A 535,405-nucleotide genomic window follows, 5' to 3' on the forward strand; every position below is an offset into this window, starting at 1 on the left:
GGAAATCGAACAGGCAGCCTTCGGAGTTAGGAGCGTGGCGCTCTAACCCCCTGAGCCACCGGCCGGCCCGATTTCCATATTTTTTAGGGATCAGGATCCTGAGAGAGCGGGTCAAGTCTAGAGAATTTGGTAAAGTTCTCAGTGTTGTTATCACTGAAATCCCTCTACTACTCAGTCTTCTCAGGGGACAGGAAAAGATCTCAGTTGTGTTACTTACATCTTTATTCCCAGCACTGAGTTTGGCACATAGTAGGTGGTTTACATTCCATGAATTAATTATGCAATAGTGTAAATTAATAAATGAGTATTCAGGGGAATAAGGGTGTCCACCATCACTGCTTCTACTTAACACTGAACTAAAGATACCAGCCAATGCAATAAGAAACAAGAGGTACAAAAACTGAAAAGAAAAAAAAAACTGTCATTTGCAATCAATGTGATTGTCTACCTAGAGAATCCAAGAGACTCAACAGACTAGTATTGGATACCTACTGTGTGGTAGCCCCTTTCTAGATACGTAATCTAAGATGAAGAGGCTGTCCTTGTTCTCAGTGAGCTCCCATTTTAGTTGGGGAGGTGAGACCAACAATCCTTAGGGAAGAGTCACCTGCAAAAGAAAGAATCCAAGAGGTCCATAAACTTGGATGAGAAAAAAATTAATTACATCTTTATTTTCATTAACGTCTCACTGAAATTTAACATTTCCTTCAGTTATGAATGTAGGCAACAAACCACAGTTTGTATCAGCAGTACTCATGACTTTGTCATCAATCAAAATCACAGATGTTTTCAAGTCACAATATAGCATTTGTAAATATCTCCAAATATAACTTATACTCACCACTACTTCAACATTACAGTGGTTATTAAACCCGCTCTTAGTCCTTACAGTTTAATATGTTAACAAAGAATTTCATATATTACTTTATCACAATTTAAAAAACAATAAATGCATTTCAAGATAACCGGTGTCCTTTGTGATATGATACATGTAATTTTATGCATTTAAAACATTACCCCGAGACGAGGACCCAAGATACAAGAAAGATTAGGAACTCCTGCTTTAGAGGAAGGACTTGTTCTCTGGTTTGGGCAATGCCAACACAGTTCTCTTGCACAAGGGAGTCTCCCCCTTTCCCGCCCCCATCCTTCACATTTCTTACCAAGGAGTCATGTTTAAGTATGTGTCAGTCATTGTCTCTGGAGCTTTCTGGAGGACCCTCCTTTGGATGTCACAGAGCATTCTGAGGAAACTCAAAGCATGGCCCTTCAATCTGGGCATGCTTGTGCCCCAGCACAGCAAGCACTGGGCCTGGGCAGTGGCCAGTTCTGGCTTTGTCCAGTGGGAAGAGAAAGGGCTGCCTCTGCTGGTTTTGGTTTCTCCATGGCAGTGTTTTCAGCTGCTGCAATTGACCACTTCCCTTCCTAGGTCAAAAGGCAGGTCCTGGCTCTAGGAGAACATGGGAAGACAGAAAGAAGGAGAGAGAAGTACATGAGGTCTCAGCCAGGGTGGGGGCAGGGGCTCTGTTTGGATTTCCCAGAGTTACATCTGCCGTCTGGGTCCCGAGGCTCCTTTCCCAGCAGATATGAGTCATGTACAGCAGTGACAGCCATATGAGGATATCTGACAAGGCTTGTGTACCTATGTATGATAATGTAGCTACATTAAAAGGTCATGGCTAACGCTGACCCCCTCCTCTGACACTCGGCTCGAACTTCTCTGTAATTTAGAATCACATGAAAGAGGAGAAAGATCATAGGAGTTGGCATCAAAGAGACTTGGGTTTAAATCCTGCTTCCATCCCTTCCATTGCTAGCTCGTTGATCTTTCATTAATTTAGCAAATAGTCTCTGGGTGCCAACCATGTGCTAAGCACTGAGAATACAGAGGTGAACAAAACAAGTCCCACCTCCTCTCATCACACTTTCTATAGGGAGGCATACGAAGACCAAATTATGGTATCATGAAAGAAATGACCAGGACGTTATGGCTGAGAATAATGGTGAGGATAGAGATGAGGCCCCACCAAGGAAGGATGGTCGAGGAAGGTCTCTGTGCGACATGTGACTTAAAACTGAAAGCTGATGTAGAGCAGACCATGAAGAGGAGAAAACCTTGTAAGCAGAGGGAACAGTACATGCAAAGGGCCTGAGGTAGGAAAAGGCTTGGTCTGGTGAGAAACCAAAAGGAGGCCAGAAGTACCAAAACATGATAGAAGGGGAAGAGTGTGGTGAGAATTAAGGTCAGAGAGGTGGGCAGAGGCCAACAGGAGGGGCTGGAGTTCATGTGAAGGTGCAAGAACACTTGGGAATTTTAAATATGCAGAGGGTCCCAGTTTGATTTTTTTTATTGTGGTAAAATACACATAACTTCACCATCGTAACCATTATAATGTTGTGCAAGCTTTACCACTATTCAGTTTAGGAACTTTTTCATCACCTCAAGAGGACACCACGTAACCCATTAAGTAGTTACTCCCCATTCTTGCCTACCTCTAGCCCTCCGCACTCACTGATCTGCTTTCTATCTCTATGGATTCGCCTGTTCTGGGTATTTTATATAAATGGAATCATGCAACATGTGGCTTGTTTCCCTCAGCATGTTTTTGAGTAAAGTTCACCCCTGGGGCAACTATCAGAACCTCACCCATTCCTTTTATGGCTGAACGGTCCATTGTGTGGATGTTTATCCTTTCATCCATTGACACAGTTTGATTTTACAAAGATAAACTCTGGGTGGGGGTGGGATTACAGGGATGGCAAAAACGGAAGTGCAGGTGGGAGGCAGTGAAGGCACGGACTAGTCATGTGGTGGGGGTAGGGAAGGACAAAAGGGCACGGGCTTGGGCTCCATTTGGGAGACAGAACATGCAAAGGAAACTAGATGGACTGGACATGGAGGGTGACAAAGCGGCCGGAGCGCCTGGGTGCCACCACCGAGACGGAGAAGCCCGGGAGGGGAACAGGTGGAGGGACACCCTAGTTGTTTTTGAAGTTTGGTTTGAATTGTTGAAGTGGTGGTGTCATGCGGGCAGTGGGATTTGAGTGTAGGACGCGGCAGAGGGTTTTGTGGTATGAGTTTGTGAAGGAAGAAATATTTTGGCCTTCGTCCCTGGCTTCTGGCCAGAGTTCCTAAAACCCTTGTAATTTCCTAAGTGATAAGAGCTGAGGAGCATCTTTTCTTCTACTATTTGGTCTTTGATCCAGGTTCCTGATACAGAGCTCCTAAGTCCTTTGGAATTTCCTGGAGAGTCTTTTTTGTCCCTAATGAGGTTATTCTTGGTGGGCTCCTGGTTGGGGGCTGGTCTCCAGAAAGGCCGAGCCATGATTAGAATCTTGGACTTTTCAGCCGCGACCCCCATTCTCCAGAATAATGAAGCCGCCATCAAAGAGCTTCTGGGTCGGTGACCATGTCGAGGTGCTGGGAGGGTGGCATGGCTGGCGAGGGCGTGGAGCTGCGTTCTCCTTCCCCCACACCTGGCCCTGTGCATCTCCTCCATCTGGCTGTTCCTGAGTTGTGTCCTTTCATCATTAACCCTTAATTGTAAGTAAACCATTTTCCTGAGTTCTGTGAGCCATTTTAGCAAATTATCAAACCCGAGGAGTGGGTCATGGGAACCTCTGATTTATAGCTGGTCAGTCAGAAGCACAGGTGACACCTGGGAATTATGACTGGCGTCTGAAATGAGGGGCGCAGTCTTGTGGGACTGCACCCTTCACCTGTGGGTCTGTGCTAATGTCAGGCAGTTAGTGTCAGAATTGCTTGGTGTGGAAAACCCATATATTTGTTGACACAAAAGGATTGAGTGTAAAGAAAAACAAGTTTTTCTTTTAGGGGACTTCAGTGCACAGCTGCTGTTGAAGACCCGGGGCCAGGCTGAGATCCCCCTCCTGGAGTGTAGACAAAGGGCCCAGGACCTAGCTGGAAGTCGAGCAGGTGAGGGAGGAGGCTGCAGAGGAAACAGAAGTTGTAACTGGACGTAGAAGGAAACACCAAGGGCGTGTGGGGTCCTGCGGACCCAGAGGAAGGCAGAGGAGTCAATAGTGTCAAACGCTGACAGGAGTGGTTTGAAGAGGCAGAGAGGGACGGAGGTGGAGAAAGGACACAGAAACCACTCAGGGAAGGACAACTGCTCATGAAGGGAAGCAGAGAAAGGGGACAATAGTGGGAGGGCTGGTGGGTCCATGCTAGAGTCCCCCCGGCCTAGCAGGGTACCTGGAATGTAGGAACTCCCATTTATTTGGCTCTTACTGTATGCCAAGTGCTTTGCTAAGCATCGTGTCCCCATTTCACAGAGAAGGCTGACACTCGGGAAGCTCATGACAAGGCCGCACAGCTGCCGAGAGGCAGAGCTGGAGCATGAACCTGGCTCCAAATACAGGATTCGCAATGGACTCCTTCCCTACCTTGACGGGAACAATGGGTGCTAATGTCTGTGGGTCAAGTTCTCCAGGTCTCTGGAATCTTTCCTGCCCAGTGAAGTGGGTGAAACAACATTGGGAAGAGGAGGGCAGAAGACATTGAAGGTATTTTCAGACTCTCATTTTGCTGAGCAGAGCCTCAGCTTGCTGGGCCTAGCAGCGTCCTTGTCCTACCTGCTGGTCACTTATGGAAACTGCTCTCTGCAGCGTGGGTCAGCCCTCCCGGCCAACTGGAGAAGCTTCCACCAGATGGGTCCCACATTGCTCCAAAAGAAGACTGGGACTAACTCCCCAGCTTCTCTCCACCCAGGAGATCAGTCTAACGGATCTCAGAGATTCCATCCTACCCTGTCATTATGTTTTAAGAAAGGGCCTGTGACCCGAAGCTCTGGCCAGTGAGACTTGGGGAGAGTCTGCAGGGGTCTCTGGGAAGTTCCCTCTTCCCAGGACAATTGCAGGCAGAGACGGCTTCTCCTTCCTCCCGTCCAGGACTGGCCATAACACCAAATCTGTGCCCCTACTCTGGGCCTGAGGGCAGAGCGAGGGGTGGAAAGCACCTGGGCCCCCGAAGATGAAGCTTAGTCACTGATTCACTCAGCCTAGCTGCCACGTGCACACTTCCTTTTTTTGAGAGACGACATGTTTCACTATGGTTTGGGTTAGGATTTCTGTTAATCACTGCCAGGAATATCCAGCCCCCGTCCACACCTGGACATTTGCTGGGCATTGGCTGCTGCTCAGCACCCACTTCGTTTCCTCTTGGTAACATCCACCTCCTGTTTGGGGAACTAACTCACCCGTGTTGGGTCCGGTCCATTGGAAGTATTCATCAAGGTGTCCCCTTACCCAGCTGGGAGGATGGCACACGAGGCAAACGGAGACAGCCCATGGTCGATACCCGCTCACGTTGGGGTGGGGTCTGCCGGGGAGGAGCTGTGGGCTGTCGGTGTATGTCCTGTTTGCTTCCATCAGCCTGAGCTGGTTTCTCTCATTGGCAGTGAAGGAAGCCAGGCCATGAGCTAAGGGAGAGAGAGAAGATGAAGTCCCTGCTGGTAAGGAACACACCCTTCGTGCAGGGGGCAGAATGTGAGGCAGGACAAAACAGACAGTGGTAATAATAACTGGGAGAAAATAACAGCCACCCTGAGTGAGTGAGTGCCCTCCACCCATCAGGCACATTGCTCACATCTCATTTTTCATCTCCATGACAACCCATAAGGCAGGAACTCTGATGAGTTAGGGCTGGAAAGTCCAAAATGTCAGTGGCTTAAACAAGCCAGAAGTTATTTCTCATGCCGGAGGCTGGAGGTGCAAAGTTCAGGGTTGGCAAAGCGCCCCCTGTTCCACAAAGAACCTTCCAGTGCTCTGCCCAGCCATTCCTAGGGCCTTATTCCTCGTGGTCAAAGATGGTAGCATCTGCGTTTCAGGTAGGAGGACTGAGGAGGAGATGAAGAAGGAAAGGACAACAGACTTGTGCCAGCCTTCTCGTCAGAGAGGCCTCACGGTACTGCTGCTCCTGTCCCAAGGGCAGCCCTCAGTCCCAGGACACCTCGCTGCAGTGGAACATGGGAAATATGCCCAGCTCGAAAGTCTATGATTGTTGAAAAAGTTCAGGAGAAGTTCCCATGTTTGGGCAACTGCCAGTTATTATACCGATGAGAAAAACAAGACTCAGAGAAGTCACTTGATCATGAAGTGGCAGGACAGGACTCGAACCCACTGTCTATGGGAGCTGTGGTTACAGTCACACAGAGGAAAGCAAAGCACAGTTGGGGGGAGGAGGCTTCTCAGGGGAAGTGGTATGTAAGGTGGGTCTCCTGGGTTATGAAAAGGGGAAAGAAGGACATCCCAAGACGCGAGGTCTAGAGGAATGAGAATCATTTGGAAGAAAGCTTTTCTCGGAGTACCGTCTTACAAAGTACTCCCTGGACAAAGCTTGACGACTATGTCCTGTAATGGGGAGCTCACTACCTGTGAGCCAGCTTGTTGTATTTGGGGGATATTTCTAATCAGCATTCTCCCTTAGAGAGTGTTGTGGCCCTCTTTTGGGTTCCCCTGCTTGGCATCTGTCCCCCTTCTGGTAACGTCAGCTGTCCCCTAATTTCAATCCAGGTGGTTTCAGAGAAGCTGACCCAACCAGGCCAGGGGGTTCAGCTTCATTTTGGGGGAACTCTGATTCATTTTGAGGAGTCCTCTGCTGGGATTGTCATTTGCAAGAATGGGTGAGCCTGGACCTGTGGGGCATCACGAGGAGAAGGCCTGCCCAGGAGTTAGGCCAACACAGAGGAGAGCAGAGGCGCCTGATGGGAAAACGGAGGCCACATCCTCACCATCTCACCTGAGGCCCTGCAGAGCTACCCTGGACACGCCAGTTTCATAGGCCAATAAATTCCCTTTTTGCTACAGCCAGTTTGTTTGGTGTTCCTGTCACTGCCACCTGCAGAGTGCCAACGAAGAGGTAAAGATGTCAGGCTTCTTTTTAACACCATCTTGGGGAGGGAGGCGGTCGCGGAGTCTCTTCATGTTTTATAAAAGTAGTAGAGCCTACAGCAGGGTTTCTGCAAGTGTGGTCCATGAAACCCCAGTGTCTGCATCACTCTGATGTTGAACTTGATGAAAATGCACATTCCTGGGCCCCGATTGCCAAATCAGAATCTCTGGAGGTGAGGCCCAGACTCTGCATTTTTGTCAAGCACTCAGGGGATTTTCATGGCACCCAGTGGGAGAACCAGTGGCTAAAGTAAGTGACCTGGGATCCACCCCAGGTCCTGCCACCAGCTTGGATGTAAAAACAAGTCTCTCTAGATTTTTAATAACAACAAACGGAGCCCTTCTGTGGACGGGTGGTTTCACAAGTGCAGAGCACGGTGCTAACGAAATGCTTTGTGTGTGTGCACTTGTTTAATCCTCACAACCACTAAATAGCTTCACTTGAAGGCAAGAAATGGAGGCTCAGAGGGGCTAAATGACTCGCCTAATGCCACCCTGCTGGTGAATCGGAAACCAGTGCTGTCTGTCCCACTTGGTAAGCACTTGCTCTACTGCCTGTCCTGTCTTTAGGTTGCAAATAGAACTTTTTGCTTGTTAGACACGTAGACTTTCATGCTAGGAGTCTTGAGTCCTCCTTACCCCCCACACGATGACTCCCAATTCTCCCTCCCGAGGTCACTGGAGTCCACCCCTTTCTCGTCTTCACTGCAACCATCCTGGGCCATGTCTCCACCGCCTCACAAGCAAATGTCTCTCCACTTCTACTGCGTGATTTTTACAAGATATTTTACAAGATATTTCTTTATTAAGAAATATCACAGACAGTCAAAAAATTATATGGAATACTATAAAAATACCCATGTCCTCAAGACCAGGTTATGGAATAAAACACTTTTTCTTGAGTCACAAACCTCAGGAACTTTCACTGGCTTCCCCTGGCTCCTGGGATTAAAATGCTAACGACTGGGGCCAAGGAGGCCCTGCCTGGTCTGCGCCCTGCTCCTGAGCCTCCCTGTACCCCTCTTTACTCACCTGTCATGCTGGCCTGGATTTCCTCTCACGCCCCGGCCTCCTCGCTCAGGGCTGGCACCCTGACGACTGTTCCTCCTGCACAGAGGCTGTGCCCACCAGCCGAGTCCAGCTGGTACACTCTCATGCTCAAGTCTTCGTTGCAATTCCTCAGAAAGGCCTCCCACCTCCCCAGACCAGGCTGCTCCCAGGTTGGCTTCTTGCTCACACCTTTCCACACTGTTTAGCTCTTGGTTCCGTGCCTGTCTCTCCCACCAGACTGTGAGCTCCACGAGGGCAGGAGCCCTGCCTTTGAACGGCCTGGGGAAGAGTAGCTGCTATAAATGGTCCCTGAATGACTTCTCGTAAATACAAATAAATCACCTGGAAAAACACAGAAGAAACATCAGATTGATAAAGACTTGGCATCGAAATGGCCCTGGTTTCTGGAGGGCCACATGGCCGTCCTTCTCCTCCCTTGTCTGAGCCATGGTCCAAGAGGCCTGAGTGGACCTCCTGAGAACATGGTTACCAATCAGGGGCCCAGGCAGCCACGCGTCTGTGACACAGGGACACTGACTGAGTGCCAATGCCTTGCAAGAGCGCATGTCAAACCAACCGCCCTCCTTTCAAGCAATGGTGGTGGGAGGCAGGTGGGCAAGTTACTATAGCAAACTAAACAAATACATACACATTCACCCTCTGACCCAACAGGCCCCTCCTGGGAACCTACCCCAAAGATACCAGGCCAGAGCCATGGAAAGACTGCAGGTTACCTACCGCAGCACCACTGTGAGCACCAGCTCGGAAGTGCCCCAGTGTCCACTGGTAGAGAACGAGTTGAATAAATTATGGTACATCCCCACCCTAGGGGACCATGAACTGGAGAGGGGCAAGAGGAACTCAAATACTGCTGTGGAATAGTCTCCAGGATAAATGGTTAAGGATAAATGCAGGGTGCGAGCCACGTGTGTCTGATACCGTGTTTCCCCAAAAATAAGACCTAGCCAGACAATCAGCTCCCATGAGTCTTTTGGAGCAAAAATTAATATAAGACCTGGTCTTATTTTACTATACTATACTATACTATACTATACTATACTATACTATACTATACTATACTATAATACCGGGTCTTATATTAAGTTTTGCTCCAAAGGACGCATTAGAGCTGATTGTCTGGCTAGGTCTTATTTTCGGGGAAATGGTGTGCTTCCAATCTCCAAGAAAGGGGGGTTCTGGGAACATAGAGATGTATTTACTTACATCAACACACACACACTTAGGAGGATAGAAAAACAGGGAGAAAAGCTAGACTTCTCTGAATATACCTTGCTTTGTATATTTGACTTTGGGACCATGCAAATATTTTATACTTAAGTACAAAAGCAAAATTAAATAAATAGAAATTTAAAATGCAAGATGAAACCAATGAGCCTCTTTATCTTGGCATAATCCCAGTGAGAGGAATTGTCTCATGTGACTTTAAAACACAGTGATTTGTGCATCCCAGCAGCACTAAAAAGGACTCTAAGGACGAAAAGAACTGCCGAAAATATTTAGTCGTCATATTGTTAATAATATTCATATTATTATTCTGCAACTATTATACATAATAGTATGAAGCAAGTAATTATGTTACTATTGCTAGGAACTCAGATTTTCACCAGAAGAGAAAAGAGAATACAAATGTAAAATTTAAAGAAGTAAAAATTGTGTAATCTTAAATTTGAACTGGAAATATCAGCATGAACTAACGATTTATTTTCTCTTCAACATATGCGTTTCCTCGCTTTGTTCAGTGAAAAGGCCTGGAAACTAGTAACTCAGTGAGCACCCCCCCCCCCCCCGCACCACCCAGACTAACAGCTGTTTCCCACGGAAGGGAATCAGGGCGCCCTGGAGACAAGTTCAAAATGAACCTAGAACCTCTTGTCAGAGCAGAAGGCAAAGAAACTGACTAGCTGAGTTATGTCAAAAGGACACAGGCAACAAAAGGACTGGGGCAGCTTGAAGAGGCTCTGACTGGCTCAGGTGGCAAAGTGTGAACATCAACGAGAACATGAATTGCAACAGATCAAAACTTTTTAAATGTAGTAAAACCCATGAGTTCCCAATGATACTACAACAAAATCCTACATCGCTGGTCACCTTTGAGAGGATACTGGGGGACACATTTACAGTAGTACCTCGGTTTTCGAACGTCTCCGTTGACGAACATTTCGGTTTACGAATGCCGTAAATTTTATGGATCTATGGTATCATTAGATAGTAAAATTCACGCTAAATTTGCAGTTTTAGGGGTTGATTTTAAAGGTTTGCAATGGCTTAATCCATTTTGCATTAATTTCTATGGGGAAACTGTGCCTCGGTTTTCAAATGTTTCAGAACTCGAATGGTCTTCCTTATGTTCGAAAACGGAGGTACAACTGTATTTTGAAAACTAGTAAATAAAGGAAAAGAGCCAAACATGTTCTGTACATATTATAACTCAGGGCAATCAAATAGCAGACGAAGGGAAGTTTCTCTGCAGAGATATAGTCCAGCTGACAAATGAAGAAGGAATGATTGAATCAGTGTGGACATTAGGTAATCCCTCATGTTTGAGTATCATTATGAACTCATGGATTTCAGTGTATTTGAACACTGGCTGGATATCAGGTGTGATAATGGTATTCTAGTTATGGTCTTAAAACTCACCTTTTAGAGGTACAAGCTGAGATATTTATAGATACAACAACATGATCTTATTGGGGGACAGAAGCAGAGAGGATAGAGCTCAGCTCCAACTCGATGACCCTGGGTGACAACCTCATGGGGGGTGGGTACTCTTCTGTGTATATATTTGAAATTGTTTTCAGAATGAAAGTTAAAAACAAAACAAAACTGACCTCCCCCTTTAACAATTTGACTTCTAAGAATGATCTCTAAGATTTATGATTGAGTATAGGTTAACAAATATACCTAAATCAAGACGTAGACGTGTGTAAAAAAGTGTGTAACGAAAGGATCGATGTATGTAGCCTTATAATGCACAGAATTAGGGCTTCATTCTCTTTGGGAAGGAAACTGAGGCTTAGGAGAACCTTCACTATCCTTTCCTACCTTCAGAAAAATAAGTTTGAACCTCATCTGCTACACAGAAAACAACTCAAAAGCCCAAACAAGCCCCCCCAGGTCACACGGACACAGGGCGGTGGTACAGGACCGTTGCTGAGTGAGCGGTTGTGCCTCGCAGGCCGCCCAGGCCCCTTAGGGCCTATGCCAGCCCTTGCTGGATCTGGGGGTTGCGGCCCCTGCTGCTTCCTTCTGGCACAATCACCGAGTTGTACTGGGGCCCGCTGAGCTCATTTCCCTCTTTTGGCACGGATCGGTGGCCACAACTCAACCTGCGCTTGAGGAACTAGGGCTGGGAAGGTGGCTGGTTACCAAGAACAAATGTTTGCAGGTAAATACTGTCAGCTCTGCTGGCATCAAGTAGGTCCCTGTGTGAGATCGTGAGAGGGTCTTCTCCCCCCTCCCCTTTTCTATTGTACTCCTGATTTCATACTTCTCTATTTTTCAACAAAGGGAGGAAGAATGTTCTTTTAACAAGCTTTCTGAATGACTTCTAAGAAAGCCTCTAAGCTTTCTGAAGAATTAGAATTAGGTGTTGAGCTGAAAGGAATGGGGTAGCTCTACAGTATATTAATATGGGAGATTCATCTGTAGAGTAAGTAATGAAAACAATGTTTCCACACCATTTGTGTTAAAAAAAAAAAAAAAGTAGCACAAGCTCTATACTCCTATATGCTGATGTATGTACCGTATACCCCTGAAAGGTGCACAAAAAAATGGGAACAGCTTCATCTGGGGGGTCAGGGGCCAAGGGACAATTTACTTTAACACTTTAGAGTGGAATTTTGGAAAATGATTTACATGTATTACACCTATTTAAAAATTGTATTTAAAAGGTTAATACTAAAAAAAAGTTAATTTGTAACTGGTTTGTTGGGACTGTGTGCAAAATTACTTTGTAGAACAGAATTCCGTAACAGTGCCTTTTGCAGACTAACTCTATTTTTGGTTATCAACTACATGATGGTAAGGGGAATGGAGTTATTGTGTGTTTTTCACTTTAACTGTTTTACCCCTTTTGTTTAATGCTGGATTTGGTGGCAGGAAAATAGTCAAGCAACAGTAGTAACAATGCCTCATATTTACTGCACAGCTATTATGGGTTTGGGTCTCAGTTCTTTCCATGTATTTACTTATTTAATCTCACGGCAACCACTGAGACAGATGTTGCCATTCCCATTTTATGCAAGGGAAACACCAAGGCACAGAGGTTAAACGACTTGCTGAAGGCCACAAGAGAAGTGGCAGAAGGATGTTCACTCAGGCCCTAGGCTGCAGAGCCCACGTTCTGACCACTGCCTAGCACAGCCGTCAGGAGAGTAAGAGCTGCAAGCTGCTGCCCACATGGCCCACGTGGGCTTCTGCTGACTCCCGAGCTAGTGTAATGAGCTCAAGGCCACATGTGCCCACAAACTGATTATAGAAATGGGTACCTCTGCTTGTGTAAGAATGAACTTGAGCAGCATTGATTGCAGAACACCTTATAATTTTCACTTAGTTTTCCTACTTCTTTGTAACAAATGACTTCTGAAGGAATGAAAAGCTTAAATTGAATCTCACCCATCCATATTGTTGAGAAACTATTAACAACTAAGGAAGTTCCCTTATGGCCGGAAGATGTGTAATTCTACTGTTTATGCATCAAAACGAACACAGATATGCACGAGTCATTACCAGTGGGTCTCTGTTACTCTTGGCAAAAAAACCCTGCAGTGAGATAATTACTAACAAGAGTGCATAAATACCACAGAATAAAAGAGAGAGAGAATGCAATTCTAGGCCTGAGAATTTATCTTTGTATTTCAGAAACCCTCTCTAGAATTAAAGTAGTAATTGTGAGAATGGCCACCGTCAAGCCAAATGAAGTTTGAGGTGGGACCCAGGCCCACTCACTCATTTTAAACCACCACTTACCCCCCTAATTATGCAAACGTGATGCTCTAAGTCATTTCCTAAGAAAGCTTCACATATGCACCCCCAGGTAATACACTGCATAGAATTTTAGGGAGCTCACGGACCTGATCAACGACCCCAGAGGCTGAATGGGGGCGTTATGGAGAGAGGGGAGCCTCTGCTGGCTGGTGTTGCTGCTTAATTTTTTTGGCCATGTGCGACCTAATAGTCTTTCCACTACAGCAGCTCCACTTCCTGGTGTGGAATCCGAGTGGTGTGATCAATTCTTACACCGTGAAACTGCATAGCAAATCAACAGGGCTCTTTAAAATAGTAGTAATACACCTACCCAGTAAACTAGTCCCTACATCACTCTGTTCTTAAAAAGGACTGGCAGGCGGTAACTTCAAACAATTTAAAGTACAAAATAATTCCCATTTGAATTGGGATCCAGGATCAAAGGATGAAACTATTAAAGAGAAATCTGATAGGCACCTGAATTCTAAAGTGTCTGGGTTTAAATGGTGGCATGTTTGAATTCATAAAACAACAATGAAAACAATGCCAAGGATTCAACTTAATTAGATCAACCATTGACACAGAAATGAGTTAAGAGACATGGAGAGACCAAAGTATGAAGAAAGACCCTGAAAGACCCCGATTAAAACTAAACAAAATATAAAACCTATGTTTTTAAAAAATAAACCGCAGCAGGCTGATCCCTAAACAAAGTGGAAATAGAACCTTGAACTTTGGGAGGCAGGTGAGCGCCAAGATGGCTTTTGCCTTAAAGAGTTCTACAAAACCCTAGAGATCTTCCACCTCAATTTTACAACTCTGGGGGTGCTGGGGAAGGGGATAAAGCTAGACCTACTCAAGGTGAGGAAAAAAAGAGGAAAACCAGCAAGGAGGAGAATGCTCCACTGTACCCCTGCCCCCCGAAACCATAAAATGGTACCTGAGCATGTCAACAAGGACAAATCTCTAAAACATCAATGTTGAAAGAAACCATTCACAGAAAAATGCACAGTATAATTTTTACATAAAGTTCAAAAATTGGCAAAATTTAACAATATATTGTTTAGGAATACACAAAGCAAGGAAATGATTAATCTCAAATTCAAGATGGTGGTTAACTCTGAAGAGAGTATGCAACTAGGGGGGTACACACAAGGGGCTCCTAACATATTAATATTCTATTTCTTACCCCAGGCGTGGGTATGTGGGTGTTTTAAATATATTTTTGAATTAAGATTCTTCACCCCCCAAATACTCTAAAAACATACAGCACATAAAATGGTAACATACCTTGATATACATACACATTGAAGTATTTTTAATTACTTAACACACACACACACACACCAAGAAACAAAAAGGTGGCCCTGGAACCCCCTCAATGAACCCATCTCCTAAAGAATGTTTTGTTCAGATCTGCAGAATGCTTCTCGATCTACCATATCCCATAATGTAATGCCAAGAAAGGAAGCCAGCTGAATAACCCTGAAAGTGGTTACTCGTTTGACTTTCTAACCAGAGGGTACTTGGATTGAATTTCTTAGCCAGTTAGATCTTAGACAAGGCAATGCGAAGTTTGAGAAGGCTGTACTGACATCTTACCGAAGCTGGTCTACAAACAGGCCTGGAAGTAGCAGCCAGTATTTCTCTTAGAGCAGTGGTTTCAATCCTTGGGGGCTGACGCTGGTGGGCGGAAAGCAGCCCCCAGCCTCTGCTTCTAAAAGAGCTCTACTGATTTTATTCATTTTACATATGATGCCGCCTCTCATGATTTTGTTTGAAGGCTTCTACCTGTCAAAAAAATTCAAACAGCATTGTCTTAGAGGCATCCTAGCTTTCTGGAGTTGGGGACAATACAGATGAACTTTCTCAATTCTTTGATTATATAAATTGTTCAGGTGAATACCAGTTCATTCAGAGGCTGAAGTTCTGAATGAACTGGTATTCACCTGAACAAGATCATAGATTTAAAAAAGAATCTTATAAAGATGCACCATTCGTGGTGACCAAAACATGCACCCAATATTAAATTTGTACTACGGCAAATCCTCAGATTGTTGGCTTTCTTTCCTCTTGCTGGGTATGGCCCTAGAACGAAAGAAACATGGGAGCAGTCCTGAAACTAATCGAAGCCAAGCTGGTGAGCAGAATCCAGCCAACCCCGATCCACACTGGATCCGGGCATTTTATCATTTACACTGAACAGCCTCCCAACCGGGGGATTATTTGCGTGTACAATCCGTTACAATCAATTCCAGCTATCACTTAATTGGAAGGGTTAGAACTAAACACAAGAAGGAAGATATTGGTGTTCGTGGTGGGTCATCAAAACTTGGAAAAAAGTGATTTTGATAACAGGTATGGGATTTGACTCCTCTAAAGGCTCGTGGAGCTGGTGAACGAGCAAATCTCCAGCAGATGGCATGAGAGCTTCTGCCAATCTCAGTAAGAACGTCCTTTATCCCAGCCGCTTGCCTGCCACACCTACCTAATTTGTCAGGGTTTTGCTGGAAAGGTCAAGCAGCCAGTCTGTTCAAGAACATGACTGGTTACTTCTGCTCACTAGCCCTGAACAACTGGTGTGTGGGCTGGTCCTCTCGGGAAGACATGGTATTTGATACTGTGCTAATTGGGTGGCTAGAAGAAAAAAGGAATATGCATTTTCAAATGGCTCCTCAGAATTCTCTTCTACACTCGCACAAAATATACATCTTGGCTGAACGATGATTACTATTCAGTATTTAGTCACAACTACTATCACTGTTAGAAAACTGGTTGTTTGGGACACAAGGATGAATCTGAAATCTATCCCAAACATCTAAGTCTTACAATTTATTACAATAATCAGAATTTTCCCAAGTTGGGTAGGAACCATACTCTTTTAGCACCATCGGCTGCTTTCTTTTTCCTGTGGTATCTGCACACTTGTAAAATGAAGCAGATGCTTTTACCTGAGGCTAGTGGAGGATCAGGCTGTCATTGTGGCTCTACCACCAAATTGAGTGTTGCATCTTAACAGTAAAATAATGACTCGTCTTTCTCAATTCCTTGACTTAAAACAATTGGGTTGATGACAATGATTACATTTAACACAATCCTTCCATCTTAAGCTTTGTGCAGTGCTCCCAAGGTGCTTTCTCAATGTTTTTTGGAGGCACTTAAGACTGTTACCACACTAATTTCCAGTATTTTGCATGCTTTGCATTTCTGTTGACTAGAAGATTCTTCCTGAACTTATCTAGTAACCATCTATTTCCCTATTGTTCAGTTTTAACTATATGATTACAAGTTTTCATATTTAACTGAAGTGCTTTATTTAACCCTGTATTTCCAATAACCAACAAAGCATGACATAATTCTAAAAATGCCTACCTGTATTTGTATTTAGGTATTTGCAATAAATCCAAATGCCACGGCTGTTTCAGCTCCTGAAGCTTTTGTGATCAGATGGTAGTAGTGATCTCTGTGCTCACGTAACCATCATTCAGGCACTAATTCAGGGATTTGAAGTATTCGTTCTATTTCATTCTTGGGCTGAGGCTGAAGACACTGATAGGGCATCTTCGTTTTTTTTTCATCTGAAGCTCGCATACATAACCCAGCAAGGATGAACTGACTTTTGCCTGGGCCTAGACCAAGTTTTCCTAATGTAACTTTAAGTTCCTCTGTTGCCATTGACGTAAATCTTAGAAATATTCTTTGGTATCTTAAAGGCGTTTTCTGAATGCTTAGTATCTGTAAGGCAAGTTGTAGGCACCGGTGAGTATCCTAGTTCTCTGTAGGTGAGCAAACCAAAGCCTGGGGCAGAGGGGATATTCTTCTGGTCTGGGCTTATGTGTACATCTGATTTGCAGAACTGAACAAAAGTGAAGAACTGTCCATGCAGATTCAAGCTAGCCAGTCTGCAACGCTGAATAAACTTTGGGTCTGTCTTTTCCAAGAGGCAGGAAATGGGTATACAGAACTCAGAAACCTCTTTTAACTTACTTTGCAGCTCTTTTAATGTCTACTTTATACCCAAACATGTGCAAACATTACTTCTTTGCCCTCATGCAGATCCCGAGCTCTACCCCCATTCATGTTATACTTGAATGAGACCCTTGCCTTGGTGGGTCCATTTCAAGTCACATGCTTAGTCTGAAAACTACCAAAATAAACCGAACATTTTTCATGCACTTCCTGGCAATGGCTTTCTTGCTCTTCCTGCATAGCATGATGCCCACCTTGCCTTAGTTTACCAGTTATCTTCATTTAGCAAACGGAGTTTCTTTTCAACCTCCCATCATGGTTCCACATTGGAAAACTGGTTATTTCTCCTCCATCAGTCTAAATCCTGTGCCTTCTTCATGGCTCAGCACGCAATTGTTCGTAGTCTCCATGTCTCATATCCCATTTATGTGTATGATACTTAAGTCTCTAGTCTTAAATCAAGGTGCTTCAAGAACAAGGATGCTATGTCACATTTGTGCTGTTCACTGCAGCTGGATATGGGCAGGTCTAGTCTAGTACATACCAGTCATTTCAATGGATGGGTTTGAACTATATTATATAGACTACCTACCTACAGCGACATTTAAGGTTGGCTATCACCTGTCTTCCTGTATGGCTTTGTAATGGTGCCGTCATCTTGAAAGCTAAAATACTTTACAATCACTTAAAAAACTAGAATTTAAAATATTACACGAATGGCAATAACTTCATGTTTCCTAGTTATTTCTTTTGTATCTGCTGAAAATTATAGGTATTCTGCAGTCAGTGCCCAGAAATGCTTAGTTACCCAAAATCAGTATCAAGTCAAACAGGGATACAACAAAAGGCAGGTGCTACTTAGAACTCAGCAAACTGAGACAGTCAAACACAAGAAACAATTGGGATTAATTATAAGGTAGTGAGTAGTAAATCTTTACTGAATACTATTCTGAATCAAGCATTCTTCTGAGCATATCACATTACTTCATTCAGTGATTCACAATGAGGCCGGTACTGTCCGTTTTATAGCTAGGGACATTGTGGCTTAGCATTTAAGTCACTCAAATCACACAGCTAGGAGAGAGACCAGGACTCGGACCAAGTGTAACCATTAGCTTATAAAGGCAGATATGACCTAACTTACACATGGAGACAAATGACAAATGAGAAAGTAAGGTTAGTATAGACTGGGATTTACAAGGCAAGGTGTCAAGTTGTTGTCACATGCTAGTTTCAAATTATTTGAATCTCTTAAGACCTCATGTGCTATAAAACCAAAGATTGATTTTGTTCTCTTCTTAACCAATGCTGTGCCTTTTCTTTTTTTTTAGTCTATCATTACTGGATTTATCTTCTGAAAGTCTGCATGCCAACACTGTGCTTCTGGGCTTTAGTAGAAACTCAGCATGTTTGTCTTATGAATTAATACAGGATATTCCAGAACATTATTTTGATTCTTATTAAATTCTTTTTTAACATTCCATAACTATTTTTTTATTAGTTTCAGGTGTACAAGACAAGGTAATATTTAGACATTCACCATTTATATCCCTTGCACTGTGGACTCCCCTCCCCCTATCCACTATCCCTCTGACCTCGCACGGAGCCATCACATTATATATATAAAACTATAGTTGGCATTCATTATTGTTTAGCTTCTGGTGTACAATGCCACGATCAGGCATCTACAGCATCCCTGAGGTGGTCTCCCAAATGGGACGCGTGTCCATCGGATACCCTACAAAATCTTTGATTACGTTCCCCAAATTAATTTTCAAAAACCCTGAGGCCCTCTTGTGGTTACCAACTGTTTCCTAATCCCTTCACCTTCCCCCTTATCCCCACCCCCCATCCCCTGCCCATCTAACAACTGTTTTTCCTTTGTCCCCAAAACTGTTTCTGATTAGTTCATTCACTTATTCTTTTCTTTAGATTCCACATATAAGTGAGATCATATGGTACTTGTCTTTCTCTTTCTGACTTACTTTACTTAACATAATGTTCTCTAGATCCATCCATGTTGTTGCAAATGGTAAGATTTCTTTCTTCTTTATGGCTGCGTGTGCCTTTTCTTTTTGAAAGAATTTTAAGCTAGATACTCCACTCCATAACCCAAGTAGACTGGCTTGATTTTACAACTTTATAGGTTTTTGAGATCCTAAAAGTGACAATTGATAATGTCCAGGGCACAAAGACATATGATACTGGCTTTTGACACAATTATTGCTCATCATCTTCCTGTAGTCAAACAGACCTGAAAAAACCATAGAAAAGTAAAATAACACAGCTCTGGGTTTGTCACAGAATGTGGAGCAGAAAGGCGGGAGGTCACGAGATCCAACCTCCCTCGCTGACAGGAGCACCCTGGGGGTCAGATGCTCGCCGATGCCCCTGGTCAAAGCTTGCTGGTACAGGAGGGAGGCAGCCTAGCACTCCTGGATGCTTCCCTCCACGTGCCCATCAATTCAAACAGCTCTGCACTAGCAGGTCCTCTTCAAACTCCCCAAGGGAAACCAGTTTTGGATAGAAGTAAATGCTTTTCAGATGATACATGCTTGATCCACTTTAAATGTACTCTGAGAAATTAATTAACATGCATCCAACACATTTATGTCTATTAACAGGAAACAACACTATTCTGTATGAATCAGGGAAGGGAGAGGAGAGCAAAGAACTGTCTGAAAACACTGGTAGTTGAGTCAGAATAAAGTAGTTCCTGAATTTTACCGTCAAGTTCAACCAAATCCAGACACAAGGAACATGAATACAACTGATGTCACAGCTTACCAAGTCCCACAACTCCCCAAACAGTATGGGACGACAGTTCAATTTCATTACCCCACTTTAGAAACTTAGTTACATCCAGGTTAGAACTCAAAGAATATGAAGATTCACATTATAATCCATCTCTGGAAAAGAGACTATTTGAAGGAAGACAAATTCAAATTGAAATTGTGTGGTTTCCAGAGCCATTTATTCATTAAAATCTATTCAAAATGCCATCAACAATTCTCCTGTGTGTATTGTGCTGATAAATAGACACTGAGAGGATTTAACAAGTTCATCATTTAATAAGTCAGAATTCACTTTCACCACATGGTATTGTACACGGTCATCTGTTGAAACAGATTTTAACAGATCTTAATTTAAAAAAGTCAGATACTGTGAGTTCTGTATAAACTGGTGGATAGTAAGTTAATTCCTTTGTTTTGACTTATAAGCCTCAATTTCACCGCAGAATAAAGAATGTAGGTCAAAGAAAGCATAATCGGTCACTCGTATAGAACAGTATTGTTTCTATAATTTGAAGCTTTCTGAATTGACGGGTTCAGGCCTGGTGCAACTGTAAAAAGATTACTTAATGAATAGACAATATGGCAATTGTACAAAATGTTATTAACTTTAATCATTAATAGCTTAAACTGCATTAGGTTACTAATTGCTATTTAAACTCAAAACCAGTTTTTGAATCCCCAAGAAGGTGGCATCAGTACCTAACCATGCCACCTTGCACTTAGGGGTGTGTCAATACATATTTCAACAGAAACTTTGGCTTTAGGAAAGAGTCACAAACATTGAAAATAATGGCTTTAATTGTCATTTTAAGTATACGACACGGAAAAGTGTGCTTTAATTAAATACACATTACACTAGTGATGCTGGCAAGGTGGAAAGTTACTGCTAATGTTGATAACTATAAAAACCAGTTTGTACATGACAAGACAATGAGAGAAATAAGCAATCCCTTTGAAACAAAATCTGAAAATGAAAAAAAAATGTTCACAGTGGTTTGTATCAACAGTATGAGTTTTATGACAATAACATGTACAGATTGAGCACCCTAGGGCTCTCTTTACATCCTAAAGAAAACGAGCATTTCCATTATTTATGGGTTGTACTAAATTAAAAAAAAGGTCAACCGTACATTTCTTAGACAGCACAAACTGTCTTAAGGTGTACAGCTTTAACACCATCATTAAAGTTGTTTGCAAAAGGAATGGAGAATTAAAAAAACGAGACATTTTTTTTCTTGGGAGTGGAGTCTTTCATTTGCTGTTATAACCAGCAAATGCCATTCATTAAGTCAAAAATGGAAGGGAGGGCCCCACAAACACACTATTTGAGCAAGCTGACCAATACACATTACAGTTTTAAAAATGAAGGTTATATACTATATGTTACAAGTCCCAACTAGGCAGTGTCAAAATGACATCTATTTCTTTGCTTGCTTTGTGATCATACCCCTTGGAGGTGTTACGGGTCTTGTGGCATTCGGCTTCTTTTTCTCTGCAGGCTTTAAAATCTGCAAAGATTTAAAAGATTGCAGTTTAGGAAATAAACTCAACCCCAAATTTTCTTAAGATTCCTTAAATCTCACTCAAATCTTTTTGTTCAGAAAGATTTTGACTTTCAAACTGTCCCAGTAACTTTGAAAGTCCCAATATTACCACAAACCATCCTGACAAATACATTTGGGTAATAAATGCTACAGTGAACAGATAAAAGATATTATCTGGACAAATTATTTTGCCTCTGGCAAAAACCACAACTTTATGAAGTCACACCTTGTAGTATTTAGGCTATTCCCTTCTGACATAAGGGGAGAAAGTGGTTTAGGACCGTGTTTCTCAAAGCCCTAGAGGATCTTCTCACAATCTCTGGGAACTACAAGTTCTACCTGATAATTGGTACAAAACAAAAGGTTTTAATCCATTTAACTGATGACTGCTGTGTGACTTCAGTGGCTCTATGTACGTCTGTGATTGGGCTAGCTTGAGGTCATACAGGTTTCATCGTAAGTTAATGAGAGAAAGACTGAGATGCAAACTATGCATAAACGATGCTTTTGTGCCAAGTGAATGCCAAATGATGTCATGGTGAATCGAGAGAGGTTCTGTAGAAATTACACTAGAGAAGAGTGGTGGGAGAACGAAGTAATCACAACACATCTGGCACATGACAGTACTATTTTCACATGCAAGTGATTTAATTTTAGCTAAACATTACGCTAACATTGTAGTTTCAGATTTATAGTAAAGGAACCATAAGCATAAAGAGCTAATACATTGGTTTTCACCTATTAAATAATGCAAAAAAAAGGTTAAATTCAACATGGGAATTTTTATGATAATTCTTTCCTTTGAAAGGGGTCCACTCGTTACCGAACTAGGACAAACACTACTTAAGGGACAATAAAATTTTAGTCTATAGTGACATAAATGAATAGTAGGCAGATAGTAGCAATTGTTTTTCTTAATCAGTAAAATCTAGACACAATAAAAGGAAACAATGTTGAAAATGTCCTCTACCTGAAAAGAACACATTAGTGTTTCATCCACACTCATCATGGCACCTGCATTGTCAAACTCTCCACAATAATTGGGTGCAGAAAACAGAGTGACCAACTGCCTCTTTGCAAAAAATTCATATCCATCTTCAACCACCTTAAAGAGAAAATGTTTGCAGCGTAAGTAGGTGCAAATGTGAGGTGAGTAAAACCACTCTTCAGTATCCCATTGAGCCTGATGCCCTACACGTCAACTTCCAAAGACATTTTGTGTAAATAATCAATACCTACCCACCAAAATCAACAAGGAGAATCTGTGCTCACACACATGCTCTTAAGTGTACATGTAAAATTCAAAATCAATACCTGATGGGCTCTACATATAAGATCCAAATCATGCTTATGGAGAAATTTTGCAACCACTTCTGCACCAAATGTGAAGGACACTCCTCTGTCATTTTCACCCCAGCCTAAGACATCTTTATCGGGGTCAGACCACAAAAGATCACAAAGAAGACCTTGATCTGGTACATCAGTTGGTCGCATAATTCGCCGAATCTGCTCCATAGATTGAAGATCTGGTGATAAACCTATTAAATGAAAAAAGAAATGGAAGAAAAGAGGACTTTTAAAGGATGTTGGCACGTGAACCACTCCATTTGTCTACAGAGACTCAATGACTCTAACACGAAGGCTTGAACTAAGTCTATGGGTATGTTTTCTTATTTAGCTTTGGTTTAAAAACCCGAATAAGCATTGGAATTTGTTATATGCACTAATGTGTGGGGCACAGTATATTTAAACAGTATCTGAGAGGTTACCTCCACCTACAGAGCCCTATGAAACTGAAATCCAGTGTCTTAAGAACTGGGCCTCCACTCCCCTGTGAAATCTTCCCGTTGATGAGAATAACGAGCCATGTATATTATAGGTTTTATTACTATCTGTAATGATTGGGCGTAGAGGCTGTCGATGCTCAGGTGTGATGTAGTTTTCTAGGAAACCTGTGCCGTCCAAGGATCATCGTATCTATCAGACCCGCTCAGACGTAGCCGACTCTCATGTGAGTTTAAAATCACATGCACAGCTCTACCAAACCAGTTTAAGTATAGGAGGGCAGGAATAATAGCTTTATTAAAATATATTGTGTTGGTTGGCTCTAATTTCTAGCTACAGATGAAAAGAAATCCTCTTTGCAATCACTACTTTAATTATATTATACAAGGCACAACCACTGAGCAAAGCAAAATAACTTTTAAAATCCAAGTCAGAAAAACTTCTGAAAGGAGATGATCAAAAACAGACCAAAGGGAAAGTCTATTCACATTTTCAATATTCTAGAGGATTCTAGAGGTTGGTACAGCATCTTAATTGTTCATTTTAAATTTAAAAATACTTCCTGCTCTATTTTCAATCTAACTGTTACAGAGCCTAAAATTCCCTGTAACATGAACTGCTTACTTCAGACGTCTATCCAAATGACCCAGAAAGTGCCAAAGTGGACCCAGCACATAAATACAGGAGTTACCTGACAGCAGTCATCCCAAAGGTAACTCATAAATTTCAAACAAAGTTATTCTTTAGAAGCATCAACAACCCTTTAGCTCCATTTGGAACTAAAATCAGCCTACATACCTCCATGACAGCAAAATATTTTCTCATCCACGATGGCTGCTATCGGCAAACAGTTAAAGCAGTCTGTGAAAGTTTTCCATAGTTTAATATTATATCTTCTTTTACCTGTGAAAATTTTAGGATGGTTAAAAAAGAGATTGGTGTTCTGTAGGTTCATTCTTTCAGGACAATTTCCCCCAAAGCAAGGCTTTATTACCCTTTAAGTAAACAAAAACTATGCTTGTATTAAAAAACCCCCTAGAAGGGGTTTAGGAGAATTAGAGATATATATTTGGAGATGTCTGATCTATAAGCAACAATTTATATTTTCACATGAAATATTTAAAAATTCCGTAGAAGTTTAAAGTCAGAATTCCAGATATAATGGTCAAGGACTACCATTAAACCTCAACCATTATTTGGTAGCATCAACTCTGAAATCTAGTGTTCTGGCCACCCTCAACACACAGGTGGCCCTACTTCTAAAGGCAATTATGAACAACTCCCACACGTGCCACTGCCATCTTCCGTCTGAGGGAGGCTCTGAGAGTTCACACCCATGGCACCCTCAATAACCTACTGGAACCAGATTAATTCCCACCCTAAGACTCCAGCAGGAGGCACGACGACGTAAGGAACAGACCACTCACTGCAGGCGCTGCAGGATCCCTGCTCCTAACACTGCACAGATGCTCAGCACGCTCCCCATGGTGGTCTAGGCAGGTCACACTCGCCTCACCAGCCCGTGGACTCTATGCATGTGGGAGCCAGAGTGTGATTCAGACAGAAGCATGCCTTTCAGGCGCTGTTTCGACAGGAAAATTATGCCCCAAGTTAAAAACCTACTTACAACCCTTGGAAGTACAAGTCTCTCTGAACTGGTTGAGGATGGCCCTATTGTTGGGGTGCCTTTGTCTCCCGTACCTCCTCCATATGAAGAAAACTGAGGGCCAAAGCACAATCTTTATTCCTACACCAAGAGTTTGTCCTTAGTCTTTTCTCCTTCATTATCCTGGGGACATCTAAAGGTTTAAAACTTTATCTTTTCTTGGAGTTACAGACTGGCCCAAGCAGCAGGCTTCCTGACCCACACCTTCCCCTCTACTGCCAATCAAGTCAGATGGGGACTTCAGCTCAGGATTTGTAATGTAATGCAAATTCAACAAACATTTGACTTCTTTCTCCCTTTACTAAGGACTGTTGTCTTTACTCCTGGTAGTTTGTTTCTATATGACTGAGTATTAACTCTTACCCGGTTTTGTATTTCTTTGGAGGCCACTAGTTCCCTTCTTCCTTTGGGGACCTGTGCATAACCACCACCTCCACTTTCCAATAGTGATGACAATAACGCAAGAACAGGGCTGAGCTGTCTTAATCCCATTTATAAAGTGATCTGGTTCTGTCTCCATGTTCTACTGAAGCCCGTCTCTGAACAACCATCCTGGACCCCTCTGGGTTTCTCCCTTGCCAGTACAGACAATCCTTATCCTTCTTGAAGTCCACTTTGCTCCGTGATTCCTTAGTCACGCAAGACGCTCCAGCTTCTCTTACAAACGCCTGTGCTATCTTTGTTGGCTTCGCTATCAAAAATTAGAGGATTCTTCCTCCTGTTGTCTCTGAGTAGTGTAACGAAGTCCTGGATCCCTGCTTTTTCTTCTCTCTCCATTTCCTCCCTGAGGCAATGGAGAGAGAAGGCCACTTCAGACCACTAGGAACTTCTGGCTCCACAAAGGTTTAGCCTGGACAATAGCCAAGGTCTCTGTAGGCTTCCAAATCCTGGGATTCTGAGCCAGAACCCTGAATGCAGTTTCCTATTACTACAGATCAGACAGCTCTGGTATCAGAAAAGGATAACACACATTCACATTTTATCCAACAACAGATATTTCAGCCTTTCCAAGACTGAAGTCATAAGATTGGGGAAAAAAGAAATAATAGTACAGAGAGTGCTTGTTATATTTGGGAAATAAGGCTATTACTTAAAGCAGTGGTTTTTAAATTGTTCCATGCAAGCCTACATTTAATAAAACTTCACTGTAATAAAATTTACACAAAAATAAAACTTTAATGAAATCAACGTTTTCTTAAACAAGTCTGAAAACTATCAAACCTATGCCAAGAACACTTTTATGTCCACAAAACTGGGTGGCAAATCCTACCTGCCGGATGGGAGAGGGGGCAGCCTGAGTACAAGCTCAGTAGATGAGTCTTGATAACCAAATAAGAGTCAAAATCGATACCAACCAATGCTGACCTACATCATTTTTAAAGGTTTCTGCAATTAAATATAAACTGAAAATGATGTAGCTAGTACCCTCACACTAGGATTATGTCACAGAAAAGAGATCACCTGGATTTGAACTCCTTCAATGAAAACATCAAAGTACTTGCTAACAACTGTGTAAAAAGAACCCTTTCTTAACCTGTTTGGAAAAGCAGCACTGGTAACAAATATCCAAAGAGCAATGTTATACAACTCCCTGCCTCTCCTTTCACTTCCTAAGGAATAGTAACTGCCTCACTAGGACTTCTCTGGGACAATGTCAGTGTCAAGTACTTTGACAGACTCATTGTCAGTATGACAATGAGTCTTGCCACAGACTCAGTTGTCCCAGTAAGTTCAGAATCCAGAGGATTTTTCTCCTTGGGGATCCCTCCCACTTCATCTGGGTCTCAAGGCCAAGGACCAAGCAAACAAATGAGCTAGCTGAACACATCTCTGTGAAACTGAAATGGAAAAACACCATATCCTGAGAGACGAGGTCATAGCTACAGTCGACTCTCAAATAACATGAGGGTTAGGGGCACCAACACCCCACACAGTCAAAAAACTGCATGTAACTTGAGTTAATCCTTCACAAACACAGATCAAAAAAAATTTATTTTTAAACCGGGTATAAGCGGATCTGCGCAGTTCAAACCTGTGTTGTTCAAGTGTCAACTGTATCATCTAGAGGCGGCTGACAGTGACAGTGATTTACTAGGCCTGTTATAATGGCAAATGTTAGTAACTCAAATTCCTTAACATTTCTCTCCTCCCAGCCTGAACCCTCTCCTGCAGAGACAATGAGCACAAAAGGAGGGTAGAGGTAAGGATTCAGAACTTTTTTTTAACGTTTTACTGAAACAGCAACAACAAAAAAATCCTCCACCAAAATCAGTTTTTTCAAAACTTTAAGAATCTTGTTTCTGTTAATTATCAATTCAACATGTACTTTCAAGTAATCGATCCAAAAAGAGTCATAAAAATGTATAAAATATTATACAAATAATTTAAAAAACAATTTTGCTTTCTTCTTTCAGCACATTTTAGGGTAGTAACTGACATTTTTCCTGGGAGCAGGTGTGCCAGAAGAAAAAAACTACAACATAGCAAGTTTCAAAAAGCAGTTTTTTGTAATTGCAAGATTCCATTTATATGAAGTTGTCTAGAAGAAAGAAAGTAGATGAGTGCTTGCCTGGGGCTATGGTGATAGTTGCCCAACTCTATTAAATTTACTAAAAATCACTGAATCATATACTTAGAGGAATTTTACACAGTGAAATTCTATCTCAATAAAGTTAAAAACAAAACTGTTTGGACAGGTTCCCAGAATTATAGTACAGATTAAGTTATCTGTGAATATTCACAACCATCACTCCCTAATCTAATTATCCCATCAAAAGAAGTGTCCAGTGAATTATTATACTGCACTAGCTGGATTATTTTTCAACCCCCCAAAAGAAAAAACAAGTCAATGAAATGTAAAACCTGAGAGATTTTAACAGTGGATCTAAACTCTCACAAATCCTAACAAAAGTAGGTGATAGTTCAGATTATGACCAAGTATCTCAATGTAAGTAACTCTTCCTTCAACACAGCAAGTACTTACATTCATCATAAAATCCATAAATTCTATTGATGCTGGCACATTCGTGGTTTCCTCTGAGAAGAAAGAAATTCTCGGGGTATTTGATTTTGTACGCCAGTAAGAGGCAGATAGTCTCCAATGACTGCTTGCCCCTGTCCACATAGTCCCCAAGAAACAGGTAGTTGCTTTCGGGTGGGAAACCACCGTACTCAAAAAGTCGAAGCAAATCATAGTACTGCCCATGGATATCACCTAGAAGCAAGAATTTTGTTACACAGTATCTTTATACTTGTAGTTCATGACAGCTTTGGAAACACATTCTTTAAACATTCATTGAGCAATGGCATTTAACTCTAATGTCAGTTAAATCTGACAGCTAACACTAATTTCCAATCTTCTATCTTATTTACTAGTTCAACTGAGCTTAGTAAAATTTTTAAGTGTATGTGTATGTCCAGAATCTCACACGAAACTCAACTAGTTAGGATTTTCTTCTGTGGAAAGGATTATTAATGCCCGGGCAGGCCTTCTTGCCAAGTAACACGGCTTTCCTTTCAGGTCGACTGATCAGTATCAGATCTGCAACAGCTTAGTCCGGGTACTGTGTCAGCAGAACGGCCGCACTTCTAGCGAGCACTGGTCCCAAAGACGTATGCACAGTACACCCATCAAGGCACTCAACTTTCTTTCTTTTTTTTTTTTAATTAATTAAATATATTGGGGTGACAATTGTTAGTAAATTTACATAGATTTCAGGTGTACAATTCTGTATTATATCATCTATAAATCCCACTGTGTGTACACGTGTACTCCAATGTTCATTGCAGCTTTGTTTACGGTGGCCAAGACATGGAAACAACCAAAATGTCCTTCGATAGATGAATGGATAAAGAAGTTGTGGTACCTATACACAATGGAATACTATTCGGCATTAAGAAAAGATGATATAGGAGCATTTGTGACAACATGGATGGATCTTGAGAGTATAATGCTAAGTGAAATGAGTCAGACAGAAAAAGCAATCAACTTTCAATTGCTCCCTGCCAGAGAATGCCAAAGAGCATTTTACTTCAAAAAAAAACACATACACGGGGTTTCATATGTAACAGAGCAGCTCCCTTGCTGCCATCTATTGAATTTCAGCCTTCGACACAGGGTTTGTAAAAAAGGACAAGAGGAAAACAAAACCCACATACAAGCTTTAGCAATGTAGTCATATATGCTAGACGACAGCATTGCTCAGATCAAGTTTAGTTTTTATACAGGTTATCTGCACCATGTAGATAAAATGGTATCAAGGAAGGTCTATTTTTTGGCATTACCAGTTTTGCTTTAGGCTTAAATGTAATTCCTATATATTCATATAGTTCACACCTTTTCTTAGCTCTCCATTCTGTTTCATTTCTTTCTCTCTGCAACGTTTGTATTCCTTTAAGCAAAATGGTTTTTAGAAACTTTGAAGCACATCTAAGTAAACCAAGTCCATTAGAGGTATTTATTCTAAACCTACAATTATCTTAAGTACTTCCAAGTTATTCACAAATAGTAAATGATTCTGTTGGTTAATATAAGGTCATCTATGCATTCTTGACTCCATCACGTAACCAAAGATTCCTGCTGGTGTGCCAAAACTTACCACATATTTTGAGTGGTGCTTCAAGTTCTAGTAGGATAGGCTGACTGAGAAAGATCTCGCGGGACTTTAAGCACAGGCCTCTGATTTCGTTCTCCTGCAGCTGGACATTCTTACCGGGCTTGGATCCTCTCACTGCAGGGGAGAAAAACTCCAATTAGCCAAAAGAAGTCAAAATACAATTTAACGTAAAAATTAAAAATGTTTGAAAAAATAAAAACTTTAGGCAACGAGGAAGCAAAAACATAGGTTAGCTTTTTGGGTGGCTTTATTTACAAGACACTTATAAAGAAAGAATATGGCTTTAATGTCAAATCAGAATCTTAAAACCTTAGAATTTCAGAGGTTATTCAGTTGCATCTTCTATAGCAAGACTTCTTTAGTTTCCTGAAGGAGTCATCCTCTCTGCATGAATACTGTTAGAAAGGCCTCAGAAAGGCCTCCCTGTTACTAGCCGCTGAAATCAGCCTCCCAGAGGCACAGCTCCAGCAAGCGAGCGAGGCCTCCATTCTGCATCCGAGCCACACAACCTGCTGTGTTCACCTACAGAGCTTTTTGCCTCCTGCCTGGTCTTCTCTCTGCAGCCTCAGAAATGAATTAGTATTTGAACAGCAGGAGATTTTAGAGATTGTCTCATTACTGAGTTGGTTCTAAGAATTCCTTTTGTTTTAAAAGGTCCGACTGGAAATGCTCAGACTGCCACGGCCTACCCCATTAGGGTTTTTCAGAGGACTGGGGGTATCCCAAGGGCCCCAGATTTATCTATGAAAAAATTTAAGTGTTGTTTTCATTTCATTAGAACATATTGTAGGCTCATCATACATATTTGGCTGTGCATTTCTGGACCTGTATTTTTAAATACAATCATATGTACAGGACAAAGGATGGCAGCGGTGTGCTGTAAGAAAGGTTTCCTAGTAATTTGAACAGCTAGAAAGTGAGAAGGAAATCACAGCATAGCATGGGGCATCCTGAAGTCAAAGGTGCCGGTATCGCACTGAGTTCTACTCTCTATCAAAGTTAAGCACAAGATTTCCGGCCTTCTGACAGTTTATGATCAGCCAGCAGAAGTAGGTAGGAAATGAAATTTTCTGTTTGGATTCCAGTTGCAACAGATTAAATAGCACTGAACTGTTAAATTTACCTTAATTTTACAGTTAAGAAATGACCTGCTTGCTGGCAGGGCCTGGTTAAATATGGGGGTTGATTATCTTCAACTTGGAATCAAAGTCTTAATACCTGTACAAAACATTTATGAAAGCAGGCATTCTCTGAATTAGAAATAAAGCAAAACACAGGACCAGACTAAACGTAGAATCTGTATCTTTCCACCATTAAACCCAATAAAAAGTGACTGAGTTTTAGCAAAACCACAAAATCCATCAAATCAATGTTGCTAACTTAAATTTTACTGGTTTTGGAGGCTTAGTTTGTATTCAAATTATAAAATCATTTGGCCCAATAGCTAGGTAAGAGCAATAGGTTTAAGTGGTTTGTATCTAGCTCTGTTCTGTAAGTATCTAAATAACATTACAGAATAAAAATCACAAGTAAAAAACCTGATGTTTGTTGAGAATTTTTTTCCATTAGAAAGGGCTGTGTCCAAGTTTGAGAAATACTGTCCTAGGTGAAGCCGTCCTTCAGCCTACATAGTCACTTAAACCCTGAACTTTCTGACGAAACAAGTTTTGAGCAGAAATGAAACACTGTGTCCTTCAGCCTAAATAGTCACTTAAACCCTGAACTTTCTGACGAAACAAGTTTTGAGCAGAAATGAAACACTGTGTAGAGGGATATTTTTTTCAATGAAAAATAATATAAACAAGAAAGGAGGACAACAGGGAAGGATCAAACTCCCGAAACACACAGAAAGAAAATGTTCAGAGAAAGTGCTGGGTTGGGAGCCAGGAGCCCACAGCCTCAGGCAAATCACTACTTTAAACCCCAAATATATAACTGAACTAAAATGACTAGCCAGTCTCTGATCAAACAGGAAGCAATTAAAGGGAAAGCACAGTAATGAAAACCTTTGAGAGAAGATAGGAAACACACACAATGCAATAAAAAAATGATTTTTCAACAGTAAGTTTTTCTCTCTCTAAACACACACATAATAGAGAACTCAAGAAACACTCCCGGTGGAAAAACAGTGTTATCCTTGATTTACTGGCCAGAAAACCCCAATCGTTAGTGATTTTATCACAAGTCAGTCAGAAACTGCCTATCTAGCAGGAAATTTTATTTTTGGCTGGAGGGGACTCCTAAGAAGCTTCTGGTTTCAACCTGAATCGTTTTCAGCACAGCCCCACATTTGTGAATGAACAGTCCACTCTAAGTCTTTCAGGAGAAAGAATATGCAATAATTGACTTACATCTATATAGAACTCAGGCTGTATTTTTTATAGAATGCTATCATGTTAAACCAATGTCATGATATTAAATCAATGTTGCTAATATGAATTTTACTGGTTTGGGAGGCTTCCCGCTACCACCTTTAGACACAGTTTATGGTAGTGTTGCTTCTCTTATTCTGTTTGTCCTCTGAGTAGGAGTGTACAGACTAGTAAAAAGAAATACTACTAACAATTGAAAATTATTCCTAACGCGGAGTTTTCCCAGAACAAATCAGGGTTATTTTATATTTGAAGAACAGTGCTCATTAAAAACATGGTCCCAAAGCTTTTTAAATTTCCTACAATTAGCTCAAGGAATAAAATTATAAAAACAGAAACTGCCAAAACCACATTCTACCAATTGGCAAATACCTGCTGTTCCTTCGAGACTGCGTAGACCTCACCTCATGGGGGAGCGGGCTGGTCTCTCCCCTCATGAACCTGCTCTATGCCATCTGCAGTGGTCCCCAGCCAGGCCCTTTGCATTGTAATTGAAGCTTCGCTTCCACCTAGGCATCTGGACCCCTTAGTAGGGTGCAAACTCCAAGAACACACCACTGGCTTTGCCGTGTGTGTGTGTGTGTGTGTGTGTGTGTGTGTACACACCCACTGCCAGTACATGGCAGGCTCTCAAAATCTGTTGTGTGAAGGAAATCTGGATAAATCTGTAAGTACTGTTGACTTGACTCGTGGCATTACAATTAAACATGCGTTCCAGACTACATATCTAAAAAAAAAACCAAAACACTTTCCAGACTATATACTTTGAATTAATCAAAAAAACTTCCTGTGCTTTAAAATTACAAAGCAACAGCGTCATTTTTCTATCAGGCTTTACTAGAGTATGTTCCCAGTGGTAAAAATTTAGGATACTCTTAAATTTCAAGTTGAAGATAGTATGTCTTAACAGAAGATAAAGATTTCAAAATAGGTTTGGCAGTCCAAGTAAACACTAGACATTTCTTAAAAATGGCCACAGCCAATAGCATAAACATCTACTTGCCTCCTTTCAATACCCATCACAGACGTATTTATGAGCTGTAGCTAACATTTACCGTGCACTCCCCACGTGCCCGACGCTGGGCTAAGGGGCTTCGCGTGGCCAGTGAATCCTCAACAACCCTATGAGGTTAGGCCCTGTCACTTCTCCACTTCACAGGCTGGGAGAGGGTCAGTGACTTGGCCCAAGGTCACACAGCTGGTAAGGAAGACTTCAGGCCCAGACTGACTCTGGGTCCAGTGGTGCTTCTACCACACCACCCTCCCAAGTAAGAATCTGTTTTTCACCCAACTTTCAAACCAAAGGAGTTTTTAATGAGGACAAACTACTGAAACCCCAATACAGTCATTGCTCCCTAAGAAAAATTTAATATAGGATATAAAATCATAATACATCCTTACAAATGGGAGGCACTAAATCATGCAATCATGTTAAGACTTGTTGACCATGCTTCAAACATTCAACAGAACAGTTGCCGGGCACCTCCTATGTGCCTGGTGCTGTGCTGGATGCCAGGGACACACTGGCAACAGGCTAGACAAGAAGCGCGTCCTTTTTCTTGAGAAGCTTCCATTCCAGTGGAGGACACAGAAAATAAGACAAAATGGGTAATGGGAGATTATTATAAATGTTGTAACTAGAATTCTTCCTCCATAAAGATTATAAAACAAAGTTTACCTTAAGGACAACATCTTCAGTATCATTACAAAGACAAAGGCTCCAATATCTATTTTATCGCTGCTATAATAGCGACAAAGAAAAATACCAACAGTACAGCTCTGCTCAATAAACGTCTCCCATGTGTTCTTGTGCACATAGGAGAAAGCTTCACAATTAGGAGACCCAAGGTGGGAAATTCAAGGGTTTTCACCTCAGGATACCTTCCTAAGTAGCAGTTCAGACAGCACATCTCAAATTATCTCAACAATTGTCAATGGAATCCAAAATATTCCGATGAATAAAAATTCCTTTCTCAGATGGAACGTTCCTCATAAATCCAGGTGTAGGCACTGACTGCATGGAAATAAAATCAGCAGGTATTGTGAACATATGTAGGCTCGTGATCAGTACATTAAAACATTCTCACTTTAGACCTCTCACATATGACCTCTGAGGAAGAGCTAGAAAGGTTGATTCAAAAAAAATGCATCATGGCTGTTATCAGCAAAGGCTACTCTGTACCAACTTATCCATTTATCTGGCAAATCACTGAGTACATGATAAAAAAACTTCGACGCGATTTTATTGAAAACAAACTGATAAAACCTTGAAATGATAAAGAATGGTACTGGAGATTATCTGCAAAGCCAGCTTTCTCTAACAAGCAACATTAACTTTTCTGACAGAATGGCAACAAGCAACAATGAAAAAACTATGAAAGGAAATTTAAGACTGCTTTGGGATTATTTATGAGGAATGAAAAAGTATTCTTCTTGCCCCCAATTAAAGGCCTCTTAACTGGATATAGCTGCAAAACACTGTCCACTGTTCTCAATAAAGTATCTTGAGTAATCTACACCTAGAGTGAAGCCAACTTATTGAAAAATGTTTAACTTTCCAGTCTAACAACCCATTTTGATAAAATGCCACTGATTAAACGTGACATGTTACCCTACATTTTATAAGTGGTTTTCATTTTCATAAGCCTTATTATCAGTGACACTCAATCCCCTCTAGATGAGGGATACCAGTAAACCCTAGAGTAGTGGAGAAATTGGAGATTTCAGGTAAATCATCAAGACCCCTAAGGGAATCATCAGACCTCTAAGGGGCCTTATCCTAAAACAAAAAATTTCGTCCCAGAATTCTATAAACCCCAAAGAGATGTTCCTTATTCCTCTTGAACAAGACTTTCCTCATTACAAAGCAAGTCACATCAGAATATTATCTCCTTCACATTTCAGTCTCTGGGTCTATTTAATAGCCTCGGTTGTAAATTAAGTGAAATGATCAAGTCCGTGTAGCATCAATCCTTTCCCTGCTTCAAGATTAGTAATCCTCACCTATTCAAATGGACTGACTGGCACTGGCACAGGCTTTTGCAAAACAAGTCACAGGTCATTACAGGACTGCAGTTTCAAAGACAAAAACAATCTCACCAACCTCTACTGCAGGATGAGCTACTAATTCGAGGCCAGCTTGGCCTCCATTTCTCCAGCTAGGAGGAAAGCCTGGCCTCCTGCCTCCTGCTGACAGGCAGACGGGCATAAGGCTTTCCCTGCTGTGGTTCAGGAGCGGTGCAAGCGCAGACTGCGTCTCCAATGGAGATTTCCTGTCTTACCTCACAGGACAGGATTCAGCATACAACTAACAACGTGGTCACAGCACAGACTTGTTGTAAGTCAGGGAATCAGTCAAACACAACTTTAGTATCACTGTCTGTATGAACAAAACGCCCTGTAACTGATCCCCGGCCGCTAATTGCTGAACTTATCTGACAGGTAAAGAAAAAAACTGTACAGGGCTCATTGGGAAAGACTACTTTTGTTTTCTTTGGTCAGCATTTTAAGAACTTTTTTTGCCATTATGTTTGTCCTTTATCTTCAGGACCAGGGACTGCTGTTGTCTTTTAAATTAGAATGTAAACATGTTTCTTATTACACCAAAAAGCTAAATACACTGGTTATTTAAAGACACTGGTTATTTAAAGAGTTTCAGAATATCTGAACACTTACCATCTTCAGATGAACTCTTACACACCAGAGAATTAAATTAGTACACGCTTTCCAAGGGCCAGGGCATAGGTCATATTCAAATCAGTAATGCAAGCCAAGCAATTATGCAGAGCCTGGCAGTCTTGCAGTTTAACAAGAACCATCTTCAAAAGGAAGATGCCTCTTGCAAACCAGAATGTGCAAGTTACAAACTACCAGCCATGCAAGAAAAGAAAGGGTTAGCTCCCTGAACCAGACTGCTTACAAAGTAAAACCAAATCTCTTTTCTCCAACACTGTAGGGATATCAGACCAAATCAGCAGCTAGCTTATTTTCTCTCTTAAGTCCAAGTTTTACCACGTAATTTAAATAATTAAACATTTGTTATAAAAAAAGTAATAACCTTAAAGTTTTATCATCAGCAAGGCAAAACTTGGATAAGAGCTTCTAAGGTGGGTTGCACAAGTGATACTTAGCTTAAGGAAAAACTACTGAAAGTGCAAAAAAAAGAACTGCAAAGCTGGTGACTAAGATCTAACTCAACATGTTTTTCTTAAAGACTTCACTTTTGATTTGCCTTTTCAGTACTATCAGCGAGCTACTTTTCAACTAGCTTAAAAGATGAGGCAATTCTGAACATGTAAAAATTCTAACAAGGTCCCCCAAAATCACACTGCCTCCATTTTCAGATATACTTAAATCTTAATTAAAATTTTTGGGGAAAAGGGTGTTTGGAAAATTACAAAAATCACAAAATGTATTATAAACATCTTCTAACTTGAATCTATACATACCGTGTTTCCCCAAAAACAAGACCTAGCCGGACAATCAGCTATAATGTGTCATTTGGAGCAAAAATTAATATAAGACACCGGTATATTATATCTTATCATATTATAGACCCGGTAAGACCGGATCTTATATTAATTTTTGTTTCAAAAGACACATAAGAGCTGACTGTCTGGCTAGGTCTTATTTTCAGGAAAACACAGTATACATGTGTGTATATGTATATTCAATAGATCATCACCATTTCTCTGCCAACTTAACATTGATGAGAAAGAAAAAAAGGAATATAAGTATACTGTGCAGCTGGCCTTTTCCCAAGGCACTAAAACACACTACTTTATTAATTTTAACGGAAAAAAATTTTAAATCTGGTTTTTAAGTACAATATAACAACATAGAAACTATTAAGAAACAATGACTGATCTCATTTTAAATGATCCAGGTTTACCAAAGCAAATTTCTTAGCACAATTTAAAAAAGACTAAAATTTACAAAATCTGTTATGTGAATAGAATTATGGGCAAACCAAAACTTAAGTTAACGAGACTTAACTGATCTTAAATTTTGTTTCTAATCCATAGATTTCAAATTTTCCTGTTTCCTCAGTGAAATAAAGCCCCCCCAAATCTAGCCATACATCCCTGCAGAGAAGTGCAGAACTTCAAAATTTTAAATGAAAATTTTAATAAAAAGTTCCTTTCTTTTTGCAAACTGGTTCAATCGTTTCCGAACCACTGCTGCATCATATAAATCAAAGAACGGTATTAACTAGTATGAAAAGCATGGTTCTTATAATAAATGCCAGGTACTGAATGAATGACAAGGATGACAAGGTCTTCACCCACAAATGGGAATGGCATTTCAAGAGCTTTTCAGGGGTCCATTCAGTAGGTTTTTTCCTTTTCTTTTAATAACATATAAAAGGAAAATACCCAGCACAGATTAAGAAAACGTATTTTCAGGAATTTCATTTTAATGACTTAATTCAAAAGATCTGAAAATTCTAACTCCATGTTCATCAAGCTCTTAACTCCATCTCACAGTATTTATAGTCCAACAATATTTTAGGAGGATAATGTAAAGACATTAAAGAAATTAAAACTCAGTCAAATCTACACTATCCCGTGCCCAAATAAAGGGATCTGAATTTTCCCAAAGTAGACGGGCTCTGGAAACCGGAGACGGAGGTGGGAGTTCACTCCAGCGTGCCTCTTTAAGATCCTAACTTCTTCCGTCTCTCACATCAATATGAATCAATTGCAATGCATCTCACGAGTCTTCGGTCAGCCAAAGCCAAAGCTTTATTTTAACCTCCGCTTTAACCACTGGACACTTCCTTCACACATAGGGTCCTAGCTCCCTGGATTTGAAATCTGTCACTAACTGTGTAACCTTGGTCAAGTGACTTCACTTCTGTGTCTCAGTTTCTTCTGAAAAACCGGAAAAAATACTAGGACCTACCTCACAAAAACTGGTGGGAGAATAAATGAATGTGTAAAGTGCTCAAAAACAAACAAAAAAAATCCAGACACATAGCAAGCACTTTAGAAGCGCTGGCTATTCATCATTGTAATTTATTAGACGAACGCAAAGCGCTTTCCAGAGCCTCGCACAGAGGAAAGATCACAACGAAACTGTCAGCATCCTTGGTTTCACGTTCAGAAAAGAGCGCGGAGACCTCGTCAGGATGAAAGACGACTTGAAAAGAGTATTTGGGAGCGCAGGAGAAGATGGGTTCCAACATTCCCTTAAGAGGTGAACGGTGGTCACTAAGTAACAAGAAATGAGCCCCCGGACCCTAGCTCCGCGGAACATAAAAATGAGCAAGACAGGAAAGAAGCCCTTCAAGCCGGTGGCACCCACATCCCATCAAATCGCTTTCTCGGAGAGGACGAGTACCAGAAACTACGGAACACGCCGTCCTGCAGGGTGGACTGCGGTCCCCAACCTTCTCTCCTCCAAAGATTGGTCCGGTTTATGGGGTGCAAGGGGGTACGACCGGAAACGTGGGGGTGGGGAGCAGAGTTTTCAAATGTCCACGGCCAGGAAGAAGGCTGCACTCGAGTGCAATGAATGAGTGGAGCCGGGAGAGTCCGCGGGTTGGGCCGAGTGCGGACCCAGGGCGGCCTTCCTCCGGCAGAAGCCCCCAGCCCGCGGGCCAACTCGCGGGCTCATTCCCCTCCGCTCTGCAAGCCCAACCGGCCTCCTAACTCCCCCACCGCGAGCCGAGGCCACCCACCTCCCCTCAGCCCCCCCGCCGCCCCGTTCACCTTCCAGCAGCCGTTGGATGATGCTGTCGATGTTGAGTTTATCTATATCCGCCATCGCCTTCCCACCGCCGACCTTCCCGCAGCGGCGCCGCCGGCGGCTCGCGCCCGGGACTCACACCTCCTTTCCCACGCCACGAGCACAGCGGCAGTGGTGGCGGCGGTGGCAGCAGCCGCTGCGGGTCCCCCCCCAACCGCCCCGCTCCCTGCTTCCTCCTTCTCTCCCCACTGGAACCACGAGAAGAACAAAATGGCCGCCGACTCCTTAGGCAGCCTCGGGCGGCGCACGGATGCGCGCGGGGGAGTGCAGCGGCCCGGCCGGGACTTCTTTATGGGCCATAGGGCGCACGGGAGGGGGCGGGGACGGGGCGCTAGAAGGGGCGGGGCCAGAGCGCGGGAATGGGGGAGGAGACGGTTTAGCGTAACTGCGACCGCGCGTGGGATCCTTCCGCCAAACGGGCCGAGCAAATAGGCCCCCTGGCGGGAGCGTGAATTGCAAAGTTACACGCGGTAGTTGGGGATGGGGGGAAAGATGTTGTGCGCCCTAGAACTAAGGCCTCCGAGGGATGCTGTTCACTGGGGCCAGATGTTTGCTGACCTGCTATGTGGAAGCCCAGCGAAGGAATTCGGGGGTCCTGGAATTTACTCCTTAAGATAAACCTAGGCTGCTGGAGGTGGAGAAGGAGAATAATAGAAGTAGATTAACTTATTTTGGATTCAAATTTGCTGAGACTTGGCGGAGAAGAGAAAGATTTATTTGGTGACTAATCATAATAAAAAAGAATCTTCTCCCAGATAAATCAAAATGTTAAGTTATTCATTCTGAGGGGTGGGAATATGGTTATTTGTATATATGTTTTGTGTGCGCTCTATAACTTTTACATTTGGCGAAAAAAATTTTTAAATCTATCCTCAATGTTTTTCATCGTCCTTATGTTTGGACGTCCTTATCTTTCTTGAACTCGGTAAATTACATAATCGTCTGAAAGGTTACCCTGATTCTAGCCAGAACGAAGGAAAACGAGCGTTTGTAGTAATTAAGGGTAGAATTTGCAGATTTCGCGCGTTGGAGCTGGAGGCCGGTAAAGAAGAGCGAGTTTGCAGGGGCAGGAATTGTTGGCAGGTCCTGGGCTCTGCAGACACCCGAGGAAACTTTGGCCCATTTTCCTCGGCCTCCTAGCCTCCCCAAGTCCATCTCTCCACAGGAAGCCCCCAAAGACCTCTGGGGGTTGCGCGTCCCCTTTATCTGGGTTTGGATGTACAGCCCACACTCAGAAAACACATCTGCTCTCTTGGATCCTGACCTTTTAATTTCTGTTTATTCCTGCAGCGATTAACAGTTTGCAAAGCCCTTTCCCTCCCCTGAGAAATTCCTTTTGTTTTTCAAGGCACGCAGGGTGCACGAATTCCCATCCCCAAATGCCATCGAGGTGATTGCACCATCCGGGCATCCATCCTAAGAAGACTAGACGTGTGTGTGTGTGTGTGTGTGTGTGTGTGTGTGTGTGTGTGCGCGCGCGCGCGCGCGCGCGTATGTGTGTGGCGGGTGGGGGTGGTAAGCACAGCGGGGCGCCAGTCCTTGCACGTGGACCAGCTCCTGTCTCCAGAGCACTGAGGTTCAGGGCATCCCCGGCTCTGCTCAGCGACTTGTTTCACTTTACCCAGTCACCAACTGCACTCTCCAGAGCTGTGGCTCTGTTCACTAGAAAACACACACAAGTGTTTGTCAGCCCAGGGCCCAGAGCCCTGTTGGTGACTTTCGGAGTGGATGCCTAGCGCTGTTGTGAATAGCTGGCTGTGGAGGGCAGGGTGGCTCTCCCTGGATGAGTTGAGACTCTGGGCTCCTCCAGAACAGGGGCATCATGGCAATGACAATTAGAGGAGGAATATGAAAGCGATTCATTCAGCAGACATATTTATGGAGCACCTACTCTGTGCCAGGCATTGTTCTAGGAGTGGAAGCAGGAGTGAACAAGACAGACAAGATGACTCTCATGGAGAGTCATCTAGTGAGCCAGACAGGCAATAAACAAAGATGCAAATAAAAATACCAGCTTGTAATAAGTGCGATGGAGAAAGAAAACAAACACTGCACTCATTTTCTTAGTATGTGCCCAAAACTATCTCACTGAATCCCCAAGGCAATCCTAGAAATTATGTGCTATTCCTACCACACCCATGTTATAGGTGAAAAAAAATGAGACAGAGAGGCTAGGTTGTTTGCTAAAGGTCACACAGGTAGTAAGTTACAGAGCCAGGGCTGGAACTCAAGACAGCCAGAAACTAAAGCCCTTATATTCAAAAAATCCCCACTGAATCCCCAGCACCCAGCACAACCCTGGCACACACTAGGCACATAACAAATGTGGAACCCAATGGACTGATCTAAGTGTGTCTCTACCCACAGTGAGAGTGCCATAATTTTACATACACAAAATAGCAGGTGTGTTAACATCTGCTGACATCGGGGCTGGAGAAGGACTTCAGACTGGACTGGGACATGGGGAGGGCCTCTTTATCCACATGCCATTCTTTGCTGGGCTACTCCCCTCCAGAGTCCAGTTTTGCTGGCATATGTGTAAAAGAAGTAGCTGGCTCTGAGCCTGAGACTGGCATAAGCTCACAGAGTAGGCCTGAACGGCTCCCAGAACATAGCCAACAGCTCTGGGACGAAAAACCTCATCCCCTACTGGCCTTTTTCTGACCTCCCCAAGGACCAGCCGACAAGCATTTGCCAGAAAAGCTACTGTCTAAATAGACGGCGTGTCCCTTCCCCTCTCTAGTTTGTCTATTTGTAAAATGAGGAGAGTAGATAAAAATGTACTTTTCGAACTGTCTTCCTTGGATCCACAGAGCTTTTTAGGGGCTTGTTGAAGATGATGGGGAGCTAATAGGGTTCTGGTCCCCAACTCCTGGAGTCAACCAAAGTAAGAACCATGGCACACAGTAAGCACTCTATCAAAATTAACTATTATTACTATTATCTGTTTTAGACATTGAGCTTTCACAAAAGATATGAAGCGGGGGGTGTAGCTAAAATATTTGAACCAATAGTATTTCTAAGGATACTGTAAGTTTTGAGTACCCAGTGCCTAAATGGGCCAGGCTGGTAACATGAAAGATTAAACCACAGGTGGGTAGGAACTGTGTGTGATGAATTGGAGAGCCACCTAAGGTGTGGCCACTTCCCAACTCTGCGCCATTGGGGCCATGTGGGACACGGTGTGGCCAGATCCTCTGCGTTTTCAAGAGAACTTGAATTTTGGGCATATGGATTTTTATGTGAAATGTTTCAATTTTTAAGTTGGTCATGAATTCAAATTTGTCTAAAACACTGTGTGAGGCTGACAAAATACATCTGTGGGCTACTTTTGGTCCTAGGCCAACAATTTGTAACTCTATTCTAGAATTTTGGGGGTGAACTCTTCCCCTTCCAATTTAATGAGCGTTATTATTGTTAAATGATTCAAAGAAATGTTGTTGATGAGGTTTGCCAGAAAATCTGGATCTACTTGGATTTCTGAAGGTTTTGTACAAAGTAGGAAACCATAGGAAAAAATACGGGTAAAAGCCCTTTGACAGAGTCCCCAGCTTTATTTCAATGTCCTGTGGTATTACCAGCAGACACCCGTATTGTTTTTTGCAAATGTTTCTTGAGGCCTTCCTCTGTGTGAGAAGCTGGGGACATAGCAATGAACAAATCAGCATAGTTCTCATAGAACTCCCAGTCTAGTGGAGGAGACAGACAGGAACAGAGAAAACAGTCAAAGAAGATAATTCCAGAAAGTCATGAGTTTTGTGAGAGAATTAGAAGGGATCATGTGACCACATAGTAAAGAAACTCTGAGGATTTGACATTTGAGTCAAGATCAAAAGATGGAGAAAGAGTCATGGAAGAGTAGTCCCAACAAGGAAACAGCAAGTGCAAAGGACCTGAGGTAGGAACAATCTTCCAGCACTGGGGGAATGGAAAAAAGGCTAGAGTGGCTGGAGTATAGTGTGGGGGGGAGAGTGTTAGGAGAGGAGGATGAACTAGGCGAAGGCCAGATCACTCCGGGCCCTGTAGGCCCCAGGAAGACAGATTTTATTCTAAGCCTAATGGAAAACAACTAGAGGGTGTTAGGCAGAGGAGTAACGTGATCTGATTTGGTTTTTAAATAAGCTTATTTTTTGAAATAATTTTAGGTTTACTGAGAAGTTGCAAAGATAATACAAAGAGTTTCCATATACCGTTCACTCAGTTTCCCCTTAATGTTAACGTCTTACATAAGCATGGCATTGCTGTTAATTTTTCAAAAGACCTAAATCATAAAGAAATGTTGGATCATATAATATCATATAACCTCATTAGCCAGAGAGCATCTTCTCCTAAAGATCTGATTTCATTTTTAAAAGATCACTTTGGTGTCTGTAAGGAGAATGGACTATCAGGTCTGCAGGAGTGGGAACTGTGAGATCAGGGAGAGGGCTGACGAAAAAAATGTAACATCCATGCTCTGAGCCTCAGTTTCCTCATCTGCAAACTGGGGATATCACTCATCTCAGAAGGTTGTGAGAATGAACTTCCCAATGTACTTGGAGAGATAATAGTAATGAGAACAACAATGATGGTGACAATAGCTAACATTTATTGAGGGCTTACTGTGTGCCAGTCTATGTGCTCATGGCCATTCCGCATGATCAGAGACAGCAGATTCTTTGGGATGTTCCCAGAAGCCTTCTCCGCAGAGCGGGGTTTAGATGGGCCTTTCCAAATCTCTTGAACCATCCCTGGCCCTCATGGAGTCCATGTTGATGTTGGGTGTGTCTCCCTGAGAAGGCCCTAAATATACTTCCATCTGGACTTACCCAACAGAGAAATAAGGATGATTACCGCCTTGCTAAATGTTCTGTAGCTTCACAAAATGACTCACTCCGTGGTCGGGAAAGCAGCAAGCTGTCCTGGTGTCTGGAGGATGGATTGCACTGCCATTTGGAACTAAGTCTGGCAAATGGAGGCTCACTTTAGAGCAGGGTCTCTCAAGAGGGGTACTACTGACATTTTGGGCCAGATCTTTCTCTGTTGTGGGGGGCTGTCCCGAGCATTATAGGGTGGTTAGCAGTATCTGTGACCTCCGCCCACTAGAAGCCAGAAGCACACCCTCTTTTCCTCAATCATGACATTCAAAAATGTCTCCAGGCACCACCACATGGTCCCTGGGGGGGTTAGAATCACCCTCCCCACCCCTGGTTGAGCATCACAGCTTTGGAGCATTTGGGGCCTGTGGCAAAATGGCTTTGACATTGTTTTGTTCCCTGTTAACCCTATGTGTTAAGTGCTTTGCCAGAGTAGCTTCTTTGACTACTAATACTAATAGCCAGTATTTATTCAGAATTTACTATGTGCCAGGCATTGACATAACTCTTGCTTTACATATATCTTCCGGCTTTATTTCCACTTAATACATAAGGTAAGTCATTATTCCCATTTTATAGATGGAGAAACCAAGGTTCAGTGAGGTTAGGTGATTTGCCCAAAGTCACACAGCTGAAAAATGACTGAGCCCGATTTGAAACCAGATTAGTCCGACTCCAGAGACCGTGTTCTCTAAGCACTCTGCCTTGCTGAGCCTCTGAAGGCAGGGCTGTTAGAAAATCACACGGGGAAAAATATTTTATAAACAATAAAGAGCCATTCTAGTATCAAGTAGGAGAAGCAGCATGGAGAGAACGTGTTCTGGATTCACTGACTGGAAAAGCCAAATTGTAGTGCAGAATCCCCATGACTCACTGTGTGGCTTTAGGCAAGTCACTAGCTTGTAGGTGAGACACGCTCAATAAGCCGCAGGCCACCTTCCTCCACGAGGACAAGGTGGTGCTTTGAGCTATAATGTTGCCTCCCAGCCAGGCTCGGTGCTGGGAGCTTTGCATGTGTGTTCTTGTTGAATTTCATCCTCAATAATTCCAAGAGGCACAAGCCTTCCCCCCCTTTTAAAATGGAGATGAAGTTCACATAACATAAAACTAACCATTGTAAAGTGTACAATTCGGTGGCTTTTAGTACTTTCACAGTGTTGTGTAAACATCACTCCGTCTAGTTCCAAAACATGCTCATCAGCCCCAAGAGAAACTCCACACCTATTAGCAGTCACTCCTCATCCCTCATTCCTCCCAGCTACAGGCCACCACAGAAGAAACAAAACTGTGTGGTAGTTGAGACTCTCTTTGAACCCCTTCACCAGTCTACTCATTTCCCTCCCCTCCCCAGAGATAGCTCATCTAAGATTGTTGTGTAGGTGATTATGTGACCACTTTACAACGTATAAACCAACAAACAATCAACAAGGAAGAAAAACAACTTAACATCCAGGGGCAAACGGAATGCATTTTTATAAAACCAGATTTATTCAATTTAAAAGACTGTCTTTGATTCTGAGAGTAGGGCTTTCTGATTTTATTTGTATTAAAATGTCCTTCCTAACATGAAAGGATGGAGATAGTGACAGATAGCTTTTTTTTTTTAAAGTTTCATTTGGCAAAAGAAAAATCCAATCATGGGTGGATGGAAAAATAACTTGAAGCATGTTTGTGCAGTGATGGAAATAAATGAAACCAAGTTACATATATTAATATAGATACCTGTGGAAGCTAATATCAAGTGAACAAAAGCCAGCGGGGGAAAGGATTAGGATACTATTTACAGAAAAGCTTAAAATGACAAAACAATATATATTTAGGGAAATTTTTTCCAAACTTTTGGGGGGCCACAATGTGCTATAAGAAATATACCTACCTTATGTCCTGACCCAGTACACATATACACAGATGTAAAACTTGAACAAAAGTTTCACAATACTTATACCTTACTACATGTAATACACTCTAATTATTTTTTTATCCTACCTAACCTAATATTTATACATCCTATCCTGTCCTTATTTTTTAAATGCTGGTTGTGAGCCTTCAAATTGATTTTAATACACACTAAAGGTTGCAACCAGCAGTTTGAAAAATACTACTTTAGGAATATATAACATGTCGTAAAAGTATAACAAATGAGACAGAAACATCACATTCACATGTTTCCATGTAGTAACAATATAAAGACACATTTAGGAAAGGAGAAAGAAAGAGATTGGTGAGGGGTACACAGAGGGTTTGATTTTCTTTCTAATGTTTTGTTTCCTAAATTGAAAAATGGTTCTGCGGGCATTTTGTTACACTTATTGCTGTTTTTAAAATCAGCTTTATTGACGTACAACTCACATGCAAAAAAATGTGCCTATTTTAAGTGTACAGTTCAATGAATTTTAACCAATGAATACACCTATGTAACCATCACCCCAGTAAGATATAGAACATTTCCATCACCCCCCAAATTTCTTTCAGGCCCTTTTCCCATCACCCCAAAAAGTTCCCCAATGACCTTTTGTAGTCAATCTTCCCTTCCCCCCCAAACTCCAATCCCAGGCAATGACTGATTTGCTTCCTACCATTACAGATTAATCTCTTCTAGAGTTTGAGATAAATGAAATCATAGAGAGTGGGCTGTCTTTGTGTCTGGGTTCTTTCACTCAACATAAAGTTTTTAAGATTTATACATGTTGTGTATGTCAGTAGTCCATTCCTTTTCTCTTTTAATTTTTATTTTTCAATTACAGTTGACACTCAATATTATATTAGTTTCAAGTGTACAGCATAGTGGTTAGACATTTATATGATTTATGAAGTGATCCCCAGGATAAGTCTAGTACCACCTGGCATTATACATAGTTATTACAATGTTATTGACTATATTCTCTGTGCTGTATTTTACATCCCTGTGACTATATTGTAACTACCAATTTGTACTTCTTAATCCCTTCACCCATCTTCCCAACCCCTCCTTCCATCTGGCAACCATCAGTTTGTTCTCTGTATCTATGAGACTATGTGTGTTTTGTTTGTTTATTTTGTTCTTTAGATTCCACATATAAGTGAGATCATATGGTATTTGTCTTTCTCTGTCTGAGTAGCCCATTCCTTATTATTTAGTAGTATCCATAGCCTAGATAGATAAGAACATGTTTATCCAATTCACCTGTTGGGAGGCATTTGGGTTGTCCAGTTTGGGGACTATCTATCATTTTTATGTCTGAGATGGTTTATTAAACATAAATATCCAGTCTGAGATAGTTTCAAACAGATAAAAAGAGAAGCAAAACACAAAAAAGAACGAATAATAACTATACTATGAGACATCCCCTTGTCCCTCCCCCCACATTATTCTGGTAAGTTTTCTTGGGGGTCTGGTAAGACCCCCAAGTCAATGCTTCCTCATCAGTACGCTGGAAAACTACTGGACGCTGCCTATAGCGGGAGTTGATCACTCGGCAAAGAAACTCGTGGTCCCCAGAGGCCATCTTGGTTTCTGCACTGACCAGGCCTTTTCTCTTAGGAAATATCGAGGGGCTACTGGCTCAGCTTAGAAAGTGTGTGGATCCCGGATTTGTGTGGCCTGGAACGCCCAGCCCTCTGGCTCCCTCGCTGCAGAGCCGCGCTGATAGTTTCTGGAAGAAGTGTTTCCCACCAGTTGTGGTAAAGCATCTTATTATTTAACAATAATTTTGAACAGCAGGGGTCTGAGTCCCAGAGCAGTTAAGTGACTGGCCCAAGATCACACAGTAAGTGGCAGATAAGGGACTTAAACCCTCATCTGCCTGACTCAAAAGGCCCTTTTCTTAACTATTCGGTGAATTTTGCTTGTTTGATTCTTGAAAAATGAGGTCAGAATACGTGCATGGTAACATCCATTATAATATCATCAGAGCTAATGCTTATGGGCAGCTTATTTTGTGCCCAACTCTGTTCTAAACAATTTATGTGAATCATCCCATATAATCCTCATAAATGGACCTATGAAGTATTATAATTATCCCAGTTTACAGATGTGGAAGCTTAGTCACAGGAAGTTAAGTAAGCAGGCCTTGAGTGGCTGAGCTAGGATTCAAAGCCAGGCAACCTGGCTGCAGAGCCTGCAGCAGACGCTGTCAGCGCCTCCCGCCTATCCTTTCAGCAATCAGCTTTCTGTGCAAGCCGATCTGATGGGTCAAACCTTTCACCCTGCATTTGCACAACCCTGAGAGTGAGCACCTCCTTCAATTCCACAGTCCAAGCACCTCACTTACCTCTCTCTAGTCTTGGACCTGCTAACTGCCAGCGGCTGGACTTGGCTCTGTCCACCAGGGCTTGGTGGGCAAGTGTGGGGGCAAATCAGAAGTGCCAGAGAGTTAATGTTCCCTGGGAGCATCCGTCAACCAATGACTGACAGGAGTTGGAAGATAAGTACCCAGCTCCCGGCCCCTAAGATGGTAACTGAGCATGTTTTCCACGGTCCCCAGTGACCAGCGGCAGAACTGAGCCCCTGCTGCCCACGTGGTAATTGCCTTGGTAAAATAGACCCTTTTTAAACTTCCTTTTTTTTCTTGTCTCTCTTCTCTACCTCCTTCCTGATATTTCCTGGAATCATGTCTCAAATAGACAATTTGCAGTGGAATCTTCGCCTCTGAGTCTCCTTCGTGGGACCGCAAACTAAACAGAACCTAAACTCCTAACGTCTATACAGACTGCTGATATATCTCAACTGTGCTTCTAGGTGCAAACAAAACTAGCAACTTAGAAAGAACCTAGAAGGCACCTAAACAAGGAACTGGCTAAATCAATCTTTGCGTGCAGGTGTATGTGTGGTTGTATATGCATGTGTGTGTTTGCATAGGTGTGAATTTCCGTGTGCACAGACTTCTCACATGGGCGACTTCCACACCATAAAAACGTGTTTGAAATTTCAAGGTCATCAGGTCCAGCCAAGAGCAGGCAAACTCTGAAGAACAGACAGAGTTCTCTTTCCAGACAGCTAACAGGAAGGGCATCTATTGATAAGATCAGCACAAACGAACTTGCCATTTGTTGTGAATTTTCAGAGTTCAAGCCAGAGCACATCAAGCTGTGGGTTTTCTGTTTTTGTGGGTGTTTTTCCGTGGGGGAGGGTTTCTTTCAGAGGCCTGAGGCTGGGAAGAGGAGTGTTGAGGAAGGAAGCTGATACAGCCTAAACTTGAGGCTGTTGTGGGCTTCTTGTCAACCTAAAATATACACATATTTTTATCAGTATATTTAGCAGTACTGTGCCAGAATGTGACTCAGAGAAGTTACAATCCCAGTCTGAGGCCCAGGATCAGGCCTGGCGTCTGAAATGTCAGCTGACCTGTCCTCCCACTAAGAAAAAAGACCGTGCCTCAGAATTTTCTCTCCTTAACGGAGCCCTTTCTCAACACCAAGCCCTTTATGTACATGATCTCTGTGAATCCTTACCTTAATTCTACGATATATAAGCACTATTTTTGCCTCCATTGCACAGATGAGGAAAATGGGGCTCCAAGAGGCGAAGTGACTTACTCAAGGTCACTCAGCATTGCATATTTGGCATAGCTGGGACTTGAACCAGCTGCCTCCAAAGCCCTCAGCCCTTTCCAGCAGCAAAGTCAACTTTGCTACATAACAAACAACCCTAAAATCTCAGGGGCTGATAACAACAAACATGCGTTTCTTGTTCTTTTTAATGTCAGAAGCTACAGCTGTGATTCTGCTATGCTCTGATCCACCTGTCTTCTCATTCTGAGTCCCGTGGGCCAGGCCTATTCTTGTGGCAAAAGAGAAGTGAAAGAAAACAGGAGAAAATTCTAGTGATGCCTCTGAAAGTCCTCAATTGGATGTGATGTGCGTCATCCCCACTCACATCTGATTGGCCAAAGCATGTCATTTGGTCAAGTCAATGGAGGCAGCGATGTCTAACCCTTTTATAGGGAAAAGAAGGAGTAAAAAATGGAGAACAGTAATACAATTTACCATGTCTGTCCTCTTGGTCACAAATATATGCTTCTCTTGCAACTTAAAATATAGCCCCCTAAAAGGAAGACACCTCAATAAGTCGCACCCAACCATGACAGAAGGAGTGGACTCCATGACCTTGTGATGGTCTCTGCTTCATTTGCTAAGACATTATTGCCTTGAAAAGCCTCTTCTGCTGTACCTCGACTGTCTGGGAGGAATAGAATGGGCTGTTTCAGCCTCCATGGGGCAACCTGGGGAAAGACATTTTTCAGTAGGAGGAGAGCTAGAAGACCAGATAGACCAGACATAGCAAGAGATAATGTTAATAATAATAATAGTTAACATATATTGTGCATGTCTCATGGGCCAGGCAGCATGTTAAAAACTGTGTTTCATTTTATCCTCACAACACCTTTTTACCATTTAATCCCATTTATTAGCACTGTCAACCCATTTTACAGATCTGGAGACTGAAGCTTAAAGAGATTGTCCCTAACCTCAACTCACAGACTTTCTTGCTTAGCTACTGAAATAACTCCTTGTTGCTTATCCTCCATGATGGTTTATGGTCCTGAGATCATAACCCTTTGATCTCCACAGCTGCCAACCCTCTTCTAATGCCTTCAGTGCCATCTGAAGTAATCCAATGCCACCACCATACTCTACCACAAGTCCCACTGATCTTTCCTTTGTCACTCAACCTACAATTTATCACTTTGAGCAATGGTTCTGTATTAGTTTTAATACAAGTTTAGTTGTTTTAATAGACACCAACTAGGAGGGACTGAAATAAGGTATAAACTTATTTCTCATTCATATAAAGGTACAAATAAGCAGCCTGGGGCTAGATGGCAACTCTACAATCATCAGGTACCCAGGCTCTTTCCATTTTGTTTTTCTTCTATCCTCAACATATACCTGCCCTCTCAGGATACAAGATGGCTGCTATAGCACCTGCCATCATGTCTGCCTTTCAACCGTGGAGAACTTTTAAAGGGAAAATGTAGGGCATGTTCTGTATTTTAAAGTACACTTCCTGGAACTTATACATACCAAGTATGCTTACATCCCATTGTCTGGAAGGTAATCATATGGTCATATCCTGTAGCGATGGAGCTGCAATGAAGTGTAGTCTCTATTCTGGATGAACATGTGTGATTTTATTGATAACCGAAAAAGGGAGCACAGATATTGGGCAACAACTTTGTTTCTAGGGAGGGCTTCACTAAGTCTATTGTACCCCAGATTGTTAATAAATCAAACCACTACTCTTCACATGTGTGCTCTGTATTAGTTTAGAGCAGCGGCTGGACCTTGCAAGGGCAGAGCAAGGGGTGTGAGAGCAGTCTGGTTGGTTTCTCCTCTGGCCCCCAAATTAACTAAACAAAACCCCTCCTTAGAAGGCTATATATGAGATGGGCTTGGCTTCTGCTCTTCACCTGAAGCCAACAAACTTTTCAAAGGCTTCCTGCAGATCACACTCATCTCTGAGGTGAGTCCCCATGAATGGCTTTTTTGTTCTGTCACTGCAATTTGTTCAGATTGCTGCTCTGCTGCTTCCTGGCTGTGTGACCTTGGGCAAATGACTTCACCTCTCTGAGCTTCAGTTTCTTCTTCTGTGAAATGGTGGTAAGAATAGTGCTTACGGCTATTGTGAGGGGATGGATAAGATGACAGATGGAAGTGTTTAATGTGGCCCATGAGCACCTGATACAATTGAACTATTATTGTTGTTTTCAGTGAATTTTTAAAAACAGAGTGTCTCTTTGGACAACTGTTTGGAATAGTACTATCCATTAGAAATGGAATGTGAGCCACATGTGGAATTTAAATTTTTTCCAGAAGCCACATTAATAAGTGAAAAGAACAGGTGAAATTAATTTTAATAACATATTTTCTTTAACCTAATATATCTAAAATATTATCATTCCAACATGTAATCAGTATAAAGAAAATATTCACAAAATATTTTATCCTCTTTTTTAAGGCATCAAGGATTCAAAATCTGGTGCAATTTTATGCTGACAGCACACCTCAGCTTGGAATAGCCATATTTCAAGGGCTCCGAACCACACGTGGGGAGTGGCTGTCATGTGAACAGCATTAGAAATAATCCTTCCTTCTCTGACTTTGTCTTTGTGGATAGCCAAAGAGACATTCATATGCATACAGACCTCTGGCTCCTTTGGCCTCTACCTGCCCAAAGTTTCAGGATATTTACAGGTAATTGATCTTTAGAAAACAGAAAGTGAGACCCTCTCCAACCCCATCACCTTCCTTCAGTCTCAGGTTTGCTGCCTCAACTAGTGTTTTCCAGAAGCCCAATGGAAAGGGTCTGAAAAAGAGCAGTAAGTGTGTATGTAAATAAGTAGGAAAAAATCTGGGAGGATTTTCACCAAATTGTTAACAATGGAAATTAGGGGGAACATCAAGGCAGATGTTAGGGTTATCAGTAATGCCCCCTAATTTTTTCCACTGAAAATGTATTCATTTGTTACTTATGTAAGTAAATGGGAGGGGCGGAGAGAGAGAGAGAGAGAGAGAGAGAGAGAGAGAGAGAGAGAGAGAGAGAGAGAGAGAGGGAGAGGGAGAGAATTGGAGACCTAAAGAAAAACAACCATGATTTGGGGTAAATCCCCAAGAATGTGAACAGAAAACAGGGCAAGTGTGGAGATTACAAGGTGGACTTTGGCGCTGGATACCTGCATTGCCCCCTAACACTGCCATCTAAGCGCTGTGTGACCGTGAGCAAGTTTCTTATGCACTCTGGGCCTCAGTTTCTTCATTTATAAAATGAGGATGAAATAGGACTTCTGTCGTTGGGTTGTTTTGAGGTTTAAATGAGTGTATATGGTGTGCAAGGTGTTGTGATCGTATCTGGCATATAGAAAGTGCTCAAAAATGTTTTTGTGATTTTTGGTGGGGAGAAGGTAGCAGGAAACTCTTGGTGAAAATACACTGGAATGAGGGTGGGAGACCTGGATTCTAAGTCTGGATCTGCCAGTAACTAGTTTCTGTGAACTTGGGCCTCAGTTTCATACTAATGTTAAAATTAATATCAACAATAGCACATTTTTTGAGTACTTACTATCATCCAGGAACTTTACATGTTTTATTTCATTGGATCTTCACCACATCCCTCTGAGGTAGATGCTATTATTTCCCTCCTACAGAAGAGGCTCAGAGAGCTGAAGCAGCTTGCCCAAAGACACACAGCTTCTAAATTTCGGTTGAGGGATTTGAACTCAGGACTGTCTACCTGATACAAGAGCCTGAGGCAATGCCAACTGCACCACCGTGCCCTGTTTGACAGGTCTTTTCCCGCTTTGTGGTTTCTGATGCTGGGAGCTGAGTTGCATGCTGGGAGCTAAGAGTTCTGGGTTAGGGTATTAGTACTGTTGAGATTTTGGGTGCCAGAGTTTGCCTATCAGTTTTTTTCATCTGTAAAAAGGGGCCAAGAATAACACAGGTTCCTGTATTTGAGGGTGTTCTTTCCAGTTGTCTCCAGGGTTTCCTTTATACCCTCCTTCCTCATTTTATTTTATCTTTCCAAACACCTCACTCACGAGATCACGATGAAGATCACAGGATGCAGGTGGAAGGTCCTTGAGATTCTTAAACAGCACCAGGTTTCTAAGCCAGTCTACACAGGAGGATACACATGGGGGCTTGGCGAGAATGGTGATTTTTGTGCAGGGTCTCACGAGGGAACACATGGGTAACATACATGTGTGTGTCCTCAAATAGACACTCTGTCTGAGACGCCCAGGCGGCCGATGTTCCGGGGAAAACAAAGAGGTTGTTAAGTAATCCAGCTGTTCTGTCTAAATATGTTGCACATCTGGCAGTTTGGAAACCTCTGGGTGACTTTTCACTTTATATTTACTGTCTTGCTGTCTGGACTCAACCTCAGGGATCTAAAAGAGGAAAATGAAGAGGAAAAAATATAAATGGGCATAGATGGAGGGGGAAGGGAAAGAGCAAAAACAGAGAGATTGAAAGACAAAGAACAGAAAGAGAGAGAGAGAGAAAGAGAAGACTCTAGAGATGGAGAGAGAGAAACACACACACACACACACACACACACACAGAGGTAGAGAAAGAGAGAAATGCAGAGACAGAGACACAAACGTGAAAAGAGCAAGACAGATGAGATAGACTTACGTACAGAAAGTCAGATACAAACATACAGAATAAGAGAGAAACTGACAAAGATTGAAAGCAAGACCCACATATAGAGATGGAGACTAACACACACACACACACACACACACACACACACACACACACTCACACACAGAAATATTCCAAGAAATAGATTCAGATAAAGAGATGGGCTGCTGTTCCAGCTGCCATTCCACCGAGGAAGAGAGGGACAAAGAGATTGAGACTGAGAGAGACAAATATATATGGAGCAGAAAATGAAAAAAGGCAGAGAATGAGAGAAACAGAAAGAAACAGCCAAATAAACAGAGGTTTACGCAGAGAGGAAAACAAACCCTTCAAACAAAAAGAGCCATCAGGAGTTTCTGTTCTGCCAAAAAACCCTGGGAGTCACAATGTGTTGTTAGGCCTTCATACAAAACATTAATCTCTTCAGCGGAAATTGTGGGCTTTAAAAAATGTTTTTGATATAAGTAATTGCTTCCTAAATGGGGAATTATTTTATTCATTTTTTTCTTTTCTCCTTATAACATCAGAATTTCTGACGAGCTCCAAAGACAGCATTCAAATGTTTATCTACTTTCCACAAACATCCAGCATCAGCGATTTCTCTTCAACAGAAGAAAAAAAGTTTCCAGACAAGAATGAGGCCTCTTGACGAATGCTGTGCGACGCAGAGCAGACTGCCATAGAAAGTGCTAGAATAGGGAAAGGAAATCCCCTTGCACCTCCCATGCTGATGGGTGATTAGTAGTGGCTTCCCAGAGTGCTGTGTGAAAATGAGTTGGGGCTACATCTCAGGGAGAAGGAATATTGTGATCCATTATTGATGTCTGCCACGGCATGGGAGGGGGCAGTCATGGTGGTGTTTGCCATTCCTGTACCAGAATCTAGAACTTGTCTGAAACATTGGCATGGTCTGGGTTAAGAGTACAGATGGAGGCCCACATACCATATGTCTAAAGACACAAAAGTCAGAAATCAAGTTGCACTGATGGCCTGGCCTATGTTCTCGCTCACGGCCCTGGCAGCCCATAGGGTGAAGGAGCAGAGTGCTTCCCTGGCCAGCCTTGCCATATGCAATCTAGAATGGGAGCCGGATTCAGGCCAGGGCAGGGTGATTCCCAGATGCTGACTGTAGAAACCTGGGTTGGGGACTTACTCAGGCAATCTGACTCGAAATTTCCAGGCAGTTCTAAGTACCCCCAAAATTATACTTCCCACGTAGAGGAGAAGGAGTGGCATAGCTATTTGGGGAACATGGTCCAAGACACCGATTGTGGGTGATTTGAGGAGGTCAGCTTTAAATCGAAGCAGCCACTTTGCCCTCAGTGCCCAGCTCAATGTCTGATAGTAGGTGTTCAGGAAATATTTATTGGGAAAAAAAAGAATGAATTCTTTAGATATACTTCTTTGTACACAAGCTCATTGAGTCAATGTCAGGCGCCCAACTCAGTGACCCCCTCCCAAAGATGAGGAGGAGCTAGGCAGTAATGGGAGGGTAGAGGGCTGTTTCTGTTTTATAATAGTGGTCAGAAAAGGATTCACTGCGAAGTGAAATTTGAGCCAAGACAGAGAAGTGAGGGGGCGAGCCTTGAGGATATCTGGGGATAACGTTCCAGGCAGTGGGAACAGCCAATGCAAAGGCCCTGAGACAAGACTGAGCCTGGTGTGTTTGAAGAATAGTGAGGAGGCTGGTGTGGTGGGAAAGAAGTGAAAGCCACAGCAGTGGGTGACGTGGTCAGAGGTGCCTGAGGCTAATTTCCAGAGGGCCTCATGGCCATGCGAAGGACTTTGGCTGTGACTCTGAGTGAGATGGAGGGTCACTGGAGGGTTCAGAGCCCAGAACTGACTTACATTTTAAGAGAATCCCTCTGGCTGCTGGGCTGAGAATAGACCAGGCACCAGTGAGGAAGTCATGTTCTTGTCCAGGTGAAGGCAATGGTGGCTGGACCAGTAGCACGGAGATTGGGAGAAGTGGTCAGATTCTGAACCTATGTTGGAAGCAAGAGATAACAGAATTTATTAACAAATTGGGTGTGGGATTTGAGTCAAGGATGATCCAAAGTTTTGGCCTGAGCAACTGGAAGGATGGAGCTGCCACCATTCCCTGAGTCCAGGAAAGTCTTTGGGAGGGGCTGGTTCAGAGCAGCAGGTCAGAAGTTCAATGTCAGGAACGGATTCTGGGGCCAGATCATGGAATCCAATCTCTGGCAGTGCATCATCAGGTTGCCCTTTCTTTTCTGCTCCGTCTGGGGCCTCTTGTCTATATTTTGATTCTCCCTCTTCTCTCTGCCAATGGGTTTTCTCTGATTATTTTTCCAAGTGTTTTCATGCCTCAGCCTGAAAACACTCAGCCCTTCCCTGATTCCACCACTGTTTGACCAGCTATTTCCTCTGTCCTTAGTTTATGCTTTATAGAAGCAATTTTCAAATTGTATACCAAGGTGGCCTGGGGCTCCGCAACAAACTCACAGGGGAACCACAGAGTCCTTCACATCTTCAAGGCAAGTACAGTGATAGTTGACATCTCTCAGGTGCCTTGTGTCTGCTCTTCAAGGTAGTTTCAGCATTAGATTGCGTGATGTTCCTTTCCACGATGTCTTATCTTTGCAAGCTACCCTGTTTTCCTGAAAATAATACCTAGCTGGACAATCAGCTCTAATGCGTCTTTTGGAGCAAAAATTAATACAAAACACGGTCTTATATAATATAATCAATATATAATATAATAATATAATACAATACAATACAATACAATATGTAATATAATACCGGTCTTATATTTGCTCCAAAAGACGCATTAGAGCTGATTGTCCGGCTAGGTTTTATTTTCAGGGAAACAGGGTAGGTTTTCTGTGGTTGCTGTAATAAAAAAAGCAATTCCTATTTGAAAATCAACGTGGAACAGGAAATAAGGTGTTGTCCAATTTGCTTCCAAGGTTTGAGAACTTGTGCAGTCCCAACAGGCACATACATCCCATTAAGTAGCAATTGTGGTTAAGAATGAATTGAAATACTTTTCTTTCAATTTATCCTTTCAAAGTCTGCGAAGTGGTTAAGCCGTAAAGATTGAAGTCGTTTGGACCTAACCACATAATAAATGGAACTGTTAGGTATTTCTTTTGGCCTAAAGCTGCCGTGAAAAACACACTGAGTCACTAAGTTCACCACGACCTGAGGAAGTTTGGGGACCTCTGTGGGGGAGAAGCTCTAATTGGTTCCTGGCCAGCCAATAGGTTGCCGAATTTTGAATCAGGTGACCAGGGCTGGTCCAATCAGGGACCCAGCTGGTCTAGAGGCCATTTAGAGGAGGGAGGGTGGACTGACGGGTGAGCAAGTCAAGGTTTCTTTTTGTTAAATATGACTGCTTCTCTTCACCATAACCCCAACAGCAACTAGAATGTCAACTGCACAGACCTCTCTGTAAGTCTTAACCTGAGCCTTGTTGGTGAGGGGAGTTCTAGAATTCTAGAACTTGGCTACATTTGAGATCCTTTCAGGTCCATTTTGGTGTTTGCCCTTAGTCTCTGACGCGCCCGGCAAACGTTGTGGGTGTCCCATTGTAAAGCTGCACAGCATTTGTGTCCCCATCCTGAATTTGGGACTCCCCCAGATTATGGCTTCATGGGGCAGGCAGCGTTCACCCCAAAGAAGCAGAAGTTGCCAGAAACTCGCTTTCTCCGCATCCCTTGCAGCGAGCTTGACCAATCAGATGCACCTACTGAGGATTTTAACCCTGCAGTTGGTGAAGTAGCAAGAACAAGGAGAAATTTGGGGGCTGGGAGTCGTGTAGAAGTGACTGCACAGTCTAGGTTCCAGGGACTGTGGCAGCGGTGAGGGCAGTGGGAGCGTACACTGGCCCAGGCTGGCCGAGTGGGCTGCACCAGTCGCCCCGGGGGAAGGCCTCAGCAGGAGGAGCCAGGTGTCCTCAATAGCCTGGGCTGGGGAGGTTTCTGGCCGAGCTGCCCTGTGTGTGCCTGCTTTCCGACTTCATTCTCCAGCCTGGGTGGCAGTTGTGTGACCTCACCGCTCTCCCTGTAATAAATCCCTTTTCTGCTGAATTTAGCCAGAATCTGCATCTGCTAAAAACTGAACAAATTCTGGAACTGACCTTATTCATTTATTGGTTGAAGCAGTGATTATGAAATACATCACACATACAAAATGTCTTTGTCTAGTCTCAAAAGCACTAACAAAACAGATACCCTGGTCCACACCAACCCGGTAGTGAAATAGAAACTTATTAGATCTCAGAAGTAGGGTGATCCTATGTTCTGGTTTGTCTGGGACAGTTTTGGCTTGTACCTGTTTTCTGCCATAATTATTACCAGCACCTTGCTTTTCATGCCCCAAAGTGTGCCAGTGAGACAATAAAATGTAACCTACCCCGAAGACCCCTGTGTGCAGTCCCCTTCGTTTGTAGACCCGCCTTTCCCTCAAGTAACCACTATCTGAAAGTTTGCTTTAATCATCTCCCCCCTTTTCTTTGTAGTTTAAATACCAGTACAATGTATTGTATAGTTTTACCTGTTTTGAACTTTATGTAAATGGAATCATACTGGTTTTTTGGTGTTTTGTTTTTTTTGTTTTTTTTTTGACTTGCTTCTTACACTGAATGTTAGGAATGTGAGATTTATGCTTGTAAATAGCTGTAGTTTGGTCATTTTTCCTGCTGTACAATAGTCCATTATGTGACTATACTACAGTTTATCCATTCTCTTGTGGATGAAATGTGACTATATGTTGTTTCCAGGTTTTGTCATTATGAACAGTATTGCAAGGAATGTTCTAGTACATGTTTTCTGGTGGACATGGGCAAGCGTTTCTTCAGGCCTTATCACAAGGAAAATTGCTGGCTCATTGTTATGCACATAAACAACTTCATAATATGGTTTTGCCAAACTGTTTTCCAGAAAGGAGGTACCAATTGTGTTAGTTTCCTAGGGCCGCTGTAACAAAGTACTACAAACTTGGTGGCTTAAAACAGAAATTTATTCTCTCACTCTTCTGGAAGCAGAAGTCTGAAATAAGCATCACCAGGCTGAATTCAAGGGATAGTGGGGTTGTACTCCCTCCAGAAGCTCTAGGGGAGGGACTCTTCCTTGCCTCTTTGAGCTTCTTGTGGCTCTAGACATTCTGTGGCTTGTGACCACATCACTCTAGTTGCTCTCTCAAGCAGGTCATGGTGGAATGGGTAAGATGGACAAGTGAGTCAAGTGCTGTGATAGAGTCTGAGGTATTTCTGGAGTATCTGACCCTGCCTAGAGAGACCAAGGGAGGCTTCCTGGAGGAGGTGACACTTCAGTTGAGGCTTAAATGACAGATGAAGTTAGGTGGGTGGGAGGAGTCAAGGAAGTGGAGAGGGTGTCTCAGGAAGAGAGAGCAGCAAAGGTAAAGGCCTAGAGGTAAGAAACAGCATGACACATTGGAAGAATATAAGCAGTTTGATGTGGTTGGAATGAAGGATATAGGCAGTTGAAGCAGTGGAAGGCTTTGTGTGCTAAGTTAAGCTAAGGAGTCTGAAAACGTGAATTAAAAAATATATACCATGTTTCCCCGAAAATAAGACCGGGTCTTATATTAATTTTTACTCCAAAAGACGCATTAGGGCTTATGTTCAGGGATGTCATCCTGAAAAATCATGCTAGGGCTTATTTTGGGGTTAGGTCTTATTTTTGGGGAAACACGGTATATATTTCAAAATAATTCATACTTGTGTGCTTGTAAAATACTCAGATATACATTGGAAATCAAAACTCCCCATAGTCCCAACTGTCCCAGGAAATAATATCTAACAATATTTTGGGGTTTGTGTATATATTCCTTTTAAAATATTGAGAGATAACTATAGGAAAGTGTCCAATTTCTAAGTACAGATTGATGAATTTTTACCCATGTTTACATCTGTGTAATAATCACTAAGATCAAGATATAGAATCAGCCAGTTTGGGGTCTTTCTAGAATTTTTTTCTATTTATAGACCAATAATTTATAGGTATAGATACACTAATATATGGATATATACATGGATATACTAAAATGCAGTATAATTTTATGTAATTATTTTATTTTTCAAAAATAGGATCATTCTTGACTAAATATTCTGTGACTTTTTTTTTGTTGAACACATTTTTTTATGTCAATACATAGAGATCAAGAAACAACATGTGATCTGGTTCATTCATGCATTTATTCACTTACTCATTCAATAAATACTTTTTTGAGCTTATACAGTATGCTCCACTATGTGTCAGTGAAGGGATTTAGAGAGGAGTGATATAAAGAAAACTAATAGAACCACCTTTACTTTTTTAGATAGATCATTCTGGAAGAAATATGCTGTCCCTCACTCCCTTTAGTGGAAGAGGAGGGACAAAGCAGTTCCCTAAGGTGGGTGGCAGCTGCATTTTCCTTTTCAAATTTCAAGTGTTTATTTTTGAACAGGTATTACATTCAAGGAATTCAACATTCAAAAGGACTGAAGGACATTTTAGCCCAAAGTCTTTCTTCCATCCCATCCTTTAACCACTCATTTATGCTCCAGGGAGACAACTGTAAGAAGTCACTAAACGTCTTACACATTCTTCCAGAGATAGTGGCAGTATCTGTGAGCAAACACACATACATGGTATTTTTATTTAATCCTTTTAAAACTCATCATTTCTTATTCAACAGCATCTCTTAGAGACCACTCATATCAGTGCTTAAAAAGCATCCTCATTCTTTTTTAGTGGCTGCAGTTTTCTATTGAAGGGAAAGAGAACTATTTTCGAACCTTGCCCAGAAGCCTGGTGTTTTTCAATCCCTGCTTGACTTCTGTCTGTTCCCGTTCGGTGGATACCTAAGTAGGTGGGCTGTGTGGTAGGCAGGACTCCAAGATCTGGAACTACTCCTTGGTCTGACTGCTGGTTACGGAGGCTGGAGCTGAGTAAGCCCCAGGCTGGTCTTACTCTCTCTGATTTTAAGAAGCAGCCCTGGTTTGTTTATGGTCCTTTCGCCCTTGCTTCTGTGACCAAGTGAGTCACCAGTTGTCCTTAGGGCCCTCCTGCCCACATCTGTTCTTGATCTCCCTCCCACGTGGGCATCCAGCTGTTCCACAGCTGTCTCTGAGCTCCCAAGCTTGTGCCCACAGTTTCTGGCAGACAGATCACCCTTGGTCATGGGATGAAAGTACTCATTTAATGAGTACCGACTATGTGCCAGGCTGTCTGGTAGCCTTTTACAAGTTAATTTTCATAACCATTGTGCCAGATAGGTGTTGTTCCCATTTTATGGATAAGGAAACAGACGATCAGATGGGAAAGTCAGAGCTGCGTAATGAACCCACTGACATCAGACATCTTGGTTGCTTTGTACCCTAGGGCCCCCTGAGTCATTAAGCAGTAAGCATTCAATAAATATGTGCTGACTGAATGAATGAGTGAATTTGAGAGATATTTCCTGAGTAGGTCCTGTATGTTAGGCACTGGTCTAGGGGTTAGGGATCACGCAGTGAACCAAACAGCCTTCTGGGAGCTGAAATTCTAGTGGGGAAGACAATCTAAACAACTAAGCATGCAAACAAACAAAAGTAAGATAATTCGTAATAGGAGCTGTGGAGGAAATGTTAGATGAGGTACTAGGCAGTGATTGTCGGGGAGAGACGGTGGGTGAGCCCACTTTAGATAGGCCCACCTGTAAGGAGGTGACCTTTGGACTGAGATCTGAATGGTAAGAAGGAGCCAGCTACACAAAGAGGCGATAGGGAGGAAAGGATTCCAGGCAGAGGAGACAGCATATGTAAAGGCCCTGCGGTTGGATCAAGTTTGGTGGGTTTAGGAAACAGAATGCCACTGTGGCTAGAGCAGACTATAAACAAGGTCAGAGTGGCTGGAGTTGAACTTCAAGATGCTGGCCAGAACCAAATCATGCAGAGACTTTCCAGCCACGTACATAATTGGAGGGTTTAAGTAGGGGAATATTTTCTCAGGTTGCTGTGTGGAGAATAGACTGTGGGCTGGCAAGAAAAGAGGCAGGAAGCACAGTGAGAAGCCTACTACAGTCACCTGGCCTGAGATGGTGGTGACCTGGACCAAGGTGGGAGCCATGGAGACAAAATAAAACAGATTGAAGGATACACTTTGAAAGGAGAGCCAAGAAGTTTGCTGATGAATTCTAGCTGGGTGATGAGAGAAAGTGAAGGGTCAAGGATAACTCCTTGGCTTCCGGCTCAAGCAACCGCGTGGGTGGTGATGGAAGTGTTTATTGAGATGGGGAAGATGGGCGAAAAGTAGGTTTTGTCTTCTTTTTTTCTAAATTTTACTGGGGAATATTGGGGACAGTGTGTTTCTCCAGGGCCCATCAGCTCCAAGTCGTTGTCCTTCAATCCAGTTGTGGAGGGCGCGGCTCAGCTCCAAGGCCAGGTGCCTTTTTGGATCTTTAGTTGCAGGGGGCGCAGCCCACCATCCCATGTGGGAATCGAACTGGCAACCTTGTTTTTCAGAGCCCACTCTCTAACCAACTGAGCCATCCGGCCACCCAAGAAGTAGGTTTTTATATGGGCTGTTGGGGAGTGAGGAGGATGAAATGAAGTCCCATTTTGGACACAGGAAGTTGCTATAGCCATTAGGCATCTCCGTGCACACATCCGTTAACAACTGGATAATGAGTGTGGGATTCAGGGAAGAAGGCAGGCAGGAGACTGATGAGTCATCCTGTGAGTGGTATTTAAAACCATGAGACTGGATGAAATTGTGTTGGGAGTGAATGAAGACAGACCCCTCCTCAAGAGACAGGAGGGCGATGAGGACGCGTGTCACTCAGAGTAGGGGACTGGCTTGCAGAATAGTGACCAGGACGTCCAGCAGCTCAGCCACAAGCCCAGAGTGGTCCTGAGGCTCACTGCAGGCTGGGCTCACTGCAGTGTTTTAGAAACTGGATCTTAGATGCTGTTCACGGAGCTTCTGACCTTCTGCTCCCATGCCCTCGTTCAGAAGGCCCTCTGATGGCATTACTGGATTTGTTGTTTACCTAACTCTTTCCTCCAAGAACTTCAGAAACCTGGCTGGGGTCCCCAGGGAACCGCCATGCTTCCCTTAGGGCCTTTGCCAGAATGCCAGTCAGGAAACTGGGACAGCAAATACCTCGTTCAAAGTCACAAGGGCTCAGGTAGAGCTGCCTCAGAACCAACGAGGCAGGTCTCCTCATCCACCCACATCCATGATGGTTTGGTTCATCGTGAGGCTTTTGTTTTGTCAAGTGGGATATAAAAACAAAAACGAACTTCCCACAATCATAAAGATGTTTTAGCAGGGGAGGAGTGGAAGAGACACCCCGAATTATAGAGCTTGAGGAGAGAGAAGTTTTAATATAGAAGTTGCGAACATTTGGCTTGTAATATGGGATATAATATCGTTGTTGGTTTCCACTTGGAAACTTCAGCAAAATCTGCTGTACATCAAGGCTTTGGGGGTTAGGTTTGTGGTTTGGGGTGGAACAGTGTGCTGGAACTGGCCTCTGGAAGGTCCTGGGGTCTGAACCACATATGGGTTATGTTGGGAGTAGTTTTAAGGAGGCTGTGGAATCCCACGGAATGCTTTCTGCTCCCGACTGGAGCTCCTGGAGGTCAGGGAACACACATGACTCACTTCTGTGTCCCTGTTGACCAGCATTGGACGCGAACAGAGTAGGCGATCAGGAATTGTTTGTGAAATGAATGAACCAAGAGAGGAGTAGGTGCGTGAATGAGTGACGTGTAGAGAAGGCTGTGCAGAGGAAAGAAGGGCAAGAGAAGTGGACTGACACTAACAAGAAAGGCAAAAATTAAAATTCTGACAGTATCACGTTCGGTAGCCAGTCTCCAAGATGGCCTCCAATAATTCTTGCCTCCTGAAATTCACACTAGTGCTAGTGTTCTGCTTTGTAACAAATTACCACAGTTTCTGTAGGTCAGAAGTTCTCTTTTCAGGGTTTCACACAGCTGAAACAAAGGCATCAGAGAAGCTGTGATCTCATCTGAGGCATGGGGCCGTTTTCCAAGCTCGTGGGTTGTTGGTAGAATTCATTTTCTGGACGTATTATGGGAGTCCCGTTTTCTTGCTTGCTGTCAACAGGGCAACATTCTCAGCTCCTAGAGGCTGTTCTCAGATTGTTGCCACGTGGCTCCCTCCATAGACAGTTCACGAGTAATTTGCTTCTTCAAGGCCAGCAGGAGAAAATTGCTTTGAATATCTCTGATCTCTTTTAAGGACTCACTTGATTAGGTCAGGCCACCCAGGGTGTTTTCCAAAGTCAACAGATTAAATCTCTTCTGCCATATAAGGTAATATAAGCATGAGAGTGACATCCCATTGTATTCATAAGTCCCACTCACACACAAGGGGAGGAGATTCTACAGGACGTGCACCCCAGGGGGTGGGAGTCTTGGGGGGCTGTTTTAGAATTCTGCCTACCACCATTCTGTTGTGTAGGACCCTCCCACATTGAATAGGACTGGCCTGTGTAACCAGGCGATATTACAGAAGTGATGATGTGTGAATTCCAAGACTCGGTCATGAAAGACCTTGTGGCCTTTTCCACTTCTCTCCTTCTCTCCTTCTCCCCCTCCCCCTCCATTCCTCTTCCTCTGCTCCTCCCTCTCCCTCTCCCTCTTCTTCTCTCATTCTCTTTCTGTGGGAATACAGCTGCCATGATGTGAGGATGCTCAAGCAGCCCTGACTATCACACACACACACACACACACACACACACACACACACAGAAAGGATTTATTAAAAAACACACGTGAGCCTCTGGCGCTTGGAGTCCAGTACCCAGGGCGTCACAGTGCGCCCTACGACCTTAAATAAACATTCACTCTCCTCATTAACATCATTCAGGCCCCAGGAAAAAGCATCTCCACATCTCTTAGATTGTGACCTCTAAATGACATTTGTGTCTACATGCGGTGAAGCTTTGTGGGTTGTGCTGCTGCCAAATCAGAGATGGACATGCTTCCAGGGCAGGCACAGTTTGAGCGTTGAAAGTACTTAGATAAAAGCAAAGACGAATGAACTGATAGCATAAATGCATAAGGAACACTCAGGCTTCTCCTTGTGTTCCAATTTGTGGTTCTGGAGGTCCTCACACGTTAGTGTAATCATTGCAACAACTGCACCTGGCAGCTGTGGGGGACAGCCTCTCAAATGCCCCCCCAATGATCTTTGCCTTCTGGCATTCACACTCCTGTGTAATCCTCTTTCCTTGAATGTGAGTGGGACTTGTACTTTGTTTTTAGCCAGATAGAATACAGCAAAGGTGATAGGGTTTCACATCGTGAATACCTCGCATAAGATTGTAACTACTCTCTTGCTTACAAACTTTTCTTATTGACCCTCCTCCTTGCTGGCTTTGAGCCATATGGAGAGGCTCGCGTGGCATGAAACAGGGTGGGCTTCAGCCAACAGCCAGCAAAGACCTGAGGCTCTCAGTCTGCCAGCCCCTGGGGAATTGAGTCCTGAACCTCCGCACGAGCTTAGAGGCAGGTCCTTCCCCAGTTGAGTCTCTAATGGGACCCCCGTCCTGGTTGCCTGCAGCCTTCTAAAACAAGACTGAAGCAGAGAGTTCAGCTAAGCCATGCCTGGATTATTGACCATAGAAACTGTGAGATGGTAAATCTGTCTTGTTTTAAACTGCTAACTTTATGGTTATTTGTTACATAGCAATATATAACTAACACAGCAACACATTTGAAATAGTAAATGATTCTTGTTACCCTTAAATTTGAATATATATAGATCCAGATGTTGAAATGCATGAAATGTGATATATTCCTTTGCTTTGCCTACTTGACATTGAACTCTAGGTTAGTGAGCAATTTTATTTTTGAGTAGTTATTCGAATTTAATTAAATTTTAAAATGAACATTTGTAGCTTTATTTAAATAATTTATTTTTAAATGTTATTTTAATTGTATATTTGTTTTGCCTTTTGACTTTAAAAGACAATTTTAATTTAATAGATAATTTAATTTTCACAGAAAAAATATTTTAGGAGAAAAATAACTTAAAAACAAAATATTTTAAATTGTTATATTTCTGCATTTACTTTAACGTACATTTCTGATCAAAATATAGTGAAACTGTATATTTTGATATAATTTCACTTTATTTTTTATTCCTTTAGTTCATCACTGTTAATAGCACACAAATTATGTAAAAGTCATGATTATAGTAATATGAGGAACAATTTTGCTAAAATGAGGGCAAGAAAAATAAGTTTCATGGAATAAATATATAGTAATTTATTGATTACATATGTCTTTTTAAAATTATTGATTTAGACATCTCTGACACATCAATACAATATCAATACAACATGCACAATGACAATTTAATTCAGTCACCTTTCATATTTTGCCAGTTTTCAGACATAAAAACTTTATACATATTTTTGTATACATATTTTATACATATTTTTATACGTATTTTTGACTTTCTTGAAATTAAGGTATAGTTGTTAAAATAGGAAGTTAGAACATATTTTATCTGACAGTTTGTAAGCTTGGTTTTTACCAAGAAGACTTTTAGACACATGGCCTGTGGGCCTCCATCTGTACTCTTGTCCTGGCCCTGCAGAGATCATAGCAGGTCGGCCCAAGGTCACTCAGGTGGCAGATGGAGCCGAGATCCAAACTCCCATCTTCCCAGACTGCAAGGTCTGGGCTGTGTGAGATGTGACCGGCCCTGAGTCTGCTCATGGTTCAGTGGAAGAACTGCCACCTCAGGAATCCCATAAAAGCTGGAATAGTCAGTGGTCCGGGCAGGAAAGGCTACAAAATTGTGAGGTCCCATGCAAAATGAAACTACCTTATAATTAATAAATTATTAAAATTTATTAAATGTATTAAAATTATTATAATTACTAAAACTGTAATTCATAAAGTAAGAAGAATTTCCTAATGCTGACAGTAGAGCACTAAAGGAAGCAGGAGGCCTTTCTAAGTGCATGGCCCTTTGCCACTATATGGGTCGCCTACCATTGGTCAGAGGGCTTCCTGGAGGTGGTGGCTCTCAGCCTCCTTCTCATGCTTGTAATGGGTAGGATTGGATGTGGCTGAAAGAAGGGACAAGAGTAACTGGGAAGGAGGAGGTCCATCTATGTATAGCACTTTATTTTAAAAACAAATTTATTGGGCCAGTTCGGTGGCTCAGGCGGTTGGAGCTCGGTGCTGCTAACTCCGAAGGCTGCCGGTTCGATTCCCACATGGGCCAGTGGGCTCTCAAACACAAGGTTGCCAGTTCAACTCCTTGAGTCCTGCAGGGGATGGTAGGCTCTGTCCCCTGCAACTACGATTCCACACGGCACCTTGAGCTGAGCTGCTGCTGAGCTCCCGGATGGCTCAGTTGGTTGGAGCGTGTCCTCTCAACCACAAGGTTGCCTGTTCGACTCCTGCAAGGGGTGGTGGGCTGCGCCCCCTGCAACTAGCAATGGCAACTGGACCTGGAGCTGAGCAGCGCCCTCCACAACTAAGACTGAAAGGACAACAACTTGAGTTGGAAAAAAGTCCTGGAAGTACACACTGTTCCCCAATACAGTCCTGTTCCCCTTCCCCAATAAAATCTTCAAAAAAATTTTTTGTTTAAATATAAAATGTGAGTCAGTTCAAGGAAAAAATTAAGGAAACAAAAGCATATGGGATATGCAGATGTGGAAAAAATTATGATGAATCATCGGAATGACTGGAGTTTGGGAAATTGCTCTCTGGGTGTGTGTGTCTACAACCATGTAATTGTGAGTGTGTGCACGTGAATTTGTATATGAATCTTTGTGTCAGTGAAAATGAGTGTGAGTCTCTGTGAGTGTGAATGTGTGTCTTTATAGGAGCATGTCTGAGCATGTGTGTACTATTGTATGAATGTGAGTAGGGGAGTCTGCAAACCTTTCTTCTGAACTTCTGCGAGAGAATGTAAACTGTGGACTTGCCTACACTGGACGTATTTCCAATATCTGTGTATATGAGTATGTCAGCTATGGCGGCCATAATGCTATGTAACAAACAGGGAAGTGGGGAAAGACTGCTAACACAATGGACATGTGGTTTCCTTTTGAGGTGATGAAAGTGTTTTAAAGCGGATTGTAGTGATGGTTGCACAACGGTGAATATGCTAAAAAAACAAACCATTGACTTGTACTATTTAAATGGGTGAATCTTATGGTATGTGAATTATGTCTCAATTCAGCTATGACACAACAACAAAACTTATTTTTTTGCTCATTAGTTTCCCGGTGAACTGTGGCTCTTCTGGAATCACCTGGGCTTGGCTCCGGGCTGCAGTTGAGTTTAGGTATGTTCTACATGTTTCTTCTACAGGTCTTTCATACTCTTTGGATCAACAATTGCTCAGGTATATTCCTTTCATGGTGACTAGCAGAAGTGCAAGGAGGTGAGCAGACACATGTAAAGTTTCTTAATGCCTTGGCTCAGAACTAGCATATCACTTCTGCCCACAGTCCATTGGCTGAAAACAATTGCATGGCCAGGTCCAAGTCCAGCATCAACAGGACAGGGTAATACACTTGCTTCACTCTCATGGGTTTCCCTGTCTCAGGGCTCACATGAGCCTGTGTGAGTTATCTTGCTTCCAGTCTGAGTAAAACCCAGATGTGAAGCCCAGCCTCGTCCCTATTTTTGAGATGAAATCCAGTCACACTCAGTATTTAGTACATTTAGCAACTTTGCTGAAGATTTCAAGGCTTATGGAGAAGGATCGCATGGCATATTGTACAACCTTCCACTGTATTTATGGCTCCATCGCTCTCCCATCTCTGCTTCGGGACTTCAGGGAAGACTTCTAGGAGGAGGTGACATTTGACCAGATCTTGAAGGCTGAGAAGGATTTGGGCACAAGACTATGACAGAAAAGAACATTCCAGGGAGAGGGAATAGCATGGATAAAGTGAGGAAATGTCTGGTATAGTTGAGGAAAAACAAGTATTTGGCACGGCTGGAGTGGAAGGTATGAGCTGGGGAGTGGTGGAGGTGAGGCTAGTGGTCCACAGGCCCATGAAGTGGCTTGTACTGTGTCCATTTAGGCAAGAACTTTTCCAGAATTACCTGCCCTGTATGGTCCTGGCTAAGGAGAAATTTGTGTGAGATTTGGAAGGTAGAAGTGAAACTGAAGCCATGCTTTTTATGCTCTGAAGGTTAAGGCAGGGCTCCAGGCAGTGTGGACACAAGTTCCAATTGTCCTTGTGGATCCAAGTCCATATTCCCAGGTTCCAATTTGTCCTTGTTCTCATTCATGCCTAGCTTTTCTCCTTGACAGCTGCTCTAAGTGATGCAGAGACAAGATCATTGAATAGATTCCTGTGCCAGCTCCCACAATAGTACACAGTCTAACCTTTGTAATCAATCCTTTCTTCTGTGGTGCTCATAGTGGTTCTCTGGTCTGAACCATGACTGATATAGCTGGAATCATAAAGGCCTCTCTGTGCCACACTGAGGCATTTGGGCTTCATCTTTTAGAATGTTTTTTCTCAAATTTCTGTCATTTGAGGGGCAATTTGACAGAGGAAATGCTAAATGTTCACCAAAACTCCTTCTTCCTGAACTTATGGCTACATCTCCAGCCTCCCTTGCAGCTAGATGGGACCATGTAATGAAGTTCTAGCTAATGAATGTGGGCTGGAGTGAAGTATGCATGTCTAGGCGTAGTCCCAAATCCTCCCATGTGACACTGTAGACTTGCTTTCACTTCTCCAGTCTGCCAGCTGAATGCAGAAGGTACAATGGTGGAGCCCAAGGCCTGGAGGTTTCCAGAGCTACTAGCTGTGAGGAACCTCGGTCCCTAAATGACTCTGTGGAGCAGAGCCCCCACCCCTGTGCCATGCATTGGGCTGTAATATAAAAAACAAAACTTTATTACCTGAAGCCAGTGAGATTTGGAATTGTTTGTTAGAGCAGGTAGTCGATCTTAATGAAAACAACCATCTTCACAGTTTTAGCATAACATTTTACTATCTGTATTGTTGATTTAATCACTTAAAAAGTTTCTGTTTACAACCTTAATTTATTTAAAAAGAAAACTTCTTGTCACTATCCATAAAGAGAAAGGCAGCATCACTCATGCTAGAGAAAAGGTAATAATAAGAAATAAATGCCGTGACAATCAAGCAATGATATGAAATGCTTGCCATATCCTTTTCCTTCCAAGAGCTCTGGAGCCTGAGACCTACTCTCATTTTGCTATAAAGAGAGATTAATGAGTGTTTGATAGGTGTTAAAGACAGGTGAGTGCCAAATTAAGACTTACTCTGTAATGTTCTTGAGCTATCAGTGATAATCACACAACACTCTATGAAATTACCTGAGCGAAAGAAAGCTGAACAATCTTAAAACATTTCTTTTGTGGAAAATTTCAAACATGTACACATAATGTAATGAGAATAGTAATATAAGCCCTCACGTGTGCATTACCCAGCTTCAGCAGCTATCAACTTTTTTGTCATTCTAGTACATCTACTGTCCGTCCCCCCCATTTCCTTTTTTGATAAATCCCAGACATCACATAATTCCATCCACAAATACTTCTAACAATAAGGGCATTTGAAAAAATTCACAATACCATTATTGTATTAAAAATCACAATTCTTTATTATCATTTAATACTCAGTCGGTATTCAGTTTTCCCTAATGACCACAAAAATGAGGTCTTAGAGTTGTTTTGTTTAAATCCAGATCTGAACAAGAGCACACATCGCATTTGGTTGATATATACTTGATCTCTTTTAAACATGTGGTGGATTGATTGCAATAAATGGCCTCTGTGTCCACTGCCTCAGCTATGTGACTTTGCAGCTTCTTCTGTTGAGAGGTAGAGTCTGTGTCCCCATCTTGGAATCTAGACTTGATCCTGTCACTTGCTTTGGCCAATAGGATGCAGCAGAAGTGATGATTTCTGGGTCTGGGCCTTGAGATGTCTTGCATGATTCCACTGAGCCTGCCCTAGACCAAGAACTGCCCATCTGACCACAGATTCATGAGAAATAATTAATTGTTGTTTTAAATTACTATGTTCTAGTGTGGCTTATTACATAGCACTATTGTGGCAAACTGATACAAATCGACAAAATTTCCCCTCCTTTTTAAAATGTCATTTACTTGCTAATGACACTAAGTCTTTGGTTTTTTACTGTCTGACATTTTAGATTTTTGCTAATTACATCCCATGTGTCATTTAATGTTAGTCCCATATTTCTTGTAAACTGGTAGTAGGCACACAATGTCTGGTTATCCTACTTTGAGTATTGTTAAGATTGATCAGTGGGTTCAGCAAATAATTTTAGATGAGGTTATACCAGGGAGACTTCCTGGAGGAATCAGGCTTGAGTTGGGTCTCTTTGAAGGACAAATGGGATTTAGATAGGCCCAGAGAAGGAGGAAATATTCTAAGTGAGGAGAGAAGGTTGGAGAGTGTTGAGTCAGAGAGTGTTCTGAAAATACAGAGCAAAACATTGGTTAATCATCCTCATATCTACTTCCGTTGTTATCCTCTGGTCTAGAGGATAGGGCAGGAACCAGATTGCATCTCAGATTCTAATTCTAATAGGTTGGTAATGGGTGCATGAAGTACTTTGTTGGAATACATTGTGAAATCACATTCTTGCTCAGTGGGAAAGAGTTCTGTGATCTACTAGTGATGTCTGTCATGGGTCTGGGGTGCTGAGTAGTGGTATGACTGCTGTGAATCTGCCTAAAACCAGTGACTCTGCCCCACCTCAGGACCTTTGACATTAGACCCTAGAAGGAAATAAGAGCTGAATGGGATACCTAACATGGACTGTGGCAGACCTTGTTGGCTGCTTACCAGCCCTCATTCACGTTTTTGTCTTTGTTCATGGAACTTTAGATGATAGAGATTGATTTAGACATGAACAGTGACCCAGTTCTTGCCAATGAGAAATCAGGGAAGTCTGCTCCTGGGGCTTTTGCAGAATTTTTTCTTCCTGAATTAAAAGGAATGTGTGAAGAGATGCTTCCCACCCCAACTTCCTGTGGAGATGGTTGTGTGAGGACATGATGCCTGGAGCAGTGGCAGCCATTTTGTACCTGTGAGGAGACATGGCCAACATGTCAAGGATGGTGGAGAAGTAGGAAAAGAACCTGGGTTTTTGAAGTTGTTGAGTCATGAACAAACTCTGGAACCACCAGTTTCTACATCAGTTGTTATGTAAAAAGTAAACCTCTGTTATTTCATCTATGTTTAGCCAGGCATTCTTTTACTTATAGCCAAAGACAACCCAAAGTACATACAGACCATCTTCTGTGCTTCATGGACATAGTTCAAGCTAGTATTTTCAATCCATGGCTGAGTCACGAAAATAATTTACTGGGTCATGACCAACATAAAAAATAGCATAGATAATAATGAGAATGCACACACATAAAAAGAATAAATGTTGTTGCAGCACTATTGTTTTAATTATGTGTGTCCCAGGTTAGGTTCTCCAAGGAAGCAGAGCCTGAGACAGAGGTTAGTGTTTGGGAATGTCCTTGAGATCAACTCCTGTGGAAGGAAGGGACAGGAAGCAGGAGTGGGCAGGGGTGAGGTCAAGCTAGTATGGGGGCTCAGCAATACCTTGATTAACCCCCCAGGGAATCCAGGACCCAGGAGTTAAAATGGGTCTTCAGAATTGTCCTGTGTTGGGCCAGGATAACCAGGTCTTTATCCTTCCCTTAATTAGTCACTGGACATGAGCCACCCCAGGAAAGGGTTGTGACCTTGGGCAAGGTGGTTCCCGGAAGGTGAGGCAGGGACTCAGCCCAAAGGGCTGACAGCTGGAGGCTCTCTGCAGGTAGCACTCCCAGAAGCTGGGGCAACAAAGCCTTCCTTGGAGGAGGGTGGAACATTTCAAGCCCATCATTTTGTGTGTGTGTGTGTGTGTGTGTGTGAGAGAGAGAGAGAGAGAGAGAGAGAGAGAGAGAGAGAGAGAGAGAGAGAGAGAAAGAGAGAGAGAGAGAGAGAGAACCAGATTGTGATGCAAATGTATTTCTTTTTGTGGCATCAGGTTAAAGCAGTTTGCAAGCCTCTGGCTAGGCTGTCGCATTTCCACCTGAGTTGTTTTCCTTCTGATTGCCTTTTGGGGTGTAGTCACTTTTTCCAAGGCTCCGCTTTGCTTGCAAGAGGCAGCCCTGTCTTGGCGAGACAGCCCCCTGGCATATTTAAACACCAATGGGAGCTGAGCTGTTTGTGCCTCCCATACATTAAGAAATGACAGCAGCTGCCAATGTCCCAAATGAAAATGACTAAGGAGGATTAAAGTCGGGTGGTGTCATCGTCATCCCTGAGTCCTCTCATCCTCCTAGTGCCCCTTTAGCCTGTCTTGGCGGGCTCCTCTTTACCCCAGTTCATTTCTATTTCCCTTCCCCAGCATATTGTCTTTAGCAATTGTATTTTAAGTCATGTAATTATAAGGGGGTTAGAGGCTCGGAACAAGCTCTGCTCTTGGGAAAAATCTGGAGGAACCTGTTACGCTGTTGGTTTGCAACACCCTCCATTAGTGGCTTCTTGATTGTTGCCTAGAATAGCGGGGAAAGGAGGGTGAAAACCAGAGGGGCTGTGACTCTGCCCTATGAATGGGAAAGAAGGGCCCCGGCTTCTGCAGAGCTAGAATTACAGTCAGGCTTCCCTTGCCAGAGTCCCCGTAGCTTGCTAAAATGCAGATTCCTGGACGCTTCCAAAGATCCAATGAATTGGGCTCTCTAGGGGATGGGACTCAGGAATCTGCCTTTAAAAAATCTTTTCTCTTTGAAATAATTCCACTCTTGCTGAAACATTGCAAAGGACTCATGTATATTCTTTATCCTGATTTTTGCCACATTTGCACCATCATTTCTCTCTTTCCATATATAAATATGCATATTGTTTTTCTTTCTGAATCATTTGAGAAGTTGCAAATGTGATGCCTCTTAAGAACAAGGAAATTCTCTTACGTAACTACACCATAATTATCAAATTCAGGATACTTAGTATGATGCCACTATTATCGAAGCCACATTCCATAGCAAATTTCCCTAATTGTCCTCCACCTGCCTTTGTTAATAATCCAGAATCACACAGTGCTTTTAGTGGTCATTTCTTTTTTGTCCTTTTTGATCTGAAACAGTTCCTCCGACTTTTGTTTGTTTGTTTTTTGGTCGTTCATGACCTTGACATCTAGACCACTTGTTGGGGAGAATATCTGGGGACCCTGTATTTTTAACATCTCCCTTGACCCTGAGCCCTTTGAGAGGGTTAGGCAGCCCTAAGATACAAATACTCAAAACTCTTACCTCTCAGTAATGCCCAAAGGACATTTAAAAAAAATAGCTTTGTAGGGCACCAGATTTAGCTCCTCACAGGGTTTAGAGTTTGGAATTTTTTTTTTAACGTCTGATTTACTCGGGACTCGAATCCCAGAGATTTCTTAAATTGCCTGGGTTGCTAAGCACTGGAGTCTGAAGGGATTCCACTGGGCCTTTAATTTCTCCAACTTTGATCCTCCGGAAGGTGGGAGGGTTCTGGCAAGGTCAGCAAGCAGGTTGCTAGTTTGGGGTGGGAGGTGGTCTGGGGGGACGCAGAAGGGGACAGAGGAGGCAAGACTGGTGGGAAGAAACACAGCAACCATTTCCTCCATGGGCGCGACATGCAGGGAGCTTGGAGCTTGGGGTGATTTCCTCACCCAGTCATCACAACTGTTCCCGGGTAAAACATCATCAGCTCCATTTTGCAGATGGGGTAACTGAGGCTCAGAAAAATGATGTCACTTATCCCTCTTCATTTATTTAGCAAGTAGCTGAGCTGGGATTTGAACCTAAGTCTGTCTGATCATGAGGGCACCCCTCTCACCAGGGAACAATGCATGAAGGCAAAATTTGTGGTCCCAATGGGAATTCAAGAAAGAGGAGGGCAGGCGTAGGTCACCCCAATCCTGGTCTTGGGACGAGAAGCCGTTGGTAGCACTTTGACTTCCGGGGCGGCAGGATGATCGCGAGATGTTTTGCTCTGACACGATGCCCAGGATCACCTGCTCCAGTCCTTGCTCAGCCACTTCTGAGCCTTGTCACCTTGGCAAGTTGCCTAACCTCTGCCGTGACTTTCCCTTCTGGAAAGTGGGGATAACCACATTACCTACTTCATAGGATTAAGTGAGTAAAAGTAGTAAAATGCTCTGAACAACACCTGGTAAATAGTGTTTGTTACGTTGACGTTCGCTGTCATCATCATCTCACTATCTGTTGCAAACCCATGGGAGTGTGTGGGGCTGAGAAAATGAGCACCTTTGGTGAATCCACGCCTCCCCCTGCTGCCTGTGTCCGAGCTGGTCTCTGCTGTCATTTTACTTCTTTGTCTTCATCTACCAAATGGAGACCTTACCCCAGGCCTTGTCTGGCCCCCAGACCCTCTTAGAAGGGGGTTAACCCTGTTTGGCCTTGAGAGTGCCAAGTCCTTATATCTCAGGATGGCCCTGGGAGCCCTGGTTAAACACCAGCATCTTCCGGAGGCAGGTGGTATCCAGCTCACCGCCATAGCTGTCCTAACACCCCAAGTCCTCATTCACTCACACACACACTCAGCACCTTTGAGTACCTACTGTGTGCCAGTTACTGTGCAGGGTGCAAGGAAAATAGAAGACAAGGTCCCCACTGTCATGAAGCTCACAGAGGGGTGACAGACAGCAGAGAAGTAAACAGCAAATGAATACATAATAGCAGAGAAAAACAATGGCAATGAAAGTAAAAACAAGGCAAAGCAAGGAAAGGGGTGAGAGAGTGACAGGGAGGGGGGCAACGGGTGGTGTATAAATAGGCTCAAGGAAGTGCCTTTTCGTGGGACACTCAGGGATATTCTGGAATACCTGGCTATTCCTAGGTAAATACCTCTCGGAATTTGTTGCTGACAATGCCATCCATTGTCACCCAACCCCTAGTTACCATCCTCAGACCCTGCCCCGTTTCAAGGGAGGCCGGGCCCCGCTTCACCCAAGCTCCTGAGGACAGGTTGGAGACAGAAATGAATTGTGCCAGTTATTACAAGGGCCACCTTTGGCCTCTTAGAAGCACAGGTTGTTCCTAAGGACTTTGGCTCGCTTCCTGGAGGCAAAGAGAGGTACTCCTTTATCTCTGACTGCTCTCTGGGCGTTAGAGCAGGTTCTGGTGTTCTCTCTGGGCAGCTCCCTGTCATTTACCCAATCAACGTACCTGACTGAACCTGGGCACATGCCCTACTTGGCACAGAAAACACTGCTTTTTTTCCTCCTTATTTGCTACCAGGATGTTTTACTAATCTTCATAATAACCACTAGCATTTATTGCCAATTTGCTCTTTATACCCATCAACTTAGTTAATCTCACAAGGACCTTAGGAGGCAGAACTAGTGTGACCCCCAATTCACAGAATAGGAATTTGAAGCTGTGGCAAAGGCTGCTCTGTATCCCCTAATGTCCATTCTAAAGTCTCCCTCTTTGAAAGTAAAAGAAATCCAATTTTTAGCAGGAAACATGTGAATATACTAATAGCATTGAATTGTACCCTTTAAATGAACAAATTGTGTGATATGGAAATAATGTGCCAATAAAGCTGTTTAAAAACAGTCAGTAGTGCCGAGGTTGAGAAAGCCTGAACTAGTAGGTAACTAGTTTGACAGAAGAAAATTGGGGGATCAGATCAGGGGACCATGCAGAGCAGGTTGCGGAGTTTGAATTTTATTACCCCTGATTAGTGGATTCATCCCTGGATATACCTCTGTATTGCAAGATTCTTTGAGCACCTGCTTTGTGCTGGGCGTTGTCATGTACGTCATCCATGTAATCCCCATGATGGATCTGTGGTTAGGCCTGCATCCCATTGTGCAGATGAGTAAGCTGAGGCTCAGAGAGATTCATTGACTTGCTCAAGGCAGCACAGCTGGTAAATTGCACAGCTTGAGTCTGAATGCACTTGGATTTGTCCTTGACCCCAGGGTTTTCCATTGCTGTATACTGACCGTCCGTGAGCCATCTTCCCTGGCTGTCCCCTGCCATAGCCCTGGTTGTAGCCTGTAGTCCTGGGGACATCCCAGGAGGCCCTCCCCAGAGTGCTGATGCTCATCCCAGGTTGCAGTTGGCATCTGGATGGGGCTTGGTTGCTTAGCAACGTGGATGCAGATTCTGCCCTGAGCCAAGGGAACCATCTCTTCAGAGTTTTGGCTGCAGGATTTTCAAGAACAGCCCCAGGAGGGCCTGAGGGAGCTGGAGGCTGGAATGAGTGGGGAGGGTAGAACAGCTATGCTCCTGTGGGGGTTTCTGGAGATGGGGGCCCTCCTTAAGGGAAGACTCAGCTTTAGGGGACAGTGACAGAGAATAAGGAGACATGGGTCAGTCATAATGATGTTATTATTATTATAACTACAAATATGTCGCTTGAGCATCTCTGTGTGCCAGGTACTGTGCTTAGCGTTTTATACTCCATAACCCTCCTCAGACCCCATGCAATAAATTACTATTATTATTTCCCCTTTGCAAACAAGGTACTGGGGCTCCTGGAGGTTAATTGACTTGTCATGCCGCGGAAAATGGGGAAGCTGGGATTTGACCCCAGGCCTCTCTGACATCCCAGCTTAGCCCCCATTACAGCCCTGGCTGGGCACTTGGTGGAGAAAATCCACCATGTGGCTCCCAAGGCCTTATGTGTCCTGTCTCGCGCTTCCTGTCACTCTGCTTGCTCCAGACATACCATCCTTGCTTCATTTCCTTAAACAGTCCAACCTCTTTCCAGCCACAGGGCCTTTGCACTTGGTGTTCCTTCTGCCTGGGATACTCTTCCATCCACTCTCTTCACTAGGTTTACTCCTACTCATCCTTCTCGTCTCCAGTGGAATATCATTCATTCATCATCCAAACATTGAGTGCCTCCCAATGCCAGGTAAACATTAGTAAATAAAATAGAGATGATCCCAGTCTTCTTGCAGCTTACAAGCTAATGAAAGAGACAATAAACGAATAGACAAGCCAATAAAGACAATTACAAACTCCTACTTCCCCTGGGAAATATTCCCTGACTCCCTTGCTCTTTGGCAAGAATAGCTCAGGAACCTTCTTTAGATGGTCTTTCATAGTGTTTAGCCCCCTGATAATTAATCAATTAATTGTATATTTATTTATTAAAAGCTGGTCTCCTTTCGTAGACTATAGGTTCTGTGAGGCCAGGGACTGGGAGCCTGGACTGGGAGGGTTGGTACTGTTATTATCAGAGGAAACTGAGGCCCAGAGAGTTTAAGCAAATTGCCCACGGCCATACAGCTGGTAACAGGTAGAGCTGGGATTCGAACCCATGTTTTCAATCAGTAGGTTATGAGTAGGAGAGACAGAGAGAGAGAGAGAGAGAGAGAGAGAGAGAGAGAGAGAGAGAGAGAGAGTCAAGAAGAAGAGGAGGAGGAAGAGGAGGAGGAGGGGAAAGAAGAAAGAAGAAGAAGGGAGGGAAGGAGGGAAGGAAGCGAGGAAGGAAGGAAGGAAGGAAGGAAGGAAGGAAGGAAGGAAGGAAGGAAGGAAGGAAGGAAGGAAGGAAGGAAAGAAGAAAGAAAGGAAGGAAGGAAAAAGGAAGGAAGGAATAAGATCCATGCTAGGATAGCCCATCCGTGTTCATGCCTTCATGGCCAGGTCCGACTGGAAGTTGTCCTCTGTTTCAGAGTCAGGCCCAGCCTCCTGGGTCCCCTGTCCTGCAGCTGTGTGGCAGCCCAGAGTTGCACAAGCTGGGAAATTCCTTATATAACATGCCACCCACCAGTTTGCTTTGGGCCACAAGGGAGGGAGCAGGAGAAGGCAGTTTTGAATGTCAGAGGGGCCTTTTGAGATCAGCATTTCAACCTCTGCTTCTTAGCTGAGCAAACTGAGGTCTCAAGTGTGTGATCTCACAGCATCTGGATCCAGCCCAGGGAAAGTTCTCGGTTACCTGCTTCAGTGTTCCAGAGGGTGCATTCTCAAGAGACTGTGAGCCAATAACCTGGGCTTTCTGGGACCTTCTGTGTTCTCATATCAAGGAAGGATATTGGCCAGAGAGCCCCAGAGGACAGTTTTATGCAAGGCTGGGGCCAGGAAACAGAAGTCTGGCATGCCATGCCAACCGTATGCTAAGAGTTTTCCATGAATTCACACCTCTATTAGCATACAGTGGAGGAGATCTTATTGTCTCTGTTTGATATCATTTTGTTCCCTTTCTTACCAGTCGTGTGACCCTGGGCATGTCCCTACATGCTCCTGAGCTTCCATTTCCGTTTGACATGAGAAGTATGAAGGGACTTACCCAAACGCATACTAGTAAGAAGGAAAGCCAAATTTGTTCATCCACAAATTTCCCGAGTCCTTAATATACGACAACTTACTACTATTTTGGGGCAGGAGTGGGCAGAGCTGATTAAGAACTCTACTTCTGCTCTCAAGGACATTACAGTCTTGAGAAGGAATAGCAAATGTGGTTTTTTTCTTGACAGACGGCCTGAATCATTTGGTAATGGCTGCCTGCCTTGAGTGCTGCATCCTGGATCTGTGGGGAAAGAGTGCCAGGATTGATTAATAATGTCTGCCGCAAGATCAGACAGGAGAACTGAGGATTAGCCGTGTTGGAGTTGGAGACACCAGAGGTAGAGTTTAGAATGGCCTTTGAGGCGGCGGGACAGACTGCCAAGGTCATTGGGATGATTGCTGAGTGCTTACTCTTGCCATAATGAACTCTGACAACAATGGCCCAGGGAGGTGCTGGGGCATTGTCAGCCTCACTCGTTTTAGGACTCCAGGGGTAGCATTCACTCAGCAGTTTGTATAAATGGTGCCCTCTGGTGCACATGAATGATGTCTCCTGGAGTTGTGAGACATGGCAGCCTGAATGAAGCAACAGAGGCCCAGAGAGGTTAAGTCACTTGCCAAAATCACACAGCTAGCACATGGCAGAAGTGGGATTTATGCTGAGGTCTCTCTGACTCCACAGCCCAAGCCTATAACCACCATGCCCTCCTGCCCACCAACGATTTGCCAAATCTGGAAAATGGTTCATCCCTGACTGAACTTTGGGAGATGGCTTAAGCTGTGTGCCTTCCCCACGTGGGATTCCCTGTAGGGGTTCATGCCTGTGCAATCCTGAGCACAGGGCCTGGTGCACAGTGAAAGTAACTCAGAGTGGTGAGGGAGAGGGTGGCTGGGAAATTGAACCCCAGTCTGAAGCTAAGTGTGAGAAGGGCAACCCTAAAAGAGAGAGGGTGACAGCAAGCAGCATTTGCAGTGAATAGGAAGCAGGTGAGTCCTTGGGCTCAGAGCAAAAAGGTAAAGGGGGCCGAAAAACAGATTTGGGGGTGAAACAGGTACCCAGCCCTCGAAGGGGCTGCTGGTGTGTCCATCTCCAGGTGTATCAATCAGTTAGGGTCCCGCAAAAGACACAGGGGTGTCTGATGAAGGCACTTGTAACAGAGCTGTGGGCAGGGGAGAGGGAACCAGCAGGGGCTGGTGACACTCCTGGGACTGGCAGAGCAGGGAGCCCCTGTCCTGAGGGAGCAGAGGTGAGGGGCTGTTCTGGAATCTGGCAAGAACTGTGGCCTTGAAACAGGAATGCAGCTCGCATGGGCCAGGCCACCTGCATCCACACAGTGTGGGGGCAGCCCCCCAAACCTCACGGACTAAGGGTAGATGAGGGAAACTGGGGTGCTCTCTGCAAGGAGGCAGGAAAACTGGACAGACGTTCATCACACAGCCCTGACCAAGACGATTTCAGAACATTCTGGCCACTCAAATTCTTTAATAACCATTGACTTGATCAGCTTTTATTTTCTGGGACATTAAATAGTGTGGAATATGGTGGAACTTTCAAATGATGCAAATTCAGGGCAGGGTAGGAAGCTGGGGGAATGGGGACGAGGAGGGAAGAGATACATGTTCAACTACAGCCCTACGTCAGGCTGCCGCCGTGTTCAACTCAGAGATATCCCCAGAGGGTGCAAAACACAGCATCCCTAAGCTCCCTGCTGTTATTAATCAGCAAAAGTCTCAGGAGCAGGTGTGCATGAGTGAATTTTGGGGTCACGGCAGGTAATCCGGTCTGGCCAGACTCTCCGCTGATCCTGAGCCATTGGATTAATCTAAATCTCTCAGAGGAGAGGACGATTTTCGAGAAAACCTGGAACCAAAGAAATGAAAGTTGGACTTGGTGACCTCAGGCTTGCTCACTGGGCTCATTTAGGAAAGCTACCAATGTGTTTGAGACCCCCTGGGATGTGGGGGTGGAAAACATCCAAAACATCAAAGGTCCTGGGAGGAATGGAAATAGAAACTCAGGTGGCGGGCTGGGGTGAACTGGGGAATTCATGCCCTTCTCAAGGGGGCAGTTACGACCCAGTGTTAGCTGGTTGTCACCAAATGAGCCAGCTGCGCTGGATTTGGCTCCTGACTCTGCCTCTTACTATGTGACACTGGGTAAGTTACTTCCTTTCCCTGTGCTTCAGTTTCCTCATCTGTAAAATTGGACAATAATAGAACCCATCTCATGGAGATGTTCTGAATGAATGAATGTCTGCAAATGTCTAGAACAGTGCCTGGCATGTAGCAAAAAGCACTATATATGAATGTTTGCTAAATAAATAGGTAAGAATGTAGGTCCTTATTTGCTGGATCTTCCAATCTTTCAAGGAAAGTAAATCTGGAAATCCAAGTTTTAACAATCATATTAATGGCAAACACTCAGGCAGTTTAGAAACACCTCAAACATTGACAGAACATTTTGAGGTAGATACTGTTATCAACCCAATTTTACAGATGGGGAAACTGAGATACAGAGAGGTCACATAACTTGCCCTAAAGTTACACACTAGTGAGTGGTGGAACTGGAATATAGGGTGACCAACGGTCCTGGTTTCAGCGCTGGAAGTCCTGTGTCCCAGGAAACTTTCATTCCAGGAAAACCAGCACTGTTGATCACCCTAGATACAGACCTGATCATTCTGGCTCCAGCACTCTGTTCTTAACCACTGTATTCTTTATTTTCTCTTGCGTGAATATTCCTGATTTTTAAATGTTTTCACTGTGGGCCAACTTGCAATTACTGCAAGAATATGATGTTTCATAGCATCAGATTTACTGCCTGTTATAGAGATGTGCCTCAGTTTTCCCATCTATAAAATGGGAAAGAATAATACAGACTTCCTAAGATTATTGTGAGGATTAAATGAAGTCACATATGTAAAGTACTTAGGATTGTGCCTGGCATAAAGAAAGTGCTATGTAAATATTTGCATGTATTGTTGTTGTTAGACATACACACTCTCAAGACCCCCTCAGACTTTCTACATTTGAATCACCTGGATTGAGATCTGGGCATCTGTTATTATTTTTGTTGTGTTTAATACCAGGTTCCCCCATGCAATGAGGTTTGGGAGTCAGGAATCCTGGGGGAAGTATGAGTTCTGCAAGTAATGCACTGTGTGACCTTGAACAAGTTTCTTTGCCTCTCTGTGCCACACTTTCTTCCTCTTGCAAAGTACCAATATTTAGGGGTTTAGAGGCTTCTAGAACCTCTTAGAAAAGGAAAGCATTTGATATAAGGCAGGCGAAGAGGCAAAGAGGTAAGAAGGGAAACCCCACATTATACTTGGAGAGGACTGAGGATTTAGGCTTGGGGACTAGACTAGTGGATAGTTAGGACAGACTAGGCTATGCTGAGTAACAAATAGCCCCATACCTCAGTGGTTTATAGAAGGGGTTTCTCACTCTCACTCCATGTGCCAGTTACTGAGCTGCTGTCACTCAGCTCCAAAGCTGCCCTTCTATACTTAGCTGGGACTGGGTCCTCACAAGCCACACTCCTGCTTTGTCAGCTGCTCCTGGTAGGCTGTTCCAATAGGGGACATGTGCTAGAGACTGCAAGCTGGAAGAAAGACAAGGGACTTGCTACTTCCTGTTCTTGTCTGTTCTGGTCAGTGTCACCTAAGAAACACTTCTGCATCCTGGTAGTGGACATTGGTTCCAGTCTGTGTTTTTATACACACACTCTGGAACCAAACTTATTGTGTCCCCACAAAAATATCAATTGCCAAACACCCCCCACTCAGAGGTCTGAGTCCCAGTTCTGAGGGGCCTCTCCTCCGAGCCTCTGGGTGGTGACATTCTAACCTGCAGCCTTTTTCAGTTCTCCAATATCCATTCTAATTCTCTGTGAAAATGATGGCTGTAGTTTCTGTTTTCCTGTTGGCTGCTGTGACTGACACATTCTATGCCCACTAGGAGCAAAGTGGTCCTGCTCGCTCAGAGACCCAACCTGAGGGAGCAGCTGCTACCTGGAAATTGCCAAGCATTGTGACAGAGGGGAGAGAGCCTGGCAGACCACATGCTAGCTCTTCAAGCTTCTGTTCATAAGTAACGTGTCACTTCTGTCCATATTCATTGACCATGTCTAGTTCAACAGGGGATGGGCAGTGAATATTTATGACCACTAGTACAATCTACTGGTGTGTCCTTGGGAAGACCCAGAAACTATACTCTGCTCTCCTTCCTGACAGTCGATGCTAATCAAGTCCCTAATTAGATTTTCCTGAATAATAATCAGCAAGTTATTGTACATTTACTATGTGCTAGCCTAAGCACTGATTTTTGGAGAGTCCATGTGTTGGGAAAAATTCCCAAGGTGTACTGGAACCACCCTCCAAAAGAGGACAGGGCTGAAGGATGGAAAAAAGGCCGACAACTCCAGAATTAAACAAGAACTTACAGATAGAAGCAGAGTCTTGGGTGGAAGCAAGACGGTGGATTTCCCCACTGGAAATGGGATGGGGCTTGACAAATATGTATATGTAGGATATGTATATGTAGGACATATATGCTCGGATATGTACGGTATATATGTAGGATACATATATATGTAGGATATATATGTAGGATATGTAATGTAGGATATGTATATGTAGGATATATATGTAGGATATATATGTAGGATATCTATATGTAGGATATATATGTAGGATATATATGTGTAAGATATATATGTAGGATATATATATGTAGGATATGTATATGTAGGATATGTATATGTGGGATATATATGTGTAAGATATATATGTAGGATATACATATGTAGGATATGTATATGTAGGATATGTATATGTGGGATATATATGTGTAAGATATATATGTAGGATATGTATATGTAGGATATGTATATGTAGGATATATATGTGTAAGATATATATGTAGGATATATATATGTAGGATATGTATATGTAGGATATGTATATGTAGGATATATATGTGTAAGATATATATGTAGGATATATATATGTAGGATATGTATATGTAGGATATATTTATGTAGGATATATATATATACACATATATATATATGAACTGGCAGGAACACAGGTGGCCGGTAGCCAAGTGGCACGTGCTTGTTAAGAGCTGTATGCTCCAAAGCAGTAAGAACCGTAACTGGCATACTCATCTACGTAAGAACATTCTTGGCAGGTGATACAGCCTGCTCCTCCCAGGGTGAAGCAGGGATCACTGGGAGCAACTTGTTTCTTCAGATTGCGCCAGTCATGTCAAGCACTAGAAACCATTTTGCCTAAGGCCGTGAGATAGGTATCTGTTACCCCTGTTTTTCAGAAGAGAAACTGAGGCTCAGAGAGGGGACATGACTTGCCTCAGGCCACAGAGCTGTAAGAAGCAAAGCCGAGATTTGCACCCCAGTCTGTCAGACTGAAGCCCAAATTCATCATCTCTGTACTCTGTGGAGTGTCCCTTCTAGCTCTTGTTCCAGAAACCTGAGAGTGGAGGAACAAGGAAAACCAGGGATTTAATGGACTCAGACCCTTTAACTGGGAAATGCTGCTTCCCACTCAAGTTGCACGTTCTCTATAAGGGCAGCCCAGTTCTGGAGCTCAGCAATCCAAGATTCTGCCCCGTGAACCCACTCCTCTGGCCATGCCAACTACTGGCCTTGGTTCTCGGTTCTCTCCTAGCGGCCTCTGCCCTGCACCACGCTCAGCCCAGCCTGTCTCAGAATTCTGCCCCTGGAACATTCCCAGGAGGGGATAGAAGGCCCAGGTATCCCATGAGTCTGAGCTCTCCCAGGGCTGCGGTGCCTCTTAATGTACAGAGGACATTGGGTTGTGCTTGGGACAATAGCCATTTGTCCCAGCAAACATTGATTTTTACCAATTAGAATATAAGCCCTCAAAGAGATGAACGGTGTCTTTTGTATCTTTCACATCATATTAATGGCAGCTGAGGCGCTCATGCGCCCTGGCATCAGGTACCATGCTAGGTGCCTATTTTAAGGGACCTGGGATGTGTTTTATTCAGGTGAGGTAAGACAAACAGACAGGGGCATGCCTGTCATGGAGGAAGAGGTTTATACTCTCAGATCCCGAGAAAGAGGCACCACACATGGGGAGCATTTAGGACAAACTCACTTCTCCTGTGTTTCTCCTTTAGTCTCACACGACTACCACACTCAACACTTCTGACAGCAGGTGTGTGGGTTTTTCCGACCCCCACAATTCTCTGAGATACCAGCTGGGTGTCCTATAATTTAACTCAATACTGACACTACCTACCTGGAGATAGTATCAGATACCACCGGTTAAGGACTCAGTCCCATGAGACTGTCCCCCAATTCAGATGGCAATCCCAAGTAGCAGGTCCCCAGATTATGCACAACTTCTGTCTGACTGGCTACAATTCGAGGTTCCCAGGACCTCCTCCCATTGGGATTCAATTATTTGCTAGAACAGCTCATAGAACTCATAAGAACTGACTTATGTTTGCCAGTTTATTATATAATAAAGGCTATATCTCAGGAACAGCGAGATGGAAGGGACGCACAGGGCAAAGTACAGGGGAGGGGTGAGGAGCTTCCATGTCCTCTCCAAGCGTGTCACTCTCCCAGCACCTCCACGTGGTCACCACCCAGAAGCTCTTTGAACCCCATACTTTGGGGATTTTAATGGAGGCTTCATCAGCTGGGCATGACCCATCATTAACTCCGTTTCCAGCCTCTTTTCCCTCTCTGGAAAATTCCAAGCTTCTAATCATGGCTTGGGCTGTCTGGTGACCAGCTCCCATCTAGGAGCCCACCAAGAGTCACCTCGTTAGGACAAAAGATCCTACTATCACCCAGGAAATTCCAAAGAACTTGGGAGCTCTGTGTCAGGGACTGGATCAAAGACCAAATAGTAGAACAAAGGATCCTTCTCTGCTCTTATCACTTAGAAAAGTACAAGGGTTTTAGGAGTATCCAAAATCTTCTCTTTCCCTCTTCCTCCCTAGCTCATTGTGCTAGCCTCACCTGTGGGGGTGGGACCATGACAGGGAGAGGAAGATAGCATATATGGGACACAGGGAGGGCCCAGTTATTTAGTTTTTTAAAATGATGGACACATTTGGCCCCACTTCTGGTGCCAAATTGAAATTAATGCTGGCTTCACTCCCAGGCTGGTTCCCCACCCCACCAGAGGGCAGAGTGTCTGCAGCACTGAATCCAGGAAAGTAACTTGCCTGTCTCGGGGGAAGGTAGGGAAGGGCTGTGACAGTCGGGGCCCCAGAAGAAAACTGAATCCAGCTCAGATGGGTCCCAGGACTTTACAGAAGGGACTTCTCTGAGTGTGGGCAGGGTTATGGGATCAGAAGGGAGGATGAGGCACCGAGAGATTAGCAACAGAGGGACGCCTTTCCCACAGGATAGGTAGGAAGAGGCAGGGGAAGGCAGGAACAAGTGTGACTTTAGTTCAGTGAGGCAGGAGCTGGGGAGAAGCCCAGCTGGACAGGAGCTGTAGAGGACAAGGTTCACAGCTACCACCAGAGACGTCATGCCAAAGCAAGGGGGACGTTGGAAAGAAATGCCCCACCTCTGTCTCTCCTGCCTCCTGATCCCCTGATGGTCCCATTGGGACCCATTGGCTAGACCCAACCGGAATCCAGAAGGCAAGGGAGCCCAGGGCTGATGGGGACCATAATCCATTTCTGGGCACACAAGGCAAGCAGAGAAGGGTGGAGAAAGAATTGGGGTGGTGTAGGCAGAACAATACAGGTGTACTATGCTCCACAGAGGTGGTTATTTTTATAGCTATTTTGCAATACTCCAGAATGTCTCAGTAATAGACATGCCATAGTTTACTTTAAAAATCCTTCTCTGGGCCGGCCTGGTGGCTCAGGCGTTTGGAGCTCCATGCTCCTAACTCCGAAGGCTGCCGGTTTGATTCCCACATGGGCCAGTGGGCTCTCAACCACAAGGCTGCTGTTTCAATTCCTCGAGTCCCGCGAGGGATGGTGGGCTCCGCCCCCTGCAACTAGAAAATGGCAACTGGACCTGGAGCTGAGCTGCAGCCTCCACAACTAAGACTGAAAGGACAACTTGACTTGGAAAAAAGTCCTGGAAGTACACACTGTTCCCCAATAAAGTCCTGTTCCCCTTCTCCAACAAAATCTTTTAAAAAAAATCCTTCTCTGGTTCATCTTTGTACTGTTTTGTTGAAGTACCATATACATACATAAAGGTAACATATCAGAAGTGCAGTGTGATGAATTTTCACAGGTGAGCTTATCTACGTAACAAGGTCAAGACCTGGAACATGCTCTGCCCTCAGAAGCCCCCTGACTCCCCTTCGAGTTCCCTGTGCTCCAGCTCCCCTCCCTCAGGTCACCTGTACTCTGACTGCTAATAGCACAGGTTTACTCTCCACATCTTTCTAGTTTTCATAAACAACTTCCTTCAGTAAAAGCGATTTGGGGTCTGGCTTCTTTCACTCCACATGTTTATTTTGTTGATCTTGACTTATTTCCACTTGCCCTGCAGAAATAAGGTTGCAGTGGGCATCTTTGTGTCTATGGATTTTTTTTTTTTTTGACTTATTTTCTTAGGATGGTTCTCCAGATTTAGGTTTCCCGGGCTGAAGGATGTAAACATTTTTCTTGCTGTTGCTATTTGAGGCCACATTACCTTCTGATGGATGTGTAGATTCCTTATCACTCCTTATCTCAGAAGTCTGCCACTGCGCTGACTCTGGCTTCAGTGGAAGGGAAGCGGAGAGGGGAGCAGGTCTGAATCCCACTGGGGAGGAGTCTGAAACTCTAAATGCTGATAACTCCTGCTATCTTGATATATGATGGCTGTAAATGACAGAATCCTCTCGAACTGATGTAGGCAGACATGGAGTTTATTAAAGGCCGGTAGGCAGCCCACGGCTTCTCTGGTGGGTTTGTGCTTCTGCGGCAGGAACAGAATTCCAATCCCCCGCCCCTGGGCCCAAGCACTTCAGCTCATGGGCTCTGTTCTGTGCACTGGATGTTCAGCCAGCACCTCTGTCCCCAGATTCCCCAGGGAACTTCCCCCACATCTCATCGGCCACACCAAGATCTCAGGTGGGTGCAGTTTCTATACGATTCAGTGTTTTCTACCCAATTCTGGAACACAGATCAGGATTTTCTTAACAAGGAAGATGTGAGGGAAGGGCTTTGTGTGTGGCCAACCTTTGAGCAGTGTATATACTGGGGGAAAATGGCCGCCCCAGCCCTGGAGTCTCTTGGCTCCAGCACCAATACCTGTTAATCAATCTTCTGTTTCTCAGGGAATTTTGTGTCCAAATTCCATTTCCTGGGAAAGAAGCTCTGATTAGTCTAAGCTGGGTGAGGTGTTCTCTTCTTGTCCAATGAGCCATTGCAGAAGGGAGGATTGGGTGACATGACATGCCACCAACATGGAGATTAGGCCACTCTATAGGACTAAAGATGGAGTGGGGCTTGCACATGGGTGGCCTCCTTTGCTGAAAGACTAACTAAGTTAGTACCAAGGACACCAGTGAAGTAGGGACACCCAAGAGATTTTTATTTTTTTCAAAAAATAATTTGTTTCATTTTTAAAAGCCATCCTGGCAGAAATTAGAATCCTGTCAGACTGCCTGACCCTTATATATGGATTGGTACTGTTCTTATCTTGAATGCCATAGGTGGGGTGAAATATTTTACGATCTTTTCAGGCTTTAAAATTCTTAATTTGGCCCTGACAGTCTGAAGAAATGAAGGCTCAGAGAGGTCAACTGATTTTTCTAAGAGCACACAGCAAACCAGTGGCAGAGCGTGGTTTGGACTAGAACCTGCATCTCTTAACACCTTGTCCAATGTTCTTTTCATGATACCACTGTGCCCTCCCCACCTGTGACCCGCTTTTTGAGAATTATTTTCAGAGTCTCTGAAGAGGGGCTGTTGTGCTAACTGATCATGGCCCCCTTGTCCATGTGATTGGGCCAACAGTGGACATCAAATCTAGACTGGGGAGTTGGATTCTTTCCTGGGAAGTTGAAATTAGGACACTGAATTTTTAAAACCGGGCTCCAAAATGGGAACTTGTGAGAAGCAAAATGATTGGAAGAGGTGAGAGCAAAGAAAATAGTCTTTAAAAATAAGAGGCCAGGTTGAGAAACCAGGTGGTTCCAGAGAGAGAGAACGGTGGAGAGAGGAGCTGCCTTGGTTTCTGACAGCTTTCTAGGTCTTGGTGCTTGGGATCTGTCTCCAACTTACACACAACAACTCTATATTCATATAATTTAGCAAGCTTTGGGCTGCATGTAATAGAAATTGCAATCCAGATTAGCTTAAACAATAAGAAAACTGTTTATTCCTTTAATAAGAAGTGCAAAGTCAAGGTAGATTTCAGGCATGGTGTGATCAGAGCTCCAGCTACATCGTTCTGTAATTCTCTCTAGACTCTTCCATAATGTGTTGGCCTTGATCTCACACTGGCTTCCCTCATGGTTACAGAAGGGCTGCTAGCAACAACAGGGGCAACATACTTCCTTGTTCCCATCCACAGAGCTAGAAAAAGCATCTCCCTGAAACCCTGGACTATACGTCCCTCCTTTCTGTCTGATTAGCCCACCGTCAGTTATGTGTCTATTCCTAGACCAGTTGCCATTTCCAGGAGAATGCTATGCACAGATTGGCTTAAACTTAGGTCCTGGGTCCAATCATTGGCAAGGAAGATGGGATGGCTGTGATTGGCTAAGAGTAATCGAGATCCATCCATTCGTGCGTGTGAAAATCAACTTCTCCTGGTCACATAGGCTAAATGGCAGAGGGATGCTTACCTGAATAAATTGGGATCTGCTAGGAAGTGAGGAAGGGGGAACAGATGCTGGAGAGGCAAAAAAAAAATAAAATCATTTTGTGTTATTTCAAGTGAGTTCCTGATCCTTTTAGTTACAGAGTCACTTAAATAATCAACTTCCTGGTCTGTGGCCAAATGCCTTTGCCCAGGCCCTCTGCAGCTTGATTCTAATTTCCTCCTCCATTCTGTAGATTCTGCTACTGCCAACATTTCTCACCACTGGCTCATCATTTTGGCAAGCTGGCGTCTTACTCTGCTCCAAGCCCCGCTGATGGAGGTAAAGATCCCTTCAACAGAATTGATTCTGGCATGTTCTAATTTTAAAAGCCCTGCACTTCTCTGCATGGGGCATGCTGCGATCTGTGCCCATAAAGGCAGAGAGAGTAAATTCTTCTGAGGAAAACCTATTTTTAACAAGTCCCGAAACTAATTGAACTTAGTCATTTTTCAGTTGTTGACACTTGAAATGTGTGAGTCAGTGGGCTGTGTATGGAGCTGAGGGCCCAAGTAGCCCTTTAAATATCAAAGAGATGGCAGATAACAGATTATGGAAGAACTGCTCAGGTTTGGCGCTGTGGTTTCACTCAGGGTTGTGGTAAAGCAGCGGGCTCTAGAGACAGACAGCCCTGGCTTCAAATCTTGGCTCCATCACTTACTACAGAAGTCACTCTGTAAAATGAAAATGGTTACACTTGTGCCAAAACACTTTGTGAACCTTGAGAAGGAATATATCTGTCAAGAAGGACTCCTGTGGTTACTGGGCACAAATTCATAACCAGAGTCTAGCAGCCATTGCTGACAGAGGCCTCCCATCCACTCTGCATTTCAGGGAAAAGCCATAGACTGAGCTCTCACCCTCCTCCTGCACTAGTATGTTCCTGTTGGCTGAGTCAATCCTTGTAATGGAACTCCTGGCATCATCTTTCGACCAATAGGCTGAGACCTGCCCTATTCAATCTATAGACTTATTTGCATCTACGCTGACCAATCAGAGCTGCTCCATAATGACCAATCAGAATGCACATTTCTGGCCAGTCAGGACAGTGCTATTTGGACCAAACAGACTATGCAAATTTGGATCCCTCATCTGTATAAAAATGGACAAATTGGGAAACAGGGCAGGAACTTTCTCTATAAAAGACAGGCTCCTCCTTGTCTCAGGAGAGCATATTTCTGGCTTCCACTGGAGGTTGTATTTCCCTGGGTTTGCAAATTGTTCACCTGAATTAACCTGAACTTTTATTGGCAACTTTGTGAGTCATCAAGGTCTGACATGAGGTTGCTCATAATTTTTATGTATTCTATTATACTTGGCATTAATATTTACATGTTTCTTTGCAGAAATGTTAATGTGTTTGATTTTGACATGTTGCCCAAACCCCACAGGTAATAAATATACTGTCCCACTAACTTCCTTCATGGTGACAACATGGCTGCCATCAGCATTGGGGCCAACATTCTTCCTCGTGTACCATATTACCTTCCTGAAACCAAAAATGTGGTACTTACCCTAAAATATATCGTATCCCAAGAGTTTAGGGATAAGAGAATGGAGATCTTACTATGACTGGGCTATACTACAGTTCACTCAAGGGGCAAGCAAATAGGTAGAAATCACATAAAATTAAAATTACCCTAGAAAACCAGTACCCCCAATCATTTCCTTCAGCAGTGTCGCTGCTTCTTGAGTTTAGCCCCAGAGGAAGTGGTCAGCTTGTATTTCAGGGCCATTTGTATTTAAAAATGTACATCTTTGAGCTAGGAGGCTCTTAGGCTAGTGAAAAATGTTTGCCAGGAGTCACAGGTGACCTAGGTCAGACTGGGGTTCCCCCTTGTTATGCTCACAGAGGGCGCTGGTGAGTGCCCCTTAAGAAAACTCATGGGCAAATTCCCCTGCACTGACAAAGTTGTCTCTTCTATTATTATTATTATTATTATTATTATTATTATTATTATTATTTCAGAACAAGAAGAATCGGGTTCCTTTGTGTTACTGCTTGTAAAGCTCATACTCAGCAGGTAAATACTTGTGAGTGTGAGAGCGGGAGAAGGGGTCAGGGTAAGATGATGAGTGGAGATGGGAATGAATGAGAGAGGAGACGGAATGGCAATGAATGGAGGTGTGAGTGGCTGAGTCAGGGAAGGAGAGCATTGAGTCAAGAGTCACTCATGAGGGTCCTGCTAGTCTAGTACCGGGTCGCTGAGGAGTTTCTCTCCCTTCATCCCCCCACCCCAAGCTTCTCTTTCACCAGCTGCTCCGACCCCTACCTAAGGGCCCTGCGCCCTCCCAGCGCGTTCCAGGAGAGAACACCCCGGTCTGTGCGGGTCACAAAGCCGCCTGTTCTAGGAATCTGAGAGCACCCTGATGTGGAACTCGGGGTTGGCACAGCGTAACCGTGCAGCCAGCAGTCCTCCCGGCGCTGTCGGAGGCACACCGCAGGTGCCTTGGGATACTCGGTTGCAGCGCTCCCGCAGGCGGCCCCTGGTAAGTTTTCCCGCTGTGTGGCTGCACCTGCTGCTCCTTCAGCGTTCCCTACTGGGGAAAAGCAAAGTCGTGGCAAATCCAAACTCTGGGCTGCCCTAAACCTGGAAAACATCATGGCCCTCCTCAATTAAGCATAAATAAATTACAGTGTGTAAAATAACTCCAAGAAAGTCTAACAAACTTCCATTTCACTTCATAATGAGCCCCCAGTTTTTAAAAAAATTTTGTGGGTGTTACTGCATCCCTGCTTGGCTAGTGTCCCAAACTTATGTTTAACATTCCACCGGGTTATGTGTCCCCAGCTCTGTTTTTACAGCTCTCCTCTCTCAGAGCTGGCATTTATAATATGCATAGTAATCTCTCCTAGGGGCCCTGTAGGATCCTTCATGGGTCAGGCTTTTTTCCTTTTTTTTAAAGGCAGTTTGTTAAAATTCAACAGCAGAAGAGGAGCTGTTCTCCCCTACCCCAACTCATTAAATATTAAACAGTAAAGATGATATCTTCCTGGCAGCAGATTTAATTCATTCAAACAGTATTTGCTACCAGCTTATCATGTGCCCCAAACTGCAGATACTGTAGTGGATAGACTGAGGCCCAGGGAGTGGGAGGCACTTGCGTGATGCCCCTGAACTGGACTGCTGGATTTCTCAGCACTTAATGTTGCACACATTGGACCTCAGAAGTGGGCAACTTGGAGATTCTTCCCAAGAACTGCAAACTCAAATTCCTGCTGGCTCCAGGCAGTTACAGGAAATGTGGGAATTGGGGGGAGGAGGATTAGGCCGTAGGGAGGAGTGTCGCCTGCAGCCAGGAGAGAGAGAGAGTGTGCATGACCCATGTTCACATTTTAAAACACTGCCTGCTAAGTAGAACTGAAGGAAGGTTGAATTTGCTCTGTGGGCCTTGAGTTTGAGCCCCCTGAATGAGAGAGTGGTGTGCCTGAGGCCATTATACCTGTGGGGCTGTCTGAAGGCCCAGCTGTGAGAATGGGGGTAGATCTATTCTCAGGGAACAGAGAGGGCCCAGCCCAGAGGGCACAGAAAGGGAAAGGCCTGTGTGGGCATCTGGAAGCTGGAAAGAAGCCGGTGTCCTGGGGTAGCCTGGTTGTGTGTGTGTATGTTAATTCCAGGTCCTGGGAAAAAACACACACCACAACAAATTAACTCAAGGGCAAGATAAATGGATACTTGAAAATCCTGATTCCCAAACAATCTATATTCATTAAACACTCATTATGTGCTAGGCACTGCTTTAAGAGCTTTGTACACATTATTTTCTGCTGAAGGTGGGTGTGGGTATCCCCATTCTACGGATGAGGAAACTGAGGCTCAGAGACGTAGAATTACACTGTCGATGAATGTCAGGTATACATGAGTCATGCTTTTAGAAAGGTGCATTACAGATTCACTTAGAACCAAAAACACTCTTGAATATAGAAAAGTCCCTGAATGGGATGAAATTGGAAATGCATAAAGTTCCAGAGTTGAAAGAGGTCCCAAAGTGAGTATCCTTTGCCCAGACCTTATCAGTCAGGTAAAAATCCCATTACAGCCTCTACCTCCACCTTGAAGGCTCTTCCAGAAATAATCAAGCTGTAGAACCTGCCTGTGGGAATTTTCCAACGTTAGATATTTTCCTTCAAATACAATTTCCAAAAATTCAGTTGGTTCCCAAAACCTCTAGAAACCATCTAGAACATATCGGGGAAAAGCTAGAGGTTCCTATACTGTCAGCCACTATTGTCCTATCAGCCAGCAGCGTGAGACTCATTATCAAGGTAGGGGATCGTGTAAGATAGGAATGCTCTCAGCTGCAGTGAACAAAATGCTTGATAAGAAAGCCTTAAACAATAATGACACCTGATTTCATTTAACAAGAAGGTAGGCAGTTCCAAGGGTGGGGCAGTGGCAAACTGTCAATAAGGACCTAAATTTCCCCCCATCTTTCTTCTTTGTTCTCCTCAGTGTGACAGTGATAGTTCTCCTCATGGTCACAGGATGACTGCTGCAGTACCAGCCGTCATGCCTTCACAATAATTCCAAAAGTGAAAGAAAGAAGAACATGGACAAGTTCTTTTTGTCACAAAAGAATAGGAATAGACTTCTCCTTTTGTCTCATTGGCCAGATCTGGGTCACATGCCCATCCTTAGCCCAATCACTGACAAAGGGAGGTGTATGGTTAGTTGGAACCAACCACAATTCATCCTCTGTGACTGGGCACATTGAGGAGGGACAAAGTCAGAATCCTGTTAGAAAGGAAGAAGTTAGCATATTCTTAGAGTCAAGCTAGCTGCTGTAACAAATATATCCCCACATTTCATCGGCTTAATACAACAGAAATTAATTTATTTTTGTAAGGGTCCAGTGAGGATGTTCCTAGTTGGTAGGTGACTTCTTCTACCAGTTGACTTGGGACATGTGTCTTGTGGCTCCACCCATCTATGGCTCCTTCTCCTGTATGGGGGAACAGAAGATGAAAACGTCACATCCACTTCTTAAAAGTCATGGTCTGAAAGTGACACAGTTCCCCTCTGTTCACATCCTATTGGTGGGAATTCATCACATGGCCTCACCTGGGTTTAGGAGGAGCTGGGAAATGTAACCCCTGTCCACATAAGCTACTTCACGGGGCAACTCCACATCAAGGGGAAGTGGCTGTTGGGGAGGCAATTAACTGATCTCTTACAGAGTTGATCTTATTACATCATTGCTTTTAAAGAACATCCAGGCCTTTCCAGATCTTTTTGCCAGTCACTTCTCAGTGGGTGCTGCCATCTACACTAGTCCACATTGCACTCTCTGAACACTCCTTTTATTCACTTGCTTGCCTCTCAATCTTTGCCCATGTTTTACACTTTACCCAGAATTCCTTCTCCACTTTTCTTCTCTGCTTGGTGAACTTCCTATTCATGTTTCAAAGCCCAAATTAAAAGTTGCCTCCTTTGTGGAGCCTTTTCCACTGTTGTATCCTGGGTAGCATTTATAGCACCTGGCAGGCTGACTTATCACTGAATTCCTTGCAATGCTTAGCACACAGTAGGGGCTTAGTTTGTGTGCTCAAAGCACCTCAGTAGTTTAGGCATGAGAACTCATTTGGTAGCAAGTGACAGAAGACTCATCTCAAATTGCCTTAAGAGAATATATTGATTTATGTATTGGACATGACCTAGAGGTATCTTCAGGCTTGGCTGTATCCAGGGGCTCAGCTGATCTCCCCAAGGTTCAATCTCTCTTTATTTTGTCTTTTCCATGTTAACTTTATATCTCAGGTTCCTTGCAGAGTCAGGATAGCTGCCAGCCACTCCCAACGTGATTTACCTACGTTCAAGTGCAGCGGGAAACAGTCTCTTTCACTGAGTGTGCAATCTTAAATTCCACTATTCACTCTGCTTGGACTAGCCAGGGTCATGTGCCTATATCCCTGATCTGATTCCTTAGGCTAGATGGCTGGGATTATGTAGATTGGCCCATCCAGAATCCTATGTTCCAATCCTGAAGGTGATGGGGTGGGGTCAGTCCCAGAGGGACTAAAAATGATGGGGGGGCATGGCTTCCCACAGGAAATCCCAGGTATTGTTACCAGGAGATAGAGGAACACTGATGCCCCTCAAACCCTCATAAACACTCATTGCACTGGACCTTCACCACAGGAAACAACCCAAATCATACCAGCCGCTGTTTACTGAGCACTTACTATGTGCCAGGCTCAGTGTCTAACATGTTCAACAACCTGTTGAAGTGGCTTCTAGAATTTCTATTTTCCAGAGAAGGAAACTTGAGGCCTACTGAACAAAGTGACTTGCCCAAGGTGAATAAGTGGCTGAGAAGTAATTTTTGCTGAGACCTGATGAGTGACACAACCAATGCTTTCAACCACTGTACTGCAGGACCTCAGTGGGTGGCAAAGCTAGAAGTTTCGGCCTTAGAAATCTAGTCCATGAGGTCTGGGAGTTGGGGTGTAGTGGGTCTCACAGCCCGGTATGGCTTATAGGGCTAACATTGTCCCCTTCTCTGAATACCTGTGGGCCACATGAGGTTCAGGTTGTGACATGATAAAGATACCTCTCGGTACCACTGGCTCCTGCTTTAAAAGGCAAGGGGTGCGCATGTGCCCCACAGCTGAGGCTCAGTGGGTCTCGCTTTAACCCCATCATGGGACACACTGCCCCGATGCCATTTGTCCCCTCTCCTTTCAGGACTCAGGGAGCAGAAGGGTAACCGACACACCGGAACCATCTTCCTGGCTCCTAACAATAAATCGTAAGAGGAACAGGTTTCAAGCAAACATTGCTTTAAAAAACAAGAAACCTCTTCTCATCCCCGGGCAGCCATCTGCCGTGTCTTCCTCATGTGCCAAGCGGTGGGAAGAGGAAGGGACTGGGGGTGGAGGGTGGGGAATGGCGGCAGGGAGAGGGTACTGCAGGGTCCTGCACTGCCAGAAGGGGAGGCTCACAAGTTCTCTTCCTTTTCTCATTGTGGACAGGGCACTGCAGAGAGAGAAAGGAGCACCTGTTTGTTGGCTTTGACCTCCCTGGTTCCGGTGTCTGATCAGAGGGAAAGCAGGATTCCTTCAAGATGCCAATGGTAAGTAATAAGAGCGTCTGTGTACAGGGAGCTAACTGTGAGTCATGCATTGTGTTGTCCACTGTGTACATATCAGCTCATCTAATCCTGACAACAAATCTATAGGTGCCCATTTTGTAGATGAGAGACCGGAGGCTCAGAGACATTAAGTGACTCACCCAAGGTCACACAGCAAGGCTACCTCTGCATTACGCAATAATGAGCACTAGTCTTCTCTCCATTCTGGCAACCCAGGGGTGTGGGTTTCCATGTAACAGATAAGCAGTTGACATCATCCAAGGGTAGTCTTCCACCTCCAGCCTTGCCCCAGGCACCCCCTGCTGCTCTCTGCCCTTGAGCTGAAATGTGGGCTTCTCTAGTCACCTAATCTGTTGTTCATGCCCACCCCTGTCTCACCCAGTCGAAGAAGCACAGGAGAAAAGACTCTGACGATCCCCAGGAACCTTCAGAGAAGGTCAAAGAGCAGCTGGCTGAAGTGGAACTTCGGAAGCTGAGGCAGCAGTTCCAGAAGATGGTGGCAAGTCGGAAGTCCTTTAACTTTCACTCCCAGCAGAAGATCATGAACCAGCAGTAAGTGATGGTTGGAGTTTGTACTGAGTGAAGTGGGAGAAAATTTTGGGTTTAATTTCATGGGGCTTGCCTTTGCATGTGACCTTGGAGCAGGGACCTACTTCTGAATCCCATCTGGGGACCACTTGGGAAACCTTTAGCTGGTATAGAATCCGGGATAGAATCCGGGTGTCTCAGGGACTCCAAGGGGAGCAGGGCACCTGTGTCCCAGGTAAGGACCCAGATGAGAAACCATTTCTGGGTCCTGTTTCTTTCTACACATGGATTTTGTTCTTCTCTCTCTGAATCTCAGCTCTGGCTGGTGGGAGATGGCCACCCCCAACTCTTAACCTACCAAGAGACTCACAGAGAAACTGCTGTAAATCAATTCTAATACCCAGTTCTCAGGAGAGGGAGAATCTGACTGGCTCACTTTGGGTCAGGTGTCTACTCCTGGTCCTATCAGATGTGGCTGGAGGCTGGGGCATAGACACAAAATGGCGATGGGTGTCATTCCTATGGTTCTAGCACTGCAGGCGGGAAGTGTCCAGAGAAGGGGAAATCAGTCTGTGGACACCCCAAAGGACGTTTCCTGCATGCATGTCCTTATGGGATCTGCATTAGAGAGTGCTGGAAATTGGGTTGCCCTAGAATTATGGTGTGTGTAGTTTCTTTGGGCAATAGGAAAGTGTTCGTGGGGGTGGAATAAACATTAAACAGGCGTCTTTAGATTCCCTCCAAGGGAATGTAATTCCTTATCTGTGTCCATAATGTTTGTACAGGCAGAAACTGTCCGTTATTAGATAGAAAATCTTACTGTTAGATGATACGTGAGGTTTAGAGGATAGGGAAAAGGGATTCTATAGATTTTCCATGGATTTGACTCACTCAGAGCCACTGCTAGTCCATATGGGATCTTCCTGTGAGTTAGAAAAAGGGACCCTTTCTCAAGGTACTTTACTGCCATCTGTTGGAAACATTGTCATTGTGTAGGGATTTGGTTAGAACAAGACAAAGTGCCTCACAGAAAAGTGTAATAAATCAACAAGTCGATGATATTTTTTCAAGCAGATGCTGCTGCTTTGGGCTGTGCAGTCTGCAGCCTGCCCATCTGTCCCTGCAGCCCTGGTTCACAGTCTGCCCCCGGTGGGCATCGGGAGGGCCTCCTTCCTGGCGCGTCTTTGACAGTTTGTCTTGCATCACCCTTCTGCACTGCGCTGTCCCTTGCCCCAACCCATTTGATCTGGCTTCAGTGTGATGGAACTGAAAGGGAAGGGAGTGGAGATTTCCAGTGCTTCCGAGTGAAACACCTGAACCCTATATAGGGCCCGAGCTTGGGTGAGGTGCCTAGGGTGCCATATGAGTATTTAAGGAGATGCTTTTACTCAGTGCCAACCCTGCACCTGCTCCACCCTGAAAGTGAAGACCTCCTCATACTTTGGGGGCACCTCATTCCCCTCACCGCAGTCGCAGCCCTGCCTACAAGACAGACAGACCTTCCTTTGGCTTTGACCCCTCTGAAAGCCTAATTCTGATGGACTCTTGTGCTCTGCCTCTCTTTTCTCTCCACCTTAACAAAGATCCCCCCCCCTTCCAAGAGGGGCTTAAATGGAGGCGAAAAGTCCCAGCTGCCAGGTTTAGAAGACTAGATGCACTAGAACTGGGTCCACTCGCTGGTCCCTAGCCACACATGGCTGTTTACATTTGCAATTAGTTAAATATAATTTAAAAATTCAGCTCTTCAGTTGTACGAGCCACATTTCATGTGCTCAGGAGCCATTTGTGCCTGGCGGATGCTATTGGACAGCGCAGCTAGAGACCATTTCCATCCCTGCAGAATGTTCCGTGATGGTGCTGAATGGACGGTGCTGCTTTAGGACAATGGTCGGCAAAGGACAGCCCGTGGGCTGAGCCTGGCTGGCTGGCTGTTTTTGTAAAAAAAAAGTTTTGTTGGAACACAGGCACAACCATTCGTTTGTGCGTTGTCTGTGGTTACTTAGTCGATTAGTTGCAACAGAGACGTCTGGCCCACAAAGCCTAAAATAGTTACTCTTTGGCCATTTTTGCAGACCCAGGCCCTAGAACATTCTTTGCTGTTCTAGTGTGGTGCTTCAAAAACTCTAATGGGCATCTGAGACACTTGAGGATCTTGTTACAAAGCAGATTCTGATTCAGTAGTTCCCAATTGGGGCCTGAGCTTTTGCATTTCTTTAAGTTTCTGAAAGACATTGAGGCAGCTGGTCTGCAAACCGCACTGAGCAGCGGGTGGAGGGTCCCCAGAGTTTGTCAGAAACTCAACCTCTGTACCACTTCCTGTTGTTCAGTCACTTGAGCCTTCTTTTCTCTTTTCAAAATCCCCATTTGCCCATACCCCATACCCCCTCCCCTCTGCAGAGTAGACAGAGGGAGAGAAGGGAGGAGACTCATGTCAGCCAATTTAACAAATCATTAGCACCCTGAGCAGAGAAACTGGTGGAGGTTAGAGGTTACTGTGTCTCCCTGTGTTGGGCAAAACTGAAAAATTCTGTCTCATTTTCCATGAGACATTCCATGAGGGTTTGCCTCTCATCGGAGATAATTGGCTATAAGGTCTGGAAAGGAAGTCTGCAAAATCAGACAGATGCCAGTGAGCTGGGGACAAAAGAGAAAGTGGGACCTCTCACCACTGTCTGGTTAATGGATTTTGACAGGAACAGCAGAACATGTTTCCTTAGGGGGAAAATGCCCCTGAGAAAGACGGAGCAGTAGAAGTTACAGTGAACTGGGCCGCAGGCGATCTGAGTTCTAGACCTGGACCCCAGACTTGGGCAAGTCCCTTCCACTGCTCAGGTGGGATGTACCTCTCTTGAGTCTCCTTTCACAGTAAAGGAGTCTGGAGTGTCTGATCAAAGTAAACTCTGGGGTTTAGGGTTCATCGTGTGCTGCTCTCCCCACAGCAAGGAAATCAAGAGCCTGCAAGAGGAGCAAGATGAGATCACCCTGCTTTTGAGTCTCATCAAGTCTTCCAAGAACTTGAATCTGGATGAGAAAAACTACCTGGAGCTGCGTTTCCTGCTGCAAACCAAGGAGGACTATGAGGCCTTGATTACATCGATGAAAATGCTCTTGGCTGAACTGGATGAGAAGGTATGGTCTTTCTCTTAAAGGGTAAACCAGAACCCAGAGAAAGGGGAAGTGGTGGGGGAAATACCCATGATGCCTTAGGCCAGATTTGACACCCCGCCCCCTCTTCCCCATCCACCTAAACTTTTATATATGTGACTGTGGCCACTACCTCTACCACCTGTAACCTCTGATCTCCCAGTTCTAGCGACCTATTTCTCCACTGTGATCTCCAGTGCCTCCCCACTAGACTTAGAATCCATTCCCAAATCCTTACTGTATCTGTATCAATCAGGAGTTGTTAGGTTATGTTGTGGTAACAAACATCCCCGCCCTCCACTCAGTGGTTTAAAATATAGGTTGCTGCAAAAGTAATTGCGGTTTAAAAGGTTAAAAATAATTGCAAAAACCACAATTACTTTCGCTCCAACATAATAATAAAGGTTTCTTCCTCATTCATCCTTCATGTCTATCGGGGATTCGCTAGAGGCTCCTGTGTCTTCTTATCCTGGGACCAGGCTGATAGGATCGTGACCAACTTGAACATTACCAGGTGTTGTGGTGGAGAAAAAGAGAGCTCTGGAGAGTCTCCCACTGGCAATTGAATGCTTCGGTGATGTGTCACTTATGCACCTGACTCATTGGCTCAAAATAGTCTACCAAACCCATAAATACCCCACATACCTGTATCCAAAGTAGTCAGCTCTACTCATCCTCAGAAGGGGCCAGGAAGTGTAGCCCTCCCACGGCTCTGACATTTGCTGCATGTCCCTTACTATGGCTTGAAAGGCCTTCATGATCCTGCCCCTCTGGCCTTATCCCACACCATTCCCTCCTTAACTCATCTCACCCCAGTTGTAAAAGACTTATGTTCAAATATGCTCAGTCTTTTTTCACCTCAGGACCTTTGCACATGCCCCCGACCCCCGGCTGCTTATCCTTTAGGTCTTAACTTAAATGTGACTTTCTCAGGGAGGCCTTTTCTGGCCCTCTCTCTTTTATTAGTCGGGTCCCTGACCAGGAACAAGTAACATGCTCAGTAGGGCACTTTGAGAAGAGTTTTATGAAGGGGCGATTTACAAAGGTGTGAGCACGGAGTAGGTACGCTGCAGCCCTGTAGGGTGGAGACACGGAGGGGTCAGGGGGATAAATACCCCAGCCTCTCTCTCCTAACCCTCAATCCCCAGTGCAAAGGAGCCACTGTGGACTCCTTCCAGGTCAGCTTCCTCGGGGACAGAGCAAGGTGTGTGGAGCAGGGTGGACAGTGGATCTCAGGGCGCAAACAGAAGATCCCAGCACACCCCCTTTCCCTCTTTCACGGCACATCCTTCATAGCACTTCTCACAATGGTACTTATGCCTCAATACGGGTGTCGTCTAATGTCTCCCTCACCTGCACCTCCATGAGGGCAAGGACCATGTTGGTTTGTTCCCCATCATACCCCCTGTGCCTGTTCCATGCCCAGTACATACTAGGTTCTCAGTAAATATTTACTGACTGGATGAATCTGGAAATCTCATTCTATCTTTCCTCTGCTTCAAACTTCAGTAATTTCTGTTGTTCTTGCGATCAAGTCCGACTCCTGGTAAGGTTTGCCAGCTGTGCAGCATTGCGCCCTCCTGCCTTTTCCACCCTCTCTCCTGCCCCCTCCTCCTCCGTGTTTCATCCACACCTGTCTCTCGCTTCCAGCCCTTGGCACATGTTGTTCCCTCTTCCTTGGAGGGCCCTACCTGGTCCCCTCCGCTTGGAGAACTCCTATTCATCCTTCAGGTCTCAGCTGAAATGCTATTCCTGCAGGATAGTCATCCTTTCATCTTTCCCTGTGAGGTGTCCCTATTGTGCGTGTCCACAGGACCTCATAGCCCTCTCTCCTAGAGCTCATCATGCTTCATGGCTTGTTTCCAGTCCTGGACTGTAACTTCCCTGCGGGCAGGGACCTCTCTGTCTGGATTTCCATTGGACCTCTGTTGTCTGGCACAGAGGAAGTCTTTAATAAACATTGATGAATGAATGCATGCGTGCATGAGAAAGGAGGCAGTAAAAGTCAAGAAAAAGGAAAACTGAAGAAAAAATGGGACACGGGTCCTCAGAAACATCAGGAAACGGCAACCTAGTTTGGGATCCTCAAAAGAACATGGTGCTCACTGCCCAATGCAAACACCTTTTTTGCCCAATTGGATCCCAGGGTGGGCAGGTCCCAGAATCCCCTCCTGCTGTGCCCACCTCGCAACCTAGTTTGGGATCCTCAAAAGAACATGGTGCTCACTGCCCAATGCAAACACCTTTTTTGCCCAATTGGATCCCAGGGTGGGCAGGTCCCAGAATCCCCTCCTGCTGTGCCCACCACACAATGCCCAAAGCTCGGTCTTTGCAAAGGGTTGCTGGAGGCAGGGGTCCTGGCTGGCCTCACAAAACCGTTAATGCGCCTTCATCTGGGGAAGAGCGTCTTTGTAGGCAATCCGTTTCCGTCTGTGCAGCCTTGGATAATGTCTCCTATTGGGCCAAGGCCAAATTACTCACAGCATCACAAAAAGCAGCATCTGACATAAAGGCGCCAAAGGGAATGGGATGCTGAATTTCATCACAAGCGCCACCAGGAAATGCTGACTCCCCAGCTTCCTTTGACAAGGAGCTGGAGCCCGAGGACTCAGGTCACTTGGGCAGGGGCAGGCATTCCTTTAGAGCTGGCAGGGCCGCAGTCTGCAGACGCTACCCTCCCATATGTTAAAACGAGTCCTTTGTTTTATTTCATAGGTGAGCTGGGGGGAGGGGGTTTGTGTTAGGATACTGCCTGTGCATAGAACAGGTGAGGAGAACAAAGTAGAACAGGGAACCGGACTTGACATGAAGCTCTCTGCTCTTGCTCTGAGGGAATTTGGCAGGGAATGTGTGTGTCTCCAAAATCTGGCTAATGTCAGTCATAAACACCATTCATTTGCGTCACCAGTGTGAGACCCAATGGTTCTCTTGATGTCTGGTCATCTAAGCCCCCGTCTTGCTATTGATATACCTGTGAGAGTGTGTGGGCTGCAGTAATAGACTTCTTGACTGGAAGCAGTTGGGAGAACAGAGGTTTGTTTTTTTCACATAATAAGATGTTTGTCTAGAAATAGGCCATACAAGGATGGTTTTATAGCTCTTCAGTGATGGGTAACTCTTTTTCTATCTCCTCTTCTTGGTTGGCCCTCCCCTCATGGTCAGAAGGTGGCTGCCAAAGCTTAGCTGGTACACAGCTTCTCATATAATCACATTGAAAGGTGTGAAGAAGGGATGGGAAGTGTTCTTACATGGTAGTCTCTTCTTATTAGGGAGAGAATATTGCACAAAATTTCACATAAGGATTTTGCTGGAAAATCCTTCCAGCAAATTTCCCTTCATCAGCCAGGGCTGGGGTATATGCCCATTTCTAGGCCAATCACTGCAAAGGGAAATGGAATTTCCATAATTGGTTCCGGGTAGACCAGGGGTCACAAACTACAGTCCATGCCACCTGCCTGGCCATAGTACGCAACCTCTAGGATAGATTTTTCTCTCACTGTCCCATGTGATGGCTGAGATTGTATTGTATAAACTTTCCTGAAGGCTTGGGGATCCCTGAAGGGGATTAAAACTCAGGGACACTAATAGGATTCCAGATGCAACCGCTCCCAGAATTCATCAACCCAAGCTCTGCACTCCCAGGCAGTACTGGGGTTCCTTACTCCCAGCCAGAGGCCAGACTCCATGGACCTACAACTTTAACTTTTACTGAGGACATTTACTTTTTACTGAGCAAGTAGGACATAGGTGGCCTCAGCTTTGCTTCACCTACTTTAAAAGGTTACAGCCGCCACACCTTCCCCGGTACCTTGACCCTGAAACCTCCATCTCAACCCATCTGCCTGTGGGCCTCAGAGGAAGGGGTGCCTGTTGCCCTTCTGCAAGGCCAGACCCCTCCTTCCACGAAGACCTGGCTTCATCAGTGACCGTCCTCATTTTTCTCTTCACTCCCTCTTTCCTTGTCTCTTTTATCTAAAATAAACAAACAAACCCTAAAAACCAAGCACAAAAAACAAAATAAAATGCAACATTCCTAGAATTCCAAATTAGTGTCAGCTTTTCCCCTTTCTAGAAATGTCTAGAAGTTGTCCACATTCAGTTTGCCTTTATAGGGTAGGCATTGTCCCCAGTACCACTCCCAGTGGTGAAAGCAATGTCCCCTGTGCTAAAACTGCTGTCTCTGGGGTCACCAAGGACCTTGGCCTCCAAACCCAATACCTTTGTCTCAGTTTCCAGCCAGAGGCTTTGGATCTGTGAATACCACACTCTCCAGTAGGATGGGACCCGCCAAATACACAGCCTGTTTGTGGATCCCTTTAGGACAGTTGGTTCTTAAATCTATCATTCCTAGCACCCATTTCTTTTCCTTCCTCCTTAGGGAAACTTCCTTTCTTTTCCCTCCCTCCCCGAATTATTAATTATACAGTCAAGTGCACACATCTTAAGGGTACAGCTTGATGAATTTTTATATATTTATACACCTGTGTAACCATCACCAAGATCAAGATATAGAACATTCTAGCACCCAGAAGGTTCCCTTGGGCCCCTTCCACTAACCCCCCACCAAGGAACCCCTATTGTGACCCCTAGAATCACAGATTCCTTTTGCCTGCATATAAATGGCCTCTTCTGGGACGTGTTCTTCGTGTCTGACTTATTCCACTCAGCGTTATGTCTGCCAACACCCCTTTGTGACAGCAAATATTTTGCGACACCTCCTTCCTAATCCTGAACTGAAATTCATAGATGATATAATCCTTCACCCTTACTTACTCTTTTAAATCCATATGATGTGCTAATGTTAATATAAAGGAAAAATGAAAGAAAGTTATTTATACTGAAATTTTTCATTTGAATAAATGTAAAATTATGTATTTTGATATGTGAATATCAATTCTGGCCTGACTTGTCTAAAACAGGGCCAGCAAACTGTGCAGAGCGATCACTAGTAAATATTTTGTGGGCCACAATGCAGCTACTCCACTCGGGAAGACAGCCATAGACAATAAAGAATGGGCGTGACTGTGTGCTAATAATGCAGCTGACATTTGTAGGTCTGTAGGCCGGATTTCTGGGTATGTCGCTTCAAAGTAATGTAGTTTGCAGACCCCTGGTCTGAAAGATGCAGACAGAGGCGTGTTACTGATATGCAGAATCACTGAGGGTTCCACCCTGTAGGCAAATTTGGCCTCAAAGAACATGATCCAGGTTGTGCTGGTGACACGATTTCCAAAACGACCAACTCTTGGTGAAGTTCCAAACAAATTAAAGAGCATTCTCTTGATTTATACAGTGACTACGTTCCTGGATGATTCAGTAGCTTTCAGAACTGAATGAAAAATAATGTGTGTTTCTATATAGAAGACAGTTTGATTCTAGGTACAGAAAATCATAGAGAGGTTTTCCACCTGCTTAACATCCAGAGGGGCACTGGACAGTCACAACGGATGGGGGACAATTTTTGGACGTTTGGTGCTGTCTCACATGTCGCAGGACGTGTGACATCTCATGACCCACCCATTAAATGCCACTAGTGTCCCATCATTGCAAGAGCCAAAACACACTCCACAAGGTTACAAAAGGCTCTTTATGGGCGACAATACCACTTCTGCTGGAAACCATGTCTTTAGGGTAAGATGGAATTTACTCCCACGAGTGAGTGAAATTTATTTGCACGGATGAGAGTAAAAACTCTAAACTGCCTCATTTTACCCCAAACTGCCTAAGACCAAGTTGAACTGAGCATGCACCCGAGGGAGAAATAAAAATTCCATTTATAGGAAAAGAAAGAACATTACAGTTTTTGTTTTAGCACACTTGAGTTAGTGAACTGTTGAATTTGTACCCATACAGATGTTAACACAGCTGGGTTTTCCGTCTGTCTCTTTTTTCAGATTGTTCAGATGGAGAAAAAAATTATAGACCAAAAACAGATCTTCACAAAAATACAGGAGGCCAATAACCTCCAGAAACTGCAAAAACAGATCCACGTGTTGGAAACCCGTTTAAATCTCGTACGTAAAGTGTTCTCTGCAGCTCTGCTTCCCTTTGCTCCAATAAAGAGTGATGTCTGTGGAGCCACTAGCAGAATGTACGCATTTAGTGGTTGACTCAGGAGGTGGTGAACTAGTGCCAGGCAACCTGTTAGGATTTACCATCCACCCACGGTGTTCTTCCCACTCGGCATCCTCTCTTATTGGCCCGTTGTTACCCAAGGTGCCCTTGCTCTCAGCATCTTAGCATGTTTTGTTGTTCCCCCACTCTGTACCCCAAGCGCCAACTCCTTCTGGGATGCCTACTCTTAGTTCCCTGCTTCAAAATCTCCTGCTTGTTTTCAAGAAGCAGCTGAAATATTACCCTTCACCAGGCAGAATTAGTTAGCCCTTCTTCCCCCGTGCCACTCTGTTCATGCCTCTATTTGGGCTAGAGCCTTCTGGGGTCTCTAAGAAATATTAGGCATACACATGCATAACTTGATAAAGGGAAAAGTGGTGTTTCCTGATCACCTTCAATCTACGGTGACTTTGCCACTAAGCAGGATTCTCTAAATCGCAAATTGGGTGAAGCATAAAAGGTAATGTATTGGTCATAGAACTGAAAAATTCAGGGGGAGAAATGGTACCTTTAGGCATAGGTGGACCCAAATCTATCTTTAGGACACTTGTCTGTCCATCTCTCCTCTGGGTGGACTTCATACTTGGGTGGCCCCCAATGTGAAGAACACCAGCAGAAAGGGAGCATAGAGTTCAACCACAAGTCCCAGGGTTCCCATCGGGGCAGCTTGGGTCACGTGCCCATCTCTGAGCCAATCACTGTGATCCAAAGAATGGAATACATGGACTTGAGTCACGTGACTACCCTTGGACTGTCCCACCCCCAAGTTGGGGAGGGCAGCCCTAACTATGTGGTCTGAGAGTCAGGGAGAAGTGATTCCCCTAGAAGAGCCAAAAGAAAGGGAGAAGGAATGCTGGGGAGATTCAAACACATTCCAGTCTGGCTTGTGAAATTGCAGCGCCCAGGATGTGAGCCAGCTGAGAAGGAAAGTGAATTGAATTGGAGGGAAGCCTATCACTACACAAAAGCGCTTAGCTTTGCCAAAACTCTGACCACCAGGCTTTAACCAGGCGTGGCTGAAACGAATTTGATCTGACGTCTGTCTGCCTCCTCCAGGTGCCTGGAAGCTGCCTGAGGGCAGGGCAGTGTCTGTGTAATATCCCGGGATAGTGATTTGCAGCCATGCCTCAGAATGGCTAGGGTGCGTGTTCCTGGGTCTCCTCCACCCTCATTGAATCAGAGCCTCTCAGGCTTGGACAGGCATCTGCACTATTATTAACAACCCCAGTAAGGCTGAAGATCCCCTCGGTTAAGAATCGTTAATGCTTGGCACAGTGGGAAGCTCAGACTAGGTGCTCGGGGAGCCTCTGTTGATTAAATGAAGGAATTCATACATGCATGCATGATTTAATCATGACGTGCCTATAGAGGTTGGCCTTTTTGTTAGAGGTCTATTCAGATTTTCTATTTCTTCCTGAGTCAATTCAGCAGTTCCTTGCTTCTTTAAGCTCTACAAAGTACAGGACAGTCCCCATCGCAGGGAATCATCCACCCCAAAATGTCAGCAGTGCTGGGTTTGAGAAGCCCTGCTCTAAAACAGACCCATCCCAACTTTTTTCATGTTGTCAACTTGTTGAAGAGGCCAGGTCAGTTGTCCTGTAGAAAGTTCTCCTTTGTGGATTTGGCTGATTCTTCCTCATAGTGTCATTTAGCTTATTCCCTCTCCCCTGTAGTTAATGAAAACTAAAAGTTAGGTATAAAAGTACTGAGAAATTTGAAATCCAGGAAAAGTAAGTTGCCAAAGGCCACGGCGCCAGTTGGTAGCCAACTCAAACCTCTCACCCAGCACTCAAAACCCCTGTTCTGTGGGCCTGGGGTGGGGTGGCCGCCTTCTGGAAGCTTATCTCATGCCCCAGGAATGAGACCTGTCTTGAAGCACAGCTCTCCCCACAGGTCACCGTACAGTTTCACAAGTTGCTAACCACTAATGCTAAACTCCGGAAGGAGATTGAGGACCTCCGGTACGAGAAGGCTGCTTATGACAACGTCTCCCAGCAGCTCCATCGACGCCTGTCAGTGCAGAAGAAAACCATGAATGTGGCCATTGAACAGTTTTCTCAGGCCTATGAGCAGAGGTGGGCTGAGGGAGAGACCCTGGGGCAAAAGTGTCCCCTAACCCCCTGCTGAGCACCTAACTTCCTGGTCTGGGCCACCACTGCTTCCTGTGCTTATGTGTTGAGGAACCTTAAATCATCACCATAATAACCCTGAGCACCAAGTGTGTACCAAGCACGATGCTAGATGCTCTGGGTAGTGTTTCAACCCTTACAACTGCCCGAGGAGTTATATCCCCATTTTATAGACCAGGAAGTGGAGGCTTGGAGATGCCAACATACTTACCTGAGATCCAGGTAAATGGAGCTGAGATTCAAGTCTCTATGCTGTACCGTCTCCTCCAGGGGCCCCTGCCTGGAGTCCTAGGGGTTCTCTCAGTCTGGCCTATCCCCCAGCTTCACCCAGGGACAAGAGGCATACAGTTTAGCTGTGAAGGGCACAGGTTTTGGAGTCAGCGAGATCTCGGTTTAAACCCCGGCTCTATCACTACCACATTATTGTGGGACCTCTTTGGGTGGTAGTGAGGATTAAATAATATATGTGTATAAGGGGGTGACTGGGACATAGTGATCGACAGACAAGTGGCAATGATGGTGATGGTGATGATGATGATAGAAAAATAATTTCCTAGGGGTGGTCTAGAGCTGGTAGCTCCTGTCATTCAGGTAAGGAGGGTTGTTCCTCCATACCCAGAAACCTCCATGATTAAAAGAAGTAATGGTCATTGGCATAAAGTCCCTGTGGACTGGTAAAGGAGAGGAGAGGAGAAGGGAGGATCCTCAGGACACTCAGGGTCTCTGTCCCCTTCACCCAGACTGGAAGCCATGGCTCGAATGGCTGCCATGAAGGATCGCCAGAAGAAGGATATCTCCCAGTACAATATGGAGATCAGAGAGCTGGAGTATGTCTACGCCCACGCCCACGAGACCAAGCTCAAATCCTTCCTGCTCATCAAGCTGAATGATCGTCAGAAGTTCGAGGAGCAGGCTAGGAAGGAAGAAGGTACACACTCCCGAGGGTAGAGGGGACCATGCTGACAAGCTTTAGCTTCATCCTGAGGACACTGATGAGCCACACATGTGAAGGGGTCGTGTGGCCAGATGTACCCAGAAAGATCCTTCTGATTGCCATGTGGGGGCCAAATGAGAGAGAGAAGACTGAGTTTAGGAGAGTTGGGGCTATTGCAGCTATCCAGGCTGGAGACAATGAGGCTTGGAGAACTTTCTTGGTTCTAATTCCACGAATTTGTCAAGTTCGGAGCCTGTCTAAGGCCCTCTGTCCCCATAGTTTCCTTGACCTGTATCCTGCTCAAATGTCACCACCTTCGAGAGGACTTTCCTGGCCACCTAGCTCCCCCATCACAGCATCCGATGGGTCTCCTTCAAGGCCAAGGCCACAATGATAATTATTGGATTTCTTTTTCTGTTTACTTGGATATCTCTTTTTCTTTTTGCTTTTTGTCTTATTCCTCCACTAAAATCTCCATGGGGTAGAGATTTTGTATCCACAGAGCCCAGCACAGTGTCTGGCACATAGTAGGTGCTCAATTAGATATTTGTGAAGCAACTAAGGAGTGAAGCTCTGGCCCTATCTCCTGGGAATGTCTAGCCTTCTCCCCAAAGCGTGATAATAAAAACCCAGAGCACATCTCTCTAACTAGCACTGCTCTGAGCGGCTTCCTTTTCAGACTTGCTGGTTTTCCTTTCTAGCTCTCAAGGCAAAGAAGCCCAAGGCGAAGAGCAACGGGGAGAGTTTTGAGAGCTACGAGGTGGCCCACCTCCGGCTGCTGAAGCTGACAGAGAACGGGGACCTGAATCAGCTCATTGAGGACTTTCTGGCCAAGGAGGAGAAGAACTTTGCTCGGTTCACCTACGTCACGGAGCTCAGCAATGCCATAGAGATGATACACAAGAAGACCCAGGAAATCCAGGTCAGGGCCCGCGACCCTCCCCTCCCACAGCAGCTCCCCCGAACGGGCTCCTGGGAACACTCCTCTGCAGCAGAAAATGGTCTCAAGATCAAGTCAGTTTGGGAAACACTATATTGCCCACACTGTGCCCCCCTACAGTTTAACCTTTCTGAAATTGGTATTTGTCTTTCAATTGATACACACACTTAATGTGGTCATGTCCCCTCACCCTTAGTGACACGTATAATCTATGGCATGTTTTATAATCCAGGGTTCAGTAAACTACATATGGCTAAATGTGGCCTGTGTTTGTACAGCCCATGGGTGAAGAATGGTTTTTTATATTTTTAAAGGGTTGTAAGAAAAATAAAACAGAGGACTATGCCAGGCAGACCATATGTGGCCTGCAAAACCTACATTCTTGGGCCCTCTTGCTGACCTGTTAATCAACAGCTTCACAGAACTGAGAAGAGATGAAGTCAATTCATCTTGGAGGGACCTGATGTACATGGGCACAGTAAAGGCTCTGACAAGTCCTGTGGTACAGAAACCTGTTTGCCTTTGTTGAACCCATAGTTTCCCAAACTTAATTGGCAACCTGGGCTACTTACTCCCCAGAGTATACATAAACAGCCTTTGGAACTGTCTGCACAGGATAGAGTCTAAACTCCTTACTGTGACACTCCAGTGTCTTTAAAATTTGGCTTCCGCCTGTCTCTGCAGACTCAGCTGCCATCATGACCCCCAAGGCAGCTTCTGCAGCTGAAAGGACCAGCCATCCCCTGCATTTCCCTCTTCTGCCGCTTTCCTCGTGCTGTTTCCTCCCCTCTGTTTTCACCCCTCTGCTTTTGTTCTGATGAAATGCTACTCATTAGCCTTGTCCTTGCCCAAATGTCACCTCCTTGGGGAATTAATTATTCCTCCCTCAGAGGTCCCTGTGCTCTGCATATATGACACGAGGAGGCACTTCCTTTTGCAATGTCACTGTTTCCTGAACATGGAGCAGGTATGCTGGCTGTGTGCAAGTAGAAAGCAGCTAGATTTGGTGAAAACATTTTAATTTACCAGTGATGAATTAATTTTGATGAGAATTAGGAAAAATGTAGCTTGCAGAACAAACTTGTGACTGATATTATTACTTGGTGTGACAAGTAATATAAACAGTAAATAATGAATGATAAACATAATAAAATTTGGTTGGTTTAAAGAAGACTATTACTAGATAATAATAGATAGTGATAGATAATAATAGTACAAGTGGCATGTGAAAATGGCAGAAATAGAGGCCGTTGTATCAATTAAGGTTGTCACAGGAAACAGATGGCATGCCCAAGATTGGTAAATTACGGTGAGTTTTTTAAAAGGGACTATTTACAAAGTTTAAGGAAATTAAGAAGGGAGAGTGAAGGACCAGCCAGGGAGAGGGCTACAGGATTGGTGAGGGAAGGGAGCAGTTTCTGGAATCAGGAGAGAGGTATGTGGAGAAGGCTGTCTGTGTCCTTCCTGGAGGGATGTGGCCAAACGAGTGATCTGCCAAGGGGTGGGCAAGTACCCCTCGACCTTACTCTCCTTCTACCCTCAAGCTGGTGTTTCTCCTCGGCTGGGCCCAACCCGAGCCAGAAGGCAAGGAAACCCCTAGCCTGGGGCAGAGCGGGGGCAGGGAGGAGGGAGGTGGATAGGTTCTGGGAGAACATCCAGTTCACTGTGAGTGGTAGGGGTGGGGGTGGGGGAGATGAGCTTGAATTGCCCTCCATCTCGCTTCCAGAAGGTGATATTCCAGAGGTCCGTCAAACAGTGTGTTCCCTCGGTATTCCTGATGCCCAGGAAGGCCGTGCACACAACGGGAGGCACCAGGAAATGGGTCCCAGACAGTAATTGACCTTGACCTTCCCATTCACCTTGAGGGTACTCTCCCTCTTTGAGGCAAACAGACATTAGGACACATCTGGCATTAGGACAAGTGTGTCTGATGAAAGATGGCCAAATTCCTGCCTTTTCTGGGCTTCAGTCTCCCTGTCTGTAGAGTGACATACTTAGACTAGAGCAGTAGTTTCCAAACTTTTATTTAAAAAATCTATAGAACATTTTTGTTTAAATCCAGGTTAGGAGGAAACACCAGTATATAAAACAGATAAAATGCAGTAGTCCTGGACGAAAGGGGTGGAGGTGGCATAGGGGATTGAAGGGGGTGCTTGGGACCTTACCATTTTGCCTTCTTGTGGCACCTCTGCTCAAACTAGGGTTCAGATTTTTTTTAAAGTTAAAAAAAGTTAGGATTCTAACATCTGACTTCACCCCTACTTGGAGGGCTGGCGCCAGAGGTCATAAATTGGATGAATGCAGCTTTCGTTTTTCTTTTGCTTGGTCGCCATGACCACCAATTTTAAATTTATTAGTTGCCAACATTTAAAAATCAGGATATTCAACATGAAAATCTGGATTTCTGGTTCCTCTTGGAAAATCAGAAAATCACATTTCCCTGGGAATCTGAGTGCCTCTTCAAACCGGTCTAGTTGGCTGGCCCTCCTTCACCCAGAGGAGCTGGGTTTGTTTGCAACCTCCGGTTTAGGCGCTTCGCCACTGCCCTCTGGTGGCCATCTGTAGTATTGCAGGGAAGATCTTTGAAGGCAGAGAGCTCTGAAGGAAGAAAGAAAAGATGGTCTCGGAGTTGGCCGGACCCTGAATCATTTTCCAGGAGGAGCACCTTACTAGTTCCAGTGGGGTGACAGAGACAGTCCATAGAGAGGGATGTGAGGACTCCCGTAGGAAACCGACCTATGCAGGAAATGTTTCCCTAACAGGATTGACCTAGATCTTTCCCATTTACCATGATGGTTCCTTCTCTCTTAGCTACAGACATTAGCTACATCCTGTCTCTGGTGTTAGGAAGGGTGTGTCTGATGAAGGAGGGGGAAGTCCCTGCCCTCTCTTGGCTTCAGTTTCTCACCTGTAGAATGATGTTTGGACGACAAGAGCTTCTGAGCTCCTTTTGAAGTTACAGGAGTGTGCCTTTTGGGGGCTTAAATAAAGCTGTAAATGCCTGTTGAATAAGTCCTGGAAATACTTATTTCCAGTGTAAAGGTTAATATTTTTAAAATCGTAAAAGAGAAAGATACATTTTTTATAGAAATTTTGGAAACTACCTAAGGATAAAAAGAATTTTAAAAATCACCCATTATCCCATTGCCTAGAGAAAAATCGTTGATGTTTTGATCTATTACCTTCTGACTGTTTTTGGGGATGGGTGGGTGATGCTTTTAAAGCTTAGCATAGTGATTATCATGTAGTACATATAAGGTTATATATTCTAATGGAAAATTCTAATGGTTATTTGTTCTCCCAGTTAGTATTTATTGAGCACTTACTATGTGCCAGACACTGGTCTGGACACTGGTAATGTGGTAGTGAACAAAATGACAAAAAGCCCTGCCTTCATAGAGCTTCTATTCTGGCAGGCAGAAACAAGCAATAAACAGCAAGCCCAATACATACATAAGTGGTAGAGTATATTAGAAAGTGAGAAGTGGCATGGATAAAAAGATGAAATAGAGCAGGTTAAGAGGGGTTCTGAAGCCAGGTGAGGACATGGGCAGTTGAGATAGTAAGATTTGATCAGACTTGTAGGTGAGAGAATAAGCTGTGCAGATCTTTGGGGGATGAATATTCCAGGCAGATGAAATAGCCTTGCAAAGGTCCTGAGGTAGGAAAGTGCAAGCAGGCTCGGGTGCCTGCAAGTGGGGGAGGGGGAGAGAGAGAGAGAGAAGAGAGAGAGAGAGATGAAGGGAGGGGAGTAGATGAAGTCCGAGAGGGGAGGGACGTCGTGGAGTTGGGGGGAGCACATTTCCAGAGGAGTTTTTGGTAGTTACTCTGAGTGACAGGAGCCATGAGAGAGTTCGGGACAGAGAAGGAACACCTCTCATTCAACTTATCAACCAACCCCATATGGAACAAAGCTAAAAGAGTATAAATAGAAATCCCAAATCAAGAAGAATCCCATCACCTGGGCATAACATTGATTCATCATTTTGGTAGAGTTCCTTCTGGGATTGTTTTTCCTTTAAAGATTGGAAGGCCTCAGTTCTTTTAAATATTTTTTCCAAAATGAAATAATTATTTTTCTGATTGGAAAGGTAATATATATAGGTCTGTGCAAAAATGTAATTCAGAAAAATACAAAGAAAAAATACAAATCACCAAAACACCACTCAGGGTTAATGTCCATTAATATTTTGGTGACATTGCTTAATGAAAGCAGCGTGCCCTTAAGCCTGTACCTGCACACACACACACACACACACACACACCCCTCATGGACATACATAGATACACATACACACATGTACACACCTGTGCAGACACACGGACACACACATGCACCCATGCAGAACCCCACAGATATAACAGACATAGACACACACACACACTTATAGTGCTGGGATCATACCGGACAGTTCCGGCTGTTTTGTAAACTTTTTCCCCCAGCAATTCATCATAGGTACCTCCCAACATCATCTGTGTTCTTTTTAATGGCTTCTGGGGACCCTGGATGCTCTGTAGTAGAATCATAGATTGCTTCTTAAAAATGCAGATTCCTCGGGCCCTACCCCATACCTACAAACCTAGATTATCTTTGAACGGGCCAGGAATCTGCATTTTAACGATCTTTGTATTTGAGACCATTTCCCCCCATGATATGAATGTACCATCATTGATTGAACCGACCCCCTATCAGTAGACGTTTAGGTTGTCCCTAACAGAGGCTATTACAAATAATAACATGATGGGCAGCCTTGAGCTGCCACTTTTACCCACTTCCTGTTATTTCCATGGGACAGTTTCCTGGAGATAGACTTGCTCAGTCAAAAAGTGCATGCCTTTTATATCTGGACACATTGGCTAGCCCCGGAGTTCTCAAATCTGGTCACTGGACCAGCAGCAGCAGCAGCAGCAGCATCTCCTGGGAACTTTCTAGAAATGCATAATCTCAGGCTCCACCCAGACCTATTGTATCAGAACCTCTTAGAGTGGAGCCCAGCACTCTGTGTTGTCACAAGCTTCCAGATGATTCTAATTCACGCTAGAGTATGAGAACCCCTGTTCTGGGGCTGCCTGTTCATTGCAGTAGCTGCTAGCCACCTGTGGTGATTTAAGTTGAAATTAATTTAAACTATATAAACATTTTAAACTAGCTCCTCAGTGGTACTGGTCACATTTCCATTCCCATGTGGCTAGTGGCTGTGGTGCTGGACGAATGTTGCTATCATCGCAGAAAATTCTATGGACCACACTATTCTGGATATTTCTCCAGAAGAAATAAATCGTCCACCCTTCCCGTGCCCTCACTGTTCTTTTACTTAGGAAACATCAGACAAAACCTCCAGGGGCATAAGAGGAGCTCCAGGGTGCTGGGGCTCCTTGGATCAGATCATTTTAAATCCTCAGCAGCTCCCTGAAGCACAGGCTGGTTTTCAGGTGTGGCCCGAGTGGAGCGTTCAGTTTTCCTCACTGTCTCGTTCTCCCCTGAGCAGAATGAGATCATCCACTTGCGATCCCAGCAGAAATTGTCCCACGATGATAACAGCTCTGTCCTGAGACTGCTGGAGGTAAGACCAGGCTGGGGAGGGAAGGTGGGAGGGCCGCGGGAGTTTCCGCTGTCTGTCTGTCTGTCAGGCAGCCTGTCAGCGGGTTCTCAGGAGGAGTAAGATATCTGCCCCATGACACTACAGCCTGAGTCACATCTTGACAGGTCCTGACCCTTTGGCACAGGCAACCTCTGCTGCAGGTATCGCTGCAGAAGTTTGTCCCTATGGCCCTTTAGTCCATTTTAAAGACTCCCCCACTTCAGGGAGTCTAGCTCAAGCCCTTGCGCCTATACATTCATCCCAGACTGGCAAATTCCAGACAGATCTCTGCCCCATTCTTTTCTTCTTTCTGTCACTTGTCCTGCCTGTGGCCTGTTCCCAATCAATAACAGTCACGACAAACCTTTCTTGAGCAATTAGCGTATACTAGGCACTAGGCTAAATGCTCTGCTTGTTCTAGCTCATTCAATCCTCCCAACAGGTAGGTGCTGTGATCTTTCCAGTTTGCAGATAAGGAAACTGAGGTTCAGAGAGGGAAAGCCACTTGACCAACATCATGGAGCTGGGATACTGTATGAGCTTTGCCTTGTATTTAACTGCTAAGAACAGGGACCCCAAATAACAGTGGCCTAAGCAAGATAGAAGTTTATTTACTTTGTAAAGAAATAAGTCTGGAGATAGGCACTTCGGGGTTGGTCATGATGTCATCAGAGACCCAGGCGCCTCCTTTCTGTTTTGCCATCCTTAGTATGTGGCTTACGTTCCCAAGGATGCCTCATTGTTGTAGTATGGCTGCCAGTGGTCCAGCCAGGTAGGAAGAAAGTGGGACAGGAAAAAAGGCCTTGCTACCTGAGTCAGCAGCTTAAAAGTTCTTTCCCTGAAGTCTCAGCCAATGACTTCTGTGTTTATATCTCATTGGCCATCCCTGTTGCAAGGGGGGTTGGAAATATAACTGTTAGCTGGGGATATTGCCACCCCAAATACAGTCGAGGGCTTGTTATTCAGGTATAAAGGGAGATTGAATAGCACACGTCTGGCAAAGATATGAACTCAGAGAGTTGATTGCAAAGTCCCGTTTTAATCCAGTAATTCCTGCCCCAGGAACGGTGCTCCTGGGTCATTTACTTTCCCTTCTCTGTGGCTTGTTTCTGTTCTGGGTATGCACTTGGTGAACTATGGTGTGCCATTCTCCGCTGGGCCACTGGGGGGCAGCAAAGCACATGCTGCCCACTGAGCCTCTGCAGCTCAGAGAGGCCTCCCTGGAATTAGACGTTCCAGGCAGGGCCAATTCCAAGGAAACCCTCCGCACCTGGGCACATTCCTGGGGTCCTACATCCTCGGCATAGGGCCACCCAGCGTCCAGATACTTCCTTGGGCTTGGGACTGGTACTGCTCTGCATCTTGGGGTTTTGAAAGCCTAAAAGGAGGCAGTTTGTGGAAGCTGACCAGGCAACCCCCAAGCATCTTCCCACCTCTGCCCGAGGTCCTTTTGTCAGCTTTTTACTCCTTGGGCTTTAACACGACTTCTGGAGGCTTCTTTCCAAATGCAAATACTCGAAGCAGGAGAACTTGTCTTAATAGCAGTGGGCTCACAGGGTACTTTCTTAGCTGCTGCTGAAGATCTCTTCCATCTGCTCTATTCTTGGGACCTTTCACACACCTTCCATTTCATCACCTTCTGTCCCTCTGGGACAAGTGGTGGGACCAGTCCCTTAACGGGAAGGTTTGACATGGGAGTTACACAACCAGGCCCTGGGAACAAATGCTTGGGTATGACTCTCAGAAAAGCCACCTCCTAGCTGTGTGACTTTGAGAAAGTGATTAAACCTCCCTGAGCCTCAGTTTTCTCACCTGTCAAATTGGGATAATAGTCGTTCTCATGTCATAGCGCTGTTACTTCCACCTTGTTACTAATAATAGCCCAAGTAAACGGATGGGGTGGGAATTGGGCTGTGCCACCAGGAGAAACTAAAGAAGACCACAGAGGAGGCAGACATGTATGAGAACAGCTACAAGGAGGTGAACAGCACCTTACAGCAGCTCAAGAGCTCGGTGGAGAATCTGTTGCAGAAGATAAATTGTGACACCACCAAGATCCTGGTGCAGTTAGGGGAGACAGGGAAAATCACCGAGGCCAACCTCCCACAATACTTTGGTGAGTCCAACTGGGGCCCATTGGAACCATTTCCAGAGTTTTCTGTGATCAGGCAAGAGGGCTTGTTGTTTTGGTGGTAGTGAAGCCTTATGAGGAAGCATGTGGGTACTAATGACAGCCTGCCTGGGTTCAAATCCTGGTTCTATGCTTACTAGTTGTGTGACTTTGGGCAGCTTTCTGAACCTCTCTGTGCTTTAGTTTTTTTCATCTAAAAAAAAAAAAAGATGTAAACCCAATATCTATCTTATGAAGTTCTTAGAGGAAAACTATATGATCATCTCAATAGATGCAGACGCATTTGACAAAATTCAACATTCACGATCATGATAAAAACTCTCAACAATCTAGAATGACACTTTCTTAACCTGTTAAAGGGCATCTACAAAAACACCTACAACGAATCTCATACTTAATGGTGCAAAACTAAATGTTTTTCTTCTAAGATCAGGAATAAGGCAGGCGTGTCTGCTCTTGTTCAATATGTATTCGTTGTCCTAACCAATGCAACAAGGCAAGAAAAAGAAATGAAAGGCATACAGATTGGAAAGGAAGAAATCCAAGTGCTCAGAGTGGCACCTGGCATGTAGCTAATGCCTGTTAATTAGAACACACATTTCTGGTCAGAGGCCCTGAGCTCAGACTAGAGAGGGAGAGATACACCTGCACAAATCATGACAATTCAGAATGAATGGCTTTCACTGCTCTTAGAATAAAACCTCAGGTTTCATTGTATTTAATATCGTCTGTGTTTGGGAGTTTCCCAAGACAGCCCACCCACCACGTTCAGTGGGCCACACAGGATGTGCTTCCTTCCCCCAGCAATGAGTTGTGACAACACGTGTGAAATGTTGTCAACCAGGGGAGCTCATCAGAGTCTTCATGCCCAGGGTTTTGATTGGGGGCTGATTACTCAGGCAGCTGCAGCCGGGTACATACCCACATGCAGACTCCCAGGAAGGATGGCAGGTATGTAGCATAAACCACATTTTTTTGTACACAGTTTAGGCACAGTGAGTCACTCTTATCGGTTAATGGAGGTAGGAGCTTTCCTGAAATCCAAGTTCCCTGCTGCTGGTCTAGGGCTCAGCTGGTAAACAGGCCTGTCGTAGGATAAGAGTCAGGCCTGCTGCATTAACTTTTTCCTGCCCGCAGCCCGTCGGCTTCTGCAGAGCCTGGCCCCTGCTTATACTTCTCACATCCTCTCAATCTGTTCTCCCTCCTTGCTCACTACCTCCAGTCACTCTGTTCTCCTCTTTATACTTCCAACCCTCCCCTCAACTCACTCTCACCTCAGGGCCTTTGCACAAGCTGTTCCTAGAATACTCGTCCTATGCTCAGAGGCTGCTCATTCTCAGATCTCAGTTTAAATGTCCCCTCTCCATCCCGCCACTGCCCCCTCTGAAGCTGGTTCCTTGCCCCACTATTATTCCCTCTCATGGCACTTCTCGTATTTAACATTCACCTAATTTGTCTCTGTGTGCAGGAAGTGATCACGATCTGAATCTGTGAGGTTCTTGAGATCTGAGAGCAAGTTCCAGATGCAAATATTTTTGGTCTCTGATTTACGGAGAGACTAGCAACAGTACGGGGAGTGTAAGGTTTATTTACTTTTTAAATTATCCAAATCTAGTAGTTGCTGAATTCAGATAATGAGCATCTGGACTGTGAGGGGTACATGTATTCATTAGCTGAATTTGTCTTTCTCTCCATCTCCCCATATACACTGAAGTTGCATCCTTGTTATTGTTTTATTTTTCTTCCATGTACCCGTAGCCTCTAGCACAATGCCGGGCATGGTGGGCATCCAATAATCATTTGCTGAATGAATGAATGAATGAATGACTTCAGTGACTGCATGGGGCTATGACACAGAACGAAGGGCTGCTCCCCCAAACTTGGCAGGTCAAGGAAACATTCCTGCAGGCGGGAAAGGCATGACTAGAGTCTTAAAACACCTCTGGGGGTTATTCAAGGAAGGGTGTAGGGAAAGGCATTTTAGTCAGAAGGAACAGTATGAGCAAAGCTCTGGAAGCCTGAGACAGAGAGAGCGCACTGAGGAAAAATCCATAGTTTAAGGCAGGGCTGCCCATGCCTCTCAATTTTTAGTGTTTCTTAACCTTCTTTTCATTATCACCTCCTACAGAGCCTTTTTAGACAGTCTTTTCTCAATTGCCCTCTCCTCGTGAAATTTTAATACAGTTGATATACTGTATAGCTGTTTATGTCCTGTATGTATGTCTGTGCTTTATACCTTATAGAGTCAGTTTTTCTTGCCTCTCAAGAATCAAATTTTGCCCTCTTGGGCATGATACTGTCCCCTCAGGAATGTATGATGTAACCCAGGAGATAGCCTTGTCCTTACAGTAGCTCATGATCCCCACTTCCTGTCACTTCCCTTCCTCTCCAGCGGGGGGCACCACCCTGAGACACCACCGCGCCCCCTCCCGCCCAAACACACCACCAGGTCTCTTAGCAGCCATTTTGGTTCTGCTTGTTTTTTTCCAGCCATCATTGAAAAGAAGACCAACGACCTACTGCTGTTAGAGTGCTACAAGCAGATCCTGGACATGGAAGGGGCAGAGACCGAGACCCTACCACCCTTCATCAACCCTTTCTGGGGTGGCTCTTTCCTCCTCAAGAGTGCAGAACCCATCAAGGTCAATGCCCCAGTGTTTGGGGCTGAATTCTTCAGTGAAAAGTTGGATGAAGGTTAGTTCTCTTTCTCCCAGATCTGTGTGGGTCTGTGGGTTGGGGTTCCTAAACCTGTGCCCATGAGGGCCTGCAGAATTGAGCCTCAGTTTCCCTCTCTTTATGAGCCTCATGGGTATGATCTTGGCTGTGGCCACTTGACATGGTTCGCTCAGGGATGCTTCTCCCTATAGGCACAATGGCCCAGCCACAGATCCTGAAATTTAGTTATCCTGGATAATTTTTTGTAAATCACAATTACTTTGTGACCATTTAAAATGAATCTTAAAATATCCAAAATGTCTAAATTGGCAAGTTATGGGCTCACAAGATTCTCTGATCCCATCTCTTACCCTCACTGAATGCTCTTGAGTCCCACCCCACCCGTGACCTCCCTGGCCCCACCCCATCCATGTTCTCCCAATCCCGTGATTGAAGCACCTGAGGCATAGTTGGTGCCAGAAACCTTAACTGTGGCCCTTTTGGCACTGGCCCGTTGATCTTCCCAACTGGGAGGCAGAAGCTCGAGACACTCCCCCTCACAGCGGGAACCAGCCCTGCTCCCTGAAGGTGGGGATAAAATCGGCCCCAGCGGGGTTTTGGGAGGGCAGTTTGAACACCTATGGAAAGCCTGAGAAGTGGACACTCGTTAAACCTGTAAGTTTGCCTGTGGAAATTGGTCCTTCAAGAAAAACTTATTCAAGGGTCTAAGATGAAGGTAGGAGGATGGTCACTGCAGCACGAAACTGGAAACAGCTGAAATGCCCACCCATTAAGAGTTAAATAAGTTATGGTTCCCCCATCCATACAATGGAATACAATGCAGCCACTCAAAAGAATGCAATGGTATATAATATATATGACCGTGTGTGTGTGTGTGTGTGTGTGTGTGTGAAATACATGTTCATATATATGAATATATATGAATGGTGAATATATATGAGTGGTTCGCAACCAGAAGTGATTTACCCCTCAGGGGACTTTTAGCAATGTCTGGAGATCTTTTTGGTTGTCACAATTGGAAGGAGGGGCTGCTCCTGGCATCTAGTGGCTGGAGATGCTGCTAAAATCGTACAATGTACAGAACAGGCCTTCACAACACTGACATATAATAGGGAGAGAGAGAGAGAGAGAAGGAAAGAGGAGGAAGAGGAGGAAGGGAGGAGGAGGGGAGGAGGAGGAAGAGAAGGAGGGAAGTTGAGAAGCAGGGGGGTATCTTAGAGGATGTATGGGTTGACTTAAGTGGATATTCCTGGGTGTTTTGTAGAAAACTATGAGTTTTTAAGTTAAACGATTCTGTGTTGTTTATATTTTTTCTTTTATAATGACCTTGCATCACTTTAGTAAATAGAGATTTTTTAAAAAGCTGCCCCACTTCTTGGAGCAGGTTTCAGATGGGCAGGTGTGCCCAGGGTGGAGGGAGGGGATGCCAGCATGTGCGCACGTCTTCTGCTTGATTTCGCTGAGGCCACTGAAACCTAGCCGGAGTGAAAGCTAGGTCTGCTGTCAGCCGGCTTCGCTCGGCTTCCCTTGGCCTTTCGAGTTCCTAAAAGAGGAGGGTGGTGGGGCACAGTTGCTGGTAACACTGTCCTCACAAGGTCGGGAACATACAGATGATGTCGTCCCTTCTGTTCCGGGGAATGTTGATAAACACTGGGTTCTCTTGGCCCACTAGCCTCCTGACTCCGTATGTGTAAATGAGAAGAGGCACCCCCTCTGGACAGGCTAGTTAGGAAAAGGTGCCCCTTCTTGGTAGACATGGCTTGGCAATCAGGTGGGAGCTAGATTTCAGCCCATCCGCTCTTCTGTCCCATAGGGTATCTCTGTGTCATCTGCATCCTGAACAACTGTATGTGGTGGCCCTGTCTCCTTTAGATTAAACCAAACTCACCTGGGAGGAAAAACAGTTATTGTCTGGCACCCCTGCAGTACATCTCTGCCTGTTTTCCCCCTCCCTGAACCTCGAGAATGTTCATACTTCAACCGCTGGCATTATGGGGGAACCCCACACAGGCGTGGGCATCCTTGCCTTGGGCACCCATGAACGGGGCAGGGTCGCTGGCCCGGGGAAGGAAGTGTGCTGGATCTGATTTCGGCTCCTCACTACATCCTGTCTCTGGCGTAGTGGACCGGCCCCTGGACCACAGCAGCCTTCGGCAGATGATACTCACCCACTACACCAACAGGGAGTCTCGCTTCAGGGCCTCACACTTGGACAGCACCTCTGAAAAGGGGGACGATCTGAGGTCCAGGAAGAAGGTAGCAATCTGAAGTGATTGGGGCCACATTTGTACCATAAGCAGAGAGAATAAATGTTTTGTTCCATAACCCTGGTGCCTCTTCACTACTGTGAAATTAGGGCGCTGGGAGCCACCCCGGCACAGGTTAGAGAAGCAGAAGGGGTTGAGTTCCAAAACTGGCTCAGGAGGCAAAAGTTGTCTGAGGTCACATGGCCCTCAAGAACCTCAGATGGTGAGCAGCATGGGTCAGCTCTCACTGTGGTCCAGCAGAGGATGCAGGGGCGAGCGAAGCCTAGGGGCCAGGCGGAAGCAGAGTTCCATGGGGAGCAGCAGCTGCTCCCAGGCCGGAAGTGGGAGCCCCGGAGCCCGTGTGTGTGTGTGTGTGTGTGTGTGTGTGTGTGTGTGTGTGTGCGTGTGTCTGTATCTGTGTGTGTGTATCTCATGGATGAGCGTGTCACTGCAGAGCTGCGGCCAAGGCGCCTTGCCCTAAACCGCACGCTGCACTTGAATGAACTGAGTGGGGCCGCCCCAGGCCCTGGCCACAGCTCTGCAGGAGCCCCAGGGAGCAGGTTCTGGGCATGGCGGACATAGATCATTGCAGTGTGTGGAACATGGGGGTTCATCATGGTGTGGGGCACCCCTGGGTCCCTGGCTGCCCAGCTCACTCGCTGTTGGCTTTGAAAGGCATCCCGTTTCCCCGCAGCCGGGGGTGATGTCAACTGCTGATGGAACTGACCCTGAGCTCTTTCTGCAGGGCTCTGTTGTTACTCGAGCTCTGAAGACGCGCTCCAATTCTGGCTCCTCCAACTGCCTGGACCCATCATCCCTCCTAGGTGACCCCAGCTGTCACTGCCACCCCCACTTTCGGCTCTTTGCTCTCATCCATCATTCACTTTGGCTGAGTCCTGAGTTCTTGGGATTCTTTTGAAAACTTAGAGTACGTGATATCCACTCCCCCTTCTTCCTGGAAGGCACCTGGCTTTTCCTTTGGGCAACTGCCATGTAGTTCAGGAAGGGGCTGATCTCAGCCTCAGGATGAGGGTTAAATACGTGACCCTGCCAGTCAGAGCCCTGCACCTGCTTTAGGGTTGGTTAGGTTACCCCATAGTACATGTTCTGCGACTTGACTGGAGCTGGGAGAAGGATATCTGCCCTCTTTCCAGTAGGATCACTGAGGAGACAGATGGGAGCCCTTTTGCCACCACAGAGCAGAGCAGCATGAAAGAAAGCAGAGCTAGGGAGAGGCCTTCTCGTGTTCTTACAGCACCAGGTGAGCTCCTGGATGCTGCTATGCCTGAAGCCCTTGGACTTCTTAGTTAGGTGAACCTGTTTGTTTCCTACATTGGGATTCTTGCAGCCAAAATAGACCTGAATGCTTTAACAATGACTTTGGTCACTCAAAATTGAGAGTTAGTTCATGCCCCAGTTCCTGGACCTCAGACAAGGTCAGAAATCAGTACTCCTTCCATAATTTGCCAGGAGACAAGTCCAGACAAGTTTTACTTTATCTAAAATGAGAAATTAACCTCTTACAATTAATGGATGTGATTTTTCTTTTTCCAAATGAACCATATTCTTAGCATGCAGGTGAGGTCTCTTCCTCTTACATGATGCTGGGGCCTAAGCACATCTGTGGGGGGAACATTCCAGTGGCAATCTAAAGGAAAGGACGTCATGGAAGCTAGGCACTACGAATGCTGGAGCTCTTTAGAAGAAAGGGCTGTGGTCCTCTAGTTAACATTCCGGTGAAATGTGGCCCTTCACAGAAATAGTCCTGAGTGTCTGCAAAGGTCTACTTTAAATAAAGAGTTGCTAAGATTCAATAATAATCACAGCAGGGCCATCACTAGCTCATACCCTGCCTTCACGGGAACTAGCAAAGGGCCTTCCCACCTCAGAGCACTTCTGTCAGAGAAACACTATGAACAAAGACATCACCTCCTATTTATTTGAACATGCCCTCTGGAGGGATTTCCACGTGCAGGATGTGTGGCCACATGGTATTTATAAGCCACCCAGGCTGCAAAGAAGATGGAAGTAGATAAATGAGGCAGCCACCCAGCTAACAGGTCAGGGGCAGGGAGGGTGTTACTGGGCGAAGTGAGAGGAGAGCAGGACCGCCCTCCCCCACACAGCCGAGCCCAGGTCGGGCAGTGAGCCCTCTTTAGTCCTTTTCTTCTCCGTGGGTGATGATGTGCACCAGGTTCTTATAGTCCAAGTTGCCAGTGACATCCGGGGGGAAGGCGGCAAACATCTGGTCAATCTGCAGAGAAGCAGCAGAGAGACACGCGCTGAGGACGCTGGGAAGGGAGTGGGAAGCAGGGGAGGTGGGAGGCAGGGGAGGTGGGAGGCAGGGGAAGTGGGAGGGAGGGCTGTGTTAGGGGCAGGCCTGGGTGGAGAGGCAGTGGGGATTAGGGGGTCAGGAGGTCGTATCGGGCTGTGGGGGGTAATAGATGTGGAGACACATCACTTAGATCCCTTCCAGAAAGGACGTGTCATCCAGCTGCCGCAGAGAGTGGCAGGATCCAAGGTCACACCCATTCCTGGGGCAGCTCGCTGCCCACTGACCCGTGTGGGGCCCCACTTGGGACCTCTCGGAAGGGCTTTTCTAGCCCCAGGAGCCTTGGCCAAGACACTCTGGGGTTAAATCCCGGTCAACATCTCCCTCCTTGCCTTCCTGCTTCCTTGTCCTTCCTTCCATGGCTGCTGAGCCCAAGGGCCACCCTGCAGGGATGTTTCTGGGAAACCAGCCTGCCGTGGGTAAAGCAGGGATGACAAACGCAAGTGTGCAAAGGGGCTAGGCAGGTTATGTAAGGGAGCCTGGTGGGCACGTGGCTAAATGGAGACACACAGCCCATCTGCAGAGGTGGCAGCTGCTCAGGGCCAGCTGGATGTGGCCACGTGGGCAAGGAGGTCAGTCTCTGAGGGAATCTGATTTTTTGGGGGGGGAAACTAGAAATCTAGATTTTTTTTTAAAAACATGCTATTTCCACATTTTAAAAGTATTGGCTAGTTATTAAAAAAAACCACTGGCTATTAAAGCTAGCACTTATAGAGCTTTTGTTAGCATTTTACATGTATGAATTCATTTAATCCTCACCATATACTATAAGGTAGGTTCTAGTATTGTCCCCACTTTACAGATGAGGAGATTGAGGCACAGTGAGGTTAGAGCTTGTCCAAAGTCACAAAGCTGGTGGGAGGTGAAGGCAGGCTCTTTTAACTGCTTGAATTTTGGAGGAAAAAAATCTAAATAAAAATTTTAATAAAATGTAGAACTTGATAGGCTCAAGCCTGGGAAGGGGATATTTTAAATAGACTTATTAAAGTTCATTAATAATATTGACAGAACTGTTGCTTGTTCATATGGGACCTTTGGTTAATTAGTGTATGGGCCCCTTCCTTCAGGCACATTACTGCCACCTGCCAGAAAGTCATATATGTATTCTGATTTTTAAAAAATTGTAACAAGACACTTTACTGCCATCTGCTGAAAAACTATTGCAACAAATACATACTCTAGGATTGATATTGTGAGAATGGCATCCAGGAGAATGGTGCAGTGCACAACCTATGCCACAGTACATGGTACCCTGCACACCACCGTTACACCATCAGGAAATTGATGCTCTAACCAGGGTTCCATGCATTGTGAGGAAGATAGACCTGGAATCAGACTGACCTGGGTTTGAATCCAGGCCCTGGCATTGACCATTAGTGTTGTCCTTTTAGGCAGATGACTTCACTGGACCTCGGTCTCCCCATCTATAAAGTGACAATAATACTCTACCTCATAGAGTGATTGAGAGAATGAAATGAGTTAAGGGCTCAGTAAATAAGAGCAGGTTCTCAGTGTGGGGTCAGCGGTGTTTTGAAAAAAGAGGGAGATGGAGTCTCTGGAAGGGTGATGACAAAACTGGAGGAAAGAGAATGTCCAAAGGGTCTTGTTACCTCTTCCTGGGAAAACCTCTCCGCCTGCGTGGTCAGCATCTCCTTAATGCTGCAGAGAGAAAAGCAGCTCTGTATGTGTGTATGTGGAGGGCAGGGAGCCCCGCCCCTCCCCCACAGACCCCACTCACTAATCAGCTTTGAGCACTCCTTTGCCTTCGGGGTCAAACACTTTGAACGCATTGAGAATGGTCTCCTCGGGATCTGCCCCTGAAACAGAAAATGGGGTGTGGCTGGGATCCTGTGGTACCCCAGGAGGCAGGACCCAGCCCTCCCCAAGCTGGGGGTGAGGCCAGAGCAAGGCCAGTTGGCTTGGAGGAAAGACCCTGCTTTTTTTCTAGCACTGAGCCTTGATATTTTGAAAGAGTGCTGAGAATCCAGTTATTTCTGAGCAAACCCGAGGTCAAACATGGATCTAGATTTAGGAAGACTGGGATTTGAATCTGACTCCAGCACTTGTTAGCTGTGTGGCCACGGGCGAATGGCCTCTGTCTCTGAGCCTCAGTTCCCCATCTGTAGACTGGGGATAAGAATAGAACCCACCTCTTAGATGCTGTTAAATGAGGAAGGCATATAAAATGCTTAGCATGAAATATGGCTCCAGATATACCTCGGAGCAATGTTAGCTGCTGTTTCTATCCCCCCCGCCATGTTACTCTGCCTCCGTGTTCTGCAAATCCCTGTCTGTTCTCCTAGTGCTTTAATTCATACTCAAAGATGAAGACACATAAAGACAGACAGACACACAGACAGAGGCACATGAGCTTACCCTTAAGTTTCTCCCCAAACATCGTTAGGAACACCGTAAAGTTAATGGGACCTGGGGCTTCCTTGATCATGTCATCTATTTCCTCATTTTTTACATTCACACGCCCTAGAGAAGGAAACACACACTCAGGGCCTCCAAGCTGGGGCAGAAACAGCTATGAGGACACGGGCATTTGCCCTTGTAATTCCACTTCAGGGAATCTAGTCTAGGAATAATCAGAGACGGAGTGGATGGGCCAAAGATTCACGTGAGAAGATGTTCTTGACAGTGTTATTTATAATAGCCAGACAACTGGAAACAACCCAAATATCCGATGTGGGAGGGGTTATTTTTAAAATAGTGTCTTCAGAACCTGGTACATTTTATACAGGTAATTAAATATTTTACTCAAATGGTAAATGCTCATATTAGAAATTAGCCCTTCTTAGCTGGAGCTGGGAGAGACAGATCAGAATCATCAGAGGGAGCTTGTTCAAATTATACCTGTTATAATCCTTGGAGATTCTGATATACCTGCTCCAGCCCCTGCCACAAGCCCATACAGTACCTTTTTGAAAATTAGAAAAAGACACCCCTTCTTAAGATAATTTATGTTTTAAGTATAAAAATCTACAGTGGCAGCAAACATCAATAGTACTCTGTAGAATTGTGCAGTGCACAACCTGAACTACTGTTCATGGTGGCCCTGAGTTTTGGGGGGAGGAGGAGAGAGGGGGTGACTGGTGGCAGGTTGGACATGTATATTTTGAAAAAGCTCTATGCATTCATGCTCATACTATTGAAAGGTTAAATTTTAAAAAGCTGAATCCAAAAAAGAATGATTTCCAATTATTTAAAAAAACAACCAAAAACACAACCCCAGCCCCCAGATATACCTAGAAAAGACTTAGAGGCTAAAATGTTAATAGTGGGATGTGATCTAATGGGCAATGTTGTTTTCCCTTTTATACCTTTCTAAATTTTCCAAGTTTTCTGTTGTGAACTGGCACTGCATTCAAAAATCACACCCAAAAAAGTAATTTTTAAAGAAAAATGAAAGATATGTGAAGACAGTCAAAGATTAAACCCTTCTTTCCTATCTTCTGAAATGTGTCTTAAAGACCAATCATGGTTGAGCTGTTTCTTTGGAAAACAAGCTCTTCACCTTTTCAGTGTCCCCACCTGCCGCCCATCATGGGCATGGGATAAGGAGACCCTCCTGTAGGCCTAGAAGGGGTGACGTACCAAGGGCAGCAAAGGTGTCCCTCAGATCGTTCTTGTCGATGAAACCATCCCTGTTCTGGTCCATGATGGTGAAGGCCTGTGAAAGGGAAGTGATTGGCTAGTCAGCCGGGAGAAATTGGGGAGAGGAGCCGAAGAGGCTGGGCCTGGGCTGGGGGAGGTGGGATTCTGGGATTTTCAAGGAGCATCAAAGGATATTACATCCAGAGTCAAAGATGTAAAGCAGTCTGGCAGTTCCTCAAAATGTGAGGCATAGAGTTACCATGTGATCCAGCAACTCCCCTGCTAGGTATCTCATCCAGAGAATTAAAACATCTGTCCACACAAAAACCTGAACATGAATGTCTGTTGCAGCATGATTCATTATATCTCCAAACTGAAAACAGCCCACATGTCCATCAGCAGACGGATGGATCAACAAAATGTGGCCTATCCATACGGTGGAATACTATTCAGCCATAAAAAGGAAGGAAATAATGACACACGCGACACCATAGGTGAGCCCTGAAATATGGTTCTAAGGGAAGAAGCCAGACACAAAAGGCCACATATTGTATGATTCTATGTTCAGAATAGGCAGATCCATAGAGATGAAGACAGATCAGTGGGTGCCGGAGGCTTGGGGGAAGAAGGAAGTGGGGAGTGACGGTTGACGGGTATGAGGTTTCTTTTGGGGATGATGGAAATGTTCTGAAATTAGATAGGAATGGTGGCTGCAAAATTCTGTGACTAGACTAAATAACCACCGAATTGCACACTTAGTTAACAAGGTGAGTTTACGGTATGTGAATTATATCTCTATCAAGCTGTTATTGAAAAAAAGTTAAAAACTGGGGTCTCACCTGCCCTTCTGACTTGATAGCCCACGCTATCTGTAAAATGGGGCAGGTAATCTTGTCCATCTAGCTCGCGGGGAGACTCCAAGAGCTTGTAAACGCCCAGGTAGTTTACAAATGATGTGTCATCTCCACATTTTTTGAGTTCTTTGTTGCAGGTGGTTCCTGAAAGTATATGCACCCCTGCCCACACCCTCAGCAGTTGATCTCATTCCAGAGGTGGGGACAAGGCGAGGGAGGAGGGGTGGTGTAGTTTTCTCCCCGGAAGGTGATTATTTCAAGTTCAGATATGATATGTCATCTCAGGAATTCCTCTTTCCCTGGTGGCCTGTGGGACATGGCATTCATGTGATCTGAATGTTAGTGGGGACAAAAAGTGCAAGTGTTTACATCCTATTTGGAAGCCCCAGTGATTTCCCCTTTGATAGAAAACACACTGGCCTCTTGAGCATAGCTTTAGCATATTTTCCCCTGAAGGGCCAGGGGGAAGTGTGGGTAACTCAGTGAGAGCCATCACCACCGCTACATAAAGAATTCAGTCTGTCCTTCTCAGCCTTCGGGCAGTGGCTTAATTGCGCCTAATTGGAACTTAGGTTTGCTTAACAAGGCTCATAGAATGTGTTAGGGTTTCAGACCCAGCTGGTATTCCACCATTGAGAACTGTAAAATTAAAACTCCAAGGCATACTGCTTTCTACTTCTCAGATCGGCAGAAATACTATTTTAGACTGTTAATGCCTATTGTTGATGGATGTGGGGATAAAGGCATCTAACCAAGAGGACCCTGCAGGGGACACGGAATGAGGGGAATCTCCATCCAGGCTGATGATTCAACAGCTGCACCCACCTCCTTAAATTCCTGGATCTGGGTCTGTTCAAACATGGAGAACACATTGGAATTGGCACCCTCTGCTCTCTTTTTGGCTTTCTTGGGTGACTGGTGGAGGAAAAAAAGGACATCGATTAAGAGTCAGAAGCTAGAAATTAGGAAATAGGTCAAGCCCTATCTCTGGGTGAGCCTCAGCTGCTCCTCTGTGAAATGGGGGTACAGTGGCCACACTCGTCTCAGAACGGTGATGCTGGAGGGATAAAACGACACAACATGACATTTCTCAAAGGCCTCCTGGGTCTGGTGGATCATAAGAGACTGTGGGTCTTGCAGCAACAACTTTTAGAAACTAGGAGAGGTGGAGGTGCGTCTCTGGGGATGGAGGCCATACTTTCAGTTCAGCCCCTGGCAGATCCAGCCGCTTTTGTTCTGATGCATTTCACTAAAAGTTCAGTAACACAGAGAAGGAGAATTGATTGGAGCGGGGGAAAAAGTCAGGCTCACTAAACCATGAGGAATGCCGAAATGAAATGACACTTTTTCAGGGTGTTAAAACTCAACCGCTCCCCCACCCCCACACACAATTTCCCCTTTATCCAAATGGCAGTGAAATCTCTCCTCTAAATGGTCTGGCCTTGCACTATGCAAACAGCGCCGAGAAGAGCGAGTTAACAGTTAACGTGCCACCCCCTTCTCTGACTTTAAATAGTTACAGCAGACACTGTACCTACATTATTTCATTGAATCCTCATAACTGCTCTGTCAAGTGGATGCTAGTATTACTGTCACCATTTTACTGGGGAGACAACTGCAGCGCACAGAGGTGGGGTCACTTGCCCAAGGTCACACAGTCACAAAAAAGCAGAGCTGGAATTGAACTTGGGCAGTCTGACTCCAGAGGCTGCGCCTTAACCACTCTCCTACGCTGACCCTAATTTGGGGGCTTCCTGCTTAGGGAGTGGGGGCACCTAACCAAACAACACATAGAGAAAGGTTTTAATTTTGCAAGTTCAAAAGGTGAAAACAAAAAGATCTTTTCCCCAGCTGCCTGAACAAGAGAAAAGAATTACAATTTGATCCTTAAAAGCATTCAATCCCATTTTGCAAGCCCTGGGAGTTATTGATTCCTTGAGAGGTCAGTAGACAAGCCATAAAAAAGCCAACTCTCTTATTTTGTTTTTCCAAGTCCCCGGGAGCTGCTGTTATTTGTGGCTTATCAGGGCATTGATTGGGGTTCCTCTGTGCGCACACAGCAAGCAGTGCTTTTTCCACCTGGGCCTGGGGTCCTCGAAAGCCGCCTTTCTGCCCCTTCCCTTTGGTCCTTTGCTTGTAGGTGGCGTCCCCCTTCTCGCCCACTCAGAATCACTCACCTTGCGGAGCCCTCGATACTCACCATGGTGGAAAGGACGCAGCACTGGTTCCCTAGAAGAATCCCACAGGCTGTCCACTGTTCTCTGCTGGAACAATAAATACTTCCTCCCCATGTTTAAAAATAACCCCATGACCACTTTTGGCAGTAATAGGTGAGGCGGATACCACCTAAGGCCCCCCCACCCTCACCCCCATCCCATGCCGTTCTTCTGAAGTAAGGGCAGCTCACTCGCCACCTGGTGACACTTGAGACCCAAAAAGGCATTCAAGGTTAAAGAGCCGGGTGGCTGGGTCACAGGGAGAGATGCCGCACACTTTCTGCAGTGCTTGTGCAGGCAACACTTGTGCTTGTCAATTTTGAGAGAAAATGGTGGGGATAGGAGACTTAAAATTCTCTAACATTATCAGCCCCAGCTCTGACCTCAGGGCCTTGGCACCTGCAGTTCCCTCTACCTGGAATGTTTTTCCCTCAGAAATTTGCAAGGCTCTCTCTCCTTCACCCCTTCAGATCTTTGCTCCAATGTCACCTCAGTGAGACCTCCCCACCACCCTATTTAAAATAGTCATTCACAGGCCAGCCGGATAGCTCAGGTGGTTGGCGCAAGTGCTCCTAACGCTGAGATCGCTGGTTCGATTCCCACAGGGTCCAGTAAGCTGCACCCTCTCCCTGGAGCTGGGCTGCCGTGGGCTACTGTGCTGTGCTATGGGCGGTGACAGACCGCCTTAGCCCCAGATTGCTCAAGGCTCATGATACCAGCATGGGCCAGGGAGCTGTGTCCTACACAACTAGACTGAGAAACAACGGTTTGAACCGTAGTGGGGAGGAGTCAGAGGAAGGGGAAAATATAGTCATTCACGCTCCAGACCCCCTTCTCGGTTTTCCTTCACAGCATTTATCACTCTATAATGTGCTATGGAATTCACTTACCTTTTTGTGAGGGCAGTGTATTCTTTAGTTTTCCTCATCACTGTCTCTCCAGCTCGTAGCTTGTAACTGGCACAAAGCAGTTGCTCAGCACAGACTTGTTGGTTGACTGAAGAAATAATTCACTGAGCGCTTGCTATGTGCCAGGTATCATGTACAAACATTTCATGCTCATATTGAATTTTTTATCCACCCTGTGGGGTAGGGACCACCTTATCCTCTACATTCTCATTTCACAGATGAGGAAACAGGCTGAGAGACAAAGTGAGCCGCTCTGGGTCACACAGTGATGGAGCTGGGAGTGGATCTGAGGACCATTTGCTTCCAGAGTCCACGTTCTAAAGGGTCTTGGAAACGGCAGCTTGCCCTCTGGATGTGAGACTTTGTAGTTATTACTCACTCCTGGGATGGCTTTCCTCCTGTGCAGAGAGTGTGGCAGTGATGGGTTGGAGCCTCCTCACATGGGCTTCGGGGGGGCCTCTCTGAGCAGAGCTGGGGGACCCCTCAGTAGTGGGGTCAAAGGAAGGTGACTTGGGAGTCTGAGGAGCAGAAAGAGCTAAGTGAGTGAGGAGGTTGGGGGCACAAGGTGAGGCCAGCAAGGTGGGCAGGGCAGGTCATGTGGTACAACCTTGGGATTTCATTCCAGAAGCAAGGGGTTGGGGGCATAGGGAGTTCCAAGCAGGATCCTTTGTCTAACCCGTCCCAGGGCTGCCGGTGCCCAGGGACATCCTGAATTGGGAGCAAGGAGAGTAGGCACCACTCCAAAGGAGATCCAATCCACCAAATCAACCCACGAATATGTTCTCAGTTGCTCTGAGGTACTGGGACCTTCCATGGATGTTGTTAGAGAAAATTGGCAAGATCCTTGGTCCCCAAGAATGAACAAGCTAGTTAATAAACAGCGCAGACTTCACTCTCCTTGCCCAAGATCTGAGTGGGAATTGTCAGAACATTTCCATTGGATCTTCAGCAGTGTGAAGCAGTGGAGTGAAGCGATTTAGCCCTCAGGCTGGGAAGTCAGACAAAATTGCATCTGAACCCAGGCTCTGTGTGACCTTGAGCAAATACCTTCACCTCTCTGAACATATGAAATGGGAACAATAAAATATCTTCCTTATGAAGTTTTCTGCAGGGTGAAAGGAGATGAGGCCCAGGCAGGTCCTCAGTAAATGGCAGCCATCACTCACTTCCCTTCGTGGGTGAAAAAAAAATTCAATTTTGGGGGCATAAACCCAAGAACCATTTATTACCATGACAAAAAAAATTTTTTTTGCTCTCTCCAGTCACACATGGTTTAGAATTATTTAGCAGCACCTTCTAACAGAGTCTTTAATAACAAAAGACGTGTTTTCTTTGTGCACAGGCCCGTGTGTGTGTGTTTCTTTGTACACATGTACGCCAGTGGACACATGCACCACACTCATATACATGCACATGCACACACGGATAAAACACACCCATGCACCCAGGCACTCATGCACATACAGAGAGGCACATAACACACACATCCATGCACACATTGGCACACACACCCCTGCACACACATACACACATGTACGAGCACACAGGTCAAGAAGAGCTTTTCTGTCCAAGATTCTCTGATAACACCAGAATGAGTGTTTCCCTACCTAACAGGCACACCACAGCTTTTCATTAAAATGTCGTTTGAGCAGTCGGTAGCTATAAATGGCCAAGTGAAAAGGTTGTTGCAGCCACAGTGGATGTGAAGAATGTATGGCGGGGATGGGGAGCCGCTGGTTCAGAGGTTAGGATGGGCTCAGGCCCCCCAGAGTCAGGTGGGGTGTATAAGTATGTCCCTGAAGGGTCCCCATACAGCTAGGCCCTCAGAGGACGTACTTTATTCAGCTGGGCCTTTGGAAGAGTATGCTGGGAGGAGAATTCATTCAATAGGGAGAGGTGGGGGAGGTCTTGAACAGGGCACTAAACCTCTCAGGGCCTCAGTTTCCTCATCTGAGAAATGGAGACCACAATAGTACATACCTCCCATAAAGCTGCTGGGAGGATTAAGTGAGATTATGTGTGTGGGGGATTCTGGGAACATGGTGGCCTGAGTAGAGCCTGGAGCCACATGGTAGCCAGGACTTGGGGCCCACAGGATGTGGGTTAGGCCTTGGGCTCCGTTGAGAGAACTGGAGACTCAGAGGCTCCCGCTTGCCAATAGGTTAGATCACCACTGGTGACCCCCCTGTAGAGCTCTGAGTATGAAGAATCTGGGAAGACTTGGGGTTTGGGTCTATGTAGACTTTCAGGGGAACATTTCAGCATCAACCTCAAGAGCACGTCAGCGGGAAGGAAAGAATGTACGGCGACCACTCTGTCCTCGAGGCTGGGGTGGCTAAGACATCTTACCTATGAACCATAGGCCCACATGGCCTGAGACCCTGTACCTTTCCAATGCCTGTGGGATTCCTACAGCTAAGAAGTACCCGGCAACCAGACCTGAGTTCCATGGAGCCAACGAGAAGGATAGCTGCCCGCTGAGGTGCTCAGAAGCCAGAGAGAACAATGCTGGGCAGAGCAATCAGAACAACAACTTCGAAAACAATCAGAAGCCAAACTGCGTGTTAGGTATATTAAGTTTCCTATTCCTGCTATAAAAAATATCACCATAAATTTGGTGGCTTAAAACAGCACCAATTTATTATCTCACAGTTCTGGAGGTCAGAAATTAAAAATGTGCTGGCAGGGCTGTATTCCTTTGGGAGGCTCCAGTGGAGAAGCCATTCCTTACTTTTTCTAGCTTCTAGAGCCTGCCCACATTTCTTGGCTCGTGCTTGGATCCCTCCAGTCTTTAACTCCAACCTCTCTGACCCTCCTGCCTCCCTTCCATCTTCTATGTGATTACATTGGGTCCAGCTGGATAATCCAGGATATGCTCCCCATTTCCAGATCCTAATCACACCTGTGAAGTCCCTTTTGCCATGTTAGGTAACATTCACAGGTTCCGAGGATTAGGACACGGACATCTTTGGGGAGCTTTTATGCTGCCTACCACATCTAGAGAAGTAGAATGGCTAGAGGAAACAGGTCAAAAGCTGAGTAATATTCATGAGAACAATAATTAAGTGTGTTAAAATTCATGGAGTTGTACACCAATAAAGGGTCAATTTTACTGAATGGTAATTAAAATAAAAACCCATTGACAATTTTAAAAGAAGAGGTCAGGGGAAGGAAAATATATATGTAGTGCTTACAGATGTTCACTACTTTTAAGCAAGAACGGTTTTGACCCCAAATTCAAAGGACATTGATTGTTTAAATATTTATTGGAGCCCTGCTGTGTGCAGGGAGGGCCCTGTTCTAAAGGCCTGATGTATACCTCAGTTGAAGCTTCTTTCAAGGAGAGACACACACAATAAGCTTCAATTCAAGAAAAGTAGGAATTTATATTCACCTGTAGTATGGCACAATAATCTATTTGAAAATGTAGCCGTGCATTAATTTGACTATTATTTTTTAAAGCCCAAGAATTGGTTTACTACATAAAACAAAACAAAAACAAATAAAACTTAGGGAAATGCACATGAAACTCAAAAAATGACTTCCTTGACTTGAAGACTGGATTTCTGAACTAAAAAAATTAGGTAGATGAATTGCCAAAAAGAACAGTCCCTGTTGCAATCCAAATAGTGGCCCAAGAGATGATGTGCAGGGAACACCTCAGAACAAAATAATGACGAGATGCAAATAACAAACATTCTAGAAGGAGAGGATGAAAGAAAGTACAGTTGACCCTTGAACAAAGTGGGGGGTGGGATTAAGGGGCGCTGACCGCCCCCCATCCATGCATAACTCCTGATTCTACAGCCTGCCCTCCGTGTCTGCAGATTCAACACACTGCAGTTTATAAACAATATTTTCAATCCCCCCGGTCGGAATCCTCCGTTGCGAATCTGCAGCTGCAAATGAGAAAATACTGTTCTCAAGCCTTGGTTGGTTGATACCCTGGCTGCAGAAACCCGTGGGCAGATAAGAAGGGCCCGCCCGACTGCATGTTTTGAGGGAAAAACACGTATAAGTGGCCCAGTGCAGTTCAAACCCTTGTTGCTCAAGGGTCAATTGTTAGACAAGAACATTTTCTTAAGCTGAGGAGAGAACAAAATCTGTAGGTTGAAAGGACGCTCACACTGGATGGATGAGGAAAACACACACACCACCGTATATCCTGGTAAAATTCATGCACTCCCAGGATTAAGAGAAAACCTGCCATACTTCCAGGGAGAAAAAACATACCTCCAGGGGAAAACTCTAAGCTGCATCAGACTTTCCCTTGACAACCCTGGAAGCAAGGAGGCAGAGAACAGTGCGGCCACAGACCGTAAGTCCCACAAGGTATGGGTCATCCGCCAAACAGGACAGGAGGAATATTTGCTTTTGGTTCTCCTCAAAATGGCCCTAGTGTGACTGTTGCTCAGGGATTCGAATCCAGGCCAGCTGTGTGACCTTATGCAGGTTTCTTCCTCTCTCTGAGTCTCAGTGTTCTCATCTATAAAATGGGCGTGATAATTGCGATGAGGGTTATCAGGAGGATGACATTGGATAACATCTTGTGAGCAAGTGATAAATGCCAGCCACTGTGTTTATTTGGAGGTGCTTGACTGTTAGACTTAGGAACCCCCACTTGGGACCAGGAAGTTTCTAACCTTTTGCCAGGCCTGGAAAATGTGGTCTAACCAGGTGGAGGGGAATTCTTGAGTGGGAACAATAGTCTTTCCACCGACCATTTGAGGCCTGCCATGGAGCGTTTTAGGTCACTACCTCCGTTTGAACTTGGATCCGTGGCCATTGCCTGAGTCGACTGTTTTCAGTGGATAGAAGGCGCGCTTGGAATGAGAAGAGACAGGTGAGAAGAGTTTGCATTTCTATAAGCCTTTGATTCCTGCTTTTTGCAGATCACTGCTCCTGATATTTTTCTAAAGTAAACAGTAACATTTTAAATCTCACAACTAAATGTGGATGGACCTGCAAAAAGAATGTGTGCTGTTAAGACAATGGGAGGAGTAGCTGGGAGGGGCCATTAAAGGGTGGGGTTGCCAGGTTTAGCAAAATATATATACTGTATATAGAATGCCAGTTAAATCAGAATTTGAGATAATGAGTAATTGGTCTTTCGGAGTGCTGGGAATCTTCTGTGTCTTGATCTGGTGCTGGTTTCATAGATGTGTTTTGTTTGGGAAGATTCATCGAACTGTACTTTTAAGACCTGTGTCCTCTCTGAGCGCTCGCTACATGTCCATAAAATGTTAAATTAATACAATGTGAATGAATACATTCTTACTATAAAACGGTTTGAAATATTTTATCTAAAAAGCTTCCTTTCTATCACTGTGGCCAAATCCTTTCCAGAGGGAACCAGCGCTTGTGGTTTGGTGTGAAGTCTTTCAGACTAGATTTTAAAAAATTCTTTGTGCTTTTTTTTTTTTTTAACTGAGCTACCCCTGTAGTAAAGTGTCCACTCGTAAGTGCCCAGCGCGATGAGTTTTTACACATGTACACACCGTTTCACCACCCCCCGAACATTCCAGCTCTCAGAGCTTTCCCAAGTGCCCTGACTCTGTCAACAACCCCCCAAAGAAACCCTTTTTTGACCTCTAGCACTGTAGATTAGACAATTCTGGAACTTCATAAAATTCCTTGTAGACTTTTCAAAAAATAAAATATTAATTTTAGAATTTACAGAAAAGTTGCAGAGTCCCCATATACCCTTCAGCCAGTTTCCGCCAATGTTAACATCTTACTGTGGGACACTGGTCATAACTAAGCAATGGACCGTGCCCGGTACATAATTATTGGTGGAATTCCAGCCCTGTTCTGGATTCACTGGTTCTTCCACTGTTGTCCTTGTTTCCGTTCCAGGATCTAATCCAGGATCCCACCTCGCATTTCCTGATTCCTCTCCCACCCTCTCACATGCACACACAAATACACGTTAATGGCATCACAACACACACACCCTGGCCAGCTCGGCCTTTCTACTCTACAATGTGCTTTGTAGATCTTTCGAGAATTCCCCGGCCTTCACCTCACTGATGAGGATGGCTGTGTGTCCTCCCATCTGTGGCCAAGCAAGAGGCTGGTGGCAGAGCCAGGTCACACAGTGGGCACCCTTAATACATGCTTAGAGCATCAGTTGAGCAGGGGTGCCAAGAACAAAACAAAAACCCAACAAACTTTTTTCGGAAAGGATTAGATATATTTTTAAAAAGGATTAAAATAGTCACCATGGGGAAATCAGGACATTGTGGGATGTTCTTACACTAGTTTGGTCTTTTCGAACTGTTTGTTTCTTTCATTTCATATGAGGAGGTGGGAGGCCGCATCTTTTCAGTTTTGGGGTCTTTTTGAGGTTTTAATCCAGCCCCAGCTGGGGGCATTTAAAGAATTCATTTCCTTGGCAGGCGCTGTTTCCTCTTTAGCTCCCTGAATTCAATTCTAAGCCATTATATCCTACCTTGTAAGGTTGTTTTACAAAACTCTTCAGCAGATCAAGTGAGTTCATGTATTAATATCAGTAAATTAAAAGTTAATCTAGCCACATACTCATATTTAGGACAGAGTCTGGCCCAGGAAAGTGCTGTAGAAGCGCTCATTATGAAACCATTGGAAGCGACTGGCTTAGCAGGTCAGCTTGCCTTGGGGCGTCATACCTCTTTAAGGGGGTGGTGAAGTCAGCCATCTCCAGATAGAACAAAGGCATACCAGGCCCTGCCAGCTCAAAGTGGGGTGGCTGATAGACTCTGTCATCAAGTGATAGCGCCTGTCTCCCTGTGTCAGGGCCCTCAAGCGTCAGCGAGAGCTGCCAAGTGGGGAAGGCGGCTTTTCCAGGAAGGCAGATCTTGGTGGACCAGGCCTTGGGTCCAGTGGACATGGGTCAGCCACATTGATGGGGCACCCACTGTGTATCGAGTGCAACTTGGGCAAGAGACATCAGCAAAACGTGCCTTAGTTTCCTTGTCGGTGAAATGGGGACAACAGTGGTCATTCCTTCGCTGCGTTCTTCTGTGGTTTGAATGAGTCAACTGATACTTGTAAAGCGCTAGGACGCTGCTGGGCACACAGGGAGAGTTCAGTAAATGTCAGCTCTTATTCCAGAATGCTGGCTGTTACTCGTGTCCAGGAGATGGGGGTGAAAGAAATAACATGTTCAAATCCGAATTCTTTTTCTCTCCTGTTCCTCTCCCAAACCCTTTTTCTGTTAATGACTTTACTGCTCTCTTAGGCGCCCAGACCAAAATCCTCAGCCCCACTGGTGACAGAGTATCTATTTTGCTTCTAAAATGTCTTGCAAGTCCATTCCCCCCACACCTCCACCCCCCACCACCCCTCAGTCCCGTCCCAGATCTGGCCCATGCTAGTAGTAGCTCTCAGTTGGTTTGGGGTTTCTCCTCTCTTGCCTTTCCACTCTTGCCTTTTGTGTACTCTCACTCCAAACACTTTCCCCCAAGCCCAGTTCTGATGATGACCCACACATGCTCCAGAACTCTAAGTGGCTCCCCGCTACCTCAGAAAAATCTCCCCTCCTAGGCTCAAGAATTAAGATCTTTTGCCACTTGACCCTGAACTACCAGAATGATGCAATAAAGGCTGGATTCCAGGTCAGCTCTTCCACTGCCTTGACTGGGGGCCCTGGACAAGTGACTTCACCACCCTAAACCTCCAATTCTTTACTTGATAAATGGGAAAAACAATAGTGCTGATCTTAGGAGAGTGTTTTTAAAGTAAAACTAGATAATTGTGATACTAATGACAGCAGCTAACATTTATTGTGTACTTACTCTGCCAGGCACTATGCCAAGTGTCCTCCACGTGGTAACTCATGCGATGCGTTTAATTGGCTTTGCACAGTGCTGGGCACAGAGCTCATGCACCGTGTGTGTGTGTGTGTGTGTGTGTGTGTGTGTGTGTGTGGTTATCAGTTACCTTTCCAGCCTTATTTCCTACTCTAGACCCACCTCACACTCCAGGTCCCTTATGCAAAGCTTTTGCCGGAAGATGCTCAGTGACATTTGCTGGATACCCTTCACTTATGGAGCTGTTCCTGCTTTCAGTGATAGCTTCATGGTGGAGGAAGGACACGCATAAGCTGGCTGAGTATGAGCAGGCATGTGCTGGGTCCCAAAGGGGATAGTCAGGCTTGTGCTGGATCCTTGAGGGTAGGTAATACGGATGGGGGAGAGCAGGGCTGCCCTCCATAGCCACCACCCAGCCATTGCACTGTGAGCTTGCCAAACTGAGATCCCTGAAGAAATCAGAATCATCACTATCCCACTTACCTAGAGCTTGCTGTGTGACAGACACCGCGTTAAGTGCTTTACCTATCATCTTATTTCATCCTCACAACTATACTGTGAGAAAGGTGCTAATATTAGACCCATTTTCCAGATGAGGAAACTGAGCAGTCACTCTGCAGGGCCCCACTGCCAGCCCCTCAGATGTGAGCCCAGAGTGTTAGACTGCAGCACTGCGCTTTTCCTCGCTCTGGTATTATGGCTTGGGGATCCGGACTCCAGCTCTCAGCACTCCCAGGGAACCCCGAGGTCTGATCCAGCTTTCTGCAGCCAAACAAGACTTTGATGACTTTTTCTCTCCTGATATTTTTAGCCCTTGGTCATCTGCTTTGTGGGGGGGAGGGGACAGAGGCACCCAGACAATTCCATTTATACTGGTGCCCTTCAGATGCCCGCCTGCCCACCCCCACCCGCCCCTGCAGTCTCAGCTGTCTTGGTGGCATGCCTGGCATTCTGGGGACATTGTTCCTCTTTGTGAGGCCCAAATTCTAGCAACAGCTGCTGCCCTGACACTCCCCCCACCAACTTTTCCACACTCTTCCGTGCCCGCTTGTCAGAACCCCTTTTTTTGAGACTGTGGCACCGTGACAGCCGAACTTGTCATCAGTGCCCTGCTCTGGAGCTGTCTAAAGGCCGCGCACCCAGCTCATTAGTCATCCGACCCGAGGTTCTCAGGTGAAGGACCTTTTAGCATGTCTTCAGCTAACACACCGCGTTGCAGGGCCAGGCCCCCTGCTTCTTCCTGGCACAGACACGGGTGTTCATGGGGCTGTGATTCTGGAGCAGGAGTCACAGCCTTAGATCTATTGACATTTGGGGCCAGATCATTCTTTGTGATGGGGCAAAGGGTTGTCCTGAGCCTTGTAGAACTTTGAGCAGCCGCCCTGGCTTCCACCCAGTAGATGCCAGTAGCAACTCCCCTCCCTAAAGATGTCTCCAGATATTGCCCACTGTTCCCTTGGGGGAGAAATTATCCCTGATTGAGAACCACAGACCTAGAGAATTGTTACTATGATGGGAAAGATGGGTTCCCTGCTAGTAGAGTTGGAGGATGGTTTAGGGATGCTGAAGTCCACTGATCACCCTTTGCCTTTCCTGCTGGTGCCTCCTGGCCTGGCCATGGGGGACGAGGGGAATTTGGAATCAGGTCTGGGATAGAATGACACCTCTGCCACTTGCTAGCTGGAGGATGGAGGGCAAGTGGCTCTTTTTTGTTGAGTCTCCCTTTTCTCATCTGTGAAATGGGTTGGGTGAGAATACCAACTGTATGGGGGTGCTGTGAGGCTGGATGGAGATAATGTTGAACAAAATGCAACTCTGCTGTTCCCTTCCACTGTCTTCATAAATCCTATTTCCTGGGGTAATCTATGCCCACCCTTGGATGAAAGGCGAAGACTTTCTGCTCTTGGTTTTTCTGTTCAATCTTAAGTAAAAGACAGCCCTGTGATCATTTAGTCCCAACTTTAGCCTTACTTCAGTATCTAGAATGTCCAGCCCCAAACGGTAACCAAAATTCAAAACTTCTCCCTGGAATTCACATCGCATCTTCCGTCCTTCCTCAGCGCAGGCCTGCTGTGAGCATTCAGCTCTCCTGATCATATATCCCTATGACCACTCACTGGGGGACTCCAACAGCCTCCCCAGGTCTCCCTGCTTCCAGTCCTTGGCCCTATACAGACCATTGGCACATGGCAGCTAGAGAGAGCTTTTCAAAGACAGTTGTTACCACCCACAGTTTTAAATGGCTGTCCACTGTCTTAGAATAAAGACTCTTCCCCCTGTCTTTATCTAGGTCAGGATTTCTCAATGTCACTACGGATGGTCCTAGAACTTTCTTTCTCTCTCAGGTCTCGGAGGACTTCTACAAAGGAGGAATAGCAAATACATGGCACCTGGCATGCATACACCACCACCTAATCCAACACCAGTGGCAGACATTGATAATCAATCACAGTACTCTCTCTTATTGAGCCAGGAGGCCATGCTCAGTTGGACTTGGTAGGACAGATGAGCTGACATCCTTGACCTCTCCGTCATGGTTGGGGGTGGGGTCTGAAGAGTGAGGTCATCAGCCTATTGAGATTTGGGACCTGATCATTCTTTTTTCTGGATTGGAGGATGTTGAGTAGCATCCCTAGCTTCTTCCCTCTAGATGCCACCCAATGGTGACAATCAAAGATGTCTCCAGGCATTGTCATAGGTCCCTTGGGGGTGTAAAATCAATCACCCCCACTAGAGAACCACTGGTCTAGTTAACTTTCATTCATTGCTCCCCCACTCCTTAGACGAAGGTCTGCAGCACTAGCTCCTCTCTCTCACTTACCATAGCTGCATTTCACATTTATCTGATGATTTGGTGAGCATCTGACTCCCACCTGGGTGTAGCCCCACAGGGCAGAGACTGTGCCTATCTCACTGTCTTCCCCAGCACCCAGCACAGTGCATGGTACATAGTCGGCACTCAGTAGCTATTTGTTGAATGACTGAATGATGCCTTCCTTATTGCAGCATTCGCTGCATTCTGCCTTATTGTCTTATTAGTCTTTCTCTTCTTCTAGAACCTTCCAGGACAGAGGCCAGGATTCATTCATCCTTCTAGGGCCATCAGTCCAGGCACTTAGTCGGTGATCGCTATAGACTTGTTTCATGGAACTGAATTCAAAAGGGACTGAGGATGGTCCCAGAGTGAGTCCAGAACACACATGGTTAAGGCCTGGGAAGACCAAGCAGTGGCTCTGGGGGCTGAAGCCACTGCTCCTCACACACACCCCTACCCGCCCAAGGCTTCAGGCTGGGCCTCTTCTGGCCGACTAAGAGAGCATCAGGGTGAGAGGCCTCAGAGGAATCTGCTTGAGTTGAGTGTGGATGACACTCTTTATCCCCTGCCCCAACCATGCTGCAGAGTCAAGGATGTCTGCTCATCTCCCCTGCCAACTCCAACTGAGCCTGGCCATCCTGGCTCAGTAAGAGTGCTGTGATCGATTAGCAATGTCTGCCATGGGCACAGGATTAGGAAGTGGTGCATGCGGATTGTGTGTCCTGTGTTTGCTGTTCCTCCTTTGTAGCTGTCCTCTGAGACAAAAAGAAAGTTCTAGGGCTATGTGTGGTGAGGAGAATAGGATAGAATTTGGGGGTTGGGACACACAATGGAGTAGTTCCATTTCCCCAGGAAAAGCCAGACAGAAAAAGCTAAGTTTGCCCGGCTCTCCTGGGTGACTTTAGACAAGGGAACAGGAGCCTGAGGGATTAAGGGGTGTGTATGTACTGATACCTTGTATCCTGGCCAGCGGCCATGGCATTTTACAAAGAACAAAAATAGACTGGTGAAATGAGAAAGACAAAGGGGCATAGATCGTGGAATCTGCTCTGGAATGAAGGTGTGAGGCCAACGAAGGCTTCCGAGGTGAGTCATGGTTTTACAAAGGAACAGGCTCCAGGGAAGGGAATGGTTCTGCCTGATACAGTGCCCAGAGACACTCTGTTCGGGTGAGTGAGGTGAACGAGTGAGTATTAATACAAGTGGAGAAAGGCAGGCCGGTCTGAATTCTGAACAGAGAGCTGGGACCCCTAGATCAGTGAGGAATGCTTTGGGCTGCAGGTGACAGAAAACCATTAGTAGCTGCTTAACTACTTGATAGGATAACTTGATAGGAGATTATTTTTCACTAATAACAAGGAGTTTGAGAATAACAGTTCCAGGGTTGTTCAGCAGCTGGACACAATCAGGGGTCCTGGTGGTGGTTCTGTGATTCTGTTGACTTTCCCATCAAGATGGCGTTCACATCTCCTCATTCAGAGCAGGAGGCGAGGTGGTGGTGGTGGGTCAGGGGTAGTGTTTCTTTACATGCATATCTACTTCTTTTTTAAAAAATTGTTTTTCAATTACAGTTGACATACAATATTATATTAGCTTCAGGTGTACAACATAGTGATTAGACATCTATATACCTTATGAAGTACTCACCCCAATAAGTCTAGTACACATCTGGCATCATGTATAGTTATTACAATATTATTGACTATATTCCCTATGATGTACTTTACATCCCTGTGACTATTTCTACAACTGGCAATTTGTACTTCTTAATTACTTTCACCTTTTTCACCCATCCCCCCCCCAACCCTCCCATTTGGCAACCATCAATTTTTTTCTCTGTATCTACCATGTTTCCCCGAAAATAAGACCTAGCCGGACAATCAGCTCTAATGTGTCTTTTGGAGCAAAAATTAATATAAGAACTGGTTTTATTTTACCATAATATAAGACCAGATCTTATATAATATAATATATAATACAGGGTCTTATATTAATTTTTGCTCCAAACGGGGAAACATGGTATGAGTTTGTTTCTGTTTTGCTTGTTCAATTATTTTTTTTAGATTCCATATATAAGTGAAATCATATGGTGTTTGTCTTTCTGTGTCTGACTTATTTCACTTAGCATAATACCTTTCCTAGTCCATCCATGTTGTTGCAAGTGGTAAGATTTTATTCTTTTTTGTGGCTGAGTAATATTCCATTGTATATATGTACCACATCTTCTTTGTCTGTTTGTCTATCGATAGACAGTTGTTTCCATATCTTGGCTATTGTACTCGTAAGTAATGCTGCAATGAATATAGGGGTACGTGTATCTTTTTGAGTTAGTGTTTTGGATGTTTTCAGATAAATACCCAGAAGTGGAATTGCTGGGTCATATGGTAGTTTTATTTTTTAATTCTTTGGGAGCATATCTACTTCTTATCATGGAGAAAAATATCTTTCCCAGAGGCCCCCAGGAAACTCTCCATACATTTCATTGGCCAGAACAAAGTAAGGTGCCCATGTCTACACCAAGCCTGGCCTACCTTCTTTGAGATCAAAGCCTCTTTGGCCAAATCCTGAACATAATCAGAGTTCTGTTAGCAAGAAAAAAAAGATGGCAAATGGATTTAGGGTAGGCACTGAATAGTGTGTACTCGTCCCCGCTACCAATATAGCTGAAGTAATATTTCTCAAAAACATATAGTGGAATACAAAATGCTCTGCAATAAAAACTTTCTATAGCCAAAGAGTGAGTCTGGTTAAATAAGGTCTTAGATTCAGAGGTTCTCAGAGTGTTTCACAATAACAATTAGCATTTATTAAGCACTGGCTACTTGCCAGGCACTGTATCAGTTGCTTTATTCTTATTACCTCATAAGTCCTTGTAATTGTGGGACAAGGAAATGGAAACTAAAGAAGAGGGGAGAGCGAGAATTTGAACCCAGGACTCTGATTCTAGACCACTATGCTATACCATACCCCACAGAGCAGACATTCACTAAAATGGACAAATTACTCCTCTCTGGAGAGATATTTTGCCAAGGTTGAAAGCCTGGAAATTTCCTTCCTCCCCCACAGACTGCCCTGGTTACTGGGAGAAAAATTAAAATTTAAACACCATGTCCTCACGTGGACTTTGCAAAATTGAAGTCTCTTTTTCCTGTGACTCTTTTTCACAATACCCTGTTCTTCTCCTCCAGAGCACTTACCACAGTTTTAAATTAGATATCTGAATTTATTCATACGTTAAGCATCTGTCTCCCCACTAGAATATCAGCTCTATGACGGCTGAGATTTTTCTTTTTCTTTTTTGTATCCCCAGCACCTAGAACCATGCCCGACAAGCAGTAACTGCTCAATAAAAATGCTGAGTCAGTGAACAAACTCGACTTGGCCACTCCATTTCCACCTTCTATAACTCAATTTGCACATTCATTTAAAAGTCTAGGTAAAAAGTAGGTTTGACATTCTCGTTTTGTGGGATGAGTTGGATAAAAGAATACGTGGTAAATAGAAAACCCAAGAAAAACGCTGGATTTGAACTGCCCCACGGGAAGCCAGAAGTTCCAAGAAAGACCCCCTGGAGAGTTGACTTTGAATTGCAGCTGATTTCCATCAAGGTTAGTTTTGGCCTAATTTCCCAACAGGAAAAATTCATCCACTGTGAGAGATGAACTGACTCACTCAGGACCCCACATCTGTGAGAGTGGGCCCCATTTCCTTTACAGCCCTTCTTCCAGCAGAAAAGGCCTCCACAGACCCATTTGGTTGCTCAAGAAAAACATGGGGGCCTCACTCCTAAAAACCTTTCCACCTGGTTCCTTTCCAAATTCCCGGTTTAATCATTTGAAACATACCTGGGGCAACTGAATACTGCAGTTCTTCAAATTTCCCAGCAGGGGGCGGTGCTACTTTAAGACTCAGCACAGCTCTCTTCTGGCGGGCAAATGAAGGGAGCAGATCCGGAAAGGGAGAGGGACATTTTTTCTACCACCTGCCCCTCACCACGCCTGTGAGATCCATCTCGTCCACACCACTAAGAAAATCAGAAGGGCGAGTACAGAAGGGTGAGTACGAAAGTCTTCCTAAAGTAAAACCATTTGCTTGTTTATATTTCATTCATTCATTCCTCAAAATTTTATTGAGCTCCTACTGTGCTCCAAGTCCAGTTCTCAGCCCTGGGAATCAACAGGGAAGAAAACAGACAAAAATTCTTGCCCTGTTGGTGCTGAGCTTCTGGCTGGGGTTGGGGGTGGAAATCAGAGGTGAGAAACATAATAAATAAGCCAATTACGTATTAGGTAAGAAGTTGATAAGTTCTTCTATGGAATAAAAGAGGGAAATACAGCTTGGGAAGAGGGAAGAGGGAGAGGAGTGTGTGTGTGTGTGGGGGGGGCAATTTGAAATAGAGTACTGAGGGAAGGTTTCTGGAGAAAATGACATTTGAGCAAAAGTCTTGATATCTGAGGGAGAATGGTCCAGGCAGAGGGAACTGCCAGGGCAAAGGTCCTGAGGTAGGATTGGGCTGGCATGTTATTTAGTTTTTAGTTTTAAACTGTACAAAGTAATATCCATTTAGTGTGAGAAAATTAGATACTGAAAAAGAAAAATATGACGTGTCATTCCTGCGTAGAAATAACAACTGTTAACATGTCGGTGTATATTTTTGTGGTCTATTTTTAAGCACACACATGTAAAATACATAAATATATACTATCTACATGTTACCAAATGAGGTCATTCCATACATACAGTTTCATAACCACTTATTTGCTTACCAATATAACCAAAAGATCATTTGTGTCGGTAGATATCGATCCACATTATTATTAGAACAGCTATGGAATGTCCCATTGTATGGATGTCCCATATTTTATTCAACTGTCTCCCCCTTTAATGGGCATTTAGGCTGTTTTCCATTTTTCTCAATTATATATGGTGATGCAGCCACCATTCTTGTAACATTTTTCAATGTCCAAATATCCAGTTCTTCCCTTAGGGTGTGCTTCTACTGGTGGAAATGCTGGGCCAAACGTTATACACACTTTGAAAGTTTTTATAGATGACACCTGTGTGTTTCTTGAGAGAAACTTTGGGGGGCTGCAGGGAGACCCTACAGTGGACAGAGATGTAGTTCTTGGTACGAAATTGCCTTTTCTGAAGAGAAGCAAATACCCTACTGGAGGCTTCTCTGTAGGGGCTGGCCATATGGGTAATTTTTATTTCAGTTTTCTTCTTTATGCATTTCTATATTAAAAAATTTATTTTGGGGCATGCATTGCTTTTTATATTAATTGTTCTCACAAAAGAAATATATGCTTTTTATAAAAACCAAACAAGAGAGAAGTATGTAAAGTAGAAAGGGAAGGTCCACATCTCCCCAGAAGTTGTGACACCCTACTTTATATGTTCAGTTTGCAGATATGTCCAGCCCCTGTCCACATGTTTGATTTTACTGACACACCTCTTCCCTGACACTCACTCTGCTCCAGCCACATTGGCCTTTGTGCTGTTCCGGAAACACGTTAAGCTCATTTGGCCTCAGGCCCTTTGTACCAGCTATCCTCACAGCCTGGCGCCCTTCTCCCAGATCTTCACACAGCTGGCTTTCAGCTGTCACTCCTGTCTCAACCAGATGTTCCCTCCTGAGAGAGAGGCCACCCAGAGTAAAGAACTCCTCTGACTCTACCACATCACCTCGCTTTACTTTCTTCTTAGCATTTACCATAATCTGAGTAGATTTGGTAATGTTTTATTTATTTGCTTCCTTCATTTCTCTCTCCCCTATTAGACGAGAGGCTCCTTATAGGCAAGTATTTTTGTCTGTTTTGTCTGCCACTGTATGGTGGCTAGTACATAGTAGGTGCTCAGTAAACATTTATGAATGCTGTTGAGTGAATAGACACAAATAAACATGCATATACTTAAAAACCAAAAGGAGAACTCTTACGACTCAACAACAAAATGACAACCCAATTTAAAACTGGGCAAAAGACCTACACAGACATTTGTCCAAAGAAGATGTACAAATGGCCAACAAGCACATCAATCTCATCAGTCATTTGGGAAATGCAAATCAAAACTATAGTGAAATGCTGCTTCATACTCATTAGGATGGCTGCAATAATAATAATATAAAGAAACAAAATAATAAGTATTGGCAAGGATGCGGAGAAATTGCAAACTTTGTACATTGTTAGTGGGAATATAAAATGATACAGTCACTGTGGAAAACAGTTTGGCACTTCCTCAAAAAGTTAAACATAGAATTACTATATGCCACAGCAATTCCACTCCTAGATGTAAGCCCAAAAGAACTGAAAACAGGGACTCAAACAAAATCTTGTACACAGACATTCATAGCACTATTCACTGTAGCCAAAAGGTGGAAATAACTCACATGTCCATCAACTGGTAAATGGGCAAACAAAATCCACTATACCCAGACAACGGAATATTATGCAGCTATAAAAAGGAGTGGAGTTCCTATACCTGCTACAACATGAATAAACCTTGAAAACATTGTGCTAAGTGGAAGAAGCCAGACACAAAACGTCACATATTGTACGATTCCTTTTATATGAAATGTCCAGAATAAGTTAATTCATAGAGACAGGAAGCAGATTGGCGGTTGCTGGGAGTTGGAGGAGGGGGAATGGGGAGTGACTGTTTAATGGGAATGGGGGTTTCCTTTTGGGGTGATAAAAATGTTTTAGAGCTAGATGGAAGTGATGGTTGCACAACATCATGATGTACTAAATGCTACTGAGTTTTCACTTTAAAATGCTTAATTTTATGTTTTGTGAATTTTACCTCACTAAAAAGGAAGAATACTGTCATAACAATAATCAGTCAATCAATCAAATTAAAAGCATGTTACACATTTTAAAATAATCAAATGGACTCATTTAAAACATGTCTTCTGTTCTTCCTTTCCTCACTTAACAATCTCTTAGTTTTTGTTCTCTAAGGAACTTTGTTCTTCGCAACGGCTGCAGAGATTGCCATTGTGCAGAAGTCACATGTGTCATTATTCGATCCCCTCTGGATGGACAGCCAGTTGTTTTGCCATTAAAATCAATGATGCCAGAACATCTCTGAGCTCTAGTCTGTGGCCTCCTCCAAGGTAGGATCCGATTGAGCAGGGCTGGGAGGGCACACACTTCAACAGGCCCCCACTCTGTGTTCTCTGAGTGCCTAGCACAGTGCTTCACTTTAGGGCTTGTTCAGGAGTGGGGACAAAAGGGAAAAACAAACCAGAGGAAGGCTGGGAGTGGGAGGAAGGGCAGAGCAGAGCTGTGGCCCCGGTATGGGCTTGAGCCCAGTCTGTCCGACCTCCTAGCTGCCAGGCTACGGGAGCTCACCCATCACTGTGGGAGCCTCTCAGAGCCTCGGATTCCTCATGTCAAAAGGGTACAATTACAGTGGCCGCCTCATGGCCGTGTGAAGATTAAGTGACTAATGTCTGCAAGTGTATGGCACAGGGCTCGTCACACAATAGGTTCTCAGGAAGAAGTGGGTGAAAGAATTCCTGTGGGTGTTATCTCTATCAGTGTTGCTGTTTTACCTCTATGAGTAGCTAGAGAGGTCCAGTGTACCCATTTTACAGGTCAAGAAGTTGAAGGAAAAGACCACCAGCCAGTTTACATAATCTATAATCCACACATGGCAAATAAGAGCTCTTTCAAGGGTGCACCAGCTCCCCAATGTCATTCTTAGCTTCTCCCGAGGCATTCATCCTTTTCTGGAGGAGATACCCCTGGTGTTCACGATGGAAACTCCCAGGGAACCAGCATTCCAGTTTCCAAAGAACAGAGTCAGACTCTGCCCATTGAAGGTTGGCATCTGGAGGCACGATTTGACCATGTCTGCTCAGGGCAGTCACGTGCCACCAGCTGGAGGCAAAGAAGCCCAGAAAGCAGTGAAGCAGATGCCCCAGCAGGAGCCTGGTGCCATAGAAAGGCAGGGGAAGAGGTGGTGGCTGAGCTCCTGGATCCTCAGAAGCTTTATCGCCCCGCTCGCACCAGATGGATGATGGGGGACTTGAGAAGTGTCTGTGAGTGGACAGCACAGGGATCCAGACCCTCCTCCAAGGAGACCCCCAGGCATGGTAACTTTGACCACGACATCTTTGGGGTCTGCCAAGACCTCAGCTGATGTTTCATGATGTGTTTTGAGAGCCTCAGATGAGAACGGCAGTGAGATTCTTAGCAGCATCTTCAGTTTCCAGCCACATCTGTGCTTCATTGTAGTTGCGAAAAAAGATCTTTCTGCAGTTTCCTGATAGAAGTAATATATGCTCATAGGAAAAAAAAAAAAGGTTAGAAAACGCAGACAAGGTAAAGAGGAAAGAAATTATCTGGAGTTCCCCCACCCGGAGTGAATATGGTTAACATTTCTTCTAGACTTCTAATGTATTCAGACACATGCACTCCCCACCCCTGTACGGTACATATTGCTTCTTATTTTGCATTTTTTTACACTTAAAATATGTCATGAACACCTCTGCATGTCAATAAATATAGCAGAATGTCATCCTTTTTAAAGATTGTACAGTAGTCCATGGACGTACCAGCATTTATTTACAAACCCCCTCTTAATGGACCTCTAGGTTGATTCCAATTTTGGTCTGATTTTAAGACATTCTCTATTGCTATCCTCGTATTTATCTGACTACTTCTTTAGAATTAATTCCTAGTAGTGCATTTGTAGGATAATGGCACTTTTTAAAAGAGATCTGATGCGTAGAACCAGACTGCCTTCCAGAAAGACGCTAATTTACACACTCACCAGCTGTATATATTATCCCACACCCTCACTAAAACTGCTTACTCGAGAGATTGAATAGATTTCCAAAGTGCTGTTTAGCCATTTTTATTTCTCCTCCTTCTCTTCATCCTCACTCTTATGTTGCATTTCATGTTTCATTTTCCCGTGTAAGAAAAACCTGGCAATATATTACAGTTATTTTTGCAACTATATTGCAAATATTTTTCCAGTTTTCTATTAGTCTTTAATTTATTTTACTTCATTTTTTATTGTGGCAAAATATACATAATATAAAATTCACCATTGTAACCATTTTAAGTGTACAGTTCAGTGACATTAGGTATGTTCACATTATTGTGTAACCATCACCACCATCCATCTCCAGAATTTTTTCATCATCCCAAACTGAAACTTTGTGCCTATTAAACACTAATTCCCCACCTCTCCCTTCCTCCATCCCCTGGCAACCTCTGTTCTTCTTTCTGTCTCTGTGAGTTTGACTGCTCTAGGATCCTCATATAAGTGGAATAATATAATATTTGTCCTTTTGTGACTGGATTGTCTCACTTAGCATAATGTTTTCCTGGTTCATCCATGTTGTAACCTGTGTCAGAATTTTTTCCTTTTGAAGGCTGGATAATATTCCACTGTATGGATAGACTACATTTTGTTTATCCATTCATTCATCAAACAACTTGAATTGTTTCCACCTTTTGGCTGTTGTGAATAATTTTGTTATGAACCAGGATGTACAAATAACTGGTTTGAGTCCCTGCTTTCACTTCTTTTGTGTATTTGCTCAGAAGTGAAAGTCCTAACTTTTAGCTTTGCCTTTTAACTTTGTTTATGACTCTTTTTCACAAGCAGAAGTTTTACAATTTGAAGTATTTATCAGTCTTATTGGCTTTGGCCCTGGGGTCATTTCTATCCTATTTTAAAATACCTCTAGGTAAGGGGTCTGTTTATTCATTCCTGTGTAACAAACGACCCATAACTTAGTGGCTTGGAAAAATAACAATTATTTACTTTGCTGATGAATCAGCAGTTTGGACAGGAACAGAGTGGGCTTGTCTCTGTTCCACGTGGCTTCAGCTGAGGCAGCTCAGCTGGGGGTGGGGAGATCACTTCTAAGACTGATATGGCTGGAGTCTTAGTGCTACCATGTTTCCCCGAAAATAAGACCTAGCCGGACAATCAGCTGTAATGCGTCTTTTGGAGCAAAAATTAATATAGAACCTGGTCTTACATTACATTATTATATTATGTTATATTATATTGTATTATACCCAGTCTTATAGTAAAATAAAACTGGGTCTTATGTTAATTTTTGCTCCAGAAGACGCATTAGAGCTGATTGTCCGGCTGGGTCTTATTTTAGGGGAAACATGGTATTATTCACGTACAGATGAGGCTTCTCAGATACAGTGCCTTGGATATGGCTCCTTGAGTACCTTTCTTCTTGGCCTGAAGACCTGTGAACAAAAGAGCAAGTTGTCTGTCTCTCACACCCAACATACAATAGGGGGACAGGCACAGGGCACTTGATATACCCACTCCCCTTCAAGGAGGGAGGAAATGGGAGGTCGGCAGCAATCACTGGTCCCTGGCAACTCTGGATCCAGCTGAACAAATAAATGTTTGTGTTTCCAATTTCTTGGTTAGGACCCCGGATTGCTCCCTGGACATGATTTTGAGCCATCCTTCTTTTCCCCATGAAATATAGCCTGTTTGCAGCTGAGTGGTTTTCTCAGCTTGCTTCCTACCCATAGAAGTTTGGGGACTCAGAGGCCTCATTTCATTTTGTACCATCTCTCCGCCTTTTAATCCCTGCCAGCACTGCTCCCGCCAGAACAATTCAGTTAAAAACTTGGTGAGTTTTCTATGAATCTTATTGAAGTGTACACCCTTAAAGAAAAGTCAAAGAATCAATCTAGTCACGAGATTAACCCTTCTCCATCTTGGACTCCTATTTAGGCTACAGTGAACGATGCCTTTAAGATTGTTGGAAGACTTACTGTATAATGGAAAGCATCTGTGAGGCGTGGCCATTCGATCCTTGAGGGGCTTTTGTCTCATTGGAAGGTTCTGTAAGGTAGTGTCTTAGATCCTTTTGGTGTCTCAACAAAGGAACTTACAGTCCCACCTGAATTTGATATTTGATCTGAGGTTCTTTTCTTAATTATTTCTTTCTTTCTGTTCTTCTCCTTCATCCCTTCCTTCCTCCTTCTTTCCACCCTTCCTTCCTTTATGCTACATCTCTCACTTCTTCTTTTACTATGTCAAATTTATTGAAGTGCAATTTAAATGTAGTAAAATTCACCCTTTTTAGGGGTACAGTTCTGTAAGTTCTAGCAAATGCATACAATGGTGTAACTATCACTACCATTGACGCGTAGAACATTTCTATCACCCCCCAAAAGTTCTCTTATACCCGTTTGTAGTCATTTCCATTACCCACCCCAGCCCCTGAAATCCTTCTTTTGTTTTCTGACCCTCTAGTTGTGCCTTTTCCAAAATGCCATATGAGGGGAATCAAACAGCATGTGTGGTGAGGAGGATTCCACCGCATGGATAGTCCATAACCTGTTTATTTGTCTACCTGTTGATAGATAGTTGGCTATATGACAAATAAAGGTGCTATGGGCATTGGTGTACCAGTCTTTGAAGGGATGCGTAGTTCATATTAGTTTCCTATAGTTGCTGTAACAAATTACCACCCATGTAGCGGCTTAAAACAACACAGATTTATGATGTTCTAGTTCTGGGGATCAGAAGTCCAAAATGGGTCTCACTGGGCTAACATCAAGATTCCTTTTGGAAGCTCAAGGCGAGAATCTATTCCCGTGCCTGTTCCAGTTTCTAGAAGCCACCTGAAGTTTCTTGGCTCCTTCCTCCATCTTTCTAGGCAGCAATGGCCAGTCAAGTCTTCTCATACGGTATCACGCTGACACTCTTCTGCTTCTCTCTTTCACTTACAGTGACCCTTATGATTACATTAGGCCCCCCAGATAATCCAGGGCAATCTCCCCATCTCAGGATCCTTAACTTCATCACATGTGCAGAGTCCCTTTCGTCCTGTCATGTAACGTGTTTACAGGTTCTGGGGATCAGGGCCTGGACATCTTTTGGTGGGGCGCCATGATCCTGCCTTTCCCACAGCTTTCTCTTGGATAAATACCTAGGAGAAGAATTACATGGCGGAATTACATGGCAGTTGTATGTTTAAGTTTTTAAGAAACTGTCAACTGTTTTCCAGTGCGGTGGGACTATTTTGCGTTACCAGCAGCACCTATGAGAGTTCCAGTTCCTCCCATCCTCGCCAACATTTGGAATGGTCCATATGTTAGATTTCAAGGGCTGCAGTAACAAACTGCCACAAACTGGGTGGCTTAAAACAGAAAAATGTATACTCTCACCGTTCTGGAGGGCAGAATTCCCAAATCAAGGTGTCCGCAGGGTTGGTTCCTTCTGGAGGCTCCCAGGGAAGATGCTTCCTTGCCTTTTCCAGTTTGCGGTGGCCTCAGACATTCCTTGGCTTGTGGAGGCATCATTCCAAACTCTGTCTGTCTTCCCATGGTATTTGCCTCTGTGTGACTCTGTCTTTACACAGCCTTCTGACGGACACCAGTCATTGGATCTAGGGTCTACCCCAATCCGGTATGACCTTGCTTTAACTAATTAACATCCGCAACCTTATTTCCAAATAAGGTCACATCCTGAGGTTTCAAGAATGTTTGAGGGACCCTATTTGGCCCAGTACAGTTAGTATTTTTAATTTACTTGTTTTAATAGTTATGTGGTGGTGTCTCACTGTGGTTTTAATCTGCATTTCCCTAAAACCTAGTGATGCAGAACATCTGTTCACATGTTTATTTTCCATCTTCTTTGGTGAAATGCCTGTTCAAATCTCTCGCCCATTTTACAAATTGAGTTGGTTATTATTTTCTTATTATAAAATTTTGAGAGTTCTTTATATATTGTGGATACAAGTTCTTTATCAGATATGTGACTCGCAAATACTTTTTTGCCAGTCTGTGGTTTGTGTTTTTATTCTCTTAACAGTGTTATTCAAAGATGGATGTTTTCCATTTTGACAAAGTCCAATTTGCCAATTGTTTTATGGCTCATGCTTTTGATGTTATATCTAAGTAATCTTGGCTTAAAACAAAATTATCTCTTTCTTCTGGAAGTGTTATAGTTTTATATCTTTGCACGTAGGTCTATAAACCATTTTGAGTTACTTCTAGAATATGGGACAAAGTATATAGGATGTCTGTTCTCATCAGTGTCTGTTCAACATTGTACTGGAGATTATGACCACTTTGATGAGGCAAGGAAAATAAATAAGAGATGTTAAGATTGGACAAGAAGCAAAATTTGCAGATGATTGTCATCTATGTAGAAAAATCTGATGGCATCAAGAAAATGCTACTAGAATTAGTGAGTTTCGCAAGGTTGCGGAATACAAGATGATTATACAAAAATCAGTTGCTTCTATATACAGGCAATGAACAATTGGACATTGGAATTTAAAAAAAAAATACTATTTACAAAAACAATACCATTTACAAAAATAAGGTTCATTTAGGGACAAATCTGACAAAAGACGTACAAGACGTATAGACTGGAAATGACAATATACTGCTGAGGGAAATTAAAGAAGACCTAAATACAATGATGTATTATTAGAATCGTATACTTGAAACCGTATACTTGTAATATTACTACCCAATGTCACCTCAATCAATTTAATTTAAAAAGAAGATTTAAATAAGTGGAGAGGTACCTTGTTCATGGGTTGGAAGACTCAGGGTTATTGAGATGTCAGTTCTTCTCAAATTGAACTATAGATTCAATGCAATCCTTGTGAAACTCCCAGCAGGGTTTTTTTCTAGAAATTGAAAAGCTGATTCTGAAATTCATATGGAAATGCAAAGGACCTAGAATAGTGAAAACAATGTTGAAAAATAACAATAAATTTGGAGAACTAACGCTACCTGATTTCAAGATTTATTATAAAACTACAGTATTTAAGACAGTGTGGTGTTGGTGTAAAGAGAGATCAATGAAACAGAACAGAGCCCAGAAATAGATCCAAACATAAATGGACAACTGATATTCAACTAAGGCGCGAAAGCACTTCAGTGGAGAACAGATAGTCTTTGCCCATTCTAAATTGGGTTGTTTGTTTTATGATAAAATTGAATTTCTTTTTAAAATTGAGTTTTGAGAGTTTTTATCTACTTATCCTAGATACAAATCCTTCATAAGATACGTGTTTTGCAAATATTTTTTTCCCAGTACATAGCGTCTTGGCTTTACATTTTCCTAACAGTGTCTTTGAAAGAGCAGAAGTTTTAAATGTTGATGAAGTCTACCTTCTCAGTGTTTTTCTTTACAGTTTGTGTTTTTATGTCCTGAATAAGAAATCTTTGCTTAACTCCAGTGGCAAAGATGTTCTCCAAAGTCATCTAGAAGTTTTATAGTTTTAGGTTGTACATTTAGGTCTCTGGTTCATTTCCAGCTAATTTTTGTATAGAGAGTTACGTATGGGTTGAGGTGGGGTTTTGTTTTTTTTTTTGGTTTGTTTGTTTTGTGTACAGATGTCCAATTGTTCTGGCACTATTGGTTGAAAAAGACTATCCTTTCTCTGTTGAATTGCCTTTGTACCTTGGTTGAAAATCAATTGACCGCATATGAGTGGGTCTCTATTCCATTCCATTGATCTTTGTGTCTGTCTTTCCACAAACACCACGCCATCTCGATTACTGTAGCTTCATAGTGAGTCTTAAAATCAGGTAAGAAAAGCCTGAGGTCTTTTCTCAGTTGGAAAATTTTTTGCCATCTGGAAAGGCTGGGAATGAGAAAACAGTTTTGTTTGTGAGCCAGGCAGGTCCTGACTCCTTTATATTTAATAGTTTGTTCTTTAGTCATCTTTCTCCTCTTGCATTTTATCACAGGCAGCAAGAAAAAGCCAGATGACACTCTTCAACGTTGTGCTCTGTCATTGAGCTCATTACATACATTTCTTCTTTTCCACGTTAACGCAGGTGACAAACTTTCCGCTAGCACACAACAAGGTTTCCCTTTCTTCCAGTTTCCAACAACATTTTTCTTAAATGACATCCTCCTCAAAGCTCCATAGGCTTTTAGTGACTCCACAGCCCCGGGAAGGTCTCAGATGTGAGGTTTGCTCTGTCTCTTGTGCAGTTGCACTCATGTGGAGCTGGAACTAGACCAGCAGGGGGCAGTTGGGTGCTGACACTGCTTTGTCATCCTCGAGTTCCCTCAGGGTCTCTCCTCTCTGCATGGGCTACCTCTTGATAGGGGCGTGGCAAGGTTCTAGAAGACCATTTGGCAATAGGAGATACTTTATGGCCATCTTTGAAAAAATACAGTTTAACATAGTAAGGAAACCATTTATGAAAAAATTCTTTGTGCTAACAAAAAACTCCCATGTCCAATAACTGTTTAATGCATTTCCTCATTTTGTCCTTCTAGAAACGTCCTCTGGGAATTTAGGTGTTAAAATCAGTGGAATTCTGGCAGTAGCTCACATTGCTTATGAAAGCTGATTGTAAAATGTTCAGGAATTTTGCATGCTAGTTGGTAAACATAGCAATTCTTTTAAATTACAGTATATAATCTCACACTTGAATCGATTAAATTAAAATCAGGCCATAAATACACAATACTCATCAATTCCTAATTGCTTTATGCGTTTTGCTATTATCTATGCTCTTTTGTGGTTCCATAGCCTATTGTATCTGCATGGTGGAACTTCTACATAAATGGTGTGACCCTGCCTCTCTTCCCAACTCCACGTTCAGTGACTTTGCATTGGTAGCTTGAATTTGGCCATTTACACCCAGGAAATTGGCAGTTGCTACAAATCAGGGTTTTGTGTGGTGGATTGTTTAGCCCTAAGACAGAGATGGAGGAAATGTTGATAATGCAGATTAAACTTTGCAGTGTGTTGGGTTGTACCCATTTCATTGTAAATAGCCCTAAATATCAGGGGATATATTCTCCCAGTATTCGAGAACTATTATTCAGTTTAGCAAAGAAGTTGCTCATATCACTGATTGACGAGTGAAGTTCTCACATACGTCTTCATTGTTTCACTTTCACTTCACGCATTAATGTAAATGAAAAATCATCCAACATTCATCTCAGAGCTACACTCACGGTCACTTGTGGTGCAACTCCACATGTCAGATCATGGTTGACTTGCAATCACAGTTGGATGATGGATACAGAGTTTGGCAAAAATCAAGAAAATTTATTATTTATTGTAAAATTTAGAATTTATTACAAATATTATTGTAAACTTTGTGCCGTATGCATCCTTTATGTTAGTAAAATTCATCATTAAAAAGCTTATGTACATACATACATTTTTGGGCAGAGAGCTGATTGTTGCCATCCACCACTGAGCAAATCCCACCATTGAAAGAGCGATAGTTTTCATTTACTGAGGACTCAGTGAATGTCAGAAAATAATAGCTACCATTCCTTGCTAGCTCTGTGCCAGGTGCTGTTGTATATCCTTTACATGTCTTACCTTATTTAATCCCTACAACAGCCCTGTGAGGTGGGTACTATTATTTTCAAGATCAAACAACTAACGCACAGAGAGGTAGAGTGACTTGCCCAAGGTCACACAGCTTAAAAATGACAGAGCCAGGATTTAAAGCCACAGATCCAGAGCCTGCGTTCTTATAATAGCTCCTACTCTTCACGGCTTCTCCAAGGACAGTGGGAGAAGTCTCTACGTGCCCTGGAGAGTCATAAAATAATTGGAATGATTTCAATGACAATAACAATAATACTTTTTACCAGGCTCTGTGCTAAGTGATGTCTAGGCCTTGTCATGTAAGTCCCAAACATTCAGTTTCTGCTATTGTCCCCATTTTGTAGGAACGGTAACTGAGACACAGAGATTAAAGTCACTTGGCCAGAAGTTGGTGGGCTGATACTGGAACCCAGGTCTGTCTGAATTTAGGGCCTCAGCCCTTTCCCACACACCTTTAGTCCAGAATCAGGCTGTTCATCAATGACATGCTCTGAAAAAGGAAGCTGGAGAGAATGTGACCTTAGTAGAGCTCAGAACCCCACCTTTGATCTTGACCTGGTTCTGGGACTGCAAGTCTCTTTGGAACTTGTGCTTGTTGGGGTTTATCTGGAGGAGAGGCCAAGCTTGGCATGAGGACTTCACAAACCTGGGCGTTAGTGAGACTGAGCCCTCATTTTAAAGGCTGCACAAATCCAGCCGGGCTGCCTGTCCTCGGTCTCTCTCACCAGCTTCCTCCATGTGAGGCGGAGCGACTGCAGAGGCAGAGAGAATGCAGGAGGGCTGGGCCGCAGGGAGTAAAGACGGGATCTCAGTGGGCATGGGGAGGTAGGGAAGCAGTGAGGCAGAGAGAGGCGTGGGGCTCTATTAATTAATTAAGGGAGGGTTGTAAAATAGGGCGGAATCCACAGAGGAAGCCAGCACTCCGTCTCAAGTTTATGGGTCATTTTTCGGGTGGCGGTTCAGTTGCCCCAAAGAGGATAGTACCTTGGTCCATTACCTCCTGACAAGCAAAGGCAGCCCCCAGGGCAAACTGGGATGTGCCCCCTCCTGGCTTATAATACAAAAAACTCCCTCCCTAGATTCCAGGGACTGGCATTGGCCCTGTAGAGTGGTCATGGTGGGCTGCTCTGGAGCCACGTTGCTGGTTTGAATCTTGACTCCACTGTCCACCAGCTGTGTGACTTCGAGTGAGTGAGTTGACCTTTCTGTGCCTCAATAACCTCCCCTGTGAAATGGTAATAATATACCTTTCTCTTAGGGTTAGAATAAGGATTAAATGTTTGAAACGATGCCAGACACATAGTAAGCATTCAATGACTGATATAGTTGTCCCTCCATATCTACAGGTTCCACACCAGTGGATTCAACCAACCGCTGATGGGAAATGTTCTAAAAAAAATGTTATGTTGTTGATGATGTGTACTATGTAGTTAGACCTATGATTATTGCATGTTTATTGAATATGTATGATACAGACTCTTTCTTGTCCTTATTCCCTCAACGATACAGTATAATAACGATTTATGTAGCATTTACATTGCATTAAGTATTATAAGTAATCTAGAGATGATTTAAAGCATACGAGAGGATTGCCTAGGTTATATATTAATACTGGTATGCCATTTTATATAAGAGACTTAAGCAACTATGGGTTTTGGTATCCGTAGGGGTGCTGGAATCAATCCCTTTTCTCTATTATATACTCGTCAAGGATGGAGTTCTTAGTCCTGGGAAGGAAGGTGCTTCAGTTTATCAAGGATTCTACATTTGACCCAAATACCAGCAAGGAGTGGAGCAGTAAGGGGAGGTGGTTGGTGGTCAGGTGTCCCTGATGAGAGAAATGTAGTGGGAGGGAAAGTGATGGCAGATACTGCAGTTGTCCACTGACAACACATCCCTCTCTTCCCTGCAAGGGGCAACATCTGGGGGAGTCGAGGAAAGTTTTTCTTTCCTAATAAAAGGAAAGCACGTTATAGGAGGATCTCTCTGCTCCAAGGCTTTGGTTATTTCCTCCTCTAAATGCAGTTGTGTGAAGATGTGATGCCTGGAGCTGTGGCAGCCATTTTGTGACCATGAGGGAAAGGCCAAGTGAATAAGAAACACGAGCCCAGTGCCCTGAGTATTTCTCAGTAATCACACCAATGCTGGAGCCTCCTCCTCCAGATTTCTTGTTATATGAGAAAAATCAACCCCTGTTGTTTAGGCCAGGGTTTGGCAAATGTTTTCTATAAAGAACCATATTTTAACTTTGCAGGCCATATGGTCTCTGTCGTGATGACTCAGCTCTGCTGTTTTATCAGGAAATCAGTCATAGACAATATGTTAACAAGTAGGTATAATTGTTCCAATAAAATTTTATTTTCAAAAATTCACATAGGGCCAAATTGGTCCTGTGGGCTCTAGTTTGCCAATTCTTATTTTTGGCCATGTTAATTGAATTTACTGTTACTTGAACCCAAAGCATTTCTAATAGAGCGTGTACGGACTGTCTTGGAGGGTAGTCTCGCACCCCAAACACAGCTGTGCTCACAGGCCCTCATGCCACTGGCTGGCAGCATCGGTTTATTTTCTTCTGCCTACCAATATTCATTCATTTATTCATTCATTCATTCATTCAGCAAACATCGACTGAGTACCTGCTGTGTGTCAGGAACTATTTAAATGCTGGGGTACAATAAGGAATGTTGGATCCTGCCCTTAGGGAGTGCTCATTATATAACAGTGTGAATCCAGGAAGGCTTCCTGGAATAGGTGCTAAGTTAACTCCAAAGCGTGAGTAGGAGTTGGGAGGGAGGAGGGCAAAGCATATGAAGATAGGTAGGTAGGAGAACATTCCAGGCAAAAGACTTAGGGTAGGAGGGGACCTGTCACATATGTGGCTGGAAAGGGGAGAGTGAGAGAAAAAGTAGAACAGAGTAAGGCTAGTGAGGTTATGTGGGACCAGATCACCTGGGGCTTGGTAGGCCACTAGCTTTCACGCTGAATGAGATGGAGCTATTGGAGGGTTTTGAGCAGCGGAAGTCATCAGCTTATTGATGGCAGCTTGGACCAGGGTGACAGCAGGGAAAGGAGATGGTCTTGAGAGATTTTGAAGAGGTAAGCTAGATGGAACTAGAAGATAGAGTGGAAGTGGGAGGGGTCAAAGATGATGTGCAGGGTTCTGATTCTTGACTATTTGGTTTCACCTCTATTTAAAGAAACAGAGATAGGGCAGAGAGGAATTCAGAAAAATATTTTTGAGACTTTTATGCAGTGGCTTTATCAGAAGGAAAGAAGCGAGCTACACAGAGGGGCTCAGACTTCTGCCCCATTGTCAAGCTTTGGCTTGTGTTTGTCCTGGAAAGTTAACAGAATCAATTGGACCTCAGCACAATTACCTTAATTTACTGCATTAGGCAAAATCTGTAAATGTCAAGGTATAAAGTACAGGAATGTAATGGGGGTTGTCAAAGAGGTTGCTGTATCTGCAGTATTGTCCCCTAACTGCCAAAGAGGTGTTTGGCTGAAGACTCCGGGAGGACTTGGCCCAGGGGTTATAGGGGAAACTAGGGATTTGACCAAAAATGACGGGAACCCTGTGTGTGCCAGGCAATCCCTGTGGCCAGTTCCAAACACTCTGTTTACCTATTTTTAAATTTATTTTAATGTTTATCAAAGTATTCCAGAATATTTTGAAAATATTGAAGAAAAAGTCAAAGAAAAAAGGACACAGATATCCGCCCTGGCTTGCACATGATTGCAATTAACAGAAAACCCAAATGCTGGTAGCATAAACTATAAAAGTTGATTTTAACATTTTAGTTGTTGTTTACAACCAGAGGTCCAGAGGTGAGCAATTGGTTAAGTACCTCAACAGCATTAGGTCAGATGTTTGTTTCATTTATTGGCCTTTCCCTCATGATCACAAAATGGCTGCGGCAGCTCTTCAAGTCGTCAATCACATCTGTGTTCTAGGCAGGAGGAAGGTAGCAAAGTCTCTCCCAGAAATCCCCATCAGGTTTCTGATTATGTCATTGGCCAGAACTGTGTCTTGTGACCAGTCCTAGCTGCAAAGGAGTCAGGGAAGGTGAGAGGTTTTTGTGGCTTTTTGTGTTTTTTGTTTGTTTGCTTGCTTTTTAAAGTTTTTCAGCCTCTATAATAGAAAGGCAAGGAAAAGGAGGTTGAGGTGGGTGTTGAGTGGGTCAACCCACAGTACTATGGTCCCTGCCCCAACACTTCTTACCCTGACTCTCACTTTCCCGAAGCAATCACTTTCAACTCTTTTAATGGTCTCTCTTTCCCCTATGTATTATCTCTATTTTCCTAAATAAAATATTCTGTTATTTTGTGATTTTTTCCCCCCATATCTATTGTCTCTCTACTATGGAAGGTAAAGATTTATCTTTTCTCAGCCCTACCCTCACCTACTCCATATACCACACACACAAACAGACTTCCTCACTTCATCTTCTAAGAATAGTTTTGGGGGCCAGCCCGGTGGCTCAGGTGGTTCGAGCCCCGTGCTCCTAACTGCGCTGAGGTCGCTGGTTGGATTCTCGCATGGGCCAGTGAGCTGCACCCTCTACAGCTAAGATTGTGAACAACGGCTCTCCCTGGAGATGGGCTGCCATGAGCAGCCGGAGGTCGGGGTGAGCTGCTGTGTGCTGCCATGAGCGGCTGGTGGCCAGCATGAGTGGCCAGCAGCCGGCAAGAGCTGCCGTGAGCTGCTGTGAGTGGCCAACCAACAACCGGCGACCGACTGCCTGAGCTGGGGGAGTGCAAGGCTCATAATACCAGCATGGGCCAGGGAGCTGTGTCCTACACAACTACACTGAGAAACAACTGCCGAAGAAAGGGGGGGGGGGGAGAATAGTTTTGGAACTACTTAATTTTTGAACCATATTTTATTTTTACTTTATATTTAACATTTTAAAAATATTGAACCAACAAAATTACCTTAGGTGAGCAAGGTCAATGTCAACAGTGATAAATCATGTTGATAATACATACCCTTGATACAATGTGATGAAAATGGCACTTTACCTCTATGGTCTTCCTCCCAAACACCTATAACTCAATCTAATCATGAGGGAAACATCAGGCAAACCCCAACTGAGGGATAGTCTACAAAATACTTGACCAGTACCACTCTAAACTATTCATCAAAAACAAGGAGAGTTTGAAAAATTCTCATAGTGTAGAGGAGCCTAAGGAGACATGACAATCGAATATGTGGACTTCCTAGACCAGAAAAAGACATTAGATAAAACTAAGGAAATCTGAATAAACTATAGACTTTACTTCATGATCATGTATCAATATTGGTCTATTAATTGTAATAAATTTACCATATTAATGTAAGATGTTTGATGGGGAAACTGGATATAGGGTACATGGGAACTCTCTAAACTATACTCTCAATTTTGCTGTAAATAAAAGAGTTTTCTAAAAAGCAGTCCATTAAAATATTGAATTAACATTCAATGTTTATGTTATAATGATTATTGTTCAGAAATTAGGCCTTGTGTACTAAGACTACAACATTTTGTTTTTCCCAGAGTTAGCAATTGCCTCTCTTTTTCTTTTCTTTTTTTTCCAGTCTTTTCTTGTGTTCTTAATAACTCATCCCAGACTTTCTTTTATTCACATAAATGTCTCAGTATAATCAAGCACTTTGAGTAGTTCATCAGTTTAATTTCTTTTTCAGCTCCACGCACTACTCCATTGTCTTCTTACACCTCCCTCAGTCAGAAGGTAGCAGGGTTTTTCATTTTTTAACCTCTGTGTTGCTGCTGGAGAATGACTCATAGAATTCATTAGCGAAGGGAAAGAAACCAGACTCACCTCTAACCACTGCACAGTTCTTTTTTCCAACACCTGGCTCTTCTCCCCAGGTTCTTTTCTGGGCAAGAGTCAGGAAATCGACAGGGCATTCAGTTTTTTGGGGACTTGGCAGTCTTTTGTTCAGGACTCTAGGAAACAACAGGAATCACAGCTACCATTTCTTGAGCACCGTCTGTGTGCCAGTCACTTGCCAATCACTTACATACAGCAGCTCAGTAAATTTATCGCCTTGCTTGGGGCATATGTCCGCTCCGATGAGACACTAGTCAGTCCCAGGATACCTGTTTCACATCTGCCAACTTTATTCATTTACTTCCTTCTCTGGCTCCATAAAAGCCATGTAAGTTTGGGACCCCTTCGACTCCCCTCTCTAGGGAGGACGATGTCTGCAAGTTCCAGAGGGATGATGACCTGGCCACACTCAGCCCGTCACCTCCTGCAGCGGCTAAACGCACTCATCCTGCACGGCTCTGTCCTGAGCTCCCTTCCTCCTGCAGGCTGGGTGTGATGACAGCTGTCAAGGGGGGTCAGGCAGTCTAGGTGGGAAGCTTTCCAGACCCAAAGAGGGGGTTAGAATTCGCTGCTGCAGGTGCCAGGGCTTGACTTCTCTCAGAATCATTTGCTCTGAGATTCATGCTTCCCCTTAAGGACCGTTTGAGTCACCTGGTGTGTGTCTGGCCCTTTATCAGGCATCAGAGCATCTACCCCACAAGGTTACATACCTCTGGCCTGTTACCTCTCGTGTTTCCATCTAGTCATGGCCCAGCTGCCTGCAGCCAGGGTCAAATGCCATTCTATTTCAAGCTATATACTTTTAGTGAGCACCTACTACGGGCCAGGCATGGGGCATTATCTCAGGCATCAGGCATTATCTCAGCAAACTACAGTCATTTGAGTTTCCCTTCACAGTTTTTGGAAGCTCCACCTGTACTCTTTTTTCACTTAATGTTTTCTTTAAATTGGCCCCCTTCTTTATTTCAATAAATATTGTTTGAAAAGGAACTGCCAACGATAGAAAACAAGTATCACTTGCCAAAAGCAGACAGTAACCTTAAAAATAAAGGCATAACTATTAAAATAAACACTGTTAATCTCTGTCCAACCTATAATCAGCTGTAGTGCCCGGCAGTGAGGTATTTAGCCAGGATGATCGTCCTTTATCTCCTTTATACCTCACCATGCCCCCAGAAGGTGAGTTCCATCATCATCTTCCCTATTCTACAGGTGTGAGAACTGAGGCTTGGAGAGGTGAAGGGACGTGCCCAGGAAACAGGGCTGGGACGTGGTGGGACCAAGATTCAAATACTGGTCTGTCTCAACTGCAAGGCTTGAGGCCCCTGAGGCCCAGGCCTGGGTCTTGAGGTGTCTACATGGGTCTTTTTCTGTCTTTTTGGTTGTTGCTATCATGGGAACTGAGATTGCTCAGGGCCACGAGGACCTGTTTGTATACCGTTTAGGGCATTTATCCACACATGTAAGAGGCTGGGGTACCCTGAGAGAGCTTCCCGATGATGTCGGAGAGCCTTCCAGGTTCAGTCTCACATCATGTGACCCAGCCTGGTTCTCTGCCCATCGCCCCAACCACCATCTTCACGAGTCTCTCCAGAGAACCCTCTGTCCTCTGCTTATTTATTCCAAAGGCCTCGCCTTCTTCATTAGCTTCAAGGAGGTGGTGATGGTTCATTGTGTACAGGATGTTTCATCACTCGTGACTCCTTCGGTTGCAAGTGACAGAACCCTAACACGCAGTGGCTTACATAAATAAGGGGATTTTTGACTCACGTAACCGAGAAGTCCCAACGGGAAGGACTTCAGGCATGGCTGGATTCAGGCTTTGCACTATGTCATCTGGACTGAATCCATCTCTCTCCTGTGACTGTCATGCAGGCCCTCTCCACCTGCTTCCCATCTTGCCTTTTGTGTTGGTTGGTTCTCCTCTTACGGTGGCAAACGTCCTATCGGCAGCTCCAGGCTAACAGTTTACCGGCTCAGCATCTCCTGTTGAAAGAGAGCACTTCTTTCCTAAGAGTTCCAGCAGAGGCCCAGGCTGACTCTCCCTGGTCCAGGGTAGAGCAGGGCTCCCTCTGTGAAACCATTACTAAACCAGCTAAACTACATGGACCGAGAATAGGAGGGGAACGACCGTTCCCCCAAAGGAAAATCAGGGTGCTGTTACTAGAGGAGGGAAAAGAGATGTCCTGAAGGCCAAACAACAGACATCCCTTTATGGACATAAAGTTGGTATTTGCAAAACAGTGCAAGACCCAGATGTTCCTGTTACTGGAACGCCTTCTGTTCCCTGGATACCGTGGTGTCTAAGAGGGAAGGTTAGCAGAGCCCACGAAGGTGTTTCTTCTTCAGCCAGCCTTCCTGGTGCCCTGGAAATGTTGGCCTCTACGCTCTCCATCCCAACTGGGAGACAAGGTTCTGTCCAGGCACACTGGCTTTTGGCTGATTGACCCAGAGGTCTCTGTGAACAGGTTCCTTCTCTCTCATCACAAACCTTCAGCCAAGAAACAGCTCTCAGGCAAGAAGAATTTAGACACAGGGTGAGAAGGTAGCTCAGGAAGAGAGAGACTAAGAACAAGGGATTGGCAAAGAGATGGTGATATATTCATTTATTCAGCCATTTTCTCTCTCTCTCTCTCTCTCTCTCTCTCTCTCTCTCTCTCTCTCTCTTTCTCTCTCTCTTCCCCTCTCCCTCTCTCCATCTCTCCCCCTCCCCCCCCCTCTCTCTCCCTCTTTCCCTTCCTCCCTATCCCTTCCCTCCCTCCCTCCTCCCGCCTCTTTCTCCCACCCTCCGTTTCTGCAGCCAAGATTCTCTCCTTCCCCATCCACATGGCCCAACAAGGCTTCCCCATTGCCCCTTAATTTCCTGTCTTTAAGGTGCCAGCACAGCCTGTGTAGTACCCCTGAATCCCATTCGTGGACAAGAGAATCTGATTGGCCCAGCTGCAGCCAGGGAGCCCCATCCTGAGCCAATCAGCTCTAGCCAGGGTGGGGGGGGGTCACATGATCTCAGGCCCCTCCCAAGGGGATGAGCCCCTGTGTCCTGAAGGAAAGGGTGGGAACCAGGACCCTATCCCAACAGAATCCATTAATATCCACCAGCATACGACTTAAATCTGGTGACTTTCAAATTTTTTTATTTTAAAATCAGCCTCTCTTAGGGCATGCATGAGGTGGAGCGTGTGAGGCTTGCCAGACTAGTGATAGAGAAGAGATGAACTGTTAAAATTTCAAAACACTATCCAGTGCAGGCAACTGCCCTTCTGGGAAGACGCGGCTAAGGGAGGCGCCGCGCTCCCCTGCTCAGCACGCCTGGGCCTGAGATAACATTTATTTGGGCACTTGCATCACGCATGTGCTACATGACGGATTGCTGGACGTTGACAGCATGGCTCCGATACTAAAAACATATGACTCCATATGGATCGCCGTGGTGTTGGGTGGAAATCCTGGACGGCTCGAGGCTGCAGATGGCCATGTATAATTCACGGGATTTGTAAGACTCTGCATCTGCTCCGTTGCTCATTCTTCAGTTGTCAGACAGACATAATCCCGAGCCTCTTATTTTATAACACAGATCTGCCAACGGGAGTGGGGCGGGGAGGCGGGGGAGGCCGGGCCGCTGCCAGGAGAACTCAGAAATAATTTGGGGAGAACATTCGGAGTGTCAGCGAGGACAGAAGCGCGCACCGCAGGAAACCCAGGCGAAGTTGGAAACCGGCTGCAGGTTCCTGGGCCCTCAGGCGAGGCCAGGTTCCTGAGGAGATGGCTGCAAGGGGGTGTGTTTTGATTTTACCTCCACCCTGGGCCTCACCATGGGATTCTGGTTCAACCGGGATCAGCCTTGTGGATGAGCCAGGAGGTCAAATGTCAACAGATTGAGGCATTTTATTACATGAAGTCAGCCTTTCTTACAGACTGACTCCTGTTGCCACACTGCTGCTTTATGTGGCAAAAAGAGATGGGATTTTGCATCATGTCCTCCGGAAGCCTTTCCTGAGCCCCTCTTCGCTGCAGTAGGTAGGTACCTGTCCCAGTCATGGCTGGTGTGCATATCTCCCTGGCCCAGGATGGGATCACCTACACATAGTTTTGGTACAAGCCGTGGCTTTCTTCCATCTGCCTGTCTGGGGGCTTTGCTCTAGATGCCCTTGCATGGCATAGGCTAGAGTGCCAGAGAGTTGATGCCCCCAGAGCTACTCTCAACCAACTAGAGAGGTGAGGGAGTGAATAGATCCCCCAGCTTCTTACTCAGGAAAGCAACTCTGAGCTGTGTTCTGTGGTTCTCCAGGGGACCCTGGGGGTTGAGCCCAGGTGCTTATTACCACGCCCTTTATTAGCACATATTCTCTTCTCTAATTTCCTCAGTCCCTTGTTTGTACTTCCTGGGATCACCGCCCCCAGATCTATTTGCTTTCAAGTCCTTGCCCCAGGGCCTGCTTTTGGGGTAACCAAAATTAAGACAGACCCTCTTTCATGATTCCTCAGACCCCTACATTTCCCCTCTCATAGCATTGTTCATATGTGGTTGCTGTCACTTGTTTAATTGTCTCTTCTCTCTATTACTTATAGAGCAGGGACTCTGTTTATCTATCTTGTTCTCCGCTGTATATATAGCGCCTGGCGCCTAGTAGGTGCCTGTTAAACATTTGTGGAGTTTATCCCCACTCACCAGCTGTAAGATCTTCAGCAAGTCACCCAGTATCTCTCAACCCCATCCATTCCCTCAGTTGTCACAAGTGGACAATAATGTTGGTTTCAACTACTGCATGGAATTGTAGTGAAGAGTAAAACAAAAAGACAGGGGAGGAAAATCTGATTAAATTCTGAAATGCTCAACCAAGGTAAGGACCTACTACTGCAGGTCAGAATTCCTAGAAGTGTCAGATTTTCCTGGTTTATATGGGTCAATTTCAGATGGTATCCAGAAGCAATTTTATTTGAATAACTGTATATTTACTTGAATTAAACTAGAAAAAAAAATAAGCAGTCCATCAAACTCAGATGTATTAGTTGGGAGTGCACTTGGCTTCAAATAACTGAAAATTCAACTAACAGTGGCTTAAACAATTAAGAGGTTAATTTTTTTTCAATTAACAAGATTTTCAGACGTCAACTGTCCAAGGCTGGTGCAGCTCTCCAGGGATGTTGTCAGAGATCCAGCGTCCTTCTGACTTCCTGGTTTCCTCCTTGGCACGAGGCTTTTATCCTGGCAATCTTTGACGTTTCTTGTGGAAGCATCACCTCCAACCCGCCTTCATCTTTGCATGGCATTCTCCCTGCATGCATGTTTGTCTTTGTGTTTCAATTTTCCCCTTTTTATAAGTCATATTGGCTTAGGACCCACGCTCCTGATCTCATTCTAACTTGATTAGATCTGTAAAGACCCTCTTTCTAAATCAGGCCGCATTCTGAGGTCCTGGGGTTATGACTCCACCATATCTATTTTTTGAAGGGAGGGGGATACAGTTCAACCCATAACAGGCACATTTACAGCCTGAACTCACTATGAGAACCCACTAAGAGAGTAATAGTGTACTTGGCAAAAACTTACTCTCAACTATCTCCTGCCTGAGCAATTCCTATTTTGCTGTTTTAGAGAAGGGTGACAGTTGCCATTGGGTCCGTTACTGAGACCCTTCTCTGTGCCTGGCACAGCGCTAGTCACTTTACATGCAGAGAACCAGGCAGGCTTCTCAGCTTCGAGCAGTAGACACCCATTTGGGATGATTTAAGCAGCTGAGGAATGGATGGAAGGATGTGAAGTAGCCACAGAATTACCAGGAAAAAGGAAAGCGATACCAGGAAGGGGGAAGAGACAAGGGGAGATTGTACTCGCAGAAGCACAACCAAAATCACAGCCCAGAACTAGGGTGTAAGGGCCCCTTGCTCTAACCATTGACACAGGCAGCTGGTCGCGTGGGCCCTGGCATTGCTGGCCACTCCCCCACCACTGCCTGTGGGAGGTGGAAGTGGCTGCCATTGCCAGGTGCCTAGAAAAGATTCTTCTCCATCTTTGTTCCTCCTTTCCTAGTTCAAAGTCTGGGAGCAGAGCACCTGATTGGCTGAGCCTGGGTCACATGGCCTATGACATATGACACCCTACCCCTAAAGGGGAGCAGGAGAGCAAATATCTGCCTTCCAACTTCAAAAGAGGGCACAGGCTTTTCCTTACCACCCTCCAAGCCTGATCCAGCAAGGAATTCCCAAAATATAGAAAGGGACTTCAGATGCCAAGTGACAAAAGGAGTGACACATGCTTTCAACATAAATTCTTACAGTAATTCAGTGAAGTAGGCATTATCATCAGCCCCATCTTATAGCTGAGAAAACAAGCTAGTCACAGGTAAATCACTTGTCCCTGGGTCACAGAGCTCAACAGTTCTAACAAGGATTGCAACCCAGAGGCAGTGTGACAACAGCCCGTGTATTTTCCATGACGCTACTCAGAGCCTCAAGCCTGGGGCTCCTCTCACTTTGAATGCCAGAGTGGTACAACTTGGCAACCCCAATCCATCTCCCAGCCCCAGAAACCTGACAGTTTCTGTCCTTCCCCTTGCCATTATGGATCAAAACACCTTAAAATTCATGCAGGACGTGTGTGTCATTTGAAGAAATGTATGACAAACCCAGTCGCCTTATTACAGTTTTCCCTGGTCTAGCCTCTCTGGATGGCGTCCAGTGCCTATTGATAAGCAAAAGAACCCATATGCATCATTTCTCCATTGTTCCAGGTGTCTCTCACTATGTGAGAAACTATCCCAAAACTTAGTGGCTGAATACAGCAGCCATTATACTGTATTGTATTCAATTGCATGATTCTGTGGGTCTTCTGTTCCACGTAGTGCTGACTGAGATCACTCAGGAGCATTCAGCGAGCGGGTCTGTAGGCCCAGAGGGTCCACTCCCATGTCTGGTGCTTCCCTCTGGATGCCTGGAAGGCGGGGCTCTTCTGAGGTCCCCCAACTGAAGCTCCAACATGTGGCCTCTCCAGCATGGTGACCTCAGGCTGGTCAGACTCCTTACATGGTAGTTGTGGCCTCCAAGCGTGCGAGTTCCAGCAAATATGATGAAAACTGATGCCTTTTATGACCCAGCCTCAGAAGTCACAGATCATCACTTCCTCCAGACTCCATTGGGCAGAGAAGCAGTCACAACCCATCCAGATTTAAGCAGAGGAGACAGACAGGACCCCTCCCCATCTCAGCGAGAGAGCTAAGAACTTGCAGTCATGTTTTAAACTACTGTGCACCCATCTAGAGAGACCTTATCTGCCACCTAGTCTGTCTATCTAAGCAAGAAGCAGAAAGAAGTGTTTCATCTCTTTGTTGACAGAGAGAAAAAGGGAGTTGGGTCCTTACTCAGAGAACACATTGCTCTGTGACCTGCTCTCACCCCAGGCAGTGAGGGCTTTGTTTGGCACAGCAGAGCTGGGACAGCCCACAGACACCAGGTCATCGCACTGGACATGGGTGCAACTGACTCTCCCTGTCCTGACCCATCTCAGTCCCTGACCTTCTGACTTGGAGTCACCCTCCCTTCCACACGTCTTCCCACTCTGCTCAGCCCAAACCTCCCACCCTCAGTCTCTGGACTGAACAAACTCTCTCACTCAGGGACAATGGAAGCCTTTATCTTCTTTTCCTTCCTTGGGGTGGCCACTGTCTGCGTGAGAATCCAGATTACCCTTGCAGGCTGTGCTGGTGATTGCCTCTGAGAATCTCCTTACGGCAACCTCTCCTGGCAGGCAGGCTGGGGTAGATGGGCACAAAGGGAAAAACGTTATCACGGAAAACCAGGCCGGGCCAGACTTGGCTCCATTGCAGAAAATGCACTTCACTCATGCAGAACACGCCAAAGTGAAAAGATCGTGGGTTAATCAAATCCTTTTCTCCTCTGTTTTTATCAAACTCAAGAGGGGCTGGCCTATTAATTAGAAATGCTTTTTCATGTAAAACATGGGCTCTTTGGAGATAAGGAGGGAAGACCCTTGATTCACCAATCACAACTATGTTTCACTTATCTCATTACAAAGCGCCATGTTCACCACTGGCCCCACGGACACAACGTAGACCTCCCATTGCTCTCATGGCAAAGCTCCCTGAGACAGAAAGTCGCCCCCTGCCAGCAGACAGGGCAAGAGAGTTTCTTTTCCTGCAGTCAGGATGCAGTGAAGACCTCATGTTTCTATACAGTGATAACAGAGGAATTGAGCAGTGTGCTATCCAATTACACTAGCCGTTAGCCTCATGTGGCCACTTAAATTAAAATTAGTTAAAATTTAAAATTTGGTTTTTCAGTCCCACTAGACACATTTCAAATGTTCAGTATCAACATTGTGGCTAAAGGCCCCCATACTAGACAACACAGAGAGCAAATACTCCCATCATTCCAGAAAGTTCTAATTGGACAGCACCGCCACTTTCAGTAAGCTCACAAACCCTCCTATGTGTCATTTGGAGAAATAAGAAGGTCAGGATGGCTCAATATGATCTATCGCCTCAATAAAACCCTACTATGTTTCTGTAGTGACACTTGGTGTTTCCTGCACCCATTCCCCTTCTTTTGGCAAAAGTATCATAATTTTCCTTCTGGGGGTCACCCCTCTCCTACACACTACTCATCTGCTGTCCTGCGGTTCAGGTGGGGCTGACCCCACTGCCCAGCCTCAGGCCCAGGACCCAAGCCTGACCAATCAGAATATTCCTTTTCCTTAGCCATGTGATCGGTTCAGTCCTGTCAGACCAATAGGAGTAAACTCTTGGGCTTTGGCGGGAATTGGTGGGAATTGGTGCCTTATTCCTGTTGGAATTGAGAAGGTGGGAGGGTATAGGTCAGGAGCTGCTGGAGGCCATCATTCCTTACCCTGGAGAGAGTCAGCCTGCAAATGACTTCATTGCAGAAGTGAGGAGGGAGAGAGAGAGAGAGAGAGAGAGAGAGAGAGAGAGAGAGAGAGAGAGAGAGAGAAAGTCCTGGTGACACTGTAGACACCTTGGATCCATCTGTGTTTGATGACAAATCAACCCCTGAACATTCCAGTCACATGAAGCTATTGCTATTAACACGTTGGTGCTAATGTTCTTTCAAACACTCTGCTTAGGCCTGTTTGAACGGGGTTTCTGTCACTTAAAAATCACAAGAATTCTGATTAATTTATTTTCTGAGAATGGCGATCCATTTACAAAGGAAAAGAATGCTATAATTTCTCTACCCACACATTTCTATTATCAAACGCTGTTAAGATTCACTTCATGTGATAGGAGGTTATCAGTTCCGGATGGCCCTCCCTGCTCCTACCTGGCTCCAGGTAGGCCCTACCCGGCTCATGAAACTCCCCAACCAAGGGGGAGACAGTTTCATATGTTGAGGCTCCACCAACTAGATTCCCTGTTTCTTGAGAATTTGGATAAAGTTGAAACAAAGACCGATTGAGTTGCTGATGGAATCACGTCAGTGGGAGCACTAGAATGAAAAGCCATGTACTTCGGCTACTGGGAACCCTGAAGTTGCTCTGATCACATCCTGCCGGAAGCCGGTGTCCTTTGAATAAACCACCTTGAACTTGAACTAGTTCAAGTAGGTATCGGTTCTGGACAACCAAATATGCCTGGTTAAGAGAATACCAAAAACCTGCAAGATGTTACATTTGGACCAAGCAATTCTATTTCTAGAAATTTATTTCTAGAAAATAATAAAAGAATATAAACAAAAATTTACAAGATTTTTTTTTGCTTGTTTTCTTCATTTTCTTTTTGGTTTTTGGTAATGAACATTGTTCTTACCATAAGACAGGACCAGCCTTCTCCTCTCTCATATAAAATAGTTAAATAGTGATGTTTATATCAAGACAGTATTAAAACTTCAAATGAATTTAAGTTCTGGAACTACCAAGCAAGGATTTCCCTTACTCTTGATAATTATTAGATGAACAGCACTCTTGGAAAGAGGATCTTATCCACCTCCCTTCAATAACACCCCCCCCACCCTAACTACCACACCATGTGATTTGGGAGGAAGGCTGCTTGTAGCAGAGACTCTGGAGTTCACATCCCTGCTCCACACTTACTAGGTGTGTAATTTGGAGCAAGTTGCAGGACCTATTGAGGCATAAGTTTCCCCACCTAGAAAATGGGGTAATAAATGCATGCCCAGCCGGAAGGGGCCGGAGGCTCTGGTGAATTGATGCAGGTAAAGCTGCCAGCACAGTGCTGACACATAGCTGGGCTTCACAAACAGTAGTATTGTCACTTGAAAACAGAGGGATGGGAAAGGAAAAAGAATTCCCAAATGATCCAGCAATTCTACTCCTATATATATATACCCCAAAATAATTAAAAACAGGGACTCAGATACTTGTGTGACAGTGTTCATTATGACATTATTCACAATAGCCAAAAGGTGGAAACAACCCAAATGTTCATCAACTGATGCTTGATAAACAAAATGTCGGCCATCCATACAGTGAAATATTATTCAGCCCTGAAAAGGAATGAGTACTGATTCACGCTATCATGTGGATGAATCTTGAAAACATGCTTAAGTGAAAGAAGTCAGGCACACAGATGGGCATTAGACTTATTGGGGAGACTCACTTTGTAAGTTATATGAATGTCTAATCACAATGTTGTACACCTGAAACTGACATATGGTATGTCAACTGTAATTGAGAAGTAAAAATTATTTTTAAAAAAATCCAGGAGAAAATTTGTGGTTTCACAGACTCGGATGAGAGTGTGATGTACATTGAGATAAATGAATAGATTCTAGAGACATGTAAGAGGTCAGAGGAATAGAGTGAGACAATTAAAAGGGGGACTGAGTAAGAGTAAGAGCGAGAAGGGTAGGAGTGCTACTGTATTTCTGGCTTGAAAGAATAGTTATTAGCATTAGATAAGGACCAGAATTGCGGGTGGAGGGGACGGGGGTGTACATGAAACTGTGGATTAGGTTTTGGCCAGATTGAATCAGAGTTGCCTTATGAGAATGTAGGGGTAGAGTTGTCAAAAAGGCAATCAGATATATTGACCAGAAAAGTGATCTGTAGTCGAGAAAAAAAGGAAAACAAGTTGAATTTATGAGACTATAGATGACAATTGAAATCAGGGCCATGTAGGAGGTTATTTAATCTTTATAAATAAACAAATCTATTTTTTGTGTGTGAAAAAAGAAGCTAGACACTAAAGGCCACATATCGTTTGATTTCATGTATATGAAATATATAGAATAGGCAAATTCAGAGACAAAAAGTAGATTAGATGTAAACAGGGGCTTGGGAGAAGGAGTGGGGAGAATTATTGCTTCATGGATACAGAGTTTCTATTTAGGGTGATGAAAAAGTTTTAGAAATAGATAGTGGTGATGATTTTATAACATTGTGAATGTACTTAGTGCCACCGATATGAATACTTAAAAATGATTAAAATGGCAGTTTTTATGTTACATATATTTTATTGCAGTAAGACATTTTTAAAATAGGGGTATGGGTTCTGAGAGCTGAATGCCCGCTTTAAGCAACTCACACCTTCTCTTTGAACTTAACAGCCCATTAGGTGACCACATCAACACTGAGTGCTAAGTGCAATCAGCCACATCAATTTACCCCCAAATCAGGCACTGGGACCCGGTGCAGGGTTGGAATGGGGTAGAAATGTGTATTTCAGTTTTACCAGTCAGTGAAATGTTTACTACCATGTTTCCCCAAAAATAAGACCTAACCGGAAAATAAGCCCTAGCATGATTTTTCAGGATGACATCCCCTGAGCATAAGCCCTAGTATGTGTCTTTTGGAGCAAAAATTAATATAAGACCCAGTCTTATTTTCGGAGAAACACGGTATGTACTGAGCTAGTGGTTGGAAATGCAGTAACACATATCATCTCTGCCCTCCCAGAACTTATGCTCTAGGTGAAAATTCCTGAACGATCACCATGGCTCCAGAGAAAGTATCGGGGCTCTGGTAACCTACAGGCAAGCTGCTAACCTTGCTGAGGGAAGGTGTAGTCACAGGAGGTTTCCTGGGGGTTTCATTTACTCTAAAACCTGAAGAATAAAGAAAAGTGCCCTACACATGAACTGAATCTTTTCACAATGGTCAGAAGAATGTTCCACACATGGAACAGCAAGTACAAAGGCTCAGAAGCAGAGAGTGGGCGTGGCTTGTAATAGGAATTTTCAGTTCTTGAGCAGGTGGGATCACAGCTTGGGAGGGGAGAGTGGCCAGGTATGAAGCTAGAAGGGTAAGCAGGCCCCGATTATGAAGGGCCTTGTAGGTCAGTTACAGAGTTTCAACTTGATCTTCAAGGCCATGGGAAGTCATCAAAAGAGTTTAAGCTGGGAAATGACATTATATGGTATTTTTAAAAAGACCTTTTTCTAGAGTTAACAAAATGAGATATTATTAGTCATAGTGGCTAGGGAAATTGCTTGTAAAAAAAAAAAAACAACAACACCCTGCAGGCATAATTTTTAACTTGACAGTGTTTCGCAGAGATTCTGGAGCTTTTTTTTTTTTAATTCATTATGCTGACACTATCAAACCCCATTCCCTTGAGCTCAGCTGTGTTGTAGCTGAAAACTTGCTCAGTATGTTTACTCTACACAGCACCCAATTTTCCAAATCTTTGCAAATTTGCCCTTAACAGTAAAATACTGGGTACACAGTATCTTCCCACTCCACCCAAATTATCCCCTGTGGTGTGTGCTAACAGTCTGGTGCTATGGTTGTTGTTAGGATGGAAAGACTGCCGCCATGTCTTATTTGTAAGCCTTTCTGGAGGAACCTGTGGGAGTTTTTTTCTTTAACCTTGTTGATACCACAGAGTAGGATCATTGGACAATGCATTTGCCCTCTGCAACAGTCAGGAGAGACTGGATTATGCTGCAGTAATAAACATCTCCCAAATCCCCATGGCTTACAACACAGGTTTATTTCTCACTTGTGTTACATGTCAGTCGTGGACAGGTGATGGCTCTGTCCCATGTCACCCTTTTGTGGGGATCCAGCCCAGTAGAATGGCTTCTATCTGGGACATCACTGGTCTCATGATAGAAGGAAAAGAAAACATGGCAAAGCACATGTTAGCTCTTAGCTTCTGCTGAAAAGAAAACTGAACTCATCATCTTCCCATCCCTTCACTCTCCCTCTGTTGGCTGTCTTTTAGGCATTTCAAATCTTATCCTGAATAATTACGATAATAATAATTATACTAAGTCTCATTTATTGAAGACCTGCTGAGTCCCAGACATTATGATAATGTCTTATGGGCCTCATCTCATTTAATCCTATGCAACAGGTGAACATTCTTATCACCAATTCAAAGACGACGGTGTAAATGCAAGCGTGATCCAGGGTCCTGGAATGAGATGTTTCCTTCACCGGAGCCCCTGGCAGCTCACATGGCATTGGTGGGGGAAGGAAACCTTAGCCTGTAACTATGATCAGGGATGCGCTCTGGGCAAAGATGAACAAGTTTGCAAAGCTGTTGCTGACCCTGCCTCTTCCGAGGTTGCTTATTGCAGGCCCATCAAAAGGCCATGTCACTGCTCCTGCTCACCAGCTCTTTCCTAAGTGTAAATGACAGTATTTCAGAGTTAAAATTGTTGAGGAGAGACAAAGTTCAAAGACCAGATTAGTTTCCCAGCTAATTTTGTGTGATTGTGTCTGGAGGCTAATTATTATTAGCTTTGTAGAAACTCGTTCTATTTCTTTACTGTAAAGCCACATTTCTGCAGATCTGGAAGCTACAATCGGAGATAGGTCATTCGGCATTCAGATCAGTGAATTGTGTCCCCCTCAGGGGCTGGCCTGATGATGTGCACATAGTAGGTGCTCACTAATATCTTGTTGAGAGGAAGAGAGAGGGAGAAATAGACAGTGGGAGGAGGGACGCAGGTGGGAAGAGAGAAAATGGAGGAACAGACACAAGGAAGGAGTGAGGCAGAGAAGAGGTGGGTGGGACGGGGGTCCCTCCTGGCCCTGGGGAGTAGCTGCAGATGGAAGAGGCCTGTGCTCCCATCTCCACTCCTTTCCTGCTTCCTGAGAGGCCTGGCAATCCTGTCAGTTTCTTCTGCGGAAGTGTCCAAAATGAAGAAGCTGTCCTGATCCAAATTACTTTGAGACTTGGGCCAGGTCACTCCCTTCTCTGAGCCTTTGTTTCCTCATCTGTGAAGTGGACATCAAGGGGTCAGCTTCCCCAGTTCTCTTCAACTCCCTGTCTTACACTTGACCCACTTTGTGCACTGACAATTCCTGCTGGCCCCTGAAGGCATTGGGGCCCGGGACGTCTGTTCTAGAGGCTTCATAGTGTTGTTGTTCTCTACGGATTGTCAAGGTGTCATTTCTGAGCTCCACAGAAATGTGCACCTGATTCCTGACAGTACACACGGTATCTTGGGACACACAAGAGTAGTACAGGCAGTAGACGTGTCTGTGAAGGGTCTTTGGTACCTCTCATTGTCCATTGCAGTACTGGCCAGTTGCACACCACTGTATAATCTACACCTGGAGGGGGGGGTGGTTTGTACAGCAACTAGAGCAAGTACCATGTTTTCCTGAAAATAAGACCTAGCCGGACAAACAGCTGTAATGCGTCTTTTGGAGCAAACATTAGTATAAGAGCTGGTCTTATTTTCCTATAATATAAGACTGGGTCTTTAATATAATATAACATAATTAACATAACATACCATAACATACCATACCATAATATAATATATAATTAATATAAATAATATAAGTAATATAAATAATGTAATATAAAATATAATATAATACTGGGTCTTAGGTTAATTTTTGCTCCAAAAGACGCATTACAGCTGATAGTCCGGCTAGGTCTTATTTTCGGGGAAACACGGTATCAACCAGGTATTTGTCTGTTACACTGTTGAATTGAAAGGGGAACTATGGGAGAGAATTAAAAACTACAATCCCCAGCATGCACCCCGTCTCTGTTCCTCCCTCACCTGTAGTACTTCTGTATCGAAGGATACAAAATGCTTTTGATATTCTTCCCTCTCCTTCATCCCCTCTGACCTATTATTCCTTTCTGGAAACTCTGAATAGTAGAAGTATGGGCCAGCAAGTACGAAAAATGCTTTGCCTACAGAATTGCCCGCAGTACAGTGGAGAATACTTTCTCCCTTCCTGCCACTCCAATTTTCTGGTTGGCACAGATTCTGGGTCTCAGTACGGTCTTGGTTTGCAAATAGGTAAGGAGTTGAATATTCTCCTACCTCCTTTTGCCCTGGAAGGGTGCCCTGTTTCAGGAGATAAAATTTGAATAGGCTCCTAATTGTTTATCTCAACCCAGCTCCATCTGCCTTGTATTTATGGAAATTCCTCCCAGATTCTGGCAAGAGGTGCCTGTCAGTCTTAGGTGTCAGCACCACGAGCTTTCAATTCTCGCTGCCTTCCTCAGTATTTTAGTGGAAAGCTGGGAAAATATATCTCAGGGGCTGCTACTCCGGTGCCAATTTAAATCAACCACATCCAACTTCTTCCTTGTACAGTTTCACCTACTTTTTCACTCATTCATGAATTCAATCAACAAACATTTACGAGCATCTAAAACGTGCTGGGTGCTACATACAATGGACCAAGAATAAAAAGGTGAATTGAAGTCTCACCCTGCTCACGAAAGGGACTATCTTTTGGAGGAAGCAGATTCATAATTATAGTGTTAGTGCAAGAGTGGTATATGATAGTAAGAGCTGTGTAAACCATCAGCAGGTGGCTGGTGACACAGAGGGTGATGCCTTCCTGTGGTGGCATGCCAGGGAGGGAGACCTGCCGTCCGGACACAAAGAGATGGCCAGGGGGTGGCGTTAGAGGGAAAAGAAAATTGCACAAGAATTTGGATGGCACAAACTTATTCTTGTGAATAGAAAAGAAATACACATGTGCGTGAATGTAAATATAGCTATATTCACACAGAACAGTCTAAAAGAACGCCAATATTTTTCCAATTTATTGAATTGTAGTAAAGTACATATTACATGAAATTGGCCATCTTAACCACTTTAAGTCTACAGTTCAGTGGTATTAAATATATTCATAATGTTGTGCTACCATCACCAACACCCATCTCCAGAGCTCTTCCATCTTGTAAAACTAAAACTTCGTACCCATGAAACACTAACTCCCCATCCCCCTCCTTCCCCAGCCCCTGACAACCGCCATTCAATTTAACTTCTGTCTCTATTTAACTACTCTAAGTATTTGTGACTGGCTTATTTGACTTAACACAATGTCCTCAAGTTGTAGTCATGTTGTAGCATGTGTCAGATTTTCCTTCCTTTTTAAGGCTGAATCATATGCCACTGTATGTATGCTTTGTATGTATGTATGTATTGTTTAATCCACTCATCCATTGATGGGGATACCTGGGTAGCTCCCACATTTGTGGGAGCTATTGTAAATAATGCAGCTAGGAGCAGGGGAAGAACATAAAATTTTTAGTAAAACCAATCTCTGGGTAAAAGGGTGGAATTATGGGGAAATTTGACTACCTTTCCCTCACTGCAGACAGTTATTTTAATTAAAAAATGTACAAAAATGTATTAAATCTAGCGAGAGCCCTGACCCCTGGTATCTTACAGCAGTGTAACTACAGTTTGAAGTATATTCTTTCACAGTTTTTCTTTACACATATGAACATACAATAATGCTCACAAGTCTTTTTTTTTTTAAAGATTTTATTGGGGAAGGGGAACAGGACTTTATTGGGGAACAGAGTGTACTTCCAGGCCTTTTTTCCAAGTCAACTTGTTGTCCTTTCAATCTTAATTGTGAAGGGTGCCGTTCAGCTTCAAGTTGTTGTCCTTTCAGTCTTAGTTGTGGAGGGCGCTGCTCAGCTCCAGGTCCACCTGCCATTTCTAGTTGCAGGGAGCACAGCCCACGCATCCCTTGCGGGAGTTGAACCGAACCGGCAACCTTGTGGTTGAGAGGACACGCTCCAACCAACTGAGCCATCCAGGAGCTCAGCGGCAGCTCAGCTCAAGGTACAGTGTTCAATCTTAGTTGCAGGGCGCGCAGCCCACCATCCCTTGGGGGACTCGAGAAATTGAACCGGCAACCTTGTGGTTAAGAGGATGCGCTCCAACCAACTGAGACATCCGGGAGGTAGCTCAGCTCAAGGTGCCGTGTTCAATCTTAGTTGCAGGGAGCAGAGCCCACCATCCCTTGCGGGACTCGAGGAATTGAACTGGCAACCTTGTGTTTGAGAGCCCACTGGCCCATGTGGGAATCGAACCGGCAGCCTTCGGAGTTAGGAGCATGGAGCTCCAACCGCCTGAGCCACCGGGCCGGCCCCACAAATCCGTTTTGAAAGTGAAAACTGAATTGCAGGATTACACATCGTGCTCTGACCACGGAGTGCTGTGTCATAGGCCTCTTTTCACGTCAGTTCCTGTGCATCTACTCCATTCTTTGTTTCCTAATATTCCACTGCCAAGAGTATCAGCCAGTCCTCCATTGTGGACACTTAGTGGTTAAGTTGTTTGTAATTTTTTGCTATTATGAACCATTGTGGTGAATCTCCTTGAACAGTTATCTTTGCATAGGTGAGTGTAACTAGTTGTAAGATGAATTCCTGGAAGCGGAATTGCTGCCCCTAAGCGAATACAGGTTTAAAACGTGGATGGGTATTGACAAGTTGCCTTCCAAAAAAGTTGTTCTGATTTACCCCATCTTCACTGTGCGTGGGAATATCTTTTCACACGTTCTCAACCAACACCAGATAATCTCCCACTTTTTAATGTGATAAAGGTGAAGCTTATTATGGTTTCAATCTGCCACCTTCAGTTCCAAGTACAGTAGAATTCTTTCCACGTTTAGTGGCCAGTTGTTTTTCTTCTGTGGATATTTACATACTTGTCCCACTTTTTGCTTCAGTGAGACCCTTTCTGTTTCTTTAAGGCTTTCGCTTTCTATATTATGTAATTTGACTCTTTTATTACAACTAGCAAGTTCAAGTCTGCAATCCTTTATCTAAAGTCTTGGGGAAGATGTGTTTCAGAATTCAGAATCTGTTTAGTCCTTCGAAAGGCATCGATGACCATGTGCCTTATCTAACACTCCCAGTGAGGTCTGGGGGAGCCCCCTATAATCAAACACATTAATATCTCTGCAGTGAAAGGTATAAACATGCCCACAAAGTGGGATGAGTGAGTAATATAAATAGCCTGATATCCGTTCAAATCAGGTTTTGCCATGAAATGTGTTAGCAGTAAAAACTCCGGTTTTCAGAGCTTTCTAGACTTTAGAAGTTTTGGCTGATGAATTGTGGACCTGTATGACTTTTGTTCACAATTTTAAAGATGACTTTAAAATTTAATACATGAGGCTCATGCAGGGGAATGAGTGATTAAGTGAGAAGACCAGGATTCCTTGCTCCTTCTCCACCCCATCCATGGGCAGGATGAGGTGCAGACGTTTACACTTACCCCCGCACCAACCCCGCCGTCACTGTCACTGTCAACTTCAGCGAGAGATTGGTGCAGCTCTCTCCCTTGCACAGTTTTTCCTTTTCCAGCCCAGCAGGCCTAACCCCACCCATATTCCAAAGTTTGCCTCCTGTGCCCAGCCCAGCCAAGACCACCCTCCCAGCAGCTCCTTCTCTCTGAACTTCCGGTGTGCAGTTTTCCTTTGCTCCAGCCTGAGTGCAGATGAAATTAATTCATTCCCATGGAGCACCCCAGCATGAGGTCCTCTCACCTCCAAGACGCAAGTCAGTGATTTCCACAAGGAGGCCCTAATGCTAATTCTTCCCCCAATATATAAAAACCAGGTGCTTCCAGGAACTGTAAATATGAATCTACTTTAGGCTTTTAGAGCTACTGTGGAATTGAATAATCATAAAAGATACTTCTTTCATGGAGATTTATGCCCTCCATGCACCCCCACCCCCAGTTCTCAACCAATAAAAAAACCATATTTTACCAAAATATATCTCCCATCAGCAGTCATGGAACACCTCACTAACTGACTATATTTATTGGGAAATGATTCACATTAATTTCAGGCATCATCCTAATATTATATTTATGACAGACTGTGTGAGCACCGGCAAGGGCCCTCGCCTCATTCCTGGCATACATTCTCTGTTTCTGCAAATACATATTGTAAACACTGCCTGGAGAGATAGAATCATAAAACTAAAATAGGTTATCTTTGGAGAATCTGTTAATCCTAATCAAAGAAGACAACCGCTCGCCTGATTTGAGAAGCCGAGAGGTTTTGCTCAAAGTCTGTGGTAGTAGTTCTCTTGGAAATTTCTATTCTAAATCCAGCCCCCCACTCTTAAGATGTGATGTGACTTTTTCATGCTGGGGAGACCCTCAGACTAAAAGAACCTTGACTGACAAATCCTGCCAGGTCAAAATAGTTGCTCAATGTACAGAAGGAGAAACTAAAGGGAGAGAGACCAGGGGAAGGATAAGATGGAGGCAAGTTTGTTCAGTGAATCCATTTTGTGCAGCCCGATGCAGCAAGCATGGGTATAAACCCAGATAGAGAAAATGCAAGATGCCTGCCCTCAGGGTACTACTACTTTGGACAAGCCAAAGGAAGAGAGAAGAAGGGCCATTCTCTGATGCTGGGAGGGAAAGGCTTGAGGGTTTATCAGAATAGAGATATCTAATATTTAATTGTGTGTGTAGTGTGATGTAGCCCCCCCACCCCACATGCACACCATTGCAGCCTTGCAGCTGTCACATCCAGTAAAGGCCACCATCCAGGACAACTTTGCATGGGAGATGTTATGGGGGAAAAGTGAAGAGGGCTTTGTTCCACTTTGGGTTGTTGTAGTCTGAGGCAGCTGTTTCCGCCTGCCCTCCATTCATTCCTGCATCTTCGAACAGCACCGCTCACCCATCCCTCACCACAGTCCAAGCACTTGGGTGAAGTCTACGCCAACCCTTGGCTCAGAGGATGGGCACCTGACTTAGACCTGGCCAAGCAGAGCATTTTATTCCCCTAGACGCAATGATTGGTTCCCGATAGCCATGTGACTCAGACCTGGCCAATCACAGCGTTCTATTTACCTACAGTGATTGGTGTCAGGCCTTGGCCTGACAAAAGTCACTCCAGGATTTCTGCTGGAACTTTGGGGAAGGAAAAAGCTAAGCTCTCTTTAGACTGGAATTTTTGAGGGATGGGATGTAAGCTTGAGTGCTTGGCAGTCATTTTGCCACCATGAGGAAGAACCTGCCTGAGAATAGAGTGAAGAGATAGGAAAGCTAGATTCCTGATAATAATAAAGATGGTGACAATAATTCTAATACTAATAATAGCTAACTCTTACATTGTGTTCACCATTTTCAAACTCTACTCTAGAAGCCGCAGCCCTCCTAACAACCCTAGGAGCTTGATACTTTTATTACTTTCATTTCACAGGGGAGGAAATGGAGGCAGAGAGGTCACTCAGTAGTAGAGCCATAATTTGAACCCCAGTAATCTGGCTCCAGAGTCCTTGTTCATAACTACCGTGTGTCACTCAGCATTTATTGAGCATCTACTCTGTGCCAGATTGTGTGGGGATATGGAGATGATCCAGCCGTGACCCCTGGTCTCAGGAGCTCAGGGTCCCGGAGGGGGTCAGGAAAGCAGGCACCTTGGCCTGTTGGGTGTGATCAGTGTGAATGTGATAGCCGCCCTCAGCCTCTGCTGCTGTGTACCTCCTGCTTCGATTTGCAGAGAAACTCATTCCCTTCAGGAGAGAACTCCCACCCTAACAGGCCTTCAAAAATGTCAGGGATATTTTTAGCCCAGAGAATTGGTGCATTGGGTGGCAGACTAGAGAAGTGAGACTGTACTCTGTGGAGATGAAATGTGAAGCCACAAGAAAGTCTATTTCAGGAGAGGGGCTGGGCTCAGGGCAGGCCTGGGGGCTTCAGGGCAACACAAGGAGAGAAGCCAGGCTGCTAGGCATCTGGAACTGGGGAAGGGGGTTCACACTCAGAAGGCTGGGCCTGGAACCTTCCCTGGTCCACTCATAGGAGGGTATGATGGTCCTCAGCAGTTGTACAGGGGAGTAGCACTCACAGTGAGATGACCAAGTGAGCACAGGACATAGGGCAGGGTCCTTTAGTCATTCAACAAACCCACAGCCTATTGCGCTGGAGCCTGATACACCATCAGGGCTCAAAACATTTTGTTGAACAAATGAGTACCCATTCTCTGAGCAAGCATCCACACTGGTTCAGGACCATACCAGGAACCAGGAATGTACAGAAGAAAGCACAGCCCTTCCCCTTATTTAGATGGAAGTGGGGCAACTGTAGAAAGCTGTGGTCAGGACTAGGGCAGATTGGTAGCCCTTGAGGCTGTGGAAACTCAGCAGAGGGCCACTTAGCCCATCTTGCAAGATCCAGGAAGGCTTCCTGGAGGAGGTGACTCTTGAATTGAAGGTTTGAAAGAGAATCTGAAGCAAGCCAGGCAAAGAAGGCAGTCAAGTGTAAAGGCATAGAGGTGTATTGAGAAGAAAAATAAGTCTAAGTAACAAATGAAAATAACAGCTCCCTTTTATTGAACCTTCCCTGAGGGCCAGGTATTGTGCTAAGTGTGCAAAGGCCAGAGCTCATTTAATCCTCACAACAACCATAGGAGGAAAGTGCTATTATCACCTCCAATTTATGAAGAGGAAACCGGGTCCCAGATGTTAAGAGCATGGACTCTGGAGCCACGTGGCCCAGATTCGAATCCTGACTTTTAAACTTACCAACTGTGTCACTTGGGCAGCAACTTGCTCTCCCTGGGCCTGAGGTCCCCCATTTGTAAAATGGGGACATTTGTAAAATGGAGATAATAACAGCACCTACCTCATTTAAGGTTGTTGTGGAAGTCACCTGAATTGCTACAAGCGAAGTGCTGAAAACACTGCTTGGCATCTTGTCGTCGTTCGAGAATTGTTGACTGACTGACTGAATGAATGAATGAATGAAATTAGGGCTTGAAGAAGTATAACAATTTTCTAAGGCTACACAGAAAGTAAAGTCAAGGTCAGAATTTGGACCCAGGTCTGACTCTGGATTCTGAACCTGTGTTCCTTTTTGCCAACTCAGGGTTTAGTAAAATCACGCAGTGAGGAAAGTCACAATCCCTGAGGCTCATATGGCTGGATGGTGTGATTATCACATCCTGAGAACTGGACTGAGCATTTTCCCGTGCATCATCTCTCTCAGCCCTCACAACCACCCCATGAGGTAGACCCTAATACTTTTCTGATTTTACAGGTGAAGAAACTGAGGGTCAGAGTGGCCAAACTGGGATTTGAACCCAGCTCTGTATGACCAATTTATGATCCCGTTACACACAAGCCATAAAGAAATCGATAGATGATTGTACTAGAGTGTATGGAGGACTCACTTGCACTCCTCATTCAGTTCTCACCACAGCCTTATGAAGTAAGAGGTGGGTTGTCAGTCTCATTTTAAAGATGAGGAAACTGAGGCTCAGAGAAGACAGTTAACTTGTCTAAGGCCACACAGCAGGTTGGCAGCAGTGCCCTCAGTCCAGTAAGCCTCTGAGGGGTAGAAGGGCTGTTGTAGTTCATCAGACAAGCAGCCCCCTGACCTGAAGAAGCCACGGGCCCTGGTCTCCATTTTGGCAAATAGCTTTGCTGGACCCAGCTAGGTCTATAGGCTGTCCCTCCCTTCCTCTCACCTGTCTGGTACTGGGGACCCCAGCACCCATCTGCTGTCTGTACTCTGTCCCCGAATGCAGCTTTGTCCCTGCAGCCACCATAAATCAATTTATTGGTGCCCACCTCGTCTGTGTCCGATTGTCAGTAAATTCGAAGCTGATTCCTAGGTGCGTGGCCCCCCAGTGAGTAGAGCTCCATGCAGAGTGCAGAGCTGCTGCAGCTGTCACAGCCTCTGGGCTTGAGTCACTTTCAGGGCTCCACATCTGGCCGGCACAGCTGGCAAGACTTGGGAAGAAAGATCCTCGAGTTGTCTCCCCTCTTCTTCCAAAACATGTCCCTGTCCATGCCCTGCTTTCCGTCTTGCTGACACTGTCATAGTCCAGGCCAGCGTGGTCCCTCTCACCTGGATGGCTGCAGCAGCCACCTCGCAGGTGTCCTTCTGTGCCACCCCTCCCCCACCCCATACGCAGAGTCCATTCTCCCTCCCTCTCCCCCGCAGCCCCTGGGAACCCTGCTTGACATCCACCACAGTGCCACACAGACCCAAGACACTTGAAAAACAGGGACTCAGGTATTTGCACACGCATGTTCATAGCAGCACTGCACGATAGCCAAAAGGTGGGAACAGCCCAAATGTCCATCAACAGATAAGTGGATGAACCAGCTGTAGTCTGTCTGTACAGTGGACTATTATTCAGCCATAAGAAGGAATGATAGATGACACCATGGATGAACCTTGAAAACGTTACGTTGAGTGATTGAAGCTGGACACAAAAGGCCACATATTATATGATTCCATGAATGTGAGATATCCAGAATAGTAAATCCATAGAGCCAGAAGGCAGATTGGTGGTTGCCAGGGGCTGTGGTGAAGAGGAAATGAGGAGTGACTGATAATAGGTATAGGCTTTCATTTGACGTAATGAAAATGTTCTGGAACTAGCTAGAGGTAAGTCACAAAATTGTGAGTGTACTGAATGACACTGGTGTTCATTTTTAAATGGTTAATTATGTGTGTGTGTGCGCGTGCGTGCATGCAAAACTCTCAATTGTTTTAAAATTTTTACTTTGGTAATACATAACATAAAATTTAACAATTTTTAACCATTTTCTTCACCCCCAAAAGAAACTCCGTACCCATTAAGCAGTCAGTCACCATTTCCCCTTCCCAGCAGGCTCTGGCAACCACTAATTTACTTTCTGTCTCTATAGATTTGCCTGTTTTGGACATTTCCTATAAATAGAATCTCTCTGTGTGACCGTGTGTGTCTGACTTCTTTTATTAGCACAGTATTTTCAAGGTAGACCCATGTTGCAGCAGGTGTCAGTACTTCTTTATGGCTCAGTGACATTCCATCATATGGATGTACCACATTCTGCTTATCAAGCCGTCCATTGATGGACCTTTGGGGAGTTACTACCTTTTGGGTATTGTGACCAGTGCTGCTATAAACATGTGCGTATACATGTATTTGTTTGGATCTGTTTTCTAGTTCTTTCGGGTAGATAACTTGAGAATGACGCTGCTGAGTCATATGGTAACTTTATGTTTAACTTTTGGAGAAACTGCCAAACTCTTCCACAGTGGCTATCCCCTTTTTCATGCCCACCAGGGCCTCGGCTGGTTCTGAGATTTAGATGAAATAATACATGCGGAGGGTTTAGGCAGGGCCTGAAACATAGTAAATACCCCCAAAAGATGAGCAATTAGTCATTACTATGTACCTCATGTAGGCCAGGCCTTGGTGTAGGCTCTGGGGGTACAAAGACGAATGCAAAATTATTCCCACTTTTAAGGAGCTCCTGTTCACCAGAATGACTTCTCTTCAGGCTGTTCCGAGTAACTAGTTTGATTAACAGCAACAACAATAATAGCTACAAATGTAATGACTGCTTATGACATGCCTGGCATTGTGCCAAGTTCTTTATTCATTTCCTTCATGTGGTCCTCCCAACAACCCAGGGAGTAGACAATCTTATTCTCCCCTTCTACAGATGAGAAGACTGAGCCCCTGAAGGGGTGAGTGTGCCTGAGCCTCATGACTGGCATCGAGCTGGAGTTTGAAGGCAAAGTGTGCCTTACCCACTGCCCTCTCTGGAATCAAAGCATGGATCTCTTTACTCTTGATTTTGCTCAAATCCTGGAATTAACCCAATTTGGGGCTTTGTACAGACCCACCTGGATTCCACCTATGGATTCCAGTGTGATGGGGGGTCCAGTGGGAATTTCTGGGTACAGGTATCAAGCTGTAGTCAGGGCCAGGCCCTGAAAGGGGCCTGTTGGTTGGGTTCAAGGAGCCACTTTGGAGGTCTGATTCAGGAAGCATCTGGGCCTCCTCCTTGGTGGATGTGTCTTCGTGCATTCATCCTTCTTTGCAAGACTCCACCATCTGACTGGTGTGCAGAAGAGCAACGCCCAGTCCACCTTCCATGGTGCCCATGGCTCCAATTCTGGGAGGGATTGGAGGGGCTCCTTCCGCAGAGCCACAGTCTGCATGGAGTGCTGGGTGAGTTTCCATGAACCAGGATTCATGCTGAATCCCCAGGGCCTCCCACACTAGCTGGTGGCTCCCCTGGCAGTGCCATTTGGGGGTCTGAAGTGACCATCCTCAAGGCCAGCTCCCCATGCCTGCAGGGCCAGACAGACAGAGGCTGGAAGCAGGTTGTACAGGCCTAGGGAATGCTGGACACCATAGAAGATATTGAAGATCCCAGGAATGCCCCCTCCCCATCCCTGCAGCTTAGCTCCGTCTTCTTACAATAGCTCTTTCGACACTTGGTAGAACTTACTTTTTGCTGTGTCCCTAAAACAGCTATTTGAGTACCACACTTTATAGTATTTTGCCATAACCATAAACCACCACTCCTGTGACCTATTTTATTCTTTTCTTCAAATTGACTCTTTTTTTTTTTTTTTTACTTTAAATATGTGTTTTGGAGAAGGAAACTTTATGTTGCTAATGTAAATGAAACACCAAGTTTCCTTTACAGAAACAGAAAATAACATAAAAATAAATATTACATTTTAAAATGTTTAATGTTCAACTTGGCACAGTCTTATCTAGAGTAGCTCCCCCACAGATTTCTTACTAATTACAAAGGGAAAAAATTATAACGGGGAAACCTGGCAGACACCACCTGTGTAAGAGGTCAGAATTTGCGGCACCAAAAATGGGACAAACTGACATCACATGCCTCCTGATATGATGCACGGAGGACACAGCATCGCTTCAGTGCTGTTCTTATCGAAAGTGTGTAACGTGAATCTAATCACAAGGAAACATCAGACAAACCCAAACTGAGGGGTGTCCTCCGAAACGGACTCTTCAAAAATGTCGATTGGGAAAGACAAAGAAAGGCTGAGGCAGCTAAAGAGACATGACAACTAATTTTAGTTTAGATCCTGGACTGGAAAAATAATTGCTATCTAGTTCAATTTTAGGACAATTGGTGAATTTTGAACATGGAATCTAAAATTCAGATTCCAGAACCGTATTAATGTTAAATGTCCTGAATGTGATCATTGCACAGTAATTACATGAGAGAATGTAATTGTTCTTAGAAAACACACACTGAACTTTGTGTGTAAAGGATTGTGGAAGTGACTGCATTCACCCACAAATGTTTTCGAGGGGGGAAATACACACACACACACACACACACACACACACACACTCACATACACGGTGTCAAAAAAATGTATACACATTTTAAGAAAGGAAAAAACTATTAAAATTGTAATACTCAATATATACTGATAACAAAAGATGAATACAAGTCACGTTTGACTTCTGCAATTACAAGAGGTGCTCAGAGTGGTTCCCATCAGCGTCCAGACACTTCTGATTACGTCGAACTACTGCTTGAACAACGTTGACCGAAGTGTCCACTTGAGTACATTTTTTTGGCACCCCCGATTTTATATATGTGTGTGTATATATATATATATATATATATATATATATATATATATATATATATGTATATATCATACACATACATAAGTACATGTAGAACAGAGAGAGAAATAAAGCAAATGTGGTAAAATGTCAACATTTGGCAAATCAGGAGAAGTTCAGGGAGTTAGTTGCACTCTCCTTGCAACTCTTCTGTTATGTATATTTTTTCCAAGTAGAAAGTTTTGAAAAATGTCCATCTGTGGAGAGTAAATGCAACTCACATGCCATCAAAGGAAGGGTCCACACTTTGGGAAACACTACTGGATTGATGCAATTTCTCCATCTCTAAGTTTTTCTTTTTCCTAGTTCTTACCCTCACAGCTCAGCCTCCTCCTCAGTAGGCTCTGCCTACTCATTCCCCTCTTAGAGATTCAGGACTCACATTAGCATATTAAAGGCTCTGAAAAGTCCTGTAGCCACAAAATGAGTTGAATGCTTTTTGTTGGGGTGAGAGGCTACTGTTTATTGAGCCCTGGTGTGCTGAGAGTCCTAGGAGATGAATGCTATTATTATACCCATTTCACAGATGAAGGAACTGAGGCTCAAAGAGGCCACATCGGTTATCCAAAAGTTTCTAGGAAGCCAAAGAACAGGGATTAGACCTCTATTAATTACCATGATATGCCTGCTTGAGGAGCTGCAACACAATTACTGGAGACAATCTAATGGCTGAGAGCAGAGATTCTGGGTTCAAATCCCAGCTCTGCCACTAGCTAGCTGTGTGATCTGGAATACACCACTTACCTGTACCATGGAGTTGTGGGTAGGCTGAAACGAATCAGTACACGGAAAGCACTTAGAGCAGTGTCTGACACAATGCCTGGGAGAAACAGAGCCTCAGAGAGGTTAAGTGACTTGGCCAAGGACACATAGTAAGTAGCAGGTTTGGGGTTTGAACTCAGGCCTGGTAGACCTCAGAGACCCAGCTATGACTCTGTGTTTTGCTGAGCCTGAGCACTGGGTCTAGCTCCCCTTCTGGTTCCGGTCCCCATTTGCCCCCATATCCCAGCTCCCTCCAGCTCCCCTGCCCTAGTCAAGTCCTACCACCGGTTTCCTATTCTGGGGTGGCTCCAATCAGTCCTCCTGAGGACAGGAGATACTGCTTCTGGGCTCTTTGCTTGGATTTCCAGCTCATATCCCACACCCAGCCTCTGGGGAGCAGTTGAGGGCACCTTACTTGCCACCAACAGAGTCTTAAGTGCTGCTGAAGTCAGCTCGTCCACTCTCAAACCCCTGGGTTATCAGAATGTTCCTTAGACTCACCCACCTGCCAGTTAAACTGGGCCACACTAAAGCCAGCACAAGAGAGAGTTATTCAGCAAAGAAAATAAAACAACAACAACAACGACAATAACAGGGTCGGAATCCATTTCAGCCTAACCGATATTTTACACAATTGGATACGTTTGACTAAACTAATACATATGTATGGGGACTGGTGCATTTCCATTCAAACCAATGTAAATTACCTTTGACCAATATATTTTCCTGGAAATCAATGCATTTTAACATGAGATAATATTTATGAAATTGAATTTTTTATTGAAGCTAATGCAATTCTATTCTATTTTATGCATTTTTATTAAACTAATGCATTTTAAATTAATCCATTGTATATTAAGTACAACAGACATTGGTACTTACAGTAAAATAATATATGCCTGCTGAAATCAATACAGTTTTAAAACCGGGTGTTTTCCATTTAACTGAAGGATGTCAAGAATACGCAGCCGTGAGTTCAGGGCACTGTGAATGCCCTTTTTAAATTTTTTTCCTTTTTTTATATTTTTTCCCCCAAAATCATTATCCCGTAAAAGATATTGTGCCTCAGGTTATGGCCAGAGGCCTGAGGATTTAGAATTAATTCACTGTTGTAACAACCAACTTAATCAAACATCCTACTTGACTGACTTTTTTGACCAAGTGGACCTGGTGATTCTTAATCATGAGGTGTGACACAAGTCACTTGCCACTACTAATAAAATGCTTAAGTTTGCAAATAAGTTACTTTGAAATAAAAGCCAATGGTTTGAATTAGTCACGGTCCTAGCAGGAAAAGACGACACACTCAAACGGGTATTTTGAGAAGAGTTTAATAAAGAAAGTATTTATTAAGGTGAGGGCAGGTGTAGAGAAAGCAATGGAGCAGCCATCGGAGCTAGTAAGGGGGGGGGGCTTGTAACCACGTGGGCAATCTGGGAACTGGAGGGAGCAGCTGGCAGAGAGAAGCTGTAGCAGTTTGTAGAGAAAGGCAGTCCCCCTTGGCAAGTCCACAGAGAAGGAGCTACAGAAATGAATACCTGACTTTTCTCCTCCCTCCTGATCTCCTGCAGGTATTGTCCAGAGGTCAAATCACCCAGAAGCCAGAGGACAGGGAGACCATTGTTGTAGCCCTGGGGCAGCACAGGACAAGCTGGAGAAAGGTGAAGAAGGGTGAATCTGGACAAACGGAAGATACCAGCACACCTGCTGGCTGCTTATTCTACACTAGGTGCTTTCTCATTTAATTCTCACAACCCCCTATGAGAAAGGTACTACGATCGATTGTTCCCATTTCCAGCATGGGGATATTGAGGCTCAGGTTAAGTGGAAGGGCTGGGGCTTGAACCGAGATCCATCCAACTTTGTGGAGGAAAGGGAGAGTTTCTGGGAAAGATGTTTCTCTTTAGTAAAAGAAGACAAGGTTCTCTTTAGCCCCATCAAATCCCCTTCCTTGCTGCTTGACACTGTGACATGCGACCTGATGTCTGGACTGTGGCAGCCTTCTTGTGTCCATGACAGAGACAACACTGAGTAGAGCAGGGCAGAACGAGCAAAGGAGCCTGGGTTCTTGTTGATATTGTTGCTCCCTAAACCAAGCCCAGAACCTCCTACTTTCAGGCTTCCTGATAATTAACAGTAAGCTCTCTTGTCTTTTAAACCAATATTGGTTGAGTTTACTGTTACTTGTAGCTAAAGTATTCCTAACTGATACACTATTATATATACATTGCTTTCATTTTTAATAATGAATATGTATTATCTTTGTGAAAAACACAAAAGCAAATAAATGTTTAAGTACTCCCCTTATCCAACGCCACTAAACTGGTCAATGGGATTTTTAATTTTTTTTCCCCTCAGGACAAAACCCAGAGGCACATGATTTTTTAAAGCTGAATTCACCGACCTGTTTTATTACATTTTTATACAAGTTTTTTTCATTATGCACATTTAGATGGCAGAACAGCTCAAGCATGCATCTCTGTATTCCCTCGTGCTGAGAACCCCATTTGCAGCTCTCACAGGGCACAATGGCGCTATTGTTGCATTTCCTGTGAGAATCCCTTAAAAGCCTGCTCTCTCCCACCTCCATCAGCTCTGAGTGTGTTCAGGGAAACTTCCAGGGTTCCCAGATCCGCCACAAAACTCCAGAAGCCTGGGGGTAGCTCATGGCTTTTCCCGGGTACTCTCGGTTGACAATCAGCCTCTTTCTTTTATGAGAGGAGAATTTGATTCTAAATTTTCATCTTGCTCCTTTCTCTTTGAATGTAGACTCAGAAGATTCTGGGACCTCAAAAATTGGGGGAATTTCTTTTCTCAAAGGTTTATAGAGATTCTTTGATTTCACTCACACAGCCATTGCCTTACCTCTGCTGAGCCTGTTTTCTTACCTGGAAAATGGGAGTGATGCTAGGACTATAGGGCTATGAGGGGAAAAGAATTAAAAGATGTGGAGGGATAACCGGACAGAGTAGCGGCTCAATAACTCTAGGCTCTCATGAATAGTAAAAATAATGTCATTATTATCTCTTTGAGAGTCTGTAAAGGTTCTTATGCGTCCATCCACTCCACAGCCAGCTTCCTCAGTAGTGGCTGTCCTTATAGAGAAATCTAGGTCAGCATAATGTCTCACTTTTGGATGAGTATGTATTTTATTAATTCATCCATAGCACTGATTAGCCAAGAAGAGTCGATAGGAGTTAAGAGCTTGGACATTAAAATCAAGAGAAACCTGGGTTCAAATCCCACTTCCACTTCCCAGCTGTGTGATCTTGAGCAAGTCACTCTGCCTCTCAGAGCCTCTCAGCTTCCTCATTTGGAAAATGGGACTAATAAGGGCTGCTTTACAGACTGGCTTGAGGAATTAATGAGGTTATACATGGAAAGCTCTGAACACAGGGCACTTAAGAGCATCTGCCGTCTCTCTTTATAGCTGTCATTTCTTTTTTTCTCTTGGTGTGCACGGAAATAAGTATGGAGAGATGGATGTAAAGTGCTGTGGTCTATGTTCTATTCTGTCTCCAGAAACAGATGGAGAGAGGAGGAAAGTGCAAGGAGGTTATTGGTTGAGTTGGAATTTTCTTTTCTTAAATAAAAGTGATCTCACAGTTTACAGAAAAGATATAAGAGTTTCATCATTAATATTTTACTATTGCTTCTAGATTCCAAACTCTTTGTGGGCTGAGACCCAGCTTATGAACCTTACTGTCCTGCACAGGGCCTGGCACACAGCAAGTGCCCAATCAGTGCTTGTTGCTCTAAATTTGTCCTTGTATTATTATGCTCAGGCTACCATAAAAAAATGCCATCGACTGGGTGGCTTAAACAACAGACATTTTCTTTGTTCACGGTTCTGGAGGCTGGAAGGCCAAGATCAGGTGCTATCATAGTCAGGATCTGTTGGGGGCTTTCTTTCTAGTTTGGGGAGACAGAGAGAGGAGGGAGGGGAGAAAGAGAGAGAAGATAGGGAGATCTGGTGTCTCTTCTTATAAAAGCATTAATCCCATCCTGGGGTCCCATCCTTGGACCTCATCTAAACCTAATTATCTCCCAAAGGCACCATTCCAAATGCCATCACATTAGGAATTAGGGCTTCAACGTATAAATTGGGGGTGGGGGATGCAATTCAGTCCATAGCAATCCCCTAAAATTTTGTGTTTCAGCTGCAAAATAGACCAAACCTCAAGGTGAGAAGAGTGCATGAAAATCCTTGGAGGAGAACGGGGAGTGAAAAGGAGTTCAGAGTGGGCATTACATAGGGAACCACAGGCCCACCCACCCTTTTGGCTCGCATTATCAAGTGGCGTAATGGGGAAGACTTCAGGAGCGGGAGTTCATAACTTGGATCCACTGCTGTGACACCTTGGGCAAGTGTCTTACCTTCTCGGGGTATAAATTTCTCTATCAGTAAAATTAAGACTGTAGGAAGCAGTGCTGCGTTTGCCTGCATACCATTCCCCCTTCTTGTGAAAGCAGCCTCTTGATTTTCCTTTGACTAGCTCATGTCCTGTGGCTTTACCCCCTCATCACCACCCTGCCCCAGCTGTAGAATTGGGCATGCGAGCTGGGCCTGGGCTAGCAGAGTCAGGAGGATTGATTGGCTCAGGCATTGGCATATGATGTGACCTGGACCAATGAAAGTCTTTCTCGGGATTTCTGATGGAACCTTGGGGAGGAGGCAGTCTCTTTTTGCTGAGGATGTTAAGCTGGAAGGATGGAAGTCTGACCTGCTTGGCAGCAGTCTTTGTTCCCGAGAGGAGAGAAGCCTGGCTGAGAATGAAGCCAACACAAGAAATCAGAATTCAGAGAAGGAGAATGAAAGACTAACACTCAACCTCAGAGGCTCCAGCTGTGCCTGAAGCCCATAACAGCATTAAACTTTCCAGTTAAATAAAGCTAATTATTTTTGACGTAAGCCAGTTTGAATTATATTTCTAATCGTTGCAATCAGAAGCATGTAACTAATTCAAACGTGTTGTAGAGAACTGTTGACTTTGAACAAATAGATAGCCAGATATTTCTCCAGCAAAACAGGTTTATTTGGGAATAAGAAAAACTTGCGTTAAACATGCGGGCTAGTGGCAAAGCAGGTGAGCAAGTCCAGAGAAAGGAGAGGACCACTCTTTTTGGACTTGGGAGGAGCTTTTGTAAGCGAAGAGTTTACTGGAGGAAACTGAATGTTGGAAGTATAGTGACTTTTCATTGGCTGAGTTATGGCGGTCTCCCATTGGCTGAGCTGTTACTGGGCAGGAAGAAATCTTTCCTTCCTTCCCCTGAGGTAGTAGTGTCACTTCCTGTGGGAGATGCAAAGTACTCTGTTCCTGTTGGGGTCAATAATGTGCACTGAGTGACCCCTGCATGACAGTTCTCTCTAGCTTCCCGACTCCATTTTGAAGGTCTCTGCTTATTCATTTTCTCAGAACTACCTCAGAACTCACCTGCGCGGATGCCCCCCGACTCTCAGGTTTGGGAAGCGCTGCACCACACTTCTCCTGTCGTGTTGAAGAGCATTAGGACACGTCTGAATCTCCACCAATGACGAATTAAGGACTCATACCTCTCTTGACCCTCACCACAACCCCGTGAGGTGGCCAAGCTGCTCTCATTATCGTCTGGAGGCTACACCATGGCCCTGGCCTCGCATCCTTTCCCTGCTCCAGTTTTCCTCAGGTTCCAGTACCATCCCCAGCAAGCCAGTTGCCTCAGGGGAAGCTGAGCCCACTCCCCAGTCAAGGTGACCCTCCTCCCCCCTCAGCTAATGGGCATGTGACCCAATTCTGGCCAATGAGCTGTGAGGAGCAATCTGCTGGGTGGGGCTTCTGGGAGAAATCTGAGCCCTGGGAGAACACTTCCGGTGAACTGTGTGCTGGTGGAAACGCACCGCCATCTTGCTTTGCCCAAAGGAGGAAGCCCTGAGGCCCAAGCCTTGATGGAGATGGAAAGTGCCTGCACCGGATTTGAAGCGCCAGTCACCCATCTTGAGACCTACTACCCCTCAGGACGGCCCGGTATGTGAGGTAATATTGTCTCTTTATTTCAACCAATTTTGAGTCAAGATTCACACTCAAAACCATCTTGAGCAATACACTCCCATTTTATAGATGGAAGAAACCGTTTCGGAGTAGGACTTTATCTGATATGTTGTTAGGATAATTTTGGTTGCAGTTTCAGAAACTTAAACAGCTTAAGGGAAAAAAACAGAATTTACAGACTCAGGGAAATTCCGGGTATGGGAGTAGATGAATATCCCTCCACTGGTGAATGGATAAACTGAGGTACATTCGGTACAATGTATTATTATTATTAGCAATAAAAAGGAACAAATTACTGATACACCAACCATGTGGATGAACCTCACATGCATTATGCTAAGTGAAAGAAGTCAGACTCAAAAGTTCACATACTGGGTGATTTCATTTCTGTAACATCTGGAAAAAACACAATGTTACAAACAGAAAACATCTGTGGTTGCCAGGGGTTGAGGGATGGGGTGGGGGGTAGGGTGAGCAAGGGAGCAGACTACAGAGGAGAATGAGGGGTTTGGGGGCTGAGGGTGGAACTGTTCTGGATCTTGGTTGTGGTGCTGGTTACGTGACTGTGTGTGTGTGGGAACTCACAGAACCACATAGTAAAAAGGGTGAATTTTCCTGTATGTGTATTATACTTAATAAAATTAATGGGTACCGTTTCCGTTTAGGTTGATGACAATTTTTGGCAGTAGCAATCGTGATGGCAAAGCATTGTGAATGTAACTAATGCCACTGAATTGTACGTTTAGAAATGGCCTAAATGGTGTTTTATGTTAAGTATACTTTACTGTAACTTTTTTTAAGTGAAAAAAAAAGTGTCTAGGAGTAGATTTCAGGCATGGCTGGATTCAAGATTCTCTTCATCTCTCAGGCTTTCTTTCCCTCCACCTTGGATTTATTCCCAGCAGGCTCTCCCCAAGTGGTGACAAAGATGGCCTTGGACAGTTCCAGCTATACCACCTCCCAGCTTAGCAACATGAACAGGAGGGAAGTGCTGCTTTCCCAGTAGTGCCTAAAGTCCCATGGTTGAGTCTCATTGGCTTGCCTTGGGACGTGAGCCTGTCCCTCAATCAGTCACTGGAATCAAGGGATTGAAGTGATCTGACTGACCCGGCCTGGGTCATTTGCCCACTCCCAGAGCTGGCAAATGACTCTCTACCTAACTCTCTGTGTGGCCTTTACCCTCACCCAGTCTCCATGGGGGGGCCTAGGGAGGGATGCATCTCAAAGAAAACCAAGGAGCTTTGTCAGCAGCTCCTACAACCAAGTTAAATGTTGAATGGCCCAGCCCCAATTCTCTGCCTGACATTTATGCAGGCTGTGCCATTTTGTCCTTACATTTTCTCCAGCAAAGCCCACATAGGTACAACACACACTCATCATTCTATCCCTGGGTTTGCATAAAAACCCACGTCCACGAAGTAGCAACTGCAATGTTTTTCAATCACACAGCAAAGATATTTAAAAATATCACCCATATGTGTTTTAAATACAGGCAAATAGCTGGCAAGGCAGCCAGCTTCACACCCGCGTGCCATTCTGAGTTATAATCTTCTCGCTTCCAATTCTCAGAATCACATGTTGAAGGCCAGACAAGCCCAGAACACTGCTAATGCTGTGTGCGTCTACCCAAAATCTTCTCGACCCACACAGCCCAGCTTTCTGTTCTGTGATCCTGGTAAGGAATGTAAGGGCTCCTGGGCTTGAGTTCAATCATTTGTCCTCTGCTGAGAATACAAAATTGAAACGAAGAAGTTTTTAGTGAAGTCTGAGGATATTTTCCAACCTCTTTCATGATATTATCCTTACCAATCCAGCCCACGCCAGCTCTCCCACTGCCCCCCACCTGCCTGCCCGTAGTGTCATCGATCTGGTATTCAAGTCTTTAAAATCCATCCTTGCTTATACGTGATCTTATAACTTGAGGCACCCCACTTTTTCTCAATTTCTAGATTTATATGTTCCTTTAATATTCAAAATAAGTAACAGATATGAATATATTTGTTACTTCTGCTATGAGTAACAGATGATTCCAACTCAAAGTGGCTAAAATTCTAGTAGATTTTCTTTATCTTATACAAGAAGTGCAGAGGTAGGCGAGCCAGAGTTTGGTGTGATCGGTGGCAATGTGACATCCACTCTCTACCCAACTCTCTGTGTGGCCTTTGCCCTCAGCCTGCTTCCTCTAATGGCCCCAAATGGTTGCCCTCACACCAGGTATCACATCTAGCCACTGAAAAGTCCACAGGCGCATTTCAGCAGATCTTCCCTCACATCTCATTGGCTAGAACTTAGTCACGTGTCCATTCTTAGGCCAAACACCAGCCAGGGTGATGGGAGAACACCAAGAAGAGTAGGAAGAAAAAGGAGGAAAAGGAGGAAGAAGAGAAGGAGATAGAAAGGAGGGGGCAGAGTCACAGGGAGAAGATTCTGAGAAGTCTTGGGGAACTTTTATAACATCCTCTTTAGAATTTCATTGGGTTTGATGCATTTTTCGTTCTTGCTCTCTCTAAACCCTCCCTCCATGATGCTTCATGGGCTTGACTAAGGTGCTTCAAATCTCACTAGTCTTGTTCCAAAAACTATGGAATACAAAAGTTTTTATTTTAAAGTTTGTGGCAAACTCATTTGGCTACAAAATCTGCCCAGGACTGGTGCAATGTATAGACTTAAAAAAACACACACACACAAAAAACCAAAATCACTTAATGTGAACAGTAATACATTTCGCTGCAGAAACATCAGCATGCTGGTCATGTGGTGCTGCCCAGACCTTACACATAATATCAGGTATATGGTATTTTAAAAACCTGAGAAATTCTGAATTCCCAAATACACGTGGTCAAGGGTTTTGGATAAGTGGGTTATGAAGTTTGATGGTCATAATTATCATCTCCATTTCACAGATGGGGAAACTGAGACTCAGGTAAATTCAGTACTTTGCCCAAGTTTACATAGCAAGTGTGGCCTGGATTTAAACTTGGGACATCTAATATCAAAGCCAAGGCTATCACCCAACATATCCCTTTAATCCTTCCCATCCACATGAACAATTTTTGCCATAGCTATGTACCATATATTATTATTTACTTAATATTTTTCTCTAACCTGGCTCACTTTTTACTTAAATACGTGTCTTTGTAAAAGGAAATGTCCTATCACCACTCCAAATGGAAAACTGGTACCAGTTGCACTCCTACCAGTAGTGTTTGAGGGTTCCAGGCGCTCCACATTCTTGCTAGCACTTGGTATTATCAGGCTTTAAAATTTTGGTCCGTCTGATGAGTGTGAAATAGTATCACATTTTGGTTTTAATTTGAATTTTTCCTAACTACTAGTGAGACTGATCAGCTTTTCAGGTCTTTGTTGGCTGGCATTTGAGTGTCCTCTTCTGTGCAGTGCTTGTCCGGGCTTGTCACAGGAGCTCTAGAAAAGGACCTTTCTGTCAGGGCCACTCTTGAGATATTTAAGTCTGTGTTTCTTTTGAAGCACTAGCTTGTCCAAGAAGTTGATATTCAAGGCTTAACAAGGAGGAGGAACAGGATGAGGGTTAGAGGGAGACTAAGACAAAGGAAGTGGAGTCGTCTCTGCTTCTCTCAGTGATGCCCCTTAAAGCAAGCACTGAATGATGGACCTCATGACAGCTCCTGTTTCTGGAGGACTGATAATTTTCAGAGTTTGGATCTTCATGCTACCAGATATGAAAAGTAAGGCCTCGAGGGTTCTAGGTGACTCACTGTGTCACGGTGTCATGACTGCCTGGTGGGGGTGTAAGCCCTGCCGAGACCCCAGACCCAGTGGTGCAGGCCACAAGGAAAACTGTTTGGAGACCAAAGAACCTCGCTCATGAGCCAACATGGGTCCCATCAGGGCAGTTGGATGGCTTAAGGGTGTCTCAGAGGGGACCAAGGTCCGATTCCAGGGAACTCACAGTCTTAGGTCAGGGGTCACACGGGCTGAGAGCAAAAAGCCCTATGGCGTCCAGGTTGGGTGACTGGGGGTGGAAATCAGGGCTGGTGAAGCCACAGGACAGGCTCAGGAAGGGGTGCAGGGTCTAGCCTGCCAGAGGGACAGCACTAGATCCACTTGTGGTAACAAATCGGCCCGTAGTGCACAGTGGCTCCATGTGAGAGATGTGCGTTTCGTAGCCATGGGACAATCCTCAGCAAGTGTTCCTGGGTGATGGAGGCTGTCCTCCATGTGTGATCCACGAAGCCGGGCTCCTCCCCAGCCTGTATCTTGCATCCTCCTGGGACCAGTGGGCTAGCCCGGTGTTCTCCCTGTGGCGAAGGCCATAGTGCAAGAGGCAAGTGGAAACACACAACGTATCTTGAGATGTAGGATCGGAACTGGCCGCCAGCACTTCCACCTCATTCTGGCCAAAGCAGGTCATGCAGCCAAACCCAAGGTTCAATGTCAGGAACGTGTCCCCTGCTCACGGTGGGAAGGTCACTGCAAAGTGACATGGCACTGGGTGTAATAGAGGGAAGGGTGAAGAATTAGGCCCAATGACGCCACTGACCACAGGTGGATACTATTCTTCCCATTTTCTAGAGGAGGGTGCTGGTGTCCAGAGGGGATAAGCGCCTGGGTCTACGCCACACAGCCAGGCAGCTGCAGATTCAGGGTTCAGACCCAGTAGCTGCGGAACCCCAAGCCCAGGCTCCTGAGATACATGGCAATTAATTTTGTGCTTCTTCCAAATAGCTGTTTGACAATTTTACCCCCTTTTTATAGCTGAGCATTCTGAGGCTTGGAAGAGAAGCCAGCAAGTGACAGAGCCAGTGCTCTTTTTTTTTTTTTTTTTTTTTGGCTGGGTACAGTGAACTTTATTGACGGTGCATGACAAGGCTGGGCTCCCTTAGCCCCTACCCTTTAGGGCGTCTGGGATGGAGACGAGGTCAGGAGATTCTCAGTGTGTTGGGGGATCAATTTGGGAAAAGGTCTGTACAGTAGTCAAGGGCCTCTCTTCCTCTTGCTGGGGCTGGGGGTCCAGGGGGCTCTTACTCCTTGGAGGCCATGTAGGCCATGAGGTCCACCACCCTGTTGCTGTAGCCAAATTCATTGTCATACCAGGAAATGAGCTTGACAAAGTGGTCGTTGAGGGCAATGCCAGCCCCAGCATCAAAGGTGGAAGAGTGGGTATCACTGTTAAAGTCGCAGGAAACAACCTGGTCCTCAGTGTAGCCCAGGATGCCCTTGAGGGGGCCGTCCGATGCCTGCTTCACCACTTTCTTGATGTCATCGTATTTGGCAGCTTTCTCCAGGCGGCAGGTCAGATCCACAACCGACACATTGGGGGTAGGGACGCGGAAGGCCATGCCAGTGAGCTTCCCATTCAGCTCAGGGATGACCTTGCCCACAGCCTTAGCAGCGCCAGTAGAAGCAGGGATAATGTTCTGGGAAGCCCCTCGGCCATCACGCCACAGCTTCCCAGAGGGACCATCCACTGTCTTCTGGGTGGCAGTGATGGCATGGACTGTGGTCATGAGTCCCTCCACGATGCCGAAGTTATCATGGATGACCTTGGCCAGGGGGGCCAAACAGTTGGTGGTACGGGACGCATTGCTGACAATCTTGAGGGACTTGTCATACTTCTCATGGTTCACACCCATCACAAACATGGGGGCATCCGCAGAAGGGGCAGAGATGATGACCCTCTTGGCTCCACCCTTCAAGTGGGCCCCTGCCTTCTCCAAGGTAGTGAAGACCCCAGTGGACTCCACAACATACTCAGCACCAGCATCACCCCATTTGATGTTGGCGGGATCTCGCTCCTGGAAGATGGTAATGGACTTTCCATTGATGACAAGCTTCCCATTCTCAGCCTTGACTGTGCCTTTGAACTTGCCATGGGTGGAATCATACTGGAACATGTAGACCATGTAGTTGAGGTCAATGAAGGGGTCATTGATGGCAACAATATCTACTTTGCCAGAGTTAAAAGCAGCCCTGGTGACCAGGCGCCCAATACGGCCAAATCCGTTCACTCCGACCTTCACCATCGTGTCTCGGGGTCGTGCTGGTACTGCGCAGGAAGACGCGGCTGTCTGTCGAACGGGAGGAGCAGAGAGCCGAGCCAGTGCTCTTTTGCCCACCTTTGGCCAAGGAAATTGATGCCCGGGGAAGGGAATAGGAGGAGAGAAGGGGCAGGTGGTGCCCCAGAGTCCAGTTTTGGGCACCAGCCAGCCTGAGGGCTGCCCAGAGCCCGAACTCTAGTCCCAGGGACGCTCAGGCTTGGAGGTAGGGTTGGCATATACACCAAGTGTCCACCAGGTGGGGCTTTCGCCAAAGGCCAGGCTCCTGGAGATTCCAGGAGAGGCCTCGCTGCCCCACCCTGGGAAGGGAAAACTGTATGTGTGCACAGTATGCTCACCCATGTGCACACATAGGCTGTACAAACCTGTGTGTGAGTACACGGCTGTGTCCCAGACAATCTGTTTCTAGTTTGTGTGCAAATATGCATGAATAGATGTCTGCACTGGCATGCAGGCGTGTGTACATGTGCAGATGTGTACACATGTGAGCGTGTGCAGAGGAGTATAAGCACACAATGTGAGTGCAGGTGTGTGTGCATGTGTGTGCACATATGTGCACACATGTATGTGTGTGTGAGTGTGGACACGGGTGGTAGGTTAGGCCTGACCGCTGTCCTGAGGATCGTTTTAGCCTTTTTCCTGGGCTGTTAGGAGTCAGGGGACTGGGACAGTTGACCTCTCAAGGTCCCCGATGCCTGGCACATTTGCCAAAGACCCTGATGGATGCCAAGGATTTCGAGCAAGAAGGGACATGGCAGAAGGGCTAGATTTCCTTCCTGGGTTAGGGGGTGCTTGAATGGAGGTGGGGGGGGTCTTTGCTCCCCAGACACTGAGTTCTTTAGAGATTTCTGTGGTTGGAGGAATAGGGCCCCAACTGTCAAAGGACAGCATCTAGAACCTTCATCTGGGACCCCTGAGCTCTGGAGAGTGTGGCTGGAGACTGTAGGCATAGGGAGTGCTGGCTCCGGGATCCATTCTGACTCAGCCCCTCAGCAGCTGGCAAGTGAGTTCAGAGCCCCATGGGGAGTTAGAGGCAGCTGAGAAAGGGAAGGGAGTGGCGTTCAGGGTTAAGAACTTGAGCCCAGGCATCAAACAGAGCAGGACTTGACCTCCAGCTCTGTTGCTTACAGGCGAGGTGACCTTGGGCAAGTCACTTACCCTCTCCGAGCCCCCATTTCCTCAGCTATTAAAGGGAGGAAATGGCAGTGCTTACCTCCAAGTGCTGTGAGGAGGAGGAAATTAGATAATGGGCAGAGGGAGCCCAGCTTGTGAAAAGCAGGCCATAAACGGCAGCATTATCATTATTTTTCTATCCTGTGGGGCCAACTGGATCATCTTTTGGTTCTTGCAAACAAAGAGCTGCAGAATCAGAAGCTCCAAGAATGCTGAGAGAGTGGTAACCCGGGGACTGGCTGCCAGGGTGGCAGACACAGCCCCCTATGGCTCCGATTTGTCTGAATGGCATTTCCCTCCCTCCTTTTGCAATAGGACCATCAAACAGTGCACATGTTTTTCCCCGTGCTCAGCCATTGTCCTGTGAACTTGGGTGAGCTATTCCATCTCTCGGAGCCTCAGTTTGCTTGTCTATGAAGTGGACAGAGCCATGACAGATGTGAGATTTGAGAAGAATGTTGGTGAGGTCCCTGGTACGTAGTAGATATCATTCTGACAAGGACAATGGTAACGTGCTGACGGGATAGGAACAAAAAGAAAAGTGTAAGCAGTCACATCTCCCCGTCTTACCAAAGGAGGAAAACAATCTTTTTTTTTTTTTTTTGGTTTGGGTACCGAGTGGTATTTTGCTGACTAGATGAAATGTGAGAATCTCAGATTTGAAAGAGAATAAATGGGGGAGGGGCACAGAAATGGAGGAAAAGGGAGAAAACACTGGGGAAAGACAGAAACTGAGAATGAGAAATGAGTGAGAGAAGATGGATGAGCAGTTTGAGAGAAATTAAAAATGGAGACTGCCGTTGTTTTCATGAAGGGAACTTCGGAGAAAGAAAGGTTTTTAGAAAGGATTTTAAGGTGTTAAGCTCTCCAAGCCCTGCCCCTTAAGAAAACCTGCAGTCAGAGTCTGCACGTGTCATTGAGGCTTTAGGGAGTCCAGTTTGTGGAGTTGTGTGGGGTGGGTGGGGTGCTGGAGGGCTCGGGTGTTCTTAGAGTACAGGGGTGACCTGTGGCTGTCCGCGGGGCTCACAGTCCTGGGAGCCGATGGAGGAATGGGTGCCATCGGGCATGAAGCCAGATGGGGCCAGTCAGGCCAGATGTGTGGGATCTGGGAGAGACAGAGAGCCAAATGGGTGCTCTGAATTCCATGGTGGTGATTTTGGGGGATTTAGGTCATTGTCTGGTTGGCACACACAGCTGCAAAAATAGGGATGCAGAACGAAAAGACAGGGCCTTGTCGTGGGGCCAGTTGCTCAGGGGCTCAGGGGCTCCGCAAAGCTGTGCACCCGAAGAAGAGTCTGCCAGTGCAGAGAAGAGGCCCAGAAACTCTAATCAGCTCGTATTTCTACATCTCCTGGAAGCTGTCCAGTGCCAAGTGCTGTTTCGTTCCGCGGATGCTCAAAGAAACTTCAGTTCTGGTTATCGATCTAGCTCTGAGAGGGGACCCTGGGCAATTACATCACCAGAGCTCGAAGGATGCTCTTTTAATAAACAGACACGTGAAGTCTGCTTAATGATGCAATTTTCAGCTCAGATGTTTTGTGTTGTTGGGATAGAAAGGAACGTGTTGAGTTTCTTTCTTTAACTCCGTGTTCCGCAGGCCCCTTCACCTGGACTTGATCACTGCGGATGGTGTGAGGGTAGGGATCTAACCGTGTTTTTTCCCATATGAGTAGCTAGTTGGCCCTGCACCAGATTGAAAAGGAAGTCTATCCTTTCTCCCCTCGTTTATAGCGCCAGCTGTGCCATCTATTTGTGTGAGTCCATTCTATATTTGTGTGAATCTGTTTCTAGGCTTTTAATTTTGTCCCCTGGTTCTATTTGTCTGTCATTCGGTCTCACTGTCTTTATTAGTATTTATAACTTTGTATAATTTTATAATTCTTCAAACTTGTCCTGGCTATTTTGAGCCCTTGTGTCATCATAAGAATTTTGAGATGGGCTTTCAAATTCTGTGAAAACCCTGACCAGGATTTTGATTGGAATGGTCTTAAATTTATAGGTTAATTTGGAAAGAAAGGACATCTTCACTATACTATCTCCATTAGCCTGTGAACATGGACTATCTCGCTAGTTAGTTAGATCTTTTATTGACATCTTCAACGTACGTGCTGTTCTGTGGTATGTGTATCAGTCAGGGGCCCAGGAGAAATGAAGATTCCTGGTGATAAAAGTAATTTGTGCTCATAAAAGAAATTAAGATGATGTGCAAATTCTAAGAGGCCTCTAAGCCCATTAACCATTTGATATCTAGTTTTCCTTAACTTTTTCCCTAAGCACCACATTTTAAAGCAAAGATGGCATTATTTCGTAATGCTGTTCTAGAACCTGCTTGTGTTCACTTCACCATATATCCCAGGCCTCTCTTCACCACATAGAAATAGCCCTCATCTTTTTAAATAATGGAATAGTATTCTGTGGTGGGGGTGTTGGTCAGGGTCCCAGCAGGTACACTCAGGTGGGATTTTTAAATGATACTATTTACAGAGGTGTGTGCAAGAAAATGTTGAGGCACCCAGATGCTAGCAAGAGGAGGAAACTGTTTTCGTCTTACATGGGAAGGGGGTAGGTGGAGCAGTTACTGGGGCCCAGTGAGAGCAGGAGAAAGACAGCTTCATGGGGGCTGTGGCTGGAGAAGGACCCAACCGTAGCCGGAACTGCAGTGAAGTAGAGAGGGAGCTAGGGAATAAATGCTTTCTCTCCTCCTGCCTTCTTATCTCCTACCAGGACTACCCATTGGCCAAACCCAACAGCAAGCCAGAGAGCAAGGGAGCCTGGGAAATGTATTCCAGGGACACTGACCAGAGCGGGCAGTGAATGGAGAAGAGGAGCAAAAGGAGGATAGTCTACACAGTATGAATACACTATTATTTTTTTAATTAGTCTCTGACGTTGGAAGGGAATCAGGCCAAGGGACCCTGTCCTCCTGTGTTGTTCCTCTTCAGTGAGATTGGCTGCAGTGTGGGCTTATGGGTAAGGCTGCAGCCCTCGTTTTCTGGGCATCTGTTTCCCACCCATTCTTCTTTCCCATTAGAGGGAGAGCAGGCTCGAGAGCAGAGAGCCTCATGCTTGATGTGAGCGAACCCAGGTATTAGTCCTGATTCTGCTCCTTCACAACCATGTGACCGTGAATCTGCCACTTCCTCTCTTAGGGCCTCAGTCTTTCCATCTGTAATACGGTAATGCAGATCCCTGTCCTGTCCATTGTGAAGCCAATAACATGTTTCCTCAAAAATAAGATGCAGCCTTACCATCAGCTCTAATGCATCTTTTGGAGCAAAAATTAATATAAGACCCGGTATTATATTATTATATTATATTATATTATATTATATTATATTATATCCGGTCTTATATTAAAATAAGACTGGGTCTTATATTAATTTTTGCTCCAAAAGTCTCATTGGAGCTGATGGTCTGGCTAGGTCTTATTTTCAGGGAAACACGGTAATGATGATGGCTACTAGATGCAGCACATTCACGTAGTGCTGTACATAGATTAACTTATCTAATCTTTGTTACTTTGTGCAAGTATTATTACCATCATACATGCAAGGAAAATAAGGCATAGAGAGGTAAAATAACTTGTGCAAGGTCACAGAGTTTTTAAGTCGCGCAGCCAGCATTCATTTCTAAACTGTCTGATTCCAAAGTCATGCTCCTAACCAGTTAAGCTAATGATTTATTTATAAAGCATCCAACAGCCAGTAGGTGCTTCATAATGGGAGTGGTTGAGAGTATTGTGTCAGGTGTTTTGCACAGAAGGAACTGGTGGCTTGGTCCTTGTAGCCAGTCACTCCAGCCTGTCAATCCGGGACCTAACCATGGGCCAGCCTCTGGGAGCACACCCCCGCAGGTGTCAGCCACACGCCCCCATATCCCTTACTCCCCTCGGAGGGCTGTTTAATACTTCCTGATGAATTTTGAGTCCCTAGTTGCCTCTCTCCCTTTCTGGCAGCTGCGGTGGGCAATGCACAGCTACCGAAGGACATTTTCTTTTGTTTCAGCTTTGATGCTGGGGATTTCGCATATCATTATGTTCGTGGCTAAGGACCTGCCATTATCTACCCTGGGATTCTTGTACAGTTTATGAATTTCCTAAAGGATCTGGCTCTCTGTCTGCTTCTGCTGTCAGGATAAGCTGCCCCAAGCCGTGCTCTGCTTCCTCCTAGGGCGGTGGAGACGCTGTATTCCTTTTCACTGTAATTTTTTAATACTCATCTTGATACATGGGTCTTTAAGATTCTAGCATCAACCAGAAACCTGCTTAAGTTTTTGCATATCTACGTACATGTGTGTATTTTGTGGGAGGGAGAGAATGCTAAGAACATGAAAAACAGCTTTTCACAAAAATCTTTTAATATTTTAGTACTTTAGTTCCCACATCCAAGGCTGCTTGTTTGCTGAAAAAGTCTGAATTTCCTGGCTTACCATCTTTCATTAAGGACCACCCATAATAATATCATTTCCCCAGCTAACTCTGTTTAGGGGGTAAACACTTAACTGCTTAATTCATTATTGCTGAGACTGAGACGGTAACAGATGCCTTTGGAATATAAGCCCCCACGTCTAATAAGGCACAGGCTCATGTTGCTCTTGGAATATGGTAAGGAGAGACGGCTGAAATTTATTTTGTGAATAAAGCAATAAGCCACTAAGCAAAGCTAATATGTTTCAGCTTAGACAGAAAGACACGATCATTCTGTATTTATGTAGCAACCCATTCCTCAGTGGGACTGCAAGTTCTACCATTAAAATTGTCAGAATTCTTCAGAGACCCACTGCATTAAGTCATTTAAAAATATCGCAGACTTAAAACAATCTGAATTATTGGATTTTCTCGCTGCTCCTGGGTAAGCATGTTTGCTGTGGCAATTTCCTGGTCGGTCAAAGGTACAGCCTATGTCAGTCAGGAAAGTAGAAAAGTTCCATGCGGAATTTTTATTCAGAAGCCCACTAGTCCCTAACAGCTGAAAGAAAGTCGGCCATAAATTTCATTTATTTTTTTTCTTTTATTTTTTTTCTTTTGACATAATTTGATATTCCCAGAACTATTGCAAGGAAAGTACAAAGAATTTCTATGTAAGCTTCATTTAGAGTCCTTAAATGTTAACATTTTGCAACATTTGCTGTATCATTCTCTCTATATAAAGATAAAATGTATATTATTTTTGTCTGAACTGTTTGAGAGTTAGTTGTAGACAGGATGCCTATCTCTTTGCCCCTCAATACTTGACTGTGTTCTCTAAGAACAAGGATATTTTGTTATATAACCACAACACAATAATCAAAACCAGGAAGTTAACATTGATACAGTACCATTATCAAATCTATTGACTTTATTCTAAGTGTGCTGTGGCTCCAATTAATGCACTTTATAGTAAAAGAAAATCACTTTATAAGGAAAAGAAACTCATATTTTAATCACTCGTCAAGTCTCTTTTGCTTCCTTTAATCTGGAATAGTTCCTCAGTCTTTCTCTGTGTTTCATGTAACATTGACATTTTTAAAGGGAGCAGGCTGTTTATTTTATAGAATTTCCTTTCCATTTGGGTTTGTCTGGTGTTTCTTCACAATTAGATTCAGATTATGCACTTTTGGCAGGAATACCACAGAAGTGATGTTATGTCCTTCTCGGCGCATCGTATCAGGAGGTACACGATGTCAATTTGTTCCATGATTCAAAGTCAGACATAAATTTAATCTTTCATCAGAACCTTAGTTTGTTAAAAATTGCTTTGAAGGGTTTCACACTCACTCCAGATTTCCTATTGCAGGTCTTTAAAAAACAGACTCAATGAGGAGGAAGCTGCCAGCTTTACAGATGCTCAGGAGAAAATGTAGCCATTAAAAAAATTGCCATGCGATAGTTATGAAATTTCCCTAAATTCATTTTGCAGAATGAGAGCTGTAATTTAAACGTGAAGTTATAGAGAGCTGAGATAAACCACACATCATGTACAATTTAATCTGGCAAGGAAACAGGCCACTCGGAATTGCTAACTAGGCCTAATTCATGACATGTTGGAGCATGCTGTACTTTTGGTCTTATGAGTCTTTCAGCTTTGTGCATTAATATATTTACCCACGCTTCATGGAAAATGTATGGGGATGGTAACAGAAATACTGTATCCTTGTTTAAATCACATTACATTTTTTAAAAAACAGCTCCAGTGATTGCTCAGAAAGATCACACCTTCTTCTGAAGTATTTATGAAACAATTACTTACATTACATTAAAAACTTTAATTGCCTTGAAGCACGTGTTCCAAGATACAGTATTGGAAAATCATCAAAAATATCCATCACGATTCTCTCTCCTTTACAACTCTTCTAAACTTTATCTTTTTTATAACCCTCTGTATTGATCTATTGTCCCAGACCAAGAGTGATGTCAGAAGTCCAAGCTGGGTCATAAAAAGAGAATATAATTTCCATTTGCTGTCTATAAAAGCAAATACTTTGACTAGAGAAAAAGAAGGAAAAATGCCCCCTTTTGGGGGGGTGAGGATGTGAGGGAGGTGTGATTTGGCAGGGGAACATGCCAGAGAGAGAGTGGGGGGGGGCGGAGAGGGATAAGTGGGTGGGTGATGGAGGAGGTTGAGAGTCTGGGTTTCTTCTGGGGCGGTGGGGGTGTTGGGAGGGGACAGGGGACCTCTGGTTTGCACACAGGGGCAAAAAGAGAGGGAAACTGTAAAAGAAGAAATTGTGTCACCTCTATTGCCCAGCGTCTGAGAAACTGCAAAAGATAGGAACCTCCCTACATCTGGGCTAAAAACCGGCTCCCAAAAGGCAATCGTAATAAGGTTCTCCATACTGCAAAGGACCTGAGGTCCTCGGCTAGGCTAAGGGCCCGGGAATAATGATAACAGTAGCAGAAACCTCAGTAATTGTTAAGGACCCAGAGCCCCCCGGCGAGTTTAGGGCCCCCTCCATAACAATAAAATCATAACAGTAAAAACCAATCCACTTGGGGAAAAGCGCTCCAGAGGTTTGTCTAAGAACCTCCTCCATTAGTTATCATAACAATAGAAGGGCCTCCCTTTCTAAAGTTGTGAGGAGCCCTTATAATTAGGCTAAATACTCCCACAAATGATAACGGTAACAGGAATCCCCGTTGCAAAGAACCCTGAGCTCTGGCTAAGGCGCCGCCCCCCCAATAATATACTTGTACGGAAACTATAAGCGGTAGTGGTGACATTTCCCACGACTCAGTGGCGCCCCCGGGCGGCTCCCACCCGCCCGCTGCTCGGCTCCCACCAGCCCGCCGGCCGGAGAGTCTACGCAGTCCGAGCTTCGGGCTGCTACCTTCGGATCCGTAGCTCAGCTGGCAGAGGAGCGGCGGCAGCCCGAGGCACGTGTTGTGTGTGCTCCGATTGCAAAAGAAAAAAATGCATTGCAAACTATTAACTTTTTTTTTTTTTGAGTATGCAGTGCAGGGGGTGGGGGACAGACAGGTGCGGGGAGGAGGGTAGGCGCCCCGCGCGCTGGCCTCCCGCAGCGCCCCCCCCAAACTTCCCTCTGCATTGATCAGCACGTTACGTCAGTATTGATAAGTTTGCAAAAAGCCAAAGTCAAGTGCAATCGCGCGGCACACCGACCCCGGACTTGGGGGGGAGATGCAGCGAGCGCTCCGCGGGCCCGGGAGCCGGCTGCAAGCAGGGCAGCTGCGGCGCCGGCGCCTCTCGGAGAGGCTGCCTCCCCCCCACCCCTCCCTCCCACCCCATCCCCGTCCGCCTCCCCCGGGCGGGCGCCGAGCTCCCCGCCCGGCGCGCTCCGCCCGCGCCCTCCGGGGGTCGGGGGGGCGCACGGCTCCCGGGCCCAGCGGCGGTGGCGGCGGCGCGGCGGCGCCGAGGGGCAGCGGGTGGCAGGAGGCCGGGGGCGCCCGAGGGGCCCCGGGCGGTGGCACGCAGAGCCCGGGCGGCCGGCGGCGGCCCGGGGGCTGGGGGGAGTCCAGCCCGGATATTGAGTGCAGCCATTGAGAAAAGCCAAACTCTTGTGTGTGTGCGTCTCGAATAGCCCCCAAGATGGCCGCCAATGTGGGATCGATGTTTCAATATTGGAAGCGATTTGATCTACGGCGACTCCAGGTTAGTGCGGGGAGCGCCGGCCGCGCGGCCGTGGGGAGCACTCGGGCGCGCCCTGGGCGCAGTGGGGAGGTCCCCGGGAGGGCCGGCGGGCGCCCCGGGGCGGCGGGCGGCGGCTGCTGGGGCTCGCCTGGGCTCGCCTGCCCGCTGCCCATCGATAGGTATTAGGAATTGATCTCGCCGCTGCTCTTTGTTCGGTTCAATCATCGATTAGCTGCCGCGACCATGGAGAAGCGCTAGTGAGCCCTCGGCCCGGGGAGCGAGCCGGCTGGCTAGCGGCCGAGCGAGGCGTGGGGAAGGCAGAGGCTGCGGTCCTGGGCAGGGGGCTGCCGGCGGGACCCCCGGCAGCCCCCCTCGCGACGCACTTTGCGCGCCTCCCAACTTCGCGGCGCTGGAGGAGGCCGCGGAGCGCGCCGCGTGCCTGTCCGCGCCCGGCTGGGGCTGGGGCGAGGGAGGGCGGGGGGAGGAGGAGAGGAGGCGGCGGCCAGGGTTGGGGAGGAGACGGCTCGGTGCCCCGCCGCCCGCCGGCACCTCCGCCGCGGCCACCAGCCTAGCTGCGCAGCCCGGACGCGCCGCCTCCCGGGGCTGCTGCTGTCCCAGCCGCCGTGGCCACCGTCGCCGGACTGGCTGCCTGCACCGGCAGATCTCTCCTCGGGCCGGGTTCTCCGGGTTCGTCTTTGATTCTTCTCTTTCCCCCCTTTCTAAGTCTAAATGGGGACGGGCGGTGGAGATGGGCCCGGGGTGCGCGCAAGTTTGCGCTCCTGCCTTGGGGGCCGTGGAGAGCAGGGAGCGCTGCAGAGCAGGTGACTCCTGGCTCTCGGGCCCTAGGGAACTTTTAAATGGCAGATTCCCTCGCTGTCTTCTGCCTCCTGTTTTTCCTCCCCGCCACTCCCCGCTTTTCTCCTCTTTCCAGTCTCCCTTTCTCTCTTTTTCCTTTTTCCTTCTCTTTCTCTAGGGCGACTCCCTTGCAAAGCCCAGCACTTAATCCCCATTCCACCTTTCTCTAGGAGTCTCCCCCAGATTTGGGGGTGTTCTCTGTTGACCCCTTAGGAAGCGGGCCTGGGGGTGGAATCTCAGAGAACTGCTCGCTGGAAGCACAGCTCTAGCCTCTGTTCCTTCCCGGGTGCTCCAGGAGGCTCCTGACAAGCCTCCTAAACCCTGGAGTCTTGCAAAGTCTGGACAGGCACAGTGGGAACAAGGCAGGGAAGTGGCGCTGGTAACCGGGCTGTTAGAGCATCCTGCTGTGGCCTTGACATTCTTGGAAGAAGCCAGAGCATCAGCCTGGAGATAAAAAGGGACCCACTTAAAAAAATCCTCATGCAAATCTCCTTAAGTTTCTTCTGATAAGTGGTTCCAGTACTCCCCTCCTCCTGGCCACTTCCCAGCCCCCCTCCTTCCTAACCCCCCCACTCCCCACTCCCCTCTCCTCCAAAGCCACTGAGCTGGAGAGAAAACCGGGGCACTCAGGCATGCCGTTAATAACCGAGTGCCTTGCAATTGCAGGTCCTCACTCGAGTTGGGGCTACAGTTTGGTGGCAGCTGAGCTGCACAGGGCTGTGCTTGCTGGTTTAAATGATGCTAAAGTGGCCTTTCTGAAAGAGTGGTGTGTGTGTGTCTGTGTATGTGAGAGAGAGACAGAGAGAGAGAGAGAGAGAGAGAGAGAGAGAGAGAGAGAGAGAGAGAGAGAGAGTTGGGCAGCCACATTGAGCTTGGCACGAAGGCCAATGGTAATCGTATTCCCTGCTAATGTTTGTAAATGAGACCCGGGCATGGCTGGGGGACAGCGTCTTTATTTATGATTGATGTTCTGTAACATAAGGAATGACAAGAACGTGGCAGACAAGAGGAGAGGAACCAGAAGGGCTGGTGAAAGCCCTTTGCAAGGTCCTATTGTTATTCTGGGCTGGAGAAAATTTCTGCGGCGAGATTTACAGCGCTGGTATTTGCTCCCGGTTGGCCGGAATGTCAGTTAACACAATTTTCATTAGATAACTCGTTTTCAATCCGGGGAGCTTGGCCTGAAGCAGGGAGGGTGGGGCGGGCTGGGTGGGCTGGGGCTGGGTGCTGAGGGGTGGGAGCGGCTCCCAGGGCCTGATTTCTGAGCTGGGGGGAGGGGTGTTGAACCTCACTCTCTTCCTTCTCCAGCTCAGGGGTCTTTTGTAGAGCTGTTGAGGCCACCCAAATCTTGATTCCAGTTGGACTCTCATTGATCTGGGAACCTTTGTTAGGGTTTTAGAAGATTCTGAGGTGGGAAAGCAAATTTGAACCGGAAAGGATGAAGGTGGCTGGGTTGAGTCTTGTTCAGGTGATGGGGACCTGGAGCCAAGATTTCTTCCCCCACAGGGTGTATACTTGGGGGGTGCTGTGTGTTCATTAAGACAATGGCTGGTGTGTCTGACACAAAAGGAGAAGGCTCTAGGGAAAGAGGGTAAGCTCATTTACATGGCTATTAAGTGGGGAGGGGGCCCTGTGGGAGTTTGAATGGCTGTACACTTCTAGACAGCAGAGAAATAAACGTGGCAGCCGTGGCTGCGTGCAAACATTTAGGCCCTCACATCTGCCACGGTCCCCGCCCTCATCCTGTAACGTTCAGTTGTTCCCCTGCCCAACAGGCCTGCTGCAGCTTCTCCTCATATTCTCACTGATGGCATTTCTCTGGGAAACGGATTATGAGCCTAAGCGCTTTCGCCCAGGATCATCTCTTGTGCATAATGCTAATGACGACTATGCCACACTTTTGTTTTCATTTTTTGCCCCTGCCCACTTTCCTCTTATAGGAGAGATAACCAGAAAAGAATACTTCTGCCGGCTCATTCTGAGATCTGGGTAGGAGAAAACGGGCTCCCACCCCACGCCCTGTACAGGCGGAAAGCTTTGGGCCCACTTGTCACGCGGCCCATCTGCCTGTGAGTGTGAGGAAGTGTGTGGCTTCAGTTCTTGATTGTTCAAGTTGAGTGGTTTCACGCAGCCTGTTTGCTGAATGTTAAAGTGGCCAAGGCAGTGAAGGGAGCCCATGTCCCCGGGCCAGACCATGCTGCTGACGCCACCGGATCCTGGCAAGAAAGGTGACCTTGTACCAGCCCAGTGTACAGCTCTCCGGAAGTATATATTTTTCAAATATGGAAGCAGTCCAGTTATTATTCCTTCCAGTGCCGTCTCCGAACACACAGGGCTGTTTTCCTAGGGTGGAAATCAGTCAACAGTCTCAATGGCTTGTGGGCTGATGGTAAAGAGACTCTGACATGTGGTACCCTATTCCAGGACCCCTGAAACGGCTCCCCCCTTTACTTTTTTTTACTCTGCTGCTAGCAGTCCAGGAAACGAGAAGAAATAAAATTCCATCCCAAAGATAATGCTGAACATATTTCATTTGGTTATAAGATTGCTTTATGGTGAACATTACTAATGCAGTATTTTTTTATGGCTTTTCTGAGTATAATCATCGTAACTGGATTCATACCTTTATGATTTTCTTTTTCTGCTTTACTTTGCCACCTTTTTTACGATGCTCCGAGTCCAGTCTTTTTCCTTTCCCTCGAAGAGGGTTACTCATGCTAACAAGGGTTGAGGGCACCCAGTCGAAATGAGGGCGCCCAGTCCAAATGCATGTATGTGCTTCTTGGGAGGAAAGAGGTTGGCTGGACGGACCACGTAGTGTGAGTTTTGGAGGAAGAGGCAAATTCTGCTTGAGGTGTGACCATGTAGGGAGGGAGATTGACAGTGTGAGCTGGAGAGGCTGGACTTTTGTAAGAAGTTTGGAGAAACTTCTGGGAAGGCTTGGTTTCTTGGCGCACGGGAGATAGGGCTTGATGGAATGTTTTTCCCTGCTCAAAGTTTAGAAAAGAGCGTGGATGTGATTAAAATATTATAACCTTATGATATTCTGAAGTGCATAAATTTTACATATCAGCCACAGAGAGTTTAGACATCCATTAGAGCCTCTGACAGCTTGACTTATCTAAATGTGCTATCATTTAACAATGTGTCAAAATTCCTCTTTCTATAGATGACAGCAGTAAATAAGCTATCAGCCCTGTTGGCGGAATCCTAACTTTGAAAACTTTGCCATAATAGAATCACTGCTGGGCTGGGGAGCATGAGCAGACCGGGTTTGGCGTAGCCCATGCCCATGAGACGGGTTGGCATTAGGCAGGGGCTCTGGGAGGGTCAGAGGGGGAGGACAAAGAGATGTGGGGGACACCGCATGAGGGAACATTTCTAGCAGCAGCTAAGCATTGGCCAGTCCTTTAGACTCTTACATATCCAACCGGTAGGTGACCCCACTCCATCTGCCTCTCTATCAGAACCCATGCCCGGTGGGCCTTTTCTGCAGAAGGAGATAGAAACAGGTGTTGAGAATTTATTTAAAGAACCTAGCAGTCTTTTCTGGGCATCCCAAAATTCTGGTTTCTCAACTTAGCTGAAATTGCTTCCCAAAGATGGGCTCTCTCTTTCAGTGCTAAAAGAAAAGCGAGCAGTGTCTCCTCCCTGACCGCCTTTACTGTTGGAGGTCTTGAAGTTTGTTTTATTAATACCTAAATTCACTGTAGAAAATCGAGGAACCATGGACGAGACGAAAGAAGCAGATGAGCGTCTTGGTGGGTTATTTCAGATGCTATTTTGACCAGAGGGAACAGCTTTTCTGATGGTGGTGGTGATTTTCCTTTTTTTCTTCCTTTTCTTTCTTCCTTTCTTTCTCCTCGTCTTCTTTTAAACTCTCTGTTACAAAAAGGATTCTATCTTCGAACTTGACATTCTGTTGTGGTAACCTTTCTTCCAGCAGATGGGATTTCAAATGTGAGCACCTTGGCTAGTGCTAAATTTGGTAGACGTGGCTGTCCAGAAAGTGGTTTTCTCTGCTGCTTTCTGAAAGGGCTGAATTTCCGGCAGCTTCTTGGTTATCTAATTCAGAGGCCGAGCCTGGCAGAGGTTGGGACGGTAACTGGGGTGGTGGCCTGCCTTTGTCCCTAGCTTTGGAATTCAGGGTCCAATTTCTGTTTGATTTTTCTCTCCAGGGGGGTGCTCTTTATTTATGACAGTGGCTCATATCACAGGTGTCAGGGAAGGTGTAGGTAGTTGGGAGAGGGACAGGGCCCTAAGACCTCTAGTCTGGGTGCCTCTAGCACTCCTGGGGGAATCACCCAACTTCCTAAGTCTCCAGTTTCTTAATTCATCACAGGCCGACTGTACCCGTCTGGTCTGCTGAACTGGGTTGTTGTAAAGGTGCTGACATAGTTTGTGTGCTAGTTACATGTATGGCCTTCTAATGACCTTGGGGCCCGTGGTGATAGTGGTGGTGGGGTGCTGTTGACCTTTTAAGCAAATTTTCGAGACAAGAAATTATGTCTAGGATGGAGTTATTTGGTTTATAAGCCTTGATAAGCCGTTGCCCAAAATGGTTTTAGTGTTTTATAAGATATAGACAGTATATTCCTGTCGTGCTGAGATAAAATCTGAAGTCCTTTTCCCTGATTGCAAGGGTCCATGTGACCTGCCCCCATCATCTCTCTGGCTTCATCTCCAGCCTCTCCTCTACTCCCTCTGGTTTGGTCACAGTGACCTTTTTGTTTCGCAAACAGAGAGCACATTTCAACCTCAGGGCCTTTGCACTTGCAGTTCCCTCTCTCTCTGGGACTCTTTTCCTCCAGAATTTCCCATCCTGGCTCCTTCATTTCATTCAATCTCAGCATAAATATCAAGACTACTCAGCCTAAAGAAGCATCCACAACCCTTTTGCCCCTTTAATATGCAAATATGCTTCCTTAGCACTAAGGACAGTGTTTTCCACAGGGTGTTGACCTCATAACCTCAGCATGTGGCATCTCTCTAGACACTCTAGAAAACCGTCTCTATCGACCAGCACGGGTAGCAAACTGTTTCTGTGAAGAGTCACAATAGGTTGGTGCAAAAGTAATTGCGGTTTTTGCAATTATTTGTAACCTTTTAAATAGCAATTACTTTTGCGCCAACTTAATACTTTAGGCTTTGGGGGCTATCTGGTCCTCTGTTGGAAGTAGTCCATTCTGCCACTATAGCATGAAAATAACCATGGACAGTAAGAATGAGCAGGTACAGCTGTATTCCAGTAAAACTTTATTTTGAAAATAGACAGAAGGCCAGATTCGGCCTGAGGGCCATGTTTTGTTGACCCTGGTCTACTGGTCTATGGGATGGTTGTCATATATGCTGTGGCATGGCTGGTTTTTCACTTTTTAGTTACAAGTGTTAAGGTGGATCAAACTTAATTCCAGAAACTTGTTCTTTACTCTTCCCTTAAGAGGGAAGTACCAGGAGCCCGCTTCCAATCCTGGCTGTCACTTATTAGCTGTGTGACTTTGGATGGTTCACAACCTCTCTGAGCCTCACTTTTTTTCTTGTCTTTAAATGGACTAATAATAGTCTCCACCTTTTAGGTTCTTGAAGATTAAAGCACTCTGAACATAAAAGTGCTTACTTAGCACAGTGCCAGGCACACAGTTACTGTTCTGTAAGTTCCTTACTTCTTATTGTTGTGGTTGGTATTTTTAGGGAGAGAGACAACACCAAGTAAACAGCAGCCCCTCCTCTGTTAACTCCATTGAGGGCTTACTACTGTAATACATTACTAATAGTGTATGTAATGCCTTATATTTTGGGAACTCTGATCACATAGGGTACAGACTGGAAGCTATGTCTGGCCCACAGATGTGTCAGTCTGCATTAGTTGAGGGTCCACAGTGGGCCAGGCCAGCTGTAGGGGGTCACAAGCCAGGTCCCGAGGAGGGTAGCTGTCAAGGCCACTGGCTGCCTTCCTCCAAGTGCAGAGGGTCAGAAGAGGCTGCATTGCCAGAGAAGAAGGCCTTTGGCCAGCTCCATGAAGACATGAATTAGGCGGCAAGAGCCTACCCTCTCTGCCTCTCGTCAGTGGCTCGGTCACCCCCAGAGGGGGCCTGTGACTGCCCCCTCTTTTTTTCCCAATCTCTTCACTGCCTCTTTCTACGGCCAGCCTCTGCCATCCTTCAGTTCAGCCAAATGAAACAGCAATTCCAGGATGCGCATTTGTCATTAAAAAGAAAGAAAGAAGGAAAGAAAAAAATCAATCCTTTGGCCTCTTTGGCTGGAGCTGGTCGTCTGCCCGAGACGCCCGGAGCCGAGCAGTGCTTAAGACTCTCCGAACCGCCGTCGCTCAAACTGGACGGGGTAAATGGCTCCCCGGGAACCATTACGGTCGATTGACTTGTGCAGCCGGCTGTTTGGAGCGTGGGTGCTGCAGACTGGAAGACCACAGGGGTCATGAGGGCAGCCGGTTGGGGGCAGCTTTCCCTGACCAGAGCAGTCACTCAGAGGCCACTCTGCTGGGGATACCTATTTGGGGTGCCTGTCGTCCGTTATGTGTGCTGGTGAGTATAGGTATCTGATGGGGTGTGGTGTGGGCCACAGAATCAAGTCCACAGAATCAAGCCCTGCACCCTCCTACTCACGAGGAAATTTAGTGTAGACTCTGGAGCAAGGTGGCCTGGGTTCAAGTCCCAGCTCTGCTACTTACCAGCTGCGTGACTTTGGGCAAGTCACTTAACCTCTCTGAGCCTTGGTTTTCTCATATGTAAAATGGGGATAATAGTAATATCACCTCCTTAAGGATTGTTGTGAGGATTAAGTGAGTTAATGCATGTGAAAGGCTGAGGACTGTGCCCAGGACATAGAAATGCTGCATAATGTAAATAATGATAATTGCTATTGCCCTTCACTCTGGAAATGTACATTCACCATTCACAGTATAATATTTATAACTAATAAGTTTGTATTATTTAAAAAAGAATATTTATAACTAATGGTTATATAAATAATAATGAATAATACATAGCATAAGTTTTATAACTAATAATCATATTTTAGAGATATGGAGAATGAGGAAGCAAAGTGCCAGTGCTCACGGAGCCCACAGACAATGGGGGAAGTGGATGCCCACAGACAATGGGAGAGACAGGTGTGTACTCATAAGCTGGGATTAGATTCTTTGATTCTGCCTGGAAGAAGTGACCCTTCAGCTGAGATCTCAAGGACAAGGTCAGGAAAAAGCATCCCAGCAGAGGGAATAGCATGTGCTAAGGCCCTAAGGTGGGTGAAAGAACAGTACGTGCAAGGAACTGAGGGAAGGCAGATTCTGAGCGGGCTGTTGGACCTGCCCCATCTTCCCTCTTATCATCTCTCAACTTGGAGTAAGAATGGAGCAGAGCATAAAATAAGGTTGTTTAGCATGTGTATGGTTTGGAGTGAATGCTCTCTCAGTGGACAGTTTGTAAACCATCAAACACAGTAAAAGCCTTCGGTATCACTTTTATTTTTCAACAGGATATTCCGCCCTACTCTTGATCTGTTGCCTTCTGCCCATTTCTTGTTTCTATCTCTTGATCATGTACAGGACAGCCAGGGTTCAAATCCCAGTTCTGCTCCTTCCTGGCTGTATGTCCTTGGACACGTAATTTCCCGTTTCTGAGACTTGATTTTCTCATCTGTAAGGTGGGTATAGCAATGGTACCTCCCAACGGTGGCCATTAGAACGTGCCTTGCAGATCTCTGACTACAGGGAGTATGATTGGCCAGTGGCCCCAGATGCTGCTCTCAGAGATCCAGTCCCAGCAAGGGACTGAGTGTAGGTCTAAAGCACACCTGTTGTTCCTGGGATACACGGGACTCCTCTGCTGGCTCTGGACTCCTCAGCAACCTAGGACGCTTCCACCAACCTACCTACCGACCTTCCTTTCTTCCTTCCCTCTCTGCTTACTCTGGCTCCCTGCCACAGGCGTAGGTATTAACTCCAGTGTCTTTTTGCCTTTTAATCCCGCTTTTGTGTCTGCTTATCAGAGGACCACACTCTCCTGTAGGAAAGATGAATTTGGACTTGGACATCTCCCTAAGGCACCCAGTGCATAGGAAGCGCTCAGTGTAGGTACCTGCTGTCTTATTAGGAGGCTGAGGAGCTGTCATTCTCAGCATTGCCTCTTCCTGGTTGCCTGTTCTTACTTGGCCCATAAGCCGGGGTGATCAGGACCCCCCTTCCCTTTATCATTCTCCCCATTATTTCTTGCTTTTATCTGCTGTCACTCTCCCCTTCTTTGTTCAAGCCAGTCTGGCCTCTTCACTGTTCCTTGAACACGCTAAGCATGTTTGAACCTCAGGACCTTTGCACTTGCTGTTTCCTCTACCTGGGAAACTCTTTCCCAGATATCTCCATAGTTTTCTTATTCAGTCCTTTGCCTAAATATCTCTTCAGAGAGTCCTCCTTAACCTCTCTTTCCAAAATAGTCTGCCCGTATCTCCTTACCCTGCTTTACCTGGTGGGATAATGCATATTTACTTGTTCATTTGTTTACTATCTACCTCTGTCTTTGGGGAAGGCAAGGACTTAATAAGTTCTCAAAAAAAGCATTTGAATGATGGAGTAGATGAATGCTGCAGGAAGGGTGAGGTGAGGACAGCTGCCTTTACTCCACCTTGTGGGAGTGGCCCTGGGGGGCTCAGCTCCGCCCACACCCCCAGCTGCTTCAATCATCACTGGCTCTTGAAAGCCCCTTACTCTTGAAAGCTGGAATTGGGTTCCAGCTTCAGGCCCATGGCAGATGAGGGTTTATCTTTAGCTCTGTCAGTCTCGCTTTAGAAATTGGTGACCCCAATTCCAGCCTGGGAGGTGGCTCCCATCCTAATTAATAAATCCATTAATTAATTGCCGGCAGGCTGTGGGCCATTAGTGATGGTTTAGTGGCCTCAGTTACAGAGACTCAAAGCAGGTCCCTGCAGCCTGTGGAACCACTGTTGTGGGGAACACAAGACAACCAGTTAAGGGTTTTGGACTCAGATGACATTCTTCTCCTGATGCCTGGTTCATGGGCCCCCTGGGTCAGCCGAACAGGCTGTAAAGGGATGGAAGTCTCTGGACAGTGACCTCAGAGTTGAGGGGCTTTCCTTCTCAGCGTCCCCTGGGAACACTAGTTTGTAGTAGGGCGGAACAGCAGAATTGCAGTGTCCCCTTTCCTTGTGGCAGAAGGACCATGTCCAGGCCTCAGTTTTTCTGTCTCAAATGGGGTCCCTGGTTATCGAAACAGGTCACTCATTCGTTCATTAAATGACCATTATTCCGCACCTGCTATGTGCCAGGTGCTGCGTGAGGTGTTGGTGCAGCAGTGAGCAAAACAGAGAAGTCCCTGCCTTTATAAAGCCTCTATTTTATAATCGTTCGGAGATCAAAGGACTTCTCTTCAAGGGTATGAGAAGAGTGACAGCCCAATGTAGACACAGCCTAAGGCTGGGCACATTATACTCCTTCTCTTAAATGGCGACTGTTATTATCAACAGTAATAACATCTTTATATGTCAATAATAACTTTATTATTATTATTATTAACATGTGAAGGTATTTCCTGTTGAATTTTAGTTGCCCTGGGAGCAGCACCTGAAATGATTTTGAGTATGGACTTGGGGCAATTAGACCTTACTTTGGACTGTGGTCGTGCTGCTGCCTAACTGGGAGGCCTTGGGCAACTCACTAGACTTTTCAAAGTTTCAGTTTGCTCATCTGTAAAATGGGTATTAAATGTAGTCTTTACCTCATAGGGAGATTGTAAGGGTTTGCTGAGGTGAAGCATGGAAAGCCCTTAGCACAGGGCCTAGAACCAGTTGTTCCCAGTAAACAGGAGCGGCTGTTACTACTTTTATTATCATTGCCATCATCAGCATTGTTGTTTGTCATTCACCTCCTGGGCTTCACCTGTCATCTCAGAAATGCTCAAATCTGGGTGGAGCCTAGAGATTTGTTAGTAGCACTGGCTGCTCAAGTACCAGATAAGAGAAGCTCTGCTGAACTCCAGCCAGGTGCGGGTACCTCTGTTGCACCCCACAAACACGGGAATCTAAACATGGGTCTTCCTTAGCAAGTGCCAGAGTCCCACCCAGAGCCAGGGGCCAGCGGCCAGGTGGACCAGCTCTTTGCCGAGAATCGTGGAACAGGAGTCCAGACCTCTCCGGATGCCACTTGGCTGGCCTTAGCAAGGCCAGGCCTGGCCTTTGCAGGCTTTGGAGGGTAAGAGGGAAGCTCTTGGCATAGTGAGGCCTGGCAGCTCTTTAACAAATGGCTATGGAACCTTTATTGCACACCAGAGAGTGTTCAGAGCCCTTAACAAATACTGTCTCGTTGAATTTTCACAACCCGCAGGTTGGGAACACCACTACTATCCCATTTTACTGCTGAGCAGAGTAAGGCACAGAAAGTTAAGTCTAAGGCCACACTGCCGGCAAGCAGCAGAGCCCGGACTAAAACCTAGGACCCAGGTCTCTTGGCCACCCACTTTCCTGCTCTTGACCCACTAGCGGCCAGAGGTGTCTCTCCCAGAGGTGCCTCTTCCTCCAGTTCCTACCCCACAAGGGTTCCTCAATAAGTAGTCACTCTGCATGTATTTTTACCCCTTTAATATGTTTTGTAAATCTCTTAAAACACCTTGCCACTGTCAACTCATGGAAATGAGTCCAGGCCCACAAGCCTGAGAGGCATAGAGAGTGTGTTAATTAATAACACAGAAAGATTCCCATCTCCTGGTCTGGAAAATGAGCGCCACCCAGCCATCCATCCATCCCAGCCCACCCGCTGGAGTCTGGAGCCACGTGGCGCTCCCTGTCGTCGGGCCTTCGTTCCACAAGATGGAATTCTCGGTCTGGGTTGATAATAAGCAGGTATTGATTGCTGCCTTGGTCATTATCAAGATTTATTTAGTCAATATGGCCTCCCCGGTCAATAAATCGTGTCGTTGATAAAGAAGGAAGGAGATAGACTTGTAGGGTTTATTAAAAAAGTTTTTCAGATTTTTTTAAAACAGCTGAGTCCAGCCCCCCTTTCCCTGGCCTTATCAACCCCACTCTGCGTTTCACATTTGGCTCCGTAAGCTCTTTCCTTTCACGGAGCAACTTTCCCTTATTCTGCTTTCTAGAAGCAAAGACTTGGGGCCAAAGCTGGGTGTGGAATGGACCCTGGGACTTGGATGTCTCCTCACTTTTCTGTCCTCCCACTCAGTGTGGGGCTGGAAGGCTACTCCCAGGCTTGTCCATCCCAGTCTGGCGAGAGTCTTTGCTCTGAACCTGACATGGATTCAGCAGATACTTATTGAGCGTGTGCTATGGGCTGAGCATAGGGCCAGCTGCTGGGTCTGAGGAGCAAGGTAAACAAAGGAGTCACTACAGAAATAGAAAGAATGGAGGAAAGAAATGACCAGATGCTAACATGGAGATGAAGCAGGTACTGTTTATTCAGGCTGGTTACAGAGGTACACACTGAGTAGGTGACATTCAGGGTGACCCTGAATAGCAAGGAGCCAGTCAGGCAAAGTTCAGGCGGAAGAGACTTCATAGCTGCAGAAACAGCCCATACAAAGGCCCTGAGGTGGAAATCAGCTTGGCCCATCTAGGAAGTGAAGTAATAATGCCATTGTGGCTAGTACAGGGTGGGCAAGGAGGGGACGGGAGGCAGGGAAGGGGATGAGGTGGGAGCAGGCGGTAGGGCCAGTCACACAGGCTCAGGTAGACCACGGTGGCGGGTAGCAGTGGAAGATCTAGGTGATTGCCCATGTGCCATCCATCAGCACACTTTTGTCTGTTCATTCATAAGTCTGCTCGCTCATCCGTCTGCATCTGTGCAGTCAACTATTCATCCAACTGTCTACATTCCCATTCCTACTGATTTCATCCATCCATCCATGCACCCACCCACCCACCTATCCATTCATCCACTTAGCCACCCAGCAACCTTCTCATCTGCCCATCCACATATCCACGTACCCAGCAATCCCTCCTCCATGCATGTCTCCATTCAACAAATATTGGGCTAGCATCAGGAATGCAAAGATGGGGATGGAAGTTTCTGTTCTTTGGGGTTTTATAGGCTGGTGGGAAAGTCAGCTGTATATAAATAACGCCAGCAGTCACTGAATGCGGTATACGACTGTGCGGGCTGAGTGAGAGACCACCACTGGCCGCACAGTGGTGAGGTTGGCGGAAGGCTGCTGGACAGAGCCATGCATTGGGTTCATGAGTCCCTCCCCCCGGCCTGTGGATTCAGTGACATTCTCTAGCCTAGGCAGTGGGGGGCGAGGGGGTCTCAGTGATATTCTCTAGCCTAGGCAGTGGGGGGAGAGGGGGTCTCAGTGATATTCTCTAGCCTAGGCAGTGGGGGGAGAGGGGGTCTCAGTGATATTCTCTAGCCTAGGCAGTGGGGGGGTGTCTCAGTGATATTCTCTAGCCTAGGCAGTGGGGGGCGAGGGGGTCTCAGTGATATTCTCTAGCCTAGGCAGTGGGGGGGGGCTCTGATATTCTCTAGCCTAGGCAGTGGGGGGCGAGGGGGTCTCAGTGATATTCTCTAGCCTAGGCAGTGGGGGGCGAGGGGGTCTCAGTGATATTCTCTAGCCTAGGCAGTTGGGGGGGGCTCAGTGATATTCTCTAGCCTAGGCAGTGGGGGGGGCTCTGATATTCTCTAGCCTAGGCAGTGGGGGGTGAGGGGGTCTCAGTGATATTCTCTAGCCTAGGCAGTGGGGGGGTGTCTCAGTGATATTCTCTAGCCTAGGCAGTGGGGGGGGCTCAGTGATATTCTCTAGCCTAGGCAGTGGGGAGGGCTCAGTGATATTCTCTAGCCTAGGCAGTGGGGAGGGCTCAGTGATATTCTCTAGCCTAGGCAGTGGGGGGGGGGCTCTGATATTCTCTAGCCTAGGCAGTGGGGAGGGGGGTCTCAGTGATATTCTCTAGCCTAGGCAGTGGGGGGGGCTCTGATATTCTCTAGCCTAGGCAGTGGGGGGGGGGCTCTGATATTCTCTAGCCTAGGCAGTAGGGGGCGAGGGGGTCTCAGTGATATTCTCTAGCCTAGGCAGTGGGGGGGGGTGTCTCAGTGATATTCTCTAGCCTAGGCAGTGGGGGGGGCTCAGTGATATTCTCTAGCCTAGGCAGTGGGGGGGGGCTCAGTGATATTCTCTAGCCTAGGCAGTGGGGGGGTGTCTCAGTGATATTCTCTAGCCTAGGCAGTGGGGAGGGCTCAGTGATATTCTCTAGCCTAGGCAGTGGGGGGGGGGCTCTGATATTCTCTAGCCTAGGCAGTGGGGAGGGGGGTCTCAGTGATATTCTCTAGCCTAGGCAGTGGGGGGGTGTCTCAGTGATATTCTTTAGTTGGGGGGGGGGTCTCAGAGTGTAGCCTGCCAATAAGACTCCACAGGAATTATGGTCACCAAGCACCTTGACAGGCCAGGGAAGGAGCAAGCTCGGTCCCGTAGTAGTTTGAAGCCCAGCAAGGTCCTTGTGAGAGCCGTTTGGGTCAGGGGAGCTGGTTTGTGACCGAGGGCATGGACAGGGCCGGTCTCCAGGCCTGTGACTAGGCCAGGGCTCTTTGGTGCTCAGAGCCTGTCCAAGGTGGTCTCACCTCCTATTCTACAGAAGAGGAAGCTGAGGTGCAGGGTGCAGGAAGTAGGTGAGCCCCGCGTTGCATTCCCTTTCCTTAGAAAGCTGGGCAGAGGAACCCTGTACTCTACACCCTCCTCCCCTGTGCAGCCATATTTCTAGAACCTCTGGCTCGCATTCGGTCTACATTTCTACATCTCCTGCCCACACTTTAGCCAACTCCACCCCCACCCCCAAAGGAGCTTCCCCTATTGGCCTCCCCTTGGCTCCCCTGATGCTACATTCTTGTCATTTTCCTCCTACTTTTGGCCACCATTCCTCTACTGCTTTCCAGGCTCCTCTGCTGGTCTCTCAATATGTTGGCCCCTCTAAAGTTCGTGTCTTCTTTCTACCCTACCCTGTGTGACCTCATCTGTGTTTATAGCACCACTGCCTCTCAGCTCTCCAGTCTCCACCTCAGGGCTCCAGACCTGTCAAAGCAGCAGCCTTCATGACATTTCTTGAATGTTTGTCTCAAAGATGTGTCCTATTCACAATGTCCAAAACCTAACTCTCCTCACACCTGGTCTTCATCTCAGGGATGGCTCCACCCAGGTCTATAGGACAGTAACCTGGGAGCTGCCCTGCCCACCTCCCTCTCCCGTGTGCTGATGGGGATTGTACCTCCTAGATTCCTCACACAGCCCCTCCCCCACCTCCATCTCTACCATTGGCTCATGGGCCCATGCCCCTAGCACTTCTCCCAGGAATTTGGTCTCCCAACGTGCTTCCCTGTACTGACTGTGCCCCGCCCCCACTCTTTTTGACACGTGGCAGCTAGTGAGATTATTAAAAACCTGTTAAGAACTATTTCTTATGGCTCCCCATTGCCTTTGGGGCATGGGGTGACCTTCCCGGCTCAGAGTGGGCTGGCCCCTGCCCTCCGCTCTTGGTTTATATGCAGTGTTGTAAGTCTTCTACTGTTGACCTTCTGTCTAGTTCTACCCACCACTGAAAGTAGGATACTGAAGTCTCCAACTATTATTGTCAAATTATCTATTTCTTCCTTAATTTCTGTTAGTTTTGATTCATGTGTTTTGGTGCTCTGTTATTAGGTGCATATATGTTTTTAATTGTTATAGTTTCCTAATGGATTGACCCTTTTGTTATTATAAAATGTCCCTCTTTATTTCTAGTAACATTTTTTTCTTTTAAAGTCTGTTTTGTCTGCTATCTATATAGCCACTTCCACTTTCTTATGGTTACTGTTTGTATGATATATCTTTTTCCTTCCTTTAATACTTTCAATCTGTTTGTGTCTTTGAATTTAAAGCATCTCCTATAGACAGGGTATAATTGGATTTTGTTTTTTTCAATGCAGTCTGGAAGTCTCTGCCTCTTGATTAGATATTTTAACCCATTCACATTTAATGTTATTATTGATATAGTTGGATTTACATTTGCCATTTTGCTTTCTATATATGTCATGTTATTTTTATTTATTTATATTTTTTTGCTCCCCTATTCCTCCTTTAATGCTTTCTTTTGTATTGGGTGAATATTTTCTAATATAGCCCTTTAATTTTATTGATTTTTTTTAAACTACATTTTTGAGGTGTTTTTTTTTTTTTTAGTAGTTACTCAGGGTTTACCATATATGCATACATCTTAACTTAGCAGAATCAGCTTCAGATTTATATTAGCTTCATTCTAGTATGTCTTCTGTTCTTGACCTTGATCTTGAGCCGCCTTCCCTCGTGACCTTCATGTTCCAGACACACGTCTTCTTTTTCCTCTGCACCATACCCCTCTGTGTGTGACCTGCTCCCCCTTGCTGGGAACACTGTTCCCACGTGTTCTCCTGTCAACTCTTCCTGAACCCTGGGGGTTTTTCAGTGTCATTTCCTTGGGGCAACTTCCCTGCTTCTCCCTAAGGTGTTGAACCCCATTTGTGTTGCACTCACCGTGGCAGGTATCAGACATAATTCTGTGGATTGTTGATTAATGCATGCCTCCTTCTGTGAACTCTGAGGGCCCAGCAGCAGAGAGCTGGGTACATAGTAGGCCCACAGAAAGCCTCAGTCAAATGAACAGATGGGTAGATGTGAATGTTGTGTGGCTATATTTATGTGTTTATAACTGCATCTTAGTGTGTGTGTAGCTTTGAGTATGTTTGTGAGTCTTTGCACATTTATGTGTGTGTCTTTGTCCTTGTGTTTGTATCTTAGTGTATTTCTGTGCGTATGATTGTCTGAGTGTGTCTTTGTGTCCTGTGTCTTCGAATGTGTGCCTGTGTGTCTGCATCCTCATGTCACTGTGCGTGAGTGTGTCATGCCTGTGTCAGTGTGTGTGCATGCGTGCCCCTTAGTGTGTATGTGTGTACGTTTGTGTGCCGATATTCCCAGACAGCTCTTTCTAACGTCTCCTTGCCATGGTTATTTTTGACTAGTTTGGCGTAGCATTTAATAATTTCCCCAAAGCTAAACACGGCCCCCCAAGTATTGATCTCACTGCAGTCGAGGTGACATGGGGTAATGCGGGGACTGCTGGCAGGCACTGCCTCCTGAGAATTGGCCGCTGCAGCTGCCGCTCTCTCCCAGCCCCAAATTGATCCTTTAGAGGGAAAACCCCAAGTTGGTAGCTTGGTGCAGGGACAGAATGGGGCTCCTGGCCCCCCTCTCACCTCTGTGTGATGTAGCTGGGGACTGTCTTTTTGGGTGCCTCAGTTTCCTCATCTGTGAAATGGGGTACCAACTGTAGTTAACTCATGGGGTCATAGTGTGGAGGGAATGAGGTAATCTGTGTGAAGGGCCCAGCCCAGAGCCTGGCACACACCAGGTGCTCCATAAATGTTACTGTGTCACCTGCCCTCAGGCTTGCTCCCTGTTACCTCTCGCCTCGGTAGTGGGAGAGGTGATTTCAGGCCATGGCATGGGAGCAAATTACTAAGGAACTCTCTTCCTTCATGGGGGCTCTCTACAAATGGCTTCTCTGGGGCCACCCAAGGGATGCACGCCTGCTCCAGTGGGGGCAACATGGTCACCCACAGGTGTCCAGGGAAGTTCAGAGGCTTCGCATAGACACAGCATTTTCCCAGTAGAGTTGGGAGTTTGTGGCTTGTAAAACTCTACAGCTGCTTCCATAGTCTCCATCCTCAGGCCTGTGTCTATTCCCCAAAACCCTACATTCTCCCTGTCCCCAAAGTGCCACACTCCTCACACTTTCCAGCCTTTGCATTTGCTGTTCCCTTTGTCTGGAACACTGTTCCCCTTGTTCTTTACTGGCCCCAGGCCTCCTTCTTTGACTGTGCCATCCTCACAGGTTGGGTGCCATCCTCTAACTCCCGCTTGCATATCCCTGACCTGGGCTGCTTTCCAGGCCACCGGGTGATTCCCTGGTTCTTTGTTGATCTTCCCATCAGACGGTGAGCTCATTACTTTACATCACAGCTATAGTAACTAGTGTGGTGAATGCTAAAGGCCTGGTGGCCTGATCAGAGGTCGCATTTAAAATCTCAGATTCCTGGCTTCCGTTCAGCAGAAGAGCTGGCATCCCTGGGCTTGCATTTCGTGCAAGGCAGCAGTTAGCTGAGCTGGGTAATGGGGGTGGGAGTGGACGGTGGGTTTCCCATTTCGTACAGCCTCCACTGAGCCCAGTTATCCCATTGATGCTCCCTGTGCGGCCCCCCCATAGCCATGTGAGTTAGCAGCCTCGCTCTAGGGACCGGCTGTGCTGGTCCCTTTGACTGGTGTGGAGGTGATGCTGCCTTCTCTGGCCTCAGTGTAGCCATTCCAGAAAATGGGCATAATTGACATGACCATTCAAGGATGAGAGGAGCTCTAAAATTTTGTTTTGTTTTTGAATTTTTATTTTGTTTTTCAGTTAACAAGCACTTATCAAGGGTGGCTATGTTCCAGACACAACTCTAAGTGCTTCCTAGATACCATCATTTAAATGATTTGATTACTATAACAACTCTATGATGCAGACACTATTGATATCCTCACTTTGCAGAGGAGGAAGCTGAAGCACAGAGAGGTTAAGTGACTTGCCCAAGGTCACTCAGCAGAGCCAGGCAGTCTGACTCCAGAGCGTTCGTAGGGCTCCTGCCTTTTGTTATTTCTGTGAATACCCAAAGCACAGACTGTGTATCGTTGGGAGGGGGTTACTGTATGTGCAGGTTTGCCTTGTAAAGGTTTTATGCAATAGTGTTTGGCCCTCAGTGGTCAGTGCTGGCTGGCAGAAGGTGGTGCCTGGGCCAAGATTCCTGGAGTGGGCACTGATGAGCAGCTGAGACATCAGAGTCCCAGGGGCCAAGATTGGAGCTGGTGACCAGACAGAGACTCTGGGAGGAGCCAGGCCTATTTCCTTCCCTTCATATCCTGGTGTAGCTGGACCCTGGGCCCTTGGGCCAGCAGTCTGGAAGCTTCTCTGGGCCAGCGCCATTCCTTGGAGGGCATCCTCTTCAGCCTCTGCAAGCAAGGGGGTTGGTCCCATGGCCCATGGCCTACTTTGTGAAATTCATCTCTGGAAAAAAAAATTACTTTCTGAGCAGAGCAGAGCGTCTTGGCATCTCGGGGTAGGTGAGGCCGTCTGAGACCTTCTGCCTCCCCTGAGTGGGGAGGAGAAAAACCCTGGCCCAGCTCCTGCTCCCACATGGCTGCCAAGGTTGGGGCACTCCAGGGAAGGCAGCTTCCCCAGCCCATGCCCCTGGCCCCCTGGCCCCATGGCCCCCAGAGCTGGCCCAGCTGCCTCAGCTGCCCTATCAGCGCCTGCTCCGGTGCACCTTGTGCAGGCTGCCCCTCCAGTGGGTTGGGCCTGGCCTGGTCGCCAGTAGGTGAGTGGGCTTGGGTCAGAGCGTAATTTGCTTCTCGGAGATGCATCGATGAGCTGCCCTAATTAAGCACCTTGCTAATGAGAATCAAACCACTTCACTGGGAGTCGGGTGGATCTGAGCCTGGCTCTGCCAAGAACCAGCCGTGGGTCCTGGGCAGACCACTCAGCTGCGTGGGGGTCCCAGTTTTGTCTTATATGCTGTGGGGCTTCCTGTGTTCTCTCCCCTCCATTCTAGGCCCCAGGATGATTTGCTGTGCCCTTCCTGCTCCTGCACCCAGCAGCACTTAGAAAACTCAGGGCTGTTGAGAGCTGACAAAAGAGGCCTAAGACGGAAGCTGCTGATGGCTTTCTTTGGGGGTTCTTGTCACTGGTGGTCAGATCCGTCGACCTCTTTCTCATGCTGGGCCTCTTTGATGCGTCTGTGAGGGGTGGGAGGTATTGGGGATAGGACATTCCTTAAAATGTGCGACTGTATATGTCTGTTAAAGGAGCAGTCATTTATTGCTGTGTGATAAACCACCCCAAAACTTAGTGAGGTACAACTGTTTATACTCAGAATCTGTGAGACAAGAATTAGGACAGAACCCAGCTGAATAAGTTTGTCTCTACTCTGTGATATCGGGGGCTTCAGCTGGGAAGATCAAAGTTTGGGGTAACTCAACAACTCACACCTCTAGCAGTTGATGCTGGCTGTTGCCTGGGACCTTGGCTACCAGCCAGAACCCCAACATGTGGCCTCTCCATGTGGCCTTTCTGTGTGGGCTGTTTTGGGCTTCCGCAGCGTGGCGGCTGCGTTCCAGGGTGAGCATCCCGAGAGCACAGTGGAAGGGAGGGCGTTTTCACGATCTTGCCTTGGAAGTAGCAGAGGTGCTTCCGGCTGCTCCTCTGGTCAAGGCAGTTGCAAAGGACTAGCCAAGTCCAAAGGAAGGGGCCCCTGGGAGGGTCCACTCCATGGGAGGAGTGTCGGGGTCACAGCGCAAGGAGAGCATGCATGATGAGAGATGTGGTGGGGGCCATGTTTGGAAAAAACAGTCTGCTCTAGTAACCGGACGGTGGTGGTGGTGATTCAGGAGCCAGTGTGCAAGCCGGAAGAGAGTGGGCGTGACAGGAAGTAGCTGAGGAGGGGAATAGGTGTGACAGGAGATTGTGTGAGGAGAGTAGGTGTGGCAGAAATGGTGTGAGGGGTGTGGGTGTGACAGGAAGTGGCCAAACAGATCTGGGTTTGCCAGAGTCCGCCATGATGGAAGTAAGCCTGGCCGTGATGGTGGCAGCACCATCTTTCCTCACTTACCAAGCTGCCCTATTGAAGGCCTCCAGGGTACTTGGCTAGTTCCAACATGGGGACCCAGGACCGGCCATCTCCCTGCTTAACCGGCCCTGTCTTGCTCCCTGCCGCAACCTCCGCCATCTTTCTCTTTTCCTGGGGGCCCCCAGGTTCCCCACTCCCACCAGCAGCTTTCCCTTCTTCCAGAAAGAGCGGCTCTCACTACAACAACCTGGATGCACTCCAAGTACCATACTTTTCTTCGAATAAAAGCAGCTAATTAACATTATTCTTTAATTATTGCCTTTATCAACAAGGGGTCTGATTTGTACCAGCAGGATAGTTGCTTTCCCTTAAACTACCCAAGTGAATGCTTCAGTTCCTGGTGCTTTTGAAATGAATTTGATGTCATCTGCCCAGAGTCACTTAATGGGAGCGCCTGGGTAATGACTGAACGCGCTAACTCCGTTAGCAGCCCTGGAAGCATGTAATTTGGCCCCTCAGGCAACAGCACTTTTGAAATCTCTGGATAGTTTTGAACTCTCTGTTCTTAATTAAATATGCAATTTTTCACGGTAACCAGGTTAATTCTTTTGTGTTGTGTTGTAATACTGTTAGGAATTTTCATAGTTCTTATTAAACATTATTCAGGCATTGTGAATTCCATAATTAAAAAAAATGAAAAGAACAAAGCTTGATTCACTCCTTTCTTTTCCCTGGCTAATTTATCAAATGAATTTTGCAAATTTTTCTTTCTGTCCCCAGACAGTGTGGCAAGTGTTTTAAAGGGGAAGGATTTAATTGCCCTGTAGGGATTGGCTGGTTATGAAGGATTTGGCTGTTTGATTAGTAAACCCATTTGGGAATGGTCTAATGCTCCATGATCTTAAAAATTGTCTGATTGTACCCTCTCCAAGGAGGCCTCTCTTTTCGTTATGTAGAGCATCAACTTCACACAAGTGTAGTTATTAGGTAGTGAGGAAGGGGAGAGAAAAAGATCTGACTTTATTTTAAATTGGGGGTCTTGGGAGATCCCCCTGCACCCCATTTCCCTGGCTGGGGAGGAAGGGAGAATACAGGAGAGAAACAGAGAGTGAGAGACAGAGACAAAGCCATTCTCAAATCTCTGCTACAAGAGAAGATGGGGGCCACTGAGAGGATGAGGCTCGTGGGAATGGCTTCCTGCATCCTTGCAGATAATGGCACCTGCTACGCTGGCCAGATGAAGAGGCAGCTTATAAGCGGAGGAGGTCCCTCTTTGCAAGGCTTCTGGGGCAGGAGGGTTACTTTTCCATTTCTGGAATTGAGCCTGGTCTCTGAAAAAATGTGCAGACCCCCACTGAACTTGGTGGGTGGTGGGTAGAGAAGACCATGTGCCCCAGATGTCCTTATTAGACCAGGGACACCCTGTCAAGGGGTGCTAGGCAGAGATAGCCGAGCCTTCCTAGTGAGGAGAGGAGGGCCATTGCCTAATACCTGGACCGTTTAGTTTCCAGTAAGGACCCAGTTATGTCTCAGTTTTCCCCATCTGCAAAATGGGACAAGGTACTTCTCACTTCTTACTTTCCTGGGTACCCCCAGACTTAGTTTTCTGTATCCTAGAGGTAGGAAGTGGGAGTTAGGAGCCTCTTAGATATTGGAGGAAGGGAGAGATATTACCAAAGAGAAGGTGGTTATGGGGGGCCTGGGCCTGGTTGGGGACAAGCAGGCGGAGGTCTTTGTGCCAGAGTGTGGGCTCGGCCATGCAGCCCCTGTCTGCCCCACCTGCTCCTTACCCAGATTTAGCATTTTCAACCCTGAGCTCTGGAAAACTCACCATCTTGGGGTCACCCTCAGCTGATCTGACAGAGCTGGGGGTAGGAAACGTAGCTCACTCCTTCAGGGGTGCCCGAGGGGCAGCATAACAGTGGGTTTAAGCAGGTGGTTCAGGTTTTCAAGATAAGCCATAAACCAGGGTTTTATGAACATTCTTCAAAGATGAGAATGTAGGGAAGAAATGGAAAAGAATGAAATGCTGAGCACACAGATCAAACCTGTGCACAAATGCCAAGTTGGACTTGTGACCCTTGGATCTCCATGTCTATCCTGGTGCTTAAGGGGGCTCTGAACTGGTCAAAAGAATCATCTCAGGAACAATTATTTACTGAGTGCTTTCCCAGCACCAAGCACTGTGCTGAGCCATTGACAGGGATGAACTCATTTAATTCTCACAAGTTTAGGAGGCGTGTGGAGTCTTATACCCATTTCTCAGATGGGCAAGATTGAGGGTCAGGGAGGTGACACCTGGGATATGAACTCCTGGTCTTGATTCCGACTCACATGGTCTTTTTGGCTGGTCATAGGACTCCATGTGGAAGACATCCCTGGGGAATCAGGGTAGGGAGGTGGCAGTACTTACGTTAGATCACCTGGCAATGCCCTTGCTTGATTTTGAGGTTAAAACCAAGACTCGAGGGCTCTGGGCTCTGCCTTGAGTGCTCTTTATTTAAAAAATGAAATCAGGTCATCATACCCTTTCCTCCATTTAAAAACTTTCAATAGTTCCCTATTGCTTATGGGATGAAGTCCAAACTGACCTTGGCTCTACAAGGCCTGTAGTGATCACCCCCTCCACCCTCATCTGCCTCTACAGTCTTACCTATTACTAGACTTCCTTGTCCCCAACTCCCCCAGCCAGGCTCAAACTATCATCTGGTCCACAAATGTCTTATGCTTGCTTACATCCAGACCTTTGCATATGCTGTTCCCCACTGCCTGGAACTCTCTTTGCATCACCTTCCCTGACAAACTCTCTCATCTGTCACATTTCTAATCTGGGAGGCGTCCCTTAACGCCCTCGCTGGATTAGGGGGCTCCTCCCATACATAATAAATCACATTTCATTGAGATTCCTTGTCTTGTCTTTTTTTATTTTAAGACCTATGAGGGCAGCGTTTGTATTTGCCTCGTTGACTGTCACAAGCACAGAGCTTGGCACATATTAGGTGCTCAGTAAATATCTGCTGATGGCACCACACGTCTGCTGCTCCCAGGAAGTATGGAGTCTCACTCCTAAACTGCCTGGACTCCAGCAGGAAGCAAGGGTTAAATATGGTCTGAAGATGCTGAGAGGAACAAATTATACTTCCCCCAGGCACAGCCCAGCCCACAGCTCTGGAAGGTTCTGTTGCAGCCAATGGCCCCCATGAAATGCAGACAGGACAAGGCTGCTTCTCCAAGGGCCAGGGAAAGAGGCTTCCATGCTGATTTCAGAAGAGAGGGAAGACTTGACACCTTCTCTCCCTTCCTCCCTATTATCAGTTTAATCCTCTGGATGGCTAGGTGCCAGTGATAAAGATGAAGGCAAATGACACTGTTATCTTTCCTCCAAGGAGAGCTCGAGGCCTTAGAAAGAAAGCGAGCTGTCACACCTGCCACTGCTGGGCCTCCGGCCTCTGGCCTGCTCTGCTGCCCTCTTCCCCGGGTGGTTTCAGGAAGTTCCTGGCAGCCGGCTGGAGGCCAGGCTGTGTTTGGTGGGCTGCAGGCCTGCTGTGTCCTCAGCTGTACACTCACACGTTCCCGTGCTTGCACACACACGCACACACCCGAGGAAGAGCAGCACATCTGTCGTCCCAGCCCTGCATCCCTGCACACAAGGGCTCCACCGCTTCCTCTGCTCGCCTTCTCTTCCTGTCTGTTTTCATTTCTGTTGAAGTTGTTAGGGGACCAAGAGTTGCCAAGGAAAGCTTTTTGGGTTGTGGGTGGGGAGGGAAGCACAGGCCACAGAAGGATTATCGGAGAATCCTATAACTGAAAGGAAACGAAGGGATTTAAAAATTAATTTTGTCTTATGAAAGCCATGTTGCCACGTTATTGGAGGGTTTTGAAAAGAGAGAAACAAGGGGGCAAGAAGATGCCAATAACACTACCCCTGTCATCGCTCCAGTGTGATTCCATCTCCTTTTTTTCTGGTTTGCCATCAGAAGTACATCCGGGTCTGTTTCGTGGTCTTTTCACTTAACACCAGCGTTAGCCTTTTCCACATCATTTTGCTGGCGTTAGAACAAGCATTTTACCAACCTAATATTCCATGAAGCAAATGGATCACTCTCCCCTCAGCCAGACCTTGTCCCTGGGCATCTTCAGGATTTTTTGCTTTTAAAACACTGAAGTGATGAAAAAAAAAGGTGTATTTTTGGTTTTATGTATTGGCTGTATGTATTCTCGGCAGTGAAGGATGGAGTGCCTCATGGCCAAGAATATGGCTGCAAAGTCAGGGAGACCTGGGTTCAAATTTCTGCCCCTGACAATAAGACTTTAGGCCAGTGCTTTCCCCTCTGTGCCTCAGCTTCCTCATCTGTGAAATGAGTGTCCTCACAGATTCTCACAAGGAGTATTGTGGGGATTAGATGAGTGAATTTACGTGAAGCATTTAACGGGTCTACCACATAGTAAGTATCCAGTTAAGTGTTAGCACCTCCTATGGAGCCGCCAGTGGGTCTGTCTTATTCATTGTTCTTCCCCAAGCACTTGTGACTGTAGTGGGTTCTCCCTTCATCTTGCTGAATGAAAGTTCTGGGCACATTCACATATACGAGTGGGTGCTTTTCTGCTTGTGCTGGTATGTATGTTTCTGTCGGGAACTCTGGTGTGGAAATACAGATGTGTGCACATACACACACTTACATACTCAGCTAAACCAAGCGAGGGCACCAGGCCATTCTGGTTGAGGGTCTTTGAGCATTTCATGGTGATTAAATATTTAACTGGTGCGTATAATGTGAACATGGCACTTTGCAGTAGCTAAAACAGGACCATGTAGCAAAGGCCTAAAAAGCTACATGGTCCAACTGAGCAAAGAGGCAACTGATTGAGGAAGCAGAGTGGGGCTGGGTCAAGGGGATTCATTCCTTCAGTCAGTCAATCAGTCATCTGTTCAAGGAGTATTTATCCAGCACCTACTATTTACCACGTCCCAGACCAGACCATGTGCTGGGGATGCCCGGGTGATCAACACGGACATACCCTCTGCCCTCATGGCACTATTGGTCTCCATGGCATTTAGAAATAAAATCCCTTAAGAGAGCGTCATTAATCAAATAATCACACATATTTGAAATTGCAAGCCCTGCTAAAGGCTGCAGAGGAAATGAGCTAGAACAGACTTAATCTGTAACAGACTTAATCTGGAAGTCAAGGAAGGACTCCTGAGTTAGCAAAGTGAAGTGGGACTGTGGTAGTCCAGGCAGAGGAAGGGAGCAGCATGTGCAAAGGTCCTGGGGTAGGAGGACACACCTCTGGTTCCAGGAAGTTAAAAAGCCAGTGTTGCTAGAGCACGGGGAGAGGGGTGGAGAAGTGGGCATGGCTGGGTAGGGTAGACAGGGCTGGCTCAAAAGGGGGCAGCTATAAGCCCTGAGGTCTGTATCCTGAACAGAGGGGAACCGTGCTGCTGGGGGAGCTCTGGAGGGATCAAAGCAGAGGAGAACTGGAAAGGTTGGAGGGCCTAGAGCCTATGGTGGAAGAAGTGTCTAGACATGCAGGCTCACCTACTCCCACCACAGTGCTCTGGCCGGAGACTGCATGCCTGGCCTCATCCAGAAACGGCACCAGTCTGCAGATCGGACAGGCCAAGGTCGGACCCCGAATAGAGCTATTTCCCTGGCGGGGGTGTGGGAGGCCTCACCACGTTCGGACTTGTTATTGTATTTCCAGGGGCTTGTGAAAAGGGAAAGATACCCCTAAAAGAGGGAAAACCCCACCAAATCCAACATTGCTCCAGGCATGCAGCCTGAGGAAACAAGTATTTTTTCTATAATACAATATTTAGGTATATGTGAGTGTCTGAAATGCTGTGCTAAAACTCTAGGCCCTGCCAGCATAGGGGCCTCTGGGATCTTCGGAGCTGTCAGGAGAGGGGCACCGTCGCCCTCCACATCCCACTGAGGGCTGGCATCACAGGGCCTGCCCTCTGCAGAGTGGTGGGCTGCTGTTTCTCCTCTGCTTTATGTTCCATATAAAGTTCCAATAACTCAAGTGTGGCTTGCCTTCGGGGCTGGTTTCAGGAATAGCGGAATTCCCAAATGGGAGGTTGGGAGGCACAGGGAGTCCAGGGTATTGGGCGGCTGCCTCTGCATGGTGATATTCTGCGCCTCACACATTCTTATTAGCATCGTAATCGCTCCAAAATACTGATTCATTATCGTGCTCCGAGCTGCAGACTGAGGCAATGGGGTTTAATAGTTCCATATGAGCCATTCTGGGCTGTTGAGTAAATATTGCTCATTCTGAAAAATTGGGTAAATGTGTTTTACGCTGGCAATGAACAAGGCACCAGCCAAGCCGGTAGTTGGTGTCTGGGCCGCCAACCGGCATGTTGGCTGGGGACATCCTTGGGGACAGGGGGATGCTCGCACTGAGAAATGTCCGATTCGAGTCTGGCTGGCCTTGGAAATATTCTTCTGGTCGTGGAGCTTGGAATTAGGAAAGGGGTTTGGCCCTGAAGTGAGGGTAAAAGGACCCTCATGTTTCTTGTGCATGTAGAAATGGCTCTGGGGTGGGCAGGAAAGACCCCGGCCCTCGAAGCTTGTATAGACCAGGGATTAGATTCAGAACTGGAGGGCTGGTTACCACAAGCAGCAGGAGGCAGTATGGCAGGACTTACGTGTGTAGGTGAATGGGTTCCACTGTCGGGTCCCTGTTCTGCCGCTTGATACTTGTGGGACCCCAGGCAAGTTACTTGACCCTCCTACAGCCTGTTTTCTAAAATAGGCATGATAAAAGTCCTTTCTCACAAGGTTGTTGTGGGATTTAAGCAAGCATAGGAGGTCGGACAAGTTCATGAACTCGTTGCAACGGTGTTGCTAACCTTTTTTGATATCAGAGGGATTATTCATTATGAATTTGTACCAACTGGACAGTTAACCAAGTTTACAATTTGGTGCTGAAAAGGCTGCATGAAAAAGTTAGACGACCTGAACTTTTCGCCAACAATTCATGGCTCTTGCATCATGACAATGTACCAGCTCACACAGCACTGTCTGTGAGGGAGTTTTAGCCAGTAAACAAATAACTGTATTGGAACACCCTCCCTACTCACCTGATTTGGCCCCCAGTGGCTTCTTTCTTTACCTGAAGATAAAGGAAAGATTGAAAGAAAGACATTTTGATGAGATTCAGGACATCGAGGGTAATACAACAGCTCTGATGGCCATTCCAGAAAAAGAGTTCCAAAATTGCTTTGAAGTGTGGACTAGGCGCTGGTGTTGGTGCATAGCTTCCCAAGGGAAGGACTTTGAAGGTGACCGTAATGATATCCAGTAATGAGGTATGTAGCACTTTTTCTAGGATGAGTTCGCGAACTTAATTGTTTGACCTCGTATACTTACAAAGTCCAAAGGTGCCTGGCATCGTGCCTAAGAAATGTTAATTATTAACATGATTCTGGTGTGGCGTGGAGAAGAGGTTTGCATTTGGATCTATCTCAGGGGTTCTCTGACTTTGAGAGTCTGATGAAACTATGGATCCTCTCTTTAGAAACATGGCAAGGACACCTAACATTTTGTGTATAGTTTCAGGAGGTTGTTGGGTCCTCCAAATCTAGTCATGTACTCTCAGGTTAGAGCTCCTGATCTCTATTGTGGATCACCTTGTTGTAGAGTAGAATAGGCTCTGGAACCTTCTAGAACTGCGTTTCAGCCAAGGGCTGGCTCGGCTTCATATTTGCTGTGTAAAGTTAGATAAGTGGAGAGACATCTCTGAATCATACCTTGTGGAGTTCTTCACATAAAAAGGATTTGGGCCATATAAAGCATTTGGCCCAATGCCTGGCATACAGTAGTTGGCCCCCAGTAAATATCATCACCATCATTCCCCTTGATTGAAGTCCTAAGAGTTGCTAAGTGTGGAATCTGCCCCTCTGTCACCTTTATATCTGAAATTCTTGGGTCTGATCCTACTAGTTGTTTTGTCTGTTGATTCTTGTACATTGTACTGTTTCCGCATGTGTTTTGTGATTTTGGATTGAGAGTTTATCTTTGGTCAGATTGTATCTCTTGGAAGTTTGTGTGGCCTGGGTTACGCCTAGAGTAGAAGTCAGCAAACTTTTTTTGTGAAAGGCCAGATAATATTCTTGGCTGTGCAGGCTGCAGCCTCTGATGCAACTACTCAACTCTGCTGTTGTGCAACAAAAGCCGCCATAAATACATAAACTAATGGATGGGGCTGGATTTGACCTGCAGGTCATAGTTTGCTCACCCTTGCTCTAGAGAGATTTTTGTATTTTCATTTGCTTGATGTCCAGGGGTATTACGAGAGGAGAATGATATTTCTATGTTAATTTTTTGGCTGAGAGCAGTAGTTCTCGAAGGGTGGTCCCTGGACCAACAGCATCTGGGAACTTGTTAGACATGCAGATTCTTGGACCCCATTCCATATCTTCTGAATCAGGAATTCTGGGTGTGGAGCCCAGCAATCTGTGTGTTAACAAGCCATCCAGGTGATTCTGACGTACCTACGCAAGCCTGCAAACTTCAAGTATAAAATTCAACTCCAGACCCACGTGAGGGCAGACCCATGGTTACGAATTCTCAGGGGAAGCTACATTTTGGTTTTCTTATCTAGAGGCTAGGCGGAGACAGATCAAATACATCCTCTTCTTCCTGTGTTAGTGGGTAGAGGTGTCTGACACACATTCATTGAGGGTGAAGGCCTCTGGATCGCCAAGATGGGCACCGTCTTACCCCTTCAGGGCCAAGAGCACTGAAGTACCAGTTCACTTGTTTTGAGCAGTCAGATTTTGAGTTTCCTCTTCAGTTTTGGCCCTTGGGAATTTCTCTTTATTTCTTACCGAACTGACCTATAAATTTAAAGAGATGTTGATGTATTCTACCCAGCATCTCTGGGTGTTTTGCAGTGGGAATGTTTTCAGGTTATCTTGTGTCCCGTGTTACTAGACACAGAAGTCCTTTCAACGTAATGAGAGATTGAGCTTCTCCTTTAGAATTCTTCTCTAGAATGTCAGGCAGTCCCTTGCTTCTCAGGTGGTCTGACACTTGTCAGTTGCCCAGGGGTCCAGGCCCACTTTGTCACTCATAGGGACCAGAGGCCAAACATCTCCTGAGGGTCTCTCCACCTTACTTTTGCCCAGGGCTTGAATCCAGATCAGCCAACATTTACTTAACAGCCACTGGTGCCAGGCCCTGGGCATGGGATGAAGGGGCTCAGCTCCGTACAAGTGACAAGTATCTGTGCTAGAGGCTGCGTGCCATGGTTGTTGCATCCAGAGACATTCCTCTAGCCCAGCACGTAAGTCCCCTGCCACTCTAGGGGGACTTGACTAGTTTAAGTGTTTTCTCTAGGGTCAGAATGAGGTCGAGATGAAGAGCACTGGCTTTGAAGTCCACTAGAATCAGGTTCAGCTCCCAGCTCTGCCTCTTACAAGCTGTGTGACCTTGCGTGAGTCCCTGCACTTCTCTGAGCATCAGCTTCTCTGACTGTAAGATGGGACAGCAGAGCGTTGCTGTAAGAAGCCAATAAGATCACTTATGGAAGGCTCCTGGCAGAGCGCCTGGTACCTGGTGAGTGCTCAGTGGATATCTGTTTGTGACCGAAATGGCCATTGTGAGTTTGCCTCTCATGACAATAGACTTGGGGAAATCAGGCTAGGGAGGTGGCAAGGCCCTCAGGGGCTCACAGAATGGCAAAATCAAGCAGCAGGCCAGACACTGTTGTTCACAGCATGCAGCAGGTACACCTTAGGGTGTCTGCGCAGCTCTGCACTGTTCCTGTAGGGGCCTTCTTGCTTCCTACCTGCTCCCTTGAATCATATGACTCAACCAAGGGAGGAAGAGGAGCTGCCAATCATAGTACTCTATCCCTCTGATTACAGTGATTGGTACAAGGGAAAGTCACATGTCCCCAGCTGGGCCAATGAGATAGCTTCCTTGGGGTTTTTCAGTTTGGGCAGAGGAGTGTCTCTCTCTCTCTCTCTCTCTCTCTCTCTCTCTCTCTCTCATATGCTGGAAGGAAGGAACCTGGGGAGGGTCTGGGCAGTGACTCAGCCTCAGTCATGTCAGTAAACCACCCAGAGAAATAAGGTCCCAAATGGAGTATCAGTAGATGTGGGACGTTCCTATCCTCTGGGTCTCAGATTCTCTTCAGAGAAGTGTGTGGGGACCCCCGAACAGGGTCACCTACCCTTCTCCTGAGTCACACTCAAGCCCAGCCAGTCTGGCTCCTTGAGAATGGGTTTTGCCCACTTTTTGAACATGGCCCACAGACCCCCACAAAGTCCCACGCGTCTCACTGAGCCAGGAGCCCACAGCACCTGCTGATATTCAGCACAATTCTTCCCGTTCATCTTTGATCTCAGAAAAGACCATCTTGAAAGATTGTTTTGTGTGCAGTTTACCCAAACACCATTTTTTCTCATTTTGCTAGAGTTGCTCTTTCCCCCCCTTCCTTTTATTTCTTTCTTGGATTCACTCTGGGGTTGGCTTCCTTGAACCAAAATAACTCTCACAATGCACGAGGAAAGCGTTTCCTGTGGGTGAGTGACATCTGTATGAAAAGCCGTGATTTCTGTCCTTTGAAGACGCTTGTCAGCCAGTGCCGGGTGGAGTGTCAGACGTCACCTGGGGTGACTGCTGAGACACAGGCAACAGTGAGCTTTTTTCCAGAAAGCCTTCAGCCCAAACTTTGGGCTCTCCAGGGACCCAGGAACAGCATCCATTTTCTGAGGAGATTAAAGTCAATGCTGCTTGGAACAGCTGGCATTTTCTTCTGTGCTCCCACAGGGCGTGCGGAGGTGCTTTGTAGCTCACCTGTCTGCTGTTCCCAGCTCAACTCTGTTCCCTTCTTTGCTGACTTGTGTGCCTCCTGGGGTCTGGTAGCTTCAGGCAGACCCCTGAGAAGAGAGGAAAAGAGAGGAAGAAGGGGGTTGGCAGTGCCACCATGGCTCTCCTGTGGGAGAGAAATCTCATGGTAAGAATGTGGCTCTGGAGTCAGGCTTGGTCTAGGTTCAAATCCGAGCTCCACCATTCTCACCGAGCCAATCCTGTCACTTCTGTGAACCTCAGTTTTCCCATCTGAGGAATGGGGTCATTGGTTTCAGTGAAGATAATACAGGTAAAGCACTTCCTTAGCCTGGTACCTGGCACATACTAAGTGCTCAGTACATTTTAGCTGCTGCTCACCTCTCCGCATGCACCCTGGCTGGCCCTCTGTCGCGGCCCATGCACCAGCTGTATTGAAGTTAGTGAAGCTTCCAGGGACACTATTATTGGCCCTACATGCCGGTCCCTTGTCCACAGTTTTCCACACCCGGTCTGTCCGGTGGACTCCTATTCATCTGTTAGCACCCAGCGTGGGCATCACCTCTCTTTAAGTGTTCATGGTCAGCAACCCCTCCACCCCAAGGCCGACCTCAAGTCAGGCCCCGCTCTGCTTGCATGGCGGTATTTTGTCCACGTGTGTTCGTGTTCCTGTCAAGAGCTATGCCCCCAGCCCCTGGGCCGCCTCCTCCCCATACAGTTTTGCTTCCTGTTTTGATAACCCTTTGTCCATCTCTCTCTCAGAGTACAGTGCTGCTTGCAGTATCTAATTCAGGGAGTGGCCAACTTCCATGAGCACAGGGACAGGCTGGGAACATTAATGATGGATTCAGCCCTGGGAAGGGAGAAGGAAGTTTGGTGGGAGAGCGAGGGTGCCGGGCCGCTGGGAAGACCTGGCGCTGCCCCAGGGAAATCAAACTGATTAAAACGCTGGGCTGCACAGATAAAATACCCGACTGCTGACTGGCTGTGGCCCACACTCAGGTTATAGTTATGTTCTCCTCCCACCCCCACCCAGACTGTGAGCTCCTTAAGAACTGGGGTGCCCATGCCCTGCCCCCCCCAGTGCCCTATGCTGGCATGCTGGGCACGATACATCACAAGGGTCAGTAGATTTTTGATGAATGAATATAAATGCATTTGCTGTTGCCTACTCAGTCATTAAAAACGTAAGCATGTTCAGCGTGGCAATTACAGAAAGAACAAATAAGCAAAAAGAAGAAAATAAAAACTACCTGCTTCTGAGATAAACCTTTATCATGGTTTCTTTAGACATTTTGTCCAAGTGTAACAAAACTATACAGAAAAGGACAAAGATCATATGGGCTCATCTCGACGAATTGTCACGCACTGAACACGCCGCGGAACCGTCACTCAGGCTAAGAAACAGAACATCCCTTCTCCGGACCCCGAATCCCCATCGTGCCCCCTCCAGTCACTGCCACGCCCGCCTCTCCCCGTGTGACCCACCCTCACTTCTAACCGCATGAATTGGTTTTGCCTGTTTCTGAACTTCATGTAAAGGGAATCTCCCAGCATGTACTCTTGTGCGTCTGGCTTCTTCCGGTTCTCGAGATTCATCCATGTTGTGCGCAGTTGCAGTTCATTCATTCATGGTGCCATTTAGCATTCTGTTGTGTGAGTAGCTTGCAGTTTATTCATCCCGTCTCCTGTTAGGGGCATTTGAGGGGCTTCAAGGCGGGGCTCCTACGAACAGCGCTGCTAGGAATGTTGGTGCTTGTCCCAGGTGCACACATTTTTCTTGGGTACGAGTCGGGTTTCTAGGTCTGACACTGTTGGCCTTTGGGGCCGTGTAGTTCACTGCGGGGGGGCTGTCCTGTGCGTTGTGGGGTGTTTAGCAGCATCCCTGGCCTCTGCCCGCTAGATACTGCTGGCAACCCCCCCAAGTTATGACAATCAAGAGTGTCCAGCGATTGCCCAGTATCCCCTATGGGGTGGGCAAAGCACCTCTGGTTGAGACCGCCAGGTGTATTAGGGTGAGGAATTGCTGGCTTACAGCATGGCACGTGCTGCATTTAGTGCAGCGTATACCAAGTGAGTTTCCAAAGTGGTTGTACCAGTTTACACTTTTGCCAACTGTGTGTGACCTTCTAACCATTTCTAATGCCTTCATATGTAATTTATATGTGCATTTTATGAAATGAAATCATCTTGTATTATTCCACCTCATGCTGGAACATATGGTCTAGTCTTTTATGTTTTTTATTATTTATTCTTCCATTAGAGAGCAGTAAAGTGATTAAGTCTGTACTTAACTCTGGAATCTGACTTCCTTTAGTTTAATATCTGGCTCTGCCACTTTCTAGCTGTGTGGCTTTGGCCAAGTGACTTTACCTCTCTGTGCCTCAGTTTCTTCTTCTGTCAAATAGGGACAGTAATGGCTGCCTCTGTTACTGGGAGGATTACATGGGTTCATTGATATATACGAGGCCTGTGAGACAGGCCCTGGCACGTGGCAGGTGCTGCGTTGACTGTTAGTATCCATTTCAGTGGCTGCACTCACTCCCTCATGTAGATAAGCGACAGTTTAGGTCAGTCATTCTTTGGTGTGGGATGGTAAATGGTTTTCAGTTTGGGCTGCCGGATTTTGCAAAAAATAATGTAGGATGCCTGGTTAAGTGTGAATTACAGATAAACAACAAATAATTTTTAATATCAGTATATCCTGTGCAATATTTGGGACATGCTTATACCAAAAACTATGCATTGTTTCTCTGAATTCAAATTTATCCGAGTACAGTTTTAGCTGGCTTAATTCCAGTTCTTTTCTGAGTGATTAGTATCCTAGAAGGGGCATCTTGGCCCACAAACTGTTTCTCGAACTTGACTTCTCAGTTGAGTCACAAGGGCGCTTGTTAAGGTGCAGAATCCTGGTCCCACCTCAGACCTCTTGAAACCAAGTCCCCAAGCCTGAGTTGAGAGTCTGAATTTTTAACCAAGGCCCCAGGTAACTCGGAACCAAGACTTTAGGAGTTTAGGGTAAACTCCTACCTGCCCATGTTTGTGATGTGCTAAGTGGAAGGTGAGGCAAAAAAGACTCGCTGCTCCCGGCCTGGTCAGCTCTCTCCCCACTGGGTGAAAATAAAGGGCCTGCTCTTGCCTGGCTTTCCTGGGACCCCTTAGCCCAGGGCCTCCAGCCTGGGCAGAGGGCTGAAGGGGTACCCCCACCTCGGGCTGCCCCTCAGCTCAGCTCAGAGTCTGCACCAGCTTTACAGGAAACAGTGCTGAACTTTGGCAGCAGGAGGAAAGGTGGCTGGTGTGGGCACCAGAGCCAGCTGCATTGATTTCTGTCTGCAGTTTCTTGGAAGGCCTGTCATGAGGAAAACAGGCAGCGGGTAAACAGTAGGTGGCGGCCCCAGCAGCAGGCAGGGCCTGGCTGGCCTGGAAGCCTGTGTCAGCTCAGGGTGCCCACTAGGCTCTGACCATTGCTGTGGGGGCCATGGTGCCCCTTGGGCCCAGGCCTGAGGTCTCCTGAGACTCCATCATCGGGCCAGGTAAGGTCCAGCTTGGCCAAGGGGTGGGGCCTGGTCTCCCAGAACTGCCCCTTTCACCCCCATCCTTGCCTTGCTAAAGCCTCATGTCCACGCATTCAGTCCTCAGAGGCCAGACCTGAGGGCAGCAGTGGACAGAGGAGATGCCCACTGCCCACCCCTGTCCCCGCCCTGAGCCCTGCCCACAGGAGTAGCTGCTGTCCCCACTGTGGAGGACAGATCGGATTTCTTTTTCATCGCAGCTGCTGCCAGGTACCCCTGGAAGTGTCAGGCTGCAGCCAGCTGCGCAGGCGTCCCGTCTGCTCAACTCAAAACCATGAAGTGACAGCTTAGATGGGATCATATCATCAGGTCCAGGGGCCTTCAGAGCATGACACTGCTTTGAGGAGAGGTCAGAGGGTCCTGAGACTTACAATAAGTGATTATTTAAGAGAGGGTTCCTGCTGGTCTGCAGGAGTTTGTGTTAGCCTCCCCTGAATGCTCTCTGGGGCGGAGCCAACATGACCGGGTGGTTTAGGCCAGTGGGACACTTCCCCAGAAGTGAGGGGACCCTTGGGGTTTGGGTCTGGGAAGGAGACGTTCACCCTCCTTCTGTGTCCACATGCTGCTGCTGATAGCTTGTGCTCGGCACAGATGTTTTCTGAGGAAAGAACTCATCAAATATGTTGAATTGTAGTGCTTCCTTTCTCTGTACTTTATTTAAATGCTATTATAAACCAGGCATTGTTCTAGACTGAGGGAACAGTGTTGTGACTAAGCTAAATCGGGGACCTGGCCTTTGGGGTTGATAATAAGTTGTTATTATCTACCCTTATTGGAGAGGAACCCAGGAATCTGAGAAGAATGACTTGCCCAGTGTCACTCAGCAGGAGGCCCCTGCCAGGCTCAACTCTCATAGTAAATGAACAAAATAAGCTCCACTCGTTCAAGTGGGAAACTGAATAATGATACGCTGCTAATCACCTGCATTAATTGAGGGCTTACGACGTGCCAGGCACTGCGCTTAGTGAGTTCCATGAGGTTCGTATTATTATCATTTCCTTTTTTTTTAAGTTGTGAAAACTGAGGCTCGGAGAACTGAATGCACTTTCCCCTGATCACATGGCTAGCAAGTGGCAGAGCTGGAATTTGAATTCAGGACTTTGGCTTTCAAGCTCCAACACACATTGCCTTGGTACTTTCTGGGATTCTACCTGAAGCCTCGTGCACTGGAGAGGAAGGTTGGAATCATCATATTTATGAGGGTCAAGCCTTCAGGCTGGGGGTGCGCACTTGAGGATGCTGATTCACTGCCAACTTTATCAAACACTCCTCTAAGGAGTGCAAAACACCTGCACTCCTTATGACAGCAATAATATTAACAAGAGATGCCATTTGTTCAGCACTTGAATGATTCCCATGTGCCTCCCACAGAGAGATTACCTTAAAATACATAGCTGAACTTAAAATGCACAGCTGCTTTATTATTCCCATTTGACAGATGGGAAAACCAAGGCAGAGAGAGGTTGAATCACATGTCTAAGCTTATACAGCCAGGAAGTGGCAGAGTTGGGATTGGAACTCTGTTTGCCTGCACAGCTCACAGAGCCTTTTCCCATCAACTGCTCCGAGGAGCCCATGGTGACAACTAAACTTCTCTGGAGTCTCCCAGAAGCTCAGAACAAGGAAGTGGCTCGCCTCAGTCCCTTTTGTCATTCAGCAGACAGTCCAGCTTCCTTCTCCCAGTTTCTCGTCTCCTTTCAACTCTGCCTGAGACTCCTACATTTTTCCCTTCTAAATTCTTCTTTCTAATCAGGTCAGCCCTGGAATATGGGCCCCAAAATAATATTGCCAAGTGAATGCAACCTTTGCTGCCAATGGATTTCCTGCTTGCTTAGCAGGATGGAAACTTTGGCGTGGATATATGTGTGTCCTTTTTAAAAACACTGTATTTACTCTGCTCTTGTTTTTATAAGATATGAGGCTTTAATTCAAGGTCAAAGAGTCTAGAAGTTGGTGAAAAAGCCCATCGCCCCTCTGGGTCCTGCCAGGCACGTAAACAGCCAATGGCTGGCTTTTTTCATCTCTTTTAAACAGTCCCATTACAACAGAGCTCTTCCTTGCAGGAGGAGGTAAAATATTTGAACTCACTATATTACCTGTCCCTAACTGTTTGCAAAATGCAGCCAAAACCCCCTTCTCATCTTTGTTTGTTTTTTTTCCTTTTCTGTAGTTCAAGGAAAATAATTTATTAACTTGGGAATTAGAGATAATATGGTTCCCCAGGCTCGCAGCCCCCTGAGGCCTGGGCCAGCCTGCCTGCCCTGCTCGGGGAGTTGGGAGAGCTTTTTCCATCAAAGGCACAGCCTGGCAAGGCCCAGGTGGATGGGGCTAATGTATTCGCAGTCATGTTACGAAGACCCCAAGTGTCTGTAGCCCCAGCCTCCGGGGACAGCGGGGCCATGCCATCGACCTGAAACCCCTGGACTGTGCCCCGTCTAAATCCATCAGGCTTGCCAGCCCTGGTCTTGGACCACTGAATAATTTACGGTCCCACGGAGCGGCGAGCAGCGGGTCACTGGAGTTCATGGGTTAATAACAGGTTTGGTTTTCGATGTCAGCAGCTCTCTTGATAACGTATGAAAGAATCCTATTCTGTTGATTAGATTTTGAAATGGATCAATTTTTAATCAGCCAAACACCTGACTCACTCAATAAGAGTTGCATTGTGGAGACAGGATGGAGGCCGGCTTTATTTACAAGAGTGTTTGTTTTTGGGGGGCCATACGCAAATTCCCAGCCAGATCCCTCCTCCTGGAAGGAATTGACTGGATTATCTGCCATGTCAAACGCCAGCGTTTGATTCGCCTTCTGATGAGCTGGGAAATCCATGGGTCTGTTTAAGAGATAAGAACAGCAGCTGAGGGTTTGATTTAGTCATCTGTGGTTATTGATGGAAAAAGCATTTATTTGCCAATGAGAAATTTTGCTTAATGGAACAGCAAGGAAAAGGGGGAGGAAACAAAGGGGGTCCCGGTGGTAGCCTGGGGTGGCAAAGGCAGTTTAGCTCTGGGGGTAGCTGGGGTTTCCCACCTTGTCCTCTGAGATTTTCAAAACAATGGTGTGGAAGTGGGCCAACGAGCAAATTGAATTCATAGAAGGTTCATTGTGGAGGGGTGTTGCTTCTGGTCATTTTATTTATTCATTCAACAAACAGTTGCGCCCACACTGTGTGCCAGGCACTGTGGTGGGCTTCAGACATGAAGCCGTTGTTAGGAGAGACAGGTTCCTGCCCTCATAGAGTATACATTCCGGTGTGCGTGTGGGGGGGAGGCAGTAAAGAAAAAACAAGGTGCGTGATTGCAAAACGTGAAGTGTTGTTGATGAAGCTCTGATTGAAAATAAGCAGGACACCTGATTTTGACTGTGGTCAGGAAAGTTCTGAGTGAAGAGAAATGGACAGAGAGCACTAAGCAGGAAGGATTAGAGGCGGGCGTGCTGAGGGAGCCCGGTGAGGCGATGGCCGGGGGAGATGGGAGGCGAGGCTGGAAGGTAGAGAGGGGCTGAGGTAGGCAGAGGAAGGACTGGGTTTTTTCCGTAGAGCCATGGAGAGCCCTGGAAAGGCTTTGAGCAAGGGTGTGGCTTTTCAAGTTTTGCCTGAGAGAAGGTCGCTCTGAGAAAAGGGGATTGTAGGGCTGAGAGCCATCCTGGGCGCCGTGATGGGGCCACAGCATAGAGTGGGAAGAAGGGAACGGATTCGGCAGTTCCGGGTGGAGGCCAGGTGCTGGGCCAGCTGGGGCCTGTAGCCCCACGCCTGCAGTGGCCAGTCCGTGTGAGTGGGAGGATGCTTTGTGCAGAACATCTGTCTCTGGACTGGGCCTCCAGACTTTTCCTCACATTGGAAAAGCTGGGAACACAGCGGCACAGTGGCTGGGGACTTGGGCTCTGAAGTCAGACAGACTTGGCGCTTCTCAGCACTGCCTTTTACAAGCTGGTGACCTCAGGCAAATTGCTCTTTGCATGTACAAACAAGCGAGAGTAAGTCTTGGTATAGAACTTTCCAGGACTCGTAAGAAACTGCCAACAGTGGTTGCCCCTGGCAAGGAGGACATGGGGTGGGTAGGAGATGGACCTTCTCTCACAATTATAGCCTCTGAATTTATGCCCCAGGCATGTGTTATTTAGTCAAAATTGGCCACCCCATTTGTGAGGCGCTGTGACATTCACCTGCAGGGGCATTCAGAGCAGGGGCTGGTCAGCAGCCCTGTTACAGGTAAGGCTCAGAGAGGGGCTGTCATGCAGGGTCTCTGGTCCCGCCCCCCACATAAGAACGCAGGACATAGTGAGGCCAGAAAGGAACACCCCCGGAGCCATAGATAGGGGAGTCATACCACTATAGTCTCACTGGCGGCTGGGTTGGAGACACAGGAAGCATGAGCCACACTATCCTCAACCTGCCGTCCACTTGTCTCTGCCAACCAACCTCACTTGCTAGCTGCAATCCGCCGTGTTAACTGCAATCCGCTCTTGCTAGCTCAGCCCCCATCTTCTTGCTAGCCCCCATTTGCTGCTAGCGTAACCACAGCAATTATATTAGTGGCCAATGGGTCACTGGTTACAGCTGACGGCCAACTAGCCACAGCTCATGGCCATCCAATCACCGTTGATGGCCATTTACTACCTGAGCCAACACCTTTCCATATGAGGCCGGGAGCCTGGAAACTGCACTCCTGGCTCTGTCCCCACAGGGGCACTGGCTTTACCTGGTGGGCTCCAGCCCCTTCTCAGGCCCTGACCCCTCTCTCTTCCTTTCTCAGCTGGTCTTCCTTGTTGCTGTTGCTTGAAGTCATGGATTTGGTGGGGCTTGGGGGAACTGGGTTTTCCCGACACAAGTAGTGATTTCTTGTTCCCCAGTGCGCTGCTCCAAGAACCATTGATTGGGCAGCTTTATTTATTAGCTTAATCTTTGCTCATCCCTCAGCGATGCTGTTCTGCCACCTGCTTTGCCAGGGGGCAGAGGGCTTGCACGCTCACCTGTGTGCGTGTCCACAAGCTTGGGAGTGTCCATGTGGCTTTGAGGCTGTGTAGGAGGACGCCTCACTTCTCAGCTCTCCTTGGTGACAAGCAGGCTGTTGCAGTCACCTTAATCCAGGATGGCGTGCAGTCATGGCTCACTGAGAGAGCTCAGCGGGACCACCTGACCTAGTGTCCAAAGTCCTGGCTTCTAGTCCTGGGGCCTTGCTTGCTTTGCAACCTTGACCAAGACACTTCTGTGCTCTGGTCCTCAGTTCCTCATCTGTAAAGTGGGAATGATGATATCTGGCTTTCTCCTTGCTGCTTTGCAGGAGGGTGGGGGCACTCATTCCCACCTCAGGGCCTTTGCACTTGCTGTTCCCTTTTTTCTCACATGTTGGCATAGCTTTTACTTTGTCTGGTTGTTACTCAACAGTTACCTTCTCAGGGAAGCCTTCTCTGGCCACCTTACCTAAAATTTCACAGCACGGGCATATACCTGCTGTATATCTTTTTTCTTCGTTGGTACTTAACATGATTGATCATAGTATATCTTTTAACTATCGATCTTGTTTACTGATTTCTCCCATTAAAACGTCGGCCGCAACAGGGCAGAGATTCTTGTCTGTTTTGCTTACTGCTGTCTTCCTAGCACCTACACTGGGGCTTGGCACCGAGAAGGTGCTCAGTAATTATCTGTTGAAGAAATGAATGAAATAAATCAACGTAAGGCATTTAGAGCAGTCCCTGGTACGTAGTACACTCTCAACAAACGAGAGTTATTTTTACTACTACTGGTACTGCTACTAAGCTTTTCTGAGCCTCGGTTTGCTCACCTATAAATGAAGATGCTGTTGATAAAAACCATCATAGAATCGTCGTGAAGATACAATGTTGAGTTCTTGGTACAGCTCCTGCCACAGAATTCTTCAGTAAATAGCAGCTCTTATGTCATAAGTACAAAATGAATAATAAAGCCCCAGTTACGGGGCATTTCGGGGAAGCAGACTTAGTGTCTGGACCTGGGGACCAGCCCTCACCTCCCCATCACTGGTCCTGATTAGCTGTTGTACAGGTGGGGGCGTGTCCAGTGGTTTGCCTTCAACTGTCATCTCTTTGCCCAGTATCCAGCCAAGGTTTGCAAACTCGGGCATTCCAGCTTTCTCAAGGCTTGCCTCCAGTTCCTCCAAACAAAGTTCATTTGGTTTTGTTTTCTTTTTCCTTAAGTATGGGAAGTTTTTCATTTTTTAGAAGGGAAAAATTAACTGATATTTATTGCCTCAGGGAAGCATTCTCAGCACATTGCTGTGTGTATAAAAGCCAGTGCTGAGCAGCACATAGTGTGTAATTTCTGTAAATCACAAAAGCAGAGCCCCTCCCAGCCAGGAGAATGAGATTTCGTTCACCAGCCCAGGCAGGCTTCCTGAGCTCCACCTCCATGAGGTGGAGGAACCCCTCCCAGGACCCTGAATGGCAAGCAACAGAAACCGATTCAGCCTTCACCCAGACTCACGGAAGGTGAGGCTTCTCCACCCACAAGGAGATTCTCATGCTGGCTGGCCAAGACAGCGTGGCAGATGGTCCCGACAGTTGGGAGAGATGGGACAGGGGAGGTTGCTAGATACAGTGGGAGTTGGTGCTGGGGCAGCAGTCATCCACGGTATAGCCTGAGGCAGAGGCAAAAGCAGATTAGCAGATGCTGTCATCATTCCCTTGGGACTTTCAGTGGTGTTGGGCAGGCTTCCACCTGCTGAGGACGTGTCTGTGTCCGGGGGGCTTTAGTCCAAAACCGCAAGACCGCTTTTCCTGACTCGGGGACAGGGCAGACATGCTGGCACAGAGTCTTCGGAGCAGGCCTCTGTCTCGGGAGTTGATGGGTAAATACATGCCCGAGCTCCCCCACCTGGAGTGGAATGATTCTGAGGTCTCTTTTGTATTTTCCTCGGGTGGTAGAGATTGTAGGCGATTTCTGTGTTTGGCTTTCTTAAGGAGGGTGTAGGGTTTCAGCATTGAGAATATTTTATTTTGTCATTTGAAACGAACCTGCTGGAAGAGAACAGGAATGTCCCCAGGAAGGTTGGGGGTGTCTGTGTGCGGACAGCAGGCAGCTTAGTGGCATCTGTGTCTCTGTTCACATTGCAGACAGAGCAGTTCGGACTTTTGTGTTGAGTTGAGATGAAGGGAAGGGTGGACATCACAATGCATTGTGAGGCGAACCTAAGAGGATCGGTCGGAATCAGCCCAGACAGAAGACTGACAGCCTACATTGCTTTGCATTTTGAGGGGTTTGGGAGGTGTTGAAATTAATTTGACGTCTCTTGAACACCTACTGTGTGCCAGGTACTGTGCAGGACACTTTAAGGGGGAAAGGAACGATGTCAAGTTTCCCAAAGAACCTTGGGAGATGCACAGACAGCAGGGACCAGAGTGGACGGGAGGCAAGTGGCCTGGGGGAGGTGCACCCCGAGACGTGGGAGCAGAAGAGAGACAGCGATTAGATTAGATCAGCTGTAGATCAGCTGTGGAGCCTGGGAGAGAGGACGGGGCGTTTGAAACAAGCCTTGAAAGCTGGAAGACTTGAAGGCCGACAGACAGAAGAGAGTATATCCTGGGCAGGGCCAGAGGTGGGAAGGCCAAGGCCACGCCTGGGAAGCGCCGAGCAGGCGGCTTGTGTCACGTGACGTGGGAATTAGGCTGGGAGCATGTGGGATCCTGAATGTCGCAAAGAAGCGTTGCCGAATGGCTTGGTGGCCATAGCGGGGCACAGAAGGCGTTTGAGCAGGAGTGAGATGTTTGGAACGATGCTTACAAAATGCTTTTATCACAAGGTGTCTCAGCCTCCACACTGTTAACATTTTGGGAAGGGGAGACGGGAGGTCGTGTGTGGGGAGGAGAGGCCTGGCCCCTGGCCACCAGCTGCTGTTGGCAGGGAAGCTGTGTTTGACCCAGAGAACTGCTTGTTCAAGGTTATTTGGGTGATGGCAGGGTGACAAGCCACCCATTGGCACAGGAGAGCAGTGAGAGCGTACCAGACAACGGGGATTTCCTCGAGTACTTGGGTGGAGGTAATCAGGGAAGGCTTCTTTGAGGAGTGGACGTTTGTGCTGATAGTGGAAGGCTTAGTAGAAGTTCGCAGGGGAAGTGTGAGGGAATAGCATATACAAAGGCATCGTGGCCGGGCTTGACAGAGACCAGGATTTGTGGGGCAGAGAGAGCCTGGACTCATCTCCTTTTAAATAAACACGATTTTCATCCTGGCCTCCAACACTGAAAACCTTGACTGGTGTAGTGGGTGGTTGGTGGCATCTGCTGTGGTCATTCTCAGAACCCTTAGGCATAAAGGTTTTCTTTCCTTCCTTTCCTGCCCAGTCTCTGTTTCCAGGGGAGTAGGTGGAGGGGCCCATAGATGCCCCCTGCCCACCCTACCCCCACGCCTTAGCAGTTGGCAACCTGTGGATATTCTGAAGGATGATTTTTAGTTCCTTCAGTGCACTGCTGGAGAGAGCAAACTTAACTTTTTCCTTTTTTTTTTACTTAAGGCCAATTTTTAAAAAATTTGTTTTTCTCACAGAACAGGCCACCGGCTATTACAGAAATAGTAAACAGGAGTCAGCATCAGGGCATAAGTGGTTGGTTTTAATTAGAACATTAAAGTATTTTAACGCTTACACTTTATATTTTTGCGAACTTGATTATATAGCATTTTAAATACCTGTGAACGTTTTAAGGACTCTCAACGATGAATTATTTGCAGTTTCACAGGAAACTTCTATTTTAAAAGCCAAACGGTATGAGAGTGGCTGTGAAGGCCTGGCAGAGCGACTACACTGTATAATGAGGGTGGGTGGGTTGGCAGACAGCCTGCTGGGCCCTCTGTCACCCTGGCTACCCGATGACCCTCTTCTGGAGAGGACTTGACAAACCTAGAGAGGCAGTGGGACCAGTGGGGGTTTCTATACCCCCCCACGATCCCCCGCAAAGCCCGAGGATTCTTTCCCTGAAATTCTGCTCAGGGGTGTCTCTCGGTCTCTTTGTCTCTACCACTTGGGGCAACCGTAGAAGCAATTTCAGGGGGCTCATCACTTCAGCTTTTGCTTCCTTAGTCTGCTCCCTGCCAGTATCCAGAGTGGGTGTCTTAACACACAAATTCGTCTTGTAGCTCAGTTGTCTAGAGCTTTCTAGAAGAAAGTGAAGGCCCACGTCAGAGTCTACAGGCCATGGGGCATCGGCCCTGCTGACCCCGCCCACCTTCACCTGCTCTGCCTCCTGCCACCACAGCCCAGTCACGTGGGCCTTCTCATCATCCTTTCATTCTCTTACTGTGTATTGAGCATCTGCTGTGTGCCACGTGTTGTTCTGGACACTAATGATTTGGCAGTGAACCGGCCAGCAAAATGTCCCGTCTTCATAGAGCTGTCTTCTAGTCCAGCAAGAGAGGTGGTAAAGAAACAAATGAAAACCAGGTGTGAGAGGATGGGGAAGAAAAGTAAAACAGGGCAGAGGAAGGGATGGGGTGCTGTTTTCATTGGGGGGCGATTAGGACAGGTTTATCCGATTAGGTGACACGTAGATGCCTGAATGAATGAAATGAGGGAGCAAGTCAGTGGTGCTGGAGTTGGCTTGTGTAGGCTCATGAGAGCCAATTGTGCTCATCTCTTCCCAGCTCCTTCGGTGACGTCAGGCTGGTAGCTTGACATCAGCCATGGTGGGAGTATTTACAGCATGGAAATTGGCAAATGCCACGAAGTAGGGTTTTCTTCCCAGAGAGCTGGTTGTTAAGCATTTATTAGCACACATCTGGAGCAGGTCATGCAGAAAACTGTGGGAGGGTGTTCCAGGCATTCCCTGAAGGGGGAATGTGTTTGGAAGGTTTGAGAAACATCATTGAAGACAGTGTGGATGGAATTCCTTAAATGCTTATTTGTGCCCCAGGACCTTTGCACATGCTATTTCCTCTGCCCAGGATGTTCTTTTTTCTGGCTGTTTTTTCTAGTTCCCATGTCCCCCCAGAGAGGCCTTCACTGGCCATTTTTACTAAAGCATATTTTCCCTTTATTCTTATGTCAGCACCCTTTGGTTCTTTTTTCTAGCGTTTGTCTTAATCTGTAATGGGGCATTGGGTTTTTTATTGCATTGGGGTCTGTCTGCCCCATTGACGTATAGGCTCTGCACCTTCCAGCAAGGGGTCTGCACAGAACAGATGCTCAGTGCATTACCGTGAAATGAGTGAATGTAGATGGAAAGCCCTCTCTGTGCCCGGCATCGTTTGGGAGATGTCTTAGTGGCGTGAAATGAGAAATCAGGAGTAGGAGCAGCCAGCAGCATCCGGAGGTTCCCGCCTCCTGCCCAGCATAATTCCTGGGTGTGCTTCTACTCGCCCTGGCTGCAGCGCAGCGGCACGTTGAGACCCCTGTGATCCTGGGCACAGTAATTATCCACTGGCTGCCAAACCCTGTTGATGAAAAAGAACAAGCTCTGTGCTCCTGCTGAAGACGTTGGTGACACCGGAGGTTAAATATTACTATTATATCATGGCTGGCATTTTAATTGTCATGAGAGCAATGGATGTCAGGAGTTCAGGACTTACGATGAAGTGTATTTCGTGATGGAGAGAGTGCTTAGCCCACTGGCATCTGGGACCGTGTGGCCAAAGGAGGGCACTGAGGAGGGAAGCATTTTGATCACAGGGAACAGGTTTGGCTGGCCTGATTATTTCTTTTTATAATGATGACAGCTTAGGACGTATTGATTGAGGTGATCAGCTTTTAGGTCTTTCATAGTTAATGAGGAGCTGTCCAATTTATACTGGAAAAGGTCGCTGCCCACAGGCTTTAATGAGCTGCCCTTCACCCAGGAGAGGAAGACAGTTAACATCGCGGAAGTGGGGGCCTTTCTTAGGCCATCAGATCACCTGTCTCTGTCCTTGAGGGTTCAAATCCTGCTTCTGCCCTTCCCAGCCCTATACGCTTTGGCAACTTGCTTAACCTCTTGTAACCTTAGTCTCCTCTTCTGTAAAATGGGCTAATAGTGCAGTTACCTTTAAGAGTAGTTTATGGTTTTTGAGGATTAAAAGTGGTGCTGTGATGCCAAAGAAACATTCAAGAAATGTTACTCTTATCTGAGCTGTCAGGTGATGGTGTTGGTGCTTCCTAACGCCTATGACATGGGAATATTGTCGTCTCATTCCCATGTAACACGGAGCTGCCCAAGGAAACCGCCCTGCATGAAACGTCGGCCCAGAGTATTCTGGCCTTTTGAGCTATCGCTTTATCTTGAAGTGATGCAGGTCTAACCAGAAGGTGATGCTTTTCCCCTGAGAAAATGCACTCAAGTGCTTAGCACTTGACCTAGCTTGTGGGAGCAGCTACTAATTTTATCATTAATCCGCGGACTCTATCCATTTCTGCGTGTATTGCTGTAGAGTGGACTTTGCTATAATTATCTGCTCAATGAGTCAGTTTTGTATTACCTGAGAGGGCAGGGGTCATTGTCTCCCTTGTTTGCTGCTTTGTCCTGGGTGCCTAGAACAGCGCCTGCACATAGTAGGTGCTCAGTAAATATTTGTTGATACTATGTGCCTGTATCCCAGAGAAATGGAAACTTAAGTTCACACAAAAACCTAAACATTAATGTTCACAGCAGTGTTATTCATGATAGCCCCAAAGTGGAAACAACGCAGATGTGTTTCAGCAGGTCCGTGGTTAGACAGCTGTGGCACACCCATGGGACACTACTCAGCAATAAAAAGGAATGAACTGTTGATACACGAACAACTTGCATACATCTGGAAGGAATTATGCGGAGTAAAAAAGGCCAGTCCCAAAAAGGATGACATGTTGTATGATTCCATTTATATAGCATTCTTGAAAAGACAGAGAGAAATGGAGAAGAGATTCATGGTTAGAGAAACAGAGAACAGATATGGAGTCAGGGAGGGATGTAGGTGTGGTTCAAACGGACAACGTCCAGAGCCGTGTGGGGATGGGGACCAGTGTCAACATCCTGGTCGTGATTTCATGGCTCGGTTTTGGAAGTGGTCACTACCCGGGGAAAGTGGGGGAAAGGTATAAGAGACTTCTCTGCATTCTTTGTTACCACTGCATGGGAATTACAATTATCCCACAATGAAAAGTTCGATGTCAAAAGAGTAAAGGACTGAAAGCACTTCGTTAAATATTAGAGACACGATCGCCTGAATTCCTCCTTTGCAATATATTGACTCAGGTCTTCATAGTAGTCGCACGAAGTAGATAGATGTGATGTCCCCATTTTACATGGAAGGAAACAGGCTCCGAGAGATTAAAGGACGTGTCTGAAGACACACGGCTGGCAGGTGGCAGAGGTAGCAATGTCTGGCCCCAAACCCTGAGCTCTTCTAGACGTGCAGCTCATACACAGTCCCAGTGCTTTGGATGCTGAGCAGAGCCGCAGGCGTCACCTCGCTCATGCATGGTCATGTGATGTGTGGCCACATAGCTGAGCTTCGTGGGTGACCTCTTCTCAAAGGACTGTCAACTCTGTAGGGAAGAGGGGTGGCCAGGCGATGCCCTGGGCTTCCTACCTGGCGACCGCTGACCTCATCCCCTCAACCACCCCAGCCTTATGCAAGGACAGTGGCTGTGCAGGATTAGTGTTGTTATACCCATTTTACAGTGAGGAGACAGAACTCGGCCAGGGGCCTGATGAGGGGGCATCTTGGGTGAACTGGGTTTCTGAGCTGAGTTCTGCGCTGGGCAACTTGAGGGAGGCCCCTTGGACTCAGTGTTCCAGTCTCATCTGTAACATGGGGGTTATTTCCGCCTCACCCATGTCTTGGTGTCTGTGGTCTCAGTGAGGGGCGAGTGAAATGCCCCCTGAGCCAGTGCCTTACGGTGAACAGCAAGAACCCCAAACCCCACACAGAGCCTGTGACTGTTCCCAGGGAGACAAGGCCCCTCGTGTTAAAGACACAACTCCTTTATTTTGTCCAGTGATTTTCCAAAGGTTCCACCCACACCCTGAGCAGCTTAACACAGATACCAACTGTTGGTTTTATTTCCTTTTTTTTTTTTTTTTTTAATTATAAAGACTGGTTTGGGGCTCTTCTGCCTTTTGCTGCTTGTCTCAGAACAGGTACGAGAAACAGTGGCATCACTAAACGGCAGATTCCGAAGCAAGTGCCAGCATTCATGGATCTCCCACTGTGTGCTGAGGCCCTCCAGTGTGTTACCTCCTTCTTTATCCTCTAGGTTAAGGGCACTGGGGAGGGAGTCCAACAGGCTGGGGTTTGTGTCTGGCTGTGCCACATCCTAACTAACTGCAGCCACTCCCAGACTCAGTTTGCACATCTGTGTAAGGGTCTGTTTTTAGACTCACCCCAAAAGATGGCCGAAGGAGTCAGCGAGCCCACTCCAGCCAGGGGCCGGGTGAGCAGGCATAGTGCGTGGTACAGAGAACGGCTGTGATAACTAACCCTGCGAGCTCGGCCTCGGTGTTACTGTTTAGGGGAAGAGGGGAGATTTCCAGCTCCAATGCTGCCAAGGTACATTTCCTAATTCAGCCATGCCCTTCCTGTGAAGCCTGGAGAAGCCCCACATTGGGTCACTGTTGGCTGGCGTCAAGTGGGACCAGACTCCTGTGCTTGTCCCTTTAGCCCCCCGAGTACACAGAGAAACTCGATGGGGCCGTGAGGGGTGCAGAATTGGGCCACCTCATCCTGGTTACCAACTGATGGGGCCCGTTTTCATTTTTCACCTCTGCCAGCCTGGAATCTTCCAAAAGCCCAGGTAATTATCGCCCATGGCTCTATGTACCTTTTATAGAATAGCATGGTATTAGTTTCGTCAGGCTGCCATGACAAATTGCCACCAACTGGGGGGCTTAAAACAACAGAAATGTGTTCTATCACAGTTCTGGAGGCCGGAAGTCTGAAACCAAGGTGTCAGCAGGGCCACACTCCCTCTGAAGGCTCCGGGGAGGGCCCTTCCTGCCTCTTCCAGCCTCTAGGGTTGGCCGGCAGTCCTTGGTATGCTAAGCTTAGCTTTTAGCTGGATCGCTCCGTTCTCAGCCTCTAGTCACCCAGCTGTCTTCTCTCCCTGTCTCTGTGTGTCCTCTCCTCTTAGAAGGACAACAGTCTTTGGCTTTAGGGCTCACCCGAATCATCTTTACTGATTACTTCCAGAAAGAGCCTATTTCCCTTAAGGTTGTAGTCTGAGGTTCCAGGTGGACGTGCTATTGGGGTGAAGCGCTGTTCAACCCCATACAAAACCTCTTTAGAAAATGTTGAGAGCGAGAGTGTCCTTGTCACACCAAGCTTTGTTTGGAGTTCTGTGGGGAAGTGGGGAAGGGTATGGGGCTGACTCCCTCACCATAGGCAGGAAGAAGGGCTCCAGGTGTTAGTCCTAAATGTAACACTGACGGAAAAACTGAGACTTGGAGTCTTGACTGCGGTCAGGAGGAGGAGCAGAGGCTTCTGAGCAGGCCTGAGCTGATGTCTGGGGCTGTTTCTGTTTCCTTGGCCTTTGACAACTCGCTTTTCCTTGAGCCTCAATTTTCCTCTCTGTAAATTGGGGTAATAGCAGTACCTTCCTGTCTTGTGGGGCGGTCTATGGGGTCTCAGCTCCCGCTCCCCACATAAGAACGCAGGATGTGGTTAGGCCAAAAAGGAACACCCACGGAGCCATACAGGGGGGAGTCATACCACTATATTCTCGCTGGTGGCACTATAGTCTCACTGGAGGCTGGATCCACACTGTCCGCAACCCGCCATCCTAACTGCAATCCGCTATTGCTAGCTCAGCTACCATCTTCTTGCCAGCCCTCCTTTTTCTGCTGGCGTAGTAGCCACAGCAGTTATATTAGTGGCTAATGGCTCACTGGTTACAGCTGACGGCCAACTAGCCACAGATAACGGCCATCCAATCACAGTTGATGGCCATTTACTACCTGAGCCAGCACCTTTCCACGTGGGGCCAAGAGCCTAGAAACTGCTTTCTGGGGCTCTGTCCCCACACTTCCCTATGAGGTAGTTGCGAAGACATCACATGTGGATTTTAATGCTAGAGACTGATGAGTCCAAGATCTCATTATTTGAACAGACAACCTGGGACAGAGAGAGTGGCTGTGACTTGAAGTGACAGGCCCAGAATGAGGGCTGGATGTGCTTCTCCAGGGACAGGGCTCCCTCCTCTCACATCGAGCCCTGTTCCTGCCATGATTGGCCAGGAGGGTCTGAGCCCTTGAATAGTAAAACTAACAAGTATGAATTTAGGAGCTAATCTTCACAGTGACCCTGTGACGCAGAGACTGCCACAGTCCCTGTTTTACAGATAAGGAAACTGAGGCTCTGGCAGGTTTAGTTACCTGCCCAAGGCTACTCAGCTGGAAGGTAGTGGAGCTGAGATTTGAACGCAGGTACATCAAAGTTCACTTCCTTCCTTAGGTTCCTCCATGCCTCAGTTTCCCCATCTGCAAAATAGCGTCTCCTCCAGGTTCCCAGCTCCAGGGCAATTGTGCTGAGTACGAGGCCCAGAGTGTTACGTAAACCCTGGTTTGCCCAGGAGGGTGTCTCAGCTTGCCCATCTCCTATCTCTCACACCAGAGACTTGAGATTTTTACACAGACGGGAACTGTGGGGGGGGGGGGTGAGTGAGCAAGTGTATGTGTATGTGTGTGTGTGTGTGTTTGCAGCAAATATTTTATAATAGACAAACCTCGTCTGCCACTTCTAAAAGTAGTAGGGGAAAAAACCCACTTTGAGAAAGTAAAAATAACCCAAAGCCTGAGTCACTGAACTCAGCCAGCCACCCTCTGCTCGGAGCTGTGGCTGCTGCAGCTCGCCCAGAGGCGGTGGGTCAGAGCCAGAATCCCAGGGGTGGACACCTGGGCTTTTAGGGGAAAAGTCCCAGTGGTTAGTTTGCAGGTGAAATGACTGTATGACTGTCCATCCCCCTTTTCTTTCTTTTTTTGCTGCAGGAGGAAATGTCTCCCAGAAATGCTCTTGTCTCTCTTTTAAAAGTGACTTGACAATTGATAATTTTGCCCTAGCGACGGGCACCTTAGAGCTTTTATTTCGTGGAGGCCAAACATTGATGTTGTGTGAAATGGGAGCTTGGCGGAGCCTTTGTGCGGGTCTCGAGCTTCCTGAAAAATTTATTTACTGTGACTGTGATCTGCAGCAGCGAATTGATGTTTATCTGTAGTCGTTGGAGCCAGCAAGGAGGGGGAAAATGCATAACTGCACTTTCCTTGGAAGCCTTTCGAGGCTGTTTAAATAAGTATCTAAGAGTGAACTTTCAATAGCAGACAGGCAGCTTGATGGACAGGGTGCAGTGTATTATTAACCATAAGCAGGCTTAATCTTTCCCCCATGTTTTAGAAGAAGCTTTATAACCTCCTGGCCGAAGAATTCATGAGAACCAGGTATTTGAAGCTAAGCAAAATTATCCTGGCCGTTCCAGTGGCAGAATCGATAATTCTGAGAGTTGTGCGAAGGAGGGGAGGCAGGGGCCGCTGCCGGGTCCCGTATGAGCAGCCCCTGCCACCTCTTTGTGGCCAGAAGGTCAGGAGAAGTTTTACAGGGGCCTGGAACTGGCAGGGAGAGGCAAAGGTCATGCCAGGCCTGGCTTTCCTGCCCGTTATGTAACTTCTGCTGTTGCCTTCAGCTTGGAGGGTCTGTGGGGAGGGTATTATAACAAGGAAATGGGTCTTTCTGTTGGACCTGGGTTACAACAGCACCTGGCCCTTTGGTAGCACCCACGAATTGAAGCAACAGAAAGGATTTAAACGATTGTTTAATGAGTGTCTGTCTTGCCCTGTTGTGCAGCCTGGAAAGCATCTTGTTTAACCAGTGGAGCTCTCTTGATCTCTGGGAGAAGACAGACTCTGTTATGGAGTCCTCCCCTCGTCTCCTCCCTGGCGCCCCTCACCCTTGGGAGCAATGGAGCCTTCAGTATCGGTCTTTCCCCCATTAGCTGCTCAGCCGCAAGAGCAGGCAGGCACGTCACGTTCACCACAGTCTCTCCGGCCCCGAGCGCTCCCTGGAGTTTCTTATGGGCTTGGCCACTGGTTGTTGAATGACTGGCATGGGTTTTGCTGGGGAGAATCTGCTCTCTTACCTGCTTGTGTGTCCTCAGGCACACAAGCCCTCCCTGGGCCTTTGTTTCCTGATCTGTAAAATGGGATAATGGGGGAAGCGACTTTACTATTTTAAATCACAGCTTCCTCATTTGTAAAAGAAGTAACCAGGCTACCTACCTTCCCGAAAGGCGGTGCTGAGGAGTGAATGAGAGAATGCTGGGGGCGGACCCCGCGTGAGGTCCGGCGTAAAGCCGCTACTCAGTACATCATAGCAGTTGTTATTATAAGGTTTCCCTGATATTACGATTATTATTATCTTCATCCCTACTTTCGCTCTTCATGACCCAAGAGAACTCACAACTTCTGTCTGTTTTGTCTGCTTTGAACACTCATGCTCCCGTTCAAGGTCTCTTAAGCCATAACGGGGACACACAGACCTGTGCAGGCAGGCAATGCTGGCCTAACGCTTAGCTCTGGAGCTGCCCAGAGCTCGCTCCCCCCAACTTGACAGCTCTCGGGATCTGCTCAGGGCCGGAGCTGTGAGCTGCCCCCACAGCTTAGGCCCTCAGCCCCACTCCTACCCTTGACTCCAGCAAGGGCTCGGGGGCCAGGAAGTTTCATGTCCCCCAGAACCAAACAGAGCAGGAGGCAATACCAGGGCCTGGGCCCACCTGACGAGAGCGGCTCGTGGATGAGTGACAGCACCTGGCAGTGAGGAGAGCCGAGAGCTGCCCAGCTCTAAGCGCGTTATCCTCACTGGAGCCCAGGGACGTTTCTGCAGTTCCCTGGAGGGTCTCCAGTGAAGCCTCTCTGAGTGGGTGTGGAGCGGGGTGGCAGGGCTGGAACCATGGTCTTAAGTTCCCTGCTGTTCAGGCCAAGGCTCCTTGTCCGCTCTGGGTTACTCTCTTCCCCTCCGTTCTTCCATCCTTTCCAGAAGCCAGCTGAGTTTGCCCAAATCATTATCATAATGTCCCCCATGAATGGAGAAGAGTGGGAGGCCAGGCTCCAGGCTGCCTGCTCCCTCTGTGGGATCTCAGGAGCGTTTATTACCATACCCATTTTCCAGATGAGGTATTTGAGGCGCAGAGAGGTGAAGGCACTTGCCAGAGGCCACACAGCATTCCTTTTGCCTGCCCCACTTCTCTGATGTTTTAAGTCTCCCGCCTCCCAGCCTAGCTGAGTCTCCAGTCTCCTCTTTTCATCCGGAACACCAGGCCAGCTCAGCCAGGGGCGGGTTTGCGTGTGGAGATGGAATTGCCCAGGAGACCTTCCCAGAGGAAGTTGGGCAGCAAAGATATTGGCCTCAGAGGGTGAGTCTCTTTCTTCAAGATAAGTGTTAAATCCTAAAAGTAAGGTCTTGCCAACCCATGGGCAGAATGCAGCACCCCTGAGACCCGACACTGGGAGTCTTTCCCGTCCCTTTCACACAGCCTGCCTCGTGTTAACCCCATCCTGACTGCTGGCGGGAGCTCCAGGAAGGGGTTTGGGGGCCTCAGATCAGTGTGCGTCCTGAGACCCACAGGGTGGCCTTGGAATGAAGATCTGTGTTGTTCTGGTCTGAGCCCGAGGGTCTCACGTACTCCGCTGCCTGTCTTGGGGTGGTGAGCCTGTCATCTCCCCCCTCCTTTCTGTGTCACTTCTGAGGAAGCTCCCCCTGCCCCACCGCTCACACACTGATCCCCAAGCCCTCTACCTCCTGAATGGAGCATGGGGAGTTGGGGAAGAAGCAGAAGCATCTGGATCTTTCATTTTGTCTTGATTTATTAGAAACAAACTACTACGAGAATTTAGAACAAGGCACCAGGAGCAGAGGGAGCTTAAAAATTATATTCATCCCAGCAGTAATCACTAATATGTATTAATGTGTCTACTCTGGGCCAGACCCGGGGAGCCCCTCGATAGATAAGACTCCTGCTCTCCCGGGGGTCCTGGGGAGAGAAGGCCACCCATGACAGCACAAGATGGTTGTTTCCTACGGCACTGGGTCCATGCTGTGCAGGCGCTCAGAGCCAGGAGCTGGGGAGGCGCCGCAAAGGGTCTGTTTGCAGCAGGTCTGGAAGGATGAATTTGCCAGGCAGGAGTTAAAGGTGGTCATTCTACACCAAGGAACAGCATTGGACCCAGGGAGCCGCATGGGTGCTGGCACAGAGGATGAGAACCAAAGGTATTGGGAACTGAAAGTCATTTCATTGGAGATCGAGGGAAGCTTGGAGCAGGTGGTGGGTGTCACATGAGGCAGGGCCTCCTGGGCCACGGGTAGAGATTGGACTTTCCCTGGCAGCTCAGGGTGAGGATTTGGGGGGTTAAGTCTAGGAGCGGCAGGTAGCCACGGAGGGTTTGAGCTTAGCATGGCAGTGACTTGTTACCACTTACTTTTTGCAAGGAGCCCACGGGCCGCTGTGGAGAGGAGGGTTTGTGAGGGTAAGATCAAAGTTGGGAGAAGGGGAGGACCTACTGCCATCGCCCAGGCCTGTGACAGGGGGGCCACGGGCCGTGCTGTGGTGGCCTGGGGCTGCCCAGGAGAGGACTCATGTAGGAGTGTTTCAAAGGGAGATTCAAGAGGCCCCGATAGGCTGCTGAGCTGCTGTGAGCCATCTGTTGACATTTCTTTTCCACCCAATATTTATACACTTGGCGCCTGCAGAGCTTCAGCTGGACCCAGTGATGTGTGCACAGTTGGAAAGGCCCCGAGGGGACGCAGCCGCAGCCCCGGGGCAGAGCAGGGAAGAGCAGACAGGTCCTCTCTCTCTAGCGAGGACTTACTTGGGTCTCCCTCTCCTGGTTTCTCTGAAAATCCTGAGGAGGAAGACCGGGAGCTGTGCCTCCTCCCACGTGAGCTGTTTGTTCATTTATTCACTTGGCAGCCACCTGTTGGGTTTACACTGTGCCGGGGGGTATCGGGTGCAGGGAGACCATGGCAGACGGCTCCCTGCCCTCAGGGAGCCCCTCGTCATAGCCACTGGAGACAGGCCAGGGACAGGCAGGTACAAGCAGCCTGGGAAGAGCTGTCCCCTAAGTGGGGAGCCCAGGAGGCCATGGAGCTGGGAAGAGGTGCTCCACAGTCTGGGAGGCTGAGGAAGCTTCCAGAAGGAGGCTGCCTACATTATGGCTCAATGAAGGCAGCAACTGGGCTGCCCCACTCAACGTGGGATCCCTAGACTCCCAACAATATGGGATAAAGTGACTCAGATGACCAGGTACAGCTCTGGCAAAGAGACAGGAAAGTAGGTTTTAGGAGGAGAGAACAGCGTGGGCAAAGCCTTGGAAGTTGGCTTTGCAGACGTCACCTGATCAGAGTGTCTGTGACCTCAGGTGTGAGCAAGGTGGAGCGAGAGCGTAGGCTGGAGGCCACCTTTTGGGGTCTAGGCTTCTGAGCTCATAAAAATAGCTCACTTTGCTTTCTAAGACTGAAGTGTGGTTTCCCTTCTCCCCTAAGTCCTTGCCCGAAGGGTCACTGCTGAGAGGCGTGAGATGAGACTCAAGTTTCAGGCAGGGTGAGTGTCGAGGTGGGGGTGGAGAACAGGGCCCCAGTTCACACGGAGCCCCCCGTTTGTTGGGGGGCTGACGCAGCATTTGAAAGCCGCTTTCCTTGTGTATGGTGCTCATATTGGAGGGGAGGATTGGATTCGCAGGGATCCTGGCTGGGGTGAGACAGAATTCTCCCAGGAAAGCTTGGAGCTATCTCTGCTTTATCGGGTGTTAAAACTGGGGTCTGCGAGGATAATGGAAAATCAGACCCAGGTGGCCAGCAGGTGTTTAGGTCTGTACGCATTGTGAAGGGTGACTTGCAGGTTTGGGGCTCGAGGCCCGAGACCTTGTGTCCCCTTGCTGCCCAGTGAAACCGGTGGGCAGCCCAGCAGGCGAGGCACCGTCTGGCTGAATTGAGAGCCAAAGAGGCAATGCTAATGTCTTTTAAAATTAGAATGAAAATGTTTATTGCAGAGAGCAGAACCTGCGTCAGCGCAGAGTCCTGTGGGAAGGGGACTGCTTTATCGCTGCCTTTCGGTTTTATTTTTGCACATTGGTTTTTTATTTGCTGGTGGTGCTGCTGCCGGGCCTTCAGAGCGGGCTCAGGCTGCTGGGCTGGTGCCGGAAGGACGGTGCCACCTGGCTTTGGACAGCCCGCCCAGGGTGAGTGCCAGGACCTACCTTCCGCTGGGAGGCCTGGGGAGGTGGGAGCAGCAGGCTGTGACTGTGTGTGTGCGTGTCCCCGTGTCTGTGTGTGCGTCCAGCCCAGTGTGTGGGGCTCTCTGTGTGTCTTTGTGTGCGTCATGGTTTTGGGAATTGTCCACATTCGAGACGGGATGTGGATCTTTTTCTGTGTATGTGTCTTCTTGAGTTGTGTGTGTCTTTCTGTGTCTGTCCATGTATGTCTTCGCGAGGTGGCCATGGGTGTGGCTGGCTGTGTTTCTCAGAGGCCCTGCGTGTCTTTTTCTATCTGTGCCTGGGTGTGTGCGCATTTTGGGGAGGCACATGAGTATATGAGTGTGAGTCTGTGGGTCTGTACGCCGACTTGTGTGCATGTGAGAGTGTGCACACATGTGAGTGTGTATGTGCATTGGAACATGTGAGCGCATGTGGGGGAGTGTGTCACGTGAGGAGGCATGTTGTGTGAGCATGCACTGCACGTGAGCGTGGAGCCATACTGTGTGTGAGAGAATCTGTGAGAGCACATGTTGAGTGTGAGATTGTGACATGAGCACGTTGCATGTGAGAGAGTGTGTGGCACTCTCTCCTCTCACAGAGGAGTCATCTTTGGGTGACTCTGGGTTTGAGAACACAGCATGGCAGGCTATCTTAGATGGCATCCAGGGTCCCATCGGCCCCGGCTCTAGTCAGAGATTCAGGAAACCTCCAGATGCTTCTGAGGGTTGTGCCCTCGTTAACCCACCCTATTCCAGCTGAGGAGGTTCTGTCTGTTGCTCTTTATGTCTGTAGCTTGGGCCATATAAGCAATGGGTGTTTTGTTTCTGGAGGGGGTGCTGCTTTCCAAATAAATATGAAATTATTTTATGATACAGAATGTGCTTTTTCAAGGCGTGCCTGCCCCTGGTGATGGGAGCCCCTCGTTGACAGTTTCTGATCTGGCCCACGGGGAGACCAGGTCCCCGGCTTAGTTCTCCCAGCTGGGTGGTAGGGGCTCTGGCCACAGCACCAGAGATAGTTAAGGATACCCCAGATGGACTTGCCACAGCGACCCTGAATCCTGCCACCCACAGGGCACTGAGCTGCCACACTTGCTTCTCTTGCGCCATAAACCCACACCCTGTAGGGAACCTGGTGGCCGCTGGGATTCTCCACCTAGCCAGAAGCATCTGGTTTTAATTCTTGTCCCCAACCAGATCACCTCCCTGTCACCAGGATTTGTCTTTTTTTTCTTTTTTTTTTTTTTAAACCTTCTGCAGGAAGGGGTAGCTGCAGTGGAGTAGTCAAAATTTACAGAGTAGAAACCAGGTGCTGTGCAAAATTCAGTACGATCAGGAACCAGTGCTGATTGCAGATCTCAGCTTTTCTGAACGCCACTCAGATTCTTTGAGCCTCAGTCTTCTCATCTGTAAAATGGGAATTGTGACGCCGCCAGCCTCAGAGCTGCCCCTCACTTGTTACCTCAGGGCCTTTCTTGATCACAGCAGATTTGCATGGGCTGGAGAGCCTGGGTTCAGGGTGTCCTGCCTGTTTGTGATCTTGGGCAAATCATTTTGTCTGTTTCAGTTTTCTTGTCTGTAAAGCTAGGCTATTCATAGTACCTACTGCAGGGATATTGTGAGGGTTACAGTTCTTATTTTACGTAAAAGGTTAGATGGAGTATGCTATAGAGCGTGAGCCATTATTGTTATTTCTGGAATATTCCTGAACCCAGATTAAAACAGCCCATCAGCACACAATATCATCTTAAAAAAAAAGCACCCAACTTGTTGTAGCCCACTCTCTGCAGCCTTGCCCCCCTGTGCTGTCAGACAGCTGCCGGGCATTTAGCCGGGAGTGCCCGGGCATTGTGGCACGGGTGATGGGCTGGGAGTTCTGCATGGGTGGGCTGGGCCAAATGCTGTGCTTGTCTTTCCTCCAACAATTTGGCAAGGCAGCTACAGACGTGGGTTAAGTCACTCTGGGCAGCAGCCAGGGGCGGGAGCCAGCCGACAAGAGAGCCACCTGGCAGTTCTCCCCTCCGGGGCGGGTCCAGCCAGCTTGGGCTTGTGGCGGCTGTGGGCACACAAAACTGTTTCGTGCACTTGTCAGTAGGGCACCAGCGGCAGACAGCAAGGCTGCGTCCAGACGGGTATTTCCCTTGAGCCTGAGCCCACCCGCCTTAAACCCTGTCAGGGGCACGTTGATGAAACCCTCAGTCTAGCTGGGTGAAGCCCTTCCCGTAGGCAAGGCCTTGTGCAGTAACACTTTGCATACATTATCTCATCTAGTCTACTTATTTCCATCTTACAAAGGAGAATGCTGAAGCTTGGAGTTTTGAAATCTTGCAGGGTCGAAATCGTGGTTCCTCCAGTTCTGGGTGACTTTGGACCAATAACTTAACCTCTCTGAGCCTCCTATTCCCCACTTCTTAGAGTTGTAGCAAGGATTCAATGGGACAGTGTAGCTAAAACATTTAGCCTGGCATCTGGCACGGTAAATGATTTCTTAAAACTTTGTTGTTACTGCTGTTTTATTTTTTGCAAGGGACCATTCCTTGCCTGTTTAATGGAGATATTGACAAGATTCAAATTTGATGCCTTGATGTCTACAGGGAGGGATTTTTTAAACGAAACCATTTTATTATTATTGGCAACAGGTAAGTTTGCAAGTTTCCCGCCTAGCCGGGACGCTACTCTTATTTTGAGGGTCTTATCAGCTTGTGGGGGCAGAGTCTCTTCTCTTTCATGGAAAAGAAACTCCCCTGGGTTTTTGCCCCTGTGCTCAGTTCTGTAAAACTAGACTCATTTAGATGCTTTGAGCAAAAGGTCTGCTATGTAGTAGTTGCCCAACAAATGCTTGTTGGGTGGGTGATGGATTGTGCCCCCAAGCTTACTGCAGCGAAGGAGGTGATTGGATTCAGGAGCAACCTGGCAGCTTCCCGCAGAACAGGGAGCCTTATCTGGCCATCCTCGTTCCAGCACTGAACTCTTGGAAGCGCTGCGGGGGGGCGGGGAGGGGGGTTCCAGGAGTTAATCACTTAACTGTGATTATCATGGCCAGAGGAGGAGGAGCTGGCAAAAAGTGGAGAGGCTATCCACAACTCAAAGACCAGGCAATGGGTTTGAGGCAGTGAATATGACCTCCCCAGACAGGTGTGTACTGACATGAAGGGAGCTTCATTCATTCATTCATGCATGCAAGCATTCATTCATGCAATTCATGCATTCAATGAATATTTCTGTGCTCAGTGCCAGGATGCAGGGAGACACTCTGTGGGACCAAGTGAAGGAGAACTGTCTGATGTATGAATCTCAAATAGACTTTTCAGGGACTGTGTCACAGCTAGGGAGAATGTGGGAAAACTCTCTAATGGTCAGGATGTTGTGTGTGAGAAAAATTCACCTGGAACCAGTTTAAACAAGAAAAGATTTTTCTTGGTTCACGTGACCTGAAAGTTCCAGGTTACTGGATTCAGGCATGGCTGTATCCAGCCGCTCAAATGATGTTATCTCATGCTGCTCTTTTCTCTGTGTGGGTGGGCTTCATTCTCAGCCAGGATTCTTCCCTGGCAGCTCTCTTTCACCAGCTGGGCAATCCTGGGGAAAGAAAGCACCTCTTTCCCAAAAGCTCTTGCAAAAGTCCCAGGATTCACTCTGTTTGGACCAACTTGGGTCCATGCACTTGTCCCGAGCTGTTCTGACCACCTGGAGTGTCCGCCTTCTCTCCTGTACTGACCCCAAACCTACCTGCCCTTCAAGTCCTGCTTGAGCTCCATAGTTGCCACCAACAGCCTCCTTCTCTTTTTGTCTTATTGTCTTATGCCTTTTTTCTCTCTTGGGGCACCAATCATCTTTTCTTTTTTCTTTTTCTTTTTCTTTTTTTTTGCTTTGTCTCTAATTCACTTGTGTCCTGGCTGCACTGCGTTCACATCAGGTAGGCCAGAGTCCCTGGCAGGCCAGAATTTCATTTCTTGCCTTTCTCTCCCCCTTCTCCATACATAACATAAAAAATACGATAGGTGCCTAATAAGTGCTTGTCGATGGATTTGGGGTGTTAAGAAAGATTTAATTTAGAAGCCAAATCCCAGGATGGCTCATGGGTAGTCATGGATCAACAGGGTTCAAAGGGAACCCCAGGAATAGTCTTTCTGAACTCGGTTGTTTATAGTTGGGTCCCAAAAGCTTGGACGGTCTCACACAGACTGGAGGGAAGGTGGGAAGGTGGAAAGGGGGCCCAAGTTGGTAGCCAGGCCTTTCCAGGTTCAAGTCTCAGTTCTGTGCCCTTGCAGGTGTGTGGCGTGGGACCGTAGCTTCACCTCTCTGTGCCACCGGTTCCTCGCCTGGGAAATGAGATAATTCACACAACGCATTTAAGGAACGGGCCTGGCACACAGAGAACGCTCATTGAGGGTTCAGCACTATCGTTATTGCTGTGCTGTTTTCAGAGTTCCATGTAGAGACGGGATTAGCAACTCCATTCCTACTTAATAGAGGAACTAGCAGGCCAGTGAGCTTCAGAGACACCCGAAGATCACAGAGACTAGTGTCAGGGTGGCCCCCACTGCGCTCACCTCAACCCTACTTCAGCCCTTGCTCTTCACTTGGACTGTCCTTTTTGGGATGACCTGGGTTTGCAGCCTGCTGTGGCCCACAGCGAATGTTGACGCTTCTTTAGAAGGAAGGGGTGTGACAGGGTGGTGCCGTGTGGCTCTCACAGTGGATAAACAGGACCTCAGCTTTGGTGACTTTGCCCCAAACGCCGTGTTTCTCTGGTTGGGTTTCTGCTGCTGTGTCTTGTGATCTGTCTCCTCTAAGAAGCTGCCCTCGGCTGATCTGCCTGGTGAGTAAGGCTCATCACTGCCCCCCAGGTAGACCTGGGAGCCACGCTGAGCTCTCCGCAGGGCTCAGGCCCTGTGCTGGGAATGCCTGCTGCCCCTGCCCACTGCACCCGGCCCTTCCACGCAAGGATGCACTGTCTGCCCTTCTCCCCCGGCGCTCTCATTTCTGTCCGCCTCCTCGGAAATATTTGGGAGTGATTAAAAGGAAGTGTTCTATTAACTGTAATGAAATGGGTTTGGGGGGTTTGGAATGATCAGCCATGGCCGTGGGGGCTGATACCAGTTGATTTGATAACTGAATTGATAGGCAACAAATATTGATTCCCCGCCCCCGCACCCACGGAAGGTGACTCAGCAAAGGGGAAATGTTTGGACATTTAGGAGAGGGCTACTGTGGGAAGCGGGAAAGGGATATGTGTGTATGTGTGTGTGTGAAGCTGTGTGTGTGTGTGAGTGTGTGTGAGTGTGTGCACATCGAACAGGGACTGCTCGCCTCTCCCTTCAGGGCCTTTAACTGACAACCCCCAGGAATTGGGGGTGTGCGTTTCACCTCTTCAGCTGCCTTTCTTGGCACTCCTCAGAAGAGTAAGGATTTTAGAGCCATACAGACCCGAGTGCAAAGCCTTCTTCTGTTACCTCCTGGCTAGGTGGACTTGTTCAAGTGGCTTCACCTCTCTGTGACTCAGTTTCCTTGTCTGTAAAGTGGGGGAAACAGTACTATGTGCTGCGTGGGGTTCTTCAGAGGATTAATTGAGAATTTCTCTTGATGGTAATTAGTGGCAGCTCTAATTGCAGTGATGATATTACTAACTAATAATTCGTATTCCTTGATGGTAGACATAGGAATGAAGTGCCAGGGAGGGGGCATGGATTTTGACGTAGTTAATCCTGGAAACCTTCCAAGAGGCGGGCTTTGAATGACAACACTTCTGACGTGTGACAGCAAGCGGATGGCATGGGAAACACTTTTCTGTTTCAGGAATTCCTAGACTGAAAGGCAGTGAGGTGTGGAAGCTTCTGGTGAGATGAGGGAGCAGCTGCTGTCCAGTATGGCTGGGGAAGGGACAGGTGGGGTAGGTATGGCTGGGAGAGGGGTTGTTCTGGCGACTCAGGGGAAATGCATGGGTGATGGAGCTCTGTGCGTCAGGGCCATTTGTTTCGTCTGAAATGCAGGTGCAATGGCAGCACAGCAGCACAACCGTTGGGTGAGCACTAGTTACGTGCCAGCCCTGGGCTTAGAGTTGACTTAACCCATCTCAATGACTCTGCATCTTATCCCCATTTTACAAGTGAGGAAACTGAGGCTCTTTGTAACATACATTGGTGCACCCCGATGTCTAGTTTCCTGTGGCAGTCGCCCATCCCTGTATCAAGGCCTGGTGAGACCAGCTGTCTTCCTGCTCTGTGGCCAAGCCCATGGACCCTTGCCACAGCCCACCCACATGAAGTGAGTTGGACAGGCCCTTGGGCCACTTAAGTTTCTCTGTTGTGGAAACTTTTTTGATACTTGACTGGGGCTCATACATCCTTCCTCAAGATTTGTTGCCTAATTCCACCAGGTGAAGGTGTTGGGGAGACGTCACTTACAATTCTTTTTCCATGTTCCCGGCTAAGTTCTTCTGTTGCCTCAGGGAGCTCCTTGGAGCTGCAGGCTTCACCTGGACAGGGCCTGATGTTTCAGCTGGCCCCCAATTGCCTACATCCTCCCTAGCTCGGGAGGGAGGGTTGGGGCGCCTTCCCAGACAGGCAGAATGCCCATAATCGCCGGGGGCCAGAGGGTGCCGGGAGAGGTCTGGTGGGGGGGGACCTGGAAGCTGCCACTAGAAAACGCACGCCTGAAATTAAAAACACATAAGGACAAAAAGCAAATAAATCATATTATATACAAAATCCTTTGGGCGAGGCACTTCCCCAGGCAGGGACAATGCAGGGACGCCCTGCCCTGTGGGAGCTCCCCTGGGCAGGCAGCCGGCATGGAGGCCTCCCACCTCAAAGCTAAATTCAACCCCAGGAATCTTCGTCAGCATCCTCCAGGTGCATGCAGGGTAGTGGAGAAGCCAGTGATTCTAGAAGGTCCCAGAAGGTGAGAGATGAGGCGGAATTCAGGCGTGAGTAGCATCCACTATGAGACATTTGCTCTCTGAGCTGGATGCTCTCCAGCCACATTCCCTAGTGAGCCACACAGCATTGACCCATCTCACATATGGGGACACTGAGGCAGGGAGTGGTTAGGTACTTGCCCATGGTCTCTGAAGAAGTGGCTAAGCTGGGATCTGAACCCAGGGCTCTCTAAATTCAAATCACCCTCCTTCATTTAAAAATGGGGAAACTGAAGCCCAGAGAGGGTCAGGATTTCCTTGTCTTTCAGAAGTGGACCTTCCCCATACTTGTAACTATTGGCTTGGTGGGGAAGAGGCTTAAGTTGACTGTAAACCCATGAAACAAATAGAGGAAAATGGAAGATAAAGTTTAGTTAAGTGCCAGACACCATGGCACAGCCGGTGGGCGAGCTCTCCTGCTCTGTGTTTCAAGAGGTGCCTGGGTATCAGATGCAGATTTCAACTTCATGCAGGATTCCTCAGCTTACAAGGCCACCTTCATGCAAGTTTCTTTGTTCTTCAAAACACGGACACAGTCACTCTGTTTTGGGGGGATGTTTCTACGCGTGCCCCCCTGTGTTGGAGTGAACCAGGAGAGGGCGTGTTCTGCAGGGTCCAGGAAGGAGGTCAGAGTGAGGTTTAATGAGGCCCAGCAGCTGTTGGGAAAATGTCTCCTCCAAGTGGGGCAGTGGGGCCTGCACAGGCGTGGATAGCAGAGGACCGGGTGCTCTCAGTGCTCTTAGGCAATGACCTCCTGCCTTTGCCCCTCATTTCTTCATTTCGCAAACAGCTGACCAAGGCTCCTTCCATACATTTAGGCACAGGCATTGTGTACCTGTTTGACCAGGCTCAATGAGAAAGGTTCTGTGATCAGTTAGCAACGTCTGCCGTAGGTGATGGAAGAGGAAGTGGGGTGGTATTTGCCATTCATCCATTTTCTCATTCATTGAGCACTTTTGGAATGCCACCTATGTCACAGGTACTGGAGACCCAGCAGGAAACAAAGCAAGTGTGGGTTCTGCCCCTGGAGATTTGGGTGGTGGAGATTTGAGTGGTAATGCTGTGTGAGGGTAGAAGCTGTGTGTTTGGATCACTGCTGGCTTCTCAACATCTAGCATTTACCTGAGGCACCTGTGCCCTCAGATATTTATTGAGGAAAAGTGGATGAGTGAGCCAGATGCAGACAAATGTGTGATTACGAAGAGCTATAAAAGCTGCATATGAAAAGAAAGGCATGGTGAGGAGAGAACAGCAGTTCTCTCGGGTAGGAAAGTGCCCCGTGCTCAGGTGTCACAGGCCAGGGAGACTGCAGTCAGCAAAGGAGCCCCAAGTGAACTTATAATTCTGAGCGCTGTGAAACCAGAAATATAAAGTGTTGTCTGGAAGGAACGTCTGGAGGCAGGGCAGGTAGGGAAGGTTTCACATTTAATTTATCTAAAATTTTTAGTAACTTTTTGTTTTGAAATCGTTTTTAAAAGATTTACAAAAACTTGCAAAAAATAGTATAAAGAATATTCCCGTCACCCAGATTCCCTAAATGTTAACATCCACAGAACAATTAGGAAATTACCATTGATGCAACACTGTAACTTAGTGTACCAATCCTGCTCAAATTATGCCACTTGCCCACTAATGTCCTTTTCTGGTCCACGTCCAGTCCTGGATGATGCATTGTGTGTAGTTGTCATGTCCCTTTAGTCTCCTTTATTCAAGAACAGATGAAAGTGCATGGACCCAAGTTGGTCCAAGCAGAATGAATCCTGGGACTGTTGCAAGAGCTGTTGGGAAAGAGGTGCTTTCTTTCCCTGGGAGTTGCCACGCTGGTGATTGAGAACTGCCAGGGGAGAGCAAATCCACCCTCACAGCGGAGGCTCAGCTCGGAGATCAGGCTGAAGTAGCATCATCTGAGTGGCTGGATACAGCCAGATCTGAAGCCAGGTGAGTCAATAGAAATCCCTTTTTTTGGTTTAAGCTGGTTATTATTTACTGAATTATTCATTCAATGAATATTCCTGTGCTCAATGCCAGGATGCAGGGAGATCCCTCTGGGACCAAGTGAAGAAGAACAATTATTTGACATGTGAATGAATTTCAGATACACTTTTCAGGGATGGAGAATCCTTCTCAGGGAGGGAGAATCAAGAGCCCCTGTCTACCGTGATGGGCTTTTGGTTGCATGACTTTGACACTTTGGATGAGAATTGGCCGGTTATTTTGCAGAATGCCCCTTGGTTTGGGAACGTAGGATGTTCAGCATGAGGTTATGCGTCTTGGGCGGAAATGCTGTTGGCGTGATGCCATGTCCTTCTCAGAGCCTCATGTGAGGAAGCACACGGTGTCCGTCTGTCCCATTGTTGGTGTAAACTTGGTCACTTACTTCCGGGGATGTCTGCTGATTTTCTCCATTGTGAAATCATTATCTTTCCCCTTTGTCATTGATAAGTTTCTTGTGGGGAAACACTTTGAGAGAATGCCAGCACGCGGTTTTTCATCATTCTTTGGACCACTAATTTTAGCATCTATTGATGCTTTTTGCCTGAAACAGTCACTGCCACGGTGTTTGCCAAACGGTGACTTTCTCTTTGCATCTTCCTTCTGCAGTTATTAGTTGAAGAGCTTGTGCTTCTCCCCGTTTATTTACCTATTCAGTTATTTATTTGTGTTAATATGGACTCATGGGCTCATATTTTATTCTGTAGCCTCTCTCTTTCCCCCCAGTCTCTCTCGCTCTCTTTCCCTCCCGCCCTCCCTTCCCCATCCCCTCCTCTCTCCTTCTGCCTCACCTTTTTTCTCTTCCTCTCTTTTTTTCTTAGGATCTTTTTTTCTTGCTAAAGAAGCCAGGCTGTTTGTCCCATGGAGTTTCCCTCCATTGGCTCTGGCTGAGCATGCACCCATGGTGTCATTTAATACTCTCCACCATCCCGAGTCTCCCATGAGCTGGCAGTAGCCCCAGAGGTTTGATCAGGTGCCGGTTTGATATTTTTGGCCACATCACATCATAGGTGGCGGCGTGCCCTTCTGTTAGGAGATACGCAAGGTCTGGCTATCTCCCTTTCTGTGACACTGAGATTGATCGGTGGGTTCAGGAGCTGTCAGCCTGATCTGTCCATTGTCAGGTTCCCCATCAGCTCATCATCTGCTGGGTTTCGTGCCCACTGACAATCATTGCCTGGGTCCATTAATTCATCAGGGGTTGCAAAATGTTGATACATTGATTCTGTCCTTCCTTCTCTCTTTCTTAGCTAGATTTCTCTACAGAGAAACCACCCATATCAATTATTTGCTTACCCTGAAGGAAACTGTGTCCAGGAAAGGGAGGATAAATACTTAATTCTTTCCCTTTATTTGCCAATTTTCAAAATAAAGAGTTGGTTCCCTGGCATCCTCTAAAAGTGGCCAGTGATAGATTTTTAAATATCATTAGAAACCCATGGATATAGTGTAATGGAAGTATCTTCATCCATTTCCATCATTGTCCTTATTCATGCTTGGATTGTCCCATCTCTGATTGGGGGAGGGCTTCTGCAAGTCAGCTTCTGAATCCTTTGTCCTCCTCCACTGGTCTTGGACAAGCTTCTTTGCTTTCCAGGGAGGCAAGATGTTCCAGGCTCACTGTACATTTCCCGCCCTAGCTTTGGACTCAAATGTTGCCCCAGGGAACCGTGGATCCTTTCACTGGGAAATGGTATCCAGAGACCACAGCGTGGGTGCTGATGAATGAATGTACAAAACATCTTGAACGGCACAGCCGTGCTGGGGGCATTTTCAGTGTCCACAGTGGAGGGGATGGTAGGGAGAGGGCAAGGCCAGAGCTTTGAACTTGTATCTCATCTCTTGCCGCCCTATCCCCGGTTCACTAGGAGCCACTTATTCACTTGTACTCCTTTCCCCCAACTTCTTCATTTAGAAAACAAGAGTGGAACTCCCCGATCTCCAGCCCCATTTCTTTACTTGGGTTTGACATTTTCTTGGGAAAGGTCTTTGAAGTCAGAGAACCCCTGGAAGAGTGAGACCACTTGTGGTCCATCGATCCCTGTTTGGGCCCTGCCATGCTTTGTTTGGCTACTTGATGTGATGTGACTTAGCAGAGGGGGTTGTCACTGTTGTTTGCCTCTTAGCATCTTTGGGATGGGGGGGACAATCGGAAAGTTCACTGTGGGACCATCAAATCCAGACCAGACAAACAACAGATAATAATATCCCTTCACCAGAGCAACTTAAAAATTAATACGGGCCTTCTAGTATTACCCTCCGCCTTTATCCGAGCAGCCTGCATGTCTGTGTTTGAGATTAAAACTCACATTTCATTTTTATATGCTGTGCTTAATCCAATAATGATTTCATGTTACAAACAGCAATAATATCTTTCAGCATAGTTAATCAGAATAGACTTAATGCTGTCACTATTTATTAACCTTTGTTGAAAAGCAAGGAGTTTCTCTCTAATCTGTGATTGTTGGTCTTGTCAAGCTCTATCAAGTGAAAAAACAGTTTTGGCATTCATTAAAACGGTGTGAATCCTGAGATGACAATTGGAGCCGGATGGTATTTGGTGCATGAAATCTTCGTGTTCACCAGGGTAGCTGAGAAGGCTGGGCTGGGGGAGGCGGGGAGCACAGAGAAGGGGATCACGCATTCCAAAGACTGAGTGTTTCATCCCTGAGTTCCTCGTGGGTAAAGAAACGGTTGATGTGAATTGGGAGAGTGGGGCAGCGGATGGGGTACAGGCGAGGGGAGGGGTCAGGCCAGTTGATGATTCTCTCCAAAGAAAGTCTTCGTTAGTTCCAGGCAGTGACTTTGAACTTGGATCCCAGATGCCTCATCACTTTCCCAACTCTGTCCCAGGTTATTGATCCAGTGGGAACCATATTTTCAGTTTCACTCCTTTCGCCCAACTTCTTCATTTAGAGAACAAGGGTGGATCTCCCCCATCAAGCAGCATGATGGCCGGCCGTCAGATGTCAGCATGAGCGTCAGATTTCACTTCTCTGGAATCCTTTTGGCAAGAGATTACAGTCTGTAGTCTTCAAACTTAAGCATGCAGAAGAATGTCCTGGAGAGCTTCCCCGATTCCTGGGGACTCGGTAGGCCTGGGATGTCCTAAAATTGTGCATTTTTAGCAAGTTCTCAGGTGTTGCCGATGCGCACAGACCACCCTTTGAGTTGCAGCACTGAGGGCTTCGTGGTGTGGGGTTTTCTGAACCACGCCAGGCGGACGGCGTCACTGGGTCAGTGGCCTGACGGTCTTGGCTGGCAGCCCTGCTGGAAGGTTTAGTCTGAGAGCCATAGTGGTGCTTGGGAAGGTGGGCTGGGCATCTTAGCTTGGGCCAGGCAAGCATAAGGCTTTTTGTCCTCCCAACAGATGGGTCAACTGCCCTCCTCATTGTCACGCCTCTGAAACAGGCCTCTTGAGCGTGGATCCCCTTGGGATCGTGTTTAAGTGCGGACGCTGATTCACTAGCACTCAGGTGGGGGCCAAGATTCCACATTTCTGACTGACGCCTGGGCGTCAGCTGGTGACGTCCAGCTCCCTTAGTGGACCACTCAGTAGTAACGTGCTGTCAAAGGATGGGAAAACTCAGCAGGACAGTTAGTCACTTCATGCGCCTCCCTGGACTTGAATTACAGAGTTTGAGCCTTGCTAACCCCAACAACTCCCCTAAAGGGAAATTTACCTTTAAAAAAAGAAAAGAAAAGACAGAAAAGAGAAAAGAAAGGTTTCAGCTTGCACAAGCCGCCTCCAAAGGAAAACGCTCTCCCAAGGGGCCTCCCTTTCTCTTTTTCTCCTCGGAAAAACCCCTAGACATCTTTCTCAGAAAGTCCCTGTTGGGTCTTTACCTTCCAAAGGTGGTTCGGAGAAAAACCTAATTTGGTAAAGAGGTCCTGATGCGGGGCGGTGTGGCTGAATATCGCACTCTGCAAATGCTGGTTGTTCAGGGCTGCGTGGGGGTGGCCGAAGTCAATGGCCAGTTGCTCTCTCCTCGAAGGAGCGTCCACTTGGGCCTTGAAAGGCACGTGAGTTTTACCCATGTAAATGGGGAGGGGAGCAGGTGCTGCTAATTATGGAGGAAGACTTAAGCAGTCTGGGTGGGTGGGTTCTATGCTCTGTTTGTTAATAAAGGTTGCCTCAGAAAGGAATTTTAAAATTCAGTATTCTCATTTGCCTCCTCTTGCAAAGAAGCCGAGCCTGCGTTTGACTGGTGGGAGCATCTGGAATTAATGAACCAGCCTCTTACAGTGCAGAAATCAATGTTTGCTGCATTAATTGCATGATGCTGAAACCCCACTTTTCATTTCTGACTCACAGAGCCTCGACCTAAGGAATCTCTCTAAAGTGGCATTGTGGGGCTTCACTGTTGCCTTCACACATCTGGGTGTGGGGAAGGAACGACTTCCTCACCAGGGACTTGGGACACAAAGGAACATGGGGGCAGGGGGAACCTTAGGAGGAGCTGTGTACTTGGTGGCCGCAGAGGGGCAGGTGCTGGGAGGCCCATAGCAGAACTCGGACTCATCCCGCCTGAGTAGCTGGACATCGTCTGGACGTCCATCCCCTAAGAGTTTGCTTTGTGCTTCTTCCGGTTAAAATAAGCCTTATTAATAAAGTCTGTGTTTTTCAGCCGGACAGATGGCCTTTGCCTCTCTTGCTTTTCCCAAGTGATAACCCTTTTGGAATGTAGACACCTTGACCCAAGATGAAGCTGGGCCACCATCTCCTTAAGTACTGGGGCACTGGACAGCGTCAGTCCACCTGCCCTGGCTGGGTTTAGCATTTCTGCAGAAAATGCCTCAGGGCCACTTGCTTTGGACGGACTCCCAAGGACGTAACATTTGAGCCATGTTCGGAGGAATACATAGGACCTTGCCAGGGATGGAGAGAAGTAAGAGCAGAGGGAGCAGCATTAACCAAGCCTCCGGTCCAGGCCTGGAGCCCTGACATTTCTGCTAACGGGAGTGTGGAGGGAGCCGGAGAGTGTGGATGGGTAGAGAGTACTGGCTGGAGAGGAGGCTGGGAAGGTGTTCGGAGGCCCTGGACTTGTGGCTGAGAACTTTTGATTCTCTCTAGTAGGTGGTGGGGAACCTGGTGAAATTTATTTTTAATTTACACACTGTTTTGTTTGTTTGTTTGGTTGGTTGGTTTAGTGCATAGTTCTGTGAGCTTTGACCACAGTCAGAATATGGAACAGTTCTATCACCCCCTAAAATTTTCTTATGGGGCTGCCTTGTATTCAAACCTTTCCCCGACACCTTACACCTGGCAATCAGTGCTGTGCTCTCTGTCTCTGTAGCTTTTTCTTTTCCAGAATGTCATATAAATAGAATGATGCAGTCTGTATATTTATATATAGTTTTTAAAATCTCAGTTCTTTCACATACCACAATGCGTTTGAGATTTCCCCATGCTGTAGCGTGCATCAGTACTTTGTTCCTTTTCATTGCTCAATAGTATTCCATTGTGTGGTTCTGTCACGATTTGCTTATTCATTCACCTGTTGAAAAATGTTTGAATTATTTGCGGTTTCTAGCAGTTATGAATAAAGTTGCTATGAACATTTGCATATAGGTTTTTATGTGACTATAGCCTTTATCTCTCTAGGGTAAATACCTAGGAGTGGGGTTGCTGTGTCATTTTGATAAGTGTATGTTTAACTGTTTAAGAAACTGCCAACTTTTTTCCTGAACTTGCGTACCATTTCGTGTTTCTACCAGTAAGTAATATATGAGTGCAGTTGTTTCATATATTTGTCAACACTTTGTATTATCATTTTTTTTCTTTTGCATTATTAGCTACCACACACCATTCTAATGAATGTGTAGTGGTATCTCATTGTGGTTTTAATTTGCATTTCCCTAATGACTAATAATGTTGAGCGTGTTTTCATGTGCTTACTTGCTAACTGCATATCTGCTTTGGTCGTGTATCTGTTCAAATAGTTTGCCCATTTTTTAAATTGGGTTGTTTGTTTTCTTACTGTTGAGTCTTGCAAATTCTCTATATTTTCTGGAGATAAGTCATTTGTCAGATAAGTGATTTGCAATGTTTTCTCCCAGTCTGCGGCTTGTCTTTTCATCTTATTAAAGTGCAGGTTTTTTACAAAGATCACCACAATAGTTGGTGTTTCTAATCTTTAGCCATTCTTTTGCTCACTTGACATACTCCATCCATGCTGGAGTTCCAGAAAAAAAAAAAAATCAAACTCTTTCCTTCTCCAGGGTCTTTTCACATGCCGTTCCCTATTCTGGAACACTCTTACCCTGTGTCCTATCTGAAAATACAGTCTTTGTCTACCCCCACATCAAATCATGAATCTGTTTGCATGTTTTCTTTTGTAAGTTTTGCCCTTTTAGCATTTATGTTTAGGTCTTTCATCTGTCTCAAAATTAATGTTTTTGTATGGTTTAAGGTAGGGTTTTGAGGGTCATTTTTCCCCAATATGGATATCGTTGTTCCAGCACCGTTTATTAAAGAGATTTCCCTTTTCCCTTTAGATTATTTTGGTGTCTTTTTTCAAAAATCAAATGAGTGTCTAGGGTGGGTCTGTTTCTGTGCTTTTTATTGTATTTCATTAATCAATATGTCTATCCTTACATCAATACCACACTTTATTGATTTCTTCACAGTGAGTTTTGAAATCAAATAGATTATCCTTCAACCATGTTTTTCTGTTTTAAGATTTCTTCAGATATTCTGTATCCTTTGAATTTCCATATGAATTTTAGAATTGGCTTGTCAATTTCTACAAAAACAATAACCTCCTGGGATTTTTATTGGGACCGCACTGAATCTATAGATCAGTTTGGAGAGAATGAAATCTCTTAACATTATGGAGTCCTCCAGTCCATGAACATGGTATCTCTCCATTGCCTTACCCCTCCTCTTTCGCTAGCTCACTCTCATTCGTCCTTCAGGTGCCAACGTAAGTGCCATCTGCTCAGAGGTCTTTGTTGCCTCCTGATTAGATTATATGGCTCCTATGATATCCGCTGGTGCCCATTCTCTTCCTTCTTGACACTTATCACACTGGTAATAATTATTTGTTTAATTGTCTGTGTTATGTCTTCTCCCCCACTGGACTGAGAGGTTCATAGGACAGGGATCAGGTCTGCCTTGTTCACAGACTGGCACACAGTACATTTTCAATAAAGATTTATAAATGAATGAATGCCCTCCTGTACTTTTTACAAAGATCTGTAGGTCACTGGCTTTTGGGATTTACGATTTGATGCACACCTTGATCTCTGCTTGCTAAGGGAGAAACCAAGGCCTAATGCTCCCACCCCTTTCTTGGCATTCTGCCTAACTTTTAGTTCCTACTAACATGAAATATATGTTGAGAACTCCCGTTCCTTGACAGGTAGTTGTGTGTAATTAAGATTTTTTAAAAAATGCAATACATCTACAGAGCATTTTAGGTAATGATTATAATGCAGAGGTTTAATTTATTTGGGGGGAAAATTTGCTTTCGTGGTATTACTTGGAGCATTTGAAAAAAACCAGTGGCAGGATCTTGATTGAATTAGTCTATGCTTATAATTAGGAAATGCCAAGGCCTGAAAAACATTGAAAAGTAGTGAGGACAAAGTGATGAAATTAGGGGCCTTTTTTTTTTTTTTTTTTTTTTTTAAGGTTTAAGAAGTTGGTTGTTGAGGGGCATTATGTTGTTAACTAATTGGTTTGTGGACATTACTTGGATATATAGATTTCATTCTGCATTGTGATCATAAGTCAATATGTAGGGCCCAGCATTAATGAACTCCTCAGGGTAAGCACTTCTAAGGAAGACTTTAGAAAGAACTTTCTGAGGAGTGAGATTGTTGGGATAAATTGTCAAGGCACATTGTAGAATGTTGGTGATTCAGAATAAGATGAGAGAGAGAGAGAGAGAGAGAGAGAGAGAGAGAGAGAGAGAGAGAGAGAGGAGAGAGGGTGCTTAAGAATGTAGAGACCTGGATAGGAATCCTGAAGAGAGGAGAACAAATATACTGTTTAATCTGAATTAGTTCTAGAGGTGCTTAATTCAAAACAAAGCAAAAACTTGACTGGAATTTCTTGGAAGCTTGATAAAGATCAGTGGAAATAATCTAACTTTTATCGCAATAAGAGACTGTAATTTCCTCTAATGATAGTAACTGTTTTATATGATGCACTATCTCATTATAGTTGCACAACAGCCTGGTAAAGCAGAACCAACATAATCATCATTATTATTCCCATATCACAGATCAGCAAACTGAGGCTTAGAGAGCTGATCTGATTAGCCTGAGAATGCAGAGTTAGCAAGTGACAGATTCAAATGTCCGTCTTTGTTCCCTACACCTTGCCAGTGAGTCAGTACTAGTTCAAGTTTTCCTGTTGGAGACATATGATTTAGGTTGAGGATAGGGTGAAAGTGTGACATTTGTGGTTTTAAAGGCTATGGAGATATTCTTAACCGTAGTAGTAAATGCCATTTGTTTAGGGATGTATCAGTCAGTGTAGGCTATGTTATATCGCAGTAACAAAAGACCCCCCCCCAAATTTCAATGGCTTAATCCAACAAAGTCTTATTTCTTGCTCCCATGACACATCCGTTGGTTACATGTCCATTGTGGGTGGGCAGTGGGCTCTGCTCATCACAGTTATTCAGGAACCCAGGCTAATGGAGCAGCTGCCAGCTCTAATATTGCTCTTCACTAATGCTGGAAGGATGGACTGCTACAGAGGGTCTCATGCCAATAATAAAACACTTTATCCTGAGAGTGACACATCACTTCTGCTTTCAGCTTATTGGCCAAATCTAGTCATGTGCCCTCACCCAACCACTAGTAGCCAAGCAATACTGTCCTACCTTGTGTATGGAAGGGAGAGAGTCAGAAATATTTGGCAAACAGAATTTATGATTGCCATTGGCACCCAATAAACAACAAATAGTTCATATAATCCTACAACAAGCCTGTAGAATAATAATGAGAGCTGATGTTTATTGATTATTACTTCATGTCATGTACTGTTTACTTGGAAGAGCAAGTTTAACCACCCCATCAGGTAGATAGTAGAATTATCTCCATTTTGCAGATGAGGAGATTGAAGTTCAGAGAGGTAAAGTCACTTGCTCAAGGTGACTTTGAGTAAGGCTAGGAAGTCGTTGAGCCAGTATTTGAATCCAGGCCATCTTGGCTGCAGAGCCCATAGTGTAATAACCTCATTTAATAGATAACAAATAGGAGGCTCAGGGAGTGCACCAACCTGCCCACGCTCCTTCTGCCAGAAAACATGAAGCCCCAGTTCCCACACCTGATTACATTTTCTGAGTAAATTCTGTTAGTAACTATCACCCATTGCTCCCCGCTCTGTTTTCCTGGGTCGGCAACTCCAAATTCTTGGCCTTTGAGCCCTGAAGTGATGACTGCTCGAGCAACTTGTACCAGCTCATGTGAACCGAGTGTTACATTTCCAGGACTTTCATGAGAAATTAAAAATTAAATGCTATAAACTTACTACAGTCAAATAAATGACATTTTTTTCAAACCAAGATGATAAATATTCAAAGCTCATCACTTTCTAATTGCTTTACTATATTTTCCTATTAGATGCTCTTGTGGTTTTATTTGCCTCTATCATATGAGTCTGACGGAAATACTATGTAATGATGTGCTACGTACTGTACATGTCTTCCTAGTTCTGCACTCAGTGATGTCCTGTTGGTAGGTTGCAGTTGCCGTGGTGGGAGTATTCACACCACAGACATGGGCCAGCACTACCAGGGAGTATTCACACCACAGACATGGGCCAGCACTACCAGGGAGTATTCACACCACAGACATGGGCCAGCACTACCAGGGAGTATTCACACCACAGACATGGGCCAGCACTACCAGGGAGTATTCACACCACAGACATGGGCCAGAACTACCAGGGAGTATTCACACCACAGACATGGGCCAGAACTACCAATCAGGGCGTTTGTCCCTGGGGGGGCCAGTGGTTAAGCATCTACCAGCACGTCATTGCCTGTAGTCCACCTGCTTTCCCCACTGGGCAGCACCTGCAGTGTCCATCCAGGACCAACTGGCCCTCCCCATGGCCCCGGCTGGTTCTAGGGATGGGCCAGTGTCGTGCAGGGCGGCCTGCGGGGTCTCTGCTCCCGCTCCCCACATAAGAACACAAGATATGGTGAGGCCAAAAAGGAACACCCCGGAGCCACAGGTAGGGAAGTCATATCACTGTATTCTCGCTGGCGGCATCCGCCTCTCTGCAATCCGCTCTTGCAGGCTCAGCCACCCTCTTCTTGCTAGCTAGCCCCCATTTGCTGCTAGCGTAGCCACGGCAGTTATATTAGTGGCCAATGGCTCACTGGTTTCAGCTGACGGCCAACTAGCCACAGCTGATGGCCATCCAACCACAGCCATTTACTACCCGAGCCAGCACCTTTCCATGTGAGGCCGAGAGCCTGGAAACTGCACTCCTGGCTCTGTCCCCACAGCCAGCTTTCATGAGGCTCCTGCATTGGACCCACGCTGCATTCGTCCTTAATAACTTAACACCAGGCTGATAGCCTCCCTTTGAGCCACTCGTTCTCAGCCTTGGCTGCCCATTGCAGTCACCTCAGAGGGCTTTAAAAACTACAGATTTTTTTTTTTTTTGTAGGACCACCACCAGAAATCTGACTTAGTTGGTCTGGTGTGTGGCCTGGGCATGAGGATTTTTAAAAGCTTTCCAGCTATAGCCAAAGTAGAGAGTTACAACTCTAAGCAAACTGGGTGTGTGAAAAACGGGCCACCAAAAAAGGCAGATTGGGGATTGGTGAGTTCATTCACAGAAGACGTTCTCAGTGTTCTCAGTCACAATCTATAAAGGACACTGTAGGGCAGGGGATGGCAAACTTGGTCTTTAGAGGGCCCGATAGTAAATCTTGTTCACTTCGGAGACCATATGGCCTGTGTCCCAGTCCTCAGCTCTCTGTGGTGATGAAGCAGCTGCAGATAAGACCTTACAGAATGAGCATGCCTGTGCTCCAATAAAATTTTATTTACAAAACGAGGTGAGCCAGATTTGGCCCGTGGGCCATAGTTTGCCAAACCCCCTCTATGGTGTTCCTTTGAATGGTGGCCACGCCTGTCCAGAGATCATTCTTAAAATCTATACACACAAGCACCTTAAGTGTTCCCTGAGCTCACAGGTTGTTTGGGTCTATTGAGTGCCCCTCCAATCCGCCCAAATACTTTGAACAGTTTTGAACTCTGCTCACTCATCTGTTAGGCAAAAACCTATCGTTGCCAGAGTTCTTGGAAGGTAAGGAGCTCTCATCACAGTGCCTGAGTCTTGGGCTTCATTTAACAAATACTTGTTGGATGAAGAAATTGATAAAAAGCATTTACTAGTTTAAAAAAAACAAACCAAACTAAGAACTGCACTATGGAGAATTTCAAATGCCACAAAAAGAGAGATGAGCACAGAGAAGCTCCACGTAGCCATCCCCCAGCACCAGCACTGTGTTGAGGTTGCTTGGTTGTGCTTCTCTCAGTTCCGTAAGGACTGTTAAGCTATATGTTGTGTTTGCTCTGGTGCTGTGAATAGCCAGGCACTTAGAACATAGTAGGTGCTCAGTGAACATGTTGAGTAAATGAATGACAAGCTCTTGCATTTACATGTGTTTTATAAAATTTCTAGCAGGATGAATACTAGCTATTACATAGATGTGGAAATATTGTGGGTTAAATTATGACTCCTTCCACTTAAAAGCACAAATAGCTATGGTTTGGCAGGGGACATCAAATCCCCTGGAGACCTTTTTACCCCTGTTGGTTCCCACGCCTCACTTCTAGGACTGGGGCTGTTGGAAAGACTGGTCTGTGAGGAAACCTGGTAGAATCTTGCTGGTGAAGGAAAGTCTAGCTCCCAGCCATACCAGCACTGCCCAGGGTTATAAAGGACACCCCGTGTCCTAAAATCCTTTGACACCGTCTCTCCAGCATCCTGCGAAGGAAGGGAAGTGACCACACAAAAGAAATCTGGTCTAATTTAAACCCCTTTAAAGTAACCAGGCTGCTGGAGATTAGCTTAGAGAAAATATGTCAGGGTCTGTTTTGATTTGCAATTTGAGATGAATGTGGGAAACGTGTTTTTGCTTCCTAGGAGAAGATTATGTTGCTTTGCAAGTTGGGTCTTTGTCACTTTTGATTTTAGAACATTTACTCTTGCTTCCAGTAATGAACAACAACCCAACCGCACAGAAACCAGCCCAGGAGGTCCTGCTGTCTCAGAAACACTGAGTTCTTGTTCCACCGAACTCCTCTGTCTGGATTCCCGCTTGTCACCCGCCAGACTTTTAAAGAGTTTTGCTCTCAGGCTGCATCAACACTGGTGTCTTATTGCAGGCATAAAAATAAATAAATAAATAAATAAATAATCTTGCTATAGTTGTTTAAAAAAAACATCACCTTGCTATCTTATATTTTGGGGTGAAGCACTCTTTACCACATTGATTTAACATGTAATGTAGCCCATGCTCAAATAACCTTTATAAATTACCCAGGAGGCCTCAGCCAGGGTAGCAGGGCACTCAGTCTAGTTCAGATTCAGTAAACACGATCATGGTGCTTAAACTGGGAGGCAGAGAGTGAAATAAATGTATTTCCTATAAATAATTCCTTCTTGCTTTACTTTATCCCCTAATTGATCGGTTAAGAGAGGCAGGGTGTTAAGATAATTTTTCCAGTTGAAAAACATCTGCATAAGTCATACCCCACGGATGCTTGCATCAGAGGTGTCATTACAGGGTGATTCTGACACCCCTTGAGTGGAGGGCCATTTGGGGTGAGGCCTTGCCTTCCCAAATTCTTAGGTTTACTCTTGGCATGTCTCTGGCCGTGAACCCCTTCCACTGATAATTAAAATATACAAGTATGTGCTGTTTTCCGGTGCTGCATTCTTGAAAAACAAGTCGTGCCTAGGTGGTTAAATCCATTTTCTGCAGCTAATATCAAAACACCGTCCTCCATCCTGCATGCAGTCCCCTGTTGGAAGTTTCTGGTTCGGCTGCCTGAGTGCTCTGTGGTCTAAATATAGCCATTTGAAAGAAGATTACGGCCCGTCCACTTGGGACTGCTAAAAAGCCTTTCACGATAACTCTTGAAAGCCTGATGCCTTTAATCCTTAACTTTAATTTAAAGTAAAGAAATCTTCTCAACTCATATTCCATTTTCCACATTCTTTCCCCCCACCCTTGTCTTTCCCTACAAATCTTTTAATTTCCCCCCCTCCTGTCTATTATTGAGGAATAAAACTCTTTACAAGTTAGCTTCTGGAGCAAGTATGGGCTAAGCTGTTTTAATTTCTTGTGAGGATGTTTTTATAGAAGAAAATCAAGTCAACACTCAAGAGTATACATAGCCCTTTACAGAGAAGGGGAGAATTAATCAGGCCAGAAAGTTCGGAATATAAAAAGAGAGGGGGGAGGGACTGGGAAGGATGTTTCATCAAACTGAGCTGCTATGGGAGATGCAAAGATAAAAGGATTTCCCTCTCTGAGTGCCTTAAATATTGGCAGGCAGTGGGGTCAAGATTTTTTCTTTTGTTGTTGTGGAAAGCCATACAGATAATTAATGCTGTTGAAAGAAGATTGTTCTGTTGGCGTCTGTGAGGCTGGCCCCCCAGTCTGGGATCTTCTGGAAAGAAACAAGTCAGGGAAAAAGTTATGCACCGGGGGAGATCCTGCCAATTTACACCAGCGATAAATAACGTCGAGCAAACAGCCACTGGCTAGTTCCTCGGGGCTGCGGTTATTTGATATGGGGACACAAGTCAGTGCGTGCAGTGAACTTTAAATGGAGTGGGAGACCCATCTACCTGCCCCCACCCACCCCGCTGTCCCAGACGTCTTTAAACAATAATTATTAAAGAAAGGAAGTTGCAACAGAAGCCCAGGAAGGTTATGCATCAGCTTTGATATTTACCGTTTTTATTTCTTCCTAGACAAACGGCCTCTGCTTTAATTTAATGGGCAGGAAATGTTTGATCTCTTCCTTGGATGTCAGACGTAGCCACGGGGTCTGGGAGTCCTGGCCAGCCCTGCTGGGCGCCCGGGAGCCTTCTGGGCCTCTGGCTGACCCATTCCCGAAGGAACTGAGGAAACTCAACAACCCCAGAGTGATAACAGGAATAGTTAACGTTTACCAGTTAGAATGTGCCAAGCTCGTGTACTCTCTATACATTAGCTCACTTAATCCTCATAAAACCCACAGAGGGGAGTGATATTTTGAGTCCCGTCGTACAGATAAGGAAACTGAGGCTCCAGGAGTGAGGCTTACACAGCTAGCAAATGTCAGAACTGGAATGTGAACCTGCGCAGTCTGGCTCCAGTTGACACTTTTTTAAAATCAAGGTGAAATTCACATAACATAAAATTAACCATTTTAAAATGAACAATTTGGTGGCATTTAGTACTTTCACAGTGTTGTACTATCTGGTTCATCTCTATCTGGTTCGAAAACATTTTTATCACCCCAAAAGGAAACCCCATACTCATTAGCAGTCACTTGCCGTTCCCCCTTCCCCGAGCCCCTGGCAACCACTAATCTACCTTTTATCTCTGGATTTGCTTATTCTGGACATTTCCTATACATCGAATCATGTCCTGTGTGGCCTTCTGTGTCTAGCCTCTCATTTGGCATAATGTTTTCAAGGTTCGGCTATATTGTTACATGTACATGTGTCAGTGCTTCATTCCTTTCTATGGATGAGTTGTATTCCATATGTTGTATGGACGTACCACATTCTGTTTATCCGTTCACCTGCCGATGGGTACGTAAGTTGTGTCCTCTCCTCGTGGCTATTGTGAACAGTGCTGCTGTGCACCTCCATGCTCATGTATTGGTCTGTTTTCAGTTCTTCGCGGTCTATACCTAGGAGGGGAATTGCTGCGCCCTATGGGAATTCCATGTTTAACGTTCTGACGAACCATCAGACTGGCCAGAGCTGACGCTGTTAACCACACGCTCCACGACAGCTGGATTCCCCGATGTCTCTCAAGTAGTGCTGAGTGTTTTGAAAGGGAGATATTGTTGCTGTGTCTTGGGGCACTTAATAGCTTTTAGTCCTGGATGCAGGGAACATCTGTCCCTCCATCCATCCAGCAAACAAATATATATATTTTTAAAGATTTTATTGGGGAAAGGCAACAGGACTTTATTGGGGAACAGTGTGTACTTCCAGGACTTTTTTTCCAAGTGAAGTTTTAATCTTAGTTGTGGAGGGTGCCGTTCAGCTTCAAGTTGTTGTCCTTTCAGTCTTAGTTGTGGAGGGCGCAGCTCAGGTTTAGGTCCAGTTGCCGTTGCTAGTTGCAGGGGCACAGTCCACCATCCCTTGTGGGAGTCGAACCGGCGACCTTGTGGTTGAGAGGACACGCTCCAACCAACTGAGCCATCCGGGAGCTCAGTGGCAGCTCAGCTCAAGGTGCCGTGTTCAATCTTAGTTGCAGGGGGCGGAGCCCACCATCCCTTGCGGGACTCCAGGAATTGAACTGGCAACCTTGTGGTTGAGAGCCCACTGGACCTCAATGTGGGAATCGAACTGGCAGCCTTCGGAGTTAGGAGCATAGAGCTCCAACTGCCTGAGCCACCGAGCCGGCCCAAACAAACATATTTTTTGCACTAGCTTCGTGGCACACACTGTACCAGATGTTGGGGTCATTGGTGAACATACTCCTGGTCCCTGCATTTAGGCCTCCCAGTTAGCGAGAAGGGGACGTGTGAAGCAGGAACTGCAAACTCAAATTCCTACAGGTGCTCCGTAGGCGGGATGAATGAGGGAGGCAGAACAGGTGCCAGGCTATAGGGAGTGGTGGGAACTGCGGCTAAGCGAGAGTGGATGCCCAGGCTGATGGCTCTGAATGGTGATTGCCAGGCAGGAGTGCAAGCATGGTGTAGTCAGGTGTTCCTGTTTTAAAAAGAAGCTGGAATCTTGGAGATTTGTATACAATTTCTGATACTTAAGCTACAACAGAAACTAAACAAAACACACCAAAAGGGCAAATGAGCCACCAGGTTATGAATTGTATTAGTCAGGGTTCTCCAGAGAAGCAGGAGGCCCAGGAAAGCTATTGGTGTGAGTCCAGTCCAACTCCAAAGGCATGACAATCAGGAAAGCCAGTGGTTTAAGTGCCAGTCTGAAAGCTGGCAGGCTCAAGACCCAAGGACAGCCAGTGTTTCCGTTTAAACCCAAAGGCAGGAAAAAGACCAATGTCCCAGCTCACAGTCAGGCAGGAGGAGTTCTTCCCTACTAATGGGAGGGTCGGCCTCTTGCTCTGTCCAAGCCTTCAACTGCTTGGATGAGGCCCACCCACAATGAAGAGTCTACTTCACTCAGTCCCCCAATTCAAGTGTTAATCACCCAAAAACACCCACACGGACACACCCAGAACAATGTTTGACCACATATCTGGGCACCCTGTGGCCCCGTCAAGTTGACACATAATATTAACCATTACAAGTCCAGCCCATGTCAACTTGGGCCCATGTCAACATACGCATCTCCTTAAACCATGCTTAATTTCCCAATAAAGACAATAACAAGGTTATAAGTCCACCTGACACAATACAACCATCCAACAAACAACCAAAAACACACTAACTCCTTCCCCAGAAGAGGACAGCAAGTCTTTGAACGATGTTTGCTCTTCTGTTCTTCTGGGCCCCACTCAAAACCAGCAGTTTTTCAGGGTCACTTGTAAATGGGCCAAGTAACATGCCCACACAAGCAATGTGTTGCCTTCAAAATCTAAAGAGGTCCACTAGGCATTGTGTCTTTTTTATATTTCAGTTGTAGGAGATGCTGAAAGCAATAACTTATCCTTCACCTTGGAAGGGATATCTTGACATGCCCACACCACTGGACCCCTGAAATGTCACTGAGGTAGAAAGCCCCGAAATTTTTGTCAGATCCATTCCCCACCATCTGACACACAAGTCTCACCAATAAGTATAGAGCAGTGGCTACTTTTTGCTCACTAGGTCTAGTCAGTGTAATGTCATCATTGTAATGGACCAGTGTGCTATCTTGTGGGAAGGAAAGGAGCTCAAGAGCCCTGCGAACTAAATTAGGATGATGCGGGTCTGGAGGGTTGATAAACCTCTGAGGTAGGACAGTGAAGGTGTATTGCTGCCCTTTCCAGCTGAAAGCAAACTGCTTCCGCTGGACCTTATTGATAGGTATGGAGAAAAAAAGCATTTGCCAGATAGTGGCTGCATGCCAGGTACCAGGGGGTGTGTTAATTTGCTCAAATAGTGAAGCCACATCTGGTACAGCAGCTACAATGGGAGTCACCGCCTGATTAACTCCTTTGCTGTAACATTGGGGTACATCCGAATGAATATTTATATCCATTGACTGCGGCGTTCAAGTTTACCCCATGAGCTCAAAATAACTTTTCTCTCTACTGCAGAGTTCAAGTATATATGCATAAAATAGTCAAAATATCAACTTTTTATTTTTTGTGGATTTTTGACATTTTGGAAAAAAAAACTTGAAATCAATTAATGCAGTGAAAAGGTTAAGCTCACGGTCATCCATTGCCGTTCTCCAAGTCCTATGTGCATTCTGCTCAGAGCTTAGGGTTGAGTATGGGGCCAGCGCAGTGATGAGGTATAGGGCCATCACCCTCTGACCCCTGGCAGTGGCCACCAGCCAGCGGAACAAGCTCTGGCACAGTACAGTCAGGTCATGTGCCCTGCAGTGGGGCTTGGGACAAGCATTTCACCCTCTGTGTGCCCCGTGAAAGGCTCTAGTCTGCGCTGTACAAATCTGCAGAGGTTGGGGCTCCAGCTGTCGGGACTCCTGCACCCCTCCTTCCACCCTTCCCCCAGAGTAGCAGCCACTGCCAGGCAGGCCGGCTGGCGGGAGGGGCTTGGCATGAGGACCAGCAGATGCCAGTGTCGCTCTGCGCACAGATGTATCTGCCAGTTTCTGACGGGGAGAAGTGATCTGGGAGTCGCTCACTTCATTGATAATTAAATTCAAATTACGAGAGATTTGCATTTATCAAAAGCCTGTTTGACAAGGTGTCACTGTTCCCATCCAGCACCCGGGCACTGGAGAGCCAGCGAGGGGAGGTGCAGCTCCGTGGGGGTAGGGAGAGGGCACGGGTGGGAAGAGCAGAGAGGCTGCCTGTCAGCCCTTCATTATTACGGAGGGTCATGGCTCAGTGGTAAGTGGGAGGAAGTGCTGCGCGGCCTCAGTGAGACTGTGTAACCTTTCTGTATATGTGCTGCCGAAGTGAGCACTGTGTAACCTTTCTGAACCTCAGTTTCCCCAGCAGCCCCCAGGGTCTCCCTCTGAGGAGATGGACTGCTACTGTTTGACTTTGGGTTAGGCAAGGAGTCCCCAACCCTGCCACCCTTCTCAGCTGAATTATAGAAAGAGGGAGGGCCACAGGTCTGTGGGAGATGGTGGTGGTGGCCCCCAGCTCCCCTTACCTGCCAGCACTGCCAGATGCTGTGAGTTGACTGATAGTAGCTCTGCACTGTCCCCCTTTCCAGGGAATTTTCAGTCTCCAGGAGCTACCTGCCCAGAGATACTCCATTGCACCCCACTGTCGGGGCAGCCCCCAGCCATTGACTAATTTAGGGGACCAATAGCCTAACCCCTTTCCCTCAGTGCAGGACCACCTGTGGTATTACTCACCTTCAGAGCTGCCCCTGGGATCAGGCAGAGACCACACTCCTGCCCACCTCCTTCCCTCTTTCCCTCCCTCCCTCCCTGGATCACCTGCACAAGAATCCCCATCTCAGGTTCTGCTTGTTGAGCACCCAGCCCAAGACAGAACCCAGTCTGGACTCAAGTCCCATCTTCAATGCTGTGTGATGTCCAGCAGGTTGTCACCCTCCCTGAGCCGCAAGGTCCGTAGGGGGCACATGGGGATAAGGTAGGCCCCACTCTTGGTTGTTTACAAAGGTCAGGGAAGATGGAGGGTGTGGCGCTTTTTCTTGGAAGCCTTCTTCAGAGACCAGGGGGATCCTGCTGATCTGCGTGGTCCAAGTGTGCTTGGTGGGGGGAGAATGGAGAGAGTTTGGGGAGCGGAAAGGAGAGGGGTGTGTGCTGGGGACCTTTTCTGCTTTCCCAGCCTGGGATAGGCTACAGAGAGTGGACATCCAGGGCCAATGAGGGAAGAATAGCCAGTGGCATCTGTGGCCAAGAGAACTGCATGGCACAGCCTGGGGGTACAATAGCCACAGGTTTGTGGGGCTGGAGCATTGAGTCAGGATAGGGGGCCTGTGGGAGAGGGAGTGGGCAGGGGCCAAACTTTATCTCCAGTGCAGTTGGGGCCGCAGATGGGTTTTGAGCAGCGAGTACTGTAGTTTAGATTTTAGAAAGCTACAGTGGTCCCCCCTTATCCGTGGGGGATATGATCCGAGCCCCCGTGGATGCCTGAAACCACAGGTAGTACCAGACTCTCTATACTGTTTTATTCTATACATACATACCTAGGATAAAGTTTCATTTATAAATTAGGCACAGGAAGAGATTAACAACAATAATTAATAATAGAATAATGTGGGAGGGAGGTCTCTCTCTCAAAATATCTTATTGGACTCTACTCACCCTTTTTCCTGTGATGCTGTGGGAAAATAAATAGTCTACATGATGAGATGAAGTGAGGTGGATGAGACATGATTAAGGAAAATAAGGGTGACTTGGACGCAAGCACTGCGATGCCGAGCAGTGGATCTGATAACTGAGAGGCTAAGTGACTGATGGCGGGGAGTGTGTATGAGCCTGGGTACGATTTCACGGTCCTGGCAGGACGGAGCGAAACGACGCAATATTTCATTATGCTCTTCAGAATGGCGCGCGACTTAAAACTTACGAATTGTTTATTTCTGGAATTTTCCATTTAATATTTTCAGAGCACGGTTGACTGTGGGTAACTGAAACTGTGGAAAGCCAAACTGCAGTGAAGTTTAGATTTTCGATTTAGATTTTCGATTTTAGACACCTTCTCCATACAGGCATCCCTCCTTCCACTCTTCGAGACGTGATGAAGTGAGCAGGCTCTGGACACGGACACCTGTGTCTGCAACTTGCTTGTTCGATAACCCAGGTAAAGTATTTCACTTCTCCAAGCCTCAGTTTCCACATCTATAAGATGGACATGAAGCCATCTTTTTGGGGCAAATGAGATGATAATACAAATGACCAACATTTGTTGAAGACACATGTTGCCTGGGGAAGAGTTTAGAGGGGCCTGGCATGGAATCAGGAGCTCAAGTAGAAGCTGGGCCTGGGATCCAAGCCAGAGATTGTGCAGGGCCCAGCGGGCACGGCTGTGGGGACAATGGAGGCAGAAGGGCAGGATTTGAGAGACGTGTAGGAAGCAGAATATTGGGGACTTGTGATACATTATATGGAGGAGAGAAGGATGGTTGAGGCCGACTCCTAGGGTGGAGGGTCTAGGTGGGGGGTGGAGAATCTCCTCCCACCCCTGGGAGCCCTCCAGGTGAAAAAGTGAGCGCTCATGTTGGGAAAAAGTGTAACCCTCACTTGCTGTGTGACTCTGGGCACTTACTCTTCATATCTGGTCCTTGGTTTGCTCAACTAAAAAATCACAGGAGTCCCTCCTGCCAGATAGTCAAAGGGTGGGCTAGATTAAGTAGTATTGTCATTACCACAGATATTTCTCTCAGGAATTGAGGTCTGGCTGCAGCAAGGAACACCAAAGTCAGACTCTAGAAGGAACAGTCTGTGTAGTGGGTCTCTGGGCAGTTGTGAAATTTCCCTCCCTGGGAGACCTAGTGACCCAGGAAAGGAGCCCATGAACAGCTGGTTCAAGAAATGGGCTTTTATGTTCAGAAGCACTGGTGTTTGAGGTTGTGGTTGCTGAGATTGGTTATTCTACTCTGCATTGGGGTGAAGCTTCCTGGATGCTCAGAGGGTGCTCTTCGAAGGCACTGGAAACTCCCCACTCTATCTGATCCATTTCCCCACCTCATCTTAGACCTAGCCAATTGCTTCCCCTTCCTTGAGAGGCTTTTTGTACTGCGGCAAAAAAACAACAACCCTGATATAAAAAAATCTATTATACAAAGGGATGAACAAAGGGATGGTTATATGCATTGCACATGCTCTTCCATTCCTTCCACAGGACTGAGCTTCCCAAGGTCGTTTAGAATAAGATAAGATTTCAAAAGAGCATTTTCCCTCAAGAAATTGCCTATTGTGTCAGAGGTGTGAGCCCCCCCTTCACTCTACTGAAGGGTTGTTCATACTTACATACTTCTAGATGTTAAAATCAGACAGACCTGGTTCAAATTCTGACCCTGCCCTGAACTAGCTGTGTGGCCTTGGGTAAGTCACTTAACCTCTCTGAGCCTCCATTTTCTTGTATGTAAAATGGGGATCTGAACAGTGTTGGGAGAAGCAGTGAGGTGGTCATGAGGCCTGGCCCAGAGGCAATGTCAGTATTTGGCATTTCCAGTAACTTCTCTGTTCCTTTTCATTCCTGTTTGGGTTCAGCTCCCCATCCCTCACCTTGCTCCTTACAGAAATTTTTCCAGTGTTGAGACCTTCCGTGTCAACTGTGCTTGGAAAGACGGTAGAATTGTTGGGGTGAGCTGGAAACCCATTTCACAACTTTCCAAGCACCCATGTAGGTTATTACCGAGGCCTGAGTTTCTGGGTAGGGGAGTGAGAACAGCAGGTCCAGGAGTCTGTTGATGAGGCAAGTCTCACTTTTCCATCAGTACCGTAGACTGAGCTAGCAGCAAAGAGATTTTTGGAGTTTTATAGAGGTTTCTGGTTTATGAATTATAGTACTGCCTGTGAAATCAGAAACCCCTCTTGGTACAGAAAAAAGTGTGTACGGAGGGTAATTTTATTTTCCTGACTATGGCGAAGGCAGGTCTTCAAAAGCAGTCAGCTTCCAGCTTTGTGGCTGGGTGTGTCCCCCTCTTTTATATTAATAGGTTTCATTCAGTTGATGTTCTCCATTTATGCACAAAACCGGGAAGAAGAAAAAAAAGTGCTGCAGCTAAATATAGCCCCTGCCCAGGAAGGCTGAGGTGGTCTGAAGTTAGGGGAACAGGGAGGGTGAGACTGGGTTCTGTTTTTTTTTAATTTATGTTAAGTGTGTTCTTCCAGGACGCATCAGCTCTAAGTCAACCTAGGTGTGGAGGGCGCGGATCACACTGGCCCGGGTAGGGATCGAACCAGCAAGCTTGTTAAGAGCACCGTGCTCTAACCCACTGAGCTAACCGGCTGCCCCAGGACTGGGTTCTTTTTGCATTGGCAGGGTCTGCAGCCCTGTCACACCCCGCTGGGTCCGGGCTGCAGAATTCCCTGATGTGACCTCAAAAGCTGTGTGACCTTAGCAGGTTATACCACCTCTCTGAGCTTCCGTAGTCTCCTCTATAAAGTGGCATCATATTTCTTTCTGATGTTTCAAGTTGGACTTGTCTAAGGCTCAGTTTTCCTACCTGGGAACACTGCCTGAGAAGCAGGTGGGGAGCCTCAGGTGACACCCATGGGACTCGTTTCTCAAGTGTCATCTTCAGGGGTGAGAGGAGATGGTACATGGAGGGAGGTGTTCTTTGTTGACCACTGAGTCTTGATTTCTTAGACCCTTAGAATTAAGACTATAATTAAAGTCTATATTTTAGGTACAAACTTGGGGCTCAGGCTCTTAGCTCTACATCCCTGTCACACACACAGACACACTCTTCTTGGTAGAGGTATCCCTCCTTCTCTTTTCAAAGGAGACAGTCTTTTGTGGTTGTTCAGTGAGCAGGCTCTGGACACTGATACCTGTGCCTGCCACTTGTTCAGTAATCTGGGGAAAGTGTTTCCGTTCTCCAAGCCTCAGTTTCCCCATCTGGAAACTGGGCATGATGCCATCTCCTTGGGCTAAACGGAATAATAAAAATGACTGGCATTTATTGAGTACTTACTCTCTGTCCATTCCCACCTTAAGCGTCATCTAAGTAAGAACAGCCCCGTGAGACGGATACCAATATTATCCCCATGTTGCAGGTGGGGAGAACTGAGGCTCAGAGAGGTAAGGGGACACAGCAAGTAAGTAGCAGAGCTGGGACTTAAACCGAACTCTGAGCAATTTCAAAGCCTGTGCTCTTGAACCCCCAAGTACAGCCTTCCCATACAAAATAAAAGCTGGATATATATGCTCACACTTTGGTATCTCAGAAGCCAGGAAGAATATTGTAAAGCAGTGTACAATGGCATAAAATATCGTCCCAATTTAATCCATCTATCTAGTGTTCCATCTAATTACTATATTAGAAAAGTCTTCAGACCATGTATTGAACATTATAAATGGGAATAAAATGATTCTGGTAATGGCTTAATAAAACAGGTGAGGTAGCCCCGTCTGTCGGCCTGTATCCTTGGACCACGGCCAGATTGATTTGTCAGGGAAGGAAAAAAAAAGAAGAGAAAGAAATGGGCTTGTGTTGTTGCACTTTGGAGATTGTCTGCATTAGGGGCCTTTGATTTTATTCTTGTTTTTCCTTATGAGAAGTGGTTATTGGTTCCCTTTGTTAACAGCAAAATATGTAGAACTGATGGAAAAACTGACGGCAGCCGTTTCATATTTTATAAACCTGCTCCCGGCTGGTAATTTGCCGGTTGGGATGAATCAAGGAACCCTGAACTCCTGGTGACTTTGCAGCCAATGACTGCAGTCTTGTTTGAGGGCATGTCTAACCACTGGGATTTAGGTGCTCTGAGAAGCTGCAGCTGGGCGAGGTGGAAGGAGGGTCAAGAAATTATATTTCAATCCTTTGGGGCTGGAGTTGACCAATCAGAAGGGACCTGGGCCCCTTGTGCATCAAACCGTCTTTCCTCCACGGGCCTAGGTAGGTGTTTGCTTTGTTGCCATCTCCGAAGCTTTCTGTATAGATCAAAAAATGACTTGTCCCCTTCCCTCTCTCCAAATGCTCAATGCCTTTGTACCTTCCACCCAGAGTCCCTGCCCCGTTCCCGTGAAAGCTGACATTGCTACTGAGACCTGACATATCCCTGTCTGAATTTGCTCCTATCTTTGGAGCTGGTACCCAGCAACCTGCGGCAGGCGGGCCACATGACCCTTAGGTGTCCGTCCCTCCCACTTCTGAGGCGCTGTGCATGATGGAGAAAGAGCACCCCTCCCAAGTGCCAGACGTTTCTCCAGCTCCAAAATCTAATTTCCTGCTCCAAGTAGACTAATATGCGGGTGTCGGAGGTTAAATTCCAGCACACTGAGGAGGGGCCCATCCTTCACAGAGCCCTAGTGTTCTCACCAGGCGTCGTCTGTGTTGTCATGGCTACGTGGGTCCAGGACCCCAGAGACGGAGTGCAGAATTAATGGTAGTCCCGAGTAAAGGATTCCTGTCTTGGCGAGGTTGATGGATTACATTGATGTACCATTTGTCATACTGTAATTGTTCTGGCAAATGTAATACCCACTAGTATAAACATTGTACTGCTTTGCTAATAAAACCCAAAATAGGAAGAGAAAGGATGATACAGTGTTATGCTCACTTAAAGAGACAATGCCTCCTTCCCAAGTTGGAGGCCACTTCTTCCTGAGGCTTTGGTGCCTGACTCCTCCATCGATGTGCAGGTGAGGGCTAAGCAGCTGTCCGGCTCCTGCCTTCCCAGCATGGCTGGGCTGGGATGTGTGTGCAGACATATTGTCGGGTGCTCTTGGGACTCAGTTTCCCTCTCCATCAGCATGTCCCATGATTCCTCTTGAGGGTTTCATCCAATTGGACTGGGAACAATTAGTCTAAATGTCTTTGCATTTCCTTGGAACCTGCTTGGAGCTGTTTCTCCAAATTGAGCTGGAATTCAAGGCTCTGCTGTAGCATGGCTGCCGCCCCTGAGAAGGCTTCTCTGACCAACCCTGCATTCTCCGAATGCCATGTCTCCGGCTTGTGGGACTGTGCTGCCCTGTTAGATCATGAGGTCCTCGAAGGCCAGGACTTGGCCTTGAATGTCCCCCCACTCCCACCCCTGGTCGTGCCTGGAACGGTATTTGGGACACAGCAGGTGCGTGAGGAGTTCTCAGTGAAGGACTGACTTACTGGCTCCCCGCTGAGCGTGAGGGGTTGGACTCAGCAGCCTCGTTCGCCCGGCGCAGCATTCCAGGACCCCAGACGTTCACCCGCCTCTTCTTGAGCCCGCCGTGGGGAGGGCCCTGCAGAAGCACAGCACGTAGTGGGGAGACGGCGTGCGCCTCCTCTCCTGTGCTGCTCTGCCAGCACCCTCAGGCGCCCTCCCCGTCCTGTGCAGCATCCAGCTTAGAATCTCCAAATGCTTCCAGATGAGTGAGTGAATGAATGAATGCCCTAACTTCCTCCCACCCTCCTGGGGTGAGCTGTGCTGGAATCCCCTTGTGTGGGCTGGGGGCTATTGAAGGCATCAGTTGGGGGTGAAATTCTTGGGCCTGTTCAAGGATCTTCACGTGACCACCTGAGTGTGAGGGAAATGTGGGCCACAGAAACATCTCCTTCGCTGAGTCAGGCTGTGAGAAAGCTGAGTCCTGGGCTGTCTGCTCACACCTTGTCACTGTGGAAGGTTTCTGTGCCCCTGGGGTAAGCCAGGCAGAGTCTTCTGTTGGGATCTTGGGAAGGACGGTGTTGGGCGAAGGCTCTGTGGGGAGCTTGGCCTCCATCTTCTTTAATGGTGCCTCCCGTCCCCAAGTTTGAGTTCCAGCTCTCCCAAGAGATCTTCTGAGCCATAAACAGTCATCTTTCTGACCACCCCAGTCACCCTCCCCGAGGTTTTCAGGACCCCCACAGGATCTGCGATCGCATAATGTTTGGCCAGGCGTTGCTGGCTTTCCTGGCTTCACACGCGGCTTCCCTCTAGTCTGTCCAAACCCCCTCCACCCCTGTGGGGCCCCGCCAGTGGCCCCAGTGCCCTCTGGGGTTCTGTTCCAGCAAGGCGTGCATTCAGCTGCAGGTAACTGAAAACGCTGTCGTAAACTCAGCAGCTTTACCGGTTTTAAAAGAACAGACTATTTGTAGAGCATTGTCAGGTTCACAGCACAATTGAGCAGAAAGTGCAGAGAGTCCCTACACGTGCCCTGACCTCACATATGTGTCATCTCCCGTATCAGCATCCCCACCGGATGGGACATTTGTTACACTGACACGTCATCTCCCGACGTCCATCGTTTCCATTCAGGTTCATGCTCGGTATCGTTCATTCTGTGGGTTTGGACAATTGAGGAATGATGCGTATCCATTATGGTACCATACAGAGTGCTTTCACTGCCCTAAAAATCCTCTGTGATCTGTCTGTTCATGCCTCCCTCCTCTCAACCCGTGGCAACCACTGATCTTGTTACTGTCTCCAGAGTTGTGCCTTTTCCAGAATGTCACACTATATAGCCTTTTCAGATTGGCTTCTTTCACTTAGTCATATGCATTTAAGATTCCTCCATGTCTTTTAGTGGCTTGATATCTCTTTTCTTTTTAGCGCTGAATAATATTCCATTGTTTGGAGGTACCAGAGTTTATTTATACACTCATTTCCTGAAGGACAGCTTGGGGGTTTGCCTTTCTCACATGACAAGGTTCACAGGTAGACGACTCTTCTGTCTTCCCATCCTGCCATCTTGGTTGTCACCTTCATAGCTGCAAGATGGCTGTTCTTCCTCCAGGTCTCATGTCTGCAGGCCAGGAAGGGATCAGAAGAGAAGGTCAAAGGGGCAGAAGGCAAAAGGTTTACTTCCAGTGAGGATTTTATCTTTTAATTCATAAAGCAAAGCCATCCTCAGGGATATCTGATTTTCATCTCATTGTCCACAACTCTCACTGGCCACTTGTAGCTGCAAGGGAGGCTGGGAAATTAGACCCTGTAGCTTTCTAGGCTCTAGTAGAAGATGGTGTTATGGGCTGAATTATGTCCCCCCAAAATTTTTGTGTTGGAGTCGTAGCCTTTACGTTTAAGGTAATTTAAAGTGTAAAGGTAATTAAGTTAAAATAAGGTCATTGGAGTGGGCCCTACTCCGGTCTGACTGGCGTCCTTATAAGAAGAGGAGAGTAGGACACAGACACGCCCCGAGGAAAGACCATGTGAAGAAGCAGGGGAAAGATATTCATCTAACACCAAGGAGAATGGCCTCAGGAGAGACAGACTCTGCCTTTACTGGGTCTGTAACTTCCAGCCTCTCGAAGTGAGAACCTCGTTTTTGTCGTTCAAGCCGCCCAGTCTGTGGGATTTGTCATGGCAGTCTCAGCAGACACTGCAGGGGTAAGGGAGGAGAGCGTTGGCATGGTTTGGGGTGGCCAGTCGGCTGTGTTTGTCTCGGGTGTATTCTCTTGTCCTGCTTGCGGCAGCCGCGTTGGAGTCAGAGGGTCAGGAAGAAGCCCGGTGCCGCCTGGCAGTCTGGCGTGCCGGGCAGAGGTCTGACTCCAGGTCCGGCCTTCAAATGCCCACCGATGAATGAGCAGGGAAACAAAATGAGGTATGTCCCTCCCCTGGAATACTGCTCAGCTTTCAGAAGAAAGGAAATCCTGTCGCATGCCACAGTATGGAAGTGAGGACATTGTGCTAAGTGAAAGAAGCCAGACACAAAAGGCCAAATGTTGTATGATTCCACCATCACACGTATGATTGACACGTAGAGGAGTCAGATTCCTAGACAGAAGGTAGACTCGCCATTCCCAGGGGCTGGGGAGTTAGGGTTCAGCGCATGTGGAGTTTCAATTTTACGCGATAAACAAGTCTGGAGGCGAATGGTACTAATAGTAATCTCGTACTACTAAGTGGTGTACTTGGCACAGAGTGTCTCCCGTGATCCCGAAGCTGGTACTGCTGCTAAGCAGGTGAGGACACTAACAGTCCTAAGGTCCAAACAGATGAAATCATTTGTCCAAGGTCACAAAGCCAGCAAGTGACTGACTGGGGCGTTGAACATACGTCTGTCCCAAACCCAGTCTCTCAGCCATGCAGCCCTAAAGTGCCTTAGACTTTGGTTGAAGCAGGTCGAACTTGCCACTGTGGCTGGATAGTCCTTTCGTGTGGGCGTCCGTCCTGTGACACAGAGCGCTTTGCAGCGTCCCTGGTCTCCATAGAGGCCAGTAGTACACCCTCCCCCTAAAGTAGGATGACTGGAAATGTCTCCCGACGTGACCACATGTCCCCCAGGATGCAGAATCACCCTGCTTAGATCCACTGGTTTAACCGGGGGCCTCCTGGCCGCACAGAGATCAGGCTATTGCTGTCCTTGTCACCAAGGCGGACTCACCAGCCTGCGGATGGCAGATGTTCATGCCACTGCTGCTCGTGAGCTGCTGAGTGCTCCCGCTTTACAGCCCCATCATGGAGACCAGCTTGTGTGCAGCAGATCCTCTGAGGGAAGGGTCGGGGGCTCAGGGCTTGCTTTGCCTGATGAGAGGATTTTTCACAGGAGTACCCCCACTCCCCACACACACCCTTCCCCCTGAAAATGCCCAGACGGGTTGAACGTCAATTGTGGCATAAAACTGGGCACACCCTGACTTGAATAATGGTCTTTTGTAAGATGGTTGGTTGATATTAGCAGAAAAATGTCCGTGCAGGGCTTGGTAGACGCATGGTCCACACTCAGGTAGAATTGTAGCTTTTCAGTTAAGATGTCCAGGACACTCTGTTGGGTGAACAAAGCAAGTAGTAGAATGAGATCCCATTTTTGAGAAAAAGTCTACCTATGAATGTACATGTTAGTTGACCCGTAGAGAAAAGCCCAGAAGGGTGGACCCCAGAGTGTTCCAATGATCTTGTTCACAGCTGTAGCCCTGGTGTCCTGGCACACAGTAGGTGCTTAACCATTATTTATTGATAGCTGAACGCAAAGTGGAAAGATACGGCTGTCAAACTTTTTTCTTTGTGTGCCTCTCCATCAGTTGAATTTTTTATAAATGAGCATATATTAACTTTGTGGTTAAAGAAAAACACTTCCCTTAAAGAAAGGAAATTAAAAAACAAGAATTATGCCTTGAACTTGCCTCGCTCTTGCTTCTACAGAGCTCAGAACCTGTGTTCCTATATCGTCAGAGCCATGCCAAAAAACGAGGCTGGTGTTTTCTGGCCCTTGCTCGGTCATGCATTGATAACATTGGACCCTTAAAGAAAGCTGCTTCTTTATTTCTCTTGCTTGGGTTTTTCCCTTGGGCTTTTGGAGGGGAAAAAAACATGAACAGACGGTGGGCTTGAAAAGGATAGGGAAGGGAGAAGGGGCCTAGAAGATTCGGTCTTGCCGCTGGTCTTGCCGCTGGCCCAGACGGGAGGCAAAGGGCTGGACTAAATGACCTCGTGGCGGGGAGGGAGCCCCCACTCTTGTGACTTCCTCCTACTGTTTACTGACTTCCTCCCTGAGCTCTGGGGAAAGATTGGGGGCATGTGAAGATCAGAGAGCAAAAACATAGACCAGATTATTGGGGTGTGTGTAGCAAGTTTCAGAAGCACAAGAATAAGCAATGGAGGAGGGAAAAGAAACACCCCCACACCAGCCTTCTGGTTTCTCAATATTCCAAAGGCCTTTAAGTTTGTACAGTTGCATCTCAAATGTTTTTTAAAGTTTACAACTGACCCGATTCACAGAAAAAGATAAACACCCTTCCTATGTTTGGAGTCATATGTAATTTTTATCTCTTGACCTTTAAATGTAAGCAGCAGTAAAATGAAGAACTATTGCAGTCATTTAACACTCTGGCTGTACTAACTGGTTCCTGCCTGAGAACCGTGGTTTTAAATTGGCTAATGCAGAATACTTGCAGAGCTAATAATAATTCAGATTACTCCTGTCAGCTATTCCGGTTTCATGGGTAATTTAGTAGTTGAATAAATTTTTAAAAAAATTCATTCGTTACCATGCACTGTTATGAATCAGTAGATGGTTTACCATTGGCAGCAGTAACTGTAAGAAGATTTAAATTGCTACTGAAAAGGATTTGAGTGAAGGTAATGTTTTATAATGTTCTAAGCCATATGCACTACTTTCAGGCCTCATCAGTTTTACATTGATTCCTAGTGAAGTGTTTAATTGCATCATGAATGCAATATAATTCAGTTCTTTCTGCTAATATGGTATATATCTCAAAGTGATATACAGCACTGACAGGGAGAATTCTCCATTTCGTCCAGATTTGGGCACCTACTGGATGCATGGTGGGCAGGTGGCAGGGGTAAAGCGGTAGCTCGGTGCCATTTTGCTGAGACTGGGCATCGGGGGGTGTCATGAGCATGTGTGGGGAGAAGTGGACTCTGTCACTAGCTCTGAATGCTGACGGCCAGCCAGAGCAGGGTCTGATGCTGTGATGAGTCTCCCTAGGAGGGCAGGGAGATAGATCTCTTTGCTGGCCGAGAAGTTGCAGAAGCCTGGCCAGGCCCGCTCCCGCCATCAAATGCTCATGGGTTGGTTCTGGCCATCTCATTGGCAGTTTCCAAGTGGTTGCTGAGAATTGGGCTTTTTGTTGCCATTTGTTTGATCACTCAATGGACATTTTTTGAGCACCTAAGAAAATGGTGGTGAAAGGAGCAACGGTTCCTGTTTTGCTTTTTTTCTTCTGTGTCTCATGAAGCAACCCAAGGGTCAGGGGTATTCTTGCTGGGGTGGGCCTTTGGATTCTGTTTTTAAAGGCAGCTCTGGCTCCCATCCTTCCAGGTAAAAGGACGCATCCTTCCAAATTGCAGTGTGTGAATGCAAAACTCATTCTTTCTGGCATTCATTCATTGATTCACTTATTCATTCAGCAAATGTAGTATGAGTCAGGCAGTGTTCTAAGTCCTGAGGATATAGTGGTAGACAGATATGCCTGCCCTCTGGGAGTTTCTATTCTAGCGGGGGCAGACAGACACACCACAGCAGATATAGTTAAGAACACAAATTTGGCTTCACATATGACTGATGGCCTCATTCTGGTAGGATCCACTTGATAGCTTGTTTCTGGCTTTTTCAGAAGTGTGTCTCAGTGTATTCATTTGCTCAGGCTGCCATAACAAAGTACCGTGGACTGGAAGCTTAACCAGCAGAAGTTTATTCTCTCCTAGTTCTGGAGGCTGCAAGTCCAAGAGCAAGGCTTCAGCAGGATTGGTTTCTTCTGAGGCTTCTCTCCTTGGCCAGGAGAAGGCTGTGTTGATGTTCACAGGCATTTTCCTTCTATGTGTATCTGTGTCCAGATTTCTCCTTTCTATAAGGACACCAGTCATATTGGAGTAGGGCCCAATGTAATGACCTCATTTTAACTAATGATCTCTGTAAAGACCTTTTCTCCAAATCAGGTCACATTTTGAGGTCCTGAGGGTGAGAAATCCAACATATGAATTTGGGGGACACAATTTAGCCCATGACACCCTGTGTAGAGAGAACGTGTGTGTGGGCCTGCATGGGCATGTGATTGCGGCGGGGTGGGTCGCTGCTCTCAGTGCAGGGAACAAGAAAACAGTGTTAAATGTACTCTAATCAGAGGGCTCGTTCTGTCACCGCCACAACTGATGTGAAAGTCAGACCTGCTTGTCACGTCAAACCCTTCTCCAGCAGGACCTTAAAATCAGAGTTCATGCATTTTCAATATCTGATTGTCTTGCAGCCACAAAGCAGAAGCCCGAGACCTGGGGCTCCCCCCTCTGCCTGGCGCCTCGATGTAATCAGAGCCTCCCTTTTATCCCCATTCTCGAGGAAGGCCAGCCGGGCCACCTTTTTGATCATCGTAACCTTGACGCAGAAGAATAATTTATCGTGGCCCCAGATGAGGAAATTGCAAAATATTATTTATGAAGGCAAGCCGACGCATCATAATTCTGGCTCTGCATTTCTGGATGCAGCTGTGTGGGATGGGGAGATGCGGGTGATGTTTGATGATAAAATGGGGCATTGTACCCGGGAGATGGAGGGATTGGGGAGCAGGGAGTCAGGGGTCCCACAGGAGAGATTCTGGGGAATGAGAATTGTTCCAGAAGCTGACCCACACTGCCTTTCATGGACTCCCTGGTCCATGTAGGAGAAAAGTCTCCAGGAAAATACAGAGAAGCTGGTATGAACAGCAGGTTGGGGAAGAAAAAGGTACATGGATCTTTCTTTGAGGATTGTGGCCTTGGTTTGGGGAATATGGGAGGTTGTACAATACAGTGGTTATGAACCCTGGCTTTGGAGCTGGCCAACTTTGAATTTGAGTTCTAGCTCTGTTCCTTCCTATGTAGAATGTGACATTGAGCAAGTTAAGTCACTTTTTTGAACCTCAGTTTATTCATCTGTACAATGGGAATTATAACAAATCTACCCAAGACTTGCCTTGAAACTAACATGAGATGATGCAGGTAAAGTGTAGTTGTCTGGTCAACAGGCTCAACTCCTTACCTAGGTAGCAATGAAGCTGAGTGATAAGAATGCAGCTCTGGATCCAGATAGTTTGGCCTGGCATTCCAACTCTGTTCCTCACTGGCTGTGTGACCTTGAATGAGTCACTTCACGTCTCTGAGCCTCCATTTTCCTCATCCGTCATATGGGCATGAAGAACATTCCTACTTCATAGGGTCCTCTTGAGGTTAAACGAATGAGTGGAAGGAAGAAAAGCGTTTATCAGCACGTGTCTTGTAATAAATGCTCCGTAAATGTGGGTCATTAATGTCAACTTCCTGGGATAGTCCTTAGCAGCCTTCCTTCTGAGAAGCTGTTCCCAGCTGTGACTCAGATTTAGAGGGAGCCTGTCCCCCATCTGCCAACACTGTCCTGTCAAACAACACACGTAATTTAAAAATCTGGATGGATTTGCATTCCTTGTGATTTGAAGAATTCTTAGCATTGAGAAGTCCCTCCTAAGGGGACAGGATGTATGTCCCCAGGCCACCATGGTTAGTATCTGTCCGCCACAGGGGAAATGTGTGCTCAGGGACCTGTCCGCTCAGGGACCCCAATATCCCTGAGCACCCAATGCACCAAACCAGACGCACCACCCCCTGAAAACACCACCACACTCTCTCAGGCACCCGCCGCAAAGTTCAGCACAGGAAGTGTTTTGCAGCCTCTCAGCAATTTGGGGTTCTGCCGAATTAGTGTTTGGTATTGAATTAGTATTCATTTTCTCTAATATGATATAAAAGTATAATCACATTAGTGACTTTTATAGCACATTAGATTATACATTTGGCACACATGCCCGCCTGAAGCAGCTTTAAAAAATAAAAAAACAGCCAGTAACAATAACAAGTGAACCGTCTTCCACCCTGGCTCATAAGCCCTGCCTTTTCCAGCTGGGCTGCAGCAACCTGGATAGAAAATTCTTCGTTCTTACCTCCTGGTCCCTACAGGGAAAGACTTTTCATTCCACCGACCTGATTTGTGAAGCATTGAATTTAAGACCTTAATAGTCGTTCCAAATGAATGTTTCTTTAATCCCGGGGCAGGAATGTAGGCTGTGGTTGAGATGTAATTAATAGCACTAATTACTCTTCTCTCCCTCCATCTCCTTTTCCTCCTACCGTCATCCCTGTTCCCTAAGAAACCTTGCAGAAGCACCAGGAATGTTCGTTCACCTTTTGCTCCAAGATGTCCCTGGACTGGGAAACCAGTCAGCAAGCCCAAAGCCCACCCTGCTCTGGGCTCCCGCTTTGGAAACATTTTCCCTCTATCACCCAATGGTTCCTCCAGCTCTGGGACTCTCTGGGCTTTCCAGAGATTTAGAGTTTCTAGAACCTGCTTCCAGCCATCTTGGTGACTCAGCCAGTTGTGAAGAGGGATGGCCTGAGGCAGCAGCAGCTCATGGCCTGACTTTCCTGAGCCCCTTTCTCTGCAGTGCAGACTCACTGATGCATTGGTCCAAACACGGGTGAAGTTTCTCACAGATTCCCCAAGGGCCCTGCCACCAGCTGGGCTTTTAGCTCTGCCCCACCAAACCACTTTCCACTACAAGGAGTAAAGGACAAAAACGTTTTCTGCATGTAGTTAAAGAACGTCAGCTGGTCAGGAGGGCTAAAATGACTTATTTGTACACTGTCTCATTCCCAAATAATTAGAGTTGGGTAGACCCACCCAGATAGGCTTTGAAAGCAGGTTGCCTCTTGCATGCCGACTCAGAATTCCGTGGTAGCCTCCTGGAGTCCCACACTAAGAAGGATTCTTAGACCACATTTGTGATCAGCAAAGAGTCACATTCAGTGTATAAACATCCGATATGCCAGGCACTGCTGTAGGCATCGGGGCCGCTGACTCAAACTGGGCAGCCAGAATCCCTCCCCTCGAGTCAGGAGAGGCTGGCAGTGGGTGCCCACAGGCCAGCTGCTGCAGGGCTTGGGCACAGGATGGAGTTGGCACCGTATTCTAAGTGCAATGGAAAGCCCCTGGAGGATTTTCAATAGGAAAGTGCTAGGATCTGGTTTATGTTTAATAGATCGAAGCTTTAAAAAAGAAATCACTGGGAAAGGAGACAGGAGAAAAAGCTAGAAGATCCGGTTCAAGGTTATTGCAGGTGTCTGAGCAAAGAATGGTGGAGGATGGAGGAAGAATAAGAATTGATTTGCTTTGAGTTCTACTGTAGAGTTCTAACTGACTGAATTCATCGTCGGGTTGGAGTGTCGGATCGGAGTGGGTAATCCATTAGTAATGGCTGCCACAGATGTGGAAGGTGGCAGTGGCCACATGCCTGCTATATATTTACCTCTCTGCTCTGTAAGTCATTTTTAGGCTGATGGAGGGAGTCGGGGACAATAAAGCGTTGTTCAGGGATAGTAATTTGTGGCTTTAGCAACAGCTACAGATATTTCAGGAAGTGCATTTGAAGGGGAATATTCACTGGCTGTTCATGGAGACGTGATGGGGAGGGTAGTGTAAGGTGCCACATTGTCTCAACCTGACATTGTCTAGGGATCAGTAAGGCCAGTGGGACCCTCAGACGACGTCGAAATTAGACCAGATCCCAATAGGATGTGCAGGGGACCAGCATGATTTCATGGAGACACAATCAGGAAGGTTCAGAAAAAAAGAGGCAAAGCAGGCAGCCATCGATGGAACAGGTTAATAGAAACCAGTTTTCCATTGTGTCAAGTAAAACAGAGGATCAGAGAAAATCCCCTCTTCTCCCCACTCTACCTCTAGGCAGAACCAGCAAGATTGGGGGTGAAAGATGGTGTTTAATAATAAATGACCAACTGGATGCGCCTGTGGGGTTTGGTTTTGTTTTGCTTTTCTGTAAACCCTTGTCTTCTCTGAGAAGATCGCCTGTGTTCACACACTTAGGGAAAGTACATCGGCGTGTGATTGGCCAGGGTGGAAAGGCAGCCTGGACTTCGGGAGGGAAGAGCCATTTTGAAGGCCTGGAGTCCCTACAATAGGATGTGGCAAGACTGCAGACTGGGGGACCCATGAATCTTGTTCAAATGATTTTTTAAATAAGCGAATTTTTATGAGAGTGTGATATTGAACAGAGCTACTCTATGTGTAATGTATAACTTTCTGTTAAAAAAAAAAAGGTATGAGGACAGATTTTGTGATTGTAGGCCAGTCTGTTCTGCTTCTATTCCTGTGAAGAGTCTAGAAAAAAACTGTTAAACTATGACCTGCAGTCTCCGCCCTGGTACCCGTGGTTCTCACAGCCAGCTGTGTGGCTGTAGGATCGTCCAGTCCCGCGGGGATAAACATAATTTCCTTCACTGACTGACAGGCTGGCCACCAGGATGGAGCGCACAGGAAATGAGGTCCTTTCCCCTCATGCCTGGGGAGGGCCGGACAGACCCCCACCTCTGAAACCAGCTCGTGTTGGGTCCCTTACCCTCCACCCCACACCCAGGTGTTGGCAGCACCCACCTGGAAGCCCGACATGGTCTCTCCTGCCAGGTTGCTGGGCTGGCTTGGGGAACTGCGGGGGTAGTAGCCCGTTTTAAAATACTAATTTGCAAAGATCTGTTATTCTATAAGATGCGTTATTCACGTGGTTTTAAAACACTGAGACAGTAAAGCTGAGTATAGATGAACAGTAAGTCTCCTGAACTTCCAGCCCCTTCTGGCTGCTCCACATTTCTTTGTGTTTGCAGTACATTTTAAGTCATTGACAAGCATACAAGTGCAGCTCCCTCTTTTCTTTTCTTTTTTAAGGAGGGCGCAGCTCACTGTGGCCCATGTAGGGATCGAACCAACAACCTTGGTGTTATTAGCATAATGCTCTAACCAACTGAGCTAACCGACCACCGCCCGCTTTTCTTTGTAGCCCCCTTTTTAAAATAGAAAAGGGATTAGGAGTTCCTCCTTCCTTTCTTCAGTACTTATTGAGCATCTACTATATGCTGGGTGCTGAGAGTATAGCGATAAACAAAAGAAAAACGTCCCGGACCTCCCAGCACGGACAGTCTAGGAGCGGGCAGGGGACTCGGCCCCAAACCACAGCAGCAGGGAACTGCATGGAGTTGGGGTGTTTGCGGGGTTGGCTCTCCCAGCATCAGGACCGAGGAACATTGGTCACTTCACCAGGGGCTGGGACAGGTTTCCCAGAGGCCAGCTCGTCTCACCTTTAGCTCAGAAAATAAGGGTACATTGCATTGCTGGGATAATCATCTCTTGCATGCCTTGGTTGATGTTAATCTGAAAAGTTAAAATTGTTAAGCATTTTACTGTGTTGGCCCTGACCACCCATAGGCTCAGTTAATCCCCACAATCCTAAAAGGTAAGCTTTATAATGATTACCATTGTGCAGATGAGAAAACTGAGGCTGTCAAGTAGCAGTTATACAGTATTATAGTGTAGACAGGATTGGAAGCCAGGCCAGTCTGACTGTAAAGCCCATCCTCTTAGCTTTTGCATTCTATGCCAAACACATGCTATACGAGGTCGGACAATTAAGTTCGCGAACTTGTCCTAGAAAAAGTGCTACATACCTCATTGCTGAATGTCACTATGGTCACGTTCGGAGTATTCCCCTTGGGAAGCTATGCACCAACGCCAGCGCCTAGTCCTATCAAAGCGATTTTGGAACTCTTTTTCTGGAATGGCCATCAGAGCTCTCGTCGTATTACCCTTGAGGTCCTGAATGTCATCAATATGTCTTCCTTTTAATATTTCCTTTACCTTCGGGTAAAGAAAGAAGTCACTGGGGGCCAGATCAGGTGAGGAGGGAGGGTTTTCCAATACAGTTACTTGTTTACTGGCTAAAAACTCCCTCACAGACAGTGCCGTGTGAGCTGGTGCATTGTCGTGATGCAAGAGCCATGAATTGTTGGTGAAAAGTTAAGGTCGTCTAACGTTTTCATGCAGCCTTTTCTGCACTTCCAAATAGTAAATTTGGTTGTTTGTCCAGTCAGTACAAATTCATAATGAATAATCCCTCTGATATCAAAAACGGTTAGCGACATTGTTGCAACAAGTTCCCTTACTTGTCAAACCTTGTGTGTTGTCTCTTAAAGTCCACCTACCCCTGATCAACAGGGGTGTTACCATTACGTACATTTTACAGACAGGGAAATTAAGGCTCACAGAGAGGAAATGTCTTGCTCAGGGTCACACAGCTGGTAAGTTGCAGCACCAGAATTTGAACCCAGGCATGTGGGAAGCCCTGAGCTTTCTCTCTGACATGGGGTGTGCTCCTGGCCCCTGCCTCCCTCTACTTGCAGTAAATGTCTCTGTTACCCCAGTGACTCGCTGAGGGCAAGAGATGGGACTCCGTCCTTGGGGCTGTTCCAGCAACTTCCTAGGCAAGGCTTTACAAATTAATGAGACACATCATTAATTTGTGGGCTTCGTGGAGTTCTGTGGCCAGACCTAGTGAGAACCTGTTGTGAGAGAGGTGGGTTTATCCCTGGAGCCTGGGCCTGGAGCCCCCAGTGGGCAGGGGCTGGTGTTCATGTGGGACTCACGTGGTATTAAAGCCTCCACTTCCGGGATGTTCAGCCGTGGTTAGTTCGTGGGGGTTCGGGCCACCCTGTCCACCGGGAGAGCCTGATGGCTGTTGGGACAGCTGTCTATCAGAGCATTGACGGACAGCACTGCACAGCTCAAGAGCAGAGGAGGGTGTGTGGGATTCACTACTTGCTTCAGCAAACGTGTGTGCGTGTGCACGTGCGTGTGCATGTGTGCACACGTGTGTGTGCGGTGTGTGTATGTGTGTGCGTGTGTGTACATGTGCGTGTGTGTGTGTGTGTGTGTGTCCTGGCCATACCCTGAGTTAGAAACCCACCTACTGAAGTTTCTGAGGACCCTTGTTTGCTTGGCAGAGCTGTGATGACTGGAATTTGGGGTCAGGCTGCTGAAGTTGAGTCTCATGTCTGCTGCTGGCTGCCTGACCTTGAGCTTGACTGCTCTTAACATCTTCACTCCTCAGTTTCCCCACCTCATAGCCTTGTGGTAAGAAGCAAACGCGTACCTAGAACCGGATCTGGCATACAGCATGTACTCAGTGTGTTAGCTAAGTATTATTACTGTTCTTATTGCTGTGTAAAGTGGGTTTTTCTGAAACTAGGCAGATAGTAAACATTTTATGCGTGATAGGCCACCCAGTCTCTGTTGCAGCTGCTCAACCACTGCTGTTTTAACAGGAAAGCCACCATGTACAGGAATGCATGTGGTTGTATTCCAATAAAACTTCCCTATGTCTTATATATGAACACGGGAGGAGACTAGTCCTTTGTCCCCTGGGACAGTGTGACCTTGGAGCTGCCAGCAGCCGTTTTCCCAGTTACTGGGGGAGCCGGCCGTGGTGAGAGGAGGACAGCTCAGAGGGTAGAAAAGCTGAAAGAGATAAATCAAACTCTGCCAGTATTGTTTGCGCTGCTGGGTCCAGCCATGTCTGAAGCTGCCCTGCATTGTTAAGATATATGAGCCACGGTTTTCCTTTCATGCTTAAGCCTCTTGGGTTTGGGATTCTGCTGCTTACAACCAAGAGTGCTAAATAATGTATCATCCTTCTCCCTGTTCATGTCGCTCTGCTCCAGCTGGGTATAGCACTTGCCCACTTACATCTGCTGACGCACACCCACTCCTGCCTGCCAAGGGTCAAGTTCATGTTACCACCCAAGAGCATCCCTTAGTCCCCAGCACATAAGCACATGCCACACTGTCTTTCCCTGTGGGAGTTTAAATCGTTTCTCTTCCCTGTTCAAGGTTAAGCAGATAGGTGACTTCATTTCCCTGAACCTCAGTCCTCTTTTCTATAAAGTAGAGTTCATCATCGGACCTACTACCTAGGGCAGGTGAAAAGTGTTAATATTTCTAACGCACTTAGAAAATCCCTATCAAATATATGGTGATGGAAGAACTGACTCTGGTGAGCACACAATGGGATTTATAGATGATGTAATACAGAATTGTACACCTGAAATCTATGTAATTTCACTAACAATTGTCACCCCAATAAATAAATAAAAAAGAAGAAGAAAATCCCTGGCACATAGAAGTACTACCTAAGTGTCCGCTGTTATGACTACCTGGGACTCCCAGGCATTTTCCTGCCAGCTGAAGGAGCCCATCAGCTCCCTGAGGAGGGACTGAGTCTTTCCTTATTCCCAGCGCCAGCGCAGGCCTGGTATTGAGTGGACACTGGTGTTTGTTATATAAGAGCTAGAATAAGCCAAAGACAATCACAGAAAGGAACAGTGGGCATGGGAGCCACCCGGCCCAGGGCAAATGCCAGGGGTTTGTGGTTAGGAGTTGGGCTGTCATTGCTTCGGGGACGTATAGGCCCTGGGGATACGGAGTGTTCAGAGCGGGGATTTGAGAGCTTGGGATTTACACCGTCGCCACTTAAAGCACGGACAGCTCGGACCACTGGCATCATGTCACCCGAATACCCACTGGGATGCAGGATGCGCCCACACTGAGCCTCCGGAAGCGGAACCTGAGCTTTGACAAGACCCCAGCTGATTCTGGTACACGTTAGAGTTTGCGAAGTGGGGGGATGTGTAGACGCTGCCGCCGGCTCGTGTCGGGATGGGCTGTTTGTGGAGCAGAGGACACGGGGCTGTGGGCCTCTAGGCTGTTTTATAGGAAAACGTGGTTCCAGCTGTGTGAGGTGGGGTCGAGGTGTGTCTCTCACCGCCGAAGCCAAGGGAAGAGAGAGGTCACAGCAGATGGGGCAGCAGGAGGATCTGCAAAGCCAGACCGTGGTGACCTTGTCAGGAAAGTGGCCTCCAGACAGTAATGGAACAGAGGGGGACACAGGCGATGCAGAGGTTTGGGGAGGGGACACGCTCACTGTCACCCATCTACACGAAAGTCTGTGTCGTTGTGCTGATGGGAGAGTTTGGGCCAAGTGCAGAGAGTGTGAGCCCTGCAGTCCACAGCCCTGGAGTCCCCTCACGGTCCTGTGCAGCTGGCTCCCCGATAACCTGGGCCGCGGAAACCGTGCCTCTGAGCCTCTCCATCCTTGTCTCGGAAATGGGGCTAAAATAGCACTGACGTCACAGGGACGGGGGGAAGGTTGATGAAGTGACCAGAGCTGGCAGCCTCGCTTCTCAGCTCCAGGTGTAGTGACATCCCGGTGGGAGCTTGAAGTTGACGTGGTGGGAGGATTTTCACCATGGAACTGGTACACACGAGAGCTCTTCCCACTTCTCCAGAGAGCTGTTAGTTCAGCATTTACCAGCACACCACTGGTTCAGTGACAAGCCGAGTTTGAATTGTCATGCCCAGTGCTTGGTGGTGGTGGTTACGAATTCCTGCATTACTATCAGATTAATTATAGGATGGTTTTCATGATTAGACTTCCCGTGTGTTGACTGACACTTATTTTAACTGCTTGTAGGCCTTTTTGTAGTAATCCTGTGGCCCCAGCCCCTTTCTGGATAGCTGGTGGTGTCAGTTGGTTGAATTCTGGGTAGATGAAGCATCTTCTAGATCCTGAAACAAACATTTATTGAGCATGGACTAAATGCTAGGAGCTGGGAAAGTACTTTTCATATGTGATCTCCTTTAATCCCCCTCACACCTCTGAGGTAGAAGCTGTCATGAAGCCCGTTGTGTGGATGCAGGTGTGGATGCAGGTGAGGCTGAGACAGGTCAAGTGACTTGTCCCCGGTTGTGCAGCTGCTCAGTGGAGGGGCAGGGCTTGGAACTTGTGCATTCTGACGCCAGAGGCTGTCCTCTGGATCAGATGGGTCCATGCAGGTGAAACATGGAGGGGGCAGGTGTTTGGGTCCTTGTGCTGTGGTCCCTCCTCCTTGCTGAAGGCTTTGGGGCGGGGGGTGGACAGTGGGCAGTGTCCTGATGGTGTCATCTGCTCGGCAGATGGCAAACAGTCCAATTTTCCTGGTCCTGCACTGGTCGCCTTCTGATTGGCAAGGGGATGGCTCTCTTGGAAGGAAATGTTGGCCCCTTGCCTCTTGGCAGCAGTCTCTTGGCGCCACGTGGAGCGCCGTTTGGAGGCAGTGGGAATTATTCGGCAACCTTGCCTAGGATGGCTTCATATGGGCCGGGGGCTCTGCCAGTCTCTCCGACAGGCTGGCAGCAAGAGCAGGAGAGCTAGCGCTGTCACTGAGAAGCCCATACTCAGCTTCCTCACTGCTCTCCCTGCTTCTGTCTATCCGTCTCGTGCTGTCCCTCAAGCCTCTCTTTTTGCCAGGACTTCAGGAGCCAGGAAGATGACAGGTGGTTTGGCAGTGAGAGAAGCGCCATCGCCTATCCCCGTGGCGTCCATTCCTTCAACTCTGCTAAAACTCGAGGGCTTTTGCTCTCATAGCTCCCAGTTTCCCTCGAGATGAAGTTCAAAATTCTTAGTATATGGCTTGAAGATCTCTAGTGATACGGCCTGCCTCCTGGTTCTGCATCCCGTCTCCCCAGGAGGGCCTGTAGCATACTCCACTTCGTGTTTTTCTACAACGCCTAACGTCGTGCTCACTGAGAACATGTGGGTGAACTTGAGTCACTTTTGGATTTGAAGTCATCACCATTACTGTGTCTTAAGGCTGATTTACCGCATGCCACATGCTGTGCAAGTCTCTCAGGTTTTTCTATTGTAGCTCATTAACCCTCATAACAACTCCATAGGTAGGCCCTGTTTCCCCCATTTAACAGAGGAGGAAACTGAGGCACAGAGACATTCAATTACACGTCCACAATCACCCCACGAGGACATGGCAGTGATGGATTTGAACCCAAGCCAGTCCAAAGCCCAGGCTGGCTTGAGGTGGGTTTTCCTGAAACCGCTCTGTCAGAGCCTGTCACCAGCTCGGTGTCGTCTCTCCCACCCCCACCCTGCCTTGTCAGCACAACGACCCACTTTGTTGGCTCTCCACATCACCCGAGCTCTGCTGTGTCCGCACATCCTTGATGAATTAACCTTGGCAGAGCCGGCCTTGCCTCGTCACACCAATAAAGTTAGGGCTGCCGAGAACTGCGTTCAGGTTCCAGGTGGCTCAGATATTTAGGAGAAGAGTTGGAATGTTCCCCATGAGAGCAGGGGCTCTTTGGAGACGGGGAGACGCCTAAGTTGGTTCCTTGCAGCGGGGACCTCCTTCCATACCCAGACCTCATCCAGTCTGTCCAGAGCAGCTCATGCGGCTCTTGTCTCACTGCGTCCCCACTTTACTCAACAACAGACCAGCTCTCCTGTACTGAGGTAGAGGGGAGTCGGATTGTGTTAGCAATTCTCCATCAGACTGTGTCATGTTTGGACGGTAATGTAGTAACAGTTGTTTTCACTAATGTGATGAGAAAGTTGCTAATCTGAGAAGACTCTTGCATTGTATTAGAGAAAACAAATATTAATAAGATTCGATGGGAAGTGGCTAATAAGAAACTAAGTTGCTAATATGACGTGATGGATTGGTGGGAGGAATTTGGGTCAGGTGCCTGAACTTTTCTGGAATGGTGGTGGGTGGTTGAGGGGGATGGCGAGATGGTAGGAGCGGCGTGCTACAGTCCCTCAGAGCTCCACATCTGTGTTGAATCATGTCCCCCAAAAGTTCACATCCACCCAGAACCTCAAAATATGACCTTATTTAGAAACAGTCTTTACAGTTGTAATTAGTTCAGATGAGGTCATACTGGATTAGCGTGGGCCCTGAATCTAATGGCTCGTGTCCTTCTAAGAGGGCCGTGTGAAGACACAGATATGTAGGAAGAATGTCCTGGGACCGTGGAGGCAGAGATTAAAGTGATGCGGCTACAAGGTACAAACTAGTCCAAGCTAGACAAGGATTGCCGGCCACCACCAGAGGCTTGGAGGCCGCCTCCCCTGGAGCCTGCAGAGGGAGCACGGCCCTGCCCCTTGCGGCACCTTGATTTTGGATTTCCACCCTCCAGAACTGGGTTATGAATTTCTGTTATTTTAAGCCCCCCAGTTGGTGGGACTTTGTTACACCAGCCCCAGGACTCTAACCCAGCAGATCAGCTTTGGGGATTCCTCCAGCCTCAGGCCGGCCCGGCCACCTGACCCGACCTGAGGACGCAGGCTCGCTCTCTCCCTACTGCCCGTTCAAAAGGAGAAGCTTCCTCAGTCACGGGGCAGTTGGCATATGGGCTCCGCAGCCTGCTTTGCAGCACGTTAATATGTGATTAAAGGGGTCTTAAAACACCCATTAGTCCCCCTCTGGCATCTAATGGTGCTTTTGGATTTAGAACAGTATTATTTACTCATTAGCGGATAATAGACCCTGAGTACATGCCGTATGTATTGGGACAATTATGAGAGTGTGAGTTCCACACAGAAACACGATTCCACTGGTGTGGCTGGTGGCAGGGCAGCGTGGTCCGGAGGCATAGGGCATAAAATGACCCATGTGCCCTGGAAGGAAAGCAGGAGGTTTGCTAGAGACGGCCTGCCACTTGAATGCCCCAGGGGAAGGGTATTGAGGGGACCACTTCCAAGAATGGGGATACCAGCCCCACAGTGGTGAGGGGTTGCACCTGACCATCACCCCAGGATGAGACGATTCGTTAGGAACGTGGCGAGCCACCAGCAGGACCACAGGGCTGGGGTGCCGTGCCCAGGACACAGCTGGCAGGTGGCGAAAGCCGGACACAAACCCACCTCTTCTGATGACGAGACCCGCGTGCTTGTCCACACTCTGTACCCACTACAGAAACGGCTTGATGCTTCCAGTCTTTCTCCAACGGAAAGATGAACCTTGAACCTCATGTCCCCTTGTGTTTATTTAGTGAGTTGGAAACATGAAAAAGCAGGATCGATGTCTGAGTCCTTGACCTGCAGCCCCATGTGCTAGGAGGTGGAGGGGACACAAGTAGGAAGGCATAGAAATGCCAGGGGAGTAGTTTGGGCATCTCCCAGAAGCAGGAGATCAAGGAGCGATGAAAGCAGGCCTGTGTCTGGGACCAGCCACTCCAGCGGAGGTGTGGAGATCAGCGTGGAGGGGGCCAGAGGCAGGGAGAGGCCAGTGGGGTCTGAGCCAGCGGGCGGCTGTGGCATCAGGACGGCATGCATGCTGGTGATACCCCACATCAAGCTCACCGGTGTCAATGGCTGATTCAGCATGGGGGTGAAGGGGGAGCAGCCCCCAGCTGACGGACACAAAGCAGGGTGTGGGAAGAAAGTCTCCAGTTCAACCTTGCACACGCCTTGACCTTGGCAAGCTCTATTTTCAGGTCATTGGTTTGCGGTGATTTTGCAAACAAATGCATGAACCTCTTAGTATGATGAATGACATGTGGTAAGTGTGCAATACTGGTGATCTTAAAACAGGACAAGCACCAGAAAAACTTCACCTCTATACTCAGCATCTCCTTGGCTTCTCAGAACAGAAGGAAAGACGAGAGGGGCTTCCTTTGTGGGGGTGGGGTGGGTCTATCTCCCGCCCAGTGCAAGCAGCTAGCTTCCGGTTTCCTTGGTGTGCAGAGACGCCTCGGCCCTTGTTGCTGTGGTACACAAGTGGCCCAGTGGTTTTGTGGGTGTCCAGAGCACAGGCACATATAGGAAAGGCATGGAGTGCCCTCTCTGGTGAGTTGTTCCAGCATCTGGCCACCGCGACACTGAAGAATCGAAAGCTGTTTGCCAAGACACGCAAGCTGCAATTAGAGGCCAGACGTCACCTTTGTCTATTGCCCGAGTGAAGAACAGGGCTCCTTGGCGAAGGATTGGCAGGGTCTCTCTCCACAGTCCTGGCACAAAGCCGGTGGAGAAAACAGGACTTGGCATATTTGCCCTTCTGTCTGTCTCTCACTCTGGCTAGGTGGGTCCACACCTCAGCCAGGCCAGAGAAATAAACCATTCCCCACTGGGTGTGCGGCATATGGGTGAGGGTGTGTGTGTGTGTGTGTGTGTGTGTGTGTGTGTGTGTGTGTCTGTGTGTCTGTGTTTTAATAAAGCTCACCATGAGCCAGATATCAATTTCTGTCAGAGAGACGCAGAGCATCTGAACCAGAACTAAATAAAAATAAACATTAAACAATTATTGAATTTAGGTTTATTTAAAAAATCAGCAGGGTTGAGAGAACAAGCCACCCATTAGCGAGGCAGAACTATCGGGCCTTTTAACAACCCGCTGTTTCTTGGCTGCCAGGGAGATTTGGGCCGTACAAACGGTGGAAACTCCGGATCCTATTGATTAAAGATGATGCGATCACAGGCCAATTATATCGTCGTGGCTGCTCGCGGTGCCGGCCAACGCCAGCTACCCATTTGTCTTTATGGAAATGGCTTTGTTTGGGGGACTCGGAGGACAGCTCAGTGTCCCCATCCTGGGCAAAGCATTCCACCTGTTCTGCTCCCTGCAGTCGGTCGAGGCCTGAGCTTTCCTGGAGTTTCACATTTTTCTCCTCCCCGGCCCCTCCACGGACGTCCATTGTTCATAAGGAACCTGTGTCTTGTCAAGCAAATCAATGCAAATAACCGGTGAGCGTTTCTCGACTTTTCAGTAATAATTGATCTTCCCAGAACTGATATTGTTTGGAAAACGTAAGTAAGGAGAGCAGCAGCGAGCCAGATGTCCGCGTTAAGAGAATATAATTGCTCTGAGTTATAGGAAAGGAAATGATTTCCTTCCAGCTTTAGCTCTAAGAGCAGAGCAAACTGCCACAGAACATCAAGAAGCTTCCAATAAACTCGGGCTTAGTACAGACTCTGTCTCTCAGATGGAAGATTTGGCCGACGGTGGGGCCACGATCTTCTGAGCTGACCGACAGATCTTCCACCTACATGGTGGGCCGCAGGTCTTTCTTTGCAAGCTTTCTACACAGCCGCTCACTCTTGGGGAAGGAGGGACAGAGGTTTGCTTTTCTTCTTGGGCGATGTTCAGGCATAGCCACCGACCTGTTCATCCACTGGGTGGATGGGAATCGCCTCTCTGCTAGTTTGCCATTTTCCTTTCTTTCTAATTAGAGGGCCATGTCCATGCAGTGCTGTGATTGGCTCCTGACTCAACTGGAGTGATACTTAGAAAATGAGATCGGGGTGGGGACAGGGATGCTCTATGAATTGGTGAGTGGAAAATAGGATTCCTGAGGGCACTTTCTTTGTGAAAATCTGCCATTCTCCCAAGACTCGTTCATTTTTTTTCCTTCCTGCATTCATTCCTTTGCTCATCCAACACACAGTTATGAGGCTCATACTCTCTGCCAGGCACGGTTAGGTGTTGGAGGCATATGGTACCTGCCCTCTTGGAGCTGCAGTCCAGCCGAGAGGAGACACAGACGTGAAACAGTTGATTATTACCTCGCAATTTCAATAGTGCTTCGTAGAAAGGAGAAGGGGGAGGTAGAGGCCCATGACAGTAAAAACCTGACCGTGTCTTGGGGTACTGGTCTTGCAGAAGCAGTTTCTAAGCCGAAACTTGACAAGAGGGGTGGGACTGAGCTATGCCAAGGGTTCTCAGACTTGAGCGTGCATTAGAATTACCTGAAAGACTCATTAAAAATATTGCTGGGTGCCACCCCAGAGTTTTTAATTCAGCGGTCTGGAACATGTCCAAGAATTTACATTTCTAGCAAGTTCACAGGTGACACAGATGCTGTTGGTCCAAGGACCCCTCTTTGGGAACCACCGAACTGGGCAAAGGACTGGAAGGAAAGGGCATCTGGTGCATGTGCAAAGGCCCTGGGGCTAGTATGAGCTTGGCAGTTTCCCGTCACAGAATAAAGGGGCAGAATGGCGGGAGCAAAGTAAAAGAGACTGGGAGGGGGAAGGTTCATTGGAGTAGAGGGCAGGGTCCTGACCACACAGGCTTTGCAGGCTGAGCTGGAAAGTTCAGATTTTATCTGAAATTGGATGGGGAGTCTGGGGAGGTTTTAAGCAGGAAAGTGTCAGCATACAGTTTGTATCTTGAAACGTTCTCTCTGGCTACACCGAGCGAAGTGGGATGGAGGAGTGGTAGGCATGGAGCCAGGGGACCTCACGTGGAGGCTATTGCAGACATCCTGGCAGGAGTCATTGGCGATTCGACTGGGCTGGTAGCAGTGGGCATGGAGAGCCATGGACATGTCTGAGGGAGTGTTTGAGTCCAGGTGCCCACTTTCTGGAAAGCCTGCCTAATCAGTTTGGATCCACCCTTCAACCCCTGAAACCCGATTTCTTACCTGCAGAAGTCATATGTTGTTAGTGACACTATCAGTTCCTTGAGGGCAGGGTTATGTGTGTCCTACCCACCTCCCAAAGCCCACCTACAGCCCTCCAGTTGGATGCACAACGAATACCTTATAATATCACCTGGTCCTGAACAGTCGATAGTTTACGAGCTAGGGTCATATCTTATACCCGTTTTGCAGATGGGAAAAACTGAGGTTCATAAATGGCAGGAGATAATCCCAAACTCACCCAGCAGGGCTGAAGGAAAGGCAAGATTCTGACCCAGGCCCAGAGAACCCTCTACTGAGCAGGCAAAAGGATCTGTGATGCCTCCACCTGGAACCTTAGACAGCAAACAAATTTTCCTTTGGGTGATATCAATGGCCTTCCCCAAGATGGCAGGGCCAGTCCGCCAGTAATATTAAGTAGATATAGAAGCAATTGTCTTTTTTTTTTTTTTGGAAGTCAAAAAATGGTCAAATATCAGCAGTTCTGTATGGTTCAACCTAAAACAAAGTATGGGGGGGAAATGTTGCATTTCTAGAAAATTCTGCCGCCGCATGAGAAAGAGGAGTTGCAACGTCGTCTAAATTGTCTCTGAAAGCAGCTTCCCACACACGCAGAAGCTGATGAGGGGGCCGTACAGGGATGCGGCATCTTAGAATCAGTCTATAATACAATCAATTTTGTATACCCCTGGTGAAACAGCAACATTTATTTAACGTCTTTTATAGAGCAGCTGAGTTTTATCACAAATCACATTCCATTTCTATTCAGCTGGGACTCCTTGAAGGCTAAAATGCACTTACTTTTCTCGGAGGAAATTTACCAATTCCTCAATAAAGACCCATTTGCCTCTGTATGTAAAATTGACACATTTATTGAATACTAAACATTTAAGGTTTTTTTCCCAACTCCCCCCCACACACCCTCGCCCACACCTTTTCCCACTTTTCCACCGAGTTTTGCAGTCATTAGGGAGACTTCCTCAAAGTGGCAAGAAATTCGTGTTTTCGTGCAGAAATCGGCCGACATTTAAATTTGGGTCTTTCTTATCACTCGAAAGTGGTCAGGTTTCGTCAGACATTTATAGAACGAAATCCAGTGCCTCCAAGCCGCCTCTCTAAACCTCATACTAGTTTTCCCATCTCTCTGTGACAGGCTTGGCTGTCTTGGTCACACGACGATACCGGGTTGGGTTCACAACAAAAGTTTTTTTGTCCGCACTTGTAACATTTGCAGAAGGCAGGGGCGGCCTCTTCGACAATAAGTTGTGCTAATTAGCATGAGGGCCTATTAATAAAGCAAGTTTTCTTTCATCCACGTTCCTGAATGGTCGGGGCCATCAATTAAAGTGTAAGCTGGGGACAATGTCTTTTCACTGCTTGCTGCAGCATTTTGTTTAAAAAAATAAGTGGGGGGCTGGGCAACTTATGGAACATGTTTTTGTGTCCTTAACATGAGAGGGCACTGAACTGTTGAAGTTAGGTCTCAAATGTTGGTTGGGTCCAGATTTCCTAACCGATTCTAGATCAAAGCAGTGATGGATGGGGGTGGGGGCCATGCTTCATCTTAAGGAGAAATTTTGAGTCTGAGGAGTATTTTCCTAATGAGCTTTGCGATCAGACAGACTCACTCCGGTTCGAATCCTCACTTCCCCCCTTACCGGCTTTGTGACCTCAGACGAGTGATTTTACCTCTCTGAGCCTCAGGCAGGGTTAAATGGATAATCCATGGAAGCTTCTGTAAGGTACCTCCAACTTCATTGTCTTTTCTCCTGGGGACTTTATCCAGAATCAGGTTTGGACGGGAAAAGAAAGGTCAGTGCATCTGGCCCCTTGCTCCAGGCTCTATTTCCCTTCCACAGAACCCATCAGTTACCAGTTTATGCCGGGACACCTTTGGGGATGGGGAACTCACCTCTGACCCTCAAGCCTATCTTCCCTGTTGACCTGAAACCTGTTTATGTGTCACTTCCTTTGCCCACGCAGATCTGACCTCCTCTCCAAGTTCTTCAAGTATGTCAAGTGTTTCCCCTCCTGGGTCTTCTGTACTCCAGGCTAAATGTCCCCAGCTCTTTGCGAATCTGCGTTTCTCAGCTGTGCCACTAAGTGACATTATGGATTGGATAATTCTTTGTTGTAGGGGCTGCATTGTAAGATGTTGAGCAACATCACATTTCTGGCCTGTACTCACTAGATGCCAGCAGCACGCCCCTAGTTGTAACAATTCAAAAGTATCTCTAGACATTGCCAAAATGTCCCCCAGCGGGCAAAAGCACCCCAAGTGGAGAACCACTGTTCTGGAGTTTGGGGTCCTCACCATTCTGGACTCCTTCGTCCACAAGGGATGCCTTACTCGAGAGGCTTCACACCCTCTAGTTTCTGTCCCCTCTGGCATGCCAACACCTCTGTGGCTTATGCCCCCAAAATGTTTTTGGTTCCTACTGTGAGCAGGGCCCATGTTTACCTGGCACAAGCTGAGCCTGCCAAGGTCCTGAGAACCCGAAAGCAATCATCATGAGAAACCAGAGTCAAAGTGCCCTTTTTCCTTTCTGCAGCTGTCTCCACAAAAGGCAGACGCCAGCAGGACTGGGAGGTGGTAGAGGCTACTTTGTTGGAATCTCCATTTTGAGAACAAGAATGATGAGCTGAGTTGATCCATAGCTTTTGTCTGAACAGGTAGAGCTAACTTCTCAGAGCAGTAAGTCAGTGAAGGTGTCTGATTCCAGGTGTGGGTTAGCATTCTGGCTTTGCCACAGACTGGCCGAGTGACTATACTTCTCTGAGCCTCAGTTTTCTCATCTATATAATGGGGATAAAAATAGCAACTGTCTCAAAGGCTTGTTGCCACGATTCAAAGAATCGACTCATGCGAAGTGTCCAGCATGTAGTAATCCACCAATAAATGACAGCTATTTTGTGTTACTGTTGTTGTTATTTGCAAATAAGGAATACACAGTAAATCACCCAAGGTCAGCCAGCAGGTCAGTGTGAAAACATTGGGTTGAGCATCTTATTTTCCGGAAATTCCAGGGTTTTGCAAAGATCTTCCTGTACATACAGAGGGAGAGATTCGAAGATGATCCATTTTACGTGATTCTCACCCCATTAACAGCCCGTGGTTTTGCCAGAATATCCTCTTTTCACTTTCATTTTAAAAACCAGCCAGTGTAATAAATCTTGTCCTGAGATCTCGGCAGCACATCTTGGCTGGAGTGTATGATAAATCTAATATACTGTGGCCTCTCTGTATGAGTCCTGTACGCAGATCTGTATTTTGGTGGACAGCCCCGTGGTCTGGCAGGATTATAATTTGCTCTCAGTTTGACAAGTGTAGTCCTCTGACTGGCTCTCCTTTGTTCCACAACTTGCTTGGCTTGAGGGTGGACAGATGGGTCGGCCCCCTCCTTACTCGTTACCTTTTCTTTTTTTCTCCCTCACAAAACCATAGCCGCCCCTTCCCCACACTGGAAACAGGAACACGGCTTAGAACTCGGACGGCGTTCATGGGGCCACAGCTAGTGGGGGGTGGGGAAAGGCCCCTGGAAACTCAGCACGTACCTGGATTCTTTCCATAGGGAGTTGTGGTACCGTCTGGTTCTGCCACACGTGGACTGTGTCGCTTCGGGGGACACCGGGAGGGCAGGGGTCCCCACTTGGATCATTTAACAAATATTTCTTAAGCACCTACCGTGTGGCCAGGCATGCAGAAGTGAATAGATAGAGTCAGGGTTCAGTGGAAGAGGTGGACATTTATTGAGGTGGTCACTTGAAATGAAGCCAGACTACTTTTGCCCGTGCTGAGGGCGCTGGCGGGGCACTGTGGGCCTTTGGGAACCCAGAGGGTGTTCCTGAAGAAGTGGCATCCTCGAGCTCCCTGGAGGGTGGTGAGCATTTACAAGGCTCAGCGAAGAGCCTCGTCTCTGAGGCAGGAAAGGACGGCAGGGAGGTCAGTAGTCAGTGCGGGGACTGAGCGAACCCCGAGCAGAGGACAGACTGGGCAGGACGACAGTGATGGCGGGGAGCCTCGCAGGGGGCCGTGGACTCCCCTCCTCATCCAGCTGCACAGGGCGCCCAGCAAGGCCCCTGGGAGGCAGCAAACAGCCCTCAGCGGGATCAAGGACTTTCGAGTGAGGTCTAGTCCCAGCTCCCTGCTATGGACCTGCTCAAATTGCTTCTCTGTGAGCCTCAGTTTCCTCACCTGGAAAATGAAGGTAATAACAATACCTACCTAGGAGGGGTGTTAGAAAAATAAATAAAGAGAATGCATGTCAGGTGCACAGATCCGGGAACAGTTTCTGGCACTCAGTAAGCACCCAAGAAATGTTCATCATTGATTCTGCTTACCAGCTGTGTGGCCTGGAAAGACTAACTTCTTTGGGCCTCAGTTTCCTAATGTGCAAAATCATGATAATAATTATACTACCAAATTAAACAGGTTAGAGCAGTGGCTGGCATAGCATTTGGGCCCATTGGCATTAGCTGTTAGTACTGTTACTATTGTTGTTGTTTGCTGTTGTTACTGCTCTCTTTCCTGTGGTTCCACGTATCTCGTGGTTGTCAGGGGGCCCGCGGGTTTTCTCCTGGTCTGAATCCCCCCATGTTAGATGTGGTTAATCCTTACTGACCATCGCCCTCCCCTGGTGCGTGCTTGCCTTCCAGACCCTCTCGCAGGCCCCACATCATTCCCGGCCCTGGGATGCGCCTGCCAGCTGTGCCATGACCCTCTGGTTCAGGTCTTTCCTTCCCTTGGGCAGTGAGCTCATCCCAGTGAGGAGGGTCCTTGGGAGCCCTCATCATCGGCACTGAGCAGCGCCATTTCTGCCTGGCGTCATCTCTCCTCTCACAGCAGACCCCAGAAGGGGGCATCAGCCGCACTGGGCAGATGGGGACACTGAGGCACAGAGGGGGCTGGCAGTGTCCTTGATCTTTCTGGTATGTGCAGGGAACTCTTCACTGCAGAAGCAGTCACTCAGCTTCTTTCCCCTCCGCGGCTCTCACGGAGGCCAAAATGTCATCTTCCACTATCCCCACCATTCTTCCAGCTTACTCTGTGAACAGACCTTTTTAAAGGGAGAGAAACAAATGTCGGGAACCCTTGAGCATTGCTTCTCTCAGCCCCGAGTCGCAGACCTCCACCAAAGAAGCCTTGACACATGACATTCAAATCCTGGGCTATGAAATGGTCTTTCCGCCTCCAGCTATCCCTGCAAAAGAGAATTTGGGTCTTCACACAACAGGCCAAGGAATAATTTCTTTGGATTGGTGTCAACCCAGAAATGCAAAAGGAAAGATCCAAGGTACCCTCAGTTTGGAAAATGCTGCCTTTTGCTGGCATGTTCCCAGCTGGCATATTCTGGAACTTCCTTCATCCCTATCTTACAGGCTCTGGAACAAAGGGACTGTGAAGGGTTAGGGATTGAGGCCACTTGGTCCTCTCCTCCCCTGGACCTCTCAGCCCTGCCGCTGAGGTGGCCCCATGTCTGGGTCCCAGGGGAAACTGAGTCCTCAGCCGGGACCCCGGGGCTGCCCACTCTCCTTGAAGTGAGAAGGCCAGTGGGCGAGGCTCATGCATGTTATTGTGAGAAGAAATACAGCCTAGAACCCTTTCTGTAAAAATAGCCTCCCTGGCTCCTCCTTTATGGGTGAGGGAAAGTGCTTAAAATGCTTAGAGGGAATAAACAGCTTTTAATGAAGTTACATTGCCACATAATGGGTATCATAAAATTGCCTTCATACTACAGGGTCCCAGGATGGCATTTATTATCGACTGCGCCGGAATAGTCTTTGCAGAGCTCCGGCAGCTGCAGAGAGAAGAATGCAAAAGTCTCCTTAAATTACCTGATTGAAATAACCGGCGGAATATTCCACGGGGCCGCCGTGTGCTAGGGAAGCCGCCTTTGGGGTGGTCTGTCAGAGGCGGTTTGCGCATTCTGAAGAACACAGGAGTTTCATTGCAGCAAAACAGATGTTCATCTTGTTTCTCCATCGGCTGTTTGATGAGAAATTTATTGCTCTTCCGCTGGGCAGGAGCCCCTCTCGGCTGTGGAGTCTATTAGGCAAGCCAGCCGCTGGCGGGAAGCCAAGGTGAGGCTGTTTTGATGAAACCCATGAAAAGCCTTGGCTTGGAGGCGCCGGTAATAATGCACTGGCTAGACTCTCCTGATTGGGCGATTGATTGGCCTGATTTGATTTATTGATCAATACCCTCAAATTTGGCGTCTGAGAAGCTGCACTAATCTTTAACTGTTGTGAACATCTCTACCTGCTGGAGAATTAGACCCTGATAAGGGATGTATGAAAGGAATCGGGGCTTATCTTAATCACACACCGGGCCCCAGCACCGCCCGCGCCAGCCAGGGCCCCGGTGCACCGCGCCCCATCGCCAGGCAGGCCGGCGCAGATCTATAAATTGATGGAATTCAAAGCCTCCAGCATCGATTACCGTTATAACAAACAGTGGTGCACAGAATGTCTGATTATTTTTAGACAAAGATTCTGTTCTCTCAGCAGCAATTTTGCTGGGCTGTCACTGTGTCAGATGTCTACTGTTGATTGCAATTAGATGCAATACAAAAAAAAATTAAACTATCTGTATCCTTAGTCCAGTTATTAAATCTCTCTCTTTGTTTGCCGTTTCCTCATGATATCTACAGCTGGATGAAATATTTGGTTGGCAGGAGAAATCCTTGTAATTCAGTGGGGGTGTCCTGGCCCACTGGCTCGCTGGATTATCTCTGATGGGGCACGTAGAGTCTTGTGGGGAGAGGAGTTGAATGGGGTGGGGGCGTCTGTTTAAAAGAGTGCAGGATGAAAGCTTCATGCAAAATGTTTCAGGGCAGGGTGAGGGGGTGAAAACCAATCTCCAAAGCCCTCCGGAATGCCTGCTTTCAGTCTCCTTATTGCCTTCCACATTGGACAGGACTTAAGCAGGGGTGTGCCCCCGTCGATGGCTGAGGGAGGTTATCCAAGCGACGGAACTCATAGGTTGGCAACACTTGAAATAATTCCTCCAAACAGAGACCACACTTGGGACCCCTTCCGCACTCGATCATACCTGCAGAGCAGGTTCCAGGTCATTGTGGCTCTGAACAAATTAGGCATTCCGTTTTCCACACGGCCCGGCAGCCAGCGTCCCGGCGTTCTCCAGTTCATCTCTCGTCTCGGAGCCATTAGCCCTCGCATCCTTGATGGGGAAACAGCTGTAAACTTGCCACTATTAGTGGGGTGGCCAAGACCAACCATTCGTTACTTGATGGGACGGAGACAGAGACTCAGGTAGCAGATCCTAGGCCGCCTGGTTCGCAGAAGCCCGCTCCACATGAAATCAGCAACGGCCAGCTCACTTTACAACATTCGTAGTGGGGGGTGGAGAAGGAGGAGGTGGCAGCTTTGACTTTGGGGTCAGCCAAGGGGACCCTTTGGGAATCCGAAGGCAGGCATGGGTCTCCACAGCAAGAGTGGGCAAGGCATGTGCCCCTGATCCTGCCCAGGAGCAGATGGTCAAACGCCCCTCCAAGGACGCCCCAGGGGAGCTGGTGAGAGTGACTCCAAGCTCCCTGAGGGCAGGGAACGGGTCAGTCTTGTTCAATAATAATCAGAATAACACTTGCCACTTACCATCTGGCGCCTCAGATCCTGTGCCGGGTGCTTCCAGATGCACCTTCCTCCTTCAAGCCGCTCGTTCACCTGGGGAGTTGGTAATAATTAGACCTGTTTGATAGATGCAGAAACCATGGCTCACAGGCATTGAGTGGCTTACCCCAAGTCACACAGACAAGAAGTGGTGAGGCTAGAAGTCAAGTTCAGCTTGGTTCCTGGAGCCTGGGCTCTTAACCTCAATGGAGAACGTTTAATAAATATCTGCTAAATAAATCAATGAATGGGATTTATAGATGATGTAATACAGAATTGTACACCTGAAATCTATGTAATTTCACTAACAATTGTCAGCCCAATACATTTAAAAAACTGAATGAATGAATGAGTGAATATGAATGAATGAATGAATGAATGGTGCGTGTGCCTTCAGTGAGGACTCAGCCTGGTTCCTGGATAGCCAGGGATGACAGGGCCAGGCCATCTCTGCAGGGAAGAAAGAAGAAACCAGAAATGTAAAAATTGCCATGACCCCCATGGACAGGCCTGGTCTTGGGGCCTCCAGGACAGTTGAGGCAGCTCCTGCTTCATCCTCATGGGCACAGAGGTGCACCCAGGTAACAGTTCCCGCAGTCAGAGGAACCAGTTTGAGGTCCCCAGGAATCTTCCATGCAAGGAAATCTCAGGGTTGAGAGGTCTGGCAATAGAGAACAATTAGGGGTCTCAGGAGACAGGGTGAGCTCATTGTCACCTCACCGGGAGCCAGACATCCTTGGGTCGGGATAGCATGTGGTTAAGAGATAGAACCCTGAAGTCAGACAGACCATTGTTCAAATCCCGGGATCATCCCATTCTTAGCTCTGTGTGACCTTGGACAAGCCATTGAACCTCTCTGGGCCTCACTTCTCCCATCTGCAGATTGGGCTGATAACAGTACCTCCGTCTCAAGGTGACTGAGGATGAAGAGAGGTGGTATGTGTCAGCCTGTACACAGTACCTGGCGCGTGCTGTTTGACAGCGTGATCCCGGCACTTTCAATATCTTCCTTGTCACCTTCTTCTGGACACACTTCAATTGTGTGTGTCCTTCCTCCTTTTCCCCTTTCACATCCCTGCTTTCCTGACCCGCTCATGAAAGTGTGGCTTGTAGTTGAGGCATGGCTGTTGGGAGAAGCAATCCCTCATATGGCTGGTGGGAGTGACAATCAATGCAGTCCCTTTGGAGGGCAAGCAAGCAGCAACTGTCACATTTACTAATGTGCCTGCCTTGGGACTCGGCCTTTCTTCATCTAAGAACTTATCTTATAGATACATCTACAGAGGGGCACCAAAATGAATGTACAGCATTGGTAGTAATACCAAGACTGGAAATAGCCTAAGTGTCTATTAGTTAGGGATTGGAAATAACCTAGGTGTCCACGAGCAAGGGATCAGATACATAAAATAAAATAAAATAAGGTACCTCCACCTAGAAGAATACTCTGCAGCTATAAAAAGAAGACAGATGCTCTTTATGTACCGATAAAAGGAGCAGACAAGATAAATTCAGTGAAAATGGCACGTTGCAGGACATGGGATGGAACGTGCTGTGTCTGAGAAAAACAAACCAAAAAAAGAGAGAAGGATTATGCTTACTTATTTGCCTGAATATGAGTGGAATGTCTTTGAAAGGACACAGTGTAATGTCCTTTCAAACATTATTGGGCACCTCTGGAAAAAGAAGACATTTTAATGTTAAAGCTCTCTGTGCTGTTGCAGTTTTTATCATATGCATATATTACTTTAGCAGTGTAAAATTCTACTATTTAAAAAAAACTGGTATAAATGGAAGAGCCTGGATTCTCAGAATCAGATTTAGAAGCAAATATTGGCTCTGTTACTTACTGGCTGCTGACCTTAGGCATAGAAAACTATGCCTCAGTTTTCTCATCTGTAAAATGATGACATTATGGCGTGGTGACAGGTGTCAGTGAAATTGTACACATAAACCAATAATCTGTTCTGTGTGCCACCCATGGTTATTAACGGTTATTGTTACCAGCTGTGAGGCCAAAAGGAGGTTCTGTTTATGGCATTGCTGGGCCCAGAGCCCTGCATGGGGTGCCCAGCTTGATTCTTTCCTTTTTGTTTTAAACCAGATTTCAAAGCAATGAGTTGGTTCCCCAGCATCCTCCCAAGTGATAAATGAAAGGGTTTGGGGATATTTTTGGTATCGTTATGAACTCCTGGATTTAAACCTCTTTAATGGATTTGAATCCATTACCATTCCTTTTCCTTTTTGATACTCAAACCATCCCGCCTCTTGCTCATAGGAGCCCCTTCAAATTAGCCCCCAGAGTCTTAACAGTTTCCTCACCTGCCATGAGGGAATCAGTCCATTTTCAGTTTCCTTGAGGCAGGTGGACAGGACAGATAGATATTGGCAATGTGGGGTCAGGTATACGCAGGCCCAGATTCATTATCCAATTCTGCCCATTTCTGGCACTATACCAGGCCTCTCTACGCCTCAGTTTATGCATTTGTAAAATGGGGTTAATAACAGTGACAGCCTGCGGTTAATAATGATAAATGACATAATATACGTAAAGCCTTTAGCACAGGACTTAGCACACAAATAGTGGTTAATAAGTAAGCTGACCTGTGGGAACAGTGCCGAGTTTGTAGAGAGCTCAACAAATACATGTTCCTTCCCTTTTCGGTGGAAAGTGTCAAGGGGTCTCCAGAGTTGGGACAGTTTCTCAAAGGATACATTCAAAGATTTCTCCCATGTCACACTTCCTAATGAACCTTTTCATAGGGAAAATGCTAGCCAGAGAAAGATAACAAATTATGTATAGAAGTTTTTGTCCCACCCTCTAAGACGGCCTACCACTTCCAGGGCTGAGGCCCCTGGGGAGGCTGGGCCTCTGAAAGCCATTTCCAGTCCTTCTCGGGAGGCCCAAGTGAACCCCAGGCACTTAACCGAACCCCCCCCTTGGCCACATCACCCCCACCTCCCAAGCTGATCTGCCCCCTGGCTCAGGTCCTACAGAATACTGAGCAGGCATGGTTGCCAGTCACCCCACAACCTAAAAGCCATCAATCAGATATTTTCACTGAGTCACTCTGTTTTTAAACTTGGCCTTTCTGTCTCATTTTCTTACGTCCCTCAAGGGCATATTTGTCTAAACCTTAAGTGGCCCAGCCAGACTGTGGCACAGCCACTAAAATCAATGACAGCTGAGCACCAGAAAGGGCCCGGGAATGCTCTGCGAATGTGTCTTTGGGCGCTTTAGCCCACCTTGTGCCTTGTTCCTTCAGTAAGTATTTATTGAGCACCTACTGTGTGTACTTCTCTGAATGGATGTTCTACCTCAGTAAATACGTTACTAACACAAAGTATCCACCTCAGAAATAAAGAATAGGTGAGGAATGGCAGACGCTGAAGAGGGTGACGGCATATTGGGGGAAAAGCAGTGGGAAGAAGGGCCAGCTCTTTCCCTTCTGCCCAAGGAGGCAGGGATTGTGTGTGCCAGGTGCTGTCACAGACCAGGGACAAAGTGAACAGGACGGACACAGGTCCTGCTGTCAGCTTAGAGCACGGGAGATAGCAAGAAGCAAGCAAACAGCGGTGTGTTGGGACGCTCTGAAGGAAGTCACACAGGCTCCCATTTACGCCTGAAGGTCAGAGAAGGCCTAAAGGAGCAGTTACGGGAAAATCTAGGGGAAGAGAGACCCAGGTAAGAGGAACAGCAGATGGAAAGGCCCTGCGGTAGTCAAATGCTTGACCAATGAAAATCAGAGTGGCTGGAGCACAGACAGCAGGAAGCGTGATCACCAGCAGAGAGGAGGCAAGGCCAGGGCACGCCCAGCTCTTGGCCCTGGGCAGAATCGGAGATGGCAGCTTCAAGAGCAGTGGGAAGTCACTGAAGAGGTTCTGGCCTGGGCATGATGGTGTCTGGTTCATGTAGTGAAAGCACCCTTAGGTGCTGTGGCAGAACCCATTGTTGGGAGGTAGGAGCAGCCGCAAGATGCATGACTGGTTACTGCACCAGTCCCAGCGCCTGACAGTGGGGGTTGGTGGCAATGCAGATAGCAAGGTGTGGACAGATTCCCGAGCACTGTGGACAAGCACACACTCCATTAGCAGTCAGAGTAATGACATTATCCCACGTCGTGTAGCTTCTGGAAAGTTCCAGCTCACATTCTCTCACAACACCCCACATTAAAAGCGGAGCATTGGGCTATGGGGACGCAGTAAGTGCAAGGGTGAAGGTTCTTAAGCAGATGGAGAATTAAATCAGTGCCCACGGGCACGGCGGCCTTCTTTTTAGCCTTCACTCCTCCAGGCTGCAGGCCTGGCATCCACTATCTTCAGCGTGAGGCTTTGGGAGGTACAAGGATCTGTGGACCTGTGAATACTGCCAGGCATTATTAGACAGACTCTGGATGTCCAGGAAAGATGAACTAATCTAGCGGTCAAAAACCACTGGAGGTGAAAACATGTCAGGAATATCATGCTTAAGGGGATGCCCTGGTTTGAGCAGCTTCGGTCGTGGGGAAGGGAGTGGGGAGGTAGACGAATGTCCACCATGGATGTGGGGAGACGCCCCTCTTTGGAAGGTCAGTGACAAGAGTGTGAGTGTGTAGTGAGCAAGAAGCTGAAGGACAATCTTTCCAGTGACGGTCTCTGAGTTGGTTATGACTGGTAAAATGGGACTGCCCCCACCCCATACCCACCCGAATGGCTAAAATGAAAGACAGATAATACCAAGTGTTGGCAAGGATTCAGAGCAACTGGCACTCACACACCACCAGTGGGGGTATCGACTGATATCAGGGAAAACTACCTGGCAGTATCTCCGAAGGCAACACACATACGGCCCTATGACCCCAGCAAACCCACTGCTGGGTACATACTCCAGAGAACCGTGTGCACCAAAATAGAGCCTCGCTGTTCAAAGTATAGTAAAGGGCTGGCAGCATCAGCTTCATCTGAGACCCTGCAAGAAATGCAAGAACTCAGGCCCGACCCTAGACCTACCCTATTGGGGTCCGTATCGTAACAAGATCTCCAAGTGATTCATGAGTACATGAAACTTTGAGACACACTGGTCTGGAATGCTCATCGGAGCACTATTCATAATAGCCCCAAACTGGAAACATCTCAAATGCCCATTAACAGGAGAAGAGATAAATAAATTTGCTATATATTCACCCAGTGGAATATTGCAGAACAGCCACGAGCATGAATGAACTACAACTGTATTGATAAATCTCACAAATGTGATGTCGAGCAAAAGCAGCCAGATGCAAGAGAACACACGCGATAATTTCGTTTCCATAAGGGGCGAGAACAGGAAACGAACCTGTGCAGTTAGAAGTCAGGAGAGTGGTTATATCTTGCGGGGGCACTGGACAGGGTACAAGGGGTGCTTCTGGATGGCGGGAATGGCCTGTTTCTTGATCTCAGTGCTGATTCATGGGTGTGTTCTGCTGTGGCGATTCGGCAGGCCGTACCCGTAGGAACTATGTACTTCTCTGAATGGTTGTTCTGGGGGATGGGGAGTGGAGAAGTTGAGGGAGAGAGAGCCAGCTCTTCCGTCTGTCGTGTATTCTTGTGCTTTAATTTTCTCAGTTTTAATTTTGAACATGGTAAATATCGATCAATAAAATCTATGTAGACAAAGCTCTTTGGTGTCCTCAAACATTTTTAAGTGTATCGAAGGGTCCTGAGACAGCAAAAGTTTGTGCAGTGTTAAATGGAAAAAGTGAATGAGTGAGTGAAGGAAAGAAGGAGTCAATGAGTGAGTGAGTGAATGAATGAATGAATGAATGAAGTGTGTGCTAAGGAGGTTGGATCTGGCTTGTCTTTAAGGCACGGCAATTGGGGGAGAGCGTCTTGATGGCCATGTGGAGAATGGATTAGAAGGAGGCAGGAGGACAGAAGGTGGGGGAGGAGGGTATGGGACTGATGCCTCCGAATAAGCTTTGACCAGCCCAGGAGCCCCTGACACAGCCACCGACTAACTGTTCCAAGGTGTTGTTTTTTTTTATAGCAGAACAATCTGAAATAATTAGAACTTTACAAAATGTCTTTAAACATGCTGGTAATGGGCATAAGAAAACACTTGTGAAGTGTAATCAGTTATTAGCAGCTGATCAATTATCCTCATGGATAGCTGTTGGGGGGAATAGAGAAGCAATAATAAGCCCCTTGATTAACTAATTTGAATATCTTTGGAGAATAAATTCTGAAATTTCTTTCTATTTTCTCCCCTGCTATTGTACTGGCCGCACATCTGCTGGAAAAGGGAGGAATGGTAATGAGCGTTGTGCTGTGACAGACTCTTGGTTTGGGATCCTGGGAGGAAGGAACCGGTGTGGGGGGTGGCACACCAGCCGCCTGGCGACCTCATCTGGGTGAAGGGCAGTCAGCTCTGCCCGCGTCTTCAGGTGGGGCAGTAGGGGAAGCTGGCTCCAGCGGGCAGCAAGCACAATTCGGGGGGGTGCCCACCTGGGAAGCAGCACAGATTCTCCTGAAGACCCTCTGGGCAGCTGGGCCTGGGGCAGTGCCAGGATGGAGCAGACAGTGAGAGAAGCCAGCGTCGGGACGTTGTTCTCAGTCCTGGACTCCTCTCCAACCTCTCCGGGCACCAGGTTTATAAAAGTGGGGGTGGTGAATCTGGATGTTAGGGAGCCCCGCATCTCCTGGGGTCGCTGATCCCACAGAACAGCATAGACATGTGGCACCAGTGGCCACCTCGCTTGCAATCACCTCGTGGTTAAAGCAAGGCCCTAGAGCCAGACTGCTGGCTTGAATCCAGCCCTGCCTTGTCAGCTCTGTGACCTTGGGCCAGTGACTTACCCTCTCTGTGCCTCGATGTCCTCCTCCTCTGTGAAAAGGGAATTATAACAGTGCCCACCTCAGAGGGTAGTGTTAGCCCAGGGCCAGGTACATCACGAGCGCACTGTGAATGAAAGCCGCAATTACTGTTCCTTCCGTCCCATATAATTAACAGGCTAGACTAGAGTTTGCAAACTGGCAGACCAGGGTCCACATCCCCCAGCAAATCTGTTTTGTTTGGAACAGACTGCATCATTACATTTTTTTCTGAATTTGTTGCCAGCAATTAGAAATTGGGAGATTTTTAAATTAAAAATCTGGGTTTAGACTTTTCTGTAGAATCAGACCCTCCAACTCCCCGGGCCCATCATCCTCTGTGGCACCGATCAGCCAGAACTGAGTATTTCTGCCCCTTTCAAGGGGACATTTGTCCCCATTCTCCGTGCCCCACCCTTGATGTCACCTGCCAGGCCCCTGCCCTTACCTGTAAGCCCGTGAGGTCTGCTGGGAACAGGTCAGCTTAGTTCTCCGAAGTAGGTGCTTAAAGCACATTTTAATGGATGTACCTTCAAATGAGAGTTTGGCTTCAATGGAGCAGATCACCCTCTGCTCCTGAGAGAGAGCAGCAAATCCAACCTTGGTTATGTCTACCCTTTGTGTCCTCCCTTTCCCTGGCCCCCCAACTCCTAAAGAAAGTCTTATTCTCTGCCTGCTGCCCTTCTCTTGTCCCACTCTGTCCTCTCCTGCCCACCCCTCCATGAGATGATCTGGAGACCCACACACGGGTGTTGAAATGCCCGCCCAGAGTAGCCAGTCGGAGGCCCAGCGTACCAGAGAAAGCCACATACCTTCCCAGGGCCAATACCTGCAGCCACTGCTCTTTCTCCATCACATCCAGACAAGACCATTTTTATATTTAGTTTTAAGCCGTTCAAAAAAAACTGTCTGAAACCACCTTTAAAATTCCTCCCTCCTCCTCCCACCCAACAACTTTTTTCTCTCCCCTGACTGTTCTATCGCTTAAAAATGGCTTAACCAATTTGGGTTATTTTTAGAAAAATGCCTCGCATGTTGGCTGACAACCTGTATTCTAAGTTTCAACCTGATACAGAAAAGACAGAGTTTATAAACCCCTAGGGGGAAAAAAAAGAAAGAAAGAAAAGAAACACACAAAATACTGCTTTAGAATAGAAATCATCTGAAACTGACCCCATGGGTCCCGGTCAGCAGGGTGTCAGGTGACACAACGGATGGGCACAGCCACCAGCTCAGGGTTTCAAGGGCACAGAATGAAATTTGTTCTTCCACGTGTTCACTAGCATCTCTGGAAGAACTGGATGCAGAATCCTGTGGCGTGTGAGCGGCGGGGCAGAGAGACGTGGGCTTGAACCTTGGTTCTGCCACACTGTGTCCTTAAGCCAGGGAAGTACCTTCTCTGAGCCCTCAGTTTTGCCATCTGTGACATGGGAATACTAGTGACCATTTCAGGTACAAAGCTGTCCATGGAGCCTGCCACCCAGTGATTTGTCCGTAAACACTCGTTAGTGTCGTGATGGTCCAGTACAAAGACAAAGTGGACGCACGCGAAAGCTAGCACAAGCTTTATGGAGTACAAGTGGCAGCTAAGCATAGCTTTCCCTGCCTCCTGATTTCTTTTGAGATTTTTAAAACAGCTTTGTTGAGGTATAATTTACATATGAGAAAATGCACCTGCTGTACATGTACAGTTCACTGCTTTTTAGTATTTACGGCTCTGTAGAAATACAGCCGTCACCACAATCCAGCTTTAGAACATTGTTATCACCCCCAAAAAGATCTTTTATGCCCATTTACAGTTACTCCCTGATTCCACTTCTAGCCCCAAGACACCACAAATCTACTTTCTATGTTTATAGATTTGCCTTTTCTGGTCATTTCATATAAATAGGATCATGCAATATGTGGTCTTTTGTGTCTGCGTCTTTCATTTGGTATTATGCTTCCGAAGTTTATCCATGTTATAACAAGTCTGAGTATTTTTGTTCTTTTTTATTGCTAAATAATATTACATCATATAGAGAGATCACATTTTGTTCATTCATCAGTTAATGGACATTTGGCGTGTTTCCACTTTTTTTGGCAGTTGTGAATAGTGCTGCTATGAACTTGCATGTACAGATCTTTGTGTGAACCTGTATTTTCCATTTTCTTGGGTGGAGGAGTGGAATTGCTGGGTCGGAAGGCAAATTTATGTAACTTTTTAAGAAACTGTCACACTGTCTTCTGCGGCGGCTGCGCTATTTTGTGTTCCCACGAGCAGTGTGCATGCGGGCGCTCCAGTTTCTCCACAGCCTGGGCAGCAGTTAAACATGTCTTCTCGAGATTGCAGCATGCATTTTTGTCCCCTGGTTTCAATCAAGGATTGGTCTGGAAATTCTGGGAGCTGTTGTAGCTTGAAGAGATGAATGGCAGGTGGGGGGGCATAGGACTCATGGGACAAAACCACACGTCTTAGATGGTCTAAAATAGCGCTGTCCGGTAGAACTTTCTGTGGTAATGTAAATAAATGATTGTATATCTGAACCGTCCGAGCCGGTAGCCACTAGCACCTGAGGTTATTAAGCACTTGAAATGTGGCTTGTGAGACTGAGGAACTGTATTTGTGATTGTATTTCATTTAAATTAATTGAGATGTACTAAATTTAAATACCTCACGAGACAAACGGTTACCATATTGGATGGTACATGCTCAGTATGTTCTAGGTTCTTGGTGAAACTTTCTGAGGATTGATCAGAGTTCAGCTCTTTTGATCACCGATAGCTGGGGTAAGAGTGGGACTTGGGCATTACAGGTCTGCACGTGCCCTGGAGAAGTTGCACTGGGGATTTAGGTCGAGGTAGGCTGCAAGGCCAGGAAAAGAGCATGGCCGAGCTCTGGAGCCAGGAAACCCAGGTTGAAATCCCAGCTCTGTCATTTACCAAGTCTGTGACCTGGAACAAGTGACCTATCCTCTCTGAGCCTCAGTTTCCTCATCTGAAAAATTGAGTCATAACATCACTCTCAACGGACTGTTCTACGGCTCAGAGAAGAATGACTATAAATCCTGTACCACAGTGTCTGTCACTTAGTGCATGCAGAAAAGTATCAGCTTCTGTTGTTAGCTTTACTGTTGCTATTCTGCCAATCCCCAGGGCTGTGTAAACGCCATGTAACCTTTGACTCCACCTCTTCGTCTGTGAAAGCTCAGGCACTAGACTGTCAACACTTTGCAGGCAGTAACCTTGTCTGTGCTCCACTGCTGGATGCCCAGCTCCTGGGATAACACCTGGCACAGAGTAGGCTCTCAGATGCTTGTTGGATGGATGGATGGATGGATGGATGGATGGATGGATGGATGGATGCCATTGGCTTGTTGATGAGCAGGGTGTAAACAGCATGGGGGTTCCTTGAAAGAATAATCAGAAGGTGTGTGTGGTTTGAAAGCAGCACCAGGTTCAGTGCCAGCAGTGGCCTGCTTTGTGTGAGAGCAGAGACGGCTTCCCCCTCCTTGAACAAGTGCTTCATCTCAGAGTGAACGTGGCTGCAGTGTGCAGGCCCCCGAGGTGGTGTGGAATGGATGAGCTTTGGCTGAGCAGCTGTGCCAGACCCACCTCCCACCACCAGCCCCAACCACACCCTCCTGAGGGGCCCTGCAGGTTTCCATAGTGAAAACTATGGCCCCAAAGTGTGACTGGCTCCACAGCCAAGCGATCCTCCCGGCCTTAGAACATCAGGAAGCGCTCATACTTCAGGCAGCGACGTGCCCACCAGGCCTGTTTGTTTGGGGGACACACTGGTTCCATATCATTAATTCCGAGTTTTCTGATTTTCTGCCCCCCTTGCTTTCCTTTTCCTTTTCTTCCTTGTTCTTCTCACTCTTTCTTTACCACCTCTCGGCCCCAAAGTAAGCTATTTCCATTCTTAGGGAATTATTTTTATTTGTGGAAAACATTTCATAGTTATCAAAGTCTTCTCATATTCATTATATTCCTTTGATATTCAAAGGAACTCTGTGAGGTGGATACTCACTCAAAAAACATGTCTGCTAAGGTTTGACTCCACTCCATGCACAGGCCTAGGTGCTGGGAATGCAGAAAACCAAACACCGAGTTCTGCCGTACTGGAGGTTTTAGTCTCTGAGAGGAGGCTGACGTATATGCGAATAACTTTAGCTTTGCAAATGACAGATGACTGCTCTGTGAAAACAGAAAGGAGGGGGTGGATCTACTGTAAAGTTTGGAGGAGTGGGAGCAGGGGGACCTCACTAAGAAGGTGCCAGAGTTGCAGGGAAGAGAAGGATTCTCACCCCAAAGTGTGAAAGAGTCTGGTGCATTGAAGGACAAGAAGCCTTGTGCATAGAGTTGGGGAGAGATCCCCCGACCCCATAATAACTGAAGACGAGCAGTGCTGACCCTGTAGGCCCCAGCGAGTAGTCTGGACTTTCATCTAGGACCATGGCAAATACATTATGGGAAGTTGCAAGCCAGGGAGAGACGAGCGCTAATTCACATTTTAAACAGCTCACTCCAGCTGCCGTGTGAAAATTTGACGATAGTAGGTAAGGGTGGAAGCCCGTAGAGAAAGGAGGAGGCTCTGGAAATAGCCCAGGCGAGGGACGGTGGTAGCTTGTACAAGGTGCTGACAGGGGTGGTTATTATTTCTGGACAGTCAGAGATAGTTAAGAGTGAGATGTGGCTGGGATTCACTTAGTAGTATTATCCTCATGCTACATACAGGTGGGGACACCAGGCTCAGAGAGGTGACACTAGGCAGTGACTCGCCTGGGTCAGAGCTGCCCCTTGCAGCAGGCACTAGTCAAACCCAGTGCTGTATGGCGGCTGGAGTCCCAGCCCTTCTGCCCTGCTGCTTGGTGCTGTTTCCAGGTAGCTCAGCTCGATGTCCAGCCGCCATCTCTCCAGCGGAAAGGCTGCTCACCAAGCATGACCCCTGTTTTACTGATCAGGACATTGAAGCTTGGATATTAGCATTGATCTCCTGGCTGGAGAGTGGCAGAGGCAGGATTCAAACCCAGGCCATACTCAAGCCTTCGCCGAGGTCCAGGGCTGGGAAAATGAGCGTCCTCTGTCCTAGGCCCCTTTCGGCTCCGTAGAAAGAAAGGAAGTGGGCAGGGAAAAGGGCGAGGGGTCCCCTGTCCCTCTGGCATTCTTGAGTTTTCTCTTAGTCAATAAATACAGGAAAAGCCCCGTTCTGTACAGACTGTCTGGGTGTGTCTGTAGGGGGCGGAAAGTCTGTTATGCCTCAAAAATGCAGATTAAAGTCTCCTCAGGTCGGGGGAGAGGGCATTCGGAGAGAAAGGTCTTATCTGTGTCGTTGTGGAAAGGGCTTTTCTGTGGTTTGGGGAAAGGAGAGGTCACCCCTGCACAGTGAGGGTCTAAGTCTCATCGCTGAACTTTCCCAGTGGGGTCAGTGCCTGGTCCGTGCAAACATCCGTCGCTTTATTTACTCGCTGAGAAGGCAGCCCCAGGTGCGGTTTCAGTAAAGTCAGCTCCGTGGGAATTTCACTTTAATGTTGATGATAAGCATTTTAATGAAAGATGGGTAGATAAAAACAATGATGTTCCAAAAAAAAGTTGCTTTTGCTCTTCCTCTCCCATCCCTGCCGCCCCGTTCTGTTTTCTCTGGAAGTGGAAGATGGTATGTTAGGATCCTGCATGGCCTAGTGGGAAATGACCTGCACCTGGACAGCCCAGGAGACTGTTTACTGAGGTGCTGGGCTCCCAGTCACTTGGCCTCATGGCTCTCAGACCCCAGTCCCCATGGAGTCCCCGACATGCATCCAGGTGGTCAGCCGGTGCCCAGCACAGCCCGGGGTCCCACCCTCCATGCCTTCCCCAGAAGCCTGCGCCCACGTCCTGTGAGCTGCAGCTCGCTCCCAGGGTGCTTCTCTCAGAGCAACACCTGCACGTCTCCCACTACTGAGCTGCTCGAGGCTCCTAGAAACCCACCTAGCACATAGCAGGTGCTCCATAAATGCTTCCTTCCCCATCTGGATTGTGCATTGGCCACCCTCTGAGCTCTGTACCCCAGTGAATTTTTTCCAGAGCTTTCTGAGGTTCCCCCAGACCTTCTTCCCACTCCCAATACCCCCCACCTCAAAAAAGAGGTTGCTCAGAGAAATAAATTTAAGAAAAGATGTTGAAAATGGCACAAATTGGAGATGGTACAGTGGTTTGGAGAGGAATGGACCTAGCCCTGCTTTTGCCGCCTGTACTCTTGGATGAGTGACTTCATCTCTCTGAGACTTGCTTTGCCCATCTGCAGAAGAAGTTAGGAAATGAGATGGGCCAAAGCATGAACCGTCACAGAGTAAATACTCGGATGCTGTGATGTGATGAGTCATCATGTTGTGGCCCTAGCAGTGGCCTGGCCCAAAGGAGGTGCTCAGTAAACACTGGGGGGGAGAGGAGGAGGAGGGAGAGGGAGGGAGAAGGATGGGGAGAAAGAGAGAGAGAGAGAAGGGGGGGGGGAGAAGGAAGGATTACTTGATATGCCTCCCTTTCCCTCCCCCTTCTTACCAGGAAGGTGAGGAGCACAGAGAGTAGTTGCCCAGCCACTCACCCAGCGGGACCAAATGTGTTCACCCTAAGTGGGGGCATGAAGGATCCCCTACGCCTCACCGACACCTGCCAAAGTGGGGGCTACTTTATTTTCTTGGTGCCATGAGGTTTTACATTCTGAGAACTCTGGAATATAAAGCAGTAATCAAGGGCAAGAGGAAGTGATCGGATGTTGCTCCCAGTTATGGCAAGGTAATTAGGTGTTTGATTGGCATCCTCTCCCAAGGACAGCCGCCTCCAGGTCCCTCTGCAGCAGGAGTGGGACTGTTGTCCTGCCTGATGCTTGGGGGCGGAGGAGGGCCCTGGAGGTGGGGCAAGGCACTAAGTGGGGGGCAATTGCAGGGGTTGGGGTTTGAGGCACAAGATTGTCCAGCCCATCTTTCATTTATTAATTTGTTCACACGTTCATTCATTCAGCAAATATGTGCTGGTCATCGGAGATGGGACTTTGACCCAGAGACAAACTCCGTATCCTTCTGGAGCTGACATGGAAGCTAGGTGGGCAGTGGAACATACAATAAACAAATAGAGGAGTAACTATGATATGTAAACATGTCGATGACAAGTGCTGTGGAGAGAAGTAAGCGGCGAGAGGGTCACATGTAGTGGGGAGGAGGTGCTTGCTGTTTTACACAGGATGGTGGGACAGGCCTCAGGGAGAAGATGATATAAGAGCCAAGACCCAGAGGAGGCAAGGGGCAAACCCACATGGCACTCTGGAAAACCCAGCATTTCGGGCAGAGGGAGTGGCCGGTGCAAAGGCCCTGCGGCATGAAAGTGCTTGCTGTGTTCAGGAGCCAGCAAGGACCCCTTGTGGCTGGAAAAGAGTGAGTGAGGGGGGAGTAGAAGGAAGTGAGGCCAGAGATCAATCACATGGCGCTTTGATGCCATGGGAGCACTTGGCCTTGACGCTGAGTCACGTGGGAACCATTGAAGGGTTTTGAGCAGAGAAGGACAAGCTGTGACTTAGATTTAACAAGATCCCTCTGGCTGTTGGGTGGGGAAGGGACTGTAGGAGGGTGGCATCAGGGAACCCAGTGAGGAGTTCCTGTGGTCACTCAGGCTAGCGGTGGCAGTGGTCCAGCCCAGGGCAGCAGCAGTAGACAGGATGAGAAATGGTTGGGTCGAGCTGACAGGATGTGCTGATGGCTCCTGTCAGCACCCAGAGCAGCCCTGGACCTCAGGGCTGGCAGTAGCCGCAGCCCCAGTGCCAGCCTTGGACCCAGAGCTCCCGGCCCCCCCAGGCACTTCCTGCAGCTTGGACCCCTGTCGCCACAGGTCTGTCATCCTGCTGGCACTGCCAAGAGGGAGGGGATGCCATGATGCCATTTAACAACGGTGAATGCTCAGTGCCGAGGCCAAGGGTCTGCCCAAGCTCACAGAACCATGAAACATGGGTACCAGGACTCGAACCCCCTCTGCCTGCCCAGTGCTGGCTCGTGGCCTGCCGCCAACTGAAAGCACATTGCCGCCTGGATTTTCAGGAAGCCAGAGCTGTGGGAACTGCAAGGAGGGCCTGATGGGCCGCAGCTTTAATACACGACTGGATGCTCCATGTGGGCAGGGCCTGAGTCGGGTTTGTGCTGGCGGGGTTGTAGGCGCTGAAATAATAGCTGAGTGAATGAGTAAGCAGGTAGCTGGATGGGTAGACAGACAGATGGACTGACCAGGCCCAGCCATGCTCCTGGTTTTCAGGCCGCATGAGCCCTTGTTGAGGACAGACGGTTCAGGGAAAGGCTGCCCCATCCATATCTGGAGGAAGAAACCCAGAAAGATGTAGATTCAAGTCCCCGTGATGTCACTTCTCATCTGTGACTTTGGCAAGTGACTTTGTCTCTGTAGGCGCCAGTGTAAAATGGCACCTGACCTGCATCATAGGGTGTTTCTAGAGAATCCACTGCAGTCCAAGCGTTGTTGGGAGAATGAAATGAACTTTTGTGTGCCAGTTAGCACAGACCGAGTATATATGATAAGCCCTTGATGGGACAGTTATTATACGAAGTTTGCTGAGAAGTTATTGCAGCCTTACCCACACAGCCAGGCCACAAAGTTGAGCTCTTTGACCCGAGCGTGAACTGTCTGTCACCCTGGCCCCGCTGATGGAATGCGGTAAGACCAGCTTGGCTGAGACTGTTTCTCATAGGCACCGCCCCTTGCCTGAGCCGCTGATAATTGGCTCAGTACATCTTGGCATCTGAAATTTACATACGGTGCCGGGAGTGATGGATGGCTCTGGTAACCCAGGCTGTCTCTCAGCGCGACTCAGTTATCCATCTCAGTGAGCTGCGGAACCATCCATCTTGTGTTGTCTCCTTGCTCGTGGCAGACCAGCATGTGCCCTCCATCCCAGGTCACCCCCGACCCCCTCCCAGAGTTGGCCTCTGAAAGCAACACTCACCACGCCCCACAGCATCCCCTGAAACCCTCCTCCTCCATGTTTGTCTGGGATGCTGATGACAAAGCCCTGAGTGGCTCCATGGACCCGAGATGTTGCGTAGAATGGGACATTTGGAGCCTTCAAAGGGAGCCCCAGCTTGCTCCTGGCACAAAGGACTTATGCTTCTATCCATTAACAGTCATTCATACATGTTTATTGCGTGCCTCCTAGGTCCCTGGCATTGAGTTAGAACAGCTGTAACTGGGAACAGGACAAGCACAGTCCCCGCCCGAACGGACTGACATGCCGTTGGAGCGTGAACACTGACCATCCTAGATCCGTGCCACGTACTTCACCTGCTTTACATTCTGGCTCTCAGGGAATCCACTTCATTACCCTATGGGCACAAGTTTTTATCCCCATTTACAGACACAGAAACTGAGGCTGAATCGTTTGTCCAAGGTCACGCTCCTAGTGCGGTATTGAAACCAGAATTTAGACCAAGGTCTGTGGTCCCTGAACCATGTCATTATTCCCCAGACACACCAGGCTCTCTCAGGGTTTCTGACACATAACATTCATTCATTCGACCAACAAACATTTCTACAGTGCCTACTACGTATCAGGAACTGTTCTCGGCACTGAGTATATAATGAGGAGGAAAGGACCAAAATGTCTGCCTTGCTGTCATGTCTGCCTTGTTTTTCATTCCAGTATATAAAATAAGTAAGTGAAATACATGGTGTGTGTGATTGAGAGACATGTTAAGGAGAAGGAAAGTAAAGACGCGAGCAGGAGGACCAGTTAGAGGCAGTGATCCCATTCCCTCTGCCTGGAATGCCTGGCTTCTTTATCTGACACACTCATCCTGCAGGCCCCAGATCAGATGTTCCCACCTTGGTGACCCTTTCCCCTAATCACCTTGCTGTCTGTGTTCCTTTCATATTTTATTTATATTTTTCATATTGTACTTAGGCACACAGCGTTAGAATTGACCTGTCTGTCTTTTCCCCTGCACCGTGAATCCCTCAAGTTCAAGGATTGTGTTGGTTGGTTTCTATAAACCAGTACCTCACACTGTCCTGGCACAGAATTGGGACTCAGGACTTTGTTGGATGGGTGATTGGATGGGGGGTTGATGGGGGTGGATGGATGGACGATGGTTGAGTGAATAGGTGGATGGATGGATGATTGATGTCTGGTTGAGTGATTGGATAGGTGGCTGTCAGATGATCAGTTGGATGAATGGATGATTAGCTGGAAGATGAATGGTCAGTTAGGTAAATGGGTGGCTCGTTGGACGGGTGGATGGATGATTGAATGAGTAGATAAATGGATAGTTGATTAGGTGATTGGGTAGATGTTGGATAAAGGACTTCCAGCCTGGGTAACTCCTTGCTGGGTACTGGCAGGCCCGGCCCAAGATGGGAACCACACAATGATTTAATTAGAGAGGTAGGTAAGCCTCTACCTCTCTCCCTTGCCCGTTTTCATACCCACTTAAAGGCAATATAGGAGATATATTAGGGTTTCACACTCCTCCAGGCCTGCACTGGAGATGATGTCCCAACATGATGGCCTTGGTCCCTTTTTACCAGAATTATTTATGCCCTAACTTGTGTGTTTTGGTTTCTGAGCTTTTGGAGCATACAGCTGTATCAGATTCATCATTGCCATCCCCTTTATCTAATGTCTAGCACACCAGAGATCGTGGATGGATGGATGAATGGACAGACGGACGGACGGACAGACGGACGGATGGACGGATGAGTGGGTGGATGAGGGTCCAACATCTCTGGTTATAGTAAAGAGAAAGCAGAGTTCTATCTGTGTATGGGGGAGCTGGTGACTACTAGAAGTCATAATCACTGTTTATTCTGGTTTTCCAGACCTGGCGTGGAATTTCAGCTGTCACTTCGCCCACATATCCTTACAGGAAATAATGTTCATAAAGTGCTTAGTGTACTCCATAAACATTAATATACATATAATAATAGGCACTCAAAATGTTAGCTATGAGCTCTTGTTTTCTATAAGAAACTTCTGTGTAAGATTTCATTTGAAGAAAAGTTTCTAGGGATTTAAAAAATAAAGTCTGAGGGCAAATATCAAAAATGGTTCACAGGGACACAAAGGAGATGCCCAGACTTGGAGGGGAGGGTCCAGGAAGCGTCCCTGGAGGAGGGGACATTTAAGCCAAGGCAATAGGATGACAGATCAGCTGCAAATACAGAATGAGATCATCTGGGCTGAGGAATGAAGTCTGTGGAGCCATGGAGTTGGGAGACGCCAGTGCATTTGGATTCCTACAAGGAAATCTGTTTGGTTGGGGAGGATGGGAGAGGCTGGCAGGGACCAGTGACACTTAGGTTGGGAGTGTGGAGGTTGTTGTAGGGTAGTGAAGAGCCATAGGTGGGTTTTGAGTGGGGGAAGGATGTGCTGAGGAAGTTTGTTTTCCTTCATGAAATCCCTTCAAAGAATGGAAACACGAGGTCCTTGCTTCCACGGCCCTCATCCCCAGCAGTTGCTGCACCCTTGTTAGAATGTCCCTTCCCAGAGTTGGTATTAGCGGGACATGGCTGAGTGTGGAGGTGCCTTCAGAGCTGAGACGAGCGTGAGCGTATATTGAGGGTACTGACCTGCAGAGACACAACTCAGATTGTGTCTTATGTGTGTCTCCTCTATAAGAACACGGCATCTGCCTCAAAGCTTGGCACATAGTTGACACTTTGGGATCAGGTATTAAATTTCATGCAAAACTAAGTATTCTTATAAGAGTCCCAATCCCTCCTGGTTGGAGATCCATGAGAATGTTTAATTTGCCTCCCCATAGATAACCAACAGTTTTCCTTCCCCACCCAAGGCCCACCCTCCCCTCTGAGGAAATCCAACCTCAACCAGCTGTGTGGCTTGGACAGGTAGCCTTCGCTGTCTGTGCCTGTTTCCTCATCTTTAATGTGGGAGAATCAGATTCGATGAGTGTTTGCTAAAGTGTGAGGCATACACCACCCACTGAAGGGACGTGAGATGACTTTTAGCAGTAAGTCAGCCTGGCTCTAGAACGGACTGCCTCAGGTCTGAAGGAGCGGTTAACCCTTCTCTGTGCTCTTCCATTCCTTCTTCTTCTAACAAGAGGAACGTCTGTTTGGTACTATATCACCTTCAACAACTCTCTGGCACCTGCTAAGCAACCCCTTTTATAACAAAGACAGGCAGCAATGCTTTGTGTTCATTGTACTTTTATTTTAACAGCTACCAGCTGTTTATGGCTTAGGATTCTCTAGTCATAAAAAAAGTTTCCTTTTCAAACGCACTATGTCAGTTTTAAAAAGAGGGGATCATTATATAAAGGCCAAGAACAGGCACAATTTATCTTTGATGCATAGGGTCAGAATAATGGTTACTTTTGGGTGCTACTCACTAGAAGGGGCACGAGGGAGCCAGCGGGGGGGCCAGGTACATGAACATTCCGTATTTCAATCCAGGCAGTGGTTATAACGGTGTAAAAAGTCTATCTTAAAACAGAATTTTGAACTTAAAGCTCTGCAGGTCTCAATCCAAAAGAAAGAACTAGGAGTCCGTTTGATGATAAAGGTTAAGTCACTGGAAATTCATGTGCAATATCCATATGGCACCATGTACACGGAGGGGTGTGTGCAGTTGAAGTTTGGTCAGTGATGGACTGGCCAACCCAAAGGTTCCTTCTGGCTCATACGTTCTGAGACTGAGAGCTTGGAGATCTCAATTCCCAGGGTGCCCAGCATGCTGATGATGGCAGACCCTAGAGAGCTCGGGGCATTGTCTGGGCAGTGGGCACTTCTGAGGGCTGAGCAGACAGCTGTCTGTCCCATCAGAAGGGCCCTTCCTCGCCGCCTCAGCTTTTTCCTGCTGCTCCTGGTCCTGGGTGCAGCTCAACCCCGGCTTCCTTTCTCTCTGAGCATTGGCCCGAGCCTCAGCTGCATCTATCATCTGCTTCAAGCTCATTAAAATTATTTCTTTTTAGTTGCAAATGGGCTGTTTATGATGATGATCATTTGAATGGTCTGCGCCGGGCTCCGGGCTGTCTGTCTGCTGCTGATGGCCGGTTAATCAGATGAGTCTCCACCCCAGAGAGGCCTGGCCCAAAGTCTGGGGCTGTGTTGATCATGGGCCCCTCGGGCTGGGGGCTGAGGGCTGGGGTGCAAGAGGATCCTGAGTTCTGCTTGATCATCAAAGGAGAGGCCCTGCTAGCTGAGTCTGTGCTCCGGTTCAGACTCTCATTTCTAAAAGTCCAGATCAGTCTGGTTTATGTCCAGGAGAGTTTTTTCCATTCCTTCAAAATAAATATAGTGCCATAAGCTTTTTAAATTTTAAATGTGTTTATTTTTAAAGGCTTGTCGATTCTGTCATTGGCCCACTTGCCTTCGTCGATGTTCAAATATCCTATCTTTGAGGTGGGAGAGAATGGTTTTTAATGCCTTTGCTTGATGGAGTGAAACTTGGCAATACTTGTCAGTCCTCCTATTTTTTTTTTTTTGAGATATTTTACTGACCTGTGAAATCTAAAACTCTTAGAATCACTGATCTAGTGGGGTGTTTTCTGAGCTCTGTTTATCTAAATATATAAGATTAATATCAGCCAACATTTATTGAACACTTGGTACTGTCCTTGATGCTTCTCACATTTATAGCATTTAAAATAAGCTCCCTGTACATCCCCCAGTTAGTGGGGAAATGGAGAAGAAGCCCTATGAAAAGCAGAGCATTACAATTTTGCCTGTATAATCCAAAAAGGAGATAACCCACACCTGGATTATTAGAATTGACTAATTTATTTCCTAGTCCCTGCTTGAATCACCTAACAGACACGTTAATGTTTGTTATACGAGATGATGTGTGCGAGGAGCTTAGCTTGCCTGGTCCATGTGCGTCCCCAATAAATGGTAGTTAGACTCATTATTGTTGTTATTGTTGGCAAGCTTACCACAGAAATGTGGCAAGAATTTAAGGTTGAATGATGAGCTTATTTAGGCAAAGCCGAGAAGGACATGGACGTCATTCATATCATCTGCTTCTCTAGGGCTGAACAGGAAAGACGCCGAGAGCTGGGCTTCTGTGGGGCCAGGGCTAGGGCCCTGCTGATTCCCCAGCCTGATCTTGTCTCTGTTCTGTCTGCAGTGTGGATGCAGAAGACAGATTTGCTCCCTCCAGCAGCCAGGGAGGTTTGGTTGGAGGGAGCTAGTGTAGACTTGAGGCATAATTGTCTGGTACAACACATCAGGCAGTTGAACTTATCCTGCTCTGAGATTTCAGAGTCTGGGTTGGCTGTTTTAAATGAGGAGTCCACATCCAGCCCTCACCAGGTATACTGGTGGGGCAGTGTCCCAGAGATAAGCACATAGTGTCGGATACGTGATAATCCAAAACCAAGTTAGTCATCTCAAGTCCCATTCTGATTGTCCTGCAGCAATGTGAAAATCACATCTTTGTCTTCAAGATAGAAAAGAAAATCTAAGAACAACTGTGCGCTCTCAGCCACAACTTAAATTGACCATGACACTCCCTGGAGAGTTACTACTCTCCTGCCTGGTGAGGTTCTGTCCACCTGGCTGCACCACCTGTTTGGTGTTCTTCTACCTTGGATTAGTCCTGTTGCTGCAAATACAGATCTCCCCCCAGTCACGCGGGGTTTGGTTGTGGTTTCTCTATTGGAAACTATGACGTTTTTAAATGGTGATAAACCAGAAGTCACCCTGTTTTCTTCTGTTACCTTGATAGACTGTTAGAAACTGTTTCTCTCTCCTCTCTCTCTCTCTCTCTCTCTCTCTCTCTCTCTCTCTCTCTCTCTCTCTCTCACTCACTCACTCACAACACCTGGTTCCTCCGTGGCTCAAAATTCCATGGGGCATTTGGACCCTAGGCCCCCAAGCCCTCAAGTTCCTGTACCCGCTTCTGTGGCCCGGAATTGATTTCAGCACCTTGGAGAGCACTGCAGTCTGAATCCCATGCCCCTCGGATTTTAATCACTGTCTTTATGCCTCGACCTTCTCCCTTCTAGTCTTATGATCCTGCAAAGAGGTTAGACGTTGCTCCAGAAATAGAAATACCCTCCCAAATTTCTCCCAAAGGCTCCATAGGCAGACACACTTATCCCGGCTTTGGGGTAGGCTCTCCAGCCTTCGATGGGTATGAGGTTTATGGTGCTATGGTGAACTGCTATTGAGCAGATTTACCGACTCTCAGACATGATATAAGACAATTACCATGCATTTCGTCTCTTAGAGGGAAAAGGATTTGCAGCGGGTTAATAGTACTTTTATTTCATTATCTAACGGTAAAAGTGTTTCATTGTGTGTGCAAGATGAATGCGTATTAGCTATGACAAATGGGGTCTTTCAACACGGTGCCGAGCCTCGTCATACATATGTTAGATTAAAGAGTTCACCCTAGAAATACACTCTCGCATCTGCGTGTGTGTTTTTAATAAATCTGATTGCAGAAATTTATTGCATCACCGGATTTAGGAAATTATAGGGCTTGATTGCTGCAGATATAATCGGGTGATAAATAGAGAAATGCTCCTCGAGCTATGGTCCAGAAAAAAAGCCCATCTTGGGATGGTGCAAGAAAGCAGCAGACCACATAAACAGAGCATTGCTTGAATTATGCAAATGAAATCCATGACAACTCTTGGTGAATTGTACTCCTCTCGTAAAACTATCACCATCAAAGTGAAGAAAGCTACAAGAGGGGTGATCAAATATACATGTAGAACCAGCAGACATTGTCTGTGGCGTGTGTGAGTTGGATTGCCCCCCCTCATCCCTCATTCTCCTTTTTCCCCCTCCATGGTATGTCCTGTGCAAATCTGGTCTGAGGCCTTCATGGCACATAAGCAGGCCAGGCACCATCTAATCCATTTCTTCTGAATCCAGGAGTCTTCAATGAAATATTTCTTATACTTGAAGTGAACCTTAAATGATTTACTGCAGGATACACAAAAGGTCAGCTTGCTTCTTATTGGCACCTTCATTTTTCCAAAATCTACTGAAATTAAAAAGCCATCTATATCTTAAAAGGCGTATTTATGAACCCTTAAATGTAAGTAAGTCATAGTTGGAACAGTTCCCACCTCTGATATATGAAAGCTGTCGACAGCACTTTCTTATACTATAATATGCCCATACAATATGCCACACTTTACTATTTTGACACGGTTTGGAGATGTTTTCCACAGTTACTGACAAGCTTATGCCATCACTCCTTTGGAAATTTAAGAGGTGGGGCAGGAGGTGGGGAAGGGATGAAAAAAACAACTCCACCCAACTTTCTGGGAGACTATTGATCTGGCCTGACGTCCCACCGGCAAGAAAAGAGCTGTCCTGGATTTTTTTGGGTTGCATCCCCAGTTTCGTAAATTATTCATTCATGCGAGGAGTCAATATCCTGTCTTTTCTCAGCTTTGTAAGTTAAGAAAACTTGTTCGGAATGCTGTTTTGTGCGATGATTAAAAAGGAAAAGGAGGGGGAAAAAATCTTTTCTCTCTCTCTTTCTCTCTCTCTCTCTCTCTCTCTCTCTCTTTTTTTTTTCTTTATTGTTCCAGAAGGAGCTTAATTCCGTCGCTTCCGAGCTGTCTGCGCGGCAGGAGGAGAGTGAACATTCTCATAAACATTTAATTGAACTCCGTCGGGAATTTAAGAAAAATGTACCTGAGGTACAGTATATTTGCTGTGATAGAATTAACTCAGTACGAATGCAGATTTTTCTCTGTTCAAACTATATTTTGAAAACTGTAGACATAAGTGACTAACAAGAAAAGAAGCTAATTAGCCCCAAAGAAAAATTACAGCCCCCAGCCTTTCAGAGTCTCTTGGTACAGTGGTGCTCAGCGGTGTTGTCTGAAGTAAGGGCAGGACGCTTCTCCACTGAAGGCATTGTTTTTGAGGGTTCTATAAAAATCCCTTCTCCCCACATTCATACCTAAGTCAAATGCTTGGCCTTCATGGCAAAAGTAATCTGTCTAGAGTTGTTCATGTTATTTTGCTTTTCCATTGGCGTCTGGGAGATGACAGCTTCCGCCACCCCCTCCCGTCCATCCTTCCCTCCATCTCTGAAACTGCCTCCTACCCACCCCCATATACGTGCCTCATTCTCCCCCTCCACCTCCTCCTGACAACTCCAGCCACCAGCTTTGTTTTTCCCAGCTGCCATGAGGGTGGTCCAGATAATGACCAGCCCTAAGCAGTGTAAGGGCCCCCCCAGGGGAACAGACTTGAAAGGACTTGTTTCTGTTCTTTACAGGGGCGAATGTGTGAATTCCTTTCCCTCCTCTATCTGTTGAGAGGCTGGCTGTTGCCTCTCAATATTTTTTAATGATAAAGTAAACACAAATAGGGAAAATAAAGCCTTCTGACTTCCTATAACATTGGCAGGGATGTGGCATATCAGAGCTATTATGGGAAACAGACCCCGACCACCCTGAAAGCCAACTGTGCTTGTGTGGTCAGCAGAGTTTAGTTAAGCTCTCTGTCCGAATCTGCCCAGGTGGCCTGGATTTTGGAGGAGGGTGGGCGGAATCCCGCATTCTGGAGGTATCCAGCCTGGAGATGGTGGTTCCACTCTGCCTGTTGGAATCATCCATGGGTCCTGATGCCATCCCGCTGATGGAGGAGGGGTCCATGAAAAGATGGAGAAGAGGCAGGCCTACCCCAAAATTGGGCCCCACGAGCAGAGGGGTCAGTCTCTTAGATGTGAAATCCTCCTCACACAAGTCATAAACATCTTTGGTTCTTCAAGGCAAGTGAGGCAAGCAGGATCCAGCTAGAACTTGTCCGTGGAGCAAGTCTGGGAGAGATCTTAGGTTAGAGAGCCGGGGCCGTGGTGCTTAGAGAGGGGGTAGCAATCTCGGATCTGAGCGTGTTGCGTATGTTGTGGCTTCAGAAAGTCCTTGGTTTGATTCCGGGAGCTAAGAATGGGGACACTAAGTAACCTGGCCTTCCCTCCTAGAACAGAGAACAGCTTGGTCTTTAAACTGGGTTTTCTGCCCAGAATGAGTACCAGAAGCTTTTCCTCTGACTCTCCAGTCTTGGAAGCAGAGCTGAAAGGGCCCCAGATCTTCACAGCCCCTCATCTTGTCCTTCCCCCAGGCCACATGGGAACCCCCAGGTGAGGAGGGAAATCCAGGCCAGGTTTTAAGCCTCGAGTGGGGCTTACATAATTCTAATACTGCATAATTATGCAATTATGTAATTAGGAGGAATAAGTTTCCATTCCTATTATAGTCGTGCCTCTGAAAATTCTCATTTTTGGAACTCGTCTCTCCTGATGGGGGGAGAGTCATGCCAAGGCTTTATTTAAGAGCATCATCTGGCTGGTGCCCAGCTCACTTCCTGCTTGTGCCTTTGCTCATCTTCCCCCAAGGGGTAAGCAGAAGGGCACTGGCCCAAGGTCCTGCTGCCCCCTCCCATGGAGCCTCAGTTTGAACCCCCTAAACTCACTTGAATGAGGGGTTATGAGATGAGCCGGTTTGGGGAGTCTGGGACCTGCATCAAGTGCCAGCTGCGCCACTCGGTCCTGCAGCGCCTCAAGCAAGCCTGCCCTGCTCAGAGCCTCAGCCTCGGGGCCCGTGTACTCAGGGGGCTGCCCCCGACATTTCCTGAACCTGACCAAAGCTGTCCGGCCCGAATGTTTTATTTGGTGTGTAAAGTCTTGTAAATTTTACAGCAAGTTGCCAGTGTTTATCATCTCAGAAGATTTCACCCAAAAACCTGGATGACCAGTGTCTTTGAGTCTGTTTGCTAAATCTGGCCACACAGAGGCTCCATGCCCACGTGCCAGTCACCAGGCAGAGCTGAGCAGCTGCCACCCCATTGGACTCCTGTTCCCCCAGAGATTTGCCACAGGACCTCCCAGCCTGCCACCCTCATGTCCACTTTGCCTGGCCTCTGCCCACATTTGAGTTCACAAGCTACGACCTAGGTTTTCACGTTGCCTTTCCCAGTGCTGCGTGCGTGTGTCTGTGGTTCCTTGGGATCAGATCCACTGGGTTCCCCATTGTCCCTCCTGAAGATCCCCAACATACATCGTATATCAGTGGCTTGGAGAAGCCCTGGGGCATGATCAGTGAGAAGAGGACCCCAGGATTCAGAAGAGGGATCTTTTCCATGGCAGAAGCAACACCACCTTATTCTCTACCTGAACATATGTATTCTTCTGCCCCTGTCTTCCTGTCCGCTTCTCTCTGCTGCTCCCACCCTGCCCACACTCTTGAGCTCCCCACAGCTCTTCTTCCCACGGGGATTTCCATTGAGCCGTGGCTGACAGGGTTGGGGGAGTTACCAGTGGGTCTCAGAGGAAGCTAGAGCATGTAGAGTTGGGGTCTCAGGAGACTTGGTTCTAATAGCCTCTCTTGTGTGATGGGGAGAACTCACCTGGTCCACCAGGGCAGCTCTGGGGCTGGGAACCTCAAGGCCACTTGTGAAAGGCAAGAAATTAGGGTCCAGAAATAGGAGGCTCCCTTTGAAGACAGCCCTATGCCATCGAGTTCATCAAACATTTATAGAGCCCCGTCTGAGCTGGGCGCCCCAAGGGGTGACCCAGCCAAGCCCCCAGAAACGGCACGTTCTCGTGAGGAAGGAAAGACGAGTACAGAGTGATGTTGCTAAAATTCTGGGTGGGGAAGCAAAGATGGCCATCTGAGGGAGACGGCCCCTGTGCACTGCCTAAAAGTCAGTAGGTTTTCACGAAGGGACTTCAGTGACATGTCCCTGAGTGTGAGAACTGGGTCACCTCATCAGGCCCTGCTCCGAAGAGCATCCCACGATGGACCACCAGTCCCACAGAGGTCTTTGCATCAAAGAGCATTTCATAATCAGATCCACTTGGGAAACGCTGCGTCCTCTGTCGCTCTTCGAGAAATTCCCATTGTGCATTATATTAAAGGCTCCAAAGACTGGACTTGCTGTGTCCCCGTGTGTGTGTGTGTGTGTGTGTGTGTGTGTGTGTGTGTGTGTGTGTGTAGGTGTAGGTGTAGATATGAGGAATCCTTACAAATTCCATTGAGCACAGGTCCCATGGGACACATTTGGGAAAGGCTGACCTGGGGGGACCGCAGTGAGCTGCAAGCAGGGGCCATGGGCTGTCCCAGCTGGCATTGTAGTGAACTCTTCGCTGATCTCTTTTTCAGGAAATCAGAGAGATGGTGGCTCCTGTATTAAAAAGCTTCCAAGCTGAGGTAAGACCCAAGGCCCGTGGCATATCCCAAACCCAGCTCCCTCTCCTGTCCCACCTGGTGTGGCCCGAGGAGCCCAGCAGCCTCTGGAGGTTTGGGAGACACTGCTGGGCCCCATTTCCTCCAGATCAGGCAATGGTGTCATGAGAAGCTTGGCTTCTGTGTTGTGTTTCATGGGGTTCCGGTGTCTGATCCCAAGAAATCTCCCTCGCCCCAGATGTCACCCAACTTTACACGGGCTCTGCTACATATAGTTATCTGTGACCTTGAACAAACCACCTCCCCTTCCAGGCTGGTTTCTCATTGTTGGAGGTTTGTACTCGGTAACCTTTGCTCTCCCTGGCATTCCGTTCTGCTGTGATTATCTAAGGAAGCCTTGCAGATAAGTCCAAACAGGTACCCGCCTATCCTGAAATCCTCTCTAGCAACCCACCCTCTGAGTGTAAAATCCACATTGTTCGCATTCTTTCCTGCCCACCCATGGGACCCTCTTTGGCAGCAGCTGAGCTGTCCTGCCTTCCTGGAGCCCTGGGATGGGGCTGGACCTCCCCCATGTTTCCTCTTGGCTTGACTTTGTGATGAGGATTCTGAACGCGTCCACTTGTCCGGCTAGTGCAGGGGGTAGGCTAGGAAAAGAGTGGAACTACACCGAGGCAGGAGAGCAGAAGGGGAGGCCATTTCTGAAATATTCTGTCTTTAGGGGGTTCTTCTCGGTCTCCCCCTGGATTCAGGTGGGACCCTGGAAGGATTGGCCCTTTCTCGGAGCTCACTGGCAGAGATGCGTTTTCGGTCTGTCATCCGCCACGCACCACATTACTTTAAATCTGTCTCTTTGGAACCGCGTAAGCACAGAAGGCAATATTAAAGTAAACAATAACTGGGCTTACACAAATGTCGCTGATTTCCATATTTTTCATCCCTTCATTTTATTACCGAGTTGACTGATGTGCTTATTTATTTATAGGGCCATTCAGTATTGATTCATTGGGTTGTGAGTTGCCTGAGCTGTAAGGGAGAGGGGAAAAAAAGACCAATAATGTTGGGGATATGTTGTCATGGCTTTGTGAGTTTTAAAAAAGAGGTCCCCATCTGCCAACTCCTGGTCCTGGGAGGGGCACTCAGCATACAAGCCTTCAGGCAGCTGACCCCTCTGCCCAGCCCAAAGACCGGCATCGAGCTATTGGTATAGTGTCACCTTCTCGGGTGTTCCATTGCTCAGGTTGGTGTGGTGGAGCTTCTCTTAGCCACTTACAGCCTCATTTTCCCTATCTGCTAAATGGGAATAAAGACACTACAGATCTTTCCATGTTGTTTTGAGGATGGACTGTGATATAATGCAGGGAAAGGGTTTAATGTAATGCCTGGCACACAGAAAGCTGCTAGGGAGTAAAAAGCACAGACACTGGAGTCAACCTGGGTTTGAATCCTCCCTTTGCCAGTTATTAGCTGTTTAACCTTAGGCAACTTACTTGACCTCTCTGTGCCTGTTTCAAAATCTGTAAAATTGGATAATAATTATACCTACGTCTTAGGGTTGTAATGGAGGAAGAACAAAGTTAATACCCATAGAGTTCTTAGAACATTGCCTTGCGTATTAGAAGTCTTGGTTATTTTTTTATTCCTCTTATCAGTGGCCTCCAATATAGATTTATTTGGCCGTCACCATGCCACGGCTGCAATCTGCCTCCTTCTTAGGTGTTTAAGACTTTTTATCCAAAAGAAGGAGCCTTTCTGTCCGTGTAGGAAACAGACATGACTTATATCATCATTTCAGTGGGAGAAAGAGTTAAACATTCGGTCTGGGTGGTGATCCAGAGAAGATCTAAGTGCCGGGGAAGCGCGTGCTTGTGGGGCTCAGACGTGGGCTTGAATCCCGGCGCTGCTGCTTACACGACCTCTCAGAGCTACAGCTGTGCTCCTCTGGCAAATGTGACTAATAGTAAGGATTTAAAGAACAAGCAGCGTGGAGGCAGTTGCCAGGATGTCTGGCACACAGTTGGTGCTCAATGAGTGTTGGGGGAAAGAAGGTCTGAGTGGGACCAAAAGGAGAGACAAAGCCAAATTCTCATTTCCAAACCCATGCGGCATGTTGAATAGACACTGTTTTAATAGCTGGGGATCTTCAAAGAACTTCGTTAATTTTCTTAAGAGGGCTTTCCATTGTCCCTTTAATGTACCAAAAAGACTGCATTTGTCTGGAGTTTTATTCCCGAAACCCCTGCTTTCCTCATGATCTATTGACTAATCCATGGCGGCAGCCATGTCCCTCCCCACGCCCCGGGGGAGACACGCCGCCAAAGAAGGGTGTTAATAAAAAGCATCGTCTTCATCCAGAACAAACTGCACACGCATAGGCCGTTCATAATCCAAATTTGATTTTCATTTTAATTTTTTTAATGAAGGTTCATCCTTTATGCTGCTTCCCTCTTGCGATCCACCGGGCTCTGGGCTCAGAGCTGAGGATTCCCAAGGGGGCATTAATCACCTCCCAGGAATATTCCCGAGGCTAACACCTTCCTGAGTCCCATAAACTAGCCCATAAAACGCCAGGGCTGAAAATCATACCGTCATTCCTTCTTCCCCAGTACTGGCCTCCTGTTGAAATATAACATGTTCAAGTTCATCCCTTAATTTTACTCCACCAGCCATGTGTATGCAGAATCTAGGCATCCTTTTTGTATTTTCATACTACATACTTGAGTGTGGGTCTTTTTTTCCTTTCTTTATTTCTTTCTTTCTTTATTTATTTATTTATTTTTTTTGATGCTGGCAGGAGGGGAGAGGAAGTGAATTTGCCCTGCTGTGAACCAAGGAAGCTTTCCCTCTCCGCCTTGATTGCTTAAAGGACAGGCTTGATTCCCCCTGCTCAGGGAAACAAAGACAGCCAGAGAAGGTGGCTTAATGGAGACAGCTTGAAATGGCCAAAGTTTGAATATCCTTGCTTGCAGAGAAAAGAGCAAGACGAAAGCCCCGCTAATTACAAAAGTTGCTTTATGAAAGATAATTCAAAGCAATAATTTAGCAAACATAATCAAGTCGCACAGATGGGGTTGTTGATGGATGGATTGCAACATGCAATTAGCAGTTCTCGCAGTTACATATCATTAACCCTCTGAGCACAAAAATTATTTTCTCATTATTAGTTGAAAAGGTAAAATTAAGCTGACTAGACAGTAAAGGAACAAACTACAATTAATTACCTTCATTTATTACAGTCATTATTTTAAACTTATTTTTACTTGGAGAGAGAGATGAAAACATCTAAATTAAAAGTTTTGTTATGCTAAAGCGGAGGTGAAACTTTTCTATGGAGGGTGTGCACTGGCCCAGGCAGGAAGAAGGCAGGGCCACTGCTAGATTCCCTGCCCCCCTCCTGTTTCCTTGGTCTTCCATCAAGAAGGGGGTGTGGACTGTGTGATGGCAAACCAATAAATGTGGAACAGACACATTTATCTGGGCCTGATCGAAACACAGCAGTTTGGGAATCCAGGGGGGCTGACATGAGCTCTGACCCCCCAGGGAAGGCAGGAGGTGGTGGCAGTCAGACAGCAGGGTCTGAGTCCCATGCATCCTAACACTGCTGGTGTGGCTTTGGCAAGTGACTTCATTTCTCTGAGCCACTGTATCCTCATCTGTAAATTATGACGGCTCGTGGGATTGCATGAAGTTCAGTTTTCTTTTGAGTGGCCAGCAAGTCATGTGTTCTTATCATGGTGGGTATATTTGGTCTTCTCTCCATGCCTTCTCAGGGTCGGAGGGCATTCCTGTGGCATGACCACTTTCTAGAAGCTCAAAGAGCAGGCCGGGACGCCACTTACCAAGAGATATAATCCTCGCCAGTTGAGTCCATGCAATCATTTATGCACTCAACAAACATTCATGGAGACCCTAACGAGACCCTACAGCTGGTGTTCCAGGTGCTGGGACCAGGGAAGGTCAACCTGTTGTCAACTTGACCCTCCTTTGTGTGGGGGAGGGCAAGCATTTGTGCCATTCCCACAAGGGCCACCCTCTACTTGGCACCTTGCAGGTCCACTCAAATACTTGTGGAGTACCTACTGTGTGCCAGGCTCCAGGTGAGGGCTGTGGAAGGTCCAAAGGTAGTGAGATACCATCCCTGCCCTCAAGGACTGTCCCTAGAGTTTAGTCCCTGTGATTGAAATGACTTCCAGTAATCATGTCAAGAGCTGTGGGAGGCCTGTTGGTTTTCTCCCAGAGGTTCCACCTGTTCACGGAGCTTTACATCTGCACGCAGCTCCATGGTGGCTGCACAACGCCTCTTGTCCCATGCACGTGTGCACTGTGTCCTGGCACTCCCCCATCGACAAACAGAGCCTGTGTCTCCATCCTTTGAATCTGGGCTCGTGTCTACTTTGACCAATAGAAAGTGGTAGAAGGGATCACCCCTATAATCTAGTACCCACCTGACACCATACATAGTTATACGTCATTGTCTGTATTCCCTAGGCTGTACTTTGCATGCCCATGCCTATATTGTAACTACCCAATTTGTACCTCTTAATCCCTTCACCCAACCCCCCAACCCCCGGCCCATCTGGCACCCATCAAAATGTTCTCTGTATCTGTGCACACTTTTTAATGATTATTTCGTGTGTTCTTCACGATATTTCTATCAGAGAGAAGTCCTATGATTATCCCCTTTTTTACAGATGAGGAAACAGGCTCAGAGACACGATGTCTAACATCTACCCATTGTCCAAGTCTATACCTGAGGCAAGGAGAGAACTGAGGACACATGAGAATTCAGGCCCAGGAGTGTGGTGCAGGTTGAAGAAAGCCCTTAGGGCAGAAATCTAAAGCCAGTGGGTCCCTCTGCCATCTGGGCCCTGCCTGCCTCTGCCTCTGCCCTTGGCCAGGACGGCCCAGCTCATTCACACCTCAGCATGTTTGCACTTGCTGTTCTGTCTGCCTGGAATGCATCTCTTTGCCTGATTAACTCTTTTCGAAGATCGGATGCTCAGGGCGTGAGGAAGCCCTCCCTGACCAACCAAGCCCCTGGGTTAGGCTTGGCACGCCCCCCTCCTCTTGCACAGCATGGCTCCTACACTTCTCTAGTGTGGTACTTAGCATTGGTCATAGTTTTGCACCAGACCTCTCAGGGCCTTGGGACCATTTCAAGGACTTTGGCTGTGACTCTGAATGACGTGGGAGCCATGAGAGACTTTAGAGCAGAGGAGGGACCAGCTCAGCCTCAGGTTTTAACAGGATCCCTCGAGCTGCTAATCAGATGGCATGGTGGGGACCGGGGGACATGGGCTTTTCTAAGATGACAGAGGAGGAGACTGTACTGCTTGTACCTCCTTGAGACCCCACACCCCACCCGAGCCCCTGCTCACTTCCCACATTCAGTCCCCAGAGCCTGAGATCATCATTGTCTTCCCCCAACAACGGGCCCAGTCCCAGACACTAAGGACCCCCTGCTTTTCTCTCCCAGGCAGTGGCGGTGGAAGGGGGTCCTCACCCTGGACAAGATCCCCAAGGAATCGATTTGTGTTCCTGTAGCTGAGATGCCTGAGCAGGGCATGGAGGGTTCCTCAAGCCCAGATCATCTGAGAGGGCACGTCCCTCCATGTCTGGGCCCACCCACCCAGCCCTGCATGCGGCGTCCTGATTGGTCCCTGTGTTCCCTTCCTGTTCTGCCTGCAGGACTCCTCCCCTTCCCTTTGAGCTGCAATTTAATTACGGGGCTTTTTTTTTTTTTTTTTGCCTTTTAACATTATTTGCTCTTTGATGTCATAATTCTCTCCCTTTCTAAATTACCCTTTCCCTGTCGCTCCCAACACTGGCATGGCCATTTCTTTGTAAGTGGGGCCCCCTCAGGGCCACAATAGCCGTTAGACATGTGAAGGCCTGACCAGCTGGCAATGCTGGGGAGAAGTGGCCTCACTGACCAGCGGGACCCACCAGGGAAGATGAGCAGTGGGGGCAAGGTGGGCTGTGGACCGATGGCACAGGCTTGCATCCTAGCTCATCCACTTTGCGGCTATGTGACCCAGGGCGAGCCATCTAACCTCTCTAGGCCTCGGTTTCCTTTTCTTTAAATTCAGGTTTCAGTGACATACATCATTATATTAGTATCAGGTGTACACGTAGTGATTTCATATTTGTATATATTGCAAAGTGATCACCACAGAAAGTCTAGTTAACATCCTCCTTGGCTTTTAAATGGAGATGCTAATAGGACCCACCTCCTAGGATCCATGTGAGAGGGAAATGGGTCGATACTTGAACAGGCCCGAGAACAAAGCCCAGCACGTAGTGAGCACTCCTTGCCCTTTCAGTGGCGTTCCTGGCAGATGAGCTGAGACTCACCCCATCATGTCGAGCCTCCCAAGAGCCCCAGGAGGAGGTGTCTGCTTGCCCCCATTTCTCAGATGAGATAAATGACGCTCAGTACCCAGCACCTGGTGGAGAGGTGATTCAGGCTGGGGTGTCAGCCAGCAGCCTTTACGGAGCACTTAGCAATGCCTCTCCTGCATCATTCCTTTCCAGCAACACTGCGAGGGAGGTGCCGCCGGTGTCACCTGTGACAGGTGAGAAACCAGGCCCTGAGAGGTCAAGTCTCTTGCCCAAGCTCACACAGCTCTTCACCAGCAGAGATGATGGGAGATGCAAACCTCAGTTTGGAGGGCTGAACAGAGCCCGTGGAGGGGGCCTGGGGGTACAGGAGGAGCGGAGGACGTACATTCTCAATTGAAGGCCTGAATTGGACACTTGTACGTAGTGAGGGCTGGGGAGGACCACGTTGCTCACCAGACCCGTGCTTTTCAGATGTGTCTTTGAGGAGCTTTTTCAAGCAGAACCTGCCAGGGAAGCCCAACCCGTCGAGGAGCTGGGATTCAAACCCAGGTCTGCGTACCCAGCCCAGGACTCGGCACATAGGAAGTCCTCAATGAACAGGGTGTCGCTTGCAGCTTGAGTCAGATGCAGTGAGGACTCAGTCCCACCGTACCGCCTCCGGCTTGCACGTGAGCACACACACTCTCTGTGCCCTTCTCTTTGATGACTTAATAACGTTGATGATGCCAGTCTCCTTGGCTCCCATAACCGAGCCTTGTCCCTCTGGCTTTACCTTGCCCAGCTTGGGGTAAAACTTCTAATGAGCTAAACATCCTTCTGAATTTTATATTAAGAACCCACCAAAGCGTCATGGAACCTGTCACGCCGTATTACAACCAAATTAGGAACCAGCAGCAATCCTCTCTCATTCGGTATCATATGCCTTATAAAGTAAATTATTAATGCTTTTTTCCCCCAGTTAAGCAGTTATTTGCAGTTGTTCCGGGTATTTCTCATTAGAAATAACATCATCTAAAGAACGATATTGATTGATTTTTTTAATCTTGGAATCATGGACGTGCACCACATATTTATATGACATTCCCTTTAACTAGAATTCTCATGCTTTATTTTTATATTATTGATCTTTTTGACACGAATTGCTTTTTGGCCTTGTGCGAATGTTGTAAGCTTTCCGCCTGCAGAGGAATGGGCCGGCGTCTGGGCCGAGCTGGAAAGAGTGATCGCTCCAGCGGCGTGGCGGTAACATTCCCGCACATTTAACAACAATTAGTCTATGCTGACGCCATGGTCGGCTTTCGTGTATGAAAATTTACAAGCCTTTTAATGGACTGCATTATGGAAGGCCATGTGGGGCCAGTCAGTGGGGAGATGAGGCCGCAGGGAGCACATCCATCTCGTGGCACTGTCGGCCGAGCATCTCAGCACTCGTGTCTGCCCGGGAGTGGGGGGAGCAAAGCAAAAGCTAGTGCAGCAGCAGTGCCGGTGTCGTGGGATGTGTGGCCATTCACACAGTCTCTCATGCGTCCATGCATAGATATTTATTGAGCACCTACTATGTGCTGGGCATGGCGCTAGGTGCTGGCGCTAAGGTGATGAATACTATTATTGACTCACATGTTTGAGAAATAGTTGAGCACCTACTGTGTGCCAGGAACTGTGCTAAGCGTTGAAGGTCCAGAAGGTGAACACCGTTATTCATCTGGCACCTGCAGTGGAGTAGAAATGACATAAGCCTTGAGTCACACAGACTTCGGTTCACATCCCAGCTCTATCCTTTGCCAGGGTTTTCAGTGAACCTCAGTCTCCCTGGCTGTAAAATGGAGACGGTAACAGTTCCTACCATCTAGGGGGCTGGGAGGATTCCCACAGGTAAAGCGCTGGATGCAGCATAAGCCTCCCAGAGACGGGGCCGCAGCATCATGATTATTTAGCGTGGTCGCCCCTTGCCCGCCCACCAGCCCCCCTGGAACGCACATGCACACCCTCACTTCCCTCCTCCGTTCCACTGAGAACTTCACTCTGCAGCAGACATTTGTTTGGCACCTGCTTATGGCAAGGTGATGTGGCAGTGAGCAACCCCAGGTACTGTTCCCATCCTCCTGGGACTCCCAGCCTAGCGGCCACCCTCCCTCAATAACAGTAACAGTCACGGTTACGATGGAGTTTCACGTGGCCAGGATGTGGATGGGAGCGATTAAACAAGCCTGCGTTTCTTCACTCAGAAACTATTTATTGAGCCCCTACTATGTACAGACCCTGTGCAGGGCCCTGGGAATACAGCAGAGAACACATCAGACACGCCCCGCCCCTGGGGAGCCCAGCATACAGTGCGGGACATGCACATGTGCTTTGTGCATATACATCATTTGAAAGGCAACGTAGTGAGTACAGTGGTCAGTAGCAGTTTAGGAGCCAGACTGCCTGAGTTCAGATCCTGACTCTGCTGTTAAGGAAAGTGATTTTTCTCTCTGTGCCTTGATTTCTTCATTTGTAAAATTGGACTCTAATAGCCCCTACCTTATAAAGTGAATATGAGGATGAAGTGAGGTAATAGAGGTAAAGGCTTAAAGCAATGTCTGATGAAAAGAAAACTTAGATCAGTGGCAGAGGCTAGGATTACCCTGATTATTACGATGATTATGATTATGAAGTCATCCCACGGTATATTAACTAATCATGGATGTGCTGAATGCTGCCAAGGCGAAATGCAATTGCACCCAGAAAGAGCCCACACTTGCCTTCCCTTTGACCTAGCTCAGAGACAGAGGGCTGGACTGCGTGACCTCTTCAGGTCACGGTGGGGGCCCTGAAGTGCCATCCCCAAGTTTAGGTACTAGAAAAGGAACCTTCCTCTGTGAGGCAGCCCCTGCAAGAGGCCCTCGGTCATCCAATATTACAGTCTAATCCTCCCATGCCCTGAGGGTAGGAACGAGGCCCAGAGAGGGTGAGAAACCCACCTAGGGTCACACAGCCAGGAAAAGGAAGGGCCTGGATGCTGTTTCAGGTCTATATACTCCCTAGACCCAGAGTGGCACAAAGGAGCTGGATTTGGAGTCTTGGAAGACCAGGTCCAAGTTCAAGCCCCACCACTGCAACCTAGTTGTGTGACCTTAGGCAAGTCACTTCATCTCCAGCCTCAGTCTCCTGTTTATCCGGGGGGGGGGGGTGTAGAGAGCCCACAGGATCACTGAAAGGAATTTGCAAACTAAAGTAGGACTCAAAGGTGAGTTCCAGAGTATAGTCCAGAGGCCAGCAGCTCACCATAGTTCAGTAGACGTGGCGCCGTTGGGGAGGCCGTTTTGCCCTCCCCCAACCCCCAGATCTCCTGAATCAGAGTCTGTAGTTTAACAAGCACCCCCGGGAACTGTGTGCACATTAAGGTTTTAGACGCTCTGCCTAAGACAATCCTGGCTGCCCAGTGGAATCTCCTGACGGCTTTAAAAACAAAAACCAAAAAAAACCCCCACAGACCTGGTCCCACCCCAGAGTGGCTGGCATTTTTGGTCCCGTGTGAGGCTTGGGCATCAGGATTTTAAAAGTTTCTGCTGGTGATTCTAACATTTGAGACTGCCCTAAAAGCTCACCATCTAGTGGAGGAGACAGACACACAGAAATAACCAGTGGTGTGCTGGTAAATGTTGAACAGCTGGCTGTGGGAGCCCTGATTTGTAGCATCTGCCAATTTCAGTGGTGTAAAAACTCCCACTGTGGCCAATTCAAGCTACCAATATGGAGTTAAGAGGAAATGTGCAGTATTAGCATCTCATATCTAGTATTTCCATCATACAGTTACGATAGATGTAGATATCCTCAAACCACAGAGAATAGTAAAAGGTAATCCCATGGTTAGAAAGTGATGAGTATTGAGTATGTATTTCCTTTTATTTCAGGGTGTTGTTTTTTTGTGGTAAAAGATGCATAACCTAAAAGTCACTCACCATCTTAACCATTTTTAAGTGTACAGATTAGTGACATTAAGTACATTCACATTGTTGTGCCATCATTACCACCATCTGTCTTCAGAACTTTGTCCATCTTCCCAAACTCAAACTCTGCCCATTAAACACTAACTCCCCACCCCTGGCAACCACCATCTACTTTCTGTCTCTATGATTTTCACTACTCTAAGTACTTCATAAAAGTGAAATCAGACAGTAGTTGTCTTTATGACTGGCTAATTTCACTCACCATAATGTTCTCAAGATTTTTCTATGTTGTAGTATCATTATTTTTAATATAATTTATTTATATGACTTGACTTTTAATAATGGCTGTGTTTAAAAACCAGCTTGCAGAATTTCTGAAAATCTAACAATGAGCTTTTGCAAGCTGCTACAGGCCAGCCCCAAGCATACTACCTGAAGTAATCCTTGTACCAAGTGAGACCAAATGGCAGGCTTTAGGACAGCAGTCAACAAACGATGACCCTTGGGCCAAAGCCTGTTTTTATAAATAAAGTTCTATTGAAACACAGCCATGCCCATTCATTTATGTGTTGCCGATGGCTGCTTTCCCATCACAACCTGTACGGCCTGCAAAGCCAAAAATATTTATTATCCATCCCTTTTCAGGAAAAGTTTGCTGACTCCTGCTTTTAGGTGTACATGGAGTAGTAGAGATTGAGTCGATTTAGTCATTCATTTATTCATTCATTCATTTTCTCAACAAATATTTACAGAGCACCTTCTGGGTGCCAGGCACTGTTCTAGGCACAGGAGCAAATAAGACAAAGTCCATTTCCTCCCTGAGCTGACCTTCTGGGGGAAGACAGACGTAATTCAGACACTCATACAAGTAAATATACTAGTATAATTACCATCTATAGCAGGAGCTGTGCCCTGGGGCTATGAGAGTAACCTGGGATATCAGGGAGGGCTTCCAGGAGGACGTGACTTGTGAACTGAAGCAAAAGTAGGAACATTCTAGCCACAGGAAGAGCAGAATGACTTACCAGGTAAAAGGAACAGCATATGCAAGTTTCCTGAGGCAGGAGGGAAGGTGGGAACTGCAGGACTGAAAGCCAAGGAGAGGTAGCTGGAATCCCCAGGCCCTCATCTGTGCCCCAGCCTCTAGACCCCCACTCCCCAGATCCACCCTATCAAGCACAGCTTAGCCTTGAGCCAAGATCTCCCTGGCAAACTGGCCCCCATTTCCTCCCCACCCTTAAAGATCACCTCCTAAATTCCTTCCACCCTCCTCCCTCCTGGCACTGGTCTGCAACAAACAAAGTTCTCTTATTTATTTCCCTCCTGAGATTTATAAACTCCAGCCCTATAATAAAATTATTCCCAGCACAAGCACAAAATAATAACAATTAATATACATAAAACCAGAGGTTAGTGGGGAGCAGTAAAGATTAAGGGCAGCCAAATCCTATGTCCCAGAACCAACCAGAGGCCCTGCCCTGAGATTCAGGGACTGAAACAGGTGGTGGGGACAGGAGTGGGTTTCCATATCTTGAGCCCCTACTAGGGGCCATACTCAGGGCTGATTATCTGACATCTGGGATATTGTGGAATATTCTAGAGAATTTTAAGATAGGGATGATTGTTTCCTTTATAAGGAGGAAACTGAGACTCAAGTTGAGATGTCAAGCTCACATATCTAAGAAGTAGAAGAGCTGGGATTTGAACCTGTGTGTGTGTGCATTAGTCATAGCGACTGTTTCTTGTAGTAACAACGCCGAACACAAGTGGAGTTTATTTCTCACTCTCATCAACAGTCTAGTGCTGGCTAATGGGGAAAGGGGGACTGTGCTCCAAGCAGTCATTCAGGGATCCAGGCGTCCTGTCTTCTGGCTCTGCTCTTCACTTTGTCCCAGAGTCCCCTTCATTTAGTAGGTACGTGAGGTAAAAGGCAAACATGGTGGCTCTCATGGGAGGTTCTCAAGAGCCAGACCTGGAAATGGCCACATAATTTCTGCCTATATTCCCTTGGCCAGAACTCAGTTACAAGGCCATGTCCAATTTCAAGGGAGGCTGGGAATATAGCCTAACATTGTGTGCCCAAGCGGGGAGTAATAACCAGGGTTATGTGAGCACACAGCCCTGTCAGCTGCACTGTGGTCTCCCTGATGGATGAGGCACCTACCTCATTAGCTATTAGGGAACAGGACGGAGCTGGAACACAGCCTTTTACACAGTAGGATTGGTACATTTTGGACAGGTGAACAGGAGATGGAATTCAAGGAGACTGCCAAGTCCAGGGAGTGGCAAAACAACAGCAAGGAAGGATTTTTAACAATTTGACCAGTGTTGTAAAGCTCCTACTGAATGCCCTGCTCCGTGATGGACTGGCTAAGAGAAGAAATTAGCTCTGTCCAACAAGGAGACCAAGCCACCCCTGGGGAACCCATACCCACTGTACACTAAGAAAAAAAGCAAATGTGAAATAGGAGCAAAATGTCCCAGGTATGCCAAGATGAAAGTGATTACTTTGTAGGCAGGCAATCGGGGAAGACTTCCTGGTGGAGGTGAAGTCCCAGCTCCGGTTAGGAAGACTTGGGCAGGATGGAACATGGAGAATGAAGTGTGATGGTAAGAGCATAGTCTTTGGTATTAGACAGGCCTGGGTTCAAGCCCCAGTTTGATCAATGGCTGGTGATTTGGGGTAAGTCACTTCCCCTCTTTCTGAGCTTCAGTTTCCTCATCAGTAGAATGGTACCCCGTGTACAGGTTTGTCATGAGGATTAAATAAGGTGGTGATGTGTGTGAAGTGCTAAGCACAACGCGTAGCACACAGAAAGCTTAAAATGAAGAACAATCATTCTTCAGTGGTTATTTTGTGATTGGTGCCACTAAACCTATGTGGGGGTTGGGGAGAAGACAAGGCCAGGAAACACATTTGGGCAGGATAGAGGAGTCCTGAACACCAAGTTAAGTCTGTACTTTGTCTTGTGGGCAGAGGAGGTGCCAGAGTCTTTTGCTATTCTAGAAAATCCCCTTGGAGGTATGTGGCGTGGAAAGGGGTTGTTGACTCAGGAGTCAGGCTTTGGAGTACTTGAGATTTGCAGCATTAATGGTGTTGTAGCTTAAGGCAGGGGCAGAGGAATAGCCAAGAGCGGGAGCCCTTTGCAGACACGTTCCCGGGTCGTATGTGGTGCCTGACACACATTAAGTGCCGGACAAGTATTTGTTAAATGAATGTTGACGTAGTCATCTTGGCAGACGTCTCTATGACTCTCACTGTGTTCCAGGCAGCAGCGTTTCCCATGACCTCCCTGTGGGCTAGATACTGTTGTTATCAACATTTTACAAATGAGACGAGCAAGGGCACAGAGACGTTAGGTAACTTGCCCAAGGTCACAGAGCTAGTAAGTGGCAGAGGCCAGATTTAAACCCAGGCAGTCTGGCTCCAGAGTCCTTGCCCTTAACCATTATTTATTAGGGGCCCTAGGTTTCATGACAGGAATCCCACTCAGTTCCAGGAAGGTGGCTCTGTTTACAGGTGCAGACACTCAAGTGCAGAGCTGCTCAGACACTGAGCCAGGTCACACAGCCGCTTGGCGGTGGAACACCTCTTTTCATTCCAGGCTTTCATGCTTCTTACTACACCCTGTGTCCATGGGGTAGGGACACTTTGACAATTTAACCAGTCAATTATAATAATATTTTTCTCTCGGAATGTTTAAAAGAAAAAGAAGTTGGCTTGCTAAGGTATAATCATGGCTCAGAGGCCAGCCTGACATTAGTTATTAATTAGGCCATTATGCATTCCACAGTGATAATTGCTTTGCTGCAAAGTCACCAAGCATGAAACGGACCCAGCGCAGGAGCACAATCTATCAATCTGAGAAGTCGCAGCCCAGTTGCATTCTCTCACCTTGAGTCGGGTGTACGCCGTAGTGGGAAACAAAAAGAAATTAATGCTACATCAATAGGCAATAGCAAGGAGGACCCTTCCCGGTCCCGCCCCAGAACGAGCACGCGCCCGGGAGCAAGGACAGCATTTAAGAAAAGTTTACCAGCGAAAATGGCCATTTCTCTTTGATCTCCTAACTGGTGGAAATCTATTCATCTCCTTTCCTTCCCCCCCACCCCCCAATTTGTTATTTAGGGGAAAAGAAAAAAAATCCATCTCTCTGCCATCTGTTTGCCTTGCCTGTTGCTTTTTGCATTGAGTGGGTGGTGGAACGGCAACTGCAGGGGCCGCCCGGGCTGTTGGGGGCAATGCAGCACCTCCGGCTGTGTTCTCTCTCCATCTAGGTTCTGTCTCCAGCCTTCTGGGAGAAGAGAGGAGACCACCCCCCCACCCCACTCTGAGCCTCCAAGTGGGAGGTGGCAGTCCCAAGAGCCGCTAGAGGTCCATCTTAAGAGAAAACCTTGGGTGCAAGAAACAAAAATCTACCCAAGCTAGCCTACATGAAAATTTATTATAGTATTAGCTATGGTGATATTTGTGGGGCATTTTCTGTGTACCAGATGCACAATTGTGTCATTTAATCCTCATAGCAGTCCTGGGAGGGCAGTATTGGTGTTTTCCCCATTTTGTGGATGAAATAACTGAGGCCTGTCAAGGTGAGGTGACTTGCCCAAGATCCCACAGCTAGTGGCGGAGCTGGGATTTGAACCCATGTTCCTGAGCACAGCACTGTCCTGAGACCATCTGAGAGGCCAGAGAAAGTGCAGCTGGGCTTCCCTGAGGGTGGGACAAGGCACCAGAACAGCCCAGAAGCAAGTAGGTCATTTCTGCTGCAGAGGGGAGAAGTCCTTTATCCTGCCCGCTCTGTAGACCAGCTTTCTCACACATAGTAGGTGGAAGGTGTCCCCCCATCACGGCCATCTCAGCCCCCAGGTTCACCCCACAGTCATTGAAGCTGATAACGTGGGCAGATCAAAATCAGCCAGTCTCAAATTCAAACTTGTGGAGTAACGACGACACTGGCCTCGCTCACAGTGCCATCCGCCATGGACAGGAAGATGCCTCAGTGTAGACGTCAGCTGCCATGGCCAGTCACAGAGATCACAGGCGAGCAAACTAGCCATCAGCCTCACCCCGTTTCTTACCATTTTGTCCATTCATTCTCCCCACAGTCCGCCTCTCCCTCTCATCTTGCCCCTTCAGGTGGCGACTTCACGTACTGGAGCACTGCTGGGCTCCTGCAGACATTGGGGTTTTGCTCCTTGAGGAGCAGGAGAGTGATTCTCAGCAAATGGAGATGGTAGATAGCCCTCTGCCTCAGGGTCTATAAAGCCCTAAAGACATGCAGACCTCAGCCAGCCCACTCGTCTGGATTTTGCCTGGAATCAAGAAAAAGAAGTTCATGATGCTGGAAGATTCCTTCCAGTTCTTGCCTATTCGAGCCGGGCTGTGACGCCATCTTGTTTCGTTCTTCCACATGATTTGCGTACACCAAGACCTTCCAAAACCCCCACTTTCTCTGTGGAAGGAGACTCAAAACCAATGAGCCTTGCTCCCGTGGTTGGCAGTTTATTTCCAATCTAAACAAGATGACAGCCAAGATTGGATGGAGACTCCTCCATGGCACCTCCAACCCAGTCTTTGGCCAGGCCCTAAAGGGGGCAGGTGGAGCCGTCAGCTGCTCCTGTGACTTTGATCTCTAGAGTTTGGCACGGTCCATTTCCCTGGACCACTCACTCCTTAGAGTTAAGCGATCACCCTGAAAGTTTTCTGATGTTTTAGCAAACTCTGCTGCACAACCTCTTAGGAATTTCTTCTCAGGAGCTGACTCCTCGTATAAAGTAGGTCTTAGATGTCTCTGTTCTAAATGTTCCTTTTTCAAGGTATAAGGCGAGGGGACCCTGACATTTTGAAAAGTGGTTAAGACCATTCTTTCTTCACTTGATGGGGGCAGACATAATCATTCATCATTTCAATGTATATTTGTTGGGCTTCTGCATGCCAGGACAAGCATTCAGCAGGTAGACACATCAGTAACAGACTTATATTTGTTGAGGACCTGCTCACTTTGACATGGACCCAGCTCCATTCATTCATTATCTCATTTAATGCTGGCTTGATGTAGTTACTATTATTATCCCCATTTCACAAACGACAAAACTGACTGGGAATGGTTAGGTGACTTTTCTAAGGTCACAACAGCAAGTAAGTGGTAGAGTTGAATCCAGTTGGTGTCCTTGTAGACCAGGGATTGGCAAATTACAGCCCATGGGCCAAACCCAGCTCACTGCCTGTTTTTGTAAATAAAGTTTTATTGGCACACAGCCACGCCCATTCATTTACATATTATCTATGGCGGCTTTCACATTAGGAGGGCAGAGTTGAGTGGTTGTAACAGGGACTATATGGCCCTCATAGTAAAAAATATTTACTCCCTGGCCCTTTACAGAAAAGTTTGCTGACCCATGTTTTAGATCAGACTTGTAAATTATGAGTGGTCAAATTTGACTCAGAGAATATATATCTTCCTGCAATCTTTTCTTTCTTTCTTTCCCCCCTCCTTCCCTCTCTCTCACTCTCTCCTTGCCTTCCTTCCAGCCTGCCTTCCTTTCTCCTTTCTTTCCTTCCTTTCTTTTTTTTACTCCTTATTATGGAAAAACTCAAACTCACAAAAGTAAAGAAAATAATGAGCTACATGGACCCAGTTTCAACAACTATTCACTCATAGCCATGTCCCTCTCGCGCCCCTGGGTTCTTTTGAAGCAAATCTAACTCACTGTATCTTTTCCCCTGTAAATATTTTAGTTCATAGCTCTAAAAACTAAGAAATCTCTTTTTTTTTTTAAAGTTTTTTTTTTATTGGGGAAGGGAAGAAATTTCTTTTTAAACATAACCACAATGTCATCTTATCTAAAAAATTTTTAACAGTAGTTTCTTTTCCTAATTGAGATATAATTGACATGTAACATTATATTAGTTTCATATGTAAAACACAATGATTCAGTATTTGTGTATATGTTGCGAAAATGATCTCCACAGTAAGTCTAGTTAACATCCATACCACACAGTTACATTTTATTTTTGTAAGAGTGGTTTCTTAATATCATCAAATATTCTGGCAATGCTTTGGTGTCCCTCATTGGCTCCTCAGTTTCTTTAATCGTTTTTTGGTTCAATTTGTGGACACAAGGTCCACACATTGGGATTGGTTGATATGCCCCTGAAGTATGACAGCCAACTGTTCAGGTTTGGCCCTGGACTGAGGGGTACCTGGGATGGAGACTTTTGCTTTTAAAGCTGGGAAAGTCTCAAGGTGCAAAACTACGGGCTAAAGCCTGGGGCAAAACCTGTTTGTTTCTTTGTGTGATGTGGAAATGGCTGGACCATTTTTTCTGAAGACTTTCCCCTGATCTCAGCTGGTTGCACCAGGGACTAAGCCAATGACATTCATTATCCCGGGAGTTGGAATTTAGGACTGGTTGAGGACATGCTGAGAAAGCCAGCCTAGTAGAGATATGGCAGGACGAGGGACTTCTCCCCTTGTAGTGGAAGCACCCTCCTTGCTTCTGGGCTGTTCCGCTTCCTTGTCCCACCCTCTGGGAAGCCCAGCTGTACTTTTTTAGGCCTTTCATGTGGCCTCAGGAGAGTGCTGAGCTCGTGAGCTTGGGTTCAATTCCCAGCTGCATCTCGGGCTGTGAGACCTTGGGCAAGTCACTGCGCCTTTAGCTGAGATTTTGCAGATTGCATCCCGGTGGCATGGTTTAACATGTTTCTCTGTCGCTTGTATTGGCTGCGCAGAAGCAGTTGGATCTAGAGTCTTGGTCGCATTCAGGTTCAGTGTTTTTGGCAAGTCTCGTAAGTGGGGCTGGGTGCATCCATCACGAGCGACATAGCGTACGTCTCAGTCAGTTCCAAGATGGAGTGGGGGTCAGCTGGAAGCAGGGACCAGCCTGATCAGTGAGAAGCGGGTCTTGCCTTCTGGGGACACCTAAAGCCCCTTCCCCCAGCATGTCAGGAAACCTCAGCCGATGTCCTCTGATAGTTAACATTCATCATTAATAATGGAAGCGGAAACCAAGAGATTTCATAGCTGTGTGAGGTAATTAAATTACTTACATGAATCTACTCACACTTGATTATTTCCACGTTTCTCACCAAACATATGCCTCTCCCTCGTTTGCTGCCATCCTGGGCTCTCAGCTGGGAGGAGGAGGATTGTGGCGGCTTCGGAGAGCTGCCTGTCTCTGAGAAACAACAAAGAAAATAGGGTTCCTCACCCGAGACCCCTCCCCTGATAAACGGAAGTATATTCTCTGAACAGAGCGTAAGAGATGTAGCAACATTTCCATTTCCAACCTAGGGTAGACTGGCTTTGATCTTTTCTCCCCTATAAATCATGTTTCCAAGTTTTGCTGTATGGGGTGGTAGGAGGGGAAGAGGGGAGCAGAAAAATTGTTTTCATTAAATCGATGCTTTTAGTGCTCCTGGCAAAGACAGAAGGAGAAAAAAAGTGGGGCGCATTTGAACTAAAAGGTTTGCTCTGACATTTGGTGTCAGATGCTAAGGGATGGGTTCAGGATGGAAGAAAAGAAGCTGCTTCTCTGCCACCCTGGGTGCCTTCTGTTTGTGTCCTGGTCCTGCTGGGGTTCCCAAAAGCAGAGGGGAACGTTGGGGACAGGGTGACATTTTGTACTCCGAAGCAGGGATGCAAGCCCAGCTGCCCACAGGGGCCCTGCAGGTAAGCTGAATGAGCAGCACAGGCACACGTGGGGTGACAGGGAGGAGTGGGGACGGAGGCAAGCTGGGAGTCAGCGTGCCACCCACGGAGTGGCCTCTGCGCAGTGAGGGCAGACCGATAGCAGCCTGGTCATGCAGCACATTATGGGGGCTGAGAGCACAGACTTCAAAGTCAGGCTGCCTGGCTCCAAATCCCTTCTCTGCCCACTCTCTTGCTGTGTGACCTTGGGCAAGTCTCTTGACCTCTCTGTGCCTCCATGTCCTCATCTGGGAAGTACAGATGATGACTGTACCTACTGCGGATGTGAAGAGGCTCATACAATGAACTCCACAGTCAGTGGCAAGTGGTAGCTTAACATCCACCACGGTGGGAGTCTTTACACCACAGAAATCGGCAAGCACTACAGATCAGGGCCTTTTCTTCTTCTCCAGATGACCAGTTGTTAAACCTTCACCAGCACACCACTGCACGCACCTCCTAGGGCTTTTATGAGGATTTGGAGACCTAGTGCATGGGAAGTGCTTTAGAACAAAGCCCAGCATACTTGAAGCACTCAGTATTTCTACGATCACTGTTCTTGTTGTTGATGCTCTTATGTAGGAATATGAGCCCACTGTGGCCACACGTTCCAGTTTTTCTGAATGGGCTGGAAATCTCGATTTTTATATAAAATCTGGTTTTTAAATGTTGACTCAAAATGAACATTTTTTTAAACCTGAAAAAAAAAACAAGTGCTTGTGAGGACTTGGACCAGAGGCCCATGTTTGCACCCTTGGACTTGGAGGGACAATGACAGATGTCTGATCACACCAGGCCTTTTCTTACCTCCGCCGTGGCACACACCGCCCTCTCTACCTCTTCTGCTGTTCACAACCTGCTTGTCCTTTTCAAGCCAATGCCGCCGCCTCCCCAAGTTCTCCTCCAGCCTGTGCCCTGCAAGATAAACCACTCCCCCCTTCGCTCTCCTCCCCAAAACACTGCTTGCCTTCTGCCCTTTTCCTTGGTCTCCTTCTTACCCTGGAACTTGTGAGCTGGGCCGTGGTTTATTCATCTGAGCATTGTGCTTTGCACACTGAAGATCATAACTCATAATAGTAAAATCAACGTCTATTAAGTGTTGTCTGTTTGCCAGGCTGTGAGCTCAGCGGTTTTTGTGCGTATCACCCTTAATCTTTATCATAATCCTCAGATGTGGAAACAAAGGTTCAGAGAAGGCCAGTGGCTGCCCACGGCCACAAAGAATGGGGGAGTGGGGAGGCCTGGGAATGGAACCCAGGCCCCTCGGCCCTGGAGCCCCCGTCAGGAAGCTGAGCCCATAGCCCAGAATCACAGCTGGGAAGTTGGAGGCTCAGGGGTGCCCCGTGTGTCCGGCTGAGGGGCTCACAGGGCTATCTCAAGCCACGCCCCACAGAGACATCCGGAAACAATGCTGCTCTATTTAAAAGGACAGCATAGTGCTTGCATGGCATTTGGTGACCACCTCTCCATAAAAGGCATGCATACTTTTTAAACTCCTCTCTTCTGGGCTAGCGTTTTGGAGAACTTAGGGAATCGCCTCAAGAGGGGAGGCTGTAACCACCTGGGACTCCTGTAGCCCTCCCTCCAGGGGCAGGGACACCGTGACACATCACGTGGTCATAGGACATGGAGCAGCAAGAGCTCAGAAGCCAGGTCAGGGTCACCGAGCCAGCTCAGGGACAGCAGGTGTCATTTGGGCCTGGCATACAGACCCCTGGACTCCCCTGCGTCTCAGAGGATGTTTGCTGCTGGGGCCGGATGGGGTGACTCAGCCTCGCTGACTGCCACACTCCAGATTCTGGTGATTTGACTCCAGCCCTCGTGGTCAGGCGGCTTCTTCGTCTCCCATCCCCCTCGGATAACGTTGACTTCTAACATCCCAGAACCCTTGCCCAGAAATCCCAAGAACTTTTTATGGCGTGCCCAACCTCACCCCATATTTAACAGTGAACAAACTGTGTATTTTAAATGTTAGTGTCTCATGCGACACCATGGATGGACCTAGAGGGTATCATGCTAAGTGAAATAGTCAGATTGAGAAAGACAAATACGATATGATCTCACTTACATGTGGCATCTAAAGAACAGTGTGAATGAACAAACAAAACAAAAAAAAGTGCTAGCGTTTCACACCCAAGCGAGGTGTTGGTGTCCCTATTCTCTAGGTGGAGAAACTGAGGCACAGAGAGGTCAAGGAAGGATGTTCATTCATCTGCCCCACACACGTCCATGAAGTGCTAGCCGGGTGGGCCCTGCACCAGCTGCTTTGTCTCCCTGATTTGATCCTCCTGGCAGCTGTTCCCATCACTGAACCTGTTTTACAGGTGAGAAAGCTGAGGCCCTGAAGGCTTAGCAATTTGCCCGAAGTCACAGCCAGGGATGCAGGTTTCAGACCCCGGTCACTCAGACCTGACTCTAAAGCCCTCCCTTGAATCCCCAGCTGCATGTGTGCCTGTGGTCTCTTCTCGCCCTCACCACTCCCCACTTCCTTCCAGGGCCCACCTTGCTCCACCACTCCCATCAGAACACACAGAGTGCCAAGACCTGCTGGGTCTCTCTCCACTTGGCCTGGAGTTTCTCGTACCCCGGGAAGGCACAGACTCATCCAGATACTCTAAACGCCCCTTTTCTCCGAGCCTGGGTGGACTTGAATTGGGATAGCCTGACGGTTCTGTATTTGGGATGGAGGCTCCCTCGGAGATCTTGTTGCCATTTGGAAAGGCAGTGAGCCAGCCACTCTGGGACACCTGGGAGCCAGAAGTAGGAGCAGGAAGGGACACCCTCTCCTCACTCTTGTTTCTCATCTGGCATGTGGAATCGCTGTGTGAAGGAAGATGGTAGCGGGCTGATGGGCCTCAAGAAGAGTGTAGGAAAGCAAAGCAAGGGGACAAGGTGTCGGTCTAGGCCGGAGAGAAACACTAATGCTTATGGTGGGGCCTGGTCAGGCCCACACCTGTCCTGCAGTTGCACAGGAGGCAGGAGGTGAACTGCTACCCCCGGCCTGTCTCAACAGCAGGCTGCTACTGGGCTCCAGGCAGGCGTCAGCAGAAACATGGGCCCAGGGTGGGCAGATCCTCTGATTTTTCAAGAGAAGCCAGCAATTTGGATCTCTTCTGGTTTTTAAATATTGGCTCAATATATATGCACATATTTTCATGTTCGCAGTGCTTTATGGAGGTATAATTTACATACGGCAAAATGCACAAATCTTAAGCATGTAACTTGATGAATTTTGATGGCTCAAATATTTTTAAAACACTGGAGAGTCCAAGAAAATATGTCCATGGGGTACAGACAGCCCTGGGCGCATCGTTCATGACCCCTAGTTTAATGCTGTGTGTTACACTCATGAGTAAGGTGGGGTGCTTGCACGACAGTAACCCCTGGCGAAGGGGACAGGCTTTTGGTGATAACCTGATGATGATCCCATTACTCTCACCACTAAGGGCACAGGCTCAGGAGCCCAGGAGTTGAATCCTAGTTCAGCCACTTGCTGTGTGACTCTGGGCAAATTACTTCACCTCTCTGATGTCTTGTTTTCTCAAACACTAAAGTGGAGAAGATAATGATAACTGACCTCACAGGGCTGTTGTATGGATTAAATGAGTTAATGTGATAACTGCACATAGTAATTACTTTGTACATGTTCACTACTGTCTTTTTTGTTTTAATTTTTTGTTTTTTTTAATGAATAGAGTATGTTTTAGAGCGGTTTTAGGTTTAGAGAGAATTTGAACAGAAAGTATAGAGCCCCCATATATTCCCTCTTCTCTCCCCCCATGACCAGTTTCCTGTTAAGATCTTGCGTCAAAAAAAAAAAAAAAAAAAAGATCTTGCGTCAGTGTGGCACATTTGTTATAATTGCTGAACCAATCCTGATACATCATTTATATTAGGGGTAGCTGGTTGTGTTACAGATTCTGTGGGTTTTGACAAATGTGTGTATAACATGTATCCACCATCCCAGCATCACGCAAAATAGTTGCACTGTTGTTTTAAATCAGGAATGTTTGTGAGTCCTCACGGCTACTATAGAGAAAAGACCAGCCATGGCTTATGCATAACTTCTGGTGAGCTGGAGGGAGCCCCATTCCCTGCTCTCCCACTCAGAAAGCACAGCATATTCAGGCAAGAGAAAGGGACATTTTAGGGATGAGCCTGAGTCTGTTCATATTTACCCAAAATGGGGAGTCACACAAATTCCAGCCCCAAATTCCCTGCCACACAGCTGCCTCTGAGACCAAAGACCGCATTCACACCCCACCTCGGCCCCTCCTGTGTGACTTGGAGATGCTGTATCAACGTCTCTGGGCCTCTCAAACAGCCATCCATCCTCCCTGCCCAGGGCCACTTCCTCCCCTCCCCCAGGCCTGTGTGGAGGCTCAGATGCGCTAATCCCTGTGAAAGGTCTTTGTAAATTATAATAAGCTCTAGATTAAAATGGGAAGCTATTATGATTATAATCAGTTATGCAGAAAAACTGAGCTGTTGTCAAAGTGGGCCTGGCCTTTGGAGGCTGAGCCAACGGAAGTCGGTTGCATGCAGGCTTGGCAGTTATCCATGCTTTGTCCGTCTGGGGTGAGGTAGCTAGGAAGTCAGACATACAGCTGGAGCCCACCTTCGGCTGGAAGGGCAAGGTCCAGGCTGGAGCCCTCATTCCTGGGAGGGTTCTGCTCCAGAGCCTGCTGGCCAAATGCCGATCAGAGCAGAGCCGCCGTCATGGTATCGGCAGCTCTCAAAAAGAGGAAATTGGACCCGGGTGCTTCCAGCGCCCATGAGAGTGAGTCTCCACCATCCAGCTTCATACACTGGCCACAGCCTGGGCAGGGCAGGAAACAGAACTTCTGTCCTGCCTTCATCTATATACAGCCTTGGTAGCTTTTTCAGCTCATTATATGAGCATATATAGTGTGTGTGGGTTTTTTTTAATACCCCAAAGCAAAATTTATTTGTAAGGCACTAAAAAGAAAGGCTCCTGTCCCTTTTATGCCGGGAGCCCTCAGAAGAGAAGTGAAATTGTGTATTTGCTGCTAAAAAAAAAGCCCTGGCTTATACAATTTTAACAATAGAAAAATGATCTTTGTGCTTCAGAGCATGGATGCTTAAAGGAAAACAGGCAGTCTGTTCAGGTGGCTGGTGAATTACAAATGAGGGGTTCGCCTGTGTTTTGAGTGACAAGCAATTTAAATGCAGTCTTACATGGAGGCCTGGAAATTCTTTTTCCCAGAAGAGAGAGAGAGAGAGAGAGAGAGCAAGCAAGAAGAAAAGGAAAATAAAGAAAAAAAGGGGGAAAGCTTCTTTTTCTAACTGAGGGGTGAGATTAGTTGCCACTGAGTGGAGGTGAGAAGTTAGAACTTCATTTGGTAATTATAAAATCAGTAGTTTGTGATTGGATGTAATTGATGATTATACGGTTGCTAATAGCAGGCCTGCCCGCCCATGCTTGTGGGACATTTCATTTTTGCGCCACTTCAAGCTGTGAAAGCCAGCCCAGTGTGGGGCGCCGCTCACAAAATCTCAGGGAGCCTGACATAAATGCATTTGGGGGCCTGTATTACGTTGGATAAAATGTGTTCATTAATGCCGACATTTGAAAACACTTTGCTCCATGCCTTATTTTTGGTCTGGGAATAATTACAAATATTAGAATAAAATTACACAGTGTGTTTCTCTCCTGCCTCATGCTCTCCCAGCAGACCCACCCTCGGTCCAAACCTGGATAGGTTTCTTTGCACTGTCTTTGTTTAAAATGCCAGTGGGGTAGTGATTGATGTGTGGGGAAGAGAGTGTCTGTCTGTCTGTCTATCTGCTTGGGGAAATTAGAACCATTGCACAACTAAATTGGAAAGGAACTCAAGCCCAGCACCTTCACTTTATAGATGGGGAAACTGAGGCTCAGAAGGGGGACGTAACTTACCCTGGGATGCCAGGGATGCAAGGCCCTCGCTGAGACCAGAGCCCAGGTCCACTCACCCCCACGTCCAGCTTTTCCTGTTTCCTACCACCCTGCTGGTGGTGGCCCCCAGTGCTGGGAACCTCTAGGTTAATCCTGGGGCTTCGTCCCCTCCCCACCAGGGTTACGCACTTACTCCATCAGCGAGCTTGCTAGAGAGCTGCATGGAGCCTGCAAGTCTGCAGCTTGGCTTGGGCTCCTTGGAGGGTGTCGTTCTCTGTCATCCATCTTGTCGTGGGATTTTAGTTAAGTTTGTGTTTGGAAGGTTTAGCTCATACGACCTCTGAAATTCCTTCCTGGCCTCATTCATTTCTTTGTTCATTCAGTCAGTGCTGCTTTAGTACCTGTTTCTGACCTGCCCTGTCCTGGCCTCTGAAGGAGGGAGAAACCATAGCAATGGCCCTTCAGGATCATCCAGTTCTTCATGCCCCAAACCTTGGTGTCTCCTTGACACCACTCCTCCCTCTTCCTCTCGCTGCCCCACGTCCACCCACTCTGTGTTCCCGAGGAACACATCCTTTGGCTCGATTTCAGAACCCGTCTAGCCCTGAACACCCACTTGGAGCTGCCGTCTGTGCTCACCTGACACTACAGAAGCCACCTTTCTGGGGCTCCTGCTTCCACTCCAGCCCCTCACTACATCGTCCCCACAACTACCAGAGGGATCCTGGTAAAACTAATGTCAGATCATGTCTCTCCTGCTCAGAACCCGCCCGTGGCTCCTCTTCCCCTGAGAAAAAGAGTCCACATCTTCACAGGGGCCTGCAAGGTTCCACCCCTGCCCTTCTCCTCCCCGACCCCCTCTCCTCTTCTTCACTCGCCTTCTCCCACCCTCCCACTTCACTGCCCTCAGCTGTTACTTACACAGGCCAAACACGCTTCTGCCTCAGGGCCTTGGCACCTGCTGTTCTCTCTGCCTGGGATGCTCTTCCCAGATCTCCGCATGACTGACTTCCTTCCCCACGTCTGTCCACTCTGCCCGCCCAAGGCCTTCTCCGGCCTCTCGAGGCAGCATATTCCCGGCCCGGACTCCTGTCCCCCTCTCTGCTTTATTTTCCTCGCTCGCACTTAGTCGCTTTCTTACCTTCTTACCTTCTCAGCCATGATTTATTTTATTGCCTGCCTCCACCTTTAGAGTATCAGCTCCATGAGGGTACAGGTTTCGGTCAGCCTTGCTAGGTGCCTGGAGCAGCCCCCGTCTTCAGGAGATGCTGGTGGATAACTGCCAAGAAAACGAATGTATTGGACATTGTGAGGTTTCAGGTGCTCTGTCAACACGTCATATGAGTATTTATTTCACTGTTTTAAATGCCAGTCCCCGCCCTCTGATGCTCTCAGTCTCAGCACAGGTGCTGTCATCGGATGCTGACTCGTGGGCGAGTGCCCGGCGCTCGGGGTCAGGAGGCCCCATGTGGGTGGAGCACAGACTCTCCCTGAAACAGAACCCAGCACCCACCCAGCGCCTGATGCTCTTCCAGACCTAAGGAGTGACCCCCACCTCTACCAGTTCCTCTCCAGCCTTAGAATCCCCCCCAAGGGTGACACAGACAGGGGTGCCATTCTTCAACAGACATTTATTGAGCACCTGCTGTGTGTGAGGCTGCGTGAAGGGAGCACAGCAGTGAACAGACAGGTGCACTCTCCCCTGGGGGCGCTCAGACCTCAGAGCTGGCGAACCTGGAATGAGAAGGTGGACAAGCCTCGGGAAGGGGTGCCTGCATGGCTCACCCCACCAGTGCATTCAGTGGAAACCGTGAGGGTAGAAGCGTAACCTGCTGATGGGAGCTGGTTTCTAAAATCTCCAGCCTCTGCTATCAGATAGCTGCTTTTCCTCTTTGGCATCTGTCACAAGGTCCCCATTCATGCAATCATTTGTCAATCCTCTTAGTAAAAGGGTCCCCGGCCTTCATCCTATTAAAGCCATATTTTAGTCCCCAAGAAGGCAAATTGCCCAAACCCTGTGCCTCACTGGGTGTTTGCTTTTTAATCGCTGCCTCAGTTTCCTCATCCATAAAATGGGAATACCCACAGATCCCATCTGTCTTATGGGCTGCCGTAATAGGAGGCAGCCACATTGGGTAGCATAAGCAACAGAATTGTATTTTCTCACTGTTCTGGAAGCAGGCAGTCCAAGATGAAGGTGCGGGCAGGTTGGTTTCTGGTGAGAACTCTCTCCTCGGCTTGTCGACGGCCACTTTCTCATTGTGTTCCTCTGCTCCTACATCCCTTCCAGGTGTTTCCTCCTGTTCCAGAGACGGCCTCAGCCCCTCTCCTGCCACCAGGCAGGAGCCAAGAGAGCCCAAATCAACCACAGCTACCAAAACAAGAGTCAAACTCTTCTTATTTAAGCCCTGACTTTAAATTGCAATTAGCATTTACTCAGCCACCTCAGTAATTTATAGCAGAGAGAGCAGTGACACTCACTTGGGAATGGGACCTTCAGCCAACTCACTGTGTGAGGCGGGCCAGGGTGGGGGGGTTCCTGCTGAAGACCCTGGTGCTTGGCTCGTCCTGGCCTCCTGGACCCTGCCCGCCTGGCTCCTCCAGCTATTTCAGATATTCCTGCTTCTTCCACAAACCCCCACCAGAGTCAGTCCCCAGTGGGGGTGCGAAGCTGGGGGTGAGTCGTGGCTCCCACATGGTATGACCCTTGCCCTCTGTGCCTCGTGTCTTCATCTGTTAAATAGGTAGCACCCCCCGACCCCCACCCCGCTGAGAGGTGTGAGCATTAAATGAGTTAATACGTGTCCAGCACGTAGCGCAGTGCCTGACACGAAGGCAGGGCTCTTACTATTAGGCTGGTGCAAAAGTAATTGCAGTTTAAAAGGTTAAAAATTGCAAAAACTGCAGTTACTTTTGCACCAACCTAATAACAATAAGTCTCATATCAGCCAAACAAAGTAAATGTTATCTCATTTTCCATGTGGGAGGAAATCAGAATATCACTATAAGGAAAAGGGAACTATCACATAGACTCTTACAATAAGATGTGAGCCTTCTGGATAGCCAAGCCAAACCCTCCCCCATGTGTAGGTCTTCCTGAATCCCTTTACAGCCTCACACTTGGGTGGTTATGTCCTTGAATGCCTCTCCTGATGGGGAGCTCAGTACCACATAAGGTAGTCCTTTTTAAGAACTTAGAACTTTCTAAGACTGAGCCTCTTTGAAATTTCCACACACCCCCACTTCTAGTCCACCCCACCTCTGGAATATTTACAGCCCAGAATACATCTATTCCTGTCAACACAATAGCCAGAAAGATCTTCAGCTTATTGTAGACTGCTCTGAGGGTGTGTACCCACGAGTCTGCTTCCCTCCATGTCTATGCCTCCCTTACTCCCCACAACCCCCTTCTTCTCCATGCTCCCCACAGTGTCTGTGAACCCCAGCTCTCAACAACGCTTGCTCTCCATGCCCTCTCACTCAGAAGCCTCACTTTCCATGCTCCCTTCTCTCTGTGTCTCCCCTCATTCTTCTTGCTCTTTTTTGCTCCCCATGTGCCCCTCCATATCTGTACACCCCAGAGGGAAAACCAGGCCTCAGCGGGTTTGTTAAAGGGTTTCCCCGTCCCCTACCATCCTGGGCCAATTCCTGTCCCCCAGATCTCATTCCTTCTGCCTCCTCCTCAGAGGTGCTTATTCTGAGACCCTCTGAGCACCTGCCTCTTCTCGATTGACCATCAGTCTTCAGTTTCTTCCAGAATCTTGCCGCATCAGATCTCCCTATCTCACAGAACCACCTGCCCCAGGACCCAGTGGTAAAGGAAAGCTGTTCTCAAAGTGTGTTCCAGGAGACCCAAGGTTCCAGGTTTATTTTCTGAAGAAGAAAGTTCTGTGGCCAAATGCATTTGGGAAATCACTGGGCTAAGCCGGGGTGAAGGGGATGTTTTCCTGCAGCTCGTCTGAGTATCCAGTGTGTTGATATGTTTTGTACATGTCCACTCAGAAAGCGTGTGCAGGTTTGATCACAGGTCCCCTCTTCACACCGGGGGGTCTGTGCAACACATTTTGAGAAGCACTGGTTTCTAGTTGCAAGTCTGGGGCCTGGAATGAGAGGATTCTGGGCTCTCTCAGATGAGAGGGTATCTGGGCTCAGATACCACCTGTGCCATTAACTGGTTCTTTCATCTTGGCCAAGTGACTTGGCTTCCCTGAACCTCAGTTTCTTCCTCTGTAGAATGGGGGCATTAACCATGCTCATGTCTTATTGTCATTGGGAGATTCCAAAGATACAGCCCTGAGCACAGAATAAGGATTCCGTTTCAGAAGCTCTGACCAGTCCTTGTAAATTGCTCGGCCTGGATCAGTCCTCGGTAGCCAATAGATGTTGTCACTGCATCAGACAGCTTGTGGAAGCTCAGCCTCGGGGTGGGGGGTCCCCAAATTTGCTGGGTTTAACCACCTGACAGACAAGGGGTAAGCAGTAGAACAGGCTTTTGCCTCTCCTCTGGCTTAACCAGTTCTGCGCCTGTTATTTTCACACTCGGGGGACCAGGCATTTTCACCCCTTATATCATAGCAGGTGCTGTAAATGCCGCACGCTCTGTCAGACGCTAAGCTATTTCTGATGGTAACCTTCTGGGTGTCTGTAGCTGGCCGCCACCCCCAACTCCTCCCCCACTTCCTCCTCCTCCTCCTCCCTCAGATGGCCTTCAAAGATCTGCCTGTCACAAGCCAAATCTGTCATTCTGGACACTTGTCTCCCGCCCTTCTGCGTGGTGGGACCCAGCCATGAGGCAGAAACACGGGGCCTTTTATGCCGAGCTCACCTGTTCTGGGCACATGAATGAAATGCATTATTGCCGCAGACCTTGGAAAAGACATCCTGTAAAGTTGGAAGAAGAATGATCTGATTTATTAGAAAGCTTTTTGCCAACTTCCATGGGACTCTTTGCCACATGTTAGCTCATTCCTCTCTAATAGCTTCTTAGGCAGATGGAAATTTTTCTTCCCACTTGATGGATAACAAACTGAGGCCAAGAGATGCTTCATGATATTTAGGCCCAGCACTACATTGGGCTCTGAGCCATCAGAGCTGGCCTTCTAGGAACAGACAGGGCCATTGCTCTAAAACAAGGCAGAATGAGGCAGGACATCCAAATGGCGACTGTCTTCAAGAGTCACATTTGCTATGGGAAGCCCCAAATTTGAACCAGTTCAAACTGAATATCAGTCCAGGATGTTTTTTGATCTTTGCTTTTGAAAATAGTGTCCAGCCATTTAGGTAACCTCTAACACAAGGATCAGCAGAGCCAGGCAGTCAACATTTTTGACTTTGCAGCCAGGGGCTCTGTCACAACTGTTAAATTCAGCCATTGTAACATGAAAGCAGCCATTGACAACACATAAAAGAATGGCCATAGCTGTGTTCCAATAAAACTTTATTTATACAAACAGATGAAGGGCCAGATTTGGCCCATGGGCCATAGTTTGCCAACCCTCAACCTGGACCAGCACTGTCCAGTTGAAATATAATGCAAGCCACATATGTAATTTAAATTTTTCTAATGACTTCATTTTTAAAAAGTAAGGAAAAACAGATGAATTTAATTGTAATAATATCTTATTTAACCCAATATGTCCACAATATTATCATTTCAACATAAAATCAACATAAAAATTATTGAGATATTTTGTAATCCTTTTTATGTCCTAAGACTTCGAAGTCCCACATTTTGTACTAATAGCCCGTCTGAATTTAAGTTAGTCACATATCCAGTGCTCAGTGGCCACATGTGCCAGTGGCTACCATATTGGATACGGCAGCTCTAGTGGGGAGACCATATTATAAGGAGATAGTCAGACGTAAACAATACACCATTATAAACTGATAAGCACCATTCATGGAAAGTAGAGGGTGCTATAGACAGGAATAGGGAAACCTGAAAGGACTCTTCTGGCATTTGCCCCTACCCCTGCCCAGAGTTCCTTTTTAGACGTCCATGGAATATGCTAAAGTCTTTTCTCAACCCCGGTCACCACACGAGCCCAGAATGACTGTAAAACGAAGCCTTCAGACTTTCTGCTGGCTGATCTTTGATAATTCTCCATCCAGGGATAGGGAGATGAATTACTTTCATTTCTCATGACTTTTCTTGGGCTCTAGGTGGGCAGCACAGCAGCCCCTGACCCGGTACAGCCATAGATGACATCTCATGACAGCAGCATTCACATGGGGTTCGAGCGATTCCCCACTGGCTGGGAAGGCTTTCTATCTCGGAGAAAAGGGCCAGCATCTATATTCAGAACAATAATTCACCCCCAGACCTGGCATGAGTCCTGCTCTACCATGTACTAACTGCGTGACCTCAGGCAACTTACTTAACCTCACTGAGCCTCAGTTTCCTCATCTGTACAATGGGGATAATGACAGCAGCTACCTTCAGGGATGGGTGTGTCTATGGGCAAAGCTGATCTTGAATAGTGAGAGCATCTGGCACATGGTAAACTCTGAATATTACATTTATTGTTATTATTATTAGCCCATCAGGGGAGGCCCCCCAGACTCTGAATTACTTGCCTCTTCCTTACATTACTCTGGAGGCCCCAGTGTTTGTAGCACCTTCTCCCATATTATGGTTCCTCTTGGGCGTAGCTGTATCTCCCACTCAGCTGTGAGTCCCCAAAGCAGGAACTGTGTCTTGTCCCATCTCAGCAAGCATAAAAATCTGCCCACACTTAGTGATTTTGCCTACATTCTAGAACATTCTTTCTGTCTGCCACCATCTTCCCCTTCTTAGGGAGACAGTTCCTGGTGTTCTACCTACCAAAGTGGGTCAGCCTCCCCCACTTACACACTCTCAAGGCCCCTTTGAAGCATTTAGCACTTGTAATTAATGAATTATCTGGGAGGTGGACTTTAATGTCGGTCTCCCCAGCAGGAGTCCCGTAAGGGTAGGACTTGAAGCTGTGTTATTCATTCCTCAGTTCTCTACCCATCGTGCTTGGCACATAGCAGGTACTCAGGAAATGTTTGTTGAATGAATGAAAGACTGATTCATGCGAGAAGGTAAAAGATCAGAGAGACTGTTCTCAGAATAACAAGAAAGCTTAAGGAGCTTCTGTAACTGACCTTTTTAAAATCACTTGCTCAACACCCACCATACATTTCTCTCTACCCCTCCTAAATAATGAACTCAGCCTGGATCTTGTAAAGCCTTCCAGCTGTGCTGTCCAATAGAAATGCAATGTTATTCATGGATATATTTTCACATTTTATATCACCTACATTAAAGTAGAAGAAAACAGGTGGAATGAATAATAATAATAGATTTCATTTAGCCTATGATATCCAAAATGTTATCACTTCAACGTGTAATCAATATTTTAAAAATACACATTCTTTTTTTCATACTAAGTTTTTAAAATCCAGTGTGTATTTTGTACCCATAGCACATCTTGATTTGGACTTGTCACATTTCAAGTGCTTAGGAGCCACATGAGGCTCCTGGCTGCCGTGTTGGAAGTCTTAGAGGAACCACTATGGTTTCCTAATTCTTCCCAGAGTGCACTGCTGCATGTGGAGGCATGGCCTTTCTCAGGTGTCTCCTTAGGAGACCAGAGATGAGCACAGCTGAGGTTTATCTCCAAGCACCGGGCAGAGCCTGTCGCTGTAACACACAAGAAAGAAGGGGTTGGTCATACCAAGAGAGGACCTATCTATGGGGCTTAACACACGCCAGGAGTTTTGCACAGAACTTTACGTGTGTTAAATCATTTGATCCTCTCAGAACCCTTTGAGGGAGGTTGTCATATTATTGTCCCCATTCTATAGCTGGGGAAGTAGAGGCACAGGGATTAACGTGACCTACCCGCCTAAGGATACACAGATAGTAAGTGATGGAGCTGGGATTGGAACTGAGGCAGCCTGTCTCCGGGGTCCGTGCCTCAGTTGGACCGTGCCTCTGTGAACAGACGGCCTCAGTCCGTGCCTCTGTGAACAGACGGTGACAGAATTGGCCCCTGCTATTTCTCTAGGATGGTGTTAGACAGGGCCTAGAGTTTATGCAACCCACTTGGATTTGTTCATTCAACAATTTATCTCGAGCACCTTCTGTGCACCAGACAGTGCACTCCCAGAACTTACTTCGAGTAGAGGAATTCGTAAGAGACACCCCCTCAGTTGGCATCATTGGTATTCCTAAGAGAAGCCCAATTCTGAAAGAGGCTGATTGACAAGTAGATGATCCGATAAATTCATTGTTTAGGAAGTTGGCAGCAGAGACAGAGGTATGTCAGTGCCAGAGAGACTAAAGCCATTCCACCCAGACCAGCGTGTCCTCGAGGAGGTAGGGGTGGCGGCCCATGGGTGCCAGGAGCTCACTCCAGCCATGTGCCAGAAGGCTCAGGAACAACCACGGGGACAGGCCACCAAGAGTGAGGAGCCAGGGTGTGACGGTGTGAGCCCCAGAAATGTCTTGCCAGAATGCATCTTGTGGCATCTCAGTGGCAGAACAAAAACTGTCCATGAGCAAGAGAACGAGCGTGTGAATACAGCTCTTCACCACTGGGTTATTCAGTCACCTATGTATACATCAGTCAAGAAGCATTTATTGAGCACCTCTGGTATTCCAGGAACTGTTTACTATACTGTCATCCTTGACAATTGTTGAAGCTGTTTGATATCTTACTAGAGATTTAACAATTTCTCTTTAATGTTCAGTGGCAAGAAACATTCCCCAGGTGTGTCCCCCTTTTCCCTAAAATATGTGCCACATTTGAACATCCAGCGTTGCCCTTTAATAACAAGAATAATAATAGTAGCTGTTAATTCCCTACTGTGTGCTGGGCTCTGTGCTAAGTGCTATATGTGGCTTTATTTCATCCTCACAACAGGCCTGCAAGGTAGGTTCTATTATTTATTCCCCTTTTACAGATGAGAAAACTGAGCATCAGAGAGGGGTAGTGACTTGCCCAAGGTCAAACAGCCAGAATGCAGTAGAGCTGGGGTGTGAACCTGGACTTTCTAACTCCATACTTTTGCCTTCATTTCCCCTCCCCTTTCCCATCCCAGGTTTGCACAACAAATTTGCTTGTAGACTCAGATACCATGGTTACATGTGACTTTTTCTCTTGTTTCCAAAGGTGGTGGCCCTTAGTAAGAGAAGTCAGGAGGCCGAGGCTGCTTTCTTGAGTGTTTACAAGCAATTAATTGAAGCACCAGGTAAGAAATGCTTGGGCTCCACAATTGAACAATTAATGACAAGAAACAGCTGTTAGGACCGTTGCACAGGGGCCTCCTGACAGTGGGACCTGGGAACAGGCCAAGACTCCTAGGCGAGGCCAGACCCTCCATCGGTGGGGATTGTGAGGGTGAGGGGTTCTATACCAGTGTGAAGTGACACATCCCCACATGGTTCCTCCATCTTCCCCCACCGCATTCTGATGGCAGCCACGGAGCTTTGGGGGAGCTCCTGGTGAGATCTCCCACCTGGACCTTCTTGGGGAGCCAAGAAGTCTATCTTGTCGGCCAAAACCCCCATCCCATTACCACCAAATACAGGTGGCACCAGTGCTTCCTGCCAGCAGGGGGCGCTGGAGGAAAGGCCTCCAAAGTTTCCTCCACCGTGGTGCAACCAACCTCAAAAACTTCATGTTGAGCGGAAGCCAAAGCCAAAAGAACACATACTGTGTGATTCTATTCGCATAAAATATGAAGACTGGCAAAAATGAACCTGTCAGCACTATTCACAATGGCCAAAAGTTGGAAACAACCCAAATGTTCATCAGTGGATGAGCAGATAAATAAAATGTAGCCTATCCATACAATGGAATATGATTCGGCCATGAAAAGAAATGAAGCACTGACACACGCTACAATGTGGATGAACCTCAGAAACATTTGCCAAATGAAAGAACCCGGACACAAAAGGCCACACAGTGTAGGATTCCATTTATATGGAGTGTCCAAAATAGGCACATCTATAAAGACCGAACTCAGGTTGGTGGTTACCGGGGGCTGGGGGAGGAGGGAATGGGGAGCGAGTGTTTAATGGGTAGGAGGTTTTAGGGGCATAAAAATGTTCTGGGACTAGATAGAAGGCGGTTGCATAACATTGTAAATGTACTAAATGCTACTGAATTCTACACTTTCAAATGGTAAGTTTTATGTTACAGGAATTTCACCTCAAGTTGAAAAACATGAACTTGTGCTGTTAGAATTCGAGAGAGTGGCAGTAGCTCCTGGGAGGGCCTCTGGGGGCTGGACATGCCGTTTCATAATCTGGGTGTGGATTACAGAGGTGTGATCAGTTTGAGAACATTCGACTGTACCTAAAATATGTAGATATACTTCCTTAACAAGTTTCCTTTTTTTAAAATGGCCCCTCCTTGGCCACCTTCTCATTTATTGACTCAGAAAAGGGAGCCCAGGAAAGTGTAGTGATTTGTTTAACATGGTGGAGCTGGGAGGAGACCCGCCCCGTGCTAACTCCCTCTACCCCGACAGCACCTAATCCTTCCCAGCGCCCTTCCATGCAGGGATTAGTGCCCTGGGGGGTGCTTGGGGCTGGGGGTTTATGAAGAGGAACGTGAAATCCCTCTCTAAGCCAAGCCATGGAGGAGGCAGTCATTTATATCGGAAATAAAGGTCATTTGTGGGATGTTGGTACGTAGGATGAGAAAGTCGGTTGTTCCCTCTGTCTGGGGCAGCTGTAGAGAGTTGAAGAGTGTCTCCCGAAGTTCGCATCCACCCTGCCTCTCAGAATGTCACCTTATTTGGAAACAGGTTCTTTGCAGATGTAGTAAGTGAAGGATCTCCAGATGAGCTCATCCTGGATTGGGGGTGGGTTTGTGGCCACATCACTCCAATCTTCTCAAGGCCTTCTCTCTGTGTCTCTCTGTCACAAATGTCCCTCTCCTTTTTCTTATCAAGAAAATGGCACCGGTCAGTGGATTTAGGGCCCACCCAGATAGTCCAGGATGAGCTCATCTCGAGATCTTTGACTAAATGACATCTGCAAAGATCCTTTTTCCACATAAGGTCATATCACAGGTTCCAGGGATTCAGACATGGACGAATGTTTGGGGGCCACCATTCAGCCCACCACAGAGGCCTGCAGCCTCGACGCCCTGTGCCCTGGTCCTGCCCTCCACCCCGAGTCTGCACTCTAGGGAAGGCAGTATGGCCATGTGGACTTTCCCTATAAGAAGGCCTTGGCAGTGGCCGTGGCTGGGGCTAGACAGCACAACCCCACCTCAGGAGGACGTGGCCCCACAGCGTGAGACTGAGATGCCCATGTGTCGTGGGCCTGGGTCATTATCATCCTGAGTCTACAGCAGGCATGTGGCCAAGAGGCTGAGCCTTTTTGTTATGTTTCCATCCTCTTCGGAGTTACTCCGAAAAATATTCCTTCTCATTTCCCACCCATTTAAGTCCTTCAGGACCGACAGTCCACAGTCTCAATAAATGACATTGGAGGGTGACCCAGTACAGACTCAGGAAGGCGTCCCCAAGCCAGGCTCCTCCACCGGGCCCCGCAGTACCTCACCTGTAGCACCAGGGGGCAGCACTGAGATGAGCTTGTGTTTCCAGGCTCCGAGCCAGACCAGGGTTGGAATCCTGCCCATACCACTTACTCACTGGATGACTGTGGATGAATTAATTCACCTCCCTGAGCTCCAGTCTCTCCTTCTATCGGTTGGGGATAATATCAGAGCCTGCCTCATACAGTGATGGGAGGCTTGTGTGCATGACGCTTAGTCGCACTTGCTCATCATCATACATGCATGCGGCTGGCTTTCCTAGAAGTGAAATTCTCCAAGCCTGGGACTGAGTCCTACTACATTTGTATAGCCAGACACTGGATGAATTAGAAGTAAGATCCAGATGTAGAAAGGGGATGAAGAGTTATTTGAATGAACAGGTACTTTTTGAACTAGAGCCCTCTGCTTGTCACGTGTTTATTTACTCAGATAGCATTTGTTGAGCGCCTGCTGTGTGTCCAGCCCTCACTAGACATTGGGAACATGAGCACACTGATACAGGTAAGGGCTCAGCCCTCAGGGAGCTTGCATTCTGGTGACCGGATCATTGCTCGAATAACCAACGTGTCGTCGCAAACCCAGCGGAGCACCAAAAATTCTAGTACTTGGGGGTGAGGAGGGAAAAGAGGCATCATTTCTGGGGTTCACTGTCAGACCCTCATCTTTCCAGAGATAGGGCTGTTAATACAATCACAGGGCCAGGACCCCAGGGCCAACCAGGGTCCGGGAGAGCTTCCAAGATAGGAACATTCCAGAAGGTCCTCGTGCCCTCTTGCCCCTCTCCCCAAAGGGTCTTTCCAAGCCTGGGGCTGACTCCACGCATCTGATTTCCCAACTTCACTCCTCAGAGATGGAGGGGCAGGGAAACATCCGTCCCGGCTGTCACCGAGTTGGAGAATGAGCCTTAACTGATGGAGGTGTACCATACGAACAGCCCCTTTAGGGGCTCTAATTCATTTTCAAGACATTTAAGAATAACAAAATGTTTTAATGATTTCTTAGGGGAATTAGGAAGACATATTTTTGTTCTCATTAAATTTTATTCTCAGACACAAGAACTAAATGTCAGATGTGTTTTCGGTGCTCGGAGCTCCCCGACTCACTGTCTCCCCACTCAACACACATGCCCCCAACCCCCTGCAGAAAAATGACACTCCTGGAAAATTTGCCAGAATGCACACTCTCCTGTTTTTATATTTCTTGACAGGCAAATTATTTGTCGACATACTTCTCCCCCCTCCCCAAAGCCACACAAGTCCTGATTCAACATTTTTGTTTTGAATGACTGCTGCCAACACAAATCTCTGGCAGCGAATGTGGTGTAGCATGATTGCTCAGCAAGTATTTTGATAAGTGTGCAGCCTGTATGTCTGTAATTACGGAAGAAAACCGTAAATCTTTTGGATATTGTTCACACAGATGTGGCGTGAAGTGAGAAAAAAAAGCAGTAAAACGTGTTAAAAGCATAATTAATGTCATTGTTGTGGAGGATGATTTGATTTAAACCTTTTTGACTTCTGTGTCGGTGGCGGCTGATTTCTTTATCGCGCTCATAGAGTCACTAGGTACCGACCCAAGCTAACTTCTTAACTGAGTAATTAGTTAAAAAAAAAAAAAAGAAAAGAAAAAATCAAAATGAGAAAAGAGCGAGTAAGATGGCAGGCCAAGGAACATTGCTGAAAAGACAAGAGAGAGGTGAGTGCCCCCAAAATGTTTTTTATCACTTTACTTTGGTTTTTAAAAATCTGATGCAGGAGATGGAAATTCCTGCCTGCATTTCTCTCTCTGTTCCTTTCAGGAAGCAAAAGGCCGGTCAGCTTAGGTGCTTGAGCTACACTGTCCAACCACAGCTGGTAGAACAGTCAGCTTGGTGTTTTTGAGCTGTGTGACCTTGGGAAGGGGCCCAAACCAATCTGAGCTCTAGTTTCTGTGTCTTCAGGGATAATCATAGAGCCTACTCATACGTTGATGTGAGAATTCAATACACTACACACGAAAGCATTGGAGGGTTTAATTATCAGTCGCCCACTGCAAAGCTGACAGCGCTATAGGTTACAGAGTCACAAGCGTTGGATTTCACAACGTTCTGTCAGTTGTTTAGGGTGAGCGGAGCAGTTTAGGCAACAGGGTCCCTGAGTCAATCTGTGGAATAGGAAGAGGCTTTATGATAGTTAGGGTTTTTTAATTGTTCTCCCCAAATTATAAAAGTTGCGTATGCACACTGTCAAATTCAGAAAAATAGAAAGAACGAGGGAAAACTACCTACGAGAAAAGCAGTGGGAACATTTTGGGTTGTTTTCTTTCTGATCTTTTCCCCACGTACTTTTTCAAAACTGTCATTCATTCTACGTGTACCATTTTGCATCCTGCCTCCTTTCCCCCAACGCGAGCATCTGTAATTCCCCGTGTGATTTAAAATCCTGAGTAACTTTGGCTCATGGTGTGTAACACTCTCTTGCGGGGCTGTGTTGTAACCCCGTTTCCAACACTGGGCATTGAGGGTGCTCAGAAATGTACAACATACTGGTCTTGTGCTGTAGTTCTCAGGAAGAGGAAGAAAAGTGGGAAGAAAAACATGTAGCCATGTATGGACCATAAACTCAGGATCAGTGGTCAGAAAGAATACGAATTTTATTTTTCTTTGGTTTATTTTGCACTCCTTCATTTATTACTTACAACGAATGTCTTTTTGTATGTTATAAACCACTCATATTTATTCCTTTGTGAATCACCCATTCATGTACTCTTAGCCCGTTTTTCTGCCAGAGAGATCTCTTTCTTACTGATTTGTAGATGTTGTCTACTAGGGAGATTAACCTTCGTCCTGGTAAAACGTTTCGTACCTTTCCCCCTGGTTTGCCTTTTGTTTCTTAACTTTGTTCCCAATGTCTTATATAGGGTATGTAGCAAACATTCAAAAAATGTTTGCGGGAAGTAGGGAATTTTATTAAACCTTTGCTTTATGACTTCTGGATTCATGTCATATTTTACAAGCCTCTTCTCACCTCAAGGTTATAGTGTTTGTAGTACTTTTGTGGTCTTAATTTTTAAAAATTGGAATCTGTGAACCATCTGAAATACACGTTAATGAAAGTAGTGAGAGGAGGTTAAGAATTGAGCTTTGTGTTGATCCCAAATGACTAGTTCTACCGCCATCTAGTGGACACGCCACCTTCACAGACAGAGGAAATGAGAATTTCAGTATAATAAATGTAATGAGAAATCGTTGTCTCTGCCTGTCCTCACCTCCCTTTCTTTCTCCCCTCATATGCCTCTGCTCAGTTGGTCCTGTAGGAGTCCGGGGAACACCGAAGGGTAGCATAAAAGAGTATTTAACTCATAAAAAAGAAAAAAACTCAGTGATGGCAGATTTTCCCAAAGATGGTAGAGAACTTTAGAAGGCATTGTCTGCCCATTTCCTGCTACACCCTTGCCCATGCCATTTTCTCTGCCAGGAATGTCCTTTCCCCATGGCTACCTGTCTGAATTTTACTACTCCTGGTAGATAAGGGTTGGAGGAGGATTAAATCAAAGCATCCAGCATGCTGGTATCCAGTAGGCGCTCATTAAGCTGCCATTCCCTTTCAGAAGAGAGGACAGACATTTCAGCGATGGCTTTTTGTCAGCTCAATCTCTGAGTACCTACTATGTGCTGTGAGCCTTGTGGACAACCAGAACACACAGCAGAAAAAGGGCTCCAAGGAGGTATGGCTGGAGAAGGAGCCTCAGAAAGGGCAGCCTTTGAATTGGATTTTTAAAGCATGAGCTGCCATCCTTGTGGGACTGTTTTGGGGTGTTTCCTATGGTGGGCAGCATGGTCAATCCCTTCCAGAAACAAGTTCACTGATACACGGAGTGCCCTAGGAAGTAGGTCCTGCCATCCTGCCCCACTGTACAGCTAAGGAAATGCAGGCTCAGAGAGGTCAAGCCACTTACCCAAGGTCACACGGCAGAGAGGTACTGTTTACCAGGCACTCTACTCAACACCAGCGGCACAATACTGAGTAAAACAGATGCTGTTCCTGCCCACCGGAACTTTCTGTGCAGCTCAGTATATGGGAACTTTATTTTTATTAGAGTGAACATGGGTTCAAGTCCTAGCTCTGCTTCTCCCTGGCTGAGTGACGTTGAGTAACTGTCTCTACCTCTGTGAGCCTCTGCTTCCTCTTCTGGAAAAGCACACTTACCTCCTGGCACCTCTGGGAGGATAAAACGAGGTGAAGAATATAAAGTCCTAAGCTGAGTGTCTGGCATATAGTAGTAAATGCCCAGTAAACAGTGGCTGCCATTGTTATTGCTGGTGTTATTATTCCCATCACCACCCAGTGCCAAGAAGGAGGACCCTCTCCAGCCCTTCTGTCCATGCTTAAGCCAGGAAAACCCCGCCCCCTGCTAAGCAGCTGGCCCTGGCAATGGAGGGAAGTAAGAGAGGATGGACATATCGCTCACAGCTGTGTATAAAGACCCTGCACCCCATCTGCTGTCGAAAAATTAAGATTAAAGGATCAAAGTAATTCTCACTGCTGCCATGGGTAGCCTGAGCTTCCCACCCACGCAGGCGCCCAGAGCCAGGGCCCAGATGGGAGAAGGCTTCTGTCTCAAAGTATTTTGGAGGGGTGCATGCATACTTCTGCATATATGTGTTTCTAAGCAGCCTCTCGGACAGCCTTTGCAGCTCCAGCTTTCCTAAAAAAGCTCTGAATGCCACTTTCTCTCAGATGGACACAGTGGGAGGAATGAGACAGCTTCTCCTAGATTCCCAGTCTCCCCCACTAACCCCCTTAGACACTTTTTGAAAAAACACCAACAGCATCAGCTAGTGGTGGAAGATGGAATAGACGATCTCATCAGGCAGTGCCTTGGGAAAGCCTGGTGGGGTATGAAAACGATATAAATCCAATGGCTGCATTCTCTAGGGGGTTAGATCCAACGGAACCAAAATGAATTCGTCATTTTATTAAGCAGTTAATGCATAAAGAGCAGGTTGATGCCTGTAAGGCAAAGGCTTCGTCCTCCCTGCACGCCTGTCAGGATCCGCTCCCTCCGATGGTTCATATTTGGTCTTCCATGTCTGCCAATGTGTTCAATTAATCCAAGGGACGTAGTACTCAAACACTTCTGATTTGCGGTCCCCTGTTTGCGGCGCTTTTATTCAGGCAGGACCTCTGGTCATTTGATTCCCGCTGCCACTGCCCTTGTCTGTATATCAACTGTCTGTATGTTGCAGACGTGAAGTGGGGGTCTCAGCTAAAAGGTTTCCGGTGCAAGTGCTGAGCCTGGCAGAAACCTGGACTCCCTGGCTCCAGACGTGGAGTTGTAGGCATGTCCTGTCACTTGTCCTGACACCAGGATATGAGGCTTGCCAGACACCAGAGGGGCACACGGGTCGCTTTGGAGACTGGGAACTCAGTGGGACCCAGCACTTCCCTGAGTGGGGTCACCTGACATAGGGAGCAGCCTCGGTGTACCTGGCACAACACTGAAACTTGTATGCCAGGTATCACCTTTCTGCTTCCTTCTAGATGATGTCTCAGTCGGATTTGAGAGCATCGTAATGCCTGTGAATTGCCCCTTTTAACCAAGGAAGAGCTGGCCTCAGGCTCCAGGTCTTGGGCAGGCAGTGGGGTCTGACTAGAATTTACTAACATCAGTTTTCTTGTTTGAATTTTTCTTTGTGTTTATTTTTATGGTTAAAACACCTTCTGTTTATGATAGGGGATCCCAATTATCTATTTACAATAGTGAAACAAAGTACTCCTTTACATATAATGAAGTTAAAAGACATTGAGCCACATAAGAAGAAATGTCAATTTGGTGACCTTTTGGGGACAGGTGGATGCAGCACAAGTTGTGATGCGAGTACACCAGTGTCTGGCGTTTGGACCACACTGGGTTTCAATCCAGCTCTTCCTTTTCTAGCTTGGTGACCTGGGTAAAGTGGCTTCCCTTTGCTGGGCCTCTGGAAAATGGGGTTGGATGATAGCCATCTCTCACGTGGTTGTTTTGATGGTTAAATGAGATATAAATATGTGCAAAGTACCTGGCATATGTGACGGGGGGGGTGTGTGAAGAAATATCAAGTTCCTGGAGCTTTTGGTTCAAGATATGGGATGGGAGGCCCTCATCTGCCCCATGCCCCAAGGCTTGTGGGTATGGGTGCCCCCTCTGCTCCAGGTTGGATAGGTGCTGGAGTTTGGGGGATGAAAGCCAGAAACTAGTGTTTGGAGGACCAGGGCCTGCTCTGGAACCTAAACACCACCCTTGGCAGCTGCACCCAGCCCAGCCCTAATCCAGCCCAGTATGACTGGTGTCCTTGTACGAAGAGGAGAGAGACGCTCACAGAGAGAAGGCCATGTGACAACAGGCAGATTGACGTGATGCCACTACAAGCCAAGGATTACCAAGGATTGCCACCAGAAGCTAGGAGAGAGTCTGGAACAGATGGAGAGAGCATGGCTCCACCAACACCTTGACTTTGGACGTCTAGCTTCCAGAGCATAGTGTATTCGTTTTCTGTGGCTGCCTTACCAAATTACCATACCCCGGGTGGTTTAAAACAACAGAAATTCATGTTGTCTGTTCTAGAGGCCAAAAACCCAAAATCAAGGTGTTGGCAGAGCTGGTTCCTTCTGGAGGCGCTGATGGAGAATCTGCTCCAATCTGATGCTCCGAGAGGTGAAAGAGTAGTCACGAGTTGATGTAGGTTCTCTGGAAGCAGATAGGTGCCAAGATAGCATGAGATGTGAGAGAGATTTTTTGGGAGGGAGGGGTGCCTGTGGATGATAAAGGAGAGGGAGATGAGGAGGCAGAGAGAGCCTTCAGGTGGCGATCCTGGTCTGACACTTGGGAAGGGAGAGGGGGTGGGAGGGCAGGTTGGTGGGAGGAGCCTCAGACAGCAGTGCAGCTCTGATAAAAAAGCAGTGTTGTGGTCTGCTCCAGCTGCAGACGCAGGAGGGGGCTGCTTAAACAACAAAGTGTTTCTCCCAGCTCTGAAGGCTGGGGGTCCAAGATCAAGGTATCAGCAGGGTTGGTTTCTGGTGGGAGCTCTCTTCCTGGCTTGCAGGCGGCTGCCTTCTTGCTGTGTCCTCACATAGCCTTTCCTCAGTGTGAGGAAAGAGAGCTCTGGTGTGTCTTCCTCTTCTAAGGACACCCGTCCTATCAGATTAGGACCCCATCCTTAGGACCTCATTTAACCCTAATTACCTCCTTAAGGTTTCATCTCCAAATGCAGTCACATCAGGGGTAAGGGCATCAAACATATGGGTTCGCAGGGACACAATTCAGTCCGTACACGAGGGACTCAGCATGCTCCTGGAACCCCTGCACAACTGTGTGCACTAGGTCCTCTTGTTATGTGATGGGGAAACTGAGGCTCAGGTAGCCTAAGTGACTTTCCCTGAAAGTGTCACAGCCGGTACCCCACCCCCTTTATCTGAGGGTGGCTTTGGGAATTTGGAGGATTCACAACGTTTGCACCTCTTGTGCCAAGTTCCGCAGTGAAGGTGTTTAATAATCACCCCTCCTGAGCATCTTGGCTCTAAGGGATAGACCCAGGGCCAAAAGTGCTCACGTCAGTAGGACCCCACCCTTATCTGATGACGTCTAATGTTGATTGTGTGACTGGGATATGCTTGTTATAGGAATTTAAGCAGGGAGCCCAGAGAGGTCCGTTGTTTTGTCCAAGGTAACACAGCAACTGGCAGCAAGGCCCAGAACAGAGCCCTGAGTCTCGTGCTCCTGGACTAATAGTAAGAAATCCCCCATGCCCTTCCTCAAAGCAGCATGGCCCATAGCGAAGTCATCTGGCTTCAACTCCCACCTCTGCCACTTCTGAGCTAGGTGACCTTGACCTCATGGCATGTCCTCTGGGCCTTCATTTCCTTGTCTGGAAAATGGAGATGGCAGCATCTACCTTACAGGGCCTCAACGTGGGAAATTGACTCAGTTTCCCCATCTTTAAATTGGGGACACAACAGCACTACCTCACAGTGGTGTAATGGTGAAGATTGAATGAATTCTAAAACATTTTAAAGTACTTTGGCAGTTGGGATTCGTCATAGCCTGACTTTGGCTGAGTCTTCTGAAGCCCCCCTCCACTTTCTCCCTCAAATTGGGGAGCCAGGAGGCAGTGGAGTGTGGGAAGAAGAGGCCCAAGGGCCATCTCAGCCCTGCCACCAGCTCACTGGCAGACTTTAGGGAAGTCACCAGACCCCACTTTTCCCAATCTGTGCACTAGGGTGGGGGCTGTTGCACAAATTAACCTTATAGGATCCTCCCCAGTGTGACGTTATAAGCTGGAGTCTTTGGGTCCCAGAGTGGCGCTCAAAGCAGAATTATTGGATTCTGGATCTCCTGGGGACCGATGAGAATGTATGAGGCCGTACCTGTCCCGAGACTCCACGGAGGTCACCGTGCAGACAGCCAGGACCCAGAATGCTACAGACCAGGAATGCTGCCTCCTCTCACCAGTCAGCACTCAGCAAACCTTACTGTGTACCTAGTACTGTGCACGTTTCTATACATGTTCTCTTACCCAGTCCTCCCAACCACGCTCTACACACGTGGCTCCACTTTATGGATGAGAAAATGGAGGTTCCAAGAGGTTAATCAACTGTCCAAAGGCCCTTAAATCATACTGCCTCCCTCAGGATCTTTTTTAATCTTCCAGTAATAGTTTCTGGGAAGTAGGAACTGTTATGTTTTTCTCACTTTAAGTGGGGAAACTGAGGCTTAAGGCCCCAAAGTATTTGAAGTCCATAGCTGGACTTCAGATTCTGTGAATGTAACCACTGTGTTCTACCTGTACCAGCAAATGAAGGTAAAAAGACAGAGCCTTGGAACCCGCTGAACCGGTACTGAGTACCTATCCAACCCTGCTCGTCGAGCCTCTGCAGGGGCCACCTGAGGTCACCTTGAAGGCAGCGTGGAGTGACCTGCAGGGCCTTGGAGCAAAACGATACGTCAATCTCTGAGCCCGGGAACGGGGTCAATGACATCCTTTATCACCCGAGTGTAATCTTTTGGCTTGGACAGGCTGATGGCCAGCCAGCTGGGCCTTCTCCACCTCCCTGGAGCTTGTGTGGCCCTCCGTGGCCCACTCGGAGCTGCGCTCCCCCACCCCCTGTGTTTATCTAACTTCCCTGACCCCAGACAATGCTCGTCACCCTTTCTCCCTTTCTCAAAAACCAGGACACAATAAGAAGCGTTTTCTTGAACTTATTAAAAAATCCAGACTTGTAAATTAATTTGTTCGTGTTGTACAAAGGCAGTGCAGATGGACTCATTAGCATGCACACAACAAATAATTATAGATGAATTTTTAGCTGGCCTGCCTAATACGCTCGCTGGGTTAATTATGTCAATGTATAATTACATCAGCCCGGGGAGACATAATGGCATACCCCACTGAGCAGGCCCTGCCTAATGACGGGGCGTGGGGGGAGTGCTGATGGAGGAAAGACGGTGGCCTTCCCACACACCTGCTTACCTCAGCACAAATGCCCATTGTCCGAGCCTTTCCCACCTAAACAAACAGGCGGGAGGAGAGGGATAAAATGCAGAGGCAACCTTGTTCCAGCTAGACCTGAAGGCCGTGTACAGGCACTACCCCATTTCTACCATCAGCAGATATTTATTGGGTTGGACTATGTGTCAAGTTTCATTCATCCATAAGGGGTCCAGTGAGGGAGCCAAAACATATGCAGTCCCAGCCCTGTGTAGCGGAGTTGCAGTCCGGTGTGTGTTAATTAGGTGGGCCTGCAAATCAGTGAAAATTATGAATACAGTGAGTGCTGTGAAGGATTGGTGCAGGCAGCTGGGAGAGGTAATATTAGAGGACTGACTGGTCAGGGAAGGCTTCTGGGAAGAAGTGGCATTTGAGTTGAAAGACTAGAGTAAGCGCTAACTAGCCGGAAGGGGCAGGGGAGGGCAGGGGGTTCTGGCAGAGGCCCTGCCTGCACAAAGGCTCTGGGGTGGGAATGTGCGTTTGAGGGACTTAGAGGAGAAGACCAGTGTGACTTGGAGCTCAGAAAGGCAGGAATAGCAAGGGCTTCCAGTTGTTCCGAGTGCCAGGCGCCATGTTGAGCACTTTGCCTGAATCCTCATCACAGCCCCACGAGGCCGGTACTTTTATGATGAGGCACAGAGAGTGAGAGTCTTTTCCAAGGTCACACAGCAATCCCGAGAAGTAAATAAAGATTAGGCCAAGACCCAGGGATCGGACTCCAGTGTCCCCGGTCTTAATCTTCCTGCCCCCCTAGCAGACAGCAGTGGCCAAACGGGCGCTGGCAGACCCTGGTGGAGGAACCAGGAAGAGGCAGGGCTCCAGTGCATTTAAAAGGACTGTGGACCAGACCCAGGAAGGCCCCTTGGTCTGGAGTGAGGAGGCCCGAGCTTTTCTGGGCCCCCATGAACACCAGCTCGTGGCCACTGAGGTTGAAATGTCCACATCACTGGGACAAGAAGCCTTTGTGGCATCAAAGAAAGAGACCCAGACTCAAATCTCACCTCCACTCTTCAGCAGGTCACCTGGCTTCTCTGAGCCTCAGTTTCTTCATCTGTGAAAATGACTTGAGCCCAAGCCAACCTCCAAGGGATGCTGGGATCATCCTGGGAACCCATTCCCATTGATGGGCTTTATAACCTGAAAGATGCCCCACCAACCTCTGGTATTATCCAGGTGTTCTTATTACCTGCCCTAGGTAGGAAATTGGGCAAAGCCACCTGCAAGAAGAGGTGCTGGATTCTAGATCTAAAGAAAGAGGAAGTGTTAACTAGGTGACGGTGAAGAGGGAAAAGAATTCCAGGCCGAATGGCCTACACGTGCCTCACGTTTTAGCTATTGGGAAATGGGGAGGCGAGCATTTCCAGGTGAGCATTTCCATAAAAGCCAATCTTTAAGCAGCCCCACGTGTCACAAATAACGGTATGCTGTTGATCCAGGTCCACTACGAAATGCCCCGGGGATTATATGTGCTGGGATGCTATTGGGAAAACGCAGGCAAAGGAAAATGGGGAGGGAGCTGGGATAGACAGTGGACTGGGTGGAAGCACCCAGGACACATACAGCCTAAGGAAGCACTGGGCGGGGCCGTGGGGGAGTCCTCCACCCTCAGAGCAGTGCCATGTCCCCAGGAGCAAGTCTGTCTCCATCTTCGCTGATTGCAGGCCTTGTCTGCAAAGGTCTGTGAGAAGGCTGGCCTCAGACTGATGGATTTCAGAGCAGGAGCCTTGCTCGGGGACGTTTCCTGTAGTTGAAGGCATGCAAGACATAATCTCATGGCCGCCACAGATGGCATCATAGAATCTGGAAAATACAATTATTGTGACAGTTATTGTTATTACTATTCCCAGCTGGGCAGAGCACCCATGCCCATGGGAAGGGCACACACTCCCTTGGGCAGGTGCCTGGAGAAGGCTGCTCCTACATGAAACAGCCCATGCTGTACCCCTAAGCTATCATAGCAACTCCAGGCAACTCTTGTGAATGGTGCCCCCACCCTTACTTCCTGTGGAGGGAGCCAGCAGGCCCCCTGGCCTCAATCGGAGTGCCCCCAGCCCTCATAGCCTCCCATCCCTGTCCTCTCTGTACAGATCCCGTGCCTGTGTTTGAGGCGGCGCGCAGCCTAGACGACAGACTGCAGCCCCCCAGCTTCGACCCCAGCGGGCAGCCACGGCGAGACCTCCACACTTCGTGGAAGAGGCACCCCGAGCTCCTCGGTCCCAAAGGTACTGAGAAGGCCTTTGTGGGACAAACATAATAAACAGTGATCTGTGGATCTTTGGCAGCCAAACTCTGGGCAGTGATGGAGGTGGGGGGCTGGGACATGGGGAGCTTGACTTTATCATTTTAGATGTAGGATGAGTTAAGGTAACTTCTGCTGAAACAGACCAATCCCAAATCCCAGAGGCTTAATATATTTGAAGGGAGGAGAATTGCAGGGGATGCTCCATGCAGTCACTCAGGGACCCAGGCTATGGTGGGCCTGCCATTTTCAACACATGACATCCAGAATGAGAGTGAATGTTGACAACCTGCCAATAGGCAGAGAAAGTATGAGCATGTGGAGGGTGACACCACAGTTTATTCAGTCCAGGCCTGGAAGTGACATACACGTCACTTCCAGCCACATCCCATTGTCCAAAACTCAGTTGTGTGGCCACATCATGCTGTAAAGGAAGCTGGGAAATGTAGTCTGATTGTGTGCCCAGGAGAAGGGGGAAGCAGGATATGGAGAACACAGCACTGTCTCAGACCCAGGTAAGACAAGTCAAGGGGCGGTTGGTTGGCTCAGTTGGTTAGACAGTGCTCATAACACCAAGGTCATGGGTTCGATTCCCACATGAGCCAGTGAACTGCGCCCTCCACAACTAGATTGAAAACAAGGACTGGACTTGGAGCTGAGCCGCACCCTCCACAACTAGATTGAAGGACAACGACTTGGAGCTGATGGGTCCTGGAAAAATACACTGTTCCCCAGTACCCAGTATTCCCCAATAAACATTAAAAAAAAGAAAAAGACAAGTCAAGAAACAAGCAGAGCTAAAAATGTTTAGGTATACATATATTGTGATTAAAAATGCTAAAAAGCAAGAGAATGATGAACAAAATTCAGCATGGTAGTTACCTCTGGTAGGTGAAGTTGGAGGTTGCCATAGCAGGGGAGAAAATATACACGCGAAAGCAATTGGTGACCATCTAATTCTTCTGTATTCGTTGAGCTGCAACCCAGGCACTGTCGTAGGCACTGGGGACACAGCCAGGAACAATACAAAAATCCTTGCCCTCATGGCATTGACCTTCTAGAGGGAGAGGTTGGTTTTCAACCAATAAATTAGTAAAAATATATAGGATTTCAGGTGGTGAGAAAGGCTTTGGGAAGAAATTAAGCTGTGAAGAAGGGAAGAGTCAGGTATAGGGACACTTGTCTAAGGAATGAATGAGTAGGGTTTACCTCAGAGATCTGCAAGATTACCGTTTTCCTATAAAGGGCCAGAGAATAAATATTTCAGGATTTGCAGGCCACACAATTTCTATCTCAACTACTCAACTCTGTGAAAGCAGCTATAGAAAATATGTATGTGAATTTGTGTGGCTATATTCCAATAAAACTTTATTTACAAAACAGGTGGTGGGCCAGATTGGGCCTGTCAGGAAGATAAAATGAGCTGAGGACTGTCAAATGAAAGCTTGACACAAAGTTGCTTCTCAGGAAATGTCCACCCTCACACCATCCCCATTTCACAGCTTCCCTGCATGTTCCTCCATTTTCCTAGTGAATACCTATTGTGTCCCTGACCGTGGGCAGGGTCTTCTGGGGAAGACTTATGGTGATTAAAATACTTTGCCAACTCTGTTCCTGTTCCCAGAATGCCCTTCCAGCCATCCTCCCTGACAAACCAGCACTGGGCAGTTCTTCAGCCCTAACTCATACGCGTATGACAGCACCTCTGAGGTTCCCCAGCAAATGTCATTCATTCCTTTGAGGTTCCTCTGGATTTGAACTTCCCTCTGTAAGAATAATAGCAGTTGTGGAAACTGCCTCTTGAGAGCATTTGCTCTGTGTCGTGTGCCACAGCAGTTCACAGTATACCCCTGAGAACTGAAAACAGGTGCTCAGACAAAAACGTGTGCACCAGACTTTATTAGCAGCACTAGTCACAGTGACCAGCTGGTGGGCACAATCCAAACGTCCATCAACAGTTGTGTGGAAAAGCACAATGTGGCCTCGCCATAAAATGGAATATTACTCAGCCATAAAAAAGAATGAAGGTCTGCGACGTGCTGCAACCGGGATGGACCTTGAAAACATTTTAAGTGAGAGCAGCCAGTCACAAGAGGACATGTATTACGATTCCATTTATATGAAATGTCCAGGATACGCAAATCCACAGAGACGGGATGCAGACTGGTGGTTGCCAGGGGCTGGGAGAGGGGAGAATGGGAGTGACTGCTTAATGGGGACAGGTTTCCTTTTGGGGTGGTGACAGTGTTCTGGAATTAGTGATAATGGTTGCACTATACTGTGTCACTGAATTGTACACTTTAAAATGGTGAATTTTATGTTAAGTATAGTTTGCCACAACTTTTAAAAACGAAGGCCAAGGAGGCAGGAGCAGGTCTGAGGGCAAAGGAAGCCTGTGGGCGTGCTGCATGAGACTGGCGCAATGGGAACTTGACTTGCGCGTACACACACTCGCCGTGGCTGCAGCCCAGCTGACCTCGGTGACAGTAGGTCCTGACAGCTGTGCTCTCTCCAACGCTGCGTTTGGGCCATTGATTCTTCTCACAACATGATTCTTCTCACAGCACTTTCCATCGATCTGGGTTGCAGAAAGCAGCTCTGGCTGTCACACCGCTCTCAGCAATGGGTGTTTTTCCCTCTTTTTCTTCCTCCAGAGCAGAGAGAGGGGACGTCTCCAGCAGGGCTCACGCTGACCGAGGGGAGCCGCCTCCCAGGCATTCCCAGCAAAGCCCTCCTGACAGAAACTTTGCTGCAAAGAAATGAGGCAGAAAAACAGAAGTGAGTGGGGAAGGGTTGGGGCGCTCCTGCTGCCCCACCTGGCTGGGCGGTGACACCAGAAAAGTCACCCCTGCTCTGGACAACTGGGGAATCCAAATGTAGGTTGATGATGAAGACACAGGCCTGGGTTAAAGCCCCACCTCAGCAGCTCAGGGGCCAGCACTGGGAAGGTTATGTCATCTCTCTGGACCTGTTGCCCCATCTGGAAAATGGGGCTAGTGCAGTTTATTAGTGAGGGTTCTCTAGAGACATTGAACCAGTAGGATTTTCTAAAATTAAGAGATATTTCAAGGACTTAAATTACATGATTGGGGTTGCAGGTCTGAAGTGGTAGATCCAGCCAGCAAGCTGGAAACTGTCAGGAGGAGTCACTGCTGCAATCTCGAGGCAGAATTTCTTCTTCCTCACTTTTGTTCTTAAGATCTTCGACTGATTGGATGAGGCCCACCCAGATGGTTGAGAATATCCTCCTTTACTTAACATCAGTGGATCATAGGTGTTAGCCACATCTATAGGATACTTCACAGCGACACCTGAATAAGTGTGTGATGGTAGCTGGGTACTATCGCCTGTCCAGGTAGACATAACACTGACCATCACGGGTGGTGTGAGCTCCTACTCTTCCATGAGAATGAAATGAGATGGCACCTGTACATGCTGAGCTCAGCGCTCACACAGAGCAGTGTGGGTCAGTAAAGTGTTGCCCTTATAGTTGGTGCAGTGATAATAGTATCTGGATTCTTGGAGCATTTCTAGGACGGTTTTATGGTGATTATTAGATTTATCCTTCCATTTTCTAATTTATTATTCATTCCACATAATTATGGAGCCACCTGCTATGCCAGGCACGATTATAGGGACATAGCAGTGAATCAAATGGACAAAACTCTCTGCCCTCCTAGAGTTTACTTCAGAGTTTAAGGAAGACACAAATGCATGAGATAAATAACATAGATGGTATGTTAGATGAAGGTAAGGGTTGTGAGGAAAAATATAGCAGGGGAGGGGCAGAATGAGATGAAGTACTGAAGTTTTAAATAGAATGTAGGGAGAGGCCTCACTGAGAAGGTGAGCAAAGCCCTAAAGAAGTGAGGGAGTGAGCTTTGCAGGTATATAGGGGAAGAGTGTTATAGGCAGAGGGAACGGCTGGTGCAAAGGCCCTGAGGTAGGACTATGCCTGGTGTACTGGAACAGCAAGGAGGCAAGTGTGACTAGAATGGAGTGAGTGAGGGGGGGCAGGATGTGAGTTCAGAGGTAAAGTGGGGCTCCTTTCCTAGAGTCTCCAAGCCAGAAAATGTCAGGCCCAAGCTTCTCTTAAACCCTCCCTCAGTCCAGCTAGTCCAGCTTTCTCTGCTGAGGTGCTTGCTTTACACCTGATCTAAGCCCCAGTGGGCTGGTTGGGCATCCCAAACTCTTTTCCCCAGGAGGGGAAAAAATGTCTCCTGGCGACAGTAATAGTAACCAACAATACTGAGGGAGCACTAGGTGCTGTGTAACACCCTGGGCATGCTTCACAACACCACTGAGGCAGACCACATCAGAAACCCCATTTTACAAATGAGGAAACTGAGGCCCAGAAAGGCAAGGTTGGTGGCTGCTGTAAGCCTCCCCTTAAAATGCTGCCAGAAACTGAACTGAGCCAGACATAATGGGGATCACACGTCAGCAAAACAGCCAAATGCCTGAATGTCCGTGTTTAAAGACATGTGTTGTGGGTAAGACAGAGGTGCAGATTAGAGGGAGTGGGCAAGAGGCTAGGAAACCAGGATGGGTCCCAGGTAAGGCCCATCCACACAGACATGAGCAGAGCTGGCATGAGCAGGCCCGTCTCTCCTCAGGGGCCTTCAAGAAGTCCAGCTCACATTGGCAGCCAGACTGGGGGAGGCAGAGGAGAAGATCAAGGTCCTCCATTCAGGTATGTATGTGGCACGGGGCCCCGGCCCTGTCAGACGAGAAGGAGTGGGAAAGGCCACTCTGTTCAGTGACACGATGAGCACAGGCTCAGGAAAGCAAGAAGGCAGTTTGAAAAGAGGGAGGAAAGACCTGTGTTACCCAACAGGGGTCTGAGCCCCAGTCCCATGAGACCATACTATTGTGGAGAGAGGGTCTGAGCTAGAATTAAATGGGGGAGTGTCAAATGCAGGGACTTCAACGGCCCGGCACACAACCAAGCTGGTCAGATTAGGCAAGACAGTAGAGAGGGGTGGGGTCTGGAGCAAAATGGAGAACCCCGCCCTTGTCTAAATAGGTAGCCACTGCTCAGCCCCAGCTAGGCACTGCCCAGTGTGGCCAATCCCTTCGCTTTTCCTAGAGAAATCAGAAATCTGGAATTTTATGAAAAATCCTTCATTTATTATAACAGGCATGTATCTTAATGTTGTTAGGTCCAGATCTCAGGGCACGTGACCGCATGGAGAGATGGCCCCACCCAGGTTCTGGAGTAACCTAAGGATGTTGGGAGCCTCATACCCCAGATCATGGGACAGACAACCCCCCCCCCCCCGACTTGCCTGAGTCCCCTGAGATTCAAACTCATAGAGGGCCTTCTCATCTGCCCTCCCCACCCCGGCTACTCCACATACCTCCCTCCAGCTTGAAGCCCTCTAGAGGCAAGAATCTCACTACCTGCTGCCAGTTCTAACGAAGAGAAAGTTCTTCCCTCACTTCCCTAGGCTTCCTCCTGCCTTCCAGGCCCTGCAGGAGTGGGTTCCACCTCCATGGGGTGGGGGACCTCACCTGGCTCTTTACTTTTTCCCAGCGTTAAAGGCCACACAGACAGAGCTGCTGGAGCTGCGTCGGAAATACGATCAGGAGGCAGCATCCAAGTAAGTAAATGCCCTGCTAAGGCATGCCTCCTCCCACTGACCCTCCAAACACTCCTCCTTCCTCTGACCCTCCCAGACATGCCTCCTCCCTCGAACCCTCCAGACATGCCTCCTCCCTCTGACCTTCCCAGACATGCCTCCTCCCTCTGACCTTCCCAGACATGCCTCCTCCATCTGACCCTCTCAGATATGCCTGCATTTTCTGACCCCTCTGCTTGAAGCACACATTTTGTTAAGCACCCTCTGCTCACCACCCCAGAGGCACACAACTGTTCACTGGTCAGTTGCTGTTCCATTCATGTACTATAGATGATAAATGATATTCTTGGTTACAGGCTGAGCGGGGTCTACTGGGCAAGGACCTCTGTCTCACCCCAGCCTCCTAGAGCTGTCCCTACCTCCCAACTCCAGTCTAGCCCTCGGAGACAAGTGTCATTCACTTAAATTACTCTGGGTTCAATGTTTCCTCAGGATGTAAGACATCACTTACTCCACAGACACTTATTTAGCACCTACTATTTTACTCAGTGCTGTGCTGGGTCCCTGGAGGAAATATTAGAACATGGTCCTTACAGATACTGGCGATGTACAGTGATAAGTTCATTCATTCACAGACACTATTGAGCCCAGGACTTTTCTGGGCACATGGTAAATGCTTTGAAGGGAATAACAGGGAGCAGCAAGAGAGAATAACAGGGAGGGGTGGGGCCTCTTATCCAGGGTAGTCAGGGACTGCTTCCCTGAGGAGGTGACCACATGAAGGTGCTCTGGGCAGTTGGAAGAGCTTGTGCAAAACAGGACCCAGAACATGCTTGAAGCATATGTGTGCCTTTTAGTCACCAGATGCTCATTCTCAGGCCTCCTGTGGCCCCCACCGCACACCAGGCAGAGGGCAGCTGAGCTGGAGGAGGCCTGTTCTGACCCCCTAGGTGCTGGAGGGAGGGGGACAACAAAATAAACGAATGACTACCATAGGGGTAGTTGCGAGAGGCCTCCTAGGAGGACACTTTGGAGCTGGGTTTTAAAGCTCAGGGACCTGTTCTCTTGAGGAAGGCATTCCAGGCAGAAGGCAGAGCAGAGACAAAGGCTGGGCGGTGCAGCTCTGCGGGCAGCTTCAGAGAGCGGACCCCTGGGAGAGAGGAGAGGCCAGGTTGCAGTGCTCAGGCCACGTTCCCATTTCCTCGCAGCTGCGTTCTTTTCACCCCAGCCTGGTTTATCTCTAGAAGGAAGGGTGGAAGGCAGCCTCCTCAGCCCTCCACGGGGAGACCCCTGGGTTCAGGCAGGAGCTGGCGTGTCAGGACAGTTGGGGCTCTGGGGGTGGCCAAAACCCTGCCTCAGGGCCTCGTCTTTCTGTCTCAGGGCAGATGAAGTCGGCCTGATCATGACCAACCTGGAGAAAGCTAATCAGGTGAGGAAACGTGTGCTGGGGGCTCATTTTGTCCGGGTTGGGGGTCTCGGGCCGGGCCAGGATGACAGGGCTAAGTTTAATCGTTGTTTATTGAACTACGTGCCATGCAGAGTGCTGGAACCATGGGATATGTGGGACCCTGTCCGTGAGCTCCCAGAGGAGGGGTGTGAGGGTATAGACGGAACACTGAGAAATAGGACGACCCAGCAGCAGTGGTCAGGGAAGGGGCACCTGACCCACAATCAGGGGTCAGGGAAGACATCCTGAAGGGAGGGCTGTGGGACTGAAACCTGCCAAGTAAGTCAGGACTGTAGAGGGATGGCATTCCAGGACGGGGGCGACTAGGGCAAAGGCCACGGGGCAGTCTGCACAGCAGGCAGAAGGCCTGCTGGGGCAGGAGGGAAGCAGAGCAGTGACCAGTGATCCCAGCCCTGGAGTACCCGCCCCCAGGCCAAGCTGGGTCATGGCTCGCTACCACCCAGACTGAGTGAGGAGCCAGGGCTGGTGATGAGGGAGAGCCCGGGGCTGTTTATCTCCCTTCTTGCCCCACCTGGGGTCTCCTCCAGGCTCCTCACTTGATCCCAGCCACACCAGCCGAGCACAGAGTGGACCCAACCTTCCCTGGGGCCCCCATCTTCTAGTTCCAGCCCAGGTTCCTGCAAGCCCTTTAGCCATTCTGAGTCCCAGTTTTCACGTTTATAAATGGGGTCCTTTATCCTGCCTTCCTCTGACTTCACATGTGTTGCCATCTGGGGGGCAAAGCAAAGCTGGGCAGGAATTGGAAAGGCAGTGAGGCATAGCCATGCAGATTCAGTCTGGGATCCCGTGGGCCCACACGTCTGTCCTGGTTCACGGCAGTGCCAGCAACTGGGGACATGGCCAGGAGGGGCCAGCTGTGGCAGGGCAAGTAGTCATTTCCCAAGGGGTAGTGAGGGACGGCCTCCTGGAGGAAGGCACTGCAGCTGTGTTCTGAAGGCGCTGTTCTCTTAGGAAGGCATTCCAGGCAGCAGGCACAGCAGAGGCTGACGCCCAGGGGGCGTACCTGCGCAGGCATAAGGGGAGCATGTCCCTCCTGCAGAAGAAACTTGGAAAAGAATAGCATTTTTAGGTTAAATGTTGAATATGTCATCCACTTACATACTAGTTCAAAACTCAAAGTACGTACTGGCATCCCAGGGGAACTCCTTCGCCTCGCCCACCCCTCCCCCACCCCAGCCTCACAGCTACCAGTTCCCCGGGTCTCCTTCCAGAGCTCCATTCACAAGCCCATGAATATATCTATTTCATCCCTTTTTAAAGCAAAGATAACAGTATATTATACACACTCTCCTGAACCTTACCTTCCCCGCATTTTAAGAGCTCATGCCGTGTTCACAGACAAAGACGTTCCTTCTGTTCTGCAGCTGTGTCATTGTGCACCATATGACGGAAGCACCATCTAGCCCAGGGGATGGCACACTTTCTGTACAGGATCAGAGAGTAGAGCATTTCAGCTCTGCAGGTCTCTGTCACAACTGTTCAGTTTTGCTACTGTACAGGGAAAGCGTAGGCCATATGGAGACGCATGAGCATGGCTGTGTGCAGCAAAACTTCACTTACAAATACAGGCGGGGGGTTGTAGTTTGCCGACCCCCCCTTTTCCACCCCCACCCTAGTCTAACCAGTCTCCTGTTGATGAACATTTATGGTATTTCGTATCTTACCATCATCATTAATACCTCAGTGAAGACCATGTACAGATATCATATCGTACATACCTGAGCCACTGTATCCGATAAATTCCCAGAAGTGGGATTACTGGGCAAAGGATCTGTGCGTTTATAATTTGGCAGATGTGGCCAAACTGCCCTCTATGGAGTTGCACCAATTTACACTTCCTCCAGCAAGGCAGAGCGGGCGTGTTTCCCTGTAACCTCACCAGTACCTGATAGCGTCAGGCTTTTTGGCTCTCTGCCAGTCAAACAGGCTTAAGGAAAGAGATCTTAGTTTAAATAGGAAGCATTTTTTAAATGTTTGTTTTTTTCTGAGTATAAAACGAAAACCTGCTCATTATAGAAAGTATGGAGAGGGCCGGCCTGGTGGCTCAGGAGGTTAGAGCTCCGTGCTCCTAACTCTGAAGGCTGCCGGTTCGATTCCCACATGGGCCAGTGGGCTCTCAACCACAAGGTTGCCAGTTCAATTCTTCGAGTCCCGCAAGGGATGGTGGGCTGTGCCCCCTGCAACTAAGATTGAACACGGCATCTCGAGCTGAGCTGCCGTTGAGCTCCCGGATGGCTCAGTTGGTTGGAGCACATCCTCTCAACCACAAGGTTGCCGGTTCGACTCCTGCAAGGGATGGTGGGCTGCACCCCCTGCAACTAGCAATGGCAACTGGACCTGGAGCTGAGCTGCGGTCTCCACAACTAAGACTGAAAGGACAACAACTTGACTTGGAAAAAAAAGTCCTGGAAGTACACACTGTTCCCCAATAAAGTCCTGTACCCATTCCCCAATAAAAAAAAAAAATCTTTAAAAAAAAATAAAAAAAAAATAAAAAAAAATAAAAAAAAAATAAAAAAAAAAATAAATAAATAAATAAAAAAAAAAAAAAAAAAAAAAAGAAAGTATGGAGAAGAAGATAAATGTCCTCATGTTACGTTTTTAGTTTCCTTCATGTGAACAAGAATATCCTGGAGCAGAGCAGATCAGATCAATATTATTACTTACGTAGTAATAACCACACCAGGTTACCCTAATTCTTACCCTGGGGTGATGAGGTGAGAACCAGATGTCATGCAATATGCACTAGACTTTGCACTGTAGGCAAGGAGCCCCCCAAATAGGAATCTAGGCAGTTTTATAGGAGAAGGACCTTGTGAGAAAGGGAGAGAAATTTATCTACCTAGAGTCACGGTGAACAGAAGGGCAAGGATCCTGGGTTTTTAGCGTTTGGAATGTACATGCTTCTTTCCAGGGGAAGATAAGACTAGTATCTGTAAACCCAGCTTTACAGCCCAGGGGATATCTGTCTCCATGGTCTGGGTCTCACCACCAGCACCACCACCCCCACCTTTGACATGTAAGCACATACTTCAAGGAAGGTAGATCTCTCTGGAACTCTCACCAGCTCATCAGTCATAAACTGACTTCCAAAACTTGTCTCTTAGCTCAAATCCCAAGTTTCAGTCAGATTTGCTCAGAAAGCCCTAATTGCAGAAACATAAAAATATTTTCTCTACAACCCCATATACCCCAGACCTTTCCCAAAACAAAACTGACTTGAACCATTTCTGGAACAAGGCAGGATACCAATAAATAAGCATCCCTTTAAAAATAAATTAACTAAATGTGCCCGTGGGTGTGTAGGTCTCTGTGTGTACAGGAGGCATAGCATCTTGATTGCCAAGGTCATTGTGTAAGTTAAACATGATCTCTATGACCCGTGTCACTGGCTGAGGATAAAAATAAAGCTGCAGTTCTTTTACTTTTCCAAGTAGTAGCTCAAGGTCCCATGTATCCTGTTGATGTTATTGGCACATTTCTGTGTGTCAGGTACCAAGCTAAGATACCTAATGAGTTGTGCTTTACCAAATCACTTACTTGAAAAACTATGAGATAATCGCTTTTATAATCCCCATCTCACAGATGGGGAAACTGAAGGTGGGGAGATGAAATCTCTCACCCAACCAAGGTCACACACCCAGGAAGTTACAAAGTACCAATTTCTCTCCAAACCCACAAGGCTGTGTTGTTAATATTTAGATGCTTCCTCCCAGGCGTTTTTCTCAGAAACGTTTCAAGAGTTAAGATTCCCCTGTAAACCCAATTCAGTAAACTGTTTCATTCTGATTTAGAAGTATTTCAACCCACCTCTGCAGTAGATGTGTTTCATTTCCCCCATTTCACACAAAGAAAACTGAGACCCAGGGAGGGGAAGTGACTGGCCCAGGGGCCTGCAACAACCTGTGGGCTGGGAAGCCACCTCAGCAGAGACCCCATCCAGGATACACTCCACATCAGGTGGCATGTATGGGGACAAACTCACCCTCTGACCAGACAGGCCTAAAGTTCACTTGGTAGACAGAAGTGACCTGACTGTGTACAAACGTGCCAGTCCCAACAAGACAGCACCTCCTTTCTTGCCCTAGTGGATTGGGAACCCCAGGAGAACCCAGAGCCAAGTCAAGGGTCCGGGACCCAAAAAGTAGGTCCCGGACCCTCTCAGAGCCCAGCCCGTGCCTGAGACTGCAGGAGATGGTGCAGGGGCTGGCTGAGAGCACCTCTTACTCACACTCGCCCTGTTCTCCTCCCCAGCGAGCCGAGGCTGCCCAGCGGGAAGTGGAAAGTCTTCGGGAACAATTGGCCTCTGTCAACAGCTCCATCCGTCTAGCCTGCTGCTCCCCGCAGGGACCTAGTGGGGTAAGGATGGTGGGAGAGCCAGACGGAAAGGTTGGGAAAGGCCATGTTTATGGCTATGAATATGTGGGTTGATCATGTGCATGTATGTGAAATTGTTCGCATGGATGTGTGGGTCTCTGTGTGCCTTCAGTGGGTATAGCATTTTAATTGCCAAGGTCATTGGGTAGTTAAACATAATTACTACAACTTATCAAAAAATACAATGAATGCTGCTGCCAAGTGCCATCCCACAGAAAGGCAGGGATCTTCAATATAGGAAGCGGCACATCGAACCTAACAGTGTGTGACAAGTTTCAACTTGTTCAGGGCAGGCAGTTGGGTGTGAGCTACGGTTGAGAAAAGGTGTGTCTTAAAGTGTGCCATAAATCATGGATCACGAACAAAGCATTAACATGAAAAGATCAAACGATTTCATCCTCCGTCATGACAACACTCCATGTTACATATCACTTCTAGTACAGCAATTTCTGTCAAATAAAAACATTACGGTGTGTCCTCAACCACCTCATTCACCGAATCTGGCACCATGTGACTTTTTGCTCTTCCCCAAAATCAAAATGACCATGAAATGTAAACATTTTGAATCTATTCAGGACATCAAAGCAGCGCAACTAAAGACACTCACAAAAGAGGACTTCCAGAACTGCTTCAGAAAGTGGCAAGAACGATGGGATAAGTGTGTTCAAAGCGAGAGGAAGTGTTTTGAGGGGGATTAATGGCAATGTGTCTTTTACTGTAATAAATTTTTTTAATTTAAACATTCACCGTATTTTTTTATCACACCCCATACTTCCCCAGCTAAAGGTAAAAATACAGCTACAGCTCTTACCTTTTCAAGTTCCAGCTATCCTGATTAACTGGAAGTCCAGGATCTTCTTTTGGAGGTCCCCTTACCCGCAATTGTCCAAGAATGCCAGTAACCCGCTTAGGCCAAAGGGATCTTCCTATTGCCAGATACCGTGCCCCCACCGCCCCCAAGACGTGGTGGAAGGGTAGGTTTGATCAGTAGAGAGCAGTGAAGTTTCGGTGGCAGCCACAAGGTGTCACTGTTGACTGCTGGTCTCGCACTGCTCCATGAATGCAGGGAATGCTCAGTTCCCTACCAGACCCAGACCAAAGTGCGGGCCACATACCAAGATTTGAGAGTAACACTCATACTGAGCCATTGGTTCCCATGTGGTTTCCCAACCAGCCGTGTGCTGCAAAGAGCCAGGCTTCAGTCATCAACCCTGAGGTTCCCGTTAAGCCTGGTTAGTCAGTGCATCTTTTTCTTTCCTCCTGGTTGGTGTCCCTTTGGGGTCCTGGGTCATTTCCTGCCAAGAAACCTTGGGTTTCTTATGTAAATTTCCACCTACCCTCCAGATCTCTGCATACAAGGCATTAGATTCATGACTCCTTACATAATAACAGGTCTGCTCTAGGGTGATTTGCTGTCTCCACCCATGAACCTGCAGTGGCCGGCATAATTTTCACCTCACCTGACACCCCGATACACAAGCCCGTGTGTCTGTGTCTGTCTTTCTGTTTGAATATTGGAATGTGTCTCAATGAACGTTTTACTGTGTACGTATGTGTCTATTTGTGACCGTTGGGAAATGACTACATCTTTAATCTGCCTCAGTTTCCTTACCTGAGTGAGGTCTACATTATAGGATTATTGAGAGGGTTACATGTGAAGTACCTAAAATGGTACTTGGCTCAGTCTATCCTCAGTAAATATTCAGTGCTACTACTATTATTATTATTATTAGAGTGGTTTTGGTGTGTATGGGATTTGGCCCACAAGAGCGTATGGCCTTTCTGAGCACATACACGTCTGTGTGGCTGACAACGTGTCCATATGAGTGTGTCTTCTTGATGCCTGAGTCTGTCTCTCTGTGTGCGTGTCAGCATGAGTATGCAATGCAGGCAGGTACGGGTATCAGTATGTGCTGCCTCTATAGGTGTGTCCATCTGTGTGTCCCAGGAGGCAGTGTGTATGTGCCCATGTGCCTGGATATCTGCATGACACAGAGTGAACACAAGAGGCTGAGAGTGAGAGAGCTCCTGAGGACGCCTCGGAGAGAATTTGCCGATGGTTCTTAATTAACTCCCGTGGAACCCAGCAAATGCCTGTGCTAATCAGCCACAGGGAACTTGGCTGGTTTGGGGGGTGAGCTTTTCTGCTCGCAACAGTGGCACTCGATGCTAATTAATTTAATGTGTTAATGGCATCCACTTCCTGTTTTAATTGGCATTTATCTCCTTGGAAGAATAGCCGGGGTTGGTGGTAGTGGGATTTTTGTTTTGTTTTCTTGTAATGCTTCTCAGGTTTGTTTGTAACTGAGTTCAAGGCCAGCCTGACTCAGGTTCCCTCAAACACCAACCTCTTCATCTCACCCAGGACAAAGGGACCATTTCCTAAAACCTCAAGAAGCCGTGGGGCTTGAGTCTGGTAGCAAATGAGGAGGAGGAAGGAACCACCCCTAATGTGGCTGCAAGGTCTGGGGTCTCACCTTGTGTACCTCTTGTTGCCTGGAATGGGAACAGTCTGCCGGAGTAGGACCTGCACCTGTTTTAGAAACCCAAGCCATTGTCTATGCCATTCCTGCCGAAGTATATAGTAATAAACGGAAGGGAAAGTGTGCATATCGTACGTGTACAGCACACGGAATTTTCCAGAATGAACACATCCCATAACCAGTGTCTCGAACAAGTAGAACATTCCCAGCCCCCGAGAGGCCCCTTTGTGCCCCATCCGGGTACTACTCCCCAACGAGAGCTACTCCCCTGACCTCTCACAGCACAGAGGAGTTTTGCACAGAGGAGTGTTTGTATCTGATCTTAATTGAATAACACACACACACAACCACACACACACACTTTGGTTTCCAGCTTCTTTTGTTCCATGCTGTGACGGAGTAGCTGTAGATGATTCATTTTCATTGCTGTGTAGTATTCCGTTATGTGAATGTACCACACAGTCTGTCCACATTCTTTTATTGGTAAATGTCTGGAGGGTTTCCAGCCTGTGGCTATTACAGATAGAGCTGCTGTAACGTTCGTCTTGGTGCCCATGTGCCATGGTGCCATGGGGGCCTGTGTTTCTCCTGCATATACCAACGAGTGGAAACAAATGCTTACCTGTAGAGGACTCTGGCAAACAATGTGCCACACCATGGACCTGTTCTTGAACTTCATCATGGCTTAGACACATCTCAAACAAGCCTTCCCTGCTCACTCCCCCTTCCTCCTGATCTACTTTCTGTAATACAGGGAAAGGCATCTGCGTTGGTCAGAGCAGCCCGAGCAAAGGCTCGGCGGTGGGAAGGAAGAGGAAAGCCACGGTCTGCCGGAAGGGGCTGAGGCACTCTGGGGAGTACAGCAGCAGGGCCGTATCCGCGAATGGCTCTCCTGTTTCATTGGGGACTCAGGGCTGGGGGAGGCCAGCCCTGCGGGCCCTCTGCCCACGGCTCTCAGCCCCTCAAAGCCCCGCTTTGCCCTCAGGATAAGGTGAACTTCGCGTTGTGCTCGGGCCCACGGCTTGAGGCCGCCCTGGCCGCCAAGGACCGGGAGATCCTGCGGCTACTGAAGGACATGCAGCGTCTCCAGAACTCTCTGCAGGAGCTGGAGGACACTTCCGCCAGTCAGATTGCTGACCTGGAGCGGCAGCTCACGGCCAAGTCTGAGGCCATCGAGGTAGGCCCTGGGGGAAGCGGGGGCAGCAGGAGATGGGGGGCAGCGTGTGCCGGACAGAAGGACAACTCCAGCCTCACCATCTTTGTTTGCTCTTCTAGAAGCTGGAAGAGAAGCTCCAGGCTCAGTCTGACTATGAAGAAATTAAAACAGAGCTGAGGTACTGTGCAGAGTGGGGCTCCACTGACCCCCAGCCCTCTCCCCTGGCTGGGACAGCAAGCGCCCTTGCCAAAGTTCATCATCTTCCTGATGCATGCTCCACCAGCCCCCACTTTGGGGTGCCCTCGTCTCCCCTCCACGGGCACCTTGGGTGTCATGCTCAGTCCTTTGCCATCAAGAGCTGCCTATAGGAAAACATGCGAGGCAGCCTTGTTGTCCGAGCTGTACTGGGGTAGTAGGGGAGGGGAGCGATGCATTGATCAGATGTGTGGGAGTCGGTTAGCGCGGCGCCCTCCGGGTGACATGGGAACCAGTTCCTAAGCGTGCTCCTTAAAGCCGTGATGACAGCAAGTCCGACACTGTGCAGTGTTCAGTGGGCGAGGGCAGCTCTTGGTCAGGGAAGATGAGCCCGTGCAAGTGCCTCCCCCAGGCGTCTCTGCAAACCGGGGAACGTGGCTGGCCTCACACTGTCCGCTTTCTCCGGCAGCATCCTGAAAGCCATGAAGCTGGCCTCCAGCACCTGCAGCCTCCCCCAGGTGAGCGTCCCCTCCACGCTCCCCGCAGCGCAGGCTGCCCCTGAGAGCCTTCTGCCAGCCATGCCCTCTCAGCCCGGCTTCTTGTCTCCTCAGAGTGTGGCCAAGCCCGAGGACTCGCTGCTCATGGCAAAGGAGGCCTTCTTCCCCGCACAGAAATTCCTGCTGGAAAAGCCTGGTCTCTTGCCCAGCCCTGGTAGGGGAGGGGGTATCCGGGGGGCTCAGGGGCCGGGTGCGGGCTGCCGTGGGTCTCTGGCCTTCTCCATGTGGCCCATGGACCACTGCCTTTCACACCGGCAGCAGAGAGGTAGAGAAAAGGGTGCACGTTGATTAAGCACCTGCTGTATGCTTGGCGCTGAGCTGGGCACCATCCACAGCGAAGCCAGCTGGCAGCTGTCCCACAGGGTGTCCACACACGTCCACACCCACACTCAAGGACACACAGCTCGCTCAGGCCCTCCTGAGGCCCCCAAAGGCTCCACTCACCCCCGAGCCTTCATGAGCAATAGGATGAGGTCACGGGACAAGGAGGGCATTCACGTGGCACCCCCACAGCAGACCACTGGAGTGGCCTCCAGACATTGCCCTCTCAAATTGCCTTCTCGGCCACTTGCCCCTACTCCCCACACAGTGGCTCCACGACCTTTCGGCCGTGTGGCCCCAGCCAAGACTCTGCTGCCTCCGTTTCCTCATCTATAAAATGGGGACAGTGATGGGGCCTACTTTGTGGGAAATGCAGATGGGTAGGACAAGGCGGGTCCAGGGCGGGAGGGGGCACCCAGGAAGCGGGCCCTCCTGCTGGGTGGGATTTACCCAAAATCCCCCTTCGGGCGCGGTGCTGGGCCTCCCTGTGCTCAGCTCCTGGTCTTGGTGTTGGGAGGGGGTGGCTGGCAGCTCTAGCTAGTGTCCGCACTTCGCGCTGTGCACTTCGCGCTGCTGGACGCCTATAGCACTTCTCTCCCTACCCCGCTTCTCCCCTCCTCTCTCCCGCTCTCTCTGAATTTCTGTCTCTATGTATGTCTCTCTCTGTGTTTCACTGTCTCTCTGTCTCACTTTCTATCCCTGTCTCTCTCCCTCACTCTGCCTGTCTCCCTCTGTCTGAGTCGCTTTATTTCTGTCTGCCTTTGTTTTCCTATCTCTGTCCCTCTTGTGTCTTTTTTTGTGTGTATCTCTCTTGTTATTTCTCTCCCTGTCTCTCTCTCTCCCCATCACCGTCTGCTTCTGTCTTTCTCTCCGCATCTCTCCTCTCTCCCTCCATCTGTCTGTCTCTCTCTCTCTAGAGGAGGACCCTTCAGAGGACGATTCCATCAAGGACTCGCTGGTCACGGAGCAGTCCTACCCGTCCCCTTCGCAGCTCCCACCACCACCAGGGCCGGAAGACCCCCTGTCCCCAGGCCCCGGGCAGCCCCTGCTGGGCCCTGGCCTGGGCCCCGACGGCCCACGGACTTTCTCACTGTCCCCCTTCCCTAGCCTGGCTTCAGGGGAAAGACTGGCAGGGGACACGCTGCTGTCCAAGCACATGATGCCCCCGGCTGCGTTTAAGGGAGAGGCAGGTGGCCTGCTCGTGTTCCCCCCAGCCTTCTACAGCACCAAGCCCCCCACAGCCCCTGCCACCCCAGCTCCTGGTCCTGAGCCACCTGGGGGCCCCGAGCCAGTGGACGGTGGCGGGAGCGGCCTGGCCGGGGCGGGGGCCGGGGCAGAGGAGGAGCAGCTGGACACAGCTGAGATCGCGTTCCAGGTGAAGGAGCAGCTGCTCAAGCACAACATTGGACAGCGAGTGTTCGGCCACTACGTGCTGGGGCTGTCACAAGGCTCGGTCAGCGAGATCCTGGCCCGGCCCAAGCCCTGGCGCAAGCTCACAGTGAAGGGCAAGGAGCCCTTCCTCAAGATGAAACAGTTCCTGTCGGACGAGCAGAACGTGCTGGCTCTGAGGACCATCCAGGTGCGGCAGCGAGGTGAGTGCTGGCCTGTCCCACAGCCAAGCCCGGGGATGCGGCTGGCTGGGGGCTGAGCGCACGGGCTCTGCCACCTCCAGCTGTGTGACTTGCAGCAAGTGACTTCGCCTCTCTGAGCTTTAGTTTCCTCTCTGAAATAAGGAAATACGTCCTCGTTCCCTTCTTCCTGGGGTCTGGGGCTGCCCTTTCCTCCCCACCTGGCCCTCATGGGGCCACTCAGGCTGATAAAGGTGGGAAAAGGCTGGGCCCCAGGGGCTGTCCTGTCAGGTCCCCCCTCCTCACCTCCACGCCTCAGTTTACCCAACCATAAAGTGGCCCGGGTCACCGCCAGCCTCGTCAGACCTGGTTTTTAGGGTAATCCATGTGAAGGGCCCAAGCTCTGCCCTCACGAGCACCTGAGTTTAAGTGGCAGCTCTGCCCTTCGCCCACAGTGAGAGCTCAGGCAGCTCCCGAGCCCTCTGTGCCTCTGTTGCCCCATCCTTCAGCCTCCAAGGCAGCGCCTTAAATGAGCACAAAGCATGTAGTACCTGCTTTAGAACTGTTAGCTGTGGTGGTAGCTGCCATCGTTGTTTGGTTATTATTTCAAGCCAGAATCACTTGCACGTCCACAGTGTGTCACACAGACGAGCTCGGCGGTTGTCCTGCCACACACGCTCATGGTCTGAGCCTGGTCCCGGGAGGAGGAGACCAGCCCTTCTCCCGGCCCAGCTCCAGGGACCGACCCGGCATGCAGGTCCCCAGACGACCGATGCCTCCTTGCCCCCCCAGGCAGCATCACCCCGAGGATCCGCACACCAGAGACGGGCTCTGACGACGCTATCAAAAGCATCCTGGAGCAGGCCAAGAAGGAGATTGAGTCGCAGAAGGGCGGTGAGTGTGGCCGGCGAGGCCAGAGCCTCCAGGGCCTGCTCTAAGCCCCTCCCCCCTTCGTCCACTCCAGAGGGGGTTGCAAGCAGGTCAGAACGTCTTTGCCTCCCGCACAGTCTGCAGCCAGACCTGTGCTGTCCGGTATGGAGCCACTAGCTGCCCGTGAGTGTATCCATTCAAACTGATTTTAAAAGTGTGCGACTTCAGTTCTTCAGCCGCACGAGCCACATGGCACAGGTGACAGCGGGTGGCCGTACGGGACAGCACATCTCAGGACACCTTCCTCATCGCTCAGTTCTGTTGGCAGCACTGGTGTGGATTGTACGATGTCCTCAGGTTCAAGAGGCTCAGTGACCATCATCATACAGTAGCCTGTGGCACACAGGCCTGAGCCTCACCCCTGACCATTGGTCTCACCCTTCTGGTTCCCAAGGAGACCCTTGTCCTGGCTCCTCCTGCCTCAGACCTGGCGGTCACACCTTCCCGTAGGGCGCCCGTGTTAGCCACAGACTGGGGCTGAAAGCAACGCAGATTTATTATCTTATGATGCTGGAGGTGTGAAGTCCAAAACCAGCCTCCCTGGGCTAGTCAGGGAGTCGGCGGGGCCGGGTTCTTCTGGAGCTCAGGGGAGAATCCGTTTCCTCGCCGTCTCAAGCCCCTACAGGCCGCCTGCCTTCTTTGCCTGTGGCCCCTTCGTCCATCGTCCAGTCCGGCATCGTGGCCTCATTAGTCTCTCTCTCTCTGACCACCCTGCCTCCCCTCTTACAAGCAGCCTTGGGATTACGCAGAGCCCACCCAGATAATCCAGGACAATCTCCCGATACCATGATCCTTAGCCTTAATCACATCTGCAAAGTCCCCTTTGCCATGTAAGGTGACATACTCGCCAGTCCTAGGCATTGTGGGGATGTGGATATTTTTGGGGGGAGGCATTATTTAGTCCACCACAGTGTATTTTCTCCATCGGCCCTTCAAATGTGGGATTTCCCCGGGGCTCCACCCCAGACCCTCTGACTTTCCTACTCTTCCTAGATGAGTTCATCCACTCCTGGAAATTTCAACAACCAACAGCACCCAAATTGGTCCCTCTCCAGGCCAGACCCCTTTCAAGGGTTCCAGAACCACAAGCCAACAGCCTGCTGGGCATGTCCACCGGGTCCCCACTGGCATCTCAAACTCAACATGTCTGAGACAGAGCTCATCGTCTTCCTCTACCCCTCACTCCCTCCCCAAACCCCCGACTCAGGGCTGGGAACCTGTCACAGGTGGTGCTAGAAACCCCTTAGCCCTGGCAGCCGGTCAGCCAGCCCATCCAGGGGCCACTCACCCTCTAAGTGTTTTTTTAAAGCTTGTCCATCCCCCACCCCAGTTGTCACCAGCCTAGTGAGTCACCGTCATCTCTTGCTGGGACTGTTGCGGCAGCTTCTTCACTGATCTTGCCAATGACATTGTAGGCGCCACTCTATCCCATTGTCTCTGCAGAGTCCAGAGGGATTTTTCTAGAGCACACACAGGGTCCGTCACTATTCAGAATCCTCCCGTGGCTCCCCATTGTCCTTGGGATAAAATCCCAGCTCTTAAACAGACCTACAATCTTCCGACCCTTCCCGACCCCTCCATGCCTCTCACATGACCTGCTGATGACCATGTTCATCCTCACGCCTAATGCCATCCTCATCCCAGACACATTTCACCTGGCCAACTCCTGTTCATACTTTGTGATGCAACTCAAAAGTCACCTCCTCCAGGAAGTCCCCCACCCCTGTTTTGGATGATGCCTATCTTTGGATCATCCAAAATTACCTGTATGTTTGGTGCAGTGGAGCCACACTGGCCTGGATGCAAATTCTGGCCCTGCTGTTTATTAGCTGTGTGACCTTGGGCAAGTTTAAGTTACTTAGCCTCTCTGTTCCTCTATTTTCATCTTTAAAATGAGGACAGTGTTAATACTCCTTTTTTAAGGCGATGGGAGGCTCAAATGAGACCAGGATGGCAAGCACTCAGCCTGGGGCCTGGCTGTAGCAGGTGCCCCTGAAAGGTTAGCCACTGTTACAGTTAACATTATCATTATAACATCGTTCTTGTTGCATTTGTTCATGTTGCAAATGACTCTGCTGATGTGGCTGTCTCTCCCACAGGTCTGGGGCCTTCTGGCGGCCAGGGACCAATTTGCTTCCCTGTACCCAGCACAGTGTAACTCAACACAGTTGTAGACAGTTGCTGACTTTAGAACAGTTTGCAGTGCTCCCACTCCATTTTGCAATGTGTGCTGCCCCCTTGTGGCAACCTAGCAAGTGTCCTATTCCCAAGCCTCGGCTTGCTGCTGGGAGCCTAGTTTCCCAAGGGCCCTCCCTTCTGCCTGGTTCCTGGGAAGGCTGGAGGGACGCTTACCCTGCTAGGAACCTACACTGCCCCACCCGTATAATCTGCCGAGCCACTACTGTGTATACACTAATTTCTTCCTTCTTGGTCAACCCCTGTAGCAAGAGAGAGGCAATCATTCAGTAAACATTTACTGTGTGCTAGACACCAGTTACAGATGTGGATAAAACACGATATTGGGGTGAAAATAACCATGAGAAACAATCTATTCTAACTCTCCCACTAAAAAGACAGGACAACTGAGGCCAGAGAGGGGGATATGTGCTCCCAGTTACACAGAGACCAAAGGAGAACCCAGGTCTCCTGACTCCCTGTACAGTGCTCTCCCAACTGGGGGGTCAGAAACAAGGCAGCAGGAAAATTAAAAAGGCAACATCACAGCAAAGGGAAACCTTTGCATAAGTGGGCCATTCAGGGTCTGTGAAGAGTTCAGCAAGAGGAAATAGGCCAAGGTTATCACCCCATGCCCCTGACAACAGTGAATGCTAAGCAGAGAGCATCTAGCAGTTCCTGGGGAGGAAATGAATGTGGCTGACTGCCAGCTCAGGAGTTCTCCTTCAGGGAATCGAAGAAAATGGGGACAGAGATTTATATACAAGCTATTCCTTTATCATTGTTCATAACAATGACAAACTGGAAACAACCTAAGTGTCCATCAGTGGGGGATTGGGTAAATAGAGACTACCCCCTCAGTGGCATATGCAGCCATTAAAAATAGAAGAACTTTTAATAATACGAAAAACTACCCATGTTGATATGAAATGGGGGCAAATCAGGCTACGCTCCCATATCGAGTATGATCATACCATGCATGGAATTGAAAAACAGACCGGAAGGAAATACATGAGAATATTTCATGTGGTTGCCTCTAGGAGAGAAATTGGAGGGGATTTTTATTTTCATCTTAACTTGTGCTTTTTTTGCTTGTTTTGGGGCTCTATAGAAAGAGGTTATACTGTGAATCATCTGGGACTTGCAGTTTTCACTCAAGATTATGTTACTACGATTCACGTGTGGTTTTGCACGGTGGCTTCCTTTTTTGCTGCTGTATAGTATTCCATTGTGTGACTGTGCCACTGTTATCCATTCTCTTCTCCATGGTCATTTGGGTTCATGTCACTATTTTGCTGTTAGAGTAAATGAAGCAGCGTCTTTTATGTGCTATATAGTATTTTCCTTGTCTTTGAACATTTGCATAGATGGGTCATAGCATATGTAAAAGACAAGTCTTTTATTACATTACCTTATCCCCATGAGTACTTTCTCCACACGTGCAACATCTCACTGTCCACCTGATTTGTAAAGGCTGCCTGACATTCTTCCACACATATGGACCATGATTTACTTAACCAGTCCCTAATTGGTAGACACAGATTGCCTCCTACAAGTTGCTGCTGTAAATACTGAAGCTGTAGCCATCTCTGCCCCTCAGGCCGTGCCCTAATGATGGGCCTCTGGCCACCCTGTCGTCCTCCCCACAGGTGAGCCCAAGAACTCAACGGCTCCTTTGAGCATCACCAATGGCACAGCCTCTGCCAGTACCTCAGAAGATGCCATCAAGAACATTCTGGAACAGGCTCGCCGGGAGATGCAAGCACAGCAGCAGGCCCTGCTGGAAATGGAGGCAGGCCCCCGGGGCCGCTCGGTGCCCCCCTCGCCTCCAGAGCGGCCCTCCCTGGCAGCCGTGAGCCAGAACGGGGCCTCGACCTACGTCAAGCAGGAGGACAGCGGTGTCTGCAGTGGTGCTGGCAGCGGAGGGATCAGCAGCAGTGCCACACAGACGTCCCTCACCGTCCTGTCCCCCGCCGCCTTCGTGCAGAGCATCATCCGGAAGGTCAAGTCAGAGATCGGGGACGCTGGCTACTTCGACCAGCACTGGGCCTCGGACCGCGGGCTGCTCAGCCGCCCCTACGCCTCTGTCTCGCCCTCACTCTCCTCATCCTCCTCCAGCTACTCCGGCCAGCCCAACGGACGGGCCTGGCCCCGTGGGGATGAGGCGCCCTCGGCCCCCGAGGACGAAGCGGCCGGGGGTGAGGACGAGCCCCCCAGGGTGGGCGAGCTCAAGGCTGAGGGGGGCGTCCCCGAGGCGGGCAGTGGAGGGCGGCTGGCCTACTACCCAGCATATGTGCCCCGCACGCTGAAGCCCACCGTGCCACCCCTGACCCCCGAGCAGTACGAGCTCTACATGTACCGTGAGGTGGACACACTGGAGCTGACTCGCCAGGTCAAGGAGAAGCTAGCCAAGAACGGAATCTGCCAGAGGATCTTTGGGGAGAAGGTAAAGACAGTAGGGGAGCCGCTTCGGGAGGCTCGAGGCCATGGGGCCCCTGGGGAGGGGGGCCACCTGAGGACCCAGCCACCAGTGCCCGTGGTCCAAAAAGAAGCATGTGTGAGCAAGAACAGGGTGCACAGAGGATTCGAACCCAGGTCCCCGTGACCCCCAGAGCCCTTTTTCCTTTATCCGGCTGTCCCTGGGCCCTGTGGGCAGGGGGGCCATGGGCAAGGCTGGCGTTCAGTTCTACGGTTGTTGAAGCGGTAAAACATTTTCATCTGGTTAGGAATAACCGTTTGCCTCCTCTCCTTCAGAACTGTCCATCCCTCCCGTGGTCCAGCCACTGAAGGGTTCAGGCTCAGTCCATCCAGGGGTCTCCTAGTTGGCTAGTGCCCCCCCCAGTACCAGTGGTTAAGCAGCTTTTAATATCACCTCTGCCCATAGCAGAGCAGCTGGCAAAGGATCAGACAAACCCAGATGAGGGAGAAGTGACCTAAATGGGAGACATAGGAAGACTTCCTGGAGGAGGGAGCACTTGAGGGGTCTGAAAGTCTAGGTAGGATTGTTACATGTAGGGACATAAGGAAGGGCACTGAAGGTGGGGGTACATTGCAGTCACATAGTAGGCATCTGGGAAATGAAGAACAAATGTCCTGTCGGGACAGAACAGTGGTCTTGGGAGGAGAGGGGAGGGGACATCCTGTGTCCCAGGGGCCTGCTAAGCCACCCTTCCTGCCCCACCTGTCCCCAGGTGCTGGGTCTGTCACAAGGCAGTGTGAGCGACATGCTGTCCAGGCCGAAGCCATGGAGCAAGCTGACGCAGAAGGGGCGGGAGCCCTTCATACGCATGCAGCTGTGGCTCTCGGACCAGCTTGGCCAGGCGGTCAGCCAGCAGCCCAGCGCCGCGCAGGGTGAGTATCCACAGGGCCCTTTCGAGGGGTGCTGCCAGCTCCCCAGAACTGTGGTGAGCCCTCACTATTCCGGTCTGTGCAATGCCACGTGCGTCTGCTTTACTGCCCCTGTCTGCCCCTCCCTCCGGCCCCATTGCCCCGGACACCTAGGGGGTGACCCTACTTCCCTCTCATCCTTCCTTCAACCAGGCAGATGCATCTGCCGCTGGTTTTACACCTCCAGGTAGCGCCAGAGCAAGTAGAGGAAATAATTTGCATGTGGAGCCCTACCCTCTGATCCCCGTCAGGCATCTCTAATTGATCTCTTTTTCCCAAGGATCCAGCATGCAGCCAGAATGCATCCTAGCACAGGGCCTTGGGCAGCCAGGACCCATCCTAGCACAGGGCCTTGGGCAGCCAAGACCCATCCGTTAGTGGTGCACAGGCAGGGTGGAGTTTGGACTTTGCCTGGGTCAGGAAACTGAGGTTCAGAAAGTTGCCCAAAGTCACAGAGCGCGAGAATGGAGCGCAGGCTCCCTCCTCTGGGACAAATAGTGGGCAGGTCTTTTGGGGACCTGCTGAGGTGCCCACCCGGGCTGTAGGCAGGCATAGCTGTGAGGACAGGACATCTGACCTGCCCACTGAGACCAGAGAAAGGAAGACACGCTGAGGCCGGACCCTGAATTCCAGGACCTTAGCACAGTCAGTTGGGCCGTCTGTAAAGTGGGGATCAGTCCACAGGACAAAACCACATCTCAGGGTCACAGAAATAAACCAGATCGACACGTGTCAACAGGAATACTGCCGGAAACATACAACAAAAGCACATGTCCCAGTGATGGTGTTATTTTAGAAGTTAACCCCCACACACAAGAATACACATTGTTATGGTATTACGGCTACAAGCTTATGCATTAAAATGAGAAAAAGGCGCCACTGCTCACCTGCCTGGGAAAAGGGGCTGCTCTGGACGGGGGGGGGGGGGGGGGGGGGGGGGGGAGAGCTGGGGGGGGGGGCGGGGGAGAGCTGGGGAGGGGAGGGGAGGCTCCGGCTGTCGTTGTTTCTTTTTTTCTTTTAAACGAATGAGATTTGAAGCAAATAAGAGAGTGTTAACATCTATTAAGGTAATGGGCCAGGGGAAGGGAGGGAAGACTTACATTTTCTGTGTATTTTTCTAGCTTTTAAATATTTTATAATTTAAAATTTTTAATGGAAATGCTCAGCTCCATTAGGCTGTTGTGGGGACAAATACACCCATGGTAACGGCGGCAACCATTTGTCCCACTTGCTGAGCCCTTGCAGCACTTTCTTTCTCAATCCTCACGCCATGTGTTCCCTGTTGTACAAAGAAGAAACCAGGGGTATGAATAGCATGGAGACTGGCCCTGCGTCACTGGCCAGTTAGTGGCCGAGCCAGGATCAGAACGCAGGGGCTCTTAACCATTGGGCTGCCCTGCTTTCCCAAGGTGCCCACCGAAGAACCCAGACTTGCAAAAGGGTCCCCACCCTTTTTGTTGTTGTGTTGTATTTTAATAAGTTGACTTTTTTTTTCGTGTGGTACAATTCCCATACCATAACATTTACCACTTTAGCCATATTTTAAGGTGTCAGTGACATTTAGCATATTCACAGTATTATACAGCCATCACCTCTGTCTAGTGCCAGAACATTTTTATCACCCCAAAGGGAAACCCCATACCCATTAAACAGTCCCTGCCACTTTCCCCTCTCCTCCCAGCCCCTGGCAACGACCAGTCTGCTTTCTGTCTCTTTACCTGTTCTGGGCATTTTGTGTCAATGGAATCATACTAGGTGGCCTTTGTGTCTGACTTCTTTCACTCAGCATCATGTTTTCAAGATTCTTCCATGTTGTAGCATGTGTCAGAATTCCATTTTTCATGGCTGAATAATATTCCATTGTATAGATAAACTACCTTTTGGCTACTGTGGCAAATCCTGCTATGAACGTTCGTGTACATGTTTTTGAACACCTCTTCTCAATTCCTTTGGATCTACGTGTGCAGTGGAATTGCTGGGTCATTTAGCAGTTCTGTATTTAACTTACTGAGGAACTTCCAAACTGTTTTGCTTAGCAATTGCAGCATTTTATATTCCCAGTAGCAATGTATGAGGGTTCCTGTTTCTGCATATCCTTGGCAACACTTGCTATTCTCTGTTTTTGACTGCCATCTTAGTGGGTATGAAATGGTATCTCATTGTAGTTCTGATGTGACTTCCCTGATGTCTAATTGTTTTGGGGAGGGGGTGTTTGTTTAATTTCTTTGTTGTGGGAGAATTTGAGGTAGGATAGGGTTAGGCAAGGGTCAAAATTGTTCGTGGTGGAAAAAACAGTGCCAACCAAGGTTGGGAGGCAGGATCGTACGGTTTGAGAAGGGAGATGAATGCCGGTGAGAGTGGACACCTTGTCCCCCGCTCCCCTGCAGGCCCAGAAGCCAGGGACCCAGGTCTATGGAAGCAGAGATGTGAGTGGTAGCTGCTGCCCCCATGGGGCAGATGGTGGCTGATTCAACCAAAGCCACTGCTCGTCCACAACCTAAGGCAGGAGAATGATCCACTGTCCACAAGATCCCATGTTGTTTGGCTTTTGGGGTGAGTCTGGACCTGTCCCAGCCACCCTTTGGTCCATGGCCTTTCCACGCTGGCCACCGGGCAGGGACTAGCGCTGCAGTCCGTGACCTCCGGGGCGTTGGGGGTGAGCTGGATGCTGGGGGAGGGTTAAAAGCATGGTCTCCCCACCACGCCAGCTGCCTGCCATGGAGCCCAGTTAATGAACCAGCCTTGTCAGCGACGCCCACAGTGGTTGATCAGTATTCCAGGCACTTCTCAGAATTCTCCAGCAGTTGAGGAAGCCCCGCTCCCCACACACAGTTGCTCTGTCTCCCACCTGTCTCCGCCCCCATCCGGGTCTCCTCCGCCCTTGGCTTTCTTAGTGTTTCTTTGTTCCTTTTCTCTCTCTCTGGCTTCCCTTTTCCATCCCTCTGTCTCTCTCACTCTGCACCTCCCTGCCCATTGTCTTCTACCTCAGCTCGCGCTGTCTCTCCATCTCTCCTTCCATCTCTCCCTCCCTGTCTGTACCATGACCTACTGACCCATTTGCCCAGGGCATGGGACTTTCTGTGCTGAAACCAGGAAAGCCCCAGGCAAACCGACATCAGTTGCTCCCCCTGCTCTCTCCTCTGCTTCCTGCCCACACCCCTGTCCAGCAGCGCTCACTCCAACCCCCACCTGTTCACGTTCGACCTCCTGGCCCTTTATGATCAGCCTGTTCCTCCTGGTAGAGTTGGTTTCTGAATCCTTCAGTAATTTTGTCAGAAGCAGTCCTGGAAGAGGAGTCAGAAGAGGCCCACCTTCTGTGCGGGTGGAAGAGTGGGGTTGGTCCACATCTGGGTACATCTCCGTCTCTCATCCCATTGCCTCTCTGGCTGGAAATCTGGCCCTTTCAGTGAGATGTGGAGAGGTGGTTTTCTGAGGGCCGATGTCTTCAGACACCTGCCCATTCTCCTCCAGCTGAGCCTGCCGGCAACCTGTGGTCACTTGAAACAGCCACTTGTTTTTCCAGGCTGGTCCTTCCCCAACAGCTTTGCATCTCTACTGGTGACAGTGACCGGGGGTATGTCCATGTCAGCTCCAGCATCACACGGATGCCACCTAGATATCCAGGATCAGCCAGTGTGGGGTCAGGTGGGAGGGACCTTAGCATCCTCGAGACCCCAGACATGGGCTGGCAGCCACACGGGGCTGTGATGTACGACTCAGAAGTTTGAGGCTTCACTCTGCAACTTTCAGGGTAATCGGGTCCTGGCTGAAATTTTCACTCAACAGATATCAGCCCAATGCCTCCTGCTCTTCCCCCAACCCCCCAAGCTCCAAAGACTCACCCATGCGGTCTGTGCCTTCCCAGGGCTCGTAATTGGTGGACGAAAGGACAGGGTGGGGTGTAAGCAGACCTCAGCTCTTGTCCTGATTTTGCCACGAGTCACTGTGTGACCCATGAAATAGAATTTTGAAACTCTCTGAGCCTCAGTTTCCTCATCTATAAAATGGGATGACAATAGTACCGTCGTCCTACATGTGTTTTTTTTAGTGACTTGAGATCATGGGCATAAAATATATAACACTACCCTGGGCATGTAGTAAGTACATGCTCAATCAAAGTAAGCTTTATTAAATATTGTCGTCGTTAAATCACCTTGTTAGGGAGTAATTTGCGAAGGGAGAGATCTGGCACAAGCAGGAAATCACAGTGAAGCCAGTTATTTTATAGACAGTCTCGGGTCGGCTTTGATGCTTGGTATCATTCAGGCCGTGCGCTTTTGGCAGTCATATCACAGAAGTGATGCCGCGTCCTGGGAACCTCGTATCAGGAGGCACCAGTTGTTGAATTGCCCCGTGATTGGTGACATTAACTTTGATCACTTGCTTAAGGTGGCGGCTGCCAGTTATCTCTACTGTAAAGTTACTATTTTTTCTTTGTAACTAATAAGTATCTTGTGGGGATGTACTTTGCGACCATGTAAACTTTCATCTGCTTGTTTTCCCATCCAGGACTGTCTGTCCCTGCCTGAGATTTTACTATGGTGGTTGCAAAATGGGTTGTTGCCAACTCTTGGCTCTATGTAACAAATCAAGCCTGTCCAAACCATGTGTGTCTATGCCAGGTTGCAGTAACTGCCTTCTGTGTCTCTCTGTGGCCCACAGCCAGTCCCACCGAACCAACGTCCTCGCCATCCCCACCCCCTAGCCCCACGGAGCCCGAGAAGAGCTCCCAGGAGCCCTTGAGCCTGGCATTGGAGAGCAGCAAGGAGAACCAGCAGCCAGAAGGCCGCTCCGGCTCCTCGTTGAGTGGGAAGATGTACTCAGGCAGCCAGGCCACAGGCGGCATCCAGGAGATTGTGGCCATGTCCCCTGAGCTGGACACCTACTCCATCACCAAGAGGGTCAAAGAGGTCCTCACCGACAATAACCTAGGTACGGAGTGGTGGGAGCTGGGGGGACTGTCTCCACCCTGGCTGGCTCCTGCTCACCTAGGAAAGTGCCCACAGTGAGGCCCCGAGGTGCTGGGGTCCAGCCTGAAGGTGTGACTATCCCTGGGGCTCCCGGGACCTTCTAGGAGGCATCTAACTCTGACCGGGGTTTCTAGAGAGTTCTAGTAAGTTACAAAGTAAATAAACTACCCCACCCCCAGCCTCCAGTCCAGTTTTTATGTATCTTTGACACTTTCTGAACACATGCAAGAATACACTAGTTTCTTCTTTTCTCTTTTCTATATGGATGAAATGACACACATACGTACATTGTCCTACAACTTGCTTTTGAAAAATTAACACTTTTGTGGACACCCTTCCACATTAGAATGATTCAACCACCTCCATTCTTTTTCACTGTTGCAAAGTGTTTCAGGCCGTGGACGCCCTACATTTTTCACCCAACTGATGGGCATTTCAGTTGTTTACAATTTTCTGCCACCTCTGAAACTACGTCCAGATGCGTCCTTGTGCCCTTGGGCAAGTACAAGTGGAGGATAAATCCCAGTGGAACTGCTGAACCAGAGGATATGAGCATTGACATTTGGATAGAATCTGTCAGATTACTCCCTAACAAGGTGCTCAGGGGTCGGCTTGCAGACAATTGCAGAGGTCCCTGAGGAGTGACCAATGTCTAAACGACGAAAGTGTTGTTGGCAGCTTCTGGTCTCCCCCACAGTCTCCTATTTTGCAGAAAGGTCCCCTCGAGATCCACAGTGGGTGTGGGTTCCCCCATGTCCGTGGAGACATCCCGGCTTCTCCTCTGACTCTCCCATTTCCTGTCTCCCCTGAGAATCCTCGGCCCTGGCCCGGGTAACCTGTGGCACTTCTCCCCTGTCCCCAGGGCAGCGGCTGTTCGGGGAGAGTATCCTGGGCCTGACTCAGGGCTCCGTGTCTGACCTGCTGTCCCGGCCAAAACCCTGGCACAAGCTGAGCCTAAAGGGGCGGGAGCCCTTTGTGCGCATGCAGCTGTGGCTCAGTGACCCCCATAATGTGGAGAGGCTTCGGGACATGAAGAAGCTGGAGAAGAAAGGTGAGCCGTGGGTCCTCCGGGCCTGCCCTCGGGTTTTCCCATTGGAACCAGATCTAGTTGTAACCCTGATAAACCCAGGGCCCCAGGGGTCCCGTCTCAGCCTGGTGTGGGGTGCAAGGAATAGTAATCCCACCAAATAGAATTGAAACCATTCAAATATTTACTGTTTCTCCCATGAAAATGCCCATCCCTCATCTCTCTCAGCATCCTTCCTCACACCCATAACTACTTTATTAAAGTCTTTTACCAACCCCATTGCACATTCCCCAAAACGCTCTCTCTCTGATCCCTCCATTCTCTGCATCAAGCCCCTACTGTATAAGATAGGTAGGTAGGTAGGTAGGTAGGTAGGTAGGTAGGTAGATAGATGATAGATAGGTAGGTAGATAATACATAGATAGATCCTCCTTTGCCCATTACCCAGATCCTGCACCGCAAAGCACATAACTAACCCGGCAAGCAAGAGTCCTGGGGGAGGTGGACAAGGAGACTGCAGGTTCTTACATCGTCCAATAGTATCTTTTATCCCTGAAGAAATGAGCTGGCACTGAGCACCCCCTGTGTGCCCTCCCAATCCCATGCTGTGCATAAGGGAATCCTTGACCTCAAAAAGCTCAGGGTCCAGTTTGGGGATGAGATACGAGGAGTTGAAAAGTTGTCACCCGGAGCAGTCAGGCAGTTCATGAGGAGAGCCCAGCATCGAGCCAGCCTGTGAGGGGCACGTGGGCCAAGGCCAAGGCCAGGCTCAGCTGTCGGCATCAGACGACTTTGCAGTCGAGAACTCGGCCTGCCCCTTCCTGGCTGCGTGGCCTTTAGCAAGTTTCTTCCCCTTTCTGTGCCTCGTTCTCTTCATCTGAAATTAAGAGGTGGTGGCATCTACCTCAGAGAGTTGCTGTGAGGATTAAATGAGACCCTAATACCTTACCCCCTCCATTCTGAAAAAACATTTTTTGTTTTTCACATTTTGACAAACTGAGCTTGAGATACATCATACAACTACTGTTTAAATTAATGTCCTGCCCCTGCTCCCCACGACTGTAGTGAATTTCAGTGACACTTCTGTCCACGCAGAGATGCCTCATAGCACCCTGTTTTGAGAACCTCCTATCTGTGAGGCACCCCGCTAACCATCGGCATATTAACACTTTGGGTGCTAGCCAGCGACCAGCGACCAGGGGGAAGCACGCGCCCTCACTGTCAGGCAGGTGTGGGCAGGCAAGCGTCTCAGCGGAGGGGTTGGCAGGATGTGGAAGGAGAGCCAGGAGAGAGAAAAGGATGAGACAGCGAGCAGACCCCCACTTTTGGGGCACAGAGGGCTCTGAGGTTCAGCCCCTTCAGCCGTGCCCACCCCGTGTTCCTGCTGCCACTGCGGGGTGGGGTGGACGTAGCAATGGGCTGGGTGGGCAGCTCTCAGCCCCGCCTCCCCTGCCCGCCCCAGCCTACCTGAAGCGCAGGTACGGGCTCATCAGCACCGGCTCTGACAGTGAGTCTCCAGCTACTCGCTCCGAGTGCCCCAGCCCCTGCCTGCAGCCCCAGGACCTGAGCCTCCTGCAGATCAAGAAGCCTCGCGTGGTACTGGCCCCCGAGGAGAAGGAGGCGCTGAGGAAAGCCTACCAGCTGGAGCCCTACCCCTCCCAGCAGACCATTGAGCTCCTCTCCTTTCAGCTCAACCTCAAGACCAACACCGTAGTCAACTGGTTCCACAACTACAGGTGGGCCTACTGCGGCAGGCGGGCCCACTGGGAGGTGGGCAAGGTCTTGGCTGGACCCCCTTCCCCATCTCAGGGCCTGGAGGGAGCCCAGCATGGCTTCTGGGCGATGGGGAGACCGTATTGCATGGGTGTTTGGATTTAGAACACAGGCAAACCGTGCTGTAAATCCCAGCTCCACCATTTCCAGCTGTGAGACCCGGGGCAAGTCACTTCACCTCCCCGGGCCTCAGTCTTCTAACCTATAAAGGGGGAACCATGGGATCTACGTCACAGAGTTGTCCTGCGGATTGGAGGAGCTAACATATTTACGTAAAATACCTGGCACAGAGTATGTGGTGGGTGCTGACGTTCCTATTGTCACTATCTTTATTACAACTTCCCCAGCTTGCTCTGCGCCTGCCTCTGTAAGGGACAGGTGATGGTGTTTGGGGCACAGGCCTGAGGAACCCTAACTTCCCACTGAGCCTCATGTTGGAGCCCCGATTCCCGGCTCTTGGCCTCCCCCACTCCCGAGGCCAGAGGAAAGCAGTCCCCCCCCCACCCCCACCCCCCGCAGCCCTGTGGGGGCGTGGCTGCTTCCGCCCACTCACCAGGCACCACTCTCAGTCACTGCCCTGCAGTGGGCTGGGCTTCCTGGGAGTTCGTTGTTGACTGGGTCTGGCAGGACCCGCGGAGACTGCAGAGGGGCTTCCTGAGGCCAGCGAGACCCTGGGGAGCAGGCTTGGTAGGATTTCAGGGACTGTCTCTGAGGCATCCTCTGTCAAGATTCCTGAGCAGGAAATGACTGCTGTCCACATGGTGCCAGAGACGAGAGTCCATGCATGTGTTCCAGGGGCAAAGGAAAGGTCTCTTGATCCAAGGGAAGAGAGAAAGAGGAGACTGGAAGGGTGAAATCTTCTCTCTCCACAGCCAGGCATGGGCATCACAAAGACCTGAGTTCATCTTGGCTGTGTGTTCTTGGGCGAGTCACTGTACCTCTCTGAGTCTCATCCCTATTTTACAGATAAAGAACCTAATACTTAGCCAACAATGCTGAACCGAGGATCAAATGAAAAACTTGAAGCAGAAACACAGTGTTAAATATTGTTTATTGTCTGGCTCAGGCCCAGAGCCTGCCAAATGTTAAATGACACAGGTCCTTAAAGCCTCACGTCCTCCTTCCCTCCCTGGGGGATATAAGGACATTCTCTCCCCTCTTGTTTCTCACAGGAACTGAGCATTCCATTATTATCCAGCATATTCATTCAACAAATATTTGCCATGTGTACAGTGAGCCGGGGTCTGGGGATACAAAGGTTTAAAGGACATCCCTGTCCTTAGGGAGCTTAAAATTACAAACCAGATAATTTCCCTACAACCTAATAAATGCTGTAAAGCAGGAAGGAATAGGGGCTGAGGGAAAAGGGAATTCTGCCTGGGGAAGACCTAACAGAAGAGGTGGCATTTGAGCTGGGTTTGGAAGGATGAATAGGAGTTTGCACTCCCAAACTCCTAGAGAGCAAAGAGGAGCAAAGAGAATTGCACTCCCAAAAGAAATCACTCTCAAAGAGTCGTAGTTATAGAATACATTATGTCATTTGGTGATTGTTTATTGAGCACCTACTCTGTGCCAGGCACCGAAGAGAACACCGCAAAGTTCTTGCCCTTAGCACCACTCACAGACCAGCAGGGAAGGCCTCTATCAAACAAGTGCTCTTATGAATGTATCATTACAAACTGCAGTGAGCTCTGGGAACTGTGAACAACAGGATGTTTTGGGGGAAAAATTACCAGGTTTGCTTTGCTGTAGGTTTGGGAATCAGGCATTGCAAGGACTAATTTGGACTATGGTGTGAATGACTGGCTGTTAGCCTCTATTTATACTTGATCTACAGTTTGGAAGTTCTAATGATGGCACTTCAGGCATTGAGCCATCCTACAGCCCTCTCAAATCTCACCTCTGGAAACCACTAGGGCCACCCCTGGTCCCAGAAGCTGTTCCCTCTAGAGGGGACTGAGGGAGACAGCAGAGTTCTGGGAAGGGGAGCAAGGCCACCTTTGTGGAGGGACTGGGGACAGAGAGGGGAGTGAACCAGATGACCCCTCACCATCCCTCGAGGCCCAGGATCCTGGGATGGGTCCCTGGCCCCTACCTGGGCAGGGAGCCAGGTGAGAGTAGCCAGACTGCTCGGTTCAGAGCCCAAGTGTACTGCTTTCTGGCTCTGTGACTAGGGCAACCCCTGTGCCTCTCTGAGCCTTGTCTCGTTTATCAATGGCAGTGAGACTAGTATCCCTTTGTGAGGGTATTATGAAAAATAAATGACATAATCTGTAAAAGGCAGTTGGCCTGGTACATGATAAGCATCCATTATAATGTTTATAATTACAATTGTTAGTATTATATATCAATAATATGTGCTTTATTATGCTTTATTATTAATATAAATGGGCAGAGGGCTACAGCATTGGAGGTGCTGAGGAAGCCCTGTCGCTCTATGGCTTTGGATGGGTCATCTGACCTCTCTGGACCTTGTTTGCTATCAGGAAGATAATTAATGGGCTGAGACCCATTCCTGGCTCTTCCTGCTCTAAAACATAGTGTATGGGACTAAGTTTCCCTTCCTAAGAGGGGCGGCTATTGAAGTGAAGAGAGAACGGGTTCTGGACTAGAATTTGGGGTATCCGGCTCTGGTCCCAGCTTTGCCTCTGTGTGCTGTGGTGACCTGGACAAGTCACTCTCTGTGCCTCAGTTTCCCCTCTGGGCTGATGTGTACGAGTCCCTCCAGGAAAGAAGCAGGGAGTTGTTGCCTCAAACTAGATCTGAGTTTGGCTTTGAGAAATGCTCTAGAACGGCGCTGTCCAACAGAAATATAATGCAATCACATATGTGATTTAGAATTTTCTAGTAACCACATTAAAAAATAATAATAAAAGAAACAGATGAAATTAATTGTAGTCGTATATTTTATGTAGTCCAGTATATACAAACATAACAATTTCAACATGTAATCAATATAAAAACTTTATTGATGAGATCTTTTACATATTTTCTGTATTAAGCCTTCAAAATTTGGTGTGGACTTTACCCTTCTAACACATCTCAATTCGAACTAGCCACATTTCAGATGCTCAAGAGCCATATGTGGCCAGTGGCTCCTGAACTGGACAGTGCAGGTCTAGCTTGTGAGCTTTGGAATCAAGCAGCCCTGAGTTTAAGTCCTGGCTCTGCCACTTCACTGACTCCGTGACCTGGGAGAAGACACTCAGCACCTCGGAGACTTGTTCCTTCCTGTAGGAAGTGGGGGTAATAATAGCAACCACTTGGACGGGTTGTCAAGAGGACTCGCTAAGACACTGCCTGTGAGGAAGCCCAATGCCTAGTGAGGCCCCTGGGAACCGGGTGGGGTCAAAATGCCACTCATGTGGATTGAGCCCAGGATTAGCCAGGCCCCCTGTCCAGCCCCTTGCTCACCGCCATTTCTGCCCCAGGTCCCGGATGCGCCGGGAGATGTTGGTGGAGGGGACCCAAGACGAACCAGACCTCGACCCCAGTGGGGGTCCTGGCGTCCTACCGCCAGGCCATTCCCAGCCAGACCCCACCCCGCAGAGCCCCGACTCTGAGGCTGAAGACCAGAAGCCTACTGTGAAGGAACTGGAGCTTCGGGAGGGCCAAGAGGAGAGCATCACATCCCTGACTGCCCAGGACGCAGCGCAGGTGAGGATCAAGCAGGAAGAGACTGAAGAGGATGCTGAGGAAAAGGCGGACAGCCAGCTCCAGGACTCAGGGGAGCTGGAAAACGGCCGAGGGTCCCCCGAGGAGATGCATCCCAGCCCTCCACGTAACGATGGACTCCCAAAAGTGGCCCCAGGACCCCTTCTTCCAGGCAGGACCCCAGACTGCCCTTCACTGCAGCCCGCGCAGGAGAGCAGGGGTGGGGAGCGGCTACACCCGGACCCCCTGAGTTTTAAGTCCGCCTCAGAGTCCTCACGCTGCAGCCTGGAGGTGTCACTGAACTCGCCCTCAGCCGCCTCCTCACCAGGCCTCATGATGTCTGTGTCACCGGTGCCCTCGTCCTCAGCGCCCATCTCCCCATCCCCACCTGGTGCCCCCCCTGCCAAAGTGCCGAGTGCCAGCCCCACTGCCGACACGGCTGGAGCCTTGCACCCCAGCACCAAGGTGAACCCCAACTTGCAGCGGCGGCATGAGAAGATGGCCAACCTGAACAGCATCATCTACCGGCTAGAGAGGGCGGCCAATCGGGAGGAGGCCCTGGAGTGGGAATTCTGAAGGCAGGACACAGGGGCGAGGGGCATCCCTGATTGGCCACCCTCCCTCTCACTCACTCTCCCAGACAGGGCGTCATACAGAAGGGAGGAACTCAACCATCAAAATGTGGACAGCGGTGTTATGCCGTTTACGTTTTTTGTTGTAATCCTAGCTCTGTAAGCTGTGAGTGAGCAGGTGGGGCAGATGCCACCGCCTCCTCTGTTTGGCACCCTCTGCTCCAGGGAGCACCCTCGGCTCCAGGGAGCACCCTCGGCTCCAGGGAGCACCCTCGGCTCCACCCTGGCCTGTCTAGAAGGGGCATAAGCAAAGTGGAAACTCCAAACTCTTTTAGAAAAATAAATAAATATTTATAGACCTCTTTTAGATATTTTAATAAAGGATCCTTTGGAATTTATTCCCAGCCGATGCTGTTTTGATATTACAGAGAGTTATAAAATCAGGATGCTGTCACAACTGTTGCGAAGTATACACTGAAGTTGTGTCGTTTTTTGCCACTAGATGAGATTAAAAGAAGAATTGTTCAAAGCCATCACAAAACACTCTAAGACATGACCAAAATTTAGAAAACTTTTGAACCACGGTTTTGTTTTGGTTTTCCATGTCTGTCTGTGAGACACAGCGCATTGCTACTGCCCCTCCAGAAACCGTGCTGAAAAGAGAAAGTCCAAAAGACTCTAAATGCAAAGCTCGATGCCGTTGAGGATGTGTTTCATTCTGGTGGTCTGTTTTGCAACCTTGATAACACAATGTCCTGTGCCATTGTAAATGTTGTAGAGATGTGGGTTGTGGCCAGCTGTCCTATCTGAGATGTAACATGGTACAAAACAAACTGCCTACACTCCGTCAAGTCAGAAACCTGTGGGCCACACAGGTCGGGCGTCCATCTCGTCCATCTGTAGGCAAGATGTGTGTCCAGATCCTGAGTCAGGCATGGGGTCAGGGGATTGGAGAGTGGCATTGAGCCAGAGTGAGCCCATTCCCCAACCTGAATCATGGCCGCAGTGCAGAAAGTTTCCCCTCTGGTTTTCCAGAGCAAGAGTGTGGCCACCATCTTCTTCTCCTTGTGTTTGAAGAAAATAACAGCATTGGTCATCCCACAAGCACCCAGAGCCAAAAACTAGATTCATCACACTAGAGAACCCAGCTCCTCTACTAATCCTCTTCTCTCTCAAGTGGACCCTGGTGCTGCTTCTGGAAGGCGTCTGCAACTCTTAAGTCCATGCAGAACAAGTGAGAAGGTTGAATTCACTGCAGCATGACCACCGTACCCCGGTCTCCAAATCCATGCTCCTGCCTACAAACGTATGACCTTTTAGGGAGCAAAGACTCAACCCCCCAACTCAGAAAAGCCTTCCTCCAGCATCTTTGTCATCATGGTTTCTAGGGGGAGAATTCCCAATTTGGATGAAACAGCCACCATATTGGTTGTTGAATCTCTCCTGGTTTTAGTTCTTTTCGTTTTTTAAACTCTCTGTGGGAAGGCTGAATTGGGTGACTCCCCAGCTGCATCCAGAATGACAATGAAAAGGTGGCCATCATCAGTGCCAATTCAATGCCAGGGGGAGAGATGGCTGATAGAGGTTTCAAGGATGCAGCCAGCATTTTGAAACCAGGCTACTGAAACCCGGTGACCAGAAGGGAACAATTGAGGGCCGTTCCAGAAATCTCAACTCTCATGCACCCAGCCCAGGCTGCAGCTTCCACACCAATCAATGAACAACACAAACCCTGCAGGAAAACTTCCTTTTCCATACACCCAGGCTATGCATTGAAGAGTTTTCCACTGTATACATTTTTATCCAGATGAAGGTATTTTTATATTTTGACAATAGGAAACAGTGACCAATTTTCAGAGTCATCAAATCTGGAACAAACGAAACATCTCCTTTTAGCCACCACCACCCTGTCACAATTAAGACAACTGTGGGGGAACACACCACTTTTTACTGTTGAAACCCACACACCACTGAAATCCAGGCTTACACGATCCTTACAGAACTAACTCTGGCTTTTGTGTGACGGGATTTGATTAAGCACTTAGTATAGTCTTTTGAAAACAGAAATCCTGTTGTACTTAAAGCTAGCGGACCCATGAACAACTATCAGGGTCACGTCCTATAACGGTAAAAACAAAACAGAAACCCACAAAAACCATTTCTATGAGAGATTGATGAACTTTGTTTAAAATTAAAAAGAAAAAAGGAACACGTTCTGTAAATGCGTCGCTCAATACAGAATTGTATAATAATGTCTGGGTGTCCTGCTTGCTTTGTTCTGGAGCTGGGGTGCAAACTGGGGGTCAGATCTGACCCTCAGCGGTGTTTCACAAAATGGTATTTTTAGAAACTGGATTTTAATTAGTGTGCCACCATTAAAATATGGAGGCACATCACATAAAAATCACGATTACCGGCCTCTCTGGAAAACGATAAGATCTCGCCACACTGGGCCCACCTTCCAGCATAACAATAGCCAGCTGAGGAGCGGCTGCGCCCTTGAGACAGGACACATGCCAGGAACATACCTGTGATTTGCCTCGGTCCTCATATGGGCCACCTGTCTTGGTCCTGTGGGCATCTCGGTTGGCAATGATGCTGCGGGCTCCAGCAAAGGAAGATGGAAGGACTGGAATGCATTTTCCCCTCAGTGCAGCCGAGTGGAAGCAGGTTAGATTCTGGGGCCTCGTACTAAGGAGCCAAGATGACATCCTGCCCCCAAATCAGTGGCCACAAAACACGGCGTAAGACCAACCAGTTTATGAGCTGTGCCCACCTCAGTGGGTGTGTGAGTAGTGAGTGCCCCTGGCCTCCTGTTGGGAAAATGCCCAACAGGAGGCCAGGGGCCTCCTGGTGACGAGTGCGATATTGCCCCTTTCCCAGCTGTATAACTAGGACCTGTTTCCCCAACTGTAAAATGGGGGTATTGCAGCAGCCAGCTCAGAAAGTCATTATGAGGGGTACTCATGCATGTAAGCCACAGCAGACCCTGTGTGGTACATACTGTCGGCAGGGGATGGGTTCTTTCAACCCAAGATGGTGAGTCTGCGCATCAAGCGGCACATTTGTTTTTCTTAACCAGTAATGTCAGGAGATTCCCCAAAGTGGCATTAAATATTACTTACCCGTGAGCCATGGCATCCCAAGACAGATCTTTCCTCTTTGTCTGGAAACCTTCCGATTGCCCCAGTTTTTCCACAGGTCCTTGCAGTGGGAAGTAAGTGATTAATTACCTCCCCCTTGGTTAGGATGACTAATTGCTCCAAACCCAGCGGGACAGGCCCCTGGGATGCCTGATCACCCCATCGAGCAGGGAGGGTAGTGGCAGGTAGGCGCCGAGGCCCCATCTACCCTGGAGGTCCCAAACTAGCCATTAAGGGTGACATTTCATGCTGGCCCAGCCTTTGCTCAGAGTTGGAGAGAAGGATGGGAGTCAAGAGCTGGGGGCGGGGGGAGGGCATGAGCTAGACCACCTGGTTTCAACCCCAGCTCTGCCTGTTGGACCCGTGTGACCTTGGGAAATGCCTACGCTGTTCTGTGTCTCAGTTTTCCAAGCTATAAAGTGAGGAATGATAGCAATGGTACCTTCCTTATAAGCTGGTTGTAATATTCAAATTAAGTAAAACCAGGGACTGGCCATTTGGAGCCTCGGTTTGAAGCTCTGGAGAAGGTCAGAAGTCAGAAACCCCCAGGATGTGGCCCCCCAGCGGTGGGGGGAAAGCCTCATCTGACACATAAACCACCTAAGAACCTGCTTCTGCAGTTACACCCCCAGGCTGAGAACTGGCGCTCCGTTCTGGGTTCTGGGCCCTCAGCTTTGGTGTTGACATTGCTGCAGTCACTGCCCATCTGAAGTAGCAAAAACACATAAATGTGGAATTTGGAACTAGGGACTACAGGAGTGCAGGGAGTGGAGAGACCGAAGAGGAATGAGAAGGCAGGGAAGGCAGGTGCAGAGCAGAGTACAGAAGAAAGCAGAGAGCCGAGTTGGGGCAATTTGGCAAGTATTCATCCAGATGACAAATATTTATCGAGTACCTACTATGTGCTCAGTGCTTCGATGGCGGAAACGTGGGCGACCATGAGAGCACCAGTAATGAGGTCCAGGAAGGCTTCTTGGAGGAGGGGGCATCTCCTCTGAAACTTGAAAAACAATAGGAGTTAGAGAAGCAAAAGAGGAGGGCAGAAGGAATAGCCGGGAGATGTGGGATAAGGACAAGAACCTGGGAAAACAAGTCTAAAGGAGGGTAGCATTGGGGGTGGGGGACTAGAGGGAGGAAGAGGGTCAAGGGCCCAATCCTGGAGCCCCATGGGATTTGGTGGGAACTACGCCTTTCTCCTGAAGGCACTGGGGAGCCATGTGGTTGCTGTGGTTAGACTTGCACTTTCAGGAGGTTAGGAGATTGCATCGGCCTCGGGAGATGGTGGGCGAGAGCAGAGTGGCAGGGCCCCTTCGCACCATCGGCCTTGATGCTCAGGCCTCTGGGCCTTGCTCCCCACCTCTGCCCTTCTTTCCCTCCTAGTTATGCTCCTTGAATTGCACCAGAAGCCCCCTCTCCCATCCCCTCCTGGTGAGTGAAAGGTCAGACCTCACTCGGTTGATTGGCCCATATTGACCTAAGAAACGTCTGAACCTGTAGAGCATTTTTGTAAGGGTTTATTTCAGCCAAACTGACGACATGCCAGGGAGCAAGAGCTCAAATGCCCCACAGAACAGTTTTGCAGCTTCTTTTATGCATTTGGAACTAAGGAGGGAACATACGTGGAGGTGGTAGAAAGCAAGACTGGGTGTGCTCTCTTGAGGGTTAATGCCCCCTCCCAGGGGTATTGTTTCTGGCCTTTCAAAGGTGTGTTAATCTCGATGCACAAGAACAATGGACAGGGCTGGCTTAAAACCTTTTGCTGCATAAGTTACAGGTCTGTGGTGTAACTACCCACCCTGACCTGCCCAGTTAGGAACTTAGGATCAGATCACCCTGTGAGGGTACTTTCCATAGAACCCCTTTTATTTGTCCACACCCATGACCACTGGGGTGACTATTCCAGATCTTTCTGAAGGCCAGGCTCGCCACAGCCAAAGCACAGTGTGTGTGTGGCTCTGGAAACTGGACTGCCTTTGCAGGTACCCAGGAAGCGGAAGCCACCCCTCCAAACCCAAGAGCAGTGGGGACGGGGCAGGGAACACCACCTCAAGTGATCTTGGCCAAGGTGACTCCGCATCCAGGTAGGTTTCCCCGTCAGCCACAATGAGAGGGATACAACAGTTGATCTCTTTAATGGTCTATGATCTTCTCCAGCCCCTTAGGTTGTAGGTATTAAAAGCACTGGCTTTGAACTTAGCCTCCCCTGGGTTTGATTCTCCACTATCAGGTAATCTAGGGCCCTTCAATGAGACTCAGTTTCTTTATCTATAAAATGGACATGTTCATAACAGCATCTGCCTGTATGTGGTGTCTATTACTACATAATAAATAATGCCAAAACTTAGTGGCTTAAAGCAATAAACGCTTGTCTTTCGATCTCTGTGAGTCAGGAATTTGGGAGTGGCTTGACTAGATGTTTCTGACTCCTGGGCTCTGTCAGCTAAGGCTGAAGGCATTTCCGGAGCTGGAGAATCTGCTTCCAAGATGGAGCGCTCACATGGCTGGCAGGCTGGTGCGGGCTGTTGTTGGGGCACCTTAGTTCCTTTGCAAGTGGGCTTCTCGCAGGGCTGTCTGAGTGTCCTCACAACATGGCCGCTAAGCTGGCAGAGGCCGTAGTGTCTTCTGTGACCTAGATTAGAAAGCTCCAGTGTTGCCTCCACAGAATCGCCCTGGCCACACAGTGTGGGAGGGGAATACACAAAGGTGTGCACACCAGGAGGCAGGGGACATCTGGGACCACCTTGGAGGTTGGCAACCACACTGGCTTACAACTAACTTTCTTTGAAGATTAAATGAGTATTTCTTAATCTGTGGTCCAAAAGTCCCTTGTTTCCTACTTATAATGCTGCTTCCTGGGCCCTGCCCCAACCTACTAACCCAGAATTCCTGGAGCCACGGCCTAGGGATCTGCATTTTTAAGGAGCATCCCAGGTGATTAGATATCATAGGTCTCGCTAAATGGGTCTCAGTAAATAGGAGGCAATTGTAATTCATTTCGTTTTGTGTGGCTCCTCTGGGTGTGCCCGACCCTGGGAAGGATGTTGTCAAAATGAGAGTACGGGCGTATGGGACAGATACTCTCTGGAGGTCTGGCGTAGTTGGGAACTGTTGTGTGAAGAGAACTTGTGATTCACTGAAAGATGTGCACACAGTGCGTTGGAAGGATCTCGGGGAATCCTGGTGAAGTCCAAGGGCAGGAAGTTCAGCCAGGCTTTGGGGCACTGCGTAGTCTGTCTTCATCTGTGCCTTCTCTTTCTGAGCCGCCTCTGACCTAACTTAGTCTGTTCCCACAATTCAGAATTCCCAGGACCCTGACTGCCCAGCTTGTGTCTCGGGACCAACCCCTGCCCGAGCAGCAGCTGCAGTCGGGGCGGGGCTGAGGGGCACGGGGGTGGGGGGAGTGATGGCCATCTCTGTGCTGGGTACTGTGGTAGGCCCTGAGGGGCACAAGAGAAGCAGACCTGGGCCCTGCCCTCCCGGAGCTGCAGTCTAGAGGACCTGGGTACACTGCCCCCCACCCCCGATATCCCAGCCCGCAGCTAGAGACAGCAGTGCCCCCGGACAATGAAGAGAGGGCAGTGGCAGTGGCTCCAGCGCCCAAGTGCTTTCACAGCTATGCCCAGCTAGAGCAGCCACAGCTATGGCCCCAAGTGTGGGCAGACCGAGCGAAGAGGGCCATGACGCCTCCGTCAGGAGCAGGCGACTGCTTTGAGACCCTAAGACCAAAACAGGTCATGGGCTCACCTTTTAAAAAGTCTTCATCAGAAAATGCAAAATCTGCAGCTGGTCTTAAGCAGTTTATAATTTTACCGCGTGGAAGAGTTTTGTTTTGGATGCCCCAGTTTTAGAAATTGGGACAAGTGGCAGGTCCTTTTGCATAACAAAGTTTGTGTAAGGTGATCTGGGGAAGGACTGGAGGGAGTGGACAGTTGGCACCAGATTTAGCCCCATAGTAGGGACAAAACAATCCTGTTTGGAAACATACAGTGTGGAGCCGGAAGTAGGTGGGGGGAGAGCCACTCTTTGAATATTTGTTCACCGTTTTGAAACAGGAGGGATGGAAGGCTTCCAGGGAAAGGATGAAAAGCAGTGTCCCGTTCACTGTCCCAGGGAATCCCGCTCCAGCCCTAACTTTCACCCCACTGAGCTGACGGCACCCTGCAGTTCGTCACCCAGAACCGTGTCTTGAGAGAGAACAGCCACAGTCACTCATGCTCACCCATTAGGAAAACTCTAGCTGCACCAAAATGTCCACCTTAAAGCTTCAAACAAGGAAGGTCATTTATTACCTCAAATAACAAGATGTTATTAGGACAGGTTCCTGGGTCCATTGATTCAGCAGTTCAAGGGTTATTTTCAAGTGTGTGCTAAACTCAGCAGGGGATACTTTCCTTCAAGTGGCCCATTTTTTTATCACAAGATAGCTGCCACAGCTCCAGGCATCAGGCATAACTTCACCCCCAGAGAACAATGAAGAGCTCTTCATTGTGTCTCTTTTTAGAAGCGAGAGGAGCTTCCACTAACATCACATTGGCCCAGACTGGGTCACAGCTATTCTTTAGCAGCTACAGTTTAGCTAATCCCTTTAAGTCAGATGGGAGCAGTACAACTGATCCACAAGGACTCATCTTAGGGTGGATGGATGTTGGGCAGCCAGCACATAACTTCTGGCTTGCTTGCCCCTCACGAGTTTCTCATCCCCTATCCCAAGAGGCTTCTCAGAATGTTCCTTCTGAACTCCTACAATATCCCCCACACTGTCTGGGTGAAGACCATTTTCTCTATTTTGTCATGCTCCGGGGATGTTTTAGTCCTCCTTAGACACGTGCCCTGAACACCTCCCCTGGGTTGAGAGGAAACACTGACATATTAGCCGGCGAATGCACAACACTTGGGTGGTGACCCACCCGTCTCCCTTCTCCCTTTCAGTTGAATTCATGGAAACATCCAGCCCTGAGAAGCCCGGCAGGTGAAGGCATCATACCTGTGGCCCTCCCTTTTGGGGTGATTTCCCCCATTCCGTGCCCTGGGATGGCTATGGTCACAAATGCCACAAGCAGTGCTCTGACTCAGCCTGTGTGGGGAGCCACTTCCCCAGCCCCCATCTGTCAGCTCTGGTCCCAGGAGAGGTGGAAGGAATTACTCAGCATGCACTGGATACTCACAAGTGGCATGATTCCCTAAACTTAATATTTTTCGTTTCTCGTTCTTGAAGTTGTTCTGCTGAGCGAGGACTGTAGGTTGTTCGTCCTAAGCCACATTTTCCTGAATGTGCATGATTTTTCCAGGCTGACAAAGGAGACATGTGACCCAAGCTCTGAATCGATATTAGGAGGACCTAGGGCCTAGTCCCCCAGGTCACCCCCTTTTCCACCTGTGAATCCCCCATTAGCCCAGCAGACTCCGTGAGTCTTAGACAGCAGACACATAGCATTAGTACTACCCCATCCACCCTGTGATCACGGCAGACATTACTAATCAATTGCAGGATCGGTCCCTCTCAACCAGCACTGGTGCCAGAATCTCCTCACTCCAGGCCCCTGGCAGGCCCATGAACTGATCAAGAAGAACCGGGTTTTGACTCTTCCATTTACTGTCCCTGCCATCCCTCCCAACTGTCAGGCCTTCAGCCCACAGTTGACTTTCAAATCCTCACCTTTCCCTCTGCCTTCTCTCCCCTCAGAAAAGGAACTCTGTGATTCTATTTCCCTGTATTCCCCTTCTTCCACAGGATTCCAGGGGTTTACATCCCTGCTGACACTTTTCAGCTGTGTGAACTTGACAGATTTCTTGAGTTCTCTGTGCCTTAGTTTCCTCATCTGTAAAATGGGGCTGGTATCTGCCATAAGAGGTTTTGAGAATGTGCCTGGCAGATCCAGCCATCAGCCATGAGGGGGGCACTCATCACACACTGGTCACCTCTCATGTAGGGCCTGCTCCTGGCCCTGCCAAGTGTCTCAATCTAGGATTTTGATGGGGGAAAATAATGACACAACCAGCCATTACTTGTCAAACTTTTGGTTTTTTTATTTTAGACTTTACACCCCCACCCAGGCTGCCTGATACTTCTTCCTCCACCCAACTCTGGAGGCAGCCTGACCCCATCTTGTACTTTTGGAGATGGGGAGTGGGGGCGGCAATTCCCCCATCCCCCCAGGGAGACCAGGGCATTGTACCTTTGTAGCTTGTAAACCTGCACCAGGACGGGGGCCAACACCTCACCCACCAGCTAGGTCTGGCCAGGACATGGGCTCGGGGCAGCTCCTAACACTTCTGGAGACCCAGAACCTATGGAGTAGCCACCGTCCCCACCTCCACTGCTCAGGATTTGGGAAAGAGGAGGACAGGAAGCGTACCAAGACCCCAGAATTCCCTTCTGCAGAGCAGGGCATGCCGGGAGAAGGCAAAGAACCCGGTGAGATTCTTGAGGTGGCTTTGTCTCCAGCCAAGGTTCCTGGCCCTCTCCCTGGGGGCAGTGTCAACGGTCCTCTCTCACACCCCACCCCAGCCAAGCCCAGAGCCAGGCACCCCGTCCCTTACTACCAGCCAACAAAAAACGAGTGAAAATACCAAGCTTTGTTGCTAGAAAAAAAACCACCCAAGTATTAAAAATTAAATTAAAACGGAAGCCCAGTCAACTGAGCCAGCAGTGAGCTGGTGATTGAAGACACACAGACAGCCCCCCATCCTTCCCAGAGCCCCAGGGTCTCTAAAGACAGCAGGAAGGGGCCTCGGGACCAAGTCTGTCTGTCACCAAGAGGGACCCTCTGGGGAATAAAGATTGGGAGGAGGTATCCTCAGAGGGTCCCCAGTGTAGGGCAGAGGACTGTAAACATGACCCAGCTTGAGGGCCAGAGGTGTCCCAGCCTCAGAGAGTCTCCTGTGAAGAACAGCCTCTGTGGTGAGAATAATGAAACAGCAGTCAGCCTCCCCATTGGAATATTGGGGGGTGAGGGGGGCGGGGCTGTGATGAAGGAGGGGCTTCCAGAAGCCAAACACAGCTTTGTAACTGTTTCTTTGCCCCCTACTGGATCAGCACCTGGGCCCTTTCTGGGTGGTGAGTCAGCTCGTGGCCACCCCTCCCTAGTGGAACCTACTGGAAAGTCAGCTCACGCCATGGCTGCCCAGCCAGACTGGACCAGGTCAGGTGAGCTCCCAAGAGGCCCCACCCCAGTCTGGGAGCAGAAGGGCTAGCTCTGGGAGAAGGAGACTGAAGGAGTGGTTAAGAACTGTCAGGAGAGCACGTGAGAGCCACCACAGGAACACAGACACGGCCCAAGGCCAGAGGCCACTACTGCGCCAGGAGCACCACCTCAAGGCCCGGGTGAGGCCCAGGGCAAAGTCTTGCCTGGGCCCCACTCCAGGCTAGCAGTGGTCGGGACCAGGCAATCTCACCATACCGGTTATGCATTAAAACCTGCCTGCCTTTTGCACCTGCTGCTTCTGGAGGCAGGCAGGCAGCCTGGAGCCAAGCCAGCTTCTCTGGAAGGCCCTGGAGCAAAAGGAGGTCAGGCCCAGGTGTGTGGGGCACAGCCGAGCCTTCTCTGTCCATGCTGAGACCAGGACCAGGGCTGATGGGGCATTTGTCTTCAGGCCGCAGATCCTCGTCAGGTCCCAGTCACAGCAGCCAGGACCTGTTGCCAGCAACAGGCCTTTGCTGGGTAAATGGGCCAGGACTGGGGTTACAGTTCCTTTGAAACCAGCTCTTTCAGGCTTCTTGAGGCTCAGCCAGGCCCAGGATTCTCCTTAGAATCAGGCAGTGGCCTTCTCTGAGTCACACGAGTCCTCAAGTATCCCTCAGAGTCCAGCATCTTCTGAGCTTGAGTACCCTGAAAGGAGGCCACACAGGGACCACAATTTCCCTCAAGACTTGAGTATGATTTCCCACGGGACCAGGTCCCCCAGTCTGTCAAGGCTAGGCCTGTCAGAGCAGCCCCTGGGACGCAAGTCCCACCAGCACCAGGACCCCTGGTGACCTCAGGGCTGGCTGTGACTTTGACCCTCCCCTTCAGGACGGCCCTCACCATCACTTCAGGGCTGGGCCCGGTTCCTGAGCCACTGACTCCTCAGGGCCCTGACCTCCTGCCCGTACCACTCGTGCAGCTGGGCGAAGGAGGCTGAGTCCAGAGGCCCGTTGGGCACCGAGCGCCGGCGGGGTGGCAGTGGCGGGGGCTCAGGACCAGGCCCCGCGCCGGTTGAGGTGCCTATGGGGGCGGCGGGTAGCTCGGTGCTCCAGACGGCACAGCCGTTCTCCTTGGGGGGCAGGGCGCGGGGCCGGCGTGGCGCGGGGGGGCCGGCCCCTGCCCGCATGGCGGCCAGCTGCTGCTCCAGCTCTCGCACCACCAGCCGCAGGTAGTCGAAGCTGGCCCGCGACAGTGCCTTCACCCAGCCCTCCATGGCGGCCTGGCTCTCGGCGGCCAGCACGTAGGTTCGGGCCCGGGCCCCCGCGAAGCGCACGGCGAAGGCGAACTCCTCCGCGGCCTCCACCAGCTCCACCCTGCAGCCCTCCAGGATGATGACGCCCACAGGCTCCCGGCTGGCCGGGTCCTCGAAGTAGAAGAGCATGTTGCCGCGCAGCACGAACCAGCGCCGGTGGTAGGCCGCGTGCCGGCCGCCCTTCTTGTACAGGAAGCCGGCGTTGTCCACCGGCGCGTCGCAGGTGGCGTAGAAGGCCAGGCTGCGCTCATTCAGCTTCATGACGGTGAGGCGGCGGCCTGCAGGGGGGTGGGGGGCGCTGCTCAGGGCCTGTCCCCAAACAGGACAGCTGTCACTCACGTGGCCACTGCCACCGGGTCGCTCAGGGCCTCACCCTGACCTCACTGCCACCCTCGGCTGCCATAACAATCAATACTCCTCTTCCACAAATAGGAAACTGAGGCTCAAAGAGTGGTGTAACCTGTCCCATGCTCACACTGCCCAGGACTCACACCTGGGTCTAATTCAAACGCTGGCCCCAGAAGCCAGGCTCATAACCCTCCTGCTGTCCTCCCCAAAATGATGTTGAGGATTCCTACTGCATGCCAAGCATTTTATGTATCTTAACTCACCTCGCAGCAAACCTCAGTTGGCAGGGACTGGCCTGACTCCGCCCCGCCTCCCTTGACAGATGGGGAAACAAAGCAGAGGTTAGTGACTCACCCAAGGTCACAAAGCAAGTTGGAAGGAGCTGAAATTCAAACCCAGGCCTCATTTCAGGCCCTGCCGTTTCCATCATCTCCGGGGACCAGACTGGCTGACCTTTTGTGGTCCCTTTCAGGTCCCAGCTTTGATTTCCTAACTCTGCTTTGATTTGCTTGTCTGTGAACTGACAATATGAACAGAACCTATTTCAGAGGGTAATAGGGACTTCATTCATCAAAAAAAAATTATTTTTTTGATGACCCACTGTGGGCCAGGCCCTGTTCTCCACACTAGGATAAAGCAGTAAAAAGATGGAGGGCCAGTGCTCTCAAGGTGCTGACATGCTAGTGGCAGGTGAAGGGGACAGATAGTTAACAAACACATAAAATGAGTCTGCCCGATGGTCTTCAGTGCTATAGAAAATCTAATACAGGGAAGGGGGTCAGGCGGGTTGGCAACAAGAGGAGAGTTTGATTTTAATAGGGGGGTGAGGAAAGGCTGTACTGAGAAGGTAACATCTGAGCAGAGACCTAAGAAGGCAAAGGAGGGATCCCCTGGGACTCACTTGGCAGAGGGAACAGCAAGTGCAAAGGCCCTGCAGTAGGAACCTGCTAGAGTGCTTGAGGAACAGCAGGAGGCCGGTGAGGCTAGAGCAGAGTGAGGGAGGGTGGCAGATGCAGTCAGACAAGCAGAAAAGATTGTGGTGAAATGATCCAGAAAGGGCCCAGGCTTTGGTCCACACTTATGGAGAGGGGATGGGGAGACAGCATCCTGTACCCAGAGTAGAGGAATCAAGCTCTAGCCACCTTCCCCAAGGAGCATATGATGGGGCAACACTGGCCAGGTCAGACTTATTGGAATATGGTATGTGGGCCCCCAATGCGGCCACACCCTCCCTCGGGGTTTTCCATGGTCATTGTCAGGACCCACCTTATGCTCCTGCTTCACAGCCTCACTCTACATAAGACAATGGCTACATTTTTCAAGAGACAAAGTATGTGAAGTCCCTGGAATGCCGTAGGTGTTCAATTAATGTTTATTCCCCAGCCTGGGTGGTGCTTTACTCAGGGCCTAGAGGAATGAGGTATGGTTGGTGGCTCTGGGAGCACCCGGCCACTGACGGGCCCAGCCAGGCAACCTGACCCAGGGAGCAGGGGGCAATTGCTCCCAACCAAATCCAACTCGTCTCACCTGCCTATGCAGTCAAGGAAGGCTTCCTGGAAGAGGCAATACAAGTTGATTTCATAGCTGAGTCAGCCTGTGCTGACCTGGTAACCAGGCCAAGGCCAGAGTCCCTGCTGTGCCTCCCAGTGTGACTTCAGACATGGGCTGCCCTTCTCTGAGCCTCAGTTTCTCTCTCTGCAAAATGGGACTCATGCATTCTCCCCCACAGCCCAACAATCCCATATGAACCCCAGCCCCTTTTCTCACAGGAACTATCCACCCCACTTGTCCCATTTTCCTCCTACCTCTCAGGCTACCACTCACCTCCCTGCCCTCAGCCCAATCTGCTTTCGGCATGCTGTTCTCTGGGTTCAACTGTCAGCTCTGTAGTGTCCAGGATGTATGATCTCAGGCCCAGAATCAAATGCTCTAGGCAAGCTTTAAGCCTTTTTGGGCCTCTATTTCCACATCTTTAAAATGGGATCATAACAGCACCTAAGTCAGGGTTGTTGTGATAATAACACAGTGATTATATAGAAGGCACTGAGCATGGTGCCAGGCACACAGTATGTGCTCAGAAGTAGCAGCTGTTGACATTCTTCTCAGCCTCCCCACGTGCTCCCCTCAGTGCTCTGTCTCAGCAAATGGCCTTTGGCTTCTCCCCTCACTCCCACTAGGACCACTCATCAAGTCCAATTGATCCCCCCTCCAACCTCTTCCAAATCAGTAGCCTAATCTCTGCCCCCATCACTGCTTCCCTGGACCGCTCCATCTAGTGGCCTCTTCATTTGTCTCCCTGCTTCCACCCTTGTCCCTTCCCTGTCCATGTTCTTCAGGGTAAGAGCCAAACTCTTTCCTAGGCCTCTCCACTGAAATCCATGCCCCATAGAGAGATCCTGTGAAAACCAAATCCAGCCACACTGCTCCTCCACTCTAAGCCCTCCCATGGCTCCCTACTTCTCTCAGTATAAAATTCAGTCTTCCCCATGGTGTCCAAATTCCCTTCTTCTTGCTCACTCATCTTCAGCCACCCGGGTCTCCTTGCTGTTCCTCATGTTCCCGTCTCAGGGCCTTTGCCCTGGCTGTTCTCTCTGCCTGGAATGCCCTTCCCATATCTTCACATGGCCAACTCCTCATCCTTCAGTTTCAGCTTGACCATCACCTCCTCAGGGAGGCAGTCCCTGACCACCCTATACAAGAGACTCCCCCAGTCACTCTCTTGTACCCCACCTTGAAAGTTCCTAGGTCATTTTTGCCTGCTCTAGGGGCTTTTGTCTGGATCCCAGTGCCTGGCAGTAGTTGGTGCTGAAATGCCTGTAAAATGAGTCCAACAGTCATCTTAAACCTCTCAACAGCCCCATGACAAGGGGTCTATTCCCCATCCCACATTCACAGATGTGGAAATGGAGACACACAGAGATTAAGGCACTTGCCCAACGGTACAATGCTGTGCCCAGAATCAAATGCTCTAGGCAGCTGGCCCAAAGGACTGATCTTGGGGTCTCTCCACCCCATTAAGGCCAAAGGAAGAGCAGTTTCTCTCATGCTCAGCAAATGGGGCCAGCCAGGCCAGGGTCACCTGCAACACAGGACCCTGCTCTGTCCATGGCCTCTGCTTCCTCCAACCCCAGCAAGAACCAGTGTGTGTGTGTGTGTGTGTGTGTGTGTGTGTGTGTGTGTGGTGGGGGGGGGGGTGTGAGTACAGTAAGCAGGGGCACGGTTCTAGCCTCTGGCAGGGCCTGGTCCCCGGCTTGTCTCCTCACACTCCTGCTGTTTTCCAAGATGTTCAAAGTCCACTCTGGGCACTGCTGCTAATTCAACAGCTCATGGCCAAGCACAGAGCTGGAGGGGGCCCAGCTCCTTTCTGGTCCCAGGGCCAAGTTCTCACCTCCTCTAGAACAGGCTGGAGGGCCTTGAGAAAGTCACTTCACCTTTCCAAGCCTCAGTTTCCTCACCTGTCAGTGGGCTGTGGAGGGGATTCAATGAGCTAAAATGAGGAAAGCCTGCTAGAAAACTGTGGGAACGCCGCCAAACACATTGCTGTTATGAGTTGGGGTTTTCACAGCCTCATCTATAAAATGAGAACACTAACATCCATCCCTCCAGGAAAGGTTGAATAAATTAATCCTGAAGAGCCATTTTGCAAATTGCTTAGCAGGTAGTGAGCACTCAGGAAAGCTGTCCAAAAGGCAAATAATTAGCTCAAGGTCTCCCGGGAAACGGGTGGCCCAGAATCCTGGACTCTGGGGAAACTGTGGTATGGCATTTTGGCACACACTTCAAGGAAAGAAACCAGACCACAAGTGCTGAGGTTGAATCCAGCTGCCACAGAGTCCCGTAGCAGTGGGCATGCAGGAGAGGGTGTGGAGGGTACAGGCAGAAAAACATGTGCTGGGAACCGCGAAGCAGGGGCCACAGGGACGCCAGGATGCCGGCGCCAGGCCAGAGGCAGCCCCACTGCCTATTGCAGAGACTGGATCTCCAGCTCTGATCCTGGCTGCCTTCTGTCCCTTCGTGTCGTGCGGAAGCTCTCTTGAGTTTCTCAAAGGGCAGCCAGAGCCCCGACCGATGGTCAATAGCAGAACGTGAGTGCCAAGTGGAGGGCTTGCCGCACAGTTCAAAAAGCGGCGGAGCTCCCTTACGGGGCTGGGGGGCGGAGCGGAGTCATCGGCCAAGTTCGTCCCCCGCACCTGGGGTCCCTAATGGGGAACTTACACATCCCCGTCAGGGGTCTCTCCAGACGCCCGCGGGACCCCGAGGCCCACGGTGGCCGGAGCCCTGTCCCGCGCGTCCCCTTTGCAGCTCTTCCCGCAGGTCCCCGCTCCAGGCCGGCCTTACCTCGCAGCGAGGCCTAGGGCGGCAGCGGCGGCGACGGAACGGGAGGCGCAGGGCCGGCGGGCGGCCTGGCCATGGCCCGGGACCCGCTCGGTGGCGGCGACGGTGACGGCGTCGGCGCTTTGTCTCCCGGGCGGCCGGGCCGGCGCAGCCGCGGGAGCGCGCGGCTCCGACGAAAGGAGGCGGAGGCAGCGGGACCGCCAGCGACCCCCGCGCGCACCCCTTTAACCCTTCCCGACCCGCCCGCCCCCGCGATTGTCCGGCCCGGGGGTTGGTCAGGAGGGACCCGGCACGCCCCCGGATTCGCCACGCCCCCTGATGCGCCACGCCCCCCGGATGCGCCACGCCCCCGTGGGCCCTGCCCCGAAACCACTCTTAAAGGGCCGACGATGTTTCACGAATCTTCAGTGCCTCGTCCCGGGAAAGAGGATCGGGTCCGGGAGAATCGACGCGCTTCCAGGGGTAAGGACGGGTTGCGGGGTCTCCCTGAAAAAACATCAGGAGGCCCAGGCAGGACCTCTCACTGAAGCCCTGGGCCTGGAGGCCGAGCTCCTCCCTGGCTAGGGTTGCCAGATTTAGTAAATTTAACGCCCAATTAAATTGAAAAATAACTGGACATGCTGAAAACGTGTGATTTCTAGAAAACAAGCTGAACACAGGACATTTCGGGCGTCCGGACCAAGTCAATGGAGGACTGTACTATATGTTCAGGATGCCTGGCAACCCTACCTCTTGCCCCATAGGAAGAGGGAAAGTTCTGGAGGGTCTTAGAGAAATCGCTTCACTTGTCTAGGCCTCAGTTTCCTCATCTGTAAAATAAAGACAGTAATGGTATGTCAAGTTCATGGCACAGAGCAAGTGCTGTCAGCAAATAGGAATTGCTGCCCTTTTTATTCTACCCAGATACCACAGTTTCACCTCCCTGGACCTGTCTTTACTTCCTGTCCTTGCTGCCTCCCCAAAGTCTTCCAGGACTCAATCACTGTCTGGTTCTGGCCTGCGGGCAGGAGAGAAACAGGACAGACCTGGATCATCTATTCATTCTACAGCGTTTCACTAAGTGCCTACTGTGTGTCAGCCACTGTCCCAGGCACTGTTCCTGAGTTGACCAACAAACAAGTAAGATGAGTTCTAGAAGTGATTCTGCTAGGACAACTTTTAGCCATGGCAGTGGGGTAGAAAGACTAGAAGTACAATTTTAGACAAGGTAGTCAGGGAAAGCTTCGCTGAGGAGCAGGGAAGGAGGGAGCTGTGTAGATATCTGGGGGAAGGATGTACAGGCAGAGGCACCAGCAAGTGCTAAGGTCCTGAGATGGGACCATTCCCAGCATGTTTGAATGGGCAAGAGGCCAGTGGGGCTGGAGTCGAGTGAGCAAGTGGAAGAATAGTAGGAACAAAAGGTCAGGGAGTGTTAGCCAAGGTAGGTGGCTCAGGGTCTTGTAGATCACAGGAAAGACTTTGCTTTCAAGAGTGGAGAGAGACAGCTACCTGATGATATCTGATGTGAGCTGAGCCCCTGGATCCAGCTGTACCTGATGCTGCTTTAATTCCTCCAGCAGGAAAGGCAAGGTAGAATTTCTCCAAGTCTAGATGCTTGCCATGTAAGGCAAATGCCAGGCATATGGGCATTTGGGCCGTAGTGTGTGGGAAATTTCCCAGAAGCCTATGAGCCTTGGCTCTCAGAGCCCTCGTGCTGGAGTCAAGGGATGACATGAGTGAAAGAGGCAGAAGTCAGAAAGTAAGCGCCTAGCATCTTTTTTGTTGTTGTTGAGTCATTATTTTTTCAGTTGATGTGAAATTTACATAAAAAATTAACAATTTAAAAGTGAACATCGGGATGGCCGGTTAGTTCAGTTGGTTAGAGCACGGTGCTAATAACACCAAGGTTGCCAGTTCAATCCCCTCATGGGCCACCATGAGCTGCGCCCTTCTTAAAAATAATAATAATAAAAGTGAACATAATGTATAACATGATGACTATAGTTGGTAACACTCTATTGAATAACTGAAATTCGCTGAGAAAGTAGAACTTATAGGTTCTCTCCCATACGTGCAAATATATATACACTATAAATGTGAGGTGATAGATGTGTTAATTAGCTAAATGAAGGAATCTTTTTACAATGTATATGTATTTCAGATCATCACAATGTACATCTTATCTTACCTCAATAAAGCTGAAAATAAATCAAAGAAAATAAATACAGCTCCCAAATTTTAAAAAATCACCAGCAAAAAATATAAATAAAGGGAACAATTCATCAATGGTTAGTACATTCACAATGTTGTGAACCTACCCCTTCTATCTGGTTCCAGAACATTTGTATCACTCCAAAGTAAAACCCTACACCCAGTAGTGATTACTCCCCATTGGCCCCTGCCCTCAACCCCCAGCACTGCTAATCTACTTCCTGTCTGAGTGAATCTACCTATTCTGGACAGCTCATATAACTGGAATCACACAATATGTGGCCTTTTGTGACTGGTTTCTTTCACTCAGCATCACGCTTCCCAGCTTCATCCATGTTACGGCATGCGTCAGTATCTCATTCCTGTGTGGCTGAGGAATATCCGGTTTTACGGATGGACCACATTTTGTCTGTCCTTTCGTCCCCTGATGGACAGACATTAAGTTGTTTGCCCCTTTTGGCGATGCACAGTCAGCATTTTGTCGCTGGAAATGTAGAAGACAGGAACTGGGACAGTGATTCAGAAGGACTGGAAAGCAGAATTTCAAAACCAGAACTGTGTTGTGGCTACCGTTACCAAGTCTTGACGATTTTACTTCCAAACCATGTCTTGAGTTTGTCACTTCTCTATCTCTGCCACCACTTCCCCATCCCAGGCCACTGTCATCTCTTGTCAGGTTGGCTGCCATAACCTCTCAGGTCTCCCTTCTGGCACTCTGGACCCTGCACCCCCTGAATCCATTCTCCACTTAATAAAACTTGAGTCAAATCAAGTCATGCACTCTCTTGCTCGAAGGCTTTCCATGGCTTGCCATCACCTCAGGAGTAAGTCCAGGTTCTCTCTGTGAGTGGCAAGGCCTTACTTGTCTTGGCCTCTGCCCACCCCTCCAGTCTCTTCACACACGTTTTCTTACCCCCACTCCCTCCGCTTTGGCCACCTGGCTTCCCTCTGTTCCTAGAATGCACCACACCCTGAATCTTTACACATGCCGGTCCCTTCCAGGACTCATCCTTCAAGCTCTCACTCAGCGGTCACCTTTTCCAGGAAGGCATATGACCCCCAGCCCCACCCTGATGAATCTAATGCCTTTGTTTCCTCCAATCAGTCATTCTTTCAACCAATATTTAGTGAGCACTAACTGTATCCCAGACACCAGGATACAAGTTAAAAAGACAGATAAGTACATACATGCATGTTTATAGCAGCACTATTTACACTATCCAAAAGGTGAAGACATCCCAGATCTCCACCAAGGGAGGAATGGGTAAATTAAACATGGTCCATCCCTACAATGTAAGTAGCAGAGTGGGGACTGGAACCCACAGGTGCCAGTCCATTAATCTCCAGCTCAAAGCACATACTCCATCCCTACAATGGAATATTTACTCATCATAAAAAGGAATGAAGTACTGACACACGCTACAATGTGGTTGAGTCTCGAATACGTTATGCTAAGTGAAAGAAGCAAGACACAAAGGGCCACACATTGCATGATTCCATCGTTATGAAATGTCCAGAATAGATAAATCCACAGGGACAGAAAGCAGACGATCAATGGTTGCCTGGTACTAGGGGGAGAGGAGAGTGGGAAGTGATGGCTTAACAGGTAAGGGGCTTTACTTTTGGGTGATGAAAATGTTTTGGAACTAGATAGAGGTGGTGGTTGCACAACATTGTGAATTCACTTTAAAATGGTCGATTTTATGTCATGTGAATTTCACCTCAATGAATTATTTTTTTTTAATGACAGGCAAGTGTTCCTGTCCTCCCTTACCAGAGGAAAAAAATAAGAAAGCAACATTCATACAGTACATTACATGACGTTAGGAGTCAAGGAGAAAAATAAAAGCAAGGGAAGAGCACATGAATTGTGAATGAGGATAGTGAGTTGCCCTTTTAACTAGGTGAGGCCTACAGGAGGTAGCTTTTGAGTAAAGACCTGAAGGAAATAAGGGCACAAGCCATGCAGATATCCAGAGGGAACAGCATTCCTGGCAGAGGGAACAACAAATGGAAAGGCTCAGAGGCAAGAAACATGTCAAGGAGGCCAGTGTGGCTGGAGCAGAGAGAGCAAAAGGAGAAGAGAGGTGAGATCAAGGAGGCTTGTGAGCTTTACTCAGAAGGTTGGTGGGATGAGGAGGACCCACCAAGGAGATGGGAAGGTACAGACAACGAAGTAGGAGAAAACCCAGGGCAAGCCAATCATAGGTATCGTATCTGGGTTTGATGACTCTGCCTAACCTGTGACACCCCCCACCACCCCAGGCTAGAGGGTAGGTCCATGAGGGCAGGGAGTTTCGCCTGCTTTGCTCACTGTTGCGTCTCCAGCGCCTGGCACAGCACCTGGCATATAGAAGGCACTGAGTGACTCCAGGCTTGAGCCATCTCCTCCCAGGTAGGGGCCTGCAGGACCTGCCATCTGGCATCCAGATTTCAGCCTCCCAGCCCTTTCTACTGATCCCCCACTTTGTGCAGCCACCAGCAGGGAAGATAGTGGTCCCAGCTGGGGTATGAGGCAGAGTTTCCTTCCACAGTGGTTGCCCCACCCCAGAAGTGGCCAGGCCCAGCCAGCCCCAAGAAGGAACTGAAATTGTCCTCCACCACAAATACCTGGCCCAGGCCACAGACTGGGAGAGGGGAAGTGATAGGAAAGGCCAGAGTCCCTGGACCTCAAAGGGGCCTCCTCCTCTGGGAAGAGTGGGGGAGAAACGGGGACCTGTGCACCACCAGCCTGAGGCCTGGGTCCTGTGTGGGACTTTTGCTGAAGGCGTCTTGCAAGGTCTTGCCAGCTCATTGCATAGCGTCAAATGGAGGGTTTGAGAGCTCTGCCCTAAAAGGGGGCATTGCTGAGTCCTCTCCTCCTCATCCTCTCTATTATTTACGGAGCCTCTCTTCTCCCCGCTTCCCAAGCCGTCTCTTTTCTCTTCTTCTGCCGACCACCGAGTTCCTGAATACTTCCTCCCAAGGAGCAAGTGAAACCTTGAGTTTCACCTGCTCCTTATCAATAACCAAGATGCATTGCATATCAGCCCAGGGCCAAGTTCCTTTTATACAAACCCTTCTATCGAATCCTCAAACCAAGGCTCGGAAAGAGTAACGTGCCCATGGCCTCACAGGAAGAGGCAGAAGTGGAGGTCCAACCCAGAAGTCCAGAATGGCTGCCTTTGGTGTACGTTTTTCCTCCTGCTATATAGACCTGAAGGGAGATAGAGCTGGCAGCCTTCATTCTTGAGCCACACCCAGGATAGCAGATGGCAGGGGAGATCTTGCTTTGGCCTCTGAAGCCTCAGACGCTAAAGCAACTGGTAGTAACCGTGCTTTGAGCTGGAGATTAATGGACGTAATGTGCACCTGTGGGTTCCAGTCCCCACTCTGCTATTTTCAAGCTGTGTAACCTCCTTCAAGTCACTTGGCCTCTCTGTGCCTTGATTTCCGTATCTGTAAAACTGAAGAAATAACAGTCCCCATCTCATAAGATGTTACAAGGGATTTCAAGAATAGCTAACATTTACTGAGCCTGTGCTGCGTTGTTTTGTTTCTCATGACAACGCTGAGAACTGGGAACGATTTTGCCACTCCCGTTATACAGGTAAAGAAGCCGCAATGAAATGGCTTGCAGCAAGCAAGTGGATTGGAATCCAGGCAGTCTGGAATGTGAGTCTACCCCTACTGTCCCTCTGGGTAATAATATAAAGCCCTCAGGACAGCACCGGCACATAGTAAGTACTCAGTAACTGTCCGGTGTTACCACCCTCTCCTGCTCACAAGTTTGGCAGTTCAAACGTCTTTGTTTGACTAATAGAAAATTAAAAAAAACCAAAAAAACAAAAAAAGCAAAGTCAGTGTCTAGGAAATGTGGTGTTTGGGGTTTAAGAAAATGAAAATATAGGGTCCTTGTGGAAAATTTCTAATTTAAAATTTTTAATTAAAAATATTGATCAATAATAGATGGTGATGGAAAGAGAATTGACTCTGGGTGGTGAACACACAATGTGAGATATAGATAACGTATTACAGAACTGTACACCTGAAATCTATGTAACTTTACTAACGATTGTCACCCCAATAAACTTCAATTAAAAAAATAAAAAAATATTGATTAAAAATGAAAAAGTTTGAGTGCCAGACCTGGGTTCAAATCCTGACTTGGAATCTGAGTAGCTGTGTGACCTTGGGCAAGTCACTTTACCTCTCAGTTTCCTCATCTGGAAAATGGAGATATAGTGTTGTTGGAAGAAGTCACTGAGCTTCAAGGCCCTTGCTAAGTTGTCAACATCTGTTTATTTAAGATCAGCCTGGAGTGGACTGGAAGCATAGTGAGGGCGTATCCCAGACCGCCTCCAAATCCTGGCTCCTTCAGCTAACAAGGTTTTTTTCCTCCAACTTTTTTATTGAGGTGAAATTCACATAATGTAAAATTAACCATTTTAAAGTACAGTACAGTGGCACGTAGCACAGTCACGATGTTGTGCAACCACTACCTCGATATAGATCCAAAACGCTTTCATGGGCCCAGAAGAAAACTCCACACCCATTAGCAGTCACTCTCCATTCCCTCCTCTTCCCAGCCTGGGCAACTACTGATCCGCTTCTTGTCTATGGATTTACCTATTCTGGACATTTCATGTAAATGGAATCATAGAACACGGACCTTCTGTGTCTGGCTTCTTTCACTTAGTATGTTTCGAGGTTCGTTGTAGCACGCACCATTCCTTTCTATGTATCACTCCTTGTTATGTAGCCTGTTTTCCATTAGTTTTTATGGTTGAGAAGAGACCACATTTTGTGTATCCATCATCATCCATTGATGAACATTTGAGTTGTTGCCACCTTTTTGCCTACTGTGAACTGCTACTACGAATGAACATTTGTAGATAAGTAACTGAGTACCTGTTTTCAATCCTTTTGGCTCTCTACTTTAGGCTAACATTTTGGTGTTTCTTTTAATACAGATGGGGAGGGGAGTATTAAGCGATTCTCAGTCATCTACTCCTCAGGGTACGGGAAGGACCTGAGAACAGGTTTAGCTAATAATAATCAACATCATCTATTGAGCGGCCTGTGCTAAGTGCACGATTTCATTTATTTTTATTTCATTTATTTCATTTTATTTCATTTATTATTATTTCATTTGCACACAATTTCATTTAATCTTCACAAATACTTTGTGAGGCAGTTACTATCCTCATCCCCATTTTGCAGATGAGGAAATTGAGGGTTAGAGAAGTCAGACAGCAGGAAGGAGATAGAATCAAGGATCCCATCATAAGCCTGTGTTTCCGAGTCACGATCCACCAATAATCACTAAGTTCATTTTGTCTCAAAGCAATATTTTGAGCACCTAATATGTGCCAGATTTGTGCTGTGTGCAAGAGATTCAAAGGTGAGCAAAACACCAGCCTGACCCTCCAGGAGCTCAGTCCTGTGTGGGGAGGTGAATAGGAGTGGAGGGTGATAACCAATGAGTAATGAGCAAAAGTCTGGAAACATGAAACGGGGTGGGGGTGGGGGGACAGAAAGAAGACTGGTGTGGCCAGAGTGTAGGGTGTTTGGGTGGATATTGTCATGAGATGAGATCATTAGGGTTGAGACCTTGAAAGGGCTTGAGATGTCAGGATGAGGTGTCTGAATTTTATTCGTAAGATAATGGGAGCCATGGACAGTTTAGAGCTGGGAGAGGCATGGCATATAATTAGACTTGTGCCTTGGAAATTAATAATAATAATATTAATAATAGAATTTATTGAGTACTTAAATGAATTATTTTACTTAATTTTCACTACAATCCTTTGAGGTATGCTCATCTCTTATCCCCATTTTACAGATGAGGAAACTGATGCTCAGAGAGCTCAAGTCACTTGCCCCTGGTAACACAGCCAACACTAAAGAAAGAAGGCAGGTATTAAACCATGCCCCAAATCCGTGTTCTCAGCCTTGGTAGCCATTTGACGGTGGATGGGAGGCGTCAGCCCTGGAGCCTGCGAAGCTTCCGGAAAGGTTGGGGAAAACACAGAAGTGAGGTCTGGGAAGAGGCTGGAGGGGATGAGGCCGCCCAGGAAGCCGTTCCCCGGCCCTCCACCACCGGAGGCCACCAGGGGGCGCCAGAGCTCCGCGTACACCGACTGCAGCCCGCAGGGTCTGCAGCCTGGGACTCTGGCCAAGCGCACACCTGGAAAGCTCGCTCAGCGTCCCACGCTGATCCCCGGCAGGGGTGGGGACTGCCCGAGTAAGTAGGTTGCCGGTCCTCTGCGGAACCATTAGGGCCTTTAATTACCGGGATTGAAAGCGAATAATTATCTGCGGGGCCTCAAGCCACTGAGTCACTTCCCCTCAGAAACCAGATTCCCTGGGGGTGGGTGGGTAGGGTGCTCGGCCTCGGGGCCAAGGTCAGGATTTTGGAGCCTGAGTGTAAATCCCTGCGTGGACGCTTACCAGCCTTGTAACATTTCTTCGCCTCTCTGTACCTCAGTTTCCTCCTCTGTCAAATGGAGGGAAATCACATTCTCTTCTTCATACCGTTGTTCACAAGATTAAATCGTTAATCCGTCTAAAGCCCTCAAAGTACTACCTGGCACATAATGCTCTAATAATGCTCAATTCTGTTGTTACTGTCATCATCACTATTCTTTGGGCATAGTAGGCAGTTAAGAGGAGGAGCGCTGCAGTCAGGCCTTGGGTCCATACCAGCTGCTTCAGTCACTTACCTGTTGTGTGACTTTGGACACATCACTTCACTGCCTTGTGCCTCAGATTCTTCATCTGAAAACTGGAGGAATTCATAGCAAACCCCTCCCAGTGGACAGGAGTGTGGGAGGATATAATATTCCCTGTGATGGTCTCGGCTTGGTGCACACTTCTGGAAATGGGTCCAGATTATAAAAACTGTTCATTATTTTCTTAGGCAAGGACTTGGGGCAATGCTAGAGTCAAAAGCACTGGGGGGGCAGAAAAGGGACTTAAGCTGTGGGAGGGAAGCCCCGTGGGCCTAGATGGCGTCAGGAACCTGCGCTGAGCAGATTAGACGCCCCCAAGACCGGGAATCCAGACTGGAGAGTTCTGACAGCCCAGGTGGAAGGCGGAAGGGCCCAGTTACAGAATTGTTTTCTGATGCTCTTTCCTGGACCTTCCAGCCGCTGTTGGACCCTGAAGGGTGGGGAAAGGGTTGGTTGGGCACTCCCCGAGCTGCCGTGTGCTCAGTATTACTTATGTGCAATGTGATAAATTACACCCTAGCTTAGTGGCTTAAAAGTTCAAAGTCTCATCTAAAGCAATCTTGAGATTCAAGGTACAACCATTCATTCTGAGGCAAATTCCTCTCCTGCTGTAAAATCAAATATGTTATGTGCTTCCAAAAATACAATGGTGGGCAGGCGTAAGATAGACACTCCTACTCCAAAAGGGAGAAAGAAAAGAAGAAAGGAGTGACAGGTCCCAAGAGAAGTCCAAATCCTTGAGTCTCTAGAATACTCCTCTTTGGCTAGATGTTCTGCTCTCCAGGCCCGTTGGGGCTGTGGTCCCACCTTGTGGACACACTGGGCTGGGGAGGGGTCCTGCCTCTGGCCACACCGGGAGGGTGTTCCTGCCCCCAAAACTTTGCTGGGCAGGGGTGGGGCCCCCAAGGCTCTGTGTCCGTTCATGGCTTTCCTGGGTGCAGCCCTGGCTGCAGGCTCCCTGGGCAGGAATTACAGAACCGTAAGCAGGTGGCTCTACCAGCCTGGATTCATGATGGCAGCGCCACCCACATGACTGCTGGGGGCTCACCGCGGTGGCCCCACCCTCGAGGTGGCCCTCAGCCTGGGTAGTGCTGCTGGCAGCTCCTCCACAATCTAGATGGAGGCAGCCACCCGCCACACACAGCTTTGCTGGCTGCAGCACAAGCCAATAGGGCCCATTGGAGCCGCTCCTGAAGTGGTTGACTGGTGTACTGGAGAGAAGCCCAGCAACGAGGGCCCCTCCTTTGAAATCTTTCTGTAATCTAGGCCCTTGCACTTTGGGCCTGTAATGGGAGGAAGCCCTAATGATCTCCAAAATGCCTCTGGGTCATTCTTCTGTTGCTGTGGACATCTTTCTTCTGCAGCCTTCTTCTTTACTTTCGGGGTCCTCACCAGAATTGCCCTGAATGGTTGGTTCACAGCGATGTAGGCTTTTTCTAGCATGCACACCAAAACTCTTCCAGCCGCCACCCATTACTCAGTTCCAAAGCTATTCTAAACAACAGAAATGTATTTCTCACAGTTCTGGAGGCTGGAAGCCCAAGATCAAGCTGCTGGCAGATTCAGTGACTGGTGAGAGTCGGCTCTCTGGTTCATAAATGGTGCCTTTCAGCTGTAACCTCACATGGCAGAAGCAGATAGGGATCTCCCTGGGGTCTCTAATAAGGGCACTAATGCATTAGGACTGTGCCCTCATGACCACATCACCTCCCAAAGGCCTTACTTCCTAACACCATCACCTTGGGGGGTAGGATTTCAACATGAATCATGGGGGGATATAAACATTCCGTCCACTGCACCAGCCATTGCCCAGCTAGGGGGCAGACCAGGCTCTCAGGCCTCCTCCTCAAATGGGGCTCAGACCTTCTTCCTAGCAGAGAGAGGCCCAGTCTCCAGAAGGGACTTTTACAGATGTGAACACCAAGTCCTCCACTCACTGGCTAGGTGACCTTGGCTACAGTATTTACTCTCAAGCCTCAGTGTCCTCATGTGTAAAGTGGTTGTGAGGGTCTGTCATCCACAGGGGCAAGTCTCTGTGGCCACCACTCTTCACAGCCCTTAGGGATGTACTACTCTCACACCGATTATAGATTACGCCAACATTCTTTATTGAGCATGTGTTATGTAGAAGTGCTACCCAAACTCCCAAGCCCTTAATGTAAGGTTTCTCATCAAATTCTCCCCTGCAACACAGTGAGGTCAGCCCTATAATTGTCCCCATTTTACAGATGAGGAAACCGAGGCCCAAATAGTCCAAGTGACCACATAGCCAAGAGAAGGCTGAACACAATTCTAAACCTGTCTGGGTGACCCCAGAACCTTCATTCTTAATTATGAGCCCCCTCAGACAATGGCATCCTGTCCTTGATGTGGGGAGAGACTCTGACCAGGGCTAATGACTTAACTTTTCAGTGCCTCAGTTTCCTCATCATAAAAAGGGGACAGTAATGGTACCTACCCCAGGGCTGTCGTGATAATTAAATGAGTTAACATATGTAAAATGTCCAGAACTGTGCTGTCCAGTACAGTAGCCACTGGCCACATGTAGCTATTTAAATTTTAGTTGATTAATTAAACATTAAATAAAGTTATGAAGTCAGTTCCTAGTGACACTGGCCACATTTCCAGAGCTCAGAAGTCCTGTATGGCTAGTGGTGGCCATATTGGACATGAGAGAACATTTCCGTTATCACAGAAAGTCTCATTTGTCAACACTGCTTTAGAGGAATCCTTGGCATCAAGCAAGCCTCAAAAAGTATTAATCATATTATTATTAAGCCTAGCTCTGTTAACTGTTATAATTATACTGTTATTATAATCCTGTCCTGTTACTGTTATACTATTATAATCCTGTCTGTTACTGTTAATCCTGTCCTAGCCTATTATTATTATTGTATTTATTATTAATCCTGTAACTATTAAGTGCTGTTATTGTTAACTATGATTATATTATTATAATATTATATTTATTAATATTATTACAAACCTATTGCTATATTAGTATTAATCCGGTAAGCCTTAGCTTCTGTTATTACTATTATTCCTAGACCTGTTAACAGTGTTATTTATTATTACTACTAATATCCTATTGCTATTTTATATTTGCTATTAATCCTGTAATAGTTAATTGTAGCTATTATTATTCATTAGACCTGTTAACTATTGCTCCATTATTATATTTTTCAACCCATTTATGATTAATCTTGTACCACTTAACTTTCATTTTGTTATGATTATTGTCAATTGTTAACATTACTATTAATGGTATTAATAAGTATTTCTTGATATTGTTGTTAACTATTTTGTTATTAACCCCGAGAGTGTCTGGCCCCTGGAACTTGGCAGGCAGCAGGTGCTTTCACCCATTGGAAGGAAAGGTGGTGGGTCCTCCTCAGCTTAGACCGCCTTGCTTGTTTCCGGGGAATTCAAACCTTTTTCTCTTTTGGGGCCCCAGTGACCTGCGGGGTGGGAGGAGCCAGCCTCTCCTCGGAGAAGATGAAATTGGTGCTCTGAGCCACGATGCTGTCAAATCTAGGGCAAGGCAAGGCAAGACGATGGAAGGGGATTCCTTGTAAACCCTTTGCCTTTCTAAGGAAAAACAAAAACAAAAAGTGAGAAGTGTCGATTGCGGAGAGCGTTGAAACCAGAAACTGGGCCCTGAAGGGGATGCTGGTGAGAAGAAATTAAGTGAGAAAGAAAACCACTTTGGGCCTCAGAGAAATCTGGCGCGAGAGGAGGCTTGCACGGTGATTAAAAAGGGGAAGAACCACAACTCTCCGTTTAAGTCAGCAGAACTGCCGTCTGGGCAGTGAGAGGGAAAGTGCCTGTGGCTGGCAGATTTCAGCAACCATTTGACAACTGCTGTGTAACTGGCGGCTCTGTTGGCACCATTGGGCAGCTTTTTGACTGCAGGCAAGTAACTGCTCTCTCCGGCCCTGGGTCTCCCCAAGTGTAATAAAACGATAATAATATAGGGTGATCAGTTTAGGCTTTCCTGATACTTGCCCCACCCATTGTCCCACATTCTCAGATGGGGTGTAAACATCACTGGGGCACCTCCTAATGGGTTGCCAACTGCAGACTTTCCAGCTAGAATTCAAGAATCCAAAGCTCAACAGATCCTTCTGCTCAAAACCCTCCATGGCTCCCTGTTGCTCTTAGAGAATTCCCAAGCTTATCACCGGGACCTTTCAGTTTCCATTTGATGAGACAGCTTTTCCAACTTCATCTCTTCCTGTCTATCAGTCTAGGTATCACCACTGCCGTTTTTTTTTTTTTGTTGTTGTTGTTGTTGTTGTTTTAAGAAGGGCGCAGCTCACAATGGCCCATGCAGGGATTGAACTGGCAACTTTGGTGCTACCAGCACCATGCTCTAACCAATTGACCTAACTGGCCACCCCACCACTGCTTTCTTGATTTTCCTCGAACACACCAAGCTTATTCCCACCTCAGGACCTTTGCACTGCTGTTCCTTTGGCCTGGAATGCCCTTCCTTCAAACCTTATCATGCCTGGATCTTTCTTGCTGTGGGGTGGGGCAGAGGGGTGGTTTCAGCTCCAATGTTAGCTCTTCAGAGAGGTCCTCCCTGAGCCTCCAGTCTAAGCCTTTTCTCCGTCCTGTAAATGTTTTGTCATCTTTGTAACACATTATCCCATTTGTTTATTTATACCCTGTGTCCCCCCACCAGAATGTCAGCTCCATGAGGACAGGGATGTTTTTCTTGTTTACTGCTATGTCTCCAGCACCTAGAACAGTGCCTGGCACACAGTAGGTATTTAATACAGATTTTTGGAGAGCACATAGTTATGGCCAGTTCCTTCAAGGTTATGGGTCTCCAAGGATCCTGCAGCAGACCAGCACCTCTTCCCGCCTCTGGGTGGAGTCTGGAAATCCCCACCTTCCGGGGAACCCCTTTCTGTAGCTCCAAGGGCAGGACTAGGCTTGATTGTTTCATAAACACTCATGTAGCAGTGTTCTCTTCAGCCAAGTCCCATGCTAACTGCTTTAATGCATTAACTCATTTAATCCTCGCAGGAACCCAGTGGAGTGAGTACTTTTATCATTTCCATTTCAGAGATGAGGGAACTGAGTTGCGGAGAAGTCCAGCCATTTACCCAGGGCTAGTTAAGAGACAGAAGCAATGGAATGGGGGAGTAGGCTGTCAAGGAAGGGGTGATGTGGCCCCTGCAAGCTGGGGGCGTGAGCGACTTGTTTCATGTGTGGGAGGAAAGGAAGAGGAGGCATTTTTCTTCTCTCCTCCCTCCCATGTGTTGGGGGAAGGGCTAGCTGAGCGTATGCTCCATCTCAGACTAGGGGGGATCTCACTGTCAATCTCACCCCATGTAAGGTCATAGAGAAAATGAAAGTATTCCGGGGAGAGCAGGGTGGGGAGGCCCACGGGGCATGGGAGTCAGCGGTCCGGGAGAGCTTCCTGGAGAAAGACGCACTCTTGGAGTAGGGTGACGGGTGATCGGTAGATAGGATAGAAGCCGGCCTGTACGGGCACGAGCTGAAGCAAAGAGCTGAACTGACGGTGGGGACGGAATCTGAATGGGGACGCTGGGGTCGTGGCGGGTCGACTCAACAGAGTTGTGGATACTCGGGGCCGGGCGGTGTTGGGATCCTTCCCTGGGTGATGATGAAAGCTGCTGTCGCTATTGCACGGACCCGCCGGACGCACACAGATAAGGCCCAGCAGGAGGGAGTCGGCAGGGGTGCGCCCCCTAGAGGCCAGGCGGCTCGGCCGGGCCCCGCCCTCAGGCCCCGCCTTTCCAACATCTGGCCCCGCCCCGGCAGCGTTGAGGCGCTTGGTGGTCTGCGAGCGCTAGGTGGGTGGGGCCAAAGTTGTCCCGCCTCTCCGGCCGTTCATTCCCTTCTTTAGGCTGCACGAAGAGACACCGGGTGGGCGAAATCTGGGCGTGGTTTAGCAAAGCCCCGCCTCTCCTCGGGTCCGCGTTTGAGACCCTAGGACCTGGTCAGCCGCGGAGGAGCAGGATTGTTGGGCGGGGCCACGAAAGCCCCGCCCCTCCGGCTGAGTGGCTCGTGGTAGAAGAGGGTGTGGCCTCGTGTGGCCCCGCCCCCATGGCCGTCCTCCCCCGCCAGGCTCCGCTAGGACAGCCGGTTCCTCTTTACATAACGGCGCGGGGCGGCATGGGCTCGGGGCACCGCCTCCGCCCGGCCGCCTGCCCGGACTATCGCGGCCCGCGGTGGCGACGGCGGCCGCAGCAGCAAAGTTTCCCCGGCGGCGGCCCGGGGGCGCATCCTCCCGCAACTGTCAAGCGCTGGCGGCGGAAATGATGAGACGCTGGCCATTTTCCGAGCCCGGGTTTCCTGCTTGAGCCCCGCTCGACCGAGTCGCGAGCCAGCAGCCGGCGCGCAGGAGAGAACGCGCCCGGGGCGGGGGCCCGCCCGCCCCCTCGGGATTTCGGGGGGCCGGAGGCGCGCGACGCCATGGGCCGGCCCGGCCCGGACCCCCTCTCTCTCAGGTAAGCCCGCCTTTCCCTCCTGTGGGGCTCAGAGGGCTTTAATGGGGGAAGAGGAGGCCCGTGTCTAGTTCTGCCCAGTGTCTGCGCGCTCCCACACAGCCTAAAATGTTGCCCTGCAGGTAACTCGGATGGGGTGCTCTGGTGTGACCCTTCTCCAGATCCTGCGACACCCGGCGACACCCCCACCCACACACGTGTTGGAGATGTAATGGGGGGAGTTGGGGCAGTGGGGGAGGCGCTGAGAGAGGGTATGGCTAACACCCCCAGTCCACCTCTTGAAGTAGCCCAGCAGCACCTGGAGGGCAGCAGTTCCCCTCAACTTGTGCCCGGTAAGGAAGGGTCAGGGGTCACCACTTGGTACCTTGAAAGTGAAAGTAATCAAACTGAGGTTGTGAGAATGAAGAGCCCCTCCAGCCGCCGCTCCCTACCCCCTCTCCCAGGTCAGGCCATGTGGCTAAGAGGACAGCGCTGGATTTGGGAAGTCCCTCTCCCCATTTCCTGCATTGTAGGGATGGGCAGGGTCAGTGCCCCAATGCCACAGAATTTGGTTCGCAAGGGTTAGGCGGTCCCAGAGCCCAGGTCTCTTTGGGCTGGTACCCTCACAGCTAGGAGCTGGGGCTACGAGGGTATCCTCCCACCAAAAAAGAGGACTGGACTGCAGTGCATTGGATTTATAGGTTAGCAGACCTGGGAGGGTATTTCAGAGGTCTTTCATGCCTGGCGAAGAAATCCCCTCCTTCCCTCCCCTCCTTGGCCGCCGGGGCTTTTGGAATGATGGGGACTGCATTTGAGGAACTGGGGAGGGGGGGCCTGCCTGCCTGTCCCACTTCTTTATTTCATTAGTTTCCTCATTCTCCTGTTTCTCTTCCCCATTCCCGCGGCCACGATGATGTAGGTGAGGAGGTCATTGCCTGCAGCTGGGGGCCTCCAGGGTGGGGCATGCCCAGGACAGATTGAGTGGGAGGAAGTGAAATTGGGGTTCTGGCTGGGGGCTTCAGGCCGAGAGCTTCAGAGCAGAGGACCTGGCAAGGCGATGTCTGTAGGGCCAAGGTCCAGCTTTGGGGCAGGAGGGGCTGAGATCTGACCCGTAATCCCCTTGCTCATCTGGGAGATGAGCATCCTCTGACGCCAGCCAGCTGCCAGGCTCAGGTGGGGCCCCTAGCTCATTCCGGCTCCCCGTTAGTCCAGTCTTGGGGCCCCGGCCAGGGCAGTGGGCGTGTGGGTCTCCAGGGTTGTGGGCGAGAGTTGTGTCTGGATTTCCCATCACTGACCTGGCTGCCAGAGCAGAAACAGCTCTGGTGGCTCCCGGGAGCCTGTGGGGGCCAGAGACACAGGCCTAATGCAAGGAGAGCAGGCAGAGGCCGCCTGGGCGGGCTGGGGTCAGTGGATTAGAGGCCAGGGCCCATCGGGGAAGTTGGAAGGGTTTTTAATATACTTTTTCTGAGCCTTTTCCCACACCCCCCCTCTGGGAGGGAAAATCCTTCTGAGCCAAAGGGTGAACATTCCTAGAACTTGTGTGAGTCCCTGTGGGCCACAGAGGCCGCAGGCTGCGAAGGGGCCGGACTGCAGTATCAGCTGTTGGGGTCTATTTCTAGCCGAGGGTGGGGGCAAGTGCCACTCATAAACCTCAGTTTCCCATTATGTTAAATGGGGTAATAACAGATTTGTGGTAGAGACTTAATGAGCCAGAGTGTGAGAAGCACCTGCTGCCTGGCAGAGAAAGGGTTATTTACATGGAGGTGGTGATTCTGTCATTGCCATCGTTAGTGTCACTGGCTGTGGAACGTTCACCAGTGGCACCTTGAGCACCTACCTCCTGCATGTTGGGCTCTGAGGCTTCCTGTGTCTTGGGGAGAAGAATTCTGAAGAGCCAGGCAGGATGAGCTCATGGTGCTTTCTGGCTATGAGACCTTGCTTATCCACCCAGCCTTAGTTTCCTCATATGTCAAATGTGTGATAATAGTACCATTTCTTAGGGTCGTTGGAACCATAAATGAGTGAATTCACCAAGTGTTTGAGCAGCGAGATCAGGAGGAGGAGGAATAGTAATGAGATTGTTGTTACCCTGTCATGGATGTTAGTTCTGCTTGTTTTCCTCCCTGGTCCCCTCACCCCCACCGCTATTCTTCTGAACCCTGGGCATGACACTTCTCTGATAGAGAGAACTTTCTAATACACATCAAATTCTGGTGGTAGCCTGGGCCCAGCAGGCACTGGGTAGCCCTGCAGCAGTTCAGCCCATGGGGCCCCTTGGATGTCTGGGTCCTCCTGTGCCAGCCCAGGACACCCTCTACCTCCTGGATGGAACCTTTCCGAGGGGGCGGGGCTGAAGGCACTTGGAGGGACCTCTCCCTGCTAGTCCTAGGCCTCACCCCCTACACACACATTGAGTGTCAGAGACAGGGCACATAAAACACTTAGTGCTGGGCCTGGCACTTTAATTAGTATTATTATTATTAAATGAGAGGCCTTTCCTGTTAAGTTCCCACTTCTCCCTCGTAACGTCATGGGCTTTGAAGCCACATATGGTCTCTGCCAGCTTCTAGCTGTAAGGGCTCTGGGCAAGTTACCTGACTTCCCTGGGCCTAACTTGCCCATTGAGAGCCAAGAATCCCAGCCTCTCCAGGGTATATGAGCCTGTATATGAGCTCATATTGGAAGTGTATTAGCCTGGCACAGAATGTTGGGTATAATTGCTATGGCTGTGTTACCTTGAGCTTATCCCTTAACCTCCCTGAGTGGGTGTCATCTATGACATGGAAGTACAAATGACAACACAATAAGGTGGTTTTGAGAGGAGGCATGCACAGTGCCTGGCATAGTCAGTGCTCAATTCGCGTGAGCTACTCGTATTAATGCCTAAGAGGGGGCTGGCACTTAATTGTCAGGTTTCCTGGGAAGAATGGTCTCTAGGGGCCCCCTGGATGTTCCGCATTCTGGGCAGGGCAGGAAGCTGCTTCCATCTGGCAGACAGGAGAAGCTGCCTCAAAGAGTCCAGAGGGGTAATGCAAGTTGCTTGTTCCCAGCCAGACCCTGTTCCCAGCTCCCCATCCTCCCTGAGGAAACTGAGGCGGGCAGGCTGCCCAGGGGAAGTGACTCAGCTGGGGTCACTCGCTGAGTCAGGCCTAATTGGACCCAGGAGCCTTGCACCCCAGCTCCATGGCTTCCAGGGGCCTGAGGTCCCTTGGGGACTGGGCATGCACAAAAGCCACAGCTGAACACCCGCTTACTTGGGCTCGGATGCCTGGGTGAGCAGCATTCCTTGGTCAGGGCTCTGGGGTCCCACTGGCCACCACTGGGCTGCTTCGCCTAGTGTCCTTCCTCGGAGCAGGGGTCAGGGGCACTTCCCCAGGAGAGCAGGTCCTTCTGGCATCCCCCGGCCCCGCCCAGGCCGGAAACCCGGCAGCTGAGCAGATGGCTGGAAGATTTTTCCTCCCACGCCACCCTGTCAGGGGTCGGCAAGGGGGGGCTGGGATGCAGGCTTCCTCGTGAGCCAGGCCTGGAGCCCCTGGGGGCCCGCCCGGATGTGGGCCCCCACCCTGGCTGGCCAGAGGGAGCCTCCTGCTGCCCCAAGTGTCCCCAGGGAGGCCTGGGAGGGAGGAAGTCTGTGCCCTGCTCACCGGCAGCTGACTCACAGGGTGCCTGAAGTGGGGGGCTGTCCCTGGGCGGGTGGGGGGGACACAAGAGGGCTCTTGGCACTGGGTCTGTCCTTTGAGGGCTGACACTGTGGTGTCATCTCACAGGAGGGGTCCAGAGAGGGTGATGAGTGTGGGGAGAGGCACAGGAGTGAGTGGGCTTAATCAGACCCCTCCTGAATACCCCCCACTGCTGATGGGGGAGGGGACCTTTTTGACATCCTTCTTCTAGTTAGGGTCTCACCTTTCATCTCCCCTCAGGCCAGGGGCAGTTAAAGGAAGAAGTCACATGCTGGGAGGGGAGGGAGTGAAGTTTGGAGTGTACTGCCCATTCTTGGGGGGGGGGTTCCTGCCTTTCCCCACCTCCCCAAGCCTAGCTGGGGCCAGGGTGTCAGGCTGGGGGGGCGGGGGCAGAGGAAACCAGAGGACATTTCCTGTCTGGCAGACTGTGCTGGCCTGATAAATGTCCCCAAGCACTAGGTGACCCAAGAGAGGGTGCATCAGGGCCCTGCTGGCTGCCCAAGGTCCTAGGGCAGACCCCACCTCTCAGCCTCCCTGGGGTTCCAGAGCCTTTGCTCCCTATTTCCCAGGGCCTTCTCCAGTCTTGCAGCTTGAATGGTGGCAGTAGGCCACCTGCCAGGCAGTGTGTGTTGGAATCCCCCCAACTCTTTGGATCTCCTTCGGCAGGGTCTGGACTGCTGGAGAAGTTGGTGCTATGGGTGGGAAAGACTAAAATGCTCCCTGTGGCCTGGAGTCAACCCAGAGGCCTCCCTGGAGGAGGTTTCTTGGAAGGTGTGGGACTTCCTGCCTAAACATCTGTGAGCTGGGGGCAGGGGTGCTGTGGACCTGGGGGAGGGTGAAGTCTCTCCACTGGCTCATTTTAATTTCATTTATAACAATTTAAAATCTCCCGAAGCCTTGGCACTGTGGAATTCCCACAGTGGGTAAAGGCCTTCTGTGCACCTGGGCCTGATAATTAAATAGGAAATGTTAGCTTCCCAAGATTATGTGACCTAGGATAATCGGAGAGGAGAGTCTGAGAGCCCCTATCTCTGCAGTCATGGGTTAGAGTGGGCCCCACAGCTCAGAGCCAGGATTTCCCAGATGTTTAAGAGCCTGATTTCTCCCCGACTTGGTAGGGGCTCGAGGGTCCCTTAAGGATGTGTATGCTCGAATGGGGGACAGCACACATGGGCTGACTTCAGAGCCTTTGCCAGGTTACCCTGACCGGGCACTCTGGTAGACACAGTTGTTCTGAACTCAGGGTCCTGGGAGGCAGCTCCCCCCCCCCCAGGATGGGCATGCCTCCATCTCCATATGTTGCTGTGGGATTTGGGGGTGGGGCGCCAGGATACAGCCTTCCTGCTCCACTTCCTCCTTGCCGCTTACCCCACTGTGAGATTTGGAGGACTCCTGGAGCCCTCCCCCACAACTGGAAGCTCCCTGCCCTAGAAGGCCAGGCTAAGCAGCTGGGGGGACCCCTGGATTTGCAGGCCCCTCTGTGTGCAAGGCTATTTATCCCTCTGACTGCCCAGGCTCCCATATGCTCCTGTGGTATACAAGAGTCTCAAAGATCCCCTTGCTGCCTACAAGCCAGCCTCAAATGAGAGGCTCCTAGGAACCCCAGGTGACTAATAATTGCTTTCTGCCAAGAACTTTGAGCCCCCCGATCCCAGGGTTGGTGTGATCTAATTAATTGTTCTTCCTATGTGCCTGGCACATAGTAGGCGTTCAACAAATGGCTACCACCTGGCCCGAGGCCCAAGGAGAGACCACCATCCTGTGGCCTGGCTGCCCACATGGCCAGGAAACCTCCCCGGCATGGACCCTCCACAGTGTGGGCCACAGCTGAGCTCCCGCTGGCCATTTTCTGCCTCAGCCCCTGCCCGGAGCCTCCTGACAGCCCCTCTTCCTTGAGAAGGCCTTTTGTTTGGGTTCCCATGATGCCCCACTGCCCGGCCCAGCCTGCTAGGCCAGACTCCTGCTGTGGCTTCTTGTGGCTGGCAGGCCTGACCTTCTCTGGAGCTGACACTCCTTTTTTTCTAACAATTATAGTAATATAATGGCAACAGCCACCGTTTCTTGAGCTCTGTGCCAAGTGCCCCACAGACAGCAGTTCTTAGAATGCTCCTAGTGAGCACCAAGAGAACATCAGCCCATTTTACAGATGGGGACACTGAGGCTCAGAGAGGGAAGCAGCTTCATCACCTGGAGAAGAAGTGACCCCAGATTTGGTTGGTAGCTCCACCATGCATAGGTCATCTGGGTGGGGGGTCTCAGTGGGTTTCTTGGAACCCCGCTACATTCTCTGCCCGTCCCTGCGGGTCAGGAGCATGATTCTAAGGGTATGCTGTTTGGCAGCCTGTCTCAATCACAGGTGTTCATTAATTCTGCCCAGGCCCAGGGGAGTGAGCAGGAATGAGAGGGCACTGATCAGGCATTTGGGGGTTGCTTGTGTATGGGGGTTTCTATTCATCACCAACTGTGGGACCTCTTTGCTTCAGTTTCTCCATCTTGAAAGTGGGAGAAGTTATTGGCCCTCCAAGTGCTGTTGTGAAGCTTAGGAGACTTAATGTTGTACAAAAGTAGTTAGAAAAATGTGTCCTGTATAGCAAGTGCTCAGTATATGTCACTCTTCTTATGGAGATGTCGGAGTGGGGACCATGGTGAGGAGGGCTGCTAACCATCGCCTGGGCAGTGAAGGAGCTTGAAGTGGGCATAGCTGTTTCAAAAAGGCTCTCGCCAGGGTTTGGCCCTGCAGTTGGACTTGGAGACTCTGACCTGCAGGGGTGGTCAGGGACAAGTGTCCCAGGCAAATGGACAGGCATGGACAGAGACCCAGAGTGCCCAGGAGGTGGGTTGGCCCACTGGTTGGTGCTGGCTACCATGTCTACCAGAAGAGCTAGAGGTTGCAAATCCAGCTGACCTCCTGCATTCATTCATTCATTCATTCAACAGGCATTTATTTAGCTCTTACTGCATGCTAGGAATTGGGGATGACTCAGGGAGCTCCTGGCCTCATGGAGCTCAGTCTGGTGGAGAGATTAGTCACTAATTAAATAATCACAGCGATTGAATGCTAGCATGTGACCGGTGTGCTGAAGGATAAGCTACTTGGTTGGAGAACTCAGGGAAGGCTTCTCTTTGTGTGAGACTAGGGGCAGAAGGAGAGCAGCCAGGGCCCAGGGCACACAATGCAGTCACCCAGAGGCAGCTGGCATAAGTGGAGGTAGATCACAGGGGGTCTCGTAGGTGAGGCAGGCGCGTGGGTCTGGAATCAGAGCTCTCTGGTTCCCTCGACCTGTGACAACTGTGTCAAGTCAGGGGTGTAAGGTGGCAATGGCGTTGACCATGGACAGGTCACCCACATGTGCAGGTAAAACCCTCCCCCTTCAGCAACAGGGTTTCTTTTCTTGGCAGAGTATGGCAGTCAAGGGCACATATGACTCCTTTCCTTTCCTTCTGCCTGGAAGCTTTTACTGACTACCTACTATGTGCAGCACGCCTACTATGTGTAGGTGCCAAGAACCTGTGATGTGCAAAAATGTCGACTGTGTGCACAGCACCAGTTGGTGCAAAGGCACCTACTCTGTGCTTCGATCAGCTGCAGGGTCACCACTGTGGACTGGAGTTGGTGGAGGCAGCCCTCGTTGTCCTTGCTGCTACCCTGCAGGGCTGCCCAGCATGATAGGGTCGCATGAAGAGAAGGTGCCTGTGAAGTAGAGGGTGGCAGAAAGAACCCCAATTTCTGGGTTCAGATCTCCACTTGAGTCCCTTTTCAAAGATTCCTTACAACCATCTTATGAGGTAGATGCCATGCTGCTCCCTAGTTGACAGTTGAGGAAACCGGGGTTCAGAGAGGTCCAGTCAGGTATCAGAGGTCACTCAGCTGTGTGTGTGCGTGTGTGTGCGCGTGCACGCGCCCAGGAGAGCATAGATTTGTCTGGTTCATTGCTGTATTCCCAGGGCCTAGCATAATGCCTGGCACACAGTAGGCCCTCAGTAATATTTGGGGGGAGGCGAATGAGCAGCCATGATTTTGTGTCCCCAGGGAGGCCCAGGCCCAGCCAGGCTTAGTTGGAAGGGAGGACAAACAGTACTGTGGTAACCAGACAGCTCCAGCATTCAGCACCGCGGACAGCAGAGGGTGGGGGGCTTCTGCCCTTTTGATTGTGTGGTGCTTAAGAAAGGACGTGCAGGGCTGAAAGGGAAGGGAGTCCCCGCTGGGATGGGTGGGCAAGGGTCTGCCTGACCTGACATTTCCCCCATCAGTGCAGGAAATATCTTTGTGCCTCTTGTGAATCTTGTTAATTTATCCCTTTTTATTCATTGTTTTATGTTTATTTTTATTGATAACAGTAATACACTCATTGTAACATTTAAGTAACAATAACAGCAGCCAACCCTTTGAGTTTCTAAGGCCTTTGCATAATTAATTCAAATAATTCTCATAATACTCCTGTGAAGTAGGAATGGTCGTGGTCCCCATGGTACAGATGGAGAAAACCAACGCAGAGAGAAATCAACTAACTCATCCAAGGTCACACAGCTAGTTAAGTGGTAGTGTTGGGATTTGAACCCAGGCTCCAGGCTTCGTGTTCTTAACCATATTTTCTAGAGACAAGTGTAACAGTCTTCCTTGGTAACTTCCCCCCCTGCACCCAAATTCTAGTTCCTCCCCAGAGGTCACCACCGTTTCTGGATGGGTTTGCTTTCTTGCCCACCACCTACTATATTTATGTACTCACAAAAATTGGTAGTTTGTTTTTGTATGTGTTTATGTAAGTAGGGTCACACAGCTTCTGTGGTTTGCTCTTTTGCTTCATGGGGTGCCTTGGAGATCTACCCAGGGTGGTGGCATAGATATCCCTCATCCTTTCCCTCTGCTGCAGCATATACCAGCCTGCAGGTACACCACAGTTTATTTCACCAGTCTCTCACTGATAGGCACTTAAGTTGTGACGAGAAAAAAATTCTGAGCTGTTCTAAATTAAAATTACAGCAGCTAGAGAGTAAGAGAAAGAGAACAGTTAGCCTGCTAATAGTTGTGGGCCAGCTCTGACAAAAGACCACTCACATTCCTGTGTATCTATTGGAATTTAGGATTAATTTCCAAGTGGCTTTTTCCGGTGAGAGAACCCCAGGAGCCTCCGCTTCTAATTTACAAATGAAGTTTCTAATCTGCTGGCCACTGCTTCTCCCATCCCCTTTGTCTATAGCCAATGTAAGCCTTTCAAAAAGGCCTTTGTGAAACTCCAGGACAACAGACATGTTTGTCTTTCCTACCTAGCCATCCTGCTGGTGGTTTAGACTCCATCCCCCAAGACCTGGTCCCCTCCTCTCTCCCTCAACCCCTAGCTATAACCTAACGAGCCCTTTCTTTTCTTTCTTTCTTTTTTTTTTTTTTTTTTAACTTTTATTTATTTCAGTGTGTTTTTCCAGGACCCATCAGCTCCAACTCAAGTAGTTGTTTAAATCTAGTTGTGGAGGGTGCAGTCACACTGGCCCATGTGGGGATCGAACTGGCAACCTTATTGTTAAGAGCACTGCGCTCTAACCACCTGAGCTAACCAGCCACCCCGAGCCCTTTCTTTTAAAAAGACTTTCAGCCACAGGAGACAACCAAGATGGTGCAGTAGGTAAACACTGTTTACCTTCTCTCACAACCACATCAAAATTACAACTATTCTTGAGAATCACAAATAGAGACTATTTGTGAATTTGTGAATCACAAATAGACAACTATTTTTGAGAATCACAAATACAAAACAACCATTTTTGAGAATCACCTAAAATCAAGCTGACCTGAAGCCTTTCAACTAAGGACTTGCAGAAGCCACCTCCAGACTGGTAGGAGGGGCAGAGATGTTCAACGGGCTGGTCCCACACCCAAATGTGACCATTAAAGATCAGGAGGGATATTTCAGCTGTGGGGATCTCCCCAACCCCTAGAGGAGTGAGAAATCCCAGCCCCACCCCAGCCCAGGGTTCCAGAGCCAGGGAGAGAAGTCCTTATAATTTCTGATTGTAAAAACCAGCGGAGATTGTGACAGAGTGAGACAGAGTGGCTGCACTCCCAAGCGCTCGTCTTAAAGGGACTGTGCGTGGACTTACCCACCAACAGAATTACTCGCTCTGTGTTCCAGGGTTGGGGAAGTGTCTGGAGAGGCGGCAGGGACATACGGTGAGTTGTCTGGCTTGGGACAGGGGCTGGAGAAGAGGCTTTCTCCTGGACAGGGGAGCTGGCGGAGGCCATTGTTTTTTTGTTGAGCCCTCCCCCTTCCCCGTTCAGATGCAGGCGCCGCCATATCTGAGTCTCCGCCATTTTTTGCGCCACGCCCTGGGGATTCCAGACCTGGCCCCGCCCAACTTTCAGGCACACCCAGGCCTCTCACAGTGGCTTTTTTTTGTGTGTGCAGACCGCCTGCCTTAGCTTAAACTGCACTTTCCTAGGGTCTCTCAAAGGTTCACGGAACCCAGACAAGCAGCATCTGGCTTGAGCATGTCCTGTACCTCTGGCTGGGCAGCCCTAAGCCCGGCACAAAGTGGCAGCGGCCTTGGTTTGCGGTTTGGCCTCTCAAGGTTCTTCCAAGCAGAGCATGGGTGGCAGCCATCTGCGGATTTCTTTGTGGCTCCTGCCAGGTGGCTCCAGGTAGGGCATGGGTTGTGGCTGAACTTGACCTACAGGGGATCCCCTCCAAAGTGGTCCTGGGGCTGGTGCCCGCAGTGGCCGGCTTCAAAACGAGCTGGAGCATCACCCAGCTACCTCCAAGTACGACACACCCAAGGGGCGGATTGGGCAGACACCAGAGTCCTGCTGAGGCAGATCCTGCTCTGTAGGGTCAGCCCCTGCACAACAACTCTTCCCCTATAGTCACGGCCCGTCCTCACAACCAGTGAGCCCAAGGGTCAGTCCCTCACACTGATGTGCAGTTATCAACCAAGGCTCAGCTACAAGAGGAGGCCACACACACCCACACAAGGACACACCTGGAACGTGTGGCTCAGGAGACCAAAAAGACTGCCACTGAGCCTCACAGCACACCTACTACATTAAGGCCACTCTACTAAGACCAGAAGACATAGCAGCCCTACCTAATACATAGAAACAAACACAGGGAGACAGCCAAAATGGGGAGACAAAGAAACATGTACCAAATAAAAGAATAGAACAGTGCTCCAGAAAAAGAACTAAGCGAAATGGAGGTAAGCAATCTAACAGACGCTGAGTTCCGAACACTGGTTATAAAAATGCTCAGTGATCTCAGGGAGAACTTCAACAGAGAGACAGGAAGCATAAAAATGGAGATGGAAGCCATAAAAAAGAACCAGTTAGAAATAAAGGGTACAATAATGGAAACGAAGAATATATTATAGGGAATCCACAGTAGATTAGATGAAGCAGAGGAGCCAACCAGCAATGTAGAAGATAAGGTAGCAGAAAACACCCAACCAGAACGGCAAAAATTAACAAGAATCCAAAAAATTGAGAGTTTAAAGGGTTCCCAGGACAATATCAAGCGTACCAACATTCGTAGTATAGGGGTACCAAAAGGAGAAGAGAAAAAGCAAGGAATTGAGAACCTATTTGAAGAAATAATGACAGAAAACTTTGTTAACCTGGTGAAGGAAATAGTCATACAAGCCCAGAAAGCACAGAGAGTCCCAAACAAGATAAACCCAAAGAGGCCCACACCAAGACACATCATAATTAAAATGCCAAAGGTTAAAGACAAAGAATCCTAAAAGCAGCAAGAGAAAAAGCAGTTAGTTATCTACAAGGGAAGCCCTATAAGACTGTCAGCTGATTTCTTAACAGAAAATTTTCAGGCAAGGAGGGAGTGGCAGGAAATTTTCCAAGTGATGAAAAGCAACAACATACAACCAAGATTACTCTACCCAGCAAAGCTATCATTTAGAATTGAAGAACAGATAAGGAGCTTCCCAGACCCCCCCCCAAAAAAAAAATAAGCTGAAGGAGTTCATCACCACCAAACCACTATTACAAGGACTCTTAGAGGGACTTCTTTAAGATGGGAGGGGGGTTAAGGATGGGTGAAAGGGGAAGGGATTAAGAAGTACCAATTGGTTGTTATACAGTAGTCATGGGGAAGTAGGGTATGGCGTAAGGAATATAGTCAATAATATTGTAATAACTGGGTGTGGTGCCAGATAGGTACTAGATCTATCAGGGTGATAGATGGGAATGGGGTTGGGGGCAGGGTGAAAAAGGTGAAGGTATTAAGAAATACTAACTGGTAGTTAATACAGTAGGGGGAATATAATCAACAGTGTTTTAAAGATCATGTAAGGTGCCAGATGGGCCCTGCACTTATTGGGGAATCATGTCATAGACTGTGTCCAATGGCCTACACACCTGATGTTGAAGTAGAATTAATACTGAATGTCAACTATAACTAAATATATAGGTATATACAGTCACGGGATGTGGAGTACAACATAGGGAAGGCAGTCGGTAGTATTGTAGCGGCTGTATACGATGTCGGAGGGGTAGTAGCTTCGGGGGTGGGTTATCACTTGATGAGGTTTAAATGTCTATTACGTTGTTTTGTACACCTGAAACTAATAAAAAAAATATTCTAAAAAATGAAAAAATACTTTCATATGAAAGTTAAAATTTTTGTTTAATAGTTGTATCTATTTTTTCCCTATTATAAACGTTGCAGCAGGAAACATCTAGCACCGATGGTCCTGTATATGCGTCTCTGCGCATGTGAACAAGTATTTCTTGAACTCTTAAAAGTGGAATTACTGGGTCTGAAATTGATTTTATCACGTTGATTTCCAGAAATCTTGTACCCCTTAACTGCAGCCAGCAACATGGTAGGGAAGTGCCCATTTCGCTGCATTTTCACCAGCACTAGGTGTTAATGAATGATTTTTTTCTTTCTGACGTTGTGCCTGGTGAGTGGCGAGTCCTTCGTGGTAGTTTCTGAGTGGTCAGCTCACCTGTCTGCTCACTTCCTGGTTGACAACCCCCACCCTGTCTTGCAGCCTGGCCACTCCACCTCGGTCTCCGCCATGAATGGACCTGCCCTGCAGTCCTCCTCGGCTTCCCCCGCGCCCTCGTCCGCAGCCGCGGCCCCGGCCCCGCGGGGCTGGAGCGAGTTCTGCGAGCTGCACGCGGTGGCCACGGCCCGGGAGCTGGCCCGGCAATACTGGCTCTTCGTCCGCGAGCACCCGCAGCACGCGCCGCTGCGGGCCGAGCTCGTGTCGCTGCAGTTCACCGACCTCTTCCAGCTCTACTTCTGCCGTGAGGTGCGCCAGGGCCGGGCCCCGGGGCCCCCGGCGCGTGACTACCGGGAGGCGGGGCGCGGGCCTCCGGCCAAGGCCGAGGCGGCCCCCGCGGAGCCGGGCCCCGCCGCCGCGGCGCTGCCCAAGGCCCGCAGTTCGGAGGAGCTGGCCCCGCCACGGCCCCCTGCGCCCTGCACCTTCCAGCACCTGCGCCACAGCCTCCGCCACATTATTCGCCGCCGCTCGGCCGGGGAGCTGCCGGCCGCCGGGGCTGCTGGGGAGGCTCGGGCCAAACCTGGCCTGGCCAGGAAGCTCCTGCCCAGGAGCCTGGCCCGGGAGCCACTGCCCGAGGCCCTCAAGGAGGCGGCGCTGCGCTACAGCCTGGCGGACGAGGCCTCCATGGACAGCGGGGCGCGCTGGCAGCGCGGGCGGCTGGCCCTGCGGCGCGGCCGAGGCCCTGACGGCGGGGCGGACCGCGTGCTGGAGCTCTTCGACCCGCCCAAGGTAAGCCCCGTTGCGCAGGTTGCACACTGCGTCAGCATTGTGACGCACACGCCCGCCCGTATGGAGGGTGACAGCTGCGGGTGGGGCCTCTCTGCTTTGCAGCAGGTGGCCGCAAAGTGCCCAGAAGGAAGCATACCTTCTCAAACAACAACTTTTTCTTTGACAATCCTTTGATTAAGAGAAAAGTTGCAAAGATAGTGCAGGGTTTCCTTAGAGGCCACACCCAGCTTTGCCTAATGTTAACATCTTACATCACCGCGTACCTTTGTCATAACTGAGGAACCCACATTGGATATTACTATTAACTAAACTTGGAGGTTTCTTTGGTTTTTGCTAGTTTCCCCTCATGTCCCTTTTCTGTTCTAGGGTACCATGTTAGTTCAGTTGTCACATCTCCTTAGGAGCCTCTTGGTTTTGATGACTTTCCTTGTTTTTGATGACTTTGACAGTTTTGAGGAGTATTGATCAGGAATTTTGTAGGATGGCCAGAGACACCATATGGCAGTGTCACACGGGCTGTGGCAGGTTGGTCCAAGGTCTTTGAAAACCATGACCCAGATGGACCATGAACAATAGGGGGTTCCAAACTGTCGCGGAAATCCATTGTACCTCCCCTGCTTTGTAGATGTCTTATTTTCTTTCAAGTTTTAACAGTTTTGTCTTTTTCCCTTGCAACCAACTCAATTCCAGCTATGCAGTTGAGGCTGAAGGGTCACTGTTCCACACACCCGTTCCATCTCTGTCTCAGGTGTGTCAAGTGGATGGGACTATGTGGCTTTCATGTGATTCCTTTCACTCTGTGGTCCTATAATGTGCTAGGGCCTTGCTCTAGAGAGGGAGCAAAGCAGACGTGATGCCAGCCTTCAGGGGTAACGGTCTGGGTGTGGAGGAGACTGACAGTTATTCATTCATTCATTTAACAGCTATTTATTGAGCACCTACTATGTACCAGGCACATGCTAGGTGCTGGGGCAACTGGCATCGTGGTGGGGGCTATTGAAGGCATAAACCTACAAATGAGAATGGAATTATAAATTACATACTGTGCTCTCTAAAGGAAAAGCAATGAGGTCTCTTCAATGATAACCGAGGGGCCCTAATTTGGTGTTTGGGACCGGGTGTTTCCAAAGAATCCTATTGTGCGAAGTACATAACCGTCTGTTCAACTTCATTGCGGTGGGATGTGTACCTAAGTTCCATGAATGTTCCGTGTTTGTGTGTGTGTGTGTGTGTGTGTGTGTGTGTGTACGTACATACACCCAGTGACGCAGCACCCCAGGGGCTCCCGCAGCCTTCTCCACGTCAGTCAGCACCCCTCCCCCCAGCACATGGACTCCTGCTCCCACGGATTAATGACATTTCTGTGTTTGAACCCCACGTAAGTAGAAGCACGCGGCATGCTGCTGCCTTTTATGTCTGGGTCCTTTCGCCCAGCATAACGTTTTCGAGATCCATCAGTGTTCTCGTGTGTGTCGCAGGTCATTTCTTTTCCTCGCCGAGTAGGATTCCGTTGTGTGGATACATCACAATTAGCTCATCCATTGGCCTGATGGTGGAATTGTGTCATTTCTCGTTTGGGACTTTTATGATAACGCTGTTATGAAATTTGCATGTAGGTCTTTGTATGGACAAAAGCTTCCACTTCTCTCAGGTAGAGTCCTAAAAGAGGGCTTGGTAGGTCATATGGTAAGCGCAGGTTTCCCTTCATAGGAGACTTCTAAACGCGGCTCAGGATTGAGCAGGCTTCCCACCAGCAGTGTAGGTGAGTTTTCGCTTCAGTCCTTCCAGTGGATGTGTGCTGGCGTCTCAAGGTGGCTTTAATTAGCATTTCCCTGATGACTCATGAGGTTAAGCACCTTTTCATGTATCTATTGGTCAGTGGAATGGACTCTTGTGAAATGCTCCTTGTTTTTATTGAGTCGTCTATTCTTGATTTCTAAGAGTTTTTATATATTTTGTATACACTTCCTTTGTGTTGTAAATACCTCAGACTTTGTGTTGGTTGCCTCTTTACTCCTTTTATGGGATCTTTTCATGAACAGAAGTTCTTCATTTTAATGGAGTCCAGTTTATCAGTTGCTTTCCTTTATGGTTAGTGCTTTTTGTGTCCTGTTTAGGAACTATTTCCCTACCCAGGGTCATGAAGCTCTTTCTTGCATTCTGGAAGCTTTACTGTTTGGGTCTTTCCACTGTGGACCAAAATCCATCTCGAACTAGTTTTCGTGCCTGATGTGAGATGGGGATCAGCAGTGCCATGTGCTGATGTCACCCTTTTTCTTTATTTTTTTATTTGTATTGGGGAATATTGGGGAACAGTGTGCTTCTCCAGGACCCATCAGCTCCAAGTCAAGTCATTTTCAGTCTGGCTGTGGAGGGCACAGCTCACTGGCCCATGTGGGAATTGAACTGGTGACGTTGGTGTTATAAGCACTGCACTCTAACCAGTGGAGCCAACCGGCCGCCCCGTGACCCTTTTCTTTATGGGACTGCAGTGCTGTTTTCATCCGGGTATCCGTCTGTGTGCTTCTGGACTCCTCTGTTCCATTGGCTGTGTGTCTATCCTCGTTCCAATACCACACTGTCTAATTACCACTTTCATAATGAGTCTCAAGAAGGTGACTTTTGGACTGAGATCTTAGTCCTGAATTAAGAACCGCTGGGTGTTCCAGGCAGAGGGAGCGGTATGGACAAAAGCCCTGAGATGGGAAAGCATTTTCTTCAAAACACAATGGGAAGCTGTCAGAGAAACACAAGTCAGATCAAAACTCTGTTTTCTCATCACTTTTAAAGTCTCAAGGCTGTGACACCACGAAAGGCAAATAACAGCCCAAACACGTGTTATCTGCCTGATAGTATGGAGTTCCTTATAAAACTTCACTTTAAAAAACAACTGCTGCTGCTTAAAATAAACCATCTTGGAAAACCAGGTGTCAGGAATCAGATGGACCCAAGTTGGAATAATCAATTAGTTCCTTCCCAGCTCTGTGGCCTTTGGCAAGTGACGTCACCTTTGAGCCTCAGTTTCCTCCTCTGTACAATGGGCCTATTCATAGTTCCGCCTCGCAAGGCCGTTGTATTAATTGGGAGAGCACATCTGCTGAGCGCCTGGCACAGGGAAGCGCTCAGTGTTCCCAGCTCTCCTTGTTGTCATTATGGTTGTCATGGTGATGACTTTGGGGCTGAGAACACAGATTTATTTCCAGTGCTGGGAGGCACCTTCAAGGCTCCTGTTCTTCCGGAGCCCTGAGGGTGGGGCCCCCGCTGGACAGAGTCCTCAGGGCTCAGCAGTGGTGGTCTGGTCCTGGAGAAGCCAGGTGGAGGAGGGAGTGCAGCTGGGTCCCTGGGCCCTATCGTAGGCATGGTGGTTGCTGTGGGACCCAGAGTTGCCCACAGAGCGAGTAGCCCTGGTGGGGCCTCTCCAGGCCCTTTACAGAGCAGACCCCAGTTCCATTAGCTTCTGACAGCTCATGGGTTAGCCTCACTGGAGTTGGGTCCCAGCTCTGCCTCTGACCAACTGTGACCCTGGACTGGTCACTTCCCTGCTTGGAGCCCCAGTCTACTCAGCTGCAAAGTAGGGTCGTTGTGAGGGCTGCTGTGGGAGGGGGCTCCTTGTTCTTGGGGGTGTGTTAGCGGAGGTGACAGCCAGGCTGCTGCAGTGGGGGTAGGGGGTCGGAGGAGACATCTGTGGCTATTTCCCGAGATCTCAAGATGGGCAGAGAAGTCACGGTGTTTTCTGGCTTCAGTGGCACCCCCCCTGCAAGTGGGTGAGAAGTGGGTCAACCTTTCCTTCCGCTGTGCACTGGCCTCTGGGAGGCTGGTGATTGCTTCCACTGGGGGGTGATCATGAAAGGCCCCTTAGCAGGAGGTGCTGATCCTGAAAGATCTGGGTGAAGGCGTCCCAGGCTGAGTGCAAAGGCCTGGGGGTAGGCATGACGAGGAGTCTTTGAGGAACAACCAGGGGGGCAGGGCTGGAGTGATGAGGTTGGAAAAGTGCTGGGGCTAGATTAGGAGCCTTGGCACCTCACCTGAAATCCTTAGGTGAAGAGTTTAGGTTTTACATTAAGTGCAGTGGGAACCCTTGGAGGATTTAGGCCCAGAGGGGCGGAGACCCTTGCCGGGGCTACCCAGCTGTGGGCGAGGCCTAGAGGAACCCCCCTGGTGCTGTCTGGGGTCTTCGGGCATCAGGCTGGCCATGGAAGAGGGGCATGATTCTGCTCCTAGGAGACCCTCTAGTCACTATGTCCACCCATTCGGTGGTACCTCTTTCCTCTGATCCCAAGGGATTCCCCCTCCCAAGCCTCCAGCCACACTATTGAACTGGCTCCCTCAAGTCCGAGGTTACAGAGCGCCAGCTCCCAGCTAGGCCAGTCCTGAGATGTGCTACCCTACTCGGCAGTTAAGAGAATAATAAGAAAGTTGGATTGGGTGCCAATATTTAAAAACATCAAATGGAGAGATTTCACATAAGAATCCAGATTTCTGGTTTCTCTTATAAAATCAGTGGGTCTGGCACTTCTGGGCCAGCAACACCGGAAGTGGATCCCAGCCTGGCCCTGCCTGAGCTCTGCAGAGGGAGGTGGTGGGGGTCTCGGGGTCAGGGAGAGATGACAAACAGCCACTGGGCCAAGGGTGGCTGGCCTTGGGGCAGGGTCCCCCTGGGGGCTGGGGTCCATTGTCAAATGGAGCATAACCAACTGGCCATGGCTTTTGGGTCAGCCCTTTGCTCTTTTGGGCCTCAGTTTCTTCATTTGCCCAGGCCTCTGGGTTGACCAAGATGGTCTCAAAGCCTTGCCAGCTCTGGCAGGTCTGGGGCCTGAGCCTCAGTTTCTCTCATCTGTATAGAGAGTGATGGAGTTCTACCCACTGTTGGAAAATGCCTCTTTAGCCAACATTTATTTGGCACTTGTTGTATATCAGGCATCTTACTGACCTGGCTTCATTTAACCCTCACAGCAGCCCTGTGAAGGAGCTGCTGTGATGACCCTCTTTTCACAGATGGAGAAATTGATGCCAAGAAAGGGTAGGTGACTTGTCCAAGGTCATGCAGCTCTCAAGTGGCCAAGAGAGGATTGGAACCCAGGCAGTTGGGCTGTACCTGGTGCCTTGTAAGTCTTCAGAAGGACTTACTGTCGTGATTGGTGGTGGTGGTGAACCAGTGGCCCACCTGGGTGGGGGCATATATTTTGAGTTCTCAGACCAGGAAAGGCTCCCTGCGGCCATCTTGTTCAGTGCCACCATTTTACAGATGGGGACACTGAGGCCCAGAGGGGGCTGGCCAGTTTCCCCCTCACCCAGCACGTCCTGCCCTTGGCCTCTGCTGCCAAGCCCAGGGAAGAGGTAGAGGTACAACTCAGGGGACTCATCCCACAGCCCTGAGCCCCCCACCTTCACCACAGGCCTCAGGTACCCCCTAGAGGAAGTGGTCTGATTGGGAGTGGCTGGTTCTGCAGGCCCTAAGGGTGTTCAGGGGGTGGGCCAGGCAGTGAGGTTCAGAGCCATTCCTGCTCTGCTCTTTCTGAGCTGGCTGTCCTTGGGTAAGTGACTTGATCTTGCTGGGCCTTAGTTTTCCTCATCTGTAAAATGGGGATGGTCACAGTGCCTGTCCGTGGGGTTGGGGCCCTATGGAGGCTGTAGATAGTTAAGTGCTGACTGGGTGGGTGGGTGGGGGCCTCAGGCCCCTATTTCCAGGCAGTGAACATTCTTGGGGTGCCTGGACGCCCATGAACCAGGCCACCTGGCCCCACCCTCATAGAACACATAGTCCAGCCAGGGAGACAGCCTGCAGGACTGGGTGGGTGACAAGAGGCGACCCAGGCCTTGGGCTCCCCATCCATACCTGGGGTGTGCCCAGGAGCAGGCAGTTCTCTGTGTGGTGAAGGGTCTGGCATGTCCTGAGCACCACGGACCTCACAGGGCAAGGCTTTACCGAATCAGCCCATCTAATGCTCACCGTGATCCTTCAGTGCAAGCACTGTCATTGCACCTACTTCACAGATAAGGAAATTGAGGCAGAAGTTGCTGCGGTGAGGACCCTGGGGAGCGAGCTTGGAGCCGTGTCCCTGAGTGTGGGAAAGAGGAAGCAGAAAGAAAGGGACGTCCGCCGGAGGCCTGGCGGTTTCCTCTCGGAGGCAGGAGTGCGAGGAGGAGGGCCGGGCAGGAAGCGGCCGGGCGGGAGGGGCAGCTTGCTTTGGCTCCGGCAGATCTGGGGTGAGCTTGCCTCTGCTCCTCTGAGTTGGGAAAGGCACTTTGCCCTTGCGCTCTGTACCTCAGTTTTCTCGAGTAAAAATAGCTGAATGGTGGCGCCCACGTGGTGGGTGCTGATTGGACTGGCTCAGTGGCTGCCTGTGCAATGCTGGAGCCGAGCCCGACAAGCAGTCGGTGCTCAGCAAGGCTTAGCTGCTGCGGTGGTCGTTCTTTTTATTAATTGTTTTGGACATGACCGGCACCACATTTAACACGTCCCGTGGAATCACCTTGTAAAGTGGGGATAATGCTGAGGCCAGCTCACAGATGAGGAAACTGCGGCACAAAGTTGAGAGACTTGCCCCGGGCCGCACAGCTGGGAGGGGTTAGAGCTAAGAACATGTCTGTCCTGTGTGGGCCTGTTAAGGCCAGGCTTTGTCTTCAGGCCCCAAACGGGCAGAGAAACCACCTCCCTGCCACCTTCAGCCTAGCGGCCTTTTGTGGGCCAAACAGCCCTGATGTCCCAGTGGGGAGACAGGAGCTTCAGAGGCCAGTGGCTCCCCAATCCCATCCTCTCCCATGGGGATCAGAGGCAGAAGGCTCTCAAGGTGCCAATGGGGTTCAGTCTTTGCTCTGCCCTGGCTTCTTTGTGACTCAAGTGGGTCCCCTCCCCCTCTGAGCTGTGAAATGGGCAACCTAGGGGTTTAATCTGGGCCTTCCGGGGCTGGTGGGGGGGCAGGAAGGGGTAGTGGTGGGCAGGGCTCCCGTGGGGCCCCCAACCACACACACAGCCACCCCATATGCCCCTTACCGGGGTTCCTTGTAAGATAGTTTTTGGAAAGTGCTTTGCTGCTTAGAAGAAACCCCCGACCACGCTGAAACCGCGGGCAGATGGTATCGGCGTCCTTTTAGCTCAAATTCTATGAATCCACAGACTAGAAAGTGCCCCGGATTCCAACAGTGGGAGGACAGGGAAAGATTCATTTACTATCGACCGGCCGGGCGCCTCGGGGGGCTGTTTCCACCGGGCCTGTTTGCTGTCGCCAGCTTCTTGGAAGCTGGTCTTCTGTTTTTGTGTTTGAGGGACTGGGTGTTGGCACAAGACCGTCACTTGGAGTCTGGACTGTGGGCTTGGTGGCCCGGGAGCAGTTTGGTTCAGATCTTGGCCTGAGTCTCAGTTTCCCATTCTGGAAAATGGAATATCAGTACTCGCCTTGCTGGGTGATTAAGCCAAAAAGAGACTCAGGGAAGGCTTGGCACAATGTGTCCCCACCCTGAGAGGCAGAAGAAGGGGCTTTCTGCATAGGAAGTGGCCAGATCCCAGAGGTGGGTCCCTAGCCACACTCCCTGGGATGGGCAGCCACCTGGCTGGCCCTCACAGTAGCCTGGAGTGGGCACCAGCTGACAGCCCGCAAGCTGGGCGGGTGCTGCTGGAAATCCCCCACCTACTCCTTTGTGAATGGAAAAGGAAACCAGAATGCACAAGAAGTGGCTGGTCCTCACTGGTGGTGGTGGTGGGGGGTGGGTAGCTTCCTCCCCCAAGGCAGGAGGGGCCGCTTCAGCTTCCTTTTTGGGGCCCCACTCCCCGTTTTCCTAGCTCCCCTCTGAGCTGGGGAGGTCACTATTTTCTCAGGCCATGGATCTCTGGAACCAGTGGGAACCAGTGGGTGACGGGGTACATGAGGGGACGGGGTCCTCCCTCACTTGTGGCCAAGGATCCTCTCATCACAGATTTGAAGTCCCCAGCAGCGGCAGAGAGGAAACCTCTCTCCAGGGAACCTTCTGGAACTAGAGGCCTTCCGTGTTTTGTCTCATCTCAAATCTTCGTGTAATCTAGGAAACTTAATTTACCGAGGGCCTCCAAGTTTTGAGTTCCTAATGTTTTTGCTTTTGTGTTCTCAATTAATAAGCTCATCACAGAAATTACAGGAAAACGATCCATATAATCCCACTACCGAGAGAGAACCAGCATTCCCATTTTGGTAGATGTCTCTAATCTTTTTTTCTTGTATGTATTTTTTCCTCAGAATTGCAGTTCCTACAGCACTCAGTCAGGCTGCCTTGGAGCCCCCCTGCTGTGTGTTTAGATGCTAGTAATACAGGCGGGCACTTACGGACAAAAGTCCCAGCCCTAGTGGGACTGATGTTCGTCTGCTTCTTTTTTTCACTTACACATCTTGACCATTTTTCTGTTTTCTCAAATATTTTTTCATGTCTTTATTTTTTTCCATGTCTTTTTTTTTGAAGACTGGCTACACAGTATTTCATTTACACAGCTGGCCGTGGCATATTTATTTATTATCTAGACAATTTCAATCATTTCTGTCTTTTTTGCTCAAATAACCGTGTGATGAATGTCTTGTATGGAAATCTTGGTGCAAATCTTGGTGCCCGTCTCTGATTATTTCCTTCGGCTAAGTTCCTAGAAGGGGAAGTGCTGGCTGGGAGGCTTTGTGAGTCCCTCTCAGGCGGCACACATGCTCTCAGCTTTACACTCTACAGGGTTAACTTGTTTAAAGTATACAGTAGTTATTAGTGTATTTACTGAGTTGTGCGCCTATCACTGTGATCAAATTTCGGAACATTTTCATCATCTCAAAAAAAACACACCACCAAAAAAACCCCTGTCCCCATCGGCAGTCACTCCCCATCTTTTCCTCTTCCAGCCCCAGGCAACCACTAATCTGCTTTCTGCCTCTATGGATTTGCCTATCCTGTTCTTTTCATATATATAAATGGAATCAAACAATATGTGGTCTTCTGTGACTGTCTTCTTTGACTTAGCCTCGTGTTTTCAAGGTTCACAGTTTGCTTATCCACTCATCTTTGGACAGACGTGAGGTTCCCACTTTTTGGCCGTTTTGAGTAGCGCTGCCACGAGCACCCGCGTACAGGCAGACCTCCGAGATACTGCGGGCTCCGTGCCAGGTCCCCGCAATAAAGGGAGGCACAGTCTTTTTGCCTTCAGTTTGTAAAAAATGCAACAGCTGTGAAGCGCAATAAGACGAAGTACAATAAAACGAGGTGTGCCTGTGGCAGTTTTTGTGGGGACGTGGTTTCATTTCCATGGGGTATATATCGAGTGGACTTACCGGGTTATGTGGTAACTGTGTTTAGCGTTTGAAGAACTAACCCAATCAAAGCACTATAGCACTTTATACCTCGCCAGCAATGTCTGAGGGTCCCCGTTTCTCTATCTTCTCATTAACACTTGTTATGGTCTGTCTTTCTGAATAGAGTCACGTAGTGGACGGGAAGAGACTGGCATTTCCTTGATGGCTCAGTGATGTGCTCAGTAGCCATCTCTGATGCTTTTGATATCTGCTGTTGAAATAGCCTTCCAGAAAGGTTAAACTTACGTATTTTTTTCATCACTAGGGCTGCCAGCACTGGGTGTTATTTTAAAAACCTTTGCCAACTTCTAGGTGAAAAGGGGTTATCTTGCCTTTTCTGGTTACGAGTGGAATGGGCCATTTCTTTAAAAAAAAAAAAAGATATAATTCACATAAAAGTCACCATGTTAAGGTGCAATTCATTGGCGTTTAGTACATTCACTGTGGGTGCAGCCACCACCTCTGTCTAATTCTACATTTCCATCACCCCGGAAAGAAGCCCTGTCATACTGGCAGTCACGCCCACTCCCCATCCCCAACCCCTGGCGACCACTCATCGACTTCCTGTCCTGTGGATTTTGACTGTTTCTCTTAGATTTCTTGGTCATATGCATTTTTTTGTGACTTACAGGCCATGTACTTTGCGTGCTTGTCTCCTACACTGTCTGCCCTTTTCTTGTTTTGCAAGAGCTCTTTACATGGATGTTAGCTATCACATGTTGCAAATAGTTCCCTAGTTCGCCATTTGACTTTTCAATTTTGATCCTGAGTTTCTTGGCTTATGGAGGATTTTAAGTCTGGACGGTAAAATACAGTAATCTTTTCCTTTATGGTTTCAGTCTGCTTTTTCTATTTAGAAAGGTCTGGGACCAGGTAATTACTTAGGTTTTATTTTTCACTTTTAATTATTTAATCCATCTGCCTTTTATTCTCTGTGGCTGCTGTGATCTCCTGTTGTTTTCTGATATCCGAGGTGCCGTGTATCAAGGCACCTCACCTAGTAAACGCTCCCTAAACGCGGGCTTCAGATACCAACAGGTCGTGCCAGATCTAGGTCGGAAGCGTGGAAATTGTTGGTGTGGTGGCTGCAGCTGGGGCCTGGCCGGCCTCTGGCTGTGGCCCTCATTTCTGTCAGCTCAGCCCGAGGCTCAGCTGCCTCAGCCTTCCTGGCACCCCGGCAGCCCCTCGCGCCCAGAGGCCCTCTCCTTCACCTCTTCTTCTGAATCATCATTCTTCGAAGGCAGGCAGTGGCCACCGTCCAGGGCTTTTGGGGATCTTGGTGGTGACGAGCCCCCCTCTCTTCTGGTGTGTCCCCCACCCAGGCTGGTGACAGAGGTTATTTGTTGTTTCTTAACCACAACTTTTTCCATCCTCCTCCGCAAGTGCAGAGCAGACGCTGGGCCAGAGGCCGCAGCCAGGCTGCCTTGTTGGGGTTCCCCAATCTGGTCTGGCTCCACAGCAGATCTGGGAGGTGGGCACCCCATTTAAGCTCCTGGGGGCTGGCCAGCTCTGGGACCCCTGCCCTATGACACCCACCCTGTTGGTAACCCACAGACTCTGTCGGGCTCATCTGCTTTCCTGGTGGGTTGGGGGATGGGGTTCCCAAGTCAACAGAGCCCGCTCCTGTGCAGCAGGAAGGTGGGGGGGAGGGCAGCGTCAGGTTTGATGCCTGGCACATCCCCTCCCTGCTCAGGGGCCTGCACACGTGGTGTGGCCTCCCAGAACCATGGCTTCCCCTTTATCTGAAGGAGCTGACCACACCTGGCCTTTGTGGCCTGGAGTGTCCCTGGGACTGAGGTGCCAGGAGCGGCACTAAGGAAGGCACAGCTTGGGTAAAGGTGCGGACGGGGACAGGGCACATTTGCCCTGGGGCTCTATGGCCGCACAGGGTGGGGGTCGGAGGATTCCTGGAGTGATACTGGGAGCAGGATGTGGTGGCTCAAGGTGGGAACTGGTGGCAGCTGGTTTGCAGTGAGCGGTGGGGATGGGGTCTGGCCGGGCCCCTGACCCTGCTCTGGGCCCCCAGGCGTTCCGGGCCGGCTGGGTGCTGGCTGACCATATGCAAGAGGCGCTCTGTCCTCAGAAAGGGTCCAGGCCCGCGGGGACAGCAGGGGTCCTCATGGCGGGTTGCTGAGCAGCCCGTGACTGCTTGCTCTTTGTAACATTTCAGCTCCAGGGTCTGGAGAGTCGTTTACCCTGAGAGCCAGTGTGTGGGCAGGAATGGTGGCCTGCATGGAGGGCACAGCTTGTGGAAAGGTGCAAGGGGAGAAAGCCTGCAGGTGTCATCAGTAAGGGTGGCGCTGGCTCCCTCCATTCGTGTCCCACAAGGCCCTGTCCCAGGACCCCCTCTCCACAGGGCCAGGGGATGTGGCCTGGACTTGTCACCGAGGCGAGATCAGCTGGTGAAGGTGCTGGTGGGTGATTAGGTGCTTGGTTCACCTGTTCAGTCATGCCCATGACGGGTGCGGGGAGTGTGGGGCTTCCAGGGGTGGCCCCTCTTAAGCCGCGGTTCCCCCATCTGGTGTGTCGCCCCCTAGGGCTGGCCTCAGAGCAGAAGTGCACACCTGTCCGCACAGCCGGCCCCTCCTTACTCAGGTGCCCACACGTCAGGAGGGGGTCGAGTGGCTGAGGGTGTTTGTCTCTGGGGGGAGGTAACTCCAGCATCTAAGAGGGACTTTGTGTCCCTGTCACTGTGATTGTGTGTGGGGGGGTGGTCTCTGAGAGAGGGCTTTGTGACTGTGCCACTGAGTCTGACCTGGGGGCAGGCACTTGCCGGTGGAGCTTTAGATGGACCTCCAACTCCGTCTGTCCCAGCATCTCGGGCTAATTCACACCCCCCCCCCCCGCCTCCTTAGGGCCTTAGGGTCCAAGAGTGGGTGGGCTGGCCCCCACCCCCACACCACCACTCAGGGACGGTGTGAACTGGGGTGCCACCTGCCCAGAGGAGGGAAGTGAGATGATAGGGACCTTGTTTCTGAGCAGAGCAGTTCTATTTGGGGGGTCTGTCTCTCTCTCTCTGGCTCTGGGGAGGTCTGTTTCTGGCACTGAGGGGCTCTCATTTGCCAAGAAAGGGGGGCAACTGATCCATGTGGCTTTTCTGGAAGCTTCTCTCATCCCTTTCCTGGTCCTGTGGGGACTGGGAGCATAAGACCTCAGGGGACAGACCAAACAGGAGCTCTGGCTCCCGGGGGCTAGGGAGTCACTTACAGGTTCACTTACAGAAGCCCTAGAGGGTGCCTTCTGCCATCACCTCCATTTTACACGAGGAAACAAAAGCAGAGAAGTGATTTGCTCAGGGTCACACTGAGAAAAAGTGGCTGAAGCCCGCATTTGAAGGGCCTGTGGGGTAGGGGTTTGGGGCCCTGGTTGTGGGCAGAGGAAGGAAGTCACCTGTGGCCTGTAGTTCCAATCTTTCTTCAGTCCATGGGACTGGCTCATTGCCTTCAGTTTGCCTCCAAAGGAGCTGGGGACCAAGGGGGTGAGATAACTCACCACGCCCCACATCTGCCTCTGCGCCCCAGACATCTGAGGGCTGGGGCCCCAGGCACTCACCCAGCTACTCACCCATCCATCTGACAAACCCTCCCTAAGGACCTGCTCTGGACCAGACCCGGCGCTGGGCCCCAGCTGGGAACACGGCTTGGTGCTGTCTCCACCCCCAGAGGAACTCCCAGTCCGATGGTGGGGGCAGCTGCACCATCAGGAAATTATGGCTGGACCTGATAAGCCCTGTGCAGGGGGAGAGGCACAGGAATCGCACTAACCACCATGTGACCAGAGAAGGCTCCCTGGAGGAGGGGAGCTTTTCTTTGCCGAGAGCTGCAGTGAGGGGGAGAGCATGGGCTGTGGGCCCCGGGGCTGGGCAGACGAGGGTCCGAGCCCCAGCTCTACTCGGCCCCCCCTGTGGCCAGGACAAGTGAGTCTGCCTCTGGGGGCTCCATTTCTCCATCTGTGACATGGGGTTGCTAGCAGTGCTGTTGTAGGGTGTGAAGAGCCTTCTGCCAGCCCGTCCTCTCCCCTGGCTAGCCGGAGCCTGCGGAGATCCAGCCACGTCCCTCGCCCTGATCACGCTCCTCTGGAGCCCTCGTTGGAGTGGGGTGTCTGCTGTAGGGCCATGATATTTGGCAAACGAAAGGCCTGTGGTGTTTGTTGTAGGAGTGAAATTGAGCACTGACGACCTACCAGGCACTGTGCTCGGTGCTGGGGATGCCACATGAGCAAGACCAAGTGCCCACAGAGCCCATTTCACAGGTTGATAAATGCAGTGAAGGAAGTAGAGGGTTAGGTGATGGTGACTGTGTGTATTTAGACACTGTAGTCAGGGAGGGCCTTCCTGAGGAGGTGACACAAGCTGAGACCTGAATCTGAGCCAAACTGTGCACATGTGGGGGAATTGCCTGTCAGACGGAAGGAACATGGGTGCAAAGGCCCTGAAGTGGAGTGTGCTGGGTCCATTTAAGGAACAGTGGAGGCTGGTGTGGCTGGAGCAGGGTGAGAGGTAGAGGTGGTAACAGAACTGGATTGTGCAGGGTCTCGTGGGGCATGGTAAGGATGTGGGCTTCCACATTCAGCGCGATGGGGCCCACAGGCCACGATCTGAGCAGAGGCGGGGAATGGGAAGTGCGTGGGTCTGGATGTACCTGGGAGGACTGATGGATGGCAGCTCAATTCTGATGCTGATCACCTCGGGGAGTTCAGGACGTCACCCTGCTTTCCAACTCCTCACCCTATCGTGGGGTTCCTTTAGAGCACCCCTCAGCCCCCACCATTCTGCTCCATGGGGTGATCTGTGCCCTCCCTCCTCATTTTCTGTGGCTCCCTGGTGCCCCGGGGGGTGTGGGGGGGAGGGCGTGGCCTCCCTCTCCAGCTCTCCTCAGTGCCAGTGGGTTTCACGTCCACCTGGGGCCCGTGGTAACGGGCTCACTTCCAGAAGCTCCAGGCCACCTGGTTGTGATGCATTCTCTGTGCTGTGCCCCTGGAGGTTTTCTTAGCCTTGTCTTGTCATTTATGAAGTACGGATAAAACACCAGCCTCAAGGGCTGTTGTGGGGGCTCATGGGAGGCTTCCCCGCTACTGGTCTTCAGAGAGATGGACCAAAGCAGGGTGGTGAGGGTTTTCTCACCAGAGTATCACAATGTTGTTTTCTCCTCTGGAACCTTTCTACTTCCTTGGTCCCAGCCCCTCTTCCTTGATATGATGCTCTTTTTTGTGAAACTGGAAAATTTTTGAAATGGTGCTGGCCTGTGAATTCAAAAGTCCAGAAGCCACTGGTGGACAGCCCAGGCACATAGCAGGTAGCCACTAAAGGGTGGTATGAAGGGTCTGTTACCATTTCTAGCCACAGCTGACTCCCCTGTGGATTCGGCTGTAGTTTTTGGCCTCTGGGTGCTGGCTCTTGCTTGTTCCATAGCTGCCAAAGCGTTTCCTTCTACCTTCCCCACTGCAGAGTGTTTAGCAAACATAGCCACTTACTCTGTGCCCTGCCGAAGACACAAAGATGGAGAGGGCGCAGGGAAGCCTTCTTGAGTCCATGGTCAAGTGGTAGGGAGACAGCTGTGACAGCCGACTGCGGTGGGTGGGCGAGGGCGGGACAGTGGAGCATGGCTTCCTCAGGGAGGGGCTTCTGCTCTGGAGCAATCTCTGCTTCTCCACACTGGCTCCTAAGCTCATCCCTGCCTTGTGCCACCCCACCCCAGGAACCTTTCCATACTCGCTGCGAGCACCTTTGTATACACTGTATTGCTAAATTCTCACGGAACGGTAGTGACAGTATCTCACCTTACAAAAGTACAGACTGAGATCAGGGGAGGAGAGTTGCTTGTCCAAGGAGGTTGAGGCAGAGTTGTGACTGAAGGCCAGGACTAATTCCCAAACCCCATGGGGAGGTTGTGCTGTGCTTATGCAGGCCCCAGAGAAGTTTCTGAGCAGGACATTAGGTGGCCAAAATCTGGGGAACACATGGGTTCAACAGGTTTCTCTGATCTGGTCCTTCCCAGAGCCTTTAATGGACTGCTGCACACAGAGCTGACTTCTCTTGGAGAATCCCTCTTTGCACTGGCTGCCAGGAAGCTCAGAGACAAATTTGTGGCAAGTGGGACTATGGTCTGCGTTCTAGCAGTTGTCTCCCTCCGTCTCTCTGAATATCCCTGTAATCTGACTAAAATCCTTTTTGGAACAAGACAGGGCATTTTCTTTGTTTTTTTTAGGTTGGTGTTTTGATAACAATCAGTAAGACTTGAGTAAGCATTTTCCAGAATGATGTTTCATCTGTTTTTTTCTTTCGTTCATCCAGGCAGCACCCATTTGGGCTCTGGGGGACCCAGCTATCTAAGACTGGGACCTGGAACTTGCTCTAAGCCTTTTATGTTTTCAGGCCCACATCCAAGACCACCTCCCATCCTCCCCTTGCTCCTGGTGGGTCAGCATGATCTACTTACTGTCCCCGTGTACACTGAGGGTGTGGTGGATGCCATGCCTGATACCAAAGCAGTAAGTGGCAGGCCAGGGCTCGTCTGAGCACCTCTAGAGCCCGGCTCCAGGCCCCGGAGATGACACCTTGAAGGCATGGGTGCTGGGCAGAGGCATGTCACTTGGCCCTAGTCCTCTAGCCACATGTTATGTTCTACTTCCTGTCCCACTGCTGCTCATTGTAGGAGAGGAGTGACGGAGAGGGGGAGAGACTGCCAGGGGGCTGCAGTGGCCTGCGGGATGCCAGGTGCTCGGTGGTCTCTCCTCAAGGTTTTAGCTCGAGGGTGAGGGCCGCTTCAGTGGCCAGAATTGGCACAGTAGATGGAACAAGACCATGGTGAGGGCCCGGCCTGCCCATACCGTGGGGCTCTCTGTGCCAGGCCCTTTGCTGTCTGGGGAGTTAGATGCCATCTTCCCCACAGCTTCCTGTGGAGGCGGCGATCAGAGCTGGGTCTGGCCCACAATCAGGCCGGCTTCTGTCGAGGGATTCAACATGCGCTGCACATCTACACATCCAGCTGCCACTTCCACATGCCACTCTGAATAAGCCCCAGCCGACTCCCCCAGCCAAAACCCCATAGGGACTTCTGGGGGGACATGAGACCTGTCCGCCTCTGCAAGTGTCCATGCTTCCCACTGCAGGACCTTTGCGAGGCCATCCCAGTGCCTGGGCAGCTCAGCCCTGCTCTCAGCGTAGCCGACCGAGGTCAGCCCTTCGCGGCCTCCTCACCTGCCTGTCCTGGCCTTCCTGTCTCCTTCCTGTTGAGCGTCCATCTCCCTGGCTAGAACGGAAGCTTTGTGAGTCAGGGACTCTGTTTCGTTCCTGCAGGGGCACCAGCACCTGGAGCTCAGGGCGGTGTTGGCCACAACCTCTGCCGGGGTCTCCAGGGTATGAATGGTGACAGGCCCCACTCAAGATGGTTGTGAGAACATGGCAGAGTCGGGTGCAGCCCAGTTACCTTAGAAGACTCTGGAAGGGCCATCCATCCCTGCCCTCTGCCCCTTAGCACACAGGGATCGGCAGGCAGCAGGTTGTGGGACCGGTTGCAGGTGAAGGTATGAGGGAAAGCAAGGCCCAGAGAGGTAGACGGGAAAGGTCTGGCTCAGCCGTCACTTTTCTTCTCTCCAGGCAGGCCCAAAGGCCACCGGTGGGAGCACAGGGACCCTTGGTCAGTGGGAGTCTGGGAGAACCGTGGGTTGAGGCACAGCTTTCCACGCTGCCCTGCAAAAGGGTGAGATGACAGACTGAGAGCCAGAACTCTGCCCGGCGTTACGGAGAAGTCCACGGAAGTTTCTGCCCAGCTTTACTGTCCACTGAATACCGTCCTTCCAGGGCTCACCTTGCCTTCTGGCTCCTTCATGTTCTGATCTCGTCAAAACAAACTCACAAGCACCTGAGTAGGTTATTGTGTTGTCTGCACAGGCACAGGACATCTTATTTTAATGTGAGCTACATCCCCTCTTTTCCCTTTGTCTTAGGGTATGTAGGCAGGTATGTTATATTAACGCGTGAATTTCAGTGCAAGATGATAAAGGAGCAGATAGGGTCTGTAAGGTTGAGCGAGCAAGTGTGTGGCCAATTCCTAGGCGACTCGAAGGGGAGGCTGTAGTGCCCACGTTTGTGACCCTACGGTGCTGTCGTTTGAACGCTGCAGGGTTGTAGCGCTGTGGTATTGTGGTATTGTGTCGGTGGAGTGAGCCCACAAAGGCTTGGCACACCTTGGCTGGCCTCAGACCCCAGCCTGGAAACGTAATACTAGCCAACCCTGTTTAAAGAGAGGGGCTATTAAATAGCTCTACCTTACAGATGATAAAGGAGGGCTGAGCCGCTTATCCAGGATTTATCCAAGTGGAAGGGTCAGGACTGAACCCTAAAGCCTAGACGGATAAGAGAATTATAGAGCCCAGATAAAGGAGAAATGTAAGCTCTACGGTGTGTATAGTTTCTGCCCAGCTTTACTGTCCACTGAATAGACTAACTGTCCTTCCAGCTGGTTTTTGAGCTTCCTAGCAGCCACAGCAAAGAAAGAAATGGGTTGTTCCCACTGGAGCCACAGTAGCCATAAGAAAGCAGCCATCTTTTTTAATGCTAGGAGCTGAGAACACTTGCTCCCCAGTAGCGGATGCTGCAGGATGTGGCGGTGACATTCTATTTCTTGTACCACAAATATCTGGAGTGGTTTGGCCATTTCGATCACCTGAGCACAGTGTGACTATGATGTGGGTTGAGAGCAGCTGCTTGCTGGCCTCGCAAGGCAGGTAGGATAGTGGGCATGTGAGAGGAGGGGACCTGAAGCCGCCAAATGTTCCTATAGCTGCTGACACAGCCCCAGCTCGGTCTCATCACATCACCCATCCAGAAAGGCATCCACAGATCCCTCCATACAGTGGCCAGTGCTTCTAAGTCCTGCTCTGGACCAGCCACAGGTGGGGATGTCCTGTCCTCATGCTCTCAGTGGCCCTCCAATCTGGCCAAAGCCTCGGGCATGCCCCCACTACTAGCAGCAGGTAGACATACTGGCTCTGATCCTGGCCAGGCTGGGGTTCCCAGCTCTAGGAGTAGAGCTGTGTGGCCCCGGGGGACACATGGGCTGCTTGGGGCAGCGCTCACACAGGGCTGCTGCGGGGAGTCAGGGAAGGCTCTGTGCCAGCTCACCCTGCAGGGGAACACGAGCCACGGTGAGCTGTACTATCGCCTGCAGCCAGGGCTGGCCGCGGGGTGGGGGTGGGTGCTCTTTACCACTGCCTGCCAGGCCGGCAGCTCCTCAGCTGCTGGGGTGGAGCTGGCACAGAGGGCCCCACATTCAGAGTGAAACCAGTGGCTTTGCTGCTTTATCTCGGCACTCACTGGGGCTGGGACTGGGGCCAGGGCCCGGAGCGGAACTGAAAGGGAGACTAGGACTGTTCCCCTCTTGGCCTGGCCCACTTCCCCCCAGGGATCCTGAGGCCGGAGCTGGCGGGGAGGGTGGGGGGCCAGGCAGGGCCAACTGCAGAGCAGGAGAAGGAAGGAAATCGCCTTTCATACCTTACCCATTTTGCAGACAGGAAACAGGCTCTGAGAGGCTGGCTGACTGGGAAAGCTGCCGGGAGCAGAGAGGCCCCATGCCCCATGTGCTCTGGCGTGTCCAGTGCCTGTGCCGGGGCTGTGCGAGACTGCTGTGCTCCCCAAATCTGACTCCCGGGCTGAGAAATAAGGGTGTGGGGGCTGTGGAAGAGAAACTGGGAAGGTGAAAATGCCCTGGCTGGAGCTGGTTACTTCGGGCTGGGATTTACTGGTTGTGCAACCCCTGCAAGCTGCTCCCTCACACGTGACGTTGGTGCCACAGTGCAGTGAGCCCTGATACACATTATGGCTCCTAGACTGCTATGTCTAGGGACTGGTAGCTCCCAGGCCACCTGGGGGTGGGCCTGGCCTGGGAAGAGCCCCGGTTTGGCCAATCCTCTCCTGGCCAGGCTGCCCTCTCACCTCACTGTTGTTCATTGGCCCTCCTGCCACGGGGTAGGGAGGGGGGTTGAAGGCAGGCAGCCTGGCCCTGTGGTCACATCCATCTGTCAGCGATGCCTGGTACCTCCGTGTCCACAGCATGGTTAAGCAGATGGCTTTGAGGATCGGCTCGTACCCCTTCTGAAAAGGCAGCCCCTGGCTAAGATGTGCCCTTCCGGGCAGAGTACGTGGCGGACGGATTCCCCCAAAGCCCTGTTTCTACCTCCCCACCCCGTGCTGGCTTAGTAGGGGCTGTACCCAGGCCTGACTGGCTGTCTCCCAGCCCTTGGGAAAAGAGCTGCTGGAGGGAAGGGGACCCAGTTGGGCCTCCTGTGCGCATTCCCCGACTCATCTCTGGTTCCTTCCACCTTTCTTATTGTCTGTTGGCCTCTGCTGGAAGCAGCCATTGATCATCTCATGACCCCCCCCCCCCCCGGGGAAAGTCTTATCACAAGAGGCAGTGGAGGAGATGGGGGGCAGTGGAGGGCTGACCTCCCTTCTGAGAAAGCTGGCTCCTGGGTCCTGGGGTGCTGCAGGGCCTCCTGCTCTCTGGGATCAGATACCACAGGGCACCACAGGGTCAGCCCCTGCTCCAGCCAGGCTGCCAGGACCTAGAAGGGCGGGCTCTTGCTGGCAAAGGAATTGGGGACCATTTCCCACCTACTCTGAACCCGTACCTGTTGGAAGCCAGGGGAGATGCCTGGATCCACGGTTTTACATGGGTTTTGACTGGCAGAAAGTGGGACTAGCGGTGCCAGGCTCTGCTCCTTGGAGCACACTGGCAGAAGCCCCAAAAGCCTGTGGCTAAGCCATTCTGCCAACCCCGTACGCTAATCTACCTCTCCTTGTCCTGAGACTTGACAGATTAGTGAGTTTGAGGTTCTAGGGGTTCAAAGCCTGACCTTTCCTTCCTCAGGCAAGTGACTTCACCAAGAATTGCTTCCAGGGCTGTTAGACCAGGAGAGAGCGGTACCGCTGGGGTGCTACTGGAGGGAGGAGCTAAAGGCACGACAAAGACTGGGGGGGGGGGGGCCGGCAGTCAGCACCACAGAATGTGGCTTGGGTTTGATACCCTCATGGCCATCTCTGGGCTTGTTGTGATGAGGGGATCAGGCAGCCAGTGTGACGTAGCTGCCCAGGGCGCTCTTTGCTCCACCAGCGGGAAGAGAAACACGTGTCAGCGCTGCACTGTCCACAGGTCCAGGTGAAGGGGTTGGCCCTGGGCCCACAGAGCTTTCTGGGGATCTCAGTGTGTGTGGACGGTGCTGAAGAGGTAGTGGCAAGAACCTCTGTGGGCTCCTGCAAGCCAGCGTGCTCGACCTTCCTCAGCAGCACCCTAGGCTCCTGGGGAGGCGGCAGAGAAACAGAGGCCTGGGGGGGCAAAGGACCAGCAGGGACGAGCCTTGATTGCCCCACCTTGGTCTCCTAGAGTTCCAAGCCCAAGCTCCAAGCAGCCTGCTCCAGCATCCAGGAGGTCCGGCGGTGCACACGCCTCGAGATGCCTGACAACCTCTACACCTTCGTGCTGAAGGTGAGTGACAGCTTTCCACACCCGAGGGTCCCACACACACACCGCAGGGGTCCCACACAGCCGTACCCTTCCTCCCCACCAGGTGAAGGACCGAACAGACATCATCTTTGAGGTGGGAGACGAGCAGCAGCTGAATTCATGGATGGCTGAGCTCCAGGAATGCACAGGCCAAGGGTGAGGCCCCAGTCCCGTAGGGCCCCACTCCTGGCACAGCTCTGCCTGGCACCCTGACCCCCCCGGGCCTTAACCCAGCCTCTTCTCCAGCAGGCTGGAGAGCACAGACCCAGAGCTGCATGTTCCCCCAGCTCTTGAGCCCCCCATGGCGAGCTCTCCCAGGGGAAGCACAGATTCCCTGAACCAAGGTGAGTGGTCCAAGCCTTTGTCCTCTGCATACCTCGGCGCCCAGCCTCAGCCCAGGGTGAAAGGCAGCCACGGGGGGGGGGGGGGGTGACATTACGCATCTTCTCTACCAGGTGCTTCTCTTGGGGGGTTGCTGGACCCAGCCTGCCAGAAAACAGATCACTTCCTGTCCTGCTATCCCTGGTTCCATGGTCCCATCTCCCGCGTGAAGGCAGCTCAGCTAGTCCAGCTGCAGGGCCCTGACGCCCATGGAGTGTTCCTGGTACGGCAGAGTGAGACACGGCGTGGGGAATACGTGCTCACATTCAACTTCCAGGGCATAGCCAAGGTATGGGGCGCAGCAGTTGGGGCTACCCTCCCCTCCCCCGCCCCATTGAAGGCCCTGTGGGGCCAGCACCTGAGCCTGCTGGCTTGTCCCCGCAGCACCTGCGTCTGTCGCTCACCGAGCGGGGCCAGTGCCGAGTGCAGCACCTTCACTTCCCCTCGGTTGTGGACATGCTCCACCACTTCCAGCGCTCACCCATCCCACTCGAGTGCGGTGCTGCCTGTGACGTCCGGCTGTCCAGCTATGTGGTAGTCGTCTCCCAGCCACCAGGTGTGCCCTCAATGCCCCTTGCTAAAGGGGGTGGATAGCACAGGGACCCGGGTAGAGAGAGGGTAAAAGCTTGCTGCCAACTTGGGGACATGGACTCGTTTTGTGCCCTTCCAACACCTCCCTGCCCTGTTGAGACTGACAGCGTGGTCTCTGTCCCTTGTCCCCCAGGTTCCTCCAACACGGTCCTCTTCCCTTTTTCTCTCTCTCGCTGGGATTCAGAGCTGGGCCTCCCTCACCTTAGCTCTTCTGGCTGTCCACGGGGTCTCGGCCCAGAGGTTCTCCCAGGCCGATCCTCGCCTCCCGAGCAGATCTTCCACCTGGTGCCTTCACCTGAGGAACTGGCCAACAGCCTGCGCCACCTGGAGCCCGAGCCTGCCAGCCGAGCCCGCGACTCTGACTATGAGATGGACTCCTCCTCCCGGAGCCACCTGCGGGCCGTCGACAATCAGTACACGCCTCTCTGACAGGCGGTGAGGAGTCCCTGGCCCAGCACAGCAAGCAGAGAGCACCTTGTGAATGTAACTTTCCTTCCTTTCAGAAAGATTTAAGGGACACTGGTAACTGCTCCTTCCAGTTTGGATGTGACCCTTCTATTAGGCCTGTTAAAGGGCCTCCTATCAGCTTCATCTACACCCTGTCTTTCTCTCATTGTTTACAGATGTAGTTCTTGTTTGCAGGTGCCTCTAGCTCCTGCCCTGGGTCCCTAGGACTGGTCCCCATCACTCTTAGAGGAGGTGGCGGGGTTAGGGCCAGAACTGGCAGTGGAAACTTGTTCGTCACTGACGCTGTCACAGCTGATGACAGACTTTAAGCCCAAAACACTAACAAGCCCTGGATTCCCCTATGGTTTTCCTGTTGCAGCTTCAGCCCACATGGCGCCTCTGCTGTACGCAGGCCATAGGTGGCCACCCTGAACCTGCTTCGACACAGCCTTAGGACAAAGCTCTAGCAGATGGACACATGAAAGGTCAAAAATGATTTTAAACATTTTACCTCAGATTAATTTTTCAAAGAATTCAGGTTTCAAAACTAAACCATCGCTTATTTCATTGCACTGTTTGAATTACTACCCATGCGATTTTTATAGTCAGACAGCTATGCAAACCCTACCTGACTAGTTCCTGGTGTGAGCCAGCACGCCTGGCTTCCTGGTCTGTTGTGTCCTCAGGACAGTCACCTACTGCTGAGTAGCAACTGTCCTTCCTAAATGTAAAGAAGTGATGTGTCACCCTTTCAGGGACATTCAGGCAATTACTGAAATAGGAGGGTGGCAAGTTACAGTTCTACCCTGGTGCCTTATGAATAAAATGGAGTTCGGTTTATAGCAGCTTTACGGTGAGAGTTCAACTAACTGAGGTGTAAAGGAGGGACAAATAAACAAGGAAGAAGGGCTCCTGGGCCTTTCTAGTAAATTCTTCACCGACAGGGTTGGCTCGGAGCCCCCCAGCGTCTGATGGCTTATTAAATTATCCCACAAGGTTTTAGACTCATTCCTGAGCTAAAATGGAAGCTAGGCATCTGTTGCCACGGCTAATGAGGAGCTCCTTTAATTGCCCACGATCAGTGTGCTATTCCGGCTGTTACTGCGTCACTTGATGCAGAATGTGTGTGCACGGACACATCTCCAACAGGCAGGGAGGGCCCGCAGTCAAACCTCTATCTACACTTTCACAAGTGATACAATTCACGGGGAGGGGGCTGGCTCCTCCCAGATCTTCCAGGCGGAGGCTCAGAAACAAGGGGATAGTGACATGACAGAGTGAAGTCAGCTGCTCCCGGCTGCCAGCAGAGCCATTCAGTACAGCCGCCAGGCTCACCCAAGTGGCTCCTGGGAACCTGGCCGCTCAGCACAGCTTCATGTATATAGACGCACATCAATTTTAGGCTAAAATTAAACCTTGGCCTAAAACTGACTACTGACTGCCTTATCTGGGGTGAGGGTTTGGTCGGCTCCCTCTAGCCATTCTCGGTACTCCAAGAGGTCAGACATTTGCTTCTAGAATTTTCTGGGGATTTTTTGAAGGGGAGAGGAGAGGCAAGTAGCCAACCTCGTTACTTTTAAAACCAACACTCCTGGTGTTTTGAGAGCTTATAAAGCAGATACAACCCTGATCCAGATTTGTGGTCCATTTCTAAGGATCCTTATTTTCTACAAATCAAGCAGGCTTCTCTAAGTAATGAATGCTAATTAAGCAAAGTGTGGACCAGGGGAGCGAGCACTATTTTGAATGTCTCTTTTTAAAGAGAAAACTAATCACAAAGTCAATGCTGACAAGTCTACCGGTGCAGATTTCCCCTTGTCTGCACAGGAAAGGAACTGAGTAAATGCCCTCCTCCCTCCACATTTGGGATATGACATATTCAAGCCAGGGGCACTCACTCCTGAGCAGTCTCAACGTACACATCTCAGGGAGTGCCAAACCAGAAGCTCTGACCCACTGGCTACAAAGTACAAGCTCAGATTCTGACTGAATTGGAAGACTCCAGACTGCTTCAGTATAAAATGTTCAAGAAAAACTTTTCCTTTCTAAACACGTCTGAGTTACCGGGATAGTTCAAAATACATTCTGACAAGCCCCCTAACGGCCTGGGAACAAGTGACACTAAACCAATGCCTTTCCTTCCTGCTACAGCAGGTCGAGCTGGAGGAGGGAGCAGTGGGTCCCTGGGCTTGATGCCCTCAGTGACCCTGCTGGCTGCAGCTGGCCTGCCACGATGATAGCACATTCCACCACCCTTCCAGTCCTGATGTGACCACTGCTGGCAGCAAGAGGCCAAGCCAGCAACCTCCACTGAACCCAGGCTCTGAGTGCCAAAGGGACAGCAACCATCAGTTATCTACTTACAGACAACAAAGATAGCTTGACTGCTCCCAGCACCATCACTTCCTTAATCTGACTTTAATTAACTTTTACAAACTACTAACAGTCACCAGCACCAAAGAATTAAGTCAACTAACCTGCCTTGAATTTTAGACCAGCAATCCATATGGCTTTATCTGGTATAGATCTTCTGCCTTTGATCATTTCTGGACCGTGTAGGAAAAAGGAATAGCAATCATTAAAATCGTAGGCCAGAGAACACTATTTTTATATAACAGTTTCTTAACCTAAAATCAAGGCCTTGAACTCTTTCCTAAGGGTTGCCTAAAATTCCTTTATGCTTTCATTCAGGGCTAAGTCTCTTATCGCAAATGTCATGTGAGCTCTAACATCTCCCACAGGTTACAGGAACTTATATTATCCACTGCCTCTTAACAAGGACACATCTGACATCCAGTGTTTGGTTGGAATAAGCAGAGCATTGTAACAATACAGAAAATGAATTCATCTTCTATCATTATAGGCAGAAGGTTATTTGGCAAATTTTTATGTCTTGTTTATGTACTGTATAAGTAACTTATTCTTGAATAATGCAAAATTTGCTACAATGTACAAATTGCTACATGTGAATTAAAAAGTTTTCAGAATCTTGATTTGTTACCACAATTACTTAAAAGTTCTATTATGATGACTATGGTCTCTGCAAAATCCCAAAATCCTTACCCTGCTCAAATACTTGCTTTTCCCTCCCCCGCAAATTGGGGACATTAACAAATGCTTATGAGTCTATAGCAATAACCTGCTGTGTACATCATTGTATCTTTTCTGCCCTCTGAGTTTATCAGGTTTTTAAAAAGTGTCTCCTGCCCCCTACTGGTAAAAGAGACAGATGCCTGAGTCAGGACAACTAACAACACTCATTTGGGTTCAGGAGATATTTAAAAGGAAGCTTACAGAATCAGCATCAGGCTGAGGATGTGGAATTTCAGCGCTGCCCAACTCTGGCCAGCCTTCCTCCTTCTGAAGCAGACCTCTATCCACCAAATAGAATATCAGTCTTGTCTTTTTCTAGAGATACCTTGAACCATAACTAAAGGTGAAGAAGAAAAATCATTTGACAACTAACCTTCCAGGAGATAAAGAAAGCACAAACTCAGCGCTCCTGCCTTGATATTAACTAGTAGCTTATACAAACACACACTAACTGGATATCAGTTTTTAAAACTTTTTTTATTTTTTAATTTTTTTTAAGTTTTTATTTTATATTATCTACAAAGTAAAAGTTTTTCCCTTAACTTAAAAGTTGAACCACTGTAGACAGTGATCACTTCATCAAACTTGATTTATAAATAATAATCCGTCAGTTTGACGGTAAGAATTTACTGAACCTTTGTCAAGTTTAGTAAAAGGGTGTTCCAAGTCTTGATTTTTTGTTTTGTTTTGTTTTTAGCAGTAATAGCAGCAAGAATCACTCTTGTTACTTCTTTTGCTAGCTGATGTGTTCATGACTTTCAAGGATCATTAAAAAATAAATAACTTCCAGTTTCAGCAAGCAGAGCTGGGGTACTTGCGGGACTCTGAAACAGCGTATGGAATTATGGAACAGCCCACAAGTTCCTAAATGCCTCTACTCGGTCCAAATATCTTCCACTGCAAGTGAACTGTTAGCATTCCTATTGGATGTTACAAGAAATCAACATATATTTTTAAAAAACAAAATAAATGAAATTCTAGTTTTCTGTGCTTCCAGTTGGTAGAAGCAGTAGAAGGGAGGAGGGAATTTGGCTTTTCGGTTCCTCCAGGGCAGCCTTACAACTGCTGTTGGTGGTGGGCTTGTACTGTAAAAAAGAAAAGTGAATATTTAAACAGAAAACTGGCAACACCGCACATTAGCCTAGTGTCTCTGCAGCACATGACTGTAAACTATCCTTGTGCTAGCTGAACAAGACTCACAATTTAATTCACTTCCCCCCATCCCATCTGCACCAAAGGGGGAGGGGAAGATGGGTAGAAACAAACCAGTAAGACGTAAAACCACTTCAGATAAAACTCCCGGAAGACTTGTTGCTCATGGGATAGAAAACCAGGCCTTCACATACCCCCTCCCCAGTATTAGCCAAGCACCAGTATTGCTTTCAGAGGAACAGGTTAGACTGAAATCTCGCCATGGCAGCCATCAAGTATTAGAGCACAAACACGGGGCGTTCTCTCCCTGTCAGGGCATAGGTGGGAGCTAATACTACACTCAAAACCAATCCATACACAGCACTTTCTCAATCAGTATTCTCTAGAGCTACAATCAAACTCTGTCTGGATGGTAACCCCCCAAAATGTCAGACTGTTGGGACTCAGGAAGGAAAACGCTGCCCTGTCCAGCCTGTCAACAAGGAAGGCCAACTGAGCCCTACGCATGCACCAGCTAGACAGAATGCGGCTGCTGCTTCTCAGCCAAACACGGTACCATCAAAACACACACAGACTCGGCTCTGGAAGCCTCAAGCCCTGACACTGAACTGATCGCCACGGCCCCTACTGTGCACTCGGACGGGGCTTGCTCGTTCTCAAACGCGGGGCTTGAAGCGCTGGCCCTGCCTGCCATTCGACCTGTGCGAGCAGAATGCTTTGGGGTGCCCGGCGGCCCCTGCACACACACGCCTCACCTGAAGGGTGCGTCATATAGGGGAAATGCGCTGTTGTCGAGACTGGAATGGGCTGTAGTGCACTTTGAGCGAGGGCGGCCTGGGGACCGCCGGGTGGCTGTGTCGTCATTAGCATCATTGGCGCATGGGCAGTTGGATGAGAAGGAACCATTCCTGACTGTACATGAGCCTGAAACAGAGAGCTCTTTTACGCATACAGGCAACATCTCCAGCTTAAACAACATGTCAACTGTGTTCCTTTCACTGGGCTGGGGCTCTCAGGAAAGGGCATCAGGGGGCACTCCAGGCCCTGTCTTTTTCTCTGGGGACACGCCCTGTGATCATCAACTGACCTACAGATAAGCTTCAGCCTTTAGCAGAGACCCTGCAAGGCTGAGGGAGCAGGCACCCAGCGAGCCTGGGTTAGTCAGGGCTGCAAGGTCCTAGCCTTCAGCATTTCTGATCCCTGGGTTCCACATATGGGGTAAAGTCCTCACAAACATCAGACCCCTGAGCCTAGGGCAGCACTCTCAACAGGAGGCTAGATGCAATCATACTTCAGATTCTGGCTTCCGGGTGGGGCCTGAAGGACTTTCACAGAGGACATTCCTTTCTAGTAGGAAAGCAGATTACTCCAGTATGAGCAGGGACTGTCAGATTCTGTTCCACAGATTACTGCTTGCCCCACTCCACCCCTGCGCTTGCCTGCTGAGCAGCACACGTCAGTGAAGAGTTAGGGCAGTGAGAGGAGACTCAGGCCCCCTTACTCTAGCGCTAAATGATAGGCTGATGGGGCAGCAGGAGGATGAAGTTGCAGTGAGCGCCTCCAGTGAGAGGCGGAGGAATAATAAGAAATAATCCAGGCCAGCTCAGTGTCTCTGTACCAAGTGACAGTGAGCTCAATCCGGTCTCACTGTCAAGTTGGGAAGGTTTTCACCCAAACACAGCAGGATCCCAGCTCTGCTGGGACCTGGCAAGGCCAAGAAGAGACCTCATTTTCCTGCCTCCCAAACCGCGCGCAGTTCCAGACCATGATGAAATGCTGTTTTCATTCTCTTCCATATTCACATGGGCCTATGGCATATCTGGGTTTCCCTGTTAACCCTTTTTGGTCTTTCAGCACAAAAACACAAAAGTGAGATTTTACGAACCCCAACCTACATGTAAGTTCACATACCTACTTAGCTGCCAGCCTCTCCTAGACATCTACAGGACCCCAGCTCTCATGAAGCTCCTGATGCAGCCACGCCGTGCTGGCCCACACCTGACCAAACCAGCTCCCCTCCCCGCCATCCAAAGCAAATCAGCCACTGCAGTGCGCCACACTACAGAACCTGCACTTTGGCAGGGAGGACGCCCAAACTTCCCAGAGCTGTGGAACTCTAGTTACAAGGTCACCCCGAGAGTTAGCTCCCACTAAGCCGCATTTCCAACCCCCACCACACCAGGGCCTCAGTGGCACACTGTGTGACACGGAGTTCAGGGAGGCAGTCTCGTTTAGACCGGCCTAAGTGTGCTGTTATGAAAGCAGCAAAAAAGAGACATCAAATACAGCCGATTCACCCTTCACAGCTCCAGGGCGGGCCTCAAAGATAGCGTTAGAGCCAACGTCAGTGCCGTCCTTCTCCTCACGAGGACAATCCCACCTGGCCCTGGATTGCACTGGACCTTCCTCAGCAGCTGATGCAGACAGCAACCATTGAGATGGCAACCACACCTTTCAACCTTCAGAAGCTTACACTGGAAGTGAGCTCCAAAGTGCATCCAGGGCTGCTCTTTAAGAAAACTGCGTAAAACCTGGGTGCTTTCAGCTTCTAGTTACACTGCACCAACATACAAGGCCAAGCCCTTTCAAGAAGTACAACATATGGTCAAAGCAGATGTATGGAAAACAAGTGGAGAGATTTCTCTGGAATTCATGTGACTAACATTCAAACTGACAGGCCCAGGGTAGTCTCCCTGGGGAGTTGAGAACTCGTGAAGGTCCACCCTTCCTGTCATACTTCATGTGTGTGTATGAAAGAGACTGAATATATATATATGTATGTATGTATATATATATCAATGAAGCTATGTAAACATAGCAAAGCAGACACAGAAAGGAAAGGAGGACTGGGTTGCATTCCAGAGTCAAAGATATTTTTAAGGTCTCAGCTGGTAAATGTTAAAGGACTGACCAATCAGCAACTTCGCTGATTCCATTACAAAACCACACAAACATTCATTTGGGGTCAGATCACATGTATTTGAGCGGGAAAAGGAAGACAAGCAAATCACACACAGGGTTTCCTAGCTTGGAGAGGATCTGGCTCTTTGCTGCTTATCTGATAACTTTCGTATTCTACTTGGTCTTCGCAGAAAGTTGGCTAAAGCTGATTTACCTGAGGTACGTGGGCCATGTGGGGTGGATTGGTGTACGCCGGCTGAACATGAGAAGGATGAATCGTAAAGACGGTCTGTTGTGCTGTTGGGAAACTATTCTGTGGCGACTGCGTATTGGAGGCAGGTGTCATGGAAGGTGGGGTTGGTGCAAGCCCCGCGTGGTAAATGGCTGACTGCTGCTGTGGACTGGCCAAATGGAGAGCCTGGGCGGCTTGGTGCTGATGGTGCTGCAAAGTGACAGGAAAGAATCAAGAAAACCACTTCTGTAGTGAAGAGCAGTCAAGGGTCACACACAAAGCCAAGCCTGCACATGAAACCAGGGTCTACCTGGGCACATCTAAGATGAGGGGCAACGGACAGCGTGGTAAGAACAGGGCGGGTTGCTGGGGCGGGGGAGAGGGAGAATGCCTTCAATTCAGAGGCTTCCTTTCTGGGGTACCAGCCAGGCTCTCAGCCTGGCAGTTACAACGCTCAACCAGGCAGAGATGAAACAAGGCTACTACCCTAGGGAACTGACAGATGTCAAAACGATCCTTAACTGTTGCTGTTAACAAATATGGTTAAACAGGCTAATAGGAGGGGGGGAAAAAAGAAAAAAATCATCACATAAACATTAGGAATGAAATAAAGTCCCAAGAAAATTCTCTATGTTAAATTGGGATTTTTAATATTGGTATTTCCAGAACTTACCCAATCATCTTATTCTCAGTATGTATTTTAATGTGCCTCACAACCACCTAGGGGCAGTCTGCAGAGCTGTATGCTGGCTCCAGGAGGCAGGCCCCTTCCCTGGCACTGAAGAGAACGCTCAGGAAATAGAAAGAGGAAGCGACTCTGCCAAGGCCTTGGAGATTCTCCTTACCTGCACGGGACTGGGTGCAGGGTGGCTCCCACCATGCTGGCCTTGCTGCTGTCCAGTGGGGGTAGCTGCGGGCTGAGGATGTGGAGTATGTGGGTGCAGGGTAGCATTAGGGTGCGCATACTGCTGAGCAAGGGAGCCAGTGGAAACTAAAGTGAAAGAAAAAGGAGTGTATACAGCTGACAGGTGTGATGGTCTTAACTGCTTCTCTACGCCTCATCAGCTGAGCTGGCTTGATGCTCAATGGCCTAACATAGGTGGTTACCAATCTATATTTGACTCCATGTAAACCATCAATATTCTTGAAAAAATTAAGTGTGACATTATTGCTTAACAATCAGACTAGCATTTTATTCATATTATAGTTGTATACATTATATTAAAACCTAATTAAATTTACTCTTAAAAATCACTACGTTCTCCTGAAAAGGAAACTTAAAAGGATAGGCAGAAACCATTCACACACTGTCACTCAGTGCCCCCCACCCACCTTTCTCACACACACACGCGTTAGCTCAAGGCCATCATCTGGCTACCCTCACCATGCTACTGCCCTGGAGCTGGTACAGTGCCCCATGGGCACAACATTCTATGGCCGGGGAAAGGGCTGCATGAGGTACGTGGCAAGGTCAGGGCTGTATCTTCAAGGCCAATGACCACAGGCTTTCTCAGCTGATCACAGAAGTCACTCTGTCACTCAGTTCATCGCTGCCCAGGCCCTTCCTGCTCAAGGATTTCTCACCTTTGCTTTATAAAATCCAGTAGATGGAATTACCTAAACTATGCAGAAAAATTAACTCCCTTCAAAGCATTTCAGAAAGAATTGTATTAGAGTAACTTTTAAAGGAAACATGATGAGCCAGTTTAAGTAAATATGTGTTCATTAAACGTAAGAACCCAAAGCCAATTCTTTGTGAATCTCAGCACAGACCATATCTTGGTACAAAACAGGGAGAGTAGGTATAAATGCATGTATTCACATCTTCTCAAAACAGCAACTTGAGAATCAGAAGCACAGTACGATGGGTTCGTTGCTTCTGGTGATGGTAGCCCGTACACGGTCCCAGGTCTGACCGTGGTGCAGCAATGAGCGGACATCTCTAGCGACAAGTGACTCTCGGCCGGCTCTCAGATCAATCCTAACACCCTGAGAAGCTAAGGCCATCCACAGAAACAACGCCAAAACAGTTCTTCATGTTCCTACGTGTGTTAGGAAGTCCACAAATATAGAAAGGGGACTGATGGGGAGAAGCAAGCACTGCTTTGGGATCAGGCACCCTCACTCTGGTAATCTGACAGGCAAGGCTGCCACGAGTCACAAGCACCACTGACTCTGGGTGAGTCCCGTGTGTGCGTTATGCAGAGGGTTAGGCACTGAAACAATTCTGAAATGCTTGACACTGTCGGGCCCAGCCGCCAGCACTCTAGCTGCATGTGTATCTTTAAAAGAGGGAAGGGCGAGGCCAAGAGCCAGTGCTAGGGTCTCCGGTGCATCCACCGCCAACGCCACAGAAGCTGTTAATACCCGGATGAGAGTCAAGAAAGCGCTTTAGTTTGTACGTAGGGAAATTTCCCTCACTACGTGCGTTAACGTACCCCGGAACATATTAACAAGGAAAACTGTGGCAATATATTCTCTGGGTATTTTTTGTCCTTTTTCAAAAAAATTATTATTTTAAATTTAAGTATAGTTAGGATACAATATTATATTAGGAGAGTCAGTGACTATTTTCTGGGAGTTGGGAAAAATGTGATAACTGCTTTTCTTGAGCTCAACAGTTCCATCAGTCTATGAAAGTAGTCAGCGTCTTTCTCCTAATCCACTGACTTATTAAAAGGCCATTCTATATCATCATGCTCATCAAGTTAACTTTCAGATCCCCTCAAACTGTGCAGGCACTGACTCAATACTAACGAGACAGCACAATTTGTAGCACATTTCCACCATCACAGAAAGTTCTCCTGCATGGTGATTTCTAGAGAGTCAGTCATGCTCCCTTATTTTCAAACCATCAGCATTAAAATCCTCTCTACTTCCAAGATTCTTAAATATTCCATCTGGAGCAATTCCAAATCTGGGGAAAAGCAATTTCTGAATCCCAAGTTCTACTTATGAGGTTTCATACAGACAGAGTAGAGAATCTCAGAGTTTCTATTTTTTTAACTTTATTCAAGAAATTTTTGTACTGAAAAGTTTTAAATTTTACTTTTAATTACCTTCTAAGCAAAAATTTAAAAAACCACCTGTGTGCTGTGTTATTAATTTTCACACATAAAAACATGGTCATCACAAAGAGAATAATTATGCCCATGAAGTCTCATCATTGTTATTCATCAATTAGAAAAACTTTAAAATCTTGAAATTATTTGTAGAAAATTAAAGATGAAACATTTTTTACTATGCATTTTTAAAGGGCATCTCCGTGATAGTTTACCAATTTTTAAAGCCTATAGGGAATTCTAATCTATACCTCATTTGCACTCACAGCACAAATACTACATACAAGTAATCCAAGCTGAGTACATCCACATAGGCTTTTGTTTTAAAAATCCATCCTTTCCCTAAACACCAGTAAACTAGAGTGTATTATAAGAAAAATCAAGCAGATGTAATATATATATCATAAGCTGCAAATACAATTTAAGGAGGTTTATTTAGAAACATTTTCCTTTGTTCATCTTCTCGCTCAAAACATATACAGCAAGTAAGTACCTTAACCAGGAACCCTTTTTCCTCCTCAAATACAAAAACTGAGTGGCTTATTGGGAAAAACGTGAAACTGATGCTTCAATTCAATACTAATAACAACAAAAGTATGATCTGGTTCGTTGAAAGGCCAGAAGAATGAGACCAAAAAAAAGGCAGAACAGAAAGAAAATTAAAAGGCTGAAGGGGGGAAAAGGTTTGAAGAGATGAGAGAGACAAGAAAGGAACCAATATAGAGTAAATGAGGTAAAAATATAACAGAATCAGGGAAAAGAGAAGTAGAGAGTAGAGGGTGTTAAGTTCTGAGCTTTACTAAGTGTATCATTTAACTGCTTTTAGTATACATGCTCATTAATTTAGCTAAAGATTTCAGACAGGTTAAAAGTAAAGTGGATTTTCTTCAAAACTCTGATTTAGCTATTCGTCAGTTAAACTTCTATTTATAAAACTTAAGATGCCTTCATGAAACCTGAATTAGGTCAAGCAAATCAAACAAGTATCACTTTCTTGGGCCAGCTACTCACTGTGTTCCTTGATATAAATGTTTAAAACTCTGAACATGTGATTTTTCAAATCCTCCTAACACTAATCACATTCCAAAAATAGTTTCCTAAGCCATGATCTTAAGCCAATTGAGTCCATAAAGTTGTGTGTTTAATTTGTAACTAGGTTTTCTCATTTTGACCTTGGATGCACAAGTCCTAAGAGATCACCAGCACTGCAAAACTTAAGAAATGAAACAAAACAAAATCTTCCAACTTTTAAATCTGATGTTACATTCAAAAAAAAAGGAAGTGAAGGAAAATTGAAAACTCTTCAAAACGGGAGTAAAAGGCAACCAGACCAAACCATGACAAAATGGCTTAGAAAGGGGAGAGGAGGGCTCAAAGCAGCAAATTAAATTACAAACAGCAGCCCCACTGTTAGTTTCTTTTAAAAAGTGCTGACACTTCTTTTTAAAGGAAGCTGTACTGCGGCAGTTAATGCTCAGGTGTGATGATGAAGGACCTCTTAGTTACTTACCAAGGAAAGAACCCCAACACTACTAACAGAGACAGTAAGATGGTGAGGATAACTGCATTTGAGACCTCAAACTGAGTACATGGTAAAATTACTGACACTGTCTTTTACATACTATATCACATACATAGTTTCCCTTTAATTGTATATATATGTATATATGTAGATATATACATATACATACACAGCAAGACTCCTTTTTAAAGAGCATCTATTAAAGGATTAAATTTGTTAACACTTCCTAGCACCAACTAAATAGTATGTACACACTTATTTTTGGATACCAAGTCATGGCACAATTCATGAAAATTTAAGTCGAAATGTTTTCTAAATGCTTTCTAAAATCTGGCATTTAGTAGGCATTGAGTCATTTTAAAGTAATTCAAAATTTAGTCTCTAAAATTTTAATCCTAGTCTCTAAAATGTTAATCCTTAATATTCCCTAGAATATAGTATTTCACATGAAGTGACACATTACTGGCATGAAAATCTAAAGGATTTCTGCAAGTTAGTACCTTTCCTATTGAAATACCAAAATTCCATGGCTAGCCTTATTTAAAAATTGCCCTACAAATAGAGAAAACACATTTTACAAGTTCATGTCCAAAAGAACGCTCTGCCCAGACTTTCTCCATTTAGGAGCAATCATTTACCTTTTCACTGGTGGTGAGAGGGGGCCAGTGTTGCCAAAGATAATGTCTGGTAGGTCATGCTTTTCCTGCTTAAGCTCAAGACATCCTGAATATTTTAAACCTTCAGTCACGCAAAGACAGAAATGTTTCTTCCCTAGGTTTTCAACCCTATTCAATTTAAAATCCTTGTAAGAATAAATTTCTTACCAGGATAATAAAAAAACTAACATTTAAAATTTTTTATACTAAACTTGTAACTTGGTTTAAAAAAAAAGCTATTCAGAAAAAGTTTCTCTGAACAAGGAAAATATTAGGCATTTCCAAAATAGTCACATGTTTGCTTGGTATGCAAAAATTAATTTCTGAAAGAACTCAATTTTTCACCTCCAGCTTTCTTAAGCTGGGCTATATTTCCTTTTTTTTAAAAATGGAATAATTATTTAATTATTAATATATACATATTTTTAATGATTTTGTCTGGCACAAGGAAAATATTGCTCAACAAGTCTACTCCCTTAACACATATTCTTTAAAAAGTGTTTTACTGTTCAATTAAAATTAGTATAAAAAACCCAACTCACTGGCAAAGTAGAAAGAAGGGCTTGTCTCCTTGTTGTATGGTAATTTGGGACATGCTGAATTTGGGAAATAGAAAGGTAAATTAGCCTTTTAAGGTGTGCATTTTCCTAATTTTCTGGAAAGGTTGATATATTTAGTAATTTTTTTGTATTCATGCATTCTTCTAAGAGATGACAAGCACTTTAAACATTGCTACAAAATTAAATAAGATAGGGCTGAACCAAAAGACACTTTTCTTCTGTACTGGAGTGTCAAGTTCTGCATGCTGACTTGCTTAAATGAAAGGAATAACATCATTATCTAATAAAAAGACCAACATGGCATTCCATTGAACAACCTTCATATAAATAATGTACCCAAACAAAACAGTATTTACCCAGTTTAAATCGAAAGACTCCAACAATACTGCAAATCATTATTAGTAGAAATGTCATTATTCTGTAAGATGTTTTACTAGGCATCTGGCAGTTGATCCAAAACTTTAGAAACATAATAACAGTAATATTAAACATGGGTATGATACCATTTCTTATTAAAATGGTCTACATAAAGGGGTGTGTGTGTGTGTGTGTGTGTGTTCAAATACACTTGGAAGGCTATGTACCAAAATGTCAACAGCACCAAAATTTTAACAGATGGTCTCAGGTGGAGGGACAATAGCTGCATTTTAAATCTTTTTGCTTTCTGTATTTTCTAATTTATCTGCATTAAATTACCAAAAAAAACCAAAAACGGATTCTGGATCTAACTCTTCCTGATGACTTTAGGTCGTAGATATAGGTTCATTATTACTATTTCTGAAAGGGAAAACAGCCCTGCCATAAAACAAAGTCAATGAATTAGAAGAATAAATGTTAAGGAAACAAAATGTAACTTCTTAGGAGTGTGGGGGCAGAGGCAATGATGAAAGTTAGATTAAGATCAAAGAGATGAAATTTGTGATTAAAGTCCTTTGTAAAATAGCAAGAAAGAGAACAAAGACAACAATTACTTATAAGTATATATAACTCTTAAAATTTTACTGTTCAGTAATCTGTTAGCATATTTATAGTAAATATACCAAAAATTTAAAAACAATAATAAGTCTCTCATTTGGCAGTCATTAGTGGTCCTTTCTATTCTCAAAGCCTTTGCTATGACCATACCAATTAATGAACGACAGTAACGTGACGTAATTGTCACTAGCATCCGGGTGCATGTTCTTTTGTTTGCATAAAAAGTTTTAAAAACCCAGATAGGATGTAGCTTAAAAATAAACATAACTCATACTCAAACTATTTGGTTCCTTTGGGAACATATAAATTGTTCAAGGGAGATGAGTATATGGTTAGCATGTCTATGCAACAGTTCTGTTGTACTTATATTACACCGAGACCACAGCTTTGCCCCTAGCCTGTCCTCACCAACAGACATCAATTAAATATAACCTGTGTAAATTACAAGAGCAGTTCAGATCAGGTTGAGCACCTTTCTCCTGGCATCAAAGAACCGGTCGGCTCTGATGACGAGTTCATTCCAGATTTCACTGGACATTAGGTCTAGTGTTTTGTTTGCAATATTTCCTATTTACTCATACTTGAATGGATTTCAGGGTCCAAGACCAATTGCTTCTCAAATGGAAATGTTCTGGGACGGTAGTTATAAAAACCACTAATGCCTCAAATAACAGTATTTATTGCACAGGCTGTTTCAAACCAATGAACATCCGTCCAAAAGACAGAGCCAAATGTTGGCATTGTGAAGAAATATTCTACTCAACATCACAGTATTACTACAATGTCTCAAAAGCATGGGTACACAAATGGCTATTGTCTAAAAGCAGTGGAAATTTTAGCTCAAAAGTTTCAGATCTTATTCCAAGAGGAGTATGCCAGAAAATGGGAGGAAAGAAATGTTTTTTCCATTTGTTAAATCATGATGTATTCTCCAGAAATATATAAACAATCATAATGAACTTTTCACCTAAGCTTTTAGCAAACTGGAAAATTGTTGAAATGTATACAAACTGCCTGAAAGCCAGTGTGAGGAATCAATGGTGCCTTTTCATAATACTTAGTCCTGGTTAAGACAACTAAAGACAAGCCAATGATAGGAGACCATAACCAAAATCATAAGCTACATCAATTTGTCAGTATATTTTTCAATTCAATTATGGATGGGCTTCTTGAAATAAATGTTTTCCAAAATGAAGCAGTTATATAATTTTTATTTAAAGGGCATAATCCACAATACAAAGTTTTAAGTGGTGATATAGAAAATTAAGGCTGAAATACTTTATGAAAATAATGTCCTTAATCATGTAAAATTAGTGAACACGTGTGACAGGAGCATGCCTCCAGGAAGACAGCATAAGCGGTAGGTTACGGGTGACAAGAAGGGTGATTGTTGTTGCCTGAGTCTCATTCCTATTAACCTACAAAATCTTATAAACTGTTATCTAAAGTTAAAAAAATAAAAATTTTTACATTCTTAGTCATTCACAAAGTTTAAAGAGGTCTAAAAGATGAAAAGTCCATGTAGGTACATGTGATTGTAATTTCATTCATAATGGTACATTTTTCAATTGTATGAATAAACTTAAATATCTCTTCCTCCTGAAAAAGAACTGAAACACCAATGGGAAAACCTAAATGATGGTATAGGAGTTCTCAGAAAACTTTAAAACAGAATTTACATCTTAATGAAACTGGTACCAATGGTGTATTTTAAAAACATAATATGGACAACCCATTCATTTTATATTACACAAAGTGTAAGTGGAAATCTTGTTTTAAATTATCAACATTGAAAACCATATTATTTTAGAACTTTAGACAGCTGCTAAATTGACCTGTACAAAGCTCTCCAGCTACAAAACTGACATGGTAATTTTTGCTTATTATTAATTATTCTTCTATATATTTAATTTTATATAGACTACTTCTCATTTTCATTTTACCATTGTTTACATTGGTTATACGAGTATCTAAAGCAGATCTAACATTACACAATTTTGACCACTTAAAATATAGCATGATGCGGAAACACAATAGCATTGTAACAAACAGCAATAAAAATCTATAATGCCAGTGACCTCCCGGAGCTAGAGGTGAAGCAGAAGGCTTTCTTGCTGGAGAGTGCTCTCATTATGGCCAAACTTTCTTGCATGCCTTATGCAGGCCACAGGGCATACCAAATGATAATACTGATAAGGAAGAGGAGAAAGATACCTTTCTCCACAAAAAATGCTTTCTGCTACACACTTTATCACATTTTAGTTAAAGGAGAGACATTTGAAGACAGAGGAATTTCAGATATGGGAGTAGACATGATTTGCCAAGACTTAAAACAGATCAGAGATAGAAATGGGTTCATCTTTTCTTTAGATTCTTGACCCTCAATGTCATGAAAGGCCAAATTCTTCTTACACAGAGTATCTTTTCAGAGCTTTAAAACAAATTCAGAATAGTCACACACACTGAAAAAGACAAACAAAGTGCTTCCTACCATACATGGCATGCGTCTGCTCATGAGCCCCGTACTGAGTTGCTGAAGAAGATACTAAACCAGGCTGGGCATGTGCTGGTGGTGCCATCATTCTAGCGTTACCCTGTATTACAGGACTATAGACATGAGGATGCTGTGTTCAAACAGAAAATAAAGGAAAAACATTAAAATATCAAATAGACGCAAGCAGATTTTAGTTAGATGTCTTAACTCCATGGTTTCCAGATTTCCAAAAACAACTCTGAAAATTCTAAAACTTTTCTTGGCTATTTCCTTTGAAATATTTAACAACCTTCTAATATAACCAGGGGTGCCAAAAAAATGTATACACATGACTCGTATTCATCTTTTGTTATCGGTACATATTGATACATTACAATACAGTTTTTTCCTTTCTTAAAATGTGCATGTATTCTTTTTTGGCACCCTTTGTAAACTAAAAGGCCCCCCCCAAATCCTTAATTATCTACCACAGCTTACCACAAAGCACAAGATATAAAGGAAAATCCCTTTACTATATTAGAAGTTAAAATGAAAAGTTATTTAAATGGAACAAAAATTAAGAGTTAGGTCCTATCAGCCTTACCTGAGACTGATAATGTGGCACGTGCTGAACAAGAGGCTGATTTGGAAACTGCTGAGGACTATAGGCAACGTATTGGGTGGAATAGGCTGGTGGGGTGGCCACAATTGGGGGGCCTGCTGCTGAGGCTGGGTGCATCATGGTACTCTGATGATGCTGGTCTTGCCGCTGTTGGGGCATATTTGGTACTGCAGAAAAAATGGCAAAGTATTAGCAAACAGCATTTCCGGGGCACAAAATACAAGAACATGGTCCACTAGGGCGGGAGTGATCTGACCCTCCTGCTCGCCCCTCCAGCACCATGCTGCACCACCTCCAGCTGTACTTCAGCCACTCTGGGATGTTTCCTACTACACGTGTCTCAAACACCAAGTTCCCACTCCCAGTTTTGCTAATTCTGACTCATCCTCCAGTTGTCAGCTTGAAAGCAACTTCCTGAGATTCTTTATGACGATCCTTCACGCTCAAGTCCCTGTAATAGACGCTTACAGCGTTATGAAACGTTTCCTTCATACTACTTTTCAGATAATCCGTGTTTTATACACCCAATAATGCACGTGCTAGAGAAGGGCACTGGAGTTATTAAAAGCCAAAATAGACCAAACACTAATCTTAACTCCATCTTTCTATTTTCCCACCACTGAATTCTTCCACAACTTCTTGCTCTTTCTCAAACAGCGTTACACACTATCAAGGTTCCAAATAACAGCTCTTTTTAAAAATTACTTTGTCTTTTATTATTCCACACAGATTTGTGCCTATGGTCCTCCCCGTTAAAGCTCTAGTTAAGATTTTTGCTCAACTGTCATCTCCACAATGTCTTTCCCAGTTCTCCCTAAAAGAGCTAGCTGTAAGCTCTGGGTACCTCTTCCTCACGTCTACTACAGCACTGACTGTTTTCTGTGACGGGTTTATAGTGCAATGTTAACCAAGCCACTGAAGGAAGGAATCACGAACCACTGCTTACAACAAGGTATGAGGCACAGAGAAAGTGTAACTTAGTATGTTTATAAAAACATCAGAATTGTTTATACAAGTAACTGTTCACTTAGAGAGAGAATTTGGTTTTTATTTTAAATATTTGAAATTTTTTGCTAAAAATATGTTAGCAACTGTTGCTGAAATTTAGGAGAGCCAGTTATATACTGTTTTATCTATTTAGAAAAGCAAACTTGAAAACAGGAGAAACTAGTAAGTAATATTTTTCTGAATTTGAGATTCCCCATATCGAAAAAACATTTCCTTTTGGTAAAGAAAAGCCACCCCAAAATCAAGTATCATCTTTATCAAATAAAAGTTTGTCTAATTAAACTCACTGAGTTTAACCTATTCACCATCGCTATTTCTTCTGATACTTGATTACGATCCTCACATATTAAAAAAACAATTCAAAAAACTACTTAAGTTTACTGTCGTTTTTAAAATTAAAAATTCCAATTACAAAAAAAAAAAATGATTGAGGGGCCGGCCCGGTGGCTCTGGCGGTTAGAGCTCCATGCCCCTAACTCCGAAGGCTGCTGGTTCGATTCCCACATGGGCCAGTGGGCTCTCAACCACAAGGTTGCCAGTTCAATTCCTCCAATCCCACAAGGGATGGTGGGCAGCGCCCCCTGCAACTAAGATTAAACATGGCACCTTGAGCTGAGCTGCTTCCCAGATGGCCCAGTTGGTTGGAGTGCATCCTCTCAACCATAAGGTTGCCGGTTCGATTCCTCGACTCCCGCAAGGGATGGTGGGCTCCACCCCCTGCAACTAGAAAATGGCAACTGGACCTGGAGCTGAGCTGCGCCCTCCACAACTAAGACTGAAAGGACAACAACTTGAAGCTGAATGGCACCCTCTACAGCTAAGATTGAAAGGACAACTTGACTTGGAAAAAAGTCCTGGAAGTATACACTGTTCCCCAATAAAGTCCTGTTACCCTTCCCCAATTAAAAAAAAATGCTTGAATACTATTTTAAGAGAGAAAGAGCTCAACAATACAAAACAAAATTTCCCTTCTAACCATCTGCATTCTATTTTCTTTCTCAACAGCAATGACTGTATGGAGCCTTCTAGATTATCCTCTATTCATTTGCATATATGCATATGTATGTATAGAAATATACTTGGTTTTACGGTGGTGTTTTTTTCCCCTAGACTGAAATCTACCTTAATCTTAACTAAAACTACAATTTAAATGAATTAAATGAATTATACTTTAGTCAATGGTTTTCAACTGGGAGTAATTTTGCCTTTCAAAGGACATTTGGCAATGTCTGGGGACATTTTTTGTTGTCACAACTGGGGGAAGCAGAGGCCAGGGATGCTAATAAACATCCTACAATGCACAGGACAGCGCCCCCGCCCCCCCGCTCCCCAACACACACCACACGCAAAGAACATCTGTCCCAAAATGTCACTAGTGCCAAGGCTGAGAAATTCTACTTTACCAAGTCCCTGACTTTTGCGTATTTTCAAACACAACTCACTTTTTCTCAAATGTTGCAAAAAACAAAACAAAACAAAAAAAAACAACAACAACAAAATAACACCATGTACCAAGAAGACAGAAGTGGTTTTGTGCAAAGGCCCTCCTATCGTGTAGGAGAGATATGCTTTATACGATCCATGGCTGCATTTCAGAAGCAAATCCTTGACTTTGCCTGTTATTTGAAAGAGTAAATAAAGTAGCAGGACATAAAATTAACATGACAGCAATAGCCTCTCTATACAATACTTCATAAACTTACTTCATAAGTAACTACTTATAAGATGCAATGGAAAAGATGACCCTGGTTTACATTAACAATAAAAAAAAAGAATACACCTAAGGCATAAGCTGAAGAAATACAAAAAAACCTTTAAGAGAAACTTAAAAACACTACTAACAATACAGAAGCATATTTAAACAAGAAGAAAAGCGTAATTTGTTCTTGGATAGGAAGACTCACTATAAAGATAGCAATTCTCCCCTAATTTATAAAAATTTAATGTGATTCTAATAAAAATGCCAACTGTCAAACTGAATGTTAAAAATCCATGAGTTCATATTCATAGAACAACAACAAACCCTCATTGATCACCCTATAGAGGATTAAAAAATCAACCATTATTTTGAGAGCTGCTTTGAAATGATGGACATTTTAATTGCATTTCTTGCACAAACTATACATCAAGGTAACTCATTAGTTTGACAAGATACAGTTTTTCTTTATAGACATTTCCCTGCTACTCATTGAAGAAGGGATGACAGAGACTGTTACCATGTTGCAACTCTTAATGAAATAATGGAGGTAGCGCTGGACAATGATTGTCAATAGCTGCTAAAACCGAGATGATGGTAGGAAATGTTTGGCCAAGTTACTCCTATTATCATAAAAAGAGATGACAAGACATTATGTGACTCCTAATGAAAATATACCCATTATCTATGAAACATTCCAAATTAAGTTTAAAAAAATACAACCTACCAGAGGGTAAGAGGGGTAAGGGGTGGTAGAAAAGGGCAAAGGGGGCCAAATGTATGGTGATGGAAGAAGAACTGACTCTGGGTGATAAATACACAATGTGAAATACAGATGATGTGTTACAGATCTGTACCACTGAAACCTATGCAATTTTACTAACCACTGTCACCCCCAATACATTTTAATTAAAAACAACAACAACCTAATCTCATCAAGCCTCTCTTTCTCTATTATCAGTTTACAAGGATTACAGGGGACAGAGGACCACTTTAAACAACACAACAGGGATACCATCCACCCATGATATTCAGATGGTGCGAAAGAATATAGGACAAACCAGTTCTATTTAAATAAGATGTGAAGAGAAAAATATTAAGGGAAAACTATAAATTAAGAGAAACTTATTAAGAAAGCTGTATCAATCAAATGAAAAGTGTGGACTTCGGATTATAGCTCAAACAAGTCAACTATTAAAAAAATTTGTAAGGCAATAAAGGAAATTTGTACTCTGGATACTTGACAAGCAAGGAATAATTTATTTTTTTAGGTGTGAACAATGGTACTGTTTATTATTTTAAAGAGTCTACAACTTTTAAAGATACACACTGAAAAACAGCAGCCCCCATTTATCCAGAGGGAATACATTCCAAGACCCCAGCGGATGACTGAAACCATGGTTAGTACTGAACACTATATATATATGTTCTTTCCTATACATACATATGCATAATAAGGTTTAATTTATAAATAAGCTAGGCACAGTAAGAGATTAACAACAAAATACTGTGTTTCCCGGAAAATAAGACCTCAGCCGGACAATCAGTTCTAATGCGTCTTTTGGAGCAAAAATTAATATAAGACCCGGTCTTATTTTACTATAATGTAAGACCGGGTCTTATATAACACATACATCATAAGACGCAGTCTTACATTAATTTTTGCTCCAAAAGGCACATTAGAGCTGACTGTCCGGCTAGGTCCTATTTTCAGGAATATATGCTAGAACAATTATAACAATATAGTTAAATACTGTAAATGTATTTTCTCTTATGATTTTCTTAACATTTTCTTTGCTATAGCTTACTTTACTGTAAGAATACAGTATTACATACAATACATGTAACATACAAAATATGTGTTAGTTGACTATTTTATCGGTAAGGCTTTTTTGGTCAACAGTAGTCTACTAGAGTTAAGTTCGGGGGGGAATCAAAAGTTATATGTGGGGGCCGGCCTGATGGCTTAGGCAGTTAGAGCTCCATGCTCCTAACTCCAAAGGCTGCCGGTTGGATTCCCACATGGGCCAGTGGGCTCTCAACCACAAGGTTGCCAGTTCAATTCCTCGAGTCCCGCAAGGGATGGTGGGCTCTGCCCCCTGCAACTAAGATTGAATACGGCACCTTGAGCTGAGCCGCCACTGAGCTCTGGGATGGCTCAGTTGGTTGGAGCGTGTCCTCTCAACCACAAGGTTGCCGGTTCAATTCCTCGAGTCCTGCAAGGAATGGTGGGCTGCGCCCCCTGTAACTAGCAACGGACCTGGAGCTGAGCTGCGTCCTCTACAGCTAAGACTGAAAGGACAACTTGAAGCTGACCGGCACCCTCTACAACTAAGATTGAAAGGACAACAACTTGACTTGGAAAAAAGTCCTGGAAGTACACACTGTTCCCCAATCAAGTCCTGTTCCCCTTCCCCAATAAAATCTTAAAAAAAAAAAAAAAAAAAAAAGTTATATGTGGATTTCCAACTGTGCAGGAGTTGGAGCCCCCAACCCCTGCGTTAATTTATTCAAAGGTCAATTTTATTTTATTTTATTTTATTTTTTTAAACGTTTTTGACTTTACTTTTT

The 535,405-nt window shown here is 47.5% G+C and overlaps 8 protein-coding genes across 60 annotated transcripts in view; 3 read left to right on the forward strand and 5 right to left on the reverse strand.

The window, feature by feature from the left end:
- Positions 1-19,869: 19,869 nt before the first annotated feature.
- On the reverse strand, positions 19,870-38,691 carry PPP1CC (protein phosphatase 1 catalytic subunit gamma). The gene is made up of 8 exons (XM_081037278.1): positions 38,409-38,691; positions 29,306-29,437; positions 27,691-27,921; positions 23,840-23,944; positions 22,571-22,794; positions 22,227-22,361; positions 21,160-21,220; positions 19,870-20,260 (listed from the first exon to the last, which is right to left on the reverse strand). Exons 1-8 carry the CDS (start codon positions 38,461-38,463, stop codon positions 20,190-20,192), a joined length of 1,014 nt encoding a protein of 337 aa, XP_080893404.1. The 5' UTR covers positions 38,464-38,691; the 3' UTR covers positions 19,870-20,189.
- Positions 38,692-96,456: 57,765 nt separating this feature from the next.
- Positions 96,457-123,057, forward strand: CCDC63 (coiled-coil domain containing 63; the record flags this gene model as incomplete). The annotated part of the gene is made up of 11 exons (XM_081037051.1): positions 96,457-96,593; positions 96,994-97,163; positions 100,079-100,268; positions 106,178-106,297; positions 108,291-108,472; positions 109,267-109,454; positions 110,162-110,382; positions 115,890-115,964; positions 117,906-118,098; positions 120,604-120,807; positions 122,912-123,057. Exons 1-11 carry the CDS (start codon positions 96,585-96,587, stop codon positions 123,055-123,057), a joined length of 1,698 nt encoding a protein of 565 aa, XP_080893177.1. The 5' UTR covers positions 96,457-96,584.
- A 1,430-nt stretch (positions 123,058-124,487) lies between these two features.
- Positions 124,488-132,764, reverse strand: MYL2 (myosin light chain 2). 3 transcript variants are annotated; one of them, XM_081037602.1, is made up of 7 exons: positions 132,022-132,764; positions 130,647-130,736; positions 128,968-129,043; positions 127,744-127,848; positions 127,106-127,184; positions 126,978-127,026; positions 124,488-125,289 (listed from the first exon to the last, which is right to left on the reverse strand). In XM_081037602.1, the coding sequence occupies exons 1-7, from the start codon at positions 132,022-132,024 to the stop codon at positions 125,191-125,193; spliced, it is 501 nt and encodes a 166-aa protein (XP_080893728.1). In that variant the 5' UTR covers positions 132,025-132,764; the 3' UTR covers positions 124,488-125,190. The 3 variants fall into 3 exon arrangements, with proteins under 3 accessions (XP_080893728.1, XP_080893727.1, XP_080893729.1); XM_081037601.1 differs by having other exon boundaries at positions 131,999-132,209; XM_081037603.1 differs by lacking the exons at positions 130,647-130,736; positions 132,022-132,764 and adding an exon at positions 129,807-130,128.
- Positions 132,765-204,105: 71,341 nt separating this feature from the next.
- On the reverse strand, positions 204,106-205,171 carry LOC308492360 (glyceraldehyde-3-phosphate dehydrogenase-like; the record flags this gene model as incomplete). Its single annotated transcript, XM_081037213.1, has 1 exon — positions 204,106-205,171. Exon 1 carries the CDS (start codon positions 205,105-205,107, stop codon positions 204,106-204,108), a length of 1,002 nt encoding a protein of 333 aa, XP_080893339.1. The 5' UTR covers positions 205,108-205,171.
- A 9,011-nt stretch (positions 205,172-214,182) lies between these two features.
- Positions 214,183-447,863, forward strand: CUX2 (cut like homeobox 2). Of its 3 annotated transcripts, none has more exons than XM_081036407.1 (22): positions 214,183-214,400; positions 357,681-357,791; positions 361,263-361,310; positions 395,284-395,362; positions 409,276-409,410; positions 412,082-412,205; positions 414,044-414,120; positions 414,964-415,030; positions 416,390-416,438; positions 420,732-420,836; positions 424,323-424,514; positions 424,613-424,671; positions 425,158-425,206; positions 425,279-425,399; positions 426,484-427,158; positions 427,927-428,028; positions 431,889-432,685; positions 433,431-433,590; positions 438,289-438,558; positions 439,459-439,647; positions 441,086-441,359; positions 444,828-447,863. In XM_081036407.1, the coding sequence occupies exons 1-22, from the start codon at positions 214,338-214,340 to the stop codon at positions 445,624-445,626; spliced, it is 4,545 nt and encodes a 1,514-aa protein (XP_080892533.1). In that variant the 5' UTR covers positions 214,183-214,337; the 3' UTR covers positions 445,627-447,863. The 3 variants fall into 3 exon arrangements, with proteins under 3 accessions (XP_080892533.1, XP_080892534.1, XP_080892535.1); XM_081036408.1 differs by having other exon boundaries at positions 425,300-425,399; XM_081036409.1 differs by lacking the exon at positions 214,183-214,400 and adding an exon at positions 214,943-215,066.
- A 6,904-nt stretch (positions 447,864-454,767) lies between these two features.
- PHETA1 (PH domain containing endocytic trafficking adaptor 1) lies at positions 454,768-462,137 on the reverse strand. Its single transcript, XM_081036410.1, has 2 exons — positions 461,888-462,137; positions 454,768-457,479 (listed from the first exon to the last, which is right to left on the reverse strand). The coding sequence occupies exon 2, from the start codon at positions 457,460-457,462 to the stop codon at positions 456,797-456,799; it is 666 nt and encodes a 221-aa protein (XP_080892536.1). The 5' UTR covers positions 457,463-457,479; positions 461,888-462,137; the 3' UTR covers positions 454,768-456,796.
- A 15,000-nt stretch (positions 462,138-477,137) lies between these two features.
- On the forward strand, positions 477,138-515,875 carry SH2B3 (SH2B adaptor protein 3). Of its 8 annotated transcripts, none has more exons than XM_081036460.1 (9): positions 477,138-477,272; positions 489,923-490,666; positions 491,357-491,414; positions 511,344-511,445; positions 511,528-511,619; positions 511,698-511,807; positions 511,919-512,133; positions 512,229-512,400; positions 512,569-515,875. In XM_081036460.1, exons 2-9 carry the CDS (start codon positions 489,954-489,956, stop codon positions 512,862-512,864), a joined length of 1,758 nt encoding a protein of 585 aa, XP_080892586.1. In that variant the 5' UTR covers positions 477,138-477,272; positions 489,923-489,953; the 3' UTR covers positions 512,865-515,875. The 8 variants fall into 8 exon arrangements, with proteins under 8 accessions (XP_080892586.1, XP_080892589.1, XP_080892587.1 ...); XM_081036463.1 differs by having other exon boundaries at positions 512,620-515,875; XM_081036461.1 differs by having other exon boundaries at positions 511,710-511,807.
- Positions 515,876-516,433: 558 nt separating this feature from the next.
- Positions 516,434-535,405, reverse strand: part of ATXN2 (ataxin 2) — a 100,475-nt gene continuing 81,503 nt past the window's right edge. For 13 of the 42 annotated variants that reach the window (XM_081036433.1, XM_081036442.1, XM_081036440.1 and 10 more), the window contains 7 exons: positions 530,113-530,297; positions 529,527-529,659; positions 526,043-526,096; positions 521,106-521,251; positions 520,243-520,470; positions 517,883-518,051; positions 516,434-517,060 (listed from right to left, as the gene is read on the reverse strand). In XM_081036433.1, coding sequence (XP_080892559.1) covers positions 517,032-517,060; positions 517,883-518,051; positions 520,243-520,470; positions 521,106-521,251; positions 526,043-526,096; positions 529,527-529,659; positions 530,113-530,297 — 944 coding nt within the window. In that variant the 3' untranslated portion in view covers positions 516,434-517,031. Of the gene's footprint in view, positions 517,061-517,620; positions 518,052-520,242; positions 520,471-521,105; positions 521,252-526,042; positions 526,097-529,526; positions 529,660-530,112; positions 530,298-535,405 lie in introns of those variants that run through there. The other 29 variants (XM_081036445.1, XM_081036419.1, XM_081036416.1 and 26 more) reach the window with 5 other exon arrangements.

Source organism: Rhinolophus hipposideros, assembly GCF_964194185.1.
Source record: "Rhinolophus hipposideros genome assembly, chromosome: 24".
Classification (NCBI taxonomy): domain Eukaryota; kingdom Metazoa; phylum Chordata; class Mammalia; order Chiroptera; family Rhinolophidae; genus Rhinolophus; species Rhinolophus hipposideros.

Coding starts and splice junctions, on each gene's coding strand:
- PPP1CC (XM_081037278.1), bottom strand. CDS start 38,463: ATGGCGGATATAGATAAACTCAACATCGACAGCATCATCCAACGGCTG. Junction 23,945..27,690: donor TTATGGATTTTATGATGAAT/GTAAGTACTTGC, acceptor AAATTTTCACAG/GTAAAAGAAGATATAATATT. Junction 20,261..21,159: donor ACCCGTAACACCTCCAAGGG/GTATGATCACAA, acceptor ATCTTTTTACAG/TTGCACCAGGCCTGAACCCG.
- SH2B3 (XM_081036460.1), top strand. CDS start 489,954: ATGGACCTGCCCTGCAGTCCTCCTCGGCTTCCCCCGCGCCCTCGTCCG. Junction 511,446..511,527: donor TCTACACCTTCGTGCTGAAG/GTGAGTGACAGC, acceptor CCTCCCCACCAG/GTGAAGGACCGAACAGACAT. Junction 512,401..512,568: donor AGTCGTCTCCCAGCCACCAG/GTGTGCCCTCAA, acceptor CTTGTCCCCCAG/GTTCCTCCAACACGGTCCTC.
- CUX2 (XM_081036407.1), top strand. CDS start 214,338: ATGGCCGCCAATGTGGGATCGATGTTTCAATATTGGAAGCGATTTGAT. Junction 420,837..424,322: donor CCCCGCAGGGACCTAGTGGG/GTAAGGATGGTG, acceptor CTTTGCCCTCAG/GATAAGGTGAACTTCGCGTT. Junction 425,207..425,278: donor GCACCTGCAGCCTCCCCCAG/GTGAGCGTCCCC, acceptor ATGCCCTCTCAG/CCCGGCTTCTTGTCTCCTCA.
- MYL2 (XM_081037601.1), bottom strand. CDS start 132,130: ATGGGGTTATTTTTAAACATGGGGAGGAAGTATTTATTGTTCCAGCAG. Junction 129,044..130,646: donor AGATCCAGGAATTTAAGGAG/GTGGGTGCAGCT, acceptor TCCCTTTCACAG/GCCTTCACCATCATGGACCA. Junction 127,027..127,105: donor GGAGTGCTCAAAGCTGATTA/GTGAGTGGGGTC, acceptor TTCTCTCTGCAG/CATTAAGGAGATGCTGACCA.
- PHETA1 (XM_081036410.1), bottom strand. CDS start 457,462: ATGAAGCTGAATGAGCGCAGCCTGGCCTTCTACGCCACCTGCGACGCG.